The following is a 525,000-nucleotide window of genomic DNA, read 5'->3' on the forward strand; positions in this document are numbered from 1 at the left end:
AGTGGGAGAACTTGCACAACTGGTGGCTGACTAAATACTTTTTTGCCCCACTGTATACACACACACACACACACACACACACACACACACACACACACACACGCGTGTGTATATCATCTCGAGTTGTATATGAGCTGATAGCCAACGAGGCGCGTAGACACCGTGTACGACAAGATCGAGTGGAATAATTCTTTTATTCTATCCACATTCACTGGATGTTGAGAAACAGAGCATTTTTATTTTTTGCCAATTTGAGAAATAAAAACTTTCTACAAAACGTCCAACAAAATCATTTCTGCTTAGGCGGACTTTTTAAAAGTCTATAGATGGCTGCACGAACTGACTTTAGTGTTATTTTGGAGAAAGTGCCATCTTGCTGTCGTGCCGAGGTGTAGAATAGCTTTAGACATTTATTTCATTCTTCCTTGGATATTTCAGTTGTGTAATTTTCAGGCTTCTTTGAACTTTTGAACCAGCCTAAAAAAAAAAAAAATGCAACAAATTTTAATGCTTAAAGATGAAGAATGTAAACAAACCAATGAACTCACAGTTGCAATTTGTGAAAAATGCTATAATAATAATAATAATAATAATAATAATAATTCTTGAAAAATAAAAAAAGGTCCATTCTTACCATCAAATACTTCTATTCCATATTTTGTTGCGCTTTTTTAATTTATTTTTTATTTTTGGGGTTTTGTTTTTGAGTAGAGTTTTTATTTCGTCCTCAGCTGGTTCAGCAAAATGCTCCGCCATTTTGTTTTTCTCTACTCATGGTATATGAGCTAATAGCCTAGTAGTAGAGTAAGCCATCAAAGTGTGTGATTGCTCATCCAGTGAATGTGGATAGAAAAAAAAATTATAAAATCATGACACAGGCTAATGAAATCAGGTGCCGGGTAATCTAGTCAGGGAAGATTCAGAGCTTTACAGAGGATTTAAAATTTCCATTTTCACAGCCTCTTAAACAATTAAAGCTACACCTTACCTTGGAGCCTCCAATGAAGGCAGAGGTCTTGGTGGCTTCAGCATATGCATCGTATACATGAGGGTAGTGAATGCGTTCATATTCTCTCTGACGTCCTAACACTGGGGAACGCCGTGAAGTCAGCAAGGCCTGCTCTCTGGACACAAACACGCACGCACGCGCACACACACACACACACACACACACACATTATCCTCAGATATCAGCCAAACATGGTGCACAGTGAAGGGAAAAGAGATTATAATGAAAGAGGTGAGACTAACAGAATTGACCCTACAATGCACTGATAGCTCCTGGTTAATAAATCCTCTCCAAAAAAGGTCTAAACTAATTGAAACTAAAACCATGCTTGATACACATACCTACAGTGGGGCAAAAAAGTATTTAGTCAGTCACCAATTGTGCAAGTTCTCCCACTTAAAAAGATGAGAGAGGCCTGTAATTTTCATCATAGGTACACTTCAACTATGAGAGACAGAATGAGAAAAAAATCCAGAAAATCACACTGTCTGATTTTTAAAGAATTTATTTGCAAATTATGGTGGAAAATAAGTATTTGGTCAATAACAAAAGTTCAGCTCAATACTTTGTTATATACCCTTTGTTGGCAATGACAGAGGTCAAACGTTTTCTGTAAGTCTTCACAAGGTTTTCACACACTGTTGCTGGTATTTTGGCCCATTCCTCCATGCAGATCTCCTCTAGAGCAGTGATGTTTTGGGGCTGTCGCTGGGCAACACGGACTTTCAACTCCCTCCAAAGATTTTCTATGGGGTTGAGATCTGGAGACTGGCTAGGCCACTCCAGGACATTGAAATGCTTCTTACGAAGCCACTCCTTCGTTGCCCAGGTGGTGTGTTTGGGATCATTGTCATGCTGAAAGACCCAGCCACGTTTCATCTTCAATGCCCTTGCTGATGGAAGGAGGTTTTTCACTCAAAATCTCACGATACATGGCCCCATTCATTCTTTCCTTTACACGGATCAGTCGTCCTGGTCCCTTTGCAGAAAAACAGCCCCAAAGCATGATGTTTCCACCCCCATGCTTCACAGTAGGTATGGTGTTCTTTGGATGCAACTCAGCATTCTTTCTCCTCCAAACACGACAAGTTGAGTTTTTACCAAAAAGTTCTATTTTGGTTTCATCTGACCATATGACATTCTCCCAGTCCTCTTCTGGATCATCCAAATGCTCTCTAGCAAACTTCAGACAGGCCTGGACATGTACTGGCTTAAGCAGGGGGACACGTCTGGCACTGCAGGATTTGAGTCCCTGGCGGCGTAGTGTGTTACTGATGGTAGCCTTTGTTACTTTGGTCCCAGCTCTCTGCAGGTCATTCACTAGGTCCCCCCGTGTGGTTCTGGGATTTTTGCTCACTGTTCTTGTGATCATTTTGACCCCACGGGGTGAGATCTTGCGTGGAGCCCCAGATCGAGGGAGATTATCAGTGGTCTTGTATGTCTTCCATTTTCTAATAATTGCTCCCACAGTTGATTTCTTCACACCAAGCTGCTTACCTATTGCAGATTCAGTCTTCCCAGCCTGGTGCAGGTCTACAATTTTGTTTCTGGTGTCCTTTGACAGCTCTTTGGTCTTGGCCAGGGGTGTCCAAACTGATCCATAAAAGGCCGTGTGGCTGCAAGTTTTCATTCCAGCCATGCAGCAGCACCCTGATTTGGCTTATTCAATCAACTGACACACCCACCCTTTAATCAAGGGTGGGTGTGGCTGCAAGTATTTGACTATGTGAAGACAGTTCAGTTGATTGAATGAGCCAAGTCAGGTGTGCTGCTGCATGGCTAGAATGAAAACCTGCAGCCACACGGCCCTTTATGGATCAGTTTGGACACCCCTGGTCTTGGCCATAGTGGAGTTTGGAGCGTGACTGTTTGAGGTTGTGGACAGGTGTCTTTTATACTGATAACGAGCTCAAACAGGTGCCATTAATACAGGTAACGAGTGGAGGACAGAGGAGCCTCTTAAAGAAGTTGTTACAGGTCTGTGAGAGCCAGAAATCTTGCTTGTGACCAAATACTTATTTTACAGAGGAATTTACCAATTAATTCATTAAAAATCCTACAATGTGATTTCCTGGATTCTTTCCCCCCATTCTGTCTCTCATAGTTGAAGTGTACCTATGATGAAAATTACAGGCCTCTCTCATCTTTTTAAGTGGGAGAACTTGAACAATTGGTGGCTGACTAAATACTTTTTTGCCCCACTGTAGCAATTGTAACTTCACGAGGAACAAATCCATCCATCCACTATCTGTAGCTGCTTTATCCTGTTCTACAGGGTTGCAGGCAAGCTGGAGCCTATCCCAGCTGACTACGGGCGAAAGGCGGGGTACACCCTGGACAAGTCGCCAGGTCATCACAAGGCTGACACATAGACACAGACAACCATTCACACTCACATTCACACCTACGGTCAATTTAAAAGAGCTAAGCTTCAGACCAACTACATTTTTTGATGAAGTAGTTAGCTACACTACACACGACTAAGGAAAAGAAAAACTACACTGAAGTAACTTTGGCAAACTGAGGAAACGCTACTGCAAGATGTTCACTTTGCAGCTAATTTCTTACACACAAAAAAAAAATTTAAATGCTTTGTACAAGGCATGGCAAATGATTTCGCTTTTCTATTTGTAAACCACTCTTAGCTTTGTTAACTCTTAACATGGAGTTAACGTTCCATAGTTATAAAACAGAAATCATCTGAAAAGCAACAGAAACACAGTACCAGTCAAAAGTTTGGACACTTACTCATTACCATCTTAACTAGTGAACATTACTGGACATATGTTAATCCATCCATCCACTATCTGTAGCTGCTTTATCCTGTTCTACAGGGTCGCAGGCAAGCTGGAGCCTATCCCAGCTGACTACGGGCGAAAGGCGGGGTACACCCTGGACAAGTCGCCAGGTCATCACAGGGCTGACACATAGACACAGACAACCATTCACACTCACATTCACACCTACGGTCAATTTAGAGTCACCAGTTAACCTAACCTGCATGTCTTTGGACTGTGGGGGAAACCGGAGCACCCGGAGGAAACCCACGCGGACACGGGGAGAACATGCAAACTCCGCACAGAAAGGCCCTCGCCGGCCACGGGGCTCGAACCCGGACCTTCTTGCTGTGAGGTGACAGTGCTAACCACTACACCACCGTGCCACCCCATATGTTAATCTATATAGCTAAAATAAAATTGCTATATTTTGGCCTTTGCTGCAATCTTTGCTTGCTATTCTATATTGGCTGATGCTAGCTATCAGGTTAAACCATACCTGAAGTGAGAGGTCACGCTCTGTCAAAAACAATTATACGTGTCAGTCCACCAGGTGCCCAGATTATGGATTTTGAGTTATACCTGCTGCATTAAACTACCAAGCTTCCGTATAGAGGAAATACAAACCAAAGTGAAATTAGACCAAGGGAAGTTACTGTAAATCTGGCATGAAATCATGTGCACGCAACCCAAAATGGTCCATTTACCAGGCACTGACTACAGGTGATACAGAACCTTGTGAATCCATCAGGAGACAATCTCGACTGTAGATTATTGGCGAATTTCCCAGATTTGCTGAGCAACAGACCACAAAATGCTGCTCGGTAGGTCAAGAAAACATGTGGTGAACTATTAGTGCCGCCAAGCGAATGTTGTGTGAAAACTGTGCTCGCATGATCGACACATTTTCACTCCAAATCAAAACGTCATTTGCCGATTTTTATGGCAGAAGGAAGATCTAGATTTGTCTCAGTCATGGATGATGTTAAAAGTGATAAATGTATCCCGTAAGGGCACTACTGAGGTGATTATTCGTTGATAGTTACTGGATCAGCCAGCAAAAACGGTGCACTTTTCAATGCCGTTCCGACGCATTCTGTAAACAGAGCATCTGGTACAAAAATCCCGTGGCGTGACATGTTGATAATTCACATTAATTCAATAGAAAATACTCCTGATCACCTTCTTGTCTTAACCAGCCAAGTAAATCAACAAAACAAAACGACCCAGGAGTCTGCTTTCATCACTCGAGGATTGAAGATTGCATCTTCTGTATCTGTAGTGAGAGCTTGTTATTTTCCAGACAAGACTGTGCAAGCTGAGGTGTATGAACCTACACACATTCGACACCAAGTTCTAAACTCAGTTCCTAATGGATACAATAGTTTGCACATTACAATTTGTTTAATTTAAAAATAAAGCTGAATTGGTTAGGGGCAAAGGGAAATGCGCTGCTCCATTTGGTCTGCATCCAGTTCCCACCCACTAGCCAGCTCCCCCCTAATGTATGACCAACCGGGGAGGACGAGAGCTAACATGCTTCCTCTGAGACACTCTTTTTGAACTACTGCTCTGGTGCATCACAGGGCAGCATAACCCACTCGAAGTGAATTGCTATCTACCCTCTTCTACATACATAAGCTTACAGATGCCTACGACTGCTAAGTGATACTGTGATTGACAGAGGGCAGAGGACGCAATTCCTCCTGCCCAGTAAGCGCAGAAAATTTTTGCTCATGATCACAAATGGCTGTGGATTCAAATGCTGATGACCAGGCAAACACTTCTACTGCATCACTTGGGAGAAAAAGTGCAGGGTTTTGCTGGGACGCCTTTTCACCCTCTGTTCGGATCACGCCCTGCTCCTCCAGTGGCTCTACTGCATGAAGGATGCCAACATGTGGGTCACTCGTTGGTATATAGCTCTTCGGCCCTTCAAGTTTGAGGTGACGAACAGGCCGGGGGCACAGATGGTGGTAGCGGACTATCTTTCCTATTGGGAGGGGAGTCGACTGCAGGCCGGACGGCTCCCCGGCCTGAGTCGGGCAGTGGAAGTATGGTCAAGTGCTGGTTTGTGAATGGAGAGCGAGGCTGTGGAACATGAGTGGCAAAACGATCACACCTGTCTAACTGATTAGGGATCGACCGATATGTTTTTTTCAGGGCCGATACCGATACCGTTTATTATGGAATTGGGATGCCGATAACCGATATGTGCAACCGATAAATGTAAACATTATAATTCACATGAAATTAAACATAGCACACACTGACACAGACCTTCATATCCATGAAATGTACGTTTAATTGTAAAATTGAACATGAAATTTTGTGCAGGGAGATGCCAGCAGCATTTATACAATAAAGTCAAACATTAGAATAAAATGAGAAATAAAATCTCATCTCATCTCATTATCTCTAGCCACTTTATCCTGTCCTACAGGGTCGCAGGCAAGCTGGAGCCTATCCCAGCTGACTACGGGCGAAAGGCGGGGTACACCCTGGACAAGTCGCCAGGTCATCACAGGGCTGACACATAGACACAGACAACCATTCACACTCACATTCACACCTACAGTCAATTTAGAGTCACCAGTTAACCTAACCTGCATGTCTTTGGACTGTGGGGAAAACCGGAGCACCCGGAGGAAACCCACGCGGACACGGGGAGAACATGCAAACTCCGCACAGAAAGGCCCTTGCCGACCACGGGGCTCGAACCCGGACCTTCTTGCTGTGAGGCGACAGCGCTAACCACTACACCACCGTGCCGCCCGAGAAATAAAATAATAAAATAAATATTCACCAATAAAAAAATAAATCACTCCCTACTATATTACAGCTCACCATTTTCAGTGGAAAATAAATGAAAATACACTCTGGATTCTTTTACACTAAGAACTAAGTAAGACTTACCAACTTCAAGTAGTTTTTAAATAACAAATCAAGTGTAGGGAGCTGCCTGCAGCATTTTTTAAAAAGTAAAATCAAACAAAGTAGGCTATCACTCCCTATTAGGAGCGGCTGCTCCTTTAAGAGTATATCGCTTTCCGAATCAGAAGCGCTAGCGAGGAGAATCACTTGCGCAAGAATTATAAATACTAGTCACACCTGGCTTGTTTAAATGTTCAAATAGCGCTTTATAAAGTTACCGAACATATACAAGTGCAATGCGCTTTTTGAGCACGAGTCATGTCATGAAGTTTACTCATCACCATAACAAATAGCCAGTAGGCTTGCGCTAGCCTACAGAACACAAACACTACGTTTTATTTCGTCTTCCCTTGACCACCTCTCTGTATGGCTGCCATTCTACTGTTCGAGTAGAACTACTGACACATTCACAACGTTTCCAGACGGGGATTTAAAAATGACTGCAGCCTACGTTATGCTGGGGACTGCTTACTATGGACATTACATGTAGTTTCAACGAGACTAGTTGGTTGTAGGCTAATTCAAGTGCTTCCTTCCGTAAGCTAAGTTTGCCTGGCTACACAGATGCAAATGGACAATTTTAACGAGTAGTAGATGAAGAATGTAAAATAATGATGTTGTGCTTTTGCAACTTGTGTGTTTGTGACTTATTGCGGCAAAAGCAGCGTGTCCTTACCTTGAAGTGGGATCCGCTTCTGTCCGAGTGCCCGTACGGCCGCCTTGAAACAGTTCAGAGTGTTTAGCTGCGCGTGTCGATTGGCTATATCTCTTGTGCCAAACAAATCAGATGTTGTGGTAGGCTGGACCATGTTCTTAAACTCAGAGAGGCGAGTGCAGGAAAGGACGTGCAGTGACAGTCGCGTTAGGAACGAAATGGCTGCAAAAAGGCATGTTATCGGCATATCGGTGGAAATTATGGCCGATACCGATAACCCTAAAAATGCAGAATATCGGCCCGATATATCGGCCAGGCCGATTATCGGTCGACCCCTATAACTGATGTGTGTGTGTGCGCCATGTAGTGACTGAGGGCTGATAAGGGGAGAGGAGGCAGTTCTCCTGACCAGTGTGTGAAAACCCCAAGCAGCCGAAAAGCCACTTTTTCATTGTATTAAAAAGGTTAAACTATACCCGCGTGTCCAGTGCTTCAGTGTTCCACACCCCAAGGACACTCACAATGTTATCAACAATAACTCAGTTGGAAGTGTTAACTCGTTTATTTCCTCTATAAAAACAGACCTTTTAACCTGTTCTGTCCTCACAGCTGCCACTAGAAACCCCCCCCCCCCCCCCCACACACACACACACACACACACACACCCCTCCCTCCCTACTGGATTGTGCTACTGAGCTCAGAGTTGTGTAAATGCTCACATTCGACACATCCTTTGGACTCTGTGCTTTAACTTCTCATCTCGGCACTTACAATGAGCTTTACTTAGAACAAGGCCACTGTGGTGTAAGTTAATTGCTTTAGAGGCCTGGTACAGAAAGAAAACAGTTTCTTTTCCCTTTTATCACACCTTCCAGGGGGAAAAAAAAGCCTATTGTGTCTTCTCAGATACCATAGTGAAATGTTACCTAGCTAATAACTACGCCTACGTATTATTTCAACCCAAGCAAAGACGAAACACTGATACTGCTCAAATTGCACTGTATACCGATTTCCCCTCTTCAACGAACACATACACTGATTACAAATATACAGAGGTGTCCGTTTCTGTAATACAAGGAGGATCAGAGAGTGAAGAGAAAAAGAAGGAGACAGAAAGTGATCACACAGTTACCTCTGCAATCTCAGCTCCTTCAGGTCAAAATGAAAACATGCTTCTGACGGTTCACCCTCGTCTCCTCGTTTCTCTCTCTTCCTCTCCCTTTTCTCCTCCCGACGGTAGAATTTCATCATCTGCTTCTCCTGCTCAGACTGAATGGTCACCTGACAGCCATATGTAGGTTTAGCAGTCTCCACGTTTTTAAGCATCCCATCTGCAAAACAAAAAGTTACTTCAAAACACAGTACGAAAATCGCTGCCAATTCTTTCTTAAACACTGCCTGTCTTGCTTTTTTTTTTTTTTAATTGACTGACAAAAGTAAGTTGCTTCTAACATTAACAACAATGATGTTACAATGTAAGAGCACCATCGTGGCACTGAAACATATTCTATAAGTAAACATACCAAGCAGAAAAAGTACTTTATGAACGGTGGCTTCTTCACCCCAGGCTTCCTTACTGAGAATGAAATAAGAGTGTGTAAACATGTTCATATTCATTATGAAACAGCTAGTTCAGGTCCACCAATTTGATTAGCAGTGTTCCAGTAGTGCCTACATTTCCTATAACAGCACTGGGAAGTTTCACTGTGTGCGTCACGCCGCTCATCTGTGTTCGTCATGTGAAAATCCATTTCTTATTTGGAAACCAGTACTAGAGAAGAGTTCGCGACATCACCAGCAGACCTGGTAAACGATACTTTTCAGGAGACGCCTCATGAGATTTCTGACTGGACAATCAGTATATTAGTCAGAAGAGTCGCCCAAGAGCTAAGGATCATCCGAAAAGGACTCTAGAAAGAGCTGGAAGCAGTGGGTGCAGCTTTTACAGAGAAAATTATAGGTAATAAACTCCACAGCCACGGTCTCCATTCTCCATCACCCCAAAAGACTCCATTACTGAAGGAAAGGCATGGTGAAGCTTGCTTGATGTTTGCTACAGAACATTTCAAAGCCTGTAGATTACTGGGAGAATGTAGTGTGATCAGACGAGACCAAAAAAAAGAAGAAGAATGTCTTAATGCTTCAAGACCCTGTTTGGCTCAGTGTACGACCCTGAAAATATCACACCTACAGTAAAGTTCAGAGGTGGAAACATCATGGAATGGGGCCGTCTCTCTTCTCATGGTACCAACAGAATCCAAATTATCAAAAGGAAAATGAATGGAGTCCTGTACTGAGAAATTCTTAAACAGATTCTGTTGCCATCCACTAGGATGATGAGGATGAGACATGCGTGGAATGCCAGCAGGGCAACGATCCAAAACGTATTGCAAAGGAGCCTCTCGAGTGGTTCCATAGGAAGAAGATAAAGGTGTTGGAATGGTCCAGTCAATCAGCACACTTCAACCCCAAAAAAAACTTTGTAGAATGAATTGAAGATCACGATTTATCATTTCATTTAAAGACTGTTTGTGTCGAAGAATGAGCCCAAAATCCCACCTGAACACCATGAGAGATTAATTTCTTCAGACAGGAAGCATCTTGAAGCCGTCATTGCAGACAAAATTCCTCCATCAAGTATGAAACACATTTCAGTTAGCATGTTCAGTCATCTGGGCGGCACGGTGGTGTAGTGGTTAGCACGGTCACCTCAGCAAGAAGGTCCGGGTTGGAGCTCAGTAGCCAACAGGGGCCTTTCTGTGTGGAGTTTGCATGTTCTCCCCGTGTCCGCGTGGGCTTCCTCCGGGTTCTCCGGTTTCCCCCACAGTCCAAAGACATGCAGGTTAGGCTAATTGGTGGCTCTAAATTGACCGTAGGTGTGAATGTGAATGGCTGTTTGTCTTTGTGTCAGCCCTGTGATAACCTAGCGACTTGTCCAGGGTGTACCCCGCTCTCGCCCATAGTCAGCTGGGATAGGCTCCAGCTTGCCTGCAACCCTGCACAGGATAAGCGGTTATGGATAATGGATGGATGATGTTCAGTCATCTTTCTTGTGCCATTCCACTTTATTGCCCAGAACTTATTTATGGATTAGAATATTACAGTTTCTTTTTCTGGGTAGTTTTATTGTATTAATACCAATGTCTGCTCAACATTTCAGGTGAACAGCTATACAGGAAATAGTACTTTTCATAGAAAAATAGCTGATGTGTTGGATACTTAACTCCCCCACTGCAAGTACACTCTTGCCTGTATGATACTGACTCAGATATTTACTCAAACACAAATCACTGACCTTTAAAGAGAATCAATCATTCATTCTTCAAAACTTTTAATTAATAGTAGTTTGTCTGAAACACGTTAAAAAAAACACTCAGGGCTGCTGCTGGCAAGCTATTTTTGCTTGACAGATTGTCATCAACCCAGCAGTAAAACTCTGCAGTGCTTGTTACACTCGTCAAGCACCACACACACTACCCAATGTTTACTGCCTGAGTTTCTCAGCTTTCAAAATCTTTTTTTTTTTTATATTCATAACCTCAGACCGAGCATCGAAATGGAGAAAATTGTATGAAAACTTGATCATCCCCCAAAGGTAGATGGTCGAATCAGCCAGTTTCCTCAAGATGTCACACACAGAGAGAGAGAGAGAGAGAGAGAGAGAGAGAGAGAGAGAGAGAGTGAGTGAGTGTGTGTAAGGCTCGACATTAAGGACTGTCCGATTGCCTGGGGCAAGTGACACATGCATTCGGGCAAGTGGGATATGTCCCCGACATGCCCAGCTGGGCAAGTTGGAATGGGCACATATTACAAACTAGCATGAAAAATTAGGCTTTTTGATCTTTTATTTCAGTTCCTAAAAGCGTCCCTCACTGTGTATCTGCCATTATCTCTTGGCTGTTTTCTTAGTCTTGGTTTCATTTACTGCTCTGCAAGTTATTTTATATACTCCTGCTGTTGTAGTATGGTACGCCTACTGTTTATAGACCCCTTGTGCATGATGTAACGTGATAATTACAGCTGGGGTCAAACAGACACTGTCTTTCATACAAGCAAGGCTTAATCTGTCTTCAATATGGTTAATTTTTGCACCGTTTTTGCTTGTTCAAACAGAGAAATAGATAAAAAGCATTACCGTCTCCCTGCTATCAAGAAAAATGTTAAATAGAAGCAAATGCTTCAAGAACAAGGAAATGAGTGGTTAAAGAATACGAGGAGAGGAGCTCAGCCTGAAAACTCCAGAGAAATTCATGATTGTATTTAAAATGTATTTTACAGAAACAGAAAGTCGGAAGTGAGGATGGAAGAGTTTGCTTAAGAATCCCAGGTTTTTAAGAACAGATTAGAAGCAGAGAAAGCTGGAGCTTTGTTTCTGTTATCAAAGGAACACAATCCTGTGCTATATATATATATATATATATATATATTTTTTTTTTTTTTTTTTGTTATATCATCCACCTCTAGGTTTAAAAACACCCCGCGCTGCATCATGACAGACCAGCTGCACTGATTCAGCCACAGGTTGCCAGGTCTGTATAAAACAGCCACAACCTACACACTAAACAATAATTTTAAACTCAAACATTATCCTGTCTGTCATGACACAGCACGGGGTTTTGTTTTTTAACCCTAGAGGTGGATGATATAACAAAAATAAAAAAAAGATATATAAATATTCTCAAACACAGTACTGTTCAAAAGTCTTGGCACCCTACTGTTTTCTTCACACAAACTTTGTTATAGATTTCTATTTTATGATTTCTACATTATTGAGTAATGAACCTACAGTCTGAGAGAGTTCTACACAAACACACTGAACTTTACAACAGCTGCATGCATGTGAAATGGAACTAAATCGACTAAGGCAGGAAAAACTACTTTGGATAAAATTGTGATTGTCTGTTACAAGCAAGCATTAACCAAACTTGATAATAAACTTAATCAATAACCAAACTTCAATTCAATGTGTGATCTTCATTTTATCTTGCAATTCACAACTATTCTATGGTTTTCCTAAAAAAAAAAAAAAAAAAAGTAGTACTCACAAAATAGGGGGGAAAGTGATAATACTGGAGGGGACAACACATTCCAGTGCAACAACGTTAATTGTACAAAGGTCTTAGTTGAATTGACACTGTTAGCTCGTACCTGCTCACAATGACATCTTTGTCTCATCCACTTAAAAACAATTTCATTAATTCTTGGAGTATTCAAAAGCTTAGATGCTTTGTCAACAGATTCAACCAGGTATAGATTTCACGAGGCCACTTCATATCACGGAGAAACAAGCACTAAAACTATATTAAAGAGAATGAAAACAGTATTTTCTATACAATAGAAACAAAATTTTAATTTTTTTTTCTCGTAGATAAATGTATTTGAGGAAAGAATATATCCAAAAATATCAGACAATAACAGGATTGGTGAGAGTGTGAAATTACCCAGGTCTGCGCGCAGGAAAGCCCACTTATTTTCTATTAAATTAGCCAAACCGTCAGTGATATGTTGACACTGCTGGAATGGAAGGCCTGTATGGAATAATCCGTAATCTCATTGACTCCCTAAGAGAGGCAGGTGAAGCAGTCTGGCCCCAAGACAGTAAGAAAAAACTACAGCAACCCAGCATTTTGCAGTAACAGGAGAAGGAGAGATATGAAATATAACCCAGTCGACAATATTGTTGCAATATCAGCTGCTCAGACCCAAAACGCATGAATATGACACAAATTCACAGAAAACACTAAACACAGTTGAAAGGAGGCTATTAAGTTATGGGTGTTACAGTACAGCAGTAGGACAATGCATCATGAAATAACCTGAAATAATATAAAAATTATTGTGCTATATCAGTTTTCCATTACAAAATCCCATTCACATCACAACGAGCTCCCAGGTGGTGAAACAGAAACGCAGTCTCTCTATGGTCAGGAGACAGCCAGTTCAAATCCTGATGATACAACCAAAGTCCAAGAAAACAAAACTGTCTCTCAGGGCAGGAGGGATGGTGTTACTTTCTCTCCCATCAGTCAGAGTGACACAAGCCAATTGTGAGCATTTGTTAGTAAGAGGGTGGATAGCTCTTTGCTCCAAGTGAGTTTAGCTTTGCTATGACAGCAGCAGTCAAAAAGATTGGATTCATATGTCTCAGGAGAAGCAAGTGTTAGCATTCACCTTCACCCTTTGGTAGATGCTGTATGATTGGAAAGCGCTAGCTAGTAGATGGAAATTAGGAAACGACCAAATCAGGACAAAAGGAGAATGAAAAAAAAGTGTTCGCCACCATGTCAGTGAACCTATACAACTGAATCAATTATATTCTTAACCCTCTGGGGTCGAGACCATCGCCGGCAAAGCACGGCAGGTTTAGAATGAGTAGGTCATGTATTTAGATAAATATCTTCACAAGTTTTTTTTTTTTTAATTATACAAGCATGATAAACATATTGACAAAAACTTTATACTTTCCTATGTGCCCACTGGCAAATAATATTTTTTCTCGTCTCGTCTTCTTCCGCTTATCCGGGACCGGGTCGAGGAGGCAGCAGTCTAAGCATGGAAGCCCAAACTTCCCTTTTCCCAGACACCTCGGCCAGCTCCTCGGAAAGAACACCAAGGCGTTCCCAGGCCAGCCGAGAGACATAGTCCCTCCAGCGTGTCCTGGGTCTTCCCCGGGGCCTCCTCCCGGGGGGACATGCCTGGAACACCTCCCCAGGGAGGCGTCCAGGAGGCATCCGAAAAAGATGCCCGAGCCACCTCAGCTGGTTCCTCTCGATGTGGAGGAGCAGCGGCTCTACTCCGAGCTCCTCCCGAGTGACTGTGCTTCTCACCCTATCTCTAAGGGAGCGCCCAGCCACCCTGCGAAGGAAACTCATTTCAGCCACTTGTATCCGCGATCTTGTTCTTTCTGTCATTACCCAAAGCTCATGACCATAGGTGAGAGTCGGAATGTAGATCGACCGGTAAATTGAGAGCTTCGCCTTTTGGCTCAGCTCCTTCTTCACCACGACGGACCGGTAAAGTGACCGCATCACTGCGGAGGCTGCACCGATCTGCCTGTCGATCTCACGCTCCATCCTTCCCTCACTCGTGAACAAGATCCTGAGATACTTAAACTCCTCCACTTGAGGCAGGACTTCTCCACCAACCTGGAGAGGGCAAGCCACCCTTTTCCGGTCGAGAACCATGGCCTCAGATTTGGAGGTGCTGATTCTCATCCCAGCCGCTTCACACTCGACTGCAAACCGCCCCAGTGCATGCTGAAGGTCCTGGTTTGAAGAAGCCAACAGGACAACATCATCCGCAAAAAGCAGAGATGAAATCCTGTGGTTCCCAAACAGGATTCCTTCCGGCCCCTGGCTGCGCCTAGAAATTCTGTCCATAAAAATTATGAACAGAACCGGTGACAAAGGGCAGCCCTGCCGGAGTCCAACATGCACTGGGAACAGGTCTGACTTACTGCCGGCAATGCGAACCAGACTCCTGCTCCGTTCGTACAGGGACCGGACAGCCCTTAGCAAAGAGCCCCGAACCCCATACTCCCGAAGCACCCCCCACAGAATACCACGGGGGACACGGTCGAATGCCTTCTCCAGATCCACAAAGCACATGTGGACTGGTTGGGCAAACTCCCATGAACCCTCGAGCACCCTATGAAGGGTATAGAGCTGGTCCAGTGTTCCGCGACCAGGACGAAAACCGCATTGTTCCTCCTGGATCCGAGGTTCGACTATTGGTCGAATTCTCCTCTCCAGTACCCTGGAGTAAACTTTCCCTGGGAGGCTGAGAAGTGTGATTCCCCTATAATTGGAGCACACTCTCCGGTCCCCTTTCTTAAAAAGAGGGACCACCACCCCAGTCTGCCACTCCAGAGGCACTGTCCCCGACCGCCACGCGATGTTGCAGAGGCGTGTCAACCAAGACAGCCCCACAACATCCAGAGACTTGAGATACTCAGGGCGGATCTCATCCACCCCCGGTGCCTTGCCACCGAGGAGCTTGCAAACCACCTCGATGACTTCGGCTTGGGTAATGGATGAGTCCACCTCTGAGTCATCAGCCTCAGTCTCCTCAGTGGAAGACATGACGGTGGGATTGAGGAGATCCTCAAAGTATTCCTTCCACCGCCCGACAATGTCCCCAGTCGAGGTCAACAGCTCCCCACCCGCACTGTAAACAGTGTTGGCAGAGTACTGGTTCCCCCTCCTGAGGCGCCGGACGGTTTGCCAGAATTTCTTCGAGGCCGACCGATAGTCCTTCTTCATGGCCTCCCCGAACTCCTCCCAGTTCCGAGTTTTTGCCTCCGCAACTGCCCGAGCTGCAGCACGCCTGGCCTGCCGATACCCGTCAGCTGCCTCAGGAGTCCTGGAGGTCAACATGGCCCGATAGGACTCCTTCAGCTTGACGGCATCCCTTACTTCCGGTGTCCACCACCAGGTTCGGGGATTGCCGCCACGACAGGCACCGGAGACCTTGCGGCCACAGCTCCGAACAGCTGCATCCACAATGGAGGCAGAGAACATGGTCCACTCAGACTCAATGTCCCCCACCTCCCTCGGAAGCTGGGAAAAACTCTCCCGGAGGTGGGAGTTAAAGACCTCCCCAACAGAGTGCTCGGCCAGACGTTCCCAGCAGACCCTCACCATACGTTTGGGCCTGCCAGGTCTGTCCAGCTTCCTCCTCCGCCAGCGGATCCAACTCACCACCAGGTGGTGATCAGTTGACAGCTCAGCCCCTCTCTTCACCCGAGTATCCAAGACATAGGGCCGGAGATCAGATGAAACGACTACAAAGTCGATCATCGACCTCCGACCTAAGGTGTCCTGGTGCCACGTGCACTTATGGACACCCCTATGCTCGAACATGGTGTTCGTTATGGACAAACCGTGACTAGCACAGAAGTCCAATAACAAAACACCACTCGGGTTCAGATCAGGGAGGCCGTTCCTCCCAACCACGCCCCTCCAGGTGTCACTGTCGTCGCCCATGTGAGCACTGAAGTCCCCCAGTAGCACAATGGAGTCCCCAGTCTGAGCACCCCTCAGTACCTCTCCCAGGGACTCCAAGAAGGCCGGATACTCTATACTGCTATTTGGCCCGTAAGCACAAACTACAGCAAGAGCCCTCTCCCCAATCCGATGGCGCAGAGAGGCGACCCTCTCGTTCACTGGGGTAAACTCCAACACATGGCGGCTGAGCTGGGGAGCTATAAGCAAGCCCACACCAGCCCGCCGCCGCTCACCACGGGCGACTCCAGAGAAGTGGAAAGTCCAGCCCCTCTCGAGGAGCTGGGTTCCAGAGCCCAAGCTGTGCGTGGAGGTGAGCCCGACTATCTCTAGCACACTCTAGACTAGACTATCTCGACCAACCTCTCAACCTCCCGCACAAGCTCAGGCTCCTTCCCCCCCAGGGAAGTGACATTCCATGTCCCAACAGCCAGCCGCTGTGTCCGGGGATCAGGTCGTCGAGGCCCCTGCCTTCGACTGCCACCCAATCCACACTGCACCAAACCCCTACTGCTACCTCTGTGGGTGGTGAACCCACAGGAGGTCGGGCCCACGTCACCTCTTCGGGCTGAGCCCGGCCGGGCCCCATGGGCAAAGGCCCGGCCACCAAGCGCTCGCATACGAGCCCCAACCCCGGGCCTGGCTCCAGGGTGGGGCCCCGGCTGCGTCCTACCGGGCGACGTCACGGTCCTGGATTTTTTCTCCATAGGGGTTTTTTGGTGAACTGCTCTTGGTCTGGCCTGTCACCTAGGACCTGTCTGCCCTGGGAAACCCTAACAGGGGCATAATGCCCCCGACAACATAGCTCCTAGGATCATTCAAGCACACAAACCCCTCCACCACAATAAGGTGGCAGTTCTAGGAGGGGATAATATTTTTTAATTATCTAAATTTAGACAAAACATAAAACTCGTCACCTTACTCAGTCACACCGGAGTCAGAGCGCTGAGTGCCTACTTACGCATTCATAAAAGACTATTCACATTTCGATTGGTTTCTCTTTCGCGGTGGGAATGCCCACTGTAAACAGGATAAAATCTGTCAGCCATAGTTTAGGCTACCTGTTTGGAGGTAAAACCTGTTGAGATGGCACGTGGATTTGATGCTCAGGAGGTGCTTCAGATGATTCAGAACAGCGAATCAACTCAATCTTGAGAACTGCGACACTGACGATGAGCGGTGTCATTTTGAACTTCGACTCGATCCAGCTGAAGATCAACTCGAGTAAGCGTAAATATTTCTTCTATTTATTATGAGCATATCAGTTGATATGCGTGCGCTGTAGTGCATACACAGGAAAAATGACTAAGCAATTTTTCCAGAGTTAAAAGTATTTTCCTCAAAAACAGTTAATTTTGCTCTATTTTTGGAAGGCCGACTACGGTCACAGAAAGCGAGAAGAAAATATGTCAGATTTTCTGTCTTAAAATTGAGAATGGAAGCTTCGATGTGAATGTTGCTTACCTTGATGTGATCAGCTGTTCGTTTAGTGGCAAAATGATGTAACGGTCAGTGCACGGTCAAAGTTAAACCTGTGCATGTGCACACGGACTTCCTCTGTCTGCTTGACTGTGCGAAGCGAGCGATTTCATGCACATTATTTGATATGGAATCCCCTCAAATTAAATAACTTCCCAGCAGCAGAATGGCCTGATATTTTGTGAGATATTACAGAAATAAACATGCATCACAATGACCAAATTTCAGAGGGAACTAAATTTCACAGATTTTATGAAATTAAAAGGCCGTCTAGCTTTAAGAGTTGGCAGTTGGAGGGGTTTTCACTCTTTTCATTGAATGGAATTTTTTACTCTCCTCATTGAATACCCCTGAATATCCCAAAACAATAGGACATAAATTTTTTGATGGCCAGTTAATTGTCCAAATCAATGAAGCAGATTTAAGTTTTCGTGCTTGATGCATTCCTAAGACTGAACAGAATCACCTCAAGTGATCAAAACAGTCTGACACAATGGGTAAGGTCATGTTTTTTTCCCACACATTCCAATACAGTTCTAAAACTGCTTTTTACAACATCTTCATTTATCTGTTTTTTTTTTTAAAGTACAATCATGACATACATATTACAAAGATATTATTGTAGTTGAACTTGTGCTGAATACAGAAAAAGTCATATGACTTTGAAAATACTGCTTAGATTTGTTGAAATTGACAAAATCAGAGCTTGCCAAAATCATTAGTGCCAGAAAATACCCTCAAACCCCAGAGGCTTAAGTGCATTACAAGCTGAAAACTGCTTCATAGCAAAGTTTCAGTATCTCACCAGCTCTATCATTTTGGATCACTTTAAACATTCCTGAGGGGGGGGGGGGGGGGGGGGGGGGGGAAATAAAAAGTCTCAATCCTGCAGTGATTATTTGATAATCTATTACGAATATTAGACAATGTTAATCCTCATTTTAATCAAGAAGGTTAGTGACCATGCACTTTCTTGTACAAGCTGGAGAGGGACAAAATTATTTAATGCAATGCAAAACTTAATATCTGATAATAATTAAGGCATCAAAGCTAGTTAGGTGTGAAACTGTAGTGTTTATGGTTATTATGCTGTGGCAAAATGTTAATGAGCAAAAGTACCACACCAAAAAAATAAATAAAAATCAACAGTCGACAAGAAGTATCTTTTTTTTTTCCTGGCCACTGGATGAAGAGAGAGAGAGAGAGAGAGAGAGAGAAATGATACAAGCCGCCTACTGAACCTACTTGTCTGCAGCTATGAATAAAATCTAACAGCTTGTACAATCTGCTTGTACGGGACGAGTGGGCTGGTGATTTGTCCAACCCTGTGACATAACATTTGCGATAAAGGCAAAATTTGTGATATCCCATTTATAAGAAGCAAGTTCCAAAGGCTTAATTACATAGAAAGTGCACAGAAATCAGAAACGTCAGGTACGGTATTAAAAAAGGCTGAATTAAAAGAAACCAAATCAATCTGATTATGAAAGCTAACTCATTTTACCAAAGCAAAGGGCCAGCCCACATTTCAGGAAAACTGCTCCATCATGCCACAAGCTCACAGGCATGAACTTAAGAATGAAGGGTTTCATCATAATTCATTACATCACCTCCATGTTCTTCTGTCTTATTAACAGAACAAGGAGATGACCTAATTAATAATCATTTATACAACCGCATATAGAGAGCCTGAACATGCTCGGTGAAACAGCACACACCAGCTGTGCAGCTTGTTGGTTTATTATTTAACAAAATGGTTAATTATCCAGACTACTGAGGAAAACTGCATCTTTACATGCTGTTCCCAGCCTGGCTATAAACAGCTGTGTGCCTCCAAGTGACCCAAAGCTATTAGTTTATTACTGTGAGCATCATTCCCGCTACATTATCCAAGCTTCCTGACGTATTGCTATTATGTTCACTGTTAGACTCGCTGATGTGATACTAATGAACTCATGACTTTAATGTTTATAAATGGAACAGGCTTCTGCTCTGTTATAAATAGTGCTGATATACCCAACACATTTTTTTGCTTTTAAATTTACATAGATCTTAAACACAAATGCATTATATTCATGTCACAAATTAATTGCTAAAGGTGCATCAGCCAAGATTAATCAATGGTGAAGTTCAACATTGGAATGATATTTTTACTCCTTCGGCCTGCCCCTATTCCCACCCACGTACACTAAGATCTACCTCCAGAATCTATGCTATGGTTATTGTTGGCTTTTTTCATATTTTGTACTGAGTGTTTCAGTTGACCATCACGACCGGTATGAGCTCGTTAGTATCGTTAGCTACACGAGAAGCTGATATGGTTACAGTGGTGCTTGAAAGTTTGTGAACCCTTTAGAATTTTCTATATTTCTGCATAAATATGACCTGAAACATCATCAGATTTTCACACAAGTCCTAAAAGTAGATAAAGAGAACCCGGTTAAACAAATAAGACAAAAATATTATATTTGGTCATTTATTTATTAAGGAAAATGATCCAATATTACATATCTATGAGTGGCAAAAGTATGTGAACCTTTGCTTTCAGTATCTGGTGTGACCCCCTTGTGCAGCAATAACTGCAACTAAACATTTCCAGTAACTGTTGATCAGTCCTGCACACCGGCTTGGAGGAATTTCAGCCCGTTCCTGTGTAGAAAACAGCTTCAACTCGGGGATGTTGGTGTGTTTCCTCACATGAACTGCTCGCTTCAGGTCCTTCCACAACATTTCGATTGGATTAAAGGTCAGGACTTTGACTTGGCCATTCCAAAACATTAACTTTATTCTTCTTTAACCATTCTTTGGTAGAACGACTTGTGTGCTTAGGGTCGTTGTCTTGCTGCATGACCCACCTTCTCTTGAGATTCAGTTCATGGACAGATGTCCTGACATTTTCCTTTAGAATTCACTGGTATAATTCAGAATTCATTGTTCCATTGATTATGGCAAGCCGTCCTGGCCCAGATGTAGCAAAACAGGCCCAAACCATGATACTACCACCACCATGGTTCACAGATGGGATAAGGTTTTTATGCTGGAATGCAGTGTTTTCCTTTCTCCAAACATAACGTTTCTCATTTAAACCAAAAAGTTCTATTTTGGTCTCATCCGTCCACAAAACATTTTTCCAGTTGCCTTCTGGCTTGTCCACGTGATCTTTAGCAAACTGCAGATGAGCAGCAATGTTCTTTTTGGAGAGCAGTGGCTTTCTCCTTGCAACTCTGCCATGCACACCATTGTTGTTCAGTGTTCTCCTGATGGTGGACTCATGAACATTAACATTAACCAGTGTGAGAGAGGCCTTCAGTTGCTTAGAAAAGTTACCCTGGGGGTCCTTTGTGACCCCGCTGACTATCACACGCCTTGCTCTTGGAGTGATCTTTGTTGGTTGACCACTCCTGAGGAGGGTAACAATGGTCTTGAATTTCCTCCATTTGTACACAATCTGTCTGACTGTGGATTGGTGGAGTCCAAACTCTTTAGAGATGGTTCTGTAACCTTTTCCAGCCTGATGAGCATTAACAACACTTTTTCTGAGGTCCTCAGAAATCTCCTTTGTTTGTGCCAAGATACATGAGTTGTGAAGATCAGACTTTGATAGATCCCTGTTCTTGAAATAAAACAGGGTGCCCACTCACACCTGATTGTCATCCCATTGATTCTGCAGATACACCCGAGTCTAATTTCACCTTCAAATTAACTGCTAATCCTAGAGGTTCACATACTTTTGCCACTCACAGATATGTAATATTGGATCATTTTCCTCAATAAATAAATGACCAAGTATAATATTTTTTGTCTCATTTGTTTAACTGGGTTCTCTTTATCTACTTTTAGGACTTGTGTGAAAATCTCATGTTTTAGTTAGTATTTATGCAGAAATATAGAAAATTCTAAAGGGTTCACAAACTTTCAAGCACCACTGTATCTAATCAGCCAATCCCTTGACAGCAGCAAAATGCATAAACTCATGCAGATACAAATTAAGAGCTTCAGTTACTGTTCACTTTCACTTCAAACATCAGAATGAGAAAAACTGTGATTTCTGTGACTTTCACTGTGGCATGTGTTGGTGCCAGATGGACTGGCTTGAGTATTTCAGAAACTGCTGATCTCCTGGGGTTTTCACACATAACAATCTCTAGAGTTTACACAGAATGGCATTAAAAAAAAAAAAACAGCGAGTGAGCGACAGTTCTGTGGGTGGAAACGTCTTGTTGAGAAGAGAGGTCAGAGGAAAATGGCCAGATTGGTTCGAGCTGCCAGGAAGGACAGTACAGTAACTCATATTGACTACTTTGACGTTACCCATAATGCGTTGCGCCTTGGGGGAGTTAACCAAAATAAAATAAAATAAAAACAGCATGGTGTCACACACTGACTGTAATCTTTCGAATTCAGATCTCCCCAACACCTTCAAAGAAGTGTCAAAACTAACTAACTAAAGCTTAAAGAAATCTGCAAAGCCTTTTCTGTGGACTTTAAGATATCAAATCGGTAAAAAAATGCTTGTAAAAATCATATCAAACACTTTGAACATCTCCACTTCGGGTGACAATCAGCAGCCTTCTTCGTCTGTCAACGTGGGTGTTCCAACAATTACTGACCTGCAGAAGTTAAAAGACTGGCAGAAGAGCTTTGAAAGATTGACAATGATTACAGAAGAACCCACAATGGAATCATTTTTGCTGGGTGCTGGTTACAACAAGAAAGCTGTAAGAAAATATAAAAACGCTTCGTGCATGAGAACACAAGCAAGGAATTCACTCAGTCAAGTAAGTACTATAAACACAGCAGAACAGTCAAATTTATTTTTCAAGTTGATTTTGATTTCCTTCACTCTGATTTTCCTTGAGCTCATATGCTACCGGATTACAACAATCTTTAGGCTGTTAGAGGAAGCTGTTAGGACAACAGGGTCAAATACTCCATTCGATCTACCTACATAAACACTAAAAGGGGAAGGACATGTAAGCTTACTTACACTGCATCGTTTGCGTTTTGTTTTGGGAGTTGATCTTTCAATAAAGTTGTCCTTTTCAGTTCTTTGACTTGTCCTCGTTTTTCGGGTGAGGGGGGTTGCACTTTTTATGACTAAATACAAAGAAAGAGGGGCTGTAGGCTTTGTGACTTGGATCATCAGACTTGACTCCACCACTCAAGTGTGCAAAACACAGTCGCGTGTTGTCTGTCGGTGTACAATTTTGACGGCGAATTCTGTCTAACCACGCTTTTATTGTTTAGCTTCTTTGGGTATTCTATAAAACTTTAAATCAGGATTCCTTTTACGGTTATTTGAACAAGTTGGTGCACAGCAAAAGTCATTTTTCCCCATGTGAATTCGAAGAAATAACTGAGGTTATCTGACTTAGCCAACAAATATAGCGCCTGGTTACCCCCCAAGCCACAAGTCATTATGGGTATGTGAAAGTCAAGAATAATCACACTTTACAACCGTGGTGAGCAGAAAAGCATTTCAACATGCAACAGCAGAAGACCACATTGGGTTCCACTTCTGCCAGCCAAGAACAGGAATCTTAGAAACAAGTTATTTATTTATTTATAGTGGCTAATCATCTTTTCTTGCAGCCGAATAGCTGAATTGCAAAGGACACAGTTCAACATGGCTATGTAGAAGGCATACAAAGGCGCCAGAGGCAGGTGCCATACTACTTACGTCTGACCAGGGAACAAAGCCCAGATATTAACACCTATGGGCAATTTAGACTATCCAATTAATCTAACCACGTCTTTGGACTGTGGGGGAAACCGGAGCACCCAGAGGAAACCCACACAGACATGGGGAGAACATGCAAATTCTGCACAGAAAGGTCCTCGTCAGCCACTGGGCTCGAACCCAGGACCTTCTTGCTGTGAGGCGACAGTGCTAACCACTACACCACCGTGCCGCCAAAAGTTCCAATTAAACTGGCTGTCCATTGTATATAAAGCTGTCCATTCAACCATCTTCTACCGCTTATCTGGGTCGCGGGGGTAGCAGCCTAAGCAGAGCAGCCCAGATTTCCCTCTCCCCGGCCACCTCCACCAGCTCTTCCGGGGGAATACCAAGACGTTCCCAGGCCAGCCGAGAGATGTAATCTCTCCAGCATATCCTGGGTCTGCCCCGGGGTCTCCTCCCGGTGGGGCATGCCCAGAAAACCTCCCTTGGGAGGCATCCAGGGGGCATCCTAACAAGGTGCCTGAACCACCTCAACTGACTCCTTTCGATGTGGAGGAGCAGCGGTTCTACTCTGAGTCTCTCCCGAATGACCAAGCTTCTCACCCTGTCTCTAAGGGAGAGCCCAGCCACCTTGTGCAGAAAACCAATTCTACCACTTGTATCCTTGTTCTCATTCTTTCGGTCACTACCCATTCCTCGTGACCATAGGTGAGAGTGGGAACGTAGATGGACCAGTAAATTGAGAGCTTTGCCTTTTGGCTCAGCTCTCTCTTTACCACAACAGACTGGTTTGGCATCTGCATCACTGCTGACGCTGCCCTGATCCATCTGTCCAACTCCCGCCTCCCCTTACCCTCACTCGTGAACAAAACCCCGAGATATTTAAACTCCTCGACTTTAGGTAGCAACTCCCCCCAGTATAAAGCTGTCCATTCACACAATTCCAAGCTATACGGGTTGCATTTACATTCCTTTCAAAGACGAAAGTCATTAATTCAGTGTCCAGCTTAAACTCCTTCACCTAGAAGAAATTACCTCATCCTGTCAAAGCACTGCCAATGGCTATTTTAGTTTTACTATATTTCTTGTAAGGTTTTGTTTTGGGTTTTTTTTTCAAGTGCACATTGTGGTTTTGCTTGCAGAAGAATAATCTGGCTGTGCTGGGAAACTGGCAGGTTGGAGGATATTTTTCAACAGACTAGATTAGGGCAGAGTGTTGGGGTGTTGAAGAGGGGATTGAAAATGACTGAAAGGCTGCCCATGTAAACCCAGATAATCATTCCAAATGGGGTTTTCTCAGCAACATGATATACCTATGCTGAGACCATGGCTGAAGATTTTTTTTTTTTTAAATCATCATCTACATATTTTCCGGGTTATTTTCTCCTAGTAAGAAGTTTTTTTTTTTTAATCTCATCTCATCTCATTATCTCTAGCAGCTTTATCCTTCTACAGGGTCACAGGCAAGCTGGAGCCTATCCCAGCTGACTACGGGCGAAAGGCGGGGTACACCCTGGACAAGTCGCCAGGTCATCACAGGGCTGACACATAGACACAGACAACCATTCACACTCACATTCACACCTACGGTCAATTTAGAGTCACCAGTTAACCTAACCTGCATGTCTTTGGACTGTGGGGGAAACCGGAGCACCCGGAGGAAACCCACGCGGACACGGGGAGAACATGCAAACTCCACACAGAAAGGCCCTCGCCGGCCCCCAGGCTTGAACCCAGGACCTTCTTGCTGTGAGGCGACAGCGCTAACCACTACACCACCGTGCCACCTTTTTTTAATCTATTCCTGCAATTTGTAAAAGCACTAAACTGAAACTCAATCTGTACAAGTACTTTTTAATCTTTGCACAAAACATGTTCCAATCTGTCATTACCTCTGAAACAACCCAGTCTGAACCTTTTTCGTGTTGTATTATAAATTTCCGTCTGGTCCTTACACCTATTCCGGAAAAGCCAGTTAGAGGTCCCGTCCCCCCCAATAATATTTCCAGCCTGTGAGTCTCATTTCTTTGCACTCTAGTTCTAGGCTTGTCCATCCTCTCACTGACAGCGATGGCCCATCAATACTCAAAAGGTTCTTTTGAATTTTTCATGCTGTCTCTGACACCCTCTCTCCCACTCCGCAATTTCCATCTCAAAGGCAACCCTTCTCTTTTCGTCAGCACTGCATTTGAGACATGGTCACATCTGTATCTCCACAGTCCTGTGCTGACACCAGGGTTGTGTGGAACTGCACTGGGGGTTTTTTTCCTTCCTTTGTGCCTCTGCTGCCTGGATTTTGGCTTCACTGTGCAAGTACATGTGCTCTCCATTACACTGCATGAGACTGAGGCTATTTCTGCATCATGTTTCTGTTGCAGTATTAGTTATTAAACCCCCTATGGAGCAATTACCAAGGGGGGAAAAAAAAAAAGTATTAGTGATTTTTTTTTTCACTTTACATTAAGAACTACAGCACGGAGTCCTTCATGGAAAGGAATCAATCCTCTAACAACCTGATGTCAAAAGCTACAATATATTTGAACACATCAATAGTGATAAATGCAAAGATATTTCCCAATGCAGGAAGACGACAAGAGCCAAATGGTTGCGTGCTTACTCACTGTATTTCTGAAGCTTCAGTGATAACTGCAGAACGCGTTATGGCAAAAATCTTGTGGATGTAAGCAGGCTTCATGACAGTGATGAAATGGACATGAAGTATTAATCGAATAAGGTGCTCATCTGCCTAGCTCATCTGAGACCGAACAAAGATTACTGCTGGTTTGGGAAAACAACTGATCAGTGTACAAGAGAGCTCGAGTTTTATACAGAAATGTTAAATTTCAAATAAAAACAAGTTGACGTGGTTTACTGATAATCAAGCCAAAAATCAGGAGCAATCATCTGACCCTGCATCTAGCTATTCAGTAATTACGAACAACGTTCAGTTAAAGGTGAAGGTTTTGCATCATAGCATTTAATGCTTGGACCCCTACAAAAGAGCAAGCACTGTTCCAGCTAATCAGCTCTTGACAAGCCCACACAATGAAAACCCACCTCTTTTAATGCGATGCAAAGAGTGGGCAATTTCAACAGCAGCTTTTAGCCTGTCTTTTGACCTCTACCCATGGTTGTCAAGGTAACTCATCTCACAAGCAATCTGGCAAGTGAACTTTTTGACTAACTAAGAGCCCATTAGCTTTTTTTGACAGTTCCTGTCTGTAGCCATAGAACTGGAGTAAGTATTAGTAGAGAAAACAGGATAATTTGAAAGAAAATCAGACATGCAGAAACACAAAAAGAGAAAGATACAAAGGAAAAAGAAAAAAAAAACACAGACGCGGGAATGAAAGAAAGCAATGTTGAGCTCTTGAAAATTTTACTGCCGCATTCACCCCTGTATGGCACAGTCAATATAGAAAGTCTTTAAAAATTCAAGATTAACCTCCAGCCCTTCATACTGGGTTTTTCTTGCCTAAGCACAAGGTGCCGAATGAGGTCAGTCACATCGTCAACAAGATTTACAGTGTCTTATAAACAAAGTGTCCTTAACGCGTTAACAGCAGTCAGGAAACATCACATCCATTGAGTTTCACGGAATCAATTAACATAATCATCCGGAAGCAAGACACACTGTGAAAGCTGTCCTTGACTCAAGTGGGAAGATGACGAAATGGATTTCTATCATTTATTTTCAAGAATATGAATTTCGTCACTGAACGTTGTCCCATTCTTTAGATAACGGATAAAACACTAATGGAACTGAGAGAAAATATCAGAGCTGGGATGAATGGTAAAATTCTTGCCCAGGACTCCAGATTTGAGAAAAATGAGTGCACGCACACACAAAAATAAATTATTATTAATAATAATAATAATAATAATAAATTAGACAGCACAGTGGTGTAGTGGTGAGCGCTGTCACCTCACAGCAAGGGTTCGAGCCCCGTGGCCGGCGAGGGCCTTTCTGTGCGGAGTTTGCATGTTCTCCCCGTGTCTGCGTGGGTTTCCTCCGGGTGCTCTGGTTTCCCCCACAGTCCAAAGACATGCAGGTTAGGTTAACTGGTGACTCTAAATTGACCGTAGGTGTGAATGTGAGTGTGAATGGTTGTCTATTGCCGCTTTTCCACTACCAACGCGGCTGAGTCGGGCTGAGTCGAGCTGAGTGGGGCTGTTGGAGTTGCATTTCGACTACAACCGCGCTGAACCGTGCTGGCTGGAAGTGGGTGGACACATTGGGTGGAGTTAGCGAAAGTGGGTGGACGTCACGTGATGTCGTTAAGCAGCGCAAACAGTGACATCAGTGATCTTTTAAGCGGTAGTCTCACGACCTGGATAGTAAACAATAAACATGGAGGACATGGAGTCGTTAGTGTTGCTGGTCTTGGTGCTGTGGCTTGTTGTCACCGACAACGCGGACAGATACTGGCAAGAGCGTATAGATGAGGCGAGGCGCATAAGGCTTCAGAAATTCTCGTAATTTGTAATTCTTCTTCTTCCGGGTTTGCGGTGTTTACAGATCCCAGCGTGCTCGCGGGGCGTGTGTGGGCATGTGAGGACACTCCTCCTCACCAATCAGTGCACAGGGGAGTGTCTGCTCACGCCCCTAGCCCCACTCGGCTCGGTTTGGCTCGGCTCGCTTCAGCCCCACTCCAAAACGGTGTGAGTTTTGGGTGCTAAGCAGGGCTGAAGCGAGCCGAGTCGTGCTGCTCTGAGATAGTCGAAACGCGAGCCGTGTCGGGCTGAAGTGAGCTGAAAAAGGGTAGTGGAAAAGGGCCATATGCATCAGCCCTGTGATGACCTGGCGACTTGTCCAGGGTGTACCCCCCCTTTCGCCCGTAGTCAGCTGGGATAGGCTCCAGCTTGCCTCCGACCCTGTAGAACAGGATAAAGCGGCTACAGATAATGAGATGAGATAATAAATTAAACCAGCACAAGTTTAATAAATACTTATTGGATGTTTCTTCAACACTGGGCACTTTTAGCCTTGTGAACTTTTAAGAAACGAATGCTCTCAAAACACATTTTTAACATCCTTCCTAGTTTCATTAACTTGCCTTAGAGCAAAGTATGATAACAGGCACATGTGCATGACTGGGAAGATTGTCATTTTTCTCAAGTGTCATAAAAAAATGTCATTTCCACCACATCTTAATTTATGTCCATTATTTGGAGATAACAGACTAGAACTCATTATGTTCCATTATGTTTCAACGGTCATGCCTACAAGTACCTACCTAATCTGACCACATAACAAATCATACGACTTCATGAACTAAATGTATTATGACCCAACGCTGCAAATTGCCAGGAGTTGTGTTTTCACCATCAGAAATTCAGTTTTTGCAGGTCCATAGTTATTTTTAAAGTCACTTACATATTTTCTAGCACTAATGATAAATGAATTCTAAATTTGGAAAAAAACGTTTAAATGTCTACCATTTGTAGTTTTTTTCCGCTTAAAACGTGTGTTGTGACGTAAACGACAGTACGTGGTGGAAATAACTGAAGGTTTTGTCAATATAAACAAACAATCAACTATGAGCTACTGCTCATGTATCCCCCCCGCTCTCACTTATATCAGAATGCAAGCAATCAAAGGAATAGGACACTTATTATTATAAATGTTGACTTCAACAAATAATTAACCCTGAAACAAGTAAGTAAAGAGCCGTGTTCTCCCCAGGGATTTCAAATAGCATCCTGGTAAACTGTCATTTTGAAATAGCATTTTGTTTCTTGAAATAGCGTCAAAATCCACCCTACATGTTTCATAAATACATTCAGTCGGTAACCAGGAAGTTGATGTGCGACAGACCTGAAAACGGTATACACGGTATAGAACCCAGAGATGCCTACCCCAAATTTTGAATTTCAGTATTCTTGAAAACATTTTTCAGTATTTTGGAATGACTTTCAGTAACATTAATTTATGCGCATTTCCATTATAAAGAGGTGTATATACCAATATGTTTAACATTTAAATTATTAAAAAGAACTGTTTTGTGTGAATTGAATAAACAAAACGCGAGCAGCCATCTCAACTGAATTTCCACTCAACAAATTTCTAGAGCATACAATATATCACATTTTTATAAATACAATAGTGTTCCCTGTTTGCAGACATTACGGTTGACTAACAATCATTGGTATTGAATGCAACTCCTCAAAAGTATTATATTATATTGCCTGGCAAAATGTTCTACCTGTTAACGGATTCTAATAAAATTAAAAAAAAAATTCTTATTTCATGCCAAAGAGAGTCCGACATTGTTCTCTTAATGTCCCAATATATAAATACTTCAGCATAATGCTTCAGAAGAGACATTGAATAAAATGACATTTATAATTGTATTTAAAACAGTAGAATGATCAATTTTTTTGCCACAATCCCAACAGCGCTAATCATAAAATTCTGTTTTTGATCATACTACATGTACATTTGCACTTGCAACACTGAAAAGACTTTTGAATTAAAGAAGTACAGCCAGTGTTTGATATTTCAGTGAATAAAAATCAGACATGTAAAAAGAAACTGAATAAGTTTAACTCACATTTCATGGCACTAATTAGCAAGTTCAACTCCAAGCACAGGTCACCCATCACCGCTTCAGCACGTGTCACGTTCCGTGTCTTTTCATCCACAGATTTCGTAAAAAACTGCTGGATACCCCCAGATTTACTTTCCGCCTGACTCGCCATTTCAGCATACTCCATGTTTTTTTTGTAGTTGACATGCCGCGTGCAGTCATCGCGACCACCATGAGTGATGTTAATGTCAGTTCTACACAGTTTGCAGTGCGCGTATCCATTGCCCTTTTGACTGGGTGTAATGCACGGCCATTCTACCGTATCGAAAATAGCGCGAACAAATGTGCGGAATCTGCGCATGTCACACACAGCATGTGTGGTTGTCGTAAAAATAAATAGCCTAGCCGTGAATCATGCATGAATTGAAAAAGTCGCTTGGACATTTAAAAACAACTCACTGGAATTTTTTAAGACTTTATAATAATTCCGTACAGAATAACACTGTTTGCCGTAACATCGTATTTACGTAACTTTTCCGTACAAAATACGGCCAATCCGTACTAGTAGGCATCTCTGAGAACCCCAAACTGAAGCTCGATACCAAATATCAAGCAGTTGTGATTTGTAGTTGCTGAGAAAAAAAAAAACGTTATGTAAAATTTGTAAATCCATGCTATATGTTTCATAAATACATTCAGTCGGTAAACAGGAAGTCGATGTGCGACAGACCTGAAAACAGTATACACGGTATAGAACCCCAAGCTGAAGTTTGGTACCAAGTGGCTATGATTTGTGGTTGCTGAGAAAAAGGGGTGTTTCAGACGGACAGAAGGAGGTAAACCAGTATACTCCCTCCTTCGGAGCAGGGGTATAAATAATAATAAAAACAAAATATAAACTAAACTAAAATAAGATATAAACTATAGCTGTCATTTCCACCACAACTCATTCTGTGGTGGAAATGACGTAACAGTTTTTTGCAGTAAATTATCAAACTCCCTCGCCATGCTAAGCCACTGTTGTTGTTAACACAAAGTATCCAAAATACATAAAAATCTGCTATTTTTCCACTTGTTTTACATCGTTTGACAGATTTACAGTCTGAGTGGAAACAACACACAATAAAAATACTCCGTTTATGACTAATAGTTCCCTGGATTTTTCTCCTTTTCTGATCGCTACACGTCTCTCATGTTTGACCTCAACCTTGCTCTTCACTGACTCTATTGCTTCCTTGGTAAACACAAACTATTTGTAAGGTGGCTCTAGTAGTTTAAAACACTCAGTTGTGGTGGAAATGACTGAGAACTGTGGGACACTGATGTTTTATTTGAAATATAGTTTTTAAAAAATGACCTAATGCATTCGAAATTGAAATGGTACGTGGATTTCATGTTTTCTTAAAACAAGCATGTCAAAGAATATTTTAAAAATAATACTTTTGTAGTGGTTAACGTTTTAAGATTACAGATCTGGGTCGGGGACAAGCATAAAGCAGCAAAACTGACAAAAGGCACTTAAAGAGCAGTAAAAATAGAATATGCAGGCATGATTAGATGTCTATTAGGAGGCTGCGATGTGAACTTCTCATCTCATCTCATTATCTGTAGCCGCTTTATCCTGTTCTACAGGGTCGCAGGCAAGCTGGAGCCTATCCCAGCTGACTACGGGCGAAAGGCGGGGTACACCCTGGACAAGTCGCCAGGTCATCACAGGGCTGACACATAGACACAGACAACCATTCACACTCACATTCACACCTACGGTCAATTTAGAGTCACCAGTTAACCTAACCTGCACGTCTTTGGACTGTGGGGGAAACCGGAGCACCCGGAGGAAACCCACGCAGACACGGGGAGAACATGCAAACTCCGCACAGAAAGGCCCTCGCCGGCCCCGGGGCTCGAACCCGGACCTTCTTGCTGTGAGGCGACAGCGCTAATCACTACACCACCGTGCCGCCGATGTGAACTTCATAAAATTAAATGATTAAAATAAAAATCTCTTAGTTTTGATGAAAGACAACCATCACAAGTGCCTGGAGGTGGAGAAACGCCCTATTACTCATTTGTGCAGTTGGAAAATTTTTATTTTTTAAGAATAACCGTCCTAATATACTCAATCCAGCGGCTAAAACACAGACTGAGCCGGTCAGTCCAGTGACCAGCACTTACCAGTACAATCTGTCTTTTGGCAGTTGGTAGCTGCTCAGATCAAGCTGAGGCTCTCAGTAGGAAAAGTACTGATCTGTTCATTAATATTACACACAGCCCCGATAACCCGGCAGACTGAATAATGCAAAATCTGATGTCAAACCAGATCCAGATAACTACTTTATTAGAAGGAAAAACATATCACACTTATTAGTCCACTTATTAATACATAATTCCTGGAGCCTCTCACTGCTTGGTATATAAGATTTATATCCCTCATCAAAAAATTCCAAACTAAAAGTGACTACAAACATGGGTGCAAGTATAAAATTTTCAAAAACCTGAAAAGTCTGACAAAGTCAGACGTGCATGGCGCAGCCATGCAGGGGGGGTTACAAAGGGGGGTGAGCCCCCCTTAGGGCTCGAAAAAAAAATTAAATTACAAGTTAAAATGGTTGTCTCTCATGCAATCTCATGCAAACATTTATAATATTAATAGTTATATGATTTGCATATTCACATCAAATGTTTAATACATTTCATCAATTCATCTGAAATAACATTTCAAGTACAAGACTTGATATTTCAAAACATCTAGCAACTACTAATTTAAATGTTGAAACAACCATTTTTAATATGCTTTTTGCTGTGATACCTTTTTTACAATATATACACAGCTTGAGTTAAAATAAGGAGCCACATGTCTTGATGTCCTCAGAAACTCCTGGATTTTAGCAAATAACAAGATTCAGCTTTTTCCATATACAAAAATATCTACATTTTATAATCCATTACTGACTACAAATGAGTTTTCAACCTAACAACCACATTAGAAAAAATGATAAAAAAGCTAAACTTATTTCAAGACCTACCTTACTTTTATTTAATAATTGAAAGGTAATCAAATGTCAAAAAAAAAAACGTTTATAAAAGCAGATACTTGTGATGAATAATTTCAATTCTAGAAGAAAGCACATTGCATTTGCACATCACACAATATCAGATGACAATTTAAATCACCAATAAATGTTTTGAATTCACTTATTACTACATAGCACAAAAATCAGAAAAGTGATTAGTCTCATCGGCGTGACTTTTAAGTCCCTTCTTCCCGCTGGAGCCGTGCTTGATAGTCTTTGAACAGCAGTCACAATACGCAACTCCCGGGACGTCCGGTTTTCTCAGCCATATTCCCCATTTGTCACCGTTTTTGTCACACTCACTTAACCATTCCCATCTCCATTTATTTCTAGACATCTTTTCTAATTCTTTTGTATTGGAGCCTTCCGATAAAAACTTCATTTTGACATATTTTGATCAGCAACCAGAGGCAAAGCGCGTGGATCTGTCGCAAGGGAGGGAAGCGAAATAAGGCTTATTATTCTTTTGGTGGAGAGGGTGGAGACCTCGACTGGCTATCGTAGCCTGCATGGAATCGGCCATCAGACATTCTGTCGCATGTCCCAGACCCGGTGAAATGTAACTGAATTGTCTTGGCCAGCCCCAAGGGTCCCATCTGCATCTCATCATTGCTGAGGAGTGTGCTCCCATCACCCAATCAAGCATCCAGCCTGAGCAGGTCATGATACTTTTTTAACCATATTAACATGCCATTGTTGTGTGTTATGCCTGATGTCAAGACTCTTGTCTCTGCGAGCCTACCACACAGATTTAATACTCGTCATTTTTAGGGCATACCTAACAACATGTGTTTTCTCCCCCCCCCCAATCTGTCCCTCTGAGTTACATGTTGGTCCTGGGATTGAGATGCTGGCCTCTTCTGCCCCTCGGACCTGCTTGATCCATCCTGGTGCCCTGTGTCTGGTCAGAGTTTTATCGCGTCACTCCTGTGAAGGACGGCCCCATGAGGACAGTTGAGGGTTATACCTGGAGGATGCTCTGGACTCTTACAGTAATGCTTTTATGGCTGAGGACTACAGTTGACTTGCTAACTTTAGGACTGCAGTTATCATGAACAGTTTTGCACTCAAGTGTCCATCAATGAAGAGTTTATAACATCAACGAAACTGTCTTCATGTTAAAACTGTTAATGTTATAGTCATGCTGTCTGTTGTTGCCCAAATGAGGCTGGGTTCCCTTTTGAGTCTGGTTCCTCTCGAGGTTTCTTCCTCATGTCGTCTGAGGGAGTTTTTCCTTGCCACCGTCGCCACAGGCTTGCTCATTGGGGATAGATTAGGGATAAAATTAGCTCATGTTTTAAGTCGTTCAAATTCTGTAAAGCTGCTTTGCGACAATGTTTATTGTTAAAAGTGCTACACAAATAAACTTGACTTGACTTATTATAAAAGCTTAAGTTTCATTGGACGGCAGTTAACAGTGAGCCAATCAAAAGCACCGTTCTAACTTGCACCAAAAGAAACGGCGACTCACGGGAATAGCTGTGTTGATTTGGTCAAACAACGTGCTACGTGCGTGAAACATATCACACATGTATAACACAGTGAAACAACGGGCTAGTCAGGACCGCTCGTTGGTGAGCGGCGTATAAATTGAATGAGGTTTGTGGTGAAGACGAGATGAAAAGATTTGTCTAGTGCAGAGACTGTACCGTGGTAACCCAGTGATATGCTGAGAGTGAGACAGTGGCCACCCCTATACCCCCCCCCCCCCCGAAAATCTCAACAGATTTACACGATTTGGAAAAATGACTTTTTCAGAACCGAAAAAAACGGCACTTCCGGCACATGCCGGAAAACTTGCACCCATGTACAAAGAATTAGAAATAAATCTGGAAAAAAAAAATCAAAATCACTAGGCATGATCATGATATGTCGATCTACACACACAGAAATGCTCACGGAGTCAGCCATAAAGTTTGAAATTGTGACATCAGTTTATGGTATATCCAGGATATACCATGACTCACTCACACCATATCCTTTTTTTTTTTTTACGTCATGAGATACATTGCTTAATCAATGGTGGAACTATTTTATGTCACGTGAGCCATCCTTGGCCAATCCCTGCACAGGAATTTTTTGATGAGTGACATATTTAAATAATATTGGCTGGCATTAAGTCGTATACTAGATATATTCCATTCAGCAAGCATGGTATTGAACGAGTTGAAGACGAGTTGAATATCATGCAAGCTGAGTGGAATATATCTAATATACAGTGGGGCAAAAAAGTACTTAGTCAGCCACCAATTGTGCAAGTTCTCCCACTTAAGATGAGAGACGCCTGTAATTTTCATCATAGGTATACCTCAACTATGAGAGACAGAATGGGGGGAAAGAATCCAGGAAATCACATTGTAGGATTTTTAATGAATTAATTGGTAAATTCCTCGGTAAAATAAGTATTTGGTCACCTACAAACAAGCAAGATTTCTGGCTCTCACAGACCTGTAACTTCTTCTTTAAGAGGCTCCTCTATCCTCCACTCGTTACCTGTATTAATGGCACCTGTTTGAGCTCATTATCAGTATAAAAGACCCGGCTGAAGTTTGCTAGAGAGCATTTGGATGATCCAGAAGAGGATTGGGAGAATGTCATATGGTCAGATGAAACCAAAATAGAACTTTTTGGTAAAAACTCAACTTGTCGTGTTTGGAGGAGAAAGAATGCTGAATTGCGTCCAAAGAACACCATACCTACTGTGAAGCATGGGGGTGGAAACATCATGCTTTGGGGCTGTTTTTCTGCAAAGGGACCAGAACGACTGATCCGTGTAAAGGAAAGAATGAATGAGGCCATGTATCGTGAGATGTTGAGTGAAAACTAGGGCTGCACGATTATGGAAAAAATTATAATCATGATTATCTCATCTCATCTCATTATCTCTAGCCGCTTTATCCTTCTACAGGGTCGCAGGCAAGCTGGAGCCTATCCCAGCTGACTACGGGCGAAAGGCGGGGTACACCCTGGACAAGTCGCCAGGTCATCACAGGGCTGACACATAGACACAGACAACCATTCACACTCACATTCACACCTACGGTCAATTTAGAGTCACCAGTTAACCTAACCTGCATGTCTTTGGACTGTGGGGGAAACCGGAGCACCCGGAGGAAACCCACGCGGACACGGGGAGAACATGCAAACTCCACACAGAAAGGCCCTCGCCGGCCCCGGGGCTCGAACCCAGGACCTTCTTGCTGTGAGGCGACAGCGCTAACCACTACACCACCGTGCCGCCATAATCACGATTATCTTGATCAAAATTGTAATCGCGATTATTAATCACGATTATTCTTGATGTTAGGGAAATCACTTAAATTTTATTTCACTATATTCAAACAAACAATATGAACAGCTTTCAGTGCAGAATGAAATTTAAAAGAGAAATTCTGATTTCCAAATGACAAATAAATGAAATTTATCCAAGAAATTACCAAAGGATGAAGGAACTGAAAACTCAGTTGCAACAATTACACAGCATTATACTGAGGCCTACAAGTTTTTAGCTAGAAAGACCAGCCTATCAACATGCTCTGGCTTTAAACATGAGCGAAGGCAGGTCACAACATTGCCTCCAGTGCTAAATAGTCTGTTGTTCCGACATAATTAGCTTTTCTCTCTCACCTCAATCTGTTACCTACTCTCACGCTATCACCCCTTGAAGAAGATAACGCTGCACTGAAGCTCTGCACACTTGGCCAGATGCTGCTGACGTTTTCCAGCCCAAAATATGTTCAAAACCCGCCAAAATGCACTTTGGCTTGCTTGCTTATTTAGGCGGAGTAATGAAACCTTACATGCGTCGGTTCGCCCCCTAATGGTTTGGCGGAGTACTGGTCAAAAAGGGCTGATCAGATATGCAGCAGAGCTCGAATTTTAAATGGAAATAAATCACGATTTTCATTTCATTTAATCGTGGCAGTCAAAATCGCGATTTTCAATTAAATTCGATTAATTGTGCAGCCCTAGTGAAAACCTCCTTCCATCAGCAAGGGCATTGAAGATGAAACGTGGCTGGGTCTTTCAGCATGACCATGATCCTAAACACACCGCCCGGGCAACGAAGGAGTGGCTTCATAAGAAGCATTTCAAGGTCCTGGAGTGGCCTAGCCAGTCTCCAGATCTCAACCCCATAGAAAATCTTTGGAGGGAGTTGAAAGTCCGTGTTGCCCAGCGACAGCCCCAAAACAATCACTGCTCTAGAGGAGATCTGCATGGAGGAATGGGCCAAAATACCAGCAACAGTGTGTGAAAACCTTGTGAAGACTTACAGAAAACGTTTGACCTCTGTCATTGCCAACAAAGGGTATATAACAAAGTATTGAGATGAACTTTTGTTATTGACCAAATACTTATTTTCCACCATAATTTGCAAATAAATTCTTTAAAAATCAGACAATGTGATTTTCTGGATTTTTTTTCTCATTCTGTCTCTCATAGTTGAAGTGTACCTACTGTATGATGAAAATTACAGGCGCCTCTCATCTTTTTAAGTGGGAGAACTTGCACAATTGGTGACTGACTAAATACTTTTTTGCCCCACTGTATCTAAAAAATAAATAAATTTAAAAAAAGGCCAGCCAATATTATTATTATTATAATAATACATACATTTGATGGAACAAACCTGGCGGCCATGTTCGTTTACAAATTGTCACAGTCGCTCGCTAGCGTGGAAGTGTTGCATGTAATATGTATCTCGTCAATATTTTATAATTTAACAACTATTCAAATATTTGAAATGACGGGAGGTTTTTTCCTCTCTTTTCTTGCACAAATACCACCATATACCCCAGAAAAATCTCAGGACGAGTACTAAATAAGCAATAAAATAAAAGAAGCAGTACTAAATATTTATTCAGTATTATTCTAATGTTCTTCATGCTTGGGTAAAGTTTTTTAATGTCTGTGTGTAGTTTAGGCGGGGGGGGGAATTTATTTTCCATACCATCCTGAGATTTTACTGGGGTATACGGTACATTACCTAGAACTAGTACTAAATACATAACGAAGTATAACAATATTTGTTAATTTATACCCAGAAATGGTATTTCTGCAGCATTAAATGGAGTGTGCAGAGGGGCAACATGTACCAGGGTTGGGTTTAAACAGACTCAGTGCTGCGTATGTGAAAGCACCCTAATTTGCATTCTCTGTCTTAAACATGCAAAGTGCACTGTGGTTCAAATGCACTTTAAAAAGCCTTGAGTGCCAGTTTTCTATGTTTTTTGGAGGTGTGTGCGTTTAAACCTTCAATATAAACGCTCCAGTCAAGTCATTATCTAAGCATGGTATGGCACTAGCATCACTCTGAAGTCTCTCTTGTTGTTCTGAAGTGAACACATTACAGGACTCACCGGGTGGGTAGCTGACTCTGCTGTCTAGTGGCGCAGACAGAAGAGAGTCCACAACGTCGGACCTTTTCTGAAGAAGCGTCGATATCATCTCAAATCCCTCAGGACCAAGAAACTCAAACAGCTGAGTGTATGAGACACAGAGAAGAGATAGTGTCATCAGGCCATATGCGTGAAAAAAGTCATTCTTACTGCAGCCAAAAACATCATCTTTACTACACGCCAAATGTGAGCGCTTGGTAGTCATTATCTCCCACATTTCTAAAGCTGGAGCAGAATCATCTGCTGCACAGTCTGCTGAACACAGACACCTGGCACTTAGCAGCAGGTGAAAAAACAAAAACAAAACATACACTAAGCTCCAGAATTATTAGCACCCTTGGTAAAAATGGGTTAGAAAAATGGTTCGGAAAATGTCTGTGTGGTTAATTAATTATCTTAAGCGCAAACTGTCAATGTATGTGTGGGAGAAACCTTTAAGTAAATTTATTCTAAGCAATTCAAAAAGAAACCCTCTAAGTAAACCGTGTGTCACAAATATTGCCACCCCAGACATTTTAATGAACAAAGTAAAAGACAAAATGGTTCAGTTAAGTCTGTAGGAACTCCGAAGCAATCCTCCACAACTTCCTGTTTCACTGAGGTGAAATATTAGGTGATCCTTGTAAACCTTCAACAATGGGAATATTAAAAAGAAATACAATACACAAATGAAAACATGTTTGCTGACTTTCAAAAATCAGAAAATAAAAATAGGTACATGCCTGAAAAACGTCTTTACCATACCCTACCATATGTACATACCATACCCCTGGTCTACAGACCAATAAATAAATAAATTTCTCTGCAGACCACACTTGGAGATTTCCAGAAGCACATTGGTGCCATGAAGTATCTAAATCTACAATTAGACACCACCTCCAGGCAAACGAGCTACTCAAAAAAAAAAAAAAGCATGCCAAAAGAAAGCATTTTCCTCCATCTAACCATAAACAGAAGGGTCTGAAGTTCAGAAGATGCTATTGGAACCAGATTCTATGGTCAGATGAGACAAAAATAAAGCTGTTTTGGCAATGAATGCTCAAAGTGGCTTTGGCTCAAAGAGGAGAATGGTTATACAGAAGACAAAATAAATCCCCACTGTTAAATATGGTGGAGGCTCTGTGATGGTGTGGGGCTGTTTTTCCAAAGGCCCTGGGAACCTTGTTAGGATCACGGACTCCATGATGTAAGTATGAGGATATTTTAACCCTCTGGAGTTGAGAGCTTCGCCGGCAAAGCTTGGCAGGTTTAGATTGAGTAGGTCATGTATTTAGATAAATATCTTCCAGAGTTTTTCATCATACAAGCATGATAAGCGTATTGACAAATTTTATACTTTACACTTTCCTATGTGCCCATTGCCAAATAATATTATAGCTTTTTAAATTACCTAAATTAGATGAAACATAAAACTTGTCACCTTAAGGCCTCTGCATGCTCTTGCGACAAGGCTTTCGCAGATAGCTTTTCGCAGACAGTTGTAATTTATTGTTGAGCGGGGAGTAATAGGCGTGCGCGATGTTATTCACCACTACAACGCAAGGGGGCGCGAAGTCGTGAAATCGCTAGGAGTAGTTGGTGGGTGTGGTTAGTGGAGTGTTTATCCTCCGGTTACTTATAATGACTAGAACTGGAGCCGTATAGATGTACGTACTTCCTCACTTCCTCGATCAACCGCTCTTCGTGCTGCTCCATCTTCGCTCGTGTTTTTAAAAATGGCGGTCGTGAAAACAAACCAAACCGGGAAAGTAGGGAAGCGGAAGTGCGTGTAGAGCGGATGTAGAGTGGACCAATCAGAGCCCTCTTGTCTGCGACGCTGTCTGCAAGGCTTCTGCGGTGGTCACAATTTTTGGGAGATGTGCGCAGAGCGTCTGCGAAGGTGGGGGGGCTACGCAGACGCTATCTGCGACACCGTCTGCGAGGACTGCGTTGTCAGCATAAATTGGCCTTTACTCAGTCACACCAGAGTCAGAGCACTGAGCGCCCACTTACGCATTCATAAAAGACTATTCACATGGTAACGGCATGATAATCACTTTCACTCTTTTGGTTTCAATTGGTTTCTGTTTTGCAGTGGGAACGCCCACCGTAAACAGGATAAAAATCAGTCAGCCATAGTTTAGGCTGCTTGGAGGTAAAACTTCTTGTGAGATGGCACATGGATTTTATGTGCTTTGGATGATTCAGGACAGCGATTCAATTCATGATTCAGGACAGCGATTCAATTTCAGGAAACCGAATCAATTCATGATTCAGGACAGCAATTTGGTTCAATCTTGAGAACTGCGATACTGATTATGAGCAGTGCCGGGTTTTGGTTTTTTTGTACATCAACTCGATCCAGCCCAAGATCAACTTGAGTAAGTGTAAATATTTCTTCTATTTATTATGAGCATATCGGTTGACATGCATGCACTGTTGTACATACACAGGAAAAATGACGGCGCAATTTTTCCAGAGTTAAAAGTATTTTCCTCAAAAATACTTAATTTTGCTCGATTTTGAGTTTCATCTCATTATCTCTAGCCGCTTTATCCTGTTCTACAGGGTCGCAGGCGAGCTGGAGCCTATCCCAACTGACTACGGGAGAAAGGCGGGGTACACCCTAGACAAGTCGCCAGGTCATCACAGGGCTGACACATAGACACAGACAACCATTCACACTCACATTCACACCTACGGTCAATTTAGAGTCACCAGTTAACCTAACCTGCATGTCTTTGGACTGTGGGGGAAACCGGAGCACCCGGAGGAAACCCACGCGGACACGGGGAGAACATGCAAACTCCGCACAGAAAGGCCCTCACCGGCCACGGGGCTCGAACCCGGACCTTCTTGCTGTGAGGCGACAGCGCTAACCACTACACCACCGTGCTGCCCCTGATTTTGAGTTTAGAGAGTAAAATTTGGAGTTGGAGTGAGAGCAAAATTACAGTGTAATTGTGTAACAGAGTTGGTTATGGCTCTGAACTGAGTAAAATAGTACAAGAGTTAATTTCAAGACACAGTAAATAGAGTCAAATACCGAAATAAAGTCAAATACCAGATAAATGAAGCTGTTGTAAAAAGCAGTTTTAAAACTGTGTTGGAATGTGTGAAAAACCATTACCTTACCCATTGTGACTTGACCTGATGGGATTAAGAGTTAATCTGATGGGATTAAGGATTGGCAGTGGAAGGGGTCTTCCCTCTTCTCATTGAATGGAATGGAATTTTTTACCCTTCTCATTGAATACCTCTCCCACTGCCAACCCTTTACCCCAAAACAATAGGACATCAATTTTTGATGGCCAGTTAATTGTCCAAATCATTGCCGCATATTTAAGTTTTTGTGCTTGATCCATTCCTAAGACTGAATAATCACCTAATGCTAATCACCTCAAGTGACCAAAACGATTTGTCACAATGGGTAAGGTCATTTTTTTTTCCCCCACACATTCCAACACAGTTCTAAAACTACTTTTTACAACATCTTCATTTATCTGCTATTTTTTTTAAAAAGTCCAAACATGACATACATACTACATAGATATTATTGTAGCTGAACTTGTGCTGAATACAAAAAAAAGTCATATGACTTTGAAAATACTGCTTACATTTGTTGAAACTGACAAAATCAGAGCATGCCAAAATCATTAGCGTGCCAGAAAATACCCTCAGACCCCAGAGGGTTAAATACTGCTTCTGCCAAGAAGTAACGATTGGATCCGCCAGCTGGACAATGATTCAAATCATACATCCAAATCCACACATTTAATGGTTACCAGAGAACCAAGTGTTTGAAATTTAATCTCATTTTCTCAGGAGTTCCTGAAAATCAACAGGACAACCCAGAAAACACCATCCAAGAAATGCACGCACTCTGTGCCGAAACTTGCATCAGATGCGGTCGAGAAAATAACTTTCCACCGCGTCCATCGTCTCGGAGCGCGGGGTAAAGGAAACGGTCCTCGCCCTATTATGGTGAAATCTGAACATTTTAAATGCAAGGAACTGATTAAAAGCAAGGGGAAAGAGCTCACTGCAAAAAAAACTAGCCATCCTAATATAAGGAAAAACAATCAATTTGAGAACATTTAGACTATAATCAAGTGAAATAATCTGCCAGTGCAGTAAGATAATTACACTTGGTAAGACATCTTAGAATAAGTTGGTTGCAATCTAGAACTAGGTTTAATAATCTCAAAATTGGTGTCTTGTTTTCTTCTAATAAGAAATGCTAGATCGTTTCAACTATTTTCAAGATATTTTCACTTGCTAAGATATCATTTTTTGCAGTGCTCAAAGGCACAAACTTTGGGCTCAATGGCCAGTTCCCCAAAGAAAGAAAGAGAAAGAGAGAGAGAGAGAGAGAGAGAGAGAGAGAGAGAGAGAGAAAGAAAGAAAGAAAGAGAGAAAGAGAGAGAGAAAGAGAGAGAGAAAGAAAGAGAGAAAGAAAGAGAGAAAGAGAGAAAGGGGGGGGGGGAACTGTTACCAATTATGAAACATCACCAGGCAAAGGACAACCGCGCATCAAGTGTCATTTGGCCATTCCAATTACTGGACCTAAACCCGACTGTAATAATAATAATAATAATAATAATCATCATCATCATCAGATTAAACAAACAGATCTTCTTTGCTTATTTTTTTGTATTGAGCTATGAGATGAGAAAATGGTGAAAATGCCTTTTGTTAGTCAAAAAATAAATTAATAATAACAATAATAATAATAATGGGCAGCACGGTGGTGTAGTGGTTAGCGCTGTCACCTCACAGCAAGAAGGTCCTGGGTTCGAGCCCCGTGGCCGGCGAGGGCCTTTCTGTGTGGAGTTTGCATGTTCTCCCTGTATCCGCGTGGGTTTCCTCCGGGTGCTCCGGTTTCCCCCACAGTCCAAAGACATGTAGGTTAGGTTAACTGCTGACTCTAAATTGACCGTAGGTGTGAATGTGAGTGTGAATGGTTGTCTGTGTCTATGGCTACGTTTACACTAGACCGTATCTGTCTCGTTTTCTTCGCGGATGCACTGTCCGTTTACATTAACCCCCCTGAAAAAGCGGGGAAACGGGAATCCGCCAGCGTCCACGTATTCAATCTAGATCGTATCAGCTCCGGTGCTGTGTAAACATTGAGAATACGCGAATACGCTGTGCTGAGCTCTAGCTGGCGTCTCATTGGACAACGTCACTGTGACATCCACCTTCCTGATTCGCTGGCGTTGGTCATGTGACGCGACTGCTGAAAAACGGCGCAGACTTCCGCCTTGTATCACCTTTCATTAAAGAGTATAAAAGTATGAAAATACTGCAAATACTGATGCAAATACTGCCCATTGTGTAGTTATGATTGTCTTTAGGCTTGCCATCCTTCCACTTGCAAGTAATAAGTGATATGCGCTGGGATCACACACACAGCGGCTCAGTCCCGAATCGTGGCTTGTTCACTTCACTCGCGCGCTCTGTGAGCTGCGCAGGGCCGGAGTGCGCACCCTCCAGAGGGCACTCGCTGTTCAGGGCGGAGTGATTTGGAGCGCAGGATGCCTGCGGAGCCGAGCGTATCCGTGTATTGGTGTTGCTGTGTGCACGGCTAACGGTTTTAGTGTAAACGCGAATCGTTTTAAGAACGTTAATCTGATGATCCGCTGATTCGACGTAATGTAAACGTAGCCTATGTGTCAGCCCTGTGATGACCTGGCGACTTGTCCAGGGTGTACCCCGCCTCTCGCCCGTAGTCAGCTGGGATAGGCTCCAGCTTGCCTGTGACCCTGTAGAACAGGATAAAGCGGCTACAGATAATGAGATGAGATTAATAATAATAATCATGCAATATAATGTGCTAAGCTAATAGAGACATACCCCAAGAGACTTGCAGCTGTAATTGCAGCAAAAGGTGGCTCTACAAAGTATTGACTTTGGGGGTGCATACCTATGCACAGTCCAGATCTCTGTTTTTTCATCTTAGGCTACGTTCACACTGCAGGCTGAAGTGACTCAAATCCGATCTTTTCGCCCATATGTGACCTGTATCCGATCTTTTATTGACAATATGAACGACACAGATCCGATTTTTTCAAATCCGACCCAGGCCGTTTGGATATGTGGTCCTAATTCCGATTCCTATCCGTTCTTTTCATATGCGACTTCAGTCTGAACCGCCAGGTCGCATTCATCCGACTTACACGTCATCAACAAGCCACAAACGTCACTATTCTGCGCTGAAGTAGGCGGCGGGTCTCTCAAAAAAAGTTACAACAACATGGCGCATAATCACGGGCGCAGATAGAGGGTGGGACTCGTCCCACCCAGATTTAAATTCACCTCGTTTGGTCCCCCCCACTTATAGAGAGGAAAAAACGTCTATGCTGTCTTTCTTTGCATAAGGCAAACCTCACGGAAAAATCAAAAGACTAATTACCATTCGGTTTATTGAGGTGCACAGCAGTGTATACATAGTTGCAACAACTCACATAAAACAAAACAAAGACTGATATTCGGTTGGTTGAGCTGCGCAGACTGCACAGGTTGCGAGCTCGAGCTTGGTTGCTATGGTAACCCATAAGTTTGACAGACATATCGGGGTTGGTTTGCTGGCAGCTTTGTCCCCCCCCCCAGTTTTTTGTCTCCCCCAGTTCAAAAAATGTATCTGCGCCCCTGCGCATGACATCAATGCGAGGGACGCTTCGGGCTGTGAAGGTTCTGAATCTTCTCAATGGAAGGACGCAGAGGTTAGGGAGCTGATTTCCATTTGGGGGGATGCAGCTATTCAAGCTAGATTGGATGGGTCATACCGCAACCGGGCGGTTTTACTTCCGTAAACACTGGCCATGCTCACTGCGTATGACGTCGTCGTATCCTGCAGTGCGCATGCGGAACACTTTTAGGTCGCTTTTCGTTCATACTGAGGATCACATACAAGTCGCATATATTTGTTAATGTGAACGACCTCACAAAAAAATCGGATTTCACAAAAAAATGGGAATTGAGCATTAAGCCTTGCAGTGTGAACGTAGCATTTATTACTGTTTGTGTCACAAAAAAAAATTGCACTTTTAAAGTGGTAGGCATGTTGTGTAAATCAAATGGTGCTAACCCCCCAAAAATGCATTTCAATTCCAGCTTATAATGCAACAGGACAAACACCAAGGGGGATCAATACTTTTCCAAGACACTGTACTGTATATGCGCATGTAATGTCTGCAAGTTCACTTTATACTGCTGCCTACACAGAGCACATCTTTAAATTCAGGAAATTCTGCTTCTTTAGGTGTTTTTTTTAATCTGCATGGACAGATTTTATGAGTTTTGGTGTGGGCAGAGTGGTGGCACAGCTCTAGGGTTTCCGGTTCATTCCTACGCTCTGGTTACAGTCTGTGCTGAGCCGTGCGTGTTGTCCATGTCTGTGTGGGTTTCCTCAAGGTTCTCCAGTTTCCTCCCACCTCTCAAAAACATGCTGGTAGGTGGACTGGCTACATTAAACTGCCCCAAAGTGTGAAGGAGTGTGTGGTGTCCCATTTAGAGCATATTCCCTCTCTCTAAGGTATTAGGCAGAGACCCGTCCACCCGTAAATTTGACGGGCGATTGCCGATTTCAACGGGCAAGTATACACACAGACGGATACTGAAACGGACGATAATGCCGAAAATTTTCGCACATGAATACTCCCACATGTCATCCGATAAATCCAGTTATGTTCCGCCCACACACGGACTGGCCATCGGGAGTAGCGGGAGTTTTCCCGGTGGGCTGGTGGTTCAGCGTGGGCCGGCGGAGAAAAAAAAAAAAAAAAACAGTTGCGCGCTGGCCTTTAATATGATAAGCAATGTTAACAGTTTCTTTAACAAACTGTTAACATTGCTTATTACAGTTGCGCGCTGGCCTTTAATATGATAAGCAATGTTAACAGTTTGTTAAAGAAACTGTTAACATTGCTTATCATATTAAAGGCCAGCGCGCAACTGTTTTTTTTTTTTTTTTCTCCGCTGGCCCACACTGAACCACCGGCCCACTGGGAAAACTCCCGCTACTCCCGATGGCCAGTCCGTGTGTGGTTCCGCCATCATTTACAAATCGTAAGAAACACAGTTTAATACGAAAAATACTGAAAACTTGAAATGAAAAATCAGAATATTTCATCGTTTCCGCCATTTTGGCCCGCACTGAATCTTGTAACATGCGGACTGAATAAATCGCGAATTCTGATTGGTCGAAAATTGCCAAACACCCTGCGTTGTAGTTTCCTCTTTCTTGGCGGGAGAACCGCATTTTTTTTTGCTGACTCACTCTTCTGGATCAAGATGAATCCCAACAAACGCCCCAAATTGAATGTGACAAAAACTGATTCGTTTTTCCACAAAAAGACAGAAAAGGTATGTGTGATACATTGATTAACAAGGGGGTTTCATTGGGGTATGGTAAAATAGAATACTGTTGGGTTTTTTTTTTTATTAAATACTGTAACTAGATCAAAAGATTATATACAATTCATTGTTGTTTATTTTCTTTTCACTTTTGTTACGAAATCAAACACCATACATACATCTGATACATTCAGGAGTGAAACTGAAAAAAATACAAAGTAAAAATATGCAATATTTCTGATCAAAAATTACACGCCATTTCACCCTGAAAATGTCCTAGAATGCAGGAAATGAAGTCTAAATTTCAAAAATTTTCTGGGGGGGCATGCCCCCAGACCCCCCTAGAGGGACTTCGCGCCTGCAGCGCTCGTCTTCGCACCTGCGGCGCTTATCAGGATTATATAAAATATTATTTTTGACTGGTAAATTTCTTTTTCTGCCTAATACCCTACCTCTCTCACACCTAGTGTTCTTAGGACAGGCTCTGGATCCACTGTGACCCTGACCAGGATAAAGTGGTGACTGAAAAAGAATGAATGTATGAGAGTTGGCGAAATAATACATACAAGTATTATTGCTTGGAAGCAAGGGCATTTGGAGTGACAAGGAAAGCAAATACTTATAGAAGAATGCTTTTTGAAGATTTCTAGATTTTCTGTGTGGATTTTTAGATGTTTAGCTATTCTGTCTCCATTGTTGAGAGTGTTAAGCATTAATAGCCTTTATAATAGTATGAGGAATACGCTCAAAATGTCCCAAAGACTCAGAGCTGCCCTCTTCTTCTACGCACTGGCTTGATATTAAATTCTGTTTCTTATCAAAGAAAACTGAATGATATCCCAAACTGCTTTCAGATTACACCGTTTTATAATACAGGGTGTTTCAAAAAATTTGACATCATTTCACAGTCTAATAACTTTGCCAATTCTCGTTCAACTGACCTCAAATTTTAACAGCCTGTATGGAAACAGGTCAAAATTTTATGTGCAATGTTTTTTGTTTTTATCTATCTTTTTAGGTATAGAAATGCCATTCACTGGAAAAGAAAAGGCGTTTAGTGTGCTTAAACACAGTCGAACAAGACTGTGCAGCGTGCATTTATGAGAGAATTCTCTAACAATGCACCAACTGCAATGCAGATTTGGACACGGCACAAAAAGCTCAAAGAGGAAGGCCGTCTATGCAGGGCGAAAAGATCTGGACGACCACCAGCATCGGAAGAGACGGTTGAGCGGGTTCGCGAAAAACCCTTGCGAAGCCCCAAGTCGTCCATAAGAAGAGCAAGCCTGGAGACCCAGACTCCTCCAACAGCAGTTCGGCATGTCCTGAGGAAACGTTTGCGAATGGACGACCGACTTGGCGTGTGTGTCTGTGTCTCGGGTGGCGCGAATACTTAATTTGCGAAATCGTTCATGGAATCCACATACCTTTGAATTGCTCATTTAAATTTTGAGGAGAACAGGATAAAGTGGCTAGAGATAATGAGATGAGAGGAGATGAAATCTTATATTGCTCAAGATTAAGCCTGTTCAGTTTCATTTGCGGGCGGCACGGTGGTGTAGTGGTTAGCGCTGTCGCCTCACAGCAAGAAGGTCCAGGTTTGAGCCCCGTGGCCGGCGAGGGCCTTTCTGTGTGGAGTTTGCATGTTCTCCCCGTGTCCGCGTGGGTTTCCTCCGGGTGCTCCGGTTTCCCCCACAGTCCAAAGACATGCAGGTTAGGTTAACTGGTGACTCTAAATTGACCGTAGGTGTGAATGTGAGTGTGAATGGTTGTCTGTGTCTATGTGTCAGCCCTGTGATGACCTGGCGACTTGTCCAGGGTGTACCCCGCCTTTCGCCCGTAGTCAGCTGGGATAGGCTCCAGCTTGCCCGCAACCCTGTAGAACAGGATAAAGCGGCTACAGATAATGAGATGAGAGATGAGTTTCATTTGCCTAGACTGTGCAGTTTCTGGGATATTTACATCTCAAATAATATCACATTTTTTGAAACACCCTGTATAATAAAGTACAAAATTTTACATACATAAAGTACATATTAGTTGTATCATAATCAATATCATAATTCCTAAATTACATTACCTTTTTTGTCAGGATTTTTCCAGAATTTTCTCCCCGATTTGTTTACGGCCAATTCCCAGCCACCAGATTACTCACCCCAATTACACGACAACGACCAATCAGGAAGGGCAAAGGCTATCACATGCTTCCTCCGTGCTTCCTCCAAGGCATGTGAAGGCAGCCAACTGCATCGTTTTCAAACTGCTGCTCAGACAACACCAGTCGGTGTAACGCACTCGGAGCGTTGCACTCCACTCCTGTATGCATGAGCTCACAGACACCCATGATTGGTTCGGGTCACTTGTGAGTGATCGGGGACAGAGAGAGTACGCCACCTCTCCCTCCCTCCCTAAGAGCTCTCTCGGGCTTGCGGCCACGGATGGCTATGACAACATCGGGATTCCGACTCGTGATCTCCGGATGAGAGGGCGAACACTTTTCTGTTGTGCCACTTGGGAGCTTTAATCTAAATTACCTTTAATCCTTATCATCTAATGGCCTCTACTTTTCTCCCACTTCAAACACATAGCATTTACTGTTGCAACAAACGCCATTTTTAAAGCACAAATGTAAAATATTAAAAAGCTGGCTTCTGCCATTTGTATGCCCTCCTCTCTACCGCTGTCAAGTTTAAGGGCAGTAAGTGGAAATGCTTTCAACTTTGCCATTAACTTTAGAGTCACTCGCAAAGAGAAGCATGGTGGGCCTCACAGACAAAGGGCACCCCAGAGCTGAAGACGCCAGTGGGAGAGTTCGGTTCCAAATGTCACCTACGTGAGGAACATTAAAAACATCTCAGGTGCTATACTAAGACTCGGGAGATAATGAAGGTTTAATGCAAGAGGCACACACTGCAAAAAAATTGAAAACTGAATTTGAGGAGAAAATGACTTAATACTAGTGAAATTATCTTGCTGCATGGACAGATATTTTTACTTGATAAGACATCTTAGAATCAGTTGGCTGCAATCTAGAACCAGGTTTAATAATCTCAGAATTAGTGTCTTGTATTCTTCTAATAAGAAATGCTCGATCGTTTCAACTATTTAAGATATTTTCACTTGCTAAGATGTCGTTTTTTGCAGTGCAACAGTCAGCTGATGACAGATAATTAGGGAGTTTACAGATAAAGTAGAAAGAAGCCAAACAATAAGATAGGGAGACTCAACACATCCCTGCTGATTTACAGTTAATTTGATATTCAACTGAAATGTCTGTGATAAAGAGATGAGAGTCTCGCCCAAGTCTGACCACTGTCGTCTAATCTAACTGGCCAAATCCATAAAATCCTTCCATCATCTCCACAGACATCCCTGCTCTCATGTCCTTCAAGAACGACAAACCAAAATGCTGCTATTTCATATGACTTGGAATGTGTATTAACAAGCATTGTCCAGCAATATTATGATATAATATGGCCAAAAGTTTGTGGACACATGACCATCACAACCCATATGTGCTTTTTGAGCATCCCATTCCAGATATATTGCTCCTTTGCACTTATAATAAGCTTCACTCTTCTGAAAAGGCTTTCGGTTAGATACTGGGGAGTCGCTTTGAGGATGTGTATCCATACAGCCACAAGAGTATTCGTGAGGCACTGATGTCAGAAAAGGAGGCCTGGGGCGCAGTTGACAAACGTGTTCGGTGGAGTTGAGTTCAGGGCTCTGTGAAGGCCACTCAAGCTCTTTCACTCCAGCCTGAGCAGATCATGCCTTCAGGGACCTCGTTTTGCGCACAGGAGCGCTGTCATGCTGGAACACGTTTGAGCCGCTTAGTTCCACTGGTGGGAAATTATAGTGCTATACAGCATACAAAGCCTTCCTGTACTTGCAACTTTGTGGCAACTGTTTGAGGAAGGCCCACATATGGGTGTGACTGTTATACGTCCACAAACTTTTGGCCATACAGTGTACATATACATATCGATCACAGGGAGTAATACTGAGTGGGAAGCCATGCACTAATGGTTAGAGAAGCAGCTTTGGGACCAAAAGGTCACTGGTTTGATTCCCTGGACCAGCAAGAATGGCTGAAGTGCCCTTGAGCAAGGCACCTAACCCCCAACTGCTCCCCAGGATACTCTGGGTACGTTGTATGTCGCTCTGGATAAGAGCATCTGCTAAATGCTTGGAATGTAATGCAATGAGCGGCTGTTTATGTGCTTTTCTTGTGAATTTTATTAGATCGTGGGGCGGCACGGTGGTGTAGTGGTTAGCGCTGTCGCCTCACAGCAAGAAGGTCCGGGTTTGAGCTCCGTGGCCGGCGAGGGCCTTTCTGTGTGGAGTTTGCATGTTCTCCCCGTGTCCGCGTGGGTTTCCTCCGGGTGCTCCGGTTTCCCCCACAGTCCAAAGACATGCAGGTTAGGTTAACTGGTGACTCTAAATTGACCGTAGGTGTGAATGAGAGTGTGAATGGTTGTCTGTGTCTATGTGTCAGCCCTGTGATGACCTGGCGACTTGTCCAGGGTGTACCCCGCCTTTCGCCCGTAGTCAGCTGGGATAGGCTCCAGCTTGCCTGCGACCCTGTAGAACAGGATAAAGCGGCTACAGATAATGAGATGAGATTTTATTAGATCGTATGTTCCTCAAATAATCATCACACCAAAGCCATACCATTCTCATCGTATACATAAAATGGCATAAGAAAATATTTGCAAACTTCATGGTCACTGACCATCAGTCCTGAGAAAGCTACAGTTTGAAAAAGAGAACAAGGAGAATATTATTACCTTGACAATTAAAATTTTTTTTTAAATTATAATTGTGGAAACATCGACAACTTTTATTACCAGCTTATACCACAGTGCTGTTGAATTCGCAAATCAGATTTCTGTTAAGAGATGTTTAACATTTACGGAAGGAGTCAACTTTGGGATGGTAATGGCGCACCCAAGCTCCCCCCCATTAAAACTGTAGATGACCATGTGTTCACAGGGAAGCTACGCGCTCTACATGGCTGGCTTGTCTGAAGCATGTGTTAGGACAGGAAATATACACTGGCTCTCACCTCATTCTGAAGTTCATCATCACTCTTGGTAGAAGCCAGCATCTCAAACAGCGAGGTACAGAGCTCCTCTACACTGGACGAACCCATATTGCCTCCACTCAGGTACTTCTCCACCTCTCTTCTCAGGATGGAGCGGTCAGCACTGCTGCTCTGGCTCACTGACTGTACTCCAGAAGTCTCCAAATCCGTGCCACGCCCACCAGCATGGTTACTCAAGAAGTTGTTGAAGTCCAGCGTATTTTCCTCTTCCCATGGAAGACTATCTGGACTGTCTAGGACATAAGTGTCAAAAGAGAAGGCAATGTTCCGTCCAAAAGACAATCCGTGATCTATAGGCTTGTTTGACGTCTGGGTCTGGATGAAAGCTTCCACCTGGGACTCTCCAAGCTGAGCCACCAGTTGGCTGACAGCAGCACAGGCAGTATTGGCTGCTGAGGCTGGGAAAGGTCCGAACATCTGCTTAATGGCCCGGGTCTCTTCGTAGCTGACCTGATCTTTGTTCTGGAAGGTCTTGAGCAAGAAGACTGCGGCACTTTCAATTGCATCCTGCCCGAAATCTGTACCCACTGCAAAGTTCACAGAGAACACAGGAAGCACAGCGATTATTCTGTAGACCCACAAAATGAGAAAGTGCCTCTGTATCATGTGAGGGCACAATTAAAACCATTTTCACTTCACTGCCCATGCTTTTGCTGTTGAAGAAATACAGTAACGCAAAGCTAACCACAAAAAACTTTAATAATGGGTGAGAAAAGGGCTGAATGTCCAATTAAAGGAGAAAATATGACCAAGAGACAGGAAGACAAGGATTTGGGCCAATTAAAATTCTCTGAATGCAGCTCACTCTCTACCTGCTGCTCATTTTTGAAGTAATTGCTCATTTCTGTGTATTTTAAAATATGTAAACTTGGAGAAGAGCACTTTATTCTGGTTGGGTTTTTTTTTTTCAGAATGGCCTGTCTGTAAACTGCAGAGAGGGTACTGTGTGAACTATACTGAATGTGCAATCACACCATATACTTTTAATGGAACAAACATTTGTCAGCTAAGAAATATTTGTTTTCAAAGAACGCCGCACTGAATAACATGCACTTGAGTGGGTTTCCCAAAAGCCTCTTAATGCCAAGAGCATCTTAACTAGGAGAGAGAGTGTTCATTGTGATGCTCGCTCTACCATTTAACGATCTTTTTTGCTACGATGCTTTTGGGAAACCCACCTCTTTTAATTAGGAAGGGTAAATGTAGTAACATTTGAGAAGGAGTTTTATTATTTAGGTCCAACCTGTGTCGATGTAATTTATACCCAAGCCTAAAGATTTCGAGTAAAATCACCTGATCAGCTCTTTTATCTCCCTTCATTGTTTTCAATGCATGTTTTTCAAGGTTAGACTTTTTTCACTGAACAGTAATGTGCAGTGTAATATTCACAATATGAAGAAAAGTTACTTTTTCATTTTAATTACTGTTTAACCATGTTTAGGTTTTAAAATATAGTAATTAACCATTCTTCACTAGGATGTCCTTTTCATAATACGCCTTCGGTTTCCAGTACAATCTCGCACTGTACTTTGCAGAACCTCGTAACACTTCGGCTCATAATCCTTAACGACACCCCAAAGCATATTTTAAAGATGTTTAAATGAGAAAATAATTGTAGTTTTGTTAATTAAGCTACAGCATCATCTGGGCATCATCCTGTTATACACCACTGAGCTGTTTATCACAGACTTTTATCAACTATTCAGTTACAAAATAAGGAAAGATCCTTTTTGGCTTTGATTTCTATCGCAAATACTGCAGGCCTGCTGCGAGCAGGGCCTTGCTTGCATTCACAACAGCTATCGTGGGATCAGAGGAAAAGAGAGCCCTGCCATGTTGCAATCCATGCCCTGCTGCTTTCCCTGTGACCTACCTCCTTTGTCCCCTGACAACAGGATCAGAACAGCAATATGAGCCGTGATAGGACACAGTATGCAGCTCAGTTTGACTAAGCCTGTATTCTGGGGGATTTGCATCTAATCTAATTATTCGACACATCAGGAAAGCTGAACACTACGGTGTTGTGACATTCACCATTGTGACTGGTTATGTTCAGTATGGGTGTACACTCGTGGTACGAGCTAAATGACCTTAACTTTATGCTTTCTAACAACGTTTAGTCTTCGGCTAATGCTGGTTTTAGACTGTGAAATTTTATCAGGTCTTTTCACATTATTACTCGTCACAGTAGGAGAGGATCGCAATAAATTCCTGACCGAACCCTAGACAGTAATGTGGATTCTCAATGTCAGATTATACTAGGAAGATCCTCTAGTGATAGAACTGTAACTAAAGAAAATTACTGCATTCATCAATCAGGATGATCTGAGCTCATGCGGAAAACGAAAGGTCACAAACAGTGGTGATGAAGAGATTGAGAAAAGCCAGAGCATATTTTTGTTCAAAAGTTCCATGTATGACATGTAGACGAAGGGGAAAAAAAAACCACTAAGAGTGAATTTGCGCAAGTTTGGCTGTAGATAGAGCGAGCAGGTCTCGGTCACATGCTTTCAAACAAAAACAATTAACTAGATTCGGAGAAGTGTGAGCCACCCCTTTAAGTCACAATGGCACCGAATCAGCCTCCAGTAAAACCTCGGTCACAACCAGCCGTACATGCTCCTACGGCTGGTCTACGTGCAAAAAACGCAAGAAACGCACGGAGAGCGCGTGTGAAACGCACGGAGGGCGCGCGCATGACGTGCTGATTTTCGAGCCGTAGACCGGCCACAGAGGTTCTTTGTCATGTCAAACAAACTCTACGGGCGCTTACGTTTTTTTCAGGTTGCAAGACAAACTTACGGCCAACGTGCGTTTTTCTCCACGAACAAAAAAACGCAGCGATTTGGGAAATGCCAAAAATCGCACGGCCAAAAAAAAAAAAAATCAAATCGCACGTCCGGTTGTGACCTAGGCTTAAGCATGACGCATTCTGCGATGCAAGACCTCCAGTCATACTTTACAACCAAAGAATTCTTTTATCGTGTACAGTACGATTTCTGTCTGACAGCAAAATGGGGCCTGAAGCCGTACAGCGAGAACCCAACTAAATTCAGTTTGTACTTCAATGTACAAGTGATCGTGGAAAAACATGTTGAGGGAAAGTGAAAAGGCCAAGGGAAACATTTCCAGCACATAAGGTAGTAGATGTGGATATAATTACTGAACATTTTACTTCTTAGCACAAGAAACGCAAATACCAGTGAGGAATTTTCTAGAAAAATCAGTTAAATACTATACCTATCTGTTTAGCTGCTTGAAGAAGATTTTTCAGCTCCTGAGACTCTCTTTGTTGCTGCTTCTTCTCGAGCTGTTGTGTGAAAAACTGGACAACTTTTGCCCAAGTCAGACTCTCTCTGGCAAACAGCTCCTGCCTCTTCAAACGCTTGGCCTGCACGAGAAACTTTTATAAACACACAATCGAAAACACAAACCTCTCTTCGTGTCCTTGCTTAAAGCAAGAGGCAATATTACAAATCATTTACAGAAGGACATAAATGCAATGACCAGTCCCTATTTGAATTTGCATCAAGCTTAAATTTGAACCCCTTTAACCCCACGCCACTGTATAAGCACCAGAGTGCCTTCAAAAACTTAGTGTTAGAGTATTCTCAGAACAAACCACTTATTTCTAATCGTTATCTCTGGCATAAAGAGGCACGTTTGCTTCTTTAAACAATTTAGAGCTAAGCTGGAGATATAAGATAATCAGAAGCACAATCGACCTCCTCCTAAAAAGCCAAAACAAGTCAGGAGATAGAGCGATTAATGAAAAACAAGATGGGGAGGGGGGCAGCATGGTGGTGTAGTGGTTAGCGCTGTCGCCTCACAGCAAGAAGGTCCTGGGTTTGAGTCCTGTGGCCGGCGAGGGCCTTTCTGTGCGGAGTTTGCATGTTCTCCCCGTGTCCGCGTGGGTTTCCTCCGGGTGCTCCGGTTTCCCCCACAGTCCAAAGACATGCAGATTAGGTTAACTGGTGACTCTAAGGCTACATCCACACGACAACGGCAACGAGATTTTATTTAAAAAAATATATATATCGTGTCCACATGGGCAACGGATCAGTAAAATATCAGGTACATATGGCAACGCAACGCTTGCTGAAAACGATGCAATACACATGCCACACCTCTACGTGCGCTGTAAGACGGTCCCATCGGAGACACCAGAACAATAGAAGAAGTAGGACGCATGCGCATAAACCCCTTCTTCTACCCGGCGTGAAGCACTCACAGGAACAAGCACACAACAACAAGAAGAAGATGGCTGTGAATACGCGAGGAAATCGTGCCTTCTGTGTGTAGAAATTAGTGTGCATAGTTTAATATAACTTAATTTTCTTATTGTGTGTGAACATTTTGAAAAGCATTTTTATATAATTTATATAACTTTTTATATTGTGTGAGAACATTTTGAAAAGCAGTCTTATCCAATAAAAAAAAAATTCAAGAAATGGTTCAGTTACTTGTTTATTTAAAAGAAAAGCTGTATACAAAAGTGAATGCAATGCAGTGGTTCATACAAAACAGCGAGAGTGCTGCTTGTTCTAGTCATGTGGTTGTGACGTCATCGTAAACAAATCCGTTCTACTCATCCAAACGACTTCGCAACGGCGCCGTTGCCAGATTTTTCCACTCTGGAACCCGTTCTCGTTTTGGGGCACCCAAAGCGCCGGTGCCGTGTGGACGCCAGGCCGAAACGATAAACAATTTTATCAGATTCACCTGAATCCGTTGCCGTGTGGACAGCCTCTAAATTGACCGTAGGTGTGAATGTGAATGGTTGTCTGTGTCTATGTGTCAGCCCTGTGATGACCTGGCGACTTGTCCAGGGTGTACCCCGCCTTTCGCCCGTAGTCAGCTGGGATAGGCTCCAGCTTGCCTGCGACCCTGTAGAACAGGATAAAGCGGCTACAGATGAGATGAGATGAGATGATGGGGAGGGAAGTCAAGGACTGAGAATGTGACACAGACATAAATAACAGAGGAGAAACTAGCTTAGCAGAGATACATGTTTGAGGATAGAATATTGTAAACGGTCTTCCATGAATCTACTCACTAGTGGACATGTTCTAGGACATCCATCAATACGTTTACATGCACAAACATATTCTGGTTTTTGACCGTATTCCTAATCCTACTAAACTGTTTACATGGCTAATGAAAATTAATATTCCACTAATATTCCTGTGTACATGCAGCTGTGCAGACTCCAATCCTCTCATTGGTTTGTGTGCAACACAAAGGTGACATAAAACAGGCAAGAGGGGGTGTGTGGCAAACTGCCCTAAAAAAAAAACCTTAGACCAATATTCCGGATGAGTTGTCCAAAGAATGAAAACCCCTAAAAATTAATTAATTAAAAAAAAAATTCAGCATATTCCATGTCACGATCGGCAAATGCTAAATTCAGAATAAGACCGAATTTGAAATCTGATTTTTACATGGCCAGTATCAAGTTCTGAATATGGCCATATTCAGAAAAAAAGTAAAATATTAGTGTGCATGTAAACAAACTGCACGTCCTTGATCATGTCAATTTCTCAGAACAACAGAGAATGAACAACACAACATATATAACATTGTTACTAGCCTCATTTTGCATGACAGAATACTGTAGTATTTTGCAATCATTTCATTTTATGGCATAAACTAGTGGTCCAGTGGGTGGAACTAACAAAACTGCAATCATCTCAATTTATATTTCAAATTTTATCTATCATCAAAAAATTCCCATGCAGGGATTGGCCACCGATGGCTCATGTGACATAAAATAGTTCCACCATTGATTAAGCAAAGTATCACGTGACATCCAAAAATAAAAAAAATGAAAAATGTATATGGTGAGAGTCAGTCATGGGGTATCCTGGATATACCATGAACTGACATCATAATTTCAAGCTCTACGGCCGACTCGAGTCGCAGCTGTGGCTCCATGAGCATTTGTGTGTGTGTAGATCTACGCACCATGATCATGCCCAGCGAGGTAGGGGATAGCACAGTGCATTGCACATGCGCAGGCTGAAGGTTGCTCCGACGTTACCAACAAACATGGCTGCCTCCAGCGAGTTTATGTCGAGATTCAATCTGAACACTTTTAGTTTGGAATTTTTTGATGAGGGATATAAATCAAATATACCATGTGCTGAGAGGCTCCGGTAATTATGGGTTCTCTTCAGGGACTGGCATAGTACTATTTTCTATGGGGTTGTAGCCCCTCACAAAATAGTACTATACCAGTCACCTCAGAGAATCCATAATTTCAACCGGAGCCTCTCAGTGCATGGTGTGTTTGATTAGTAGTACTGTGCAATTCTCATTTTGTCTGGTATACTGGTATGTTGCAATTGTGAACAGGCTCATATTGTATTACATGCTTGCATTTTGCAGATTTTTACAGATTTGTATTGCGTAATTGTTACTGGCCTCATTTTCAGAATAATTCTAGTCATGATAAACATTTACATGTAGGATTTTTCTTGGTGTTTGGTCACAACATGATGCACACATCTCAGGCAACAAAACACAATTACCACGCTAATATTCAAATATTGTAATTAATCAAATCACTCAATAAAACAAACAAACAAACAAACAAACAAACGTGTTGCCAGGCAAAACAAACCTCACCCGGTAGCACTTATGATGAATATTAAGGAAGATATCGTGAAAAAACGATTTTGACCTTTTTGGTGACCTTGATTTTGACCTTGTGTGTGAACATACTTGGCCAATAAACATGGTTCTGATTCTGATTCTCTGCTGCTCTCAGCCAATCAGAACACACCGTACTGCTCTCAGCCAATCAGAACACACCGTACTGCGTGACTGTTACACTCTTAAGTTGGTTTGCCAACTGCCAAAAAAAAAAAAACCCTGAAGAAGAAAACCCCCAAAAAATACAAACAATAAAAAAAAAATAATGGAATAAAAGTATTCAATGGTAAGAACGTAGCTTTTTTTTTTCCCAAGAATTATTATTACAGCATTTTCCACAAATTGTTAGTATCATTTTGCCGGTTTGTTTACAGTCTAATTGGAAACGATTTTGTCGGTTGTTTTGTATAAAGTTTTTATTTATCGAATTTGCAAAAAATAAAAATGCTCTGTTTCTCAAAATCCAGTGAATGTGGATAAAATAAAACAGTTATTCCACTCAATCTCGTCATACATGGCTTATAGCCAACTCAGTGCTACGCGCCTCATCGGCTATCAGCTCATATACGACTCAATTTTGTGGAATAACTTAAATATACACTACCGTTCAAAAGTTTGGGGTCACCCAGACAATTTTGTGTTTTGCATGAAAAGTCACACTTTTATTAAGTTGTAAAATGAATAGAAAATATAGTCAAGACATTTTTCTGGCCATTTTGAGCATTTAATCGACCCCACAAATGTGATGCTCCAGAAACTCAATCTGCTCAAAGGAAGGTCAGTTTTATAGCTTCTCTAAAGAGCTCAACTGTTTTCAGCTGTGCTAACATGATTGTACAAGGGTTTTCTAATCATCCATTAGCCTTCTGAGGCAATGAGCAAACACATTGTACCATTAGAACACTGGAGTGAGAGTTGCTGGAAATGGGCCTCTATACACCTATGGAGATATTGCACCAAAAACCAGACATTTGCAGCTAGAATAGTCATTTAGCACATTAGCAATGTATAGAGTGGATTTCTGATTAGTTTAAAGTGATCTGCATTGAAAAGAACAGTGCTTTTCTTTCAAAAATAAGGACGTTTCAAAGTGACCCCAAACTTTTGAACAGTAGTGTACACACACACTGCTACTACACTGCTTATATTGATTATTAAAAAAAAAAAAAAAACGCTTTTTCCACCTATGATCACAAACATCAGTCTATGAAAACAAGAACAATATATTAACATAAATAGCATTCAAATCCATATGCAAGACCTCAGTAGCATAATCAGCAAAAGAGAACGTAATTAAAACAGAAACATTTGTTCTGAAAACAAGTTGTGCCTTGCCTTTAAATCATACAGCTCGAGGGAGAGGTCTTCCTGCTTGCTAACCGTGGAGAAAGAGCGCAATGCTCCGGTAAGCCGAGGAGGAGCCATAGCTCTGCCGCTCAGTCAAGCATCAGCGGGAAGATGCAGTCATGCAGGAAAAGTGCCTGTTAGGAAAAACCAACAATGCTGTATATTAATGCACTGTTTTACAGATCAGGATTCATCTCAAGTCATGAGTTACTTCTGATCGGCTTACATCCTGTACTGTGCATATCCTTTTAAACTTTAACTTTCAAGAACTTTACTGGTCATGACAGAGCTCTGAATGAATACCCAATGAATTAAAAAAATAAAAAATAAAAATCAGTCCCATAATTTTCCACACTTTTCATTACCAAGTAAAACACCCAACGTAAATTCACCGGTTTTAGGAGTCGCTAAAAACACGCATGAACTTAAACATGGCTAATGCTCAGACTGTTTGTGGATACAATCACCACACACGTCAAAGTCAGTTAGGCTACGTTCACACTGCAGGCTGAAGTGACTCAAATCCGATCTTTTCGCCCATATGTGACCTGTATCCGATCTTTTATTGACAATATGAACGACACAGATCCGATTTTTTCAAATCTGACCCAGGCCGTTTGGATATGTGGTCCTAATTCCGATCCCTATCCGCTCTTTTCATATGCGACTTCAGTCTGAACCGCCAGGTCGCATTCATCCGACTTACACGTCATCAACAAGCCACAAACGTCACTATTCTGCGCTGAAGTAGGCGGCGGGTCTCTCAAAAAAGTTACAACAACATGGCGCATAATCACGGGCGCAGATAGAGGGTGGGAGTCGTCCCACCCAGATTTAAATTCACCTCGTTTGGTCCCCCCCACTTATAGGGAGGAAAAAACGTCTATGCTGTCTTTCTTTGCATAAGGCAAACCTCACGGAAAAATCAAAAGACTAATTACCATTCGGTTTATTGAGGTGAACAGCAGTGTATACATAGTTGCAACAACTCACATAAAACAAAGACTGATATTCGGTTGGTTGAGCTGCGCAGACTGCACAGGTTGCGAGCTCGAGCTTGGTTGCTATGGTTACTAACAACAAGTTTGACAGGCATATCGGGGTTGGGGTTGGTTTGCTGGCAGCTTTGTCCCCCCCAGTTTTTTGTCCCTCACAGTTCAAAAAACGTATCTGCGCCCCTGCGCATGACATCAATGCGAGGGACGCTTCGGGCTGTGAAGGTTCTGAATCTTCTCAATGGAAGGACGCAGAGGTTAGGGAGCTGATTTCCATTTGGGGGGGATACAGCTATTCAAGCTAGATTGGATGGGTCATACCGCAACTGGGCGGTTTTACTTCCGTAAACACTGGCCATGCTCACTGCGTGTGACGTCGTCGTATCCTGCAATGCGCATGCGGAACACTTTTAGGTCGCTTTTCGTTCATACTGAGGATCACATACAAGTCGCATATATTTGTTAATGTGAACGACCTCACAAAAAAATTCGGATTTCACAAAAAAATCGGAATTGAGCATTAAGCCTTGCAGTGTGAACGTAGTGTTAGTTTCATAGAAGTGGTCAGTAGTTTCTGAACTCGGCTCCTTCATCTACCGGTATGTACAGACTGATGAGGAAAAGCAAGAAGAGATTCTACTCTCAGCAGCACTGTTTTGTGTCTTTGCTCCCCACAGCTTATTAATTATTACAACAGCTGTCTTAGTGAAATGGTGGATAACTGGACATTCCCAGGACAGAAAGAAAAGTCAGGATAAAAGTGACTGGTGGGTGTAATGGAAGGCTAATGGGTTTTTCATTAGTGTGGGAGCGTCACAAAATGGAGTTTAAAAAGAAAAACACCCGACATGTTACTCTCCACACTGACCACATAACAGCTCATCATTAAACGCGTGTGGAGTAAAAAACTGGAATGTTAATGGATTTAAAAACTTTTTTCCATTAGTGCGACAGTAAACGTGCAGTGATAACTTGCATTTTCAGAGTATGAGGTAAATGGACAAATCTTTCTTTCTTTCAACAAGAGCTTATCTTTTAACTCGAGTCCGCCAGTTAGCCCTTACTGTGACTGCCGGGTACCGTGGTGTAACTGTGGCCATTCTGCAGAATCAGAAACAGCACATAACCGTCGTAAAGAACCAAGCACTTAATGTTAGCTAGCAAGCAAATGGAGATAGTACACATGTTCATAAAAGTTTAATTCAAGGAATATTTTATTTAATAATAGGTTATTATATTTTACTCCAACCTTTATAAATGTAGGGAAATCATTATTGTTGTTGGTTATTAGGGCTTTTTTTTTCGCAATCATGGGTGTCTTTTTGAATAACACCATAAAACTCCTGCAATTTCTTAAACTTTATTTTACAGGAACACAGCAGCCCTACCTGCAGCAGTAACGGCTCTTGTAAGTTCTTATTAATATGTTTATATGCTTTATGGGGGAAGCCATGGCCTAATGGCTAGAGAAACAGCTTTGGGACAAAAATGTTGCCAGTTCGATTCCCTGGACCAGCAGGAATGGCTGAAGTGCCCTTGAGCAAGGCCCCTAACCCCCAACTGCTCCCTAGGCTGCTCTGGATATGTTGTACATCGCTCTGGATCAGAGCGTCTGCTAAATGCCTGTAATGTAAATGTAATGTAATGTTTGTAAAAGTCAAATGCAGACTCAGTTTTGACCTTGTGGTTATTTCATTTAATTCTACTTTAATTATTACGCTTAGATTTTACTGGTTAAACTCAGAATTGCATTTTTAGCACTAACTAAGTTTTACTTTGGGACGTATACTTTTTTTTTTTACCTCGCCCGCGATAGAGTAAGCAGGGCGAGGTATTGTAATCAGTGCGGTTTGTTTGTTTGTTTGTCTGTCTGTTAACAATCTAGCGTCTAGACCAGGCATCACCAAATGGCGGACCTCGGTCCGGATCCGGACCCAGTGATGGTTCTGTCCGGACCCGTGACCAATGGTAAATTCACGAGATTAAGTAATTTTCATGAAGCATTATTTTGGACGGTCGTGGCTATTGACAGCGGGCACTGCTACTCCAGTTAATACGACAACAGCTTCACTCAGTTGAGCCAATAAAATCGTTAGTTTACCCAGCGCGCCACAGCAGAGCAACAAGCAGAGAGGAAGAGAGTTAAGTTCAGAGACAACATGGCTTGCTCCAAAAGGCGGCGGAAAGTAGACAAGGAAAATCGTTGTTTTAAAGATGAATGGACGGAGAAATATATGTTCATTCTTCCGGCGAGCAGTTCAAAACCAGTGTGCCTCATATGCTCCGAAAACGTGGCATTAATTAAAAGCGGCAACGTGAAGCGCCACTACGAAACGAAGCACAGCTCTTTTGAGCAAAGTTATCCCCTGAAGTCCGAGCTGAGGGCCGCAAAATAACCCAACTGCAAGCACAGTATGACAGGTCTACCCGACTCATCACACACACACACACACACACACACACACACGCTTACAGCCCAGCAACGTGCAAACGAATGTTCCTTAAAAGTAGCGTTGATTTTGGGGCAACATAAACACATTGGAGTGTGTTCCCTGGTCTAACCAAAGGAGCACTGCACACCTTGACTATGTTTGGATCGACTTACAGCTGTGAGTCAGCTTTTTCCACTATGAACATTGTCAAAACTAAGTACCGTTCTAGGCTCAACAATGAACACCTACATATCTGCATGAGAATGGCACTCCAACCAAGATTTAAATTACTGGCAGGTCAGCCACATGCCCATTTTTTTCATTAAGAAAAGTAAAAGAAGAATTAAAAAGAGAAAAGTTCAAAGAAAAATGTTCTGTTTGCATTTCCCCCCAAAAAAGCCACTTGTTTTCTGAAGATGTGGACTTTTTTTTTCTTGAAAAGTAGGCCCTCATTTTTTTAGGCTGGGACCTCCTTATTTTAAGAACAAAGAAGAGAAAATGGGCGGCACGGTGGTGTAGTGGTTAGCGCTGTCGCCTCACAGCAAGAAGGTCCTGGGTTCGAGCCCCGTGGCCGGCGAGGGCCTTTCTGTGTGGAGTTTGCATGTTCTCCCCGTGTCCGCGTGGGTTTCCTCCGGGTGCTCCGGTTTCCCCCACAGTCCAAAGACATGCAGGTTAGGTTAACTGGTGACTCTAAATTGAGCGTAGGTGTGAATGTGAGTGTGAATGGTTGTCTGTGTCTATGTGTCAGCCCTGTGATGACCTGGCGACTTGTCCAGGGTGTACCCCGCCTTTCGCCCATAGTCAGCTGGGATAGGCTCCAGCTTGCCTGCGACCCTGTAGAAGGATAAAGCGGCTAGAGATAATGAGAAGAGAAAATGTGAAGTCAATGCTCTGTTTGCACTTTTTAGTTAATGTTTTCTGAGTTGACTTTTTTACTTGAAGTGTAGGCCTTCAATTCTTCAGGTTGGGACCACTTTAATTTAAGAGAAAAAGGAGTTATTCCACTCTGTTTGCACTTCATTTTATTCTGAGGTTTCGGTTTTCTTTAATCTGAAATAAAGGCCTTGAATTTATTTTCCTGGGACTACTTTTATTTATGGTAAAAGAGATAGTCGTGCACTCAGTTCATTTCCTGCATTGGAAATAAACAATAAATATTGTTGAAACCATATGAAAATGTGGACATAGGGGAAGGCTATAAGACACAAGCTGGACTTCGGTTCGGACCTTCTACTTGGACAAAATTTAATAACTGGACTTCAGTGAGTTTTAATTGAATACCCCTGGTCTAGACGGTTGCACTGATTGACTTCAAATTTTCAGCGTAGGTGGACAATGGTTCCTTAGATTACCTGATTAAGTTTTGGGGGTAATCGGGTCAAGGTCACCGGAAAGGTCAACCTTTCGGTCAAAATAACATTTTCCATTATAACTCAAAAATGGTTGCAGACAGAAAAATGTTTACTATTATGAGGATCTAGGAACTCCCACATGGCCTTTCATTTGGCACCATGATCTCTGACCTTGAGTGACCTTGAAAGGTCAAACTCAAGGTCACAGATTTTCAGAGGGCTGTAACTTGAAAACAGTTGATGGTAGACAGATATTTACCATTATCAACTTATAGGAAGTGCTATTTGGGCTTTCGTTTGGCACCATGACCTTGAATGACTTTGAAACGTCAAACATGGATTTTCATAGGACTATAACCTGACAGCTGATGATTGAGAAATATTACCATTATCAACATATAGGTATAAAATAAGTGCTGCCGGACGAGGTTTGTTTTGCCTGGCAACATAATAGAAAGATGTTTAAGTGGAAGTTACTTTTTTTTGTAAACAAAGTGCCTCTGTTCGTCAAAAACGTCCTCTCCAGAAAACTTGCCAAATGACGAAGTTGTAAATGATTTTTAAAGAAAGTATTTGTCTCTTCTGAAGCTGAATACTCTGTTGTTGCACAGTAAAACGCAGGACTTGAAACAGGTTTAAGACGCATTTGCCGCAGAGCTTCACATGTGGTTGAAATGTGAGTCTGTCAAAAAGCGTATTTTCCGGAAAACCACAAGGATCGTCACCACTTCAGTTGTTTTACAGTCACTACCATGTACAAAGATTGCTGTACAGTGCTTGAACATTTGTACTTTAAATCAAACATTTCAAGAGGTTTTCACTTTGTATCCCTTACTCTTGTGGACTATCAGAAAGTGGGTCAGTTTTAGAAACACACTAGTATGTGCCTCTTCTCACCACAAGTAACAGGCCCAGTAGCTATATGACCGGTAGCTCTGAAATTCTGTGCAGTTAATTTCCATCTCAAAAGGTCATTTTTGGCAGCAGAGAAACAAAAAATTTGAGGTTTGATTTTTGGACTATTGTGGATCTGAAAAGTCTACCCTGATTGTGAAACAGCCCCCCCCCCCCAAAAAATAAATAAATAAATAAATAAATATATATATATATATATATATATATATATATATATATATATATATATATCACTATATATATATATATATATATATATATATATATATATATATGGAATCACTCATATATATATATATATATATATATATATATATATATATATATATATATATATATCACTCATTATATATATATATATATATATATATATATATATATATATATATATATATATATATATATATGAGTGATTCCACGCTTATGGGTACTGAAATGGGGACATGAACTTATTTTTAAAAATTCACCTAAAACCATTTCTTTTTTTACCATCAGGTCACAAAACATGTAATCTTTAATAAATGATATGTTAAAAGATAACTTTAATTTTCTGAGATGTAATAAAAACATATTTATATGCCAAAGTCAAGCCTATGAGTTCCAAAATGATGTCTGTTACATTACTTCTGTTACGATTGTCCATCTCGCGTCTGTTACAAATTAATTACAATCTAGCTATATACCATGTTAATCTTATTGAAAGAATGTGTATGTTTATTCTACTACACATGTTTATTAATTATATTTGCTAAAACATCACCTTCCTATGTTTCAAAAAGTAATTCTACATTGTTAAAATTGAGAATCTATATGTCCACAACACTTCTGTTACGTTCTGACTTTGGCATATAAATATGTTTTTATTACATCTCAGAAAATTAAAGTTATCTTTTAACATATCATTCATTAAAGATTACATATTTTGTGACCTGATGGTAAAAAAAGAAATGGTTTTAGGTGAATTTTTAAAAATAAGTTCATGTCCCCATTTCAGTACCCATAAGCATGGAATCACTATATATATATATATATATATATATATATATATATATATATATATATATATATATATATATATAAAATAAATGAAAAGGTTTCTTTTTTATTTAACAAAAGGAGTATTTAAGTTGTTAAATAATAAGAAAATAAATGCTGCAAATTTGATAATTTTTTCAAAATTAAAACCTATTCTATTAAAACCAGTTGTTAAAACAAAGTGTGGTGAAGCAGCTTTTAGCTACTATGCAGTGCAGCTATGGAACCAACTGCCAGAGGACATTAAAAATGCTCCTGCTGTTGGCAGCTTCAAATCTAGGTTAAAGACCAAGCTGTTTTCAGAAGCTTTCTGTTAAATAATTAATATTCTTTTTATATATATATATATATATATATATATATATATATATATATATATATATATATATATATATATATATAATTTTTACTTTCTCTGCATGTTTTAAATTTACTTTAATTTTAACTTTATTCTATTTTATTCTTTATTCTATTCTGCTGGTTTCTTTTTTCTCCTCCTATTTCTACTTCATTTTATTATTTTATTTCTACTATTGTTTAATTCTTATTATTTTCTTTTAATTCTTTTAATTAATTGTTTTAGAATAAAAATAAAATTATTTTATGTAATTTTATTTCTCTATTGTTTGCTGTTTTTGTTTTTACTTCTGTAAAGCACATTGAACTGCCATTGTGTATGAAATGTGCTATATAAATAAACTTGCCTTGCCAAAAATATCCTTGGGGAAATCAAATTAAGAGCTCAGTATTGTGAATCGAATCACATCATGAATTGGGTGAATTGTCACATGCTTAAAAAAACAACAACTCAAACTCGGTACCTACTCGCCACTCGATATCGTTATCTCTTTCGCTAAAACAACCTCCAAAATGGGCAACAATACAAATTTTACATCAAGGACAAACCAACTGACTATCAAATCAATAGCTTCCCCCCAGGGTATCGAACAAATAAACGCCTTACCTTTTGAACAAGAAATAAAACAAAGTTTCTCTCGCCTAAATCCATTTTCTAATTCTAGATGTTAAACTTGATCGCTCGCTCACTTGTCTGAGTGCATGAGGCTCCAGCCTGTCACTGTATAGTCACACTTCTTTTGTGCTTGACGTTGGAGCGTGATGATATTTGATGAATCGGAGTTGGTGTATGACATGTACACCCTTTGCACGACACTGACTGAGTGCCACTATTACAAGACTGTCAGGGCAACTAACGGCAACTCAGAAACGTCATATTAGCCTATACACTTTTTTTTCCCCCTTCGCTGGCTCAGTGATCATATTTTTTTCCATCCTAAATTCCTCCAGTATCACATTCTGAAAAACAATATTTTAATTTAATGTGTAAAAAAAGGTGATTTAATGGAGGGGAAAGAAACGAGAAACAAAACAAAACTTGAGTTACAATATGAATAACAAAAGATCAGAAAATCTCATTGAGACAGAAATAATATCTTCATATCGCACAGCTCTAAATTGTACGTTATCATAAAAAAAAAATCACAAAAGGAAAAATAATCGAGTATATCTTCAAATAAATAACATCATCTGCACTGTACTCCAACAAATAAGATGACTTTTATCTGATTTTTAACTAAATTAAGTGCTTAATAATTAATTAGATCACTGCCTTGAGATTTGACAGCTGCAAAATTGATGAATTTGAGAAGATTAATATGTACGTGTGTCAGAAGGAGCGAGATATAAAGGGAAACCCATTCTCCAGCCCACACTGTGTAATAACTTCCACAGAAAAGCTATTAGAAAGCTGCACATCTGAAAAACCTTTTTAATCAGTCAGGATGGAGTTTGCCTGGATGAGCAAACTGCATGAGCAAAGAACGTACTTCCTCTGAGTGAATGTGATCAGTGAGGAACAGACTTCACTACTTGGCTTGGGCTTTACTTTCTTTCTTTGCTCTGACAAAGAAAGAAAGGAGACCGTAATTGACAATGCACTTTGGCCTACCACACTTTTACTAATTTAAACTAAAACTCTAGTAATAATAAATAAGTTAAATTTATATAGTGCTTCTCTCATACCCAAGGTCGCTTTACAATTATAAAAAAGTCCACCAAAAGGTCAGGATGTCAGTCCAATGGTGTAGCAGCCACAGTCCCACCAAAAAGTGCACGAAAATAAGTCCCATACTGCCTGCATAGCCATCACGCCGCCGCCAGGCAACATCACTCGGAACACTGCGCAATGGATCCACAAAGCGAGCACAGAAGCACCGCCACGCAGAGCGCTGGTATGTCCCAAATTACCTGCACAGCCAACACACAACATCGCGCAGAATGCCGCGCCAAGCACAAAAGCACCGCCGCACAGAGCGCTGGACAACCCTGGTGTTAAAAGAGCAGTGAGCTCACTGCAGTCCATATCGAGGAACACAAGCATCACCAACGGCGAACCAAGGCCTGGTGGGAACTGACGCCCAAAACTGGGTCCGGAGCTACACCACAACCGGCGGACAAAACACTCAAACATCAAACTTGGCAGTACGGTGGTGTAGTGGTTAGCACTGTCACCTCACAGCAAGAAGGTTCTGGGTTCGAGCCCCATGGCCGGCGAGGGCCTTTCTGTGCAGAGTTTGCATGTTCTCCCCGTGTCTGCGTGGGTTTCCTCCGGGTGCTCCGGTTTCCCCCACAGTCCAAAGACATGCAGGTTAGGTTAACTGGTGACTCTAAATTGACCGTAGGTGTGAATGTGAATGGTTGTCTGTGTCAGTCCGATGACCTGGCAACTTGTCCAGGGTGTACCCCACCTCTCGCCCGTAGTCAGCTGGGATAGGCTCCAGCTTGCCGGCGACCCTGTAGAACAGGATAAGTGGTTACAGATAATGGATGGAAACATCAAACTACACAAACACAAAAAATAAAAAAATAAAAAGCTCAGGTGAGAAGGGGCAGCCAGAATGTGCACAGTGTACTCTCAACCAGAAACACAAAGCAAGACAGAGTAAAGGCCTGGTCCCACAATACCGATAACTACAACTCAACTCTATCACACCAGACTGATAACGATGTCTAGAGTCCAGGCCTGAGTTTATCAGCGAGGTTGCTTCAGGAGCAATTTTTCTAGGCCTGGATTTGATAAGACCAATTTGATAAGACATCTGACCAATCAGGTAATCGTTTACATGTGACGTTGTCTGAGCACAAGCTGTTTTTTCCCAGGCATCTTTGTACATCCTTGTTGCATCACGGAGGAGAAGCTGATAATAGAAGTGTCAAAGAATCCCATGCTTTATGACAAAAAGCACAAGCTGCACAAAGATACTGCCACCAGATCATCACCTTGTCATGGTATAGGGGCTTGCGTGTCTCAATGACCCTGAGAGCTATGCCGTAGATTCAAACATATCAGACAGGTCAAGAGGTAGCGATCAGACTAAAAAGTGATCCCTGGTCCTCCAGGTTGGGGGTTGGGCACAGGGGTAACAACCCCATCCTGTAAAAACTCTATTGTTACAGAAACAACAACAGAAAAAAAAAAAAAAAAATCAACAAACACTACTGGGTGCGATGGGCTTCCAGAGTCACTGCAAGAGACTCATATGGTTGTCAGTGCTGAAAGCTACGGAGAAGCCACTGACAGAAGGATGGATGTTCTGAGCACCAAAACCAAGACGGGACTCTGGAATGTAAGAACAATGGATGACACAGGGAAATTAGCGCAGGTTACATCTGAGATGAGACGTTATAGCTTGGATATTCTTGGCATAAGTGAGAGTAGATGGGCTGGGTCAGGAAGACTGAGAACCATTACAGGTGAAACTGTTACATTCAGAAAGAGGTGACCAGCATTGTGAGGGAGTAGCAACCATACTGAAGAAAGGAAAAGAGAAAAGCCTTACTAAGTAGAAACCTATCAGTAGCAGACTAATCAAGATCAGAATGAAAGGACTATTATCCAGTGTTACACAGTCCAACAAATGATGACAACGAAGATGGCAAAAGATGAATTTTACAAGCAATTGCAGGCTGAATTGGAAAATGTGCCAAGGCACGATTTGAAAATTGTGATGGGAGACTTGAATGTGAAAGTTGGAAACAACAACAACAACAACAACACTTATGAGAGAGCCATGGGAAAAGAGGGCCGCGGTAATATGAAAGAAAATGGCGAAAGGCTATTAGAACTTTGTACCACCTATGATCTCGTTGTTGGAGGGACTCTTTTTCCACACAGAGACATTCGTAAGTTGACATGGTATTCACCGAATGGAAGAGACCGAAATCAGATCAACTGCCTGCTGATCAACGGTACCCAGAGACGATCACTGCTTGATGTGAGGGTAAAACGAGGAGCCGACGTTGGTAGGTGACCACCACCTTGTAGTAGCAGTATTGAAAGTGAAACTGAGGAAAACAGGAGCAAAGAAAACAGTAAGGCCACAGTGTGACGTAGAGAAATTGCGAGATCCAAAAGTGAAGAATGTGTTTGCTTTACAGCTAAAGAAGAGGTCTCAAGCGCTGGCAAACGTGAAAGATCATACACATCCTGACACAGATGAAGTCAACGCCAAATGGGAACATGCAAAGACTGCCTACCTGAAGACAAGTGAAGCATGCTTAGGAACCCGACAGAGGAAAAGGAAAGTGTGAATAACAGCAGACACCTGGCAAGTAATTGAAAAAAGAACTATAAAGAAGCAGATGATCGATGCAAAATCTGACAGACTGAAAGAAAGGTATGAGCTGCGGTATCAAGAAGTAAACCGAAAGGTAAGAGCAAACAAGTGAGCATTTATAGACAACCTTGCAAGAGAGGCAGAAGATGCAGCCCAAAAAGGCAAAAAAGGAAAGGTGTACAAGATCACCAGAGTAGTGTGTGGCAAGTATAGAGGAACTACCGATGCACTGATCACAGACAAACAAGGACGACTTCTTATGACAGAGGAGTCAGAACAAGACGCTAGATGGGCAGAGCACTTTAGTGAAGTTTTAAATAGCCCACCAACAACAACAACAGAGGCAGACATACAGGTAGCAGAAGCTGATCTGGACATTAGTATTGTCAGAGTGAAGACGTTGACTGGAGTTATAAGATCTCCAATGAAAACCTGCGCAATATCACGGACACTCCTTTGATACGTGATTTCTGCTATCGACAACATCTCAAGTATATAGCACACATATGCCGCCTTCATAATAGTGCAGTTCAGAAACAAGTGCTCTTCAATCAATGGGCTGCAAGCCAAGTTATGGAATAGGGTGGAGAAACTGCTTGGCGTGGATACCATGCAAGCAAGACATATAATGTTGGAGAGATCGGAGTTTAGTGAACTGTTGGACCACAGATTCCAGCAAGATCGCCCCAAGGCCGATAGTGCACCAAATGGGAAGAAATGATGATGATGATGATTACTGAACCACGAACCAAAGAAGAGAGAATAGCAGCTATAAAGACTTTAAAGAACAGAAAAGCCCCTGGTCAAGACCTCCTCAGTGCAGAACTGTTCAAGGCAGACGCAATCCTTGCAACCAGAGTTCTACAGCCACTCTTTGCCATCATCTGGGAGAGAAAAGTGGTTCCTGATGACTGGACAAAGGGAGTAATTGTGAAGATTCTGAAGAAAGGCACCCTAAGAGACTGTAGCAACTGGCGTGGAATCACCCTCTTGTAAATCCCTAGTAAGATATTGGCGAAAGTTATCATTCAGTGTCCAACATGTGCAGTGGACCAACAACTTCGTAAAGAGCAGGCAGGTTTTAGAAAGGGAACAGGATGTACAGATCAGATCTTTGCACTTCGTAACATCACTGAGCAATGCACATAGTGGCAGAGGCAACTTTACATCAATTTCGTTGACTTTGAGAAAGACTTCGACAGCCTCCACAGGGATAGCTTATGGCAAATACTGCAAGAGTACGGGATCCCATCATCAAGATCTTTTTATACTAACTTTACATGCCGGGTGGGGAACCACGACTACAGTATTGAAGTGAAGACAGGAGTGAGACAAGGGTGCGTAATGCCAGCACTCCCCTTCAACCTTGCCATTGATTGGGTGATGTGCTGAACAACAGAAGAAGAATCAGAGGCAGAAGATGGATGCTTCTCATTTTTGGAAGATTTAGATTTTGCTGACAATCTAGCATTATTGTCCCATCCTTACCAAAAGATGCAAGAGAAATCGTCTCGCCTCAATGAATTTGCTCGGTAGATACAGTGGGGCAAAAAAGTATTTAGTCAGTCAACAATTGTGCAAGTTCTCCCACTTAAAAAGATGAGAGAGGCCTGTAAATTTCATCATAAGTACACTTCAACTATGAGAGACAAAATGAGAAAAAAATCCAGAAAATCACATTGTCTGATTTTTAAAGAATTTATTTGCAAATTATGGTGGAAAATAAGTATTTGGTCAATAACAAAAGTTCATCTCAATACTTTGTTAGATACCCTTTGTTGGCAATGACAGAGGTCAAACGTTTTCTGTAAGTCTTCACAAGGTTTTCACACACTGTTGCTGGTATTTTGGCCCATTCCTCCATGCAGATCTCCTCTAGAGCAGTGATGTTTTGGGGCTGTCACTGGGCAACACGGACTTTCAACTCCCTCCAAAGATTTTCTATGGGGTTGAGATCTGGAGACTGGCTAGGCCACTCCAGGACCTTAAAATGCTTCTTACGAAGCCACTCCTTTGTTGCCCGGGCGGTGTGTTTGGGATCATTGTCATGCTGAAAGACCCAGCCACGTTTCATCTTCAATGCCCTTGCTGATGGAAGGAGGTTTTCACTCAAAATCTCACGATACATTGCTCCATTCATTCTTTCCTTTACACGGATCAGTCGTCCTGGTCCCTTTGCAGAAAAACAGCCCCAAAGCATGATGTTTCCACCCCCATGCTTCACAGTAGGTATGGTGTTCTTTGGATGCAACTCAGCATTCTTTTTCCTCCAAACACGACAAGTTGAGTTTTTACCAAAAAGTTCTATTTTGGTTTCATCTGACCATATGACATTCTCCCAATCCTCTTCTGGATCATCCAAATGCTCTCTAGCAAACTTCAGATGGGCCTGGACATGTACTGGCTTAAGCAGGGGGACACGTCTGGCACTGCAGGATTTGAGTCCCTGGCGGCGTAGTGTGTTACTGATGGTAGCCTTTGTTACTTTGGTCCCAGCTCTCTGCAGGTCATTCACTAGGTCCCCCCGTGTGGTTCTGGGATTTTTGCTCACTGTTCTTGTGATCATTTTGAACCCACGGGGTGAGATCTTGCGTGGAGCCCCAGATCAAGGGAGATTATCAGTGGTCTTGTATGTCTTCCATTTTCTAATAATTGCTCCCACAGTTGATTTCTTCACACCAAGCTGCTTACCTATTGCAGATTCAGTCTTCCCAGCCTGGTGCAGGTCTACAATTTTGTTTCTGGTGTCCTTTGACAGCTCTTTGGTCTTGGCCATAGTGGAGTTTGGAGTGTGACTGTTTGAGGTTGTGGACAGGTGTCTTTTATACTGATAACGAGTTCAAACAGGTGCCATTAATACAGGTAACGAGTGGAGGACAGAGGAGCCTCTTAAAGAAGTTGTTACAGGTCTGTGAGAGCCAGAAATCTTGCTTGTTTGTGCCGTAGGTGACCAAATACTTATTTTACCGAGGAATTTACCAATTAATTCATTAAAAATCCTACAGTGTGATTTCCTGGATTCTTTCCCCCCATTCTGTCTCTCATAGTTGAAGTGTACCTATGATGAAAATTACAGGCCTCTCTCATCTTTTTAAGTGGGAGAACTTGCACAATTGGTGGCTGACTAAATACTTTTTTGCCCCACTGTAGGCTTAAAGATCAGCCAGAAGAAATCAGAAGTAATGACTTTAAACACTCAAAACCCCTTACCGATCCAGGTAAATGGCAAAGTTTTACGAGCAACAGAGTTGTTAATCTTTTTGGGAAGCTTTGTCACGAATGATGGAGGAGCAGATAAAGACATCAAGAATCGACTCAGTAAAGCTAGACATGCCTTCAATATGCTCAACAATGTCTGGAAGTCTCAGCAATACAGTTTTAAGATCAAACTGAAATTATATCAGAGTTGCGTCTTTTCCACCCTTCTTTACACATCAGAACGCTGGAGAATGACAGAGGATGACCCCAACAAATTATCCGTCTTCCACACAAAGAGCTTACAAAGAATCCTGAGAATATTCTGGCCAAACAAGATTTCAAATGAGGAACTGCTACGTAAACGCAAACAAGAACGCATGGGTACCATACTTGTGAGGAGATGGACGTGGATTGGACATGTCCTCAGAAGAGAACAGAATGACACTGCAAGAACAGGTCTACATTGGACACTTGAAGGCAAAAGGAAATGAAGCAGGCCGAAGAACACTTGACACAGAACAGCTGAGGGAGAAATGAAGACCTGGCAGCACATGTGGGGTACCATCCAGACAGGGCTCTACAGTGCGCACATTTCACTCACATTTGCGAGCGAATTTTTCGGCACGCGAACGACGAAGAAAAAAAAAAAAACACGCATTCGTGTGAGGGCTTCTTGCGGCCGACAATTTAGGAAAGCACTGAGCACAGACGCGACGAGTTTAACATTCTAAAATGTATCAAACGTTAAACTGCAAAGTATGTAAATCCAGCACTGGATAGCCTACCTAATATAGTGTAACGAGTAACGGCCTGTATTGTTGTGTGTGTGTTCAGTGTTGTGTACGTGTGTGTGTGTGTGTGTGTGTATGTTCTGCCTGCACCTTGCTCCCTGTCTGTAGTTGCGTGCATTGCCTCTGTCTTGCACTGCGGTGGTTCCCACGGTAGCCGGGGAGGAAGAGTGAAAAAGTTACATTTTTTTGCCGTTCTGCCATGCTAGTGCGTTTTACCGGGACATGAGATTTTTATTCTTCTCGGTCTGTAGCTTGAATAAGTTTAGGCTACTGAATAACACTTTCAGTTAAAGTTGAGTCCGGTGCTTTTGTGCTGACGCTACAATAGCCTACTATCACAATAAATATCCCCCGTAACATTTCCCGTTTTCTACTCATCTTTCTGTGATTGCCCCTTTTTCCCATGGTTGCATGTTGTGGGTGTGGCATTAGGTGAGAAAAGTGCTTTTTAGGGATTCATCAGATCATTCAACTGAGGGATAACTGAGAGTTGGTTCGGACCAAGCTGAGAAATATATTCGCTATGCAGAGAATAACGGCGTTTTTTAAAAGCAATGATGGTGGAAACAAGAATAAAAGAACGGATGAGGAAGAAAGTGTAGTGAAGAAAGCTAGAACGACGGGAGGAGGTGTGGGAAAATTATACAATGAGATGGAAAGCACACACCCCAGTGCAAACATTTAGATGGGAACATACAACACAGCAGAAAAACAAATAATATACAGTATATGCAAATGGTGCATGTCACAACACAGCAGAAAAACAAAGAATATATATACACAACTGGGCGTGTTGAGTTACAGATGTTAATTGCATATTAGTTATAGAAATTCAGTTCAGCTACAAAACTCAGGATATTGCACTGTATTTGGTATGGCATTGTATTGGGTATGGATGTAAAAGTGTGGAAATATAAATATAAAATATACAAAAGCTATAAAAACTAAAAAGTTGCTCTGTGAGGTTGCACTGTAATAAGTATTGCACTGTATCAGGTAAGTGTGAGAATATTGTCCTTTTAGGTCCTTGTTGGCGCATTGTTGCACCTGCCAGAAGTGGCATCAGTCAGTGCATGTAATTAGCCTTTTTCACATTACGTCACTTGCAGGGGAACTCGTATCCGTTTTCAGCCTTTTGAATGGAAGAAGAGGCGGCATGCTAATCTGCTGGCTAACAAGTAGCAACCATAGAAAGTCAGTAAACTTCCTTTCCAAAACAAGACAGATAGGTGACTGGAATGGTCGCTAACAATACGTAATGAACAAAAATGCGCAATATTATTATCAATCTTATCTGTGAATGACACAGTTTTGTTAACATATGTTGCCGCCGTATACCTCTTCTTCCATTCAAAAGGCTGAAAACGGATACGAGTTCCCCTGCAAGTGACGTAATGTGAAAAAGGCTAATTGTTCAAGGTGGTTATGGCCTGTGGGAAAAAACTGTTTTTGAGTCTGTTGGTCCTTGCTTTGATGCACCTGTAACGCCGGCCTGAGGGCAGCAAGTCAAAGAACTCAGAGCCAGGGTGGGAGCTGTCCTTGATGATCATGTTAGCTCTGCTGAACTCTGCTCTCTGTTTAGCTACTGTTTGTTCATTCATTCAGTTGTTCGTTATTCATTTGTTTGTTCATTCATTCATTCATTCATTCATTCTCAATTGAATTTTGCATTTTGTGTGTTGGTGTGTCTAAGGTTTGTGCTGCAATAAACCTTTAAAATGAAAACCTACTTGTGCCCCCATTTTTTTCCCTGTGCTCCTAAAATTTTTAACTTAGGAGCACGTGTGCTCCTGAAAAAAAAAAAAAGGTAGTGTAGAGCCCTGCATCCAGATGCTGACCCAGAACAGACAGGAATGAAGGACTTTCATTGCTGCCCTACATGCCAGTCGGCATAATGGGCGCTAAGTAAGTAAGCAAGATACAGCCAAAAAGGAAGCTGTATGGAAGATCATCAGCAGTAGAGTGGGTGTGACTGCATATCTTTAAATTTAAAGTATATCTCCTTTTCTTCTTCTTTCGGCTTTGCCTTCTGTGCAAAATGGGCATCAAAAGCAGCTCTTCCTCGCCGTCACTGTCAGCCACTGTGTGTGCACACCAACAACATACAACTGCTACATTTTCATGCGAAAACCAACAACTACATATACAGTGGTGCTTGAAAGTTTGTGAATCCTTTAGAATTTTCTATATTTCTGCATAAATATGACCTAAAACATCTTCAGATTTTCACACAAGTCCTAAAAGTAGATAAAGAGAACACAGTTAAACAAATGAGACAAAAATATTATATTTGGTAATTTATTTGCTGAGGAAAATGACCCAATATTACATATCTGTGAGTGGCAAAAGTATGTGAACCTTTGTTTTCAGTATCTGGTGTGACCCCCTTGTGCAGCAATAACTGCAGCTAAACGTTTGCGGTAACTGTTGATCAGTCCTGCACACCGGCTTGGAGGAATTTTAGCCCATTCCTCCGTACAGAACAGCTTCAACTCTGGGATGTTGGTGGGTTTCCTCACATGAACTGCTCGCTTCAGGTCCTTCCACAACATTTCCATTGGATTAAGGTCAGGACTTTGAATTGGCCATTCCAAAACATTCACTTTATTCTTCTTTAACCATTCTTTGGTAGAACGACTTCTGTGCTTAGGGTCGTTGTCTTGCTGCGTGACCCACCTTCTCTTGAGATTTAGGCTACGTTTACATTACGTCGAATCAGCGGATCATCAGATTAACGTTCTTAAAACGATTCGCGTTTACACTAAAACCGTTAGCCGTGCACACAGCAACACCAATACGCGGATACGCTCGGCTCCGCAGGCATCCTGCGCTCCAAATCACTCCGCCCTGAACAGCGAGTGCCCTCTGGAGGGTGCGCACTCCGGCCCTGCGCAGCTCACAGAGCGCGCGAGTGAAGTGAACAAGCCACGATTCGGGACTGAGCCGCTGTGTGTGAGATCCCAGCGCATATCACTTATTACTTGCAAGTGGAAGGATGGCAAGCCTAAAGACAATCATAACTACACAATGGGCAGTATTTGCATCAGTATTTGCAGTATTTTCATACTTTTATACTCTTTAATGAAAGGTGATACAAGGCGGAAGTCTGCGCCGTTTTTCAGCAGTCGCGTCACATGACCAACGCCAGCAAATCAGGAAGGTGGATGTCACAGTGACGTTGTCCAATGAGACGCCAGCTAGAGCTCAGCACAGCGTATTCGCGTATTCTCAATGTTTACACAGCACCGGAGCTGATACGATCTAGATTGAATACGTGGACGCTGGCGGATTCCCGTTTCCCCGCTTTTTCAGGGGGGTTAATGTAAACGGACAGTGCATCCGCGAAGAAAACGAGACAGATACGGTCTAGTGTAAACGTAGCCATAGTTCATGGACAGATGTCCTGACATTTTCCTTTAGAATTCGCTGGTATAATTCAGAATTCATTGTTCCATCAATGATGGCAAGCCGTCCTGGCCCAGATGCAGCAAAACAGGCCCAAACCATGATACTACCACCACCATGTTTCACAGATGGGATAAGGTTCTTATGCTGGAATGCAGTGTTTTCCTTTCTCCAAACATAACGCTTCTCATTTAAACCAAAAAGTTCTATTTTGGCCTCATCCATCCACAAAACATTTTTCCAATAGCCTTCTGGCTTGTCCACGTGATCTTTAGCAAACTGCAGACAAGCAGCAATGTTCTTTTTGGAGAGCAGTGGCTTTCTCCTTGCAACCCTGCCATGGACACCATTGTTGTTCAGTGTTCTCCTGATGGTGGACTCATGAACATTAGCCAACGTGAGAGAGGCCTTCAGTTACTTAGAAGTTACCCTGGGGGTCCTTTGTGACCTCGCTAACTATTACACGCCTTGCTCTTGGAGTGATCTTTGTTGGTCGACCACTCCTGGGGAGGGTAACAATGGTCTTGAATTTCCTCCATTTGTACGCAATCTGTCTGACTGCGGATTGGTGGAGTCCAAACTCTTTAGAGATGGTTTTGTAACCTTTTCCAGCCTGATGAGAATCAACGCTTTTTCCGAGATCCTCAGAAATCTCCTTTGTTCATGCAATGATACACTTCCACAAACATGTATTGTGAAGATCAGACTTTGACAGATCCCTGTTCTTTAAATAAAACAGGGTGCCCACTCACACCTGATTGTCATCCTATTGATTGAAAACACCTGACTCTAATTTCACCTTCAAATTAACTGCTAATCCTAGAGGTTCACATACTTTTGCCACTCACAGATATGTAATATCGGATCATTTTCCTCAATAAATAAATGACCAAGTATAATATTTTTGTCTCATTTGTTTAACTGGGTTCTCTTTATCTACTTTTAAGACTTGTGTGAAAATCTGATGATGTTTTAGGTCATATTTATGCAGAAATATAGGCAATTCTAAAGGGTTCACAAACTTTCAAGCACCACTGCATTTATTTATCTGAGTGACAGGACCAACCGATATTATAGTCGGGATTATAGCTGTGGTGTGACTGTTCCAGACTGGAACTAAATTCAGGCACTGGTATAGTTACAGGTATAGTTGTAGTTATTGGTGTTATGGGAGCGGGTCCAAAAGAAGGCATCCTACAGAAAAATTATGACTTCAGATGCAGTTCAGATTTATGAGGCTGAACACCAATTAGCAGCATCAGCTAAAAAAGGCTGTATATTCGGGCTGAACAATGCTGCATTGACATTATCGAATGGAATGCATCGATGCACTGCACTGTATACATTCATCCCCAATTACCGTGGCTCCCGCTCCCAGGCATGCTGAAAACGAGACTTTATCCCAAAAGACCCGGACCCCATCATCCGAAGTGTGGGAATTCTTTAAAACAGAGACCTGATAAAATGGTGCTCTGCACGCCTGGTGAAACTGAAATAGCGCAGCACAAATGCAAGGCACAAACAGTTCAAAAGGAAGCATGGCGCTCTACAATCTCAAAACAAATACTTCAGCTGCTGTCCAGTTATTACAGTGCGTTTTGTCTGACTGTTAGTTGGTATCATTGCCTGGGTGTTATAGTCGGGTTGCAGACAAAACCTCAACGAAGTCTCCCGAGAGCAGACGCTAATGGCTAGTAAGGTAACGCTGCTTTCCAGTGGATTTGTACGTTGTAAGCAGTTTGTTTGTGTGCATACAGAACTCTAAAAGTAAACAATGTAGATTTCTATTAACATTACACTGTAAATTGATGTCGGTCAGCACCCTTTTACAGATAAATAATACAAGTCCATTTCCAATTACAATCAGCACTAGCCACTGAAGTAAATCATACTCAACGCAATCTATGGTAATTCATGGCATGATGGTCTATTTTTTAATAAATAAATAAATAAATAAATAAATAAAAAGACCACACACACACACCAACACACACCTTTCTTAATTAGGCCAACACTGCATAAATCTTAACTTTTGTGATGAATAGTATCATCAGGTAAATGTTAAAGTTGGAAATGGTTCCTTCATTCACAGATTTCCTGTTAAAATGTCACTGATTTTATTCTGATTAGTTGAAAGATTAATGATGGAAGTTATGGTTATAATTTATTGGCAAGTTAACCAAAGCATTAATCAGCTAATCAAAAACAATTTATATAAATTAGTTACCCTGGTGAAAAACCTCACAGGATCTATAACAATCCATGAGGATTGTCAAAGGCCTGCCAAAGATCCTTAAAGATACGGCTCTTTATAGGATCTTTAAAGGATCTTAGAAATATCTTCAAAAGATCTGCAAAATCATTTGTCAAGATCCTCAAGGATCTGACAAAGATTTTTTTAAGGATCCTACAAAGATCCTCATCATGATCCCCGCAAAGATCTTTGCAAGGATCCATTAAGATCCTCAAGGATCTTTCGAAGCTCTTAGAAGGATCCTTCCAAGGATATTGTTAAGATCTTTGCTAAGATCCTTGAGGATTTGATCAAGATCTTTGAAAAGAACTCTGAAGATCTTGGCAAGAACTTTAAAGATCTTGAGAAGAATTCTAAAGATCCCTGAAGAGCTTGAAAAGAACTTTGAAGATCCTTGTAGATCTTGGCAAGAAGTTAAAAGATCTTTGTACATTCTTGAAGATCTTGGCAAGAATTTTAAAGATCCTTGAAGATCTTATCAGGATCTTTGTTGAGATCCTCAAAGTCCCTCACAAATAACTTTACAGATCCTTGAAGACCCTGGAAAGATTTTCACCAGGGTAGTTAATTGCAGCTTTACTGTATACAATTCAACAGCAGTTTTTGAAGCAACATGAAACAATTAAGAACACTCCAAAAGCGAGCAATAAATGTCCAAACTGCACACACACATACAGTACCAGTCAAAAGTCTGGCCACACCTTCTAATTCAACGGTTTTCATTTTCATTAATTAAAAGACACTTAATGTCTTAAAGTAATGATGGATGTCGTTTCTCTTTATTTAGTTGAGCGGTTCTTGACATAATATGGATTACTACAGTTGTGGAATAGGGCTATTTACTGTTTGATCTCAAACGCATTAAGAAGACAAGAACTTGCACTAATTCCCTTTTGATTAAGCACATCTGTTAATTGAAAAGCATTCCAGGTGACTACCTCATGAAGCTGGTTAAGATAACGCCAATAGTGTGCAAAGCGTCATCAGGGGAAATGGTGGCTACGCTGAAGAATCTAAAACATGAAGCATTTTTTTTTTTTAATAGGCTCAACAGCATGCCGCTACGCTGATGAATTTCCGATACGTTTGTATGCGAGAACAGCATGCTTTCGTTTGGCCTTTAAAAGACGTTTAAATGCGTTTAATCTACATTAAATTAGTGTTGATTCAAGAATAAATAACATATTTATGGAATATATTGTTAATTTTGTGCGGTGTTGTAATGAACCTTTACTTTAAGCATTTTTTAAAGTTGTGTAATGCAATACACCAAATTCACGGGCGCCACCATCTTGGGTTTTTTAGTGATATTCGTCACCGGTCCATATCTGTGAAGAATCTCAGTCATCCAGGTACATAGTAATCTGTGGTTGGTTGAAGAGAGCAACTGGACTTGCTTGAAGATTCTTGAAAACGTTTCGCCTCTCATCCTAAAGGCTTCCTCAGTTCTGTCTGACTAATAGGGAGTATCAAGTGTTTATCCTCTCATGGATCATCATAGAATCTGAATCAGAATGCTGATGGCTGCATTGTAGGTGGCTGATAAAAGATGTCATAGACACCCACCTCTGTTCAATGATGGTCGTTCCAGGTTGACAAAAATGAACGATCCTCTCTGGCTAAGATGTCTGCCAGTTTTCTGGAAGTCCTCTCATACTCCTGCACCAGTCGAAGGGATCTCATCCCAAAGTGCGTAGAAACATATCTGTGAAGAATCTCAGTCATCCAGGTACATAGTAATCTGTGGTTGGTTGAAGAGAGCAACTGGACACCGGTCCGTGTGTTTTGTTGTTGCTTCCAGCTTGCTCACTGTTGGTTCAATCAGCTTGAAACTCGTGATTCCCACCAGGTGGTCGAATCTCTCACGCTGACTTGATTTTCCAATAAAATCGGCTCTACACTTTGCTGTCTAGTGCCTGCGAAAGATCGGATCACTGAGGAAAATTTTGTATCCTTCCTAAAAATCAATGATTTTACTATTTTTTTTCATGGAGAAAAAAAATGAAGTGGTGTATAAATATCAGTAATACTGTTTTGAAGAGAATTAGTTATATTATGCTGTGCAGGAAGATCTACACAGGTGGACTACATACTCTGCAGAAGGGGTAACCTGAAGGAGATTGGAGACTGTAAAGTGATGGCAGGGGAGAGTGTAGCTAGACAACATCAAGTGGTCGTGTGCAGGATGAGCTTGGAAGTGCAAAAGAGGAAGCGTGAAATAGTGGCACCGAAGATTAAGTGGTGGAAACTAAAAGAGGTTGAACATCAGAAGGAGTTTAGGGAAGAAATGAGACGAGCACCGAGTGGTGATGGAAGTCTGCCAGAAGATTGGGATACTACTGCTGTACTAGTAAGAGAGGCAGCAAGGAAGGTGCTAGGGTGGTCATCGGGAAGGAGGAAGGAAGACAAGGAGACATGGTGGTGGAACAAAGAAGTGCAGGAAATTATAAAAGAGAAGAGGCTAGCAAAGAAGAATTGGGACGATCAGAGAGACGAGGAAAGCAGGCGGTTATACAGAGAGACAAGACAGAAGGCAAAAAGAGCGGTAGCAAAGGTGAAAGCAGATGCATACCAGGAGTTGTACGAAAGACTGGAGACCAAAGAAGGAGAGAAAGACCTGTACAGACTAGCTAGGCAGAGAAACAGGAAAGCGAGGAATGTACAGCAGGTAAGAGTGATGAACGATGGAAATGGAAATGTGCTGACAAACAAAGAGAGTGTATTAAGAAGGTGGAAAGAGTACTTTGAGGATTTATTAAATGAGGAGAATCCAAGAGAGAAAAGGTCAGATTCGTTGGAGACAGCAAATCAGGAAGCAGAGTTGGTTAGTAAGGATGAGGTGAGGGCAGCCATGAAAAGAATGAAGACCGGGAAAGCAGTCGGACCAGATGGTATCCTGATTGAGGCTTGGAGATGTTTGGGTGAGACAGCTGTGGAGTTCCTAACGAGATTGTTTAATAAGATCCTAGAGAATGAGAAAATGCCAAATGAATAGAGAAAGAGTGTGCTAGTCCCAATATACAATAATAAGGGAGATGTACAGAGCTGCAGTAATTACAGAGGGATAAAATTGATGAGCCACACCATGAAGTTATGGGAAAGGGTACTGGAGGCGAGATTGGGAAGAGAGGTAGCAATCTGTGAACAGCAGTACGGGTTTATGCCAAGGAAGAGCACGTCGGATGCAATTTTTGCTTTAAGAATGTGAATGGAGAAGTACAGGGAAGGCCAGAGAAAGCTACATTGTGTGTTTGTAGACCTGGAGAAGGCATACGATAGAGTGCCGAGAGATGAGTTATGGTATTGTATGAGAAAGTGCGGAGTGAATGAGAAGTATATTAGAGTGGTGCAAGACATGTATGAGAACAGTGAAACAGCAGTGAGGTGTGCAGTTGGAACGACTGAATGGTTCAAGGTGAAGGTGGGACTCCATCAAGGATCTGCTTTGAGTCCTTTTTTGTTTGCCATAGTGATGGATAGCTTGACGGACAAAATGAGGCAAGAGTCACCATGGAACATGATGTTTGCGGATGATATTGTGATATGTGGTGAAAGTAGAAAGGAGGCCGAGTTGGGTTTGGAGAGATGGAGGTATGCATTGGAATGAAGAGGAATGAAGGTGAGCAGGAGCAAAACAGAGTACATGTGCATCAATGAGAATGGGGATGAGAGTGTAGTGAAGATGCAAGGAGTAGACGTAAAGAAAGTTGGTGAATTCAAGTACTTGGGGTCAACTGTGCAGGAAAATGGGGGCTGCGATAGTGAGGTGAGAAAGAGAGTGCAGGCAGGGTGGAGCAGTTGGAGAAGGATTTCGGGAGTCATTTGTGATAGGAAAGTGAAAGGTAAGATGTATAAGACAGTAGTGAGACCAGCTGTGATGTATGGATTGGAGACCGTACCCTTAACGAAGAGACAGGAGGCAAAGTTGGAGGTGGCGGAGTTGAGGATGTTAAGGTTTGCAATGGGAGTGACGAGGTTGGACAGGATAAGGAACGAGCACATCAGAGGGACAGCACATGTGGAGAGCTTGGGAATTAAGCTAAGAGAGATGAGACTGAGATGGTATGGGCACGTCCTGAGAAGAGATGCAGAGCATGTGGGAAGGAGAATGTTGAGGATGGAGCTGCCAGGCACATGAAAACGAGGAAGGCCAAAGAGGAGATCCATGGATGTGGTGAGAGAGGACATGAAAGTGGCAGGTGTGGTAGAGAAGGATGCAGAAGACAGGGAGCAATGGAGACGAAAGATCCGCTGTGGGACCCCTAATTGGGAGCAGCCAGAAGAAGTAGTAGTAGTTATATTATGCTGTGCAGTAACATTCACTACCTGGTGCAATATTTCTATTTCAGTTGCAAGTATTTAATTAGTGCAATATTACTACTTCAGGTGAAGTAATACTCTTATTTAAGTTCCATTCATATTTTGTTGTGTACGCTACATACATGGCCTGTGTTTTTTCCTTTTTTATTTATTACTTTTTTTTACTTTTATTGCACTCTATTTTTTTGTTACTCTCCATTCCTGGCCCTTTTCTATCTGTGAGCTGCTGGAACATGTAAATTTCCCCACCAAAGGATGAATCAAGTTTATCTTATCTTATTAACAAAAGTTTGACCCTCTTATACACAGCACATTCGAGCACCATCGTCATTAGTCATGCTTGGTGTCCACAATTTAAAGTGAACATACCCTCTCAAATCTGGCTTTTATGTTCAAACACACGGGATGGACCGATTTCATTGATGTATTCCTTTTAAGCTTTCTCGGCGTATAATTGCGATCTACAAGAAGCCGCCTTTATCTGTAACTCTTACCCTGATACTCAAAATTCTAAATCTCTGGAATTTTGGTCTATTAATTTCTGATTGAGGTTTTCTCTCATGAATGGAAAATTAAACCAATGGAAACCGATTGCTGGTTTGTGACCAGGGCAACGGACAGAAATGGAAATTTTATAAAAACACTGGATTTTCAAACATCTCAGTTCTGGAAGAGATGGGGATGGAAAGAACACTTCTAATCATGGTAAAAAGAGAGAAGCTCCAGTACTTTGGACATGTCACCAGAGCCCAGAACATCTTAACTGCAAGGAAAGATCTGTGGCACCAGAAGCAGAGGGAGGCCACACAGGAAATGGGGAAATGACATCAGGGACTGGACAGGCAGGACACTATCAGACTGTACGGAAGCTGGTGCTGGAAGCTACCATAGTCCCTGACCCTCAAAATGAGGATGGGACAAGGTGAGGTGAGATGAGGTGAGGATTTTCAAATGTTCATCACTTTGTTTTTTTTAGACATATTTACAAAATTAAACAGAAGTTTTCAATTCAGATCTTCACACTCTTTAATTCGATACATTACACAACACTATGACAACTACTTTTAAAAAATGGCCTGTCATTACTATTTTTAACCCTTTTTGTTAACCACATGATTCCATCTATGCTCCAGATGTTACTTCATGGGACATTCCACCGAATGGGTGCCATTTGCTTGTTGTACCACTCCCAAATTAAACTTAATTTGTTATATCTTTTCAACACTGATTATAACAACACACATATTTAACTATTCAAAATGTGTATTGGTCAACCTCAGGCTACGTTATTTATTTTTTTACAAGGTTTGGAAGTCAAAGATGGCTGCATACTCTTTATATGAGTAACAGGACTGAAAGTAACAGGACTGAGTTTTTAGCCTAGGATTAGCTAATACATGGAATTAAGCCACATGGCGCCATCGCTAATAGCATGACTACACTTAGCACATTCTAGTGATTTACCAAAAATCTGTATTTTTAAAATAAACAAATATCATCTAAGAAATAATTTAAGTAACAGGACAGTATGTTGACATTGACCTTATCAGTCAAAGTTAAAAAATTATCAAATATACAGAAAAGTAAATGAGAGAACTAAATTTTGGTGTTCCCATGGCCTTCAGAAGACACAACTGATGTAACTTCCTGTTGAGCATGTGATTTATGGAATGTTCCAAATTTGTCAGATGGGGTAATATGTTTGGGTAACAGGACTGAGTGAAAACCCAGGGACACGACTAAAATGTGTATTTTAACCAAGATATTGTGGATTTCTTATGAAAAAAAATATATTTAAACCATGGATAGGATATGGAGTCACACAACAGTGCAAAAGAAATACTGTTTCTGAAGGATTTTAATCATAATATTTCATAGTTAAGTATAAAGTTAGAGTGCGGGGACAGGTAACACATGCTATTTTTCAGTGTTTTAGGTAGTTTTTATTAATCCTTACAATTATATATCTTAAATTTGAAATCAGATCAATATGCAGGACATTCTGCGTAATAAGGAAATGTATTTTAAAGTACATTTTTATGTGCATTTATACATATAATTTTCTAGGGACAGAAATGGCACCGATTCGGTGGAATGGCTTCGGTATTGTTCTACAGTGTAGAAAATAGCCAAAATTCAGAAACACCTATGAATGAGTAGGGGTGTACAAATTTTTGACTGGTACTGTACCTCTTATAGCAAAACACGTCTGGGGAAATTATGGAAAACAAGGATGCAATGCAACACCAAAAAGGAACAGTTTCTCAAGTCAAAGCTCTATGGCAAGCAACTATACTTGTTGCTAAACAGTAGAAGACGATAGTGTTGGAAATCAGTGACTCGGTTCATCTGGATTGTAATCGAAGAAGATCTGAATGATATCCATTTACACTTTACTACAAAACAGTAAATTAGTGTCGTGCATTCATCTTAAAATATATGACCACCAACTTCCTGTACCATTCTTCGTTTTCAGTTGCTGTATGCAAAAGGTTTTGAGGCATTTCTTAGTCATCTTCTGCAGTCATGAAGCATGCGTGCTATGACAGGAAGAGTTTTGGTTGTTTGATTGGGGAAACGGCCGAATTTGTATTTTTTAAAAATGGTTTAAATCCACCTGACCTCCAGCGGTGGTTTGAGCATTTATTAAATTAACCACAGGTGCATGTACGCTTTCATTTTTACACGGATAATCTTTGTGCAGGTATACAAGCTGCATAAAATAATGTCAACTGAGCCAAATATTTTTCAGGAAGCTGATACTTGTATTCCAGTTTGTGTTTTTAGAAATCCCTTGTCTGAACAAAAAGGCATAATCTATTGTTCATAAAATGATGCCTTTGAACCACTGTATCTGTTGCTACCTTTTAAAAATAGTGATGAAATCACAACATTATTGGCAGCAGTCATTAAATTACCACCATTACCAAAGTTATTATCGTGGCGCTCCCTGTGCGAAGCGTGCAGAGCAAAGCTCAATATTTAAAAGAATATGGTAATACATCAACCTGGTTTTTGATGGCTTTTGCGACCGTACGACGTCGATGTGAACGAATATGTACCACCACAGGGAAAGTAAGTGCAAGGCAATGTATCTCAAACACTTGGCCACCCGACAATGAAATTTGTATCTTTATTTACATAAGCTAAATGGGTTTTTTATCCAGCGCTTATTTGTAATTGCTTTAAAAAAAAAATAACGTGGCATTATTCACTAACACATTTTACTGAAAATATCCATGACAGTTTCATATAAAACTAGTTACAACAGTTTTATTAGTCCATTAGCTTGTTGGACAATTGGCAGTTTCTGTCATGGGGGTCGATGGATGGAAGAGTCCTTCTATCAGATGCAGGGTACAGAGCGTATACATCGCAAAGTCTATGTGTTCCTGAGAGTCCTTATGTGTATGCGCTGTGATTGCACTCTAATCAGGAACAGGTGCATGGTAATTAGTCCTCATGGTGTGTGCACACCAACGTGCGTGGACATAACAGATGTAACCAGAAAACTGTTCAACATGTCAAGTTTGATATTGGATCGTAACTATATCATAATGGTGTAAAGTGAAAGCGCTGGTTCACTGCTGTCCACCAGACACCCAGCAGAGTCACACCATAATACATGTCGTGTTGTTGTTTCTGGAGCATGGCATGTGATGTCAAAGAAAGGAATTCATGTGTCTCTCATTATTAGTATCACTGTCACAAGACAATGCAGCAATTTACTGACGTGAAATACATGACACTACACAATTTGATGGTTCATATGCTATAATATTATTATTCTATTCAGATTGATTTTGTGCCTCTGCAAATATTTTGCTCACACAATGGTTGATTAAAGTTGCTGACTGCAAATTCATCTGAAATTTAAAAAAAAAAAATTTCATTGTGCATGAAATGGCATTTTCCTATGTCTTATGAGAACAATATCATGCGGACAAGATGTGATCATTTTGCTGTACTAACGGTCACTTTTCTCCGTTTTGGGAATGTTTTCCAACCTCTTGAGGTAAACGGTATGGCCCTATGGAAACAGCCGAGCGTGAGGAGCTTTAACTAATTAGCAGAACAATGGAACTCCATCACACCAAGATGGCGACACGTGGAAAACATGGTGGCTCTGCATCGACCTTGGAGAGTTTTGAGTCGTAGCGAATAGATCCATGAAACAAAAGGCGAATATATCTTTTCTCTGTTACTGCTTTTGGGTTATCATTTCTTTCTCTGCAAGATCAAATAATTAAGTGTATAACTCCATACTCACTACTGTGGAGTTGAGCCCATGCATTCCAAGACTAAGATAGCTAAGTGCTAGCTAAAACGATTTAACCTAATTATCTGTCCAGAAAAATGACATCATCTAACATTGCTCTATCTTGCAGTTGCACTCATGAGGCAGGCTTTCCTTTTCTTTTATGCTGGAGGTTGAGCGAACTCTGACATGTTTGCCCATGCCGAATTGTTTTGGTTAAAAGTAGGTCAAACACACCCCATGGTGGTCACGTGATATTGTTGCTCACTTGCTTCAGCAACCTCCGTAAAATGCAGGATGCTTTTTATCTCGGGAAACATTTACACGTACAGTGGTGCTTGAAAGTTTGTGAACCCTTTAGAATTGTCTATATTTCTGCATAAATATCAGGCTTTCGTCTAAACCGGGGAACAGGGGCGCTGCGCCCTCTTACGCTTGGCGTGCACCCTCTTACCGAAATGTCGATTGAAGCCCAAGTCACACTTAGGCCATGCACTTGTATGCTACTGTACAACATGCAATCTCTCAAAACGATCGTTTCTCCATGAAAACATCCCAGCAACACCACGTGACAATGTGTCTGATCATCAAATACGTTATAATTACTCCAAAATATTCCAATCATAGTAGATACACCGCCAGACGGTGCAAAAACAATCCGAATTGGCGTTTTCCAGACTGAGGCGCCATGTTTGTTTACTTGTCGCGGCTGCTCTCGTGAGATTTGACATGGGTTACATACAAGGTCAGCTGACTTGTAGAGCGAGACTGAATGACCTTTCACCCACCGGTGCGGGAGCTTTTGACAGAAGTAGTTCGCGAGTTGTTTTTGTTGACACTTGGGCATTGAAAGATGTCATCCCGCGGCACGAAGCGGAAGAAAGCCAAAGACTGTCCGGGGCAGAAGATTACTTCTTTCTTTTTCAATGTTGACAGACAATTTGTTACAATTTCCCTCTCAGATAGCCTCAGAATGTCCCATTGTAGCCTCATTGTAGCTTTGCACGGCGGAGGGGGGGGGGACAACCGTGCGCTTCGCTCCCTCGCCATGGTGAGCGCCCTCATACTAAATTTTCCTAGAAAAAACCCTGAATATGACCTAAAACATCATCAGATTTTCACACAAGTCCTAAAAGTAGATAAAGAGAACCCAGTTAAACAAATGAGACAAAAACATTATACTTGGTCATTTATTTATTGAGGAAAATGATCCAATATTACATATCTGTGAGTGGCAAAAGTATGTGAACCTCTAGGATTAGCAGTTAATTTGAAGGTGAAATTAGAGTCAGGTGTTTTCAATCAATGGGATGACAATCAGGTGTGAGTGGGCACCCTGTTTTATTTAAAGAACAGGGATCTATCAAAGTCTGATCTTCACAACATGTTTGTGGAAGTGTATCATGGAATGAGCAAAGAAGATTTCTGAGGACCTCAGAAAAAGCGTTGTTGATGCTCATCAGGCTGGAAAAGGTTACAAAATCATCTCTAAAGAGTTTGGACTCCACCAATCCACAGTCAGACAGATTGTGTACAAATGGAAGAAATTCAAGACCATTGTTACCCTCCCCAGGAGTGGTCGACCAACAAAGATCACTCCAAGAGCAAGGCGTGTAATAGTCGGCGAGGTCACAAAGGACCCCAGGGTAACTTCTAAGCAACTGAAGGCCTCTCTCACATTGGCTAATGTTCATGAGTCCACAATCAGGAGAACATTGAACAACAATGGTGTGCATGGTAGGGTTGCAAGGAAAAAGCCACTGCTCTCCAAAAAGAAGATAAGTCTTTGTCATTGTCACTTTTTCAAAGGTACAACGAAATTGAAGGTGCTGTTGACTCACGAGTTATAGAAAAAAAGTATAAAAATAAATAGTAAAGTATACAGAATTGCACTGGTAGAATGTAATAAAAAGAACATTGCTGCCTGTCTGCAGTTTGCTAAAGATCACATGGACAAGCCAGAAGGCTATTGGAAAAATGTTTTGTGGACGGATGAGACCAAAATATAACTTTTTGGTTTAAATGAGAAGCGTTATGTTTGGAGAAAGGAAAACACTGCATTCCAGCATAAGAACCTTATCCCATCTGTGAAACATGGTGGTGGTAGTATCATGGTTTGGGCCTGTTTTGCTGCATCTGGGCCAGGACGGCTTGCCATCATTGATGGAACAATGAATTCTGAATTATACCAGCGAATTCTAAAGGAAAATGTCAGGACATCTGTCCATGAACTGAATCTCAAGAGAAGGTGGGTCATGCAGCAAGACAACGACCCTAAGCACACAAGTCGTTCTACCAAAGAATGGTTAAAGAAGAATAAAGTTAGTGTTTTGGAATGGCCAAGTCAAAGTCCTGACCTTAATCCAATCGAAATGTTGTGGAAGGACCTGAAGCGAGCAGTTCATGTGAGGAAACCCACCAACATCCCAGAGTTGAAGCTGTTCTGTATGGAGGAATGGGCTAAAATTCCTCCAAGCCGGTGTGCAGGACTGATCAACAGTTACCGGAAACGTTTAGTTGCAGTTATTGCTGCACAAGGGGGTCACACCAGATACTGAAAGCAAAAGTTCACATACTTTTGCCACTCACAGATATGTAATATTGGATCATTTTCCTCAATAAATAAATGACCGAGTATAATATTTTTGTCTCATTTGTTTAACCAGGTTCTCTTTATCTACTTTTAGGACTTGTGTGAAAATCTGATGATGTTTCAGGTCATATTTATACAGAAATCTAGAAAATTCTAAAAGGGGTCACAAACTTTCAAGCACCACTGTAGGATACACGGTGTGTACAGCAGCGAAACATCTCGAAACTGCAACAGAAATAGAACATTTTGCCCAGAATTCAACTTTGCAGTCAGCACCTTTAATATCATGTTATTTAAAAAAACTTTTCGTAACTCTTATCTAAGCACTACTGGCTTATAAAACAAACTTCTAAAGCTCGAACTGAAACTAGTGCGAACTGAACACCGACCCCACAAATCCACAACGCTATTAATCAACAAACACCTCTTTAGCCGCTTAGCTAACTAGTTTCTATACAACATGGTGTTACAGCTGGCTAATGTTATACATTATCTATCACATGTATACTTTCAGAATGTCAACATTGCTGTCTCTCACACAGGAAGCTGTTTAGCCAGGGCTACAAGCTAAGCATATCAACAATATCGCCATTTTTCTCACTAAAAATGACCCATAATTGAAATGACATATAAACACACCGAGAAACTGAAAGATATATCATTCACCCAGACCTCAGGTAGCAGCTCTCAGTCTATCCAATGTGCAGTTACTTCCAGCAGGCGCTCCAGCTAGCCGAAAGCTTCGTGTGCTCACACAGCATGAGTCGCAAGGTATTATGGGTATTGTAGTGTTCTAAGGTTCACGGCTGCGTTAGTCGAAACAGACAGTTTCGGTTTTATTGACTACATTATCCATACATACGGCGCATGCGGAAACTCAAAGTAGATAGTGCGCCAGCTTTTAATAACCGGTGAAATGACTGTTGGTGGGAAGAATAAGAATAATGTATTAAGGAATAATAAATAGGTAGAAATAAACTGAGAGAAAACGATAAAAAATAATACTATCAAGTAATAAAAGTGTGTTGATTGGATTAGATTAAATTGCAGTGGATTAAATGACATTGTATTGTGTTGTATTGCTGACTCACAGATCCAGGTTCCCCAGTTCGATCGTTTTACATGTTCTTCCTGTGTCCTTGTGGGTTTCCGCCAAGTTTTCCTGTTTCCTCCCACTTCCCAAAAGCATGTTTGGTGGATTGACGGCACTGAACCACCCTTAGCTGTGAATGGATATGTCACAGTGTCCTGAGATGGACATCCCATCCTAGGTCTATTCCCAGCTCACTCCCAGCATTCCCAGAATATTCTCTGTACCCACCACAACCCTCATTATGAGATATTTCTACACCTAATAAAGTTGGGTTTTTTTTTTGTTTGTTTCCCCCAAAAAACACCTACATGTATTATAAAGGTTAGTACTGGGACGGAAGACTGCCTGGGAAGACCAGGTCCTGGCACAGGAGGGACTTTGACTTTGACTGGCATGTACAGTCTCTTGAAAAGTATTCATCCCCCTTGGTGTTTGTCCTGTTTTGTCGCATTGCACGCTGGAATTAAAATGCATTTTTGGAGGGTTGGCACCTTTTTATTTCCACAACATGCCTACAATCTTAAAGCGCATATCACGGGTAAATTCAGGAGCAAGATCAATGTAATTCTCCTATTTTATATTAAACTTTGGTCAAATATCTGTTACATTTTGCGCAATTTTTTTTTACCTCGCGCAATACCAGAAAAATTCAGTTGAAATCAAGCCATTTGAGGCGAATTGGTCCGCCTCTGAAAAAACTTGGCATTTGGATTTCCTGGCAAACAGTGATTTTCGTGACATCACGTGTGGGACGCCTCCCTCTGAATCCTACGTCAGCACTGGTTTGTTTATGAGAAAACAACCTGGTGGTTTTCTGCAAATTTCTTCAACGTTATCGCGTAATTATTAAAATAGTTAACAGATGTATCGTAGGAGGGTGTAGCAACACCAGTCTTGATGGGATTAGTACTCATCGTTTTCCAAAAGACCAGACAATGAGAGGGAAATGGGAGCGCTTGGTCTACACAGGCTGTGCACTGAAACCATGCAAAGCTCGCGCAGCCTGCTGGCGCTTCCGCAGGTAACGTCACGAATCTGGCTCCAGACTCCCTTGGGATTTTTCCAGAAGCATTTTATTTTATTTTTTTCTGCTGTAGACAGATGGCCTTGTGCAAATTTACCCTTCTGGATGAGTGTGTAAAGGGACATACTTTCACATAAAAAAAACGAGTCCGGGAAATGCATCTTTAAAGGTGCAAATTGTTTTTTTATTGTGACATAAACAATCATTAAGATGAAAAAACAGAAATCTGGTGTGTGCATAGGTACTCACACACACACACACACACACACACACACACACACACACACACACACACACAAAATCAGTACTTTGTAGAGCCACCTTTTGCAGCAATTACAGCTGTAAGTCTCTTGGGGTATGTCTCTATTAGCTTAGCCCATCTAGCCACTGGAATTTTTGCCCATTCCTCAAGGCAAAACTGCTCCATTTCCTTCAAGTTAGATGGGTTGTGTTGGTATACAGCAATCTTCAAATTATGCCGCAGATTCTCAATTGGATTGAGGTCTGGGCTTTGATTAGGCCATTCCAAGACATTTAAATGTTTCCCTTTAAACCACTCCAGTGTAGCTTTAGCAGTATGTTTAGGGTCATTGTCCTGCTGCAATGTGAACCTTCATCCCAGTCTCAAACCTCTGGCTGACTCAAACAGGTTTTCTTCCAGAATTGCCCTGCATTTAGTACCATCCATCTTTCCTTCAGTCCTGACCAGCTTTCCTGTTCCTGCAGATGAAAAACATCCCCACAGCATGATGCTGCCACCACCATGCTTCACTGTAGGAATGGTGTTCTCAGGGTTTGGGGTTTTTGCCACACATAGCATTTCCCATGATGGCCAAAAAGCTCAATTTTAGTCTCATTTGACCAGAGAATCTTCTTCTGTGTGTTTGGGGAGTCTGCCACATGCTGTTGGGCAAACACTAAACGTGTTTTCTGAAGCATTTACTTTTTCTGGCCACTCTTCCATAAAGCCCCGCTCTGTGGAGTGTACAGCTTGAAGTAGTCCTATGGATAGATACTGCTTTCTCCGCTGTGCGTCTTTGCATCTCCTTCAGTGTTATCTTTGGCGTCTTTGTTGCATCTCTGATTAATGCCCTCCTTGCCCGGTCTTTGAGTTTTGGTGGTTGGCCTTCTCTTGTTAGGTTTGTAGTGGTGACATATTCTTTCCATTTTGCTATAATGAATTTAATAATGCTCCATGGGATATTCAAAGTTTGGGATATTTTTTATAACCCAACCCTGATCTATACTTCTCCACAACTTTGTCTCTGACCTGTTTGGAGGCTCCTTGGTTTTCAGGTTGCTTGCTTAGTAGTGTTGCAGAGTCAGGGTCCTTCCAGAACAGGTTGATTTATACAGACATCATGTGACAGATCATGTGACACTTTGATTGCACACAGGTGGATCTTAATCAACTAATTATGTGACTTATGAAGTGAATTGGTTGGACCAGCTCTTATTTAAGGGTTTCATACGAAAGGGGGTGAATACCTATGCACACTCCAGATTTCTGTTTTTTCATCTTAATTATTGTTTGTGTCACAATAAAACAACAATTTGCACCTTTAAAGTGGGAGGCATGTTGTGTAAATCAAGTGGTGCTACCCCCCCCCCCCCCCCCCCAAAAAAAAAAAAAAATCCATTTTAATTCCATCTTCTAATGCGACAAAACAGGACAAACACCAAGGGGGATGAATACTTTTGTAAGACACTGTATTATAAAAAGACATTTTCCTAGAGACAGATTTGTCTTGATGCATCTATATATTGCATAGTCCTTAACAATATATTGAATAGGTTTGTCTGATTTCTTCTTTGTCATTTATAAACTGCCAGCACATGGGAGACACAGAAAGTGGAATTAAATTTGTTGAGGTTTTTTTTACACATAGTGACAAGAACAGTATGAGGGATACTAGTAATACAAGACAGAAAGACACAGTCAGAAAATGGCTAACACATAGGTTACTGTAACCAAACATATCACAAATAAGCTTTTATTGGTTTAAACAACCACAGAACCTGGAATCACTTCTGAGTCTCAGTCACAGCTTTCACCAGACTTGTTAGTTCTACATGTATTTAGTTATATCATTACTGGAGGATGAAATGTTCAAATCATTTCTTTCTCTTTTACCTTTTATTGATGTAATTATCTTGAGAAATGGCTGTATTTAAGTACTTAATTCCAGACAAAACCCTTTGTGGCTTGAGGTCATGTCATGGTGAAGAGACTTCTGAGTCTGGTGAACAACAGGGCTACCAGGTGGCTAAAGCTCCCAGTAGATCCATCTTTGGTGAATATATCTGATAGAAAGAAAGAGAGATACAACTGATCCCCATTCAAGGTACCAGTGCCAGAAATCTCTGGTGTTTTATAGTCTGTTGCTGATGTTGCTATAGGGGTTAGAAAGCTTCATGGGATAGGTCCAAGAGGTTGATGACACCTGGACAAGGTTGAGGTTACTGGGTAACCCTTCTCTTCAGTTTTGCCTGGAGATCTGGGGCAGTACATGTGGGTTGGCAAAACAGAATAATGGTCCATATATATATATATATATATATATATATATATATATATATATATATATATATATATATATATATATATACACACACACACACATACAGTTAGGTCCATAAATATTTGGACAGAGACAACATTTTTCTAATTTTGGTTCTGTACATTACCACAATGAATTTTGAACAAAACAATTCAGATGCAGTTGAAGTTCAGACTTTAAGCTTTAATTCAGTGGGTTGAACAAAATGATTGCATAAAAATGTGAGGAACTAAAGCATTTTTTAAACACAGTCCCTTCATTTCAGAGGTTCAAAAGTAATTGGACAAATTAAATAATTGTAAATAAAATGTTCATTTCTAATACTTGGTTGAAAACCCTTTGTTGGCAATGACTGCCTGAAGTCTTGAACTCATGGACATCACCAGACGCTGTGTTTCCTCCTTTTTAATGCTCTGCCAGGCCTTTACTGCAGCGGTTTTCAGTTGCTGTTTGTTTGTGGGCCTTTCTGTCTGAAGTTTAGTCTTTAACAAGTGAAATGCATGCTCAATTGGGTTGAGATCAGGTGACTGACTTGGCCATTCAAGAATATTCCACTTCTTTGCTTTAATAAACTCCTGGGTTGCTTTGGCTTTATGTTCTGGGTCATTGTCCATCTGTATTATGAAATGCCGACCAATCAGTTTGGCTGCATTTGGCTGGATTTGAGCACACAGTATGTCTCTGAATACCTCAGAATTAATCCTGCTGCTTCTGTCCTGTGTCACATCATCAATAAACACTAGTGACCCAGTGCCACTGGCAGCCATGCATGCCCAAGCCATCACACTGCCTCCGCCGTGTTTTACAGATGATGTGGTATGCGTTGGATCATGAGCTGTACCACGCCTTCACCATACTTTTTTCTTTCCATCATTCTGGTAGAGGTTGATCTTGGTTTCATCTGTCCAAAGAATGTTCTTCCAGAACTATGCTGGCTTGTTTAGATGTTTTTTAGCAAAGTCCAATCTAGCCTTTTTATTCTTGAGGCTTATGAGTGGCTTGCACCGTGCAGTGAACCCTCTGTATTTACTTTCATGCAGTCTTCTCTTTATGGTAGATTTGGATATTGATACGCCTACCTCCTGGAGAGTGTTGTTCACTTGGTTGGCTGTTGTGAAGGGGTTTCTCTTCACCATGGAAATTATTCTGCAATCATCCACCACTGTTGACTTCTGTTGGTGTCCAGGTCTTTTTGCATTGATGAGTTCACCAGTGCTTTCTTTCTTTCTCAGGATGTACCAAACTGTAGATTTTGCCACTCCTAATATTGTAGCAATTTCTCGGATGTTTTTTTTTTCTGTTTTCGCAGCTTAAGGATGGCTTGTTTCACCTGCATGGAGAGCTCCTTTGACCGCATGTTTTCTTCACAGCAAAATCTTCCAAATGCAAGCACCACACCTCCAATCAACTCCAGGCCTTTTATCTGCTTAATTGAGAATGACATAACGAAGGAATTGCCCACACCTACCCACGAAATAGCCTTTGAGTCAATTGTCCAATTACTTTTGGTCCCTTTAAAAACAGGGTGGCACATGTTAAGGAGCTGAAACTCCTAAACCCTTCATCCAGTTTTAATGTGGATACCCTCAAATGAAAGCTGAAAGTCTGGACTTTATGTCTATGTCCATTATATAACTATAACTTGAATATGTTTCAGTAAACAGGTAAAAAATTGTGTCAGTGTCCAAATATATATGGACCTAACTGTGTATATATATATATATATATATATATATATATATATATATATATATATATATATATAGTGATTCCACGCTTATGGGTACTGAAATGGGGACATGAACTTATTTTTAAAAATTCACCTAAAACCATTTCTTTTTTTACCATCAGGTCACAAAACATGTAATCTTTAATGAATGATATGTTAAAAGATAACTTTAATTTTCTGAGATGTAATAAAAACATATTTATATGCCAAAGTCAGAACGTAACAGAAGTGTTGTGGACATATAGATTCTCAATTTTAACAATGTAGAATTACTTTTTGAAACATAGGAAGGTGATGTTTTAGCAAATATAATTAATAAACATGTGTAGTAGAATAAACATACACATTCTTTCAATAAGATTAACATGGTATATAGCTAGATTGTAATTAATTTGTAACAGACGCGAGATGGACAATCGTAACAGAAGTAATGTAACAGACATAATTTTGGAACTCATAGGCTTGACTTTGGCATATAAATATGTTTTTATTACATCTCAGAAAATTAAAGTTATCTTTTAACATATCATTCATTAAAGATTACATGTTTTGTGACGGTGGCACGGTGGTGTAGTGGTTAGCGCTGTCGCCTCACAGCAAGAAGGTCCTGGGTTCGAGCCCCGGGGCCGGCGAGGGCCTTTCTGTGCGGAGTTTGCATGTTCTCCCCGTGCCCGCGTGGGTTTCCTCCGGGTGCTCCGGTTTCCCCCACAGTCCAAAGACATGCAGGTTAGGTTAACTGGTGACTCTAAATTGACCGTAGGTGTGAATGTGAGTGTGAATGGTTGTCTGTGTCTATGTGTCAGCCCTGTGATGACCTGGCGACTTGTCCAGGGTGTACCCCGCCTTTCGCCCGTAGTCAGCTGGGATAGGCTCCAGCTTGCCTGCGACCCTGTAGAAGGATAAAGCGGCTAGAGATAATGAGATGAGATGTTTTGTGACCTGATGGTAAAAAAAGAAATGGTTTTAGGTGAATAAGTTCATGTCCCCATTTCAGTACCCATAAGCGTGGAATTACTCATATATATATATATATATATATATATATATATATATATATATATATAAACTGACCAATGAATATGTTTCACACGCCTCAGCCTCCCAGGAAAAGGCTATGCCAGGGTTCTGTTGAGGAAACACAATTTAGTAGTTAAACCTAGGTTTCAAAAGGAAAAATGCAGGTTCTGCATTAGCTGTGAAGCAGTGTACCAGCTCTTTACTTTTGCACAGCTTTGCGAGGGGCCGTGGGAGTGCAATAATCCAGTCTACATGTCTTTTGTGGATTTGTAGAAGGCATATGATTGTCTGTGTCAATATTTATTGTGGAAGGTACTACAGGAGTACAGGATATCTGGATTGGTACTTTGTCCCATCCACTTTCTGTATGAGTGCAATGATCCCCTGTGGTTTTCATGGACAGGCCATCAAGATGCAGCCAGAGCTGGAGAGTTGTCCAGCATGGGGGTCTATCAGTAACATCCCTGTTATTTGCAGATGATGATTTTCTTGTGGCAGGATGCTCCCTTCAAATGAAGGGAAAGACTTTGCCTGTGGAGTTTAATTACCTTGAGATCTTAGTGATGGAAAAAAAACAATGTATGAGATTGACAAACCGATTGTGTCTGAAACAGCAGTATTGCCATCACTGTACCAGTCTGTGTTGTGATGCAGCAACTCAGTTTGTAGACAAACATCTCTATTTATTGCTTAATTTATGCCCCTTTCCTCAGCTAAAGTCATGAGCTGTGAGTAGTGACCAAAAAAATGTTGTGATGGAAATGAAGTTCCTCTGCAGGGTTGCAGGGCTTACTCTCCATGAAAGGATAAGGAGGTTTATGATCCGAGAGAGACTTGGAGTAAAGCTGAAACCAGTTGACATGGTTTGGGCACATTATAAGGATGCCTCCTGTTTAGCTCCCAGTTGAGCTGTATCAGGGACATCCCACCGGATGGAGAGCCCTGGGGAAGAACCAGGATCCACTGGGGACATACATCTCACATTTGTCTTGGGAATGTCTGGGGATCCCTCGGGAGGATGTGGAATCTGTGGCTGGGGATAAAGAAGTCTGGGCTCACCTCAGCCTGTTGCCACCACAACCCACACCAGGGAAGGTCGAAAGATAAATGCAATTTATTGTCCAAATCAAATCCATTCAAAGGTTTTCTATGATGTCTAATATTTCAAGTAATTACATTTAACCTGGGGCGGCACGGTGGTGTAGTGGTTAGTGCTGTTGCCTCACAGCAAGAAGGTCCAGATTCGAGCCCTGTGGCTGGCAAGGGCCTTTCTGTGCTGAGTTTGCATGTTCTCCCCGTGTCCATGTGGGTTTCCTGTGGGTGCTCCGGTTTCCCCCACAGTCCAAAGACATGCAGGTTAGGTTAACTGGTGACTCTAAATTGACCGTAGGTGAGAATGTGAGTGTGAATGGTTGTCTGTGTCTATGTGTCAGCCCTGTGATGACCTGGCGACTTGTCCAGGGTGTACCCCGCCTTTCGCCCGTAGTCAGCTGGGATAGGCTCCAGCTTGCCTGCGACCCTGTAGAACAGGATAAAGCGGCTACAGATAATGAGATGACATTTAACCTATTCTTTTCAGTTATGATTTGGAGCATCATCAGGCACATGGATCGAGGCAAATGTCTCAAATGTGTAAATATATCTAATCAGATCCATCCTAACAAGAATTAATAAATCTGTTTTGAGATAGCCTTCATGGAACTGGAAGTAAATTAAACTTGTGTTCAAAACACACAGATAGATTAATAAAGCTCATACAAAAAGTTTAGACACCCACAGTCATTTTTCACAGTTCCTGCCTGAAAAAATCCATAAACAATTACAGTGTAATATTTTTCAGAGAGTAAATGTGCTCTAATAGATTACACATATGCTTGAACACATTCATGATGAGTTTGGACTTTGCTGTAATCCATTAGCTGAGTTACATGAATAAGTCTGAATTTTAAAATATACACCATCAATGTATACATCCGTGCAGGATGTAAATAAGCCTTTAGAAGTGCAGTAGCAAATTCGACATAATCTATGTTTTTAAAGAACATATTCTAACATATTAGGACTGAACACTTTAAGAACAGATATGAAATATGCATTTTGGTGGTGAATAAGAATGAGGCTTTTCATATATCTGACCTCAAAGCTGAAAGAGCCTTACTGTAGAAACAGTAGAAACATTCGCAGCCTCTGTGAGGGAGGATGAAATAATAAGATACATGCATACATGTCAGGGTCACTGTTGGGTTGAGAATAATGTTAACTAAAAATAGCCAACAATGAAGGATAGAGGACAAGCAATACAAAATATAGTCTCTATCTAGAATATCTGGTCAGCGCTGATACTGTGGTGCTCTGTATCCATTGACACTTTGCCCATAGCAAGAGATGAGCTACAGTGAGTAATTAATTGTACATTGATATGGTAGCTGAATAAATTATGAACAATGATGTGCTACAACTGTGTATCTCATCTCATTATCTGTAGCCGCTTTATCCTGTTCTACAGGGTCGCAGGCAAGCTGGAGCCTATCCCAGCTGACTACGGGCGAAAGGCGGGGTACACCCTGGACAAGTCACCAGGTCATCACAGGGCACAACTGTGTATGCAACGAGAAAATGACATTTCTGATATAATTAATCAGTCTCTAATAATATTTTGTATAATAACTTGAGAAAAGTAAAACGTGCTCTATATTTTCAGATGATAATGCTCACTGTGTGTAGCCTTCTTGCTTACAATTCCTCGCTGCACACCAGGAGCAAGGGAGTGAAAGAAGCAGCAGACACATTGTTAGCCAAAATAAGTCTCAGAGAGCCTGCTGTACAGCCAGACTTTTCTCTCAAGGGAGCTGGTCATTACCTCAGTAAAACACTAGACACTTACAGGAGAAATACAACAAACTTCCTGCATACCAGGAGAAAATTTGCCTGTTCTCTTCTGTCCTTTGCCCCCTTGCTAGACAGTGTGAATTCTCCCTCCAGCTTTATGCAGCAGCCTCTTTTACTTAACTATAAGTCACAAAACATGCAACCGCCCAAAGCATAAGCTATCCAAAATCCACTCCAGTCAAAATCAACCGGATACCGACATCTCATCCACGACCCCATTAAACGTTTGTCATATACTATACTGTAGATGTAGATGTATACTTGTTCCAACAGATTATGGTAATTTCAGTCTCTGCAACCCCGAAGCTGAGGACACAGATAATAACATTGGCCTCTTGAAATGTGCTGACATGGTTCACATCAAGCCAGCCCTAAATTACTCCCTGCTCATCCTCCTCCATCTGTTTATTCAGACCTTTTGTTGTCTCATTTTGTAAATGCAGCACCGTGATCAATATCTTCATTTGCCTCATGGCTCTAATAAAGATGTTCTAATAATGCTGAATTTACAGGTGGAGGTGTATGGGAAGCTAAACAATATAGACTTAATAATGCCTAAATGAATCACTGAATTGCAAAAATTTAAAGCAGAGCAGAAAAATAAGGCTTCCCATTCAATTGTATCTCCTGTGGCATTAAAAGGGGTGAGGGTGGGGGAATGACATGTAATAGGTGGTGAGCTTGTCATGTACATCAAATTCAGCTGAGACCAATGCTTATAAATGAAAAAATATTTGAAAAATTATACTTGAAAAAAATCTAAAACATGGTATATCACATTTGCATGGGTTGAGATGGTTTACGGTTGGGGTTAATGGTTGTATCTTTTCTTATGACTTCATTTATCAACAAATGTTTGAATTCATACAATTCCATCCAGTCATACAAATTCACACAATTTTTAGGGTTCGTTCGGTGTGAAGACCCTATTGTTTTTCAAAGGATTATTAGGGCCCGAGCACTGAACGGTGTGAAGACCCTATTGTTTTTCGAAGGATTATTATTATTATTATTATCATCATTCTGCCGCGTTTGGCCTTATTTGAGGCATTTCCCATGCACGAAAACTCATGAAATTTGATATACACATCAGTCATTGTCACCGCTACTCAACCACAGACTTTTGGCCCCAGGCATGGCCCAGGGACTTCATAGCGCCCCTTTTTCCATTTCCCATTGAAATGAATGGGTAGAACTTATAAATGATGATGTCATAAGGCCATTTGGAGTGAAATTACACATGGTCATTTTTAACGTACTCCTCCTAAACGGTTCATCAAATTCATGTCAAACTTGGCAAACATGATGCCAAGATATTGCTGAAGTTGAATTGCTAAGGGATTTTTGATATGTTGTAATATTATAATATGCCAAGATATTGCTGAATGGTTTTTTTTAAAGATCTTTTTTGGGGGCTTTTTCCACCTTTATTGGATAGGACAGTGTAGAGACAGGAAATGAGCAGGAGAGAGACAAGGAGGGATCAGGAAATGACCTCGGGTCAGAATCAAACCCGGGTCCCCGGATTTATGGAATGGCGCCTTATCCACCTGAGCCACAACGCCCCCAAGGTATTGCTGAATGTTGAACTTGATCTCTTGTAATATGATTCTGATACTCTTTAGCTGTTATGGGCCTGTCTGGTATAGCGCCACCAGCTGGCCAAGGAAAGAATAGGGTTTTGAATCAGTGGTGGCTGCTGGTTTTTAAAACAGGGGAAGCCCATTTTACGCATTTATCGTAAAACCTGTAGGCCGGATATCAAAGCATAGAAAGGTGTGCCCCATTAGCATAGTGAACTAGACAACCCTACCTAGTGGCAGAAAGTATTTTTGCTTGTACATTTCATGTTATAGTCTGGCTTGCCAGGCTAGTGCCTCATATCCTTAATCAAAAATATCAAACATCCAAAAATCACTGGCTATTCAACGAAGAGCCTTGAACATCATACCCTGATATGCAACACAGAGTCTTTAACACAACACCCAGCTGTGCAACACATCCTTGAACATCTTCTGCAACACAGTCTGGAAATTCATAACCAGGTAGGCTATGCAACACACAGAAGCTTGAATATTATACCCAGGTATAACCTATAACACAGAGCCCACCATTCTCTTAACATTACTGAACAATATACACACTTCAGATTCATGAACATTATATGATGCACACTATTTATACACAAATTCTGCCCTCCGCTCCTTTTCCAGAAAATGGTCTGTGACCCTGTCATACTAGCTGGTTGTGCTTTCCAGAGACTTCACCAATTTCTGTTAGCAGCTAGCACGGCAGATCCCAATAAGGCTCAAGCTAGCCTACAACCAGATTGAACCACAAATGAAATAAACGAGTGAATTCACGAATGATCAAACTGATAGAATGGATGAAAGTTAACGGAGCACAACAAGTAATATTTACATTTATTTACAGAGTAATGTACAGAGACATCAATGAGAAGAAACGTTTATATGAAAAGAAATTCGGACAGCACTTTAGCACACGACTACACTTTCTCGACATCCGCTAGGGACTCACTGATCATACTTCCGTGTTCCTCGCCGACAGAGCCCGCCCTCCTCATGTCTTTCAAACACTACCTCCAATAATCCTTCATCAGCCCGGCTTCTTGTCCCTCCCACTGTCTCGTTTAGTCCCAGAGAAGCCCGGCTTCCCTGGAAGTGACGATTTTGTCAATTTTAACCAATAACAACTAGCCGAAATTGGCTGTTCAGAGCCCTCTCATAGACTGCAATGGATACCCGGCTGCCAGCCATAGAGCCCATTGAAATAAGAAAGGTTACAGCCAGTGTTGCCAGATTGGGCGGTTTTAAGTGCATTTTGGCGGGTTTTGAACATATTTTGGCTGGAAAACGTCAGCAGTATCTGGCAACGCTGGTTACAGCCTGGCAGCAAAGGTGATTCTCGTAGCGAACTGCAAGTTCGTCAGACATCACTCAAATAAGTTACAGGATAGTTATGAACGTAAATACAATCTTGGGCATATATTATGTTATGCAAGTTATTGTTTTAATGAGAATTCAACGTTGTAGATGCCGCAGTTTGGGGAGAGAATTTTAGGGGAAGCTCGACTTCCCTTGTTGTCTCTGAGAAATCGCCCCTGTTTTGAATATGTGTGTTTTGACACATGATGAATTTTAACATGCTACTCCTAGACAGTTCATGAGAGTCATGTGAAATTTGTTATGCATGATGCCAAGATGTCACTGATATTAAATTGCGAAGGGATTTTTGATATCTTGTAATATGTTGAAATGGCCTTATGATTTTAATATCTTGCCACATAAACAGGAAACGTGTCAGAAAACCACAGTGCATTGACTGTATGGTCAGACACTTCTTACTTCAATAGATATTATGATTATTATGATAACCTGATGCCCAATGGGCCTGCCTGTTATAGCGCCACCACCTGGCCAAGCAGGAAATGTGCCAGAAATTGGCAATGCCTTAACTGATTGATCTGACACTTTACAAAATATTGTGTATTATGACTGTGATGATATTCACATGTGTAATTCAGATGCCTAGCACAGTGCCACCATCTGGCCAAGCAGGAAATGGGGAAAATGTTCAATTCATTGATGGATTGATCTGAAACTTTACAAAATATTGGAAATCATGAGTCTGATGATATAACACATACAATTCTGTGCACACTCACAGTCATATGCATATTTATGCATACACACATACACTCTCTCAAAAGTATGCACTCACATGCACACGCAACATCTATGAGCACACTTTCACACACACACACACACACACACACACACACACACTTTCTCTCTCTCTCTCTCTCCCTCTGACAAACAGACAGACACACACACACACACACACACACACACACACACACACACACACACACACACACACACAATAATAGCGGAGCTCCAGTGGCGCACCATACCGAAGAAAAAATGGTAAACCCATCTAGTCGATTTTTTGTGGTTTGTCCATGTACCACCAGTCATACATACCGCCTAGTGGCCAGTGCTAGTAATTACCAGTCATACACACCGCCTAGTGGCCAGTGCTAGTAATTACCAGTCATACACACCGCCTAGTGGCCAGTGCTAGTAATTACCAGTCATACACACCGCCTAGTGGCCAGTGTTAGTAATTACCAGTCATACACACCGCCTAGTGGCCCGTGTTAGTAATTACCAGTCATACACACCGCCTAGTGGCCAGTGCTAGTAATTACCAGTCATACACACCGCCTAGTGGCCCGTGTTAGTAATTACCAGTCATACATACCGCCTAGTGGCCCGTGCTAGTAATTACCAGTCATACACACCGCCTAGTGGCCAGTGCTAGTAATTACCAGTCATACACACCGCCTAGTGGCCAGTGTTAGTAATTACCAGTCATACACACCGCCTAGTGGCCAGTGTTAGTAATTACCAGTCATACACACCGCCTAGTGGCCAGTGCTAGCCAGTAAAGAAATAAAACAAAAGAGACTGGCTATGATATAAGAAAATTCTACAACCCAGAAACAGATGGGAGCTCCGCTTTTAGGCAGTGCCTAAATCTATATATTAGTGACCTGCCATCATTGTGCATTTTGTTGCAGACATATGAAAACTCTGCATGTACACACACACACACACTGGAAAGCTAAGATCACTTAAGATTACAGCGTGAGATAGAGATAAGGAGGAGACATGTATAGTTTTGTACATATATAAATGTACATTTTCACACCACAGAAACACACACACACACACACACACAGTCTATCTCTCATCCATCAAGCAGTCATGGCATTTGCAACATGCACATCACCTTTGAACATTTGATGAATATATGACATGTGACTGTTTTGTTGGGTGGCGGAATGTCCTGGGTTGCAGAACCACACGTGCGAGGGCCCGTCAAGGCCGCTAGCGGCTTTAATTATAATTAAAGTCATTTTAAGGCATGAAAAGTGAGCGAGATCAATAGCCACGCCTTGTGTAAATATTATTATCTGTAACATCAATACAATTTATGAATTTGATTGTGGTTGTTTTTATATTATATTACATTATTTTACATGACATGGCATTTAGCAGATGCTCTTATCCAGAGCGATGTACAAGTGCAAAAGTTAGACACAAGTAGTGCTGAACTTCTAGAAAAGAAAGTTCTATTGCCAACTGAACAAGTGACAGAATAACAGTGTAATATTCTGTTGAAGTACCAATACTCAAACAGCCAAGGAAGCAAAAACCATACAAATGAGCTGACAAAAAGAAAAAACAACAACAACAAAACCCTCCAACGGCTAACCCTAGGCTAGACAGTACACAGCCTGGGTTGGTCTAGATATACAGTATAATAAATATATTTATATATATATATTTTACAAATAAATCTAAACTGAGCATACAGAATCAGAAATACTTTAATAATCCCAACGGGAAACTGAGTACATCTGCAGTTGCTGCATACTCAAGTAGAGAAAAGAAATGACAAAATTAAACAGATTTGTAAAACATAAACCATGTATCAATAGGATATCAAACGATGAAAAAGTCACAGGACACCACTACTACTACTACTAATAATAATAATAATAATAAAAATAAAATACCTAAAGAAAAGAAAATTATCACAATTATTACACAAGTAGTAGAATAACAGCTATGGTACATAGACATTATTACACAAGTACTGCACAAACTGCACAAGTACTTTTGCTGATTGGATTAGGCACTGCCCTGGTATATCGAGGAAATCAGACAACGGTGGCAGCTGTTCAAAGCCCCACAAAGCTGCCCGATATTGGAGTGGTGGGCAAAGCTGTTGGCACTTGGACTGTGGACATTCAGAACTTTAACCACAAAATGGTTGTTATCTCAGAGCAGCTTTCAGCTTTGCAAGGAATACGTTTTTCGGAGATCAATTTGAATAGAATGGACAGATATGGACGAGCGGTGAGGACGTGCAAAGACTGCGTCTGGAAAGACCAAACAATTCATATCTTATCGATATTCGGCGCCCTGAGACAGAACCGGCCTTGTTTTAGGCCATTGCTGAGAAAACATTTCTCCCTGAAGGTCAATGCCGGGAGACACTCTCATTTTTCGAATTCCTCTCTAACTCTCCGCGGTAGCCATTTTTACCCCCAGTGTGACAAGCGGGTGTGTGACCAGCACCTTCATGGCTGCAGGAGCGGACGGCTGCTTGCTTGCGCTGGATTACCTCCTTCCAAAAAAGTTGGGACAAAGTACAAATTGTAAATAAAAACGGAATGCAATAATTTACAAATCTCAAAAACTGATATTGTATTCACAATAGAACATAGACAGCATATCAAATGTCAAAAGTGAGACATTTTGAAATTTCATGCCAAATATTGGCTCATTTGAAATTTCATGACAGCAACACATCTCAAAAAAGTTGGGACGGGGCAATAAGAGACTGGAAAAGTTAAAGGTACAAAAAAGGAACAGCTGGAGGATCAAATTGCAATTCATTAGGTCAATTGGCAATAGGTCATTAACATGACTGGGTATAAAAAGAGCATCTTGGAGTGGCAGCGGCTCTCAGAAGTAAAGATGGGAAGAGGATCACCAATCCCCCTAATTCTGCTCCGACAAATAGTGAAGCAATATCAGAAAGGAGTTCGACAGTGTAAAATTGCAGAGTTTGAACATATCATTTACAGTGCATAATATAATCAAAAGATTCAGAGAATCTGGAAGAATCTCTGTGCGTAAGGGTCAAGGCCAGAAAACCATACTGGGTGCCCGTGATCTTCGGGCCCTTAGACGGCACTGCATCACATACAGGCATGCTTCTGTATTGGAAATCACAAAATGGGCTCAGGAATATTTCCAGAGAACATTATCTGTGAACACAATTCACCGTGCCATCCGCTGTTGCCAGCTAAAACTCTATAGTTCAAAGAAGAAGCCGTATCTAAACATGATCCAGAAGCGCAGACGTCTTCTCTGGGCCAAGGCTCATTTAAAATGGACTGTGGCAAAGTGGAAAACTGTTCTGTGGTCAGACGAATCAAAATTTGAAGTTCTTTATGGAAATCAGGGACGCCGTGTCATTCGGACTAAAGAGGAGAAGGACGACCCAAGTTGTTATCGGCGCTCAGTTCAGAAGCCTGCATCTCTGATGGTATGGGGTTGCATTAGTGCGTGTGGCATGGGCAGCTTACACATCTGGAAAGACATCATCAATGCTGAAAGGTATATCCAGGTTCTAGAGCAGGGGTGGGCAATTATTTTTTCCATGGGGCCACATGAAAAACAGAAAATTTTGTGGAGGGCCGGACCAAAAGGCTGAACTAAATTCTGCATAATATTAATTGTATTTCTTTATATAAAGCAGTAAATGACATTGTTTTTACAAACTGCTAAGACTGGTAAGAGTATGGAAAAAACGAGGTTGCCTTACAATAAATGTCATTTATTCAATCAAATTTCCCAGAACAATGGTTAACAAAATGTGAATGTTTGTACCATTTTTTCAGTCACATTCACCCCAAAACACAATAAAGACATCACAATATTGTCTTTCTACTCCAAATATCAAGCAAGATACATCATATTATAATAATGATATCCACATTTGTAGTCTAATCACCTCATTTGGTGTTTTTCATTTGGTAATGCCGACTCAAATTGTAGTCTTTGAACACTGCGATCTGCTCTCCGCAAACTAAACACACGGCTTCATCTCTGACTTCAGTAAATAAATACTTAGCAGTCCATGTTTTGTTGAAAGCCCTGCATTTGGCATCTACCTTTCTTCTTTTTGTGGACATTTTGGGGACTAAAGTCTTTTTGTGATCTGCTCGCAACAACTTCGATTCGGTGTAGGTATCAGATCTACAGATCGGCTCGGGCTCCGGCGCCTGCTAGTGACGTCACACTATGTGATTGGCTGGACTGTTTGAAGGATGACGTACAAGTTTGTGGTTGGTCTGGACAAATTACGGAAGTAGTTATCGCGGGATTAGGTTTCGTGGGATTTCATGTCATGCTCATGTCATGCGCATTGCGTTTTTGTTGAACACAACTTCAAAATAAAAGCAATGCACATTCAGTCCATGCATGAGGTAAAATTAGAAAATACGTTTATTTTGTAATTTCTAATTAACCTTACGCGGGCCGGTCAGAATGAACCAAAGGGCCGGATGCGGCCTGCGGGCCGTAAAATGCCCAGGTCTGTTCTAGAGCAACATATGCTCCCATCCAGATGACGTCTCTTTCAGGGAAGACCTTGCATTTTTCAACATGACAATGCCAAACCACATACTGCATCAATTATAGCATCATGGCTGAGTAGAAGAAGGGTCCGGGTACTGAACTGGCCAGCCTGCAGTCCAGATCTTTCACCCATAGAAAACATTTGGCGCATCATGAAACGGAAGATACGACAAAAAAGACCTAAGACAGCTGAGCAACTAGAATCCTACATTAGACAAGAATGGGTTAACATTCCTATCCCTAAACTTGAGCAACTTGTCTCCTCAGTCCCCAGACGTTTACAGACTGTTGTAAAGAGAAAAGGGGATGTCTCACAGTGGTAAACATGGCCTTGTCCCAACTTTTTTGAGATGTGTTGTTGTCATGAAATTTAAAATCACCTAATTTTTCTCTTTAAATGATACATTTTCTCAGTTTAAACATTTGATATGTCATTTATGTTCTATTCTGAATAAAATATGGAATTTTGAAACTTCCACATCATTGCATTCGGTTTTTATTTACAATTTGTACTTTGTCCCAACTTTTTTGGAATCGGGGTTGTATGTTGTATATGTACGGACAGGTTGACGGCTAATTTCGCTGGTACATGTGACTAGTGACAATAAAGGGCTTCTAAATGAATGAGGTATTGAATAATCTATCTATCTATCTATCTATCTATCTATCTATCTATCTATCTATCTATCTATCTATCTATCTATCTATCTATCTATCTATCATTATTGAACCTAGGTAGAGTGTGGACGGATGGAGTACAATGGAATTATTACACAGTTGCAGGATTGAATAGTCCATTGTGTGTGTGTGTGTGTGTGTGTGTGTGTGTGTGTGTATATATCCAGTCAATGTTATGTTTTATATAATCAAGCAAAAATGGAGTAACGGGGCGGCACGGTGGTGTAGTGGTTAGCGCTGTCGCCTCACAGCAAGAAGGTCCTGGGTTCGAGCCCCGGGGCCGGGGAGGGCCTTTCTGTGTGGAGTTTGCATGTTCTCCCCGTGTCCGCGTGGGTTTCCTCCGGGTGCTCTGGTTTCCCCCACAGTCCAAAGACATGCAGGTTAGGTTAACTGGTGACTCTAAATTGAGCGTAGGTGTGAATGTGAGTGTGAATGGTTGTCTGTGTTTATGTGTCAGCCCTGTGATGACCTGGCGACTTGTCCAGGGTGTACCCCGCCTTTCGCCCGTAGTCAGCTGGGATAGGCTCCAGCTTGCCTGCGACCCTGTAGAACAGGATAAAGCGGCTAGAGATAATGAGATGAGATGAGATGAGAAATGGAGTAACAAATTTGTAAGATCAAAATTAAATAGTAGCTTCCTCCCCTACACACACGCACACACACATATATATATATATATATATATATATATATATATATATATATATATATATATAAAAAGAAAACATACTTAAACACTGCAAAAAATGATATCTTAGCAAGTGAAAATATCTTGAAAATAGTCGAAACGATCTAGCATTTCTTATTAGAAGAAAACAAGACACCAATTTTGAGATTATTAAGCCTAGTTCTAGATTGCAACCAACTTATTCTAAGATGTCTTACCAAGTGTAATTATCTTACTGCACTGGCAGATTATTTCACTTGATTATAGTCTAAATGTTCTCAAATTTATTATATTTTTCCTTATATTAGGATGGCTAGTTTTTGCAGTGAAGGAGATCTGCAGAACAATGGCTTCACTTATTGTTTATAAATGCCTTGAGACCTCAAGAATGGCACAGGAATAGTTTTAAGCATTAACAATAAATCTAATATAGTAATTTTTACTATTAAAATGATTAATATAGGTAGCGGTGTGAGTGAATGACCTTGACCTCCGAAATGTCACAGCAGGGAGGCTATCGGTCTCATCGCCATTTCCGCTATACTAAAACACAGAGCTGACTGCAACTTGGAGCCTTCATTTTGAGCTAATTTATTGCCATGCCATGTAGATGTGTTGCTGGTGGGTGCAGCAACATGACAGAAGGTGGATTTATGTTGCATTCATGGCCCAAGAATGTTCAAACTGCAAAGATTTGGACAAATCTCTCCTCTGCTCTGCACTTTTTACTGATGACTTGTACGAAACCTCTGATCTGTTGAGGAGCATTGGCTATAAGCCTGTATTGAAAGAGGGTGCAGTACCAACAATTAAAGGAGAAGAAAACTACAAGAAAAGGAAAGTAAGTTCAGTTGCACCAGTTCTCCCAGAGCGTGAGCCGAGCAGTAATGGTGGAATACTCAGTATGGTGAAAATGGAGAATGAGTGGACCAGTCATCTGATTTCTCTGTTGGATATGCTTGCCTCAGCAGCAAGATCTTGCCCTTACGTGGAAGAAGCAAATGAACGAAGAACTGAACGAAGAACTGAAAATCAGATTGTTTCAAAACAGTTGGCCACAAGATCAGTCTTCAAGAAGTGAGAACACAGACGGCTAAGATGTGACTCTCATTTGGTTACATAACACTTGTTGTTTACCTGCATTTAGATTAATACATGTAACTTGTATTGTGTGTTTAAGTTACCAGTATAAGATTATTTAATTTGCTTCAGAATGTGATTGTCTCAGTTCATCTGATTATTTAATTAGCCTTTTATGTTTTATCAGTGAAAATACATGCATGTACATGTATGTTGCATAAGTTATTATGCCTATCCTGTTTTAATGAGCGTCACATGAGATGGTCAGTTCAATTCCATCCAATTCTCTAGACGGTTTCGTTCTCTGGCTTTATTTCATAAGATGGGGGCCTCCGTGGCTGATGTGTTACTATCGGATTAACTTTCCAATGGTTTGAACTGATACGGTTCTACATGTATTTCAGTAGCATGTACCCACACTCCAATTTCAGGACTATCACAGTCAGATGTACTACTATCTGAGGAATCCAAAGAATCTCCAATAAATCCGAACGAAGAGGCCATTGCAACCACTCTCGCCTGCCGAGTCTGGCTTTGGTCTATGGCTGTCAAAAGCCTTGGCCTTAAAACTGGTTACTGCAGTGACATCACTCACATGGGGCTGGCTGGCTCAGCGGGGCAGCTCAAATGCCAACTTTGCGGTCAATTTTAACTCTCAAAAATATATATTTTTTATTCCCAATTATGCAGCATACAAGAGTCAAGGCTGGAGATACCATCCACTCAGAAATGTATTTAAAAATAAAAATTCTATGTATCTCCTTTAAGCAAAAGTTGTTGTTTTTTATTTCAGTAAAGTACACAATCCAATATAGTATAGTAACAGCTACAACTACTATCAACTACAGTCTAGCTTCATGGCTCAAGTTCCATATAACACTCACTTAGAGTAACATCATTTTACTGAGCACAAATGTGCTTCTAATGTTATAAACTTGTCATCATCTTCTCCCTTGTCCAGCACTGTTGTCAAGTCAGGGTCCATGTGGACCCTATTGATCCACATGTCATATTAATTGGATGCCGGATGCCCTTCCTGCTGCAACCCTCCCATTTCTGGGATTGGGAAACAACCATTCACACCTATGGACTATTTAGAGCAGCCATTTACCCGAGCTTGCATGTTTTTGGACTGTGGGGGAAACTGAAGCACTCGGACCCGCAGACATGGGGAGAATATGCAAACTCCACACAGAAAGGCCCCCACTGGCCACTGGGCTTGAACCCAGAACCTTCTTGCTGTGAGGTGACAGTGCTAACCACTGCACCATTGTGCCACCCTAGTGTTATAAACTTGTAATTTTTAGGGGAAAAAAGCCAATCTTCCAGACAGAACAGTTTTATATTTACTAAACACTAATTAATGATTTGTTATTAGTAACGCAAAGTTTTGAGATTGTGTTTAAAAGAATGACACTGGGGCGGCACGGTGGTGTAGTGGTTAGCGCTGTCGCCTCACAGCAAGAAGGTCCTGGGTTCGAGCCCCGGGGCTGGCAAGGGCCTTTCTGTGTGGAGTTTGCATGTTCTCCCCGTGTCCGCGTGGGTTTCCTCCGGGTGCTCCGGTTTCCCCCACAGTCCAAAGACATGCAGGTTAGGTTAACTGGTGACTCTAAATTGACCGTAGGTGTGAATGTGAGTGTGAATGGTTGTCTATGTGTCAGCCCTGTGATGACCTGGCGACTTGTCCAGGGTGTACCCCGCCTTTCGCCCGTAGTCAGCTGGGATAGGCTCCAGCTTGCCTGCGACCCTGTAGAAGGATAAAGTGGCTAGAGATGATGAGATGAGAATGACACTGAAAGATCAAATATTTCTGTCAAGATCATTATTTTAACTTGTTGCACTTGTAATGATTTATTTAAAAAAAAAGATTCGCTAGAATAAGATGTTTCTGTTATGCACCAACACTGCGTACAAGCTGCATATGGAAACCACATATTCATACACACAGAGCACATATTAGAGCCTACCAGAGAGTAATGTCACACAGTCCCTGATAGAGCAGCATTCCTTTCTCTCAGCTAAAATAATAATAATAATAATAATAATAATAATAATAATAATAAAAACCCTCTTGCTGACTGCTGCAGGGAAAGGGGTCATTTGTTTGTGTCGGTACACCCTGCTAATGTACTTCCAGAATGCCTCATGCCACCGTCTCTGCAGCTCTAGATACCTATCCTAATTATTCATGTTGTGAAGTGTGCTCTGTGGAAAAGGCCTTATCCTGTGGAGCAGCCACAACTGGATACATCTTAATAACTCACCTCGGAAATATGGTATCCATAGTCGAGGGTATCAACTTTCATAAAAGCACTGAACAGGGGAGTGTGCATGTGCGTAGCAGTGTACATTTGTGTGATTTATTCCTGCCTTCTAAAATAATCCCAGTTTTAGACAGACTATTTTATACAGCGCAATGGATACATTGACTGTAAATTTAAATGTCAAAGTGGAAAGTCTCTCTCTCTCTCTCTTTCAAATAATGCATGAACAAATAATTAATCTGGAGGACAACCCATATGTAAAATATCAGCTTATCACGATTTTAGTTAAAATAATGACATGGCCCTTAAATGTTGTGCTGTATTGTTCATTTCTTGACCTGTCAGTTTTTGTACAGGAACACTTACAGATTAGCAGAGACTCACCTCACTGGCACAAGAAGCTGCTCATTTCTCGAGCCTTCAGCAGAGGAGATATGATCCATACAACACAAATGAGAAAGCACTGCATAATGGATGATGGAAACATTGTCATTATGAGGAATAAATGGCATCGCTAAGGCCCTAAATTATTTCTGCAGTCTGGAGCAGATGATCCTGAAACAAAGCATTTAAACCATCCAAGCTAAAATAAATACATGAATGAATGAATGAATGAATGAATGAATGAATGAAAATTTATTTAAAAAAAAAGCTCTAGACATGACAAATAAAATTATGGCTATGGTTGAATTGGTGTAAAAATTAGGATTAAAGGCTGAAATTCAATCAGCATAAACATCAAGATTGATGCTTGTCAGGTTTGTGAGATTGCAAAATTATCAGGCCATACATCCACAGCCTAACTGGCACAAGGAAATTATTTCATTTGGAACTAACTAGCATCCCATACAACAGGCACTGAATGTGATAAAATCTTGATGGCTTGAACTGCTTTTTGACACAAGCTAAGGGCTTATCTGTTAGTTGTTGTAGGTTTAAATTTATATACAGACAAGTGTTTTACTGTGAAATACACCACTGGTACTTTTCATACGAGTTACATCTGGGACATGGAGAACCAAAACTGTGACATAAATCTCTAGATGTCACTCGTGAGGAAATCGATGAATTGTTTTGATGAATTTGGGTGCTTTTTGTTTGTGAATGTGTCTATATAATAAAAAGAAAAAAAATCACATTGGCTTGAAGACATGAAGTTTATCTTCTCTTGTTGAAAACCTCATATTTTTCATATGAAATACATCGCCGATCTCAGTGGCATATTTAAATAATATGGGCTGCTGTTGAGTGGTATATCAGATATATTCCATTCAGCTAGCATGATATTGAACGAGTCGAAGTCAAAAATTGTTTTATTCTCTCCACATTCACTGGAGGGCGGCACGGTGGTGTAGTGGTTAGCGCTGTCGCAAGAAGGTCCGGGTTCGAGCCCCGTGGCCGGCGAGGGCCTTTCTGTGCGGAATTTGCATGTTCTCCCCGTGTCCGCGTGGGTTTCCTCCGGGTGCTCCGGTTTCCCCCACAGTCCAAAGACATGCAGGTTAGGTTAACTGGTGACTCTAAATTGACCGTAGGTGTGAATGTGAGTGTGAATGGTTGTCTGTGTCTATGTGTCAGCCCTGTGATGACCTGGCGACTTGTCCAGGGTGTACCCCGCCTTTCGCCCGTAGTTGGCTGGGATAGGCTCCAGCTTGCCTGCAACCCTGTAGAACAGGATAAAGCGGCTAGAGATAATGAGATAAGACATTCACTGGATTTTGAGAAACAGAGCATTTTTTAATTTTTTGCAAATCTGATCAATAAAAACTTTATACAAAACGTCCGACAAAATCATTTCCGCTTAGAATGTAAACAAGGTAGCGAAATGACAGTAGCAATTTGTGAACAAAAGCTGTAATAGTAATTCTTGAAAAATAAAAAAATACATTATTATCATCAAATACTTTTATTCCATGGCAGCACGCTGGTGTAGTGGTTAGCGCTGTCGCCTCACAGCAAGAAGGTCCTGGGTTCGAGCCCTGGGGCCGGCGAGGGCCTTTCTGTGCGGAGTTTGCATGTTCTCCCCGTGTCCGCGTGGGTTTCCTCCGGGTGCTCCGGTTTCCCCCACAGTCCAAAGACATGCAGGTTAGGTTAACTGGTGACTCTAAATTGAGTGTAGGTGTGAATGTGAGTGTGAATGGTTGTCTGTGTCTATGTGTCAGCCCTGTGATGACCTGGCGACTTGTCCAGGGTGTACCCCGCCTTTCGCCCGTAGTCAGCTGGGATAGGCTCCAGCTTGCCTGCGACCCTGTAGAAGGATAAAGCGGCTAGAGATAATGAGAATGAGACTTTTATTCCATATTTTGTTGCTTTTTTGTATTTTGTTTTTTTTTTTGGTTTGGTTTAATTTTTGTTTTTCTCTACTCACGGTATATGAGTTGATTGGCTACTCTACTACTAGGCTATCAGAGCATGCAATTGCTCATATCCAGTGAATGTGGATAGAATATCCCAGGTGACTATGGGTGAGAGGAGCGTACACCCCGAACAACTCACCAGGTTATTGCAGGGCTGACACACAGAGACAAACAACCATTCACACTCACATTCACACCTACGGTCAATTTAGAGTCACCAGTTAACCTAACCTGCATGTCTTTGGACTGTGGGGGAAACCGGAGCACCCGGAGGAAACCCACGTGGACACGGGGAGAACATGCAAACTCCACACTGAAAGGCCCTCGCCGGCCGCTGGGCTCGAACCCAGGACCTTCTTGCTGTGAGGGCATACATACACACACGAGGGTAAGTAAAAAAGTTCTAAGAGATGTTATAATTTCAAAAGGAATTCAAAAAAAAAGGAATACAAAGAAGGAATTCTCCAATGGAAACATCGCCTGCAGAAGTGTTTAGACTTAGACGGAGGATATGTAGAGAAATAGCTGTTATTTTCATAAATAAAGATTTTTTTTCATTTGTCTTAGAACTTTGACTTACCCTCGCGTGTGCGTGTGTGTGTATATATATATATATATATATATATATATATATATATATATATATATATATATTAGGGCTGTAACGATACACCCAACTCACGATTCGATTTGTATCGCGATTTTTGACCCACGATTCGATACGCCCACAATTTTTTTTAAAATGTTTTTTTTAAAGTAGTAAATTTGACTTATTAACATTTACTTACTTACATTAACTATTTAATAACAAATAATTCAGACCACTGCAGAGAATGAGTAATATGTATGCAAAAATGAACAAATGTATATCCAAAGATTGTTTTATTTCTCAAAATAATACTGTTGAGCCGGAAGCTCTGTTTTTTTCGGTTCTGAAAAAGTCATTTTTCCAAATCGTGTAAATCCATTAAGATTTTTTTTGGGGGGGTGGCTCTCTCACTGTCTCACTCTCATAGGGCCAATGATTTTCTGTGATCGTGGAAAACAGATGGAAATTACAGAATTTTTATAGTGAAACATTGCTCGCGTGTCAAAATGGAACTGCCGCAGAAGGCTTCCGCCCAAGCAGACATGATGCCTTTCCGGTCAAGTGACTGTGATTGGCTTGTGGCACACCTAGCCAGCCAATGAGCTGCTTGTTTACAGATTCGCTCCCCGCGTCGCAACCAGAATGGCGACCGCTTAAAAGAAATGAATGCTCTGCCAGTGGCGAGTGTGGACGTTGCGTGACTCGCAGAAGATTGTCGCAGGTCGGCGAAAAAACGACTTACTAATAGATATAAAAAAATAAAAGTAATTGAAGTAAGTTTAAAATGTAATTTAAATAAAAAGTAAAGTATTCATAAATTGAAGTTTGGAAGCGCCTCTGTTTTTGGGCTGAGGAGAAGTTTGAAAGGGTGTACCGCGATTCTGCCTTCTTGTATCGCGATACGGATCGTGGCTCTGCGTATCGCGATTTCGATACGCATATCGTTACAGCCCTAATATATATATATATATATATATATATATATATATATATATATATATATATATATATATATATACACACACACACCGGTGTATATATTCCTTCTCCCAATGAGTCCTTCCTGCAGAATTTATCATAACACATGAAGAAGAACCTTGCATTTGAACAAAAATGTCAGATTCGACCCAACTTTGCAAACATGACCAGATGACAAAAACCAAAAAGACATTTTATTTAAACAAACAGACCAGAATGGAGGATCAAAGCGTATTCCAAAAAGTCAAAACCATGAACAGAGAATGACACTCAGGACTATGAGACAAAAAGGAGAAAAACATAACAATATAATATACCAGGAACAGCAAGGGCAAATATTATACATGGGAAAATATACCAAAGGGTACAAACATCTGACACAAAACCTGAGATCTTTATATTCAGAGTTAAATGAGAGAATGGATATCAGGTGCAGGCACTTAGAAAGCAAACAAATGTTAATGCAGCTTACTGGAAGCGAACGGGGAAGTGGGCGACACTAGAGGATTCTGGGAGTCGGATCTCCTGGGTGATGGAGTAGTTGTGACAAAAACACTTGTGGGTGTTTGTGGGTGTAGACGGACGGTTAAAACATTCCAACTTGAATGCAGCTCAAGGCTGAAATGTAAGCGACAGATGAAAAACTTTTTGTCCCCGTAAATTCTAAACTGAAATGATTGAAGAGCATGTATTTTGCAAGTGTGAATTTTGGCTTTTGTGTGTGAATTCTGTATTCTTTAAAACACGTGTAATTGCTGATGTGATGAGACATTTACTGTGTTTAAATTTACAGAAGGATCCTCCAGTGCTAACATTTCCTGAGGTTTTCCAACACGGAGGGGTCTTCTGGACAGAGAACAGTAGGGTTTGTTTTTTCTTTATTCTTTCTATTTTTTGTCTTCTTAAATTCAAGACAAAGTGAGAGAATTATGGTTTATAACTGTTAAATGTGTATAAGCAACAAGAGGAACTAACCTGTTTAGCAGATATTTAAATAATATTGGCTGGCTTTTTTTCATGGTCTATGAGATATATTCCATTCAGCTAGCATGATATTGAATAAGTCGAAGATGATTTCAGAGTCATGCAAGCTGAATGGAATATGAATATGAAAAAAAGCCAGCCAATATACTTCTTCTTATTATTATAATCATTATCATCATCATCCCTGTGTAATTTACTTAGTTACTTTTAAAATCAACATCGACAGCTACACACAACGGAGTACCCTGGCAGCCAAAATTCTCTCAAAATCTTCCACTTTTAATGAAGCAAACCTCATGGCCATGTTTGTTTACAACTGTCATAGTCACTCGCTAGCGCGGAAGTTTTACATCTCCGATGCGTCTCTTTTCCAGTTTTCGGTGTCTGTTGGTATGTTTTTCTCTTGTAGATATGCATGAATAATATATAATGAAGTTTTGGTAGCCTTTCAGGTGTTCAGCACATCTTCAGTTTCTAGTTTATTTATTTAGTGTTTAAACTGAGCGCTGAATTAGCTTAGTTTTCTCTCTTTCCCGGCGGACAAAGAAATGATTCTGCGCATGCACAGCAGAAAAGTTGTCATTGGATCTTTGTATGAGCTCTGACGTGTGATGTGTTGTCTTGACAACGTGCAATATTGTAACAATATTGCACGCTCATTCTCCATTCAGGAGAGTGGCGTAATAGATAACTTATAACCACATGATCAAAATGTGCTACGTCATGAGCGTCCGCCATGATGGTGGATGTACAAAGCAATTAGGATGGCAGCCGCTGAAAGCGTGTCTGTAAACAATGACGAATTCTCAGTATTACCAAAATTTGAATGGTCGAGTGAAGATTTGATACAAAGAGAAGATAGATATTTGTGGTTTTGACCCGTATTGTTGAAAAAAGTCAGACTTTTCTGAAGATAAGATGCTTCTACCGACCATCGAGTACCCAGATATTGCGTTCTATCTGGTTTGGCTGCCGAAGAATCAAGTCTGACCTTGGACGAAACATAGCCCGTTTTCTGAGTGGGTGCCCAGTCTGGATTGTTTCTATCGTATAATTTTGCTGGCACTCCTAGAAGCGAAATGGTAATGCACGTGTTAAAATTATAACAATGACCGAGTGAACCACGACAAGAGGGAGCTCATTTTATAGCAAAACTCTAGCAACACGAAATAAAATTCTTCCATGATATTATTGAGAGAGCTTTTGAAACTCACCTGAGATAAAATGATTACTGCAAACACGAGCTGTTTTGGTTTTAGCCTCTGTTAGATCAGCCCTGCTGATGTTGTTCAGCTGTCCTCGTCTCCTCCCCGTACTAAGCCTCAGAGTTTCCTCGCCCTCTTTCTGAATCACGGATGGAATTCTAAAAAATCAGAACATGCCATGGTCATGAGTACTGTTGTGACCACAACCACACAAAGACATGGCATAGCTGAAAGAACGTTTCAAGCAGTGGAAAAACAAAGAGTTGCACACGTGTAACTATGTTTTGCATGGAATGTCACTTGACCCCACATTTGTACAGTATATCCACCAACATGGCCGACATCCGGGTTTCTATTTTGCTTTGACGTCACTTGCAAGTCAAGGATACGTTGTACATGTAGGATAAACGGTATGATATTGTATGCTGTCAATAAACCTGCTAGAAGGGAATAGAATACATGTTTTTATTCCATGGAAAAAGTGGCTCATATGTATAATAATCCACAACATTAAATGCAAAAAAACCTACAAACATAAAAAGTACAAAGTAAAGCACAATGTACAAAGCAATATAATTCCTAACAATGGCAAACTCTTGTGGTATTGAGGTATTTCACCCATGTGACCAAGTCACGTGATGCAGCCATTTTGGACGGCACGCTTAAGTCCTTCAGTGCAAGGCGGTATGAGATGGTGGAGACCTTTGCACATTTTAACAAGAAAGTAAGCTGTGATTCGTGTTAAATTGGATCTGTCTTTTATCACAAACACTGTACCCAGCCTTGGTATGGAGCCAAGGTTGTCGACAGAAGTCAACAGTTTGATGAAGGATGACCCCAGCAGTTTGAAACGGTACAAGGTAGGCTATGTTCACAACACTGTCTTGTTACTCGGGGGATCCGAGATCCCCTGAAACAGACATGAGATCCTTTGAAAACATGATTTGGGAAATGTTGGGGGGTCTCTAAAATATTGGCAAAATGATGTTTATTGACATAGCAATCGTGTGTAACGGGAAGCATTTGCATATCCGAAGTGTTGTGTTTACATGACAACGACTGCTGCTGCCAGGTTGGTTGTTGAGTAGCCTGACTGTTTTTTTTTTTTTCTTGCGTGTGGTATCATTGTTGACGCGAGGTTGTTTTTTGAACATGCCAATGCAGACACGATTTCCCCTGATGAGTTATGACTTCAGACGCGATGCGTGTGTGGAGTCCGCGTGATATGTGCGTAAGATAGGCTTCTCATGTGTTTGGAGATCCGCGCTCTTTTTTTTCTTTTTTTTCTCTTTCTTTCTTTTTACTTAATTTCCCTGTTTATTTCTGTGTCCCATTTCTTTCTAGCCTCTGTTATTGCGTTTTTTGTCTGATGTCTGCTACATGCAACCCTAGACAAATTAACACTGCCTTGTTTCACTGCTCAGATGGGTTAACAAACACTGACCCATTTACTTTTTGCTATATATTTTATCAAAATTGCGTTAACTGATAAACTAACCTGAAATGAAATGATCACTGCAAAGTCTGGAGTACTCTGTTGGCTCCCAATCCTGTCTTTTCACAGCTGTAATCCCTCTTGTCTGGGTCAGTAGGAAACCGGTAGTGATGTGTCGGTCGCGAACGATCTGGTTCAAAGAGCCGGCTCTTTGAAGTGAACGACGGGAGCCGGCTCTTCGGTGGGAGCCGAGTTGGGGAGCCGAATTACAGTAGTTTTTTGTCCTTAGGTGCCTCAGAGATAGAGAGACTTTCACAAAAAAGTTGCTGTCTGATTGCGTCTTTGTGTTGTCTATTACCATTCAAAGGAAAAAAAGTAGCATGGTGTACGCCTACTTTTTCTGGTTGATGTCATTCACAGCTGCGAAAATACGAAAATTGGTGTAATGCTTAAAGCTGTGGAGCGCAGGGGAGAGGAGTCTGTGAGGCACCTGAGGAGGGGAAAATCAGCTGTGTATTTTATATTGGTAATATAACACAGTTTTGCATTATGTTTGAGAAAATAATTTATTAATTGGTAAGTTTTATTTCTATAGCTAGAACATTGTTACACTGCTATACTTTACAAAGCTTTACAATGGCTACAAAAACTAAAAAATAAAATGGAAAACATCCTATTGATAAAATATAAATAATGTAATTAATTAACTAGTTAATTGCAGCAATTAAATCAAAAATAAAATCTCAGGAGCCATTTGGGAGCCGAAAGAGCCGGCTCCTTATAGTAAGAAGAGCCAAAAGAGCCGGCTCCCGAAAAAGAGCCGAAATTCCCATCACTAGAAACCGGTAAAAGGAGCGTCCTGCACGCGGTCCCTGTCTGTTGTGGCAGCCCACAGCACAACAAGCAAACACCATGGTTATTTATAGAGTGCTTACTGACAAATTAATCTATTCTAGGTGTCTGTAACACGTTTTTTTTCAAGCCGGTTCTCCCTCTCTGTCTGCAGCGTTAGTATGTAGCTTGACATTCAAAATGGCGGACACCGGGGCGTCACGTGACCCTGTGACGTCAGGTGAAATACCTCAATAAGAGGAATAAAGCACTTCAGGAAGTGTTAGAGAAAAATAATCAACTTGGGAGAACTATGGCCTTTCCATCATTCATTGCTTTCCTATAACATCCCTGTTTTGCGTTTTCACCCTCTACTTCAGCTAAAATTCATGTATCTAAATTTCAACCTTGCCTTGTGTTATGTGGAATATGTACTGACATGTACAACCCCGATTCCAAAAAAGTTGGGACAAAAGTACAAATTGTAAATAAAAACAGAATGCAATAATTTACAAATCTCAAAAACTGATATTGTATTCACAATAGAACATAGACAACATATCAAATGTCGAAAGTGAGACATTTTGAAATTTCATGCCAAATATTGGCTCATTTGAAATTTCATGACAGCAACACATCTCAAAAAAGTTGGGACAGGGGCAATAAAAGGCTGGAAAAGTTAAAGGTACAAAAAAGGAACAGCTGGAGGATCAAATTGCAACTCATTAGGTCAATTGGCAATAGGTCATTAACATGACTGGGTATAAAAAGAGCATCTTGGAGTGGCAGCGGCTCTCAGAAGTAAAGATGGGAAGAGGATCACCAATCCCCCAATTCTGCACTGACAAATAGTGGAGCAATATCAGAAAGGAGTTCGACAGTGTAAAATTGCAAAGAGTTTGAACATATCATTTACAGTGCATAATATCATCAAAAGATTCAGAGAATCTGGAAGAATCTCTGTGCGTAAGGGTCAAGGCCGGAAAACCATACTGGGTGCCCGTGATCTTCGGGCCCTTAGACGGCACTGCATCACATACAGGCATGCTTCTGTATTGGAAATCACAAAATGGGCTCAGGAATATTTCCAGAGAACATTATCTGTGAACACAATTCACCGTGCCATCCGCCGTTGCCAGCTAAAACTCTATAGTTCAAAGAAGAAGCCGTATCTAAACATGATCCAGAAGCGCAGACGTCTTCTCTGGGCCAAGGCTCATTTAAAATGGACTGTGGCAAAGTGGAAAACTGTTCTGTGGTCAGACGAATCAAAATTTGAAGTTCTTTATGGAAATCAGGGACGCCGTGTCATTCGGACTAAAGAGGAGAAGGACGACCCAAGTTGTTATCAGTACTCAGTTCAGAAGCCTGCATCTCTGATGGTATGGGGTTGCATTAGTGCGTGTGGCTTGGGCAGCTTACACATCTGGAAAGACACCAATGCTGAAAGGTATATCCAGGTTCTAGAGCAACATACTGTATGCTCCCATCCAGACGACGTCTCTTTCAGGGAAGACCTTGCATTTTCCAACATGACAATGCCAAACCACATACTGCATCAATTACAGCATCATGGCTGCGTAGAAGAAGGGTCCGGGTACTGAACTGGCCAGCCTGCAGTCCAGATCTTTCACCCATAGAAAACATTTGGCGCATCATAAAACGGAAGATACGACAAAAAAGACCTAAGACAGTTGAGCAACTAGAATCCTACATTAGACGAGAATGGGTTAACATTCCTATCCCTAAACTTGAGCAACTTGTCTCCTCAGTCCCCAGACATTTACAGACTGTTGTAAAGAGAAAAGGGGATGTCTCACAGTGGTAAACATGACCTTGTCCCAACTTTTGAGATGTGTTGTCATGAAATTTAAAATCACCTAATTTTTCTCTTTAAATGATACATTTTCTCAGTTTAATCATTTGATATGTCATCTATGTTCTATTCTGAATAAAATATGGAATTTTGAAACTTGCACATCATCGCATTCCGTTTTTATTTACAATTTGTACTTTGTCCCAACTTTTTTGGAATCGGGGTTGTATGCAGATTACATAATCCATATGCGCATGCCAAAAGTCCTGCTTTGACACAAAGATGCACCACCTACACATTGAGAAACTCACTGCACTCCAGACAAAGATGGAGTAACAGAGTTATAAGCAATCACTTACCGTAGCTTAGGATAGAATGTCTGAGAGACAAAATGGGATGTTGACAAATTATAGGGACATTTAATAGCACTTGTAGCATTGTAGATTGCTTGGACTGTCTCACTTCCCTTTAGGGTAAAACAGTAGTTTGGTCTCTGACTGCAATCTTTAATTCAGTTCTACGCTTTATTGATTCTGAAGATAGACAGATCAGACAGAAAACAATACATAAAAATTTAATTAACACACTGATTGAAATCATTAGTCTGTAAAGCTGCATTAAAAGCAGCATTATGCAGGAATTTTACTTTAAAATATCAGCTTCAAAATGGTTTTAATGGTACATTGACTTGTAATAGGGAGAATGGCTTGTCTTGCATCTCATCTCCAGGCCAATTCGCCAGTTATACCATTATGTACATCTGGTGGTGCGTTAATCTTAAAGTTTTATAAGATTAACTTAGCTGACTAGCTGTTCTTTGTCCATTAGCATCCCTCAGTATTAGATATGTCTGTGTTAGCAGCAATATTGACTATGGTTCTGGTTATGTTAGCTTAGCATACTACTCGTCTGAGATGTGTGTGCAATACTTGCGCAAATTTTTACTGCCTCATGGCAAAAAATAAATAAATAAATAAATAAATAAATAAAGTGAACATGAATGTTTACGGCGGCACGGTGGTGTAGTGGTTAGCGCTGTCGCCTCACAGCAAGAAGGTCCTGGGTTCGAGCCCCGGGGCCGGCGAGGGCCTTTCTGTGTGGAGTTTGCATGTTCTCCCCGTGTCCGCGTGGGTTTCCTCCGGGTGCTCCGGTTTCCCCCACAGTCCAAAGACATGCAGGTTAGGTTAACTGGTGACTCTAAATTGACCGTAGGTGTGAATGTGAGTGCGAATGGTTGTCTGTGTCTATGTGTCAGCCCTGTGATGACCTGGCGACTTGTCCAGGGTGTACCCCGCCTTTCGCCCATAGTCAGCTGGGATAGGCTCCAGCTTGCCTGCGACCCTGTAGAAGGATAAAGCGGCTAGAGATAATGAGATGAGATGAGATGAATGTTTACTTCAAGACCTACAGTACGTGGTGATCTGTTTCTTGGCTAACAGGAAAACCATGACAATCGATAGCAGAACTGAACATCCCTGCCAGTGTTGTTTATGAAAGATTGCAACATAGGCTGTAACTTTACCAGTGTTATCCCTGTCTCATGGAAATTTGAGATTTCCTGGACAAAAATCATCAAACCTCAGTCCCATCTCAGGCTAGCATACAAATAAATGTATTTCTCACTCAAATATTTGGTTAGTCTTTGTCTATCTCACTCCAAATAACCCCTTAAAGCTTGCAGCTTTGTATACTAGCTTGAAATAAATTTGACTGCCCAGTGTTTATTATGTGCAATATGTGCCTGTGTCATCTCATCAACAATGTTTTATTCAATTATTTCTGGATTGATTAACTGTCATGTCTTAAAGTAATAATGGACTGTTGTTTCTGACATAATATGGATTACTACAGTTGTGCAATAGGGCCATTTACTGTATTTTTATTATTTACTATTTACAGTTTGATCTCAAACACATTAAGAAGGCAAGAAATCGCACTAATTAACTTTTGATGAGGTACACATGTTAATTGAAAAGCATTCCAGGTGATTATCTCATGAAGCTGGTTAAGATAATGCCAGTAGTGTGCAAAGCGTCATCAAGGTAAACAGTGGTTGCTTTGAAGAATCTAAAGTAGGAAACATTTTGCTTAACACTTTTTTTGTTTACCACATAATTCCATATCTGTTCCAAATGTTATTTAATAGTTTTGATGTCTTGAGTATTGTTCTGGGGTGGCACGGTGGTGTAGTGGTTAGCGCTGTCGCCTCACAGCAAGAAGGTCCTGGGTTCGAGCCCCGGGGCCGGCGAGGGCCTTTCTGTGTGGAGTTTGCATGTTCTCCCCGTGTCCTTCCTCCGGGTGCTCCGGTTTCCCCCACAGTCCAAAGACATGCAGGTTAGGTTAACTGGTGACTCTAAATTGAGCGTAGGTGTGAATGTGAGTGTGAATGGTTGTCTGTGTCTATGTGTCAGCCCTGTGATGACCTGGCGACTTGTCCAGGGTGTACCCCGCCTCTCGCCCGTAGTCAGCTGGGATAGGCTCCAGCTTGCCTGCGACCCTGTAGAAGGATAAAGCGGCTACAGATAATGAGATGAGATGAGTATTGTTCTACAATGTGGAAAATTTTGTACAAACTTTGACTGATACTTTATGTACTACAAATATCACAAATGCTGTGAAATTGGAAACACTGCAGATCAGTATGGTATTATTTTGCTATTTATGAAGTGAAAATGGCGAACTAAAGAAACTATCCAGCAGTTATTTCTTTAAGCCACACTTTCCATCCATCCATTATCTGTAGCCGCTTATCCTGTCATACACGGTTGCAGGCAAGCTGGAGCCTATCCCAGCTGGTTATGGGTGAGAGGCAGGGTACACCCTTGACAAGTCACCAGGTTATCGCATTGGAGATAAACAACCGTTCACACTCACATTCACGCCTACGGTCAATTTAGAGCCATCAATTAGCCTAACCTGCATGTCTTTGGACTGTGGGGGAAACCGGAGCACCCGGAGGAAACCCACTCAGACACGGGGAGAACATGCAAACTCCACACAGAAAGGCCCCATCGACCACGGGGCTCGGACCTAGAACCTTCTTGCTGTGAGGCGACAGTGCTAACCACTACACCACCGTGCTTCCACTTTTCATCCATTGGTGAGTAAAATAAAGTTTTACCTGTTTGACTCCTACTTTCTACTTTGCTCTCAGGCACCACATTGCATTTATAAATAAAATTAGCCCACTTTGACACTACTGTATCATTTTATCATTAGCCAAATAACAATGAGACCCTGGTTAAACTGAATGAAGCCATATCTGCATATTGAACATAATAGGTCCTTTCAGTTTATGACATAGTAACTCACCACTGTCACATGTTCAATACTAACTCATAATTTTCAAGAAGCTTCTCTGGCACCTTAAAAGAAGGTGGCAAAAACCATCTCACTGTGATTTTGAAGGGTTTTTAGTTCTCTTTGCAATAACTGTACTGTTCTCGATAAAATATTTTGCTAGACATCAGTCCATTAAAGAGTACATTAAGACACTTGCCAATTCACTTAACTCATAAAATAAAAAAAAAAATCTCTAGTTTCAAAATGTTGGCAATGATTTTTAGACCTTTCCTTTTGCAGCATGATTTTCAAACAGTTTCACAGTTCTCTTTCAAGTCAATTTGTGGCTGAAGAAATACGAAATTGATTTAGGACACAGAGTAGTAAAAGCATGAAGAGCTCCGATCATTTCGACAGATACAAGCAGCTACAGAGAGCTTAGTTCTTTGACAAGATACAGTGGGCATTTTAATGAAAATGTACTGTTCAGCATGGAGGCCCGTCATCCTCCAGCCTTTCAACTGCACTTTTCGATGATCAACCTGACAGAGACACAAATAAGCAGATTGATTTAAGGCCTCCAAATGGCCAGACCCCATTGCTTTGAGAAACTCCATCCATCAGCACAGCACAATAGCTTTCTCAAGCACATCACAGGTACGAATTACTCCATCAACTCAGGCTTGAGAGATGGCGAGCTCAGACTAACTACAAATGAGCTCTCTTTCTCACACACTAAGCAAGTCATCATGACAAACTAAATTTCAAGAAGTGGAAAAAAGAGCATATTGTCGACAGTTTAGACAGTCATACTGTTTATTGCACCTTTGAGTTTTCTTGGTAACAAAGTAAAACTAAAGTCTTTCACAGAAATAGGAACACGTAAAATTCCCACTCTCTGCAATTTTTCTAAGCACTGTTTCACTGATTTCTTTAATTATATATTCTGTTGCTCTGGAACTATGTGTTGAATGGCTGTATGAAAATTGGAGCACGGTGTTCCTACAGAGTATGAACTGAAATAAAATATTAGAAAGAACTGTAGCTGGCTGTAGGTACTATCCATTTACTTCATTTATAAAATAAAGAAGTCAGCCCAGTGTGAAGTGAATCACATAAGTTTGAGAAGACACAAATACTTATAAAGTGCTCAATCAACTGATGAACAGAAATAAAAAAAGGAAAGTAAAATAACAATAAAAATAAATGCACCAATGTGTTGTGTGCGGGTGGCACAGTGGTGTAGTGGTTAGTGCTGTCGCCTCACAGCAAGAAGGTCCGGGTTCGAGCCCCGTGGCCGGCGTGGGCCTTTCTGTGCAGAGTTTGCATGTTCTCCTCATGTCTGCATGGGTTTCCTCCGGGTGCTCCGGTTTCCCCCAAAGACATGCAGGTTAGGTTAACTGGTGACTCTAAATTGACCGTGAGTGTGAATGGTTGTCTGTGTCTATGTGTCAGCCCTGTGATGACCTGGCGACTTGTCCAGGGTGTACCCCGCCTCTCGCCCGTAGTCAGCTCATACATGTCAACCCCTACGGATTTCCCGTATTCCCTATGGATTTTGGCATTTTAAAAATGGTACGGGCGTAGTGGTATTCAACTACAGATTTTTCTACATTTTCACCTTAAAATTATTTTGATTTATTACCATCAAAAAAATCGTCATGAAATACCATTTAGAATTACCCAACCGGTACTTCCACTAGTACCAACAAGCCATTCCGAATGTCTGAGCATGCGCAATTGTGATTTTCCTGCACACCGAGCGGGAAATAACAGCACATGTAGTGTAACAATAGACAGGTCAAGATGTCGGCACCACCGAAGAAAAAACTCAAAACATCTAAAACTGGAGGTCGCTTTCTTCCCGAATGGACAAACATTCAATGGAATAATTATCACTTCCAAAATGGGTGCTGAGTATGCCAACTGCACAATTTGTTGTAGAGACGTGAAAGTGTTTGCCTCTGGAATTTACGACATGGAATTTAGACTGAGGGTGCACGCTTTAACAAAGCTTCATAGAAAATCTTGAGCCAATCACGTGAAGACGCGAGCAGTACGCGAATGCCTTTAGAGTATAATAGATAACAGCCACTAAAACACAACTCAGAGTGCATGTACTCTTGGCATCACTGAAGTGGTGTCTTCTTCTCTTTCCTTTCCTGTTTTATATGATCTACTATAATAAATAACTGAAAAGACAACTGCTAAGCATTCTGAAGTGTTTATTAGAAGTTTCAATTACAATTTGGTGTCCCTGGGTGGGCCCTATGTGTCTGATCCTTGGACGACAGAACACTCCCAAGGCTATGGTGCGGAGCTGAGAACTCGAACGAGAGACCAGACCGTCAGGGCTCACCGAACCAGTAAGTGATAACTTTGCATTCTTGTGGAAAGAAATTAGTGGAAACAGTATTTAAAGACTGATACAAGAGACGGACAGAGATTTGTCCTAGTCAATGAAGACTGATGAAAGAGATGGACAGAGATTGTCCCAGTCAACGAAGACTGATATAAGAGATGGACAGAAGTTTGTCTGAGCCTAGGAGGACTGCTAAGCTGTGGTACCATCAATATGTTTGCTGAAACGGATAAAACACAATTTTGAGACAATAAACCACGAGTAGTTTATTGGGTTGTGTAAGAGAAAATCAGCCTAAGTGACTACTGGGTAATGGCCCACCTACTTGAGCAAGGGAAGTACGGGTGCGTGTTTTGACAGATTCATGTTCAGCGATTCGTAACTGGGAGAGAATTGAATCTTGTTCCCTTTGTTCTGTGTGAACTGGCCCGTCATAGGAACGGGATAGAGAGGCTCTATCACGAAGTCGCCAAGACACACCAGTGTGCATGCAAAATATTGATGAATTAACAGAATACTGTCCTCCTCCAAATTCTGAAACAGAAATAGATTTTGTAGACATGCGTGAGTTATGCATGAGTATATTATCGCCCCACTCCTGTGAAGGACGGCCCCATGAGGACAGTTGAGGGTTATACCTGTTAAAACTGTTAATATTATAGTCAGGCTGTCTGTTGTTGCCCAAATGAGGATGGGTTCCCTTTTGAGTCTGGTTCCTCTCGAGGTTTCTTCCTCATGTCGTCTGGGGGAGTTTTTCCTTGCCACCGTCGCCACAGGCTTGCTCATTGGGGATAGATTAGGGATAAAATTAGCTCATGTTTTAAGTCGTTCAAATTCTGTAAAGCTGCTTTGCGACAATGTTTATTGTTAAAAGCGCTGTACAAATAAACTTGATTTGATTTGATTTGAGTTGTCTTTGAGGTTGTTGTGCTAAATGATATCTACTTTAGTTTAAGGCAAATGTCAGATAAATTGTTTACTAATAAGAACACACCTAAAGGATTATTGTGTCACATTTTTGGACATAGTCCAACTTGTTCTTCTTGTGATCCTGATAAAAACTCAGCCATTGTTGTCATAACCTATTGATATAACAGTGTACAATGGGGAACAGAAACGGTAAGTTAGGGAAAGAAAAGAAAAAAAGTAAGTAAGCCTGAGGCTACATGTGCTATAATAAGAATTGGGTGTTCTTATGACAGCCCAAACATCCAGTTTATGAAAACCTCATATGGTGGGGATTATTTGGCACAGTTTGACATATGGGTAAAGGACTTAGGATTCCAAGGGCAGTTTTAGTCCCAGGCAGATAGAACAGTTATAAGAAAAGTTGAAACGGAAGGAAAAAGAAGAGTCTGCAGATAATGTTAAGTTCTTAGGGGACTGGAGGGCGTTTTCTGCATGGAAAGAAGAAACACTTAAGAGAGAGTACAAAAGAGAGAAACAACAGGCAGGGCTCTCACCCTCTTCTTAGTGTTTGAAATTTCAGATGGACCCTGACCTGGAGTCTGCCCCACCACCCCGACACACACTGCCTCCTCAGCAAGGCGGAGCATCACTCCCACAAGTGCCTCACCCACAGAAAGGGGGAGAAGAAGTCGAAACAAAACAAAAAAACCTGAGCCTCTGGAATCTCTCCCAGCCTACCAGCCACCTCCAGCGTCAGCGCTTCTCCATCACACATGAGATCCGGTCTTGCATATGGCGACGGAAGAGACACCCTCCTGGACCTGACCACATCACCAGTGGGTCCACAAGGCCATAACCTAAAGTCTGAAGTTCTTCATCTTCCAATGGTGGAAGTGGCTGGAGCTGACAGTGTGCTTCTAGTCCACAGACCCTGGATGACAGCTGATCTCAAGGAAAGCATGGCTTCTCTTCCCAATGTGAGAGAGGTAGGAGGAAAGAGATTTGGTAACGAACTGTTGATGTTTTGCAGAGAATTCCAACCGACCACCCATGAACTTTGCCGCCTAATCATGACCAAGATGGGTATAGATTGGAACAAGGTTTCCAGAGAGTGGCCAGAAGCTGACCAGTGGATGGCAATAGTGAGTACAGAAATACCCTCACTGCTCTCTGTGCTCGTCTGATCGAAGCTTTTCCCTTGAACATAGAGATGACTAAGATCAGTATGTGTAAGCAAGAAGATGGTGAAGTGGTGTCAGTGTTTCTCACTTGTCTCACTGCCGCACACGAGAAACACAGTGGCCTGACCAGGCCCGTGACCCTGGCTGCAGTGGAGGGCACTCCTGAGCCTCACCAAGATCGAGCAGTATGCTGTGCATGCAGAAAGGCTGCTGAAAGAGAAGAAGACAAAGTCAACACAAAGAGACCAAACCTACACACCGCCACTCTCGCTCTTCTCCAGACTGCTCAGCCTGGACAAAGAGGAAGAGGTCGAGGTAGGGGCCGAGACAGGACAACCTGGGGTGACCAGTCCTGGATAAAAAGGTGCAACCTGCTACAACTGCAATCAGAAGGGACACATTGCTTGAGATTGTCTCCACAGTAGCAAACAGAGGCCCCATGAGGAGTACAACAAAGCAGACTGACGGGCGGACTCCGGGAACAGGCCCCGCACAGAGAACAGGGGAGGTAACTCAAACACACACACACACACACACACACACACACACACAGAGGAACATTCACATAATGTTAAACACATTAGTAGCAGCACCTGCATGCAACAGCAAGACTACACAGAAACGCCCGATACACCAGTCCAAATAGATACACCTGAAGTTGCATTAAAGGGGTACCAAATATAATATATACAGTTGCTGATGTGACAAAGTAACGTATTCTTAAGTATTCTATCAAATTTATATACTAGAAAACAACGAAATATCTTGGTAATTGTAAATATAATAGTCGGTACGCTAAACGGCACAAGAGTCGCCATTTTTAAAAGACCGTGACGTCAGCCCTACCCACTGCACTAGGAGAGAAGCGTGTAATCATGGCATCGGGCGCATCAAGTGAAAGCGACAGCTCTGTCGAATCATACGAAGAGATCCCGCAAAAGACACGTCTGGAGGATCGTTATGCTTTCCATCGGTCCTGTTATTACACCCGAAAGCAACACACTGTGGCATTGTGTAGCCGATCACTTACAATTCATCCTACTTTCCGATTCACACGTGCTAGTCCCAACCTCAATGAGCCAACACAACTGGGCACATACATATGTCATGAGTGTTACGCAGAGAAAATGAACGTGCATTCTGATTGGATAAAATTAATATCATGACGGGCTGTTCAAACTGCAGAAATAGTTTGCTCAAGCTACTTTCAAAACACTATAACTTTCCAACCTTAGAACAAAAAACTTTTGTAAGTCTTGAATAAGGTTTGTTAATGTGTGTTTTATTGTTATATTTACTCTATATTGCCCTCTGTTCCCCTTTAAGTTTGTTAAAATACACAACTACTCCCTTCTCTACAGTAAACTCCCTTGTATGCCCCTCACTGTATGTGGGCATGTGTTAACCTTTTTAGTAGATTCTGAAGTGGGACACTCAGTCATACAACATGGGGTACTTCCAGTAGACCCACCGCTCAGCTCAAATTCTATTCAGACGATGGGCATCTCAGGATGACCTGTAACCGAAACTCTCAGTCAACCTCCCGTGTAAAAGCGAGGGAGGAATAGTTACGTCCCACTCATTCCTCATCTCACATACATGTCCAGTAAATTTGTTAGCACACGATTTAATGTGCAAATTAGGAGTAAATCTCACATCCACTTCAGATGGACTAACTATTGAAGTAAGTAAAATGTGCGGTGTGCAGTATGGTCTTGGAAGCCCCCTGTATGTGTATGTCTAGCGGCTCTGCTCAGATCAACTCACACAAACTCCCAAACACCTTGTACAGCTCACATACTTGAACACCTCATCAGTTGACACAGATTATATGAAAGAGGAAGATTTGCATTGCACTGCACAGCACATTTTCACCAAGGGCAAGATGTAGAGTTTGAAAGACTTGGTTTGCAGACCCCCATGCACGTGAAAGATTGACCCTCAAAACTACATATTGGTCTAAACATTATTGCGCTGTGTAGGTCCATTTTACTCGTCTGAACAGCTGCATCAATGTTCATTGCAGTGTTCTCAAAATGTAATGCACAGCCTCATGTCAGAGGACTCCGAGGTCGGCTGCTGCCAGCATGATTTCTTTGACATCGTTAATTCTATACCCCATGTCTTGTTAGCAAAGCCACGAGCCACCCATTGGAAAGATGTGGGGAAATGGGTCAAGAAGTGTGCAGTCAATGGCAATGAATGGTCCCAAACAGAGGACCCTAGTGTGTTGTTTTGCCAAAAGCTTGGGGTCTACAAACAAAGTCATGCTGTGTGTGTGCGCATGTTAAGTGCAGCGTAATATTAGCCACTGATGACCAGGGTCCTGGGGACCCCGGCCATAGTGGCCTATTTGTCTCTGTTTCCATAGGCATAACTCCAGCAGAGGTACACCCCAAATTGGCGGGAGTTCCAAATTCCGTTTGGGCGAAGGGTAAACATGATGTAGGCCTAATAAAGAATGCTGAACCAGTGGTGATCACTCCCAAATCAGATTTCAGGCTTAGACAGACCCAGTACCCACTCAAACCAGAAGCAATCACAGGTATAAGACCGGTCTTTGATTCATTGCTGAAGGCAGGTGTAATTGTCCCTTGCCAGAACTCTCCAGTGTGCACTCCTATTTTCCCAGTAAAGAAGGCAAGAAAACCGTCCCAGCCTGATGAGTGGAGGTTTGTCCAAGATCTGCAAGCAGTCAATGCTGCAGTTGTTCCACGCACACCTGATGTCCCTAAAGAGCGCTCTGCAGACCACACCCACTCTGGGATTGCCTAACCCCAATAAACCATTTTTTCAAACTGTAGATGAAAAGAAGGGTTTCATGACCTCTGTTCTTTTGCAGAAGCATGAGGATAGATTAAGACCTATAGCCTAGTTCTCCAGCAAACTGGACCCAGTGGCGGCTGGACTTCCTGTTTGCCTGCATGCAGTTGCTGCAGCTGAAAAGGTGGTAACTGCTTCCAGAAATATTGTGGGGTATTCTAACCTCACCCTTTTGGTCCCACATGCTGTCTCCCTGCTTCTGTTGGAGAAAAAGACGTCACATTTGTCAGCACAGAGATGGTTAAAGTATAACACTGTCATACTTGATATGCTTAAAGGTCCCATGGCATGAAATTTTCACTTTCTGAGGTTTTTTTAACGTTAAAATGAGTTCCTCTGACCAGTGGCTAGAAATTTCATAATGTGTAAACCAAACTATGGTTTGCCCAACATTTGAGAATGGCGCGTCAAAACGGCGTGTTGATAAGCTCTTCCCTTTACTACATCAGCAAGGGAGATGATCCCCACGCCCCCCCTCTGGATTCCCACCCACTGTATGGATTGCCCGCCCAGTTGTAGTGAGGAGACCATAGAGGACACAACAACATGGCATCACCTAAGCAAGCGAAACATGGAAATTGCGCTGTACATGGATGTGACAACACAGAAAAGAGTCTGTTTTTACTGCCGACGGGAGAGCCCCTGAAGACACAGTGGCTTAATTTTATTTACTTCAATAATACGCCGTCGAGTCTACCTAAGACGGTGTATGTTTGTCGGAAGCATTTTCCTGAGGAATGTTTCCACAACTTGGGACAGTACAGGGCAGGTTTTGCACATCAACTGTCACTGAAGCCTGGGTCCGTACCAAGCATCCCTGCCGCATCAGCAACAAACACTGAACAAGTTAATGTATAACTGGTCGTTTTGCCATGTTTTAAAATCGGTGCGTTAGCCTAGCAATGGCTACATTAGCTGTGCAGCTAACCGCTTCCTGCAGTTAGCCAGGTAATCTGCGCTACAAAACTAAAGAGCATGCAGCATGCTCTGTTAAACTGAGTTTAGTCTGGAAATTGACTGTAACTTATGAGCTTATGTTTGACTATTGCTCCGCAATGCATGTCTTCTGTTGGATAAGCGATATGTTGCTGTAGTTGCTGCTTCTATCCTCTTTGGTTATGGAGTGCGTGTTCAAGCCTAGGGTATTATACATTCGTAAACTACCACTCCGAACACTCTCAGTCTCTGTTCTCTGTCACGTTGAGTTTACGAAAGGAGTCCGAGGGAGAACGGGGTTTTGTCTTAGCAGCGTGGCTACAGGCGCTGATAGCAGTGAGTATGTGCGTGCACGCAAACACTATACTACTATACTATACTACTAGTGTTGTACACACATTTTCCCACTCCCTTATTTAGACTTGTGAAGGAACCTGATTAGTGGTCATTTCTTCTTATGTTTATGTATTTCTCATATTTATTTTTGTGTGTCCATAATTTTCTGTCAGTATGTAGATCAGTATCAGTATTGCCATTGCTACTGTTCACACACAGCTAGCATGGCCGCAGCTTGGTCAAGCCCCTCCCCCTCCCCCCATGGCCCGCCCCCACCCTCTACCCTTCCCCGCCTCCTGCTTCTCATTAGCAAAACGACGCACTGGGAAAAGCGCTGAAATGGGGCTTTCTCCCAGGAGGCTATATTTACGTGCCGAGGGTTCATTTCGAGAAAGGCTGCGGATATAACATCCGGAAGCCTCCACGAGCCCGTTTAAAGCATCAACAAACCACCATGCCATGGGACCTTTAACATCATTGTGAAACATTGTTCTGTTCTGAACTCTGCTTCTCTTCTCCCTACAGAGGACGATGGAGAACCACATGACTGTGTTGCTTTCACTAATGATTTTTGTTCCCCCAGGGTAGACTTAGAGTCACCCTTTGGAAAATCCAGACATGGTCCTCTATGTGGATGGTTCAGCCTCCAGAGACGGGAAAGAGCAAAGTAGGTTTTGCCCTAGTCTCAGATCACGAGGTCCTCAAGGCATCGTGTCTGTCCTCAAACCTGTTGGCGCAGGCCGCAGAGCTCTGCGCCCTTATCGAGGCATACAAATTGGCTGCAGGGCAATCTGTCAATATTTTTACAGACAGCAGATACACATTTGGCATTGTGCACGATTTTGGCACCATTTGGAAACAATTTTCTCACTAGCACAGGATCTCCCATTGCACATCATAAACTGGTCTCTGAGTTGTTGGATGCTATTCTGCTCCCTAAAGCCATTGCTGTGTGTAAGTGTGCTGCCCATACTAACAATACTGATCTTGTGTCTCAAGGAAATGTCAGGGCAGACGCGGCAGCTAAGTGTGCAGCCTCAACTTCCAGTTCACCCTCTAACCTTGCTTTTCCTCAGGTTTCTACCCCCTGTTTACAGCTAGCAGACCTTCAGAGCACTGTCACCCAGGATGAGAGACGAGTCTGGAAACAGGCCGGCTGTATCTTTGCAAACTTGGTCTAGGTTTGTCCCTCAGGCCGTCCCTGTCTACCAAAACACATGTTCCCTTTCTATGCAAAATTGGCCCATGGGCTCACCCATGTGTCAAAAGGGGGAGGTGGTAGCAGAAGTAATGAAGAGATGGTTCACAAAGGGGTTTTCAAATTATGCTGCGAAATTTTGCAAGCAATGCTTGATATGCGCACAACATAATGCAGGTCAAGGTATCAAACTAACTCAAGCAGCACACCCAATAGTGTACCAGACAAACTGTTTGATCATCTCCAAATGGACTTCATTGAACTGACACCTAGTGAGGGAAAAGGTACTGCCTGGTAATAGTTAACATGTTTTCACAATGGGTTGAAGTTTGTATTCCCCACAGCTAAACAAGACTCAGAGGCAATAGTCAAAGCACTCCTGAGAGACATAATTCCTAGGTGGGGTATACCTAGCAAAACCTCAAGTGACAATGGAACGCCCTTTGTTAATGCAGCCCTTAAAATAAATAGGAGCATTCCTAGGGATAGACCTAAAACAACATTGTGCCTACCATCCTGCCAGTGCGGGATCAGTAGAGAGGGAAAATGGGTCCCTTAAAATAAACTAAGTGAAGCTTGTGCAGAAAACAGGGCTAGGATGGACAAAGGTCCTCCCTGTAGTACTCACACAAATGAGGATGCAAACTAGGCCTAAACATGGGTTAAGCCCATTTATCCAAGATGGCGGCGCGCGTGGTTGCAGCGGCTTATGGCTCTCCTTTTCAGTGCTCTTTTTTTTGTTTGTTTTTGTATTTATTTCTTGCTTGTTTGTGCAACATCGGTTCTGCAAACATACAGTACACCCGCCAGACACTTTTAGCCATCGGTAACCAACATCAGGTATCTGTTTCAAGCGACTTTCTCTTCACGCATAACATCCCAGATGACATAGCGAGACTGCCGGGCTCTCCGTGGATTGTTGTTGGGTCTAGGAGGCGGCGCAGACGGAGGAGGGAGAGGAAGCAGAAGCGGGGCTGCAGGTCCTCCGGTGCTATGCTAAGGCTAAGAAAACAACCACACAAGCCACCTCTACTGAGCCTGTATCTCTCTAATGCTAGATCCCTGGTGCATAAAACGGATGATCTGGAATTACAACTCGCTGGAAATCGCTATGTTTGGGACTGCTGTGTTTTAATTATCACCGAAACCTGGCTTCATTCGGAAATACCCGATGCTAGTTTGCAGCTAGCAGGCCGCACTCTGCTCCACTGGGATAGGACTGAGGACTCCGGTAAGAGCAGAGGGGGAGGGGTCTGTATTTACGTGCATGATAATTGGTGTAACAACGGAACAATTATAGATAAACACTGTTCCCCAGACCTCGAGTACATGTCTATAAGATGCCGGCCTTTTTTTCTACCGAGAGAGCTAACTGTGGTGATTATCACAGCTGTGTATATTCCACCTGACGCCATTGTAAACACAGCGCTCTCTCTCCTGCTGAACACCATTAACAAACAGCAGCAGGCCCACCCTGACAGTGTTCACATAATCGCAGGAGACTTTAATAAGGCCAACTTGAAGACTGTACTGCCGAAGTTTTACCAACATGTTAAGTGTTCTACTAGAGGGGAGAACACTCTGGATCATGTTTATTCTAACATCAAGCATGCGTACAGAGCCATACCCCTCCCCCACCTCGGCCAGTCAGACCATCTTTCCCTCCTGCTCTCCCCAGCCTACACCCCCTCAGACGCGGAGCCAGGCCCACCACAAGGACTATCACAACCTGGCCTGACAACGCACTCTCCAAACTACAGGACTGCTTTAAATGGACAGATTGGGACTTATTTGAACATCAGGAGCTGGAGACATTCACAGAAACAGTGCTGGACTATATCATGTTCTGCATCGGGAATGTGACGGTGGATAAAAACATCCAGGTCTTCCCAAACCAGAAACCCTGGATGACCAGCCAGGTCCTCTCACTCCTCAGGGCTCACAATGCTGCCTTCAGGTCAGGTGATAGAGCTCCGTACAGAGCTGCTCGAGCTGATCTAAAAAGAGGAATAAATAAAGCCAAGGCGGACCACAGGCTGGGCATAGAGTCCCACCTGTCCAGCAACAACACACGGGAGGTGTGGCGGGGCATTCAGGACATCACAAACTTCAGAGACTGTGATGCACCAACAGGAGACTGGAGTGCGCCGCTAGCAGAGGAGCTAAATCGCTTCTTTGCTCGCTTCGAAACATCTCAGCAGCACTCATCTGCTCCTGCCCTGCCCCCACCACCACACAGTTCCTACACCACTCCTTTCACTGTACAGGAGCACGATGTCAAACGGGTGCTCCTGGCAGTGAACCCCAAGAAAGCTGCCGGCCCAGATGGTGTACCTGGTAAGGTGCTCAGAGCATGCACCCACCAGCTCGCCCCTACCTTCACCAGGATCTTTAACCTCTCTCTGGCTCAGGCAGTCATCCTGCCCTGCCTAAAATCTGCAACAATAATCCCAGTGCCGAAGAAGTCTCCCGTCACCAGCCTGAATGATTACCGTCCTGTGGCCCTCACCCTGGTACTCATGAAGTGCTTCGAGAGACTAGTTCTTCAGCACATCAAGGACCACCTCCCCCCAGACTTCGACCCCTACCAGTTCGCATATCGCACAAACAGATCCACAGAGGATGCCATTGCCGTAGCTCTCCACTCTGCGCTAAATCACCTGGAGCAGCAGCAGAGCTACGTCCGCATACTCTTTGTGGATTACAGTTCAGCTTTTAATACAATAATCCCGGACATCCTTATTAGTAAACTGAACACTCTCGGCCTCCCCCCTCTCACATGTGCCTGGTTAAAGGACTTCCTTACTAACCAGCCCCAGACTGTGAGACTTGGCCCCCACTTCTCCTCCACCCGCACGTTGAGCACTGGCTCTCCACAGGGCTGTGTGCTGAGCCCCCTCCTGTATTGCCTCTACACCCACGACTGTAGTCCGACCCACAACAACCTTATCGTCAAGTTTGCTGACGACACCACAGTGGTCGGACTCATCTCAAAGGGAGACGAGGCAGCCTACAGAGAGGAGGTCCTGAAGTTGGCAGCCTGGTGTTCAGAAAATAACCTCGCTCTGAACACCAAGAAAACCAAAGAGCTCATTGTTAACTTCAGGAAGCACAGCACCGACCTAGCCCTCCTCTACATTAACAACGAGTATGTGGAGAGGGTCCACACCTTCTGGTTTCTCTGTGTCCTCATCTCCGCCGACATCTCCTGGTCAGAGAACATCACAGCAGTCATTAAGAAGGCTCAGCAGTGGCTACACTTCCTGAGAGTCCTCAGGAAGTACAACTTAAGCTCCAACCTGCTGCTGACCTTCTACCGCTCATCCATCGAGAGCATACTGACGTACTGTATTACAGTATGGTACGGCAGCTGCACTGCTGTAGACAGGGAGAGGCTCCAGAGGGTAGTTAAGGCAGCACAGAGGATCATTGGCTGCCCTTTCCCCTCCCTGATGGACATTTACACCTCCCGCTGCCTTAGCAGAGCTAAGAATATTGTCAAGGACCGCTCCCACCCTGGCTTTGATCTGTTTGACCTGTTGCCCTCAGGGAGGCGCTACAGGTGCATCAGGGCAAAGACAAATAGATTAAAAAACAGCTTCTTTCCAAAAGCCATAACCGCCCTGAACTCGGATATGCTCGGACTTTATAGTCTATTTTATTTTACTATTTTACTAATTTATAAATGTGCAGTACTTTATAAGGTGACTCTCTATGCAATACTTTTAAAATGTGCAATACCACACTCCAAAATGTGAAACGCAACACATGCACCTCAGGACTGTGCACCTTACACACAGCACATGCACCTCAGGACTGTGCACCTTACACACAGCACATGCACCTCAGGACTGTGCACCTTACACACAGCACATATACCTCAAGCCTGTGCACCTTACCTTACCTTGCAATAATTCATAATGGGTAATATTTTATCTTATGTGACTCTCTCGTGCAATAATTTACAATGTGACTGTCACTGTGCAATACTTTATGTGCAGTACCTCACTCCATAATGTGTAACACAACACACACCATAGACTGTGCACCTTACCCCCCTTTTTTTTCTTCTCTCTTTTCCCTTCCCCCCTTCCTTTCTCTCTCCCTCTCTACACGCTGTTTGCACTGTTATTGGAGATGCTTTAATCTCATTGTACATGTGTATAGTGACAATAAAGGCATTCTATTCTATTTGAAATTCTGTTTGGACGAGTACCCAACACAGGGATAGGGCCAGCCCAAGGAACACTGACGGACATCAGACTGTGTGATGCAATGTTGAATTACCGTGCAACGCTGTCCTCTGCTTTGAAATCTATCCACAAACAGGTAAAAGAAGCACTTCCCAAGCCCGCTGAGGGACCTCTGCACGATCTACAACCAGGGGATTGGATAGTGGTGAGGGACTTACGACGAACCAAGTGGAACAAGCCATGGTGGAATAGCCCATTCCAGGTCCTGCTCATGACCCCAACAGCAGTGAAGGTCACAGACAGAGTGATGTGGATCCATGCTAGCCACTGCAGGAGGGTTCCTGAACCGGCTGAGCAGGAGGAAAAGGAAGGCCTAAGTGACCCGGATGCTGGTAAAGTGCGTGAGGAAGAAAGGCATCACTGCATGGAATAGTGCGAGTATCACATCAATCACGCATGCACCCTCAATAGGGAAGAGTACTGTATTTCAGTGTCTAGCCGATAGATAAGTCTTAGGATTTTGAGTTTCCTCCAAGTCCCGGTGAGGTGGGACGAGGGCTGATAGGGCATGCCTGCCCTCTGAGCACCAATACACATCAAGAAGGGCAAGTGTTAACTCAGTAACATCACTGAGGCACTGAACAAGATGTGCAAGGTTGCTGAACAATTACGAGCAGATGAACATGGAGGAGTCGAAGACAATTGATGGCGTTGGTTTAGTGGATGGAAGGCTCTGATTCCATCCACCATACCAGTCCTGGGTTTAGTGATTGCGATGCTATGTTGTATGTCTGTGTTTCAGAGGCAGCTGACAAATATTGGTTACCAGATGGTGAAAATAGACCCAGACGACTTGCCTGACTGGCCTCCAAACCCACACAAAGACTATAACCCACCGTTTGACATCAGCACAGCTGATATGAAATTAGCCCTAACTTAGAACACTCTCATTTGTGGTAGCTTTTCTGTTCTATTGTTTCCTGATCTATGTATATAGCTTGCTAGCATTAACTTAAGACATCTATGTCTTACAAAACAGCCTTAGCATTATCCCTGTACACTCAATGATGTGTTAAGTCGAATCTCTCCAAGAACTCTTACCACTGAAATTGTGTACATTTCTTTCCTTTAGCAATTATTATCCTGTAGGATAAAAAGGGGGGAAATGTGAAGGAAATTTAGTGAATGAACATTCCTATTCTCTGTGTTTCTGTGTGTTGAGCTCAAGTGGCCTAGTGTACTGAGAAGAGTTTTCCACATGCTGTAACCACCTTTCTGTGGCCTTGGTGGTGATAAGCAGGGTGCCAGAGTTCTCCCTAACTACGCATCCGCCTGCACATACCAGAGCACGCCAGGTGCACGCTTTAACAAAGCTTCATAGAAAATCTTGAGCCAATCACGTGAAGACGCGAGCAGTAAGCAAATGCCTTTAGAGTATAATAGATAACAGCCACTAAAACACAACTCAGAGTGCGCGTACTCTCGGCATCACTGAAGTGGTGTCTTCTCTTCTTCTTCTCTTTCCTTTCCTGTTTTATATGATCTACGATAATAAATAACTGAAAAGACAACTGCCAAGTGTTCTGAAGTGTTTATTAGAAGTTTCCATTACAAGGTCAGGGCTGAAAGAGGTCCAGCCACCGTGCTGAAGTTGCGAATGAAGCGCCTGTAGAAGTTGGCAAATCCTAGGAAGCGCTGGAGCTCTTGTCTCGAAGATGGGGTGGGCCAATCGGCAACTGCCTCAAGCTTGAGGGGGTCCATCTGGATCCTTGCCAAGGAGATGATGAATCCCAGAAACAAGACAGAGCTCTGGTGAAATTCACTCTTTTCTACCTTGACGAACAACTTGTTCTCTAGCAGGCGCTGGAGGACCTGCCGGACATGACCCATATGTTCCTCCAGGGAGCGGGAGAAGATCAGGATGTAATCCAGGTACACAAAAACAAAGATGTTTAGGAAGTCCCTTAAGATGTTGTTAACGAGTGCCTGGAAGACTGCGGGCACGGTGATCAGGCCGAAAGGGACCACGAGGTACTCGTAGTGACCAGTGGTGGTGTTAAAGGCCATCTTTCATTCATCCCCCTCCCTGAGCCTGACAAGATGGTATGCATTGCGTAGATCTAGCTTGGTGAATACCTTGGCTCCCTGGAGTAGTTCAAAGGCTGTGGTCATGAGTGGTAGTGGGTAGCGGTTCTTGACTGTGATAGCGTTGAGACCCCTATAGTCAATGCAAGGGCAAAGCGACTTGTCCTTTTCCACGAAGAATCCCACCCCTGCTGGGGAAGAGGAAGGATGGATTATCCCAGCTGCCAAAGATTCGGAGATGTACTTCTCCATGGCTTGCCTTTCGACGAGAGAGAGAGAGAGTAGAGTCATCCTTTGGGTGGCGCTGTCCCGGGTAGGAGGTCGATACCATAGTCATAGGGTCTGTGAGGAGGGAGGGACACTGCTCGGGTCTTGCTGAAAACAAGTTTGAGATCCAGATATTCCAAAGGCACATGAGAGAGGTTGGGGAACTCGCTGGCTGAAGGTTGCGGTGGTTTGGCGGGAGGCAGAGTGGAGTTCAGACAGGAAGCTAGGCAGGACTGGCTCCAGCCTAGGATGGTGTTGTCAGCCCAGTTAAGGTGGGGGTTGTGCTGCATTAACCATGGCAATCCGAGGACGATGGGTATGTGGGGGTTGTTCATGACATGAAGCTGGATGGTTTCTGAGTGGTTACCGGAAATCCTTAGGGTGAGCGGGGCGGTAAGGTGGGTGATTCTGGTCAAGCCAGTGCCATTGAGTGTCAGGACAGTGAGAGGGACATCAAGAGCAAGTAGTGGGATTCCCAGATGCTTGGCAGTGGCAGAGCAGATCAGATTCCTATCCACCCCTGAGTTGACGAGGGCCTGGAGGTGGTGATGCTGGTTGTCATGGATAATGATGACAGGAAGTAACAGACAATTAGCGGGGGACTGGTTCCGAGAGTTGCCTACCAGGGCCCCTTGATTCACTGGTGGGCTTGTCCTTTTAGTGGGCAGGCTCAGCAGATGTGTCTCAGCTGACCGCAGTAGAAGCAGGCCCCCGTGCTCTGCCGGCGATGTCGTTCCTCCGCTGACACCTGAACCTGGTCTACCTGCATGGGTTTGACGGACATGGAGGGAGGTAGAGAGGAGGTGAATCTGGGGCAGTTCTTCTCTCCCCTCCATTGCTGGATCAGAGCATCAATGCGGTTGGCAAGGTCCATGAGGCTGGAGAGGTCTGACGGCAGTTCCCGCAATACCAACTTGTCCTTGATGGCATCAGACAATCCGTGCAGGAACCCTAACCCTAGGCTAATTGGTGGCCCTAAATTGACCATAGGTGTGAATGTGAGTGTGAATGGTTGTTTGTGTCTATATGTTAGCCCTGCGATGACTTGGCGACTTGTCCAGGGTGTACCCCGCCTTTCGCCCATAGTCAGCTGGGATAGGGTCCAGCTTGCCTGCAACCCAGTAGGACAGGATAAGCGGCTACAGATAATGGATGAATGTTCAAAAGGTACTGATACACAAACTGAAATAATGTCACCAAGTTTTATATTGAAAACCACAAAACTACAACACTCGCAGGGCTGTGCAATTTTCATTAGCATAAACATTAAAATAATAACATTAGGGCTGCCACGAAAGGCTATTTTTCTGTCGATTAATCTATTGATTATTTTACTTACACCCTGACATTTTTAGCCATCTAGGGTTATTTCAGGTTGCCAGTGCCCTCAGTCTATTTTATTAAGATTTGTTATGAAAAAAATCTATTCAAAAAGTGTAAATCATGCTAATAAGGGATAATAAAGAGAGAGTGTTGTTTATGTTGTTGGTGATTAGTCAATTAATCTAAATGATTACATTTCTTCCAAAAAAAAAATCAAGAATTTCATTTCAGTCAATTTTGTTTTACTTTGACTGAGAAATGCTGTCTATAGCATTTATGGCATTCCCTACACAAAGGAATGTGCTGAAAATAATGACAAATAAAATAATTAGACAAGGTACATGTCTAACAATCCCAATGTGCATAAACACACACACACACTGGCACTCAATCGACATTGAATAAACCCAGATTCCAGACTAAACTTTTTCTCAAACTCTTATTAAATGGAAATTCAAAGGTAGCAGGCAGACAAATTTATGGCTTTAAAAATGAGTGTATTTAGCAGCTACAAGGACAAAATATATTAAATATCTCTCTTTACTAATAGCAATAGCAGGATCATGCATTGCTTTTGTGCTGCTATCATTTGAAATATTCTCATACTTTCAAAGCCTTGGGCCTTTGGAAACTTTTATACTGAACCTCTTTTACAACCAAGCTGGAGTCCAGCTGCCATGATTTATTGAAACTGTAACGTTGACTGGAGCTGACCAATGACATGAGCCAAAAATATGGTGTGAAAAACCTGTGCACACACATGTACAAACCATGTGCACAGGTTAAGGGAATCCATCCATCCATTTTGGCATATCACTACAGTGACGTGGCCGCTCTGACGGCTTCACCCATCAAAGTGTCTAGAGAACGTTACAGTAGTGGTTTCCTGTTGCCTTCTACTGGATTATTATAGAGGTTTTCTCCTCTCAACCATTCACACACACCTATGGACAATTTAGAGCCACCAATTAGCCTAACCTGCATGACTTTGGGGGAAACCCATGCAGACACGGGGAGAACATGCAAACTCCACACAGAGAGGCCCTCGCCGACCGCTGGGCTCAAACCCAGAACCTTCTTGCAGTGAGGTGACAGTGCTAACCACTACACCACCATGCCACAGATTAGGAGAACAGAGATGAATTAAATGCCATACAAAATGACTGACGTCTTGCATACAGCATTTATGTAGTGATATTGGGACACTGTCGCTTAGTTTGGTTGTGTAGCGTACCCTATGTGTGGGTGGAGCACAAAGGACGGCAGGCCAGAATAAAGTTCAATCACTACGTTTATTATTGCTCTTTTCAGATGCAAAACACCACTCTCTCAGCCATGCACACAGACACACACACAAGACGTCTGGCTGGGGAGAGAGACCTTCCGCTCTCGCTCTCCCTCCTCATATAGGGCGCGGTCACTGGGAAGACACACAAACACAGGTTAATTGCTCTCAGGTGAAGTGATTCTGCCACTTACCTTCCCTGACTCCGCCCTCCTGTCACAGACCGGCGCTTGACCACGCCCCCGCTGCCACAGGTTGATGCTGGACACTATTTAATGTGAGCTTTTCAAACCATGGTTTTAATGATGGTTTAAATTTGAAATAGTAACACTTACCATCAGTAATTTTACTGTGGTTTACTGTGAAACCAGTAACTGTTTCATCCCTCGATGTAATCGGAATCATAGGAAGGCCAATCAACAAGCCCTTATGGGTTTTATTGGCTCCTCCTGCACATTTCTTTGTGAGTTATTGTTTTCTGTTTTCAATTAAAAAAAAACATCTGAATGTACTACTTATTTTGTATTATGTATTTTTATATGCAAATAAATAAATAAATAAATAAATAAATAGCACTTAAAAGGACACTTCCTACTTCTTCCTACTTCCTTTGTGGACTTGAACCATATTAAACCAGATTTTTGTTGTGCTATAGTAGTTTCCACCTTGAGCTAGCCAAGTGATTAGCATGTCTACCTCTCGACCAGGAGATTGTGAGTTCCACTTGTGGTCAGGTCATACCAATTACCATCATAAAAATGGTACTACTGCCTTCTGGCAAGGCATGTTGCAATACACCTATGAGTAGGTTACCAAACTCTTGCGGGTACCAGAGGACCAGCCCCCCACTGTAACCCTAGCTATATAATAGGCGAGAGGCTGAGGGCTATAGAAACAGAGATCAGCATCACCCAATGCACTTCGGTGGTTAGTACGGGGATGGGAGACTGCCTGGGAAGACCAGATCCTGGTGTGGGAGGGACATAGTAGTTTTTCCCTGTCAATTAGTTGTACTTACTTTGCTCCAGAGATACATAAATATTGCATGATTTTCAGTACATTTTGATAAAATACTTTTCAGTACAAATGCAATTCTCACTACAAATCATGTAACTCACTTTGAAAAAGACTAGGTTTATTTCACTGTTTGCAACCATATAATCGCAAACAACTCAATTTGCTGTCCTAAATTTCCTAAATGTACCATTAACCTTTTCACAGTTACATTTCTATGAGGTAAATATATTACATATGCCATGTAGTCATGGATGCTAATTCAGGTTCTGCCTATGCACTTTACTGCACAATCCTTGCGCCATAATACACTGCACTAATTTGATTGCTGCCGAGTTAATGCTATAGGATCTTCTCAAGAATATGTTTTCTACTCCTCATAAAACATTGTTTTATATTCTGCTTGCAAATCTGCTAACAAAATCACAGTTCTGTGATTTTCATTGGAAAGGGAGAAGAAATTGATGATCAGGCCTTCTAAGATTTGGCATAGCCAAGCATAACCCTGGCAAATTACATCCCATGCTTCAGTACATTGTCTTTCAATGTCTAATGGAAAAATGATTAATAATATATACATATCTCTAAAATAATTTGCACTATTAAAGTGTGAAGGGAGTGTCACTGGAATTCATTTGTTTTAGTTATCTCCTTTTGAGTCAAAGAAATCAGCTGTATTTGTCTCTACCTCAAAACTCTTTAATAGTGAAAGCCAAGATTCTTGCCAGTTTTCCTCCAATTCATTTTGCCTCTGAAAATATAAATCAGTTTAAAACAATATTGGACTGTAAATGACTGATTCCACTGTCATAAATGTTTTAGGCAGAGTAAAGTGAAGCAATTTACGGTTCTTTTGCCTGTACAATATCTGTCAGGGGACGGCTTGCCAAGGTGCTAGAGAGAGGGAAGATGTGGGGGGAATTTCAATTCGGACCTCTCCTGCATCAGCCTTTTTCAGGGTCACCACTTTGACTTGACTAATGCTTGGTGTGTGAGACTCCTTTCCTGACTCCATTTTCACAGTTATATCTTTTGAACAAAGGCCAAATGCGAGATACTGATCATGCTCTATAGACTGATATACTCTGCACTGTAGATTCAATATCAGGGATGGTGTCAGAACTCTCCTTGATATTCCAGTAGTGCTTATGTTAGGAATTTTCTGTTGTCTTCCAATTGATAGCTGCTTATGTGTGAGTAAATGTCATTTTCAGTTGTCCAATATCTGTCCACATTTTGATGCAAGTTGAAACAACATTATTGATTATGTCAGATCCATCATCGGCAGGATAGTGCTGATGCCAAAACGTACAACACTGTCAAAATTGAGCAACTAATCACCATAGGTTACAGGTGTCAAGCAGCACTCAGTGTTGTTACTACCCCTTTATCAGTCTCTTAGTTAGTCTAGCAAAAGAACATTAATGTGAAGTTACTTATTTTATATATATATATATATATATATATATATATATATATATATATATATGGGCGGCACGGTGGTGTAGTGGTTAGCGCTGTCGCCTCACAGCAAGAAGGTCCGAGTTCGAGCCCCGTGGCCGGCAAGGGCCTTTCTGTGCGGAGTTTGCATGTTTTCCCCGTGTCCATGTGGGTTTCCTCCGGGTGCTCCGGTTTCCCCCACAGTCCAAAGACATGCAGGTTAGGTTAACTGGTGACTCTAAATTGACCGTAGGTGTGAATGTGAGTGTGAATGGTTGTCTGTGTCTATGTGTCAGCCCTGTGATGACCTGACGACTTGTCCAGGGTGTACCCTGCCTTTCGCCCGTAGTCAGCTGGGATAGGCTCCAGCTTACCTGCGACCCTGCAGAACAGGATAAAGCAGCTAGAGATAATGAGATGAGATGAGATATATACGTGTGTGTGTGTGTGTGTGTGTGTATGTGTGTGTATATATATATATATATATATATACACACGTTTCCATAGCCCTCGACCTCTCACCTATTACATAGCTAGGGTTACAGTGGGGGGGGGGGGGGGCTAGTCCTCTGGTAACCACTAGAGTTTATATATATATATATATATATATATATATATATATATATATATATATATATAAAACAGTTATTCCATGAAATTGAGTCGTACATGAGCTGATAGCTGACGAGGCGCGTAGCACTGAGTTGTATGATGTGATTGAGTGGAATAACTGTTTTATTCCATCCACATGCACTGGATTTTGAGAAACAGAGTATTTTTATTGTCAGCAAATTCAATCAATAAAAACTTTCTACAAAACGTCCGACAAAATCATTTCCACTTAGAATGTAAACAAACCGGTGAAATGACAGGAGCAATTTCTGAAAAATATGATAATTCTTGAAAAATAAAAAAGATACATTCTTACCATCAAATACTTTTATTCCATATTTTGTTGATTTTTTGTTGGTTTTTTTGGGTCTTCTTCTTCTTCTTTAGGGTGTGTTTGGCAGTTGGCAAACCAACTTAAAGGTGAGTTACCGCCACCGACTGGGTTGGAGTGTGTAACAGGAGATACTGGGGGAAAAAATATACCAAACAAAAAACTATATTCTTTTCGCTATTTCTATTTCTTTTAAATACTTGATAATTTTTAGGCGTTCTGTTTTTGAGTACAGTTTTTATTCGTTCTCGATTGGTTCAGCAACACTCCGCCATTTTGTTTTTCTCTACTCACAGTATATGAGCTGATATCCTAGTAGTAGAATCGCCAATTGGAGCACGCGATTGCTCATATCCAGGGAATGTGGATCGAATAAATATACAGTTGCAACCAGAAGTTTACATACAGTTTAGCAAAAGACACATAAACTTGTTTTCTCCATGTCAGACAGTAAAATTGAGGAAACTTTTCCTGTTTTAGGTCAGTTAGGATCCCCAATTTTTTTTCTTTGTAAAATGTCAGAATGATCAGATAGAGAATTTTTTTAGAGATTTTTAAAATTACTTTCATCAAAGTCAGAAGTTTACATACATTTGGTTAGTATTTGGTAGAATTGCCTTTGAACTGTTTAACTTGGATCAAGCGTTTTGGGTCGCCTTCCACAAATTTCTCACAATATATTGCTGGAATTTTGGCCTATTTCACTGGTGGAGTTGAGTCAAATTTGTGGGCCTTCTTGCTCGCACACGCCTTTAAATACCACCCATAAATTGTCTATAGGATTAAGGTCAGGGCTTTTTGATGGCCACTCCAATACCTTTACTTTTTTTGTCCTTAAGCCACTTTGCAAATAATTTAGAGGTATGCTTGGGGTCATTGTCCATTTGGAAGACCCATCCACACCCAAGCTTTAACTTTTTGGCTGATGTCTTGAGATGTTGCTTCAATATATCCACATGATGCCGTCTATTTATTGAAGTGCACAAGTCCCTCCTTCAGCAAAGCAGCCCCACAACATGATCCAGTCACCCCATACTTCACGGTTGGGATGGTGTTCTGAGGCTTGCAAGCTTCCCCTTTCTCCTCCTTCCACAATCTGTTTATTAACATTTTCAAGAAAAACAAATGGACAATACATAAATACAGCAGTAATAGAACAAAGCTGTGAATAATGAGATAGAAACTAAAACCATGACAAGACAGATAATACAAGCCAAAAACAAAACCCCAAATTAGAACTGAGAATGTGAAATTAAGTAGATCATGTGTATCATGACAGTAAAATAAAATACAGACACACAAAAAAATACATTAATTAAAAAACAAACACACAAACCAAATCACTGGTTGGTCTGTGGCCTATCATATCACAATCAAATGTTACAGAGATACCTGATCAATCACTTAGAGATATTTGGAAAGTCCAGCTCTAGTGCATGGTTGAAAAAGGGGTCCCACATCCTGTAAAATTTTCTCAGGGATCCCTTCATTATGGACCTGATTCTTTCCAGTTTGACAAAATTAAGGATCTCCCTTATCCATAAAGTATATGAAGGAGAAGATGGAGATTTCCACTTAATCAGTATCAAGCATCTGGCTAGAAGGGTGACAAAGGCTATAAAGGCTGACTCTAGGGAAGAATGTGGAACTGTGGGTAACGTAACACCAAACAATGCGGTCATAGCATTAGGTACAATCAGTTTTCTGGTAACTTTGGACGGTGAACTAAAGATTTCTCTCCAGTAGGATTGCAAAGCAGGACAAGACCAGAACATATGTACATGACTTTCTGGTGCTTGGCGACACCTGTTACAAGTTGGGTTCACATCTTTTATAAATTTTAGAGAGTCTAACCTTTGTGAGATGGGTGCGGTGTATAATTTTGCACTGGATCAGCCCACGTTTCGTGCAGATAGATGACTTGTGCACCATATCAAGGGCTTCCTCCCAAAGTTCCTCAGAGATCTCCTCTCCCAGATCCACCTCCCAAAGTGCTTTAATAGAGTTCAAGGAAACTAGATGAAGAGAGTGAATCTGAGCATAAATGTGTGACATAATTCCTTTCAGAGCAGGTACTGGCTTGAGAAATGTGTCCAACGGGGAATCAATAGGTAGATTAGGAAACTGAGGGAATCGACTACTAACAAAGCTCCAAATCTGTAAGTACCTGAAGAAGTGTTGTTTAGGTAGGGTGAATTTTTCAACTAACTGATGGAAAGATATGAAAGTGTTATCAGACCAAGAAGTGAATGCACCATCTACTAAAGATAGAGGAAAAGTGTGATTTGCAGTTATTGGCGCTGATGTAGAATATGTTTGGAGACCAAAATTGTGTCTGAACAGATTCCAAATTCTTAAAGTCATTTTGACAATAATATTTGTCGTGGAGCTCTTAATGGGTGAGTGAGCTAATCCCGGAAGTGATACTGGCACACAAGAAGCAGCCTCCATTTTAAGCCAGACAGGTGGGGAGCAGAATTAGTCAAACTGTAGCCAGGATTGTATTATCCTAAGATTGGCTGCCCAATAGTAAAACCTCAAATTTGGTAGAGCCATTCCTCCCAGCAACTTAAGCCTCTGTAAAAATTGTTTACATATCCTTGGAGGTTTTTTATTCCAAATAAATTCTAGAATAATGGAATCAATTTTATGAAAAAAGGTTTGGGGGAGAAAAACGGGTACACACTGAAATAAATATAAAAGTTTAGGTACAATATTCATCTTTATGTAGTTAATACATGCAACTAAAGACAGATTCAGCACAGACCAACGGTCAAAGTCCTCTTGTACATGGGTCAGAAGGGGGGCAAAATTAGCCTTATAAAGGTCTTTAAATTTATCAGTTACCTGAACCCCCAAGTAAGTGAAGCTGTGTTTTGCAATTTTGAAAGATAGGCTTGTTGAAAGGGAATAATTCACTTTTATTTAAATTGAGTTTGTAACCAGAAATAACACCAAAAGAGTTGAAAATAGTGAGAGCAGCAGGGACAGACACTGAGAAATTAGAGATATAGAGAAGGAGATCAGCATAAAGAGAAACTTTTTGTTCTACTCCATTCCTGAAAATATGTGCAATGCGGGGGTCGCAACGAAGTGCAATGGAGAGGGGCTCAATGGCTAACGCAAATAAGAGAGGACTTAGTGGACAACCCTGCGGGGTAGAGCGATGAAGAGGAAAGTATACCGTACTGAATGGGTTTTGTTTGTCCTCACTGAGGCATGGGGAGATGAATACAATAGTCTCACACATGAAATAAAGTTCTTACCAAAGCCAAATTTCTCTAAGATGTAAAAGAGATACCTCCACTCCATGCGATCAAAGGCCTTTTCTGCATCTAAGGATATCACAGCTTGAGGCACAGAGGACATGGGGAATGGTAGATCGTATTAAAAAGTCATCTTAAGTTAAAGAAAGAGTGCCTATTTTTAATAAATCCCATTTGGTCAGGAGAGATAATGGTTGGGAGCACCGTTTCTGAAGGAAGGGCAAGCATTTTAGACAGCAGTTTGAAATCCACATTTAACAGACTAATTGGGTGGTAAGAGGAGCAAGCAAGAGGATCCTTATTCTTTTTTAAAATTAGAGAAATAGAAGCTTGAGTAAGTGTTTGGAGTAGGCTAAGAGATTCAAAAGATTCATTAAAAATATCTATTAAAATGGGGGCTAATTTATGTTGGAATTTCTTATAAAACTCAACTGGATAGCTGTCCAGCCCTGGACATTTACCACCTTGCATAGATGAGATAGCAACAGAAAGTTCAGCAATAGTTATTGGTTTCTCCAGCTCTTCAACCCTATCAAGATAGACCAGAGGAATTTCAAGCGAAGCGAAAAAATTTTCAAAATCCTGTGTATCTGAAATTGTTTCAGATGTGTATAGTGCAGCATAATAATTTTTGAATTCATAATTAATTTTTATAGGGTCTATTGTAACACCCGAGGATGTCCGAATTTGAGGAACTTGGTGAGAAGAAGTGTTCTGTCATAATTGGTGGGCAAATAATCTCCCAGTTTTATCACCCTGCTCATAATAGTTACTTCAGGACTTTAGAAGTAGTTCAACAGCCTGGTCCGTAGTCAATGTGTTAAATTCTGACTGTAGAGACAAGCAATCTTTGTACACATCTGGGGTTGGTGAAATAGCATATAAACTATCCAGCTGCACCATACGCTTTGTAGGTTCAGTTAGTTTTTTCCTTTTCTGTTTTCTCTCATTACTTGCATACAAAATAACTTGCCCTCTAATATAAACTGTTTCCCACAATACAGATGTGGAAATGTCAGGGGTCTTATTTATACTTAGAAACATATCGATGTGACTAGAAATCCATTCCACAAAGTTTTCATCTGAAAGTTAATGCGTATTAAAATGCCATGGCGTATGTGGTTGGACAGAACCCCTAAACCGGATACTCATAGCGACAGAAGCATGGTCAGAAATGACAGCAGCCTCATATGAGCATGAACCCACAGAGGGGAGAATTCTGTTATCAACCAAAAAAGAGTCTATCCAAGTAAATGTGCGATGCACATGGGAGAAAAAAAAAAGGACACTTTATCAGTGGGATTTAAAAAATGCCAGGGATCTGAGACTGCAAACTCATTCATGAAGGCATTACAGTGGTGCTTGAAAGTTTGTGAACCCTTTAGAATTTTCTATATTTTTGCATAAATATGACCTAAAACATCTTCAGATTTTCACACAAGTCCTAAAAGTAGATAAAGAGAACCCAGTTAAACAAATGAGACAAAAATATTATACTTGGTCATTTATTTATTGAGGAAAATGATCCAATATTACATATCTGTGAGTGGCAAAAGTATGTGAACCTTTGCTTTCAGTATCTGGTGTGACCTCCTTGTGCAGCAATAGCTGCAACTAAACATTTCCGGTAACTGTTGATCAGTCCTGCACACTGTCTTGGAGGAATTTTAGCCCATTCCTCCGTATAGAACAGCTTCAACTCTGGGATGTTGGTGGGTTTCTTCACATGAACTGCTCACTTCAGGTCCTTCCACAGCATTTCGATTGGATTAAGGTCAGGACTTTGACTTGGCCATTCCAAAACATTAACTTTATTCTTCTTTAACCATTCTTTGGTAGAACGACTTGTGTGCTTAGGGTCGTTGTCTTGCTGCATGACCCACCTTCTCTTGAGATTCAGTTCATGGACAGATGTCCTGACATTTTCCTTTAGAATTCGCTGGTATAATTCAGAATTCATTGTTCCATCAAGGATGGCAAGCCGTCCTGGCCCAGATGCAGCAAAACAGGCCCAAACCATGATACTACCATCACCATGTTTCACAGATGGGATAAGGTTCTCATGCTGGAATGCAGTGTTTTCCTTTCTCCAAACATAAAGGTTCTCATTTAAACCAAAAAGTTCTATTTTGGTCTCATCCATCCACAAAACATTTTCCAATAGCCTTCTGGCTTGTCCACGTGACCTTTAGCAAACTGCAGACGAGCAGCAATGTTCTTTTTGGAGAGCAGTACTTTCTCCTTGCAACCCTGCCATGCACACCATTGTTGTTCAGTGTTCTCCTGATGGTGGACTCATGAAGATTAATATTAGCCAATGTGAAAGAGGCCTTCAGTTGCTTAGAAGCTACTCTGGGGTCCTTTGTGACCTCGCCAACTATTACACGCCTTGCTCTTGGAGTGATCTTTGTTGGTCAACCACTCCTGGGGAGGGTAACAGTGGTCTTGACTTTCCTCCATTTGTACACAATCTGTCTGACTGTGGATTGGTGGAGTCCAAACTCTTTAGAGATGGTTTTGCAAATTTTTCCAGCCTGATGAGCATCAACAATGCTTTTTCTGAGATCCTCAGAAATCTCCTTTGTTCATGCCATGATACACTTTCACAAACGTGTTGTGAAGATCAGACTTTGATAGATCCCTGTTCTTTAAATAAAACAGGGTGCCCACTCACACCTGATTGTCATCCCATTGATTGAAAACACCTGACTCTAATTTCACCTTCAAATTATCTGCTAATCCTAGAGGTTCACATACTTTTGCCACTCACAGATATGTAATATTGGACCATTTTCCTCAATAAATAAATGACCAAGTATAATATTTTTGTCTCATTTGTTTAACTGGGTTCTCTTTATCTACTTTTAGGACTTGTGTGAAAATCTGATGATGTTTTGGTCATATTTATGCAGAAATATAGAAAATTCTAAACGGTTCACAAAATTTCAAGCACCACCGTAATCACTTTAGCAGATCTTGAAGGTGTAGTGACCTTTGTGGATAAACGGTCCAGCCCTGGGCTCAACCAACAGTCAGTGCGTTTACATGCACATCCAAATCGAGCTACTGTCGGTAATCGAGCTACGGGTCCCAGCAGGGGTGCCAGAGAAATCCAATCCTACATGCACACAAGGAAATCGAGCTATTGTGTGAGGTACATTGTGCACCCAAGCCACAGGTGGCGCTACACGCCCCAGCGTGTTGGTACACTTCCGGTTGTCGTCATGAAGAAGAGCTATTCAAGAGTATAAACAAAGTTATCAGTTCTGTGTTCACAAGAAGAACGACGACGTTCGTTCTCCTTGTTCCTCCTGACCTCTTCTGCTGCTCGCTGCTACTACTACTGTTGTCATGCTGACCGAGGCTGTTGTGTTTCCCGCTTGTGGTCTCGTCACTCGTCACTTCCGGAAGGGGCAGTGCTGAAGTAAGTAGCTCGACTACGTAGCTTGATAGGGTTTACATGCACTAAGTAGCTCGGCTACAATCGCATAATCTAGGTCGCGTAGCTCGATTACGAGAAATCCAGTTCGGTTCGATTTCAGCCGAGCTAAGGTGTTTCCATGGCATTTAGAACTTCGATTTCAGTCGAGCTACGGCAGAAATTCGATTTTCTCTATGTGCATGTAAACGCACTGAGTTAGTCACATCCTAAAATGAGGAGGTGTGAGGACATATCAGAGAGGTTAGAAAAGAGTTGCCTAAAAAATCTGAGTTGTCCCAATTAGGAGCATACACATTCATAAGAAGGACCAGAGTTTTGTTCATCTTACCAGTAACAATTAAATATCTACTATTCGGATCAGAGGTTACATCAGAGCAAATAAAGGGAATTGATTTATGGAGCAAAATCACAACCCCTCTGGACTTGCTATGAAATGAGGAGTAATAGGCATGACCAATTCACTCAGCTCTAATTCTTGGATAAACAGATGATTTCAAGTGTGTTTCTTGGAGAAAGACAACTTGAGCCTCCAAATGTTGAAGATGCTGTACAACCGTACTGTCTTTTACTGGGGAGTTGAGACCTTTGCAGTTCCAACTAAAAAACTTAAGATCTTTTCCATTCATATGTTGAATTAACCTGAGCTGGACCATTTGAAATGAGTGTGGAAAAATAAAGACAACAGTGACAATAATGGGCGAACAAACTTTACAGTAAAATGGAAGATTACAACGACTGGCAACACAACCAGCAAGAAAAAAGAAAACATGTAAGACCGACATACTAAATATACAAAACCCTCATCTACATCCCACCCCAGCACAGGCATCTCCCCAATCAAGATGCGTGCTAAAACTTCCCTAAACACAAGCAGTCTGTAATGCTCTGTGGTAGCTCTAATAGGAACTCAGTAGTGCTACCTGAGATGAAATGTGACTAGTTGAGGATTAACAAGCGTACATAATACAAGCCACTTTAGTAACTAAAAAATGGTGTAGAGAAAGGGAAAACAGATACAGTGGATATAAAAAGTGTACACACCCCGTTAAAATGATAGGTTTTTCTGATGTAAAAAATGAGACCACGATAAATAATTTCAAAACTTCCCACCTTTAATATGACCTATAACCTGTACAATTCAATTGAAAAACAAACAAATCTGTTTGGGGGAAAAACATGAAAAATAAAAATACATACAATAAGCTGGTTGCATAAGTGTGCACACCCTTAAACTAATACTTTGTTAAAGCACCTTTTGATTTAATTACAGCATTCAGTCTTTTTGGGTGCACACCTACCATCAATTAAAATGACTCTGATTAACCCCAAATAAAGTCCAGTCATTTACTCAGTTGCATCCTCCAGCAAAAGCCAGGGTTCACAGAGAGCTTACAAAGCGTCAAAGGGATCTCATTGTTGAAAGGTATCAGTCAGGAGAAGGGTACAAAAACATGTCCATGGCATTAGATATACCATGGAGCACAGTGAAGACAGTCATCAAGAAGTAGAGAAAATATAGGACAACAGTGACATTATCAAGAACTGGACGTCCCTCCAAAATTGATGAAAAGACAAAATGAAAACTGGTCAGGGAGGCTGCCGAGAGGCCTACAGCAACACTGAAGGAGCTGCAGGAATTTCTGGCAAATACTGGTTGTGTACTACATGTGACAACAATCTCCTGTATTCTCCATATGTCTGGACTATGAGGTAGGGTCAAAGAAAAACATCCAGGCCTGGCTAAATTTTGCAAAAAAAACAAACCATCAACTCTCCAAAAAGCATGTGGGAAAATGTGTTTTGGTCTGATGAAACCAAGGTTGAACTTTTTGGCCACAATTCCACAAGGTATGTTTGGCACAAAAACAACACTGCACATCACCAAAAGAACACCATACCCACGGTGAAGCATGGTGGTGGCAGCATCATGTTTTGGGGTTGTTTTTCTTCAGCTGGAACAGGGGCTTTAGTCAAGGTGGAGGGAATTAGGAACAGTTCTAAATACAAGTCAATTTTGGCCCAAAACCTTCAGGTGTCTGCTAGAAAGATGAAGATGAAGAGGAATTTCATTTTTCAGCATGACAATGACCCCAAAAAAGTTTTGGAATGGCCCAGCCAGAGCCCAGACCTAAATCCAATTGAAAATCTGCGGGGTGACCTGAAGAGGGCTGTGCACAAGAGATGCCCTTGCAATCTGACAGATTTAGAGTGCTTTTGCCAGGAAGAGTGGGCAAATATTGCCAAGTCTGGATGTGGCAGGCTGGTAGACTCCGACCCAAAAAGACTGAATGCTGTAATTAAATCAAAAGGTGCTTCAGTAAAGTATTAGTTTAAGGGTGTGCACACTTATACAACCAGCTTATTGTACATTTTAAATTTTTTATGTTTTCCCCCCAACAGATTTGTTTGTTTTCAGTTGAATTGTACAGGTTATAGGTCACATTAAAGGTGGGAAAAGTTTTAAAATTATTTATCATGGTCTCATTTTTTTTACATAAAAAACCCTATCATTTTAACAGGGTGTGTACACTTTTTATATCCACTGTAAATGAGCAAAGAATCAACAATTATATTAACAATAAAATCAAATCGTGGTCTCATGGACTGGGCAAGGCACCTGGGAGATAGTCTATAGGATTATAAACAGTCTAGCTGAAAGATGGAAGTCCATGGTATAAACACTCTGGTGCACTCATCTCACATAATAGGAGAGACAGACGAGTCACAGTTACCTACAGTTCTTGTTGACGTAATCGGTGGCCACAGTAGGATCTTCAAATCTGTATGATGTCCCATCTGGCATAGTGATTTTGAGTGTTGCCGGGTAGAGAAATCCAAATTTAACATCTGGGTAGGAGCGGAGATTGTGTTTCACTATACCAAACGCAGCTCGTTTCTTGGCAACAGAGGACGTGTACTTGGGGAATACGGAGAGCCTCTTGCCTTTGTAAAGGAGGGGCGAGGATTCTCCAGCTTGCTGTAGAATCAGGTTGCGAACATGGAAGTAGTGTATCCTTGCCACAAAGGGCCGAGGTGGGCTCCCCTCTTTAGGTTTCTCCCTCAGGGTCCGGTGGGCATGGCCAAGTAGGGGCTTCTCATTAAGTCTGAGCAGGTCCTGCAGTAGCTGAGTGATAAAATCAGTGGCACAGGGTCCCTCAAGTCCCTCTGGTACACCAATCACCTGTATGTTATTCCTCCTGGACCTACCTTCCGGGTCCTCACACCTGTCCTCCAGACGTTTCACTTGCGAGGTTAGCGTGCTAACCATAGCCTCCAGCTCATTTATCCGAGTACTGTGGTCTGTAGCCACCCGCTCAAGGTCTCACATTGTCACCTCATGAGCATCCACTGTATGCTGAAGTGGTTCAATTGAGTTCTTCAGTTCTTGTCTCACAGCTGATATTTCAGAGCGCAGACTCGTAGAAAGGGTGTCGATTTTCCCGAATATATCACTCCTAAGAGAATCCATTATGGATTGTAGCAACGTACTATCAAGGGTGTTAGTAGTGTCGTGGAGAGAGGTCGGGCTATGCGGCTCAGTAGGCTGCAGTGCTTTGCGGCCTCCTCTCGCGGGCTCATGTTTTGGATGAGGATTTGACATCATGGTCAATTAAAAGTCGAAGTTATTAAGCTAGAGCATTTATTAAGTTCGTTATAAGTTGTCCCAGATTATTAATTTGCAAAACTGTACAAAGAAATAGTATTTTTAGGTCACATTCTTTCAGAGCAATAAGGGGACACATCTATCTTCCTGGGTGCTCCATAGCACCCCCCCCCCCCCCCCTTCTCCTCCAAACATAACGATGATCATTATGACCAAACAATTCAATTTTTGTTTCATCAGACCACAGGACACGTCTCCAAAAATGAAGATCTTTGTCCCCATGTGCAGCTGCAAACTGTAATCTGGCTTTTTTATGGTGGTTTTGGAGCAGTGCGCGCTTTCTCCTTGCTGAGTGGCCTTTCAACTCATGTCGGTACAAAACTCGTTTTACTGTGGATAACGATATTCTCTTACCAGTTCAGCCAGCATCTTTACAAAGTCTTTCACTGTAGTTCTGGGGTTCATTTGCACATTTCGCACCAAAGCACATTCATCTCTGGGACACAGAAGCCATCTCCTTCCTGAGCAGTATGATGGCTGTGTGCTCCCATGGTGTTTATACTTGTGTATTATTGTTTGAACAGATGAACGTGGGACCTTCAGGCATCTGGAAATTGTACCCAAGGATGAACCAGACTTGTGAAGATCTACAATTCTTTTCCTGATGTCTTGGTTTATTTCTTTTGATTTTACCATGATGTCATGCAAAGAGGCCATTGGGTTTGAAAGTGTGCCTTAAAATATATCCACAGGTGTGCCTCCAGTTAATGCAAATGATGTCAGTTAGCCTATCAGAAGCTTCTACTGCCAAAACATCATGTGGAATGCTCCAAGCTGTTTCAAGTCACAGTCAAATTAGCTTATGTAGTCATTAAAAATTCTCTAAAAATTGTCTCTCTGGTTATTCTGACATTTTACAAAAAATAAATAAATCGGGGGATCCTAATTGACCTAAAACAGGAAGCTTCCTCAATTTTACTGTCCGATATGGAGGAAAAAAAACGTTTATGTGTCTTTTTCTCAACGGTATATAAACTTCTGGTTGCGACTGTATGTATATTTCACACACACACACACACACACACACACACACACACACACACACATATATATATATATATATATATATATATATATATATATATATATATATATATAGAGAGAGAGAGAGAGAGAGAGAGAGAGAGAGAGAGAGAGTGCGGCACGGTGGCGTAGTGGTTAGCTCTGTCGCCTCACAGCAAGAAGGTCCGGGTTCGAGCCCCGTGGCCGGCGAGGGCCTTTCTGTGTGGAGTTTGCATGTTCTCCCTGTGTCTGCGTGGGTTTCCTCCGGGTGCTCCGGTTTCCCCCACAGTCCAAAGACATGCAGGTTAGGTTAACTGGTGACTCTAAATTGACCGTAGGTGTGAATGTGAGTGTGAATGGTTGTCTGTGTCTATGTGTCAGCCCTGTGATGACCTGGCGACTTGTCCAGGGTGTACCCCGCCTTTCGCCCGTAGTCAGCTGGGATAGGCTCCAGCTTGCCTGCGACCCTGTAGAACAGGATAAAGCGGCTACAGATAATGAGATGAGATGAGATAATGAGATGAGATGAGATATTTTATGCTGTCTTTTTTCACATCTGTTAACTTGCTGCTTGGGATCAATAAAGTGACTCCATCCATCCATCCGTCCGTCCATCCGTCTATCTGTCTATTATAGTGAGGAGTAATTCTGAATAAACTGGCTTCCTTTAGTCAGCATTCAGCATTCTCATGTTCATATTAACGCTGTGCAAAATGGACAAGATATCTAAAATAACATCATATAAATAGTCTATTTTCTGCAGTGCAGACTGATGTGCACTGGAGCCAAGTAGCAACAGGCATGTAATGTTCAATAAGGACCTAGCCTTCCTGTTTTTAGCTAATGTTGATGTGTTTGTGATTTTGCTGTTGCGTTTTCACATTTGTTGTGGCATTTTTGGTTTTGCTCTTGTTTCTTTGATCTGCTGTCATGCTTTTGAGTTGATGTGTTTTTGGATATGCTGTTCTGTTTTTGGTTTTGTTGTGTTTTAGATTTGCTGTTCTGTTTTTGGTTTGACAGTGCTGTTTTCTGACTTGCTGTTGTGTTTTTTTGGTTGTTAACATGTTTTGCACTGGTTACGGCACACAAATGACTTATGTATATACTCGTATACGAGTTGACTCATTTCTGTCGTATAACATATGCTTTATGAAGCTGATTCTGTTTGATGTTCTTCGTAAACTGATCTAAGATAGAAAGCACAGTGCCAGCCAGGGGATGATAGACATCCTGCCTTGAGCCTTGGTCACTTCTAATGCTTTTGGCTCCTTCTGAAGCGTTTTTTTTTTTTTTTTTTCATTGCCCAGTCATCCTTGGCTTTTTTTTTTTTTTACTGGGGGTTTACACACTGATGTCTAAGACTTAGCTTCGTAAAAGGTGCTATAAAAATGAATTGTACTGTATTTTCAGCACAGACTTTATGTGCTTTATGCTGGTCCTGGATGTTTTTTAGTTCAAGGATAATACATAAATAATTTTGTAGCAGAGTGTATTTGAGACTGATCATTAAATATACAATGTGGTAAACAGGCATTACATGAAGGTTGCAACATGATAACTCACGAGTGTTGTTTTGAAGTCAGTGAAGAGGATTTCAGTAATGAAAAGGATGGTGTGTCTCTGATCAGTGGATGCACAGAGGAAAAAGGAGCAGTGAATAAAAGAGAGAGGGTATTGTTCGAGGCAGATATGAGTACAAAACCGAATCACAGTGACCACAGAACAGTGCATCAAACTTCTCTCTCTCTCTCTCTCTCTTCAAGAACAAAGCTCACTTCTGTGAATGCAGCCAGCTCACAGTGATGGCTACTACTGCCTGAGCTGAAAGCATATCTGAAAGCGTATAAGCTCAAAGTGATCTTCACTTTGAGTACACACGCAAATAATCATTTCAGAGGTTTTTCCCATCAATTTTTTTCACCTGCTTCTCTGGTGGTGAGCCTATGTCCCTTCACAAGAATGGTGTACTGGCTATTGGTGAGGCTGTTGGAGTCCATCTACTGTGTGTGTGTGTGTGTGTGTGTGTGTGTGTGTGTGTGTGTGTGTGTGTGTGTGTGTGTTGGGACATTTTCTGGTTGAGAAGTAGATCTGATAGGATCGACTCTAGATTCAGGAGGCAATTCGTCACGACAGTCCTGCTCTATTCTATCTCTTTCTACACCTCATTCCCAAGTGCACCCTCTTTACCTCAATCTCTTCTCAGTGTAAACCTGAATTAAACACAGGCTCATATAATGTGAGGGCATGATTGCAGTGCTAGATCGATAGGTTTTTAATACCTTTCCCATTGCTCTCCTATCCACTCAGCCATTTTTGGTGTTGTAGCTAAATGCACTTTGGCTCTCATTTTGATGCCTCCTGTAGCCTCTTACCTGCTGGTAATTTGGTTTGGTTCAGCATTTTACTCCATGCCTATCTCCTATATCCTTGATCAAAGTCTCTCTCAAAGTTTCACATTGTAATTTTCCCCTTGTCTGCAGAGTTTCTTTTGAAACCCTATCTCTATCAGGGGAACGTGTCATGGGTTTCATAGTTTTTGAATCATATTGTATATTGAAACCTGAAAACCTGGTGATTGAAAGCTGATATTGCATCAGTACATGCCAGAGCTCGACCCTACATCAGGTTCTGTATGGAGAAACATCTCTAATACACATGTGCAAAGGATTTTTAAAAATCACCCTTTTCTGTTTTTATATCATCCACTGTTCAACTGTGAAAGAAACAGAAGAGGTCTTTGTCAACCTTAATTTAATGAAGAGTCTTTCTTAGAGTGTTATTTTCTGGCATTTCTCTAAAGGTTATGTCGCATCACTTGGTGATACAATTTAATGAAGCTTGTGAGCCATGTGGAAAATAAATGAAATTTGATTAAGACACCAATCTGAGGGCCTTAGGCTTGTTTACCCATGTACCAGTGACTTTCTACTATATTATTTAGACATTTAGACAATAAGACATTTCTATCCATGTTCAGAGGTCAGGACGATAGAGATATCTTCTGTAATGGATCCTTTCTTCATATTTTCTATTTGTGGTCTTGACTACATAATGCTGTATGATGCTCATACTGAACAGACCCATAGCCAGAATATCTTTGTTTTCTCCTGATCTGAGTCCTGTGTCTTGATATATCTTGCTGTGCCTCTTAACCAGTCGACTGACTGACACCTTCAGGGAAGGGGAAGAGAACAAAAGAAGATATTCCATCTGCTCTCATATGAAGTGGCACTGCACACAGAGCATTTCTAATTAGTGTCAGGGTCGACTAATTATAGACTGTGAAGAAACCTTTAATTTTGCTTTATTGAGGGGGTGATGTGGGGGTGGCCAATAATAAATGGAAGGAAATAAGTACTACAGTTCTTCCATCTCCTATTCTTTCATCTCTTGTTTGTGTCTGGTACACACACTCTCCTTGAGATAATGGTTCTGGTCCTTACAGCTGATTCAGGAAGGAAAGATACTAGATGACTGATGTCGAATATGTCTGTAGCATGTTCTTCTCATTAGGAGCAGTTACACTGTTTAGCTAAAGACTCCACTGAAATGAAGAGATAGACATTATAATCCAAATATGTATGGGCCATTGGTTTCTTGAGTGATTGTATTAAAATGCATATATTTTAATGTCAGTCAGTGGTTCATGGGGGTGGCATGGTGGTGTAGTGGTTAGCACTGTCGCCTCACAGCATGAAGGTTCTGGGTTCGAGCCCAGTGGCCAACAGGGGCCCTTTCTGTGTGGAGTTTGCATGTTCTCCCCGTGTCTGCATGGGTTTCCTCTGGGTGATCCGGTTTCCCCCACAGTCCAAAGACATGCAAGTTAGGTTAACTAGCTACTCTAAATTGCCCGTATGAGTGCAAAGAAAGGAACCAGCCACCCTACTGCTGCAATTCTGGCCAAGCCAACCAAACATGCTTCACCTCAAGCCCAGATCGGGTTCGGCAGTGACAACAACGATGATGCTGGTTCATGACTCTACGTGGTGTCTGAAAAATCAGGAACCAATAAGAGTAAAGCTACACATACTTAACTGTGTATTTATTATTTAGACCATATGCTCTACATGTTCATCATTATTGACGACACAGTTTCTCAGCTACGATATTATGTTTTTGCAGATTTTGCTCAATATATTTGGATCGATATATTTGATTAAAATATTTGCATTGTTTCTTGACTTTGTGGTCACCCTGCAGACATAATACAGTGAAAACAGTGAATCTAAAGAGTATATTTCACTTTCCTAGAATATTATTGATAATCAGACATGGTCTGTATATGATATTAGTGAATATTGCAAACAAGAGGAGCCTAGTTTGTGATTCTGACAGAGCACAGATAACACTTTTGTCCTAGTTATCATCTTTCAAATTTAATTTTAATCTATACTTTGTGTTCAGTAGTTCACTAAAAGCATTGGTTTGCTGGGTTTAGTCTATAAGGACTTAAGATTTGGTCCTGGTGATTTAAGTTGGAGTTAGAAAACACTGTGGAGTTGAAATTACATATACTGTACAGAAGCCTTGAAGGTAGCTGCTTCACATCCACAATCAACAAATATATTTTCCTCCCTGCCCATTTCTCACATTTGTTTGGAGGTGGGGAGACCAAATTCATAAAGCTTCTTCTTCTCTCTCTCTTCACTGTGTGTAATATACACTCACCGGCCACTTTAATAGGAGCTTGTTCTTGATTCTAAGATTCCTGTTCTTGGCTGCAGGAGTGGAACCCAATGTGGTCTTCTGCTGTTGTGTGCTGAGATGCTTTTCTGCTCACCATGGTTGTAAAGAGTTACTATATCCTCCTTGGCAGCTCAAACCAATCTGACCATTTTCCTCTGACCTCTCTTATCAACAAGGCGTTTCCACCCACAGAACTGTCACTCAATGTTTTTTTGTTTTTTGCACCATTCTGTGTAAACTCTAGGGACTGTTGTGTGAAAAGCCAAGATCAGCAGTTTCTGAAATACTCAAACCACTCCATCTAGCACCAACACCCATACCACAGTGAAAGTCACAGAGATCACAATTTTCCCATTCTGATGTTTGAAGTGAACATTAACTGAAGCTCTTGCTTTGTATCTGCATGATTTTATGCATTGTGCTGCTGTCAAGGGATTGGCTGATTAGATAACTGCATAAAACAGCAGGTGTGTGGGTGTTTCTAATAAAGTGGCCAGTGAGTGTAGTTCACGAAGCAGACTTATTAGAAGAGAAAGGCATAGTTTTTCAGGGATTTGGCTTTGGTGGTCAACAACAAAAAAAATTGCTTGTCACCTATTTTGGAATTCCTTCATTCATTCCTCAGTGTCACAGTAGATCCAAAGCCTATCCAGAAACCTTGGGCACGAGGCAGGACTATATCCGGAATGGAATGCTAGTCCATCACAGGGCACCAAACATGCATTCACAGTAGCTAATCTACCTACTGACGTGCTTTTGGAAGATAGATGAAACTCAAGAACCCAGTAGAAACCTATATGGATATATGGAGGACACAGAAAATCTGCACAAAGTGTAATCTGGCTCGGGGTTGAACTTGGCCTCCAGGAGTTAGGCAGTGACAATGCTATATGCTGTACCACCATGCTGCCCTGAATAAGAAAAATGTATATTATAAAATAAATATACAGTACCAGTCAAATATTTGGACACAGTTACTAATTACCATGAAGGAATAAGTGTGTTTAAACTTTTGACTGGTACTGTATCACGGGCGATTGCTCTAAGACAACGAGGGAGGCTCAGCCTCCTCTAAAAATGACGAACATCATGTAGGATGAATTGCGCTAGGCTTATGTTATAGCCGACCTTATAACATTGCTATTTCAGATCCAGAATCATAGAAATATATGTGCTCAACCCAACTACAGTGCGAAATCATTCCGTTATAACTTTCCCCAGTTCGCCTAATGTGTGCGTGAGTTTTTCCCCCTCATGACAGCGCGATGCAGCCCAGCCTCAGTGGACTTCAATGGCATTTGGGAGCTATGCGCTTTTCAATATCAAAATGCAAGACGATTATTGGACAAATACTGTGAAAACGCCTGCCCACGGAGTCCCACGGACTCCCAGCCTCAGTGGACTTCAATGGCATTTGGGAGCTATGCGCTTTTCAATATCAAAATGCAAGACGGTTATTAGACAAATACTGCGAAAACGCCCACCCACAGACTCCCAGCCTCACAGTGGGAGGGACATGGCAAAGCTTTCTGCGAGGAGACTGGTGATTGGTGAAAGCGGCCGGATATTTTCTTTGATTGACAGCTCGTTTCAACTACAGACAGGCAGCGGTGAATTTCAGTTCAGTCCCATGCGGATTCGCAAGTGCTGTGGTGTATTGTAAGAGATCAGCTTACATTTCGATTTCATTCATTATATACGGTTTCTACCAGCTTTTTTAGTTTGTATATATTTTCATTGTAAATAAAGTGTAAATATAGTGTTGTCAAGTTTGCTATCTTAGTTCCAGAAATTTAGTTTATTTGAGTGACTGAACTTGAACTTGAGGGGGCTAGTCAGCTAGCAAGAAAGCTGCGCATGGATGCCAAGCATTGCTGATTTAATTTTGGCGAAGCCATTTGCCAGTCTTCCTTTCGAGGAAAAAAATAAAATTAAAGAGCAGGGTAGACCAACGCCTCAAATTGACTTGGTGAAAAAGGTAGGGAATAATACTCGTTCCTTTCAGCTCTCCTGGTACGAGAAAGTGAATTGGCTAACAGCAAGTGACCCACATCAACAACAGTAAATAGGCTACTTTAGTAATATGTCATGGATGGATCAAAAATATAGAATCTATTTAAAATGTTTATGCTGAGTATATTATATTGGAATATATATTTTTCTGGATATGAATTAAACACGGGCGGCACGGTGGTGTAGTGATTAGCGCTGTCGCCTCACAGCAAGAAGGTCCTGGGTTCGAGCCCCGGGGCCGGCGAGGGCCTTTCTGTGTGGAGTTTGCATGTTCTCCCCGTGTCCGCGTGGGTTTCCTCCGGGTGCTCCGGTTTCCCCCACAGTCCAAAGACATGCAGGTTAGGTTAACTGGTGACTCTAAATTGACCGTAGGTGTGAATGTGAGTGTGAATGGTTGTCTGTGTCTATGTGTCAGCCCTGTGATGACCTGGCGACTTGTCCAGGGTGTACCCCGCCTTTCGCCCGTAGTCAGCTGGGATAGGCTCCAGCTTGCCTGCGACCCTGTAGAAGGATAAAGCGGCTAGAGATAATGAGATGAGATGAGATGAATTAAACACAGCTACAATTTGGAAAACATTTTTAAACAAAAACACAGCCGAGAACATTTCACACTACAGACCTGGATTAAAAGTGAAGGGTTATCAAAATTTTCAATAAAACATTTCTCAGTCAAAATAAGTAAAATATAGGGAAAGTGTCATTGAATGAAATGTGTGGCACCCAGCTCTATGTTTGGTTCCCCAAGGTCAGTGCTTGTGCCTATTCCAGAACACTCTGCTGTTACTGCTGAGGTTCCTGACAAAGAGCTGCTTTCAATAATGATCAATTTTTAAACAACATGCCACAATTTTAAAATATAAAATGTTAAAATATACCCCCCCCAACACCACCATCATGTATATTGGACAGTAGGCTAATGGGCCAAAAGAACCTGTTATTTCACAGTTTGTAACGCTGCCAACAATCAGCCAGATCAGAGGCAAGAGTATGGGCAAAATTGATGTGTTTTTTCTTTTTTCTTTTAAAATCTGGAAATATCGTAACTGACCAGCCTCCCCTGTTTGAAAGACTACCAGCCGCCACTATACTGTATATTGGTCATACATTTTTAATCTAGAAAATAATACTGTAGTTTGGAAGTGTTTGCACAACAATAACAACAATGACCATGGAATGACCATCACTGAACAGAGGAGGTAGTCTGAGACACCACTTATCAGCCACCTACAATGCAGTCCTTGGCACACTTCCCAGAAAACTGAATACACATCCACACCAAGACTCTCAGGCTACATCCACACGACAATGGCAATGAGATTTTTTTTTTTTAAATATCGCGTCCACATGGGCAACGGATCAGTAAAATATCAGGTTCATATGGCAACGCAGCGCTTGCTGAAAACTATGCAATACACATGCCACACCTCTACGTGCGCTGTAAGACGGTCCCATCGGAGACACCAGAACAATAGAAGTAGACGCATGTGCATAAACCCCTTCTTCTGTAGCATTAGCCACATAAAGTTTTGATTATTAGTCAGTAGCGTAAAATAGTATCTATTGTCTAAGACACTTATTTATATTTCATATTAAAACGTCTGTGTAAATTAATACATAGAAAGCCTGGCCAGGTGCTGAACGTTCTTCTGCCTTCACTTTAAGAGAAATTCAGGGCGAGCATGAGCCTAGGTTCTTCCCTGTCACTGTCACACGCGCACACCTTCTCACTCCCTGTCCTATGGCTATCGTCCCTTTAAATCACGTGCTTGTTTTTTGAATGGAGACGCGGAAAGAGGTATGAATGGGGGTAGATGGAGAGAGAGAGGAATGAACGGGGGTAGATGGAAGCCGGTACGCCAACATTCTGAGATCCTCCAGAATTCTTTAATGGTCTGGAATAAATTGAATGCTACACGTTGATGGATTACTTTGTTCTTCTACGCCCTTTTTGAGGAATGTATTGTCGGACTTAAACCATCTGAAGAGGTGAGATTGCTCCTTTTTTTCCCCTATTTTTGCTGGCAGGATTGTCATGTGATTGTGACGTCATCATAAACAAATCCGTTCTACTCATCCAGACGACTTCACAACAGCGCCATTGCCAGATTTTTCCACTCTGGAACCCGTTCTCAAAAGATTTCGTTTTGGGGCACCCAAAACGCCGGTGCCATGTGGACGCCAGGCCGAAATGATAAACAATTTTATCAGATTCACCTGAATCCGTTGCTGTGTGGACAGGGCCTCAGCTGACTTCAGTGACTCACATGATGGCAGAGAGAGCCAACGACCCACAGATCACCCTAAAGACCCTCTAGGCTGCTAACACCGTTCACACCTGGCTTCCAGTGACCCTAACACCTACAGGATGACTGAGAGGGTCAACGACCCAGGTGACCTCAACGATTCCCCTTAGGTTTGCTTTTGGTCCACTAGATGATCAATACCTGGAGCTCCCCACTAGTCAGACAGAACTGAAGAAGCCTTTCGGATGAGAGGTGAAACGTCTTCAAGAATTTCAAGCAAGTCCAGTTGCCTTCTTTAGCACCTACGGTTTACAATGACCTGGATGACTGAGAACTTTCACAGACACACAACAACAGCAGCCACATAATGTACCTGAACTGTAGATAATGTGTGCAGGTTTATTACATTCTGTGACTTAGCTATGAGTTCTTCTACCAAATGCATTTCATGATAGTTCCTGAGTGAGTTCTGAAATACTGGAGCATGAACTCCTTCACTTTCTAAGGTGGTGTTTACATTAGACCGTATCCGTATCATTTTCGTTGCAGATGCACTGTCCGTGCACATTAAAACGCCGGAAAACGACTCCACAGGTGGAACAGTTTGAATCCGCCAGGGCCCACGTATTCAACCCAGTACGTATCTGATCCAGTGCTGTGTAAACATTGAGGAACGAGGATACGCAGTGCTGAGCTCTAGCTGACGTCGTCATTGGACAACGTCACTGTGACATCCACCTTCCTGATTCGCTGGCGTTGGTCATGCCACGTTGGTCATGTGAATGAGCAATACAGGAAGTGTGTTGAGGAAGTCATTAAGTGAATGAGCAATACAGGAAGTGTGTTGGTTACCATAGCACTAAATAGTCTTGTTGTAATCGCAAAAAACGGCCGTTCTGCGAGGTGAAGAGTGTACCGAACACTGTTAGATCCTTCTAGCATAAACACGAAGGCCATACACGGTGTAAAAAAGGCGTCATTGTAGTACCAGTACCGCCGATAACAGACTGGCATACTTCATTTTTTACAACGACATCCTTCCACTTGCAAGTGGTGAGTGACTTGCGCATGCCCGATATGCACTGGGATCATGTGACGTGCCGTCTAATTAGTCATGTGATTAGCGTATCCGTGTATTGGCGTTGCTGTGTGCACGGGGAACGGTTTTGTTGCAGGCACAGAAATTTTGTGTGTGTACGTGAATCGTTTTAAAAACGTTAATCTGATGATCCGCTGATTCGAAATAATGTAAACAGGGCCTGAATCACAAAAGCGATTATTCAGTCGAAGCTTGAATTAGAGATGAGCAGGTGTTAGACCACTTCCTGTACATCTGGGCTGAAAACAGAGTACAGTGCTGCAGAACTGTGGATGCAGGACTGATAACTATGGATGATGTGCATCGGTGCATAGCCATTACTGAATACATGATAATGCCTCTGTCTATGCTGACATTATATCCACAAAGAATGAAGGCAGGAGGAATGAAAAGCTTATCAGAGGAAAAAACCCCCAATGATAAATACACCAATCTGATGTTTTGTATTTTATTAGAGTATGCGTCCTCCACAGAAGTTCTACTACTTTGATAACCATAGAACACTGTTACCACAAAAGAGTTTATATTGGATTATTTGTTATTAATGAAACACAGCACTCTGAGTGGGTTTGTATGTGTACAGGTGCTACAGTATGTGAGTGTTCAGATTTACCATCTAAAAATGTATCTTTCACCCACAGTGATTGAGCATTTCCACAATAATGTTAAGGAGACACATTCCAGTAAGAGACACGACAGGTTGTGAGAGCGAGAGCTGATCAAGACTGTAGGGTGCTCCACCTCTGTCCTCATGCGGGCCCATGCTGAACACCCAGACCTCATTATAGACCTAACAAAAGATTCTGCTGTCAAAAGACCTTCCCCATCAAAAGCAGCTGGAAGGTTTTAATGGAGTTGTTGTATAAAGAACTGTTATAGACACAAGATACAGTCCACTCCAGATGTATTGGAAAAGTAAGGCTATTTCTTTTGTTTTTGCTATACACCAAAGACATTTGGGTTTGTGAGACAACAGATCAGAATTTCAACTTTCCTTTCCTGTTATTTACATCTAGATGTGTTAAACAACTTAGAACATGGATCATTTGATGGTAGACCACGCAATGTTTGGTGAGCAATAGTATAGAAACAGATAGTCTTAAAGTAAATGAAAGTAAATGACACTTATTATTATTCTATCCACATTCAGTGGATATAAGCCATCGTGCGCTCTGATTGGCTACTCTTCTACTAGGCAATCAGCTCATATAGCGTGAGGAGAAAAAACAAAACAAAATGGCAGACCGTATTGGTAAACCAACCAAGGATGAAATAAAAACTCTACTTGAAAACACCCCCCCAATAAAAAAGCAACAAAATATGGAATAAAAGTATTTGATGATAAGAACGAATCTTTTTTATTTTTCAAGAATTATTATTATAGCATTTTTCACAAACTGCTACTGTCATTTCGCCAGTTTGTTTACATTCTAAGCGGAAATGATTTTGTCAGACATTTTGTATAAAGTTTTTATTTATTGAATTTGCAAAAAATAAAAATAAAAATGCTCTGTTTCTCAAAATCCAGTGAATGTGGATAGAATAAAACAGTTATTCCACTCAATCTCGTCGTACATGCCTTATCGAGTCATGTACGACTCAATTTCATGGAATAACTGTTAAATATTTGGATGCATATCCTTTGCTTGCAATAACTGCATCAAGCCAATAACCCAGTGACATCACCAAACTGTTGCATTCTTCTTTTGTGATGCTTTTCCAGGCTTGTACCACAACTTCTATGAGTTATTGTTTATTGGGGGGTGGGGTTGTCTCCCTTCAGTCTCCTGTTCAGGAAGTGCACTGCATGCTCAATTGGATTAAGGTTGGGCGATTGACTTGCCCTGTCTAAAACCTTCCACCTTTTCTCCCTGATGAAGTCCTTTTCCTTGTGCTGGCAGTGTGTTTTTAGTCACTGTCTTGCTGCATGATGAAGTTCCTCCTAGTTACCAATTTCTTGGTAACATGACAAGCTGGTGCAGAGAAGCTGCTGAGGATATGGCAGTTTATTATTGCTATAATGTAAGTGATAACAGGAATTAATTTGTCTTGTGGATATTCCACAACATTAAATGTAGTGATAAGGTGATAAAAAGTACGACATTCTTTTATCATCATCTTCAGCTATATCTGCTTCAGGGTCATGGTATACTGGAGGCTTTTCTGAAAACACTGGGCATAAGCTGGATGAAATTAACCCCACATGGAACAGCATGGCAGCACAGGGAAAAGGTATGACAAGTTATTCTTTAATTACTAAGAAGATGTTATCATTGGCAAATTGGTGTGCTGGAAGAGGAATAGAACACTTAGTATGGTTAAAAGAAAATAATTAGCTTTGGGTTTGCATGCTGTTGGGCCACATCATATGACCTAATTATTGATTATTTTTTATAATTGCACATCATGTTTTACTCCTTACTCAGCAGAAATAAAACAGTGTAGCAAGCTTCCATCCATCCATCCATCCATCCATCCATCCATCCGTAACCGCTTATCATGTGCAGGGTTGCACGCAAGCTGGAGCCTATCCCAGCTGACTATGGGTGAGAGGCGGGGTACACCCTGGACAAGTCGTCAGGTCATCACAGGGCTGACACATAGAGACAAACAACCATTCACACTCACATTCACACCTACGGTCAATTTAGAGTCACCAGTTAGCCTAACCTGCATGTCTTTGGACTGTGGGGGAAACCGGAGCACCCGGAGGAAACCCACGCAGACGCGGGGAGAACATGCAAACTCCACACAGAAAGGCCCTGTCAGCCACTGGACTCAAACACAGAACCTTCTTGCTGTGAGGCGACAGTACTAATCATGTCATAGGCTTGTCTCATCTCATTATCTCTAGCTGCTTTATCCTGTTCTACAGGGTCGCAGGCAAGCTGGAGCCTATCCCAGCTGACTACGGGCGAAAAGCGGGGTACACCCTGGACAAGTCGCCAGGTCATCACAGGGCTGACACATAGACACAGACAACCATTCACACCTACGGTCAATTTAGAGTCACCAGTTAACCTAACCTGCATGTCTTTGGACTGTGGGGGAAACCGGAGCACCCGGAGGAAACCCACGCGGACACGGGGAGAACATGCAAACTCCGCACAGAAAGGCCCTCGTCAGCCACGGGGCTCGAACCCGGACCTTCTTGCTGCGAGGCGACAGCGCTAACCACTACACCACCGTGCCGCTCCGTCATAGGCTTGTATTTTTAAATAATCTTTTTGCTTTTAGATCCTATACATTTCAAGACAGCAGCCACTGTGGAATTCATATTCACAAAAAATGAGGTAGTGTGTAACAAACAGCTATTCTCATAGACCTGCATTTCCCCAAACATAATTCATGTATTAAAATGTTGCACTTAGGCCTGTTTTGAACGTTGCTTAATCTGTTTCAGGGTTAATCTGGCTGAGTTTACAGCCCTGCTTTACTGCTGTATAAGCAGGTGGTAATGAACTTATAGTTTCATAGCTCATAGTTTCATTCATGTGCTGGTGTTTGTTGCACTGCCTCTTTCTCTCTCTCTCTCTCTCTCTCTCTCTCTCTCTCTCTCTTTCTGTGTGTGTGTGTCTGTGTGTGTGTGTGTGTGTGTGTGTTTGTGTGTGTGTTTGCAGGTTGGGTATTACTTCCTCCGGCAGATTAGGTGAATAATTAATTTCCTCTCCGATATGGAAGACTGACTGTAATTAAAGAGACGAGAGAGGCAAAGAGAGTACCTCCCACCATCTTTCTCTCTCTCTCCGTCTCTCTCCTCTTTCTATTTTGCACACTTTTTCAGCTGTTTAAGAAAATTTGTATCACTTTACTTAAATAAAAGAAAAAATATGAAAGAAGCAAGCGGCATGGTGGTGTAGTGGTGAGCACTGTCACCTCACAGCATGCAGAGTCTGGGTTTGAACCTACCAGTTGACTGGAGCCTTTCTGTGTGGAGTTTGCATGTTCTCCTCACACCTGCATGGGTTTCCTGGGTGCTCCAGTTTCCTCCCACTGTTCAAAAACATGTGGATTAAGTCAACTGACTTCTCTAAATGACCCATAGGTGTTAATGTGTGTTTGTTTCTGTGTTAGCCTTGGGATGGATTGGCAACCTGTCCAGGTGAAGCCTGCATCTTGCCAAATGTCAGCTGGGATTGACTCCAGCATATTCCTGGAGTATTATAGGAACTACAAAGCAACTATGTATGACATTAATACAATCATGACTTTATGTGGCCATTTATTTTGCACCAAGCAGCAAATTCAAAGATGGCCTTTTCCTTAAAGAGGCCTCATTAGTTGGTACCACTCATTAGTTTATCCTAGTCAGTGGATCTGGCAGATCTGGAGCCTAGTGTTCCTGAGAACACTGGGTATAAGGTGGAAATAACCCTGTATGTCACACACACACACACACACACACACACACACACACACACACACACACACACACACACAGGCAATTTAGTATAGCCAACCCATTTTCTGGTAGTTATTGGGAGGTGGGAGGAAACCAGAGAGTTCTGAGGAAACCCATGCAGGCACAGGGAGGACATGCACAGTAACTCCACACAGACAGGAACCTGAGCTTTGAGGCAGCAGTTACCTGCTGCACCACTGTGCATCTCATGCAGACTTAATAAATCATAAATAGCTGTGCTTTTTGACCAAGTCCCATGAGTATTACAACTCAATACAATAATATAATTACGTGGCCATTCATTTTGTACCACAGAACAAATTCCTGTAAATAGCCTCCTGCCACCCCCATACACTGCCCGCTATGATTATTGACACCCCTTGTAAAGTTTAGTAAAAAGGCTTAGAAAAAAAATCCACCTTTTGGTGAAGTAGCTTCATCTCACACTGAAAAAAAAAGAGAAAAAAATCCAACATTCAATTGAAATAAAGTTATTCAGAGAAAAAAAAATCCCTCATCGATAGATAATTATTTTCAACCAAAACACATGTGCCACTATTATTGGTGCCCTAACATTTGTAGAACCTCCCTTTGCCAGTAAAACAGCACTGAGTCTCCTATAACATTTTATAAAGTTGGAGATACAGAGCAGGGCATCTGGGAATATTCCTTTTGACAGTCTCTCCAGATCATCCAGGGTTCTAGGCCCTCTGTTGTGCTCTCTCCTCTTCAGCTCACCCCACAGGTTTTCAGTGACGTTCAGGTCAGGGGACTGAGATGGCCATGGCAGAAGCGTGATTCTGTGCTCAGTGAACCATTTTTGTGTTGATTTGGATGCATGTTTCAGATCATTGTCCTGCTGGAAGATCCAGTTTTATAGTTTCCTGGCAGAGGCAGCCAGGTTTTGATTTAAAATGTCTTGCTATTTCATGGAGACCATGATGCCACCTATCCTAACAAGGTTTCCAGGGTCTTTGGAGGAAAAACAGCCCCAAAACATCACAGAACTTCCACCATATCTTACAGCTGGGATTTGGTTCTTTTCATTATAGCCATTGTTCTTTTTACACCAAACCCACCTTGAGTGTTTATGCCCAAAAAGCTCCATTTTTATTACATCAGACCAAATAGCACAGTTCCAGTCAAAGTTGTAGCAGCATTTCGCAAACCTCAGATGCTTGCGTTTGTGGTTAACTGACAGAAAAGGCTTTTTTCTGGCACCTTCCAAATAATCTGTTGGTGTAGAGGTGGTGTCTGATTGTAGCTTTGGAGATTTGGAAACCCCAAGATTGTACTTTTCCTTGTAATTCACCAACACTGATCCTTGGGGATTTTTATTTTATTTTTTTGCCAGTCTTACAATTCTCCTCACTGTACGTGGGGGCAAAATAGATGGGTCCTCTTCCAGGCAGGTTTGTAACAGTTCCAGTTGGTGCGCACATTTTTATTATTGCCCTGACAGTAAAAATGGGCATTCTTTTAGGCGAATACCTTTTTTTTTTGGTAGTAACCATTCCTTGACTTCTGAAGGTCAACACACTTCTCCTTCATTTGGTTTGTGTGTTCTCTTATCTTTCCCATGTTGATGTGTGACTAATGGAATTTGGCCTCTGTGTCGCCTCATATTTGAACCCCGGTTAATCAGGAAGTCATGGATTCCGGCTTGAAAGTTCCTACACGCTCCAGTCAGCTCAAAAATGTACAATTTAAATGGTTACAATTTAAACTTCAGTTACATTGTGTTCACTATAATTTCCAGGGGCGCCATTAAAATGTGTTTTTGTTGATAATAATAATAATAATAATAAAATAATAATAATAATAATAATAATAATAATAATAATAATAATTTTTTAATTTTTTTTGTTTTTCTCTGAATAAATTTATTTCAATTAAAGGTTGGAATTTTCTTCTTTTTTTTTTTTCCAATGTGAGATGACATTACTTCACCAAAAGGTGGATTTTTTTCGAACCCTTTTACTAATCTTTACAAGGGGTGCCAATAATCATGGAGGGCAGTGTATATAAAACCCTGGACATGCCAGGACACTGGCCCTATTTTTGTCTTCTGCATTCCAATGAGATATTTTTGTCTTACCTTAGATACATTTAAATATCATAACAGTGCATTCAGTAGTAGATAGGCTGTATTATTTCACTGCAGATCAGTCAGATTAAAAATAAACCCCGACGCTTTATACATAAAAGGGAGACACTCTGGCATCCCACTTTAATATTTCTTCCCTAAAATGACGTGGAGAGAGAGAGAGAGAGAGAGAGAGAAATCTGTTCTGATTGTCCTGTTTTCACAGTAAGCCACCCGGGGGATGCGTCTCAGCCCACACCGTCTCCGCGTGGCTTTCAGCAGCGTGCGTTTTGGCCGACAGGGGGCGTGGCTTGCCCACGGGCCGCACGCGGAGAGGTGCGGGCAGCCCGAGCGCGCGCTTTTCTCTGCGCTCCAGCGGAACAGCTCAACTACTTCCTCCGGCTCCGTGACTGCTCTCAGCTCGCACCGCTTCTGCCAAAGCAGGTAAGCGCTTCTTCCTTTCCTGCTGTTTGGGCTATTCAGCTACAACTACACGAGTCGGCAGTTTTCATCGGGAGACTCTTTAAAAGCGAAACAAAACAGGAGAATATTATAAATGTGAATGACGCCCTTGCGATCCGGTAACTTGTAACTCGTGTTGCAGTGTGCAAACCTCACGCAAAAACAGAGCAGAGTTGAATTAGATCTAAACTTCTGAACTCGCCTACTAGATCGAACAATTTCTTCCCGTGATGACGTGTTAAATATCTCAAAAGGTGATGATTGATAGTTAATAATCAGGGCTGCCTGACCCTGAGTTGGTGATGCCTCATCACCCCCCCCCCTTCCCAAAAAAATCCCTCCATCATCTGCTCATCTGCTTTGAGAAAATACGATGTAATCACTAAAAGCCCACCATAACCTCCAGACTGTCAGCGCACCGACGCGGCTGTGCTCAGATGATCCTTAATATAATCTACTAAAAGTAGACCTGTGGGCGGATATGCCAATTTCCCTGCTTATTTAACACATCTGCTCGGATAAACTTGATAAAAAAAAGCATGCGGCATTTTTGATTATTATTATTATATTATTATTATTATTATTTTTGGGGGGGGCGAAGAGGTCAAAGCCATAACTGATCCTGCAGCCTGCTGACCAGAAATAAAAACTAAACCCTATGCTTTTAATTGGAGTGCTGGTGGGGCTTGATGTAAGCCATAAAGCTATTATAGGATAAGAGTTTGTGTGCCAGTGCTACGAACCTCCAAAAACGGGCATAATTTATGGAGGCTCCAACACGAGTGCACTCCTTCTCTGCTCTCTCTCTCTCTCTCTCTCTCTCTCTCTCTCTCTCTCTCTGCCTGTATGGAAGAAAAAGCTGAATTAGGCATTGCTGTGATGGTTTTTCCCTCCTAGCGACTTTGAGGAAAATCTTCACTCTGTTGGGATGGTTTGATTTTACGAGCCCACTTTTGAACAGTCCAAAAAGTTCATACTCGAGAAAAAAACATCCTACACATTAGGAAATTTAAGAGAGGGAGAAAATGTAAAAGGGCGACTTTTAAACCCTGTATGTCCAGCTGCTACTAATAACAAGCTTTAAGCTGTGTAGTTTCAAATACCTCATGCATCAAATGGCTATTTAATGCGCAAGGTCGCAGGCGGTGTGAAATGCCTTCATATGTAGAAAGCAGAAAAAAAATCCTACAAGGACAGTCAGGAATATCAGTTGTTTATAACAGATTGATAACACAATTCATGTTAATGGAAATGATCAGTCAGGCTTCCATTTACTGGATCTATTGCAAGCAGAAAATGTCGATCGACAACAAAGTGACAGAAGTCCTCACGTACAGAAACAGGCCTGTGTTAAAACGCCATATGCTTGGACTGTATTAAGGAATAGACTCGGTTCTGATTACATTTTATATTTGCAGTGGTTTTAAAAAAAGACAGGAAATTGTAGCCTGTCTAACTGGTCTCCAATTTCCTCTGTCCTTCTTTAGGCCCCACCATGTCACTGTCCATGGTCCTGAAATCCCTCCTGCTTTTAAAGTGGATTTGAGGCGGTATTAAATACATTTGGATAAATTTGGTAAACGGCCTGTACATCCTTACATTATATTTTAAATACAATTTGGTTAATTTCAATCTCAAGGATCCTGATGATAAATGTGGAACATAGCTAGGAGGACTGCAGTACTAGTTTATAGTTTACTCTATAAAGAGAGATACTCATATGACAATGATATGATAATTATGATAATTATTTCCATGACAAATAATGTCAATGACAACACACACACACACACACACACACACACACACACACACACACACACAGTCTTAGATAAAATAAAAGGCGCAAAAGTATGAGCGCCAAAATAAAGTGCAACATGTTTGGTAATAACCACTTTACATTTCACATACATAAAAGCTAATTTGATTCCGTTATTTGTTACTGAACATATCTTAAATATTATCCAAACTCTTTGTTTTCTTGCAGTCATTAATTAAGTCTATTAATTACAAAGACTGGGGCATTTATTTCCCTGAACAACGCGCGTTTGGCCGAAAATCTCCAGAGCGAGCACCAAGACAACAACCCTGATGTTGTTGCTTTTTTTCTTTGATCTTTATTCTATATTTATCCTATATTCTGGATCTGTTTACAGGGCTTAGGTTATAGTCCAAAATCCACCGATCGATTTTTATAGCTTTATGACATGTTAGATTCAGGGGCAACATCTGATGAGAAAATCTGTGAGCTTATCGAGGACGTTTGGTGGCAGGCGACGTGGCAGGAAAGCGCCGTGTTTGGGGCTGATTTATGGAGGCGGATCGATGTGCGGTGATCGGCGGCAGTTAAACATGCCCGATGTGTCCCGCTGTGTCTCTCATGTCGCCGCTGATTTCGGCTCGACGTCAGAAGGTGCGCAGCAGTGCAGCAACACAGCGCCTGCATTACAGGCGAGCGGAGCTCAAGCACAAAGCTCTGACCTCAGCCCCTGCGATTCGCGCTGAATTACGCGACTCGTGCTTGTGGATCTCCAATAACCTTCTGGTTGCTCTCTTTCAGGCTGTTCGCGCATGGATTTCGGCCGGATTTGCGCCGCCTGACATGGATGGCCCGCCGCTCGCCGAGTCGGAAGCTTGTTCCTTGGTGCAGTGAGAAGGAAAGGACACGCGGCGCTTTTCTCGAAACGGATGCGGGACGCGAGCGCGCGACTCCTCCGTGACCATGCCGTGATCTCTGAGTGCTGGCCTTCACCCATCCTAGACGACTAAAGAGCAAATTTGCGGGGAGTTTTGCAATCCAAAGGAATTAAACGCTGTACACTGCAGGCATCATGAAGATTACCTCCGCGTTGATAACTCATGCGAGGTTCAGGCGATCCGTCAAGATCCTGCTGCTGCTGCTTCTCTTATGTGTGGGATACTCTCGCGGGATGCCACACGTCTTAAGATTCGGTAAGAGCATGCTTCTGGAAGTACATTCAGTACTCAACCCGACGCCGATTTGTTTTGGTCGCCATACTTTGTCTTGCTTCCCAGTTCACGTGTTGCTGTGCCACTCACACACTCATATTGTAACAGGTTGTTATTGTTTATACCTCACTCACTTGCATTTCTCTAATCTGTTATTATTAATATTTTATTTGTTCATTTGATTTATTATTATTATTATTATTATTATTATTATTATTATTATACACAGCACATCTTCAGCTGCTTCACTTGTGCTTTGTTAATTAGTTTGGACACACACACACACACACACACACACACACACACACACACACACACACAGACTTTTTTTTTTTTACTTATTACATTATTATTAGCTATGATGTTTCCCCAATGTTACTATTTATGGAACTCATGAAGTTTAATGGCTTTGAGTGAAGTTCCACAATAAACCAAACCCCTAAAAGAAACCAGTTTTATCTTATAGAATTATCATAGAATTATATTATCTTACATAACTATTGACAGCCGTTTAAAAGACAGGGTCATCTTTTAAAGTGTTATAACAGTGTCACAGCAGCAACCTGATCTCGGATTAGTGTGTGTAGTAGTAGTAGTAAGCTCTGAGCACAACATCGGAAGTGCACTCTCTTTATACAGCAGCTTTTCCTCTTGCATGTTGCTATTAGCAACCCCTTCAAGGCATGCTTTGTTCCTGCTTTTGCATTACCATTAGCTCTCACACACAGGAAGTTGTATTACAAATAAGCGTAGACTAAAAAATAGACTTCTAATGATATTCCTGTTTTACAGTAGAAGCTAATGTTATGTAGCCCACTTACATGATTGGGACACTGAGAAGAATATTTCGTGGCCATGGAGTGGAAATCGAGCTGCTATAGCCTGTGTGTGAAGTTCTCCTATTCTTGGTTTTCAGTCATTGCAATCATTTTTCTGTCAAATACGCTCAGGGGAATTCTGCAGCGCGGCTTGTGGCTTGCTTTAATTATGTGCCGTGTCAAAGTGATCGGCCTACAGCACCAGCTTTAGGGCTTTGCTAATTTAAGAGGCACAACAACCAGTGCAGGCTGAGGCTGGACCGGACACGACATCTCAGTTTGATATTTCTTACCTTTCACAGAGGAGGAGTAAGCTAGCTTAAATTTTAGAAAAATATTTTCAAGGGCTCTTTAATGGTACATTTTATAATTAACCCTTGTATTCTTTTGCTACTTATCAATGGGTGTACTATTCATGACTTATATTGGCTTTTGGCAGCTGAGCCAGAAAATAATATTTGAAATCACCAATCTTGAATATATCTGGTTTTGGGGAATGGTAAAGACACAAAAAAGCCCTTCTCATGCCTGCGGATATCATCAGCAAGTGTGTATAATCAAGCACGAGTGCAAATAAGACATGGAGGTAATGTAACATAGAGTGAATTCACCCATTTGTGTCATTTTTGGTGTCAAATGATATTTCATCACTTCTTGTATGTAATCTGCTTTTGTCCTTGGATCAAAATGACCCAAACATAACCTGCGAAATAAAAATACAAAGATGTGGAGTGGGGTGTAGTGTATAGCAGATGCACCAGGAGCAAGTTTGTGCTTTGCATGTTCGGTAGCGAAGAAAAGAAAGGAAAGAAGCAAAAAAAAAAAAAAAAAAAAAAGCTACATAATGTTTTATTAAAAAATGCATGATTTCTCAGTAAATAAAAATTTAAAACAGTTTTTTTCCACCTGTAAAGAACATTATCATAAAGTATTCATAGCTTCCAAAAAGGGCCTACTTGGATCACTCTGTTTTGGGCTTCGACATAGAACCTTTAAGTGTTTCCCCAGAGAGACAGCGGGAAAAACCCTTTAACAGTTCTGAAAAGTCATGTGGCCTAGCAAATCTCTCTAGTCTACTGTAGTGTCATTTTGAACAGATAAAGTGTGAGCTCTATTAACATCTTCTTTCACATGCCAGTGTAAATTCAGCTCAGTTCAAATCAAACCCTTATTTAAACTTGGAGCATCTTGAGGGATAGCCCTCATTTGCAATGCAGCCTCATAATGTAACTCTCAGCCAACCTGATCTAACTCATGAATTATTTGTTCATTAGTAGAACAGAACTGTGCAGAGAAGTGAATCCCCAGTGCTGGGGTTGAGATCCTTAAAATATTCATAGCCCAACACTCAAACTGTTACCTACTGCAAGTTTAAAGCAACATTCCTACTGAAGGTTTGATTAAAAAATTATAGCAATATCATTATCATACTTTGAGCACTTCCTAGTAGTGTGTCTTTGTTTTCTTCTTTGTTACAGAGCTGTTATAGTAAGGTACAGGAGCTCAGAAGCTCACCAGACCACAGCAGAAACAGATCCTTAAGGCTTCTTAGTTTCCTGAAGGACTCTGTTTGGGTTTGATGTAGAATCCTTGAGGGTTCCCCAAGAATCCTTAAGTCAAAAAGAGGAATCTTTAGAGTTCTTGATTTATGGAGCCTATACTTAAAGAAATGAATTCTTTCCTTCCTTCTTTTGAGATTTTGACCATCGTCAAATGATCAGACACAGAAATCTGAGCACAGTAATGTAAATAATGTAGCTATTCAATTAGTAAAGCACATACATGCATTTTGTCCATTAATCCATAGTTTGTGATCAGTTCTTAATTTGAGAATAAAGTAGTTGTTTTGATCTTAAGTAATAATGAAGGAGTTTTAAGTTGTTGAGTGTTAAAGCCAGTTGTTAGGGTCATTGGAATGATCCATTAGAAAGATTTTAGGCCATTGGTGCTCAACTGGCAGCATGGTGGTGTAGTGGTTAGCACGGTCGCCTCACAGCAAGAAGGTTCTGGGTTCGAGCCCCGTGGCCGGCGAGGGCCTTTCTGTGTGGAGTTTGCATGTTCTCCCCGTGTCTGTGTGGATTTCCTCTGGGTGCTCTGGTCCCCCCCACAGTCCAAAGACATGCAGGTTAGGCTAATTGGTGGCTCTAAATTGTCCATAGATGTGTGTGTGTGTGTGTGTGTGTGTGAATGGTTGAGAGGAGAAAACCTCCGTAATAATCCAGTACACTCAAAAAAAAAAAACATTGGATTTACTTAACCGAGTTATGGCAACCAGTCCCACGAAACTGTTAATTTAGATGTATTGAATACAGTTATGTTGAGTTATTCAAAACATAACTGTATTCAATACATCTAAATTAACACAGTTTCGTGGGACCGGTTGCCATAACTCGGTTAAGTAAATCCAATGTTTTTTTTTTTGAGTGTAGAAGGCAACAGGAAACCACTACTGTAATGTTCGCTAGACACTTTGATGGTAGTGATGTGCCAAAATGGATGGATGGTGCTTGACTGGGGGTCCACTTTTTGAATGCATCTGTTTACCAGTTATGCCCTTGATATAGACATACGCTAATATTTTATTACAATATATAAACAGTTATTCCATGAAATTGAGTCGTACATGAGCTGATCACCAACAAGGCGCGTAGCACTGAGTCGGCTGTAAGCCATGTACAACGAGATTGAGTGGAATAACTGTTTTATCCTATCCAAATTCACTGGATTTTGAGAAACAAAGCATTTTTATTTTTTGCAAATTTGATAAATTAAAACTTTGTACAAAACGTCTGACAAAATCATTTCTGATTTGAATGTAAACAAACCGGCGAAACTACAGTAGCAATTTGTGAAAAATGCTATAATAATAATAATTCTTGAAAAATAAAAAAGATATGTTCTTACCATCAAATATTTTTATTCCATATTTTGTTGCTGTTTATTTTTATTTTTGGGGTTTTGTTTTCGAGTAGAGTTTTTATTCCGTCCTCAGTTGGTTCAACAACATGTTCCGCCATTTTTGGTGGTTTGGCAAACCAACTTAAAGGTCATTACTGCCACTGACTGGGCTGGAGTGTGGAACAGGAGCTATTAGGGAGAAAAAAAAAATCTATATTTTTTTAGCTATTTCTATTTCTTTGAAATACTTGATAACAAAGTGATATATCTGACTTGATGTGCTCCACCATTTTGTTTTTCTCTACTCACGGTATATGAGCTGATAGCCGAGTAGTAGAGTAGCCAATCAGAGCACGCGATTGTTCATATCCAGTGAACGTGGATAGAATAAATCTACGTATATGTAAGTAATTTTTTTGGAATGACAATAGTACAAGTTAACATGATAACCTCTCTCTTGTATTGGTAGTTTTACATTAAAATGCACAAATCTTCAGTGAGCTACTAGAGGTATCTCATGTATATCATGTATCTTCTCCTTGGTAGTATTTAACCACATACCTGTAAGAAAAGCAACTTATTCATGGGCTTAATGAACCCCTATACTTTATTCATTATACATTCAGGAATGTACCAAGAAAAAAAAATCAGTGGGGGAATTTTATGAATATTATATTATTAATAAGGAAATAATACCATTTCAAATGAAATTAATATTAGTAATATAATTTCCTTTGAACTATTTAACCTTTCTTCCTTCTGCACTCTTACTTTCTATTTTGCATATTTCATTTTATCCAAATTAACATTTTTTCCCCAAATCATAGACTTGTCCTTTTTTTAACAGAAATGGTTGAAACTCCAGCCTTGTACAATGTAGATGTCCACATTTCTTGATGAAAGTCATCAAATATAATGCTGATAAAGTTAAATATGTCTTTGAGTGAGTAAAGTGAGTAAAAGGAGTTGTATGACTTCGGAGATCTTTTCAGCCATCACCTGATAGCAAGGCAGTAATGTTAATGTGCACGACCCCTGCCTCAAGCATGGTGTGTAAATAAGATTGACAGAGAATTAAAGCTACTTAAAGACAATGTGTGGATAAGCGGATCACTGAGCAATGGACTGGGATACAAAATCAGAACGATAAGCACGGAATGTCTATATTTCACAAGCTCAGTTAATCTGTTTACCTTAATCGATCATATTAAGGGAGTATTGATGAGATGCTGAGATCGTTTTTTGTTTTTTTGTTTTTAGCAAGAAGATACTCATTAGATAAGACCGCGAAAGCACTGCAAAGTGAATTTCATTAGAATGGCAACCACTACTTTATCCCCCGCAATCATACAATGCTTCAGATACAATAAATCTAATCAGCTCTATTAAATTAAAAGCAGTATTTATTGGACAGAACATGTCTTTTGGTAAACTTCTGTTGCTTGATAGGTCAAATAAGAACAGGGGGATTGGGCAATGACTTTTTTTTTCTGTCATTGAGTTTTATCTGTCCTCTGTGGTGCACTGATCTTGTGACTCCTCCCTCAGTGTAAACTTGTTTCTACTTCTACATCGGTGATCTCTCTCTCTCTGTTAGTCATCTTTAGTTACTTGCCTATGTAAGAGGTTTATATGGTACTTTATCCTGTGTCATTACAGGCCTCAAAGTTAACTTTTGACACGCTTTGTCCTGCAGGGCAAATGGCCTCAAAAAATTTTGGCCCCCCCTTGAATTTCCTTTTGCCCTAAAATTTTGCGGTATTTCGGCAAGTTTTCAAGTACACGGTTCAAGGCAATACCGATATGTTTTCTAGGGGTATAATTGAGTTATTTAGACAAAAATACATGTTTTTTTTAAAAAAAAATTTATTTTTAAAAGCAACATTTATTTCTGCAACAGAAGAACAAGACACACCCTAAAAACATGAAACATAAATCAACACCATATATGTAAGACTTACATATGGTTCTAGTACATAATACATGTTTTTATAGAGTGTTTAGGACACAAAATACACTTTGTTTTGCCAATAACAATGACTAGCAATATTGCAAAGATGAATTATGAAACTAAAACCATTATAAAACAGGAGTCTGTACTACAGTACTGTGTTATCATTCAGTTTGCCATTGCATTTAGAAGGAAATTAAACATCCTGCCCTCCTTATCTTCACATGCATGATGGGCCAATGTCAAATGATAAATGGGGTAAGATATATTTATTTATGGGATAATTCACTATGTAAATGATCTATATTTACTGTAGAGGGTGTGGTTTACTATTTGCGACACAAAAGAATGTCTTTCCATTCATTGAAAGTACTTACTATTAGTTATTATTATTACAAGAATGATTATAGTTACTATATGACTACAGCTCCAACTGGAATGTGCTGATTCTGTTAGTGTTTGTAATTTTTGTACCATCCACTATTAGATAAAATTAAAATAAAATCTTACAACATTATTTGAAAGTCTAGAGCAAGATATTTTATTATTTTACAAACAAACACTTCAGATATAATTTTAACGGGTGGCACGGTGGTGTAGTGGTTAGCGCTGTCGCCTCACAGCAAGAAGGTCCAGGTTCGAGCCCCGTGGCCGGTGAGGGCCTTTCTGTGCGGAGTTTGCAATGTTCTCCACGTGAGTGTGCTCCGGTTTCCCCCACAGTCCAAAGACATGCAGGTTAGGTTAACTGGTGACTCTAAATTGACCGTAGGTGTGAATGTGAGTGTGAATGGTTGTCTGTGTCTATGTGTCAGCCCTGTGATGACCTGGCGACTTGTCCAGGGTGTACCCCGTCTTTCGCCCATAGTCAGCTGGGATAGGCTCCAGCTTGCCTGCGACCCTGTAGAACAGGATAAAGCGGCTAGAGATAATGAGATGAGATGAGATATTATTTTAACAATAATAAGCATCAATCTATAAATGATGGAGTGCAAATAGCTCTGTAACTAGATGTCCATGGGGTTGCTGAGACATGGAGGGGTGGGATACTATCTAGCCCACAGTTCAGGTCGGAGTCCTTTGAGAGTAAACGTTTTGGCTTCCACAACATTCTGTTCCCAAAAGCTGATGTCGGGTAAAAGTCTTTACACAAAGAACATTGTCTTGCTTTTGTAGTTTTTTTTTTAAAAACTGTTCTTCCGTGTTGGGACTCTTTGGGAAAAAGAAGGTATATTCCAACGTGTAGCTAATTCTAACGCTAGGCCACAAATCTGCACCGTCACTCCAGTTGTTTTGATGAATTTTGTATGGACCAGAACCGTTAATAAACTCTAATTTCCACGTATATCTATCCTTCATTTTCTTCATTTTCTTCAGACAACAGACGCCGGACATCTTTGCTTGTCTTGTTCTTCTGTGATGAAAGGCACAAATGCACACACGTGCCTGAAGCGAGCCAATCTGAATGGCCGTTACAAATTGAGAAGAAAAAACAAAACAGCAATCACAGGGGAGGCGAGGATGCTGGTTAATGCGTCTTGTTTTTTGTAATGCACTCACTTGAAAATCATTTTTGTGATTAAAGAAGCCGACCATAGGTGTGCCCGAACGGGCCTAACTCGCTGAAATATTTCTGCCCGAGAGTCTTGGTCGGGCAAATCAGGCAGTCGCGCAGTGCCTGGCATTGAGGCTTGCATTGTCCAAAAGGGTATTTTCACCCAAAGAAACTTTCTCTTAAATCAAATCATTGTGATTTTATTATCAAGTTGTTTCAAATGATTACTTTTATGCGATAATATCATAATGAATGATAGCTGAATGCATGGAAAGAAGTGTGTCTGCCCTCAGTAATCATCACGGTAGGGGAATTTAACATTTGATTTTGACATCTGACAGACCTCAGTATCTTTCTGGACATACAGTGGTGCTTGAAAGTTTGTGAACCCTTCAGAATTTTCTATATTTCTACATAAATATGACCTAAAACATCATCAGATTTTCATGCAAGTCCTAAAAGTAGATAAAGAGAACCCAGTTAAACAAATGAGACAAAAATATTATACTTGGTCATTTATTTATTGAGGAAAATGATCCAATATTACATATCTGTGAGTGGCAAAAGTACGTGAACCTCTGCTTTCAGTATCTGGTGTGACCCCCTTGTGCAGCAATAACTGCAACTAAACATTTCCGGTAACTGTTGATCAGTCCTGCACACCGGCTTGGAGGAATTTTAGCCCATTCCTCCGTACAGAACAGCTTCAGCTCTGGGATGTTGGTGGGTTTCCTCACATGAACTGCTCGCTTCAGGTCCTTCCACAACATTTCGATTGGATTAAGGTCAGAACTTTGACTTGGCCATTCCAAAACATTAACTTTATTCTTCTTTAACCATTCTTTGGTAGAATGACTTGTGTGCTTAGGGTCGTTGTCTTGCTGCATGACCCACCTTCTCTTGAGATTCAGTTCATGGACAGATGTCCTGACATTTTCCTTTAGAATTCGCTGGTATAATTCAGAATTCATTGTTCCATCAATGATGGCAAGCCATCCTGGCCCAGATGCAGCAAAACAGGCCCAAATCATGATACTACCACCACCATGTTTCACAGATGGGATAAGGTTCTTATGCTGGAATGCAGTGTTTTCCTATCTCCAAATATAACGTTTCTCATTTAAACCAAAAAGTTCTATTTTGGTCTCATCCATCCACAAAGCATTTTTCCAATAGCCTTCTGGCTTGTCCACGTGATTTTTAGCAAACTGCAGACGAGCAGCAGTGTTCTTTTTGGTGGCTTTCTCCTTGCAACCCTGCCATGCATACCATTGATGTTCAGTGTTCTCCTGATGGTGGACTCATGAACATTAACATTAGCCAATGTGAGAGAGGCCTTCAGTTGCTTAGAAGTTACCCGGGGGTCCTTTGTAACCTCACTGACTATTACATGCCTTGCTCTTGGAGTGATCTTTGTTGGTCGACTACTCCTGGGAAGGGTAACAATGGTCTTGAATTTCCTCCATTTGTACACAATCTGTCTGACTGTGGATTGGTGGAGTCCAAACTCTTTCGAGGTGGTTTTATAACCTTTTCCAGCCTGATGAGCATCAACAACGCTTTTTCTGAGACCCTCAGAAATCTCCTTTGTTTGTGCCATGATACACTTCCACAAACATGTGTTGTGAAGATCAGACTTTGATAGATCCCTGTTCTTTAAATAAAACAGGGTGCCCACTCACACCTGATTGTCATCCCATTGATTGAAAACACCTGACTCTTATTTCACCTTCAAATTAACTGCTAATCCTAGAGGTTCACATACTTTTGCCACTCACAGATATGTAATATTGGACCATTTTCCTCAATAAATAAATGACCAAGTATAATATTTTTGTCTTATTTGTTTAACTGGGTTCTCTTTATCTACTTTTAGGACTTGTGTGAAAATCTGATGATGTTTTAGGTCATATTCATGCAGAAATATAGAAAATTCTGAAGGGCTCACAAACTTTCAAGCACCACTGTATATTCACGTAAAGTACGTGCGCTCCTTCTTCATCAGTTCCTATTGTTTACTTACACTACATAATTTGCAGCGTTATGTTTTCTCTTTCCATGTGCCAACTTTATCTGGATTATGTGCTTATAAAATGTCTCAAAGGAAAATAAAATCCTTCAGTTAATTCAGTTAATTGACTTTTTGCTTAGTTCTGCCTGTGTGGATGATCAGCTCTCTCAAATAGACTTTTTTTTTGTGGATAGAAGGTTTTTGTGTGCATTACACCCTGTCCTGGCCTGGAGCCGGATAACTCTGAGTCAATATAGCTATTTAAATCATCACTAAGCTGCTTAAAGTAGTCATTTCTGCTTTAAGCGAGTTTCAAGAAATGTGAAATTCTTTCTTAGGTATCAGTTTTATACTTGAAAAATATGTTTACATTTTTAGAAACATAAACAGTAAGTAGTCAGGGTGAATTAAAAGACTCTTAGACAAAGAAACTGAGTGAGTGATGGATGGAGAGAGAGAGAGAGAGAGAGAGAGTGTTCTGATAATGAGGACTTGTCTACCCGGCACTAAGGATTGTGTCTTTTTTCAATGACCTTAATTTGATGTGTGAAGCAATTTAATGTGCTTTCCTGAATGATTACTCGAATGCCTCCTTCTCCAATTTGAAATGGGACTATACCTCTACGTTAGAAGATATTTACTCGCAACAGTTAGAGATTGTGTTTATTTTACCCACATGGCAGGAGTGGCTCTGCGGACTCAGGTCTATCACTTACTGGATTAGCAGTGGCTCAGTGGGCGAAGAATTGTGGGTCCCGATCTGCCAATCATGGACACAGCTCTGTCGGATGTGGAATTCATACAGAATGACGGCAGAATATAATGTTCCTGGCCTTCCTTTGACCCTGCCATTATGCCTGTGACTAAGACAAGTTGTTCTTGGCTGCCTTAACATAACACCTTTGTCACTACATTTTCCTTCACCCCAAGGGCTTGCTTGTAAATGACTATATGTTTTCAATGAGCTGTCGAAGCAAAGCACACTGCTGTACCCTTGCAAAGATGGTCACTGGGCTTAATTGAATTTTGAAATGGCCCATGGGATTTTAAGAAGGTCATGCTTCTTTTATAACATTTGTTAAGCTTTAGCGCTTGTATGTTGTCTATCTTTCTTACTTTCTTTCCTAACAGAGAAGACATTTCTTTTTATGGTTGTGCATTAAATCCTCACTATGACTGTTATCTTTCTCAGTTTTAATTCCTCTGGCTGTTGCATTGATCAAATGCAAATGCAAGCTTTATACCATGCTTTATGTACAGTATTGACCACTGGGTATGCTATAATTCAATCAGCAACTAATGTGATTCATATTGATACAGACATCATGATAAGATATTCCCACACTATTATATTCAACACTCCCACCAAATTGAAGGATACACCACCAATTAATGAAGGCATGCAGAATTTTTATATGTAATAATGTAGCACATCAGCCCTCAGATAACGATCCCTTTTTCCAAACTGAACATGGCACGTTCTTGTCAGTAAAGTCATGCCATTATAGAGTTAATTTTGGTTTCTGAAAGTACCTTTTAAATGATGGATCTTTAACATTTTTGATGGTGCAACAGAAACCTACGTTAAAAACTCCTAACATCCATCCATCCATCCATCCATCCATCCATTATCTGTAGCCACTTATCCTGTTCTACAGGGTCGCAGGCAAGCTGGAGCCTATCCCAGCTGACTATGGGCGAAAGACAGGGTACACCCTGGACAAGTCGCCAGGTCATCACAGGGCTGACACATAGACACAGACAACCATTCACACTCACACCTACGGTCAATTTAGAGTCACCAGTTAACCTAACCTGCATGTCTTTGGACTGTGGGGGAAACCGGAGCACCCGGAGGAAACCCATGCGGACACGGGGAGAACATGCAAACTCCACACAGAAAGGCCCTCGCCGGCCACTGGGTTCGAACCCAGGACCTTCTTGCTGTGAGGTGACAGTGCTAACCACTACAGCACCGTACCGCCCCTCCTAACATACAGTACTGTCTTATGCACCTTATTATTATTTTTTTTTAGTACAAACTTTGTTATAGAGTTTTATTTTATTTCTACATTATGGAACCAGCACAAAACACTTTAGATTTCCAAACATTAGTTTTCAAGCACAAAATTAAATGTTACAGAAAAATGTTTGGATGTCAGTAAAGAAAGCAGTATATAACATAAGATACCACTTTTCAGACAAAAGCATAATGAAGGCTACTGGGTTTTGGTGCAAAATGAAGAAGCGAGTGTGACACTCAAAGTGTCCAGAAGAACTGTGGCTGCTTCTGTAAGATGCTCAGTAAAACCTACAGCTTATTTCCTTATAAAACTGCACTCACTGTACCGGAGACTGCTATTTTTTTTTAGCAAAGGGTTTTCTCACACCAGTGTTGTAGTCGAGTCACTAAACCTCAAGTCCAAGTCCAGTCTCGAGTCCCCAGTGTTCAAATCTGAGTCAAGTCCAAGTTATTAAAGAAAATTTCAAGTCGAGCCCAAGTCGAGTCCACTACTGATCTGAGGTGAGTTTGACACAAGCCCCGCTATCAACAGGGCAAATAACATGAGAGAGGGTTAACGCTAGCTAGTTCATTGGTCAGCAAGCCCCACTATCAACAGAACAAAGAATATCGCGTGCCACTTACTTCTCTGGGTGGAGTCTTACCAAATGACGATTGAAGTTTGAGGTTGTCCCCATCGTCTCCAGATAGCTCTTCTATATGGAACACATAGCAGTGCATTTTTTCCCACTGCGCGAGAAGTCTGTATAAGCAAAGTGGACAATCCTAGGGGCTTCTCTCGAGGCATTTTAGCGCCATTGACATTAGTTTGTTCCTGAACGTGATGTATGAACAGGTGAATGTGCATTCTCATGCATGAAATTAATATAAAAATTAATGTAGATATAAATATCTTATGTCAAATTATTATGGCATGTTACAAAAAATAATTTAAAAAGATAGAAGATAATAAACATCAGCGCTGGATCAGGGAGGCCATAGAGATCCGTAAGCGAAGCCCGAGGACCATCAACCGGGATGAGGGAGCATACATGCTCTCCCACACCTGGAGTGCCATCTTGCAGGGGACGAACAGACAGTAGAAGGCGTGACCGACCTGTCAATCCAGACAGGAAGGCCACGCCTTCAGAAACATCAGCTGATAAAAGATGCGTCACCAATTAACATCCGGTGACACTCTGAGGAAGACGACAGTCGTACGTTGAAACATGTCAGGTAAACAAACCCAAAAACTAGACGTCTGATAAAAAAGAAAAAAAAAACTAACTAATTTAAAAAAATTGCGTCCTCGTCTCCAATTTACAAGTCTGAATGCAGTTAATGCACGAGTCCAAGTACAAGTCATCAGTGCTCAAGTCCAAGTCAAATCATGAGTCCTTAAAATTCGGGCACAAGTCGGACTCTAGTCCGAGTCCTGGACTTGAATACTATAAGCCTGTCTCACACCAAACATAGATTTTTTTTTCATGCATTATTGCTTACTGGTCTTTATGGTATTTTTTTTAAAATGTAGAAATATTTAATTTCATTATTTTTGAAGGCATCTTTTCTCTACAGCATTTCATTGCATGTGCCTATGACTTTTGCACAGTACTGTAAGTGTTACCATTAATGTGGAAAGATGTTTATGCTGGAAAATGATTGTTTATTTTACTGAAGTCAAAACAATGGCGAAATAATCATTTGCTGAAAGATTTCTTTAGGGAATCTCCTATTGTATCCCTCTAAAGAACCTTTTGTTCTTTCATTTTTAGAGCGTAAAAATTAATCCAACACTGTTGATATTGCTGTTAAGATTTCATAGACTACATATACAGTATAGCTATTTGGAATAGATATTAATCTTTCCAAATGACATCATGTAATTCCTAATAATGTGTATAAATACTGGAATCACACTGGAGTAATTAAATAATATTGGCTGGCTTTGAGTGGTCTGTCAGATATATTCCATTCTTCTAGAATGATTTTGAACGAGTTGAAGATGAGTTCAGTATCATGCTAGCTGAATGGAATATATCTGATAGACCACAAAAAAAGCCAGCCAATATTATTATTATTATTATTATTATTATTATTATTATACATACACACTCTCTTCATATCAGCAGCCTGGAAGGCCAACGCGAGTTTACCTGCGACTCGAGGCTGTTAGCGTGGCAGTCCAGTTACCTTACAGCCGGCGTAGTGTTAGTGAAGGCCAACGTTAGCGCAGTCAAGCTGAATATTATTATTATTATTATTTTCCCTGTGTAATTTACTTAGTTACTTTTAAAATCAACATTGACAGCTACACACAATGGAGCGACCTGACAGCCAAAATTCTCTCAAAATCTTCTGTTTTTAACGAAACAAACCTGGTGGCCATGTTTGTTTACAAATTGTCACAATCACTCACTAACACGAAAGTTTTACATCTCTGATGTGTGACGTCGTGTGACAATATTGCACGCTCATTCTCCATTGAGGAGAGTGGCGTAATACACAGAGGATAAGCGATATGATAACGATATTGGATGCTATCAATAAACCCGCTAGAAGACAATAGAATACATGTTTTTATTCCATGGAAAATGTATCCTGTATGTATAATAATTCCTAATAATGTGTATAAATACCAGAATCACACTGGAGTAATTTGGGATATCTATCTTTGCAGATACAGTAAACCCAGACTCTATACCTATACTGCAACCGAGCTGTGGCTCTGGTTGTAAAAACACTTATAATGGATTATTTCAGAGAACATAGATTCATTGATCTTTAAATTATTTCTTGAAAATGTTTCACATATTACAGCTTACGCAATCCACACAATGCATTTGAACATACCGTACCTAGAAGCTAGAGAGGAGTTCAGACTTTGTATCCATCCACACATTTTACACTTTAAAGATTATCTGGAGTGCGTAAAGTACATTCGATGAGCTCAATCTGTCTTGTAATATGCATAAAGTGCATATTTAATGGATAAATCTGATAACTATAGGATTAACAAAATACTAACTAATATGAAACACATTTTCTACTTCTATAGTATGATGATACTAGATTGCATAGTTTTACAGAAAGTTTTCAAGTTTAGTCCTGCAAGAAAATGGCAACAGTTAGTTACTTTTGAATGTAATACACCATAATTGGAGAAGTGTGTGAGAGAACCAGTGGCATGCTTCAGGCCAGTATGACGTACCTACATTGTTAGTAACACTGGAGTAAAGCCACTGCACTGAATTCTGATGTTGGCACATTATTATCTGCTTGACCTCTCCTGACCTTTAAATAGAACATGGGAGATCCTGGATGCTCACAGCATGGGGACATGTCACTCTCTCCCTGCAAACAGCAAAAAGTGAATCTGGATCTTATTTAGAAATGATTAAAAGTCACATTTAGAGACACACACAGTGGCTTTTTAAGCATGAGTGCACAGGCAGTGTAGGTGGCAAAAGTTGCTGATACATAAGTGCCAAAGGACTGTTTGTTGTAATTGCTTTTCCTGTTGTGTTATTTTTGGGTTACTGAGTGGTGCAGTGGAAAAAGAGTTCACTCAAATGTCAGGAGATTGTGTGTTTGGATCCAAGAGAGTAAAGCTGTCTGTGCTGTCTGGGTGGGACTGATGGCATAATCTCTCTTCTCTGTCAATCGGAGTGAGACTGTCCAATCATGGGCATCTATGAGCTCATGTATGCAGAAGAGGGTAGATGGCACTTTCTTCCATGTGTGTTCAGCAGGAGCATCAGTTTGAAAAGATCTGGTAGCTGACTTTACCTGTCTTCAAGGAAATGTGCTAACTGTGTCCTGTGATACTGGGGTACTGGGGGAGATAGCGAGTGGGTGGGAATTGGGAAATGACCAAAATTGGTGGAAAAAAGCTATTATGTATAGGCTGTAAAGTTTTGAAGTTTACATTTCCTTTTTTATTAGGATTTATTTTTTTGTATTATTCAACTCAACAGCTTTTCCTGGTATTTAAATAATTGTTTCCTTATAAACATAACCCTATAAAACCAGATGTGGATGTAGGTTTTATTTTGAGTGGAATAGTGTACATCACAAAGCTACTGAAAGAGTAGCCTCAGGTGGCCTGCAAAGCAGAGATATCACATTTCCATAGTTAGGTTTTAAAAATTAAATGTAAAGTCTTATTGTAGTGGCTTAGACCTTCAGAAATTTTATAGGGTTTTTGCAGAAGAGTAAATAGTGTGTGTGTGTGTGTGTGTGTGTGTGTGTGTGTGTGTGTGTGTGTGTGTGTGTGTGTGTGCGTGCGTGTGAGAGAGAGAGAGAGAGAGAGAGAGAGCATTGCTTGTGACTCGGCTAGCCAGCACAATCATTTCTATTCAGTTTACGAGAAGCTGAGAGAGGAAAGAGGGGAGGCAGGACAAGGTCTGCCCCCCCATCCCACCCTGCCATGGGACATCCCTGAGTCAATAACTCATTTGGAGGGTTATGAATTAGAATGATCTGGCTCAGGGGAAGGTAGATTCTGGACCATATCCCACCTCTGGTCCCAAAAGAAATCTGAATAATAATCTACTCAGAAAAAAAAAATCAAAGTAGAATACAATGCCAAATTGGACAGATATCAGAAGTCCTCTTCTCTATTATTTGGTCCAACCCACCAAATGAGCAAAAAATTATCCTGAAATGGTCTTCAAATTCAATTTTGAAAAGTCATTAAAAACTATATTATATCCTTTAGGTTGGTTTGAATGTTCAGAGTGACAGCTATTCTCTTGGGGCCAAAGATTATGCAGCATGTCTATTTCAGCGGCGCTCACAGGGATTTCTTTTAGTACATCACTTTAAGTGATGTATTGCTGTATTAAATATAAACAGTAATAGATAGATAGATAGATAGATAGATAGATAGATAGATAGATAGATAGATAGATAGATAGATAGATAGATAGATAAACTGTGTGTGTGTGTTGCCCTACACCTTACCTTCCTCTTTATGGCTTATTCCCTTGGGGAAAATATTTAATCCTTTCTTTATTTGCTCATCCTCTACTTTTTGCACTCTCTTCTTCCTCTGTAGTTATCAACGAATATGGCCCGATCAATAACTGTGCAGAACTCGAAGTTGTGCTTGTCCTGCTCCATCTCTCCAAAGGAAAATCATTAATAGCTCTCTCCGGTAGATGGAAGAGAGGTCAGGGTGCTTATTAAATGCCAGCTCAGCTCGGCTAACAGTCATCCACTGAAAATTTCAGCTAATTTCCCTGGAACATTGGGACAGGCAGAGCAGTTCGGAAGGAAGGAGGTGGAAAGATGTGAAGTGTGTTTTCCTTTGCTTTGTCATCAGTCATGGGCTGAGCTATCGTGTGTGAGCTTTGTTTTGTAACTGACACTTGACCCTTCTTTCACTTTGAGTGACCAAACAGCTACAAATCAGAATGCAGATCCTTTAACACGGCCAGTTAAACACAGACAATCAGTGTGTTTACATGCACATCCAAATCGAGCTACTGTCGGTAATCGAGCTAAGGGTCCCAGCAGGGGTGTCAGAGAAATCCAATCCTACATGCACACAAGTTAATCGAGCTATTGTGTGAGGTGCATTGTGCACCCGAGCCACAGGTGGCGCTACACGCCCCATCGTGTTGGTACACTTCCGGTTGTCGTCATGAAGAAGAGCTATTCAAGAGTATAAACAAAGTTATCAGCAGTGGTGCCAGATACTGCTGACGTTTTCCAGCCCAAAACATGTTCAAATCCGCCAAAATGCACTGAAAACCGCCCAATCTGGCAACACTGGCAGTTCTGTGTTCACAGGTTCCGTGCTCAAGCTGTTAGGCTTGCTCTAACAGACTGTATGGCTACAAACTGTCCTGCGCAGACCACTGTTTTGTAAGACAACTTATTTTGCACAATTGTATATTTTTCTAAAGTCCATTTTTTGCTTACAAAAAATATTTTTCTAAAGTCCATTTTTTGCTTACAATTTAACTTATGTCTTAATAAACACACAAAAAGTTCAATTGTTTTGCTTTTATTGACATTCTTCAGATGTTGGACATATATATATATACACACACACACACACACACACACACAAATACAATGACTTGTTTATTTACACAATTCACAGCTATGCAACAGCTGTACAGATGTATTTGGTGATACAGTAAGTGAGTTAAATTTTAACAGTGCAAACAATGCCACAAAAAGAAAAGATTCATGCCGTTGTCATGCCGACCGAGGCTGTTGTGTTTCCCGCTTGTGGTCTCGTCACTCGTCACTTCCGGAAGGGGCAGTGCTGAAGTAAGTAGCTCGACTACGTAGCTCGATAGGGTATGCATGCACTAAGTAGCTCGGCTAAAATCACATAATCTAGGTCGTGTAGCTCGATTCCGAGAAATCAAGTTCGGTTCAATTTCAGCCGAATTAAGGTGTATACATGACATTTTGAACTTCGATTTCAGTCGAGCAACGGCAGAAATTCGATTCTCTCTATGTGCATGTAAACGCACTGAATGTGTCTCACACAGCTTCCCATGGCCACAAGCAAGAAGGTAGATTCACTGTAATGGTAGCTTTTCTGAACATTAGACTGGAAGTCCCTCCTTGTGTATCTAGAAGGTTCTCAACTCACAAACCAATCATAGAAAACTGTATGATTCCATCAAATGATCAATATACTGTATTGGCAATCAATATAATAAATGCTCATAGTATCCCATCTGGAAATTGGTGACATCATGTCCCTTATCAAAAAGAAGTATACTTCAAGTTCATTTTATTAAGTATACAGTACTTAAGTAAAGTTGAAGTATATTTACTTAAGTATACTTTTGTGTACCAAGTATACTGATATCAATGTACTTGCAATATACTTGTAAGTAAACTGATCTAATACTTCTTGGGACTAAATTGGCCCACTTTTAGTTTATAAAAAGTATACTTTAAGTCTAAGAGAAGTAAACTTTGAGTATACAACTAGTATTTTTTATTTTGTACTGCAAGTATACCACAAGTAAACTTATATACTAATACGATAGTTTACTAGTTCTATACTTGTAGTCCACTCTTTAGTTTACAAAAACATACTTCATAGTATACTGGAAATATACGATGAATTTACTTGTTTTATACTTCTAGTCCACTTTTTAGTTTATAAAAGTATACTTTATAGCATATTGGAAATATACTATTAGTTACTGGTTATATACTGTACATCTAGTCCACTTTTTAGTTTTGAAGTATACTGCAATGACCCTTCTAGGTATACTATTATGGCCCTTTTCCACTACCCTTTTTCAGCTCACTTCAGCTCGCTTCAGCTCACTTCAGCCCGACACGGCTCGCATTTCGACTACCAAAGAACAGCACGACTCGGCTCGCTTCAGCCCTGCTTAGCCCCTAAAACTCGCATGGTTTTGGAGTGGGGCTGAAGCGAGCCAAACCGAGCTGAGTGAGGCTGGGGGCGTGAGCAGACACTCCCCTGTGCACTGATTGGTGAGGAGGAGTGTCCTCACATGCCCACACACGCCCCGCGAGCACGCTGGGATCTGTAAACACCGCAAACCCGGAAGAAGAAGAATTACGAATTACGAGAATTTCTGAAGCCTTATGCGCCTCGCCTCATCTATACGCTCTTGCCAGTATCTGTCTGCGTTGTCGGTGACAACAAGCCACAGCACCAAGACCAGCAACACTAACGACTCCATGTCCTCCATGTTTATTGTTTACTATCCGGGTCGTGAGACTACCGCTTAAAAGATCACTGATGTCACTGTTTGCGCTGCTTAACGACATCACGTGACGTCCACCCACTTTCGCTAACTCCACCCAATGTGTCCACCCACTTCCAGCCAGCACGGTTCAGCACGGTTGTAGTCGAAATGCAACTTCAACAGCCCCGCTCAGCTCGACTCAGCACGGCACGGCTCAGCCCAACTCAGCCGCGTTTGTGGTGGAAAAGCGGCATTAGTTTTCTAGCCTTAACCCTTACCTCATGCACACTACAAGTAGACAACTTAAGTGTTTTGTACCTTAAGTTACAATGAAGTTATAAAGATAAGAATTCACAAAATAACAACAGATACTCAGGATTAAGAACATATTCATTTTCTTTAAAAATCAAAATTTAAAGCAGCATTGAATTAAATGCCAAAGTATAAAAACATGGCAGTGACAACTGAAATTGACATCCAAGCTCTAAATAAAAATAAATAAATAATAATTTAAAAATTAATTATCTCCACTCAGGAGAAAAAACAAACAAACAAAAAAACTTTGTATGGAACCACATACATACCCAAGAGTTAACGATGCTGAAGCACAACTACAGGGCAAGTACACTTAAACATCACATCTCATTATCTCGAGCTGCTTTATCCTGTTCTACAGGGTCGCAGGCAAGCTGGAGCCTATCCCAGCTGACTACGGGCGAAAGGCGGGGTACACCCTGGACAAGTCGCCAGGTCATCACAGGGCTGACACATAGACACAGACAACCATTCACACTCACATTCACACCTACGGTCAATTTAGGCTACATCCACACGACAGCGGCAACGAGATTTTATTAAAAAAAATATCGCGTCCACATGGGCAACGGATCAGTAAAATATCAGGTACATATGGCAACGCAATGCTTGCTGAAAACGATGCAATACACATGCCACACCTCTACGTGCGCTGTAAGACGGTCCCATCGGAGACACCAGAACAATAGAAGAAGTAGGACGCATGCGCATAAACACCTTCTTCTACCCGGCGTGAAGCACTCACAGGAACAAACACAACAAGAAGAAGATGGCTGCGACTACGCGAGGAAATCGTGCCTTCTGTGTGTACAAATTAGTTTTATTAGTGTGCATAGTTTTATCTAACTTAATTTTCTTATTGTGTGTGAACATTTTGAAAAGCATTTTTATATAATTTATATAACTTTTTATATTGTGTGTGAACATTTTGAAAAGCAGTCTTATCCAATAAAAAAAAGAAATTCAAGAAATGGTTCAGTTACTTGTTTATTTAAAAGAAAAGCTGTATACAAAAGTGAATGCAATGCAGTGGTTCATACAAAACAGCGAGAGTGCTGCTTGTTCTAGTCATGTGGTTGTGACGTCATCGTAAACAAATCCGTTCTACTCATCCAGACGACTTTGCAACGGCGCTGTTGCCAGATTTTTCCACTCTGGAACCCGTTCTCAAAAAATATCGTTTTGGGGCACCCAAAACGCTGGTGCCGTGTGGACGCCAGGCCGAAACGATAAACAATTTTATCAGATTCACCTGAATCCGTTTCCGTGTGGACAGCCTCTTAGAGTCACCAGTTAACCTAACCTGCATGTCTTTGGACTGTGGGGGAAACCGGAGCACCCGGAGGAAACCCACGCGGACACGGGGAGAACATGCAAACTCCACACAGAAAGGCCCTCGCCGGCCACGGGGCTCGAACCCGGACCTTCTTGCTGTGAGGCGACAGCGCTAACCACGACACCACCATGCCACCCACACTTAAACATAAGGCACAAATATTTTAATACTTTATTACACTTTTGTTAAGTATAAGTATAAGCTTAATATACTTAGACTTTTCTATATACTTTTCAGTATAAGCCAAGTATACTTATGTATAACTTTATTAAATATATCTCTGATAAGTAAATAAAAAGTAAACTGAAACCATACTCTCTTATTTTTAGTTTAAAAGAAGTATACTAGAAGCACACTTGAATAAACTTCTTTTTTTGTAAGGGTACAATAGCACAGTACCACAAAACACAGTACCAATCAAAGGCTTGGACACACCTTCTAATTAAATGGTTTTTCTTTATTTTTATGAATTAAAAGTCACTTCATGTCTTAAAGTAATGATGGATCTCGTTTCTCTTTACTTAGTTGAGCGATTCTTGACATAATATGGGTTACTACAGTTGTGGAACATGCCTATTTACCGTATATTTATTATTTACTGTTTACTGTTTGATCTCAAATGCATCAAGAAGGCAAGAAATTGCACTAATTAACTTCTGACAAGGCACAGCTGTTAACTGAAAAGCATTCCAGAATTGAGGTCAGGGCTCTCTGCAGGCCACTTGAGTTCTTCTACATCAACCTTAGGAAACCATATCTTTGGCTACGTTCACATTACAAGCCTCATTACTCAACTCAAATTTACAACATATTTCATGAAAATTAAAAGTGACCTGTAGCTAACTGTAATGTGAATGCATCTGTCCTCCGAAATGGCACGTATGCACACATTGATACGTTTTTGTACGAGTCATCTGCATCACCAACAAATAAAAACGCCATATTTGTGAGGCGACTCATGGTATTAAAACTGACTAAATGGACGCATTAGTATCTAATGTACGCATCATATTTTGCTCTGGAGGGCAGCAAACAGTTCATCAGCTGTACATGATCAGGTCGAGAAGGTGAAAAATGCGAGACGGTTAGCTTTTGCTCATTTCACAGCTATTGTTGCTCTCCTCCATTGTTGTTTTGCCGTGCTGCTGATGCTGGATGATGAAGACAGCACGCAGTGCATGCGTATAGACAAAAAGCCACATGAATTCTGATCTGACTGTACTCAGTCATGTCGCATGATCAGAAATTGGATACATATCCGATCTTGGACTGTATATGAAAATGACTCAAATCTGATTTGAAAAGACCAGGGGTGGGTTTCCCAAAAGCCTCTTAACACTAAGAACCTTTTAATTAGGAGAGAGAGTGTTCGTTGTGTTGCTCACTCTATCATTTAATGATGATCTTTGTGCTGTGATGCTTTTGGGAAACTCAGGCCAGATCTGTGTCACATTAAGGCAAAAAATCAGATTTGAGCCACTTCAGCTTGGTAATGTGAACGTAGCCTTTATGAACCTCACTTTGTGCACAGAGTGTTATGGTGGTTTTTTTTCTGTTAACACAATTAAAATTTCCTCCTCCTTTTTAAAAAATTTCTCTTTTGATTTTTGCAAAGCTTTGTTTTCAGTGACTCAAATCGACGTTTTCATGTGGACAGGAGGCCAAAAATGCAAAGAAATTTTTTTTTCAAAAATATCCATAAACATACACGTGGAGGAGGCCTGACCTGGTGTCTCTCTATGCATATGATTGTGCGCATGTTTGTGATTGCGTATTCAAGCTGATGGTGGTGGGTGGTTGAGAGTGAATCGTTGAGTGTGTCTGCCTCTTCCAGGGTCCTATCTGATTTCCATGGTAGCCCATGGAGAATGCTATCAAACGCCGAGAGGCAAAACTCAATATGACTCCTTTGGTGTTAGGGCCAAGACTGGGAGGATTTAAGGGATTTGTGTGTGTGTGTGTGTGTGTGTGTGTGTGTGTGTGTGTGTGTGTGTGTTTGCCACTGCCTTTACCATAAGGGAAGGGTAGAGCTTTGATTTCCTTCTCTGTCACAGTCGGGCCTCATCATTTCTTCTGAGAAGATGACTCGATGACGAGAATAGAGAGAAAAAGACAGACAGAGAGTGAAGCAAAGTAGAAAATATAGAGATAAAAAGAGAAATAAATAAAGCATGTTGTCCTTGAATTAAACATGATGTTAAAATGCTCTGAGAGATGATAGTGACTCTGTTCTTTTTTTGCTAGAGAGCATCCTGGCAGTAAGCTGCTGCCTCAAGTGCTTTGGATTATTGAGGAAGATGAACTGATGTGTGGTGTGTTGGAGAGTGTGTAATGGAAGTGAGGAATGGGTGTGGGATGTAAATAAGTGGTGTGTTCTGTAGGGAATATGCTCGAAAAAATGTGAAAGATTAGATCACAGAAGCACAAGAAGGCTTCTTTATGATTTGAGAAACACATGCAATTGCACTGTGTGGCTAGAAAGCCCTGCTGTGTCTGATGAATTCAACTAATCTACACTAGCACGGGAACAGCAGCAAGGGGAAAACTGGGAAAAAATTGCAAAAACAAGTATTTTTTTTCTGGGTATCATTTCTGATAATCCTCACATTTAATGAGATCTCAATTGTAGTTGTGAAATAAGCTGAAAATTCTCTGTGGTGCAGCACAGCAAAATTTCCAGTTGATGACTTGATTGGTATTTGTTTAAAATCAGTGTAAGGCCTATATTTATTGTAGACGTTAATTAGCCTTTGTTCCTGATAAGCAGACTTAATTGTATTGGAGCAACATGGTTTCACACTCGCAAATTTGTAACTATTTGCATAACCAATTCATATGAAAAGGTACAGTGATTTAAGGTTAGAGGATGAGCAAGCGATCTTTTACAGCATTCATAAATCCCGAGTGTTTTTTCCTGGACACTGAGTACAAGGCATGAACCCTGAGAGGAAGCCAGAGATAAAGAGAGATTATTGTATATTTTGTGTAATACAGTGCCTTGCATACAGTGGTGTTTGAAAGTTTGTGAACCCTTTAGAATTTTCTATATTTCTGCATAAATATGACCTAAAACATCATCAGATTTTCACACAAGTCCTAAAAGTAGATAAAGAGAACCCAGTTAAACCAGTGGTTCTCAAACTTTTTTCACCAAGTACCACCTCAGAAAATACTTGGCTCTCCAAGTACCATAATGACCAACATTAAAATACAGTAGCGTAGTAGGTCTAAGTATTCATTAAAAACAAGGCCGAGGTTTTATTTAACAAGTATATTTAATATTGTTGGCCACTGTAACATTACGCACAGTACTTTGAACAGTAACACTGTGTTTAAATATAGGAAAATAAAACACTGTCCTTAAATAATGAATCAAATAAAATTAATTGCACACAAAAGTGAAATAAACATTGTACTAAAATAAATATTAAAAGACAGTTCTTAAAGATTAAATGAAAATGTACTTAAAAGTTAAATAACTGTACTGTACTTAAATATTCATATCTCACATAAACCAATAAATTGGCCAAATCTGCAACATCTGTAGTCTCATCAAGCTGTATGGCAAAATATCTACTGTTCTTAATGCGCTCAATCAGTGTCTATTTAACATCATCAGCCATGTCGTTTATTCTCCTTGACATGGTGTCATTTGAAAGCGGCACCAAGTTTAACTCTCTGGCAGCTTTCTCTCCACACATGATACGTGTCATCTCTTTGGCTAATGGCAAACACAGCAGTTCCCCGATTGTGTGCGGCTTACTGGCTCTGGCGATCAGGAGGCTGGCACGATATGAAGCTTCCTGTGCTTTGGTTACGGGTGTACCATAAGACAAAATGGTGGACTTGGACTGCTTCAGTTCATCACGTTTTCGTAAAAAAAATCCATTGGTTTGTCCTTTAGTGCTGTGTGTTTGGTTGTAAGATGCCGTTTGAGATGCGATGGTTTCATGGACTCATTGCTCAGAACGTCCCTGCATACAACACACTGCGGCCTGGGCAGCTCCTCTGCCCCGCTCCAAATGAATCCCAGTTTTATGTATTTTTCGTCATACTTCCTCCTCACTGGTTTCTGCCGTTTGCTAGCAGTTCTGGGGCTGGTTTTGCCACTGGCGTTAACATCCGCGCTTGGCTCACACACGTCCTCTTCAGTTCTCCCTCTCTCCTGATCCACGCTTCCATTCGCGGATTTAAGCCACGACAGTAATTTTGTCATACTCGTCATAATTAGCAAAGCCACCTCCACCTTTTCCCATCACAGCCTAGTCTGTAGCTACCAATGGCGGATAACTGTCTGTCAGCGGAACCGGCGGGAATGCGTACGTACGCTACGTATGGCTACCCAGAAGCACTTGCAAACTTTTTTAAATTATTAACTTAATTTGTATTTCCTTTAATTTTCTTGTCATCTGTTGATAAGATATTTTCATCCATTCGGATATTATGGATAGTATTTCACTTTTTTTTAATTTATATTTAATTAAGTGATTCTTTGGCGTACCACTAGAATGGAGCCCGCGTACCACTAGTGGTACGCGTACCACAGTTTGAGAATCTCTGAGTTAAACAAATGAGACAAAAATATTATACTTGGTCATTTATTTATTGAGGAAAATAATCCAATATTACATATCTGTAGGGCGGCACGGTGGTGTAGTGGTTAGCGCTGTTGCCTCACAGCAAGAAGGTCCGGGTTCGAGCCCCATGGCCGACGAGGGCCTTTCTGTGCGGAGTTTGCATGTTGTCCGCGTGGGTTTCCTCTGGGTGCTCCGGTTTCCCCCACAGTCCAAAGACATGCAGGTTAGGTTAACTGGTGGCTCTAAATTGACCGTAGGTGTGAATGTGAGTGTGAATGGTTGTCTGTGCCTATGTGTCAGCCCTGTGATGACCTGGCGACTTGTTGAGGGTGTACCCTGCCTTTCGCCCGTAGTCAACTGGGATAGGCTCCAGCTTGCCTGCGACCCTGCAGAACAGGATAAAGCGGCTAGAGATAATGAGATGAGATTACATATCTGTGAGTGGCAAAAGTATGTGAACCTCTAGGATTAGCAGTTAATTTGAAGGTGAAATTAGACTCGGGTGTATCTGCAGAATCAATGGGATGACAATCAGGTGTGAGTGGGCACCCTGTTTTATTTAAAGAACAGGGATCTATCAAAGTCTGATCTTCACAACACGTTTGTGGAAGTGTATCATGGCATGAACAAAGGAGATTTCTGAGGACCTCAGAAAAAGCGTTGTTGATGCTCATCAGGCTGGAAAAGGTTACAAAACCATCTCTAAAGAGTTTGGACTCCACCAATCCACAGTCAGACAGATTGTGTACAAATGGAGGAAATTCAAGACCATTGTTACCCTCCCCAGGAGTGGTCAACCAACAAAGATCACTCCAAGAGCAAGGCGTGTAATAGTCGGCGAGTTCACAAAGGACCCCAGGGTAACTTCTAAGCAACTGAAGGCCTCTCTCACGTTGGCTAATGTTAATGTTCATGAGTCTACCATCAGGAGAACACTGAACAACAATGGTGTGCATGGCAGGGTTGCAAGGAGAAAGACACTACTCTCCAAAAAGAACATTGCTGCTTGTTTGCAGCTTGCTAAAGATCACGTGGACAAGCCAGAAGGCTATTGGAAAAATGTTTTGTGGATGGATGAGACCAAAATAGAACTTTTTGGTTTAAATGAGAAGCACTATGTTTGGAGAAAGGAAAACACTGCATTCCAACATAAGAAACTTATCCCATCTGTGAACCATGGTGGTGGTAGTATCATGGTTTGGGCCTGTTTTGCTGCATCTGGTCCAGGACAGCTTGCCATCATTGATGGAAGAATGAATTCTGAATTATACCAGCAAATTCTAAAGGAAAATGTCAGGACATCTGTCCATGAACTGAATCTCAAGAGAAGGTGGGTCATGCAGCAAGACAGCGACCCTAAGCACACAAGTCGTTCTACCAAAGAATGGTTAAAGAAGAATAAAGTTAATGATTTGGAATGGCCAAGTCAAAGTCCTGACCTTAATCCAATCAAAATGTTGTGGAAGGACCTGAAGCGAGCAGTTCATGTGAGGAAACCCACCAACATCCCAGAGTTGCAGCTGTTCTGTACGGAGGAATGGGCTAAAATTCCTCCAAGACAGTGTGCTGGACTGATCAACAGTTAACGGAAATGTTTAGTTGCAGTTATTGCTGCATGGGGGGGGGTCACACCAGATACTGAAAGCAAAAGTTCACATATTTTTGCCACTCACAGATATGTAATATTGGATCATTTTCCTCAATAAATAAATGACCAAGTATAATATTTTTGTCTCATTTGTTTAACTGGGTTCTCTTTATCTACTTTTAGGACTTGTGTGAAAATCTGAAGATGTTTAAGGTCATATTTATGCAGAAATATAGACAATTCTAAAGGGTTCAGAAACTTTCAAGCACCACTGTAAGTATTGGAATATTTGTACCATTAGCATTTTTCCACATTTTGGAGTGTTACTAACTAGAACTGATATGTACTTAATTGGTATTATGTCACACCTAGGGTATATTCCTCCCTTGCACACGATTTCCCCAGGACAGCCTCAGGAGTTACTGTAAGCTTGACCAGGATACTGTAATTTTTTTTTAGTGAAGATGCAATAACAGCTCTAAACAAAATCCTCTGTAATTGTGATTGCACAAGTACTCATGTTTATTGCTGTGACGCGCCTAAATTAATTCTGGAGAACCAGGTTACCGTCAGAGGTCACATAAACGTTCAATGGACAACCTGCAAGCAATTAAAACATCACATGATCTCTAGAAATCATGAAAACCAAGGCACTACCAAAACAATTCCAAGTATCAATCAGTGCTTGGTTATAAAAATATCCCAAACATTGAATATCCTGTGAAACACCATTTACTACATTATTAATGAATATAAATAATATGGCATGACTCTGCTTAGGGTGGCGAGGACCCACCACAAAGCTGGCCTTTATGGAAGAGTGCTGAGCCTTATTAAATCCCATTTGGAGTTTGCCAAACTGTGTACTGGAGACTCAGCAAACCTGTGGGAACAGGTTCTGTGGTCTGATGAGACCAAAATGAAACATTTTTGCTTTGGCACGAAGTGCTACATTTGGCAGAAATACAACACTGTGAACACACAGTGAAGCATGATGGTGGGAGCATCACATTATGGACATGTTATTCATCAGCATGAACTGGGAAACTGGTATGCCTTGATGGCAAAGTGGATGGAGCCAAATTCAGGATAATCCAAGAAGAAAATCTGTTCCAGTCTGCAAGAAACTTGAGACTGAGCCTCAGATTCACCTTCTAGCCGGACAACAACCCTACGTATACTGCCAAAGCTACACTGCAGCGGCTCGAAACCAAGAATTTGAATGTGTTAGAATGGCCTGTCAAAGCTCATACCTCAATCTGGTTGAGAATCTGTGGCAAGACCTTAAAGTTTATATTCATCACCAGGCCCTGTTAAATCTAACAGTGTGATTTTGCAGAGAGGAATGAGCAAAATATAGCCTCTAGATATGCAAAGCTGATACAGAAATATCACAGAAGACTTAAAGCTGTAACATTTTTTTTCACATTCAAATGTTAGTCAAATTGTGTAGTGGTAAATAGTAAAAATGGTAAAAAAAAAAAAAATAAATTCCAAGTTGTATCACCACAAAAGGCACAGTATGGTCTGTATTTTGTAGACCTACTTGAATATACATTATTATAAAACATACAGAACACTTTTTCCATGGAATAAAAACATGTACTCTATTCCCTTCTAGTGAGTTTCATTCATTTGGTTTGATAGCATACAATACTGTTATCATATCGATTATCCTACGTGTATTACGCCACTCTCCCCAATGGAGAATGAGCATGCAATATTGTTACGATATTGCACGTTGTCAAGACAACATGACATCACACGTCGGAGGTCATGTGAAGATTCAGTGACAAAACTTTTCTGCTGCGCATGCGCAGAATCATTTCTTTGTCCGCCGGGAAAGGGAAAAGACGAGGCTAATCCAGTGCTACTGCTAGGATTAGCTATACTATAATTAAGCACTTAATAAATAAACTGAAAACTGAAACTAAAGATGCGCTGAACACCCGAAAGGCTACTAAAACTTCATTATATATTCTTCATACATATTTACAAGAGAAAAACATACCAATGAACATTGAAAAACTGGAAAAGAGACACATTGGAGAGGCAAAACTTCCATGCTAGCGAGTGACTGTGACAGTTTGTAAACAGACATGGCCGTGAGGTTTGCTTCGTTAAAAGCGGAAGATTTTGAGAGAATTTTAGCTGCCAGGTTGCTCCGTTGTGTGTTGTTGTCGATGTTGATTTTAAAAGTAGCTAAGTAAATTACATAGGGAAATTAATACTTAAGTATGAGTGAAAAATACTGTGGAAAGTGTGCGTGGAAGAAGAGTCTGGAGACAGAAATCTTAGTTTCTCGGTCGTTAGCCTGTGCTACTGGCTCTCAATAGCACTAGCTTGACCATTTTATTAGCATTTGCTAACAATCCTGATGAATGCTATACTGGCTGGAAGGTTACTGCACTGCCGCACTAACAGCACCAAGTCATGGGTAAGCTAACATTGGCTTTCAAGTATGCTGATATGAAGAGAGTGTGTATGTATAATAATAATAATAATAATAATAATAATAATAATATTGGCTGGCTTTTTTTCATGATATACCAGATATATACCATTCAGCTAGCATGATATTGAACTCATCTTTGACTCGATAGACCACTCAAAGCCAATATTATTTAATGATATTACTCAAAGCAATGTACTATAACATCTACCAGTCTGTAAGCCAAATTTGTTAAGGATAATAATATAAAGATACCCTTTTTGTTCCTGGAGTAGCTTTTAGTTCACCTTGATTTGATATGAGAGTGCGCTGCTATACTCATATCACACAGTATATCACACAGTACATTACAACATGCCACAAAGATACTGGATGGTTAATAGTTGGACAATAAGGCATCTTTAAATCTATTTCTCTCTTCAAGTAAAAAGATGTAATGTGTTGCTGGAAAATGTTTGTCTGGCCCTTCAGGAAGAACTAATCAAGATTGAGAAAGTTGTTCATTTCCTGTGCCCTTTAGTTATTATATTACTTTTGCCAATGAAAGTTGGTCAGCAGCTGTTACCTCTGGCTCTTTTTGCCTCTATATATTGCAAAGATTCACTAAGACTTTCTCTTGCCCCACATAGTTGACCTGTCAGATACACTAGAAGAAGAGATCAATAGAAGTATGTCAAAGCATCACCCAATCAAATGAGTTAGACTTCATTACTATCAGGCACTGAGGATAAAACTTAACATGATCTTTCAGGTCAGTAAAACCTTTTATGAGTATTTGCTCAATCTTTTTATCTGTGTGTCCAAAAAGAATTTCCACATTAAAGTCAGAGTTGTCTGAGGATGTTGGCTGTGTGGAGGGTGAAAGCAAGCAAACTCTCAATTTGTCTAAATTGCTTATACTTTTCCTCTCTTGCCATCTATTCAGTTACCTATCTTCCTTATCTCCTCCGTGAACTCTTCCTTTATTTTCTTTTCACATTTTATCCACAGTAGCTTTTGAGTGCTTGTGCAAAAACATCTTTTAAATGTTTCATAATGTTTCAAAATTCAGGTATCACTCCATCAAATCATCTTTTGCTTTCTTTAAATTTTAACACAGGTCTAGTTTAATGTTAAATGTCAAAAAAACAGTTTAGTGAGGTGCTTATCTCTCCTTTAGTTTCTTTTCATTGCATTTAATGGCTGGTCTAAGGACAGGTGCTCAGGTGATATAGGGCTTATGACCCAGAAACAGGAATGTTACTTACTGAGGCCTAAGACCACAGTAATTACCTCTTTAGGCTGGTACATATTTTTAGGTAGGTACTTTATTAGGTTACCGCAGGCTGGCCTAGTGGTTAGCATCTCCGCCTTTCGACCGGGAGATTGTGAGTTCTACTTGTTGTTGGGTCATACCAAAGACCATCATAAAAAAAAGGTACCTACTGCCATCTGGCAAGGCATGCTGCAATACAGATGCGAGTAGGGGAGTCAAACTCTTGTGGTTACCAGAGGACTAGCCCCCCACTGTAACCCTAGCTGTATAGGCAAGAGGCTGAGGGCTATGGAAACAGAGATTGGCGCCGCACCCATACGCCTTAAAGAGCTGGTTAGCACTGGGACAGGAGACTGCCTGGGAAGGCCAGATCCTGGCGTGGAAGGGACTTTGACTTTATTTTATTAGGTTATGTTTTTGCTGCTGTTTTTTTGTTTGTTTGTTTCTTTGACTGTTCCTAACATAGCTCAAAAAGTAGTGAATGGATTTGATGGAATTTTGAGGAAAGGTGGACCATAGGCCATAGAACAATTGTTTAGATTTTAATGCAAATCCGGATATGTATGTGGAGCCAGGATTTTTTTTTTGCCTGTTCTCAACGCAACTCAAAAAGTAGTGAATGGATTTTGATTAAATTTGTTGTGCAGCTTTAGTATTCAAATGATTAGGTTCAAGTGATTTGATTTTGATGCTGATATGTGGCTTGGTGGAGGTATACACTCTACCGAGTGCCCTTCTAGTTGGTGTCTGAAACTGACATACCTCTTGGTGTGTTATTTAGTTGAAGACAAAGAAGAAGAAGAAGCCTTTATTTGTCACATGCACACTCAAGCACAGTGAAATTCGTCCTTTGCATTTAACCCATCTGAAGCAGTGAACACACCCATGCATACACACAAGTAAGCAATGAGCACACACACATACCCAGAGCAGTGGGCAGCTATGCTACAGCGCCCGGGGAGCAATTGGGGGTTAGGTGTCTTGCTCAAGGGCACTTCAGCCCAAGGCCGCCCCATGTTAGCCTAACCACATGACTTTGAACTGTGGGGGAAACCGGAGCACCCGGAGGAAACCCACGCAGACACGGGGAGAACATGCAAACTCCACACAGAAAGGCCCCCGTTGGCCACTAGGCTCGAACCCAGAACTTTCTTGCTGTGAGGCGACAGTGCTAACCACTACACCACCGTGCTGCAAAGGGCTAAGAAAAGACACATGACATTAGTAGTTTAGGTTAAATGGGACATATTTGCACACAGTGTGCTAAAGCAATATTTTCAATTCATCAGAAAAGCCAAATGACAAAGAGTAGGCACATCAAGTTTTGTTTTCATGTTTTGTTTTAATTAAAATACCACAATGTTGTAATATATCTAGCTACTTGAATTGCTAGAGATGCCCCAAAATCAGTTTCAGCAGGTGTAGATCAAGTGTCTGCTATGGATATGCACACTCTTTAATTAAAGCATATTTTAGCATTAAGATGCCAGATGGAGACATGTTGAGACACATTACCGGTCGAATCCCATGGCCTTATTTTGAGTAAGAGGACTCTAATCAGGATATTATACGTGCATGAGTTTCATCATCATAAATATTTTGATTCAGATGAGGTTTTTTTTAGGTTTGAGTTTTTAGATGATTGTAATTCAGTTAAGGCAAGAGGAGATTGCATGCCTACAGTATACACAGTCCACCTTTACCCTGTTTATCAGTAGAAAGGGACCACTATAGGACTACCACTGAACTAATATTTTTGCCAATGGGCCATTCTCACTGACCCTGACATGGTAGTAGTATGTTACTTGGATGTTGCTGTGGTACGAGCTTATCAGATACTGCCATCTTATTTTGTTAAATTTGGACTTAATATAATCTTTATAAATCAAGACAAATGTTTGGATTTATGACTTTTCTTTTACATTTTTGGGAAATCAGTCTGAACTCTGATCATGACTTCTGGAGCACAGCATGTGGCACTTGAAACAGAAATATCTACAGAACATCTCATCTCATCTCATCTCATTATCTCATCTCATCTCATCTCATTATCTCTAGCCGCTTTATCCTGTTCTACAGGGTCGCAGGCAAGCTGGAGCCTATCCCAGCTGACTACGGGCGAAAGGCGGGGTACACCCTGGACAAGTCGCCAGGTCATCACAGGGCTGACACATAGACACAGACAACCATTCACACTCACATTCACACCTACGGTCAATTTAGAGTCACCAGTTAACCTAAAGGCCCGGTCCCACTGCACTTACGGATGCAAAGAGGATGTAAAACGTAAAAAAATCTTTGCCATCCGTTGGAAAACGCTATGCATCCGTTGTGTACTCATTGCATACGTGCTTCATACGCTCTATCCATTGAGCATCCGTCCACTGTGATTTCATCCGCGCAAAAAGTTTTGAGCTGCACAAAACTTTTAGAACGGATGAACTTTCCGCCGTGTACGATGTAAATCCGTGACATATACGAGCAACAAACGTTCTATGTCCGTTATCATCCGTTAAACGTCTGCTGTATCCTCTCTGCATCCTCTGGGCATCCTCGCAACTCACATCCGCTGCAGCTGAAAACGGAAAGAGGGAGGAAAGATAAGGTACATGAAACGTCTATTCATCGTTAGTAGCACGGAAATAGAAAGGATGTAAGCGTATGCATCTCGTATATAAAGTATTCAAAACGCACAAAGCGTTTATATCTGGGATGTATCTCGTATATTTAGGATGTCTGGAGTATGTCTAGAGTATGTAGAAGGACACCTAGCGGACAATCGATATTTTGTATAAAAAGGGGGAGAAAATCATCTAGTAGTAGAGATGTATCGATGTAGCCGCCAGCACGTCTTTCCGCTTTATGCTGACGGCGTGCGTGCTGCATCCCTTTATATCCGCGGAGCAGACGCAATTCATACCCCCCGCATGCGCAGTGAACGGTCTGCATCCGATATACATCCGCGCAACATCCCCTTTGTTTCCGTTAGGCGTACGTGATGCATCCCCTTCATCTGCTATGCATCCGCTCTTTCTGCTATGCGTCCGCTTCTCAGTTATCACCGGTAACCCCTTCGGAGCTGTCATCCACTTCCATCCGCTTTCATCCGCTAGGCTTCCTATGAACATGCGTTTAACATCCCCGCTATATACTACCCACGTCCGTTCTTTTCCGTTCTGTTTTCGCAAATTTTCGCCAATTTTGTCCATTTCTGGAGCGGATGAAAACGGATAGAGCCACCCCCGAAATTTTGCTCGTCCGCTGTGTCCTTTTTGCATACGTTTTGTGTCCATCGGCCAGTGGGACCGGGCCTTAACCTGCATGTCTTTGGACTGTGGGGGAAACCGGAGCACCCGGAGGAAACCCACGCGGACACGGGGAGAACATGCAAACTCTGCACAGAAAGGCCCTCGCCGGCCACGGGGCTCGAACCCGGACCTTCTTGCTGTGAGGCGACAGCGCTAACCACTACACCACCATGCCGCCCTCTACAGAACATCTGACATGAAATATTTTACTTTAGCCTAAAAGGAATCATCTTACAAACATATATATATATATATATATATATATATATATATATATATATATATATATATATATATGCAAAATACACATAATTTCCCTCTCATCACAGAGACAGAATCATTGTAAATGTACATTTTCAGGAACCCATTCCGCTGATGAAATTCGGAAGAATATTTCATGAAGTTTTATCTGTTTAGTCACATCTAAATGTTAGGTCTGTTGAACTTTGGAAAAAGGGATTTGATATTCTTATGGTGGTGCAAGGTAATTTGAAAATCCTTTGAAAGTCTGTAAATATTGAAATGAGTCTGATCCAAAATGTCAAAAGTCATAAAATAGATAAAGAAAATCCAATATGGCAAACAACACTAAATTAACCATCCATCCATCCATTATCTGCAGCCGCTTATCCTGTTCTACAGGGTTGCAGGCAAGCTGGAGCCTATCCCAGCTGACTGTGGGCAAAAGGTGGGGTACACCCTGGACAAGTCGCCAGTGTAGGTGCAATAGGTTTATCCAATCAGTCTCATGTAAAAAGGGATCAGTCTCATAAATTCATTAATCATTAATTCGTCTAATAGTTTATAGCTAAGCTATTAAAATCAATGGAATAACTTAGTGATGTTGCTATAGTTTATTGAGTATTATAGCCCTAATGTAATATGTTTACTCTAGATCTATAACATTCATATAACAACCAAATGGGTGAAGGCAATTAGAATACTTGGTTGGCATTCAGTGGATGTTGTAGCAATAAACAGGACACAGTTTATTCCAAAGATACCATTTATTGAAATAGCTGACATGAATTAGCAAACTAATACTGATCAGATATAGCAACAATAGCAGCCAAGGAATAATTCAATATAAATGGTGATACAATGTATACAAATAAGAATCAATAGTGTATATGATAATTAAGGCACTAATGGTGATCAGAAGTAATAAGCTATATGTCAGTGTTACAGTGTAGGAGCGAGTGGATGTTAAAATGTGATAGGGAAATCACGTGTTTATGGGTGTGGGCATGTGTATGAGTAGGTGTGTGTGTAAGAGGGTGTGTGTATGTGTAAGTGTGTGTATAGAATGCGAATGGAATGTGCGAGCCGTGCCAGGCTGCGCCCAGAGGGGGATGGTCAACACAGGAGAGTGTGTGAAAAAGAAGAACAAAGGAATCTGTAGTTTAAACTAGTCTCGGCTAGGCCTTAAACCCAAATTCTACTCAACCCTTAACTACTCCTGAAATCCCAGTGTTGAGGAGTGGAGTACGATGGAGGGAGTTAATAAGAGAGTGAAAGAGAACGCATGTACGATCTAACTAAATACATACAGATAGTAAACAAAGTAAATCAAACAACACGCGGTCTAAGACCGACTTTCATGTGAATCAAAATGCGTACATTTAAACCATGAATGAATTCAAATAAACAACACTCTTCACATTAACTAGCCACAACTAAGTCTAACAATTGCCCAGATGCCACCCTTACTTGAGATCGCTCTTGTTAGCGGTTGAAAGTGCACCTTTCATATCCGAAGACAGCGCGGGGTGCAGATCTCAGGAGAAAGCAGTGGCTCCTTTCACTTTTAGCTCGTCAGCTGAAGATCTTTGGTGTCCTGTCGGTCGTCCGATGATCTGGAAGGAATCTTGTTTATAGTTCGTCGACGTTGAGAAAGGGAAAAGGGATCTGGTGGCCTTTTCTCTTTGAAATACTGCGTGGGCTACAGTAACTAACCGGTTCAGTTATTATTACAACTCTGTGAAGATCAAATAGCTCGTTCTTTTGTTCTTGTCCTTCTGTAGCACCGATGCATCAGCTTCTCTCTTTCACGCGTGGAATCCACCGCCAGAAAGAAAGAATTTTGATTTTGCCGCGGGTTTAAAGTAGTCGTGATGCCACTGTATTTGGTATCCGGTATCATCTCTGTATCCAATACTGTTACAGGGAGTCAGAAGAATGGGTGGAGATAGAACATGGCATTGAGTACAGGGATTGGTGTGTTTCAAAAATGGTTACTATGGTTATGGGCATGGCAATCCATCCCTACACCAGGTTATCACAGGGCTACAAAATTAACCAGTTCCATTTAAATTTTTTTAAATTAAAAACAATTATCTAAAATTAAATGTTTTGGGTGGCATGGGAGCACAGCAGGCAGTATTATTGTTTCAGCTGTTTTACTGTCTGTGTATGGTTTTGCATGTTTTCCCTGTGTCCATGTGGGTTTTCTCTGGATTTTCTGGTTTCCTCCCACCTCCCAAAAAACATACCAGTAGATGTATTAGCTCTAACTTTAAATTCATCTTATGTGAAGGAGTGTGTGAATGTGTGTATCTGCATGGTGCCCTGTGATGGACTGGATTCCCACCAGGGCTGTAGTTCGGCCTCATGCCCAGCATTCACCGAACAGGCTCTGGATCCACCTTGACCCTGAATGATGAATGAAAGAATTAATGATTAAATGTATTCACCAGGAAAAAAAAAGTATGTGTACCACTGGGATTATCAGTTCAATTAAGCAGATAATTAGAGTCAGGATTTTCAATCAATAGAATGGCAGTGAAGTGTGAGTGGTCTTGTCCTATTTAAATCTGAATATAAATTTGAATCCTAACAAAGTGTGGTCTTCACCCCACAGGTTTGGGAATACATGCCATGTCTGAATCAAATTCAGAGACTTTTGAGGACATTAGAAATGGGAGTTTTCATCAGGGTGGAAAAGGTTACAAAACAAATTGTGGGCTTCAAAATTTCCTGTCAGTCAGATAGTTTACAATTGGAGAACATTCAATGCCATTGCCAGTCTCCCAAGAAGAGGTCATCCAAAGAAATGATGAAAGAAAGAAAGTTCAAAACATAATATTCAGAGAGACCATAATGTAAGATATAAAGATTTTTTTACTTGTATGATAAATAATATGTTTGGCTAAGACACAGTACTGCATTCCAGCGTAAGAATTATTATGGTTTTGTTGACAAAGTTTTAGAAAATCTGTCATCATTGATGGAACTATGAATTCTGGGTATCCATCCAGAATTCAAACAGAAAGGGTCTTGAAGCAATCTACCTCTAAACACAAGCCAGGTTCAAGTAGAAGACATTTCATATTTTGGACTGACAAGGTTTAGAACTTAACTGAATAGAAATGTTGTGGTAGAGCTCAGATCTGCACACACACACACACACACACACACACACACACACACACACACACACACACACGCTATATAAGAGTATAAACACAGCAGAGGAAAAGATGTCTGTGTGATGGACAGCAACTTTCCATTTCATTACTCGCTTCATTTAAACATTACCATTCAGTGCAATTATAAGCAAAGCACTGGCTCTCTGTTGGAGCCTCTCAATAATGGATGCTAGCAAACATTAAACATTTTAGCACAGGAATTAGCATTTGACCTTTTACATTCGGAAGAAGATAATGCCTGAGTAGTGACTGAGGAGAGAAGTTGCTGCTGAAACGATAGATATTAAAGTCATTAGAGCAGAGGGAGGGCGGGAGGAAGAAAGGAGGTAGACTAGTCTTGTATCTACTTCTTATTATAAAATACTAACCTTTCTGTGTCTGAATAATATCTCTCACAGGGGCCTTATTCTTAATACCAGTGGTTTCAGGAGTTCGTCAGAGACTCGCATAATATCTCTGATAATATTATAAGATATAAATCTATGAGATAGCCTGGAAACAGTCCCTCAGAAATACCAGCCTCTGACATGCAGTAAAAGTATGGGAACATAAACTCAAATAGTGCAAGAGTGGGGAAATACGCTGCAGACGAAGAGCTGCGTTGAAGGATAAAAGAAGAGAAAATGAATTTAGAGTGTGGGGAGGGCACGAGAGCGGAGAAAACAGGTGGCTTTTATCGGCCCACACGGCCTTTGTTTTAGGATTGCTTCTGTCAATGCTTCTGTACTTCTATACTCCTTCTACACTCAAACAACCATGTAAGGTTCTTTACTATGATACTTTCATGCAGCGCACAGGGAACAGCACTGTTTCATTTGCTGAATAAATAATGGTACACAAAGGAAGTAAATAAGGAGACTAATGCTGGGACATGGAAGCATGCTAACTGAAATATGGAGAGATAGTTGAAAAAGAACAAACAGTACAAGGATGAAAAGCAATTTCCCCCCAAAGTGTTTATGTAGATGGCACTATGTAAAAAATCTGTTCAACAGATTTTCATTTTAATTTGAATCAAGCAGGATCACAGAATTGTGACATGCTCAGAATTGTAACGGTCACGGGATGAGCAGAAATGCAGGCATGAGGATCAGTTTTTGGTTGGTTGCATTTAATAGGGGGTAAATGGTGCTAGCTCGTGTAGATCTGTGGGAATCTTGGCTCTTGTTTTGAAGCTGAATGCCTGTTTTGGAAGTAGAGTGTTTGCTCCATATGGCCTGGGCAACATCCCTGCGAGCTTGTCCATTGCCTCATTTGCATTCTGTCTGCCGTAGCAAATTAGCAGTGCTTGCACTCTTGTTTAAGCCTAATAAAAAATCAGTTTAGAGGAAGCACTCTGATGAGGTCACCATCTGTCACCTGCCCACATCACTCCACTTGTATTAACACTTAACAAGAAAGGAGAACATAACTTTTCTCGCTCGTCCTCTCTCTTTCCATAATTCTTCCATAATTTTTTTCCCTACTGTATATAAATACATGCGCATACTCAATCACATGCAGAGAGATGAGCAAACGTCCCAAAGCAAAATACAGAAGAACGTGATTGATTTTCCTTTCTGGTTATAGTTTCAGGGTGAAGACGGGCCTGTCATATTTTTCAGTGCTTTGTGTTTAATATTGCATACGAAAGAGAACATTTTTCATATGGGCTTGTGGCTGTTACAGTAGCTGCAATGAAACAAGGTCATATGTGAGTGAGAGATTGTCTGTGCAGCATTCTATTAGTCCTGCTAATAAATGCATTTAAAAACTTAACTGTGCTTATTGCAATGACATGGGTGCCATTAACTATTTAAGTTTTTTTCTTTTCTTTTCTTTTTTAACCCATTGGCCTTTTTTTCTGTAAAATGGACCAGCAGTAAAATGATCCAGTAAGGACAAAGAAATACGTAACACTGTCACAAACAATGTGTGAAATTTTAAAAATGAGCATGACATAGAAAAAACAAGCAAGCAAATAAACAAACAAACAAAAAAAGGGACACACAGAGGACTCCAAAAGCCTTTGGTTGCTTGGTGCTGGAGCAGTGAATATGGAGACCGTCTGTGGTATTGATTGAAGATCTTCAGGTTTGTTTTTTAATATCTGCAGTCTGTCAGCAAGGTTCTATGTCGTGTCTCTCATCTCCGCCTCAGAACACAATATGAAGAATGCCGAATAGAGTCTCCATTAAACATGGTGAAAACATATTGTTTTCTTTGTGGTGCATGACTACATAGTCATAAGGCGCAGCACAGCATATGCAGAACAGATTCATCACAAAACTGTAACGATCCTAGAAGGACATTTCAGTGGATTACTAATACTCACACTCAAAACACAGCACACATGCCATATGCACCACTGGCATGACAGTGCACTTAATTATTATACAGAAAACTAACACTCAAATGTATAGCCTGTGAAATATGAAGAATGGGGACTGTTGATGTTAGAGTAGCTGTACTTAGCACACGTTTCACTTAAATATATGACATGACGGGCAGCAGTTAGCACTGTCGCCTCACAGCAAGAAAGTTCTGGATTCGAACCTGGGATTCGACTACAGCCTTTCTGTTTGGAGTTTGCATGTTTTGTTCATGCCTGCATGGGTTTCCTCCAGGTGCTTTGGTTTCCTTTCACAGTCCAAAGACTTCAGATTAGGTCAACTGGCTACTCTAAATAGAGGCTTCGCATCGTTAAGTGACCCCATAGCAATGGTAACTACGCCGCCATGATAGGGGGCACACTTGCTTCATTCAGCCGAGTTAGTTGTTATTGATCAGTATGGGAAGGTTTTGCTGCATTTTTGGATGTGAAAATCGTTTTGAATGAAACAAAGACATCAGATTTTTTAAATTTACCAAAAGTAATTCATCATTGGGGAAAAATAGAGAAACTTCTAAATGTAGAAGGGAAAATAGGGTAAAAAAACATTCAGTGGGACTCAGTGTTGAACGGAGATGTCAAAAACGCTACAGTATGCTCACTTCATTTCCACAAATGTAAGAATAAAAAAATAATAATAATAATTTTGCAACTACAGCAAGGTGCAACGAAATTGACACAGTTTTCTCGACGAGAAGCCTGGGTTCGGGGGAACCCGTATGTCCTGCCGGAACGTTTGCGGCTGGTTACACGATAGACGCGTGGGAGCAGTGGCGGGTCGTGTGCCTGGCGATTCTTTCTGTGGAGGACATTGAAGATATCTACCTATTCGGAACCATGATTACAGGACTTTTGCTGATTGGATTAGGCATTGCCCTGGTATATTGAGGAAATCAGACAATGGTGACAGCTGTTCAAAGCCCCACAAAGCTGCCCGATATGATTGGAGTGGTGGGCAAAACTGTTGGCACTCGGACTGTGGACATTCAGAACTTTAACCACAAAATGGTTGTTATCTCGGAGCAGCTTTCAGCTTTGCAAGGAATACATTTTTCGGAGATCAATTTGAATTTGAATAGAATGGACGGAATGGACAGATATGGACGAGTGGTGTGGACGTGCAAAGACTGCATCTGGAAAGACCAAACAATTTATATCTTATCGACATTCGGCTCCCTGAGACAGCACCGGCCTCGGTTCAGGCTGTTGCTAAGGCAACATTTCCCCCTGAAGGTCACTGCCGGGAGACACTCTCGCATTCCTCGCATTCCTTCTCTAACTTTCCGCGGTCACCATTTTTATGCCCAGTGTGACAAGCGGGTGCGTGACCAGCACCTTCATGGCTGCAGGAGCGGACGGCTGCTTGCTTGCGCTGGATTACCTCCTCCCCTCCCCCCCTTACCCCCTACCCCTGATTCCCCCCCTCAAGTCCCGTGTTTAAAGTGTACTTGTGTTGTTGTGTGCTTATGTGCAAAGGTTTTTTAAATGTTCTCACACTGTACTCCTGACAGGAGCATAGTGGGGGGGTGTTCTTTTTTTCCTTATCTCTCCTCATGTTGTGTTTCCTTTTTATCGTCATCCCTGTCTTCCTGTCCTGTCTACCCTATGTCAATTGTATGTTGTATATGTACGGACAGGTTGACGGCTAATTTCGCTGGTACATGTGACTAGTGACAATAAAGGGCATCATCATCATCATCCTTATACAGTGAAGTGAACATGAGCAACACAGCGGCTCGGCAGAGCCTACCTAACCTTTACAGAGACTTAAAAAGTGCATTTACATTCTCAGATCCTTTGGAGCGCGTTGTGCATGCACTTGGGACCCAGTCATTATGGGAAACACCTGATACTGATTTGAGCGTAATCAGTATGCTGTTTTCACGGAGACTTTGTGAAGTATTCTGTCTGGTGTGCAGCAATAGATGGATCTAAGTGCAGGAAGAGTGTTTATTAGCAGGCGTGAGATTTACAAAAACAAAACACAAATGAAACTGAAAGTAGAGTCATAAACATGGCTACAAACAAATGTGACAGTGATAATGATAATACTTCACAAAGCCTCTGTGCCCTTATATGCATGTGCTGATTGCACTCAGATCAGCATCAGGTGTTTCCCATAATGACTGGGTCCCAAACATGTGAACAGCGCGCTCCAACAAATCCCTGAATGTAAATGCACTTTACGTCTTGGTAGAGGTTAGGCTCTGCCGAGCCGCTGTGTTGCTCACTGTATAAGAATGAGCACCTTGCTGTAGTTGTGAAATAATTTTTTTTTTGGAATTCTTACCTTTGTGGAAATAAAGTGAGCATACCATAGGGTTTTTGACCTCTCCTTTCGACACTGAGTCCCAGTGAATTTCCCCCCCCCCGTTTCCCCTTCTATGTTTAGAAATTTCTCTATTTTTCTCCCTTACGATGAATAGCCCCCAAGCATAACTATGTAATCACTTGTTTACCGCAATGCATTGTGGGGGATAGCCGGGGTTGGTAGTTGAGCGATATGACGGATGTCAGATTAATTTTACGTGAGCGCGATGTGAGAGGAGCGATTTTGCCGTGCTCTGTCGTGGAAGACAATGAAATTGGTGATTTAAAGAGGTGGATAACATGTCAAGGGTTTACAGCAGGAAAATCAGAATCCAAATCAAGCTTGGTGAGAAGAGTCTAGACCGAGTCTACCACACTGTACAACAACATCAAATCTCAGAATGTCTTATTTCTGAGGACGTATATTGGATCACGAAGCAATCTTAGACTTAAGTCTAAATTTGCTTCTTTTAATCTTCAGTTATTCCTTACCATTTCCTAAGAAGCTTTGTTCTATTGAAATCTTAGCCTTGTACTTAATCTTGATCCAGCACAATGAAAGATGCAGTAAGGGAAACTATTATGGAAAATCAACCATTGACTTACAGTGTTGCTTGAAAGTTTGTGAACCCTTTAGAATTTTCTATATTTCTGCATAAATATGACCTGAAACATCATCAGATTTTCACACAAGTCCTAAAAGTAGATAAAGAGAACCCAGTTAAACAAATGAGACAAAAATATTATACTTGGTCATTTATTTGAGGAAAATGATCCAATATTACATACCTGTGAGTGGCAAAAGTATGTGAACCTTTGCTTTCAGTATCTGGTGTGACCCCCTTGTGCAGCAATAACTGCAACTAAACGTTTCCAGTAACTGTTGATCAGTCCTGCACACCGTCTTGGAGGAATTTTAGCCCATTCCTCCATACAGAACAGTGTCAACTCTGGGATGTTGGTGGGTTTCCTCACATGAACTGCTCGCTTCAGGTCCTTCCACAACATTTCGATTGGATTAAGGTCAGGACTTTGACTTGACCATTCCAAAACATTAACTTTATTCTTCTTTAACCATTCTTTGGTAGGACGACTTGTGTGCTTAGGGTCGTTTTCTTGCTGCATGACCCACCTTCTCTTGAGATTCAGGTCATGGACAGATGTCCTGACATTTCCTTTAGAATTCGCTGGTATAATTCAGAATTCATTGTTCCATCAATGATGGCAAGCCGTCCTGGCCCAGATGCAGCAAAACAGGCCCAAACCATGATACTACCACCGCCATGTTTCACAGATGGGATAAGGTTCTTATTCTGGAATGCAGTGTTTTCCTTTCTCCAAACATAACGCTTCTCATTTAAACCAAAAAGTTCTATTTTGGTCTCATCTGTCCACAAAACATTTTTCCAGTAGCCTTCTGGCTTGTCCACATGATCTTTAGCAAACTGCAGACGAGCAGCAATGTTCTTTTTGGAGAGCAGTGGCTTTCTCCTTGCAACCCTGCCATGCACACCATTGTTGTTCAGTGTTCTCCTGATGGTGGACTCATGAACATTAAAAGCCACTGTGAGAGAGGCCTTCAGTTGCTTAGAAGTTACCCTGGGGTCCTTTGTGACCTTGCCGACTATTACACGCCTTGCTCTTGGAGTGATCTTTGTTGGACGACCACTCCTGGGGAGGGTAACAGTGGTCTTGAATTTCCTCCATTTGTACATAGTCTGTCTGACTGTGGATTGGTGGAGTCCAAACTCTTTAGAGATGGTTTTGTAACCTTTTCCAGCCTGATGAGCATCAGCAACGCTTTTTCTGAGGTCCTCAGAAATCTTCTTTGTTTGTGCCATGATACACTTCCACAAACATGTGTTGTGAAGATCAGACTTTGATAGATCCTTGTTCTTTAAATAAAACAGGGTGCCCACTCACACCTGATTGTCATCCCATTGATTGGAAACACCTACCGTATTTTCCGGACTATACGTCGCTCCGGAGTTTAAGTCGCATCAGCCAAAAAATGCATTATGAAGACGAAAAAAACATATATACGTCGCACCGGACTATAAGTCGCACTTTTTTGAAGGGTTATTCTATCCATAGAATCTGTGATTGTATCTGATAAGCGGCGCGTGGTTACTGCGCGACTGCATTGTTTATTTAATAAACAAACAGCTGAGCAGCGATAACGCGCCCTTTGCCCTGTAAGTAGCCTAGTCTGATTATTTTAAATATCTACTACTGTCTTTAATACTATCACTATCGTTATTACTAATAGCCTATATTATTATTATAACTAATATTAGTAGCCTATTACTGATGCATTAATCAGTTTGCTTTTAGAATATTTTTACCGGTAGGGCTTATTATCGCCCCATGGCTCTTTCATCTGTGTTATTAAAGCTGTAGTCATCATCGAGGAGTGTCATTCTTCATTTTTGTCGAATTTTATTTCATCAAATCAGAGGTCAAGTAGGCTATAGGTATATCATCTCCAAAGACAGGTACGGTAGGAAAAACAACCGTCTAGTGAAAAAAAAAAAAAAGCAACAACCGCTTTTAAATCCCCTACTTAAATCCTTAAAATGAGTCATTTAACTCATGTCTTGTGTGATCTGATCTCCAATGGTGAAATAAACCGGCTGTGATGAGTACAGTCTGTTATTTTAGAAGATAAATGTAATATATAATTTAATATATAGAATAATACAAATTAATATTTTATAATATAATATCACGACATATTACTGTCTGTAACTGTTTGTCACTAAAGCGTTTTCTAAGATCATAATGTCTGATATCTCATCTCATCTCATTATCTGTAGCCGCTTTATCCTGTCCTACAGGGTTGCAGGCAAGCTGGAGCCTATCCCAGCTGACTACGGGCGAAAGGCTGGGTACACCCTGGACAAGTCGCCAGGTCATCACAGGGCTGACACAGACACAGACAACCATTCACACTCACATTCACACCTACGGTCAATTTAGAGTCACCAGTTAACCTAACCTGCATGTCTTTGGACTGTGGGGGAAACCGGAGCACCCGGAGGAAACCCACGCGGACACGGGGAGAACATGCAAACTCCACACAGAAAGGCCCTCGCCGGCCCCGGGGCTCGAACCCAGGACCTTCTTGCTGTGAGGCGACAGCGCTAACCACTACACCACCGTGCCGATGTCTGATATTATTATTATTATTATTATTATTTTACACACACAATAAGCGCATGTGCGTAAAGTTATAGTAAACCATCCCCCGCCTTTTTTTTTTTTTTGAGTCGCCGGACCCACCCACCTCCTGCGTTCTGGGACCTCCCACTTCACAAATTAAGCACTGCCTAAAATCACTACATAACTTATTTAAATAACTATAGGCCTATCATTAATAATAAAACACAGGTCAATCAAGTTTATCAAGCTGATGATTTCACTCCAAATCAGCAAATCCATTGAATTCCTCATCCTTGGTGTCGCTTCTGAACAACTCTGCCTCCAGCGGCAGATGAAGCGCCGTTTCCTCTTCTTCTGCGTGGCTGTCGTCAGCATCAGCATCAGCTCCAGTTATTCCGCGGTGAAAAAAAAAAACATATATACGTCGCACCAGAGTATAAGTCGCATGGCCAGCCGAACCATGAAAAAAAGTGCGACTTATAGTCCGAAAAATACGGTAATCTAATTTCACGTTTAAATTAACTGCTAATTGTAGAGTTTCACATACTTTTGCCACTCACAGATATGTAATATTGGATCATTTTCCTCAATAAATAAATGACCAAGTATAATATTTTTGTCTCATTTGTTTAATTGGGTTCTCTTTATCTACCTTTAGGACTTGTGTGAAAATCTGATGATGTTTTAGGTCATATTTATGTAGAAATATAGGAAATTCTAAATGGTTCACAAACTTTCAAGCACCACTGTAAATCTAAGATTGCTTCTTGATCCTGGGACCAGATAAACAGCATCAAAACATTTATAAATGAATGATTAGTGAAATAAAAATTGATTTCAGGAAACGTTACATTAAAAAAAAACCTTTGGAAACCCAGTGATCTGCTGAGTCATGTTCAGTATAAATGCATTTTCTCCAATAAATGCCGCTAGTGAGGTACACTGAACATTATACATACCTGAAAGAGAACCGCTCGTGGTTTGGGAGTTTTATTGGTCCGAGAGGCTCGTTCAGCTGCCGAGTGCGTTGGCACGTTGAGAGGCAAAGGCTGAAGAATGCTTCTTTGTTTTACAGGCTTTGGAATAACACTAGTTTCAGATGATGAACAGTGTCGAGTTTTATAATCTTCTATAACTGATGGCCATAACGCAGACCATGGAAATATTGCTGGGCCACAGTTTAAGTGCATCTTTTTCTCACCAGAGAAATGTAAACTACAAACACTTGTCCATTTCAGTTCAGTTCAAAGGTTTTTGTTGTGGATTAAGCTTATCCATTTCTTCTCTTCTTCTTGACTGGCAGCTGATAAAAGCTCAGATTAGGAGTTCTCTTTGTTGTGGAGACACAGTAAGGCACACAGCATTTCATTTTAGGCATGGTTAAAACCAGTTAGACAGAATGATGCAGTGTTTAACCCTTGTGTGGTGTTCATATTTTTGTTACTCAGCCAGTGTTGGTGGGTCTGGTGGACCCGCTGCATTTTGGTGCTTTAAATTCAACACAATCAAACAATTTTACATTAAATACTTTACAGATGTTTACTTCACCCCAATTACAAGCGACATAAACAGTATATATGGTTAATATTTGCCTTTTACCTTTGTTAGATTACATTTATTTTAAAAAAAAGTGCTACTCGTTTTTTGTTTGTTTTTTAATAAAATGTAATTTTACAAAAAGAAAATCAATTACAGTCAAGATATGAGTGGAAAAAAAGATGTGTATCTTCAAATTTACAAATGAAGCAAGGTTTTTCATAGCAACTGATTTTTATTTCTTTGAATTTCATTAGAAATTGAACCCATTCAGTTCAGTTTACACAACACAAGCTGAACACATACAGTAACCATGTCAGTCTATACAACACATCATCCCCATGTTCGTCTTTGTTCTGGGACTGGCTGATGCTCCATCTCATCCTCTTCTTCAAAGTCACTGTCAGACTCTGAATTTTCAGAAATGTGATCCTCACGTTCTGAAACGTCTTCCTCTACATCATCATCAAAAGCTTCTCTCTCTTCCAAAATCATTTACAAGCCCATCTGAGCAGAGAATCTTTTGGCCAGGGCGGCACGGTGGTGTAGTGGTTAGCGCTGTCGCCTCACAGCAAGAAGGTCCGGGTTCGAGCCCCGTGGCCGGCGAAGGCCTTTCTGTGCGGAGTTTGCATGTTCTCCCCGTGTCTGCATGGGTTTCCTCCGGGTGCTCCAGTTTTCCCCACAGTCCAAAGACATGCAGGTTAGGTTAAGTGGTGACTCTAAATTAACCGTGAGTGTGAATGGTTGTCTGTGTGTCAGCCCTGTGATGACCTGGTGACTTGTCCAGGGTGTACCCCGCCTTTCACCCGTAGTCAGCTGGGATAGGCTCCAGCTTGCCTGTGACCCTGTAGAACAGGATAAAGCGGCTACAGATAATGAGATCTTTTGGCCATCTTGATCAGTTGTGATAAGGAGCCACATTGGAAAAGCTATATTTATTGTGTCCTGCCCCCAGTTTATGGGAGCTTCTGTCTTGGTCCCCACAAGACAGAGGATAAAATGTGTAGGAATGTGAAAGCAGACAGGTGTCGGTGCTTGAACGGCAGGGGGAGAAACACAAAACTCACACACACACACACACACACACTAACAGCAGGCCCAGACAGGAGGAGGACAGAGTGAAGGTACACACTTTTATTATCCCTGGGTCCAGTGGACCCGAACATCCTGTATGTAATATAAATGTGTAGGGGGGGTGTACAGTGTGTGGTCATTGAAAATGTGTTCTGATATATGTTCTTTACAGAAAATGAACCAAGGCCAATGAGTCTGAGTTTGAAAAAATAATTAATCGTATCATTGTTCCTTTGATAAAAAATGAAAACGGGTCCCACAGACCTCAGAATCAGAAACACTTTTATTGCCAGGTATGTGAACGCACACGAGGAATTTGACTCCGGTTCCACTTAGCTTTCATAGTACAAAACAGATAAAAGCGTATACACAAAACAACCAACCAAACAAACAAAGGAATGGTGCAACTGGTGCATAGGGAATAGGGAATAATGGTGCAACTGGTGCATAGGGTGCATAGACCTGAACACCATACAAGGGTTAACAAAGGCGAAAGTAAACAATACGGTGGAGCTGACCCCGGGTATCACCCATAACACATTGCGGTAAACAAGCGATGACGTAGTTATGGGTTACTTAGGTCTGTTACTTTTGGTAAATAAAAAAATCTGATGTCTTTGTTTCGTTCAAAACAATTTGCACATCCAAAAACACAGCAAAATCTTCCTATACTAATCAATAACAACTAACTCAGCTGAATGAAGCACTACAAGCATGCCCCCTGTCATAGCGGTGTAGTTACCGTTGCTGTGGGGGTCACGTGATGGTGCAAAGCCTCTATTGCCCATTGATGTAAATGTGAGTGTGAATGGTTGTTCATCTCTGCGTTAGACCTGGGATAGATTGGCGACCAGTCAGCTTGGATTGGCTCCAGCTTCCCCCTGACCCTAATGGATAAGCAGTACAGATAATGGATGGATGTAACATAAGACAGTGAATAAACTGCATTTTAGTATTTATTCTAATTACAAAAACACAGTATAGGCTGCCATTAATCATGGCACCATTATTATATGATGATTTTATGGTTTACAGTATATAAACAGTAAAAGTGTAGCATTTCAATGCATCTTTATGGACATACATATGGTATAACATGACATGTCAGTTCATGGCCCATGTGGTTGACGCTAGTTATGCTCATTGCACAACACTATTTGAACTAAACCTTAAGCAAATGTTTCCTTGCTTGACTACAGTAGGCATTCACAATAAGCATCAGCACAGTTTGCAAAATTGTTTCATTCATTTCTCAGTCAGTCTTTAGCAAAACTGTGTATTTCATTAGCTAAATGGAAAATTAACTGGGTATCGCTTTGCTGAGTTGCAAATACCATCTTGGACAACAGCCAAAGCCCAAAAACAGTTATACAGACAAACTGCTTTGAATGTTGAATGAATGTAAATAGGATATCACAGCTCATTCCCACTGACATCTTACCCATGTGTTACCCATCTGTTATACAGTACAAAGATGTCACTTCTAGAGTTACCTTTTTAATTTCTTGACGTATATGAAAGACACCATTCATGGCGCGTTTGGCAGCACCAATTTCCATTTCGTAGCCCTCGGCCTCTCGCCTATATTACATAGCTAAGGTTACAGTGGGGGGCTAGTCCTCTGGTAACCGCGAGAGTTTGACTCCCCATTCGCATCTGTATTGCAGCGTGCCTTGCCAGATGGCAGTAGGCACCATTTTTATGATGGTCTTTGGTATGACCCGACCGTGAGTAGAATTCACGATCTCCTGATCGACAGACGGGCACACTAACCACTAGGCCACTCGCCGGTGGGAAGGAAAAAAAAAAAAAAAAAAAAATATATATATATGTATATTTTCTTTTATATTCATACACTGTTTACACTGTATAGACCAACCAAAGAATAATTAAAAAAAAAATTATATTACGGAAAAAACTATAGAACAAATAATTATTTACTACTTCCTAGTTTATAGAAAATAGTGGATGCTCATTACTTCCTACAGTTGTTTGTGTTTCTTAGCTGGTTGTGTTGTGATTGAAAAACTATTCTTGTTAAAATAATAGTTTTGGGAGAATGAGTTTATTTTCAGCTTTGTTTGCAGTGTTTTGACCGTTGCAGACCACTCTGGGCGCAAAACAACTGTTGTGTTTTTCTGAAGAGAGGTGTATGAAAAAGTGAATGCAGTGCCAGAAATGCTTGTTGCCAGTTGTTAAAAAAAATAAACTCATTTTTCTTTAAACAACAACAAAAAAAACCTCAAATACAAAAGATACACTAGTTTTCTTGGCTCCCAATTAATAATTTTTGACACCTGCCTGAGAGAGAATAACAGCACTTCACAGAAAGAGAACAGAGTCTCTTCCTATAATGTGTACTGTGAAACACTTGTCGAGGGATTGTGGTTCACTTCTCTATGCAGAACCTCAAGTCAAGTTTATTTTTATAACGCTTTTAACAATAGACATTGTCGCAAAGCAGCTTGACAGAATTTTAATGACTTTAAACACGAGCTAATTTTATCCCTAATCTATCCCCAATGAGTAAGCCTGTGGTGACGGTGGCAAGGAAAAACTCCCTCAGACGACATGAGGAAGAAACCTTGAGAGGAACCAGACTCAAAAGGGAACCCATTTTTGGTGATAACAGACAACGTGATTCTAACATTTTTAACAGTTTTAACATGAAGTCAGTTTCGTTGAAGTTATAAACTGTTCATTGATGGAAACTTGAGTGCAAAACTGTTCATGACAACTGCAGTCCTAAAGTTAGCAAATCAATTGTAATCCTCAGCCATAAAAGCATTACTGTAAGTGTCCAGAGCGTCTTCCAGGTGTGACTTTCAACTGTCCATATGGGGCCGTCCTCTACAGGAGCGATGTGATGAGACTCCAACCAGATGTAGGGCATCAGGATGGATTAGGCAGGGGAAAGAGAGAGAAAACACAGGTTGTTAGGTATGCCCAATGTCACCTGATGAGTAGGAACAGTATACATTTTGTGCTGAGTGCAAGCAGGGACTCCAGCAAAACTAACTATGATAGCATAACTAAAAGGGGAGAGCCAGAAGGTAACACAGGCATGAGGGAGCCCCGGGACATAAAGCAGCAGCCACTACACTGTCAACAAACTCAAGTGAGCAAGTGAGTGGGGGACTGACAGCATCCATATGTCCCAGTTTACCAAAATATTCTACGTCTGAGGACCCTCCAGATCTACTCCTTTACCTCATAAACACTATTAACAAAAGGCTTGACTAAACAGATATGTTTTCAGCCTAGACTTAAATGCTGAGACTGTGTCTGATTCCTGAACACTACTTGGAAGGCTGTTCCATAACTGTGGGGCTTTGTAAGAAAAGGCTCCGCCCCCTGATGTAGCCTTCACTATACGAACATTCCAGTCTTCTTTATATTCTTAGGTTTGCGCATGTGAGCTTCCTTCTTCAATTCGGACCACTTGTTTTCAGCAGGGTTCAAACTAAGATGGTCATACAAACAAACAAACAACAAAAACCCATGATTTTCCATCCATCCATCATTATCTTATACATCAGGGTTGGAAGGGAATCTGGAATCAATCCCATTTTGGGCCAGGGGCATGGTACACACTGAGCAGGTCACCAGTCGATTCCAGGGTTAACACAGAGATGAACAACTGTTCACACTCACGTTTGCACCTCTGGATGATTTAGCCCATGTTTACATTAGACCGTATCAGCGGATCATCAGATTAACGTTTTTAAAACGATTAGTGTGCACACAGCAACACCAATACACGATTTGCGTGCACACAGCAATACCAATACACGGATACGCTCGGCTCCGCAGGCATCCTGCGCTCCAAATCACTCCGCCCTGAACAGCGAGTGCCCTCTGGAGGGTGCGCACTCCGGCCTTGCGCAGCTCACAGAGCACGCGAGTGAAGTGAACAAGCTGTGATTCGGGACTGAGCCGCTGTGTGTGTGATCCCAGCGCATATCACTTACCACTTGCAAGTGGAAGGATGGCAAGCCTAAAGACAATCATAACTACACAATGGGCAGTATTTGCATCAGTATTTGCAGTATTTTCATACTTTTATACTCTTTAATGAAAGGTGATACAAGGCGGAAGTCCGCGCCGTTTTTCAGCAGTCGCGTCACATGACCAACGCCAGCGAATCAGGAAGGTGGATGTCACAGTGACGTTGTCCAATGAGATGCCAGCTAGAGCTCAGCACAGCGTATCCGCGTATTCTGAATGTTTACACAGCACCGGAGCTGACACGATCTGGATTGAATACGTGGACGCTGGCGGATTTCCGTTTCCCGGCGTTTCCAGGCGTTTTAATGTAAACGGACAGTGCATCCGCGAAGAAAACGAGACAGATACGGTCTAATGTAAACGTATCCTTAGAGTAGCCTATTGACCTCATTTGCATGTCTTTGGACTGCAGGGGGAAACTGGAGCACCCACAGGAAACCCATGCAGGCACGAGGAGAACATGCAAACTTCACACAGAAAGGCTGCAGTCAGCCACAAGGTTCAAACCTTCTTGTGCTAACCACTTCAGCATAGGGTGACCAGACGTCCCAGTTTTACCGGGACAGTCCCGATTTGGGGTTGTGTGTCCCGAGTCCCAACAAAAGTCTGTCGGGACACGGATATGTCCCGGTTTTCGCCACTTGCGACGTTTGCGACTGAGCAGCGTGGGAATCATTAGCGGAGAAATGTCTGCATTTACTATTTTGATGAATTGACAGAAATCGCAAACTTTCCTGGTTACTGCCCCCTGGCCCTGTGGCATGGGTGTTTATTTAGCCACATTATTCCAGACAACAGAACGTGTTGCCGTGCAACAATAAAATAAACATTAACTGGCGCGAATGTTCTTTGTCTAGCAGCAGTAATGCCGCAGCAATTATGCCGATAAGAAAATGTACCTTTTCCAAAGATTTACAGGGCACCTACCCCTTCCTCCGAGAGGTGCAGAACAATGCGCACGAAGCCTACTGCACACACTGTAAGTGTTTTGTTCTTGTACTGAGTTGGGTAGCCTATGTTGCAAATGCTGTGCTCGCCTGTGGGGGCTTTCCTCGGGCTGTCGCCCCTCTCCTCCTTTACTGCTGAGAGAGGCCCTTCATATAATCTTTTTTTATTCACCTTGTTATCCTGAGATAACGACATAATTAATTCAGGATCTCGAGGAAACAAAGTCGGGCCAGTCTTCTGCGGAGGTGCCGTGGACTAATTTTGAAATTATCCCTTATTAAAAGACTTAATGCAATCTCTCCCTGTGTCAACCCCTGATCAAAATATTGCCTTATTAGGTGATCAATTATTCCAGACATTCTAATGACCAAAGTTGCATCTATACAGAATGAGAAATAGCCCCGAAGTCAGCATATCACAAGTCTCTTGGCGCACCTGAATGAACCATTTCTCAGCTGTTTACTCGAGATCATGAAATAATTGTTTTGTTTTCTCGAGATCTCGAAATAACGGTTTTGTTTTCTCGAGATCTCGAATTAGTTGTGTTGTTTTCTCGAGATCCTGAATTAATTATGTCGTTATCTCGGGATAAGAAGGTGAATAAAAAAAAGGATTATATGAAGGGCCTCTCTCGGCTTCCGTAGTATATAATATTATTCTCAAATCACTTGTCTCTTTTTTGTTTCTGTTTAACATACCATTCTGACAGTTTGGCCATATTGAACAGCTTGTTGCACCTTCCATTAAAGTGTTCACTTTTGTACACATCTTGCTTTATTCATTCAGTTGTGGGGAATGGTTAGTAAGGTTGATTCTGACCTAGGCTATGTTGAGGTCACATATCTACTTTTTAAGTTCATGCTATAGTGCATACAATTTTAGAGATATAGCCTACATGTGCATATGCATTCTTCTTGGTGTTCTCACAAACAGGTGAAATAAATCAGTTTAAATTTGGCCTATGGACATAGCCTGGCCTATTCTCAGCCATTACAAAATCTGTTGTCTGACCATAATTTAACTGATCTGTATACCACTATGCTACTAGATAACAAAATGCCTGTTTGTTTTATTTCATGTGAGATGTTGATAAATATGAGCTTCAACAAAATGATAAGAGCACCTCTCTGAGTGTCACGTTTACGTAAAAAAAAAGGTGTGCGTGCACGAGCATGGTCGCACGCAAAAGTGTCCCGGTTTCAGACTAGGGAAATCTGGTCACCCTACTTCAGCACCATGATGCCCACCCATGGTTGTGTGTGTGTAACTATTTTTTTGTAGATGTGAAAATATATTTAAGCTCTATTTTTGGCCAAGTCTGAACCTCTAATGTCCATGGCCAAGGATTTTTGGTTGAAATATGACAGCATAAGGTCAAATCTGGTTTGTGATGACGCATATAGTTACAGTTATGCAAATTGATGTTTAAAGGAACAGTCCACCGTATTTCCATAATGAAATATGCTCTTATCTGAATTGAGACGAGCTGCTCCGTACCTATCCGAGCTTTGCGCGACCTCCCAGTTAGTCAGACGCGCTGTCACTCCTGTTAGCAATGTAGCTAGGCTCAGTATGGCCAACGGTATTTTTTGGGGCTGTAGTTAGATGTGACCAAACTCTTCCGCGTTTTTCCTGTTTACATAGGTTTATATGACCAGTGACATGAAACAAGTTCAGTTACACAAATTGAAACGTAGCGATTTTCTATGCTATGGAAAGTCTGCACTATAATGACAGGCGTACTAACACCTTCTGCGCGCTTCGGCAGCGCATTGATACGGAGCTCAGATATCAATGCGCTGCCGAAGCGCGCAGAAGGTGTTAGTACGCCTGTCATTATAGTGCGGACTTTCCATAGCATAGAAAATTGCTACGTTTCAATTTGTGTAACTGAACTTGTTTCATGTCACTGGTCATATAAACCTATGTAAACAGGAAAAACGCGGAAGAGTTTGGTCACATCTAACTACAGCCCCAAAAAATACCGTTGGCCATACTGAGCCTAGCTACATTGCTAACAGGAGTGACAGCGCGTCTGACTGCGTCTGACTGACTGGGAGGTTGCGCAAAGCTCGGATAGGTACGGAGCAGCTCGTCTCAATTCAGGTAAGAGCATATTTCATTATGGAAATACGGTGGACTGTTCCTTTAAGATTCATAGAACTGATGTTCACGCTACTGGAATTTGTATGAAGATGACTGAAAATAATAAATAATAAACTGTATTAGTTACATAGTCCAGTTATTTCTGTGGCTGTAAGCAAGGGTAAAGCAACATATTGGGGACTTATGAGAAGTGGTGGTGCACAAAAATAAATAAATAAATAAATAAATAAATGGTAGTGTACCAGTAGGTATTAGCCCATGCTTCAAACGCTGTGTCAAACAAAATATTTATCATACAGGGTGTTTAAAATTTTTTTATATTATTTGAGATGTAAACATCCCAGAAACTACATAGTCTAGCAAATTAAACCAAACAGGCTTAATGATAAGCAATATAAGATTTATTCCTCAAAATTTAAATGAGAAATTCAAAGGTATGTGGATTCCATTAACGATTTCACAAATTTTCAATATGCGCGCCGCCTGAGACACAGACACACATCAAGTCGGTAGTCCAACTCCTGCCAAACACACTGCAGCATGTCTTTGGTAACAGTCTTTTCTGGTAACAGTGCATTTTTAGAGAATTCTCTCATAAATGCACGCTGCACAGTCTTGTTCGACTGTGTTCGAGCGTACTCTAACACACAAAATGCCTTTTCTTTTCCAGTGAATGGTATTTCTATACCTAAAAAGATTAAAATAACAAACAAAACAAAAAAAACAACCCAAAATCAAACATAAAATTTTGACCTGTTTCCACACATGCTGTTAAAATTTGAGGTCAACTGAACGAGAATTGGCAAAGTTATTAGATTGTGAGATGATATCAAAATTTTTTGAATTACCCTGTAGTATCTTTTAGTAACTTAATTGGATTCTAGCTTAGATGAAGAACAGATGACATTTTGAGTGAAATATTGACAGTATTTTAATGGGTTCACAAACTTTTTAGCACCACCATATGGTTGTATTAGAGCCTGTGACTGTAGTCTGAGCCACTGTGTTTTTATAAAGATTTGCATAATCATTCCATTCAGCATTAAGTGGCACTTCTCCAGATTACAGGCTTGACTGAACCTGTGTATTTTTACAACATCTACGGAAAGGAGGCCAGAGAGGCTACAATATTGACACAACACAGGTTTCACAGGATTGCAGATTGTGCACAAGCACAACTTGGATATGTTAATTTCACTCTGATGTTCAGGCTTGTCAGATACAGCGATGCATTTTATTAGGCAATAAAATACATGCCATTTCAAATCTAGACTTTGAACACAAAAATGAAATAATGTAGATCTCAATGCTGAAAATGTGACAACTATACAAATTCTAATAGCCCTTAGGCTTAATGAAAATTCATAGTTTATATCAAGATTTGATTAACACTGAGAATTAAGATTTTTAATTGTGAATAAATTACATTTCATTTTATTATCCTGCGATAATGAAGCCATCTCTGACATGATACTTTAATGTAATACCATGGATTTTGATGGGGGTAAAATAATATGCTCATTTAGCTATAGACATGCGTAGCTATGCTTTTTTCTTACAACGTGAATGTTTTCTTGGTGTGTGTAGTATCTGACCAGGTGGGTGGAGCACAGAAGCACGGCAGGCCAGAACTGAGTTCTCAAAACTCTTTTATTTTTAGCTTTTCCGCTTGTCTTTCACACTCTCCCAGCCACACACATGTTCTGGTTGGGGAGAGAGCTCCCTTTCTCTGCTCTCTCTCTCCTTTTAAAGGGCGCGGTCACTGGGGAAGACACACAAACACAGGTTAATTCCCATCAGGTGCAGTGATTCCACCACTTACCTTCCCTGACTCCGCCCTCCATTTCCTTTTCTCCGTGCTCTCACGGAAGGCGGTCGCATTTCTCTGCCTCTCCTTCCCTTATCTTCCCTGCTTCTGCTTCTCTGTCTCGTCTGTCTATTGTCTATACTTTTGAGAGACTCTCTTCGCACTGCTCTCCAAACTAAATATCATGGAATTGATAAACTGGTCTCTTCACACAATTGACACAATTTTCTCGATGAGAAGCCTGGGTTTGGGGGAACCGGCCTGTCCTGCCGGAATGTTCGCAGCTGGCTACACGATGGACGTGTGGGAGAGGTGGCGGGTCGTGTGCCTGGCGGTTCTTTCTGTGGAGGACATTGAAGACATCTACCTATTCGGAACCATGATTACAGGACTTTTGCTGATTGGATTAGGCATTGCCCTGGTTTATCGAGGAAATCAGAAAACGGTGACAGCTGTCCAAAGCCCCATAAAGCTGCCCGACATGATTGAAGCGGTGGGCAGAGCTGTCGGCACTCAGACTGTGGCTATTCAGAACTTGAACCGCAACATGGATAACATCATGGAGAAGCTTTTGGCTTTGCAAAGGAAAATGGATCGATTCGGAGACCAGAATGGACAAACAGAGTAGTTGTGTAAAAGAATGCCTCGACTCGCCCCAAGACCAAACAATCCCAATCTTATCTGCTTTCGGCTCCCTCAGACAGCACTGGCCTTGGCCAAGGCCGTTGCTGGAACAGCAACTCCCCCCGAAGATCACTGCAGTGAGACGCTCTTGCATTCCTTCCCCCACTTCCCACGGTTGCCGCTTTTTACCCCCAGTGTGACAAGCGGGAGTGCGACCAGCGCCGTCATGGCTGCAGGACCGGACGGCTTGTTCGCGCTGGGTTACCTATACCTCTGCCGTTTTCTCTTGGGATAGCGGAGTTAAGGGGATCTGCCAATATTCCTTTGTCAAATCCAGTGTTGAATAAAAATAAGCCGTGCCTAGTTGATTGAGCAACTCGTCAATACGAGGCATTGGGTACGCTTCAAATTTAGACACCGCGTTGACTTTTCTTTAGTCCACACAGAACCGGACCGACTCGTCGGCCTTGGGAACCAAGACCACCGGGCTGCTCCAGTCACTGTGGGACTCCTCGACGATGCCCATTTCGAGCATGGCCTCGAGTTCTTCCCGAACCACCTTTTTTTTGTGTTCGGGCAGTCTGTAAGGGTGGCTGTGCACTACTACCCCCGGGGGCGTCTCAATGTGGTGTTCTATGAGGTGGGTGCGGCCGGGCAGGGGCAAGAACACGTCAGAAAATTCTGTTTGCAACTGGGCGACCTCTGTGAGCTGGGTCGGGAAGAGGTGGTTTCCATAGGGGACCAGAGCGGTGGGCGATGTCAATTTTCTTTTTTGAACCTCCGGCCCCAGCTCCGCCTTCTCCGGAACCACCGACACCAACGCCACGGGGACCTCCTCGTTCCAAAGTTTTAGTAGGTTGAGGTGGTAAATCTGTAACGCCCCACCCCTGTCTGTTTGCCTCACCTCATAGTCGACTTTCCCGACTCGCCGTGTGACCTCAAAGGGTCCTTGCCACCTGGCGATCAATTTGGAACTTGACGTGGGCAACAACACGAGTACTTTATCTCCCAGTGTGAATTCCCTAAGGCACGTGCCCCTGTCGTACAGACGGACTTGACGTTCTTGGGCCTGCCACAAATTCTCCTGGGTTAGGTGCGTGAGTGTGTGGAGTTTGGTGCACAGGTCGATAACGTATTGAATTTCGTTTTTACTGGTTGAAGGTCCCTCCTCCCAATTTTCCTGTAGCACATTCAGAATGCCACGCGGCTTACGGCCGTATAATAATTCGAACAGGGAGAACCCCGTGGAGGCTTGTGGGACCTCTCGCACTGCGAATAACAGGGGCTCGAGCCATTTATCCCAGTTGCGTGTGTCTTCGCTTACAAATTTTCTAATTATGTTTTTGAGGGTGTGATTAAACTGTTCGACTAAGCCATCTGCTTGTGGGTGACAAATGCTGGTGCAGATAGGCTTAATTCCCAGTAACCCATACAGTTTGTGCAGTGTGCGTGACATAAACGTAGTGCCTTGATCAGTCAGAATCTCTTTGGGGATTCCGACTCGTGAGATGACGTGGAAGAGCGCTTCTGCAATACTATGTGCTGAGATATTGCGAAGAGGCACTGCTTCCGGATATCGCGTTGCATAGTCCACCAGAACTAAAATAAAGCGATATCCTCATGTTGACCGATCTAATGGCCCGATGAGATCCATCCCAATTCTTTCGAATGGGGTCTCGATTAATGGCAGAAGGTGCAAAGGCGCTTTTGGAATGGATTGGATTGGATTTACTAACTGGCATTCGCGGCACGCCATACACCACCTATGGACATCGCCGTGAATCCCTGGCCAATAGAACCGGGCCATTATTCGGGCTAGTGTCTTATCCTGCCCCAGGTGTCCGGCCATGGGATTAAATTGAGCCGCCTGGAATATAAATTCCTGGTGGCTCTTTGGGATTAAAAGTTGTGTTATTTGTTCCTTAGTCTGAGTGTCCTGTGTCACTCGGTATAATCTATCCTTAATAATGGAAAAATAGGGGAAGGACGGGGTGGCGTTTGGCTGGAGCGTTTGACCATCGATTACTCTCACTTGGTCAAATGCATGCCGCAGAGTCTCGTCTCGTGACTGCTCTAATGGGAAATCCACGAGGGAATCCCAGAGAGAGGGAGGAGGAGCATGCTGCTCCTCATTCTGACGCGGTGATGACGTAGATGGCTCTGTGACAGCTGCTCCCGCCAATGCCACTTCAGGACCTCCCCCCGCTGAACTATGGCAGGCCCCACTCTTCACTAAATGCGTCATTAATTCCTGAAATCCCGGCCAATCAGTCCCCAAAATTATTGCGTGTGTAAGGCGAGGATTAACCACCGCCTTTACTCTAAATTTTTCCCCTCAAAATAGAATGTGGACCGACACTAAGGGGTAGTTGTGAACATCCCCCTGCACACACAACACCTTCACCAATTGTGCTCTTCCCAATGCCTCTTCTTGCACCAGGCTTTGGTGGATTGAGGTCTGATTACAGCTGGAGTCCACCAAAGCCTGATACGTATCCCCTTGGATACTCACTGGTATGCGATACGCTCTGGCCCGATCGAGGGCGGTCCCTGGCATGTCGGGGATCCAGACCACCACGCCCACCTCCATCGCCAAGCACTGATGCTGGAGGTGCCCCGGTTCCCCGCAGCACCAGCATACCGGCCCAGGCTTTCTCCCTGCACCGGTGTTCTGAAGATCACTCACCTGAGGGGGGGGAGACACAGGCAAGGAAATAGGAAACGGTAGGGCACCACGGGTGCGGCGGGCCCCTGCCTCGGTGGTGGGGGAATGGGGCGAGGACAAGGAACAGAGGGAGAGGGAGAGAGAGAAGAGAGGGGAGAAGGGGAGACATGCTGTCCTACCTTCGGAAAGGCCGCCATATGGTCCTTCGCCAGCTCGATGGCCTGATCCAGCGATGCCAGGTGATGGCACTGGACCCACTCCGCTGTTCCTTCTGGAAGTCGGGCGACGAATTGTTCCAGCGCCACCAAATCGATGATTCCCTCGGCTTCGCAGTTGTCAGCCCTCAGCCACTGCTGGCAGGCGTCCCGGAGTTGCTGGCCAAACGCAAATGGCTGGCCGACCTCCTCCAGGCGCAGCATGCGGAAGTGCTGCCGTTGCTGTTCTGGTGTGTGACCCATGCATTGGAGGACGGCCCTGCGGAAGTCTGCGTAGACCAGCCGGCTGTCGGCAGGGAGCTGTAGCACGGCCAGCTGCGCCTCGCCTGTTAGCAGGGGGAGGAGGCATGCCACGCACTATTCCACCGACCGACCCCACACCTCTGCTGCCTGCTCAAAAAGAGCGAGGAAGGCTTCGGGGTTGTCATGCAGACCCATCTTTGTTAGGGTGAGGTGGGGAGGGTCCGCAGCGGTGGTGATCGTGGACCCTGCCGACGCGAGCAGGTGCCGGAACGCCTGGCGATCTTCCTGTTGCGCCAGCACCAGGGCTTCGAACCGTTGTTCCTGCTCATTCTGGAGGGCGATCAGCGCCTGGTGCTGGCTCTGTTGGGCCATGGTGAGGGCATGGACCAGGTCCTTGAAGGGGGAGGACTCCATGTGGCCGTTCCCTTCTGCACTCCGTCCCGGGTTTCGGCACCACTGTAGTATCTGACCAGGTGGGTGGAGCACAGAAGCACGTCAGGCCAGAACTGAGTTCTCAAAACTCTTTTATTTTTAGCTTTTCAGCTTGTCTTTCACACTCTCCCAGCCACACACGCACACACACAAGTGTTCTGGTTGGGGAGAGAGCTCCCTTTCTCTGCTCTCTCTCTCCTTTTAAAGGGCGCGGTCACTGGGGAAGACACACAAACACAGGTTAATTCCCATCAGGTGCAGTGATTCCTCCACTTACCTTCCCTGACTCCGCCCTCCATTCACAGACCGACGCTTGGCTGCACCCCCGCTGCCACAGTGTCTTTTTCTGTTTGATATCAGGTGTCTTGAAAGGCTATAATCCAGCAGTGTATGGATTTCCAGCCTCAGACACATATCCTGCATGTGATAATCAAGCAAAGAGTTCAGGTTTATGAGTTAATTATACAAGAAAATCATAAAACACATAGAAGACATGACACACATTATGACTTTACTAAATAACCGCTGACATAATTCTGTTTTAAGGTCTTAAGGTCATATATTAAATTTAGTTTGATTATATTTGCCTCATATGACCACTTTGGTTGAATGATTGTTCAGCACCAGCAATCAACCGACTTTTGTATTTTTTACCAAATTACACTTGAAATGAAGATTCTACTTCAGGGATTCTTTTCAGTTTCTGGAGGCACTTTTAAGCCATCTAATGGTGAAGAACCCCTAAAATATCCTCCCTTAAGGTCAGATTACTTCATTTTCATTATTTTAGTAGGGAAGGATAGAAACTACACGATAATGTTTTTGAATGCTTAGCCATGATCTCAATACTTTTGGAAAGGAAAAGACTGGAAATGGAAAGGAAGAGAAAGAAAAAGAACAGAAAGGAGAATAATGATCTCAATCGTCTTTAAAGCAAAGGAAAGGAAAGAAAAAGAAAATCATGACCGCAGTGGTTTTTAGTGGAAAGGAAAGAAAGAGAAAAGAGCAGAAAGCGGAAAAATAATGACCGCACTGTAATATAGTGGATGAACAACAAAGATATTAAGCTGCATATTTCTGGTGATAATTAAGCAAAATATATTGCCAAAAAAGGGACATAACTTAGTTAATTGCTATAAACTAAATTTAGCTTTGTTACCATTTTCTCAGCAGTTACTTTCGAAGCCAGCTCTAAAATCATAGTTACACGACTTAGTGGTATGAAACCTACTCATGTCATATTTCATAGTGCTACAAGCAAATAACATGCCACTGGTTTGTGATACTTTGGAGGCCAAATACCAAATCTTGATACCACAGAATGGTCCTATAATTGGTGATGGTTTCAGAGCTCTCTCTCTCTCTCTCTCTCTCTCTCTCTCTGCACAGTGACAAGTTGAAGCCACATACACAAATAACAGCCGTACATGGGAAATGTAAATTAATTAGAATATGATTAGTGATAAAACACAAAACTTCTTCTTGCATGGCTGAACTCAGTACCCTAGAGCATTGTTTCAAGGTCAAGGTGTGTTGAGAAGCTAATCACAGAACATGCTGCAGTTACTCTAAAGGAGCACCCTCATTAACCTGCAGATTGTACAGCAGGAAAGAATGACAATCGTCTGATTAAGCGCAGTCTTCCTGTTGCTCACTGTTTCAAGTGCTCATTTAAACATCGTGATGCATCCATTCTTGCTTCGCACCTTTACTTCCAAACAATATGGCTCTGGGACAAAAGGTACCGAGTGCATGTTTTCAAGCAGAGGTCATTCCCTCTACCTCTGTCTAACTTACTTTTTTTTGGTCTGTCTCTCTCTTTCTCTCTCTCTCTCTGATACCCCTTTTCCACCAAATCAGTTCCAGGGCTGGTTCGGGGCCAGTGCTGGTGCTGGTTCACAACTCGTTCAACTTGCGAGCCAGCTGAGAACCAGTTTGCTTTTCCATAGCTCGCGGTGCTAAGAGAAGACACGTCATTACGTCGCTGTATACGTCAGTTACGTCGCTGTATACGTCATTACGTCGCTGTATACGTCAGTTACGTCACTACGTTTGCATAAACCTTGGCGCGAATATCGAAGCAAAAACAACACGGAAGAAGCAGCAGCAGCATCAGCAACAACAATAATAATAATGGATGACTTCGTGTTTGTACAGCTGCTGCTTCTCGTCGCTTAAAAATGGCGATCTTTCGCGGTCTTGTTATTGTTGTTGGTCTTAACAACTCCGCCCCCCCCGCTGATGTAAGCGGTTCTTTCCTCTGGCCCAGCAGAGAGTTGGTGCTAGCCTGGAACCGGTTTTTCTGGCCCCAGAGCCAGTTCCTTGTCAGTGGAAACAGAAAACCCGGTTCCAAACTAAGCACTGGCCCCGAACCAGCCCTGGAACTGCTTTGGTGGAAAAGGGGCATCTGTGTGATGTAGTGCCTGGGCTGTAATCGCCTGCTGAATAGTGATGGCTCTGTCAATTGCAGAGTCCTGCTGCTTTCTTCTCACACCTTAGGCCTTCTCTAGATGCATTTGGGCAGGACAAAGCTTGGTTTACATCACTATAAGTGCATTTGACATTGAAACTGCTCGAACTATGGACTGCATTTACATTTGACATATTTGCACAAGACTTTTGACAGAATTTGTTCAATTATTCATTTGCTCTATTGGATTTCTGAGCCTTGCCTTGTTTTACCGGTGAAAGCTATTGGTTTTTCGAAAGGGTATAAGGGCATCACTGCTAAAGAAAATGCTCCTGCAAAACTCGAGACGTCTCTCTGCATTACCTGACTGTAGGATCAGATTTTCTTATACAGAGATCAGTCAACAGTATCTGATTGAAGGATGTAAAAGCACATGAACATGTTGATTCTCTGGACATCCAGCAAGGTTCAGTGAAAGTTACACCTTTGGTGTGGTTATACTGTATAGTGGCATTGACAGTGTAATGTGTTTGTTTGTTTCCTCTTATTATACATGTTTTGTATGTTATTTTACTTAAGAAATATTGAATGCAATTATAGACATCGGAGACTCCCATCCCTTTACCTTCCTTTGAACTCGTGAAACAAAACCGACTTGATTCTCAGTGTTTTCAATTTTGTAGGGAAATTGGTTCCTTGCTGAAATATTAATCCAGTCTCACTGATTCTAAATCCAGTTTCCTAATCTGTGCTTCATTAAAAATACATTGCATCACATGCTTTATTTCAGTGGAAGGGAAGCATGACAAGGGCCCATGTATAGGCAGTCTGGAAGGAGAAGCCAGCTTGATCCAGCCTGAGATGGTGGATTAATATTATTGGGAAAAATGCTGACTAAAAAAGGATTTATTCAAAAACCATTTATGAATCCTAGAATGATCTCTATCTCTATATACGTATAATGTTCCCTTAACCATAACTTTCAGCAATAATTAATTGTATCAACTACCTTTTATCTCATCCCTGACGAAACAGTAATACACATAATTTATCCCAAATTAAACTGACAGCATGTTACTAAATGTTGGTAAGCGACTGAAAACAGGCCTTCAATTATAAGTGTTGTAACCTATCATTCAGCCTCATTTCCTGTACTTGTTTTATTTACTGCTTAGTTTTCAGTTTAGGTTTGATGTATTCTGTATAATCTCCTGAGCCAGCCTCTGAAATGTGTCCATACACATAGGTGAAAGGTCACCAGATAATGGTAGATGAGTGGTTATTTACTTAGAAGGTGAAGAATGAATTGTCCCTCTTTATTGATTCATGTAACAGCTTGTGGATGGAGCACATGATTGAACTGGGCAGTCCAGATTCAACAGTGGTTAGACTAGGAGGCAAAGTCATAGAGGAAAGTGATGCTGCTATGCAGTATTGAAAATATGAGAGTTCTGAATAGTAAGTAGTTCTGAACCTTAAATCAGACAGCACTCATCTCCCTTTAGGCTTCATATGTTCTGATTTGTCAAAGTGTGCTCTTTCGTATGGTACCTTCACACCTTCTGTAGGGTTTAGGATGAATTTAGAAAGGTTATGCTGCATTGTCTGGATAAACCGTCTATGTTCTGTTTCATCTTCTGAGGTAAAAGTCACTCACGGCATTTAATGATGAACTTTGTTGTCATCTTTTCACTGTTGTCTTCTTTTTCTTTCTTTTTACTGTTGTCATCTATTTCACATTGATGTCTTTTTCTGTCTGTTCGTATGTCAGTGCGGAAATAATCACTGATTAATTTACCCATTTTATTTTGCCGGCGAAACTTCTTGTCTTTTTATTAGGTCATTTGTACATTTTGACCACTTTATCTGCTGTCAACTGTACAGAGTGTGTAAAAGCTCTTTTTTGTTTTGATGATGTGACAGCACAGGCTCAGTTCGGAAGATTTAAGGACGTTTTCACTTTTGGTCCATTTCAGTGCTCCAAGTGGTCTCATTACTCATTTTAATGCATATGTGAACAGGACAAATGAACTCAGACTCCTCTAAAGTAAACCACAAGCGACCATCTGAGTATGCTTTGTTTGTAGTTAATTTTTGCGGTCTACTTAATTTGTACATTGTGAAAACAAAGTGGTCTCAGTCTGCTTCACAATTTGATTTATAGATAAAGAATTGAGAGTTACTATACATGCACACACACAGCTCCAGTTTTTTGTCACTTAACAGAAAAACCAACACAAATGGCTTTCCATGAGTTCATGTAGCCCTACGACAAGGTTAGAAATATTAGGTAGCAACATAACAGATAGGATAATAGCGCCACCATGGCATTAGAAGTTATGCTATAAACCAGGGGTCACCAAGCTTTTTTCTCTGAGGGCCACATTGTCGTTCCTGACTGTGATGGGGGGCCGGGGTCGGGTCAGCTATATAACATAGAATTGTATGACCCAGACAAATATGACCACCAGCAGGCCTCATTGTGTAGTACAGATTACTAGCCTGGCACAGCCATCCACACTACTATATCAACACTTGATTCCTGGCACATATTTGTTTATCTTTACTAGTGGTTTGTAAAAGTAGTAATCGAGTCTTCACACTTTGTTTTAATTTGAAATACCACAGATATTCCATTTATTTATTTTCTAATAAAAATAACATCAAAGCTGTCAAGGTAAGAAACATCTGCCTAGTTGAGGTGATTGACACTGGCAGAGGTGAGTGGAAAATTATAAATTGCAGGTAGGCCTGTTGATATTATTAATAATATTAATAATAATTGTGTGCAGCACTTAATAAAGGTCAAATAAATAGGCCTATAAAATAAATACATTTAAAAAAACAGTGAAATTATAATAATATGAGCAATAGATCAATAGATCACAGCAGTTGTGCTGTGTCCTGCACGTCATTGCTCTCATCCATGGCCAAAGCAAAAAACTCGAATTCTGACGCTCTCTCATTCAGCTGGTCATACACGTTGTCCCCCAAATCTTCGGTTCGCCTGGTCATAGTAGGTGCGGAGAGACTCACCGCATTGAGCGCATCCTTCTTGTCGGGACACACCTCCTCAGCCACAGCAAGCATGCATACTTTAACAAAGTCCCCATCAGTAAACGGCTTTCCATGGGTAGCTAGTAGGTGAGCTACCTTATAGCGAGCTCGGACAGCAGCCTGGTTGATCTGGGTTACATTCTGTTGGAATGTAGGAAGGAATACATTCTGTTGTGCAGCCAGTCCGCATTTCATCCTCTGAATCCTGTCTTCTCTTGTTTGCCCTCGCAAACTAGCATACTCTTTGTGGCGGGTTTCATAGTGATGACGCAGATTATATTCTTTGAAAACCGACACACTTTCTTTACATACAAGACAAACTGCACGGTCCTTACACTGAACAAAAAAATAATCGGTGGTCCACTGTTCTTTAAAAACTCTGCACTCTCTGTCAGCTTTTCGCTGACCGCTCGCCATTTTGCTGTCCTGAACACTGACAGTTCTCTGCGCGTGCGCTGCCTGTCACTGCTTGATCGCGAGCATATGACGAAAATTCGGAAAATATGAATAGTTCAGGGGCGGCACGGTGGTGTAGTGGTTAGCGCTGTCGCCTCACAGCAAGAAGGTCCTGGGTTCGAGCCCCGGGGCCGGCGAGGGCCTTTCTGTGTGGAGTTTGCATGTTCTCCCCGTGTCCGCGTGGGTTTCCTCCGGGTGCTCCGGTTTCCCCCACAGTCCAAAGACATGCAGGTTAGGTTAACTGGTGACTCTAAATTGACCGTAGGTGTGAATGTGAGTGTGAATGGTTGTCTGTGTCTATGTGTCAGCCCTGTGATGACCTGGCGACTTGTCCAGGGTGTACCCCGCCTTTCGCCCGTAGTCAGCTGGGATAGGCTCCAGCTTGCCTGCGACCCTGTAGAAGGATAAAGCGGCTAGAGATAATGAGATGAGATGAATAGTTCATTTTATAACTAAATATCAATTTTAATTGATAAAATCAACAAAATACAAGATGCAGACATGTTATTATTTGCCAAAAAGCAATTAAAAAAAATAGGCCATGACCACTTTTGGGGATTGCCTCATAGGGCCGGTTCAAGTGGCAGGGGGCAGAGGGGCTGGGGGGCTGGTCAAAGGGGTGTGGCGGGCCGGAGTCGGCCCGTGGACCATAGTTTGATGACCCCTGCTATAAACATTAAATTGTTTGGCAGCAGTAATAAACATTAAGTTGTTTGTGTGAGTGACAGACACAATAGCTACTGTATAATATGATGAGTATACTGTATGTGTATAAGACTGTATATATAGCCTATGCATGTAACCCTGACCACTTACATCAGCCTGTACTACAGTCAATAGCTCGATGGTGTGAAGTGTGAGTTGATTTTAATGCTTGAACATAAAAAAAATATATATATATTCCTGGTATTTCACTTCAAATCTGCTTTCCCTCTTCTGTTTTTCAGTCAAATCATAGCATTTCAGCTAAATGTAAAGCAACCATTTTGAATGACACTATTCAGTGTTACATATATTCACTATCAAACTCTATAGTAAAGGAGTTGTGATGTGAACAGCAAGTGATCCGAGATCTCATCAACGCTAAAATTTCAAGTCAAGTCGTCAAGTTTATTTGTATAGCGCTTTTGACAAAAGACATTGTCACAAAGCAGCTTTACAGAAAATTAAAGACTTTAAACATGAGCTAATTTTATCCCCAATTTATCCCTGATGAGCAAGCCTGAGGCAACAGTGGCAACCTCAAGAAGAAACCTCAAGAGGAACCAGACTCAAAAGGGAACCCATCCTCATCTGGGTGACAACAGATAGCATGATTATAAATAGCTCACTTCTATAACTGTCTCGTATATAGTCACAAAGTACAACTATGAAATCAGGAAAATCGTTCTAGTTTTAACATGAAGTCTGTTTTGTTGAAGTTATACAGTGGTGCTTGAAAGTTTGTGAACCCTTTAGAATTTTCTATATTTCTGCATAAATATGACCTAAAACGTCATCAGATTTTCACGCAAGTCCTAAAAGTAGATAAAGAGAACCCAGTTAAACAAATGAGACAAAAATATTATACTTGTTCATTTATTTATTGAGGAAAATGATCCAATATTACATATCTGTGAGTGGCAAAAGTATGTGAACCTCTAAGATTAGCAGTTAATTTGAAGATGAAAGTAGAGTCAGGTGTTTTCAATCAATGGGATGACAATCAGGTGTGAGTGGGCACCCTGTTTTATTTCAAGAACAGGGATCTATCAAAGTCTGATCTTCACAACACATGTTTGTGGAAGTGTATCATGGCACAAACAAAGGAGATTTCTGAGGACCTCAGAAAAAGTGTTGCTGATGCTCATCAGGCTGGAAAAGGTTACAAAACCATCTCTAAAGAGTTTGGACTCCACCAATCCACAGTCAGACAGACTGGGTACAAATGGAGGAAATTCAAGACCATTGTTACCCTCCCCAGGAGTGGTCGACTAACAAAGATCACTCCAAGAGCAAGGCGTGTAATAGTTGGCGAGGTCACAAAGTTCCCCGGGGTAACTTCTAAGCAACTGAAGGCCTCTCTCACATTGGCTAATGTTAATGTTCATGAGTCCACCATCAGGAGAACACTGAACAACAATGGTGTGCATGGCAGGGTTGCAAGGAGAAAGCCACTGCTCTCCAAAAAGAACATTGCTGCTCGTCTGCGGTTTGCTAAAGATCACGTGGACAAGCCAGAAGGCTATTGGAAAAATGTTTTGTGGATGGATGAGACCAAAATAGAACTTTTTGGTTTAAATGAGAAGTGTTATGTTTGGAAAAAGGAAAACGCTGCATTCCAGCATAAGAACCTTATCCCATCTGTGAAGCATGGTGGTGGTAGTATCATGATTTGGGCCTGTTTTGCTGCATCTGGTCCAGGACGGCTTGCCATCATTGATGGAACAATGAATTCTGAATTATACCAGTGAATTCTAAAGGAAAATGTCATGACATCTGTCCATGATCTGAATCTCAAGAGAAGGTGGGTCATGCAGCAAGAAAACGACCCTAAGCACACAAGTCATTCTACCAAAGAATGGTTAAAGAAGAATAAAGTTAATGTTTTGGAATGACCAAGTCAAAGTCCTGACCATAATCCAGTCGAAATGTTGTGGAAGGACCTGAAGCGAGCAGTTCATGTGAGGAAACCCACCAACATCCCAGAGTTGAAGCTGTTCTGTACGGAGGAATGGGCTAAAATTCCTCCAAGCCGGTGTGCAGGACTGATCAACAGTTACCGCAAACGTTTAGTTGCAGTTATTGCTGCACAAGGGGGTCACACCAGATACTGAAAGCAAAGGTTCACATACTTTTTCCACTCACAGATATGTAATATTGGATCATTTTCCTCAATAAATAAATGACCAAGTATAATATTTTGTCTCATTTGTTTAACTGGGTTCTCTTTATCTACTTTTAGGTCTTGTGTGAAAATCTGATGATGTTTCAGGTCATATTTATGCAGAAATATAGAAAATTCTAAAGGATTCATAAACTTTCAAGCACCACTGTAAACTGTTCATTGATGGAAACTTGAGTGCAAAACTGTTCATGGCAACTGCAGTCCTAAAGTTAGCAAGTCACCTGTAGTCCTCAGACACAAATTTCGTCCTCAGTCTTCTCTTGAGTCCTCTTGTATTGTGAACACCTAAAACGCTGAAGCCAGTTACAGCTAGTTGCTTTTCAGGTCCATGTTAACAGGATTGAGTATTTTTCATTGAAAAATAATTATATGTGAAAACACCCAAAGAGTTTTGCTATGGCATGGCTATCCAACAACATGATCAAAGCATAAAATTAATTGTGTGAGAAAAATCACACTTTGGTTGCAAGATTTTCAACATCTTTAGTAAGACTAACTGTATTTATAACTGTGTTTGTTAAACTCTTTCCTTAGCCAGTCTGATCTTTGCAGGCAGACACCAAGACGAGTTCAGAAAGTAGCCTAAATAAAATAATTTCTAGGTCATTTTATATGTCGGAAAATATATTGGTTTTCTTTATTCAAGTATATTATTGGATGAAAACTTGATTTTCTCAAAATTTTCCAGAATTTTGGACAGCGTTCCTCCTTTTCTTATATATGTGAAAATATGTGCATGTGAACATATTAAATATTTACTACAGCTCATTTTATGATTGTCTTCTAAAAGAAAGAGTCGGTATTGTCATTTAGCAGCACAGCCTTAAAGTGTCCACGATCTAAAAAAGATAGGAGATGATTTTCTCCTACCTAGTTTCCTCATATAAAGTACATTATTAGTTCCATGTAATGTCAAATTCGCCAACACATTGTGACAGTCTGTCACAGACACTCTGCCTTTCCATGGTGTGACATGATGCCACAGCGAATGTGTTCACAGCCTGACAGCAGTGTGCTTATGAGAGACCCAAATCTACGAACACATTATTATGTTATGTGGGTGAGATGGAATAGCAGCTCATACAGGGTTGTTATTACACTGTCTGGGCCTGCAGTGCTAAGACTCTCCTCACGCACCTCCCATGGTCTGTGTGTGTTTCTCAGCTTAGGTTCCTGCTTGGGCAGAGAGTGTTTGTATTTCAGTGTGTGTGTGTGTGTGTGTGTGTGTGTATGTGGGCAGTGGTGGTGGTGGCAGAAACAGCTTTAAACCCAAACAGGTGGAGACGAGATTGTGTAGGAGGCCTGAACTTGCACCATGCTGAGAACTTGGTTGCTGCGGTTGACTGTGTGGGTTGTGGTGTAACATGGCTTTTGATTTGACTGAAAAATTCCTCTGGGCAGGAAAAGAGGACCAGAGAGTGTCTGTGTCAGATTGCAGAAAAAAGCATTCTTTTATAAAGCAGAACTTATAAGATGAAAGGGGAAAAGTAGAGAAAGAGACATTGATGTGACTGTGTGTGTGTGTGTGTGTTCTATAGATATACTTAGATATTGGTCTTCCTCACATACAGAGTGTGGCCCTTAATTACGGGCTGGTGATCTGCTGTTTTCAAACGAATTAGCACTTATAATATGCCTATATGACTGACTCGTTTATTTACAGCCTTACACACACACATGCCACTTAGAGACTTCATGTCACTTAGAGGCTTCCCACCTCCATTTACAAACCCCAAACATTAAAGCGGTTTCTGTGCCACACACTCAACGCTTCTGTCTCTGAAGCTCACTGATGCCACACAAACACGACTCACGCAGCAAATTCTCCCCACACGCCCCAGCATTTTGAATAAATAGACAACATTATGCAGAACACTGAAAGTGATTACCTGCTTTTAAGAGCATTTATGAATATTTATAAAGGGCTACTGTCACTATGCATTTCTGAGGTCTTTTTTGTTATCATGCTCAGGCCTCTTAACATTCTTTGAGCAAATCTTTGATGTTCTCTCTTGAACATTAAGATAAATCTGGGGTTGACGAAGGCTGGGTGATATCACTGAACACCATACGGGGCGGAGAGAGAGAGAGAGACAGAGAGAGTCAGATGTAGTTAGACTATGTGTGGATTTCCATGGGGAAGTTGTCATGGCTGGTTAAAAGATTTGTTTATTTCTTGGTCTACACCCAAGGCTTTTTGATACCTTGATGATGAAAACCAAACTATTCAAGATCTGTCAAAATGAAAATCACAGCCCCTGGTGTATACTGAGGGGAAATATTATTACATCAGTAAAGAAGTAATAAGAACAGCTTTATTTTTTGAGTTATGGATAGTGACAAGGCTTACTTGTTTATGCTTCTTTCTGAATAGTCATTTCAGCTTCTTCTTTGCACTGCATATAGAACAGTTCGAGGATCTCTGGGAAATGAAGGATTTCTGCATTTCATCCTAGCCTCATAAACTAGGGTATTCTGTTCTACCTGTGCATAAAATAGGCTACTTGAGGCTACATGAGGATACATCAGGCTACAGCGGACATTAGGGACCTAACTGTGCCAGTCATCTGTCCTTAAAAAAAAAAAAAAGCTTAGGCAACAAGTTCATTACTGCTGATCTTTCATTGCATCCTTCACCCATCTCAAAGATTCCCAAAGAAGTATCTAGAAGAAGGGAGGGGTGGGGGAGGGGCGGTTGTTTCGGCTTGCTATGGTCTGTTCACTACTGCAAAGACCTGCAATGTTTCCTCTGTTGCCATGGAATCCACATGCCCCTGACCTTGCAGTTGATGTAGTTCATTAGTTAAAATGAGCAGCTGTAGTCCATTCACTCGTCCAGGGCCAACCAACCAGGAGGGAAAGCCATGACCCTCGTTGTTATGGAGGTACTGTGTGAGGACACACACACACACACACACACACACGCACACACACACTGACAAGTCTAACATGTCACAGAACACAACTGGGAAATAATATCTGCAAATTCTACTAAGAAATCATGTTTGATCATTCATATTTGATCACAGCACAGTACAAAGCTTTTGGTGTCTCAGTCATGTTGGCCTGCCATTATAATTCAACACACACACACACACACACACACACACACACACACACACACACACACACACACTGATGTTTCTGTTTTCTCTACCAGAAAATAGAATTTCTGTCAATTTGATTTGCTATCCTTTGTTTTCTCATTATCTTTCATCCAAACACACCAGCGACAATTTTATATTAATAAAAAAAACAAAAAGCAGAAGAGAAAATAGTCATCCTGGATTTATAACCAAATCCATTGTGCGTATATCTTCACACACACACACACACACACACACACACACACACACACACACACACACACACACACACTCCTTCGGCTCAATTTTATCCAGGCACCTTTAGAAATTTTCAAACGGATAAATAGGGTCCCGGCCCCAATTCACAGGGAAATGTTTTCTGAACAAGATGACAAATGTGCTGGGAATAATTCTCGACATGATGATGGAAGCACTTCCCTTTAAATAGGGTATGTCTTTGTAATGCTAACCTTCTTTTTCTTCCATGCTCACAAAAATAGATCTTTCTGTTTCTTGGGACTAGAATAGCTCTTACCTGTCCAATTGTTCTGAGCTGTGGATTGTAGTCATGGGAATCACAGAGGATTCTTTGTAAGTGCGAAAACCAACACCCGTTGTATTTTCACAGAAAAAGAAACAATTTTTGAAACTAAACATAAAACAGTCTGTGCAATGGTTCAGCATTATCTGTTTGTCCTTTTCTCTTTCCATTCCTGGCTGTTTGAGTTGACCCCTCTGGCTAAGATGCAGTAAATGTGAAGAGAACCTATGCAAAGGTTCACTATTGATCTACTCCTGGTCTATGGGCCCCTTATGGATGACTATGAATGCAAAAATGTACAGCTAGATTAATCTTTGCCACCAAGAGATAGCTCGATCATTTACCCAGGCTCCCACATGAAGATGATGAGCCTTTTGAGACACATCTTCATATCTCATTAGATTTAAGGATGATCTTTTAAATTGGACAAGGATTATCACGCCAGCCTGTGTCAGAGACTCAGCTATCTAAGAAATGAGTGAAAATGATATCTGGGCATTTCTTTTCAGTCATATCTCTATCCATGCTTCTGAGATCATATCACACACTTGTCTGCAAGTGGAAAATCAATACGCTATGGCCAAGTTCAAAAAGAATGCTCATTAAAAAAGAAGAAGGCAGCGTTTTCGAGACTCTCGTGGAGTTGATCCAAAGTGGGGGAGTCAAGCTGGAGGGAGCTGTAGCATTGTTAGGCAAATCGATCCGTTGAAGGGAGACACGGAGAGGAAGAGAAGTAATAAGATTTATGCTGAAGTGTATTCACAAAGTGATACCATCCAAAAACAGAAATGAAAGAGCATACAGAAAGAGCGACTAACTGCTCACCTCAGCAGGTTAAGAAATTAGCTGCGTTAACACAGTATGTTCTGGTTTGCTCTCAGCCATTTTGTCAGCTTTGTTGCTGAGGATCCTGAGCTTTACTCCCTGATGTATTCACAACCAACTAAAGAGCACTTTAAGCCAGAATTTCCATTAATCTATGGGTCAGATACATTCTTTAGAATCAGCTTTTCAACATGTGGGCAATGGAGTTTTGTGTGTTTAGTTTTATTGGTTAGTCACACTCCGCAGACTTTCTGTGATCTGACCGAGACCTTTTGTACATCACCATCTGTGTGAAGATTTCTTTTCATAATTGAAGTCAAAAGCCAGGCTTGCTGTGAAGTTTTATTTTACTATGATGCTTGTCAGTTGAAGAGAAAATAAATAAAAAAAACCCCATAAATTTATGAGATTTCATTTATTTAAAGAGGTGTCTAGCAGAAGCAGATGGTGAGTTGTAGGTCAGTCTTCAAGGTTTCACTTCAGAAAGGTATGCATTGAGAACAGTTTCAGAAAAAAAACTTGATAGAATAAAATGGAGATTGCTTCAGTGAATCACAGAGTGCTACATAATGCATTGATAGGCTCAAATGGAACTAAAAGTTTATGTGTAAATCATGAGTGCATCATTTTTTTATCCACAAGTATCATATTAAAAACTAATAGTGATTTAAAGTAGTGGTTCTTAAAATGGAGTCTGTAAAACTTAGCCATATTGTTAGTGTTGGAAATCACAACCCAACTGTGATGGTTGTGCTGAACATGGTGCAGGACTTCGATTTTCATCAGTCACTTGGTCATGACGCTCACGTCACATGACTGTTTGCACCTGATCCACGTTTATGTTTAATGAGCGCAAGTATTTAAGTCACATCTCGTACAGCACTCAGTGTCTAGCGTTTGTCTTCTATCGTCCGTGTTCCCATCTCATCTCATTATCTCTAGCCGCTTTATCCTGCTCTACAGGGTCGCAGGCAAGCTGGAGCCTATCCCAGCTGACTATGGGCGAAAGGCGGGGTACACCCTGGACAAGTCGCCAGGTCATCACAGGGCTGACACATAGACACAGACAACCATTCACACTCACATTCACACCTACGGCCAATTTAGAGTCACCAGTTAACCTAACCTGCATGTCTTTGGACTGTGGGGGAAACCGGAGCACCCGGAGGAAACCGACGCGGACACAGGGAGAACATGCAAACTCTGCACAGAAAGGCCCTCGTCGGCCACGGGGCTCGAACCCGGACCTTCTTGCTGTGAGGCGACAGCGCTAACCACTACACCACCGTGCCACCCATCGTCCATGTTGTTTTACCAAATTCATGTCATGTTCATATCATTGCCATGCTCACCTATCCTCATTTTGCTTCTCGTCCTTTGTGTTTTATGTTTTGTCGCCATCAATGAACTAATCTGCACTTGCGTCTGCCTCCTCTGCCAATTCCTGACACAACTGTAGTAATCCATATTATGTCAAGAACTGCTCAACTAAGTAAAGAGAAACGACATCCATCGTTACTTTAAGTCATGAAGTGTCTTTTAATTACTAAAAAAAAAAAGCTGTTGAATTACAAGGTGTGTCCAAAGCTTGACTGGTACTGCACACACACACACACACACACACACACACACACACACACACACACACACACACACACACACACACAAGTTTATATGAGTTAAGCCCACTCCATACGAAGTCATGAGACCATAACAGCTTTCCAAGTACTAACTTTAACCCTAATAAGACGCCACATAGAACTGATCTCAAATGAGTGTGAAACTTTAATAACTACTCAGTAGCTCTATAAACTGCTCATGCACAAATTAATTATGGATTGCATCATCTAAAGTTCATGGCAAACTCTCTCCACATGTTCCTTTCTTTAAACTGTACAGTATGTTTATCATGAGGAGGATATAAACTCTCTAATCCCTTGTTTTTCACTCTTTGTTAGCATGCAGGACATGCATAGCTAATTTCTGCATCTGTCCATCATAGTGACTAGGCAGAGATTCAAAGATGAAATCTAATCCATCTCAATTTGTTTTGAAGGAAAAAAAATCCCCAGAGAAATTAATTACAGTGCTAGTTTCTGCTTGATGTTGCTTTAGAGCTTATTTATGTAGAAAATAGGATACTCGTATTTCCTCTTTCTTTTTTCCCTGATAGTGACAGCTTGATGGCTATCAGTGTCATAGTGTCTGCCCAGCATAACGAGAAGCATAGAATAGTGTAACCAGCTTATAGGACACATTCCATCTTTATCACAGCTGAGGCGGTGATGCAGGAGACAGGGAACAGGCTGAGGGATGGGAGGAAATCTCGTACTTGGTACTGGCTTTTATTAGACCTCAATATTGACCAAACTAGGAGATTAGTAGATTTACACTAATGCACTTCCTCTTCCAGAGTTAAATGTCCTGGAAGCATTTCTCAGAAGTGGGTATCCAGTAATAATGATAATAAAAAAAAAAATAGCGGAATCCATGCACAATCTATTTTTTATAATTATTTGTTCCTGCAGAAAATTCCTGTGACATTTATTTGACTCATGCTGCTAGAAAGAGTCTTGAAACACTGTGGACACAAATCCAGGAGAGGAATATCAGCTAAAGACTGATGCCCCATCCATGGTGTTACCAGAATATAACCTAACTCATTTATTCACTTAAAATTTCCTCACCAAGACATCCTCCTCATCTTCAAGTCTACGCATTTTAAATCAGAGGTTCTCTAACTTTTTGCAACCAGGGACACTGTAACTGTAAAATAAATTCTATAGATATATTATATGAACATAATCCAACTATTTTAATATTGCATTAATTATTTAAAGGTATATGATAATATATATTGGGTGGCATGGTGGTGTAGTGGTTATCATTGTTGCCTCACAGCAAGAAGGTTCTGGGTTCGAGCCCAGCGGCTGATTGGGGCCTTTCTGTGCAGAGTTTGCATGTTCTCCCTGTGTCTTCGTGGGTTTCCTCCTGGTGCTCCGGTTTCCCCTACAGTCCAAAGGCATGCAGGTTAGGCTAATTGGTGGCTCTAAATTTACCATAGGTGTGAATGTGAGTGTGAATGGTTGTTTGTTTCTGTGTATCAAGCCCTGCGATGATCTGGCAACTTGGTGTACCCCGCCTCTCATCCATAGTCAGCTGGGATAGACTCCAGCTTGCCCGTGACCCTGCACAGGATAAGTGGTTATGGATAATAGAGGGATGGATGGATGATAATATATTGCCCATTTATTGAAGCCATAGAGCTGTTCCTGAAATATTCACCCATAGAACACCTTGGGTCCAAGTTGACATTACTTTCAGCCCTATTGAATAGAATAGAATGCCTTTATTGTCACTTTACAAATGTACAATGAAATTTAGTTCATCATAGGAGAGCAAAGCCGCTGCGTACATGCGCACCCAGCCTAAGGCTGTCCCATGTTAACATAACCTGCATGTCTTTGGACTGTGGGGGAAACCGGAGCACCCGGAGGAAACCAATGCAGATGTGGGGAGAACATGCAGACTCCACACAGAAAGGCCTTCGTTGGCCACTGGGCTCAAACCCAGAACCTTCTTGCTGTGAGGTGACAGTGCTAACCACTACACCACCGTGCCGCCCCCCTTTTTAGATTTTTTTTTAAGAATTAAAAAAAATATGTTTTGAGTATTGAATTGAATTAAATGCATTTGATATCAGTGACTGGTCAAACAGGCTAATAACTAATAAGAACTCAATAATAAATACAATAACATTTATAATAGTTGTGGAATAGGGCTATTTACTGTATTTTTAGTATTTACTATTTACTGTTTGATCTCAAACACATTAAGAAGGCAATAAATTGCACTAATTACCTTTTGACGAGGTACACCTCTTAATTGAAAGGCATTCCAGGTGACTACCTCATGAAGCTGGTTAAGATAATGCCAATAGTGTGCAAAGCGTCATCAAGGTAAACGGTGGCTACTTTGAAGAATCGAAAATATTAAACATGAACTTTTTTTAAACCACAAAACTCCATCTATGCTCCAGATGTTATTTCATAGATGTGATGTCTTCAGTATTGTTCTACAGCATAGAAAGAAGTCCAGATACCTAAGACTAAATAATAGAAAAACCTATGACTATGTATACAGTCAAAAGTTTGGACACACTGTATGCAGATTTTATATACGCCACTCGTATTTTTCATGTGAGTTACATCTGGGACATGGAGAACCTATATTGACATTCATCTATCCATGGCATCCATCCATTATCTGTAGTCGCTTAACCTGTTCTACAGGGTCGCAGGCAAGCTATGGGCGAGAGGCGGAATACACTCTGGACAAGTCGTCAGGTTATCACAGGGCTGACACATACAGTGCGTTTACATGCACATAGAGAAAATCGAATTTCTGCCGTAGCTCGACTGAAATCGAAGTTCTAAATGCCATGGAAACACCTTAGCTCGGCTGAAATCGAACCGAACTGGATTTCTCGTAATCGAGCTACACGACCTAGATTATGCGATTGTAGCCGAGCTACTTAGTGCATGTAAACCCTATCGAGCTACTTACTTCAGCACTGCCCCTTCCGGAAGTGACGAGTGACGAGACCACAAGCAGGAAACACAACAGCCTCGGTTGGCATGACAACAGTAGTAGTAGCGAGCAGCAGAAGAGGTCAGGAGGAACAACATCTCTCGATGTTGCTGTCCTTGTCGTCGTTCTTCTTGTGAACACGGAACTGATAACTTTGTTTATACTCTTGAATAGCTCTTCATGATGACAACCGGAAGTGTACCAACACGATGGGGCGTGTAGCGCCACCTGTGGCTCGAGTGCACAATGTACCTCACACAATAGCTCAATTTCCTTTGTGTGCATGTAGGATTGGATTTCTCTGGCACCCCTGCTGGGACCCGTAGCTCGATTACCGACAGTAGCTCGATTTGGATGTGCATGTAAACGCACTGATAGAGACAACCATTCACACTCAGATTCACACCTACGGTCAATTTAGAGTCACCAGTTAACCTAACCTGCATGTCTTTGGACTGTGGGGGAAACTGGAGCACCCAGAGGAAACCCACGCAGACATGGGAAGAACATGCAAATTCCACACAGAAAGGCTCCCATCGGCCACTGGGCTCAAACCCAGGACCTTCTTACTGTGAGGCGACAGTGCTAACCACTACACCACCATGCCATCCCCTATATTGATATATAGAAACATAAATTTCTATCTGTCACTCGTGAGGAAATTGATGAATTGTGTTGATAAGTTTGAGTACTTTGTTTGTGAACATGTCTATATAATAAAAAGAAAATTAGATGTTGGCTTGAAGATATGAAGTTTATCTTCTTATTTTGAAAAACCCGTATTTTTCATATGAAAAACATCGGGGATCTGAGTGAGACATTTCCCGATATTTCACTCCAATGATGTCACTCCCAGTGTTTTCCCGCTGACTTGACGTGTGTTGTCAAAATGGCGGATTGGTTCATCATTAAAATTCTTTTGATTAACTTGCGTATTTATTTTGTGGATGTGTCTGTATAATATAAGGAACATTACATAGTGGTGCAAAGAGATGAAATTTATCTTCTCGTGTTGAAAATATTTTCACTTGGTTGCCACGCTCACTCATGAAATATACATCCACCACTCGAAGATAAACTTCATATCTCTCTCATATATATATATATATATATATATATATATATATATATATATATATATATATATATATATATATATATAAAGTAGAAAGTGATGTTATTATAATAGCAACGATCCTACACTGATCATCAGTGATATTTGTGAGAAATTTGTCAAGAAGAAGATGAAGATTAGATTGAAGTTTTCAGATATCCATGTATTAACCGTATGCGGAAGATCAACAGAGGATCCTTGACATCATCAGTCAGTCTGTGTGTGTGCCTTTGAAGAGGGCTTTTAAAGTGTAAGAAGCTCAGTAAGGAAAGGAGGGATGTGTGATGAGTGAGAATGTTTTTAGAGACTTGATGTCCTTGATTTGGAACAAACCCAGTTCTGTTCTTTTCAGGTTGAATGCACTCTTGTGTTTGCTTCACACTAAACTAATATATGAGAAAATACTGTATGAGGGATAGTGCAGGAGATTACATGCCAAGAGACAGGTTTTTTATGAGCTGGACACATATAATGGAGAAATGAACATACAGTAGAGTCTAAGTGGAAACAAGAATAGTACAGATAAAAACATAATAATCTTTAAATTCCCCATTTGATCCTCCCCAACTGAGAATCACTACCTTTCTATCCCTAAAAAAAACCCTCTCTGGACTATTCGTTTGTAGATGCTTGATGCTTCATTCCACAAACCAAACATTATATAATGGTGAAACATGAACACACATCAATACTTGCCATATCATCTCATCTCATTATCTGTAGCCACTTTATCCTGTTCTACAGGGTCGCAGGCAAGCTGGAGCCTATCCCAGCTGACTACGGGCGAAAGGCGGGGTACACCCTGGACAAGTCGCCAGGTCATCACAGGGCTGACACATAGACACAGACAACCATTCACACTCACATTCACACCTACGGTCAATTTAGAGTCACCAGTTAACCTAACCTGCATGTCTTTGGACTGTGGGGGAAACCGGAGCACCCGGAGGAAACCCACGCGGACACGGGGATAACATGCAAACTCCGCACAGAAAGGCCCTTGCCGGCCCCGGGGCTCGAACCCAGGACCTTCTTGCTGTGAGGCGACAGCGCTAACCACTACACCACCGTACCGCCCTTGCCATATCATGTATCAGAGATTGGAGACGTGGGTATTGTTATGACAGATACAGATACAGATTATTCCTGTATCCATTAATTTATACTAGTGTTGTCAGAACAAGCCTCATAGCCAACTGGAATCTTTATTCAAGGCTAAGATCTGATTGTATGTGTTGGTTCTACTGGACATACAATATTTATAATTAACAGTTTTTGGGAGGTGGGCGGCATGGTGGTGTAGTGGTTAGCGCTGTCGCCTCACAGCAAGAAGGTCCGGGTTCGAGCACCGTGGCTGGCGAGGGCCTTTCTGTGCGGAGTTTGCATGTTCTCCCCGTGTCCGCGTGGGTTTCCTCTGGGTGCTCCGGTTTCCCCCACAGTCCAAAGACATGCAGGTTAGGTTAACTGGTGACTCTAAATTGGCCGTAGGTGTGAATGTGAGTGTGAATGGTTGTCTGTGTCTATGTGTCAGCCCTGTGATGACCTGGCGACTTGTCCAGGGTGTACCCCGCCTTTCGCCCGTAGTCAGCTGGGATAGGCTCCAGCTTGCCTGCGACCCTGTAGAACAGGATAAAGCGGCTAGAGATAATGAGATGAGATGAGATGAGATGAGATGAGATGAGATGAGCTTTTGGGAGAAAATAGAACAGGATCTAACAATTTCACAGTATTACTAGCAGGGCTTTGAACCAGAATTTTTTTCCTATTGGTTCGTTCCGAACAGAAACGGAATTTTAACGTTTCCGGTTTGGGGTTCCACCATTAAATAGACGTTCCCGAACCGGTTAGAACAAAAAAATTTCGTTCCCGGAACGGTTAATTACGTTCCCTGTCAGCTGTTTAACAAATGGCTATAAAATTATGTCTCTGTCTCATCCAGCTTAAGCCAAATGTAGGCTAATTCTATTACAACCTTCATTAAATAAGACAATAAATAATTCAAAACAATTATTATTTCAAATGTTGGTGATTTGGATTCTCAGTATGTCTTCCCATCTACACAAACAGAAAAAGTGCCAACAATGAAAGATAATTCGTTTAGTGTGTTACCAAAGGCTAGTCAGGCCCTATAGAGGGCTACCGCATGACGTCACCGCGCCGCGAGATTTCGGTAGTCGCCATATTGGAAGACCAAGTACACATCTATGCAAGTACATACATACATAAAACAAACTACACCTGAAATGTAGCCAGGGCCGGTTCTGCCCTAATCTGGACCCGGGTGCAACATTGCGCAACACCCCCCCCCCAAAAAAAAGACCAGTCTAAATCAGGACAACCATCACATAACTATAACTATAAACATTTTATATCAACTATTTTAACTAAATGGGCTATAATAAATAAGCCTGCAGGCAGCCACGGCGGGCTGCCTCAGAAAAGTAACCATTCAATGACACAACTGAAAGCCTGCAGCCACGGCAGGCTGCCTCAGAAAAGTAACCATTTGTCCTACCTTAAAACTCGTTTTGCATTTTCTGCCTCCTTTTTTGTATTTTCGACCCTCCGTTTATTTTCTTTCCTTTTCTGAAAACCCGATTTGTGTCCAGACATTTTGTTCTGCTACCAACGAACTAACTCGTCAGGTCTCGTCTCTCGAGCCCGCGATGATTCCCGTGGGAAGGGCAACAACTGATACATTTTTACAAACAGCCAATAGGGAGGTTGCATCGTTCAGGCTCTTCTTTGCTCAGACACTCAGTAATTCGCTTATTATCAGATGGAGACGTGATAGCAGTCCACCTTCCCGCTCTCTCCATTCAGTCAGCGAACGTCACACAGGAAGTGAACCCCAGCGGGTCATAGAAACTTGCGCAGGAGAAGAATGGCTTTTTTATTTGTAGGCTACGGAAACTTTGAGGAACGAAATAAAAACCGGTATTAACCGGTTACCATTATTTTTAATAAGCGTTTCTGTTCCGGAACATAAAAAATAATAAAGTTTCTGGTTTCGTTTCTGTTCCATGTGAAATAGAAAAAGTTCCCGGTTTTTGTTTTCGTTCCTTGAACCGGTTCAAAGCCCTGATTACTAGAGATATTGTGCTTGTATTAGGTGCATGTGTGAAGCTTTTTGTATTTATCACATGAACAGGAGCAGATACTATCCAAATGAGCATGCATCAACTAGTACAGTATTATGGTGTAACAGTTCTCAAGAAGGGGTGGAGCACAGAGGACAGCAGGACAGAGATCAGGTTTGAAACTATAATTTTTATTGCTACACTTTTCAGTGAACAAATTTGCACCCAGACACACACCAACACACAACCGGCGTCTGGTTCCGGGATGAGCCCTCTGCTCTCTGCTCTCCCTCTTTAAATAGGGCGCGGTCACTGGGAAGACACACACCAACACAGGTTAATTGACAACAGGTGTAGTGATTCTGCCACTTACCTTCCCTGACTCCGACCTCCTGTCACAGACCGGCACTTGGCCACGCCCCCGCTGCCACATACCCCGCAGCCGACTCCCCCCCCCCCCGACGGGAGAGGAAGTCCGCCACGACCATCTGCGTCCCCGGCCTGTGGACCACTTTGAAATTAAAGGGTTGGAGTGCCAGATACCAACGGGTGATCCACATGTTGGCATCCTTCATACGGTGGAGCCACTGGAGGGGCGCGTGGTCCGGACAGAGGGTGAAAGGGCGCCCCAGCAGGTAGTAACGGAGGGCTAGGACCGCCCACTTGATTGCCAGGCACTCTTTCTCTATGGTGCTGTAGCGCCCCTCTGATGTATAGGACTGGGCGGTCCTCCCCCTCCACCTCCTGGGACAAAACCGCCCCCAGCCCTCTGTCCGACGCATCCGTCTGTAATATAAAGGGGAGAGAAAAGTCAGGGGAGTGTAAAAGTGGCCCCCCACACAGTGCGGCCTTTACCTCAGAAAAAGCCCGCTGGCATTGCTCTGTCCACTGGACTGGATCTGGTGCCCCCTTTTTAGTGAGATCAGTCAGCGGGCTGGTGACGTCCGAATAATTAGGTATAAACCTCTGATAATAGCCAGCCAGCCCCAGGAACTGTCTCACCCCCTTTTTGGTCTTGGGCCTCAGACAGGCCGCAATTGCTGCGGTCTTGTTAATTTGGGGCCGCACCTGCCCGTTGCCCAAGTGGAAGCCCAGATACCGTACTTCCACCCACCCAATCACACACTTCTTCGGGTTGGCTGTGAGACCCGCTCGCCTCAGCGACCTAAGGACGGCCCTCAGATGTTCGAGATGCCTCGGCCAGTCATTACTATAGATGATGATGTCATCAAGGTAGGCGGCCGCATAGGTGGCGTGGGGGCGGAGGATCCGGTCCATCAGCCGCTGAAACGTAGCGGGCATCCCAAACAGCCCGAACGGAACTGTGACGAATTGATGTAATCCAAACGGTGTGGAAAAGGCCGTTTTTTCTCAGGATAGTGGAGTCAAGGGGATCTGCCAGTATCCCTTTGTCAAATCCAGTGTCGAATAAAAGTGAGCCGTGCCTAGTCGATCGAGCAACTCATCAATCAGAGGCATTGGGTACGCTTCAAATTTAGACACCGCGTTGACTTTTCTATAGTCCACGCAGAACCGGACTGACCCGTCGGCCTTGGGTACCAAGACCACCGAGCTGCTCCAGTCACTGTGGGACTCTTCGACGATGCCCATTTCGAGCATGGCCTCGAGTTCTTCCCGAACCACCTTTTTTTTGTGTTCGGGTAGCCTGTAAGGGCGGCTACACACTACTACCCCCGGGGGCGTCTCAATGTGGTGCTCTATGAGGTTAGTGCGACCGGGCAGGGGCGAGAACACATCCGAAAACTCGGTCTGCAACTGGGCGACCTCCGCGAGTTGGGTCGGGGAGAGGTGGTCTCCACAGGAGACCGGAGGGATACATGACACCAATGCCCCTTTTTGGACCTCCTGCCCCAGCTCCGCCTTCTCCGGAACCACCAACACCAACGCCACGGGGACCTCCTCATTCCAGAGTTTAAGCAGATTGAGGTGGTAAATCTGTAGCGCCCCACCCCTGTCCGTTCGCCTCACCTCGTAGTCGACATCCCCGACTCGCCGTGTGACCTCAAAGGGTCCTTGCCGCTTGGCGACCAATTTGGAGCTCGATGTGGGCAACAGTACGAGTACTTTATCTCCCGGTGCAAACTCTCTAAGGCGCATACCCTTGTTGTACAGGCGGGTTTGCTGTTCTTGGGCCTGCCGCAAATTCTCCTGGGTTAGGTGGGTGAGGGTGTGGAGTTTTGCGTGCAGGTCCATAACGTATTGAATTTTGTTTTTGCTTTGTGAAGGTCCCTCCTCCCAATTTTCGCGCAGCACATCTAGAATGCCGCGCGGCTTACGCCCATATAATAATTCGAACGGGAAGAACCCCATGGAGGCTTGGGGGACCTCTCGCACTGAAAACAGCAAGGGCTCGAGCCACTTATCCCAATTACATGCGTCCTCACTTACGAATTTTTTAATTATATCCTTGAGGGTGCGGTTGAACCGTTCCACTAAGCCATCCGTTTGTGGGTGATACACACTGGTGCGGATCGGCTTAATCCCCAATAACCCATACAGTTCACGCAGTGTCCGTGACATAAACGTGGTGCCTTGATCAGTCAGAATCTCTTTCGGGATTCCAACTCGGGAGATAACGTGGAAGAGCGCCTCCGCAATACTGCATGCTGAGATATTGCGCAGAGGCACTGCTTCCGGGTATCGCGTTGCATAGTCCACCAGAACTAATATAAAGCGGTACCCTCGTGTCGACCGATCTAATGGCCCGGCGAGATCCAGCCCAACTCTTTCAAATGGGGTCTCGATTAATGGTAGAGGGCGCAATGGCGCTTTTGGAATGGCCACTGGATTCACTAACTGGCATGCGCGGCACGCCGTACACCACCTACGAACGTCGCCGCAAATCCCTGGCCAATAGAATCGGGCCATTATTCGGGCTAGTGTCTTATCCTGCCCTAGGTGTCCAGCCATGGGATTAAAGTGAGCCGCCTGGAATACCAATTCCCGGCGGCTCTTTGGAATTAAAAGCTGCGTGACTCGCTCCTTAGTTTGAGTGTCCTGCATCACTCAGTATAACCTATCCTTCATAATCGCGAAGTAGGGGAAGGACGGGGTGGCGTTTGGCTGGAGCGTTTGACCATCGATTACTCTCACTTGGTCAAACGCATGCTGCAGAGTCTCGTCTCGCGACTGCTCTAATGGGAAATCTGCGAGGGATTCCCCAACAGGAAGAGGAGGAGCCTGCTGCTCCTCACTCTGATGCGGAGATGACGTAGACGGCTCTGTGACAGCTGCTCCCGCCAAAGCGACACCGGGACCTCCCCCTGTTAAATGGCAGGACCCACTCTTTACTAAGTGTGTCATTAAATCCCGAAATCCCGGCCAATCAGTCCCCAAAATTAAAGAGTGGGTAAGGCGAGGATTAACCGCCACCTTCACTATAAATTTTTCCCCTCTGAAAAAAATGTGGACCGACACCAAAGGGTAGCTGTGAACGTCCCCGTGCACACACAACACCTTTACCCCCTGTGCTCCCCCCAATGCCTCGTCTTGAACCAGGCTTTGGTGGATTGAGGTCTGATTACAACCAGAATCCACCAACGCCTGATATGTATCCCCTTGAATACTCACCGGTATGCGATACGCTCCAGCCCTATCGAGGGCGACTCCTGGCATGTCGGGGATCCGAACCACCGCGCCCACCTCCATGACAATGCACTGTTGTTGGAGGTGGCCCGGCTCCCCGCAGCGCCGGCAAGCTGGCCCGGGCTTCCTCTCCGCACCGGTGTTCTGGGGCTCACTCACCTGAGGGGGGGAGAGACAGACACAGAAGGGAGAAACGGGAGGGCACTGCGGGTGCGGCGGGCCGGCAGAGGTGGCGCCGGCCCCCGCCTCTGCGGTGGGGGAATGGGGCAAGGATGAGACACAGGAGGAGAGGGAGAGAGAGAGAGAGAAGAGGCTGTCTGCTGTCCTGCCACCGGGACAGCCGCCATATGGTCCTCCGCCAGCTCGACTGCCTGATCTAGCGACGCCAGGTGGTGGCACTGGTCCCACTCTGCGGTTCCCACTGGCAAGTGTGTGATGAATTGCTCCAGCACCACCTGGTCGATGATCCCCTCGGCGTCGCGGTTGTCGGCCCTCAACCACCGCCAGCAGGCGTCCCGGAGTTGCTGGCCGAATGTGAACGGCCGGCCGACTTCCTCCAAGCGCAAAGCACGGAAGCGCTGCTGCTGCTGTTCTGGGGTGCGCCCCACGCTCTGGAGGATGGCCCGGTGAAGGTCCGCGTAGGCCAGCCGGCGGTCGGCGGGGAGCTGTAGCGCGGCCAGTTGTGCCTCTCCCGTTAGCAGGGGGAGGAGGCGCGCCGCGCGCTGCTCCATCGGCCACCCCGAGGTTTCCGCGACTTGCTCGAAGAGCGTGATGAATGCCTCGGGGTCGTCCTGTGGGCCCATCTTTGTTATGGTGAGGGGGGACGGGCCCGCGGTGGGAGCGTTGGTGGACCCCGCCGACGCGAGGAGGTGCCGGAACGCCTGTTGATCTTCTTGTTGGGCCAACACCAGGGCCTTGAACTGCTGTTCTTGCTCCTTTCGGTGGGTGAGTAGCGCCTGGTGCTGGCTTTGCTGGGCTGTGGCGAGGGCGTGGACCAGTTCGGCGAACGGGGAGGACTCCATGGGGCTGTTAGGCTGCTGTGCTCCAGGTCCCGGGTTTCAGCACCACTGTAACAGTTCTCACGAAGGGGTGGAGCACAGAGGACAACAGGACAGAGATCAGGTTTGAAACTACGATTTTTATTGCTACACTTTTCAGTGAACAAATTTGCACCCAGACACACATCAACACACAACCGGCGTGTGGTTCCGGGATGAGCCCTCTGCTCTCTGCTTTCCCTCTTTAAATAGGGCGCGGTCACTGGGAAGACACTCACCAACACAGGTTAATTGACAACAGGTGTAGTGATTCTGCCACTTACCTTCCCTGACTCCGCCCTCCTGTCACAGACCGGTGCTTGGCCATGCCCCCGCTGCCACATTTGGAATCAGGATTCATTAGCTCTAAAGTATAATCACACATTAATAAAATAAATAGCCATAAAGAAGAAAATGTGTGAGAATTCTAGCACAAACCAGTTCTAAATAAAAGCGAACATAAATGAATGCTCATCATTCCTTTGCTTTAGTTAGCTAGCTAGGCTATGGTTCTATATAGCTGCTTTATCAACAGTGTTTTCCCCATCATCACTATTACCAGCAGCCAATTTTTTGGAAAATATAATTTATTTTTTATCACTGTTGCATTTGCTAGCAAAATTTTCCCTGTTTTTGTGCATTTTCTACATTGCTGTCATTCACAACTGTGAGAAATCAAAACGTAACAGATTTTCATAACAATGGTCCATGAGTAGTAATGTCTTAGTGGTGGCCTTCTACACTGTGTGTGTTTGTGTGTGTGCTTTTGAGACATGGGAATGAAAAACAACCAACCAAACAACCAAACAAAAACCAAAAACTGGTGTCCTCAGAGGAAAATTGGAAAATTCCCAAACCTACCAATGGCCTTCTTGACCGAACAGCATGTGCTCTAAGGGCAGCCTTTGTATTTTTGTATAGTAAGCTATATTTTGAGTCAGGACGGTACATTCTCTTCACCTCATTGACCAAGTAAATGTCCCAAAAATGCTTTGGTTGCTAAATCTGGAAGGTAAATGCAGTTTACTGCAATCCAGTATGTTCCTGTATTGTAGAAAACAAGTCTAAAATGACTGTGAGCAGTCATTCTTTAACATAGACTTTATTATCTATAGATGTACTGAGTTTAGGTGAACTACTTAGTCTTGTACTGCATGGGAAAGATTGGGTTTGATAGCGCTGACCCTGTTTCAGTTCTATACAACTGCTTACAGCTATTTTTTGGTTCATGTCCCATTGAGATAGAGGCTATGCTGGTGAGCTCTCTTTAGTTTAGAGTGGTTCCCAGTATAACATGTAGATCTGTGTTATTTTAGGTTGTTTTAAACCTGCACAGCTCATATACTGTATGTGTGAGCAGCCCATTTTTCTGTTCCAGGCACATGGTAAGCGAGTGCCAATGAAGTGATGTACTGGAATATTCACATAGTTTTACTCCTCTGTCTAATTCTTTTTCAATGATTTGGAGCTAAACCACGCTGAAGTGCTCAATCCTATGCATCTCAGTTTCACTGCTTCAATAAAGTGGTAACCCTCAATCAAAGCTATTATACTTAGTTCAACAGCATTAATAGCCCTGATTGACTGGATTACTGAATATATTCATCAAAGGTAGCCTCCCAAGCCTTTTATAGTGAAGAGCAGATGTGCCAAGATAGCAGCAAGTGCATCTATTGATTCCTGAGGAGCATGTGGAATCTTAACATATGAGAGAGAGAGAGAGAGAGAGAGAGAGAGAGAGACTGAAAGACAAATGGACGCTAAAGATAGAAGGTCCATAGTGCCCATAGTGCTTTAGCATTAAGTAATAATGATGCTTCCACTAATGATGTTTCCCTGTACACGAAAGACAGATGCACAGTAACTCAGTGTCTATTAGGAAAAGTCACTTGGTAATTCATAATGAAGTAGAAATAGCTTCTTAAGTATCACATTGTTAATGATATCCTAAATGTGTCAGAGTTAGATTTGTGTCTTTGGCTGAGGATCATTCAAATGTAATCTTAACACAAATTTTATGTTCAAAGAGAATCTAACGTTCTTCTCGCAAGCAGCTAAATCTATGCAAACAGACTTGTGCCTGAAGTGGGCGGTACAAACTTTATCGTATACATCTTAATTTATTAATGACAGCTTTTGTTGGGGCGGCACGGTGGTGTAGTGGTTAGCGCTGTCGCCTCACAGCAAGAAGGTCCGGGTTCGAGCTCCGTGGCTGGCGAGGGCCTTTCTGTGCGGAGTTTGCATGTTCTCCCCGTGTCCGCGTGGGTTTCCTCCGGGTGCTCTGGTTTCCCCCACAGTCCAAAGACATGCAGGTTAGGTTAACTGGTGACTCTAAATTGATTGTAGATGTGAATGTGAGTGTGAATGGTTGTCTGTGTCTATGTGTCAGCCCTGTGATGACCTGGTGACTTGTCCAGGGTGTACCCCGCCTTTCGCCTGTAGTCAGCTGGGATAGGCTCCAGCTTGCCTGCGACCCTGTAGGAGGATAAAGCGGCTAGAGATAATGAGATGAGAGATGAGCTTTTGTTGGAAAAAGTGTTTGTAAATGGCTAATTAACTAAATATTTTAATTTATTGTGCATTTTGGAGTGGTAAAATGTCTGTTCAGACCAGATATTCTTTGAAGTTACTATTATGATTGCGGTAGCATTCAAAACCAATGCTTTATGGAAACTGTCGCTTACCTCAATTATTATTATATAATGATAATAATAATTATTTTCTTTACACAAAAAAATAAATAAATTTGAATACTGTTGATTTAAATGGTGAAATCTAAAATCAGAAACAGAAGATCATTTGCAGCGTGTGTGTTGTAAGGCAATGAATATGAAATTGATATTCTATGGAAATTCTATTCAGTGTCCTATTCCAAAGGAAAAAAATAATGTGGTTGCTGAGTGTTACATCTATTTTAAGGTTTCTCACAAGTTTGTGGTTCAATGACACTACAGCAAACTCTGTGTGGGAGTCTAAAGGAGCATAATTGCACCTTTTGCACCTTTTTTGTGAGTGAGAAGAACCACTTTATTTTCCTCTTCCTCTGTCAATTAGGGCTACACTAGCTAAATCCCTGTGGTCTATTTGCTCACGTAAACCAAGTACTGTGCTCTGACACTGTAAGTAGCGATGTGGAATAAAGAGGCAATGGTCTCTATATGTCATCACATTCCTGGATTGCTATCTGAAGTAGAGGCCTAGAAAATGAGATGGGACTACAGTGGTGCTTGAAAGTTTGTGAACCCTTCAGAATTTTCTATATTTCTGCATAAATATGAGCTAAAACATCATCAGATTTTCACACAAGTCCTAAAAGTAGATAAAGAGAACCCAGTTAAACAAATGAGACAAAAATATTATACTTGGTCATTTATTTATTGAGGAAAATGATCCAATATTACATACCGGTATCTGTGAGTGGCAAAAGTATGTGAACCTTTGCTTTCGGTATCTGGTGTGACCCCCTTGTGCAGCAATGACTGCAACTAAATATTTCCGGTAACTGTTGATCAGTCCTGCACACCGGCTTGGAGGAATTTTAGCCCATTCCTCTGTACAGAACAGCTTCAGCTCTGGGATGTTGGTGGGTTTCCTCACATGAGCTGCTTGCTTCAGGTCCTTCCACAACATTTTGATTGGATTAAGGTCAGGACTTTAACTTGGCCATTCCAAAACATTAACTTTATTCTTCTTTAACCATTCTTTGGTAGAACAACTTGTGTGCTTAGGGTTGTTGTCTTGCTGCATGACCCACCTTCTCTTGAGATTCAGTTCATGGACAGATGTCCTGACATTTTCCTTTAGAATTCGCTGGTATAATTCAGAATTCGTTGTTCCATCAATGATGGCAAGCCGTCCTGGCCCAGATGCAGCAAAACAGGCCGGAACCATGATACTACCACCACCATGTTTCACAGATGGGATAAGGTTCTTATGCTGGAATGCAGTGTTTTCCTTTCTCCAAACATAACACTTCTCATTTAAACCAAATAGTTCTATTTTGGTCTCATCCATCCACAAAATATTTTTCCAATAGCCTTCTGGCTTGTCCGCGTGATCTTTAGCAAACTGCAGACGAGCAGCAATGTTCTTTTTGGAGAGCAGTGGCTTTCTCCTTGCAACCCTGCCATGCACACCATTGTTGTTCAGTGTTCTTCTGATGGTGGACTCATGAACATTAACATTAGCCAACGTGAGCGAAGCCTTCAGTTGCTTAGAAGTTACCCTGGGGTCCTTTTTGACCTCACCGACTATTACACGCCTTGCTCTTGGAGTAATCTTTGTTGGTCGACCACTCCTGGGGAGGGTAACAATGGTCTTGAATTTCCTCCATTTGTACACAATCTGTCTGACTGTGGATTGGTGGAGTCCAAACTCTTTAGAGATGGTTTTGTAACCTTTTCCAGCCTGATGAGCATCAACAACGCTTTTTCTGAGGTCCTCAGAAATCTCCTTTGTTCATGCCATGATACACTTCCACAAACATGTGTTGTGAAGATCAGACTTCGATAGATCCCTGTTCTTTAAATAAAACAGGGTGCCCACTCACACCTGATTGTCATCCCATTGATTCTGCAGATACACCCGAGTCTAATTTCACCTTCAAATTAACTGCTAATCCTAGAGGTTCACATACTTTTGCCACTCACAGATATGTAATATTGGATCATTTTCCTCAATAAATAAATGACCAAGTATAATATTTTTGTCTCATTTGTTTAACTGGGTTCTCTTTATCTACTTTTAGGACTTGTGTGAAAATCTGATTATGTTTTAGGTCATATTTATGCAGAAATACAGAAAATTCTAAAGGGTTCACAAACTTTCAAGCACCACTGTAAATTTGGACAAAAATCTCTCATCTCATCTCATTATCTCTAGCCGCTTTATCCTGTTCTACAGGGTCGCAGGCAAGCTGGAGCCTATCCCAGCTGACTACGGGCGAAAGGGGGGGTACACCCTGGACAAGTCGCCAGGTCATCACAGGGCTGACACATAGACACAGACAACCATTCACACTCACATTCACACCTACGGTCAATTTAGAGTCACCAATTAACCTAACCTGCATGTCTTTGGACTGTGGGGGAAACCGGAGCACCCAGAGGAAACCCACGCGGACACGGGGAGAACATGCAAACTCTGCACAGAAAGGCCCTCGCTGGCCACGGGGCTCGAACCCAGACCTTCTTGCTGTGAGGCGACAGCGCTAACCACTACACCACCGTGCCGCCCCTTGGAGAAAAATGAATTTTTAAAATAGGAAAAATTCTCACTATGATTATTAAAAATATATATTAATATACAAAAATAAAAATCAGAAGTGAAGCTGAAGTCAGTTATTTGTGCATATTCCCAGATAGCTGTTTTACCAGAAAGGTCCTGGTAGTGATGGCTATTTAAAGGAAATATTTGGAGCGTTAATAATGATGAAACATTACCCTTTTTGTAAGAAATGTCATTATGAATTCTTTGTGGAAGCAGAAACATTTACAGCTCCTGTGTTATATATAAAATTGCATTTTTTTTGTGTTGTGTCAATCATGATTTCCTTCATGTATATTTACTTATGGGGTGGCACAGCGGTGCAGTGGTTGGCACCGTCACCTCACAGCAAGCAGTTTCTGGGTTTGAACTTAGTGACCAACTGGGTGCCTTTCTGTGTGGAGTTTGCATGTTCTCCTCGTGTTTGCGTGGGTTTCCTCTGGGTACTCTGATTTCCTTCCACAGTCCAAAGACTTGTGATTTAGGTCAACTGGCTACTCTAAATTGCCCATATGGGAGTGTGAGTGCAAACGGCTGTTGGTCTCTGTGTTAGCCCACAGATAGGTTGGCGACCTGCCCAGGGTATACTCCGCCTCTCTCCCAAAGTGAGCTGGGATTGGCTCCAGCTTCCTGCTGACAGATAACTGGTATAAATAATGGATGTGGATGGATGATTACTTACATGTCAAATTAATATTTTAATTTCTAAGAGCCTAGTACATTTGAATTTGTGTTAGTGGAATAACCCTTGTGTGCTTTTTATTGTATTTTATTGCTATGATCCAGTATTGACGTGGTAAGCAGTTTTATAATAAGGCATAAGATGTTTGACCATTTTTCTCAGATTGGTTATCAACAGTGATATGAAATGGTTGTGGAAAAGCTGAGATTTGCAGTAAATGTTTGTGGCATCTATCTACTGTAAATGGGTATGTTTATTTCTTGTCTTCCACTTCCACTCTAGGCATGTTGCTGTTTGTTTCTCAAGGCATTTGAGTATTGATCAGTTCTCAAGGTGATCTAATCATGATCATAGCAGATTGATCATCTGTTAAGATGATGGTTGCTTTCACGCTGGCTGACAAATTTATTGCTCTTTAGTGTCACTTTGGAAATATTCAATTGAAGATCCTTTTATCCTTTTCAGGAAGAAAATTGCTGCTTTTCCTATTCTTTTGCCTGCTGCTATGTGAAATATAAACATTGGGAAATCTGTGCCTCTTTTAAGTAAGTGTTTCCATTCAGTGCCAAAATGAGTCTATTGTGTTATTATTGATTGTGTCGCTGCTGTGGTTGAGAAGAATATGTCACGTCTGCTGAGTGTACTATTGAACGCCGTGTCGCACATGGGTTTGACACATGCTGCGGGCAGACACAGGGCATTGCTCACAAGACTGGTGCCCAGATGAACCAGATCAGTCATTGCTGGCCCTGAGGCTAGAGGATATTAAGGCAGCCAAATAGGAGCTCAATTGTGAGACTATAATGAGCAGAAGTGCAATATTAACCACACGCAAAACACAGCACTACACTAGATGGTGGTTTTTAATTGTTACTGACATTTTGGTAGCGCTTCAAAGCCATAATTTAGACTTAAGTTTATTGATTAATGAATGAGTGTAATCGCTGAAGCGACATAAAAGTTACAGTATGTCATGTCCTTTGGTGACTCCTGAATTGTTTCTGATAATGGGGTGAAGTATATCCGTGTTCTTGATTTACAACTCTGTTTCTGCAGTTAGTGAAATTCTAATTTGGTAATTCCACTATAAAAAATGAGAGGGTGCTCAATCATGATAGACCTAGTTAGATTGCTAATAAACTAGTGACTCACTACTAGCAAGATAAGTTAACCATATAATGTTAGTAGATATCTAGCATCATGTATTTACATAATATGAATGGCATGGTAGGGCAGTGAGCACAATTTCATTAAATTACTAAATTATTAAGCCTGAGCAATATAGTTACTTTATAAAAGGTTTTACCCAGATACTTACATTTTTCCTTCACAGTGAGCATACAGTTGTGGTCAGAAGTTTACATACAGGAACATGAATGTCATCTTGGATATGAATGTCATGGCAATATTTGGGCTTTCAGTAATTTCTTTGAACTGTTCTTTTTCTGTGGCAGAATGATTGTACAGCATACATCTTTTTTAAAAAAACACACTAGAATTTGGTGCACAAGTTTTAATTTTCTTTGGGTTTTCTGAAATCAACACAGGGTCAAAATGATACATACAGGGTCAAAAATTTACATACGCTCACTTAGATTATTAATTCAGAGGTGCTGAAACTTCCAAAACGTCTCTTATCTTGCCAAGGCCGAGGTCTCTGAACTTCCAGTTAGTGATCATAATTGACTACAGCTGGTAGCTTCTCTGTGCTGTCATAAAAAGGGTTTGTTTATAGCACTCATTGGATTGACCAACACACAGTAAAATGGGAAAGTCTAAGGAGCTCAGTGCAGATCTGAGAAAGAGGATCGCAGATACACACAACTCTGGAATGTTTCTTGGAGCTATTTCTAAAGAACTACAAATTCCAAGACCAGTTCAAACAATTGTATCCAAGTTATTGTGAGGTGTAGTCACTTTGCCAAGCCACTTTGCTTCAAGAAAACGGCAACGGTCACCCTCAGCTGAAAGGAAGTTGGTTTGGATGGTCAGGAACAACCTGGGAACCACCATGGCACAGTCCTGCCATGAACTGGAAGCTGATGGATCACTGTCTACAGTTCAGATCACCGTGGACTAAGAGGCTGCTATCCAAGAAATAACCCCCTGCTCCAAAATTGACACCTTCAAGCTTAACTAAAGTTTGAAGCTGACCGCATGGACGAAGAAAAAGCCTTCTGGAGGATAGCTGTATGGTCAGATGAGACAAAGATTGAGTTGTTTGGCCACAATGACCACCATGTACAGAAGGACACTGTACCAGCTGGTGGTGGTGGTAGGATCATCATGCTCTGGGGCTGTTTTGCTGCCAATGGAGCTGGTTTATTGCACAAAGTGGATGGAATAATGAAGGAGGACTACCTCAGAATTCTTCAGCATAAACCATCAGAAACTTGAACACAACTTGGGACTTACAACAGGACAATGAACCCAAACATGCATCAGAGCTAGTTGTGGAGGATAAAGCAGGATAACATTAAAATTAAAACAAGTCCTGACTTCAACCCTATTGAAAATATATGGACCATGCTTATAAGTTGAGTCCATGCCAAGAAAAAAAAATAATTAATTGAACTCTACCAATTCTACCATGAAGAGTCGTGAAATATCCAACCAGAATTCTGCCAGAAGCTTGTTCATGGTAAACAAAAATGTTTGGTGAAGGTGAATCTTGCGAAGAGACATTTTACACAAATATTAGGTGTGCTGTATGTATATTTTTGACCCTGTATGTATAATTTTGACCCTGTGTTGATTTCAGAAAACCCAAAGAAAATTAAAACTTGTGCACCAAATCCTAGTGTTATTTTTTTATTTAGAGATGTATGCTGTACAATCATTCTGCCACAGAAAAAGAACAGTTCAAAGAAATTACTGAAAGCCCAACTATTGCCATGACATTCATATCCAAGATGACATTCATGTCATTGTATGTAAACTTCTGACCACAACTGTATATAATAATTGTGTGGTGTAAAATATTTGCCCTAACAGCAGGTGATTGTGAGTTTGAATCCCAACAATGCCACCTCCTGTAGGCAGGAGAAAAACTGGCTGTGCTCTTTGTGGGAGGGATATGAGATCACGTATGCAGAAGAGGGTAGATAGCTCTTTTCTTTGAACGTGTTATACTGCTCTGTGATACAGCTGGTAGCTGCCTTCACATGTCTTGAGGGAAGAACCTATTACCCTTCACCCTCCTTGGGTGGGAGTTGTCAGATGATAGGGGAGAGCTGTCTGGTGGAAAAACTTAAAAGAAAAGTGAAGAAATATTCACTTAAGTTGTTGAGGTGGATGAAATTGTAAACACTTAATTGCGTACTATCACTATTGTTAAGCAGGTGTTACTTTTGAACCCACATCTCAAAACATTAGGAAAGTGGATTTTTACTGCTCTTTTCACTTTCAGTAATGTTTCCTTTATTTGCCTGTTCAACCTGTATTATCACAGTCAAAGTCGGGACTTTAACTGTAAAAGTGCTTCCTCTGTGTGAAAAGATGGTTCCAAATGCAGACTTCCAATTATAGTACATCCCTCTTAACTGATGGTTATTAATTCCTTCAGACTCATTATGCCATGCAAAATAGGCTTCCCCCATGGGAGGAATATTAATGAAGGAGAAACTTTGCCACATTCTTGTTACCATCATGGACCTTCTCTGTTTCTTTACACTCTGTCTTACTGTATATATATAGAGATTACTATGAGACATGTTTTAAAACTGAAAAGTGCTGAATGGAGCTGTTGCAAACTGCAATTTTAAATAAACATGAAAGAGTAGATTTCTTGGCTATCCAATCCACAAATGAGCCATATGTCCTGTCTATTCTGACCACGTCTGAGCCAACTGTCTTTAGCCCTGCTTGTTTGTGAGAACAAAATAGATTATAATATTGCTGTATGGTATGATGTGTATATGGGAGCGCTGAAATTTTGGACAAGTCTCATGCCTGATAACTTACCATGGTAGCTGGTGAATTTATTTGATACATTTATCAGAGAAAATCTGTGATCACATGAAGGAAACACAGAGCAACTGTATTGTACAGCTGTAACAATATATGTCAGATTGCACTCTGCTGGTGATCCATTTATCGATTATTTCATATTGCAGCCTTTTCGATTTCAACAGTCAACATTTTATTAGCAAATTGCTTTGTAAACTTTATATATCACATCAAGAAATGTGCCCCAGGGTGGTGCAGCAGGAAGTGTTGTTGTCTCACAGCTGTCGGATTCCTGGATTGATCCTGGGCTTCAGTTAGTGTCTGTGTGGAGTTTCACATGTTCTCCAGGTTTGTGTGGGTCCTCTTGGTTTCCTCCCACCACTCAGGGTGTGTGTGTGTGTGTGTGTGTGCGCGCGTGTGTGTGTGTGAGTGAATGGTGCCCTGTAGTGGACTGGCATCCCATTCAGGGTATATTCCTACCTCACACCCAATATTACCACAAGCTGCAGACCCACCATAAAAAGTGGTTACTGAAGATCAATCAATCAATCAATCAATCAATCAATCAATCAATCAATCAATCAATCAATTAATTAATTAAGAAATTGCCTCCAGAGTTCCACCGCAACCCTAGCAGATAAGTGGTTTAGATAATGGATGGATTGATTGATGGCTGGACAACAAAATTACACTGATTAAAATATTTATTTATAAACATTTAATTATTTCATTTGGTCAATAAAAAACAAATTAAACATAATGACAAAATTGTGTGTGTGTGTGTGTGTGTGTGTGTGTATTGTGAAATTTAAAACAATTTTTTTCTTTTTTTTCTCCCTTCTAGGAGGAATATTTGAATCCATTGAAAGTGGGCCATCTGGTGCTGAGGAACTAGCCTTTAAGTTTGCTTTAAATACAATCAACAGAAACAGAACCCTACTGCCAAACACAACGCTAACATATGACATCCAAAGGATAAACATCCATGACAGTTTTGAGGCTTCCAGAAAAGGTATGGCACTTGAGTTATATGTGTTCAGTGAGTCACTCTATTATAAAACCCACATGAGCAGACATGTGGGTTTTATAATAAGTCTTTTTAATAAGGGAGAATATTGCTGGTGATGTGGTCGGTAGACAGGGAGGTTGGAAATAATGCTGCTACACTTTCCACAGCATGGATAAAAATAAACTTAAAATAATGTTTATTTAGTTTTATTCCATCCACATTCACTGGATATGAGCAATTGCACGCTCTGATTGGCTACTTTACTATTAGGGTATCAGCTCATATACCGTGAGTAGAGAAAAACAAAATGGCAAAGTGCGTTGCTGAACCAACCGAGGACGAAATAAAAACTCTACTTGAATTTCGCCCCCCCCAAAAAAATACAAAAAAGCAACAAAATATGGAATAAAAGTATTTGATTGTAAGATCATATATTTTTAAAATTTTTTCCAGTATTATTGCATTTTTCACAAACTGCAACTGTCATTTCACCGGTTTGTTTATATTCTAAGCGGAAATTATTTTGTCGGACGTTTTGTATAAAGTTTTTATTTATCGAATTTGCAAAAAATAAAAATACTCCATTTCTCAAAATCCAGTGAATGTGGATAGAATAAAACAGTTATTCCACTCAATCTTGTCGTACATGGCTTATAGCCAACTCGGTGCTACGCACCTCATCGGCTATCAGCTCATGTACAACTCGATTTTGTGGAATAACTGTTAAATATATAACTTTCCCACAAATTATTACAATAGAGTGACTGCACAAAAGTCATTTTTGGCAAATTTGAATTATTGTTAAAATATACTCTAACTTTGTACGTACAGTATATTGATGTTTTTTGTTGTTTCAGTTAAATACATAAATATATAGTTAGACTGTCAACTTAATTTTAAATATATTATAGAGTTGACTCATCTTAAATATTTGTTGAATGTTATTAATGTTAGATTGTTGTTAAATATTAGTTTATACCTATTTAATATTTGACCATTATTAAATATTCTGTTCCTTCCCTAGCCTGTGATCAACTCTCTCTGGGAGTGGCAGCCATTTTCGGCCCCTCTCACAGTTCTTCAGCCAATGCAGTCCAGTCCATCTGCAACGCACTGGGGGTGCCACACATCCAGACCAAATGGAAGCACCAAGTGTCAGACAACCGTGACTCATACTACGTCAGCCTTTACCCTGACTTTTCCTCCCTGAGCAGGGCCATTCTAGACCTGGTACACTTTTTCAAGTGGAGGATGGTCACCGTGGTGTACGATGACAGCACAGGTGAGAATTTGCTCATTTGCATCCCATGCCCACAGGAATAGCCCTTCTCCTCTGTAGTCTCTTAAGCAGCTTTATCTTTCCTAAGCTGGGAAGCTGACCTACAGCATGGGATTTTAAATGATTCCTTGGTTTTTGTTCTTTGGTGTAGCCAAAGCACCAGGATAACAGGTTCTGTTATAACAGTAGGCACACATACCTCAGCAGTCAGGCTACATATGCCATATGCCAGGGTTCAGCTTAGTAGCCAGCAAATGGGACATCTTGCCAGCTTTCTTGGAGTGTACAGGATTTCTCCAAGCTCACTGTTGTGTGTAGCCTACAGCCATTGTGAAATACAGTGCTCTCATTTCATTTTCATATGCACTTTAGAGTAGGCCTGCTTGTTTAACATTGTGAAGTTCTATAGTTTGCTATCCAACTTGTCTAGAGGTGGAAATGTAAGGTCACATTGCCTATAGCATTGAGTGTTGCTGTAGCCACCAAGGTCTCCTGGCAAAGACTGAACTTCAAGATAGAATTGATCACTGTGTTTTTCAATGCTTGGATTAATTAAGGGATAAATGGACATGGCCAGCTTTCACTGGGGTTAATAGTGCCTTGATTTTCTGTCACAAGTCCTAGAGATGTGAGTGTAACACCAATTGAGGACCAAAAATCAAGATCCACTTGTGCAGATGTTGTGAAACAGGAGCCTTTGACTGGGAGAGGGAAATAATAAAGATGTGCCTTAGTGGTTGCATGGATGAGTCCAGCTATAATTAGAATTCATGAATTAGCCGTATGTACTGCTAGATTAATAGCTCAATCAAGTAAAATGGTTATCCTTGAACAAACACCTAAACAAGCAGATCAGTAGCCATTATTGCATTCAACTAATGTCTTGACTTTGTACTATATATTACAGAAGCAAAGCAGGCAGGGTTGGTCTCAGCCTGACATCCACAAATTCTCTTGTCCATGAGAGATCGTTGAGTGTAAATGTAGTTATGCAAGAGACGGGCAGGTAGTCAGGCTGTCTTCAGCGGGAGAAAATTACCATTTTCATGTTTTTTTGTTCTTCTCATCATGGCAGTAGAGCGCAGCACTTCCCAAACCAAACATGAGCCCTTTATGAGACCTTTGAAACTGGCATCATGACTTTAAAAAGTTGCTTTTGATTTGCTACTATTTTCCTTGTAGAAAGCTGAGGTTCCCTCTGAGAGGGTGCATATAACTACAGGCCAGAACAATAAAATCGAATAGGCTATACAAACTGCACAGTGGTATACTTTTTCTTTAGCAAAAAGGCAATTTGCTGTGCACCCAAAGCATGCAATTCTTTTACATGTGTATTTGACCCACATCAGTTACTTTTTTCCTGCTCAATTGCATAATGGTGGGTAATGTTCACTGAGTACAGAGCTTGGTTGTGTAGCTTTAGGCATAATGGAATTGCAATATAAAATTATCTGGGATAATTAGGAGCATTTTAGCTCCAGAATTTGCACTTAGTTACATCTTGGTATAGGGTTGTAGCGCGGACAATGCGTGGGTGGAGCACAGAGGACGGCAGGACAACGTTTGGAGGTAGTAACTGCGTATTTTATTAATAAACTTTTCAGTCTAAAAGAACTCGCAGCACACAGACACACTCTCAGCCTCCACTCCCGGGTCGCGCTCCCTCTGCTCTCTCTCAGCCTCTTAAAATAGGGAGCGGTTTACTGGGAAAACACACACAAAACACAGGTTAATTACCGTCAGGTGTAGCGAATCTGCCACTCACCTTCCCCGGCTCCACCCTCCTGTCACAGACCGATGCTTGACCACGCCCCCACTGCCACAAGGGTACATAGTGTATTTCAAATAACTAAAATGATTTCATTTTACACAAGACAAACAAATAAAATGTTACTGCAAGTTACAGTGTCTTGCAAAAGTATTCATCCCCCTTAGTGTTTGTCCTGTTTTGTCGCATTACACTGTAAAAAAAAAGAAAGTTACGCCAACTTAAAAATTCAAGGCAACTTATTGCACAGGATTTTTGAGTTTATGTGACAACTAAGATTTTTAAGTTTTGAAGAAAGTTGTGCAAACTTATACTTTTGGTCTTCATAGTCACACAAACTTAATTTTTTCAGTTTTACATGATAAGAATTCAACTTTAAGGCCACTAATCTTTCATCCAAGTAAATACTTCAAAATTTGAGTTCAATTTTCTTTTTATCCCACAATAAAACAAATAACAATCCAGTTCAAATAGCATGTTTATTTTAACATGATGGTAGCAAAACTGCTATAAAACTGTAGTGGCAGTGCTTTTTTGTTAAGTCACACATTCACTTATTTTAAGCCTGAAGCTAATTTGACAAACGAAATGTGCAAACAATTCAGTATACTGAATTGTTTGCACATTTCATTTGTCAAATTAGTTTTTACTTGGATGAAAGATTAGTGGCCTTAAAGTTGAATTCTTATCATGTAAAACTGAAAAAATTAAGTTTGTGTGAATATGAAGGCTAAGTTATCTGAGACCAAAAGTATAAGTTGGCACAACTTTCTTCAAAACTTAAAAATCTTAGTTCTTAGTTAGAATTTTTAGGTTGGCGTAACTTTTTTTTTTTTGCAGTGTATAAGCTGGAATTAAAATGGAGTTTTAGGGAGTTAGCACCATTTGATTTACACAACATGCTGACCACTTTAAAGGTGCAAAGTGTTTTTTTTTTTAAATTGTGACACAAACAATAATTAAGATTAAAAAACAGAAATCTGGAGTGTGCATAGGTATTCACCCCCCAAAGTCAATACTTTGTAGAGCCACCTTTTGCTGCAATTACAGCTGCAAGTCTCTTGGAGTATGTCTCTATTAGTTTAGCACATCTAGCCACTGGGATTTTTGCCCATTCCTCAAGGCAAAACTGCTCCAACTCCTTCAAGTTAAATGGGTTGCATTGGTGTACATTAAGCTTCAAGTTATACCTCAGATTCTCAATTGGATTGAGGTCTGGACTTTGATTAGACCAGGGGTTCTTAACCTTTTCTGCTTTGAGGCCCACCTATTCATACTTGAAACAAGTCGGGGCCCATTAAAAAGATCCCCAATTATTTTGGCTCATTTATTCTATTAGAATCTACAACCCTGATTCCAAAAAAGTTGGGACAAAGTACAAATTGTAAATAAAAACGGAATGCAATAATTTACAAATCTCGAAAACTGATATTGTATTCACAATAGAACATAGACAACATATCAAATGTCGAAAGTGAGACATTTTGAAATTTCATGCCAAATATTGGCTCATTTGAAATTTCATGACAGCAACACATCTCAAAAAAGTTGGGACAGGGGCAATAAGAGGCTGAAAAACCATACTGGGTGCCCGTGATCTTCGGGCCCTTAGACGGCACTGCATCACATACAGGCATGCTTCTGTATTAGAAATCACAAAATGGGCTCAGGAATATTTCCAGAGAACATTATCTGTGAACACAATTCACCATGCCATCCGCCGTTGCCAGCTAAAACTCTATAGTTCAAAGAAGAAGCCGTATCTAAACATGATCCAGAAGCGCAGACGTCTTCTCTGGGCCAAGGCTCATTTAAAATGGACTGTGGCAAAGTGGAAAACTGTTCTGTGGTCAGACGAATCAAAATTTGAAGTTCTTTATGGAAATCAGGGACGCCGTGTCATTCGGACTAAAGAGGAGAAGGACGACCCAAGTTATCAGCGCTCAGTTCAGAAGCCTGCATCTCTGATGGTATGGGGTTGCATTAGTGCAGGTGGCATGGGCAGCTTACACATCTGGAAAGACCCCATCAATGCTGAAAGGTATATCCAGGTTCTAGAGCAACATATGCTCCCATCCAGATGACGTCTCTTTCAGGGAAGACCTTGCATTTTGCAACATGACAATGCCAAACCACATACGGTACTGCATCAATTACAGCATTGTGGCTGCATAGAAGAAGGGTCCGGGTACTGAACTGGCCAGCCTGCAGTCCAGATCTTTCACTCATAGAAAACATTTGGCGCATCATAAAACGGAAGATACGACAAAAAAGACCTAAGACAGTTGAGCAACTAGAATCCTACATTAGACAAGAATGGGTTAACATTCCTATCCCTAAACTTGAGCAACTTGTCTCCTCAGTCCCCAGACGTTTACAGACTATTGTAAAGAGAAAAGGGGATGTCTCACAGTGGTAAACATGGCCTTGTCCCAACTTTTTTGAGATGTGTTGTTGTCATGAAATTTAAAATCACCTAATTTTTCTCTTTAAATGATACATTTTCTCAGTTTAAACATTTGATATGTCATCTATGTTCTATTCTGAATAAAATATGGAATTTTGAAACTTCCACATCATTGCATTCCATTTTTATTTACAATTTGTACTTTGTCCCAACTTTTTTGGAATCGGGGTTGTAATAATACATTGAAAAAGTGTATTAATTGGATGCAACATCACTCCCTGTTACAGATGGGAGCCCAGGAATTAAATAAGTGCAATAAAAACAAACTGTTTTAATTGTAGGTATTGTATTTAAAACTGTATGGATGTACCAGAAACCAACATAAAACCATGCATGCGGGTCATTCTCAGTCAAAAGGGATTAATGATCCAAAAGTGGAGTCTGGTCCATTCACACAAGAACTATAAACATATTATAAACATATTGCCATGTTTGTGTTCAGCAAATAAACAAGTTATTAAAACCAAGAAGTACATGCAAAAGAAGTGGATATGAAACCACTCAATGGGATAGATCCTTACATGCTAACAAAGAAGGATTTTTCCTATAAGTTGGAAAATTATCCATCCGTTGAGTTCTCCGACATCTCAAACTACCTGGTGCTGCAGACATCGTTCTACACGGACAAACAGATGAAAACCTGGAAGAGCACGGAGGTGTACAACTTTTTATACATGGCTGGGTTAAAGATCTGGTGATCAGGACACTACAAGATAGACAACAGTAGATGGTCTAAGTGCAGGAAAAGTGTTTATTAGCAGGCGTGATATTTAAGTCAAGTCAAGTTTATTTTTATAACGCTTTTAACAATAGACATTGTCACAAAGCAGCTTTACAGAGAATTAAAGACTTTAAACATGAGCTAATTTTATCCCTAATTTATCCCTGATGACTAAGCCTGTGGCGACGGTGGCAAGGAAAAACTCCCTCAGATGACATGAGGAAGAAACCTCGTGAGGAACCAGACTCAAAAGGGAACCCATCCTCATCTGGGTGATGACAGATAGCGTGATTATAAATAACTCGCTTCTATAACTGTGTCCTATGGAGTCACAAAGTATAACTGTGTAACCAGAAAATTCATTATAGTTTTAACATGAAGTCTGTTTTGTTGACGTTATAAACTGTTCACTGATAGAAACTTGAGTGCAAAACTGTTCATGACAACTGCAGTCCTAAATTAGCAAGTCAACTGTAGTCCTCAGACATAAGTGCATTACTGTAAGTGTCCAGAACCATCTTCCAAATGTTTTTTTTTTTTACAAAAGCAAAACTGAAAGCAGAGTATTTAAACAGCGTTATAAACATTGCTCGAAACAAATGTGACTTTGATAATGATGACACTTCGCAAAGCCTCTGTGAAAACAGCTTCCATATCTACCGGTATGTGTGCTCACATGAAGTGAGTCTCAAGCACGCAAAGGCGCGACAGTCAAATGTTCACCTGCTGTGTGACCACAATTTTTAGCTCACGTGTATATCTCCACCAAAATGCCTCATTTTCATTGATAACCCATCGCAAAGCATCGCGAGCTGTAATGTGACTGTAGCTTAATGTGATGTCGTGACATCGGATGCAACCTAGCAGTTGTACTCTACTATGAGTAAAAATTAGCTTCCACTTAAGGAAAAATTCATGGCCCACGAGATGGGACTTCACGGCCCACTAATGGGCTGTGGCCCAGTGGTTGAGAAACAATGGATTAGAGCATTCCAAGACATTTAAATGTTTCCTTTTAAACCACTGCAGTATAGCTTTAGCAGTATGTTTAGGGTCATTGTCCTGCTGGAATGTGAACCTTCATCCCAGTCTCAAACCTCTGGCCGACTCAAACAGGTTTTCCTTCAGAATTGCCCTGTATCTAGTGCCATCCATCTTTCCTTCAGTTCTGACCAGCTTTCCCGTCCCTGCAGATGAAAAACATCCTCACAGCATGATGCTGCCACCACCATGCTTCACTGTAGGAATGGTGTTCTCAGGGTGTTGGGTTTGCACCACACATGGCATTTCCCATGATGGCCAAAAAGTTCAATTTTAGTCTCATTTGATCAGAGAATCTTCTTCCATTTGTTTGGGGAGTCTGCCACATGCTGTTGGGCAAACTCCAAACGTGTTTTCTTATTTTTTCCTTTAAGCAATGACTTCTTTCTGGCCACTGTTCCATAAAGCCCCGCTCTGTGGAGTGTACGGCTTAAAGTGGTCCTATGGACAGATACCCGTACTTCCATTTCCGTTGTGGATCTTTGCAGCTCCTTCAGTGTTATCTTTGGTGTCTTTGTTGCATCTCTGATTAATGCCCTCCTTGCCTGGTCTGTGAGTTTTGGTGGGCGGCCTTCTCTTGTTAGGTTTGTAGTGGTGCCATATTCTTTCCATTTTGCTATAATGAATTTAATAATGCTCCCTGGGATATTCAAAGTTTGGGATATTTTTTATAACCCAACCCTGATCTATACTTCTCCACAACTTTGTCTCTGACCTGTTTGGAGTGCTCCTTGGTTTTCATGTTGCTTGCTTCGTAGTGTTGCAGAGTCAGGGTCCTTCCAGAACTGGTTGATTTATACAGACATTATGTGACAGATCATGTGACACTTTGATTGCACACAGGTGGATCTTAATCAACTAATTATGTGACTTATGAAATGAATTGGTTGGACCAGCTCTTATTTAGGGGTTTCATACGAAGGGGGGGGGAATACTTATGCACACTGTTTTTTCATCTTGATTATTGTTTGTCACAATAAAACAACCATTTTCAGCTTTAAAGTGGTAGGCATGTTGTATAAATCAAACGGTGCTAACCCTCCAAAACTCCATTTTAATTCCAGCTTGTAATGCGACAAAACAGGACGAACACCAAGGGGGATGAAAACTTTTACAAGACACTGTACATGCATTTTCTCAAGGGATCTCATGTGACAGATCATGTGACACTTTGATTGCACACAGGTGGATCTTAATCAACTAAGTATTTGACTTCTCATCTCATCTCATTATCTCTAGCCGCTTTATCCTTCTACAGGGTCGCAGGCAAGCTGGAGCCTATCCCAGCTGACTACGGGCGAAAGGCGGGGTACACCCTGGACAAGTCGCCAGGTCATCACAGGGCTGACACATAGACACAGACAACCATTCACACTCACATTCACACCTACGGCCAATTTAGAGTCACCAGTTAACCTAACCTGCATGTCTTTGGACTGTGGGGGAAACCGGAGCACCCGGAGAAAGCCCACGCGGACACGGGGAGAACATGCAAACTCCACACAGAAAGGCCCTCGCCAGCCCCGGGGCTCGAACCCAGGACCTTCTTGCTGTGAGGCGACAGCGCTAACCACTACACCACCGTGCCGCCCAAGTATTTGACTTGTGAAGTGAATTGGTTGGACCAGCTCTTATTTCGGGGTTTCATACGAAAGGGGGTGAATACCTATGCACACTCCAGATTTCTGTTTTTTCATTTTAATTATTGTTTGTGTCACAAACAAACAAACAAACAAACAAACAAACAAACAAACAAACAAACAAACAAACAAACAAACAAACAGTGTGCACCTTTAAAGTGGTAGGCATGTTGTGTAAATCAAATGGTGATAACCCCCCAAAATTCATTTTAATTCTATCTTGTAATGCGACAAAACAGGACAAACACCAAGGGGGATGAATACTTTTGCAAGACACTGTATATGCACTTTCCTTATTTTGTACCATTTTATTGATATCAGTTATTATAATTGTGTGTGTGTGTGTGTGTGTGTGTGTGTGTGTGTGTGTGTGTGTGTGTGCAAACACCTATGCTTATGTAAGCTAAAGCTGAGTGTTTGAAAAGTACTTCAAGCTTGAGGCAAGAAGCTTGAATTGAGACAAGCACTGCTGGAGTGCACCCAATGTCTCCTAGGACCCCTTCAGTAATCTGTTTCAATTTGATCTGTGTGAGTGCACAAAACCAGCGACGCCATTCACAGTAATGAAGGAGCTAGCCCATCATATGCTTGGCTAGTGTTCCCTAGATTGTTTGGACTGTCACGCTACCATTTTTCCTAAGTGCCATTGTAATTTAAGACTTCTACATTTGTGCCCTAATAAGTACTTTGATGATTTCATCTCTATAAAATAGCCATTTTCACAAATACTCGTAATGACATTTTAATGAACATTTCCACAATTTGTGGTTCTTCTGTCTCGCTTGTTAAATACAGCCTTGCCATAGTTTGTTCTAAATCAGCGTTTATACCAAACATAAGATGATGCCAATTTTAATTACTGCTAAAAGCCCACGCTAAAGTACAGTGTCCTTGAAAGAGTTACTTTGGTGTGAAGATGGTCTAATAAGGTGCTGACATCTTATATTAAAAAGACAGCACCTTTTGGTAGTACCAGCAGTGCGTCTATGTGGCATGTTGACAAGGTGTTTAAGCATGCACCAGGCATGATGTTGCGACGCAGATGCTCTTCTAGACTCGCTAAATGGCTTGTGGTTATGCTCATTGCTCCAGCCAAGCAAGACAGTAGTGCGGTGGAAATTCTCTCTATACCCTAATCTGCCAGCGTTGCTGACTCCTTATTTTCAACTCTAGTGCTGCTGAATGTGAAAATAGGAATGAAAAATTACTGAGAGAATGCATGCATGCACGTGTGTAATTTCCACAAAGTAGAATGCCTCTGCCCTTCATACTGGCTCTTAAAACCTGTGACCGGAAAGTTGCTTTAACCTGCCTATAATTTGTTCAACACGTTTAATTGAACTTAAATAAGCCTGCCCATGCAGCAAAAGCTACCTTCACGTCTGACCTGTATGTCAGCAACTCCCTGAGACAGGTTGGTATTCACTGCAAATCTTGCTCATCTGCACCCATTAGGATACATTCTGTGGTAGTGGGTCTGTCAGGCAGTGTTTTAGGTACTTTGGCAGGGAACACTTAAGCAGTGTTCCCTCCTCACATAGATTTATCAAAAGCTTTTATGTTTTATGCTCAAGAGGCTTCTAATAAACACAGTGAGGGGAGGAAATGTCAACGGTGAGTTAAATGGGGCTAGAAGCAGGTGGGAAATACCACTTAATACAAATCAGCAGTGACAACTGATCTTTTCCTTTTGTGCTCCTGCCATGTTTTCTGGGAGCATCTACATGTACTGTTCTACACCAGCAGGGCAGAGTGAATGAGCAGACATGACAGAATGAAAGCAAAGAAAAAGCCAAAGGCAACCAGTGCAACAGTATCAGATTTTTTTTTTTTTGAAGAGAACTGGTGTCAAAGCAGATGACAAAGCTAGGTTGACTAACTAACTGCAGTGCAGTGATCTCTGCAGTCTCAGGGGTGAACCTCTATATATCTTACATAGCATAAATCAATGGCTGCACTTCAAAGCAATTTTAGCACATTTTTACTTGCTACATGTTTAGTATTAGAAAAATATTGACTGTTTAGCAATAAAGAATGGCATCTATTGGTGCATTTTTCTGTACCATGTGCACCTGTGAAAATGATATTGCGTTCATGTGCATGACAGACAGCTCGATTCAGGAAACTGTTGCCACCTTTTATAATGGCATTTATTCTTTTTAAAAGTAATATTTAACATTTTTGTACATCACTTGGAATTTTTATTAGCCATGATGCAAAGTTAACCTGTACACATATAGTGGTGCTTGAAAGTTTGTGAATCCTTTAGAATTTTCTATATTTCTGTATAAATATGACCTAAAACATCATCAGATTTTCACACAAGTCCTAAAAGTAGATAAAGAGAACCCAGTTAAACAAATGAGACAAAAATATTATACTTGGTCATTTATTTATTGAGGAAAATGATCCAATATTACATATCTGTGAGTGGCAAAAGTATGTGAACCTTTGCTTTCAGTATCTGGTGTGACCCCCTTGTGCAGCAATAACTGCAGCTAAACATTTCCGGTAACTGTTGATCAGTCCTGCACGCCGGCTTGGAGGAATTTTAGCCTATTCCTCCATACAGAACAGCTTCAACTCTGGCATGTTGGTGGGTTTCCTCACATGAACTGCTTGCTTCAGGTCCTTCCACAACATTTCGACTGGATTAAGGTCAGGACTTTGACTTAGCCATTCCAAAACATTAACTTTATTCTTCTTTAACCATTCTTTGGTAGAACGACTTGTGTGTTTAGGGTCGTCGTCTTGCTGCATAACCCACCTTCTCTTGAGATTCAGTTCATGGACAGATATCCTGACATTTTCCTTTAGAGTTCGCTAGTATAATTCAGAATTCATTGTTCCATCAATGATGGCAAGCCGTCCTGGACCAGATGCAGCAAAACAGGCCCAAACCATGATACTACCACCACCATGTTTCACAGATGGAATAAGGTTCTTATGCTGGAATGCAGTGTTTTCCTTTCTCCAAACATAACGCTTCTCATTTAAACCAAAAAGTTCTATTTTGGTCTCATCCATCCTCAAAACATTTTCCCAATAGCCTTCTGGCTTGTCCACATGAGGCCACACCAATTCGATTAGTTGGTTCTCGGAATCGCCGCTTGAAGAAAATGCAAAATGAAAAAAAATCGAAATCGACTGCAGGTTGAGGTCATGTGACGTCGAAAACCAATCAAATTGCCCCTTTCACTTTAGATAAAGACTTGTGGAAGAAACATGCCTGTGGAGGGGAATCCTGCAAAGCCTGTGTTTGTGATTGTTAGGATTTTCAGCGAACAGAAGCGTAAAATCTTTGACAGGTGTGTTGAAATTGAAGAGGGGGAAAACTTTGCACAGTTGTACTCAAGATGCCGTGAGCTTGTTACCCTGCGATGTGCCAACTTGGACAACAACTCTGTGGAGGTGGGTTTGATTTATATATTTCATTGATTGATGTGAGGGGCAAACAAAAAATTATTCGAAGCATTTAGCCATCAGAAGTAGCCTACTCCTGGTCAAATCTTTTTTTCTGTGCATTGTAGATGTTCAATTGACTGTAATTCAATCATTTATTTAGCCTATCTGTTTACTGGTTTGCCTGGTAAAAGACGTGCAGCCAGAGCTAGCCCTTACTGCATATGGGTGGAAATAAGATAAGCTATTAAAACAGCCATATGAAATGTGCAACAATAATGTATTGTCTTTGTTTTGTTTCTCTATTATGAAAGCCCTCTATTTCCACCGCTAATTTTACCATCAGAGCATTTTTTAAATTTTATTTTTATTTCGTGCCCTCGCTTCATATTTTTCCTGAAAAAAATCCAAGAACCAACTAATTAAATTGGTTGCTAAATCTTTAGCAAATTGCAGACGAGCAGCAATGTTCTTTTTGGAGAGCAGTGGCTTTCTCCTTGCAACCCTGCCATGCACACCATTGTTGTTCAGTGTTCTCCTGATGGTGGACTCATGAACATTAACATTAGCCAATGTGAGAGAGGCCTTCAGTTGCTTAGAAGTTATCCTGGGGTCCTTTGTGACCTCGCCGACTATTACACGCCTTGCTCTTAGAGTGATCTTTGTTGGCCGACTACTCCTGGGGAGGGTAACAATGGTCTTGAATTTCCTCCATTTGTACACAATCTGTCTGACTGTGGATTGGTGGAGTCCAAACTCTTTCGAGATGGTTTTGTAACTTTTTCCAGCCTGATGAGCATCAACAATGCTTTTTCTGAGGTTCTCAGAAATCTCCTTTGTTTGTGCCATGATACACTTCCACAAACGTGTGTTGTGAAGATCAGACTTTGATAGATCCCTGTTCTTTAAATAAAACAGGGTGCCCACTCACACCTGATTGTCATCCCACTGATTGAAAACACCTGACTCTAATTTCACCTTCAAATTAACTGCTAATCCTAGAGGTTCACATACTTTTGCCACTCACAGATATGTAATATTGGATCATTTTCCTCAATAAATAAATGACCAAATATAATATTTTTGTCTCATTCGTTTAACTGGGTTCTCTTTATCTACTTTTAGGACTTGTGTGAAAATTTGATGATGTTTTAGGTAATATTTATGCAGAAATATAGAAAATTCTAAAGGATTTACAAACTTTCAAGCACCACTGTACATATATCTAGTGTGCTCTGTGATACATGTTCACCAGGGTACAAAATACTAGAAGGGTCCATCATCTGTGTAATAAAAAGCATTTTTATTTACCTTATATCAAAACCACCATGGCTGAACAGGAGTAAGCAAGTCAAGTTTTCAGTAGCTAGACACGCCCTTGGTCAGTATATCCAAAGGCTATACTGACCAAGGGCATGTCTAGCTACTGAAAAGCCCAGGGACTAAGTCAGATTTTCCTGGGGTTTGTATTTTTTAAGGGAGATTGGCGTCAATAGGTTGGCAAGGTTATATCTCACTTTACAAGAAATATCATCACCCACACACATTCAAAGGTTATTACAGCTTTATTAGTGATTTTTGCACTGCTCTTTTTAAATTTATGTCGTTCACTTCAGTTTCTGTCTCATTATTAAGTTATTATTATTAACACCCATAATATCTCAGGAAACTGAGGCATGTGTCAATTGACTATTATATATCACTAGTAAAATTTATCATCAGTTTAATAAAAATATATAATTTCTCACTCACATATCTCTCCTTTAGGACCACAAAGACAAATTCTAAGCTACATTATTATATTACAACATTCAAAATTCTAGATGACGTCCCATATCACAAGACTATGATCATATAAATATAGTGGTGCTTGAAAGTTTGTGAATCCTTTAGAATTTTCTATATTTCTGCATAAATATAGCCTAAAGCATCATCAGATTTTCACACAAGTCATAAAAGCAGATAAAGAGAACCCAGTTAAACAAATGAGACAAAATATTATACTTGGTCATTCATTTGTTGAGGAAAATGATCCAATATTACATGTCTGTGAGTGGCAAAAGTATGTGAACCTCTAGGATTAGCAGTTAATTCGAAGGTGAAATAAGAGTCAGGTGTTTTCAATCAATGGGATGACAATCAGGTGTGAGTGGGCACCCTGTTTTATTTAAAGAACAGGGCTCTATTAAAGTCTGATCTTCACAACACATGTTTGTGGAAGTGTATCATGGCACAAACAGAGGAGATTTCTGAGGGCCTTAGAAAAAGTGTTGTTGATGCTCATTAAGCAGGAAAAGGTTACAAAACCATCTCTAAAGAGTTTGGACTCCACCAATCCACAGTCAGACAGATTGTGTACAAATGGAGGAAATTCAAGACCATTGTTACCCTCCCCAGGAGTGGTCGACCAACAAGTCAAGTCAAGTCAAGTTTATTTGTATAACGCTTTTAACAATAAACATTGTCACAAAGCAGCTTTACAGAATTTGAACAACTTAAAACATGAGCTAATTTTATACCTAATCTATCCCTAATCTATCCCCAATGAGCAAGCCTGTGGTGACGGTGGCAAGGAAAAACTCCCTCAGACAACATGAGGAAGAAACCTCGAGAGGAACCAGACTCAAAAGGGAACCCATCCTCATTTGGGCAACAACAGACAACATGACTATAACATTAACAGTTTAAACATAAAGTCAGTTTCGTTGATGTTATAACCTCTTCATTGATGGAAACTTGAGTGCAAAACTGTTCATGACAACTGCAGTCCAAAAGTTAGCAAGTCAACTGTAGTCCTCAGCCATAAAAGCATTACTGTAAGAGTCCAGAGCATCCTCCAGGTGTGACTTTCAACTGTCCACATGGGGCTGTCCTCCACAGGAGCGATGTGATGAGGCTCCAACCAGACACAGGGCACCAGGATGGATCAGGACTTGACTTGACTTGACATCCCAGAGTTGACCAACAAAGATCACTCCAAGAGCAAGGCGTGTAATATTCGGCGAGGTCACAAAGGACCCCAGGATAACTTCTAAGCAACTGAAGGCCTCTCTCACATTGGCTAATGTTAATGTTCATGAGTCCACCATCAGGAGAACACTGAACAACAATGGTGTGCATGGCAGGGTTGCAAGGAGAAAGCCACTGCTCTCCAAAAAGAACATTGCTGCTCGTCTGCAGTTTGCTAAAGGTCACATGGACAAGCCAGAAGGCCATTGGAAAAATGTTACGTGGACGGATGAGACCAAAATAGAACTTTTTGGTTTAAATAAGAAGCGTTATGTTTGGAGAAAGGAAAACACTGCATTCCAGCATGAGAACCTTATCCCATCTGTGAAAGATGGTGGTGGTAGTATCATGGTTTGGGCCTGTTTTGCTGCATCTGGGCCAGGATGGCTTGCCATCATTGATGGAACAATGAATCCTGAATTATACCAGCGAATTCTAAAGGAAAATGTCAGAACATCTGTCCATGAACTGAATCTCAAGAGAAGGTGGGTCTTGCAGCAAGACAACGACCCTAAGCACACAAGTCGTTCTACCAAAGAATGGTTAAAGAAGAATAAAGTTAATGTTTTGGAATGGCCAAGTCAAAGTCCTGACCTTAATCCAGTCGAAATGTTGTGGAAGGACCTGAGGCAAGCAGTTAATGTGTGGAAACTCACCAACATCCCCAAGTTGAAGCTGTTCTGTATGGAGGAATGGGCTAAAATTCCTCCAAGCTGGTGTGCAGGCCTGATCAACAGTTACCAGAAATGTTTAGTTGCAGTTATTGCTGCACAAGGGGGTCACACCAGATACTGAAAGCAAAGGTTCACATACTTTTGTCATTCACAGATATGTAATATTGGATCATTTTCCTTAATAAATAAATGACCAAGTATAATATTTTTGCCTCATTTGTTTAACTGGGTTCTCTTTATCTACTTTTAGGACTTGTGTGAAAATCTGATGATGTTTTAGGTCCTCTTTATGCAGAAATATAGAAAATTCCAAAGGGTTCACAAACTTTCAAGCACCACTGTATGTCTTCCAAGTTTCCCTCACACATGCACACACATAAATACCATTTTCTCCAATGCATCCAGGCTCAGTTAACTGCAGCAACTCATTTGTGGTGTCTGGACAACACAAATTTATGTTGACATTAATATTGCGTGGCAAAACAAAAAAACTATTTTATCCCTATATGTGACTAATATGCCAAAGGCTGGCTATGCTATGGAGCCTGGCTGATTCTGCGTACGCTACATGTCGCATCAAAACATATAATTAAATTATGTCAGGGCAACTATTGGTGTCTACATGAACACAAATTGCTGCTGACCTGTTAAATAAATTTATTCAGGGCAAATAGACCACCACTGTAGATATTCATTAAATCACTCAAACGTCTGAGCTTGCCTGGGACACTAATCATACAGACCCTACACTGTAAATTCAACATAACCAGGCTACACAGAGCGGGTTTTGTGCATCAATATAATTTAATAGGTTACATTTTTGATACATTCTATATACACACCCACGGTCGATGACTTACCATCTGTTTTCATCTTGAAAAATCCAAAAATAGTGTATTGTTTTTTTGAAGTTGTCTTCCAACCAGTTCTGAATGTTCTTCTGTTCAAGTCAAGTCAAGTTTATTTGTATAGCGGTTTTGACAACAGACTTTGTCACAAAGCAGCTTTACAGAAAATTAAAGGCCTTAAACATGAGCTAATTTTATCCCTAATTTATTCCCAATGAGCAAGCCTGTGGTGATGGAGGCAAGGAAAATCTCCCTCAGACAACACGAGGAAGAAACCTTGAGAGGAACCAGACTCTAAAGGGAACCCATCCTCATTTTGGTGATAACAGATAACATGATTATAAATAACTCGCTTCTATAACAGTGTCCTATATAGTCACAAAGTATAACTGTGAAACCAGGAAATTCATTATAGTTTTAACATGAAGTCTGTTTTGTTGAAATTATCGCCTGTTTCTTGATGGAGACTTGAGCACAAAACTGTTCATGGCAACTGCAGTCCTAAAGTTAGCAAGTCAACTGTAGTCCTCAGACATAAGTGCATTACTGTAAGTGTCCAGAGCGTCTTCCAAGTGCAACTTTCAACTGTCCATATGGGGCCATCCTCCACAGGAGCGATGTGATGAGACTCCAGCCAGACGTAGGGCATCAGGATGGATCAGGCAGGTCCAAGGAGCAGAAGAGGTCAGCATCACTGGTGTCTCAGGATTGACATGTAACCCAGAGGGACAGACAGAGGGAAGAGGGGGGAGAGAAAGAGAGAGAGAAAACACAGGTTGTTAGGTATGCCCAGTGTCACCTAATGAGTAAGAACAGTATACATTTTACACTGAGTGCAAACAGGGATTCCGGCAAAACTAACTACGACAGCATAACTAAAAGGGGAGAGGCAGAAGGTAACACAGATATGAGGGCACCCTGGGACATAAAGCAGCTGGCCACTACACCGTCAACAAACCCGAGTGAGTTCTGTTGGTTACCAAAATTTTGAATGTGGACTGTGTAATGTTCAATTATGTTCCCCCTTCCATCTCTGTCTTCAGATGCTGCAAGTCAAGTTCTGATCTGTTTCAGTCAGTTGTTTTCTATTAATCTCTTACTTTTTTGAGGGTGAAAATACCTGGGACTAGGCTCAAAATACCTGGGGCTATAGCCCTGAGTGATAGGGCCTAATGACAATAAAGTATATTCATTTTGACGCCACTGATACTGACTACTGATGGGAATACCGATCCTCGAGAGTGAGCCCAATTATTTGGCTCAGCTCATCAATAAGAGTTGACCCTTTCACCTCCCAGATGACCCTTTCACCTCCTAGATGACTCATTGCTATTTTTATTTCCAAACCAGAAGACATTTTGCGACATTATGACTGGTGATTGTTTTATGGCTGAAATTATTTTATGAAATTTTACTCTTCCACATATTTAACAAAATAGCTTTACATTGCATTATATTTTATAAAATGCTTTCTGTTTAAATGCTTGTTAAATTATAGTAAAAAGACCTTCATTAATTTATTGTGCTTGCCGTCTCTGAGCTGTGTTAAGAAGTAACAGTAGCTACTGTTAAAGCAAAGTAAAGTTAAAGTAAAACTGTACTTTACAATCCAGAAATTGCTAAGAACAGGATTGCAGGACAGTATAAAGACAAAAACAGAAATAGAGAGCAACCGACAAAGGAGGAGAGAGAGAGTATAGCAGTCAGAAAATTTCAGAGAGGGATAGATTTCATTACAATTAAACTCATATTAGAAATCCATTGTTAGGGCTTCCTTATCTTCTTCTAATTGAAGTCAAGGGAATTGAATGAATGCAATTTCAATGATTCCAGATCCATATTTGTAATGTGTAAGTCAAAACGCTGAGCCAACTCTGAATAATAGTGAAAATTGTGCAAGTTATGCATTTACAAAATCTCATTTCTCTCTCTCTCTCTCTCTCTCTCTCTCTCTCTCTCTCTCTCTCTCTCTCTCTCTCCCCTTCTTTATCTCTTTCTGGCTCTATTCCTTTCCATCTCTCTTTCTTTCAGGTCTTATCCGGTTACAGGAGCTCATTAAGGCACCCTCTCGTTACAATATCCGGTTAAAAATCCGACAGCTGCCAGCAGAGACGAAAGACACCAAGCCGCTTCTTAAGGAGATGAAGCGAGGGAAAGAGTTCCATGTGATCTTTGATTGTGGCCATGAGATGGCAGCTACCATTCTCAAACAGGTGAGCTTCAAATATATTGTACAAGCATAAAAAAAAACAATCTTGCTCATTAGTCCAATATTATCAATTTTTCATTTTCTATACAAATTGCTTTTTTAGGCTGAGGCTTCAGTATCAGACAAAACAGAACCTAATCAGCCAAACCCAGCTGAAAGTTGTCATGTTTCTCCAGAAGAGATAATTAAATCTTAAAGATATTATGATTGATGTTTTCAGCAACATTTCTAATCAATTTCTGAATACAAGAATTGTAATGGAAGTTAAAAAAATGCTCATCCAAGCCATATGTATTTCTAACAGGAAATGTAAAAGTGCTGTCCTAGTTTCCTGTAAACCATTTCTAGGCAACTATTTTTTTGTTTGTTTGTTTGTTTGTTTGTTTTGTTTTCCAGTGTAAGATTGTGATTGCTCATGTGTCATGATTAGTATGGAGCTGAATGAGGCTCAGTCCTCATCTAAGTTACACTACTGGCCATGTGGCATGGTGAAGCTGCTTGGCATGCTTGGAGCACTCTGCTGAGGCCAGGATAACCAAACTGGCATCAGGAGGCAAGGGACTTCGCCATCCAACATTTAAAATGAGGATGCGGCCAGTTGTGTTCTCTCTGGGACCCTGCTCACAGATGGCACACAGTCAGAATTAGGCAGAGCTAAGCAGTGTGTTAAGCATGTGAGACAAATATGGGGCAGTACTGTGGCTTACTGTATATGACTTTCTGGCAATTCTTGCAATTCTTGTTTTCCTTTGCAAGAGAATTTTAAATATGCTTAGACTGCTGGACTATTGTCCCAAAGCCATATGGCTTAAAGGGTGGGGATGTTCAGTCTTGGGTATGGCAGCAGTTTGCCTCATGATGTACAGTATTTACTTGTCATCAAGGTCTACTTTCACAGCCAACTGTAACAAAATTCTAGTAGTTCAGACAAATCCAGGCCCTGATTTACTATTGGTTTGTGTGCATAAAAACATATTTAAACAATAAAACTGCAACAAACAAACAAATAAATAAACAGATATATAGACACCCCCAAGCCTATTTCCTCAGAGGGTTTATAGAGGTTTGCACCTTTCATCTGTGTAAAATAGCGTCTTGTACATTTTCTGTGCTGTGTTTTGTATTGTATACGCAATTTGGAGCATTTCTGTACAGGGTTGTATCAATGCAAATTAATTCATTTTACATCAACACTGGAGAATGGGGGAATGAAAAGTAAAATAACCAATGGATGGGTATTAAATTCATGGAAGCCTATTTCTGCCAGCTGAGGTCAGAATAAAACCATTATTTTATTAATTTGTTAAAATTTAGTCTCAGCATCTTAAAAAGGATACAATTATATTACTGTAAAAGTGGTTCCATATTAGATATGTATTTGTCGCACGGACACATGTCTAAGGTGGCACGGTGGTGTAGTGGTTAGCGCTGTCGCCTCACAGCAAGAAGGTCCGGGTTCGAGCCCCGTGGCCGGTGAGGGCCTTTCTGTGCGGAGTTTGCATGTTCTCCCCGTGTCCGCGTGGGTTTCCTCCGGGTGCTCCGGTTTCCCCCACAGTCCAAAGGCATGCAGGTTAGGTTAACTGGTGACTCTAAATTGACCGTAGGTGTGAATGTGAGTGTGAATGGTTGTCTGTGTCTATGTGTCAGCCCTGTGATGACCTGGTGACTTGTCCAGGGTGTACCCCGCCTTTCGCCCATAGTCAGCTGGGATAGGCTCCGGCTTGCCTGCGACCCTGTAGAACAGGATAAAGCAGCTAGAGATAATGAGATGAGATGAGATGAGATGAGATGAGATGAGATGAGATGAGATGAGATGAGATGAGATGAGACACATGTCTATCCCATCAGTGTGTAAAAAGGGTCCCATTTACACACACTAAACTTTGAGTTTACTGTATATTCACTTACCTTGGCTCGTGGGTGAACTTGTCTGAGACGGGCATTAAGGGCAGGAAAGGCTTAGCTTGGAAAACACTCAACAGCATGATGAATGTTTGGCAATCAAATCTATCTAGACAGCTAAAGCTTCGTTTCTTCTCAGCTAATGTCGAATCTGCTTTGCTTTATTGTAGCGAGGGCTGGACCCTCACAACTGCATTGGAGAAATCCCTAAATGGCAACTATACACGCATGCTCCGTAGGGTATTTAACATCAGCTGGAGAGACCATATTGCCAGTTCGGAGCTGTATGGTGACATCCCCCGTATCTTGGACAAGATTAGCTACAGGAGGCTTGGCCTTGTTGGTCATTCCTATTGCCACCCTGACCTTCCCGCAAGTCAGCTGGTGCTGTTGCACTCAACCCATAGTCATCTGAGCAGAGGCCACCCTCCAGCCACCTTTCTAGACACACTAATGAGGGACACTGGGGCTTAGGGTCTCTCTGAACTAACATCGTGCATCAACAATCATGATGACTGGGCCACCAGGCGTATCGCTCGGCTGAAGCCGCATTGATGATGATGATGATGATGATGATGATGATGAAACTTTATGAACAGAATGCACACACGTCTAAATTTTGGAATTCACGCTGTATTTTGAACTGCCTACAGGTGTTATACACATCACACAATTCTGTATAACAAATGTACAGCAGGTTTCAGTCTTCTGGAAGTCTCTGAGATCTGAACTTGGCACAACTATTGAGAACATGCAGGATATTGCAGATATTGGGCAACACTTTATATTAGTGTTGTGAATTGTTTTTGTGAACTGTGAATTCACGAATGAACAGTTAGTTGATAGTATATACACACATTAACAATGACATGACATCATTAACACACATTTCTTAATGCTTGAATACTGAACATGTAATGATTTGTTCAATACTATTATTTATGTATTGATTATTGTTATTGAACACGTAGACAATTATGCAATTATACCCGCGACACGGCTCACAACTGTACACACAAATTCATCAAATTGCACATGCAAATTAGTGGTCTTTATTTGAGATCTTAGTAAATAGGAAAGCATACCAGAATTTGCCAGATTAAAGCTTGATTTCTGTGGCTGGAAGAAATAGCATTCATTTGTGCCCAGCTGAAATGACATGAACCGTTGTTGGTGTTTACTCATAACATAGTGAGTGTCAATCCAACACTGGGGATTTTGCTGTGTACACTGCTGATATGAATGCTGCTTTTGGAAAAGTGTGCAAAAGTGTCTCCTCCATCAGCCACAATTGTCTCTTGGAGTTTTTGTAGTCCACCTGGTCACTTAGCTGCCTGACATAAGCTGCAATTACTCTCCTGACCCTGAACCATTCTATTCGCCCTCGCCTTTCCCTCACTATAATAATAATCTATGATTCATAATATTTTCAGCCCTCTGTACTGCTGTAGCACTCACCTGCTCATCTACAAGTGTTGGTTTATGCTGCATGGCACATAGCCAGACTGGTTAATGGCAGCCCTACACCAACGCAGTCCAGGATTGTACCCACTGTAATGGCAACAGCAATGAGTACACCACTAACATTTCCATTTGTGTTGGTAGAAAAGCAGGAGGGCAGCTTTAGCCCACTTGTGTGTTCATTGCAGCCATTCCAGCCAGCTGCTCTTTCTGAGTGTAGCCTCCTGAATTTTTCACGCTGCCCCCAAGAGGCACGATGATGAACTGAATGATTGGAACAGATCAGACACTTAAGCTCACTGATTGTTGCTGTATTGTTCCGTAGCACAACAGCTTGGCCCACAAGCTAATTAGCATTATGGATTGAGCCATCTATCTGTCTGTGAGGGATGCTAGCAAAATGCAGGTTTGGGTTTGAGAGTAGACCTGAGAGCTCGTTATCATTATGGAGACATACTGAAGAAAAGCCAAATCAAATCCCATCTGTGCGGTTGTTAGATTACTCAGTCCCAGAACCCGCTGGCTGTAAACAGGAAATCCACACTCATACCTCATGGATTTCAGCAGCTCTACTCTGTAAATGAAAAAACAAAACAAAAAAACTCATTGGTTATTGCAAACTGTTGTCATTTAGAGTAGGTGAGTGTTCTGAAGGGACAGAAAAGAGAGTGTGTGCTTCATAGGATAGAAGACAGACATTATTTATTTAATCTGATTCTGGCTTAATTCATGTTTCAATACCTACTGTATACAATACTGCAAGACAGGAAAATTACAGTATTGTCCATCGTGATTTCCTTGTAATTATTTGTTTCAGATTTACAACATAGCAGCACCATTGATGCAGTCAGCTTTATTGATATAACCTCTCTCTCTCTCTCTCTCTCTCTGTTTTCAGGCTCTTGCTATGGGGATGATGACAGAGTACTACCACTATATTTTTACTACACTGGTAAGAATCGATTCATTCATTCAATGCAGTTTATTCAACGTTTTTAACAATATTCATATTTACATTCATATTCCGGTCAAATGTTTGGAAGCTCCTGCTTATAGAATGGTTTTCTTCAATTTTACTATTTTCTACTACATACCCCATTTCTGAAAAAGTTGGGATATTTTCCAAAATGCAATAAAAACAAAAATCTGTGATTTGTTAATTCATGTGAACCTTTATTGAACTGACAAAAGTACAAAGAAAAGAGTTTCAATAGTTTTACTGACCAACTTAATTATATTTTGTAAATATAAACAAAGTTAGAATTTGATGCCTGCAACACACTCAAAAAAGTTGGGACAGAGGCATTATTACCGTTGTATTACAACCCCGATTCCAAAAAAGTTGGGACAAAGTACAAATTGTAAATAAAAACGGAATGCAATGATGTGGAAGTTTCAAAATTCCATATTTTATTCAGAATAGAACATAGATGACATACAGTTGAACTCAAAATTATTAGCCCCCCTTAAATTTTGGAACATTTTCCCAAATATCCTCCAAATGTTTAAAGCATTGATAAAAATTGATATACACAAACAATCACCAGTACTATTCAGATGTTTGTGGTGCATTTTGGAATATGAAATTAGTTTTAGGCTGTCTTTATATGAAATATGGTAAAAATGAGTTGGTCAAAAATATTAGCCCTCATGTGGATTCTTGCTTTTAAAACACAGTTAATTAACCAATCAGCTTTTAAACAACACCTGTGCAATCAATTGGCTTCCTAGCAACACCTGTAGTCAATTGGCTCCATTCAACAGTTTAAAAGGACTCCAAGGAACAGGGCATTTGAATGAATGAGGAGGATTACTATTTGTCACAATGCCGAAGACTAAAGAAATAAGTCTTGAACTCCGACAAAAGATTGTGGAGGCTCATGACAAGGGCCAAGGCTACACTGCCATTTCGAAGAGGTTTACAGTCTCCAGAACTGCAGCTCGGTGCATCATTGTCAAGTACAAGGAGACAAATTCGGTCAAGAACAAACCTGGTCGTGGACGCAAGTGTAAGATCTCAAGAACTCTGGAAAGAAAAATTGTCAGAGATGTCCGTAAAGAGCCCCGTACATCTGCAAAGGAAATTGTTGCTGACCTGGCCTCTTCTGGAGTTTGTGTGTCAAGGCACACTGTTGTGAGGGCTCTTCATCGGAATGGGCTTCGGGGCTATCGTCCCAGAAGAACCCCCTTACTAAAACATCGTCACATCAAAGCCCGACTAAAGTTTGCCCGTGAGTACTTGAAGAAGAAAGATGAGTTTTGGAAGTCTGTGCTTTGGTCAGATGAGACGAAATTGGAGCTGTTTGGGCATATGGACATTGCCTATGTATGGCGAAGAAAGGGAGAGGCCTTCAACCCTGTGAACACAGTTCCCACAGTTAAACATGGTGGTGGCAGCATCATGCTGTGGGGCTGTTTTGCAGCCTCAGGTACAGGCAGTCTGGTTCGGGTGCATGGCACCATGAAAAAGGAAGATTACCTAAAAATACTGAAGGAAAACATGCAGAAGTCTGCTCTTACTTTGCGCTTAGGTCGTCGTTGGGTCTTCCAGCAAGATAACGACCCAAAGCATACATCTAAAATAGTCCAGCAATACTTCAAGGATACCAAGACCAACGTCATACAGTGGCCTGCACAGAGCCCAGATCTCAATCCAATAGAAAACCTGTGGCAAGTGCTGAAAAAGAATGTCCATGCACGAAAACCATCCAATTTGGGCCAGTTGGAACAGTTTGCAATGGAGGAATGGGCCAAAATTCCTCAGGAGACCTGTGCCAACCTAGTGAAAAACTATTCCAAGAGGTTGTTGTCAGTTGTGGGTCAAAAAGGGTACACAATTGACTACTAATGGTCAGGGGGCTAATAATTTTGAACATCTCACTTTTGCTGTTTTTGGTTGAAACTCAGTGTGATAATAAGATATCGTAATGAAACTTGTTGGACAATGTCTTCATAGTGCATTTATTTCAAGAATAAAAACATTTGTTGTCAATGGTCATTTTCATGGAGAAATCAAGAATTATGTTCAATTCCACAAGGGGGGCTAATAATTTTGAGTTCAACTGTATCAAATGTTTAAACTGAGAAAATGTATCATTTAAAGAGAAAAATTAGGTGATTTTAAATTTCATGACAACAACACATCTCAAAAAAGTTGGGACAAGGCCATGTTTACCACTGTGAGACATCCCCTTTTCTCTTTACAACAGTCTGTAAACGTCTGGGGACTGAGGAGACAAGTTGCTCAAGTTTAGGGATAGGAATGTTAACCCATTCTTGTCTAATGTAGGATTCTAGTTGCTCAACTGTCTTAGGTCTTTTTTGTCGTATCTTCCGTTTTATGGTGCGCCAAATGTTTTCTATGGGTGAAAGATCTGGACTGCAGGCTGGCCAGTTCAGTACCCGGACCCTTCTTCTACGCAGCCATGATGCTGTAATTGATGCAGTATGTGGTTTGGCAATGTCATGTTGGAAAATGCAAGGTCTTCCCTGAAAGAGACGTCGTCTGGATGGGAGCATATGTTGCTCTAGAACCTGGATATACCTTTCAGCATTGATGGTGTCTTTCCAGATGTGTAAGCTGCCCATGCCACACGCACTAATGCAGCCCCATACCATCAGAGATGCAGGCTTCTGAACTGAGCGCTGATAACAACTTGGGTCGTCCTTCTCCTCTTTAGTCCGAATGACACGGCGTCCCTGATTTCCATAAAGAACTTCAAATTTTGATTCATCTGACCACAGAACAGTTTTCCACTTTGCCACAGTCCATTTTAAATGAGCCTTGGCCCAGAGAGGACGTCTGCACTTCTAGATCATGTTTAGATACGGCTTCTTCTTTGAACTATAGAGTTTTAGCTGGCAACGGCGGATGGCACGGTGAATTATGTTCACAGATAATGTTCTCTGGAAATATTCCTGAGCCCGTTTTGTGATTTCCAATACAGAAGCATGCCTGTATGTGATGCAGTGCCGTCTAAGGGCCCGAAGATCACGGGCACCCAGTATGGTTTTCCGGCCTTGACCAGTACGCACAGAGATTCTTCCAGATTCTCTGAATCTTTTGATGATATCATGCACTGTAGATGATGATATGTTCAAACTCTGCAATTTTACACTGTCAAACTCCTTTCTGATATTGCTCCACTATTTGTCGGCGCAGAATTAGGGGGATTGGTGATCCTCTTCCCATCTTTACTTCTGAGAGCTGCTGCCACTCCAAGATGCTCTTTTTATACCCAGTCATGTTAATGACCTATTGCCAATTGACCTAATGAGTTGCAATTTGGTCCTCCAGCTGTTCCCTTTTTGTACCTTTAACTTTTCCAGCCTCTTATTGCCCCTGTCCCAACTTTTTTGAGATGTGTTGCTGTCATGAAATTTCAAATGAGCCAATATTTGGCATGAAATTTCAAAATGTCTCACTTTCGACATTTGATATGTTGTCTAGGCTCTATTGTGAATACAATATCAGTTTTTGAGATTTGTAAATTATTGCATTCCGTTTTTATTTACAGTTTGTACTTTGTCCCAACTTGTTTGGAATTAGGGTTGTACATCAACTTTCTTTTTAATAACACTCTTTAATTGCATGGGAACTGAGGATACTAATTGTTTCAGTTTTGCAATTGGAGTTTTTGTCCATTCTTGCTTGATACAAGACTTTAGCTGCTCAGCAGTCTGTGGTCACCGTTGTCTGATTCTCTTCTTCATGATGCACCATACATTCTCAATAGGAGACAGATCTGGACTGGCAGCAGGCCAGTCAAGCACACACACTCTGTGTCTACGAAGCCATGCTATTGTAGGATGTGCAGAATGAGGCCTGGCATTGTCCTCTTGAAATAAGCATGGACTTTCTGGGAAGAGACGTTGCCTTGATGAATATGTATCTCTAAAATTCCAACATATGTCTCCACATCAGTGGTACCTTCACACACATGCAACTCACCCATGCTGTGGGCACTAATGCACCCCCATACCATTTTGCACCTTTCCCTGATAGCAAACTAAATGGTCATGTATACTTTTGGCATGGAGAATTCGACATCTGGTTTTCCCGAAAACAAGCTGAAAGGTGGACTCATCTGACCACAGCACACATTTCCTCTGTCTTTTGTTTGATCTGAGATGAGTTTGGGCCCAGAGAAATCGGCAGCATTTCTGAATCAAATTGATGAATGGCTTCCTCCTTGTGTAATACAGTTTAAGGTTGCATTTCTAGATGCAGTAGCAGACTGTGTTAAGTGACAATGGTTTTCTAAAGTACTCCTGAGCCCATGTGACTATGTTTGTCACATTATCATGATGATTTCTCAGACAGTGCCACTTGAGGGCTCGAAGGTTATGCACATTCAACAGTCCTTTACACACTGAGATGTCTCTGAATTCCCTAAATCTTTTCAGAATATTATGTACTATAGATTTTGAAAGACCTAAAATCTTGCATTGAGAAATATTCTTTTTGAGTTGAATAACAATTCTCTCATGAATTTGGCACGAAGGGGTGAGCCATGACCCATCCTTGCTTGCAAAGGATGCCTTTGGTGCATGCTCCTTTTATACCCAATTACAAAACCCTCATCTGCTACCAATTAACCTGCCTATTATGGAATCTTCCAAAATGGTGTTACTTGAATATCCTATAAACTTTTCAGTCTTATTTTGCCTCTGTCCCAACTTTTTTTGAGTGTGTTGCAGGCATCAAATTCTAATTTTGTTTATATTTACAAAATACAATTAAGTTGGTCAGTAAAACTATTAAAATCTTTTCTTTGTATTTTTGTCAGTTAAAATACAGTTCATGTGAATTCACAAATCACAGATTTTTGTTTTTATTGCATTTTGGAAAATAGCCCAACTTTTCCATGTCAGGGATGTATAGGAGACCGATGTATGTGCAGAAGATAGTGTATTTAATAAAAGTAACAACAGGCAAACAATCCAAGTCGGTGAGCAGAAATCATAAACGTTAAACAAAAAAGTCAGGTGAGACACAAACAGACTATCCAGGGCAGAGACGAAAGCACAATCAAACAGGAACAGGAATCAGGAAACCAGGAGATCGAAATGGAAACACGGCTCGGTAAAGTGTCACTATAAACTCAAAACTTCGCACTAAGCATGTATTGACACAGTGTTTATATAGGCGCACTGATTGAACCTTAGTCCTGTGCAGGTGTGCATCGTTAACGGTGCAAGTGTGTGAGTCCGCTTGGCGCGCACGCAGTCCAGAGCATGCCTGAGAGTCTGACTGATGCATGTGCCACGGCACGCAGGTGTGACAGACCCCCCCCCCCCCCCCCCCCAAGAGCTCCCTCCAGGAGCGTAAATCCATCCTTCCTGGTCCCGGGGATGAGGACCTGATGCTGGATGCCATGCCACTGGCGCATCACTCTGAGCCAACATGGCACCAGATACTTGGCTCAGGTGGGGGCTTGGGCTCAGGCTCAGGACAGGACTCGGATTCTGGACTGCAAGTGCGCTTGAGCTCAGGACAGGACTCAGACTCTGGGCTGGACACAGGCTCGAGCTCTGAACATGACTTGTACTCTGGACTGGATGTGGGCTTGAGCTCTGGACATGACTTGAACTCTGGACTGGACTCAGGCATGGGCTCGAGCTCTGGCCTGGACCTGCACTTAGGAATGGATGTGGGCTCGAGCTCTGGGCCTGACTTGGACTCTGGACTGGACTCAGGCATGGGCTCAAGCTCTGTCTGCGTATCATTCTGGTCCTGGTCAGGACCCAGTGGTGGGATGATGATGTCTTCATGGCCGGATGGTGGTGGAGTGACGACATCTTCATAGCTGGGCGGTGGTGGAGCGACGACGTCTTCATAGCCAGCTGAAGCAGAGGCCACCCTGTTGTCCTCTGGCTTGAGTTCTGGAACTGGTGCTGGTTCTGGCACTGGCTCTTGCGCTGGAGTGGGCACTGGCTCTAGCTCTGACTCTGGCATTGGCTCTAGTGCTGGTTCTGGCACTGGCTCTTGCACTGGAGCTGGCACTGGCTCTTGCACTGGAGCTGGCTTTGGCACTGGCTCAGACTCTGGCATTTGGTCTGGAATAGGTTCTGGCACTGGCTCTTGCACTGGAGCTGGCACTAGCTCTGGCACTGGCTCAGACTCTGGCATTGGCTCTGGCATGGGTTCTGGCACTGGCTCTGGCTCCGACTCTGGCACTAACTTAGGCATTGACTCAGATTCTGGCACTGGTTCTGGCACAGACTCTTGTGGTGGTCCTAGCTCTGGCTCTGGTTCAGTCACTGGCTCTGACTCTAGCTCTGGTTCCGGTTCTGGCTCTAGCTCTGGTTCTGACTCTGGCTCTTGCTCTAGCAGTGGCTCTGGCTCTGGTTCAGGCACTGGCTCTTGCTCAGGCTCTGGTGCTGACTCTGGCTCTTGCTCTAGCAGTGGCTCTGGCTCAGGTTCAGGCACAGGCTCTGGCTCTGATGCAGGCTCCGGCACTTGCCCTAGCTCTAGCTCTGGTTCCCGTTCAGACGCAGGCTCTGGCTCTTGCACTGGTTCTAGCTCTGGCTCTGATGCAGGCTTTGGCTCTTATACTGACTCTAGTTTTGGCTCTGGTTCAGGCTCTGGCTCTGGTTCAGGTGGTGGCTCTGGGCTTGATTGTGGGATGGGCTGTGAGACTGGCTCTGAAGCGATGGCCTCTAGGAGGAGCTCAGGAGCAAGTGTCTCGTCTGCTGTTGCTGTGTCAGCCACTGGGAGGAGCTCTGGAACAATGGCCTCCTCTGCTGTCGCTGCATTGGCCTCAGACATGATAGCCCCCTCCCAAAAAATTTAATGGGGGTCCTCCTCCTCTAAAGCCTCATAAATGTACCAGAGCATGACTTGAAAAGCCTGTGAGCTCTGAAGCTATTATGAGGTACTCGGCCCATCAGCATGCTTGTCGAGTAAGCCAGGAGATCATGCAGCGTACCCAGATAGGTTCTGGAGGCTTGGGTTCTTCAAGGTCTGCTTAAAAGAAGCCACACTGCATGCTGAATCCGCAAAGGTGGTATTCTCCATCATAAGGTGTTGGGGCGTATAGTCCAGTATGCTGAAAAACATGGCTAGGGTCTGAGGTATGGAAGTGGCTTGGAACACTTGTGCTACATTCATAGTTTGGCGAAGTATTCTGTCAGGGATGGGTAGGAGATGCATGTATGTGCAGAATATAGTTTATTTAATAAAAGTGACAACAGGCAAACAATCCAAAATGGCAAGCAAAAGGTCGGGTGAGGCACAAACGGACTATCCAGGGTACAGATGAAAGCACAATCAACAAACAGGAACAGGAGTCAGGAAACCAGGAGATTGAGATGGAAACATGGCTCGGTAAAGTGTCATTAATAACTCAATACTTTGCATTGAGCGTGTGTTAAAACAGTCCTTATATAGACATGCTGATGCCCCTTAATCCTGTGCAGGTGTGCATAGTTAATGGTGCATGTGTGAGAGTCCGCACGGTGCACGCGCAGTCCGGAGTGCACCTGAGAGTCTGTCTGGTGCACGTGCCAAGGCGTGCAGGTGTGACATTCCGAAAATGGGGATAGTAATTTAGATTAATAATGTAGAGATTAACACTCATTTGGAATTTTGCCGTGACCAAGAAAACCAAAACTATTTTATAATTTAAATTCTTAACCTTATTCTTGATGAAGCTTTACATACGCTTGGCATCTTCTTAACCAGCTTCGTGATAGAGCCTCACCCTGGAGGCTTTTTTAAAAGTTGCCAAATAGATATTTGTCAGCAGCATGTTTTGAGTTACAAAGAACCCCAAAACAAAACAAGTGTTGCGAGGCAAAACCAACCTTGCCTGGTAGCATTTATGATGAATATGAAGGATGAGATCACTAAAAAATGATTTTGACCTTTTTGGTGACCTTGACCTTGATTTTGACCTTGTGTGTGAACATACTTGGCCAATAAACATGGTTCTGATTCTGATTCTCTGCTGCTCTCAGCCAATCAGAACACACTGGACTGCTTACTGCTCTCAGCCAATCAGAACACACCATACTGCTCTCAGCCAATCAGAACACACCATACTGCTCTCACACCATACTGCTCGATTGTTACACTCTTACATTCTTACAGCACGATGACATAGTGGCTACCGCCTCTATATGAAACAGTAGCCACAAAAACCTTGACCTTGACCGGATGACCCCCAAAATGTTGGAGGTTCTATTTGAGACCAATGCCCATCTATCCTGAAAGTTTCATGAAGGTTGATCCAGCCGTTTTCCTGTAATATCATTAACAAAAAACAAGCAAGCAAACAAACAAACAAATAAACAAACAAACAAACACAAACAAACAAAGAAACTCCACTGAAAACAATACCTCTCCCCCTGGTGGACTCTGTCCCCGGGCGAGATAACAAAACAAACAAAAAAAAAACTACTTACTTTTATGTTGTATATTAACATAAAAGCAATATACATTTTGATTCAGAAATAAACTTAATTAAAAAAAGACATTTTGATTCAGAAATAAATTTATACACAGGCTTTAACTTCACTATTTACAAATCCTAACCTATGTTTATAGATAAAAAATATAGGCAGTAAATCTTACAGGGAAAAAAGTGTTATGATAAAAGATATAAACATTAGTAAAATATATACTGGCAAGAGACCTTAATATACAGCATAAAATATTCATGATAGTATCTGGCAAAGACGAAAGGAGGAAAAACCCCCACAATAACCTTGGCTAAGATTAAAATCAGAACAATAAAAAAACAAACATTAAAGCTATCACATCCAAAGCAGGAATAGAGTGATATGAAAATGAGTGATGTGACTGTGTGTTACACAGTTTCTCAAGTGAAGTATAGACCTCTTGCTTTTGTGCACCATTCGCTGCAATTTTATATCTGACTGAACACAACCTACCGCTTCATTACCTACTTCGGTTACAAGCCACATTCAGACTAAATAACTAAACTTTTGACAGTTGGTCAAACAGCAATATTTTCTATGCATTGTAAATTAATGAATAATGAAAAAATGCATTCTGCTTTAGAGATAATATCTGAGAATCTCCAAGTCCCTATTCTTATAATCCATGTCTGAATGATGCATAGTTATGAAATCGATAAGACGAGACATGAATATAGCCACAAACTGAATTCATCAGGTTTATCTATTGGGGTCGAGTGACAACAATCATAATCAGATCATGTACTGTATCTTGTCTTGAATATTATTTGAGAATTTTGGCATGTAAAGAGTTGAAAAAGAAAGAAATTAAATGTTTTTGATGTGCATGCTCACCTATATGTGAAAAAAAAGATGTAAAATATAGCAAAGTTATCAGGATGTTCTGCAAAAACCCCAAGTTCAAGAACTATTTGTGTACAAGTACATGAGACATCTGTGCAAGTTTACATGGAAATCTAACATTGTATAAAATGTTTTTTGTTAATTTCTTTATGATGTGCATACTCATTACTGTTTATTGTGTGAAATTACAAGACATCTGTTATGTTCTATAAACTCAAAAGACAAACAGCTGTTATCTTAATGGTCAGGAATGATCTCCTGTTCACAAAAAGAATTATTAGCCCTTCCTCATGGCTGCATGTCTGCTTGTTATAAGGCCAAAAGTATGTGGACCATCACACCCATATGTGGGTTTTCCCCAAACTGCTGTCACAAAGTTGGAAGTACAGGATTATCTAGAATGTCTTTGTACACTAGAGAAAGATGGAATATGTGGCCAGTCAGATTTAAAAGAACATAATATGTATATTTTAAGTGATTTTTAAACAAAACAACAATTAATTGCTGAGGCTAAAGTTATACAAGTTTCTAAATTACTAGACTGAATGTAGAGTAAGCATGATCAATTCATGTAGTATTAACGTAAACCATGCAAACGTACATTTTTTTTAATGGAGCCTTGATCTCAACCCCACTAAACACCTTTGGGATGAACTGGAATACTGACTATGCCAGTATTCCTGTCCAATATACCTGATCTTCCTGTCCAATATCAGTCCCTGACCTCACTCATGCTCTTGTGGCTGAATGAGAAAATCCCCACAGCCACACTATCCACAAAATCTAGTGGAAAGCCTTCCAGAAAGAGTGGAGACTGGGATAAGAGCCAAGTGAGGACCAACTTCATATTCCTGCTAGTGATTTTTAAAAGGGATGTTCAACAAGCACATTATGGTTATGATGGTCAGATGTCCCCATACTTTTGGCCATATGGTGTAGCATCACACTTATGAATGGATTTTTTCTGTTTATTATTTAAAAAAAAAGAAATTATCAGTACTTTATTGATGTGATATTACACACATCCTTATTTCATCCCTTTCTGTTTTATTTTCATGGAGGTCCACATGCTGCACTCGTACATTTCTTGTAATATTTGGGGCAGATGTTATTAACCCTCCCTTAAGATAAAAAGACATCAATATGAAGTTTCATTTTCAGCAACCACACCAGATAATTTGCTGTCATAAGGTGAACTGTTTTGGATTTTTGTTCAATCAAGTACAGCAGCACCAACAGTCATAAGAAAATTACACTGAATGATATAAAGGCGATTTCATTCGAGCCCAGACTGTAGATTCGTGCAGATTCTTGTGGCTCAGTGAGTCATATCAGGTGATTACACAGACTGACACAACCCATAGATTTTTTTGTGAATTTGGGTTGATATTTTTCACAGCCCCCATTGCTGATGCATCCATAACATAGTGATTAAAGGGGAACTGAAGTCATTTTTAAACTTGCTTTATTTCTTAATTAACGTGTTATTCAATTATGTTTTCAGTTTTATTAACCTTATATCGTGACTCGTATTGGCATATTATATTACACTTATCAGCCTTTTCGGTTTTTAGCCATGTTGAATGTAGTTCGTATGGTCCATGGCAGGCGTCGCTTATCCACGTGATCTTCACGAGACTTGTGTGAGACTTAAAACGTGAAGTGTCAGCGCCGCCATTTTGAAAACTGTTTACACAGCGGCCAGATCGCCATATTATTCCAATTTAGATTAATTTTGAGATTTGCCAGCTTCATCAGTAATGGAGTGTCAGTCCTGCGCGCTGTGGTGCGTGCACCTGAAGGTGCGCCTCAGGCTGTGCGCGCACTGAGTGGACTCCAGCACCCGTACCGTGAACAAGGTGCACTTGAGCTCAATTAAAGAACTATGTGTTTGCCTATTTAAGGACTGTACTGGTGCATTTGCATCACGAAGTATTACGATACGCATGTACGCATTACCGAGCCTTTCTACCCATTGTCTTGATTTCCTGTTTCACCATCCTTGTGCCTGTTTCTCGTTCTTGTCCTCGCTTAGCCTTTGATGTACTGTTTGCGCCTCGACCGGCCCTTTTGCCTGTATTCTCATTTTTTATCTAGTCTGCCATTTTGGATTGTTTGCCTGTGTATATATTGTCTCACTGTATGTATATTCTGCACTTTATTAAACTGTATACTTCTGCACATACATCCGCCTCCCTCGCATATGTGACATGGAGATTATTCCATACGACTTCGAACCAATGTGGAGTAGAGAAGAGTTGGAAAGATGACAGGATAAGGACTAGTCTGTTGTGCTGGTATTTATGTCATTACTGTCGCACAATTAAAATTGATTGATTGATTGATTGAGGAACTTTATTAATCCCCAAGGGGGAAATTGAACGCCACCTGACCATACATACAACACATAACAGTAAGACAGGACAACCACATCATAAATAAAAGGAGAAATATAAATAGATAAAAATATAAAAAATAAAAAAATAAAAACAGTTCATCATAAAACTCCCAAAGAATCACAGCAATTTTCTAAAACTGCCATTAAAAGCGCAGTTGAATACTTACAAGATTAAAAGTACTTAGCAGTTTTGTTAAGAAGTCTTATCGCTGCAGGAATAAAAGACCTCCTAAACCGCCCCCTGATCTGGCACGTAAAACGTGCCAGATCAGGGGGCTGGTGGGTTTTCAAAATAATAAATACACACGTATTTTTGTGATAAATACATATTATACTGAGCGCATTTCCCACATAATCCTCACTAAGGTCTTGGACAGCACTACAAAATAGCGTCCTCACTATATAGTGCCCTATATAGTGAGTGGAGAGCGATTTTGGACACAGGGAAAACTTCCGGCTGGATTACGTCAGCCTTCGAAGGAGGGCGCGCGTGTCTTTTGACAACGTTAGCAGATGTTGGTCACTTTGATTTCCACTGCATGTTTTACTTCCGTCCTACGATGTCTTGCACAGGGCTCAGCAAATCTCGTTTATGGCCATTGCTTTGACATATGGACTGATAAATTCATCTCATTTTCTCTAGCCGCTTTATCCTGTTCTACAGGGTCGCAGGCAAGCTGGAGCCTATCCCAGCTGACTACGGGCGAAAGGCGGGGTACACCCTGGACAAGTTGCCAGGTCATCACAGGGCTGACACATAGACACAGACAACCATTCACACTCACATTCACACCTACGCTCAATTTAGAGTCACCAGTTAACCTAACCTGCATGTCTTTGGACTGTGGGGGAAACCGGAGCATCCGGAGGAAACCAACACGGACACGGGGAGAACATGCAAACTCCACACAGAAGGGCCCTCGCTGGCCACGGGGCTCGAACCCGGACCTTCTTGCTGTGAGGCGACAGCGCTAACCACTACACCACCGTGCCGCCCTGGACTGATAAATTACATAGCATATTTCAAACACTCATAACTTGCTATAGCAGTGACAAAATAGCTATCAGAAATGCATTCTTACATTTTATAAAATGAGATAAATAGAATTTTGATAATAAAAAATTTGCCTTCAGTTCCCCTTTAAGAAGGAGTGTGTGAACTGCAGTCACTGGTGTAATGAATTTGAATGAAATGAATTTTTTACTCTATGATCCCCCCCCCCCCCCCCCCCCCCCACACACACACACACACACACACACATATATTGCCCAAACCCCTCCCCTACCAAGCTAAAATCCTTCTGGAGAACAAGCTAAGATTGTCCAAGCATATTGTTGTCCAGTGAAGTACAAATTATGCAGAAAGACAGACAAAACCATTATGTCACTGTTCAGTGTTTGAAGGAAAATACTTTTTTGTTTGTTAAATTTTGCATTCAGAATAAACATGGTGTGATCCCAGTGGGGTATTATGGACTTGAAACACTTTTTAAAAAATATGAAATCACAAATGCAGCTGCCGGTCTGCCTTTAAAGGGCACGTATTATGAAAAAACTCACTTTTTCAGTGCTTGTGCACATATATTTGGCTATCTGGAGTGCCTACCAACCGAGAGTCTCTGACGTAAGTCAGCCCAGTCAGTTTCTTTTATGCTGCCTAGGTCAGAAAACGTGCTTCAAAACCCATTCAGATTTGGTTCCCCTTTCTATGTCATAATTGGAGCTCGTTAGAATTATATTGCCCTCTCATCTTTGTGTGCAACCATGTGACAAAAATAGTGTGACATATGCACCTGCCGCCATGCTGGATGACATACAAATCCAGAATGCAAGAACATGCACATAAGTAGTATATTTTATTAACTTGAAGAGCATGCAGTAAAAATATCACTAAGTCAGTAGTCCTCATCTCATCTCATTATCTCTAGCCGCTTTATCCTGTTCTACAGGGTCGCAGGCAAGCTGGAGCCTATCCCAGCTGACTACAGGCGAAAGGTGGGGTACACCCTGGACAAGTCGCCAGGTCATCACAGGGCTGACACATAGTCACAGACAACCATTCACACTCACATTCACACCTACGGTCAATTTAGAGTCACCAGTTAACCTAACCTGCATGTCTTTGGACCGTGGGGGAAACCGGAGCACCCGGAGGAAACCCACGCGGACACGGGGAGAACATGCAAACTCCGCACAGAAAGGCCCTTGTCGGCCACGGGGCTCGAACCCAGGACCTTCTTGCTGTGAGGCGACAGCGCTAACCACTACACCACCATGCCGCCCAGTCAGTAGTCCTATTTTATGCTAATTCTATTTTATTTTCATAGACAAAGTAAAATCACTCTAATCAAAATGAACAATCAATGGAGATAAATTACACAAGGCACAGTATACTTTGGCAATCTTATCAAGTTAAATCAGCTTCCAATATTTTTTTCTTAAGTTCCACCAATTCACAAGTCATATCTCTATTGTACTGCTCCATTTGAGATATTTGTAACCCAATGAGTTCTGTCTGGAAACCACTTTCAGTGTGCATCTCTGCTGGGATGGTTTCAGTCACAATTTCATTTGACTCTGGTATGCCTATAAAACAAAAAGTGCCAAAGTAAAATGAAGTTACTGGGTTACTGGAATGGCATCGCTAATATCTCAACTGGCAAAACTGACCCACATTGTTCTCCTTGTGTATCCAAACTTGCTAAGGTTTGTGCCGCTTCTCATCTGGCTTTCTTGGCAGATCTTTCATTTATCCTCTTGCTTCTTGATACTGTGAGATGAGTTTTCGTCTTGAGCTTATCATTTCTTAATTTGAGTGTTGGTGCCCAATCTGGATTTGTTCTATCGCGTAGGTTTGCAAGGTGAGAAGCAGTGTTCACGCTAAAGCTCAAAAGCTCAATTTAATCAGCAGAAAACATTGCTTTAATTAGCAATGGACTCTTACCAGATATAAAGTGGTCACCACACACGCGGGTGTAATTGGCTTTTTCCTCAGTTAAGTCCTTACGATGTATGTTTTTGAACCACAGCACATGACGCTCTCTGGACAGTTCTTCATCTGTTTTGTTGCCGTTTTGAATTCTGAAGGACCATTTCTCTTTGTCACGAGTAGCATTATTACCGCAAGTATATACCGCACACAAAGGAGGCATTGTCTTTCTTCAGACAATGAAATTAAAAGAAAATCATGAAGCATTGCAACAGCTTACATGTGAAGCCCTGGTTCCTGGTTGTTGTTATCATCCAAAAAGGCGGACTTCCGGTTTGGAAAATAAGCGTGACGTTACTTGCACACAAAGAATACATGGCTTGAAAACTGCTTTTGTGAATGAATATTCATGAGGAAAGTGCTACCTGATTGGCCGGTGGAAGAACAGTGCTGTATGAGCTCATTATCATTTAAAGGAACAGGCACTCAAATTGACCCGTTTTGAACAGGGCTGTTTAGACAGGATGAGGAAGGGGCTGTGATGCTTTATTCTTGTGGTATTTTGACGAAAGCATGTCATAGATATTTCAATACGACCTTAGGGAACTGTGTCAACTTAGGGAAAAGGGGTATAATATGTCACCTTTAAGTGTTTGTGTGTGTGTGTGTGTGTGTGTGTGTATACACCATTCTTATTATACCATCGATTTAACCTTATGATCTAATGCATTTCTAAACACTAATAGTTTTGTTGTCAAGCTTGTGATTGATTTTAGATTTAAGCCTCCCATCTAATATTACAAGCAGGCATTAGTGCACAAGCTACATGATGTTATATTGTTCACTGGTAGAATTTTTGCTTTGAAAAAGACTGAAGCTATTGATGAGAAGTAGCTACAAAGACAGTGAGAACAAGAGATTAGAGGAAACTATGCTGACAGTCCGTGCTTGTGTAACTGACATGGCCCTTGGCCTAGTTCAGAGAGACCTTCCCTTCCTGAAATTTTGACATGTACTCTTGTTCCCTGTTCCTATCTGTCCATCTTTTCCCTAATCTTCTCTCCTCTCTTCATTCTTTCCTTTTCCCTTCTGCCCTATTTTCATGACTTAGACATTAATAAGATTACATTATGATTAACGCCATATCTAACATATATCAGCGAGAAGCTTGCAATTGCCATTTCGCTGCACTGTGCTTCCCAGCAAATTAAGACCCTTCAAGTCCTCTGGGTTACAATGATTCTAGAATATATCCTTAGGAAAAATAACAATGTATTTACCTGGTAAGAAGTGACATTTTTGTTCTTATTTTACATGAAATAAACACAAGTTAAAAAGATTTTTTTTGACATGCATAGACAACCATATTTGAAAATTTTAAAAAGAGGAAGGATATGACTGATGATTGAACATGTCTGACAGCCGAATAATTAATTTTGCCAATAGAGAGCTTGGCAGATAGAAAACTCAGAACTGTGAGCTTAATTCACCCAACAGAGTGAACAACCGTGCTACAGAGAGGCTGCATATGGACTCCATTTTCTGCCAGATTTTCTTCTCCTAACTGCTATCAGTTCCCCGTCTGTGCATGTGAGAGTGAAAGACAAGGAGATAGAGAGAGAGCGAGAGAGAGAGAGATAGAGAGAGAGTGAGCAGGAGATAGATCAGAGAATGGTGCATGAAGTATTAAATAATAAGCTCACGAACAACATGTCTACGTCTTTCTGCACTAATAACATCTTTACTAACATGTTAGAATATACGTGTATTATGGTACACCACAATGCCACTATCTGTATCTGTAAGTTTTAGTGCTCCAAATAATCATATCTTTATCTCTATTACTAGATTCAAAGTGGACATGGCATATTTTTAAAAATAGAGATGTATGGGACTGTTTTTTTTAATTATTCTACCTCCATGGTTATTTGCACCTACCTGCAACATTTTTAAAGAGTTTTTTTTTTTCCTGAAAATATAACCAAACCCCGCGTGGGTTTCCTCCGGGTGCTCCGGTTTCCCCCACAGTCCAAAGACATGCAGGTTAGGTTGACTGGTGACTCTAAATTGACCGTAGGTGTGAGTGTGAATGGTTGTCTGTGTGTCAGCTCTGTGATGACCTGGCGACTTGTCCAGGGTGTACCCCGCCTTTCGCCCATAGTCAGCTGGGATAGGCTCCAGCTTGCCTGCGACCCTGTAGAAGGATAAAGCGGCTAGAGATAATGAGATGAGAATGAGATATAACCAAACCACCATAACCCTGACAAGGCAGTTACTAAGGATGAATAAATGAATGCTTGAAATTGATCATTTCCTGCATATTACTGAATGTGGTATTTCCTTCTCCTGTAAGCTTGACAGTATATATGATCACTTGTTCATGACCACAAGCTTCAAATCTAACCTCTTGCCCACATGAAAGTAGAAACTTCCTGCTCGTGTCTTTTTGTTTCTGCAGGATCCCACCGACAATACACATGTCTAGTCTCAACTACATGCTCTGTGGACATTTCTAGTCTAATTTACCCAAGTATATTGTTAAGTTTTGCGTTCCCTTTTCCTGCAGGATCTCTTTGCGCTGGATGTGGAGCCGTACCGCTACAGTGGTGTGAACATGTCAGGGTTCCGTATTTTAAACACAGAGAACAGCCAAGTGTCCTCCATCATTGAAAAGTGGTCCATGGAGCGTCTGCAAGCACCTCCCAAACCCGACTCTGGCTTATTAGACGGCTTTATGACGGTAAGGTGGAAGTTGTCATGTTTTATTGTCAATTCTTCAAAAAAAAACCCCCCAAAAACCTTTTTCATAATTTGAGCAAACTTATTACTATTATGTATTGTATTCTCTTGCATTTGCATTGTGAAATCTTACTCTCTGAATGGGTACTGCAGTTGGAATGGTAAGGGAAATCAATTGAAGAAATAGTAGTAGTCTTTATTGTATAATTGATGCTGAAGCCTCTGATGCAATAAACGGTTTTACAGTGAAACACAGCATTTCCCCAAGGACCCGAATGCACAACCTCCGGGGGTGTGCTGAATTCTGAACCTCGTGTGATAAGCAGGGCCTCTGCCTCAATGATCTAAACGCTGTCTGATAGCAGCATGCTGGCAATAATGACTTCTCCACAGCTCTCGCTCAACACTAGCTCTCTGATCTGGGAACATCGCCAAACCCGGAACTCACCAGAGACACGGAGAGAGGAAAAACAGAGAAAATTTGCCAACATAACTGCTGCAGGTTATAAAACAGTGACATAACTTACAGAAGTATGGAAGACCTTTCAGTTTGGATTGAGCTTGTTCATCTAAATTGATGTCTTTGATTGTGAGCTTTAATTTTGACACAGTAAGAGATAGCAGTATTGAGATTTAACAAGTGAGAGAGGCAATGAAGTAAATTTTCTCTTGGCATTTTTAAACAGTCAATTAACAGCTGAAAGAGTATGGATTAGCTGACTCAGTCCTTGGTCAACACATGCTTGCACGTGTACACACACACACACACACACACACACACACACACACACACACACACACACACACACACACCTATCTTTGTGGGGACTCTCATTGACATCATGCATTCCCTAGCCCCTTCCCCTAACCTTAACCATCACAACTAACTGCCTAACCCCAACTCTTACTCTAACCCTAACCTAAACCTAATTCTAACCTGAACCCAAAAACTAAGTCCCTCAAATAGCCCTTTGAAGAAGTGAGGACCAGCCAAAATGAGTAACACACTGAGTAACTCTACTTTATTGAGTAATCAGTCTTCACTTGTCTGTCCAGAGGAAAGGTAAAATCACTTAAGATGATTTCTGTCCCATAGATCTGTTTTTTTTTTCAATTACAATGTTAGCTTGGCAGTCACATTTTTTTGAACTTCTGTGGTTTCCATTACTCAACTATTAACAAAAAAATGTTCTGCTGAAAGTGAGAATTGATTACTTTCCCCAATGACAGTCAGGCTGTGGCTAATGCATATCGACATGCTGAAAGGTTCTGTAAACATTTGACTGACAGCTTCATTTGTTTGTAGTATTTACAGTCCTGTATACTTGAGTACCAGCCTGCTGCAGTGCAATTTATGGACCAAAGATAATGACAAATCACTCTTAGTGGAAACAAAGAGTCAGGGGTTTTGAGATGGATTCAATTCTGTATGAGGCTGCAGTGAACAGTCCTGTGAGCCATGTGAGTATATAGATTGAGGAGAGATCCCGGACTGCAAGGAAGTTTCGGAAGGCTTTTTCAAGTTGCCCATTTGGTGTGGCACATTTGTCATTTACTTACGGGTGGTATGATGCTGTAGTGGTTAGCACTGTCGCCTCACAGCAAGAAGGTTCTGGGTTCGAGCCCAGTGGCCGACAAGGGCCTTTCTGTGTGGAGTTTGCATGTTCTCCCCATGTCTGTGTGAGTTTCCCCCACAGTTCAGAGACATGTGGTTCGGTTAACATGGAGTGGCCTTGGGCTGAAATGCCCTTGAGCAAGGTAGCTAACCCCCAACTGCTCCCCAGGCGCTGTACCATGGCTGCCCAGTGCTCTAGGTATGTGTGTGTGCTCATTGCTCACTGCTTCAGATGGGTTAAATGCAGAGGAGGAATTTCACTGTGCTTGAGTGTACTTCTTTTCTTCTTCTTCTACTTGTGTTTATTTGTCTCTCTCTGCTCAGATTAACTTACAATTCTGCAACCTGTTCTTTTGCTTGTTTAAGGCACAGAAATGCAAACATTTAATCTTGTGATTTTTCTGGCCCAATAAGACTGATTCCAAGAGTTCCTTGTGAGCTCTGCTTATGAAATCCACTTCTCCACCTTTTCTTATTGTACATAATTAATCTTCCTTTGGAGAAACCCTGCCCCAAGTCAAGGCTTAACATGCATAATGAAAATGACCTAACAAGCTCCTCAGGCTTATTAGCATAATTTCTCTCTTTGCTAATTACTTTAGCTTCTGTTTGATTTACTTTGAGAGAGTTAATCTTGGTGGATTTGGAAAACACTCAGGGATGGATTCCACAGTCTCATTTTTGAGTGGTTGTTGTAGGAAAGGGGCAAAAACAAGGGAAAAAAACCCCTTTAAGGATGAAGTTTTTTTATGGTATTCTGTGTCACCTGTCAGTGGTTGTAATGTTATGGTTGATCAGTATACCAATCAGCCATCAACATTAAGTGGAAGTGAGAGAGTTGAAATTGCTGTAAGATCAAGAGACGGATATGGATCTGCTTTTCTCGTCCCTAAAGTCCTCAGCTCAACCCTATGTTGATGGACTTGACTGTCACAGTGTCTCACAGGAGATCTCTTTGAATGGCAGTGCTTGGTGGGGAGCAAGCAGCACACTGCAGGGTAAGCAGTGACCCTCAGCACAACCAGCATGACTTTCTCTTCAAGCTAACCCTACCACATGACCCTCTCTTCTTCCCAAGCACAATTCAAACTCTCGCTTTTTTTTGTATTAGTTAAACTGTCAGTATGAAAACAGTGGCCATTTTAACTGTTTCTGCCATCCCTTAATATTATCTTTTCTCATCCTAACACCTCTGCTGTACTGTTGAAATGATGTTTAATCACACTCTCTAGAACAAGGGTTCGCAAACATTTTTACAAACAGGAATCACTTTAACCGTGAAATGAACTCCACAGACCTCCTCAGTACAGATTTAATACATTAATTGCATTATTTCAGTTTGTACAAGAATATTTTATCTGTTTATTAGAGCCATAGAGCTTTTTATTCCCTAACTTTCTACTAACAGAATATGAGGTCTAATTTCATATTATTTATATGCCTACTTACTAGCTTTGGATTAAATTGGATTAAGTTTGGGATATTTGTTAGGAACTCAATAATAAATGGAATAATTGATAAAGGTGGGCTGTGATTTGCACCGCTGTACCCAAGTTAAAATATCAAAGACACCCAGGCTATGTTCTGCAATGTGCAGTTAGTGAAGGTAGGATGCAAGTGCAAAATCCATGTGCTTTATTTTGGTGAATCCAAGAATAAGCATCATGGTCTATATCGCAAACAGGCAGACAGGGTTAAAAATTAAATATCCATAATCAACAACAAAAACATAAGTGAGGGTCAAAATCAGGTAACCTACAGTATTGTGCAAAAGCCTTAGGCACATGTAAAGAAATGCTGTCGACCAAAAATGGCTTCAAAAATAATGAAATGAAATGTTTTAACATTATATATATATATATATATATATATATATATATATATATATATATATATATATATATATAAACAGCAGTAAGCCATAATAAATGGAACAAAGTCAGTATTTGGTGTGAGACAACCCTTGGCTTAAAAGAAATGTAGTCTCAGGTGCAGTTTTATAAGGAAGGAAATGAGCTGTAGGTTTTACTGAGCATCTTTCAGAACCGGCCACAGTTCTTCTGGACACTTTGACTGTCACACTCGTGTCTTAATTTTGCACCAAAACCCAGTAGCCTTCATTATGTTTTCTTTTTTAATCTGAAAAGTGCTGTCTTATGTAATATGCTGCTCAGATACAAACAGTTGTTTTACTGTAACATTTAATTTTGTGCTGGAAAACGAACATTTTGGACTCCATCCATCCATTATCTGTAGCCGCTTATCCTGTGCAGGGTCGCAGGCAAGCTGGAGCCTATCCCAGTTGACTATGGGCGAGGGGTGGGGTACACCCTGGACAAGTCACCAGATCATCGTAGGGCTGACACATAGAAACAAACAACCATTCACACCTACAGTCAATTTAGAGCCACCAATTAACCTAAGACTGTGGGGGAAACCAGATCATCCGGAGGAAACCCATGCAGACACGGGGAGAACATGCAAACTCCACACAGAAAAGGCCCTTGTCGGCTGCTGGGCTTGAACCCAGGACCTTCTTGCTGTGAGGTGACAATGCGAACCACTACACCACCGTACCACCCGTTTTGGGCTCTAGCATGTTAATGTAGAAGTCGATAATGTAGAAGTCATAAAATAGAAATCTATAACAAAAGTCTTTATAAAAAAATAGGGTGCCTCAGACTTCTGCACAATACTGTATAATACAGAAAATAAAACTTAGACATAATGGGACAGATGCATAATAATACTTCATAACAGGCAACAGAAAAAAGAGGGCTTAAATAGACAAATTAATCAAAGGCTGAACACAGAACAGGTGAACACATTAAGGTAACCATTCAATGAAAGGAGTAGAACAGAAAAAATACACATGGCATAACAAGCAAAAGCTCATGAAGAGAATGCAAAACAAAACAGACATGAGAGCAGGGAGATGGGGATTCATGACAGGCTCACTGATGCAGGGTGTTCCCTGACCCCACTTTGAGAACCATCACACTAGAAGGCTTGAGCATTTTTTCGAGAAGTTTTCAGTAGCAACCCTGGAGCACTTAAGGTTAGGGTGTGTATGGTATGACAGCATCTGCGATATTCTAGCTCAGAGTTGCATATGACATCTGATGAACACTCTAGAGTGAGTGGGTGAGAGCATGTGGAGTCACTTTTGGCTGAGATTTTTCTCTGTAGTGACTTGGCTCCGTCTCATTCCAGATCTTGGGTATGTGAAGAAAGCTCCCTAGCTGTTGGTCTGCATGTGAAGCCCCTTTAATCCCTTGTCTGCTTGCCCGTTCTTCAGTTTGGTGGCTGAAGGGGTCTGATTTGGAAGGGGGTACTGGGATTTGGCACTGACTCAACCCACATGCTATGGGAGGTGTTTGGGCATGGCTGTTACTGAAGCACTATTCCAACAGCTGTGTTGGCAGGAGTACATCCCAGGGCGTGCTGTACCACTCCATCACAGGCCAGGCCAGAGCATTTTGCCATAGGGCTGACCCATGGCTAAAGCCTTGGTTCATGGCTCTCCAACACACCGCCAACGATCCCATGACACCACTTTTCTAGTGCAAATGCAACAAACATCTTGGCACTTTAACTTACCTGATGGTGCTCCATTTATCGATTTCAGTTCATTACAGTTGTCAATATGTGTACCTTCCATGAGCCTTGATTACATGCTAGGTCAGAGTGCATCTTCTATGTTTAACTGTTCCAAAGCACATTAAAAATGATCTAATTTTGTGATGCCAAAGTGACACAAACAAAAAAGAAAATGACAGTAATATGTCCCAGCATGGTTGTATTCAGCTGTAATTATGTTTTTCTTTCCTGATTAAGGCATTGCAATGCAGAAAAGATAAGTGCCTTCACATGGTGGATGAGCAGACACATGAAGTACGATTAATGACTCTCAGCCTTCCAGTCTGGCCCAAAGCTAGCTGTCAAGGCAGGTGTCCCTGGAGAAGAGTTAGCCTGCAGTCAGAAGCCATCGTGTTGATTTTGGGAGCAGAGCTAACATGGTGCCACCCACCTCCCTCATTTCATTCTCTCTTGTTCCTCTTTTCTTCTTAGTTTTATAGGCTGCTCCCTCGAGACCCTGCTATGTTTTGTTGCACTTCTACGCTCCCATCTCTAAGCTCTGTATCTCTTTACCACAGAACCAAGCAGCTCTTTGTCTTGCTTCAGATCTGAGATTCTGTCTCAGTCTAAATTTAGTCATTTGTAATTCAGCTTCAATGACGTGTTTTGATGAGCCAAATGTTTTTTTTTTACTATCCATATTCTGAAAATGTTCATAGCTTAATCTAGTGTCAAAGCAACATGAAACAAGTTCATAGGAAATTTCGAGGATATGGTGTCAACAACAAATCCAGTTGGACTCCAAACATTATTAGATTGGTTATCATCTCTGAATGGCTGGAGGGTCTATCCTGCTTTGTTTCACTGTGTGTGTGTGTGTGTGTGTGTGTGTGTGTGTGTGTGTGTGTGTGTGTGTGTGTGTGTGTAATATATCCTAGTGCAACTCAAACAATTAGAATATTATGAAAAAGTTCATTTTTTTTATAATTTAATCCAAAAAGGTAAACTTTCATCTATTCTATATTCATTACACATAAAGTGAAATATTTCAAGCCTTTTTTCTTTTAGTTTTGATCATTATGGCTTACAGCTCACTGAAATCAGAAATCCAGTATCTCAAAGTATTAGAATATTTCCTCTCATTAATCAAAAAGGATTTACAATACAGAAATACCCAACTTCTGAAAAGTATGCTCATTTATACACTCAATACTTGGTTGGGGCTCCTTTACTACAAATTACTGCATCAGTGCAGCGTGGCATGGAGGCAGTCAGCCTATAGCACTGCTGAGGTGTTACTGAAGCCCAGGTTGCTTTGATAGCAGCTTTCAGCTCGTCTGTATTTTCGGGTCAGGGGCTTCTCATCTTCCTCTTGACAATACCCCATGGATTCACTATGGGGTTCAGGTCAGGTGAGTTGGCTGGCCAGTCAAGCACAGTAATATCATGGTCAACAAACCATTTCGTAGTAGTTTTGGCACTGTGGGCAGGCGCTAAGTCCTGCTGGAAAAGGAAATGAGTATCTCCATAAAGCTTGTCAGCAGATGGAAGCATGAAGTGCTCTAAAATCTACTGGTAGATCACTGCATTGATTCGGGACTTGATAAAACACAGTGGACCAACACCAGAAGATGACATGGCACCCCAAATCATCACAGACTGCGGAAACTTCACACTGTACTTCAAACGCATTGGATTCTGTGCCTCTCCATTCTTCCTCTAGACTCTAGGACCTTGATTTCCAAATGAAATGCAAAATTTACTTTTATCTGAAGAGAGGACTTTGGACCACTGAGCAACAGTCCAGTTCTTTCTCTCCTTAGCCCAGGTAAGATGCTTCTGACATTTTCTCTGGCTCAGGAGTGGCTGGAATATGACAGTCGTAGCTCCTTTTCTGAAGATATCTGTGCATGATGGCTCTTGATGCACTGATACCAGCCTCAGTCCACTCCTTGTGAAGCTCTCCCAAGTTCTTGAATTGACTTTTCTTGACAATCCTCTCAAGTCTGTACTCATCCCTGTTGCTTGTGCACCTTTTCCAGCCAGACTTTTCAGCAATAACCTTCTGTGGCTTATCCTCCTTGTGGAGGGTGTTGGTGTGTGTGTGTGTATATATATATATATATATATATATATATATATATATATATATATATATATATATATACTCGAGCATCTCAAAAATATTTGAATATCGTGAAAAAGTTCATTTTTTCAGAATTTAATTCAAAAAGTAAACTTTAATATATTATATGAAAGTTTACCTTTTTTAATTAAATTATGAAAAAATGAACTTTTTCACAATATTCAAATTTTTTTAGGTGCTCTTGTGTTTATACAGTATATATTGGAGAACAAGGCATGGTGCAGTAGTGAAGGGGGACTATATTGTCAAAAAGAATCACTGTTCCATATCATTGCATTGAGGCTCGGTAGTATTATTTTTATATTATTACAACACTTTTATTATTAGCATGACATTTGAAATAGAAGAAAAGAAACAGGCAGAAATGCCCATCACTCAATTTCGGTCCCTATAACCTGAAAGTTGGGTCAGAGATAGCTTTGATTTGCATGATTTACGACATATCACAATAAAACACCAGTCACTGAACACCATCGGCCATTTAGAATTGAGTTTACATGCATGTAGTGAGGATTTAATACTGAAATTGCACATCGAGTAACATAGGCATGTCTTAGTTACGCATAGTTACGACCATGAAGTTAGGGCAATTTTTCATGTTTTCACACGAGTGAAAAAAAATGTGATCTGTGTCATCAGTCTGTATTTTTAAGCCCCAATTTTTTGGGGAGATTAAAGGTAAGAGCTTTAAATGCAGTGGTCTGGACACTATTAAATAAGGCACATGCACCCCCCCCCAAAAAAATTGGCAACCTTAGAGTCTGAATGGAGAACCTAGAAAATCTATTTCACCACCTGTGTAACTCAATATGGAGGGTTAAGCAGGATTTCCTCATAAAATATTGACTTTTGAACTTAAGTTGCTTGCTTACGTCTCCACCTCTGAATCCTGAATATGACTCAAAGAAGCGAAATAGTTTCATTAATGTCCTTTGAAATGTAGCTCATATTGTCCAATGTGCAGATTTCTCAGTTTCTTCATTATATGACTTGGGGGGGAAAGCATCAGATGCAGCAGAGTGTTTAAGGCTATTAGTCCTTCTGACACAGCGTCTTAGTCATGCTACTGTGGTTTCTGCTAGTTAAGCACTCTGGTAAAGGCTCCATTCAAGTCCTGACCGCCCATGCAAGCAGGCACACAGTTAAAAGCATAGCCATTTATATGCCTGACAGAGTGTGGTTCTTTTTTAATTGGAAAAGCTACCTTTAAAGACCTAAAACTCATTTGTGTCTCCCAGAGAAGGATCAAACAATAAACTGGGAGGGGTTAATCAGCTAGTTTCATAGGGTTGGGCTGTAATATTCACTTAATAATGTGAGACTCAGACTGAACTCACAAAACAGAGAATCAGATGTAAGTTGTGCAAAAAAATGTATGACCTCTGTATGACCTTTATTTGGGTACTGGTGTGTTTGAGTAGAGTATGTCATATAATACGCTTTGATTTGATCCCTTGATAGGTGGCTCTAACCTGCTTTATACAAGAGTTGATTAATTTTTCATACATAAAACCACATTCTCTCCCATTTCTTTGTAACAGATGTAGAGTGTCTCAGTAATCAGGAAACAAGATGCTGGTCATGATGCAATACCAATGTTAGAGAGCTGGATCTGAGTGAGCAGCTGCAGGTAGCATGTCTCACTGCTGCTCAAAGTGATTTTAGGTCTAACTACCTGAGAATGCCGCCATGTTGGACCATGGTTTCTACATGGCATAATTGTCTCCACTACCCCATTGCAATACAGCTTTAAATCTTTTCAATATGCAGCCAAATCTGTTTACAAAATCACAAATGCCACACAATTTGCAGTAAAATAAACATTTTCCCCCTATAAGGACTGCAGAATGTGAACTGTCCCTTTATTACTCTGCTTATTGGGGTTCAGATGGCTTCCAGTCTCCAAAAGACTGCAGAAAAGAAAGTCAGCACGGCAGCTATTCTCTTTGTGAATGCCACATAGTATGAAACAATCTCCCAAAATGTTTACTGCCAGAGATGAATGTCAGAATCAGAGAGAAAAGGATTTGGCTTTTTCATATCCAGACTTTTCCAGGAAAACAAGTAGAGCAGTTATATTTTTTTCTGCGGTCCTGCTATAGATTAAGGGCAAAGGACTGAAAAATGGAATTCTGGGTTATGATGTTTGGAGTTTGGTACTGTAAAGCATTGTACAATGTAATAAACCTTCAAAAACATTAATCTATAATAGATCAGTTCTAAAGAAGAAAGAAAACCATAAAGGAAAATGCAGTCATCAGGAAAGAATGAACAAAGAATGAACAGGCTGAAACAGCTTATAAGTGTACTGCTCTTTCCTCCGTCTCATAACACCTTGTATGCGCTGCACAGTTCCTCATAACGAGAGGAATTCAATTAAGCAAATTAACCATTTGCACGCACTTAACATATAATGATACTCAGTGGAAACACTGGAAACTCCAAGTGTGTGTGTGTGTGTGTTGGAGAGAAAACACACACAATAGGTCTCAATATGAATTAAATTCCCAGAGTAAAATCCTCACTTTTTACACAGGCAGTCTTATCAGAAAATTTCACACAAAAAAACTTGTTTAATTCCCAGTACCGTTTAAGCTCAGTGTAATCGGAGCCTCTTGCTCCCTGTTCTGTCTTTAGATGATACAAGAGAAGTGCCAGGCTGACAACATAGTGAAGAGAAAAGGTTTTGCAAAGCCAGAGGCTATCTCTCATGGAAACAACCTGACAGCAGTTGTTGGAAATGTACAGGAACTCTTTCCTTAGCGTGTTCTCTGTTTTATTATTTAGATTTTTTTCCATCTTATGTTTCTTCTTTTTGAACAAAAGTGGTTGTGTTGTGAATTCAAAATGCATTTTCATAATACTAACTGCTTATGAGAAAAAAATTGATTATGACATTCTGGAGTTCATTATGACTTCAGGTAAAATATGAAATCATTCAATCATAACTAATAAGTGTGTGCATAATTAGTGAATATAGCAGTTACTTGGTAATATTAACAGCTTATTAGTGTTTTATTTAGCCATCTGATATATCTTCTTAAACTGTGGTGGGTTTTATCTTGTCCTTAAAAGCTATTGTTTTTGGGACCCTTAAAACTTTAGCCTTATCATTAATTTCAATTAATTGAAGAAATACTAAATATAATTGAAATCAATCTGACAATTCTGTTTACATGCTAATGAAATTTCCGCAAATCTATCTATCTATCTATCTATCTATCTATCTATCTATCTATCTATCTATCTATCTATCTATCTATCTATCTATCTATCTATTAATGATGACATATTAGGGCCATTGTAAGTAACAAACAAACAAACAAACAAATAAATAAAGCTGAGGTAGGGGCTTATTTTCTGAGAAAAAAACCCCCTCAGAATTTCTGAGATTAAAGTTGTACATTTATGAGAAAAATCTTGGATATTCTCCGACATTACAAAGTCATACATTTGCAAGAAAAAAATCCCCCTCCAATTCCAAGATTAACCCTTGTGTGGTGTTCATATTTTTGTTACTCAGCCAGTGTTCATGGGTCTGGTGGCCCCGCTGCATTTTGGTGTTTTAAATTCAACACAGTCAAACAATTTTACATTAAATACTTAACAGATGTTTACTTCACCCCAGTTACAAGCAATATATGAGCAGCATATATGGTTAAAAAAAAATGAAAATGGGTTCCACAGACCCGAACACCATACAAAGTCAATTTATGAGGAAAAAAGCTTCCCTGCTTCATTTATAAACAACTAAGACAAAAAAAAGGACAGAGATAAACAAACCTGTGGGTTTTATACATACCTCTCCTATTGCATCCAGGAAATGTAACAATGAATGAATGAATGAATGAATGAATGAATCCATCCATCCATCCATCCATCCATCTTCCCAGCTATAGTGCATTCTGGAAAACGCAGATGAAAATCTCTTAGCACTTTATTCTTTTATATTGCATGATCTAGGAGGAAAGGCGGCGTTTCCTATAACTCTCGGCTCAGCCTTGGCTCCTGCGGGTTTTTTTTCTTTTTTAAAACTTATGTATGTATGTATGTATGTATGTATTTATTTATTTATTTATTTATTTAAATGTTATAATATCACCCCCACCTCAGCTCCTTTTTTTTGGGCCTCCAATGGCCCTAAGACACCATTGTACTTTCAATCCATGACACATGTGAGAAACTCTTATTTTTAAACTCTGATTGAGTTTAACATTGTTGTACCTGACAGAAGGACCCAGTACTTTGCTATGTAAAACTTTTAAGAGCATACATTTCTGAGGTACTGTTTATTTTATATGCCTTGTGTTTTAAAAGCACAGTTACAGTGTTACAATTGTTTTACTAATTAACAAATACACTGTACATTTTCAAAAATTAGTAATTCTGAAGGAGAATCAGATTACTGACTCATATAATAAAAAAATCATATGTGATTGTAGTGGGATGAATGGGTGGAGCTTCTGGTAATGGCGCTCATGGGCCAATGAGTATGCTGGGAGCTTGTATATAAGGATATGGAGATCTGGCCCAGGAAAAAAACGCCTTCGTTTCCTGGCCCTACCTTGGCTCCCCGTATACCCGTTTCTGCCTGATCGCTGGTAAGATGTCCTGTTTGTTTAATGTGCATTGTTTGTCGTGACTTATTCCTCGCGTTGTGGGTAATGTTTTACTTTCTGCAGCTTCTGTTGGTGAGCTACGCTAATACCTTGCTGCACGTTTGAGTCTGTATATCCTGTACCGGTAGGTTCCCGTTCAGTTTATTTATGTTGGCAGCTTGTTCTGTGTTTATTGTAACCGAGAAACTTTCTGCAGTATTAAAGAATTGTGACTGAACCTGTGGAATTCGGCATCGCAAGCAACTTGATACTGCTCCCCTGGTATGTAGCTTGATATAGCATTGGAATGAATTTGTTGTTTCATTTATTTTTTTATTAATGTGATATTTTATGATGCATTTTAGGAATCAGGGCATACGTGACATTCATTGGGGCGCCTTCTGCTGTTTTGCTTGGCCCTGATTTTGTGTGATTGGTCTGACGGCGAACAGAGTTTTTGCTGTATGTCAGCTGCAATTGTGTGGCGTTGTTCTGTTCGCGTTGTGTGTGATTGTCTGTGAGAGTGTCTGTATTTGTAATTTATCTTTGTTTGTTATATTTTGTTTTCTGTTGGCCTACTTTGTGTGGGCTAATTGTTTTGTGTGTTTCTTTTCCTTTGTGTACTGGTGGGAGGATTTCTGACAACTACCGTGGATCACCAGTATACATTTTTCATTACTTTGTTTTTGTTTTGGGTTGCTTTGTTTGAATTAATTTTGCATCAATTTAGTTTAATTTTGTTTGATTTATACCAATTTTGTTGAGTAGATGCGTATGTGTTTTTGGGTGTGTTTGTTAATTGTGTCCACCTCCAGTTATATTAATTTTCTTTTAGTGTGCTGTGGTTGTGTGATTAGGTTGGATATATTTTTTTGCTGTGGGTGTGTTCACGTGTGAGTGGGTGTTTTATTCCTGGGATTTTTCCCAGGCCAAAGACTTGCCCTTTTCGTGGGTAAGCCCCCAGCCTAGACATTTCTTTTCTTTTATTTTATTTTTCCCTCTTCATTTGAGGTGGTACATACAATTGTGGTTGTGAGTGTTGAGTTTGTGTTTCATAAATATATATATTTTTATACTCTTTCAATAAACTGAATTTCATGGATGGAAACACGTTTCTTGTCTTGCGGGTACAACGAACCTGTGTGCTATAGAACAGTCTATGGGTAATGACTGAGACACCTGTTAAGGTGATACTGGTCTAGGTAAATTCCCTAGTGGCGTAGTCAGAATATTACAAACCCCCCCCCCCCCCCCCCCACACACACACACACACACTCCTTATTGGCTACATAAGCATAAAATTAAGCCCTAAAAAGCTGTTAAAGTTGTTGTAATATAACTGTTAATTCCACTGTTTATATGATATATGCATTAATACTGAACATACTGAAGCGTTACACTGCTTGAATATCATATTTATCATTATTTTGTGTTTGGTTGTTTGATTAGTTCTTTGAATTAACGAGTTAATGACTAATTTGTGTTTAGTTATGCATGTGAGAGTGGTGATTGAATCTGCCATTATAATGCAATCCCCCCTGCTGGGAGAAGGTGTGTGTGTGGTGTCCAGGTAGGGAAACAAACAGTCTATTGTGTGTCATGATCAGGTAGAAATGCTTACGGAAGATTAGATAACCCCTGGCCCTTGCAATAACATTGGGTCTATTGTGTGTGTCTCTGTGTGTGTGTGTGTGTGTGTGTGTGTGTGTGTGTGTGTGTGTGTGTGTGTGTCTGTGTGCGTGTAAGTGCACATAAGGAGGGCAATGACATTAAGGCAGTTGCAGGAAACTGACAATTTCCCATTTAACACCCCATTGAGTTCTGGGTTATTCCATGTTGTGGCTAGAACCAAGATGGTGGCAGTACCTCACCCATTTCACAATAATGCCCCTCCTTCTTTCCTCCACAATGGAGTCAGGGAGAATAGACATGCTGTGCTTTGATGGGAAAAGCCATTGTGTCCTCATTCTTGAGAACTAACAGTGATCTACCACCAAGCCTACTGGCATTATGTAATGGCAAGAGCAGCATCTATACAGCAAACACAAATCACCAGACGTTTTGATTATCAGTGTGGTAAAACCTGCTAAGAAATATATTTTTCTTTCTTTTTCAGGCAACAGCATCATCATGTGTTTGAACATGTGTTTAAAAGGAGAAAGATAAGAAATCAGAAAAAGAGATGTTAAAAATCATGGTAATTATGATAAATAGAAACAGTATCTGGCCAAGACCTGTTTGCCAAACAAAGAACTGGCAAACTCAATTAAAGGACCGATTTCCCTCAGGAAACAAGGCGATGTGAAATTATCCCTGCCTGTTAAACCTGTCACTTCATTTCACTCTAATTATTCCTTCTGATCCCAGGGACCTTTTAGCTAATTGTTTTTCCTCCTTCTACTTTATCATGTTTGATGTCACAGGAAAAAGCTGCTGTGTGGCTTTAAACATGTACACTCTTAAGAAAAGAAAAAAAAACGCTTTTCAAGGCTTCTTTAAGGTTTCGGTAAATAATGAAAGTTTCTTAAGTTCCCAAGAAAGGGTTTTATTTAGATCCCTTTCTGATTATGAAACACTGTGTTTCTTGTAGTGAACCCTATTTAAAGGGTTCCAGCACAGAAACCAAAAAAACCCAAACCAAAACAAAAAACGCTTTGCTTTCGATGAACTAAACACGAAGAGCGATATCTTTTAATTTGTGTAAAGACAGTATATTATTCTGCTTTTCATGCGTTCAAGGCAATTTTCATGTAACAATGAACAATAATCAATTTATTTCAATATTCTTTATAATATTTGTTTATGGGTTACTGTCTGATGGTCACAGAACTTAGCAGGAGATATGCTCCAGTGTATAAAATGCATATGCTCTGAGCCTCCACTAGTCACTATATAATTGCAGTGTCTGTATACTGATGAGGTTTTCCTGAGCTCCCATCAGCCTGCTCACCCCGAGGAAATATGGGTTTTCGGATTTGTCTTTTTAATTTGAGAACTGAAACTCAAATCATTGTTTCCAAATTTAACCTGGCCTTGTTCCTAAATTGCTAAGCAAAAAGGATGGAAGAAGGAAAATATGTTCGGGGGAAATGATTAAAAGTAATATTTTATTTGTATCTGTTAACATGGCCTCGTAATCTCCCAAAAGAAAGGTGTGAAAGGCTTTCATTGAGTTTAGCATTGTGGATTACACAGTGGCAATTTAATTTACAGCGTAACTGAGGTCCCCCAGGTGCATATAGCCAGATGTGCTTTGGTGTGTTCGGAGGAGCCTCCTCATGGTTTTATTGTTTCAGTAAGAGATTTTGTATGAGCGCAGAATGTTCTATTCTGTATTGTGGAGGTTCTTTGGTTCTGTCAGGATGGTGCAGGTGCTTTAAGTTGATTAGTCAATGTGCAAATCACTTTCCTAAATTAGGTCATTAACATGCTCAGGGACGAATTGAGGGTTGAATTATTGCTCCTATATAGTGGAAGGTGAAACCTTAACATGCATGTGTACTTGTGAGAGTGAATCACAGGGATCTAAAATACATGGACACTGTGTCTGAGTGCATCTCTGGGGCAAAGGTTCATGTGTTAATGTGAGAGAGAGAGAAGGAAGAGGGTGGTGCAGCACTGCAGTGCATTCTCCCGGTGTTTGCATGGGTTTCCTGTGGGTTCACCTGTTCCCCCACACTATCCAAAACATGTTAGTAGGATGACTAGCTATGCCAAATCGCCCATGGGTGTGAATGAGTGTGTGCATGATACTTTTCAATGAACTGGCATCCCATCGGGGTAAACTCTCTCCTCTTGCTCCAAGCATTGCTGGGATAGGCTCCTCATCCAAGATAAAGTGCTTACTGAAAGTGAATTAATGAGTGAATGTGAGAAAGAGGAATATGGATAAATTCTATGCTCTGTATTTATTAATGTTATGGATGCATTTGATAGTTAATTTATTTTCTCATTTTCATGCTTTTGTGAGATATTGATTCTTCCAGACTCGTCTCGTCTCATCTCGTCTTCTTCCACTTTATCCGGGACCGGGTCGCGGAGGCAGCAGTCTAAGCATGGAAGCCCAAACTTCCCTTTCCCCAGACACCTCGGCCAGCTCCTTGGGAAGAACACCGAGGCGTTCCCAGGCCAGCCAAGAGACATAGTCCCTCCAGCGTGTCCTGGGTCTTCCCCGGGGCCTCCTCCTGGGGGGACATGCCTGGAACACCTCCCCAGGGAGGTATCCAGGAGGCATCCGAAAAAGATGCCCGAGCCACCTTAGCTGATTCCTCTCGATGTGGAGGAGCAGCGGCTCTACTCCGAGCTCCTCCCGAGTGACTGTGCTTCTCACCCTATTTCTAAGGGAGCGCCCAGCCACCCTGCGAAGGAAACTCATTTCGGCCGCTTGTATCCACGATCTTGTTCTTTCAGTCATTACCCAAAGCTCATGACCATAGGTGAGAGTCGGAACGTAGATCGAGCGGTAAATTAAGAGCTTCGCCTTTTGGCTCAGCTCCTTCTTCACCACGACGGACCGGTAAAGCGACCGCATCACTGCAGAGGCTGCACTGATCCGCCTGTTGATCTCACGCTCCATCCTTCCCTCACTCGTGAACAAGATCCCGAGATACTTAAACTCCTCCACTTGAGGCAGGACTTCTCCACCAACCTGGAGAGGGCAAGCCACCCTTTTCCGGTCGAGAACCATGGCCTCGGACTTGGAGGTGCTGATTCTCATCCCAGCCGCTTCACACTCGACTGCAAACCGCCCCAGTGCATGCTGAAGGTCCTGGTTTGAAGAAGCCAACAGGACAACATCATCCGCAAAAAGCAGAGATGAAATCCTGTGGTTCCCAAACAGGATTCCTTCTGGCCCCTGGCTGCGCCTAGAAATTCTGTCCATAAAAATTATGAACAGAACCGGTGACAAAGGGCAGCCCTGCCGGAGTCCAACATGCACTGGGAACAGGTCTGACTTACTGCCGGCAATGCGAACCAGACTCCTGCTCCGTTAGTACAGGGACTGGACAGCCCTTAGCAAAGAGCCCCAAAACCCATACTCCCGAAGCACCCCCCACAGAAATCCACGGGGGACACGGTTGAATGCCTTCTCCAGATCCACAAAGCACATGTGGACTGGTTGGGCAAACTCCCATTAACCCTCGAGCACCCTATGAAGGGTATAGAGCTGGTCCAGTGTTCCGCGACCAGGACGAAAACCGCATTGTTCCTCCTGGAGCCGAGGTTCGACTATCGGTCAAATTCTCCTCTCCAGTACCCTGGAGTAAAACTTCCCTGGGAGGCTGAGAAGTGTGATAATTGGATAATATAATTGGAGCACACTCTCTGGTCCCCTTTCTTAAAGAGAGGGACCACCACCCCAGTCTGCCACTCCAGAGGCACTGTCCCCAACCACCACGCGATGTTGCAGAGGCATGTCAACCAAGACAGCCCCACAACATCCAGAGACTTGAGATACTCAGGGCAGATCTCATCCACCCCCTGGTGCCTTGCCACCGAGGAGCTTGCAAACCACCTCAGTGACTTCGGCTTGGGTAATGGACGAGTCCACCTCTGAGTCATCAGCCTCAGTCTCCTCAGTGGAAGACATGATGGTGGGATTGAGGAGATCCTTGAAGTATTCCTTCCACCGCCCGACAATGTCCCCAGTCGAGGTCAACAGCTCCCTACCCGCACCGTAAACAGTGTTGGCAGAGTACTGCTTCCCCCTCCTGAGGCTCCGGACGGTTTGCCAGAATTTCTTCGAGGCCGACCGATAGTCCTTCTCCATGGCCTCCCCGAACTCCTCCCAGTTCCGAGTTTTTGCCTCCGCAACTGCCCGAGCTGCAGCACACCTGGCCTGCCGATACCCGTCAGCTGCCTCAGGAGTCCTGGAGGTCAACATGGCCCGATAGGACTCCTTCTTCAGCTTGACGGCATCCCTTACTTCTGGTGTCCACCACCGGGTTCGGGGATTGCCGCCACGACAGGCACCGGAGACCTTGCGGCCACAGCTCCGAACAGCTGCATCCACAATGGAGGTAGAGAACATGGTCCACTCAGACTCAATGTCCCCCGCCTCCCTCGGAAGCTGGGAAAAGCTCTCCCGGAGGTGGGAGTTAAAGACCTCCCCGACAGAGTGCTTGGCCAGACGTTCCCAGCAGACCCTCACCATACGTTTGGGCCTGCCAGGTCTGTCCAGCTTCCTCCTCCGCCAGCGGATCCAACTCACCACCAGGTAGTGATCAGTTGACAGCTCAGCCCCTCTCTTCACCCGAGTGTCCAAGACATAGGGTCGGAGATCAGATGACACGACTACAAAGTCTATCATCGACCTCCGACCTAAGGTGTCCTGGTGCCACGTGCACTTATGGACACCCCTATGCTCGAACATGGTGTTCGTTATGGACAAACCGTGACTAGCACAGAAGTCCAATAACAAAACACCACTCGGGTTCAGATCGGGGAGGCCGTTCCTCCCAACCACGCCCCTCCAGGTGTCACTGTCGTCGCCCACGTGAGCATTGAAGTCCCCCAGTAGCACAATGGAGTCCCCAGTCTGAGCACCCCTCAGTACCTCTCCCAGGGACTCCAAGAAGGCCGGATACTCTATACTGCTATTTGGCCCGTAGGCACAAACAACAGCAAGAGCCCTCTCCCCAGTCCGAAGGCACAGAGAGGCGACCCTCTCATTCACTGGGGTAAACTCCAACACATGGCGGAGTAGAACTGCCACCTTATTGTGGTGGAGGGGTTTGTGTGCTTGAATGATCCTAGGAGCTATGTTGTCGGGGGCATTATGCCCCTGTCAGGGTTTCCCAAGGCAGACAGGTCCTAGGTGACAGGCCAGACCAAGAGCAGTTCACCAAAACCCCTATGGAGAAAAAACCGAGGGCCGTGACATCGCCCGGTATGACGCAGCCGGGGCCCTACCCTGGAGCCAGGCCCGGGGTTGGGGCTCGTATGCGAGTGCTTGGTGGCCGGGCCTTTGCCCAGCCTGAAGAGGTGACGTGGGCCCGACCTCCTGTGGGTTCACCACCCACAGAGGTAGCAGTAGGGGACTGGTGCAGTGTGGATTGGGTGGCAGTCGAAGGCAGGGGCCTCGACGACCTGATCCCCGGACACAGTGGCTGGCTGTTGGGACATGGAATGTCACTTCGCTGGGGGGGAAAGAGCCTGAGCTTGTGCGGGAGGTTGAGAGGTACCGGCTAGAGATAGTCGGGCTCACCTCCACGCACAGCTTGGGCTCTGGAACCCAGCTCCTCGAGAGGGGCTGGACTCTCCACTTCTCTGGAGTCGCCCATGGTGAGCGGCGGCGGGCTGGTGTGGGCTTGCTTATAGCTCCCCAGCTCATTCTTCCAGACTGTAGTTTACTATTATAAAAATCTTGATTAATGATTTAGTTGTCTGGAACATTCAGATTAATACAGACAAAAACTTAACCTAAATCCATGACATGGTGGTGTTAAGTGCCATTATGTTTACATGTAAAAAAATCAGACATCATTGCAGCAGCAAGGTTCTGGAGGGCCAACAATTATTTTCCATCCATTATCTATACCACTTTTCTGTCTGGGTCACGGGGAAGCTGGAGCCAATCCCAGCTACCTTCGGGCGAGAGACGGGGTACATCCTGGGCAGGTCACCAATCTATCACGGGGATAACATTTATTATTCTATCCAGATTCACTGGATATGAGCAATCACGTGCTCCAATTGGCTACTCTACCACAAGGCTATCAGCTTATATACCGTGAGTAGAGAAAAACAAAATGGGAGAGTGTATTGCTGAACCAACCAAGGATGAAATAAAAACTCTACGTGAAAACAACCCCCCAAATATAAAAGCAACAAAATATGGAATAAAAGTATTTGCATATCACAGGTAAATTCAGGAGCAAGATCAATGTAATTCTCCTATTTTATATTAAACTTTGGTCAAATATCTGTAACATTTTGCATTCTCTGCAATTTTTTTACCTTGCGCAATACCAGAAAAATTCAGTTAAAATCAAGCCATTTGAGGCGAATTGGTCCGCCTCTGAAAAAAATTGGCATTTGGATTTCCCAGGAAACATTGATTTTCGTGACGTCATCTGCGGGACGCCTCCCTCTGAATCCTACGTCAGCGCTGGTTTGTTTATGAGAAAACAACCTGGTGGTTTTCTGCAAATGTCTTCAACGTTATCGCGTAATTATTAAAATAGTTAACAGATGTATCGTAGGAGGGTGTAGCAACACCAATCTTGATGGGATTAGTACTCATCGTTTCCCAAAAGGCCGGACAATGAGAGAGAAATAGGAGCGCTTGGTCTACACAGGCTGTGCACTGAAACCGTGCAAAGCTCTCGCAGCCTGCTGGCACTTCCGCAGGTAACGTCACGAATCTGGGTCCAGACTCCCTTGGGATTTTTCCAGACGTGTTTTGTTATTTTATTTTTTTCTGCTGTAGACAGATGGCCTTGTGCAAAATTACCCTTCTGGATGAGTGTGTAAAGGGACATACTTTCATATAAAAAACTACGAAATTGGTCCAGAATATGCACTTTAAGTCTGTGCTTGAGTGTACATGTGACATACAAAGGCTTGGATTGGCTCTTCTTGGCTTGGCTTAGCACTGTTGTCTGACAGCAAGCAGGTTCTGGGTTTGAAATGGGTTAGTACCTTTTGATTTACACAACATGCCTACCACTTTAAAGGTGAAAATAGGTTTTTTTTAATTTTATTCTGACATAAACAATAATTAAGATGAAAAAAACTGAAATCTGGAGTGTGCATAGATATCCCCCCCCCCCCCCCCCCCAAAAAAAAAAGGTCAATACTTTGTAGAGCCACCTTTTCCTGCAATTATAGCTGCAAGTCTCTTGGGGTATGTCTCTATTAGCTTAGCACATCTAGCCACTGGGATTTTTGCCCATTCCTCAAGGCAAAACTGCTCCAACTCCTTCAAGTTAGATGGGTTGAGTTGGTGTACAGCAATCTTCAAGTTATGCCACAGATTCTCAATTGGATTGAGGTCTGGGCTTTGATTAGGCCATTCCAAGACATTTAAAACAGGTCAAACACTCAGGGGGATTAATACTTTTGCAAGACACTGTAATAGACACTTGTATTATCATCTGCCATAACCGTTCTCACAGCTGGTGTGGAAAATATATCGCAAATGGAGTGCAGTTTTTCTGCTTAGCAAATTGGAACCAAAACAACGGAACTTGATTTGAAAAATTAAATTGGTTGAACTGGAATTTTACTGGATGTTGAAGTGACTCACAAAATTATTTTTTTCAATATATTTGTCTGAGTTTAAACAATTACACTTCTGCATTGCACATACTGTGTTAGATTCAGTAAAACAAACAAACAAACAAACAAACAAAAACAAACAAACAAACAAACAAACAAACAAACAAACAACCCTCAAGTGTTTAGAAGCTACTGAATTTTATCAGTATTGTATAAGTATTGGTGGTGTAGTGGTTAGCACTGTCACCTCACAGTAACAAGGTCCTGGGTTCGAGCCCAGCGGCCAACGAGGGCCTTTCTGTGTGGAGTTTGCATGTTCTCCCCATGTCCGCGTGGGTTTCCTCCGGGTGCTCCGGTTTCCCCCACAGTCCAAAGACATGCAGGTTAGGTAAATTGGTGGCTCTAAATTGACCGTAGGTGTGAATGTGAGTGTGAATGGTTGTTTGTCTCTGTGTTGGCCTTCCGATGACCTGACGACTTGTCCAGGGTGTACCCCGCCTTTTGCCCGTAGTCAGCTGGGATAGGCTCCAGCTTGCCTAAGAGCCTGTAGAACAGGATAAGTGATTACAGATAATGGATGGATGGATGTATAAGTATTGAGCCAAATAATAATTTTTTTTTCAGTGTACTCAAAATGGTCCATTTTAAAATTTGTTTTAATTTGTTATTTATTTATGCTTTAATAACAACAACAGCAACAACAATAATAATAATATCCATCCATCATCTGTAACCGCTTATCCTGTACATGGTCGCAGGCAAACTGGAGCCTATGCCAGCTGACTATGGGCAAGAGGCGGGGTACACCCTGGACAAGTCGCCAGGTCATTGCAGGGATAATATTATTATTATTATTATTATTATTATTATTATTGATTTAGGGCGGCACGGTGGTGTAGTGGTTAGCGCTGTCGCCTCACAGCAAGAAGGTCCGGGTTCAAGCCCCGTGGCCGGCGAGGGCCTTTCTGTGTGGAGTTTGCATGTTCTCCCCGTGTCCGCGTGGGTTTCCTCCGGGTGCTCCGGTTTCCCCCACAGTCCAAAGACATGCAGGTTAGGTTAACTGGCGACTCTAAATTGACCGTAGGTGTGAATGTGAGTGTGAATGGTTGTCTGTGTCTATGTGTCAGCCCTGTGATGACCTGGCGACTTGTCCAGGGTGTACCCCGCCTTTCGCCCGTAGTCAGCTGGGATAGGCTCCAGCTTGCCTGCGACCCTGTAGAACAGGATAAAGCGGCTAGAGATAATGAGATGAGATGAGATTATTGATTTATTTTTATTGATTTATTTTTTTTAACAGCTGCTGCTTGCAGTTAAAGGAATCCTGAAAGTTTGTTGTGCTGCGGCTCTGAATCATCTGTCAGCTGCGTTTTTTTGTCTCATTTACTTAAAGCAAAAGAGAAAACGGGAAACTGCTGAAGCCACAGCTGAACAATTTGAAGCAGTGTACCTTAAAATATGTTCATACTGATTGAAAATGTCAGATAAGTCGATTTTGAATGCCAGTGTACTGTGAGAAAGGGTTAAAAAGAGTCATTTCAAGTGTTAAATAGTAGACTTGCACAATTAACATAAATGGAGTAAAGGTTTCTGAACATCATGGCAGTGTAAGATCATATAGGAATGATTAAATTGTTATATCCCAAAAGCCAATCACACATACAGTGTTGTACATGACTGTGAGCTGACCCCTGACTGATTTGTCACTCACCTCCACCTACTCACCTTTGTCACTCCTACTCTCTCTCCATCTCGCTGTTCTCCAGCCTCACCCCAAAAGTCCCTGTACTCCATCTCCCTCTATCACTGTATTTCTTCAGGGATCATTTCCCTCTATCGTTTTTCAGACAAGCATGGTGATGAGGTGCACAGAAAGCGTATTGTCATTACAAGGGAAAGCCAGCCATAATAATACGTTTTACACAGTCAATTTCCTTCCCCATCGAGCAGTGTCCTCTTGAAACATTTTAAAACCCTAATGGCGAGGTGCGCCAGTCTTTTGCAGCTTTCTGTACTCTTTAATACTCTTGATAACGTCTTCCATCTCCAAAACTCTGAACGACTTTGGGTTTAAGACAGGCATTTGTGTTTTAAGAGGCGTAGAGGAACCAGGAGGCAGCAGAGGCAGTGGGAGCCATGGGACACATTGCAGTGAATGCATTCATTCTAGCAAAAGAAAAGAGTGCAGTGCTGTGTCTGGAAGATTGCCTCTGGCAGAATTAGACAAACAAACAACAGCCTGAAGGTAGTACTCTTTGGTTAGACATATACAGGCAACACACTTGTTTATGTCTATTTATGCTTTCCTTCATCTGCTTTCTGGTTTTCATTATGGGGAATAAAATACATTGCCAATTCAAGATATTATTCATAATAATCATCCATACTGTCCATACTGATATGTTTAAATAGTAACCATACTGTCAGGCAGAACTGCTGGTAAATAAAGTGATCAATCCCTGCATGAACCCTGATTCTCCATATCCAGGCGCTTGATTGGCAAGTGAGTGAGTATTATTTTGTGAGAGCAGCATTCTGGCTCTCACCTCCACTCCTGCCAGGCAGCTACAGCTACACCATAACAAACTCATTACAGGGAGCACAAGCCTGTTATAACACCCAGAGCCTAGGCAATTTTATGATTCATTTAGTTCAGTAAAGGCCGTTTATTAAAGTTTACTTAGTTATCAATAATAGCTTCACTATTTTTAGACTTCAGACTGAGGACTGAAGAGGATTGTGACTGATTGGTGAATATAGACATGCAAATGAGTATGAGGGAAGATGGGGGCGCTGGGATGAAGCCTGACTGATTCAGAAAGGAAGAACCACAGATCTTTGATGATTCAGAGCAAAGAGACTTGAAGCTCTGCCATCTTATGCCACTTCTTATATTATCATTTCAGAGGAATATGTAACAAATGTCCTGTGGATTATAGACAAAGGAGAATCAGAGAAATATCTCTCTCTCTCTCTCTCTCTCTCTCTCTCTCTCTCTCTCACACACACACACACACACACACACACACACACACACACACACACACACAAAATGAATGACTGAGTATGAGCATGTGCGTTTGTAGAGCTCTGCTGCCACAATGGGCAGAGCTGGAGTGAGATTAGAGAATGAACAAACACACTCCTTGGATTAAGAGCTATGAGCTGTTTCTGATCATCAAGCCAGGAGAACAAGTGGCATCAGTGCCCAGGCTTGAAGGTGCGCGAACACACACACACACACACACACACACACACACACACACACACACACACACACACACACACACTTGTTTTTGTGACTTTTCAGGACATTTAACCATTATTCCATGAAATCAAGTTGTACATGAGCTGATAGCCGACGAGGCACGTAGTGCTGAGTTGGCTATAAGCCATGTCTGATGAGATTGAGTGGAATAATTGTTTTATTCTATCCACATTCACTGGATTTTGAGAAACAACATTTTTAGTTTTTGCAAATTTGATAAATTAAACCAGGGCGGCACGGTGGTGTAGTGGTTAGCGCTGTCGCCTCACAGCAAGAAGGTCCGGGTTTGAGCCCCGTGGCCGGCGAGGGCCTTTCTGTGTGCGGAGTTTGCATGTTCTCCCCGTGTCCGCGTGGGTTTCCTCCGGGTGCTCCGGTTTCTCCCACAGTCCAAAGACATGCAGGTTAGGTTAACTGGTGACTCTAAGGCCAAGTTTACATTAGACCGTATCTGTCTCGATTTCTTCGCGGATGCACTGTCCGTTTACATTAAAACGCCGGGAAACGGGAATCCGCCAGCGTCCACGTATTCAATCCAGATCGTGTCAGCTCCGGTGCTGTGTAAACATTGAGAATACGCGGATACGCTGTGCTGAGCTCTAGCTGGCGTCGTCATTGGACAACGTCACTGTGACATCCACCTTCCTGATTCGCTGGCGTTGGTCATGTGACGCGACTGCTGAAAAACGGCGCGGACTTCCGCCTTGTATCACCTTTCATTAAAGAGTATAAAAGTATGAAAATACTGCAAATACTGATGCAAATACTGCCCATTGTGTAGTTATGATTGTCTTTAGGCTTGCCATCCTTCCACTTGCAAGTGGTAAGTGATATGCGCTGGGATCACACACACAGCAGCTCAGTCCCGAATCACAGCTTGTGCACTTCACTCGCGTGCTCTGTGAGCTGCGCAGGGCCGGAGTGCGCACCCTCCAGAGGGCACTCGCTGTTCAGGGCGGAGTGATTTGGAGCGCAGGATGCCTGCGGAGCCGAGCGTATCCGTGTATTGGTGTTGCTGTGTGCACGCAAATCGTGTATTGGTGTTGCTGTGTGCACACTAATCGTTTTAAAACCGTTAATCTGATGATCCGCTGATACGGTCTAATGTAAACATGGGCTAAATTGACCGTAGGTGTGAATGTGAGTGTGAATGGTTGTCTGTGTCTATAGGCTACGTTCACACTGCAGGCTGAAGTGACTCAAATCCGATCTTTTCGCCCATATGTGACCCGTATCCGATCTTTTATTAACAATATGAACGACACAGATCCGATTTTTTCAAATCCGACCCAGGCCGTTTGGATATGTGGTCCTAATTCCGATTCCTATCCGCTCTTTTCATATGCGACTTCAGTCTGAACCGCCAGGTCGCATTCATCCGACTTACACGTCATCAACAAGCCACAAACGTCACTATTCTGCGCTGAAGTAGGCGGCGGGTCTCTCAAAAAAAGTTACAACAACATGGCGCATAATCACGGGCGCAGATAGAGGGTGGGACTCGTCCCACCCAGATTTAAATTCACCTCGTTCGGTCCCCCCCACTTATAGGGAGGAAAAAACGTCTATGCTGTCTTTCTTTGCATAAGGCAAACCTCACGGAAAAATCAAAAGACTAATTACCATTCGGTTTATTGAGGTGCACAGCAGTGTATACATAGTTGCAACAACTCACATAAAACAAAGACTGATATTCGGTTGGTTGAGCTGCGCAGACTGCACAGGTTGCGAGCTCGAGCTTGATTGCTATGGTAACCCACAACAAGTTTGACAGGCATATCGGAGTTGGGGTTGGTTTGCTGGCAGCTTTGTCCCCCCCAGTTTTTTGTCCCCCCCAGTTCAAAAAACGTATCTGCGCCCCTGCGCATGACATCAATGCAAGGGACGCTTCGGGCTGTGAAGGTTCTGAATCTTCTCAATGGAAGGACGCAGAGGTTAGGGAGCTGATTTCCATTTGGGGGGATACAGCTATTCAAGCTAGATTGGATGGGTCATACCGCAACCGGGCGGTTTTACTTCCGTAAACACTGGCCATGCTCACTGCGTGTGACGTCGTCGTATCCTGCAATGCGCATGCGGAACACTTTTAGGTCGCTTTTCGTTCATACTGAGGATCACATACAAGTCGCATATATTTGTTAATGTGAACGACCTCACAAAAAAATCGGATTTCACAAAAAAATCGGAATTGAGCATTAAGCCTTGCAGTGTGAACGTAGCGTTTGTGTCAGCCCTGTGATGACCTGGCGACTTGTCCAGGGTGTACCCCGCCTTTCGCCCGTAGTCAGCTGGGATAGGCTGCAGCTTGCCTGCAACCCTGTAGAACAGGATAAAGCGGCTAGAGATAATGAGATGAGATAAATTAAACCAAACCGGTGAAATGACTGCATCAATTTGTGAAAAATTCTATCATAATAATTCTTAAAAAATAAAAAAGATACGTTCTTACCATCAAATACTTTTATTCCACATTTTGTTGCTTTTTTGTATTTTTTGGGGTTTTGTTTTCGAGTGGAGTTTTTATTTTGTCCTCGGTTCATTCAGCAACACGCTCCACCATTTTGTTTTTCTTTACTCACGGTACATGAGCTGATATCCTAGTCGTCGAGTAGCCAATCAGAGCACGCGATTGCTCATTTCCAGTGAATGTGGATAGAATAAAAGTCTGTGAAGATTCTCAATCATCCAGGTCATAGTAAACTGTGGGTGGTAGAAATGGGCAACTGGACTTGCTTGAAGATTCTTGAAAACGTTTCACCTCTCGTCCGAAAGGCTTCCTCAGTTCTCAAGAACGTTTTCAAGAATCTTCAAGCAAGTCCAGTTGCCCATTTCTACCACCCACAGTATAGATTAAAAGTTCATTTTAATCACATTTATTGGTGATTTAAATTGTCATCTGATACTGTGTGATGTGCAAATGCAATGTGCTTTCTTTTAGAATTGAAATTATTCATCACAAGTATCTGCTTTTATAAACATGTTTTTTTTTTTTTTACATTTGATGACCTTTCAATTATTAAATAAAAGTAAGGTAGGTCTTGAAATAAGTTTGTTAGCTTTTTTATCATCTTTTCTAATGTGGTTGTTAGGTTGAAAACTCATTTGTAGTCAGTAATGGATTATAAAATGTAGATATTTTTGTATATGGAAAAAGCTGAATCTTGTTATTTGCTAAAATCCAGGAGTTTCTGAGGACATCAAGACATGTGGCTCCTTATTTTAACTCAAGCTGTGTATATATTGTAAAAAAGGTATCACAGCAAAAGCAGATTAAAAATGGTTGTTTCAACATTTAAATTAGTAGTTGCTAGATGTTTTGAAATATCAAGTCTTGTACTTGAAATATTGTTATTTCAGATGAATTGATGAAATGTATTAAACATTTGATGTGAATATGCAAATCATATAACTATTAATATTATAAATGTTTGCATGAGATTACATGAGAGACAACCATTTTAACTTGTAATTTAAATTTTTTTCCGAGCCCTAAGGGGGGCTCACCCCACTTTGTAAACCCCCCCTGCATGGCTGCGCCATGCATGTCTGACTTTGTCAGACTTTTCAGGTTTTTGATAATTTTATACTTGCACCCATGTTCATGTGATATTGATATTTACTATTATTATAATCATTCTCTTATCCTTGAAATACAAATGATAAATACCAACCAGGATGTTGAGAAAAAGCACAATGCACGTGCACACGCAACACACACACACACGTCTGGCTGTGATTCACATAATCAGGCCTTTCCTGTGCAGACATTCTCTGGCAGTGCAGCTGTGGGTGACAGCAGCATTGATGCACAGTGAGCTGAGGGATCTCTGAGGGAAAGATTCCGTTTGTGTGTCTAGATGCTATTGATCAACCAGTCACTCTGGGCGTGGCGTTCAATACGTTTGCGTAGCCCGAGCATCAGATGTGATTAAAGAAAAAGGGAGTGACTGTCTGCATGTTGAGCTTCTCTCTATTCATCAGCACACAATCCTCTCCCTCATGTTTCTGCAGCTGCTATATCACCTAATCACTCGCTGATCACCTCACAGCAGAAAGATGCAATGTTGCCCTCTGAAGATTCTGCTCGTTTATGCACAGGGCTAGAGACAGGAATATTAACCTTGGACACCATTCGGTGCATTTGATTCTTTCTCTCGCTCTGTTTTTTAATCTCTTGTCAGCATTGTGTTTAGAACAGAGGATCTTTCAGACCAAATATGCTCATAGTTCTGCTGTGTAGTATTCTCCTTGAATTATCTCAAGGCTCAACAAACTTTTTCGTTGTATTTCTGAAAAATAACAGCAAGGTCATGAAGTCATACATCAAAAGACAAATGAACAAAACTGTGATGTGCGTGAACTGCAGTGAACTGTCCCCATTATTGTTTTCAAGCCTGAAACTAAACAGTTACCTGTTATCTCTTAGAAAATGGAAATGTGCAAATATGTGTGGTGAGGGCTATAGTCATCACTGGCCAGTTCCAACAACAGCAAATTTAATTGCACAGCTGGAATTTTGTTATTTCAGTATATTTCTGCATCATGTTTGATCTTATTTTTATTTCATGCCGTTTATCGAATATGTTTGGTTTTATTATCAGCATATTTTACGCCTGCTCAGGTTCAGTTATGAAAGGTTACAGGTCAGTGCACAGCACAATGAAAGCTAAACCCAAGGGTCTTTTCTTATATATAGAAATCCATCCAGCCATACAATCCCTTTTCTGATGTTCCATATGGCAACCTGTGATAACTTGTCAGATTTAGACAAACAAACAAACAAACAAACAAATAAAAATATGCTGTTTTCTGCTTATAGCATCCTTATCCTACAACAATTACCAACTAGGAAAGGTGAAAGCTAACACATGCTTTCTCTGAGAGGATGTGAAGCCAGTGAACCACATCTTTTTGAACTGTGTAACACACTCGGAGGAAAATGCTATCTACCCTCTTCCACATACATAAGCTCACAGATGCCTAATGATTGGCTAGGGTCACTGTAATCGACAGGGGTGAGAGTATCCCATCCCTCCCAGACACAAAGCCCAGCCAATTTTGCTCCACTGACTCTGAGCCACAGATGGCCGTGGGATTCTTCTGACAATAGGGCACACAGGAAATTTGCCTGAGTAAAATTTACTCAAATTGAAGAAGATTTTACTCTATGCCAGACAGTGTTGTAGTCGAGTCACTAAACCTCAAGTCCGAGTCCAGTCTCAAGTTCCCAGTGTTCAAGTCCGAGTCAAATCCAAGTCATTAAAGAAAATTTTGAGTCGAGTCCACTATTGATCCGAGTCGAGTCTGAGAACAAGACTCCAACCGCACCATTTGACGGTGGCTGTTGCTGCCTTTATGTGAAACCGTCTCTGCTACTGTGTTGGACTAATGCTACTGCTTGACTGCCCTGTTTTAGTTAATAAGCTACAGATAAAAAGCTTGCTCATCGCTCAGCAAGCCCCACCCACTATCAACAGGGCAAATAACATGAGAGAGGGTTAACACTAGCTAGTTCATCACTCAGCAAGCAAGCCCTGCTATCAACAGGGCAATGAACATAGCATCTCACTTACTTCTCTGGGTGGAGTCTTGCCAAATGATGATTGAAGTTCAAGGTTGTCCCTGTCGTCTCCTCGATAGTTCTTCTACATATGGAACATGCAGCAGTGCATTTTTTCCCATTGCATGAGAAGTCTGTATAAGCAAAGTGGACAATCCTAGGGGCTTCTCTCCAGGTATTTTAGTGCCATTAATGTTAGTTTGTCCTGAACATGACGTATGAACAGGTGAATGTGCATTCTCTTGCACGAAATTAGTATAAAAATTAATGAAGATATAAATACCTTATGGCTCTAAATTGACCGTAGGTGTGAATGTGAGTATGAATGGTTGTTTGTCTCTGTGTGTCAGCCCTGCGATGACCTGGCGACTTGTCCAGGGTGTACCCCGCCTCTCGCCCATAGTCAGCTGGGATAGGCTCCAGCTTGCCTGCGACCCTGTAGAACAGGATAAGTGGCTACAGATAATGGATGGATGGATGTTACAAAAAATAAAGAAAAAATCTGACTCCTCGTCTCCAATTTACGAGTCCGAATGCAGTTAATGCACGAGTCCGAGTCATCAGTGCCCAAGTTCAAGTCAAGTCACAAGTCCTTAAAATTAGGGCACAAGTCGGACTCGAGTCTGAGTCCTGGACTGGAGTACTATAAGCCTGATGCCAGATAACATTTGGTCCCTCAATAAAAAGAATAAAAGCTACTCTTTAGATAGACAGACTTTTCTTTCAGATGATGAGGGAGACCAATGTGGATGATGCTGATAATCAAAGTGATTGCTCACTTTCTAAAGGTATATTTTTTATGATTAAGTGTCACTCATGTTATATAAATAGCTACGTAATAGGTTATAAATGTAGAGACAATATAGAGATGACAATATTAATCAAATGTATGATAGAATTATTTATGTTATAAACAAAATAAAGGATAGTATTATTAAACATGGAATGATTATTGGATTTATGAATAGTCTGTCTGTCAGTCTGTAGGCTATGAATAAAGGCTGTTATAATGTTAGACCAAGTGAAAACTTTACCCCATACACTATAGCACTATAGTGATGATTGTGGACAGCATCACACACATTCATCTGACCTCTGAATGTGGATCTGCTGAAAGGGACTTGGCGTTGAGAATAAGATTGTTCTGTTTTTTTGTTTTTTTTTTGTGGGTGTGTGCGTGCGCGTGTGTGTTTTTTAATTCCACTGGGCTGGCCATAATGGCATTTCTGCAGAGCCTGTGGCAAGCTGGAGTGTTCCTTCTCATTGCTTCAGAGTGCATCTACTTTTTCAGGCTGTTTATGTTTCTTTATGTTTCAATCAAAGGAGCCAAAGCACTGTGACTGTGAGCAAGCTGTGAGTGAGCAGTGCAGCCTCTTCTCACAAATAAATTCTGCCCTGTTACACAGACTTTGTGGCTGCCTATATACTGAGATAGCTCTAGACTCAGGGGAACACTAGCCTACTTTATGGTACTATAACCTGAAATGTATGTTGCTGAAAGGGCGACTGAGATTTAATTCCGTTTCCTGACCCACACAAACCGCCATGGTTCAGCTTTACTACTCAGCTTGAGCTGGTCAAAACAACATGCGGAAGGAAAAGGCCAGAGCTATAGTAATGAAAGAATGCAAGTTGCAAAAATGTACTAACAGTATACCAGGCAATTTTTTTTAACCGACAATGTCCTCTTCAATTATTGGCACTCTTGAGCAAAAGCGATTATATCAAATAAATATTACACTCAATAATTCAAATCCATTTATATTTGTTCTAGTAAAAATATTGTCATGAGTAATACTTTTAAAATAATATATTCCCTCAAAAATATATGTGCCAAGCAATATTTTAAATAAATGTAAAGGGGTTCCTCTGGGGTATAAATTCAAGGTTACACACATATAAAATCCCCTTGTCTGATTTAAATACTGTGCAAAAAATCAAACAACTTTAACACAAAAGAGACAGATAGTTGTTGACCATCACAAATCAGACAATGGATATGTTAAGTACTATGAAGCACTATTAGTGCCATAACAGAAAGCTTCACAGTTTGAAATTTGCCAGGAACTGGAGCCATGAGCATGCTGGCCTGCCAAAATATTAATTGCTGATCATTTTGAAATTAGTGTTGTGTAGGAAACATTGTACTGCTCCAAAGCTTTTCATGTTTGAAAACAACAACAACAAAACATAAATGTACGTCTGATGTCAAAACATCAATTATTCTTTTTATATATAGAAGGGTGCCAATAATTCCGGAAGGCACCATGTACAATTAAAAAATATACAGTACATATACAGTAATATACAGTACATTCTTGAATCAATATGGCCACAGTCCGTGAACCTGGGCAGTAAACACCACTGTTAAAACCCTCTGCATATAATGGTAAATAAACTATGGAGTGTGTGTAACACAATTATAGTGCATCATGTTAACTGTATTTCTACAGTCATTTGGGTTATAGTTCTCTGTGCTAGTATGTGTAACATGCTGTAGTTAGAGGCAGAATGCAAGTGTGTCTGCATGATTATCATCTATCAACTCCCATTTCCTCACGCAGCAGTTGACAATCTTGGGAATCTGGATCCTCAATTTCAGACACGAACATTTTAACAATTCATAATAGTGTTAAAGCCAGCTGAAGCTGGGAGATTTATTAAATCTATCATAGCGGCCTGGAAAAGTAAGCATGCGTGAGGAGCAAAAAGGCATAAAAAAGGGAAATCAGCAGGGTAATACTTACATTGGCTGACACATTTATCTTTAATTTCGTTCAGGAGTGACATAATTGATTTTAATGAGATGTTTATAGATTGAAGTGGCGGTGTTGCTAAATCATTTGCCAGTCTGCCTGTTGGGCTCTGCTGAGCGTTACGCTGGGGAAATGAACAGCACACTCCAGCTCATACAGCCAAAATTCACAAAAAGATCTGTTCTCTCTGTTGTTCTCTTTCTTCTCTTTCTGTCTGTCTATCTATACAGCAGTGCAGCACCACCACATAGAAGAAAAATATCTTCCTCACTGAGTACCTTATTGTGCTATTCATTTTCACAAAATAATCAAAATTATATAGCAAATTGCATCTTAGGAGCTAGATTTCCTTGAGCAGATATGATAGATGGTCATGTGGCCACCATTTTGAGCTGTAGCATGCTGAAGTTATATGTATTTCAGATCTCAGGTGCAGCACATTTGCAAGCATAGGCTACAAAGCAAGAGAAAATGGGAGTAAGGATTCTGCTTATCCAAATTATGTCTGGCAAACAAGGACAAACAAACAAATAAATAAACACATAAACATGCATACCTAATGTAAACTAGTTACCTCACTATGCAAGCATTTAAATACAGTAGCCGAGCCGCCTACTGTATGTTGAGGTTAGTTGTTTAATTCTTCTGTCTCACCGTTATTACAGTCAGATTTATTCATTCATATTCATCTGTTTAACTGGATACGTGAATTGAAATTTTGAGAACCCCTGCTTTATTTAACCAATTTTCAGTGAGATGAAATCAGTTCACAACTGGCTAAAAGTCTTAACTGAAAATGTTAAAGTCTTAACTGAAAATGTTAAAGACTTAACTGAATGACTTTCAAACTTGATGATTCTGACTGAAGTTTACATTAGCTGCATGTCCGTTTTGTACGGAAATAGCAAGTACAATATCTTGTTGGCTTGTCATATGTTATTTTGCTGTCAAATAAAAGAAAATGGGGCGGCACGGTGGTGTAGTGGTTAGCGCTGTCACCTCACAGCAAGAAGGTTCGGGTTCGAGCCCAGTGGCCGGCGAGGGCCTTTCTGTGCGGAGTTTGCAAGTTCTCCCCGTGTCCGCGTGGGTTTCCTCCGGGTGCTCCGGTTTCCCCCACAGTCCAAAGACATGCAAGTTAGGTTAACTGGTGACTCTAAATTGACCGTAGGTGTGAATGTGAGTGTGAATGGTTGTCTGTGTCTATGTGTCAGCCCTGTGATGACCTGACGACTTGTCCAGGGTGTACCCCGCCTCTCGCCCATAGTCAGCTGGGATAGGCGTCAGCTTGCCTGCGACCCTGCACAGGATAAGTGGTTACGGATAATGGATGGATGAATGAATGGATGGATAAAAGAAAATGAAAATAACAGTTTGTTGTCCATGGTTACTCAAGGTAATAAACAAACAAATAAAAATATACATACATACGTACATACATACAGTACCTGTACATACACCAAATATTGTTATGATGTTTTTGTGCCAGTTATGTCTTTACAATCATTCAAAATTACCCCAAATCCTCAGCAATACATTTTTTAAATGGCTTTCAACCCACTCCTCTTTCTGTTATCGGTTCCCAATAATCAATATGTAATTATATCCCCGTGTCTGCCTTTCGGCTTGCTATTCTGTCTGTGTGTTGTGTTTTAAAAACCTTATGTAATATATTCAACAAATGTTGAACACACAACAAAGCTTGCCTCCCAGAAGAGATTGTACGCACCATGAAGACTTTAATGATTCACCACTGTTCTCTGCTGGTAGAAGTCACAGAGGAGAGAATGACAGTATTCACTCAGTATTCAGTAGGAGGCCTTGTCTCCTGCTCCTCTGGTGTTATTACTTATTTATTATTCATGATGCGCGTGCGGCGCTCATCGACTTTTTGCTGTGACTGAGTGTGACGTGTGGATTCTGCAGATGGGCAGCAATGCCGCTGAGAGCGAGTGCCGTCTCGTCTGACAGGCTAGCCTACACGTCTCCCCAGGGACCCTTTGGTGTGATGGTCATGAAGGGTTAGATGAGGGAGTGAATGAATAAAGTGTAGAGTTTTGTGTCTTCCTCTTATCCCAGACTCTTTCTCAGGCTAGCAGCTGCCACTTTACAGTCCAGTCTAACTCTGATTGATTGAGAGACTTGGTGTTGCAAACAATTATATAAGACACTGCAGTCTGTATTAGAAAGAGGCAGCTCATTCATGTCCTTTCACACTTACATTTCCCATGCACAAACAACACTCAGCTTCAGTCATTCTGACCGGCAATTGTCCAGAACTGTTCCTCCAGGCGTTTCTTTAGGAGTCCATAGGCGAGTCTTCAATCCTGCAGCACTTTCACATCTGCTCTCTTTCATTAACACTATCTCACAGGCAGATTATTAATATTGCACCCTTTTCAGCCTGTTCAAAATCCCACTAACACGCTGAGTGTGAAGGGACCTTCAGAGCAATTTCAATAGGTGAAATACCTGTAATAACTGTGTCAAAGCACATCCTTACATTACGTATCTCGAACATAGCTTTCATGATGTGAAACTCTTTCATGATCATTATGTTCACCTAACCTCTTCTCTTGGTGTTCACATCTTATTGTCCTGTGTACATGATGGATGATGTTCTCATAATACAGAGCATCATTGTTGTATTCTCAGACTTGATTTGTTGCTAGTTTCTTATTTGGGGACAGTTTAACTCACAGTGCTTTATGGATGCCCAGGTTCAGATTCGCTTTTGGTAAAGGAAAGCAGTTTGCTCTAATAATGGGGCTGCCCAAAGAGACTGATGAGCTTTCAGCCAATATTTCCTCAGCCATCCTGATTGTTCTTTGATTGATATCAGCACAAACACGAAAACATCCCCCAAGTGATTCTCCCATATTATTGCAGCAGAGCTGTCTTTAGTCCTAATGCTTGCGGGCAGACAATCAGAGAGAAAAAGCTGGAAATGACAAGTTTGGCCATGATTTATTCAACAGGATAGTGCTTTCTGACACACCCCTAGGCATGAATTCCATACCAACAAACGTTGGGAGCTATGGTGATTGCTTTCCAATCATCTGAGACAAACACTAATTAGATTCTTTTCCTTTTTTGTCCTGTAGAATGACAGTTTTACAATATTAGATGCATACAAGCATGTCTGACATTGAACTGTCAGATCCTCGCATCTACAGCTCTTGCCAATCTGCTAATGTCATCATTTCCCTTGGAGCTACTGACAATGACTTATTTTTGTTACCAGCTCAATTAACATGAGAAGTGAACATAATTTATATTGGTGTGGAGGACTGATATGGTTGGGTTTATGTGTTTTTATGCCTCCAGACCGATGCAGCACTGATGTACGACGCAGTGCACGTGGTGGCTGTAGCGGTGCAGCAGTCTCCTCAGATCACAGTCAGCTCTCTCCAGTGTAACCGGCACAAACCCTGGCGCTTTGGGAACCGCTTCATGACACTCATCAAAGAGGTACTTCACCACATTTAACACACTGACTTGAAAGTGCATTTATTGTGTGCATCTGTTTCCTCGAGGAGATGTAACTCTGGGACTTTACTTGTTGCTCCTTAAGACAGCCCTTCCACTAAAAATTAATCTTAATTATTCATAATTACTCTTCCATTAGCCAGTTTGAGAAAAAAAAAAAAAAAACAACTGTTGCCTAATCTGAACCCTGACTGTCAGTGCAGGTTAAATTTAGACTGGCTAAGACCCTGGGCTTTCTCTGCATGATATCACAGTATCAGTGGCTTAGACCACTGTACTGCACAGGATTCTGGCACATTAAAGCACAAAGAACTGCTGCAGCACAGATCAGTTCAAATCTGTCCACTAGGGCCTAACCCCGGTGTACTCTCAGCTCTTCTGTCCTCTTTTCAGTCCTTTTGTGCTTGAACTAGAAGCATAGCTATGAATTGTGTGTAGGAGCAGAGCTCTAAAAAGAATTGCTAATGTAGCTCTGTACACCTGAACTCTAAAATCACACATAATCTGTGTAAATATTATGGAAATGGCAGGATTCAATTTGAGAAACGTTGCAAAGAGGATGATGTAACCCTGGTTTAAACAAATAACCCAAATCCTTCCCTTTATATAACTATTGCCTCCATTTTCCATTCCTTTCCTTTTGGACTCATGTTATCACATACCGTAATTTTAATGCCATCTATATTTGATATTTATACAGCAAATTCTGGTGGATGTTTCATGAGACCTATATTCCCAACTAAAATTGATGTTATTCGTAGGCTGGCTAACTAGAGAGCAAATATTGAATTGGTTCAAAAAAGGTTGCCAGAGTAATTGTGTTAATAAAATTTCTCAAAATACAGCACCTCTAGCTGCATTTGTGGGATATATAATCTCTAGCAATAGTCTGTCATATACGTACAAGATAAAACCCAGCATAGCATGATGTTATAGGAAAACAATCAGTGCCAGGTTGGTGTTGTGTGCTCCATAGTAATGAATGACGTGTTATGCTTAAAAAAAAGTAAAAAAAAAAAAAATTTATATTTTATAACACCCACCAGACAAGTTAGATCCTGTTGACAATTAAATTGTAGCAGCTATAAACAGGCTTTCCCTCACCAGCTTTTACTGAATGAGACAACAAAAAAAAAGTAGCTTTGAGAATTCAACACCACTGTACAACTGAATTCTGATGAAATTCAAGTTTATTCATCAAATGAAAAACCCAAATCTCCTACCCTCATGAAAATGATTCACAATTTGATAACTGCATGCATCAAATTATTATCTGACACCAATTGTACAAATATTTGTATAAGCAGCAGAGCAGTGAAAGAAAAATCCATCAGCATGGCAGATCAACCTGGAATATCAAGTTGCTACAATTCTTGCAAGAACACTAAAAGTCAGTATGAGCAACCTGATCTCTTATCTGCTTATAGATCACTTTCTATGTTTAGAAATAAGCCAACATCAAGTCCTAGAAAAACACTCTTGAATATGTATTTGTCTCCATCTGTTTGTGTTGACTATGGTGCTTGATCTCTCTATTTGACTGTGAGACCTGTTTCTGTTTTTGCGGCCTGCATGAAGGTGAGCTGTGTGTTTCAATGAATTATGAATGTCTCCCGATTTTGCCAAAGAGGAATGGGTTCTTCTTAGTCGGTGCTGCCTGGTGATGATGAATATTTCTCTCACACCCGCAGGCCCACTGGGATGGCTTGACTGGACGGATAAATTTCAACAAAACCAATGGCTTAAGGACAGATTTCGATCTGGATGTGATCAGCCTGAAGGAGGAAGGACTGGAGAAGGTAAGCTGTGCACAACAGGGCTTAACCTGAATGTCATGCATAGGTGCACAGACGTTTGCACACACACATACAGTATACATACCCACACTCACAGTCTGACAAGAGTTTCCCTCTCAGCTGCCTGTGACCTCCCTCCCATCTCACTGGCGCATGTCTCGGCACCTCCATGAATAATTTACTCGATTAATAAAAGAGCTTCAGAAGCCCTCCAGTGTCATAAAACCTGAATTAAAGAGTTGATTTGCAATTACAAACTACAGCTTAGACATTTTCTGAAGACATCTGAAGCACTTTGTTTTTGAATTGGTGAGAGTGTGTGGCCCGTCTGTGCTCTCTCTGTGGAGTGTCCAATCCTCAAGTGCATCTTCAGGATTAATTGTGCCAGGCTTTTGAGAAAATTCAATGTCATTCTGTCTGCCTCTCTCTTTTTGGACAAGTTTATGTCAACCATCATTTCCTGTAGACATATTGCCAGTTATGACTTTATACTGCAGTACTTTCTACAGCTTAAAGATAAAACTAAATATAATATAATAAAAAGATCAATGCATCATTCCTGTTTAGATCACCAGTATTTCACTTTATTAAACTGGTATTCCACATAAAACACGTTTGCTGTAATTGGGCTTTTGTGATATAATGATTTACTATTTTCCTGCACAGTATTACACTGCTACAATATTCACTAATGTTTACACTGATTATATTGTATTACCAAATCTGCAAAAGTTTCGCATTTTGCGTAGGAGCTCCACAAATTAACATCAGAGTAAACTAGTGTGAGTTATCACTCAGAATTATACCAAAAGAACAATCTATGTCTCTCCAACAAAACTGGAGATAAGCCAGTTGACATTTTGTTTTGAACTCTCTAATGGTAACTGACATCACCTGTCAGACACCTTCGCTTTCTGCAAAGGCAAATGGAGAATGTTTTAAATTCATTAACGTCAAATAATTTTTATCACTGTACAGTAACAAACATTTAGACACTCCCACTCATTCATAGGTTTTTCTCTATTTTGACTATTTTCTACATTGTAGAACAATACTGAAGACATCAAAGCTCATCTCATCTCATTATCTCTAGCCGCTTTATCCTGTTCTACAGGGTCGCAGGCAAGCTGGAGCCTATCCCAGCTGACTACGGGCGAAAGGCGGGGTACACCCTGGACAAGTCGCCAGGTCATCACAGGGCTGACACATTGACACAGACAACCATTCACACTCACATTCACACCTACGGTCAATTTAGAGTCACAACATCAAAGCTATGAAATAAAATATGGAACATATATGGAATTATGTGATAAACAAAAAATTGTTGAAAAACAAGATATGGTTCATGTTTTAGACTCTTCAAAGTATACACCGTTTACCTTGATGACACTTTGTACACTATTGGCAGTATCTTAACCAGCTTCATGAGGTAGTCACCTGAAATGCTTTTCAATTAACAGATGTGCCTTGTCAAAAGTTAATTAGTGCAATTTCTTGCCTTCTTAATGTGCTTGTGGTCAAACAGTAAACAGTAAATAATAAAAATACAATAAATAGTCCTCTTCCATAACTGTAGTAATCCATATTATGTCAAGAACCGCTCAGCTAAGTAAAGAGAAACGACATCCATCATTACTCTAAGACATGAAGTGTCTTTTAATGAATAAAAATAAAGAAAAAAAATTAATTTGAAGGTGTGTCCAAACTTTTGACTGCTACTGGATATTCAATTTATATTTATTCAGGAGTTGCCAGTGAAAATTTTCAGCTGAAAATGGTCAACAACAGCACTTTTGCTTTTCGACTGAAAGAGATAAAAGGTAAAACAACAACAACAACAACAACAAAAAATTGGCCTAAAAGGATTAATTAGGTTTACAGTGATATGTCAGATCTAACACCTTACAAATAATGTTAACAGTGAAGTGATTAAATAAGCTTTCTCTTTTTTCACTCTCCTGCAGCAGTCAGCACTCAGGTGTGTTTAAAACATTAAGTCGCAGCATCAACAGAGAAACTGTCGGCCATCTGGATGTTACTAATTTGTAAACCATTATATTATATAATGAATATTACTGTAGAGTCATTTATAAATCCACCATCCAATTGAGTTTTTGCAATTGATGCTGCCAGCAAACCGTTCCCAAATGCACAGCTGGTAATATAATGTCCATCCTTCCCAATTATTCCTCAGCTTGAAATGATGTAAATGCTCCCTTTTCTGTCTTTTTTAGGCTATAGATTCTGGGCAGTTAAATTGTTTATTGTAATTTATTTAAATGGTAAATTTTTAAAGTGGGGAAAGATCAATATGACACAAGCCTTGCTGTAATGATGTCACCTTATTCATTTTTTTTTTCTTCAGATTGGAACATGGGACCCGATCAGTGGCCTGAACATGACTGAAAATCAGAAAGGAAAGATGGCAAACGTCACAGACTCGCTCACCAACAGGACACTATATGTGTCTACAATACTGGTAAAGACAGCATTATGTTTAGGAGGAGCAGCTTTCTAAAGTTAATACATGTTTAGACTACTGAATTGAAATGCAACCAACATAATAAAATGAAATAACATGTAAATAATAATCGTACCATGCAGAATGATCTATTAAGAGCTATCAGTCTCTGTCAGCTCTGTCAGTGTGTTTCAAATGGAGGAAAGCCTCCTCAGTAAGCAGCATTTCTGGGCAGCTTTTGTACACTTTTTTTCTGTACTTTCTGTAAAATAAAGGCACCATCCTAATATCCACATCCCAATCCAGGGTCATTAGGAGGCAAAAGGATATCTGGGCATTATGCTTTGCTGTTTTGGATTTATAGTCATAGCCATGATAGCCATATTGTGTTCCATGCTTCAGCTTCATTAGTGGAATCCAAAAGAAATGTAAACTGTATAAACATTGGTGTTAGTGATGGTTCACTAACACCAATGTTCACTTCTTCACTGGTTTGATGCTGTGGTATTAGAAACAGGAAGAGTATTGAGAAAGCAGTAAAAACTCCACAACGACACAACAGTGTGATTCTAGAATCTACACTGTCAGAAATAGGGGTACAGTAGGAGTCCATTTCTGTACAAGCTACACTAATGTACCCCCTAGGGGTCATTATTGGACTTCAAGGTAACTCTGTGTCCCTTTTTAGGATCTAAAAGGTACATACACTACCGTTCAAAAGTTTGGGGTCACTTTGAAATTTCTTTATTTTTGAAAGAAAAGCACTGTTCTTTTCAATGAAGATCACTTTAAACTAATCAGAAATACACTCTATACATTGCTAATGTGGTAAATGACTATTCTAGCTGCAAATGTCTGGTTTTTGGTGCAATATCTCCATAGGTGTATAGAGATCTTGCAGTCACGTGACCGGAAAGTACACAACCGCCATCTTGTCGGTCAAAAACACCGCTGAATACTGCTGCACTCGTGTACAGAATGGATCAATTTCAACCAACGGACTACACGGCTCATTTTTCTAATGAACAGATAACTAGATATATGTCTAAAATAAACGATCTACAGATTTGTGACCCTTATGGCTTACCGGACGGAGTTTTCACGACCGGATTTTGAACTGCCAGCGGAATACCCGGACGTGTATAATTACCTCATTAACTTTCCCTCGCTGTTCAGTGGTGAAGCACTGCGTGCTTATAAATCTCTGGACAGTTATCTTTACAGAAATTCAGGATTTGTCAGCGACTCAGATGTGGCATCTTGTAAACAAGAATCCTCATTGGATGGGTAAGTCACTTAAGTATTGAGTATAGCACTGACCAGCCGATTATAGAATAGAATAAGGTAATTCCAGTTGTAATTCCAAATCGTTCGTCTTGTTTACATGGATCTGGCGTTGGAGAGGTAGAGGCTTGGCAGTGGAGGTTTGAGTGGCTGTTTTCTGAGCTTAGTCAACAGGCCGGCTCTGCCTGCAGCCTCGCTTTTGCTTCCGCTCCCGGCACTGCCTCCTTCGCTTTGCTTCCGATAACAATCCACGGAGACCCCACTGGTCTCGCTATCTCATCCGGAATGTTTTTTTTCTCTCGTCCGGAATGTTGTGCATGCGATGGAAATCGCTACAAACCGTCATTTTCTGCTGGAAACCAATGTCCAGTAAGTCCATATGGTTGTAGTGGATATTGAAGTCCGGTACAGACGAACAACACACAAAAATACACACAAAAAACATAAAAAACGTGCACAGGTAGGGAGAGCTTGTAGCCGCAGCCGTTGTAGTAGAATTGTATATAGTAGGGTTTTCCAGAAGAAAAGGTAGAAGTAAAAGCAGAAGTAGAACCAGAAGTAGAAGTAGACGGCGGAATATGGCGTTTGACCGACAAGATGGCGTCTGTCACAATCTGGATCGGCTGTGACGTCACATGCAAGTGCTCCATAGAGGCCCATTTCCAGCAACTATCACGCCAGTGTTCTAATGGTACAGTGTGTTTGCTCATTGCCTCAGAAGGCTAATGGATGATTAGAAAACCCTTGTACAATCATGTTAGCACAGCTGAAAACAGTTTAGCTCTTTAGAGAAGCTATAAAACTGACCTTCCTTTGAGCAGATTGAGTTTCTGGAGCATCACATTTGTGGGGTCGATTAAATGCTCAAAATGGCCAGAAAAATGTCTTGACTATATTTTCTATTCATTTTACAACTTATGGTGGTAAATAAAAGTGTGACTTTTCATGGAAAACACAAAATTGTCTGGGTGACCCCAAACTTTTGTGTATATGTCCCCAGTCAGTATATAAATGGTACAAATAAGTACTTAGAGGGTACTGCCCCAGCGACAAGCCATTATACCTCTAAAGGTACAATGATGCACTTTGCTTTCTGAGAGTGTACACCCTGTTCCTTTCTCCTAGTAGGAGTTGCATCATGTGCCCTTAGCAAGAGAAACAATTAATTCAAAACTGAATCCAATATGAAGCATCTTATTGACCCTGCACACAATGTTTAGTTGACCAAACAGAATGAATTCAGCAGTACAAATCCTTGGAATTTTTAAAAGGTATCTGAGATTTAGAGGTATTACAAATGAGTGACAAGAGAAAAAGAGAGACAAATGTAGGGGAGAAAGGTAAAAAGGATGAAGACTAAGTGATGAAAGTGACGCTTTTCATAAAATGATAATGTGCTTAGGTTTGCTTGAGCTTCCACTGTGTAGTTCCTTTGTAGAAAGTGTTTTAATGGCCTGAAAGTGGATGCAAACAATCTAGATCTCTGGATGTTTCATGATCAAAAGGACTTCTTCACAGCAAAAAAGGAAATCATGTTCTTCTGAGGTGAAAATAATACAATTTGCACATCATGGCAAAGTGTTGCTTAGTATTCAGTAAGCTTATGTGCAAGTTAAGAAGTTGATGGTAAGTTAAAACCATAGATTTCTTAATTCTATTTTTTTTAATATACTGTAGGTGGGTTGACCCTAACCAGGAGCTACTCTATATATTGTATTAAAGGAAATCTATACACTATATGTAGGAAATCCAGATGACTCACCTGACCCTGTGTGTGAAAACGTGATCAGAGACAGTTGCAATTCGTTACGTTTTACTGTTTCTTTAGCCTTTTGAAGGTGTTAAGCTATTACATCATAATGGGTTTGAATTCAGTTTATTTACTGACGACACAGTAACAGCACTGAGCATGGAAACTGATCTGGGACCCAGCATTCAAGAATCAATACTTATGAATCTGTATTTAGTGTCTTGTATTATTATATTTTTCTGATTAAAAATAAATCCCCCGATGCAAACACACAACCCTGTAATCAGAAGCAGGTGGTTTATTCTTGTTAATTCTAAGTGCAAGAGGGCTATTGACGAACAACATGGACAGGCATGCTGGCGCATAACCAATGAACCTTAAATAAATGTTAAAAATGGCTCAAATGAGCCAGTATAATTTATTCTTATTTCGACACAAAATCCATTTTTAATTTGTTAAAGAAGAATAGGAGGATGAGTTTGCATTTTAGGAATCTATCTGTCTGTCTGTCTGTTTGTCTGTCTATCTGTCTGTCACATTAACCTGGTCAGGGTCGACGTGAATCTGGAGCTTATCACAGGAACACTGGGTGTGAGGTGGGATTCAGAGTTTTACGTCACCAAAAACACCAATCTTACTACAAAAATAGAAGCATGAGAAAAAAGAAGCATGAACATACATATGATTTAAGACTCAACTTAAGCATAAGAATGCTAGAAAGTGTGCAGAAATGAAAGAATAGGGAAAAAAGCTTATAGGAGGAATGGAATTAGTTGATAACTTGAAAAGAAAACTTTAACTGTCTGACAAATTGTAGCTCAGGGAAAACATGAAAGACAAAGAAGAGAAAAGAGAAATTACTGCAAAATCATTGCACACTTGCTCAGCTGAAGACTGAAAAAAAAAAGACAAATCAATCTTCAGCTGCGTAGTTTTGGTGAACCTGTGCCCACTGTAGCCTTAGAGTCCTGTTCTTCGCTGACAGGAGTGGAAACCTTTGTGGTCGTCTGCTGTTGTAGCCTATTTGCCTTGTGTTGTGCATTCTGAGATGGGTTTATTTATTTATTTGTTTTTATAACCACAGTTTTAAAGGTTGCTTATTTGAGTTATCAATAAGTTATCAATTGAGTTAGCCTTCCTGTTAGCTGGAAGCCAGTCTGACTGTTATCCTCTGACCTTCTCATCAACAAGCCATTTCCAGCGACAGAACTGCTGCTCACTGGATGTTTTTTTCCTTGTTTTTCGCACCATTTTTTGCAAACTCATGAGATTCCCAAAATATGCAAACCAGCTCAACTAGCACCAACAACTATGCCATGGTCAAAGTCATTGAGATCATTCTGATGTTTGATGTGAAGCTTTTGACCTGTATCTCCATGATCGCATGCATTGCCCCACCGTTAGGTGACTGGCTGACACGATATGCGTGAATGTACAGATGTTCCGATTAAAATGGCCAGTGCATCAATGTTCAACCTGCTAGCACTCTATCTATGTGCACACTGGCAAACCAATACAAATATATTGTAACAGTTGGGTATGAATTATAAAGTTGTAAAGTAAGCCCCTCGTATCCACTGCATTTTTTGGTCTACGCTTGCATGCGAGGCTATTCTCTTTTTCTTTTAAGGCAACTATATATAATGTTTCTAAAGGATATTGGCTTAAGGCTAAAGTGTAGAAATAGCATGAGAAATGGCAACTTTTGTGAAGGTCCTTCTGGCACTCTTGAATACTTGAAAATGTAACATTTCTTTCCCTATTTTTAGCTCTTCACTCACAATCAGCTTTGCTGGATATACTGCTGATCTCGAACCTCCTGTTCTTTTGAACATGAAACACAGAGACACATAGCTGTTTTTATGACTATCCTTAACTACTACACAAATTTGCATTCACACAGTGCCCTGTTCTTTTTGTCAGCTTACAATTCACAAACACATCCTTGCACTGCATGTATAAATATGAGAAAGCTGGGTATTTCAAAGAGAATATTTCAGCCCGGATCTTTTGGATGTTTGAAATTCTCTCTGAAGGGGTTGAGTTATTCAGGAGGCAATTGAGAGACTATCTACAGTCATATTTTCAGTGATTACTTCAACTGTATGGTGAAGTGTCCTCCATGTTTTAGTACCGCGTGGCATTCTGAATACCCTGAATGAGAATGTTTCCACACCGTTCATTTCTGTTGCATTGACAGGTAGGCCTTCTGATTTGGTTCAACCTTGGCAATTGAAATCATGAATAGGAAAATCATTTTAGTTTGCTTTTTTTTAAATTATTACATATAACTGCAACATCCACACACAGTAGAGTTCAGTTCATGGTGCATCTTCTTTTCAGCTTCAGAGATGAGTCACGATACTGTATGATGTGTGTTTTATATAAAAAAAAAAATCTTTGACCACAGTGATTTATTGCTGCTGTGTGTCTCACTCACTGCTGTGAGACACACACTCGACTGCGGCTTTGTTACCATGGCAATACGCACATGTGCAAACAGAGCTTGCTGACACTTAGAGCACAGGGGGGACATTTGATAGTGCTTTAGGACATGGAAAATCATATCTGCTGCTGTATTAGAGACAAGATGCTCCTGGGAATAGGAAGCTAGCATTTATAAACAAAAGGCCATTCGGACTGCACCTTAAACACCCCCAAGTGAACTGTATGTTCAGCTCACCACAAAGCTGCCATATAGAGGAAAACGTTTGTACTAGCTCCACTTTAATAGTTCGGCCCTATCGCAAAAGATCATAGTGGCACTGTGACCTCTCGGGTAAATAAACTGAATATGTACATGCTGTTTTCAATGAGTGAACTTTGTAGTTAAGAGGTAAAATTTGTAATGTGCAATGAACAATTTACTGTAGAAAACAGTTTATTGTACATTCATCCTGTAGCCCTTGAGATACTAGTATTTCATGGGATTTTGGGAATAAGCATAAAGGTCATCACTGTATATCCTGGTGGATTAGCACTCATTTTACTTATAGGTGATCATATTCTGCATATCTAGCTGGTATCTAGCTGAGCTTGAGTATATTATATATATATATATATATATATATATATATATATATATATATATATATATATATATATATATATAATTATCCAAACAGGACATTTTTTCAATGGAATAAAAACGTGTTCTATTCCCTTCTACACTGTAAAACCCGATAAGGTCACTGAGCTCAAAAATTTTATTGAAACCGATTACGTAAAAATTTTTGAGGTAAGTAACTTAAATTTTTTAAGGTAAGATTTCTTAAAAATTACAATTAAGTTTAACTATAGTTTTTAAGAAATCTTACCTTAAAAAATTTAAGTTACTTACCTCAAAAATTTTTACGTAATCGGTTTCAATAAAATTTTTGAGCTCAGTGACCTTATCGGGTTTTACAGTGCAGCGGGTTTCATACATTTGGTTTGATAGCATGCAATACTGTTAGCAAATCGCTTATCCTATGTGTATTATGTCACTCTACCCAATGGAGAATGAGTGTTAAATATGGTTTACGATATTGCATGGTTGTCAAGACAATATGATGTCACACGTCGGAGATGTAAAATTTCCACGCTAGTGAGCAACTGTGACAATTTGTAAACGAAAATGACCGCCAGGTTTGCTTCATTAAATATGGAAGATTTTGAGAGAATTTTGAAAGAGAAAGATGCATTGAACACCCAAAAAGAATGTGTTTGTATAATAATAATAATAATAATAATAATGGCTTTTTTCATGGTATATCAGATATATTCCATTCAGCTAGCATGATATTGAACTCGTCTTCGACTCATTCAATATCATACTAGCTGAATGGAATATATTTGATATACCACTCAAAGCCAGCCAATAGTATTTAAATATAATATAAACCACAGTGCTGTTGAATTCTCAAAAGTAGTGCTGGCTGTAATTCAAATCACATCTTTATATTAATGTGCTCATTTTAATATGTTAATTAATACATTATAGTAGCAGCTCATTCATATGGACCTGAACGGCAGATTCATCACATTATCTCAGATTATTAATAAACATGTTAAAATTGTATAATTGTTTGGCACAGAAAAATATAATCATCAGTGCAGTGAAGTTCTTTGTAAGGAAAATGCTTTATTTCAGATTTATGGACAGAGTCTCAGGTGTAGGTGCTTTGTAGCTGGTGGAATGTAAGTTGTTTTCAGGTTCCACAACATTAACTTGAACTAAAAACTCATAAAGCATGTGTCATTCTTTAATTGATAAATAAAAGAGCTTAGATTTAAGTCTTAACATAGTGTAGAATTTCCCTCTGTAGTTAAAAGTATATGAAGGAAATAAACAAAAACTGTTACAAATTATCAGATGAAAAAGGGGGGAAATCATTTTCAAATTGTTTTTTTTTCCCTTTTCATCTGATAGTTTGTTGTGTGTAGTTTGGATCTAGGGGGTCAGAGATTGAACATGCTGTCAGAGTATGCAGTTGTGTTGTACAGTTCAGAATCAGGCAATTTAGGGATCAATTCAAACTGCCTATTGTGCGATATGAATGCATTAATGAGCTATCGCTTCATAAAGGGCTTTTAATCTTGGAACACAGGCCATTGTATTCATGCTGGACTTCCATGTTCAGTTTGGCTTCAATCAGAAGCATTTCATCCTGAAAAGATGCTCACATCACCAGCTTATCTGTTGTCTTCATGATCTAACTGACAGATATCTCATAGTGCTGTGTGCAAAAGTGGAAAGCAGAAGCGAGAGATGCCGTGCATTCATATTTATAAATAATAAGTTCAGCTCAGCAATAGCTGCTCATCATTGGTTCATCTTGGCTGTGGATATGTGGGAGCTGGGAGGGGTGAGCATGGATGAATGCTTATCTCACGTTTGACACGTTCTACTGGCACGACACACATCCCTGGAGCGTCACATTGGGGGTGAAGGACTGCTTGCAGAGGCATCTGATAACATAAGCTAAATGCCTGCAGTCTCACTGAGAAATGTCTCATGCAATCCAAAACTATGGGATTCACTGCAGGTCTCTTATCAAAGAAACACTAACTGAACTCTAATGGTAAAAGTGTATACAGATTTGATTATTCTAATGTAGTACACATCATTTGTTTCCCTTACAGAAAAGTTACATTCATTTTCAGCTGAAATTAACATGTGGGTTTTTTTTGTTTATTTGTTTTTGTAGGTTTTTAGATACACCACATGCAATATTTCACACATTTTTCACATGGATTGGACATTTCGGATGCTTTTGTTTTCACTTGTCATTTTTGTACATGATTCATTTGTCTACACATTTAAGTTCTATACCTGATTCATCTATAGTCATATGATTTTTAGACATGATTTTTGATATTTTCACATGTAATTTTAGACATGAATCGTTTATTTTCATATATGGGATGTGAATCATATGCTGTATTTTCACATGTGAGTTTTATACTCATCATTTATTATTACCAGTAATTTTATATATGATTCATTTACTTTTGTTGGCGCATATATATATATATATATATATATATATATATATATATATATATATATATATATATATATATATATATAAAATTCATTTAGTTTCATGAACTATTCATGTATTTTCACGTTTTGGTACGATTCATCTCTTTTCACGTGTGAGTTTTACGCATGATTCATTTATTTTCACATGCAATTTTCACACACCATTTTACTTATTTTCACATCTAAACTTGTCACATGTCGGGCATTATTGTGTCATTTTTCAGATGTGAAGTTCTCACATGAATAATTTGTGTTCACATTTAGTTGAGTTCACACATGTAATTTCAGAGCATAATGTACCTTCACATGTTTTTCATATGGTCACATATTCAAATTATCCCGTGAAATGCGTGTGATTTTTCTGTCACTTTTCTGTTTACTGCTTGGTCTCATACACTGAAAGAGAGAGAGAGAGCAATACAGCTGTTGATTCCTAACAAAATGAATCAGCTGTATCCGGTTCCACTCACCACAGTATCAGCACATCATATTTTATTTTGGAGTGGACGGAGTGGCTCTAAGATGCACCTGTGGTCCTCACTGTGAAGTGAGTGGTAGAGTGGGTGGATTACCTCTTATTATGGTCACTGCCTCCTGGTTTTTTTTTTTCCTTTTGATACTGTGTGTGTGCATATGTGCATGCATGTGTGTGCGCGCGCGTGTGTGTGTGTGTGTGTGTGTGTGTGTGCGCGTGTGTGTGAACACATCTCCTTTAATAGCAATGGGGTTTCCATTCCTCTTGTGCCAGTGTAAGTTCATGCAAGCAAACCTCAAAGCCCTGTCAGACACACATCAACATCTTCTCTCACATGGTGAGTAGAGCTCAGAGCTGCCTCTCACTCTGCAGGAGGAGCCCTATGTGATGTTCAAGAAGTCAGACAAGCCTCTGCATGGTAACGATCGTTTCGAGGGATACTGCATTGACCTGCTGCGGGAGCTCGCCAACATCCTAGGCTTTGTCTATGAGGTGCGGCTCGTTGAAGATGGCAAGTACGGTGCACAGGAGGAGAGCACGGGCCAGTGGAATGGCCTGGTGCGCGAGCTCATGGACCATGTGAGTTTCATCCTTTGTGCAATACACAACAGAAACTTATTGACTTATCCCAATGCAAGGCTGTTCTAACTGTGCAGGAAATGCTGATTCTACTGCCTTTAATGATTGTGGGTGAACTGCATGTGCAATATGAGTCAAGTTGAGAATGTAGTAATGGGAGAAACTCGAGCAGAAGCTGCAGACAGCATACAAAGTGAAGCGAATTTCCAAACACACACACACACACACACACACACACACACACACACACACACACACACACACACACACACAATTAAACCCAGATTAAAAAAGAGCTCTACACAGGCAGAAAAATAACAGTCTTTGCATAGCCAATATCTAACAGCTGACCCCATTACCGAAACACAGCAGTCCTTCTGCTTATCTCAATGCATTCAATACAATTCAAACATTCATATAATTCTTTTTGACAGTTGATCTACTGATCACATACTTATTTTGTACCATGCAAACAATCTATGTCGTTAAAGTCAAAGGAGCAGGTAAAAAGGAGATGCTGATCAGTTTCTCATCATTTCCCCCTTTCCCTGTTTATCCTGGGGTTTTTTTTAAACACGTCAAACGTCATAGCTAACAGTCTAGGAGGGGTTGATGTGGGCTCCATGCCTGTGCATTTCCTCTCCCCAGATATGAGCATGACAGATTCTAACTGGCCCAGACAGGCTTCCAGCAGTCTGCAGTCTGCAATTTCTAGAGAAATAGAAAATGCATTGAAGTGTAGGATATTAAAAATATCCCATCAAAGGAGTGACTGAAAAACAAGAGGTGGAAAAAAAGAAAGGAGCAAGACAGCACATGATTACACTTTGCATCAATTTATACTTCCTATGAGAGCAGTTACAAACAATCTAATTATTTACATTACACAGCCTAATATATAATGATCTAAATAAGCAGATGGTTTGTAGTTAGAATTCATTTGCAACCCTGATTCAAAAAAAGTTGGGACAAAGTACAAATTGTAAATAAAAACGGAATGCAGTAATTTACAAATCTCAAAAACTGATATTGTATTCACAATAGAACATAGACAACATATCAAATGCCGCAAGTGAGACATTTTGAAATTTCATGCCAAATATTGGCTCATTTGAAATTTCATGACAGCAACACATCTCAAAAAAGTTGGGACAGGGACAATAAAAGGCTGGAAAAGTTGAAGGTACAAAAAAGGAACAGCTGGAGGACCAAATTGCAACTCATTAGGTCAATTGGCAATAGGTCATTAACATGACTGGGTATAAAAAGAGCATCTTGGAGTGGCAGCGGCTCTCAGAAGTAAAGATGGGAAGAGGATCACCAATCCCCCTAATTCTGCACTGACAAATAGTGGAGCAATATCAGAAAGGAGTTCGACAGTGTAAAATTGCAAAGAGTTTGAACATATCATCATCTACAGTGCATAATATCATCAAAAGATTCAGAGAATCTGGAAGAATCTCTGTGCGTAAGGGTCAAGGCCGGAAAACCATACTGGGTGCCCGTGATCTTCGGGCCCTTAGACGGCACTGCATCACATACAGGCATGCTTCTGTATTGGAAATCACAAAACGGGCTCAGGAATATTTCCAGAGAACATTATCTGTGAACACAATTCACCGTGCCATCCGCCGCTGTCAGCTAAAACTCTATAGTTCAAAGAAGAAGCCATATCTAAATATGATCCAGAAGCGCAGACGTCTTCTCTGGGCCAAGGCTCGTTTAAAATGGACTGTGGCAAAGTGGAAAACTGTTCTGTGGTCAGACGAATCAAAAGTTGAAGTTCTTTATGGAAATCAGGGATGCTGTGTCATTCGGACTAAAGAGGAGAAGGACGACCCAAGTTGTTATCAGCGCTCAGTTCAGAAGCCTGCATCTCTGATGGTATGGGGTTGCATTAGTGCATGTGGCATGGGCAGCTTACACATCTGGAAAGACACCATCAATGCTGAAAGGTATATCCAGGTTCTAGAGCAACATATGCTCCCATCCAGACGACGTCTCTTTCAGGGAAGACCTTGCATTTTCCAACATGACGATGCCAAACCACATACTGCATCAATTACAGCATCATGGCTGCATAGAAGAAGGGTCCGGGTACTGAACTGGCCAGCCTGCAGTCCAGATCTTTCACCCATAGAAAACATTTGGCGCATCATAAAACGGAAGATACGACAAAAAAGACCTAAGACAGTTGAGCAACTAGAATCCTACATTAGACAAGAATGGGTTAACATTCCTATCCCTAAACTTGAGCAACTTGTCTCCTCAGTCCCCAGACGTTTACAGACTGTTGTAAAGAGAAAAGGGGATGTCTCACAGTGGTAAACATGGCCTTGTCCCAACTTTTTTGAGATGTGTTGTTGTTATGAAATTTAAAATCACCTAATTTTTCTCTCTAAATGATACATTTTCTCAGTTTAAACATTTGATATGTCATCTATGTTCTATTCTGAATAAAATATGGAATTTTGAAACTTCCACATCATTGCATTCCATTTGTATTTACAATTTGTACTTTGTCCCAACTTTTTTGGAATCGGGATTGTAATTTAGAATGATGTATGGCAGGTTTTACTGTTTTATTATTAGATAAAGGCTATCTATCTATCTATCTATCTATCTATCTATCTATCTATCTATCTATCTATCTATCTATCTATCTATCTATCTATCTATCTATCTCTCTCAATCAATCAATCAATCAATCAATCAATCAATCAATCAATCAATCAATCAATCAATCAATCAGTCACAGGGTGTCCCATACCGGTAAGTTCATCATAGGAGAAAAATTAAAAACTGCAAAACAAAGGCTTTTAATTTCAGAACTTCCTCAGTATGTTCTCTTTGGCTTCAATTTCCTATGAGCAGAATTATTTGGATCCATTGCTCAGATATATCATGGTGTGTAAAAATATGAAAAATAATTAAAATATTATCTATCTATCTATCTATCTATCTATCTATCTATCTATCTATCTATCTATCTATCTATCTATCTATCTATACATACATACATACATACATACATACATACATACATACACACTGGCCTTATGGGACACTCCATAGATTAATAAGTGTCAGTGTAGAATCACATCAATTGACCTTCAGTGGTGATAACTATTATCAGCTTAATTACTGTATTATAAATACAAGCTTTATACCAAATGAAAATTGTGCATTCAGTTCGACATTATTCACAAAATAGCCCAATGCATATTCTCACAGGGTGTTTAATACTACAGTTTAAACATGAGAGAAACCGGTTCTTAGCTATGAGAATTGCTGTACACTGAACACTTCACTAACTGCTGAGCCAGTTGCAGCTAAATCAAGCTTTGGAGAGAAAAGAATGAGAAAGAAAAAGAAGAGCATGAAGGAGGGGGGCTTTAAATTAAAACTTAAGTGCTTTGGGACAGTTGGTGGGGTGTAAAGGTTCTGTTTTCTTAATTTGATTGCCTCTAAATACTTCCTCCAGCCCTGATGGACTGCATATCACTCTTCTGCCATGTCTTTTGCATTGACAGAAAGCTGATCTTGCAGTGGCTCCCCTAGCCATCACCTACGTGCGGGAGAAAGTCATCGATTTCTCTAAGCCCTTCATGACACTGGGGATAAGTATTCTGTACCGCAAACCCAACGGCACCAACCCGGGGGTGTTCTCCTTCCTCAACCCTCTCTCCCCTGACATCTGGATGTATATTCTGCTGGCTTACTTGGGTGTCAGTTGTGTGCTGTTTGTCATAGCCAGGTAACATGTCAGTTCTCAGCCACACATGCAGACATAAGTCCACATTTTAACCTCATTCCATTAATAGACTAATCTATGACTAAAAGCATCTTCCCTTGATCTATTACTATTACATTTTAAGCTTCAAACCCCATTCACTTTAGCTGTAGCTTCACTGCCTTTGGCTAGGGATGAAAGAAAATGTTCAAATGCTGAAAGAACATTCTTCCAGTGTTCACACTGATATGCACTATAAGAACAGGCCAAATCCTCAGGGAGGAGCCTCCTCTGATAGAGCACAAGAGGAAGAAATCCTGCTACTGTGAACAGCACAAAAGAGAGAGGTGACTCCTCTGACCCAGACTGAGAAAGTGAGTGAGCTGAGTCCTTTTTGGACAGTACACTAGGGGATGTTAAATGATTCCTCCACTTTCTCATTCTATTTATAATGACAAGCTGCTGCTTGTAATGCTTAGCAGCCAAAGCTCAATAGCACAAATCACACAAGAAAACATGTGCAATAAAAAAGTGTGCATGAATGCAAGAGGCAGAGAGAGAGAGAGAGAGAGAGAGAGAGAGAGAGAATGGGAATACTTGAGTGTAGGTGTGAGTTCGAGTGTTTGGCATTTCCTGGTGTGAATGGCAACCTTCCTCATCCCTCGCCGTTTCCTAGTGTCTCCAGCTTTTGTTTGCTTTTCTCTTTGGATGTTTCCACACTCTGCTTCAAATGTCCTTGGCCACGTCTTTTGTGATTACTGGAATGCATGCGTATTTCAAGCTGATAATCTTCACTCATGTTTCTGTGCTTGTATCCTAAAATAGTGGAAATATAAGCAGATAAAGAGAACAAAAACGGGAAAATGTTATGATATTAAGAACCAATTATTGATAAGTATGCAGCTGCATGACATAGACATTGGTTGACTGTGCATGCTGTCAAATATATTATGAAACACAGATTAAAATCCAAGTTATTGGCACATGCAGACTTCCTCTTTAAACAAAGCCATTATATGAAACAGCTCCAACACCAAACCTATATGATAATATAATGTATAGACCAGATCAGTATCAGCTGGTATCATTCCCAACTTGGCACTAGAGGCATTCAGATATATCAGCAGAAATACTCTTTTTCAAAGCGTCACTTGAATATATCTTCTAAATAGCATGTAATTCTCAGCCCTTCACAGATGATGGAAGGAAATTTGGTAGCACTTTTTATGAAACTCACATTAAAAAGAAATCATAATAACTGTGATTATAATTCTTTGTGGGGCGGCACGGTGGTGTAGTGGTTAGTGCTGTCGCCTCACAGCAAGAAGGTCCAGGTTCGAGCCCCGTGGCCGGCGAGGGCCTTTCTGTGTGGAGTTTGCATGTTCTCCCCGTGTCCGCGTGGGTTTCCTCCGGGTGCTCCGGTTTCCCCCACAGTCCAAAGACATGCAGGTTAGGTTAACTGGCGACTCTAAATTGACCGTAGGTGTGAGTGTGAATGGTTGTCTGTGACGTGTCAGCCCTGTGATGACCTGGCGACTTGTCCAGGGTGTACCCTGCCTTTCGCCCGTAGTCAGCTGGGATAGGCTCCAGCTTGCCTGCGACCCTGTAGAACAGGATAAAGCGGCTACAGATAATGAGATGAGATGAGATGAGATGAGATGAGATGAGATAATGAGATGAGATGAGATAATTCTTTGTCCACTGAGAATGATTCGTTGTGAGCATTTTTATTAGATCTAATAATGCCTCAAAAAGCTCTAATAATGTGCTGTTGATAATTCCTTAATAACATATGTATGACAGTTGTTACTGTTCATTATAAGGCCACATGAAGAGTTTGGTTCCAAACCGCAATAAGCACTATTTTAAATAAATAAATAAATAAATAAATAAATGCCCGCCAAAAGAAGTTTGGCATTTGATTGCAAATCAAAATGACAAAATCAGTTTTCTGCAAAATGTGATATCTGCCATGTTTCTCTGCATTGTACAGTGGCGCTTGAAAGTTTGTGAACCCTTTAGAATTTTCTATATTTCTGCATAAACAGGACCTAAAACATCAGTAGATTTTCACACAAGTCCTAAAAGTAGATAAAGAGAACCCAGTTAAACAAATGAGACAAAAATATTATACTTGGTCATTTATTTACTGAGGAAAATGATCCAATATTACATATCTGTGAGTGGCAAAATTATGTGAACCTCGAGGATTAGCAGTTAATTTGAAGGTGAAATTAGAGTCAGGTGTTTTCAATCAATGGGATGACAATCAGGTGTGAGTGGGCACCCTGTTTTATTTAAAGAACAGGGATCTATCAAAGTCTGATCTTCACAACACATTGTGGAAGTGCATCATGGCACGAACAAAAGAGATTTCTGAGGACCTCAGAAAAAGCGTTGTTGATGCTCATCAGGCTGGAAAAGGTTACAAAGCCATCTCTAAAGAGTTTGGACTTCACCAATCCACAGTCAGACAGACTGTGTACAAATGGAGGAAATTCAAGACCATTGTTACCCTCCCCAGGAGTGGTCAACCAACAAAGATCACTCCAAGAGCAAGGCGTGTAATAGTTGGCGAGGTCACAAAGGACCCCAGGGTAACTTCTAAGTAACTGAAGGCCTCTCTCACATTGGCTAATGTTAATGTTCATGAGTCCACCATCAGGAGAACACTGAACAACAATGGTGTGCATGGCAGGGTTGCAAGGAGAAAGCCACTGCTCTCCAAAAAGAACATTGCTGCTCATCTGCAGTTTGCTAAAGATCATGTGGACAAGCCAGAAGGCTATTGGAAAAATGTCTTGAGGACGGATGAGACCAAAATAGAACTTTTTGGTTTAAATGAGATGCGTTATGTTTGGAGAAAGGAAAACACTGCATTCCAGCATGAGAACCTTATCCCATCTGTGAAACATGGTGGTGGTAGTATCATGGTTTGGGCCTGTTTTGCTGCATCTGGGCCAGGACGGCTTGCCATCATTGATGGAACAATGAATTCTGAATTATACCAGCGAATTCTAAAGGAAAATGTCAGGACATCTGTCCATGAACTGAATCTCAAGAGAAGGTGGGTCATGCAGCAAGACAATGACCCTAAGCACACAAGTTGTTCTACCAAAGAATGGTTAAAGAAGAATAAAGTTAATGTTTTGGAATGGCCAAGTCAAAGTCCTGACCTTAATCCAATCGAAATGTTGTGGAAGGACCTGAAGCGAGCAGTTCATGTGAGGAAACCCACCAACATCCCAGAGTTGAAGCTGTTCTGTACGGAGGAATGGGCTAAAATTCTTCCAAGCCGGTGTGCAGGACTGATCAACAGTTACCACAAACGTTTAGTTGCAGTTATTGCTGCACAAGCGGGTCACACCAGATACTAAAAGCAAAGGTTCACATACTTTTGCCACTCACAGATATGTAATATTGGATCATTTTCCTCAGTAAATAAATGACCAAGTATAATATTTTTGTCTCATTTGTTTAACTGTGTTCTCTTTATCTACTTTTAGGACTTGTGTGAAAATCTAATGATGTTTTAGGTCATATTTATACAGAAATATAGAAAATTCTAAAGGGTTCACAAACTTTCAAGCACCACTGTACATCCCCTTTCTTTCCAAAACACAACAAGCATCACGACTGATTTTCCACAGAACGTGATTTCTCCGCTCGGCCAATCACAGCACACCATTCACATATGTAAACAGTAATGTCAGCTCCCACTGATTGTCAACACTGTGGAGAATCCCCGTCTTTTAGGGAGATTTTGAACAAAATAAATGAATAACTTTGATCTAACCAAACATTCATTATCTTAATGTTTTATATTTTTATATAAACTATTTTTATATAATATTTTATATTATTCCAGGAGAGAATATGGTCCACTGTTATTTTCCACTTTGAGTGCACCTTTTTCCTCCTGGGATCTAGATATGCCACTTTATATATATATATTAGTTAGTTAGTTAGTTAGTTAGTTAGTTAGTTAGTTAGTTAGTTAGTTAGTTAGTTAGTTAGTTCGTTCGTTCGTTCGTTCGTTCGTTCGTTCGTTCGTTCGTAAAAGCGGAGTGCCCAATGAGGGTAAAATGTGTTAGTAAATAATGCCACATTATTTTTAAAAATAAGCACTGAATGAAACCCCATCTATCTTATGTAAATAAAGATAGAAATTTTGTTGTCTGGTGGTCAAGTGTTTATGAGATACGTTGCCTTGCACTTATAATCGGGTTCTCCGTGGTCACAAAAGCCATCAAAACTCAGGTCAGTGCTTTACCATTATTCTCTTAAATATGGAGCCCCGCTATGAATTTAACTGTACATGCTGTACAAGGTGTCCAAACTTCTAAATTTATTGTTCAGAATAAAAAGGTTTGTTGTTTAAAAAAAAAAGTTTCCATGCAAACACCTGACTGGGTCTATTAACACTTCTCAAAGCTTTGTGTGTAAAATCGAGTGGGGCTTGGAGACGACAAGATGAATGTAATTTGGAAATATCTGTGGTCCAATATGAGACAGTCCAAGTTCAGAGACTGTCATATGTGTAGATCAACTTTACTTCTTTTTTCTAGTTATATTTCTCTCTCTCTCTCTCTCTCTCTCTCTCACACACACACACACACACACACACACACACACACACACACACACACACACACACACACACACACACACACACATTGTTTTTATTGATGTAATGGATATATCTAATTTTGGAAAAAAAATCAGTTTTTTTCCAATGAAATTTTTTAAATCAAAATCTAGATTTGCATTTTTAATGTTATTACAACCTCAAAGTGTTATATTAAAGTTTGAAACAGAAAATAATGGTTTTCATGCAACCACTTTTTTTTTTTTTTGGTAAAGAATATACATTTTTTTTCCTCAAGTTTACCACAGTGGATTTATAGCCATTTGGAACCAAATTCTTCACATGGTGTACTGCACAACCTTTCTAACTAATACTGACCTCTGCATTTAAAATAATATATATATTTTTAAAAATCATGTAACATTTAAGTTGTAAGACACTATACACTTCATGTATGTAATGTCATGTAATATGAAAACACTTTGTTCTGGATTAGTTACAAAAACACATATAGACACAACTGAAAACTTGAACGTCAAATAAAAAAATAATAATTATGCAGCATTATTCAAGTGTATAAAATGCTCATAAAGAATCATTATCAACTTAGTTTCGAACTATAAGCACTCATGAACTTTAAAATTATTAAAACTATAAGCACAGTTATGGATATGATATATGTATGCAGTATGTATGTATGTATGAATATGAGCTTCATAGAATGTGATACTGAAATTTATCCACCTAAACAGCTAGAAGTAACTGATCTGAAAGATCTGCAAGGTTAGGGAAAACCAAGTATGTCTGATACAATGTGTAACATGGTATGCAAAACAGATTCCTTTATATTTGCCTGTGGTCATCATTTGAAACATGGTGGAGAAAAACCAAATGAAAAAGCTTCAAGTTAACTCTAAAACTTTTGGGATGGCTCAGTCCTGCTCAGTTAGCCCAGGAGTTTTATGGTTAATGCACTTGTGTTTTCCAAATGTTACTGGCGATATGATCACATAAAAGAATTACAAGCTACAACTGTCATCTAAGTTGGTTCAGAATATGCACCCATCACCATTACTGATTTAAGTTTATGCTGGGTAAGTCAAAGCAGGTAATTTTATTTTTTCACATTGCTTTACACTCGTTTGAGAGAAATGCCAAGCTTAGGCACATTAGTAAGTAGCATGTTAATCTAGCTGCAAAACCATTATAGTCTTCACAAAGACTTAACACAAGAATGCGGGTTTATTGTATGTGTCTGTGTGTACACATTTATTTGTGTGCATGTATTACTGCTTTCTGTGTATGAGCTTTAAATATGGTGTGTGTGTGTGTGTGTGTGTGTGTGTGTGTGTGTGTGTGTGTGTGTGTGTGTGTGTGTGTGTGTGTGTGTGTGAGAGAGAGAGATGGAAAGAATAGGCATTTCTGTGTGCATGAGAGAGCGCGCGAGAGAAATCACAGGGTGGCATAATGAGGCCTGGTTGAGGGTTTCCTAAGGCTTTATGCTCACTATAAGGTATTTAAAATGTGGCCTTTTGGGTGCAGTATGAAAATCAGATATGTATCTACTCAACACAGTGCTTTTTCATATAACCAGTTATTTTCATTGCTGCTATCATTGGTGTTTCCTTTTCTCACAAAGTTCCCCATTCTATTTCTTGTGACACAGGGGATGAAACAGCGGAGTAAGTCTAACATGCATTTATCAAAGCGATAAACCCCCTCGCTCCTGCCCTTATAACCCAAAGAAGTATTAGGCTGAGACTGTGAAAGCGCACCAAAGGCAATATATACTTATGTCGATTGCTGCCCATCCCTTCTCACTTTGTCTCCCCAAAGAAACTGTGAATGATGTGTCAGTCTCATCAAAGGCAAACTCATCACCAAATTGAGCAATGCATTGGTAAAAGCTACTCCATTGGAGCTAGCAAATATAGTTTGATTTAGAAAGAAACCGTTGAAGCCGTGCACAAAGTCCTGAATGCCAAACAGTTTCATCTGACTATGTTCTCAGCCGGGTTCAATTTGCTATTATGGTTGCTGCAGTGCAAACATCTCAAGCATAACAAAAGTGTGAGTGCCTGGCTGGAAGAGTAATGTTCTCTGCTGAGCTGCTGCAGGTCCTTATCAGATCTCCTTCATGTCCAGGTGGAATATGCTATAAAATAGGTTGCGGTAGAAGGGATTTAAGTGAACAAAACAGGAGACACAGGGGACTCTAAACACAGGGCAGCAAATGAACATTTTAACAAAAGAATAGTTCCACCATAAATGTAATGCCTACTTTGTATAAATTTTGAGGCTGAAGCCAAATTGGATGACTTTTTGATGTATAGCGTGCTACGCATATAGCTATCTAGACATTAGGGATGTGACCAAATAGGAGCATATTATTGGGAATTAACAGATAGTATGCTTTATAGAAATACACATATAAATAAGAGGTGCACTTTTTTATGGAAAGTTTGCCAGAAAGACGTCTCACTCAAGTGGGAGATTTATATGTGGTGCAGACTAGCAGTCAAATAATGACCATGGTCAATAACATGGAAGCACAGGATTCAGCCCTTCATCCTTAGTAAGATTTAAACAAACAAACAAACAAAAAACAGTCCAACACATTACTAGTTGAGACTAAATAGGAACTTGAGTGATGTAGCTGAGGTTGAGGAACTGTCAGAGCCAGATGTCATAGACCATGCTGCCAGTGCTAGCATTTCTACATCTGGAGTTATTTCCCAGTGTTTTTCATTGTTTCTGAATGCATAATATTAAGCAATAATAACCACCACCACAACAACAACAACAACAACAACAACAACAACAACATCAAAGCCCTTCCAGTTTAGGCCACACCCACTTTGGGTTCTGTATACAGATAGGTTCTTAGAGCAGTAGACAGACACAGATAGTGGGACTATGTTACATCCTTAATAAATAGACTGTATATTGCAGTTTTATGTACAGTATATAGAGCCATACTAATGTGAGTGACAGTGGATTTGGTTTGATTTTTTTGAGGTATAAATGTTACACCTGCCTATAATCTTCTTTCACTTATCTTCAACTGCTTTATTGAGCTTTAACATTGTCAAGGCTGAGCCAGAGTCCATCACTGGGAGAGTTATCTTTTCTACCTTAACATACAAATAAATTTATGTAAAGTGCTGTTTTTTTTTAAAGCGTCTAAGCATGTCAGCACATGGTAATGACTTTTCTACTAGGTATTGTCCTACACACTTACGAGCTCCTAGAGTCCTCTCTTTTAGGATTTGAAATAATATCCATAAAGAGTAAATTGATAAGACCAGCTCTATTTACCCCAAATAAGAAATGCATTTACTGTTTACTAGGAAAAGTGTCAATAACGCTTTATAATTACTTTGCATGCACGTACTCTCTACACTCATAATCATATATGCATTCTCTGTGCTGGAATTTAAATTGCTAAGGCAAATTGACTGGTTTTATGTTTGTTAAATCCTTGATCCTATGAAAGCGAGGTGAGCTATTAGAAGTTCTATGCCTATCAAGCTGTCAGGCTTTGAATGCTGTTTTAGCACATTGATTACTGTGGATTACTTGCGTCTTTGAATCAAGGTCATCCTTATCAAAATGTATAAATACAGCACATTTATAGTGCTGCTTTCTTGAGTAGGGGAAAATGAATATCTTGGATGAAATGCAAGACATACAACAGTATTCTGCATCTAACAGGCTTGTGTCACTCTCCCTGTTCTGCTATGACCATAACCGACTGTACGGTCAGGCCAATTCTTGTAAACAGATAAAAATGCCTAGCATTGTCATCACCCAGCCGTGCACATGTTTTCTCATTCATGGCTTATCACTCCAGATTGACCTTGCTCAAAGTTTTTCCCTCAGAGGCTCAGATGACCTGAGATTACAAAAGGTCAGCATAATTGAAACAGAGTGACAGCGAAATGGGCTTCGTTTCATTGGGAGGCTAAATCACTAAACTCCATCTCTCTCAGATGCAGGCTGCTTAGGTGTGCTCCGGGCACGTGTAGATGACAGGCTCACTATACCAGTCTGATATATTGGAAAGGTCACAATTCATTTGCAATTTGACAATCAAGCAAATCTGCTGTGAACTGTTAATGCACACAGGTTGATTTAATCTCAAGGACACTTTTAAAGACAGAATCATATGGACATTCGTGCATCTTTGAAAACTCATGAACACAGGTTATGTAACAAGTCAATTAAAAATGAATAGAAGATGGTATTTATGTAAGGAATAAAACGAGATAAACTGTTATAAGTAAATAATCAAAAACGAAGTGGTATGAAGTTAATTATTTTCCTATAGAGGCACATCCCAAAGTGTTATAGTCCTCTTAAACCAAAGCAATTATCCAGCAATTAATTTTTTTTTATGAATTAAAGAATAATACATCTAAACTTTTAGCGGATTATAGTCGCATTAATGCTATGGAACATCAGCAAGACAAGTTATATGTTACAATTTAGCTCCTGTTATAGCAGTTACAAACAGTCATTCCCTCACCAGCACATCTTTATTTTTTCCCTTTGAAGTTAATAACACAAAAATAAAATAAAATAAATCGGCTTATGTTACTGAGAATCTGGGACGTGCAAAGTCCTTTGTTCTGAAGACTCTCCCATCGTGGAAACCTATCTGCCATTACAAAGTGTTGAGCCCACAACTTTTTCCATAAATGCTAAATAAATATCTCTTTACAGAAATTTCTACCATATATCAATTATTATGCCTCTTTTTTTATTAAATAATAGCACATTTTGAATCCATTTATTATTAGTCATTATGTAGACCATCCACTATACATGTTCCAAGTTCCTATGAATTAGCTGTTTCTATAGAAATAATAACATATTACAACAAGTGCACTGATATAAACCCTTTGAATCATTTATTATACAGCTGGGACCACTGTTGAGCTGCTGTTATAGAAAAGTAATCAACACCTTCTGACCAATTAGATTCATGGATTCCAGAACACTGTGTTATAAATGGTTTTACTGAATAGTAAATATTGCTAATATATTGTAAAGGCAATGAGTAGTATGTTTAGCAGTAAACATGAGCAGTCATGTTTAGTTCGATTAATGACAGCAACTTCAGTGGGCTGATCAAAACTGTCTTTGTAAAGAGCACTACATAAAATTCCTAAAAGAACATGTAATTTTTACTTTAGCAAAAGCTTAATGTTTGTGCTTCTGTTTTCCATGACGGAAAAAAGACATTGCCATTGTCAAGACCAAACGTAGTCTTGATTGCTTACTCTTGAGTTTTTGATTACTTACTCTTGTCTTGCTCTCAGGCTCAAGATTCCTCCTAATTCTAGCACTCCAGCACAGACCAAATCAGGTCATGATGCTTAATTGTAGCCCAATCAACCTTTACTAATGCAATGTCACTTTTGTTTAACATGAATAAATGGGAAATCTTTTTTCCGCTGTGGAGAAGTGCAGCGGGAGAGAGGGAGTAGTCGAGTCCTGAGATGATGCAAAAGATCTGCCACATTTTAATAAGCTTGTAAGATTATCTGGATTATTTGATTTTCATATGGGTATAGTGATTCAGATGGCATCGATTAAATTACGGTGCCAACTGCCTTGGATGTGAATGTGTCAACATGCACAGTTCTCTGGGGAAATGAAGAGGAAGGGATTATGGTCAGAGTGAATGTGCTGTTTATATTATCTTTCACATTGAATTAGGACTTCTGCTCAGAGTTCCTGCATTCATGTGACTCTAACGTACACTAAAATACATCAGATTAATTTACCTTTCATATGTCTAACATTTAAACCACCTAAACAATGACCAGATTGATAAGAATAGACACTTAAACATAGTTTTTTAATGAACAGTTAATGTAAAAGGCCAGTGTTGATACTAATCTGTGTCTCTTTCTTTACGTATCTCTTTAGGAGGATCCTCCTTTGTTGAGTATTTTACTTTATCTATTTGTTTATTCATTTTGACTAAAAAAAAAATGTGTTCTCTTTTGCTTGCCACAGGTTTAGCCCCTACGAATGGTATAACCCCCACCCGTGCAACCCCGACTCGGACGTGGTGGAAAACAATTTCACCCTGCTAAATAGTTTCTGGTTCGGAGTTGGAGCTCTCATGCAGCAAGGTAGACGCCTCTCCCTGGCCACCCTAAGCACATGTCCCACTCTTTTGCTGGGGGTCCAAATTGCTCTTATCAGGCCCACAACCCTGCATGGGTGCCTCTGTGCATGTAGCTAGAAGCAGACTGGTTGCTAGAGGGATGGTTGTGTGAGTTTAAAAAAAGAAGTGGATGTGAATAGAGAATCTAGGTGCATCGACTTTATGCATGATTTCCTCTCTCATTATCACTATTTCCTAAGGTCCCGAGCAGGTAAGTCTAACAGCTGTGCCATAGTTTGCTGAAGAGGAAGAGACAGCACTCTGTGTTTTAGCCTGACCCAGCCTGTGGTTGTGTTTTTTTCTGACTAAAGCCTGATGCCACATCTTTTCCATTACCAAATGCTATAGTATGAAATTGAAAAAAAAAAAGGAATAAAATGGTCCTCATTTAAACGTAAATGTGGTGATTTTGTTTGGTTATTACTATATAAACAAACTGCATGTCCTTTTGTTTTATTATCAAGAATAATGTATGTTTACTAGGGAAACATAACATTCTAGAACATAAAAGAACAATGGATTATATTGTCATGCAGCATGGTGTGCATTCGCACTGCATTTGATCACTGGAACAAAGCACAGAAAGAGAAATCTGTATTCCTTTTCCATGATCTTTTGATATTTTAGTTATGTTCTTTGCAGCATCCAAATGTTTATTGCATGTAGAGAAGCTACAGCATGGGTATGCGTTGCATTTGGAGTAAAAAATAGACATTGTAAAAAGTTTCACACGTGGGAGGCAACAGTCGCTCCTCCCCTATATATTTTCAGTAAGGGTAGGCAAAGTCTTTCTTAGCTAGTAATTAAATTATCAAGCATGTAACATAGGTAGATAGCAATGCACAATTATTTCTGTTTATAAGCAGACCTGCGATCAAAGCTATTAATTATGTATGTGATTACTAACTAGAGTGATGCATTAATATTTCTACAGAACCTGACCAGCATAGATAGATTTAATTTTATAAGGCTCTATCTCCCATTCATTCTTCATATTTATAACATTAAAGTCATTATCGGTTTTCTGTTTTCAACATGTAGCCAGTTGACAAGCATGAGCTCTGTGCTTATCATGCAGAGATGAGAGTGATGTTCTATTGCTTGCTGTATGAAAGACTATGCTGAACAGCAGAAATTTTGACCTTGAATATGAGAAACAGAGAGGGCAAAAAAAAAAAAAGTCAAACTGTCAAGCACCAAGTTGTCACCTCCCATACAAAAAGACTTTAAAAAAGTAAAATGACCTTTTGAACATTGTCATATGATTAAGAATTATATGTTCTACACAATACTATCATAAAATACTGGGTAAATTGGAAACATGCTGATGTATGGTAATACCTGATAATATTTTATAAAGAACCTTGATGAACAGTGACAAAAGATACCTTGAGGATGATGATAATTTAATGAGGTCATATCGACACTTAAAATAGCATTGTGTGTGCGTATTGCGTCAGAAGATGTGGTGTCAGGCTGAAAAGCAAGGACTAGGCTTTACATTTTGTGCTGCTCTGCATGATCATCTCCATATTGAGCGAGTAGCCCTACATTGTAGAGAGGCTCCCCTGCCCATGGCTTGCCAGCCCCCAGAAAACTGTGGGATGAGGTGTTTGGACATGACGTTACCTTGGGTACATGACAGTCAGCCCCAACCAGGTTTTTTAGGTCAGGCCTGAATGTGGCCTGTTAGGATCAGAGTGGCCCCTAAAGTCGAGTGGGGAAAGGACAAAAAGTAATGTGACCCCGTTCTCTGACCTGTGGGTCTCTGTGTGTGTCTCTTGTGTCTGTTCTTTTGTCTGTTTGTCTGAGCCATTTTGGCAGTAAGCAGTGTGGACTGCAGGGTGCTTTTTAAAAGGTGATATGATTAGCTGAATCATGTCTAACTGTGCACTGACCTGAATGAAAGCATGAGGGTAGGCATGTGCTGATAATTTATAATATACAGTACCAGTCAGACGTTTGGGCACACCTTCTAATTCAATATTTTTTTTTATCTTTATGAATTAAAACTCACTTCATGCGTTAAAGTAATGATGGACGTCGGTTCTCTTTACTTAGTTGAGCGGTTCTTGACATAATATGGGTTACTACAGTTGTGGAATAGGGCTATTTACTGTATTGGTATTATTTACTATTTACTGTTTGATCTCAAACACATTAAGAAGGCAAGAAATTGCACTAATTAACTTTTGATGAGGCACAGCTGTTAACTGAAAAGCATTCCAGGTGACTACCTCATGAAGCTGGTTAAGATACAGTGGTGCTTGAAAGTTTGTGAACCCTTTAGAATTTTCTATATTTCTGCATAAATATGACCTAAAACATAATCAGATATTCACCCAAGTCCCAAAAGTAGATAAAGAGAACCCAGTTAAACAAATGAGACAAACATATTATACTTGGTCATTTATTTATTGAGGAAAATGATCCAATATTACATATCTGTGAGTGGCAAAAGTATGTGAAACTCTACAATTAGCAGTTAATTTAAAGGTGAAATTAGAGTAGGTGTTTCCAATCAATGGGATGACAATCAGGTGTGAGTGGGCACCCTGTTTTATTTAAAGAACATGGATCTATCAAAGTCTGATCTTCACAACACATGTTTGTGGAAGGGTATCATGGCACGAACAAAAGAGATTTCTGAGGACCTCAGAAAAAGCATTGTTGATGCTCATCAGGCTGGAAAAGGTTACAAAACCATTTCTAAAGAGTTTGGACTCCACCAATCCACAGTCAGACAGATTGTGTACAAATGGAGGAAATTCAAGACCATTGTTACCCTTCCCAGGAGTGGTCGACCAACAAAGATCACTCCGAGAGCAAGGCATGTAATAGTCGGCGAGGTCACAGAGGACCCCCAGGGTAACTTCCAAGCAACTGAAGGCCTCTCTCACATTGGCTAATGTTAATGTTCATGAGTCCACCATCAGGAGAACACTGAACAACAATGGTGTGCATGGCAGGGTTGCAAGGAGAAAGCCATTGTTCTCCAAAAAGAACATTGCTACTCGTCTGCGGTTTGCTAAAGATCACGTGGACAAGCCAGAAGGCTATTGAAAAAATGTTTTGTGGACAGATGAGACCAAAATAGAACTTTTTGGTTTAAATGAGAAGCATTATGTTTGAAGAAAGGAAAACACTGCATTTCAGCATAAGAACCTTATCCCATCTGTGAAACATGGTGGTGGTAGTATCATGGTTTGGGCCTGTTTTGCTGCATTTGGGCCAGGACGGCTTGCTATCATTGATGGAACAATGAATTCTGAATTATACCAGTGAATTCTAAAGGAAAATGTCAGGACATCTGTCCATGAACTGAATCTCAAGAGAAGGTGGGTCATGCAGCAAGACAATGACCCTAAGCGACCCTAAGTCGTTCTACCAAAGAATGGTTAAAGAAAAATAAAGTTAATGTTTTGGAATGGCCAAGTCAAAGTCCTGACCTTAATCCAATCGAAATGTTGTGGAAGGACCTAAAGTGAGCAGTTCATGTGAGGAAACCCACCAACATCCCCGAGTTGAAGCTGTTCTGTACGGAGGAATGGGCTGAAATTCCTCCAAGCTGGTGTGCAGGACCGATCAACAGTTACCGGAAACGTTTAGTTGCAGTTATTGCTGCACAAGGGGGTCACAGCAGATACTGAAAGCAAAGGTTCACATACTTTTGCTACTCACAGATATGTAATATTGGATCATTTTCCTCAATAAATAAATGACCAAGTATAATATTTTTGTCTCATTTGTTTAACTGGGTTCTCTTTATCTACTTTTAGGACTTGTGTGAAAATCTGATGATGTTTCAGGTCATATTTATGCAGAAATATAGAAAATTCTAAAGGGTTCACAAACTTTCAAGCACCACTGTAATGCCAATAGTGTGCAAAGCTTCATCAAGGTAAACATTTGCTACTTTGAAGAATCTAAAATATGAAACATATTTTGCTTAACACTTTTTTGTTTACCACATAATTCCATACATGTTCTATATGTTATTTCATAGATTTGATGTCTTCAGTATTGTTCTACAATGTAGAAAATAATCAAAATACAGAAAAACCTGTGAATGAGTAGGGGTGTCCAAACTTTTTACTGGTGCTATATGCTATGATATTATATTAATTTTGAGGTTAGCATGAACACCTCCAAATACTGTCACTGCCCCGGAGTTGAACCTCTCTTGCATTTTTTGATGTTGAGATCAAGGATATTCCATGACACAGCTGTCTTCAACTTTATTTTCACCACCACAACACATGTCCTTCATCGTGAAGTCAATCCCATGATCAGTCTGAAAACATGGCAGACAGGACTGACACTGTCACCGACACAGTTCCAAATAATGCATATGACATAAAAAATAAATTAAACAAAAAATTATTAATGTGGGGTTTCTTTACATTTTACTCAATAGTTTTATGCTAATCTCAAATGCTCCTATATTTAGCTTCCAATCAAGGTATTGATACTTAAAAGGCAAGTTGTTTTTATGTAGGTTAAGAAGATAAATATAAATATCATAAACTCTGATAAAAGATAAGGAATAAAAGAGAACTGATGCAAATGTATAGTGATATGAAAATGTTATATCAGCACATGTCTACAATTCCAGAGAGACTGTTACTTAGGATTACTATTGGTATTAGTATTTGTCCAGTTATCTCACATTCATGAGTCAGTTTCCTTTAGGGAACAATGAGATCACAGCAGCTAAACTGTAATTGTGTAATTCACCATGCAGAAACCATGTGGGCAGAGGTCTGGACCTGGATTCGCTGTCATGTCCAAACTCTGGGCTTGAATGATGGGTTACTAGTCAGACTGTGAGAAAGTCAGAGTGGAACCTGATTGAATCACAAACAAAGCTCAGCCCTGATTCACAGGAAGCACATCTTTCCCACAGTCCATTATTTACTGACTTTACTGAATGCACAAAACCAAAGCTTATAGGCGCTTCTTTATGCTTGAGAAAAGTGCTCTCTGACCCTTACTACTCTTCAGCTACAAAATCCCATTCTTTCCCCTTCCTAACCCTCTTCTGACATACCCCCACTTCTCCTGCATGAAAGTTTAAAGAAAGCAATGAAGCTAATGTTCAGAGAATATTGTTTAAGAAAAGTTAAAGGGTGAAAGTACCATTTTATTCCAGCTTCATATGAGCCTTATTACTGTTTAGAATATAATAGAATGCAGGCGCAGTGTTAGATAAACACAAGTAAACTTCTTTCATGTCTATGATTTATTTTTTTAGGATCACTACAGAGCAAGTACACAGTTAGCATGGTTGTTTCTCCCAAATTATGATGGTTTATGTATTAGCAGTTTTATCCTTGCCCTGCAGCTCTACTCTGCTCTGCAGCGGGGTGCTCAGACAAAACCACGTCTGGTTCCTCATGGGCAGACCCTCTCTAACCCTGATGCCAATCCTTCTCTGACTACTCTCTCTGCTCCTCTCTACTAGGATCTGAACTCATGCCCAAAGCCCTTTCCACCAGGATAGTAGGAGGTATTTGGTGGTTTTTCACCCTCATCATCATCTCCTCTTACACGGCTAACTTGGCCGCTTTCCTCACGGTGGAGAGGATGGAGTCTCCCATCGATTCAGCTGATGACCTCGCCAAACAGACCAAAATTGAATATGGTGTGGTAGAGGATGGCTCCACAATGACCTTCTTTAAAGTGAGTACAAATGTGTTAAACTTCCAACCAAAGAGTAAATGGTATTGATTCCATTTACATTCTGAATGAACATCTCAGTGAAAATTTGTAAACTCTACTTCCCTAGATTATTTGTGTAGATATATAATATTACAGATTTGGACCTTTTATCAATCTTACGCTGTTAGAAACTGAGCTTATGTCTGCGTAATGCATCTATGTATACCTTATATGTATGGCGATTGCATGCACCTATGCTGAATATCGAGAATTCTTTCACATCTGTAGTATACTTAAAAAATATTTCAGCCCTGATTGTGGCATAGTGGTGCAGCTCCAGGGTCTCGGGTTCAATCCTGAACTCCGGTGGCATTTCAGTGCACATTCTTTCTGTGTCTCTGTGGGTTTGCTCTGGGTGCTCCACTTTCCTCCCACTCTCCAAAAGCCATGTTGGTAGGTGAATTAGCAACTGGCCCCTCAGAGTGAATGAATGTGCTCATGATGTCCTGCAATGGACTGGCTTCTCGTCTCGAGTGAATTCCTGCCTCATGCTGATCAGATCCTGATCAAGATAAAGCAGTTACTGAAAGTGAATGATTGTGGCCCAGAATTTTCTTGTGCAATGTAATAGATTGTGTGCTCAAATAATGGGTATGCTGCAGGTGTTTTACAAAGAATAGTTGTGTGAATTATATCGCATGCAAATTAGGAGGAAACAATATGTAAAAACAGTTTTGTGTGCAGTGAATGTTCTCAGGAGCTATGGCAAGTTCTGATCTCATAGACACCCAGGTTAACATGCAGTGAATGATGGGAGTGATATTGGATAGGTGACAAGACTTATCTTAAATATGTGGAAATAACCATGTATGTACACATTTGGGTTTTTTGAATGTGGTGTTATAAGAAGCAAAAAGGAAAACACAATACACTGGAATTTAATTTTGAGTATTTAATATGCTCCAAAACATTGTATAAATAATCTGTAGATTCGTTGATTCAGAGAACTGGTTCTGACTTTTTTGAATCACCATGGTCTGTCTTGAGCATAAGTGCACTACATGCTGTTCAGCTCAGTGCAGTGTTAAGTTCTGTCTAGCATGTAGGCATCATGGCAGACTTGCATGTAATCCCGGAATCATGTGAAACGTTCACTGCTATGCATAAATTATTATTACAGTAGCAGTATTTTAGCTAATAGTCCACTGATTGGGGTTGATGCCTGCTGTGGATTTGAGATTACTCATTACTAGCTCACATTCGCTGAAGGAGAGATATGAAACACATGGTGAGCTCTGTGCCAGCAGGGGAAATCTTTCCTATCTGCAAGATCTTGTGTCCTTCTTTCCCTATTCCACTCTCCTTTACTCTCTACAAAAGTGGAGTGACTTTAAGGTTCATGTGCATATAAAAAAGAACACTGCAGCCATCAAACACTAGAGAAGACATTTTGCCATGGCGTGAGTTTCAAATACTTTCATAAAAGACGAATGGGCATAACATCAAGGGCAGATTTTACATGCAGTATAGGCTATGTCTGATGAAATTCTTCTCAGTTGCTAGAAACTTACATTTCATGTTTAGCCTGGTCATGAAAACCCTGCTGAAATGTAGCCACACTGTAGCATTTATTGACACAGGGGCAGTAAATGTAATGAGAGCTTTTTTTCGCCCTAAGCATGACCACTTTTGCAGGTGCTGATTTATTGATGAATTGATAGTCTGTAAGGCTGATTGACAGCTGGATGAACTGACTAATAAGCCACTAAAGTGAGCTGAGAGTATTGAGTGAACATATTTCTTTGTTGCTGTACAGCCAGTCAGTGCTTCCCTCAGTGAAAATAACTTTTCTGCTAACAGAAATAAATTACATACACTTACGTACTGAATGGAACAACAACAGAAATCCCTGCAGTTTATGAAATTAATGGGTTAGATTTACTCAACAAAACAGATGACTAATGATACCTGATTATGGAAATGTCAGTATGGGATATACTGTGAAACCGAAAATGAGGTGACACACACACACACACACACACACCAGTTTGAGCTCTCCATCGAAAAACAATGAATTATTCAGGTGAAGAATCTCTGGCATACTATTATTGGATCTGGCTTGTGAAATGTCATTGTGTGGCTACTGTGGGGGGAAAGGTCTTATGTCAACAGATGAAAGAAATTTCTACAGTCAGACCCTTATTATTACAGTCATTTTGTGTTTCTTACTCAGTGGTTCTGGGGTTTCAAATCTGACAGGTGTGAATATTGGGTACCTCATTGTTTATTCACAGAGCAAGTGAAATGAACAGACCTACTATCTGTTTACTGAAGTTCCTCTATTGATCAAGTTAAAAAAATTATATCTATCTATCTATAGACAGACAGACAGACAGACAGACAGACACACACACACACACACACACACACACACACACACACACACACAGTTATCTTGCACATTTCAAATCATCTTTACTGTTCTGCCAAAGAAGACAAGGCAGTCTGGCTTCAAATAATAGAGAGGCATTTGTATGATAAACTCCATGTCCATCATACCCAGCCAATCTCTCAGTTAGATGTGTGTGATTAGTGGAGATGATTCTTTAAAAACTACAGGTACTAAGCTTTTTAAAATGTTTAATTATTTTATTTTTTTAATAGCAACACTTCATAGATAAACACACACACACACACACACACACACACACACACACACACAAAAACCCACTTACAGTGGTGCTTGAATGTTTGTGAACCCTTTAGAATTTTCTATATTTCTGTATAAATATGACCTAAAACATCATTAGATTTTCACACAAGTCCTAAAAGTAGATAAAGAGAACACAGTTAAACAAATGAGACAAAAATATTATACTTGGTCATTTATTTATTGAGGAAAATGATCCAATATTACATATCTGTGAGTGGCAAAAGTATGTGAACCTTTGCTTTCAGTATCTGGTATGACCCCCTTGTGCAGCAATAACTGCAACTAAACGTTTCTGGTAACTGTTGATCAGTCCTGCACACCGGCTTGGAGGAATTTTACCCCATTCCTCTGTATAGAACAGCTTCAACTCTGGGATGTTGGTGGGTTTCCTCACATGAACTGCTCGCTTCAGGTCCTTCCACAACCTTTCAATTGGATTAAGGTCAGGACTTTGACTTGGCCATTCCAAAACATTAACTTTATTCTTCTTTAACCATTCTTTGGTAGAACGACTTGTGTGCTTAGGGTCGTTGTCTTGCTGCATGACCCACCTTCTCTTGAGATTCAGTTCATGGACAGATGTCCTGACATTTTCCTTTAGAATTCACTGGTATAATTCAGAATTCATTGTTCCATCAATGATGGCAAGCCGTCCTGGCCCAGATGCAGCAAAACAGGCCCAAACCATGATACTACCACCACCATGTTTCACAGATGGGATAAGGTTCTTATGCTGGAATGCAGTGTTTTCCTTTCTCCAAACATAACACTTCTCATTTAAACCAAAAGTTCTATTTTGGTCTCATCTGTCCACAAAACATTTTTCCAATAGCCTTCTGGCTTGTCCACGTGATCTTTAGCAAACTGCAGACGAGCAGCAGTGTTCTTTTTGGAGAACAGTGGCTTTCTCCTTACAACCCTGCCATGCACATCATTGTCATATATGGCCCTTTTCCACTACCCTTTTTCAGCTCACTTCAGCTCACTTCAGCCCGACACGGCTCGCATTTCGACTACCTCAGAGCAGCACGACTCAGCTCGCTTCAGCCCTACTGAGCACCCAAAACTCGCATGGTTTTGCAGTGAGGCTGAAGCGAGCCAAACCAAGCCGAGTGGGGTTAGGGGTGTGAGGAGACACTCCCCTGTGCACTGATTGGTGAGGAGGAGTGTCCTCACATGCCCACACACGCCCCGCGAGCACGATGGGATCTGTAAACACCGTAAACCCGGAAGAAGAAGAATTACGAATTACGAGAATTTCTGAAGCCTTATGCGCCTCGCCTCATCTATACGCTCTTGCCAGTATCTGCTGGCGTTGTCGGTGACAACAAGCCACAGCACCAAGACCAGCAACACTAACGACTCCATGTCCTCCATGTTTATTGTTTACTCTCCGGGTCGTGAGACTACTGATGTCACTGTTTGCGCCGCCTAACGACATCACGTGACGTCCACCCACTTTCGCTAACTCCGCCCAATGTGTCCACCCACTTCCAGCCAGCACGGTTCAGCGCGGTTGTAGTCGAAATGCAACTCCAACAGCCCCACTTAGCTCGACTCAGCCCAACTCAGCACGGCACGGCTCAGCCCAACTCAGCCGCATTGGTAGTGGAAAAGCGGCATTAGTGTTCTCCTGATGGTATGAACATGAACATTAGCCAATGTGAGAGAGGCCTTCAGTTGCTTAGAAGTTACCCTGGGGTCCTTTGTGACCTTGCCGACTATTACATGCCTTGCTCTTGGAGTGATCTTTGTTGGTCGACCACTCTTGGGGAGGGTAACAATGGTCTTGAATTTCCTCCATTTGTACACAATCTGTCTGACTGTGGATTGGTGGAGTCCAAACTCTTTCGAGATGGTTTTGTAACTTTTTCCAGCCTAATGAGCATCAACAACGCTTTTTCTGAGGTCCTCAGAAGCCTCCTTTGTTCGTGCCATGATGCACTTCCACAAACGTGTTGTGAAGATCAGACTTTGATAGATCCCTGTTCTTTAAATAAAACAGGGTGCCCACTCACACCTGATTGTTATCCCATTGATTGAAAACACCTGACTCTAATTCACCTTCAAATTAACTGCTAATCCTAGAGGTTCACATACTTTTGCCACTCACAGATATGTAATATCATATATATTCCTTTTCCTCAATAAATAAATGACCAAGTATAATTTTTTTGTCTCATTTGTTTAACTGGGTTTTCTTTATCTACTTTTAGGACTTGTGTGAACATCTTATGATGTTTTAGGTCATATTTATGCAGAAATATAGAAAATTCTAAAAGGTTCACAAACTTTCAAGCACCACTGCATGTTGTAAACACAATGCACACACACACACACACACCAATAAATATAATAAAATCAATCCTAACAAAAGAACAAATCAGCCAATTGTTTCTATGTAAAGGCTTCCAAAAATACATTCCTTTTTCATATCCAATTCCAGTCTTTACCATTTGTTACACAGATCCAAAACATTTTCTCTGACATATGATACCACCCCTATTCATTCATTCATGCTTGTATTGGTTTAAAACCATCCATCCATTATCTCTAGATGCTTATCCTGTGATGGGCCACGGGCAAGCTGGGGCCTATCCCAGCTGACTATGGGCGAGAGGCGGGGTACACCCTGGACAAGTTGCCAAATCATCACAGACACACCGAGACAAACAACCATTCACACTCACATTCACACCAGTGATCAATTTAGAGCCACTAATTAGCCTAACCTGCATGTCTTTGGACTGTGGGGGAAACCAGAGCCCCCAGAGGAAACCCACACGGACATGGACCCAGTCGGCCACTGGGCTTGAACCCACCCAGAACCTTTTTGCTGTGAGGCAACAGTGCTAACCACTACACCACCATGCCGCCCAGTTTGAAACCAATCCTGGTTATTGGATCAGTGCCATGTCGAGTAATTAATGGCAATTCGGAACTCCTCCATGCAACTGTGAGATAATAAATATAAGGACATAAACATGTTACATCCTGTAGTGGACACGATATCTCATAATGCCTGGAATATTATCATGTTATATAAACATAAAATATCTGTTCATAATAACACTGCAGGTAATAACCTTGTAATGTGTTATGGTAGCACGAATGGACACAGAACTACACTACCCATTATCCTCAAAGCATGTAACTAATCACTCACACCTGATTCATCTTGATTAGCACCACTATTTAAGTTCCAGCTTTTCAGGCACTGTCCACACGGCAATGGATTCAGGTGAATCTGATAAAACTGTTTATTGTTTCGGCCTGGCATCCACACGGCACCGGCATTTTGGGTGCCCCAAAACGAAATCTTTTGAGAACGGGTTCCAGAGTGGAAAAATCTGGCAACTGCGCCGTTGCGAAGTCATCTGGATGAGTAGAACGGATTTGTTTACGATGACGTCACAACCACATGACTGTCAGTGCTTCATGCCGGATAGAAGTGTAACGAACTCGATGCGAGTCGTCAACAAATCCTATAACTTGGTTCATGAAACGCGCTTACAAAATATTTTCACTGTGAATATTTATTGTGTAATGGTGCAAAGTGAGAGAGAGAGAGAGAGAGAGAGAGAATAGCCCTTAGGGCAGAGTCTTTAGTCCAAACACTGCGTAAGCAGTGTAACCAAAACCGTGCACCGCCCGTGCGCTTTCCAAAAACAAAAACAATCCCGCCAGCAAAAATAGGGAAAAAAAAGGAGCGAGCTCACCTCTTCAGATGTTGGTTTAAGTCCGACAATACATTCCTCAAAAAGGGCGTAGAAGAACAAAGTAATCCATCAATGTGTAGCATTCAATTTATTCCGGACCATTAAAGAATTCTGGAGGATATCAGAATGTTGGCGTACCGGCTTCCATCTACCCCCATTCATTCCTCTTTCCGTGTCTTTTGTTTTACACTACTGATTAATAATCAAAACCTTATGTGGCTGATGCTACAGAAGAAGGGGTTTATGCGCATGCGTCTACTTCTATTGTTCTGGTGTCTCTGATGGGACCGTCCTACAGTGCACGTAGAGGTGTGGCATGTGTATTGCATCGTTTTCAGCAAGCGTTGCATTGCCATATGAACCTGATATTTTACTGATCCGTTGCCCATGTGGACGCAATATTTAAAAAAAAAAAAATCTTGTTGCCGTTGTCGTGTGGATGTAGCCTCAGTGTTTCATTGTCAAGCTTTTTGTTGTAGTGTTTGTGTGTTGTTGTGTGTGCCACAGTCTCACTTGCAGTCTGGATGCTGCTGCCTTGTATCCACAGCTCAAGATTATAGTTCTTGTTTTCACATCCTTTTTGGTTGTTGGTTTATACTTCACATAATAAATAATCTGCACTTACATCTGTGACATAATGTACTATAGTCTATACTCTGATATGGCATGACACATTATAACATACAGCTTTGGTTTTGGTTTGTCAATTTACTTTAAGTAGCAATAAAAGTATATTAAATTTAAAACAATTATTTCTAATTAAAAGTGCATATTAAAAATTAAGCCAAGTTAGCATTTAAAACCTGCATTAAAAATCACTTATATTTTTAAGTATGTAATTATCTGGTACTGTATAATGCATGGTTATGTGACTCTTGTAATACAGATATTACACCAGAGGCTGTTATAATGCATTAAAGCAATAGTGTCTACAATGCTGTAATAAAGATAAAATGCCTTATGACATAAAGTATTATAAATATAAATATTTTTGGTCATGCTTATGTTCAGCATGATAAGATACAGGACATACACTGCCCTCCATGGTTATTGGCACCCCTTGTAAAGTTTAGTTAAAAAGGGTTAGGAAAAAAAAAACACCTTTTGGTAGTCACTTCATCTCACACTGAAAAAATGAGAACAATCCAACCTTTAATTGAAATAAATGTATTCAGAGAAAAACAAATCAAGAAATAATTTTCAACAACAACAAATGTGCCACTATTATTGGCACCCCTGGAAAATAGAGTAAACACAATGTAACTGAAGTTTAAATTGTAACCATTCAAATTGTACATTTTTGAGTTGATTAGATTAGATTAGATTAGATTAGATTAGATTAGATTAGATTAGATTAGATTAGATTAGATAAAACTTTATTGATCCCTTTGGGTGGGTTCCCTCAGGGAAATTAAGAATGATTGGCATGTAGGAACTTTCAAGCTGTAATCCATGACTTCATGATTAACTGGGGTACAAATATGAGGTGAGACAGAGGCCAAATTCTTTTATGGCCCTTTTCCACTACCCTTTTTCAGCTCACTTCAGCTCGCTTCAGCTCACTTCAGCCCGACACGGCTCGCGTTTCGACTACCAAAAAACAGCACGACTCAGCTCGCTTCAGCCCTGCTTAGCCCCTAAAACTCGCATGGTTTTGGAGTGGGGCTGAAGCGAGCCAAAGCGAGCCGAGTGAGGCTGGGGGCGTGAGCAGACACTCCCCTGTGCACTGATTGGTGAGGAGGAGTGTCCTCACATGCCCACACATGCCCCGCGAGCACGCTGGGATCTGTAAACACCGTAAACCCGGAAGAAGAAGAATTACGAATTACGAGAATTTCTGAAGCTTTATGCGCCTCGCCTCATCTATACGCTCTTGCCAGTATCTGTTGGCGTTGTCGGTGACAACAAGCCACAGAACCAAGACCAGCAACACTAACGACTCCATGTCCATGTTTATTGTTTACTATTCGGGTCGTGAGACTACCGCTTAAAAGATCACTGATGTCACTGTTTGCGCTGCTTAACGACATCACGTGACGTCCACCCACTTTCGCTAACTCCACCCAATGTGTCCACCCACTTCCAGCCAGCACGGTTCAGCGCGGTTGTAGTCGAAATGCAACTCCAACAGCCCCACTCAGCTCGACTCAGCACCGCATGGCTCAGCCCGACTCAGCCGCGTTTGTAGTGGAAAAGCGGCATTAGTCATCAACATGGGAAAGATAAGAGAACACACAAGCCAAATGAAGGAGAAGTGTGTTGACCTTCATAAGTCAGGGAATGGTTCTAAAAAAATACTTACCTGAAAATGTCCATTAGGGCAATTAAAAAAAAAAGTGGATAACAAATGGAACTGTTACAAACTAGCCTGGAAGAGGACCCAAGCTTATTTTGCCTCTTTGTACAGTGCGGAGGATGGCAAAAGAGGTGTTTAAAAAAAAACCCACAAGGATCACTTTTGGTGAATTCCAAGGAAAAGTAAAATCTTGGGGTTTCCAAAGTCTCCAAACCCACCATCAGACACCACCTCCATGCCAACAGATTATTTGGAAAGTATGCCAGAAAAAAAAGCCTTTTCTGTCAGTAAACCACAATTGTAAGCTCCTGAAGTTTGCAAAATGCTACTATAACTTTGACTGGAACTGTGTTTGATGGTCTGATGTAACAAAAATGGAGCTTTTTGGTAATAAACACTGAAGGTGGGTTTGGCATAAAAAGAATGGTGGCTATAATGAAAAGAACCCGATCCCAACTGTAAAATATGGTGGAAGTTCTGTGATATTTTGGGGCTGCTTTTCCTCCAAAGGCCTTGGGAACCTTGTTAGGGTACATGGCATCATGGACTCCATGAAATACCAGGACATTTTAATCAAAACCTGCCTGCCTCTGCCAGGAAACTAAAACTGGGTCATCATTGGATCTTCCAGCAGAACAGTGATCCGAAACATACATCCAAATCAACATAAAAATGGACCCAAAGAATCACATTTCTGCCATGACCATCTCAGTCCCCTGACCTGAACCCCACTGAAAACCTGTGGGGTGAGCTGAGGAGGAGAGTGCACAAGAGAGGGCCAAGAACCCTTGATGATCTGGAGAGACTGTGAAAAGAGGAATGGTCTCAGATGTCCTGTTTTGTATCTCCAACCTTATAAAATATTATAGGAGAAGAGACAGTGCTGTTTTACTGGCAAAGGGAGGTTCTACAAAGTATTAAATGCAGGAGCACCAATAAAGTGGCATGTGTTTTTGTTCACAATAATTATTTTTTGATGAGGGATTTGTTTTTCTCTGAATAAATTTATTTCAATTAAAGGTTTATTTTTCTTTTTTTTTTCAGTATGAGATGAGGCTACTTCACCAAAAGGTAGATTTTTTTCTAACCCTTTTTACTAATCTTTACAAGGGGTGCCAATAATCATGGAAGGCAGTGCATATGCCTCATAACATTAAAATGTATTTATAATTTATTATGAATTAAGGAAGGAAGGAAGACGCTATCCAGTAAGTACAATCAGCTGGCAAAACAGGCAGTGTGTTGAATCTGGTGTCCTTCAGTCTTTCTGCTATGTGCAGCAGTACACTCTCGCTTATGTTCACATCTTTTACTGCTGCCTGGGAGCTGCACCTCCTCTTATACTCCTCCTGGAGGGAGAAATCCCTCCTCCTCTTGCTCTACTCCTCCTGCTGCTGTCAACACTTCTCTAATTTGTTGCAGAAGATTTCACACAATCAGATAAAACCTCTTTGCGCTTTCTCACACACATAGCACTCCCCACGCACGCGTACACACGCGCACACACACACGCACGCACGCCTTCTCTTTCACACTCACTCATGCGGATGCATCTGTGTATTTTCCACATTCACATATTTTCTCGTAGTGTTCTCCTTATCAGGCTTCAGTGCACCTTATTTTGCCGTGGCCCATGAGGTGGATCCCTGTAGGACTGTTAGTGCTCAGGACTGAGTTTATAAGCTGTGATAGAGAGTGGAGCTGAATCACTGCCACTGATGCAATCTGGCCAGCAGGCATGGAGAGCAGCTACAGCCACAGGGGAGGGATAGGGTCTGAGAATAGAGTGTGCTCTGTGAGTCAGCATCTATATAACTAATATGACAAATACACCAAAAGCAGAAAAGTGTGCAAGAAATCACAGGTTAAGAGACAGCATTATGTGGGAACGTCATATATTCATTTGATAAGAATATATTGTGACTACATGAATATTCAGTCTGGCTATTTATACCAGTTTTCTGTGTTCCTTTGCTATATTTTATCAATAAATGCTATTACCAAAATAGTGCTCTGACATATTGTGACAGGCTCTGTATTACAGACTTAACCATCTTAACCATTATTCCATCCCGTTGTTTTTTTTCTGTGATGCTTTCTCACCTTATCTCATCTCTGACTAATAAGAAGACAGGTCAATAAGGCCACACATCTCCCTCATGCGGTCCTTTCATTTTGTCTACATCCACCATGAGCCAGACTGCTCAGCTAAAGGTCAACACCTAGACTAACCTAGTTACTGTCTGAAACATTGCATGTACAGCTAAAGCAACAACTATTCAGTCACACGCATATGAACACACACTGCTTCAAGGTCTGAATTTTATTATTTGTCTAGGACAAACACTTGGCCCATTTAATTTCATGTTTTTGAATCCCATATTTGAATTCAGCAATTATTCTCCTTTCACATGTTGCTGCCTCTATTTAACAGCACTACCTAATTATCATATAATTAGTCAAAATTACAAAAGCAAGCATGTTGCAATGAAGCCACTGGAAAATGTGGAGGCTTTTGTAATCTAATCTTCTCATCCAATGACAAATAGTTTGTTGATAATATCTTAGCACCACTATTTAGGAAATGTACATGGGTAAATGTAGTTCAGTCGATTGTGTTACACTTTATTTCCTTCCTTCTTTTCCTTTTGATTGTGTCCCATATATATATATATATATATATATATATATATATATATATATATATATATATACACATACATTATCCATAACCGCTTATGCTGTGCAAGGTCACAGGCAAGCTGGAGCCTATCCCAGCTGACTACAGGCGAAAGGCGGGGTACACCCTGGACAAGTCGCCAGGTCATCACAGGGCTGACACATATGCCGCTTTTCCACTACAAACGCGGCTGAGTCGGGCTGAGCCGTGCCGTGCTGAGTTGGGCTGAGCGGGGCTGTTGGAGTTGCATTTCGACTACAACCGCGCTGAACCGTGCTGGCTGGAAGTGGGTGGACACATTGGGTGGAGTTAGCGAAAGTGGGTGGACGTCAGGTGATGTCGTTAAGCAGCGCAAACAGTGACATCAGTGAGCTTTTAAGCGGCAGTCTCACGACCCGAATAGTAAACAATAAACATGGAGGACATGGAGTCGTTAGTGTTGCTGGTCTTGGTGCTGTGGCTTGTTGTCACCGACAACGCGGACAGATACTGGCAAGAGCGTATAGATGAGGCGAGGCGCATAAGGCTTCAGAAATTCTCGTAATTCGTAATTCTCCTTCTTCCGGGTTTACGGTGTTTACAGATCCCAGCGCGCTCGCGGGGCGTGTGTGGGCATGTGAGGACACTCCTCCTCACCAATCAGTGCACAGGGGAGTGTCTGCTCACACCCCCAGCCTCACTCGGCACGGTTTGGCTCGCTTCAGCCCTACCCCAAAACGGTGCGAGTTTTAGGGGCTAAGCAGGGCTGAAGCGAGCTGAGTCGTTCTGGTTTTTGGTAGTCGAAACGCGAGCCGTGTCGGGCTGAAGTGAGCTGAAGCGAGCTGAAAAAGGGTAGTGGAAAAGGGCCAATAGAGACAAACAACCATTCACACTCACATTCACACCTATGGTCAATTTAGAGCCACCAATTAACCTAACCTGCATGTCATTGGACTGTGGAGGAAACCCACGCAGACATGGGGAGAACATGCAAACTCTATACAGAAAGGCCCCGTCGGCCACTGGGCTCGAACCCAGAAACTTCTTGCTGTGAGGCGACAGTGCTAACCACTACACCACCATGCTGCCCCCCCACAAAAAAAAAAAACTCCAACCAAAGTTCCATTAAAGACAAACTCCATAATAGCAGCCAAAAGCTGCTCACATCCTCATTTCACACTGCAAACACAACACACTCATTTGTCAAGTAAGCCCAATAGAAAATCTCTCTGTGCAATTGTCTCTCCAACTGACATGCACTTGCACTCAAGTAAACCATTCAGGGTGCAAAAACCATCCATTATGTGGAAACTGAAAGCAACCATTTTACATGCTCTCACATTATCCTAATAGCTGCAATTCAAAACTATTTACATATTATGAAATGGTGGCTAAATCTGGGGTGGGAGGTGGGCTGCTTACAGTTCTCAGAATACCCAAAATCAAGGACAGATGTTCATTTTCGTTGCTTAAATGACAAAAGTCTAGAGTTGTATTTGACAAAACAAACAAAAACCTAGATAGATAGAGTTAAATTCTTAGACATGTATAATACATTGATACTGTAACTCCTCATGCTATGATGAACAGATTCAATCATGAATTGGCTCATTTATGCCATTTAATTTCCAGCCCTCAATGCATTATGCTGCTTTCAAGTGTCTCAACCACCTGTTGAGACACAGGAGAGCCTGTGTAGTTAAACTGAGAGGCCCTAATGGCTTATTGTTGATTAAAGGTTATAACTGCATGTTGTCCTTTAGTGTCCCCATTCATCACTGCCACTACCATTAGCATTACAATGCCAAAACATTGGATTTACAAGAGGAACTGTCCTCAAAGCACCAAGTAATAGCAGCACCCCAGTCCCTCTAATTACCTCACTGAACACATGTAGATCAAAGTGTCAGAGACAAATAATGGCATATTGTGGTTTTACAGGTCTCACAATGAAGGCTTGGGACCTAATTACAGACTTTCTAATACTATCACAAAACAGTATAATAATATTTTTGTCTTCAAATTAAATATAGAGCAAAATGACAGTGAAAAAAAAAACAGAAGTTATATTCTGGGGCGGCACGGTGGTGTAGTGGTTATCGCTGTCGCCTCACAGCAAGAAGGTCCGGGTTCGAGCCCCGTGGCCGATGAGGGCCTTTCTGTGCGGAGTTTGCATGTTCTCCCCGTGTCCGCGTGGGTTTCCTCCGGGTGCTCCGGTTTCCCCCACAGTCCAAAGACATGCAGGTTAGGTTAACTGGTGACTCTAAATTGACCGTAGGTGTGAATGTGAGTGTGAATGGTTGTCTATGTGTCAGCCCTGTGATGACCTGGCGACTTGTCCAGGGTGTACCCCGCCTTTCGCCCATAGTCAACTGGGATAGGCTCCAGCTTGCCTGTGACCCTGTAGAACAGGATAAAGCGGCTAGAGATAATGAGATGAGAATGAAGTTATATTCTGCTAAAATTGCCTTTATAGAATGAAGGGTTCTATTTTCCTAATCATTGCAAGCACAACTAACTACAAGTACATGGATTGTCATGTAGTATAAATAACTGAGGTTTGGGGTTTTGGTATTTAATTAATTCACAAAAGTGTGAATATTTAATTATTTGAATGTAAATAATTAATGTGTCTGGGGGATCTATGTAGCCTTTCTATTATAAAGTAGTATGACAAACTTACTTCCATTCCACCCATGTAAAGTGTCAGGGATTGTAGATGGAGGCAAATGTAGATAATTTATTATGTGAAGTACAAACAAAACAACTAAAACTGTGAAAACAAGCACCATAAACATGAACTGTGCATATAAGGCAAAAAACATAGACTATTAGCCATACTGTGGCTGGCACCCACGCATACACACAACAATTGCAAAAGAAGCTTAACAATGAGCCACTGCAAGACTGGAACTTAAATAGTGGTGCTGAACAAGGCACAAGGAGACACAGATGAAAGTGATTAGTGAAGCATGTGATGTGCTAGGACTGATGGGTAATGTAGTTCTGCACCCATTGGCATTACCATGACATAAAGTGTGTCAGGCCAAGTTTACATTAGACCGTATCTGTCTCGTTTTCTTCGCAGATGCACTGTCCGTTTACATTAAACCGCCTGGAAACGCCGGGAAACGGGAATCCGCCAGGGTCCACGTATTCAATCCAGATCGTGTCAGCTCCGGTGCTGTGTAAACATTCAGATACGCGGATACGCTGTTCTGAGCTCTAGCTGGCGTCTCATTGGACAACGTCACTGTGACATCCACCTTCCTGATTCGCTGGCGTTGGTCATGTGACGCGACTGCTGAAAAATGGCGCGGACTTCCGCCTTGTATCACCTTTCATTAAAGAGTATAAAAGTATGAAAATACTGATGCAAATACTGCCCATTGTGTAGTTATGATTGTCTTTAGGCTTGCCATCCTTCCACTTGCAAGTGGTAAGTGATATGCACTGGGATCACACACACAGCGGCTCAGTCCCGAATCACAGCTTGTGCACTTCACTCGCGTGCTCTGTGAGCTGCGCAAGGCCGGAGTGCGCACCCTCCAGAGGGCACTCGCTGTTCAGGGCGGAGTGATTTGGAGCGCAGGATGCCTGCGGAGCCGAGCGTATCCATGTATTGGTGTTGCTGTGTGCACGCAAATCGTGTATTGGTGTTGCTGTGTGCACACTAATCGTTTTAAAAACGTTAATCTGATGATCCGCTGATACGGTCTAATGTAAACATGGGCTCAATCATAATCTATGGTGTCATTTATAATGTACAGGTTATCAACTGGTATATGACAGCCAGCCATTATGTTTAGTGTGCATTTACATTTATGGTGACTTACAGAAGTGCTTTGAAGTCTTTATCAATCAATACATCCTGATACTGATTTTTTTTTAAAGACCAAAAGTGCTAACTAAGTATTTTAAGTCTTTTAATGTTGCTGAAATGCACCACTTACACAGCTGCTGCTAAATAAACAGTATTTTTCTGTGGTGTAATTTTAATTAGGCTATTTTATTCATTGTACACATACAGAGCCATAGCGGCTCAGCTGAACTCTACATGTGTTAAGTACTACATAAATTAGACAAAAATAATATATGATTAAACAGTATATTGCAATTAAAGATTACAATTAAATATGGGACCACACACCAGGCAATAGACTGGTAGCCCATTCAGGGAGGATTGCCACATCTCAGGAGACTTTCTAGCCCAAATGCATCTCAGAAACTACACAAGAAGACTTGAAACTAGCTTGTTTTTTTTCTTAGTCTTTTTATGGGAAACATGTTCACCATTGTGCACACGCATTTCTGATCTGCAGTATCTACTAAAAAAAATAAAATTACCTTTTATGGCAGTGCGATTGCTAGTTCTACTCACAGTCAGGTCATGCCAAAGATCATTATAAAAATTGTACAGTAGCTACTGCCATCTGGTGAGGCACACTGCAATACAGATGCTAGTATGGAGTCAAAATCTTACAGTTACCAGAGGACTGGCCCCTCACTGTAACCCTAGCTATGTAATAGGCAAGAGGCAGAGGGTTTTGGAAATGGAGATCAGCAGCAGTGTTGCCAGATTAGGCGGATTTAAACATATTTTGGGCTGGAAAACGTCAGCAGTGTCTGGCAACACTGATCAGCAGTACCCTCCATGCCTGCCTTAAGGGCCTGGATAGTACTAGGATAGGAGACTGCCTGGGAAGATCAGGTCCTGACACAGGAGGGACTTTGACTTTTATGTCAATTACCAACCCCCAAATCCCTCTTCCCTCCCCCAGTCTTTGCAATAGATGACCAGCTCTCAGCTTTTGCAACCGTGTGGTCAAAATGTGCTACATCATGAGCATCCGCCACAATGGTGGATGTACAAAGCAACTAGGATGGCAGCAGCTGAAAGCGAGTCTGTAAACAATACCGAATTTTCTCAGTATTACCACAATTTGAATGGTTGAGTGAAGATTCGATACAAAGAGAAGATAAATATTTGTGTTTTTGACCCATATTATTTAAAAAAGTCATACTTTTCTGAAGACAAGATGCTTCTACCGACCATCGAGTACCCAGATATTGCGTTCTATCTGGTTTGGCTGCCGAAGAATCAAGTCTGACCTTGGACGAAACATAACCCGTTTTCTGAGTGGGTGCCCAGTCTGGATTGTTTCTATTGTATAATTTTGCTGGCGCTCCTAGAAGCAAAATGGTAATGCATGTGTTAAAATTATAACAATGACAGAGTGAACCACGACAAGAGAGTGCTCATTTTATAGCAAAGTTTTAGAAACACGAAATAAAATTCTTCCATCATATTATTCAGAAAGCTTTTGAATCTCACCTGAGATAAAATGATTACTGCAAACACTAGCTGTTTTGGTTTTAGCCTCTGTTAGATAAACCCTGCCAATGTTGTTCAGCCATGCTTGTCTCCTCTCCGTACTAAGCCTCAGAGTTTCCTCGCCCTCTTTCTGAATCACGGACAGAATTCTAAAAAATCAGAACATGACACGGTCATGAGTACTGTTGTGACCACAACCATATATAGCACAAAGATATGGCATAGCTAAAAAAAAACGCTTAAAGCAGTGGAAAAACAAAGAGAGTTGCGCATGCGTGACTATGCTTTGTATGGAATGTCGCTTGACCCCGCATTTGTATCTCCACCAACATGGCCGACATCCGGGTTTCTATTTTGCTTTGACGTCACTTGCAAGTCAAGGACATATGTTACAACAGAAAATGAGCTGTACATTGTAGATACACTGTCTGTACATACATTTTCCATTTGCTTACCGTAGCACATCTCATCTCATTATCTCTAGCCGCTTTATCCTGTTCTACAGGGTCGCAGGCAAGCTGGAGCCTATCCCAGCTGACTACGGGCGAAAGGCGGGGTACACCCTGGACAAGTCGCCAGGTCATCACAGGGCTGACACATAGACACAGACAACCATTCACACTCACATTCACACCTACGGTCAATTTAGAGTCACCAGTTAACCTAACCTGCATGTCTTTGGACTGTGGGGGAAACCGGAGCATCCGGAGGAAACCCACACAGACACGGGGAGAACATGCAAACTCCACACAGAAAGGCCCTCGCCGGCCACGGGGCTCGAACCCGGACCTTCTTGCTGTGAGGTGACAGCGCTAACCACTACACCACCATGCCGCCACTGTAGCACATCTCATCTCATCTCATTATCTCTAGCCGCTTTATCCTTCTACAGGGTCGCAGGCAAGCTGGAGCCTATCCCAGCTGACTATGGGCGAAAGGCGGGGTACACCCTGGACAAGTCGCCAGGTCATCACAGGGCTGACACATAGACACAGACAACCATTCACACTCACACTCACACCTACGGTCAATTTAGAGTCACCAGTTAACCTAACCTGCATGTCTTTGGACTGTGGGGGGAAACCGGAGCACCCGGAGGAAACCCACGCGGACACGGGGAGAACATGCAAACTCCACACAGAAAGGCCCTCGCCGGCCCCGGGGCTCGAACCCAGGACCTTCTTGCTGTGAGGCGACAGCGCTAACCACTACACCACCGTGCCGCCCCACTGTAGCACATGTTTACAAAAATTGATTAGATTTAATTCCAATTATTTGCTTTGAAACAAGAGATTGGTGACCACAGATTATTTTTAAACCAGTCTAAAAAAAAACAACCTCCACCCAAAGCCTTGTTGTTTCTACCTGCAATATTGTTCCAAAATGGATCCAGTTTGAAAAACAAACAAACAAACAAACAAACAAACAAAAACCCAAGACCTTGCCCAATCTGCCTTCAGGATGTATTCTTGAACCTGATTAATCCAGATCAGCCTTCAATTCCAGGAATGACACAGACTTCATTTCCTGTCATCTCTAGCTTGTGCTTGATATTGGTCTCACTGGAATGTGGTAGACATCATTGTTTCCTGCATGATACATCTCTGATTGTGGTGCATATCAAATTAATCAAAGCCTCAGATCTGATACGGAAGTATGTGCAGTGCCAATCTGTGGCCACTTGAACATGATCAAAAGATTAGAGAAATCACTTATAATCAGACCTCACACTCGGCACTCAGATGAAATAAGTCTGCGTCAAAAATAAAAATTGAACTGTGCTAGAGAGAGAACGCTGAGCAGAAATATAATGAAAAAAGATGAAGTTGATTATTTGATAAGTGAAGAGACAGAGTGTTTATCATCTCATGTCTTGGGGATTCTTGAAGTTTCTCTTGCCCTATGTGTGGTTAGAGATCTTCAGGTCATTCTATAGCAAACAGAAATACAATTTATATGAAATCATCTTCAAACATTCAAAGCAAAATTTGCTGCATCAAACAAAATACTGAATTAATAGGTTTATTGTTTTGTTCCCTAAATTCACAAGCAATACAATATTAGAAACTGGAGGTAAAAATTAATAACTTATTTACTTTGCATTTTTATATGACAAGAACATGATCTTATTCATTCAGAGAACAGAATAATAGACACATTAATATGTAACTGGAAAAATCCTAATGGAAGTGGTCTCTTAAGTATTAAAATTAAGTAAATCACATGTTAGGGCCTCCATAGAGCACCAAATCGCAACGCAATTTAATATCTATGGGAGATTTTGGAGTGATGTGCTAGACTGTACTCAACACCACCATCATCAAAACACCAGGTGAGGCAATATCATTCAGAAGAATGGGGCTCATCTCTCCAGTACAGTTTTAAAGACTTGTAGAACCTATGCTAAGACACATGGAAGCTGTTTGAGTGGCTCATGCTGGCCAAGCGCTTCAAAAACATTGTTCTTTTATTTTTTGACCCATCTCTCTTTTTTAATTTAATGAACCATACCACCATGAATCACTTTGGAGAGAGAACTGAGGTAGAAATTCCACCACTGTCAACATGGTCTGTGAATTCTGTCTCAAACTGTATATAATTGGTTGTAATTAGAGATGTACATAGAACTTTTTTTTAATCTCACTTTGATTATTTCTGCAGTTATCATTTCACTTTTATTATTATTTGCAGTTGTTATTTTTTTTTGTACACGCCAGAAATATTTTTAAGCAAATTTAGTCAGTTCTATGTCCCAGAATATAAATAAATTAGGAGCCTAATTTAAACCACTATGACCCTATCTAGGCAGGTACTAAGGTTGAATAGAGAAATGATGCAAACACACTGCATGATACCTGCAAAAAAGTAAAAACCTGTTGCTCACATGACCTTTTTGAGTCCTGTGGGTTCCCAGTCCCAGTGAAGGAAAAAAAAAAACTATAGTGGACCTTGTAGTCATATTTGTATTCATATCTCAACACATCTGTTCATTCCAAATCATTTGTTCATATTTATTTACTTCCTTAGTGTGTTTCAATAGGGAGTCAAATGCCTAGCACATTCCTCCAAAGAGATATGTGGAGCTCAATGAATGACCGAACATGCAGAGAGGAGATGCTAACCTGCCTATTCTTTATACATAAGTTTATATGTACAGTATAAAGAAATGATACATGTGATTGACTCCCAATTAAAAAGTGAATGCCTTTCTATTGCCCTTTGGGAGCAATAAAATTACTCTCTTCAAACGATTTAGATTGTGGTTATTTCTTTTTTTAATTTGGCTTGAAGCTAGTGTTACATGCTAACTCTTCATTTATGCAAATTACACTGAATTGATATTATAATTTAAGCCTGCTGTTATGTTCTAGGTCAAAATGACCTAATCTGCATATGATATGAACAAAAAAGTAAAATGTCTGACAGTATGGGGGAAAGTCAGGTCAGGGTTTTGAATAGAAACAATGCAATTTGAATAGAATGTTCCAGCTTTTGTGTTTGTGGGTTTGTTTGAGGAAGAAATAGACACAATGATGACACAATTATCACACAGACTCACATTCTAACTGTGCTACAAGAGTATCAGATCAAATCAGAAACACTTTTTGTTTTAAAACAGGTCAATTTGGGGTGGTACGGTGGTGTAGTGGTTAGTGCTGTCGCCTCACAGCAAGAAGGTCCGGGTTCGAGCCCCGTGGCCGGCGAGGGCCTTTCTGTGCGGAGTTTGCATATTCTCCCCGTGTCCGCGTGGGTTTCCTCCTGGTACTCTGGTTTCCCCCACAGTCCAAAGACATGCAGGTTAGCTTAACTGGTGACTCTAAATTGACCGTAGGTGTGAATGGTTGCCTGTGTCTATGTGTCAGCCCTGTGATGACCTGGCGACTTGTCCAGGGTGTACCCTGCCTTTCGCCCGTAGTCAGCTGGGATAGGCTCCAGCTTGCCTGCGACCCTGTAGAACAGGATAAAGTGGCTAGAGATAATGAGATGAGATGAACAGATCAATTCTGACCAACAACACATCAGGAGGGTTAGCTCACCAGCAGAAAGAAACTGTATTTTAAGACATCAATCAAGCTTAACGTGATCCTCATCAGAATCACAGAAGCAACAAAAGAACGAAAATGTAAATGAAAGAACAAAAATTAGTTTCTCTTAAACTAAACCATTTATCAACATTGAAAAGTAAACACTTTTTAGTAATGGTATATGATTAAAAGTTAAACAGCTCCCACACTGCATTTTAAATCCTTAGCCTTTGGTGATAATGTTTAACTTTTCTTCTGTTGGGTGCTATTTTGAGACAAAGTGTGATTGCTTTAAGTGCAGACAAATCTAACTATTGGCCAAATTGTGCAAGATTGGTGTTGGGAGGTAAATTTCTCTCTTTTACACACTTTCTCTCTCTCCACCTCAGTCTGGTGGTTCTGCCTTATCAGCACTCTATATTCTGCATGCTCAATCGGCTGATTTGTCAAGGGTGACTCCAAAAGATTCTGATAGGCACTGGGAAAAATCACCCAGTTGATCTAAAATATCGACCCACCACAAGAAGTCATTACACACAATAATGGCAGGAGAGACCTTGAAGATGTGACTTAATTAGCTTTCAAATGCCTTCAGTATAGTTTCTGAAGGAGAATAAAACTGTTGTGTTTTAAACAGCAGTTTATTTTGCTGAACGATAACATTAACTGGCATATTAGGAAATCTTTTACAGAATATATTTATGCTTTTTATTGACAATCTTTAAGTGCTAGGACATCTTTTTGAATGTCATGAAGTACATGGATTTGGATGCAAATTCAGTACAGGTGTACTGAGTAGATCATGGCAGACAAATAAAAGGTGCAAAAGACGAAATCTGGAACATTAAACAGGAAGCGAGTCAAGTGATCATAATGATGATAGAATAGAAAACTACCCACCCCAAAACAAACAAACAAACAAACAAACAAAAACAAACAAATAAACAAACAAACAAACCCACTAGAATAACATCACAATAAACATTGAAGAAGGCTTAATAACTTCACTGACTGAAGATATGGGCGGCACGGTGGTGTAGTGGTTAGCGCTGTTGCCTCACAGCAAGAAGGTCTGGGTTCGAGCCCCGTGGCTGGCGAGGGCCTTTCTGTGCGGAGTTTGCATGTTCTCCCCGTGTCCGCGTGGGTTTCCTCCGGGTGCTCCGGTTTCCCCCACAGTCCAAAGACATGCAGGTTAGGTTAACTGGTGACTCTAAATTGACCGTAGGTGTGAATGTGAGTGTGAATGGTTGTCTGTGTCTATGTGTCAGCCCTGTGATGACCTGGCGACTTGTCCAGGGTGTACCCCGCCTTTCGCCCGTAGTCAGCTGGGATAGGCTCCAGCTTGCCTGTGACCCTGTAGAACAGGATAAAGCGGCTACAGATAATGAGATGAGATGAGACTGAAGATATGTTTGACCAAGTTATTTAAAGGGGAGTGTGTAATTGTGAACAGGTGAGTGTGATTAGAAGAACCATGATTGAGAGCAGGGATGCACTGGTTGTGATGAGTCATGTGATTTGCAGGTCATTGGCTGGCTGAGGGTTCTGGGAAATGGATTTTGGGTTTTGAAAGGAGTGACTTGACAAAATTTTGTATGATTGCATTACAGAATGTCTTCTCATGCTAATATTGTAATAGTTGTTCTATCACCTAATTTTTTTTCTATTTTTACACCAAATCATAGACATTTAATAATACTGAATATTCTGATATTTACATAATTCTAGATATGAAGACAGAAAATATTTTGTGTAAATTATGACATTTTATTTCTATCAGTTACATATAATTACAGTTATAAGTGATAAATTATTTCTGAGATAGTATTTTTGTTGTGTTACATTAAAAAATAGATTTATTTAAAAAATGACCAACAGAAGTACATGGCATACATTAATAGCAGCGGCTATCTTAATAGGTTAAAAGTCTTCATTTATTTGCTTATTAAATTAACACAACACATGTGGTGTGTCTGTAAAACAATTGAAACAAATAGAAAATGGCAATAATATAAAAAAATTCCAAATAACATTAAAAATAATCACTGTGAAAATGGCATTTAGAGCCCTGGATGAAGGGTCTAGATATTTTCTGTTAAATTGTTTTCTCTTAACAGGTTGTTTTTGGTGACAGGAAATTAGAATATTAGTGCATTTATTCTCATATTTTCTTTTTTTTTAATACATGGGTTTGTGGCATTATCGTATTTCCAGAATGGTTTGATTTGGACCATAATTTGGTCATCTCTGATTCCTTTCTCTTGAAACATATTCCTGTAAAATGTGGAAATTGAAAAACACACTTGCTTTTCTTGAAGTGGGTAGTGTCCTGCTCCTGTTTTTTTTTTTTAAACAGTATTGAGCATCCCTCTTTTTGAAAATGATTTGGAACATATTTTAACACATAGGCTTTGAGTATAGAAATACAGTTGCTGAGGATTTGGCTTCTAACATCTCTTTATTCTTTACATGGGTGCTCAGTTTATGTTAAAATAAGAACACTTTTAATTATGGTGCAATTTTAATGTCATCACATGGCACTGCTCTTTATGATCATGGTATTGTACATTCTCTGTATTTCCATGATCATCAGTGCTATGTAGTGCAGTGTGCACAATTTCGAAAAGAGTAAATACATTTGTAAGAGTGTGGTTAGTTGTTGGTATCCAATCAACTCAACTTTCTGCGTCCCGTTATGGACCATGCGCTGTGCAACACAATGTCATTTTTATAATAACATGCCGTTACATTTCACTTATCAATTTCATATATTTTAGTGGTTGTGTCACAAACACAGATAGATACAGAGGTATGAACAGTTTAATTTAAGGAGAGAAAAAACATCAGGTGCAAACTGCACAATCATCACAGCAATGTTGTAGATTCTGATTTTAAATAAAGCATATAGTGGAAGTATGTTATTTAAATTGATTTATAGGCAGTGTAGTCTTTATTCATGTGCACAAGAGATATAACGAAAGAAAAAGCAGGGCAGATGGAGCTGCAGGTTTATGTAAGTGATTTGCGTCTCTTTTAGCTGGCATGGATTTAAACATTGGTTAAAATAGCAGTGCATCTGTTCTGTGAAATGCACAACTAAAATATGCTTCAGTAATGCTTCTGGTATGAATTAGCCTTAATGATTATTGAGGTAGTGGCACTGTTGCTATGGGATAGACAGCATATAGAAGACCATAACATACAGAAACTGTCTGACATCTGCAGAGTCTGAGTATGGATTCTTTAATGTGCATGATGATCTGTATGTAGTGACTCATCTACTGATTCACATTTCACAACTAAAATGTTTGTTTTTATTTGTTATGGTTAAATGATTCAGCTAGTTGTATTTCTTTAGCAGCTGGTTAAGTAGCTTATTTAATGTGATTTGTGGGGTGACAGAAACAGTGGACATCCATAAGGCTGGGCTGTCAGAAATGAGACAGGACTTTTAAGTCTGCTGTAGGCAGGAAAATATCATTTTAGCATAGTGTTTGTGCTAAGAAGGAGTTAGAGACCAAAGTTGGTTTGAAAATCCCACTGCATTACCAAATTTTGAATGTCACCCCCAACGTTCTACTCATGTCTCGACCTGTGTGTTTATTTCTGTAAAGGAAAGTAACACAAAATATCAACCGAGAACAAAGTAGAAAAATGGCTTACAACCAAATAAATTAGCAACATGCTGGTGTTAAACCAACATATTATGCGTACACTGGGATGGAAATATACCCTTCAGTGTTTGTGTTTTACAAGTCAAATAAAAAGATATAACTTTTAAATATTCATGGAGATAAAATATTGCATAAATTGAATTGTATAGATAATGTTAATGTAGGGTGGCATGGTAGTGCAGTTGTTAGCACTGTCACTTCACAGTAAGAAGGTTCTGAGTTTGAACCTCAAGGCTGACCAGGGATTTCTGTGGAGTTTGAATGTTTTCCTTGTGGTGTGAATAGATGTTTGTATCTGTGTTAGCACTGCGATTGATTGCTGATCAGGGTATATCTTGCCTCTCACCTGAAGTCAGCTGGGATTGGCTCCAGCTTCCCCCATGACCCTGATGGATAAACAGGATGGATATTAATTAATGTAGCCAAACTGCCGTTACCAATGAATATTGCTTATGATGTCCCAGTTAAATATATCAGGTGTCTACAAGTCTGTTGCTGAATTGTGAAGAACACATTCCGCATGCTACAAAGTGTATTCAGTATCATGCCCCGTGAAATCAGTCTACATGTAAATGTTTCCAATAATGGATTTCTCACAGTTTGCTATAGCCTATTGTGAAGATCAGCAGCCCTCTAGGAGCCTTCGTTTCTCATTGTTCCATAATGACCTGTAATTTCCTTAATGATGTACTGAACTCTCCTCTCCAGAAAACAAAGATCTCCACATATGACAAGATGTGGGAGTTCATGAGCAGCCGCAGGCATTCAGTCATGGTGAAGAGTGTGGAGGAGGGCATTCAACGGGTGCTTACCTCCGATTACGCGTTCCTCATGGAGTCCACCACAATCGAGTACGTCACCCAGCGCAACTGCAATCTCACACAGATAGGTGGACTCATCGACTCCAAATCCTATGGTGTTGGTACTCCGATGGGTATGTAACTAATACACAAATGAAAATGTAGCAATGACAATTTTATCATAGCGTTATTAACCTTTGACATTAATTCTGTGATAACAATGCCTCTTTTAATTTGGAACAAAGTCAAACTGTGACATTATTGTGTTCAGTGGTGATTTTAAAGTCTGAGATTATTTGTAGCAGCCTAAATTTAGAAAAACGGGATTGTGTAATGTTGCTTGTGTCATCTTTAATTACATGCTGACAAATGCCATAATAATGGGCTTTTAGACCTTTAAATGGTCTGGATAACGCTTCTTTTTCAAAATTGAAAATAATACAGTTCATTAATCTGACTGATAATGCCATACAGTAATACTACAACATGACAATACTGATTAAAAATCAACTCACACAGGATGTGTTACAATTGCACCATATGAAACTGCACTAATGTGCAGCACTACTGCTTGCTAAATATACATTTTTATATCCAGGAGTAAACCTCATATTTGTCTGAAAGTCTGGTCCTCTTTCCCAAGTGTTGGATCAGATTTTAGTGAATGGTGATAGTATGACTGTCCAATTCAATTTACCTGTGTGGTTTTTGCTCAGAGAATGAGTAGGAGGAAGGTGTGTGTGTGGGGGGGGGGAGAACATGTACAGAAATGGGTATTGCATAAAATAGTAAGGAAATGAAAAGGGTGATTGCAAGACATTTCCATTGCAATATGGAGGAGTGGGATTTGATTACCAGGGTCGGGTGCAGATTGTCTTAATCCTGTTATAGATGCAGCCCTCTGGCTAAATTACTTGCAGAAATGGGGAAAAAGAGTCCCTGCTAAGTACCTGTATCTGGAGAAAAATCAAGCCTTGAGATATTTTTGCACAATGACCACATGTATAATCTTTGCTTATCACATTTCTGTGCTGAGGGAATTAACAGCTTACTATACCACTGTTAGAATCCTTATTACATAGATTGTAACACACATAAATGCTCAAATAACACATGAAACAGCCTGGGTCTCTTTGGTAAACTGTTGCTGTATATAATTTCTCTACTATGGCATTAATTAATGAATAAACAAACCATACAAATGCAATATTTTTGCATTTTTAATTAATGCATTTTAATGCATAATAAATGTCATTGGAAAAATCTATGACTGTCACAACAAGGCGGATTAGGAAGCAGTGCTTGGAAAGCACATAAGGCTCTTTGAAATGAAAAAATTAAAAGTCTTTGGACCACTTCAGCAGGCAGACAACAAACACATCTGGTTGTCTGATCATTGAAAAGGAGCTTGGATTCTTAGCATCAGTGAGAGTTTTCCCACATTGCTTTAGTGTGATATTTTAACCAGGGACATGGATATTTTATGTTGTGTTTTGTGGTCTGAAATCTACTCCACCTCTTACAAATGCTTATGTAGAGAGGCAGTAAATCTACATATGAGCACAGAGAATGTGTTTCTCATTTTTAAAATGTGTCTGGATGGCATTATGAGGAACACACATGGCATTCAGAAAAGAAAGGGTGCTTAGTTATCTTTTCTCGATGTGCCTTTTCCAGGTAGCTCAGCACGAGACATTTAAATTGCTAATTGTACTGTTTTAGTATCTGTTGCCATAGGCAGGCAGTTCTCCTTGTCCTAGGTGCCATTATCATATCTATCATTAACTTTAATAGAGCATGTTTGACAGGCTGTATTAGTAATATAATATTTGATGATGTTGGATGCAGAAAGCTGTCTGGCTGAGCTCCCTATGCTCCAGTGGACAGGTGCAAAAACATGTTTTGAGAAATGTGGACTTCTCACAAAAATACTAAACTGTGATATGATATTGGTTGCTTTTATGAATGAAGTAGCAGTACTTGCTTGGAACCACATGAATAGTACAAATGAGCAGCAATACTTATGACAGCGATAAATGTCAGAGCAGTACATGACACCACAATACGTATCACAGCAGTACTTAACATAACATTACATATCATAGAAATATATATCATAGTGATACTCATCACAGTGAAACTCTTAAAGACGAGTTGGTTGTCCCTGTGTGGAAGCCCTTAAAGGTTATATGTAGAAGCCTACAGCTAAGTGCTGCTTCATCAGAAAGGATTCCATGAAGTTAAGAACCCATAACTATGTAAGCCCCTCATTTCACCAAGTACGATCTGGAAAAATCGCGCGCAACTATGTTTTCCCGTAGTCGCGGGCAAAATCCGTGCGACCTAAACCCATTATTTTCTGTGTACACTCTATGTTCGATGTTATCTCCTTCGACCTTCACGCTCTACCTGTGTCCTATACGCTCTGTAGACACTTTACATACGCTCTACTTGCGTCTATCCACTCGATCTGATGCGATCTTAACACGACCAAGGCTCGTTCTGTTCGACCAATCTGTGACATAGCGTCAATCTCTCAGCGATCTATCCTCGCAAGTGGATACGAACGGAGGTCAACCTACCCAGAAGTAACCCAGGGTTCCCCCGCTAAACCGGGGTTGACAAAACCTGGTTATCTTGTTTGGGGTTAAACGGTACTATGACGCCAGTTATGAAGTTGATTTGTTGAACCTGTGTTAACCTAATCAGGGTTAATGCGCGTTCACGTTAAAGGGGAGGTTATCAGCGCAAATCACCACTGTTCACAATGGCACGGTCGCCGTACTTCACGGAGGAAGAATGCGCTGTCATAATGCAAAGCTACGAGGAGTTCAAAACAACATTAAGAGCAAAATCTAACACAGCGGCTGCCAATAAGGAGCGGCAAGCATGTTGGCAACGAATTGCCGATCGGGTAAATGCGTAAGTACATTCTCCCTTCTACATGTTCCAGAACAGAAGTATAGGATGAGAGAAAGCTTCATGATCAATCACAAGTCACAGAAAATGGTCCTTTGACGTGGCCCCAGTCATATATAGCTTGTTTAATGTCCGAAAAATCCTGAATAAAATTTGGTATGGTAAATTCATGGAGTAGCCTACTTAAGCTGATATGTGCACAGAGTCACATGAATTAGGATGACTGACTGTTCAGTCCCTTTGACTAAGTTGGTGTATGTCCTGTGAACTTTTCAGAGGCAACAGCAGTGCCAAACGCACCTGGCAACAGGTGAAAATGAAATATAAAAACATCATTCATAATGGTGTGTGTGTGTGTGCGTGTGCAAGCAAGCATTCATTTGCCTTTTATTTATTCAAGTTTTATCTGTTTGCCTAATAGTTCAAATTGTTTTGTATATAGTTTATAATGTTGTTGTGTGATATTAATGATAATATTGTGGGAAAACTACTTTGCATGGATGTTCATTTAATTTATTCTATCGTCATTTTGTTTGTTCTATTTTTGTGTATTTTATTTATTTATCTGTTTGTCTAGTTATATCTATTTTTCTAATAATAATATATTTGCATTAATAGTTTGTTTTTTCCTATTCAAATAATCTTGTGTTCTTGTTATAACTTTATCTATTTATCTGACTGTTTAGTTGTATCTATTTTTGTTACAATTTCAATATTTTTAATATAGAAAGTTTGTTTTTTTCTATTAAAATGTTCTTGTGTGATAACTAGTTCTTGTGTTATATTTACTGTAGTTGTATCTATTTTGTATCTCAGATTTAAATATTTTTGTAAAACAAGTGTTTTTCTATAAAAAATTCTTGCGTTCTTGATAACTATGTTCTTGAGTGGGTTCTTTTTTTTTTTTTAACAGAAAAGCCGTTCTGCATGGACATTCATTGAAGCCCTCATTGTTTTTTAATGGTTATTTATGAGCGTTTAGGGGTTACAATAATGTAAGTCCAGGTTGCTTTATATAAAAGGTATGTCCAGAAATATTGATGTCACTGTCTAAGCAGAGGGATCTGGCTTCTTTAGACGCTGTCTTCTTAAAACTGAATAAATATTTAAAAAGAGCCAAATGTGTCACGGAACAGACAGGAGAGGAGATCAAATGCGCTCAAAACCACAGTTTATTAATAATAGGGAGTTGGGAGAATGTGTGTGGGTGACGTCCGGTGGCAGGAGAACTGAGCGGCAGGGATGGCTGGAGGTGACGTCTGAGGTCTCCCATCTAAGGACTGACCAGGCCCAACTCTGCTTAGCTTTTGAGATCCGACGGGATCTGGCATAGTCGGAGAGCTGTGGCTGTAGGCTGATAGAACTTGGGTTTCAGGCAGTCTCCCAGCGAGCAGTCCCTCAGCAGGCAGGAGATAGAGAGCAAAACCAGGTAGATGGAGAGGCAGGCTAGCAGCAGGGCTGAGCGAGCTGGAGATCAGGCGAAGGTACAAGAGGGGCAGGCAAGAGGCAGAGTCAATGGGACAGAAGGCAGATCAGGATATCGGGGCTGGAGAGCAGACAGAGTCAAACAGAGCAGAACAATTTCAGGAGTCAGAGTAGTAGGAACACAGAGCAGGTAATCAGGCTGAGAGTTGCAGACGATCTGACACAGAAGCTTGGGAGGACTGCAGCTTAAATACACACAGGGGGGAAACAGGTGATCGGTAACAGCCAATGACAGCCACTGGGAGTTAATAAGAGGAAGTGAGTGCGGGCGTGGCCGGTAATGCTGAGTGGAGATGTTACCTGAAGAGAGAAACCCACAGGTAGGACCATGACACAAATGAGCCAGTCTTTTGAACGGCTCTTTTCAAAGAACGGATCACAAAGATGCGGATCCCATCAAAGAGCCATAAATCCCATCTCTAATCTGCGCTCCGATATCGCACGGGTTATCCAGGTACACTGGCATTGTCTCTAGAGGAAATGTCGGTGGAGAGGTGGTGTTTAAAAAGGGTGTTGTTAATCGGAAACCTCAGGTTAACCAAGAACATAACCTGAGACGAGCAGGTTTGAGATGCAGGGCCCTGTACTACGAAGCGGGTTTTCTGGCTTACCAGGGTAACTTCGAGAGTAACTTGATCATGTGCAGCGTAACTTCCCGATTAACCCATACTACGAAAGTTGGCTATGTTCAAACCGAGGTATGCTGCCATGGCAATTTACGCTGCATCTCAAACCTGCTCGTCTCAGGTTATGTTCTTGGTTAACCCGAGGTTTCTGATTAACCACACCCTTTTTAAACACCACCTCTCCACCGACATTTCCTCTAGAGACAATGCCAGCGTACCTGGATGACCCGTGCGATATCGGAGCGCAGATTAGAGATGGGATTTATGGCTCTTTGATGGGATCCGCATCTTTGTGATCCGTTCTTTGAAAAGAGCCGTTCAAAAGACTGGCTCATTTGGCTCTTTTTAAATATTTATTCAGTTTTAAGAAGACAGCGTCTAAAGAAGCCAGATCCCTCTGCTTAGACAGTGACATCAATATTTCTGGACATACCTTTTATATAAAGCAACCTAGACTTACATTATTGTAACCCCTAAACGCTCATAAATAACCATTAAAAAACAATGAGGGCTTCAATGAATGTCCATGCAGAACGGCTTTTCTGTAAAAAAAAAAAAAAAGAACCCACTCAAGAACATAGTTATCAAGAACGCAAGAATATTTTATAGAAAAACACTTGTTTTACAAAAATATTTAAGTCTGAGATACAAAATAGATACAACTACAATAAATATAACACAAGAACTAGTTATCACACAAGAACATTTTAATAGAAAAAACAAACTTTCTATATTAAAAATATTGAAATTGTAACAAAAATAGATACAACTAAACAGTCAGATAAATAGATAAAGTTATAACAAGAACACAAGATTATTTTAATAGGAAAAAACAAACTATTAATGCAAATAATATATTATTATTATTAGAAAAATAGATACAACTAGACAAACAGATAAATAAATAAAATACACAAAAATAGAACAAACAAAATGACGATAGAATAAATTAAATGAACGTCCATGCAAAGTAGTTTTCCCACAATATTATCATTAATATCACACAACAACATTATAAACTATATACAAAACAATTTGAACTATTAGGCAAACAGATAAAACTTGAATAAATAAAAGGCAAATGAATGCTTGCTTGCATGCGCACACACACACACACACCATTATGAATGATGTTTTTATATTTCATTTTCACCTGTTGCCAGGTGCGTTTGGCACTGCTGTTGCCTCTGAAATGTTCACAGGACCGACACCAACTTAGTCAAAGGGACTGAACAGTCAGTCATCCTAATTCATGTGACTCTGTGCACATATCAGCTTAAGTAGGCTACTCCATGAATTTACCATACCAAATTTTATTCAGGATTTTTCGGACATTAAACAAGCTATATATGACTGGGGCCACGTCGAAGGACCATTTTCTGTGACTTGTGATTGATCATGAAGCTTTCTCTCATCCTATACTTCTGTTCTGGAACATGTAGAAGGGAGAATGTACTTACGCATTTACCCGATCGGCAATTCGTTGCCAACATGCTTGCCGCTCCTTATTGGCAGCTGCTGTGTTAGATTTTGCTCTTAATGTTGTTTTGAACTCCTCGTAGCTTTGCATTATGACAGCGCATTCTTCCTCCGTGAAGTACGGCGACCGTGCCATTGTGAACAGTGGTGATTTGCGCTGATAACCTCCCCTTTAACGTGAATGCGCATTAACCCTGATTAGGTTAACACAGGTTCAACAAATCAACTTCATAACTGGCGTCGTAGTACCGTTTAACCCCAAACAAGATAACCAGGTTTTGTCAACCCCGGTTTAGCGGGGGAACCCTGGATTACTTCTGGGTAGGTTGACCTCCGTTCGTAGTACAGGGCCCTGGTCTAAGAAAAATATTTAGCTTTCAGTGTACCGTGAGACATTTGTCACATAGACCCTCACAATTTCACCATAATACACATCACATTTTCATCCCTAATGATGATTGTTTTCACTTCATTACAAAACTAGTTATGATCAGTCATTTCAGTTTAGCAAGTTACATAATGACATTTGTTTAAAGCTGCAAAGAATGGTTAGATGATTATCTGTTCTGGTGATTGATTTTCATAGTAAACATTGTACATTTTGTTTTGTTATTCCTAATCTTACAAATAAGAAGGCCAAGTAGGACTAAACTCAATTGCTTGATTTTGTGTTTTATGGACATATATATGAATTTGAAAAATGGAGATTGCTTCATCATTATCCATCAAAAATTTACGCTGCATGTCAGAACTGGTCTGCTGATTTTGGACCATTTATTTCTGCTGTGTCTTCTATCTAAGCCTCTAAATCAATATTTCATCCAAAATAATAGTCTGATATCTGAGTCACTGTGATACTCATTCATCATTCACAGATTCAAGAAATCTACCATACACTGCCGTGTGTGCCTGTAGCTGTAACTGAAAATGAGCTGTCAAGCCCTTATAATGGAAAGTAAGCTGGCAAAAAGTAGGAGTCATGTGAGAGTTATCTCAGTATCTCAGTAGTTTGGGGGGAAATAAATACTGCAAAAATATATAGGACACACTGTTGGATACAATCTTGGTTATATTGAACAGGCAAAATGTAAAATTTGCTATGATCATATTGGAAAAATTGCAATCGCAGGTTACAGCTATATACTTTACACTCATGTTTCATGGGATAAAGAACAGCCAGTTTTAGTTTGGTTTGCTGGCTCTTTGAGGCACAGAATTCCTAATCCTAAGTGACAGAGACAAATGAATTCAGTAATTAACTTAACTTGAGCCCAAACAGATTTTAAAATAAGAAATTGGTAGCACTTTATTTGAGTGGCACCCACATTCAGCCTTCAAACACATTCATAATTATTTAATGAGTCTTTTTTTAAATAAATTAATGTTGCATAATTTATATAAGGTTTATGACAAAAATGCTGGGTGCCATTAGAGATTTTATGTAGCATGACATATGAAACTGGAAAGAATTTTACAGGTTGAGTGTACAGTAATTTTAGTTGAAAGAGATTACTGTAATAACCAATTCTATGTTTTTATCTGAAACAAATTCAGTAATTACACTTATCACAAGGTCAGATGACAGGATGATCATTCATAGAAGATTACTCAAAGCTAATAATGTGTTATTAGTAAGTACAAATGAAAATAATCATATTTTTGTTTCAATAAAGAAACCAGTATGAGAAAATAATAATAATAATAATAATAATAATAATAAATTGTACAGTCTTGAACACTATATATGTAATCCTAATTGAGGTCTTTTCTCTCTTTACAGTCACTATATATATATATATATATATATATATATATATATATATATATATATATATATATAAAATTCTCACAAAATATTTTGGGTGTTGTAGTGGTTAGCACTGTCGCCTCACAGCAAGAAGGTCCTGGGTTCAAGCCCAGCGGCTGGCGAGGGCCTTTCCATGTGGAGTTTGTATGTTCGTCCCGTGTTTGCGTGGGTTTCCTCCGGGTGCGCCGGTTTCCCCCAAAGACATGCAGGTTAGGCTAATTGGTAGCTCTAAATTGACTGTAGGTGTGAATGTGAGTGTGAATTGTTTGTCTCTGTGTCATCCCTGCGATAACCTGGCGACTTATCCAGGGTGTACCCCGCCTCTCACCCATAGTCAGCTGGGATAGACTCCAGCTTGCCTGCGTCCCTGTAGAACAGGATAAACAGCTATAGATAATGGATGGACAAAATATTTTGACAAAAGCCTTACATAAATCTTCTAGCTTTACTTTCTAAACGACATACACAGTGCAGTGTTTATGAATATTATATAAAGACATTAGTTTATGAATGTTTTTTTTTTGAGGAATATTTTAAGGAATTGTGCCTCTTGCCTCGAGCGTGGCGCACTCCTTGAGCACTGCATATACTCTGTACTGTTTACAGCCTGCAATGTGAGACACACAGTTCTGCAATACTGTGTATACTGACTTTGATATGGGCATTTGTTTACGTCTCATCTTGTTATTGGTTGTTTCTGGTTTCCTCGTTTTGCCTTCGGCCTGCTCTTGTTTATGTTGTTTATAGATTGTCCAACCTTTTCTTTGTTTATTAGCATGTTTCTGCTTGCAGTATTGGATCTGTTTGTCTGTTCTCATAAACTCTTCCTACATGTGCATCCTGATTCAACTAGCCCTTTGATGACAGAATATTTTGCCTTATAACATGGATGTAGCAGGGAAATTGGAGCAACTCGATGCCAGGATCACCATGTCAGTGCCTGGTGCCATATGGTTTCTCTATGACAGGTTGGTAATTTTCCTGGTCCCCTATGATGGCATAGATCACCTCCCTAATGGATACCAGTTACAGTTCAGGTTCTTTTATGAGAGCCTGGTAAAGCCCAAACCTGCAGAGAACATCTGGGCCAGCACACCACTGGGCCGAGTATTTAATCACTGTTCAACACCCATGCCTCCATCCATCCATCCATCCATCCATCCATCCATCCATCCATCCATCCATCCATCCATCCATTATCTGTAGCTGCCTCCATCCATCCATCCATCCATCCATCCATTATCTGTAGCTGCTTATCCTCTTCTACAGGATTGCAGGCAAGCTGGAACCTATCCCAGCTGACTATGGGTGAGAGGCGGGGTACACCCTGGACAAGTCGCCAGGTCATCACAGGGCTGACACATAGACAAACAAGCATTCACACCTACAGTCAACTTAGAGCCACCAATTAGCCTAACCTGCATGTCTTTGGACTGTGGAGGAAACCAGAGCACCCAGAGGAAACCCACGCGGACACGGGGAGAACATGCAAACTCCACACAGAAAGGCCCTCATCTGCTGCTGGGCTCAAACCCAGGACCTTCTTGCTGTGAGGCAACAGTGCTAACCACTACACCACCGTGCCGCCCCACCCATGCCTCAAAGACTCTAAAACATTCAGTAACAAGCTGAAACATTCATGGACATTCCAGAGGCCTCCACTCTGAAGCTCACTCCTCTGTTTGGCTTTAAAGATGACATTGTTGCCCTGCCTCCTGACTTCAGGGAGGACATCATTGACCCGCCTCTTGGCCTTGATTATTTTGCTGTCGCTGCATCAGGTGAGAGCGACTTATCCACACCTGAACCCAAGCTTATGCCTCAGCCCACTCCCTTACCCAAGCAAAACCCCAATAGGACATTGTTCAGCACCAGACCCCTGCCCAGAGGCCTAGATCCTCTGATTTGGGGGGCCTCATGTGGCATTCTGGGAGTAGTGCCTTTGTGAGGGGTTCTGTTAGGAATTGCCCCTTTCACCTCAAGCGTGGCGCACACTTTGAGGGCTGCACATGCTCTATATGGTTTACAACTTGCAGCACAAGACATGCACTTCCGTAAGACTGTATTTATTGACTTTACCATGTGCATTTGTTTATGTCTTGTCTCTGCCCTCATCATATCTCATCTCATCTCATTATCTCTAGCCACTTTATCCTTCTACAGGGTCGCAGGCAAGCTGGAGCCTATCCCAGCTGACTATGGGCGAAAGGCGGGGTACACCCTGGACAAGTCACCAGGTCATCACAGGGCTGACACATAGACACAGACAACCATTCACACTCACATTCACACCTATGGTCAATTTAGAGTCACCAGTTAACCTAACCTGCATGTCTTTGGACTGTGGGGGAAACCGGAGCACCCGGAGGAAACCCACGCGGACACGGGGAGAACATGCAAACTCCGCAAAGAAAGGCCCTCGCCGGCCATGGGGCTCGAACCCAGCCCTTCTTGCTGTGAGGCGACAGCGCTAACCACTACACCACCGTGCCGCCCTCCTCATCATATCATTGGTTATATTCCCTCTGTGTCATTACCTGTCTCATCTTTTCCCTGCTTCTCCCTTAATTAGTTTGGGTATTTATACCCTGTTTTCTCCTGTGTTTGTCATGGAGTATTAGGTTATGTGTTTTTGTGCCAGTCTTCACCAAGCCATTGTTTCCAGTGTTTATCTTTTTTTGTAACCTCTGCCAACTTTGTTGGAGGAGGTTATGTTTTAACATCCATTTGTAGGGCTCGAAATTTGCGGTGGTCCGGTCACCCGAGGCGACTTAATTTTTAATTTGGCGGGTAATTCCTGTCACTAGCCAGCCCGGCTGGCTAGTTGAAAATAAAAAATATATATGAAGTGAAGATTCAGACACACCGTCGACTAAAGCCGCCACATATTAAGTGCGTGCCGTGTCTGTGCTAATCGATGTGTTTATCAGCAGGATGGAAAATACAGAAGAATTCCAAATCATATCGTGTACGAGTCAGGTTGTCGTTTTTTTCACTACTGCACATGCATATGACGCATCTCGTTGAATATCGCAGTAATCACATGTAGTATTGGACCAGGTGGGTGGAGCACAGAAGCACAGCAGGCCAGAACGGAGTTCTCAATGAACTATTTATTGCTAGCTTTTCAGCCTTTTATCACTTCCCAGCCGCGCGTGCGCACACACGTGTTCTGGTTGGGGAGAGAGCTCCCTTTCTCTGCTCTCCTCTCCTTTTAAAGGGCGTGGTCACTGGGGAAGATACACAAACACAGGTTAATCCCCATCAGGTGCAATGATTCCACCACTTACCTTCCCTGACTCCACCCTCCATTCACAGACCGACGCTTGGCCACGCTCCCGCTGCCACATCACGTTATCAAATTCAATAGATGTAGCCACATTATCGCCCATTTAAATATGTGTTTTTGTTGTTGTTTACATCTACATCTGTCAAAGCTACGTTGTGATGTGGAATTTTCTGAAAGGTGTACAGAACCCGCCAGAGACAGGGACAAAGCGGCCTTGGTCTGAAGAGGAGAAACAACAAAGGACTTATAAGCAAACGTGGGAGCAGGGTAGGCTTTGGCTGCGATACGATTTTTATGGAATAATTAATTTTTTTCAAGTTGATTCCTAGTCAGTATGAAGCTCCTAATGCTTTCTCTCTCATAAATGGTTAAATACAGAAAGCATGTTGGACATATTTTGGGTGCTATAGTCATGATAGTAAGTATATTTGCTTTCAATACTCATACACCAAGTTGCCAAGTTTTCCAATATATTATTATTTGTTGATATTATATTATGGTGCTCTGTGTTGTTCTCATTTATGTATTTAACAACAGGATCAAAATACTCGGGTCTTGAAATAAATGCACATTAGTCATGAACAATGGTAACTACTCTCTTTTGTGTTATTTTTGACAGAAGTAAAATTCATACATGAACAAATTTTGGCTAGTTGATTTTCTGTTTGGCTAGTTACTTTGGAAGGTAACTCGTCCGGCTGGCTGGTGAAAAAAAAAAGAATTTCGAGCCCTGATTTGTTTGCTTGTTTGACTTTTCTCAACATAACTCAAAAAGTAGTAAATGGATGTTGATTAAATTTTAAGGAAAGGGGGCCCATGGGCCAAGGAACAATGTCTGAGATTTTGATGCAAATCCGGATATTTGTGTTGTTCCAGGATCCAGATGTGTATGCAGATACAGGATTTTTTTTTTCCACTTTTCCCAATATAACACAAAAAGTAGTGCATGGATTTTAATGCCATTTTGAGGAAAGACAGGCCATGGGCCAAGGAACAATAGATTAGATTCTGATGCAAATCCAGATATGTATGCGGATCCAAGATTTATTTTTTATCTTTTCCCAGTGTCACTCAAAAAGTAGTGAACGGGTGTACTTTGGTATACAGCTTTACTGTTGTCCTAGGTTCAAGTGATTTGATTTTGATTTTGATAATATGCGGCTTGGTGGAGGTATGCATTCTACCGAATGCTCTTCTAGTAGACTTTGTTTCTGGTTTCACTGTTTTGCCCTCTGCCTCCTCTTGTTTGTTTTGAGATCGCTCGACCTTTTGTTTGTTTAATCACGTTACTGCCTGCCATATTGGATCTGTTTGCCTGTCTTAATAAACTCTTCCTTCACATGCATCCTGACTCAAACAACTCAATCATGACAAAGATGAATCAATGAATTTTAAGTAGCCTATAATTGGCAACTTTTATCTATCCCATTTTACTTGTAATATAAAAGCTGATCACAAAAGTGTTGCATGTATTCAAGCAACCAAACTGGCACATTATGTTGATATAAATATGAAAAAAAAGGTTTATGATCAAACATACTGGCATGCACTGATGTAATTCAAGACAATTTAGTGCAGGGGTAGCACTGTGGCATAGCAGGTACTTCTACGTTCTCTGGTTTCCTCCTACATTCTAAAAGATATGCCTGGTCGTGTCTTGGCCACGCTAAATTGCTGTGCATGAGTATGCAATTATGTTTGTGAATCCTTCCATCCCTTACTTGTGGGATGATGGAGATGACACTGAAGATGAATTTGAGATAGTGCACAATTCATAGCAGAATTAATATAGACCTTTCAAAAAATTGACCAAACTTTATTTTCTGAATTATAATGAAAGTGAACCAAGCCCTAAGTACACTAACTGAAGATGAAAACAAGCCTTCAAATTCTTCACAAATTTATATTCCTCATCATATGATCAAACTCCTGTGTGCTCTTTTTTTCTTTATTGTGTTTGCTTCATACAGTGGTGCTTTAAAGTTTGTGAACCCTTTAGAATTTTCTATATTTCTGCATAAATATGACCTAAAACATCATAAGATTTTCACACGTCCTAAAAGTAGATAAAGAGAACCCAGTTAAACAAATGAGACAAAAATATTATACTTGGTCATTTATTTATTGAGGAAAATGATCCAATATTACATATCTGTGAGTGGCAAAAGTATGCGAACCTCTAGGATTAGCAGTTAATTTGAAGGTGAAATTAGAGTCAGGTGTTTTCAATCAATGGGATGCCAATCAGGTGTGAATGGGCACCCTGTTTTATTTAAAGAACAGGGATCTATCAAAGTCTGATCTTCACAACACATATTTGTGGAAGTGTATCATGGCACGAACAAAGGAGATTTCTGAGGACCTCAGAAAAAGCATTGTTGATGCTCATCAGGCTGGAAAAGGTTACAAGACCATCTCTAAACCAATCCACAGTCAGACAGATTGTGTACAAATGGAGGGAATTCAAGACCATTGTTACCCTCCCCGGGAGTGGTCAACCAACAAAGATCACTCCAAGAGCAAGGTGTATTATTTGTATTATTCCAAGATGGTGGCACATACACATGCAGCGGCTCCTCTCCGTCCCAACAGAACGGTGTTTTCATGTTTTTTGTGTTTTAAAACAGCGTGTATCTGTCTTTGTCGCGTCCATCAGTCTTAAGGCGCACATACTCACGTGAGTTTCTGCTCGACATCCGCAGAACTATATTCACAGATATAAATCCAGCGGATGCGGAAGTGCTATGTGACTATGGTTTGCTCCAGAGGCCTGCTCAACCACCGACCCCCACTCCTGCATCCAGCCCACAGTGGAGGCGCCACAGGTGGAACATGCAGAAGCAGAAGAAGGGCAAGTGCGGCGGTATCCAGGCTAGGCTAGCGGCTAGCCCTCACCGACCGGCTATCCCTACCATCACTCTGGCCAATGTATGCTCGCTGGACAACAAGCTGGATTATGTTCGCCTACTCCGCTTATCTTCTAAGTCTGTGAGTGTGTGTTGTGTTCTTGTGTTTGTGGAAACATGGCTTAACGACAGTGTCCCGGACTGTGCCATTCAGCTAGCCCGGCTAACATGCTACCAGTCAGACAGATCGCTAGTCGAGGGAGGGAAAGACTCATGGCAGAAGACTCTGTGTTTACATCAGTGATGCCTGGTGCCGCGATGCTCTCGTGGTCTGCAAACACTGCTCACCACTAGTGGAGTTTATAATTATTAAGTGCCGGCCATTCTACCTGTCGAGGGAATTTACAGCCATATTGCTGGTAGCAATACACATCCCTCCCGGCTCCAATAACAACAGGAGTGAAGCACTGAATGAACTCTATCAGCACATCAGTGAACAGCAGACAGCCCACCCAGATGCTTTCCTCATCCTGGCTGGGGATTTCAACCATGCAAACCCCAAGAGTGTGTTTCCAAAACTCTATGGACATATCAACTTTCCCACATGTGGAAACAATACTCTGGACAATGTTTACACCATGCATAAAGGCGCCTACAAAGCCCTACCCCTACCCCACCTTGGGGCCTCAGATCACTCCACTGTTATGCTAATGCCAGCATACAGGCCGCTGGTTAAAGTCACCAAACCAGCTACAAAGCAGGTACGTGTGTGGCCAGAGGTTTTCCACCACTGACTGGAGCATGTTCAGACAGGCGGCCACCTACAACAACACTACAGATCTCCAGAAGTACACGGAGACTGTCACTGCCTACATGAGGAAGTGCATGGACAACATTACAGTCACCAGAACCATCTCCATTAGGGCAAATCAGAAGCCATGGCTGACAGGGGAAGTCCACAGGCTCCTGAGGGCTTGGAACGCTGCCTTCAGAGCTGGGGATGAGGTGGGCCTGAGGACAGCTAGGGCCAACCTGTCACGAAGCATCAGGGTGGCCAAGAGACAGTATTCCAGGAACATTGCTGACTACTTCAACGACAGCAGAGACACCAGGAACCTGTGGCGGGGGATTCAGATCATCACAGACTACAAGCCCTCGCCGCAGACCTGTGATAACTCCACCTCTCTGCTGAATCAGTTGAACGACTTCTTCGCTCGCTTTGAGGCAGACAACAGCACCACGGCACAGAAGACCCCACCACCTCCTGGTGACCAGGTGTTGACGCTGTCCCCAGACAGCGTGAGGAGAGCTCTCAGGATGACAAATGCATGGAAAGCCCCGGGTCCTGATAACATTCCTGGTCGTGTTTTGAGAGACTGTACTGAGGAGCTCACAGATGTCTTTACAGATATCTTCAACATCTCGTTGAGCCAGGCTGTTGTCCCCATGTGCCTCAAAGCCACCACCATCATCCTGGTCCCGACGAAGCCGTCTATCTCCTGCTTCAATGACTACCGCCCGGTCGCACTCACTCCCATCCTCATGAAGTGTTTCGAGCGGCTAGTCATGCGGCATATCAAGTCTGCCCTCCCCCCGCCCTGGACCCTTTCCAGTTTGCATATCAGTCCAACCGTTCGACCGATGACGCCATCTCCACTGCCCTCCACTCAGCCCTCACCCACCTGGAGACAAAAGACTCGTATGTCAGAATGCTGTTCATAGACTTTAGCTCAGCATTCAGCACAATCATTCCTCAGCAGCTCATTCATAAACGGGACCAGCTGGGACACAACATCTCCCTGTGCAACTGGCTGCTGGACTTCTTGACAGGGAGACCACAGGCTGTACGGGTCGGCAGCAACTCCTCCAGCACCATCACATTGAACATGGAGGCCCCCCTAGGATGTGTGCTGAGCCCCCTCCTCTTCACTCTGCTGACCCATGACTGCACACCAACATCCAGCTCCAACCTCTTCATTAAGTTTGCGGATGACACGACTGGGGTGGGTCTCATCAACAATGGTGATGAGACAATCTACAGGAGTGAGGTGAGCCACTTGGCCGTGTGTTGCAAGGACAGCAATCTCCGCCTGAACGTGGAGAAGACGAAGGAGATTGCTGTGGACTTCAGGAGAGCGCACACCCAGCATGCTCCACTAACTATCGACGGTGCGGCAGTGGAGAGGGTGAGCAGCACCAAGTTTCTGGGTGTGCACATCTCTGAAGACCTGTCCTGGAGCAACAACACTGCATCACTGGCCAAAAAAGCCCAACGGCGTCTGTACTTCCTCCGCAAACTGAGGAGAGCAAGAGCCCTGGCCCCCATCATGCACACATTCTACAGAGGCACCATCAAGAACATCCTGACCAGCTGCATCACTGTGCGGCATATCAAGTCTGCCCTCCCCCCGCCCTGGACCCTTTCCAGTTTGAATATCAGTCCAACCGTTCGACCGATGACGCCATCTCCACTGCCCTCCACTCAGCCCTCACCCACCTGGAGACAAAAGACTCGTATGTCAGAATGCTGTTCATAGACTTTAGCTCAGCATTCAGCACAATCATTCCTCAGCAGCTCATTCATAAACGGGACCAGCTGGGACACAACATCTCCCTGTGCAACTGGCTGCTGGACTTCTTGACAGGGAGACCACAGGCTGTACGGGTCGGCAGCAACTCCTCCAGCACCATCACATTGAACATGGAGGCCCCCCTAGGATGTGTGCTGAGCCCCCTCCTCTTCACTCTGCTGACCCATGACTGCACACCAACATCCAGCTCCAACCTCTTCATTAAGTTTGCGGATGACACGACTGGGGTGGGTCTCATCAACAATGGTGATGAGACAATCTACAGGAGTGAGGTGAGCCACTTGGCCGTGTGTTGCAAGGACAGCAATCTCCGCCTGAACGTGGAGAAGACGAAGGAGATTGTTGTGGACTTCAGGAGAGCGCACACCCAGCATGCTCCACTAACTATCGACGGTGCTGCAGTGGAGAGGGTGAGCAGCACCAAGTTTCTGGGTGTGCACATCTCTGAAGACCTGTCCTGGAGCAACAACACTGCATCACTGGCCAAAAAAGCCCAACGGCGTCTGTACTTCCTCCGCAAACTGAGGAGAGCAAGAGCCCTGGCCCCCATCATGCACACATTCTACAGAGGCACCATCAAGAACATCCTGACCAGCTGCATCACTGTGTGGTACGGCACCTGCACCGTGTCCTGCTGCAAGACTCTGCAGCGCATCGTGAGAGCAGCTGAGAGGATCATTGGTGTCTCTCTCCCTTCTCTTATGGATATCTATAACTCCCACCTCACCCGCAAAGCCATCAGGATTGCAGGTGACCCCACCCACCCATCTCACAGCCTCTTCAGTCTGCTGCCATCGGGGAGGAGACTGCGGAGTCTCCGGGCCAAAACCAGCAAGCTCAAGGACAGTGTCTTTCACCAGGCGGTCAGGAGGCTCAACTCTCTCCCTGTTCTGCTCCTCCTCCCCCCTCTGCCCCCTGCCACAGATTCTGCCCGTACATCCCCCTGCCCCCATTCAGCATCTGACATCATGTCACCCTCACAGCCCCCCCCAACACACACACACACACACACACACTCTCTCAACATTCATTCACACACTGAACTCAGGGACTGCACATTTCACTTTACCTCGCTCATTTGCACTATTCCGCACTACCTCACCTTAACAGCTATTAGTTTATTGTTTATACTGCTTATTTCATGTTTACCTGCTATACCTCAAGTGCCCTTGACTGTTTATTTTATGCCCTTTTGCTCCAATTTGTGTGTGTGTGTGTGTGTGTGTATATATATGAGTGTTTAGTCTATGTCTGTTTCTTATCTAGAGTGTTTATACTGTTTATATTGTTAATTTCAATTATTCTATTTTTATTTATTGCATTGCCTGTTTGCACCGTGAGTCAGAGAGGACTGAAATTTCATCTGTGCTGTATGTCGAGCATGTATAGCATATTTGACAATAAAGTTGACTTGACTTGAAAAAAAAAGGTGTGTAATAGTCGGCGAGGTCACAAAGGACCCCAGGATAACTTCTAAGCAACTGAAGGCCTCTCTCACATTGGCTAATGTTAATGTTCATGAGTCCACCATCAGGAGAACACTGAACAACAATGGTGTGCATGGCAGGGTTGCAAGGAGAAAACCACTGCTCTTCAACAAGAACATTGCTGCTCGTCTGCAGTTTGCTACCCAGATAGCAGAGGGTCGTTGATTCGACGTGGAATCATCGGCATGTTCTTCGACCTATACGCCGTCGAATCACCGTCGATCACCGACGTTGATTCAACACCGCTTTGCTCATACGAGTTTCCGTTGAAACGACGTTGAAAAGTGGCTGGTGGTCGACAGAGAATAGACCCCCTTTCACCCTTTATTCAACTACGTATTTCGGTCGATTTATAGTTGAATTTTCGGCGATGATTCATCCAACTTTACTTCCTGTTTTATGTACAACAGGAAGGCTACAAATTAAGCAAAACAGGCTAAATTAAACTAGCTAACAATAAAGCATCGGGGCTCTTGCCTAGGATGAACACACACATGCATACTTCAACCATGAAAGTGAAACTTAATTTATATCAATGTGCGTAGGCTACGTCCTGTTTAATGTACAACAGGATATAAAAATGCATGCAACAATGCACCTCTCCTAATGTTTGTCAAGCTATCTAATGAGGCATAACTTTTAACATTTATAAGGAACAGAACACACTTGAACAAGTTCTTAGAAACATTTTATGATTTATTTATAATTGTGGCCTATTCCTCCTGCGGCGCAGACCTGTACATGGAAACAGAAAAACATAACCAAAATTAATTTGATGCAGCATTGATAAAGAAAGTCAGCAGTAGGCTATGGGTTTCTAAATGCCACCCTACCTCATTATTTGGACATGGGGAAAAACTATATTTAAAATCCAAAGAGGGATGGAGGGAGGAAAATTAAAACAAAAGAAAGAAATGAAATATAGAGTAGAGAATATTTGATAAAATTAAGGATGTTTTTATTCAGTAAACATTTAAAAAAATGTTCTACAACACTCTAGCCTAGTGACTTACCAGTAACAAAATAGACTTGAAGTATTCAGATCCACTCTGCATAAAGCAGCTAAATCCTCTCTCTGTCTCCCGGCAGAAAGCTCCTTGGTTTGCTTGTGTCTCAATCACAGCTGGTATTCTGTAGAAAGACTTCTTTTCACCTTTCCCATCAGCTTTGTTAGAACCCTAACACAGCACAAAAGTTTACCATTGTAGGTTTATGATGAACCAAGTGCCTCGTGGGTTCACATACCGCGCGCTGCCTTTATTTCCCCCAAATCACGAGTTTGTTGGTCTTCCAATGTGGCGCAGGGTTTGTTTACTTCCGGTTTCGGGTGACGTCAGTGAAAGGGGTCTAATGGGGGCATTACCGCCACCCACTGGATTGGGGTGTAAAGCAGTCTGAACAAAACGTGTAAACATAAACATAGGAGAAATGAACCCGTTTTTCTAACTCGTCCTCACTTAGTCTACTTTTCTTTTTTGATTAGTCTGGATTTGATATTGTAAATTTAAATGTGAATCAATGTATATTCATCGGACATGAACAAATGAATAAATCTTGAGTAATCTTGAGGCGTGTGTGTCCGGGGCGCGGTGTCGCGGGGGGGGATCGAACGAACCCTCCGATCCCCCCTGGCTACGGGCCAGTTGCTCATCCTACCAGTGTTGAAAACTGGCCGGCAAAAGTGACGATGGTTCAACGTCGTATATTCAACCTTCTCTGACGGTCGACAGATCAACCTTTACCCACGTTGATTCAACGGTGATAAATCGACCCTCTCAGACGGCGGAGAAATCGACGTTTCACGGCGCCGTTTCAACGTTGATTTTCTGACGTACGACGGAAACCGACCATTCTGACCAAAACTCTACGTCGTTTCAACGACCCTCTGCTATCGGGGTAAAGATCACATGGACAAACCAGAAGGCTACTGGAAAAATGTTTTGTGGACAGATGAGACCAAAATAGAACTTTTTGGTTTAAATGAGAAGTGTTATGTTTGGAGCAAGGAAAACACTGCATTCCAGCATAAGAACCTTATCCCATCTGTGAAACATGGTGGTGGTAATATCATGGTTTGGGCCTGTTTTGCTGCATCTGGGCCAGGACGGCTTGCCATCATTGATGGAACAATGAATTCTGAATTATACCAGCGAATTCTAAAGGAAAATATCAGAACATCTGTCCATGAACTGAATCTCAAGAGAAGGTGGGTCATGCAGCAAGACAACAACCCTAAGCACACAAGTCGTTCTACCAAAGAATGGTTAAAGAAGAATAAAGTTAATGTTTTGGAATGGCCAAGTCAAAGTCCTGACCTTAATCCAATCGAAATGTTACAGATATGTAATACTGGATCATTTTCCTCAATAAATAAATGACCAAGTATAATATTTTTGTCTCATTTGTTTAACTGGGTTCTTTTTATCTACTTTTAGGACTTATGTGAAAATCTGATGATGTTTTAGGTCATATTTATGCAGAAATATAGAAAATTCTAAAGGGTTCACAAACTTTCAAGCACCGCTGTATGACTAATAAGTGCTACTGGACAGTTGTGTTTGTCCTCCGTTGTGTATAACAGAAATAGAAAGCACCCCAGTCAGCTTTCAGAGAACATGGCATGCCTCTTCCCCAGAGGGGTCATTAAGAGGGGTCATGTACAGTACCATGTCATCAAACATCTGCCAGGGGTGTGTTGGTTCAAGCTGGAATGCTAGCATACAAGTAAACTGTTTTCCTTCTGCCTTGTCTGTCCATTTCTCATGGGAAACACTCCCACCGCCTCTAACAATCCCTCTACTGATAATTAGTATAAATCTGCATTGCAGTTTACTGGACACTGTTAATCACTTCCTGCTTAAGCAATGCACATCTTATTTGTCAACTATTTCCCAGTAGGCTATTAACTGTGTTTAGAAGATTCACAAGAGAATCAGACAGTAAAAGGCAGAAGAAAATGTTGACAGTACAAAGCCCTGATTGTTTTTCTTCTCTTCTTTTTCTTCTTCATTTCTGATGCAACAGAACATCAGTAAAGGACCTTGGGAAGCAATTGATGAGGCATTATAGTCAAGTGCTATTATATCTAAAACATAAAAAATGAAATCTTTCTTTTCCAGTGATAGAAGGACAAATTTAGAAACATTAAATGGAAATTGATCTGACTGAAACAGGCTGAAACAGGCCAATATATCTGTTTACTGTTGTGATGGAGCATTTGAATTACTATGAGATTTTACTGCAGGACAGTGCCTGAGAGATTCATTCTCTGTTATTCTTAATTTATGTGAAAGAATACAGCTGTGGGTCTTATTTGGAATTCACTCCAGCCTGGCATGAAGTACCCCTCTTTTGTTTTGTCTGGAGGATTAGTTAATCCTGTCTACCCCATAGCGGCCGCTGCCAGCCTGTTAGAATTTTCTAGTAGCGGCTGCAGCTGGCCATGATTTTTAAAGACATATTTGCTATAGTGTAAGCTTTATTCATGAAATAACACCATGCCTGTGGATACAGTAACACCATAGCTTTATTTTGAAAAAGATAACAGGATGTGTTATCGTTGACATTTCTGAAGTATTTATAATTATATTATATTTTGCTACTGACTGACTGGCCGATGAGTTACAGTGTCGGAAGTGCCTACATCTGTTCTCACTGAATGAGACAGTACTTGTGCACATCGATGACTATGATCCACCATATTTGGATGAGAGTAACAATCATATTGATGTAAGAAGTGTCAAAATAAAATAAAAAAGCTTAAGAGTAATATTAGCATCCTCCTGCTTTTTATGACTAGCTAACTCTCTAGTGGTTCCTATCTAGCCGTTATCGCTCACTAAACTGATCAGATTGAGATAAATAACATACAGGTATCATTAAAAAAAGCAAACAAACAACAATAACAACAAAAAAATGCCACATTTATATACTGTGAGTCCTTATATTTTGATTTATCTTGTTGTCTAAACCGTTAACTTCTCAGCTGATTTCTTATTTTCTATGTGGTTTAGTAGTGTTTGATAAATAATTCAATATTTAATTATTGACAAAATATATAACAAATACAGATAAAACACATTGAGAAGACATAAAATGTAATAAATATGTCTGTAGTAGGGTGGCACGGTGGTGTAGTGGTTAGCGCTGTCGCCTCACAGCAAGAAGGTCCAGGTTCGAGCCCCGTGGCCGACGAGGGACTTTCTGTGCGGAGTTTGCATGTTCTCCCCGTGCCCATGTGGGTTTCCTCCGGGTGCTCTGGTTTCTCCCACAGTCCAAAGACATGCAGGTTAGGTTAACTGGTGACTCTAAATTGACCGTAGGTGTGAATGTGAGTGTGAATGGTTGTCTGTGTCTATGTGTCAGCCCTGTGATGACCTGGCGACTTGTCCAGGGTGTACCCCACCTTTCGCCCGTAGTCAGCTGGGATAGGCTCCAGCTTGCCTGTGACCCTGTAGAACAGGATAAAGCGGCTAGAGATGATGAGATGAGATGTCTGCAGTATTGTTTAAAACTGAAGTCCAAGCTGGACCTGACTATGGAAACATAGCTTTAGGGTGTACGTAAAGCCATGTAAATATTTGTAAATGTTAATAATACATATTTTATATTATATTAATATACAATTCATGCTCTTTCAAACAAAACAAACTTGTAATTATTATTTGTCTTTAATTTTCTAACAGTAACTTTGTTCGCAGGATGACAAAAAACAAAGGGACAACCCCGATTCCAAAAAAGTTGGGACAAAGTACAAATTGTAAATAAAAACGGAATGTAATAATGTGGAAGTTTCAAAATTCCATATTTTATTCAGAATAGAACATAGATGACATATCAAATGTTTAAACTGAGAAAATGTATCATTTAAAGAGAAAAATTAGGTGATTTTAAATTTCATGACAACAACACATCTCAAAAAAGTTGGGACAAAGCCATGTTTACCACTGTGAGACATCCCCTTTTCTCTTTACAACAGTCTGTAAACGTCTGGGGACTGAGGAGACAAGTTGCTCAAGTTTAGGGATAGGAATGTTAACCCATTCTTGTCTAATGTAGGATTCTAGTTGCTCAACTGTCTTAGGTCTTTTTTGTCGTATCTTCCGTTTTATGATGCGCCAAATGTTTTCTATGGGTGAAAGATCTGGACTGCAGGCTGGCCAGTTCAGTACCCGGACCCTTCTTCTACGCAGCCATGATGCTGTAATTGATGCAGTATGTGGTTTGGCATTGTCATGTTGGAAAATGCAAGGTCTTCCCTGAAAGAGACGTCGTCTGGATGGGAGCATATGTTGCTCTAGAACCTGGATATACCTTTCAGCATTGATGGTGTCTTTCCAGATGTGTAAGCTGCCCATGCCACATGCACTAATACAACCCCATACCATCAGAGGTGCAGGCTTCTGAACTGAGCGCTGATAACAACTTGGGTCGTCCTTCTCCCCTTTAGTCCGAATGACACGGCATCCCTGATTTCCATAAAGAACTTCAAATTTTGATTCGTCTGACCATAGAACAGTTTTCTACTTTGCCACAGTCCATTTTAAATGAGCCTTAGCCCAGAGAAGACATCCGCGCTTCTGGATCATGTTTAGATACGGCTTCTTCTTTGAACTATAGAGTTTTAGCTGGCAACGGCGGATGGCACGGTGAATTGTGTTCACAGATAATGTTCTCTGGAAATATTCCTGAACCCATTTTGTGATTTCCAATACAGAAGCATGTCTGTATGTGATGCAGTGCCATCTAAGGGCCCAAAGATCACAGGCACCCAGTATGGTTTTCCGGCCTTGACCCTTACACACAGAGATTCTTCCAGATTCTCTGAATCTTTTGATGATATTATGCACTGTAGATGATGATATGTTCAAACTCTTTGCAATTTTACACCGTCGAACTCCTTTCTGATATTGCTCCACTATTTGTCGGCACAGAATTAGGGGGATTGGTGATCCTCTTCCCATCTTTACTTCTGAGAGCCACTGCCACTCCAAGATGCTCTTTTTATACCCAGTCATGTTAATGACCTATTGCCAATTGACCTAATGAGTTGCAATTTGGTCCTCCAGCTGTTCCTTTTTTGTACCTTTAACTTTTCCAGCCTCTTATTGCCCCTCTCCCAACTTTTTTGAGATGTGTTGCTGTCATGTAATTTCAAATGAGCCAATATTTGTCATGAAATTTCAAAATATCTCACTTTCGACATTTGATATGTTGTCTATGTTCTATTGTGAATACAATATCAATTTTTGAGATTTGTATATTATTGCATTCCGTTTTTATTTACAATTTGTACTTTGTCCCAACTTTTTTGGAATCGGGGTTGTATTTCTTTGTTGTTCTCAGTGAAATGCTGCAGTGTCCTAGAATTCTGCTGGGGTATGGAGTGTTAATGGAGCCCAAGCTGTGAGGTTCATCTTCACTGCTTATTTAATATACAGCAAACAAACATGCTGCTTTACTAAATTCCATCTCATGTCTGGTCATAGTATGTTATACATGTTATACAAATGATTATTATGCTTTTAAGTCATAAGAATGCTGTAAAATAATTTATTAGTATTTCACATTATTTATCTGATATTATAATAGAACTTGAGGCATTTGTGCCAGAGCTTAACATATTCTTCTGCTAGATATTTTTGTTTTTAAAAGCACACTATTTTTCCCAAAGGTGTTGAGTCCAAAGGCAAAAAAAAAAAAAAAAAAAACACACACAAAGAATAAGGAACAAAGCAAGAGTCTAACAATATATGAAAAAAGGTGTCATTTTCACAGGCCAGATGCTCATGTAAGCGACAGTTGTTCTGAGAAATATTAAGAACTTTTAATATATATCACATATTAGTTTCAATTGGGTGTTAGGACTGTCATAATATGTGTTCACTGAACACTTTATCAGGAACACAATCATAATACTGGTTAATGTTAGGAATTGCCCATCTTGCATTGAGCGTGGCACATACTTTGAGTACTGTATGCGCTCTGTATTGTTTACAGCCTGCAGCGCAAGATGTGAACTTCCACAAGACTGTGACTTGACAATGTGTGTTTGTTTATGTCTCGTCTTCGCCCTCGTCTCATCATTGGTTGTATTTCCTCTGAGTCATCACCTGTCTCACCTGTTTCCTGTTTCTCCTCTCATTAGTTTGTGTATTTATTCCTAGTGTTCGCCTGTGTTTGTCACAAAGTATTCTTTTGTGTCTTTGTGCAAGCCATTATCAAGCCGTTATCAAGCTGTATTTGTTTATCTGGTTTTTGACTTTGTTTCTGGTTTCCTTGTTTTAGCCTTGTTTGTTTTTATGCATGTTATTTGTAGATTGCCCGACTCTTGTTTGTTTATGACCACATTTCTGCTTGCTGTATTGGATCTGTTTGCCTGTTTTAATAAACTCTTCCTGAACATGCATCCAGCCTCAACTCCATGGCAGAATACTTTGCCTTATTACATGGATGCAGCAGGGAAATGGAAACAACTCAATGCCAGGATTACCATGCCGGTGCCTAGTGCCATATGGTTTCTCTGCAACAGGCTGTCAATTCTCCTGGCCCCTTAAGATTGCATAGATTACCCCTTTAAAGAGTTCCTGTTGCAGTACAGGTTCTTTTATAAGAGTCTGGTAGAGCCCAAGCCCAGGGAGGACGTCATTGCTTCATCTACTGGCTTCGGGGAGGATGTCGTTGCACTGCCTTCTGGTTTTGGGTAGGATGTCATCGTCTCGCCTCCAGGCTTCTGGGAGGACATCGTTGTCCTGTCACTTGGCTTCAGGGAGGACATTGTCACCACCCCTCCAGGCCTGAAGGATTCTGCCATCGCTCGACCAGCTGCATTGGGCAAGAGTGACTTATTCATGCCTGAATAAGCCTCAGCCCATGCCCTTATCCAAGCAGAAGAAGAAGAAACCTTTATTTGTCACATCCACACTTCAAGCACAGTGAAATTCATCCTCTGCATTTAACCCATCTGAAGCAGTGAACACATACACCCAGAGCAGTGGGCAGTCCAGAGCACCCGGGGAGCAGTCAGGGGTTCGGTACCTTGCTCAAGGGCACCTCAGCCCAAGGCCGCCCCACGTCAACCTAACTGCATGTCTTTGGATTGTGGGGGAAACCGGAGCACCCAGAGGAAACCCATGCGGACACGGGGAGAACATGCAAACTCCGCACAGAAAGGCCCTCACCGGCTACTGGGTTTGAACCCAGAACCTTCTTGCTGTGAGGCGACCGTGCTAACCACTACACCACCGTGCCGCTCAAGCAGAACCCCAATGAGACATTGTTCAGCACCAGACCCCTGCCCAGAGGACCAGGTTCTCCTATTTTAGGGACTTATGTGGCTCTCTGGGAATAGCACCTTTGGGAGGGGTTCTGTTAGGAATTGCCGCTCTCGCTCTGAGTGCGGCACATGGTTTGAGAACTGCACGTGCACTGTACTCTTTACAGCCTGCAGCTTGAGACTCACACCTCCACAAGACTGTGACTTTACCATGTGCATTTGTTTATGTGTCATCTCTACCCCCGGTGTGTTACCTTTGTGTCATCACCTGTCTCACTTGTTTCCTTTTTTCTCCCCTAATTAGTTTGTGCATTTTTACCATGTGTTCTCCTGTGTTTGTCACAAAGTATTACATTCTGTGTCCAGTACCAGTCGTTACCGAGTCGTTTATTTTCTGGATCTGTTTATCTGATTTTTGAGTTTGTTTCTGGTTTCCTCATTTTGCTCCCTGCCTGGTCTTGTGTATGTTGTTTGCAGATCTCATGACCTTTGTTTATGACCACATTTCTGCTTGCTGTATTGGATCTGTTTGCCTGTTTTAATAAACTCTTCCTGAACATGCATCCTGCCTCAACTCCATGGCAGAATACTTTGCCTTATTACATGGATGCAGCAGGGAAATGGAAACAACTCAATGCCAGGATTACCATGCCGGTGCCTGGTGCCATATGGTTTCTCTGCAACAGGCTGTCAATTCTCCTGGCCCCTTAAGATTGCATAGATTACCCCTTTAAAGAGTTCCTGTTGCAGTACAGATTCTTTTATGAGAGGCTGGTAGAGCCCAAGCCCAGGGAGGACGTCATTGCTTCATCTACTGGCTTCGGGGAGGATGTTGTTGCACTCCCTTCTGGTTTTGGGTAGGATGTCATCGTCTCGCCTCCAGGCTTCTGGGAGGACATTGTTGTCCTGTCACTTGGCTTCAGGGAGGACATTGTCACCACCCCTCCAGGCCTGAAGGATTCTGCCATCACTCGACCAGCTGCATTGGGCAAGAGTGACTTATTCATGCCTGAATAAGCCTCAGCCCATGCCCTTATCCAAGCAGAAGAAGAAGAAACCTTTATTCGTCACATCCACACTTCAAGCACAGTGAAATTCATCCTCTGCATTTAACCCATCTGAAGCAGTGAACACACACACCCAGAGCAGTGGGCAGCCCAGAGCACCCGGGGAGCAGTCAGGGGTTCGGTACCTTGCTCAAGGGCACCTCAGCCCAAGGCCGCCCCACGTCAACCTAACTGCATATCTTTGGATTGTGGGGGAAACTGGAGCACCCAGAGGAAACCCATGCGGACACGGGGAGAACATGCAAACTCCGTACAGAAAGGCCCTCACCGGCTACTGGGTTTGAACCCAGAACCTTCTTGCTGTGAGGCGACCGTGCTAACCACTACACCACTGTGCCGCTCAAGCAGAACCCCAATGAGACATTGTTCAGCACCAGACCCCTGCCCAGAGGACCAGGTTCTCCTATTTTAGGGACTTATGTGGCTCTCTGGGAATAGCGCCTTTGGGAGGGGTTCTGTTAGGAATTGCCGCTCTCGCTCTGAGTGCGGCACATGGTTCGAGCACTGCATATGCTCTGTACTCTTTACAGCCTGCAGCTTGAGATTCACACCTCCACAAGACTGTGACTTTACCATGTGCATTTGTTTATGTGTCATCTCTACCCCCGGTGTGTTACCTTTGTGTCATCACCTGTCTCACTTGTTTCCTTTTTTCTCCCCTAATTAGTTTGTGTATTTTTACCATGTGTTCTCCTGTGTTTGTCACAAAGTATTACATTCTGTGTCCAATACCAGTCGTTACCGAGTCGTTTATTTTCTGGATCTGTTTATCTGATTTTTGAGTTTGTTTCTGGTTTCCTCATTTTGCTCCCTGCCTGGTCTTGTGTATGTTGTTTGCAGATCTCACGACCTTTGTTTATGACCACATTTCTGCCTGCCTTATTGGATCTGTTTGTCAGTATTAATACACTCTTCCTGCACATGCATCCTGCCTCAACCAGCCCCTTTGGTAACAGTTAGGGCCTCTATTTGCTCTCAAACAGCTTCAATTTTTCATGGCATGGATTCCACAAGATTTTGGAAACATTCCTTTGAGATTCTGCTCCATGTTGACATGATTGCATCACACAATTTGTGCAGATGTTTCAAGTGCACTGTCATGATCTGAATCTCCCATTTTACCACATCCCAGATGTGTTCTATTGGATTCAGATCCAGTGACTGTGAAGCCCATGGAAGAACACTGTCATGAAACCAGTAGCCATTAGAAGATAGTTAAATTGTGGACATGAAGGGATGCATATGGTCAGCAACAATACTCAAATATGCTGCAGCATTCAAGCAATGATTGATTGGTATTAATAGACTCAGTGTGTGCCACGAAAACATTCCTCACACCATTACACCACCTCCACCAGCCTGGACTGTTGAAAGGCAGGTTGGGTCCATGGATCCATGCTGTTGGCACTGAATTCTGATCTTACGGTCTGTGTGCCTCAAAAGAAATTGAAATTCATTAGACCAGGATATGTTTTTCCAGTCTTCAACTGTCCAGTTTTGTTGACACTGTGGCCTCAAAGTTCTGAAGTGGCAGCAATAGAAGTGGAACCCGATATGGTCTTCTGCTGTTGTAGCCCATCCACCTTAAATTTTGACATGTTATGCATTCTGAGATACTTTTCTGCCCACCACAATTGTACAGCGTGATTATCTGAATTACGATAGCCTTTCTGTCAGCTCAAACCTGTCAGGCTATTCTCCCTTGACCTCTCTCATTAAAAAAAAAATTCTGTATGCAGAACTACTACTCACTGGATGTTTTTGTTTTTCTTTATTGCACCATTCTGAGTAAACCCTAGAGACCGTTGTGCATGAAAATCCCAGGAGATCAGCAGTTACAGAAATACTCAAACCGGCCTGTCTGGCACCAACAATCATACCACGGTCAAAATCCCCATTCTGATGGTCAATGTGAACATTATGTGATGATGCTGGCCCATATCTGCATGATTTTATGTATTGCACTGTTGCCAGGTGATTGGCTGACAAGATAATTGCATGAATGAGTAGATGTACAGGTGTTCAGGCGTGAAGGTCTTTTCATACGTCTTTTGTTAAAGCAAGTATGCTGGTGTTTTTTACTGTCAGTTCTTTGTGAATTTCTCAGTGATTCATGAACTGTAAAAATGAATAGTTAATCATTAAGATGATCCATAATATTTACATAAATGAGTTTCATAAATAACTGGGGTACAGCTGTCAGCATTTCACTTAGTCTCTTTTGAACTAAAGTTAAGATTAGATGACTGACAACATACTGTATTTTAAATGACTATACTGGATCTACTGCTGTTCTGCACTTCCTATCAGATTAATCTCAGTTCTATAATGAAGAGGATGTAGCCAGTTCAGGTGATAGGTGTTTCGCAACATCACAGTGTGTGGGCACTGAGGTAGATTCGATGTGAGTCTGTTTGATTTGGGTGGAGGCACGATACATTTTTAAATAACTTGGGCAAAGTGAAAAAAAAATAATCAGGACATTGACTGAATGTAATAAAGGAATTTAAGTGTTTTTGCTCTGTTTCATATGTCAGTTCAAATAAAAAGCACTGTTTCCTGATGGGTCTTAATGAACAGTGAGGACTGGATGGAGTATGGCCTGTTTACCTATGCATGAAGTAATGGGATGTTGGGAATTCAGGAGGCTTCTCTCAACACATGCTGGGGCTTAGAACAAACTCAGATTTGCAATTTGGTCGAGCATTTCAAAGCTCATTTTGCAAAAGCATTTATTCTTCAAGCCAAAATGGATATCGGAAACACTAAGTCAAATTAAGTATGGCAACTAGTTTAATTAGACACAAAATAAATAGATAAAACTAAAAAAAAAATGCAGATGCCTGGAATGTAATTGGATTTTATTGGTGTGTTATCAGTGGCACCCTGGGAGCTATGTTTCAGCAAGCTGCGTTCAGCCAGAGGGCTTCTTGTGGCTCACACAGTGCTCCAGTTGCATTTGCTCTCTATCTTTCCTCATCTAATCACCAGGCTTTAACAAAACATGCATTCTGTAGAGAAGTGCTGCATTCCTGTCATAGCAACTGATTTTAATGTAAATCCTTCTTTGTCAGTTATGCTACTTTCTCTCAGTTTGATAAATTTGTGTTTAAAATAATGGGACAAAAAGGCCTTTCTGCTCTGCTAGTCATAATTCTTCTCCAAAAGAATCTTTCTTAGAAGAGATGTTGATTATATGTTATTTTCCTCTCTCTCTCTCTCTCTCTCTCTCTTTGACCTCCCCAGGCTCTCCATACCGAGATAAGATCACTATAGCAATCTTGCAGCTCCAGGAAGAAGGAAAGCTGCACATGATGAAGGAGAAATGGTGGCGAGGGAATGGCTGCCCAGAGGAAGAGAGTAAAGAGGCCAGTGCCCTGGGTGTGCAGAACATTGGGGGAATCTTCATTGTTCTGGCCGCTGGACTTGTTCTGTCTGTCTTTGTGGCAGTCGGGGAGTTCCTCTATAAGTCTAAACAAAATGCACAACTTGAAAAGGTAAAGAAACATTTTAACTTTTCTGGACTGCAATAAAAATGTGACAGTTGTTTGATATGATGAAATACAGCCATCCATTGCAACGTTGCATCATAGAGCTTTCAGTTTGCTCTGTTGTGAGGTTTTTGTTTTGATGACATGCTTTATTGCTTTTGAGAGTACAGTTTGCTTTTTTTTCTTATTTTCCTTACAAGATTGCATTTATGCACTGATGTGGTTGAATTCACTCATATGTAAGGGTTACAATAAAAAAAAGTGAAATGCGTTTAATTAACAATATTTTTCCAGACTTTGCCAGCTGGAGAGCCAGCAACTCTCCTTGATGTATGTCTCTGAAGACAGAAGGGATTTCGTTCATATGCGCAGATGGCCACCATGCTTTTCATCTTGTCTCTCTTCAACAGCCCTGTCTCACTTGCCCCATTTCACCTCATTTCCCCTCCCTTGGTTTACTTAGTGCATGGGTTAAAAAAAGGATTGTTGATACATTTGAAACAAAATCAGAATCAAGTAGTTTGAATATTAAAAAAAATACTAAAAAGTACTCCAGTGTGATTTTATTTTATTTTATTTATTTTTATTCACATTCAATTCTTACAGTGGTGTCTGCTGATTTCAATTTTATCATTTCAGTTTGTCCACAGGAAATATATAAATTGTTTATAATACAAATAAATGCAGGATTTGCAAAAATAATGACTCCATCTGTGAATTACCAAATCACTTTGACAACCAAACAGTCCTTGTTGACTAGAAAAGTCTTTGGCACAGATTTCAAGATAGGCATCATGCACATTAACCTCTGCTCAGCTTATCAACTATCTTCATTTGACCTGGTAACCATGTAACAACATGAAAAACATGACTACATCCTTGGCTTTTCTTGTTGTGCCTTGGTGACAGCTTCCACTACCCATGTAAGTTGTGAGTCCCACATAGCCCCAATTAGCCTCTCTTAACAGGGCTCTGGCTTTAAAAGCCATCTCCAGCACCCTCCATCGATCTCTTCCAGTGGTATTGTTTGTTCACTGAAAGCCACCATATCGATGTTTCAGCATATCCTGTTGTGAGGTGTTATTCTGCAGGCAAGTCCCTAGGTTGACTTAAAAGGAGATGTGAGCTGTTGGTACACAGCACTGGCAAATAATCAGCTTTTTAAAAAGCAACTCCAGTGAATTTCATGAAAGGTTTAACAAAAACATGATGTAAAAACAAATATATACAGTATATATATATATATATATATATATATATATATATATATATATATATATATATATATATATATATAAACACACATACGGTATGTGTGTGTATATATATATATATATATATATATATATATATATATATATATATATATATGTGTGTGTGTGTGTGTGTGTGTGTGTGTGTATATATATATATATATATATTAGCCAATATTTCGAATATTCCTGGCTTTCTGCAAAAGTAATTTTCTATTATTTGTGCATTTTATTAAAGGTTTTGGGGTTGGCTTAGATGCACGTTCTGCACATTGATGTCAGTCCAGGAGGCAGGGCTTACTTCATTTCCATTTTGTTAAAACCCATCTTTGCACTAGTCTATCTGATAAAAACACACTCATCAATCACCCGCTACTGAGAAATTACTGAAAATCAGCCTCATAAATGTAGTTTTAGAGGTCAGGTAGTGGTGGAAGGTTTACTGCTGGGCTGTAAATGAAAACCCAGAGAAAATGGGGGATTAAATCAAGTTTCTACAGTAGTAGTGAAAAACTACATACTGATACAAATTGCAGCTGGTACATTTGTTGTAATGCATCGCCTCTTGCAAAACAACTGACATGCAATCATAGTTTCTTTTTTCCCCAAAGTATTCATGTAGTTTTATATTTGGTTATTTTATTTACCAGAATGAGATTCAAGTATATCAAGTAAAACTTAATAATGGGGTCCTGAGTGGTGCAACAGAAAAAATATTTGCCCTATCTTCCTGAGATCACAGGTTTGGATCCTGATGCCCTCTGTGGCTAGGAACCCAAAAGAGCAAAATTGGCTGTGCTCTCAAGAGCAATCACAGTGACGCTATGCCAATGAGCTCATGCATGCAGAAGTGGGTGGATAGCACATTCCTCTTAAGGCCAATTTATGCTGACAACGCAGTCCTCGCAGATGGCGTCGCAGATGGTGTCTGCGTAGCCCCCCCACCTTCACAGATGCTCTGCGCGCACCTCCCAAAAATTGTGACCACCGCAGAAGCCTCGCAGACAGCGTCGCAGACAAAAGGGCTCTGATTGGTCCACTCCAGGTCCACTCTACATCCGCTGTACACGCACTTCCGCTTCCCTACTTTCCCGGTTTGGTTTGTTTTCACTACCGCCATTTTTAAAAACACGAGCGAAGATGGAGCAGCACGAAGAGCGGTTGATCGAGGAAGTGAGGAAGTACGTACATCTATACGACTCCAGTTCTAGTCATTATAAGTAACCGGAGGATAAACACTCCACTAACCACACCCACCAACTACTCCTAGCGATTTCACGACTTCGCGCCCCCTTGCGTTGTGGCGGTGAATAACATCGCGCATGCCTATTACTCCCCGCTCAACGATAAATTACAACTGTCTGCGAAAAGCTATCTGCGAAAGCCTTGTCGCAAGAGCATGCAGAGGCCCTTAAGGCCAATTTATGCTGACAACCCAGTCCTCGCAGACGGTGTCGCAGACAGTGTCTGCGTAGCCCCCCCACCTTCGCAGACGCTCTGCGCGCACCTCCCAAAAATTGTGACCACCGCAGAAGCCTCTCAGACAGCGCCGCAGACAAGAGGGCTCTGATTGGTCCACTCTACCCGCTGTACACGCACTTCCGCTTCCCTACTTTCCCGGTTTGTTTTGTTTTCACGACCGGCATTTTTAAAAACACGAGCGAAGATGGAGCAGCATGAAGAGCGGTTGATTGAGGAAGTGAGGAAGTACGTACATCTATACGACTCCAGTTCTAGTCATTATAAAAAAAAAAAGTTCTAGTCATTATAAGTAACCGGAGGATAAACACTCCACTAACCACACCCACCAACTACTCCTAGCGACTTTGCACCCCCTTGCGTTGTGGCGGTGAATAACATCGCGCACGCCTATTCCCCCGCTCAACAATAAATTACAACTGTCTGCGAAAAGCTATCTGCGAAAGCCTTGTCGCAAGAGCATGCAGAGGCCTTTAGTGTGTTACATCACTACCAGTAGTAGCATGAGCAGCAGTTCAAAAAGGGGCAGTCAGAGGAAGCGTGTGTTAGCTTTTGCCCTCCTGGTTTGGTAGCTTTTGTGTGATAGGGGAGAGCTGCCTGATGGGTGGGAATTAGCAGGGGGAGAGGTTGGAGCTAGAAAACTAGAAGTAGAGCTGTTATTGTACCTTCATTTAACTTTTTTTTTTTATTTGACATTTTACTGTACATATCAAGCAATTCAGTTCACAGTGCCCACGACTCATTTATTTATTTCACACAGGCTGGGATGTTGTCCTGTTTATTGGGGCTCAAACCTTCATGCTAGGTGCTTTCTCACTATGAGTGAATAAATATATCATTCAAGTTGTCAGTAATGGACGGTCAGATTATCATAAACATGCGTTACCACTGCATACGATCAAATAAAATTTATTAGCTCAACAAAATAAACTTAGTGTGCACAAAGCCACCTTCCATGTGTTGGGTGTAAAAGGGACATTTATTACACAGATGGTGTCTGAACATGGGGGTGTGACAACAGGAAAAGAGGCAGCTGGAGTTGAACAAGGCAATATGGGAACAGCAGCAGCTTTTGAAAGCAGGACATGATGTAAGAGAGGGATACTGCCTAAAAACGTTCCTTTTCACATGGAACAAGACACATTTAATGTAGTGTTGGTGACAATAATGTAAAAATAAAATAAAATGTTAAACAGGATTTCCTCTTTTAGGAATTTTCTGTTAAGAATGCTGTCCTTTTCACACCAGAGCAGACTACAGAAAATATAAAATGTGATAGTATACCTTTTCAAGAAATAGGAGATAGGTAGGTAAACAACAATCCTGCACATTAATTTATAAGTAAAAAAAGTGTGGATGTTACTGATATCTGAATGACTATGCATCTCACATTTTATCAATATACCATTTTAAATTTCTTTAGTAGTCAACAGGGTGGATGCATTTATTTCATTTGCACCTCAGATTACTTCACAGCTTTGCACATTAGATACCAAATTATTTTTTTAAATGCTTTCATCGCTCCATTTATTCTGTGCATCTTTGCAATACTGCCCTTTGTTAACCTTTCATATGCACTTAAATAAATGTTTTACAACAATATCTTTTTTTTCTTGTTCCTATTTTTTATGCATTTTGCCTCCATGCTTTTTTCTGTCATGCTTCTTCCATCTTCCTCCTTTTCTACCACCCACACTTTCCTGTGTTAAAACTGTGCTCACTGCTCTCTGAACTGCTTAAAAGTAAACCTGTCTCCTGAGAGTCAGGAACAAGCAGCTGAGGGTGAAGAAGTGAAACACACACACACACACACACACACACACACACACAGAGAGAGAGAGAGAGAGAGAGAGAGAGAGAGAGAGAGAGAGTGTGTAATAACAAAGTAATAACATTTCTCTTACAAAAGTTCTTCCATTGTGTCCAGTCTGAGACAATGTTTTATAATAACCATTTCATAACTACACACATATCTGTTACACATGAAAACGTACTTATTACAACATGCACAGTAACTAGTACCTGATCTCCTGAAAAATGTGTTTCAATAAGCGAGCAGGTTGTGATTAGCTTTCTGTAATTTTACAGGACTTACATATGATTAGCATAGATGTTGTCCAGCATGTTTTCTATTACATTCTAGTTATTGTTAAATTATACTCCAAAGGGTGCATTGCATAAAAATAATGACACCCCCCAATTAATATTACAGCAGGAAAGTTTACCTTAATTTAACAAATTTGTCTGCATTATATCTCAAAGCTGAACTAGTTGGAAGTTCCATGTCTTACTAACCAATCGAATATGCACACAAAATGTTAGACAAAAAATAAACCATTGTAAAAATGGAACAATATATTTGAAAAGTGTTTACATTAATTCAAGTCAACTTGTTCAAAAAAGGTACACAATTTCTTTGGTAAGCTTTCATCGATATAAACTCATGCATGTCATCTTCTTGGTCTCTTCAAAACTTCATATTCACCATTTCACAATATATATGCACCATTATTTTGTTTATAAATGCTAGCAAGTTAGATAATGGCTTGCTACTTATGCTATTGTCCTATCTTTCATATAAAACAGCTAACAGAATCTGAAACCTAAAGTAGAGGTTAAGACACCCCAGGGTGAACATGACTTGAGGACACTAGGGTGTTTTGGCAGATTATGATGCTTCTGTAACCATCTTGGGTTACAAAAGAATGTTAGAGCTTAACATTAAAGTTTAGAGTTAAAATAAGATAGTGATCTTAGAAACTTACATTCTCTCATAGCTAAATGTGTACTGAAATGAGATTCTAACTAAAATTACCATTGTTATTAAACAGATAACATGGGACTTCATGGCTAGTTATGTGTAGTCATGTAGCATCAAATTACAGATTGACTCAAAGCAGTAACTCAACACTAACAGTACAGCTAGCTACATGTTATACATTTCCTGGGTGGTTGCACTGTATATACCCTCAATAAGTTTTAAATCTATAGCCCCTATTAGTAAAAATCATAAAGGGAAACCCAGCAGTTAAAAAAAATGCAATCTGCAAATATCTGAGAAAATGTCTATAACATCTACAGCAAATAGATCGTTGCCTAATGTGTAACTACACATGTGGCAGAGCCACAATTTAAAGTAGGAACAAAATGTTTTCTAAAAAAATTGTCCATCATTATACACCCAAGGCATAGGTGACATAACAGTTTTATCATTATTTCCCCAAAAATACAGTCTAACACTCAAGAGTGAAACTGGAGTGCAGGTGGATATAATGAATTGAAAACTGTCTAAAAATATCATTGTATCTATGTAGAAAATCTTGATGTTCATTGTACTGGACTGGTTAAATTGTAGCACTCTGAAAGCCAGGGAAAATGCATATTAAATGGGGTGATAAATACTGTGCTATCAAACTAATCACACTTTGATTAATGCACAGATTTTGTAATATAAAAAGGCTATACAATATGTGTCTCTCTTATGTAAATATTTGAGTGTAAATTTACATAAAAACAAGTGTGAATGTTCTATTTAGTCAGTTAATGAGTATTCCATCAACAGCAGTAGTGCAGACCAACAGGGAGAAGATGCTGTAGGTGGTTAAAAATGAGAGAGAGAGAGAGAGAGAGAGAGAGAGAGAGAAGTGACTTGAATTCCAAAATGCTGAATTATCCTCATCTCAAGTACAAAAATGCCCCAATTTAAAACATTTTAATAATTAAATATTGTAATATTGTAATACACAAATACTATGTGTATGAACAAGTTTATGCATAAATCGTTAGTACAATTTACCCCAGAAATTTGGTATTCATGAAAATCCCATAAATTCAGAAAAAAATATTTATATCCTACTCATGCTTCTGAATGTGGATAAGTTCACACATAAGAAGGCTAACAAATGTAAACCCTGACTTGATCAAATTAAAAGAATATAATTTGGAGTAGTGGATTACTGCCCTTTGATGGAATATACTGTCATGTTCAAATTGTTTGTTTTTTTATTACGCTTACAGCATTTAGCAGATGCTTTTATTCAGAGTAACTTATAGAAAAGCTTTTGTGTCTCTATCAAAAACACCTCCTCATACTAGTTCTCTAAGTCCTGGACTAAAAGTACCATCAAGAAAATATCATGAAAAACAGTCATTTTATTTTATTGCCATTAATTAAAGAATAAAGAAATGGTGCCATATAAACAGAAGAGGGTCAGGTCTGTCTATGTGTAACCACGTGCCAGAAACAAATGCTTCAGTTGACAGAAAACTTAGGACTTGCTTTTTTATTATTAATATTATATTATTTATTATTTTTACTGGCATAGTAGTGAGGCAAAATAATTTACGAACTAACAAAAGACAAAATAACTAATGTTACTCAGGTTTTACCTGCTCAATCAATTCACACTCATAGCTGCCTGTGCACTTGAGCTTTTATAGAGATTTATGCGTCACTACATGCATATGAGTTGTGCTGTGCACATGCTTGGTAATTTATGGGTGACTGGCATTCATCAACATACACATGCAAGTATGAAGAAAATCAGCATTTCCAAAACTTTGTAAATCCGATAATTTTTGTTTTGTTTGTTTGGTTGGTTTACTATGGAGCGCCGGAAGGGATATGAATAATTAAAAAAAAAGGTAATTTTGCAAGATCCTGCAAACACACACACACACACACACACACACTATAATTTTAAAAAAGGTGATTTTGCAAGATCCTGCAAACACACACACACACACACACACACACACACACACACACACACACACACACACACACACACACCAGTGGGAGAGGTTCTTAGAATTTTGAGATTGGCCTCAAATATAAAAACATTAAATGCACTTAATTTAGATGATGTGTGTGTTTTTGCAGCATTCAAGCTGAATGCTAACGCTGCCACTCATACCCCTTTTCCACCAAATCAGTTCCAGGGCTGGTTCGGAGCCAGTGCTGGTGCTGGTTCACAACTCGTTCAACTTGCGAGCCAGCTGAGAACCAGTTTGCTTTTCCATAGCTCGCGGAGCTACGTCATTACATCACTGTATACGTCAGTTACGTCGCTGTATACATCATTACGTCGCTGTATACATCAGTTACGTCGCTACGTTTGCATAAACCTTGGCGCGAATATCAAAGCAAAAACAACATGGAAACAGCAGCAGCAGCAACAACAACAATAAAAATAATGGATGACTTCGCGTTTGTACAGCTGCGGCTTCTCGGCGCTTAAAAATGGTGATCTTTTGCGGTCTTGTTATTGTTGTTGGTCTTAACAACTCCGCCCCCCTGCTGACGTAAGCGGTTCTTTCCTCTGGCCCAACAGAGAGTTGGTGCTAGCCTGGAACTGGTTTTTCTGGCCCAGAGCCAGTTCTTTGTCAGTGGAAACAGAAAACCCGGTTCCAAACTAAGCACTGGCCCCGAACAAGCCCTGGAACTGCTTTGGTGGAAAAGGGGCATCAGTGACTTCTGTATGCATTGACATCAGTGCATACCCTCTAGCAAGCAACAATGTGATTGGTTACACAGTCTAGATACTGTAAATGCTGACAATGACAATTTTGAATATACTATGGCTTGCACCAGTAAAACAATAGGAAACTCCTAAATGCTATCAAATTATACAGTTGCATAAACTCTATTTAAAGGTGCGTACATGCTATTTCAGAAATGTAGGAGGTGTGTAAACACCATTTATGTGTGTTTAACCTTCAGTGCAGCCCTGTTTCCATGTTACCAAACTGGCCCGATATTACATTGACCTAAATAAAAAAAAAAAGTGTGAGATCTCACATACCTTTCATAGAATTTTATTTTGTGATTGGCCTCAAATATGAATACTTTAAATCAGTCCTCAGCAGTAGTCACAGTTTTCACATAAGGGAGAGAAATCTGAAGAGAAAACTTAGCACAGGGGGATACACTCATCACAAGTTTGCTGAACTGACCCGGAAGTACACTGACCTAAATGAAGACCTTGCAAAGTTTTTACAAACATTTGTCTTTTTTCCTTCCATGTCCCTTCAGGGGCTTCATAGTTTACACAAACATTTTCACATAGCTTAACCAAAAGATTGATAAATGAGGCCCATTATTATTATATTCTAAAATGTTATGTGGAAAGGATATGTAATCCTACAAGTCCTGATTGGGCAATAATAATAATAATAATAATAATAATAATAATAATAATAATAATAATAATAGCTGTAAGCAACAAACTGTGGGATCCAAGAACTCTTCACAAATTTTTACCAAGTGAAACAAAACTTCCTGCCTCATAATAATAATAATAATAATAATAATAATAATAATAATAATACATTTTGTATATTAATATGAAATTTATAATGAATCACCAAATGACTTTTTACCAAATCATCAAAATTAAAATGATACATTTTTACTACATTTATAGCCACATAATAAAATATTCAAGCCCTTGTCAGACATTCTGAATTTTCATCTCAGCATTGGGTGTTCACTAGAATAAATGTTATATTCACTCATCTGATTTCTGAATTAAAAGACAGTCAGTGTGAACTAATACTACAGAAAAGAAAATATTGAACATACAGCACATGATCAATTATTTATCAGGGCATTTTTAGGAACAGCAAAGCATCTCTCTTTGATTGTTGAATGCAGCACTTACAAATGCTACAGTGTCTCTGGGAAAGAAAACACGAGGAGGAGGGAGAGGAGAGGTAGCAGCTTAATTGGCCATGCAGCTTCATGGGATTTGAGTCTGAGGAAATGTAATATGCATCAACAGGTCATGGTGCTGTAGCAGCAAGGCCAGAAAAGGCAGGGTGAAATCTTCCATAGAGAAAGTGCTTTAGTTATGATGCGCTCTGTGTACATCCAGGTGGACAGGAGCATTGATCACAGCTTTCCTTCTCCCTCATACCTCTTTTTTCTCCTCCCCAACATTCTACAACCACTTATCTGCATGTGTACAACTCATTAGTATGTCTCTCTCAGATCATACATGGAACTATGCATTCGATAATCATGTGATGTAAATGAATAAGAAATAGCTGATCAGCTGCTTTTTCTTTCTCATCCCTCACAGAGGTCCTTCTGTAGTGCCATAATGGAGGAGCTGCGAGTGTCCCTCAAGTGCCAGCGCCGGCTCAAACATAAACCTCAGCCACCTGTCATGGTCAAAACGGAGGAAGTCATCAACATGCACACCTTCAATGACCGGAGATTACCAGGCAAAGAGACCATGGCATAAAGCAGACATTTGCTCTCTCTCTTTTTAAAGACAGAGGAGACAAAAAGAAGAGTGTTGTAGAGCAGGGCGATAGCTACATTTATACACGGGGGTGGGAGATTAGGAACATGATTGTTCAGTGTTAAATGTCATTATTGTTTTAAAACAAATAGCTATTTCGGGAAAAAAGAAACTGCAACATATTTCCTGTGGAAATAACTTGATTTTGGGCAAAATTAAAATGAGTTACCTCATCACTCCTGCCACCAGGGCAAGGACTGATTGGTACTTGTGTTCTGAATAATTTATGAAGAAACTAGAGATAGGTAAAGAAAGAATGAGATCAACTTGTATATGGCTGAAGGTGGACTATCCCTTCATTATGTTCATGTTAGTTTAGGTTTGTGAATCTGTAATCTCTTTGGGCAGCTTGACCATTCTCTGTCTAGAGGCCACATAGAGAACAATTGAGTACATTAAAGAGGACTAAGAGACTGATGTAGAAAATATGGGGATGGGAATTCTGTAATTACATGGACAAAACAGTATAAAACACTTTTAATGTGTATATTTCTGTTGATTTTGTATGGTCAAAGTCCCAGTCATGGTAAGAGAAACCAAACATAGTTGATTCAAAATCCTGGGATATATTTAGTCACAGAAGAACTACTCTGTATTAAAGACATTTTTGAACTGAATCAACTGAAAGGAGGAAATATATCAGTCATCAGGCAATAAACAACTTAATTTGCTTGCATTTCAATTCACTACCACCAGAATTTTTAACAAAGATGGAAGACAACATTGGGAACATCATGGTTATATTGGATTAAGCATGCATATTGAGTAAGAGTAAAAATGGAACATGCCTATTATGGGCTCATGGAGAACCCCAGGATGTTCATCACCACTGCGAAATATAGATCAGGAAAACACGCGCGCACGCTCACACACACACACACACACACACACCAAAAAACAAACAAACAAACAAACAAACAAACAAACAGGAGTCACAGCTGTCATGTTATATTTATTCAAGTATTTATTACTTTATTTATTGTTTTTAATAATTTGACAAACTCTACCTACATACATTAATTAAACACAAGTACATTTTTCCACACAGTCTAATTCATTCAAATGTCAAGTTTCTTGTTTGTAATTTTTGTGGATTTTATTTTTCAGGAAACAAGAATCCTCACAAACTTGTGCAAATGCAAAATTTATATGAAATTTTTTGTATGAAGAAAAACAAATCAAAATTTTGTAATAATTTTTATCAACACAAGATTGACCATAGGCATCTTTCTCTTCTTTGGGTGGAAGGGATGCCATCAGGACTAGCCAAGAGTGTAAATTTATGCAGGCCTTGGGACTGCTATGTGTCCACATGGACCAACCTCATTAGATCACACCAACACACCCAGGACCATAGCACCAGGTCTGTGTAAAGAGGACACAGTGTCCATGTTACATTGCCTCCATGGACATGAGACACCTTTAAGGTCCATGAAAAGAAAAGTGTGCTAAGCATGCCAGGCAGTGTTGAAGTCAACATTTTGGACAAATCCTATTTTTATCATGTAAAATAATCATATCTAAAGAAAGATATTTTTTTCTTGGGGTAAATGACAGTAATGATAATACTAATGATACTAATATATACATACATATATAGATATATACAAAGAGATAGATGATGAGGACAACCACCGTTGCTTTTCATTATACACCCCTGATTTCCAATAGACTGCTAGGAGTGCAGAGAACATGTGAGTAAATGGTTAAAATGGATAAGATGTATTTAAAATATTTCAAGATTCTAAACTACTTTTGACCATGTTGTGAAATCAGAACCAATTGTGCACACAATTTACTGTCTAAAGTTGATGCACAAGTTTAAAGAAAATCATTAAAAATTTAAACATACTTGCCTCTTAGCCTCCATCATTTTCTTACATGTACAGAAAATAGAGCTATTCATGATTTGTGTACAAATCACCATTATATTTATGTTTCTTGCTTATATAAATGATCAAGCAAATCAAATACAAATATTTTTATATTCCTCTAGGAATTAGATTTGAATCAAATGAGTAAGGAATAACACATGATAGGATGTGCTGTTTTCAGAAACTAATCCATTTCATGGTTGTGTGATACGACCCATCAGAAAACAAATAATTTTAAGTGTTTCATTCTTCTTGTACATTTTCTTACAAGGAAAATGAATTTTACATACCAATGAACAGCACATCACACTTATATTTACTGTTGTCAAACTTCCACAAGTTCCAGTTATCACTTACTTTATAGCAGTTATAAACATTTCCTCACCAGCTTCTCTTTTTAATTTGTCTTCAAGTTAAGACAAAAAAATGCAGCTTGTCATATTACCAAAATGCCAGGAAGCAGAAAGTCCTCTGTCCTGAATACTCTCCTGTGGTGGAAAATTGACTGATTACAAAGCACTGACACTGATTCCTTCCATAAATGTTAAATAAACTTCTCATTACAATGCTTCACAAAATCCATGATTATATTTTCAAATGTGTTTATTATGAGATTATATAAACCTTAGATTATGTAATTCATCACCATGCATTTACCTGTGAATGAGCTGTTGCTACAGAAAGAATAACATATTATAAATATTACAGTAATAGAAACCTAGAAATTAAACTGTTAACACTATTTTCAGAGCCATGCTGTTATAGAACATTAATCAACACCTTCTGACCAGTCAAATTTGTGAATTCAATATTGCTGTTGTACAATACTGAATAGAGTGTACTGAATAACCTGAACTTTCAAGTCTTACAAACAATAAAGTCCGATGTGAATAAAATATGAAATTTGGTGACATTGACAAATGCCACTTTTATAATTGCTATAGAAAGAGGGGCATGGTAATTATACTTTTCATGAAGTTGTATGACTATAAAATGTATAATGAAATAAGATAATAAACAGTAAACATCAAATTAAAATTAAAATGTCAAATAATTCACAGTGAAGAGATCAGTGCTGGGCAGCACGGTGGTGTAGTGGTTAGCGCTGTTGCGTCACAGCAAGAAGGTCCAGGTTCGAACCCCGTGGCCGACGAGGGCCTTTCTGCGCGGAGTTTGCATGTTCTGTCCGTGTGGGTTTCCTCCGGGTGCTCCGGTTTCCCCCACAGTCCAAAGACATGCAGGTTAGGTTAACTGGTGACTCTAAATTGACCATAGGTGTGAATGTGAGTGTGAATGGTTGTCTGTGTCTATGTGTCAGCCCTGTGATGACTTGTCCAGGGTGTACCCTGCCTTTTGCCCGTAGTCAGCTGGGATAGGCTCCAGCTTGCCTGCGACCCTGTAGAACAGGATAAAACGGCTAGAGATAATGAGATGAGATGAGATCAGTGCTGAGTTTCCAAAAGCCTCTTAACGCTAGGAGCTTCTTAACTAGGAGAGAGAGAGAGAGCATTTATTGTTCTGCTCGCTCTACCATTTAGCAATGATCTTTGTGCTGCGATACTTTTGGGAAACTTGGCACAGGACATTTTCAATGACTGGAAATGGTTTTTTTTGAATAAATGCAAGCTATTTTAGGGCCATGTCTAAGTGTCATGACAACTGAAATTAACCGAGAATTAATGCAAATCTCTTAAATAAAAGAATGTTTTAAACATTCAATAAATAAAAAATAAATACAGTGGTGCTTGAAAGTTTGTGAACCCTTTAGAATTTTCTATATTTCTGCATAAATATGACCTAAAACATCATCAGATTTTCACACAAGTCCTAAAAGTAGATAAAGAGAACCCAGTTAAACAAATGAGACAAAAATATTATACTTGGTCATTTATTTATTGAGGAAAATGATCCAATATTACATATCTGTGAGTGGCAAAAGTATGTGAACCTTTGCTTTCAGTATCTGGTGGGACCCCCTTGTGTAGCAATAACTGCAGCTAAACATTTCCGGTAACTGTTGATCAGTCCTGCACGCCGGCTTGGAGGAATTTTAGCCTATTCCTCCATACAGAACAGCTTCAACTCTGGCATGTTGTTGGGTTTCCTCACATGAACTGCTTGCTTCAGGTCCTTCCACAACATTTCAATTGGATTAAAGTGCCATTCCACCATTGGATGTATTCTTTGGCATAAAATACAATATATTTTGACAACATATATAAATGGTATCACTAAATAGAGAAATCTTTTAGCTTCAAAATGATATATCAAACATAATTTTTGACAACGACAAGTATATTAATTTTGCGACCAAAGTCACCTACCCTTTTAATTTCCGCGCATGATGTCATCGGCAGGTTCCCCTTCTTGTGTACCACGTGACGTGTGACGTGGCACATATTATCAGCAATGGCGGATAGAACGCGATAAAAATAATACCAATAAATCTAGCTAATACCAATAAATCTAGCTAACTGAAAGATGAACTCAAAATTTTTCGCAATTTTTTTGGCCCCCATATACGAGGAGAAATGACTCTCTCACTTTGGGGGTTTCCTGGTCTAAAAATAGACCGACACGTGGTACACAAGAAGGGGAACCTGACGATGACATCACGTTTCACTACCGCACGGAAATTAAAAGGGTAGGTGACTTTGGTCGCAAAATTAATATACTTGTCGTTGTCAAAAAATTATGTTTGATATATCATTTTGAAGCTAAAAGATTTCTCTGTCTAGTCATGTTGTCATAAAATATATTGTATTTTATGCCAAAGAATACATCCAATGGTGGAATGGCACTTTAAGGTCAGGACTTTGACTTGGCCATTCCAAAACATTAACTTTATTCTTCTTTAACCACTCCTTGGTAGAATGACTTGTGTGCTTAGGGTTGTTATCTTGCTGTATGACCCACCTTCTCTTGAGATTCAGTTCATGGACAGATGTCCTGATATTTTCCTTTAGAATTCACTGGTATCATTCAGAATTCATTGTTCCATCAACGATGGCAAGCTGTTTTGGCCCAGATGCAGCAAAACAGGCCCAAACCATGATACTACCACCAACATGGTTCACAGATGGGATAAGGTTCTTATGCTGGAATGCAGTGTTTTCCTTTCTCCAAACATAATGCTTCTCATTTAAACCAAAAAGTTCTATTTTGGTCTCATCTGTCCACAAAACATTTTTTCCAATAGCCTTCTGGCTTGTGCACGTGATCTTTAGCAAACTGCAGACAAGCAGCAATGTTCTTTTTGGAGAGCAGTGGCTTTCTCCTTGCAACCCTGCCATGCACACCATTATTGTTCAGTGTTCTCCTGATGGTGGACTCATGAACATTAACATTAGCCAATGTGAGAGAGGCCTTCAGTTGCTTAGAAGTTACCCTGGGGTCCTTTGTGACCTCGCTGACTATTACATGCCTTGCTCTTGGAGTGATCTTTGTTGGTTGACCACTCCTGGGAAGGGTAACAATGGTCTTGAATTCCCTCCATTTGTACACAATCTGTCTGACTGTGGATTGGTGGAGTCCAAACTCTTTAGAGATGGTTTTGTAACCTTTTCCAGCCTGATGAGCATCAACAATGCTTTTTCTGAGGTCCTCAGAAATCTCCTTTGTTCGTACCATGATACACTTCCACAAACATGTGTTGTGAAGATCAGACTTTGATAGATCCCTGTTCTTTAAATAAAACAGGGTGCCTACTCACACCTGATTGTCATCCCATTGATTGAAAACACCTGACTCTAATTTCACCTTCAAATTAACTGCTAATCCTAGAGGTTCACATACTTTTGCCACTCACAGATATGCAACATTGCACCATTTTCCTCAATAAATAAATGACCATGTATGATATTTTTGTCTCACTTGTTTAACTGGGTTCTCTTTATCTACTTTTAGGACGTGTGTGAAAATCTGATGATGTTTTAGGTAATATTTATGCAGAAATATAGAAAATTCTAAAGGGTTCACAAACTTTCAAGCACCACTGTATCATTAAAATAACTAAAACTATTGAGTTTAAGTATTAAGTATTGACATTTAGCAGATGCTCTTATCCAGAGTGACGTACAACACACCCAGAGCAGCCTGCGGAGCATTTGGGGGTTAGGTGCCTTGATCAAGGGCACATCAGCCATTCTTGCTGGTCCAGGGAATCAAACCGGCAAGTTTAGAAAAGGAAAATATTTCTCCCACCCATGATATAAACAATTCATTATTATCTAGTCAGTGAGTTCATGAGAATAATATTAGAATTGTGTTGATCATTATATTCTAGTGCAGGGGGGGGGGGGGGGGGTGACTGCTTGTGGTCCTTCAGCATGTTTTTAGGCATTTCTTTTATCAGATTGCTGCCATTTTCAACCACTAGCCATACTCTAATCTTCTCTGCCTCTGCCTTAGCAAATGTAGATAATGAACCTACATCCAGGACATCATTAATTGGCTAATTATCAAGGCTGGTGAAGACTACCAATGATCTACTGATCAGGTGTAAGCTTTGTTACTTCCTTTGTCTTGTAGTCAGTAGTATGTAGTAACAAAATAGAAACAACTGAGCTTACTGTACTTCACAATGCTTTGAGAATATTTTTATTTTAACTGAGTAAAAACGTTTCAATATTTTGTTTTAAAACTTTAATTCAGTAGATTTTAAAAAATAACCCTTTATTTTTCAGGTATACCATCACAAACTGCTCAGCAAATTAAAGATTAAAGAAAGAAAAGAAAAGAAGCAATGAAGTCTCAATTTTAAAAGATTTGCAGTGACATAGTGGATGTGGTGTTGACTTTTGCAGTTTAGTTTGGCAAGTCCATTCCAGTTTCAAAAACTGTAATTATTCATTGCCAGAGGGAGAAACTATGTGGCTAGATTTTGTCAAATAATTTGATGTTATCCTAAACACTATAATTGGCTAAATGTTTTTAAAGCCCAACAACTTATATTAGCAACAAAGTCAATTCAGTAAAAGTGTGCAAACATTTATTTTAAACATACAAGAAATTGTGCACTGGTGGTTATTACTCACTGTTTACTACTCCATTCTACTCCATTTATTTACTTGTTTAAAAGTTGCTATAGTTCTGAAAAACTAATCACAAACTATACATTCTGGACCATAATCAGAGCTATCGGCTTATGTAGGTAACTACAGCTTAAAACTTATATTAATATTTACTGTACCAGTCAAAAGTTTGTACACACCTACACATTCATAGGTTTTTGTGTATTTTGACTATTTTCTACACTGTAGAGCAATACTGAAGACATCAAAGCTATGAAATAACTTATGGAACACATATGGAATTATGTGGTAAACAAAAAAAAGTGTGAAAAAAACAAAATATGTTTCATATTTTAGATTCTTCAAAGTAACCATTGTTTACCTTGATGATGCTTTACACACTATTGGCATAATCTTAACCAGCTTCATGAGGTAGTCACCTGGAATGGTTTTCAATTAACAGGTGTGCCTTGTCAAAAGTTAATTAGTGGAATTTCTTGCCTTCTTAATGTGTTTGAGATCAAACAGTAAATCGTAAATAATAAAAATACAGTAAATAGCCCTCTTCCACAACTGTAATAATTCATATTATGTCAAGAACTGTTCAACTAAGTAAAGAGAAATGACAGTCCATCTTTACTTTAAGACATGGTGTGTCTTTTAATTAATAAAAATAAAGAAAAAACATTGAATTAGAAGGTGTGTCCAAACTTTTGACTGGTACTGTATAAGGTGAATGTTACTCATATTCAGTGTGGGGTTAATTAGGGACTTAATTTTCCACCACATTCAGAATATTAAAATGACTTGTATGTAGTTCACACCTCCATGATTGTCTCAGAAAGTGATTTTTCCTGAGTAGAGGTGTCTGAAATGAGTCAATTATTTGGCAGCTTTTTTGGGAAACTCTGCAAATCACATGCATCTGTACAAGTAGAGCATAAATTTGTAGTTGAGGTCTGAATACTGATGCACACAGTTTTTGTATTAAACCCATATTATGCACTTGTATCTCACCTCTAATACCTCCACACCTTCAGTTTGTTTACAGTGCTTCTTCAAAGATGTCTGTAAGGACATACATGAGTTGATCAGTACTGATCCTTTGAAGAACTATCCTGGAATGTTTGTTTGTTTGTTTGTTTGTTTGTTTGTTTGTTTATTTATTTATTTTGGACCAACAGCCTTAAGTGGGTTGACTCTGCATAGTTTTCATAACTACTGTGGTAGTTTCCCTCAGAGGCACTATTATATGCTTCAAACTATACATAAATGGTTTTTAACACATCTGGGAGGGAGGCATTACTGTCATAGGCTAATAGTGTTGTTCTGTAGTCAGTGATGACATGAATAACATATACACTGTGGGTTCTGATATAAGCATGTCAGGAGGTGCAGCACAAAGCATTTACTGAGGCTCATCTCACAAACTCAGATTGCCTGGTTAGGCTTGTATTTGAGTTTCATACATAACACACGAAGGTTTTGGCAGAATGCATTCTAATTGCACCTGAAAACTGGTGCAAACAGCTTACAAAATTTGACCCAGTGTTTCTCTAGTGTCCAGGGACTGTATGCTATTTTATGTTTGTAAGTGCTTCTCTGTGCTAGCATTGGACATATTGTCTCTTGCCGTCCTGATTTGAAAACAGTATCAAGGGTTTTCAGCAGCGCATGCAGCCACAGCTTCTGGCTGGAACAGGTCATGTCTTGTAGGAAGTAAAACCATCTGAAGTTGGTTGAGTTTGTCAGTAGCAGCATCCCGAAACATATTATAATCAGTGTGCTCAAAATAGTTGTAAAGTGCTGAGATGGCCCCCTCTGCTCAGGTTCTCAGTGGTTTTAGAACTTCTGCAAATCAATCAAAGCAGATATTTTTGAAAGCAGCAGTATTTTGGTTATATGCATACCATGAATAAGGGCTTGTGAAAGTAGGTGGAGAATTGGCAAAAGTAAATTTTAATCACTGGTTATGGGTAACAAATGAGAAGATGTTTTTCAGCCAACAATGATGCTTTCTCAAGGATGTTTTCACTCATCATTTTGATTTGTGTATAGTTTCATTTGCACTTACAATCAGCTGTAGGTTGATTATAACCATGGCCCAATTAGAAACTGTGAATATTATTCAAATACAGCTTGTTGGGGTCAGATGTAGTTTGTGTCTGTGTTGGGCACCTATGTGGTTACTTATGGTAATTGGGTCACATGGTGTTGGGAGTGGCAGTAATCATAATATCACCTGTGCACTTACTTGTGCTTGTGAATGAGTAGAGAGTGGGTGCTTGGGTAAGCCTTAGTTTTTGCTGACCACAATGAACTGTCACTATTGTGGACTATTGCTGTGAAACATGTGGATTATAATTACTGCCTTTGGATTCTGTGGTTGTTTATGAACTGACCTGAGAGACATGGAATGCTTTTGGATGAAAACTACTTTTTTTATATACAGAAAATAAAGGCGCTTAAACTTGTTGAAATAGCTGTTTGATTTACTTTTGAACAGCCAATGTGTCGGGCAGGTTAGTTTCCCCTATTCAGCCTCTTGGCAACTAAAACTTTGTTGGGAAACAGGAGCACAACCACATGCAAATTTCCTATATGGCTTTGGTAGCCATTTTGATTATGTTGTTTACCTTTTTTTTCTGTCCTGTAGTCCAGCAAGGAACAAGTTATGTACAAATATACTGTACATTTCATAAAACACACTTTGTTCAGAAAGTCGAGCATAGCGTAGTTCTGGCAGGCTACAAAGTCAAGCTCGGCCCTCAATCCCAGATACATCAGCTGACTGCAGCTGATCTCAAGCCAGCCCACATCAGCTCAGCTGATTCCCTTCAATGCATTCTATTGGCAAATCTCTCATAGAGCACCTTAGTTAAGCTGCTTTAACCTGCCTACCTTTGCTACTTCTTCTGCAAGCCATTTTGCAACCCACCTCAACCCCATCTCCTCCCCTTTCATACTGTCTGACTTTAGTCAATCTCACTTCCATATCATTGATGCTGGCTCACAACCCAGTCCAGGCCACCTTCTTCCATAACTCCATGGTCCAGTTCTCATGCTCACATGCCTATTGTAGGCACTTTCCTTGGCAGACAAGAGTTAGCATGAGTGCCCTGACCAGTCTGTAGTTCCAGAGCATACAAAGCAAGCTGTGATGCGCTGTGTGTTCTAACACCTATCATAGCCAGCATTAACTTTTTCAGCAGTTGTGCAGGTGCTCTTCTGTGGTTTACTGATTGTCCTTCCTTGGACCAATTTCTGATAGATGCTAATTACTGCATACCGGGAACATCCCCATGATCTACAATTTTGGAAACGTGTTGACCCAGTCATCTAACCATTGCATTTGGCCCTTGTCAAAGAGGCTAAGACCCCTAATCCTTACATTTTCATTGCCGTTGCCCTCCCTGCTTTAGCTGTTCCATGCAGGCACATGGAAGGGCAGGGAGGTGCTCTCCCTAACTTAAAGGTCATAGGCAACAGTTGGAGGTGAAATGTAGAATATCAACTTTATTGTCGAGAAGAATGACCCAAAAAGTGAATTCAATCTTCCTGGTGTCTAATTTGCACCCTAAAATTGAATAAAATGCTTAAAATATACTGATTTGCTCAACGTTTTTTTACGAATGTTTTTTCTCACTTATGCGCACTTTCACCACCAGGGGGCAGTCGTCATGACGTCATTTAAGCCAAACAGACCGGGAGCAGCTCTGCGTTTACTTAGAAACCGAGCATACATTCAGGAAGTTCATTTATTTAACCACTTTCTAAATATACTTTTTTTTTTTTTTGCTGGAGAGAAACATACAGGGGCGACACGGTGGTGTAGTGGTTAGCACTGTCACCTCATAGCAAGAAGGTCCGGGTTCGAGCCCCGTGGCTGACGAGGGCCTTTCTGTGTGGAGTTTGCATGTTCTCCCCATGTCCACGTGGGTTTCCTCCAGGTGCTCCGGTTTCCCCCACAGTCCAAAGACATGCAGGTTAGGTTAATTGGTGGCTCTAAATTGACTCTAGGTGTGAATGTGAGTGTGAATGGTTGTTTGTATCTATGGCCCTGTCCACACGGCAACGGATTCAGGTGAATCCGATACAATTGTTTATCGTTTCAGCCTGGCGTCCACACGGCACCGGCGTTTTGGGTGCCCCAAAACGCAATCTTTTGAGAACGGGTTCCAGAGTGGAAAGATCTGGCAACGTTGCCGTTGCGAAGTCGTCTGGATGAGTAGAACGGATTTGTTTACGATGACGTCACAACCACATGTGCTTCACGCCGGGTAGAAGTGTAACAAACTCGATGTGAGTTGTCAACAAATCCTATAACTTGGTTCATGAAACGCGCTTACAAAATATTTTCACTGTGAATATTTATTGTGTAATGGTGCAAAGTGAGAGAGAGAGAGAGAGAGAGAGAGAGAATAGCCCTTAGGCAGAGTCAATCCCGCCAGCAAAAATAGGGAAAAAAAGGAGTGATCTCACCTCTTCAGATGTTGGTTTAAGTCCTACAATACATTCCTCAAAAAGGGCGTAGAAGAACAAATTAATCCATCAACATGTAGCATTCAATTTATTCCGGACCATTAAAGACGCCGCCTTCCGCATAGAATCGTACGTCATCCTCGCCGCCATATTGGATGGGTCAAAGCGGAGAATAAAGATGCCTCATTCATGTGCTGCGTTTAACTGTACCAACAGGTTTACCGTCCAAACGAGATCACATGGGATTACCTTTCACAGGTGAGACTGGAAAAATACTTTTCATTGTATTTGGTCATTATAATGTAATTTTACGAACAGATTTTTCTGACTTTGTGGCTAATATGAAGTCTCACGCATAATAGTTTATGTGCATGCGTCCGTACTTCTTCTATTGTTCTGGTGTCTCCGAAGGGACCATCTTACAGCGCCCCTAGAGGTGTGGCATGTGTATTGCATCGTTTTCAGCAAGCGTTGCGTTGCCATATGGACCTGATATTTTACTGATCGTTGCCCATTTGGACGTGATATTTTTTTAAATAACATCTCGTTGCTGTTGTCGTGTGGATGTAGCCTATGTGTCAGCCCTGTGATGACCTGGCGACTTGTCCAGGGTGTACCCCGCCCTTCGCCCGTAGTCAGCTGGGATAGGCTCCAGCTTGCCTGCGACCCTGTAGAACAGGATAAAGCGGCTAGAGATAATGAGATGAGACCGGGAGCAGCTCTGCGTTTACTTACAAACCGAGCATACGTTCAGGAAGTTCATTTATTTAACCACTTTCTAAATATACTTTTTTTGCTGGAGAGAAACATACAGGGGTGACACGGTGGTGTAGTGGTTAGCACTGTCACCTCATAGCAAGAAGGTCCGGGTTCGAGCCCCGTGGCTGATGAGGGCCTTTCTGTGTGGAGTTTGCATGCTCTCCCCGTGTCCGCGTGGGTTTCCTCCAGGTGCTCCGGTTTCCCCCACAGTCCAAAGACATGCAGGTTAGGTTAATTGGTGGCTCTAAATTGACTGTAGGTGTGAATGTGAGTGTGAATGGTTGTTTGTATCTATGTGTCAGCCCTGTGATGACCTGGCGACTTGTCCAGGGTGTACCCCGCCTTTCGCCCGTAGTCAGCTGGGATAGGCTCCAGCTTGCCTGTGACCCTGTAGAACAGGATAAAGCGGCTAGAGATAATGAGAGATGAGAAACATACAGGACTAATTTTCAACAATTCAAGAATAACATATACCAGGACATTTCATGGGGTTACCCACTGATGTGCACAGTGGCACACGCACACACATAATCCCTATAATAGGACATGGATTCGTTTATATTGCTAATATAATTTATTGCTAATATTAATACAAGCATTATACTATTTATAGCCTACTTTAAACATACACACAAACATTAATCATGTTAGTCAATAGCATGTTAGCATGCTAGCAGGTAGCCATTGCAAATCAACCACTTTATTAGGAACACTTGTGTAAAAACATGCACAGACATATACATTGAGCATGTCAGCCATTGTCATGTTAGCAGGCTAGCAGTTAGTATGTTAGCCGTGACTAATCAACTTCAACTTAATGGCCACATTATTAGGAACACGTGTGTCCGTATAAACACGCACATACATTTATCATGCAAATGGCATGTGAACCATTAGCATACCCGCAGGTATCATTTTAGCGGTGACAAATTAACTTCAGCTTAGTAGCCACTTCATTAGGAACACTTGCGTTCGGACATACATATACACACTCAGACATTAATCATGTTAGTCAATAGCATGCTGGCAGGTAGCCATGACAAACTATCCCTTTTGTCTCATTTACACAATGATTGTACAGGATCCCTCAGGATTCTTTACTTGAAAAATTGCAAGCAAACGTAAAAATGTTTACCTCCAATCTTCTCCTTTTTGCTTGAACATTGCGAGTCTGTTTCTTCTTTGACTGCTTGTTTTTGTGCTCGAATTTTGTTGGAACAGCATCAAGTTTGAGCCCTCTCTGTCCGACACTGACACCTAAACTCTCCAACAGATGGGGATTCTTCAAAAATGAATCCTCCTCGAAGTGATCGGAGCACAGAGCGGCGTATTTACCCGGCTACCAACCCTCTCGCTTCACACCCACAATCCACTCTCTTCTCCTCTTTTGGAAAAAGGTAAAAACTTCTTCCTGAACCGGTCCTGTTGTTACAGTTCACTGTACAACAATAAGGCATGGTTTTTCTTTGGAAATTCCTGAACGCACGTCTGTAATCAAGCCGAACAGCAATGTAAGTAATCGGATGTGGACCCAACTCAAGCGATTTGTTTGGCTTAAATGACGTCATGCGCCAAGCGGTCACGGAAATAGTCGACAGAAATTTGCCATGATCCGCACTAACTTATTTTAATTATTACTTATTAACAATACTTCTTGGGACCAGAAGAAAATTACAGAGGGTTTTTTAACATATAAAGTTTCAAATATGCATAAAATGAAAACCGTTGCCTATGAGCTTTAAGGCTTTCCACACAGGCACATGGAAGGTCAGGGAGGTTCCCTAATCCATGCCATTTCTGTTGCCCCAGCCTTCCCTGCTTTAGCCATTCCTCACAGGCACATGGAAAGGCAGGGAGCTGCTCTCCCTGCCTCAAGGCTTTCCACGTTGGCACATGGAATGGCAGGGAGGTCCCATATTCCGATCTTAATCAATGTCATCTCTGTTGTCATTGATGCCTACTCTGTTCTGTACTATATTGGAGGGGGAGGGAGGGTGCTGTGGCTCTCCCTGCTTTAGCCTGTCCATGTAGACACATGGTAGGGCAGGGAGGTGTACTCTCCCTGCCCCAAAGCTTTCCACGTACGCACGTGGAAGGGCAGGGAGATCCCAGAACAGACCCACCTGCCAAATACTTGTTGCAAATATTGCAATGTAAATAATGTTCCTTGACAAAAGTGTTTCTGACAGAAATATAACCTGGATATTTTTACTATATTAAATTTGTTTATATTTCTCTGTATTAGACATAGTTTATATGATTTTGAATGGTTTGTAAAATTAAAATAAATAAATAAATAAATAAAGAAAGAAAGAAAGAAAGAAAGAAAGAAAGAAAGAAAGTGTGATGACAGCCCATTCCAGCCATATCCCAAGTGGCAGATCGCACCTCCCCAAATAGACACAGTGAACAGACGGTACACAGTGACCATGGCCTGCCCATCAGTGAGCCATTGAGCTGTTTGGATGGGTGTGACCCTCTCAGGCCCTGTCCACATGGCAACGGATTCAGGTGACTCAGATACAATTGCTTATCGTTTAGGCCTGGCGTCCACACGGCACCGGCGTTTTGGGTGCCCAAAACACAATCTTTTTGAGAACGGGTTCCAGAGTGGAAAGATCTGGCAACATTGCCATTGTGAAGTCGTCTGGATGAGTAGAACGGATTTGTTTACCATGACGTCACAACCACATGACTGTGAGTGCTTCACGCCGGGTAGAAGTGTAACGAATATCACCAGGATATCACCAGGAAAAAGCCTTACAGAGCACTAGTGAGAGTGAAACACGAGCTTGGATATTATTATTATTATTATTATTATTATTATTATGTTCAGTGTTAGTTCACAGTAGTAATGCAAGAAGCAGAATAGTGACAGTAATAGTGAAGCAAAAACATGCAATTGTACAAACACTGCAGCTCTACAGAAAAATATTCATTTATGAAATGGTCTGATTCTTAACACCAGTAGTGCCAATGATCTTCTCATTGCGATGCGATGCGAGTTGTCAACAAATCCTATAACTTGGTTCATGAAACGCGCTTACAAAATATTTTCACTGTGAATATTTATTGTGTAATGGTGCAAAGTGAGAGAGACTCTGCCCTTAGGGCAGAGTCAATCCCGCCAGCAAAAATAGGGGAAAAAAGGAGCGATCTCACCTCTTCAGATGTTGGTTTTAGTCCTACAGTACATTCCTCAAAAAGGGCGTAGAGGAGCAAATTAATCCATCAATGTGTAGTATTCAATTTATTCCGGACCATTAAAGACGCCGCCTTCCGCGTAGAATCATACGTCATCCTCGCCGCCATATTGGATAGGTCAAAGCGGAGAATAAAGATTCATGCGCTGCCTTTAACTGTACCAACAGGTTTACCGTCCAAACGAGATCACATGGGATTACCTTTCACAGGTGAGAAACAACAAATTAATCCATCAACGTGTAGTATTCAATTTATTCCGGACCATTAAAGATGCCGCCTTCCGCGTAGAATCATACATCATCCTCGCCGCCATATTGGAAAAGTCAAAGCGGAGAATAAAGATTAGCTGCGTTTAACTGTACCAACAGGTTTGCCGTCCAAACGAGATCACATGGGATTACCTTTCACAGGTGAGACTGGAAAAATACTTTTCATTGTATTTGGTCATTATAATGTAATTTTACGAACAGATTTTCCTGACTTTGTGGCTAATATGAAGTCTCACGCATAATAGTTTATGCGCATGCGTCCTTACTTCTTCTATTGTTCTGGTGTCTCCGAAGGGACCGTCTTACAGCGCCCCTAGAGGTGTGGCATGTGTATTGCATCGTTTTCAGCAAGCGTTGCGTTGCCATATGGACCTGATATTTTACTGATCGTTGCCCATTTGGACGCGATATATTTTTAAATAACATCTCGTTGCCGTTGTCATGTGGATGTAGCCTCAGTTGCCTGTTTTAATGGAAATGTCAAAGAGGTCCTGTTGAAGTTTGGGGGGGGGGGGGGGCGCAAATAAGTGAGTGGCCTCCCTTTATTGGATTAATGCCTGATCTATCTGTGCCTATTTTGGTTTTCTGCTGGTTTCAGAGGTTTTTTTCTGCCTTGCCACACTCTGAAAAGGCTCAGAGACCCAGAAAGCCACAGAAACCCAACTGGCATACCTAGCTGAGGAGGGAGAAGACAGTACAGATGGTGGTGCCAAGGGTGAGCCCCCTTTCCCACTAATCCCCTCCTTTCTGTGTATCAGCAGGCCACTCAGGAGGGTAGCTTCAGCAAAGAACAGAAAACACTGCTGAACCAACCAAACCACTGGTGGACTCAGTTGCTGGAAATAGACAGGGAACACATACTGTACACTTGGGCCAAGCCAAGAGCCAAGAAGCCTTTATTTGTCACACTCAAGCTACTACTACTACTTCTTTTGGCTGCTCCCGATTAGCGGTCACCACAGTGGATCTTTTGTCTCCCTTGCTCCCTGTCTTGCACATCCTTCTCTACTACACCTGCCACTTCCATGTCCTCTCTCACCACATCCATGTATCTCCTCTTTGGCCTTCCTCGTTTTCGTGTGCCTGGCAGCTCCATCCTCAACATTCTCCTTCCAACATGCTCTTCATCTCTTCTCAGGATGTGCCCATACCATCTCAGGCCCTGTCCACATGGCAACGGATTCAGGTGAATCTGATACAATGGTTTATCGTTTAGGCCTGGCATCCACATGGCACCGGTGTTTTGGGTGCCCCAAAACGCAATCTTTTGAGAACGGGTTCCAGAGTGGAAAGATCTGGCAACGTTGCCATTGCGAAGTCATCTGGATGAGTAGAACGGATTTGTTTACGATGACGTCACAACCACATGTGCTTCACGCCGGGTAGAAGTGTAATGAACTCGATGTGAGTTGTCAACAAATCCTATAACTTGGTTCATGAAACGCGCTTACAAAATATTTTCACTGTGAATATTTATTGTGTAATGGTGCAAAGTGAGAGAGAGAGAGAGAGAGAGAGAGAGAGAATAGCCCTTAGGGCAGAGTCAATCCCGCCAGCAAAAATAGGGAAAAAAAGGAGCGATCTCACCTCTTCAGATGTTGGTTTTAGTCCTACAATACATTCCTCAAAAAGGGCGTAGAAGAACAAATTAATCCATCAACGTGTAGCATTCAATTTATTCCGGACCATTAAAGACGCCGCCTTCCGCGTAGAATCATACGTCATCCTCGCCGCCATATTGGATGGGTCAAAGCGGAGAATAAAGATGCCTCATTCATGTGCTGCGTTTAACTGTACCAACAGGTTTGCCATCCAAACGAGATCACATGGGATTACCTTTCACAGGTGAGACTGGAAAAATACTTTTCATTGTATTTGGTCATTATAATGTAATTTTACGAACAGATTTTTCTGACTTTGTGGCTAATATGAAGTCTCGCGCATAATAGTTTATGTGCATGCGTCCTTACTTCTATTGTTCTGGTGTCTCAGAAGGGACCATCTTACAGCGCCACTAGAGGTGTGGCATGTGTATTGCATCGTTTTCAGCAAGCGTTGCGTTGCCATATGGACCTGATATTTTACTGATCGTTGCCCATGTGGACGCGATATTTTTTTAAATAACATCTTGTTGCCATTGTCATGTGGATGTAGCCTCAGTCTCATCTCTCTTAGCTTAATTTACAAGCTCTTCAAATGTGCTGTCCCTCTGATGTGCTCATTCCATATCCTGTCTAACCTTGTCACTCCATTTGTCACACTCAAGCAAACATTGAAATTCCTACTCTGGATTTAATCCATCTGAAGCAGTGTGCACACACATGCACACACAAGTGAGCACTGAGCACAGACACATACCCAAAGCAGTGGGTAGCTATGCTACAGCACCCGGGGAGCAGTTGGGGCACTTCAGCCCAACCTCAGACTACTGTATGGTTGCCCCATATTAAACTGCATATCTTTGAACTGTGAGGGAAACTGGAGCACCCAGAGGAAACCCACACAGACATGGGGAGAACATGCAAACTCCACACAGAAAGGCTTGCCATCAGTTGCTGGGTTCAAACCCAGAACCTTTGTGTTGTGAGGCAACAGTACTAACCACTATACCACTGTGCCACATTGCCAGCCTCCTACTTCCTTATTAAAGGAAACCTTCTCTACATTTGTAAGGAATACTGTGGTCAGATACTCAAACTTGCTGTGGTGCCCTGTCCAAAAATTGACATGATAATACACCTGGATCACTCCCACCCACTTGGAGGCTACCTGGGGGCTCATGACACAGTAGAAAGAATACAGGATAGACCATCATCTAGGGACTTATAACACTTTTCAGTTGAGTTGGAATCCCCAAAGATCTGGTGACACACCGAGGTTTATGTCTAAACTTTATGTCTAAACTAATAATTTATTTTAGCTGTTGTAGGTACAAAAAATCATGACCTCCATATATCACCCCAAACAAATGGGCTGGTGGAGCATTTTAACTTGACACTGAAACAAATGTTGCTTTGAGTCACAGATGGGGAGGGAAGAAACAAGGACTGCTTGCTACCGTGCATCCTCTTTGCCAACCAGCAAACTCCCCAAGCTTCCACAGGATTCTCCCCATTTGAGTTAGTCTTCAGGAGGTGGCCCAGAGCCTCCTCCTCTACTGGATGTAGCCAAAGAGGCTTGGGAAGAACAACCCTCACCATTCTGTTTCATGGTTGAATATGTTCCGTGGTCAAATATGTATCTGTATTGGCCCAATTGTCAGAGAACACATACCCAGAAGAGAGTCTACAGCCACCTGGCACAGCCTCCATTCATCCATTATCTGTAACTCCTTATCCTGTGCAGGGTCACAGGCAAGCTGGAGCCTATTCCAGCTGACTAACCTGGCATACCTAGCTGAGGAGGGAGAAGACAGTAAAGATGGTGGTGCCAAGGGTGAGCCTTGGCTCAGAAGGCAGGGTACACACTGGACAAGTCACCAGGTCATCGCAGGGCTGACACATAGAGACAAACAACCAATCACACTCACATTCACACCTACAGTCAATTTAGAGTCACCAATTAGCCGAACCTGCATGTCTTTGGACTGTGGCTAGTTGTCAGACTATTGAGGAAAGAAAAAACTAAAATGCTTGGAGATGGGATCATTGAATCCACTAGCCCCTGGTCTAGCCCCACTGTGGTAGTTCTGAAACTGGATGGCAGCCTACAGATTTGCAATGACTTCCAGAGGCTTGAAAAGTCTCCTAGTTTGACAGCTACCCCCTCCCCCAGGGGGACTGAGCTGTTGGAGTTCCTGAGGAGGGCCTACTTCATCTCCACCTTGGACCTGACAAAAGGCTACAGGCAAGGAGCCCTGAAGCCCACAGCCAGACCCAAATTGGCATTCTCCACCTCCAGTGGGCACTTGCAAAACCAAGTCCTTCCCTTTGGGCTCCATTGAGTCCCCACAGACTTTCAACAACTCATGGATGTCATTTGTTCAGGCATCTTGATAGACCACTTGTTCCATCAGAAGGAAGTCTTGAAGGTGCACAATGACAGCCAATGCCTGTAAATGCCACTTGAGGCTGACTGAGGCACAGTACCTGGGATTCTGCACTTGGTGAGGCCTGCTGAAATTCCAAGGGTGTAACATAATGCCACTGTCTGTATTTCTATCAGTTTAGTGATGAAAATTTCTATCTGTACTGGGAGCCCAATTTGGATTTCTTTATTTAGGTTTTACTGTTGAGTATACAATATTGTAGGGTGGCACGGTGGTGTAGTGGTTAGCACTGTCGCCTCACAGCAAGAAGGTCCTGGGTTTGAGCCCAGCGGCTGATGGGAGCCTTTCTGTGTGGAGTTTGCATGTTCTCCCCATGTCTGTGTGGGTTTCCTCTGGGTGCTCTGGTTTCTCCCACAGTCCAAAGACATGCAGGTTAGGCTAATTGGTGGCTCTAAATTGACCATAGGTGTGAATGTGAGTGTGAATGGTTGTTTGTCTCTATTGGCCCTTTTCCACTACCCTTTTTCAGCTCACTTCAGCTCGCTTCAGCTCACTTCAGCCCGACACGGCTCGCGTTTCGACTACCAAAGAACAGCACGACTCGGCTCGCTTCAGCCCTGCTTAGCCCCTAAAACTCGCACCATTTTGGAGTAGGGCTGAAGCGAGCCAAAGCGAGCCGAGTGAGGCTGGGGGCATGAGCAGACACTCCCCTGTGCATTGATTGGTGAGGAGGAGTGTCCTCACATGCCCACACATGCCCCGCGAGCACACTGGGATCTGTAAACACTGTAAACCCGGAAGAAGAAGAATTACGAATTACGAGAATTTCTGAAGCCTTATGCGCCTCGCCTCATCTATACGCTCTTGCCAGTATCTGTTGGCGTTGTTGGTGACAACAAGCCACAGCACCAAGACCAGCAACACTAACGACTCCATGTCCTCCATGTTTATTGTTTACTATCCGGGTTGTGAGACTACCGCTTAAAAGATCACTGATGTCACTGTTTGTGCCGCCTAACGACATCACGTGACGTCCACCCACTTTCGCTAACTCCACCCAAAGTGTCCACCCACTTCCAGCCAGCACGGTTCAGCGCAGTTGTAGTCGAAATACAACTCCAACAGCCCCGCTCAGCTCGACTCAGCCCAACTCAGCACGGCACGGCTCAGCCCGACTCAGCCGCGTTTGTAGTGGAAAAGCGGCATATGTGTCAGCCCTGCGATGACCTGGTGACTTGTCCAGGGTGTACCCCACCTCTTGCCTATAGACCCTTTTCAGTCACGTGACCTTCGTAAACACGACCACCATTTTGGACATGTAGCAGACTTCGGCTCGAATCGGTTTGAATGCGAGGAAGGCGACAAATGGAGAACATACAAGAAAAAGGAGCGAGATGCAGAAAATACCTTCACTATCCAGCGACGTAGGGCATTTACAGGGCGAGCAGAGGGAGAGGTATTTGCAAAAATTGAGGTTAGCAGGCTTAGAGAACGACGTTTACCTGCTTCCACCAGGATTGTTCACTGACGTACGGAAGTACACGAAGCCCTCATCTTTACCTAACTTCGGCCCACATGATCTGTATACCTATGTCGTTAAAAACCCATTGCCATACACATACACGCCAACGTCCGAGGTTCCGGAGCGCGCTCCGGCTTGCTCCCGGAGTGCTCCGGCCGAGGTTCCCCTCAAATTAAGCAGCGTGCGCCAGCTTGCTCCCGGAGTGCTCCGGCCGAGGTTCCCCTCAAATTAAGCAGCGTGCGCCGGCTTGCTCCAGGAGTGCTCCGGCCGAGGTTACGGAGCGCGCTCCGGCTTGCTCCGGAGCAAGCCAGAGCGCGCTGCTTAATTTGAGGGGAACCTCGGCCGGAGTGTGCTCCGGAACCTCGGCCGGAGCACTCCGGGAGCAAGCCGGCACGCGCTGCTTAATTTGAGGGGAACCTTGGCCGGAGCACTCCAGGAGCAAGCCAGAGCGCGCTCCGGAACCTCGGACATTGGCTCCGGCAGCTATTTATACTGGATCCGGTGTAAATAGCTGCCGGATCATAATTACAGTAAACTAGTAAATACAGTAAAGGGAAAAACTTGAGACTGAAAGGTTTTAACAGTCATCCAAATGACTGAACGTAAACATTTCTACAGTAACATACCAGCTACTTGTTGACATTAGCTAGTCAACAATAGCTACTACAGAAGAACAAAGAGGTTACAATGGGTTATTTTAACCTATTTGGTTACACACTCGCCGCCACAGAATGTTAACACCAATGTAATGCCTTTTCTGGCTAATTTTATTCGTCTTACCTCCAACAAAGTGGTCACTACACAAGCGTTGGTATGCCGCTATCCATCTTCTCTGTCGGTCAGCATCTACCGGGATCCGATAAAATGATAACCCTTGCCTTGTTTGTTGATGGTTACTACATCCAGGTGCACAACAATATAGTGGCATGATGGAAGTCTTGCTGAAAATAAACACTTTCTTTGCTGCCGTTCCTCAATGCTGGCTGTGGTAAACTACTGGTAGTACACGTCCAAAATGGCGGCCGCGTTTGTCGCGACGTCATGTGAAAAGGGTCTATAGACCCCTTTCACTGACGTCACCCGAAACCGGAAGTAAACAGACCCTGCGCCATATTGGAAGACCAATAAACTCGTGATTAGGGGGAAATAACGGCAGCGGTATGTGAACCCACGAGAATAAAGTGGAGTGGCAAATGACTTAAACAAACAAATCTGAGCTGTTTTATTTATATTTTATTGGCCCAACAGTAGACTTGAAAGAAACCTGTGTGAGACTTGGCAAAAAACTGTGGATATAATGGATAAGTCTGTGCATGATCTGCGGACACTTTGAGGTAAGCAAACGCAAGAAATTCAGATTTAAAACATGCTAAATTGGCCCCAAGTTGATAACTGTATGAGGAGCAAGCCTCCCAGACTTCTACAATTTAATAATAATAATAATTTAGGGTGGTTTGGGGCTTTCTCGCTGCTGCCAGTTTGGTTGTTGAGTAGCCTGACTGTTTTTTTTTTTTCTTGCGTGTGGTATCATTGTTGACGCGAGGTTGTTTTTTGAACATGCCAATGTGGACACAATTTCCCCTGATGAGTTATGACTTCAGACGCGATGCATGTGTGGAGGTGTGGAGTCCGCGTGATATGTGCGTAAGATAGGCTTCTCATGTATTTGGAGATCCGCGCTCTGAGACAAGCGCAAGGCTTCTCATGTGTTTGGAGATCCGCGCTCCGAGACAAGCGCAAGGCTTCTCATGTGTTTGGAGATCCGCGCTCCAAGACAAGCGCAAGGCTTCTCATGTGTTTGGAGATCTGCGCCCCGAGACAAGCGCAAGCACCCCAAGGGAAAAAAAGGGACCCCCCCCCGAAAATATCGGCATAGTTCGAACACTGAGTGTAGGCACTGGGTGTAAACAACAAATAGTTTACAATGTCTGGGTAGCAAACAGATGGCAGAATTGGTGTCAGGTCCTCCTTATGTTTCCATTCTCCCTTGCCGCAAGTCTTATCATATGGGTCAAACCCATCAATCACAGCCAGTTTCTCCACATACCGTGCCCTTTCTGCAGCTGGTAATGTACTCACATAACCAGAATTATCATCCATCGTGTCACTTTACTCTCGCTCGTACTTTGTTTTATATTGTGAGTGCATGTACTTGGTCTTCCAATATGGCGCCTAACAAAATCTCGCGGCGCGGTGACGTCATGTGAAAGGGGTCTATAGTCAGGTGGGATAGGGTCCAGCTTGCCTGCGACCCTGCACAGGATAAGCAGGATATCCACATTATCGACAGGATAATGGATGGATAGATATACAATATTGCTTGATTATTAACTAGGTTTTAGTCAAGACCCAGGGACAACCCTGTGCTCCTGTCTTTCAGAATAATTGACACAGTGGTTTGTCAGCTCAAAAGATTAATTTCACAAAAGTAAACATGGAAGTAAGTCATTATATTTATGTGCATGTTAAAATGCTGATAGAAAACAGACTCTAAATCTTCCACATCAAAAACTGTGTTAAAAGATAGACCAATCATGCAACAAAAGCAACAAAATCACACTTATGATTGTGACAGTGTGATGAAATGAAACAAGTTTAATCCCCTTAAACAATGGCACAGCAAAATAAAAGCAAGAGAAGACCCAAGGCTGTTCTAATGCTGCACTGTTCTTTGAAAATGTACTGGAGAAGAATAAAGACTTCCATTTCCCAGCTGCAAAAGAATATCAGGTTCAACAGTGTAAAACCACATGAGCTCGGCTTGTGAAAAAAAAACTGACAAAAATGTTATGCTCTCCTGGGACATGGGTGTTACAGACATAATCCCAAATTACACTTGAGCTAGGTCCACCAAACCCTGTAGAGCATGACAGCTTAAGCTAAACCTGGTCCACACACATCTAATGGAGCATGACCAGATTACACACAGCTGAGTGTCACTCCCCCAGCCCAAACACAGAGGTAAGCAACAAGGCATTACAGAAAGAGGAAGTCTCTTGAGCTAGATTACATACATGTACACAGACCCATAACTATTAATTGCTTTCATTGTTGATGTTGTTGCTTTGGATATAAGGGAACATCAATTTCAAAGGTTCTTTAGTATTCATATATCTTAGTAGTTTATATATATATATATATATATATATATATATATATATATATATATATATATATATATATATATATATGGTATCTTGTGTGTGTGCGTGTGTGTGAATGAGTCTGCTTTGAATTTCATGCTACAGCACATGATGTATCCAGCTGTTTTTATTTATTTGTTTGAATGCAAAAACTATATAATATTAGCTTACTGATTTAGTGATGTATGTTTTGGGCAACCCAATTATTGTGGGTGTTAGAATAAAATTAGAACACAATGTATAATGAGAGCTGAATGATGATGCAGATATTTTATTCTACATGTCATGGTACAGAAATTTTAAATTATCAAATCCAGCAAAATAATCTTACTCAGGTCTTCAGCTGAACTTGAGCTCAATGTTACATTAACATCATTTCAGTATTATCTTAAAAGCTTCACATCTATGCAAAATCAAGTATCAAATTTACTTTAAAAATCAAATTTAGTACAGTGTTATTTTAAGAACTAAACCATAGTAGAACCTCCACAGTGTTAACTCTCATATGAATTAATATGCTCTGAACAGATACAGATATTCTGAAATAGAATGTTGTCTTTGCAACAGTCTGTGAGCTGCTCCACATCTTCCCTGTATGCTGACTTGTCAGTGTTGCTGTTGAGGCCAACGATCATACTGTCTTCAACAATTATCAAATTGTTGAAGAAAAAAAAACAGCATTCCAATCATAAAAATAATTGGCAAAACACAGAAAACTTAGCCTGCTCTAGAATAATCCATAGCTCCAGTAGCCAATGACAAATGCACTCAACTCTGCATTCATCCACTCTCCCACCTCTTCATCTCCTCCTTTGAATTTCACTCTGTTTCAGTCTCCTCTTCTGTTAACCTGTTTGTCATTGTTGTTTATTGCCCTCCTGACCCTGTAGGATGTTTCTTTGATGAACTGGTCATCCTACTCAGCTCCTCCTCAGAAGATGGCACCCCAATGATGCTCCTGGGAGACTTTAACCTTTACACAGAAGTCTCCCACTTTGCTGCCTTCCTTCCACTACTCCACTCCTTTGATCTCTCCCTGCTGCACTCACCTCCAACCCATAAAGCTGGCAACCTTCTAGACCTGGTCTTCCTCAGAAACTGCTCTGCTTTGGATCCAACAGTTACCCCCTTCGTCTGTTTGACCAGCACTTCATTTCCTTCTCCCCTCCTCCCCCCACTGTTAAAGTCCATCATAAACTCCACACCCTCTCTCCCTCCTCTCTTGCCTCCTCTGCCACTGCTTCCCTGCCCCCTCTGAATCCTTCTCCAATCTCCCCACTGAATCTTCTGCATCTTCTCTCCCTCCTCTCTTGCCTCCTCTGTCACTGCTTCCCTGCCCCCTCTGAATCCTTCTCCAATCTCCCCACTGAATCTGCTGCATCTTCTCTGTTCTCCTCTCTGTCCTCATCACTTGACACATTATCTCCTCATCTACAGGCCAGCAAGATCTTCCCCTCCTAGTCCCTGGATGTCTGAAACACTTTGCTCCAACAGAAGCAGTCTAGGTGTAGCAGAAAGGAAGTGGAGAAAATCCAGGGCCCTAGGCCAACCTGTCTCACTACCAGTCCCTCCTTGCTGAATTCACAGCTTCACTCAAATCAGCTAAGATCAAGTTTTATGACTCCAAAATTCATACCTCCATCTGCAACCCTCATCAACTGTTTTCTCTTCTCTCCTGAACTCTCCACCAGCTGCACCTCAGTCCTCGATCACTGTAGATGAGTCTGCAGTCTTTTTTGAGGAAAAGATTGTGGCCATCCACAACTCCTTCACCACCCCTACCTCCCCTCCCCACCCTCTGTCTCTTCCCCTTGCTATCTGCTTTTCCCCCTCTTTCCACTTCTGATGTCTCCCAGCTCCTGCTCTCTCACCATCCTACCACCTGTGCCCTTGACCCTATCACCTCATCTCTCCTCCAGACTATCACTCCTGACATCCTCCCATTTACCACCTCCCTTGTCAACTCCTCCTTGTCCTCTGGATACTTTCCCTCCAGTTTCAAATGGGCCCACATCACTCCTCTGCTATATAAAAAATTCCTAGACCCCTCTGTCATCCAGAACTACCACCCAGTTTCTCTTCTCCCCTTCCTATCAAATGCACTTGAACATGTTGTTGCTAACCAACTCTCCTCTTTTCATTCATGGAACAACCTTCTGGATCCTCGCCAGTCCGGCTTCTGGGCTAGACACTCAACCGAGACTGTGCTTCTCTCCATCAGTGAGGCACTTCCTGCAGCACATGCCTTCTCCCTCTCCTCTGTCCTGATTCCCCTTGACCTTTCTGCTGCATTTGACACTGTTGATCACCCCATCCTAGACTGGTTCAAGTCCTACATCTCCAGTTGCTCCTTTCAGGTTACCTGGTCTTGTACTTTATCAGCATCATGCCCACTTACCACTGGTGTCCATCAAGGTTCAGTCCTTGGTCAGCTTCTCTTCTCCCTATACACCCAGTCTCTCGGCTTGATTATCTCTGCTCATGGCCTATCCTACCACTAGGACATACATACACATAGCCTGCACAAGGATTTGTTGTTGAAGGTAGTGATGAGGGTGCGCAGTCCTCGTCTGCACCACTTCGCTTCCTGCTGGGGATCCAGGTGACAAGCAAGGGAGCAGGATGGCCAGGGCCAACGGGGAGCTGCACCTCTGATAATGGTTCCCAGAAGGATGGGGGTACATGTTTGCATTGGCCACAGGAATTGCCAGAGTGTTTGGACCACCTGGCTTTTAGCCTGTGTTCACCCTTCCACCAGTGATTCCAGGAATCACCCCCTTGCAGGCATTGAGGTCGCAGGACTCTGAATTCAGAAGGGTATCCTACCACCACTATGATGATAACACCCAACTGTTTCTCTCTTTTCCTCCTTCTGACACACAGGTCTCCGCTCACATTCCTGCTCGCCTGTGTGACATCCAGAGCTAGATGGACAACCATCACCTGAAGCTCAACCCAGGCAAGACAGAGGTGATCTACATTCCCACTCCATCCTCTCCACACCTGGACATTATCATCTTCCTGGGGGACATCTCTAGATCACCTTCAGCCAGCATGAAGAACCTAGGGGTCATGTTCAATGACAGACTCTTTTCCTCAGCAAATATTGCTGCAGTGACCCAGACGTGTAGATTTCTTCTTTGCAACATCTGAAGGATCTGCCCCTTCCTCACCACCTACTCTACTCAGCTCCTGGTCCAAGCACTGATCCTCTCCCACTTGGATTATTGCAAATGTTTCCTTGCTGGCCTTCCAGCATCTGCCATCAGACCCCTGCAGCTCACCTGGTCTACAGCCTCCCTCATTTTTTCCATGTCACCCCTCTGCTTGCTGACCTGCACTAGCTAGCTATCACAGCTCATATTAAATTTAAGACATTGGTGCTTGCTTATCAGGCTGACAAAGCCAGCATACCTCCAGAGTCTGATCCACCCCACATGCCAGACAGATCCATACGCTCCACTGTTATTGATTGCCTGACCCCTCCTCCTCCTCTCCACTCCTGCCCAGCCCACTGAAGACCTCTGTCTGTCCTGGCTCCCTGTTGATGGAATGACCTTCCCACTGAAGTCAGAACTGCCAACTCCCTGACCAGCTTCAAGCACAGATTGAAGACTCACCTCTTCAGGCTGCACCTCTCCCCTACTTCTTTGCCCATTATGTAACTGTGTATTGGTCTAGACCAACCCAAGCTGTGTACTGTCTAGCCTGGGGTTACCCATTAGATTTTTTTTCTTCTCTTTGTCAGTTCATTTGTATGGTTGGTTTGCTTCCTTGGCTGTTTGCTGAGTATTGGCACTTCAACAGAATATTACACCAAGTATTATTCTGTCACTTATTCAGTTGGCATTAGAACTTTCTTATCTAGAAGTTCAGCATTTCTTGTACCTGATTTTTGCACTTGTGGTACATCACTCTGGATAAGAGAATCTGCTAAATGCCATGTAATGTAACATAACAACAACTCATTGATGACTACTGTAGTGTAATCAGCAAACTTGATGTGGTTTGAGCACAATCATGAGTCAGTAGCGTAAACAGCAGTGGACTGAGCACAAAGATGTGGGGAGTTACATTGTTTGATCTGGGTTATGGTGGATCTGGAGCCTGTGACACATGAAGTTACATAATTAGTTGAACTGAGTCAACCTCTGTGCAATTAAACTGGAACTTCATTTCAGTATAACGACACCTGTTCCTGGTAGGCCACAGAGTAGAGTAGAAAACATCTATACAAACAGCATCAATTCGACCAAAGAACTATCAAAACATAGGACATCGGAAGTTCTGGAAAAGTATCGATCAGGGTTTGGTTATAAAAACTATCACAAATACATCCTGAAGAGTATTAAAGTCATTATTAAAAAAATAGATGGAAAGAATATTACATAACCATAACACAAGTTTGTAACAAAAGTTGAAAGGTGGGAAATCCTTTTGCAGAAACACACTACAGCAGCACATGAACCACAACAGTATTTATAATCTACAACAACAAAACAGATATTCTCATGATTTCATTTGTGTTACAAGCTTGTGCACATTACCGAGTCCTACAAATTTTGTCTGAAATTAGGTTGATGTAGAGATCCCTAGTGACAACAGCAGACAGACACACAGAAGCAGGTATAAAGTGAAATAAGTGGGGTTTTTATTCCTTTCTTTTACTTGTGAGAGAAGGTGTCACTTGGTAATGCTTGTTAGTGGAGTGGCAGTGAATCCAGTGGCGTAAAGCAGGATGGAGGGTTTCAGCGTAGTGGATGCAGGGTTTAAGTCTCCTCTGGTTTAGTAGTAGCCTTTCCTCCTTCCCAGTGAATGCCTGCATTGTCCATGCTGGAATCTAGCATGGAAAAACACAATTTTAATTCAGGCATCAGAAGGACATATTCACTGGCTGTTTCATGTGCAGCCCTTATATACTTCGAGGTGAGCTCTGGGAGGGTGAATGCGTGTGCTGTAATTAGCGCCTGCCAACCGCACTGCATTAGACTGCTCCTCCTCTCGTGTGCGTGTGTGTGTGTGTGTGTGTGTAGGTGAGGGGGCTGTCTTTGGACAGTGGTGATGAACTGCTACTGCTGCCTTTCAGCATATTGAATGGGGCGCTGTCCTCTTCAGCACCACAACACAGCGAGGAGTGACTGTGGAGGAGGAGACAGCTCTTAGTCCATCGTTGTTACATTGACATTTTGAATATGCATGCTGAATTATTCTTTTACATATGAAGTAAAACTGGTGATAAAATAAAGCCAGATTTGAAATTAAAGTCCAATATATCAATATTATTCTGCTTAGGGAATACTATATACTGTATGGTATTGTAAGTATATTAATTAAGGGGCCTTGCTTTGGCCAAACAGTTCTCTATAGACAGTCTTGGTGCAATCACATTTAAACAGATATTAGGTTTTGTAACATATTGTTTTTGTTTTTCATAAAATTTTGTTCCTAAACACATTACATATACATTAATCCTAGTCCACCTTATCAATTTCTAACTGTTTATTCAATTTATATTAGCTCTCATGGAGAGCTGTTTAACTGTTCAAATACTTTTGGAATTTTCTGAATTTCAAAACTACAATATAATACAAGAAAAGAATGTATTACTTCAAGGTTTTCCTGTAGATGAAAATAAATACTCTATACTCTTATCAAGCATTGCAAATAAATGTGGGGTGTGGTTCCATAGTAATGCATATATATCCATCCATCCATCCATCCATCCATTATCTGTTGCTGCTTATCCTGTGCAGGGTTGCGGGCAAGCTGGAGCCTATCCTAGCTGACTATGGGTAAGAGGCGGGGTACACCCTGGACAAGTCACTAGATCATTACAGGGTTGACACATAGAGACAAACAACCATTCACACTCACACCTACAGTCAATTTAGAGCCACCAATTAGTCTAACTTGCATGTCTTTGGACTGTGGAGGAAACCAGAGCACCTGGAGGAAACCCACGCAGACATGAGGAGAACATGCAAACTCCACACAGAAAGGGCCGTCAGCCACTGGGCTCAAACCCAGGACCTTCTTGATATGAGGCGATAGTGCTAACCACTACACCACCGTGACACCCACTGCATATATATTTCATTCATTCATTCATTCATTCATTCATTATCTCTAGCCGCTTTATCCTGTTCTACAGGGTCGCAAGCAAGCTGGAGCCTATCCCAGCTGACTACGGGCGAAAGGCGGGGTTCACCCTGGACAAGTCGCCAGGTCATCACAGGGCTGACACATAGACACAGACAACCATTCACACCTACGGTCAATTTAGAGTCACCAGTTAACCTAACCTGCATGTCTTTGGACTGTGGGGGAAACCGGAGCTGCATATATATTTGAACATGAATTATGGATTTTACATGAAATATTTATTTTCAAACCACCAACACAAAATGATGTGACCTTTACTCTACATTCTTTCTATTCCTTATTTTTCTTTCTTTTTTTAATTTTAGTACACAGAGGATCTCCAAATCATTCCACTGTCCAGAGTTGCACCTTCTCCATGATTATCCATTTTTGTCAGGTATGTGAGGGGGGCGGATGTAAGTGCAGAAGTAATCAGTTTAATAATAACAGTGCAGTGTATATACAAAGTGCACAAACACACACAAAGGCAAACAGTCCAAGATGGCAGGCTAAATCCAAATCGTAAAACAGGCAAAAGGGTCAGGCGAGGTGCAAACAAGATATCAGAGGCAAAGCGAGAACGGGAATGAGAAACAGGCACAGGAATCAGGAAAACAGGACTTCAAGAACACAGGTACAAAGACTTGGTAATGTGTACAGACATATTGTAATACTTCACACTGATTGTGCATCAGCACAATCCTTAAATAGGTGCACACATAGTTCCTTAGAGTTCAGGTGCACATCGTTAACAGCACACATGCTGGAGTCCACTCAGCATGCACACAGCCCAAGGCACACCTTCAGGTGCATGCGCCACAGCACACAGGACTGACAGAACCCTCTCCCAAAGAGCTCCCTCCGGGACTGAAAATCCATCATACTCGGCTTCAGTGGGGGTTCTGGTTCAGGCTTAGGACAAGACTTGGACTTCTGACTAGGAGTGGGCTTGAGCTTGGGACTTGACTTGGGTCCTGGACTTGGTTTGGATCCAGGACTGAAGGTGGACTCAAGCTCCGGGCAGGATTCAGGCTCTGGAGATGACTTGAGCTTTAGGCTGGACACTGGCTCGAGCTCAGGAGATGACTCAGGCTTGAGCTCTGGATCTGGCTTGGATTCAGGACTGAGCTCAAGCTCTGGAGATGACTTGAGCTCTGGGTTGGACTCCAGCTCCATCTCAAGAGATGACTCAAGCTGGAATTTTGGAACTGGCTTGGACACAGGACTGGAATTGTGCTTGAGCTCTGAAGATGACTTGGGCTCTGGAGATGGCCTGAGCTCTGGACTGGACTCTGGCTCAAGCTCTGGAGATGACTTAGGTTGGAGTTCTGGAAATGGCTTGGGTTCAGGGCAGGAAGCGAGCTTCAACTCAGGCTCCAGGCTATATTTGGGCTCAGTAGAAGACTCGAGTTCTGGACTTGACTTGGACTGTGGACTTGACTTGGACTCAGGACTTGGCTCTAGTTCGAACTCTGGATGTAGCTTGGACTTAGGACTTGACTCTAGTTCAAACTCAGGACTTGGCTCTAGTTTGAACTCAAGACTTGGCTTGGACTCGGAACTGGACTCAGGCATGGGCTCGAACTCTGTCAGCGCATTGCTTCAGTCCTGTTTAGGACCTGATGGCAGGATGATGATGATGATGTCTTCATGGCCGGGCAGCAGCGGGACAACAATGACATCTTCATAGCTAGCTGAGGCAGAGGTTGCTCCGACATCCTCTGACACAGGTTCTGGAACAAGCTCCAGTTCTGGCACTGGCCTTGACTCTGGCATCAGCACTGAAGCTGGTGCAGGCGCTGACTCTGGCATAGGCTCTGATGCTCTAGCTGACCCAGGTACTGGCTCTGGAGTAGGCACTGATGACTCTGACACTGGCACTGGCATAGGTTCTGGAGTAGACACTGGCACAGGCTCTGATGCTGGCTCTGGCACTGGAGCTGACTCCAACACTGGCACTGGAGTAGACACTGGCGCTGACTCTGACTCCAACTCTGGCACTTGTTCTGGAGCAGGCATTGGCAATGACTCTGACTCTGGTTCAGGCATTGATTCAGGTGCTGGTTCTGTCTGAGAAACCAGCTTGGGAGAGACAGCCTCAAGGAGGGGCTCAGGAACAACAGCCTCCTCTGCTGTCTCGACATCAGCCACTGGAGGGAGCTCTGGAGCGATGGCCTCCTCCGCTGCATCAGCCACTGGCAGGAGCTCTGGAGCCATAGCCTCCTCTGCTGCATTGGCCACTGGGGGGAGCTCTGGAGTGACAGCCTCCTCCGCTGGGTCGGCCACTGGAGGGAGCTCTGGAGCGATGGCCTCCTCCTTTGTGTCGGCCACTGGAAGGAGCTCTGAAGTGACGGCCTCCTCTGCTGCATCAGCCACTGGAGGGAGCTCTCGAGCAATGGACTCCTCTGCTGCATTGGCCACTGGAGGGATCACCCCCCCCAAAAAAAAAAAAAATCATGGGGTTCCTCCTTTACCAAAGATTCAAAAATGAACTTGAGCATGGCAAAAAAAAGTCTGTGAGCTTCGAAGGCATGGGTGCTTGACTCGAATCAGGTAATCCACCCATCTGCGAGCTCATCCAGCAATAAACATTAAGATAAACTTACCCAGATGGGTTCTGGTGGCTTGGGCTCCTGGAGGTCCTCATAGAAGAAGTCACACTGAAGACTGAATCCCATAGCATGATATATTTCGTAGTAGGGTGCCAGGAGACTCCAGCCAGACTTCAGCTGGAAATACAAGGCGAGGGCCTGAGACAGGGAAACCCGGAAGCAGCGTGGAATTGCGTACTGAAAAACCTCTGCTACATCCATTGCTGGGTGAAATATTCTGTCAGGTACATGAGGGAGGTGGATGTAAGTGCAGAAGTAATCAGTTTAATAATAACAGTGCAGTGTACAGTGGTGCTTGAAAGTTTGTGAACCCTTTAGAATTTTCGATATTTCTGCATAAACATGACCTAAAACATCATCAGATTTTCACACAAGTCCTAAAAGTAGATAAAGAGAACCCAGTTAAACAAATGAGACAAAAATATTATACTTGGCCATTTATTTATTGAGGGGAAATGACCCAATATTACATATCTGTGAGTGGCAAAAGTATGTGAACCTTTGCTTTCAGTATCTGGTGTGACCCCCTTGTGCAGCAATAACTGAAACTGAACATTTCCCATAACTGTTGATCAGTCCTGCACACCGGCTTGGAGGAATTTTAGCCCATTCCTCCTTACAGAACAGCTTCGACTCTGGGATGTTGGTGGGTTTCCTCACATGAACTTCTCACTTCAGGTCCTTCCACAACATTTCGATCAGATTAAGGTCAGGACTTTGACTTGGCCATTCCAAAACATTAACTTTATTCTTCTTTAACCATTCTTTGGTAGAACAACTTGTGTGCTTAGGGTCATTGTCTTGCTGCATGACCCACCTTCTCTTGAGATTCAGTTTATGGACAGATGTCCTGACATTTTCCTTTAGAATTCGCTGGTATAATTCAGAATTCATTGTACCATCAATGATAACAAGCCGTCCTGGCCCAGATGCAGCAAAACAGGCCCAAACCATGATACTACCACCACCATGTTTCACAGATGGGATAAGGTTCTTATGCTGGAATGCAGTGTTTTCCTTTCCCCAAACATAATGCTTCTCATTTAAACCAAAAAGTTCTATTTTGGTCTCATCCGTCCACAAAACATTTTTCCAATAGCCTTCTGGCTTGTCCATGTGACCTTTAGCAAACTGCAGATGAGCAGCAATGTTCTTTTTGGAGAGCAGTGGCTTTCTCCTTGCAACCCTGCCATGCACACCATTGTTGTTCAGTGTTCTCCTGATGGCGGACTCATGAACATTAACATTAGCCAATGTGAGAGAGACCTTCAGTTGCTTAGAAGTTACCCTGGGGTCCTTTGTGACCTCGCTGACTATTGCACACCTTGCTCTTGGAGTGATCTTTGTTGGTCGACCACTCCTGGGGAGGGTAACAATGGTCTTGAATTTCCTCCATTTGTACACAATCTGTCTGACTGTGGATTGGTGGAGTCCAAACTCTTTAGAGATGGTTTTGTAACCTTTTCTAGCCTGACGAGCATCAACAACGCTTTTTCTGAGGTCCTCAGAAATCTCTTTTGTTCGTGCCATGATACACTTCCACAAACATGTGTTGTGAAGATCAGACTTTGATAGATCCCTGTTCTTTAAATAAAACAGGGTGCCCACTCACACCTGATTGCCATCCCATTGATTGAAAACACCTGACTCTAATTTCACCTTCAAATTAACTGCTAATCCTAGAGGTTCACATACTTTTGCCACTCACAGATATGTAATATTGGATCATTTTCCTCAATAAATAAATGACCAAGTATAATATTTTTTGTCTCATATGTTTAACTGGGTTCTCTTTATTTACTTTAAGGACTTGTGTGAAAATCTGATGATGTTTTAGGTCATATTTATACAGAAATATCGAAAATTCTAAAGGGTTCACAAACTTTCAGGCACCACTGTATATACAAAGTACACAAACACACACAAAGGCAAAAAGTCCAAGACGGCAGGCTAAATCCAAATTGTAAAACAGGCAAAATGGTTGGGTGAGGTGCAAACGAGATATCAGAGGCAAAGCGAGAACGGGAATGAGAAACAGGCACAGGAATCAGGAAAACAGGAAATCAAGAACACGGGTAGAACGGCTTGGTAATGCATACAGACGTATTGTAATACTTTGCACTGATTGTGCATCAGTACAGTCCTTAAATAGATGCACACATAGTTTCTTAATAGAGTTCAGGTGTGCATCGTTAATGGCACACGTCCTGGAGTCCACTTGATGCGCACACAGCCCGAGGCGTGCCTTCAGGTGCACGTACCACAGCGTGCAGGACTGACAATTTTGATGAAGTTCTACTGCATTCGTTATTTTCAGCTCTTTGTATTTGGGTCTTGATTCCTGCTTTTTGCAAATAAGTAATTTTAGGCAACATGATTTATAAAACCACAACACAAACTCCACCTTGCTTTTATCCATGCTTAAAGGCTGAACATTGTATTGCACATCTGAATTACACACACATAGGAACAAACACCCAGTAAAAAATCAGAGCATAAGAATATATGTTATATGCCTGTTAGGGATGCAATGAACATAGGTGCAGTGCAATATCTGAGGATTCAGAGTAACTGATCACTCATTGCGCTGGATATGCTACAGCTCTTGAGGAGATCATGATGGAGTATCTCATTTTATTTTAAATTATAGTCTTAATTTGGGGGTGTATAACAATACATTGAACTCATTTGCTGTTTCTTATGGTGGAATGTCTGCCTGTTATCCATCTTTAAGAAAGATGAGTCTGTCTTTGATTTTCTCACAAAGAAGACTGCTTTTATCCTGTTAAACTCTCTGAACTTGATTCTTCTTTTCGTTTCTTTGAAGCTGGTTGGTTATATGACAGTTTCCCATTTCTTTACACAGTCGATTGCATTTTTATTGAACACTGTGAGATCCTTTGAGCTGCACTGATTGGGTAGTAGGGGGCAGACAAGGCAGTGCTGCATTGTATGGTCCTCTTCTCCACATTCACAGATGGTTTGGCCAGTTTCAAAGCCCCATCTGGCCATGGCAGCTTTTGATCGCCCTGTTCCTGTTCTCAGGCGGTTGAACGTCTTCCACTGGACCCATGGTGCTTCAGAGCCTGGAGGGAGGGCTTCAGAAGGGGGAATACCCATGTCAATGGGAGGGAGATCGTCCTTAAGCCTTTTTGTCCATAGTTGGAGTCTGGTTTCTTCCCATGATGCTACTAGGGGCTGGACATGGCTGAGAAAGCTTTTCCTGGACTTCAGCTATTGGGCTGGGGGTACACATCCGTAGAGGAGGTGGCGTTCATCACTGGTAGTCCTGGTCATCTCTACTTGGCTGGCGACTTCCCGTCTCACATCAGCAGGGGCAATGCCAGCGAGGAGGTACAGGTTGTTTATGTTGGTGGGCTTCAGGCAGCCAGTGATTAAGCGGCAGATGTTATTCAATGCTGGGTCTAGTTTCTTGGCATGGGATGATCTCTCCCAAACAGGACACGCATACTCCACAGAGGAGTAGCACAGAGCCAGAGCAGTAGATCTTAGTGTGTGTGCTGTGGCTCCCTATTTGGAGTTGGTCAGCTTCCGGAGGATGTTATTTTGAGAGTTATCTTTCAGTTTGGTGGTTTTGACATGTTCCTTATAGGAGAGAGTGCGATCCAGAGTTACACCAAGGTAGACAGGGTTGGTACAGTGCTCAAGAGGTGTTCCAGACCATGTGATGTTAAGGGGTCGGTTTGCTTCCTGGTTCCTGAGATGGAACGAACAGACTTGGGTCTTCGCAGGGTTTGCGTGTAGGTGGTTGCACTCATAGTAGAGGTGTAGCTCATCTAGGGCTGAGGTGAAATTTGCTTCTACAGCTTCAAACATACTCTCTTGGGCTGTTACACAGAGGCCATCAGTGTAGATGAACCGCTCAGTGTTCTGGTCCATTGGCTGGTCATTGGTGTAGATGTTATATAGTAGTGGAGCCAGCATGCTACCTTGAGGCAAGCCGTTCTGTTGTCACTGCCAGTGACTTTGCTTTTTGTTAAGGACAACAGAGAAGCACCTATCTTTCAGAAGGGCTCCGATGAGGTCTGTGAGCGCCAGGTCTTTTGTCAACTCCAAGATCTTTTTCAGGAGGAGGTGGTGGTTCACAGTGTCATATGCCGCAGACAGATCAACAAAGAAGGCTCCTGTCACCAGTCCTTTCTGGAACCCATCTTCAATGTGCTGTGTGAGATTCAGAAATTGACTTGTTGTGGATTTGCCAGGTCGGAATCCAGCTTGTTGAGGGATGATGGCTGGTTCAACGACTGGGGCAAGCCTGTTGAGGATCAGGTGCTCAAACAGCTTGTATGGGTGACATAGCAGGGAGATTGGGTGGAAGCTCTTTGCATATGCTGGATCTTTACCCGGTTTTAGAAGAGCGATGGTTCTGGTCTGATGATTCTCCAGATCTTTGTGATGTTTCATGTCAGCATACAGTTGTTCATCAGCTCAAGAACCCACTTCCGTGTCAGAGGTCCAAAGTGCTTGATCTCCTCTGTGAAAATATTGTCCAGGCCGATGGCTTTGCCGTTTTTAAGGGCTTTGATGCTGATATTGAGCTGTTCAGGGGAGAACGGCTCAGTCAGTCTGGTGGTTTTGGAGTGCTGAGGTCAGTCTACCTTTGGTCTTGGCTGTTTGGTGGTGGATTTCCCATTGAGCAGCAACTGATGCACAACTTGGTTGGCCATGGTGGTATACTGTTGCTATTTTGGGGTTGATGGGTCATTGCTGATTTTTCGGATGAGGCTCCATGCCTTTTTGCTGTTTTTTTGCCATATCAGTTGTCTCCAGTAGAGTTTGCCATTTCTGCTGGCAGCTTTCTGATAGGGAGGTCATGAGTCTCTCACCTACTTCGATGGTGCTTTCAGCAAAGGGGTCAAATTCGTAGAGCTGTTGATATTGCTTATATAGTTCACTGCTTAGAGTGTCAAGGCCGAGGATGTATTGAGTGTGGCAGCCTCTTGGGATGTTCTTCCAGGTTGCCTGGTGCACTAGCTTAATGAAGATTTCATAGTTTTTGGGGTCCGCTTGGAGGTGGGCAACCATCAGTTCAAGATCTTCTTGGAAGCCAGGCCAATTCGCTTTCCCAAAGTTGAATCTTCTCCGGAAAGGAACTGTGGCTGGGGTAACTGCAGCATTGACTGTAAGGCCAATGGGGCGATGTTGGGTTTTTGGCAGTGGCTCCAGTACCAGCTTCTTGCTCAATCCAGAGATGTTATGGCTGACAAACATCATATCAGGGTTGTAGCCTGCTTTCCATTGCCTGCTATTGAAGGACTTTGGTTGTTTGGCATCATGGATCAGGTTGAGCTGGTTGGTGTCAGCCCATCCTTCCACTGCATCTCCATCTGCGTTGTTACTGGTATCCTCATTGTGAGCTGTGGCTGTTGAAGTCTCCAATCACTATCCTTGGTTTCCCAGATGATGGTATTTCTGGCATCAGGAAAGGTTTAGAAGGTGGTTTGTAGATGGAGGTGACAGTAATTCCTCTGAGCTCAGCGGTTAAGACCTCAATGTTGTTTTCATTGCTCTTTGATGTTGATTCAGTGATTGTCCCATTTTTTGCTAGCATGATGCTTCCATGTTTCTCATGTGGTCTTTCTATGAGGGTGGTCATGCCTTCCACTCAAGGGCGTGGATGTTTAGGTCCACAGTGGGTTTCTTGAAGGCAGAGAATATCACACTGATGCTCTCTGCAGAGTTTGGCAACAAGTTTTTCTTTAGTTGCAGACAGTCCTTCAACATTTAGAGATATGATGGTCAAAGTTGGCCTTGGGGGCGGGCGTTGGCCTCGCTTCCTGTTATGGGCTGATGAGCTACTGCCATTTATTGGGCTTCTGGACATCATTTGTCTTTTGGCTTGGCTTCAAAGTGTTTGGTAGATTTCACAAGTAACATTGGTAATATTACTTGATGGGGATTGCGACGTGAACACTTCTACCTTGAATCCCCTCTGAACTTGATGTCAGCTCACATTTACATTCCTCACATTTATAACTGCTTTTCTTTTCCTGTCAGTTTTATTATTGCTAATTAATAATTACTAATAGTTATTGAATAAAACTTTATGCTTTGTGGTGTGTAATTTAATCACAACCTGGAACTTTAAGGTGTTAATAGTTAAAGTAAATGGTTATATATGTAGGTTCACCAGTCTCTGACCTGATTAATTTCTAATCATCTTTCCTGTGTAAAGCACAAGATAAACAGCATGTGCTACCAGAGCATTGGAAAGTATTTAACTGTATAAACTGTACTGTTATTTTTGTTTATGTCTATACATCACTTGTCTTTGTGTCCTTGCTTCTATTAGAAAATATGGAATTTATATTTTTATATGTGTCAGAGAGAAAGGAGAGCAAAGGCAAAGCAGATGATCCTACAGGAGTTTATCTATGTGTGTGGAACTAGGAGATGACTGCAAAACCCACAATTAAAAACAGATGCAGTCACTTCATCAGCTTGATATTCAGTAACTGCCCTGAAAACACAGCCATTAAGCTGATGTGTCCCCTCCTGTCTGATGGACATTTGCATTTTTCCCAAGACCAGCAGTTGTGTAAAGAGAACACAAACAACATAATGCTGTAATAGCCTCTGCGCTGCACTGTAATAGCACACCACTGCAGAGGTTTATCCCAGATCATGGCATAAAAATAGTCCCCATCAAACAATTTCCTGACAATCATGCTCTCTTTTTCCAACACCAATGGTGTGTTAACATCAGCTCACCACAGTGATTCAGGATGTGAATGAATAGACCTGCAATATTTTGGCTCAGACACCCACACTCCAAAATGGAATGAATTCAAAATAGAAAGAAGCTAAATTTAACAGGTGTGATGGCATTCCTATGGCCCTCCTACACATAAAAGATGCTCCTTGCACTACCACTTCCTGGGTGCTGAAGGGACAGTGACACTTCAGCACCAGTAGTGTGGGCAGCCAAAATGCACATGGCCATGTGGTGGAAAAAGGAAAATAGACACAGCTGCAGCAGATTAAGTGCCACTACTGGCCACCCTCCTCAAGCTTTCAGGAGAGGATAAAAGCATATTGCTAGCATTGCACATTGTTCATGTTTACTCCTGGTAGCAATGCTAATAGTTTCTTCCTCCCTCCCAAAAGAGGGCAACCATAACCATGGTGTACTCCCCAGAAGGCTTCCACTCGCGACCCTCCTGTGCTGCCCAACAGCAGAGGATTCATACACATTCCACTATGAAGGCTCCAGCACCACTCACTCTGCACGTGAGCTGCATGCTTCACTTTTCTCTTCACTCCCCTCTCTCCCCTCACTGAGAATTTTAACCCTTTGGTGACTGACCCCTTGAAAATGGTTCCTCCAGGAACGATGACGTTTCAGTTGTCAAGACAACGGAAAAACTAAAATACAAAAGCATTTTGTTTTGTGCACAAGAGCATTGTGATGTATCTTTCTGTTTTTGTATTTTAGTTTTTCCGTTGTCTTGACAACTGAAAAGTCATTGTTCCTGGAGGAACCATTTTCAAGGGGTCAGTCACCAAAGGGTTAATAGAAGAGCTCTTTTACCCGCCCTCTGCCTGGGTCTGTGTCTGTGTTCTGCCTGTCATAGCTGCAAGTCTATGACAGGGTGCAAGGCTATGACAGGCATTCTTCCTGGTGGAGAATGTGGGCATGCACACCTGACCCCCACCCACCAATAGATGTTCTACTGAAGCAACTTCTGGAAACTGGCTTGCAGCAGGCCACACAGGAACTGGCCCAAGGGTTCCAGGCTACCGTGCAGGAGCTGGCACCACTTGTCTCCCCAACCCCTGGCAAGTGGCTCAATGTCTGCTCCCCAAGCTGACTCCTGATGACAACATGAAGCCCTGCCTCTACATATTTGAGCAGACGACTGGCCACAATGATTGGCCAGAGGAAGAATGGTATGAGGGCTCCCCTGCTTACTGGTGAAGCCCAACTTTCCTACTATGCCCACCCACCAGCAAATGTGATTGAGTACACCCAGCTGAAGGAAAAGATCCTGGCCTGCTGTGAGCTCTAACCCAGATGGATACTCTGCTGAAGATGGCTAAATGATGATTCCATCCTAAGCAACTCTTGGCCATGCAAGTCAGAGGGCATGTCACAATGGAAAGGTTCCTGTGGTCTCTGCCCCCAGATGCATGCCTGGCCATGAGAGCTCACCAGACCCCCACAAAATTGGTTGAGGCCTTGGAATATGCCCACTCTACCTCAGAGAGCAGAAAAATGAGAGGCAAGGAAAGGCACTCCCAAACCCTGATGACCCCTCTGTTTCCTAGTCTGGGGTGAAACTGAAGTTCAATATCAACTCCCACAATGCTCCCACTGCCCAACACCCCTCGATGAGTCCATGCCCATGGAGCCATCAATTCCAATGCACCACCCCAGCAAGCCTGCCCCAGCTCCACTCATTCCTCTACCCATTATCAGTGGCTCCTCTGTCAAAGTCAGCCTGGGGCCATGAGTACATCCTCGTCATAGTAGACTATTCCACCCAATACCCTGAGGCTGTCCCCACATCCTACAATATCAATTGAGAACTGGTCATCCTCTTTTCTTACATTGGCATCCCTCAAGACCTCATGAGTGACCAAGGCATGCCCTTCACTGTTGCACTTTAAGCAGCTTCGACACCCATGGCCCTATCACTGGTTCACTGGTTATCCTTCCTTGGACCACTTTTGGTAGGTACTAACCACTGCATACTGGGAACACTCCACAAGATATGTCATTTTGAAGATGCTCAGACCCAGTCAGCTAGCCATCACACTGCAAAAAAATTGAAAACTGAATTTGAAGAGAAAATTACTTAATACTAGTGAAATTATCTTGCTGCATGGACAGATCTTTTTACTTGATAAGACATCTTAGAATAAGTTGGTTGCAATCTAGAACTAGGTTTAATAATCTCAGAATTGGTGTCTTGTATTCTTATAATAGGAAATGCTAAATCATTCAAACTATTTTCAAGATATTTTCACTTGCTAAGAAATAATTTTTTGCAGTGAATTTGACCCTTGTCAAAGTTGCTCAGATCCTTATGCTTGCCCATTTTTCCTGCTTCCAACACATCAACTTCAAGAACTGACTGTTCTCTTGCTGCCTAATATATCCCACCCCTTGACAGGTGCCATTGTAATGAGATAATCTATGTTATTCATTTTGCCTGTGAGTGGTTTTGATGTTGCAGTTTAAGAAGGTTCAAGCAAACCCTGAATAGGATGTTGTGTTGGGCAGTGGATGAAGATGGAAGAAACGTGGACCACCTCCTCCCCTATATTCTGTTCTCCATCTGCAAGTCATCACAGGCTGAATTCACCTCCTTTGAGCTCCTGTTTGGGAGGCAACCCCAGGGCCTGCTTGACATGGACAAGGAAGAGTGGGAGGAACAGCCATCCCCCTACCACTCATTGGTTGAGTTTGTCTGAGACATGAAGGAGTGGATCAACCAAGTCATGTCAATCATCCATCAACATATGCAGGAGGCCCAAGCCAAAAGCAGAGCCAGGTGTACAACAGGCTGGCCCAGCCCCAGGAGTTCCAGTTGCGTGACTAAATGCTCCAGTTACTTTCCAACCATAACTGCATGTACCTCACTTACTGGCAAGGCCCATACACCATCCAGGAGAGCATAGGCCTGATGAACTATTGTCTGCAACACCTAGGTAAGCAACAAGATCCTCAACTATACCATATTAACCTACTGAAAAGTGGATAGATGCCAGCCTTGTCAGCCTGTGCCTCTGTCCCCACAGAATCACCCAGGCATAGCCTGCTTCAGTGAGGACACTATCAAATGCCAGGGGACAGTCCATCAAAAAAGAGGTAACCAAGCTGCTACAGAATAGCATACAGTGGTGCTTGAAAGTTTGTGAACCCTTTAGAATTTTCTATATTTCTGCATAAATATGACCTAAAACATCATCAGATTTTCACACAAATCCTAAAAGTAAATAAAGAGAACCAAGTTAAATAAATGAGACAAAAAATCATACTTGGTCTTTTATTTATTGAGCAAAATGATGCAATATTACATATCTGTGAGTGGCAAAAGTATGTGAACCTCTAGGATTAGCAGTTAATTTGAAGGTGAAATTAGAGTCAGGTGTTTTCAATCAATGGGATGACAATCAGGTGTGAGTGGGCACCTGATCCAATATGATATATCCGTGAGTGGTAAAAGTAAGTGAACCTTTGCTTTCAGTATCTGGTGCGATCCCCTTGTGCAGCAATAACTGCAACTAAACGTTTTCGTTAACTGTTGATCAGTCCTGCACACCGGTTTGGAGGAATTTTAGCGCATTCCTCCATAAAGAACAGCTTCAACTCTGGGATGTTGGTGAGTTTCCTCACACAAACTGCTCACTTCAGGTCCTTCCACAACATTTCGATTGGATCAAGGTCAGGACTTTGACTTGGCCATTCCAAAACATTAACTTTATTCTTCTTTAACCATTCTTTGGTAGAATGATTGGTGTGCTTAGGGTCGTTGTCTTGCTGCATGACCCACCTTCCCTTGAGATTCAGTTCATGGATAGATGTCCTGACATTTTCCTTTAGAATTCGCTGGTATAATTCAGAATTCATTGTTCCATCAATGATGGCAAGCCGTCCTGGCCCAGATGCAGCAAAGCAGGCCCAAACCATGATACTACCACCACCATCTTTCACAGATGGGATAAGATTCTTCTGCTGGAATGCAGTGTTTTCCTTTCTCCAAACATAACGCTTCGCATTTAAACCAAAAAGTTGTAATTTGGTCCCATCCATCCACAAAATATTTTTCCAATAGCCGTCAGGCTTGTCCACATGATATTTAGCAAACTGCAGGTGAGCAGCAATGTTCTTTTTGGAGAGCAGTAGCTTTCTCCTTGCAACCCTGCCATGCACACCATTGTTGTTCAGTGTTCTCCTGATGGTGAACTCATGAACATTAACATTGGCTAATGTGAGAGAGGCCTTCAGTTGCTTAGAAGTTACCCTGGGGTCCTTTGTGACCTCGCCGACTATTACACGCCTTGCTCTTGGAGTGATCTTTGTTGGTCGACCACTCCTGGGGAGGGTAACAATGGTCTTGAATTTGCTCCATTTGTACACAATCTGTCTGACTGTGGATTGGTGGAGTCCAAACTCTTTAGAGATGGTTTTGTAACCTTTTCCATCCTGATGAGCATCAACAACGCTTTTCTGAGGTCCTCAGAAATCTCCTTTGTTCGTGCCATGATACACTTCCACAAACATGTTGTGAAGATCAGACTTTGATAGATCCCTGTTCTTTAAATAAAACAGGGTGCCCACTCACACCTGATTGTCATCCCATTGACTGAAAACAGCTGAATCTAATTTCACCTTCAAATTAACTGCTAATCCTAGAGGTTCACATACTTTTGCCACTCACAGATATGTAATATTGGATCATTTTCATCAATAAATAAATGACCAAGTATAATATTTTTGTCTCATTTGTTTAACTGGGTTCTCTTTATCTACTTTTAGGACTTGTGTGAAAATCTGATTATGTTTTAGGTCATATTTATGCAGAAATATAGAAAATTCTAAGGGGTTCACAAACTTTAAAGCACCACTGTAACTGAGGAGTCTGCCAGCCCTTAGTCTAAACCCATCATCTTAATCCCCAAGCCCAATGGAAGCCTTCACATCTGTAACAAAATCCGGAGGCACAACCAGGTCTCAGAGTTAGACTACTACCCTCTCCCCTGGGGTAACAGTCCTCAGGAGGGTCTACTTCATCTCCACCTTGGACCTTACCATAGGCTACTACCTGGTGGCAATAACCTCTGAAGTCAGGCCCAAGACAGCATATAGCATCTCATCCGGCCACTCGCAGTACCAGGGCCTCACCTTTGGCCTCCATGGTGTTCTGCAGACTTTCCAAAGGCTGATGGATATCATCTTCCAGCTACACTGCCCATTCATCGCCATATATCTAGATGACATCATTATTCACTCATCCATTTGGGCAGATTATGTACACAATCTGAGAGAGATATTAGGAGAAGTCTGAAAGGTGGGGCTGATGGTGAACCCCTGCCAGTGCCAGCTGTGGCTGACCAAGGTTCAGTACCTGGGTTGTTCCACAGGAGAAGATGTTTGAGGCCATCAAAGGGTACCCCAGGCTCATCACCAAGTGACAGGCCTTCTTGGGGTTGGTGGAATATTATCACAGATTTGTCTCTAATTTCTCCTCCCTACCATCTCCCCTCTCCAACCTGACAAAGGGACAGCCAGACCATATACAATGGTCCAAAGTGGTGGAGCAGGTTATTCCGTGCACTCACTAGCTTGCTGCTGCTCTGGAATCCTGATTTCAATGCACTGATGCATACAGATGTGTCCAAAATGGGCCTGGGTGCCATGCTTTCCCAATTCTTCAAGGGAAAGGAACACCCCATGCTCTCCATAAGCTCTGGCAATAAAATGGGCAGTAGAAGATCTCAGGTATTATATGGTAGGCAAGCATTTTATCCTGGTGACTGACCACACACCCCTGCAGTGGATGGCAAAGGCAAATTAATGTCAAAGGCTGGTCACATTTCCATTTGATAGCAATGCTGATGGTTTCTCCCTCTTTCTTCACAGAAAGCAACCACAATGACAACATGCTTCCAAGAAGACTTTGCTTTACTTTTCTCCTTAGTCCCCTCTCTCCCACTTCGAGAGCGTTTTCATAAAACAGGACTTTTACCTGCCTGGGTCCATTTCTGTGTTCTGTCTGTTGTAGCTGTGAGGCGTTACATAGCACAGAGTTAGAAAAATACAGAATATTTTCAAATGGGTGTATTTTGATGGAATTCAGCACCCATTTGGTCAAGTCCAGCAAGACACATCCATTTTAAATGCTGAGTTTGGCTCCAATATCTGCCAACATTATTTTTCTGGAGAATTACTTTGGAACAAGAACAGTGTGAGAAATAAGGCTGGACCGGCAGGCATTTACCAGTAATTTTTGCATTTGTCTGTCTGTATTTCAAAAGCATTGGACTGGATGGCCGATAAAAAATAATTCGAATGTGTCCATCTGTATTTCAAAAGCATCATATTGGATGGCCCATGAAAAATTGTAAAGATATGAGCCGAATCTACTTCTAATTTTCTTCCAAATGTTACACTGGATGAATACATTATGTCGTAACACGGCCTGTGAAATGGGGGCCCCCATGGGCCCAACTTTAAAATTTCATAACTCAGTCACTGATGGTCTCAGGCATCTCCCTCTCCCCGAGCCCTTTCGAACCAGCCCAGGTATGGTCTACTACAACTGTGGCTTGGCCTGCTATTCGCCCTGGAGCCCCGAGAAACTTTAACATGAGCCTTGGTTCGAGCCAGCCTTTAAAAATTCATAACTTGGCCACCCAAAGTCCCATCCCCACCAAAATGTACAGGCACCTCCCTTTGCCCGAGCCCTTTTGAATGAGCTCAGGCATGACCTGATCCAACATCAGGAGCAAGCACGGATCGTGGAAAACTTTAGCATGAGCCCTGGCTCCAGTCGTTCGCGTGCACGGGGATTTAAAAATTCATAACTTGGCCACAGAAGGTCCTAGCCTGCCAAAATTTACAGGCACCTCCCTCTCCCTGAGTGGCACATTCAATAAGACAATAATAATACACTCAGTATTCACTGCTGTTTTTATTACACGATGCAGAGTGTTTTTGGGTTGACGATATCTGATTGATCCAGTCAGTTGATTGAGTTCACTTTACATGAAACTTTGCAGTACAATATTTTGTTAATTACCAAACTGGCAATCAGTGATTATGTTGTTATTATTATGTGCATTTTTTCCATTCATAATAAAGAATGACAGTCATAGTCATATGCATGGTAGGATGTAGATTTATATTTTAATAGATTTTTTTTCTTCAATCTTCTAAGTTCTAGTCCAGAAGACTTTAGTCTGAATGCCAGATAATATTTCCATGTTTAGTTTTGAGTCATTTTAAAAGTCATTTTGTTCCAAAATTACTTGAAATCTCATACTCAAAATTTTAACTCTATTATGTAAGAAAAGTTGTATTGTTAATTACGAAATTTCTTATAGACTTATTGTAAACATAATATAAAAAATAGTCATTGTTGACATAATGTTTCATGAGTGTTATAGTCATATCATATAATCAATCATATATAGTACCTATGTTATATATATATATATATATATATATATATATATATATATATATATATATATATATATGTAGTACTATATGTTATATATAGTACCAGTAAGTTGTAACCAACTGGAACATCCTTGCCCCCCATATTTTTTTCTAGACATGGAACTGACCTGTGTGTACCACTGTTTCTTTGGGTATAACTTTAAGCATGTTTTTCTTGAATCTTCTTACATTTTCTTGGAAACTGTATTCAAATTGAAGTGTATTGAAGATCACAAAAATGTGCCTGGAAATAACTAAGAAGCCCTCTCTAGGCATCTGAAGCCCTTCAGCTTCCTGGGCCCAAAGGTGGGCCCCGAATCCTGGCTGCTGCATTGTTCCAGGCCTTTGGCCCATCATTTGGATAGGCTGAAATTTGGACAGACAGGCAACATTTCAGACTTGTCTGTCCTGTGACAGTCTGCTTAAAATTCCTTATTTCCCACCCTGCTAGAATAATCAATAATCAATGATATAAACCAATATAGGAAGCTCTATTTTGCTATCTATCCATTGTCTATACTGCTTATCTGTTAGGGTCAAGGGAAGCTGGAGCCATTCCCAGATGACGTCAGGCGAGGGGCAGGGTACACACTGGGCAGGTTGCCAATCTATCACAGGACTAACACAGAGACAAGCAACTATTCAGATCTATGGGCAATTTAAAGTGCATATCCTGGACCAATTTCATTTTTTTTTATATGAAAGTATGTCCCTTTACACACTCATCCATAAGGGTAATTTTGCACAAGGCCATCTGTCTACAGCAAAAAAAATAATAATAATAACAAAACGCGTCTGGAAAAATCCCAAGGGAGTCTGGAGCCAGATTCGTGATGTCACCTGTGGAACCACCAGCAGGCTGTGAGAGCTTGCACTGTTTCAGTGCACAGCCTGTGTAGACCAAGTTTAGCAGCTAGCGGTTTTGCATTGAAATATGGAATTGTCACCTGAGCACAATGTTACTTCACCTTTGGATGAAGAATATAATGAGATGTCAGAATTATTTTTTACCCTGGCAACAGTCAACTTGTGAATTGCCAATTTTCTTGGTCTTTTTCTCGGCTCTGCTTGGTCCTCGGCTTCGAGGGCCTCAGTGGATGCGGCACTTCGCCTTCTGTCAGGGGAGACGAACATGGCTGGCTCCTTTGGTGACGCTGACACAGATGGAGACGGTGTTGCTTTGGGCATTCTGACAGATGGAACTGTGTCTTTTTTCAGAGATCAAGTTGCCTCGTGAAGCCCATTTCCCACTGCAAATAGCTCTCAAAGTCGTCAGGCCTTGTGAAGTGAGCACTGCAAATAATGCTGTAGTCTGTAGCATGTAGCCAATTTTTCCGGGTGCCTCACATGAAGTGCTCCCATTTCTCTCTCATTGTCTGGTCTTTTTGGAAAACGATGAGTACTAATCCCATCAGGATTGGTGTTGCTACACCCTCCTACGATACATCTGTTAACCATTTTAATAATTATGTGATAACATTGAAGAAATTTGCAGAAAACCACCAGGTCGTTTTCTCATAAACAAACCAGCGCTGACGTAGGATTCAGAAGGAGGCGTCCCGCACGTGACATCACGAAAATCAATGTTTCCTGGGAAATCCAAATGCCAAGTTTTTTCAGAGGTGGACAGATTCGCCTCAAATGGCTTGATTTCAACTGAATATTTCTGGTATTGTGCAAGGTAAAAAAACTGCAGAAAATGTAAAATGTGACATATTTGACCAACGTTGAATATAAAATAGGAGAATTACATTGATCTTGCTCCTGAATTTACCTGTGATATGCACTTTAAAGTACCTTGTTGACCTGATCCACATGTCTTTGGACTGTGGGAGGAAACCCATGCAGGCACAGGGAGAACATGCAAACTCTACACAGAAAGCCCCCAGTCAGCCACAAAGTTTGAACCAAGAAGATTCTTGTTGTAAGATAACAGTGCAAACCACTGCACTCTATGCCACCTTCCATTTTATTATATGATATTATCCATCCATCCACCCATTATCTGTAGCCGCTTATCCTGTGCAGGGTTGCAGGCAAGCTGGCATCTATCCCAGCTGACAATGGGTGAGAGGCATGGTAGACCCTGGACAAGTCACAGGGCTGATACATAGGCCAAGTTTACATTAGACCGTATCTGTCTCGTTTTCTTCGCGGATGCACTGTCTGTTTACATTAAACCGCCTGGAAATGCCGGGAAACGGGAATCCACCAGGGTCCACGTATTCAATCCAGATCGTGTCAGCTCCGGTGCTGTGTAAACATTGAGAATACGCAGATACGCGGATACGCTGTGCTGAGCTCTAGCTGGCGTCGTCATTGGACAATGTCACTGTGACATCCACCTTCCTGATTCGCTGGCGTTGGTCATGTGATGTGACTGCTGAAAAACGGCGCGGACTTCCGCCTTGTATCACCTTTCATTAAAGAGTATAAAAGTATGAAAATACTGCAAATACTGATGCAAATACTGCCCATTGTGTAGTTATGATTGTCTTTAGGCTTGCCATCCTTCCACTTGCAAGTGGTAAGTGATATGCGCTGGGATCACACACACAGCGGCTCAGTCCCGAATCACAGCTTGTGCACTTCACTCGCGTGCTCTGTGAGCTGCGCAAGGCCGGAGTGCGCACCCTCCAGAGGGCACTCGCTGTTCAGGGCGGAGTGATTTGGAGCGCAGGATGCCTGCGGAGCCGAGCGTATCCGTGTATTGGTGTTGCTGTGTGCACGCAAATCGTGTATTGGTGTTGCTGTGTGCACACTAATCGTTTTAAAAACGTTAATCTGATGATCCGCTGATACGGTCTAATGTAAACATGGGCATAGAGACAAAGAACCATTCACACTCACATTCACACCTACGGTCAATTTCAAGCCACCAGTTAACCTAACTGCATGTCTTTGGACTGTGGGGGAAACCTAAGCACCCGGAGGAAACCCACGCACACACGGGAAGAACATGCAAACTCCACACAGAAAGGCCCCCATCAGCCACTGCACTTGAACCCAGAACCTTCTTGCTGTGAGGCGACAGTGCTAACCACTACACCACTGTGCTGCCCTATATTTTATTATCCATCCATCCATTATCTGTTGCCGCTTATCCTGTGCAGGGTTGTGGGCAAGCTGGAGCCTATCCCAGCTGACTATGGGCAAGAGATGGGGTACACCCTGGACAAATCGCCAGATTATCGCAGGGCTGACACAGAGACAAACAACCATTCACACTCACATTCACACCTACAGTCAATTTAGAGCCACCAATTAGCCTAACCTGCATGTCTTTGGACTGTGGGGGAAACCAGAGCACCCGGAGGAAACCCATGCAGACACGGGGAGAACATGCAAACTCCACACAGAAAGGCCCCTATCAGCCACTGGGCTTGAACCCAGAACCTTCTTGCTGTGAGGCAACAGTGCTAACCACTAAACCACCGTGCCACATTATATTATATTATATTATATTATATTATATTATATTATATTATGGGCGGCACGGTGGTGTAGTGGTTAGCGCTGTCGCCTCACAGCAAGAAGGTCCTGGGTTCGAGCCCCGGGGCCGGCGAGGGCCTTTCTGTGTGGAGTTTGCATGTTCTCCCCGTGTCCGCGTGGGTTTCCTCCGGGTGCTCCGGTTTCCCCCACAGTCCAAAGACATGCAGGTTAGGTTAACTGGTGACTCTAAATTGACCGTAGGTGTGAATGTGAGTGTGAATGGTTGTCTGTGTCTATGTGTCAGCCCTGTGATGACCTGGCGACTTGTCCAGGGTGTACCCCGCCTTTTGCCCGTAGTCAGCTGGGATAGGCTCCAGCTTGCCTGCGACCCTGTAGAAGGATAAAGCGGCTAGAGATAATGAGATGAGATATTATATTATATTATATTTACCTTTCTCCCGTAGTCAGCTGGGATAGGCTCCAGCTTGCCTGCGACCCTGTCGAACAGGATAAAGCAGCTAGAGATAATGAGATGAGATGAGATATTATATTTAAATAATATTGGCTGACTTTGAGTGGTTTATCAGATATATTCCATTCAGGCATGATACTGAATGAGTTGAAGATGAGTTCAATATCATGCTAGCTGAATGGAATATATCTGATAGACCACAAAACAAAGCCAGCCAATATTATAATTATTATACATACATACATACATACATACATACATACATACATACATACATACATACATACATACATACATACTCTCTTCATATCAGCATTCTCAAAGGCAAGCTTACCTGCAACTTGGTGCTGTTAGCGTGGTAGTCCTTCTAGCTGATGTAGCATTCAGCAGTAGTGTTAGCGAAGGCCAATGTGAACTTACCTGCAACTCAGTGCTGTTAGTGCAGCAATCCAGTTACCTTCTAGCCTGTATAATGTTAGTGAAGGCTAATGCTATCACAGGCCAATGATAGCGCAGGCCAATGCTAGTGCAGTCAAGCCGCTAATGGAGCAAACCTCACGGCTATCTTTGTTTACAAACTGTCACAGTCACTTGCTAGCGTGGAAGTTTTACATCTGTCACATGTCTCTTTTCCAGTTTTTCAATGTCTGTTGGTATATGTAATATGTCCCTGATGTGGGTGAAGTACAGAAGAATGGCAGGTGAGAGATGATGTTCACACACGCTTTTATTTTGGGACCTCGTGTTGCTTTTCAGTTTTAACTATCCATTTCTATTCACACACAGATGGATGCACGCGGACACACACACACGTGCACACACACACACACACACACACACACACACACACACACACACAGTTGTGTTCTGGTCTGAGAGATCTCTCCTCTTTGCTCTGTCCCTCCTTTCCTATCCTCCACCGTCACTGCAACACGCACACACACACACACACACACACACACACACACACACACACACACACACACACACACACACACACAAAACATTAATCGACAAGAGGTGCATTGACTTTGCCACTCACCTTCCCTGGCCTCGCCCTCCATTCACAAACTGACACTAGGCCATGCTCCCGCTGCCACAGTATGTTTTTCTTTTATAAATATGCGTGAGGAATATATAATGAAGTTTTGGTAGCCTTTCAGGTGTTCAGCACGTCTTTAGTTTCAGTTTTCAGTTTATTTATTTAGTGCTTAAACTTAGCACTGGATGAGCCTCGTCTTCTCTCTTTCCTGGCTGACAAAAAATGATTCTGCGCATGTGCAGCAGAAAAATTTTGCCTTTGGAGCTTCGCATGAGCTCCTATGTGTGAGTTTGTGTTGTCTTGACAATGTGCAATATTATAACAATATTGCATACTCATTCTCCATTGGGGAGAGTGCCATAATACATGGAGGATAAGCGATATGATAACAATACTGCATGCCATCAATAAACCCAATAGAAGGGAATAGAAAACATGTTTTTATTCTATGGAAAAAGTGGCCTGTATGTACAGTGTCTTGCAAAAATATTCATCCCCCTTCATGCTAGTCCTGTTTTGTCTCATTACTAGCTGGAATTAAAATGGATGTTTTGGGGGTTAGCGCCATTTGAGTTACACAACAATAACATGCCTATAACTTTAAAGGGGAAAATTGTTGTTTTATTGTGGCATAAACAATAATTAAGATGAAAAAACAGAAATCTGGAGTGTGCATAGGTATTCCTCCCCCCCCCACACACACACACACAAAAAGGTCAATATTTTGTAGAGCCACCTTTGCTGCAATTACAGCTACAAGTCTCATGGGGTCTGTCTCTATTAGCTTAGCATATCTAGCCACTGGGATTTTTGCCCATTCCTCAAGGCAAAACTGCTCCAACTCTTTCAAGTTAGGTGGGTTGTGTTGGTGTACAGCAGTCTTCAAGTTATGCCACAGATTCTCAATTGGATTGAGGTCTGGTCTTTGATTAGACCATTCCAAGACATTTAAATATTTCCCTTTAAACCACTCCAGTGTAGTTTTAGCAGTATGTTTAGGGTCATTGTCCTGCTGGAATGTGAACCTTCATCCCAGTCTCAAACCTCTGGCTGACTCAAACAGGTTTTCCTCCAGAATTGCCCTGTATTTAGTGCCATCCATTTTTCCTTCAGTCCTGACCAGCTTTCCTGTCCCTGCAGATGAAAAATATCCCCACAGCATGATGCTACCACCACCATGCTTCACTGTAGGAATGGTGTTGGGTTTGCACCACACATGGCATTTCCCATGATGACCAAAAAGATCAATTTTAGTCTCATTTGACCAGAGACTCTTCTTCCATGTGTTTGGGGAGTCTGCCACATGCTGCTGGGCAAACTCCAAACGTATTTTCTTAAGCAATGGCTTTTTTCTGGCCACTCTTCCATGAAGCCCTACTCTGTGGTGCGTATGGCTTAAAGTGGTCCTATGGACAGATATTCCAATTTCCACTGTGGATCTTTGCAACTCCTTCAGTGTTATCTTTGGTGTCTTTGTTGCATCTCTGATTAATGCCCTCCTTGCCTGGTCTGTAAGTTTGGGTGGGTGGCCTTCTCTTATCAGGTTTGTAGTGGTGCCATATCCTCCTGGGAACCAAGAAAAAAAAAAGTCTCATCTCATCTCATTATCTCTAGACGCTTTATCCTGTTCTACAGGGTCGCAGGCAAGCTGGAGCCTATCTCAGCTGACTACGGGCGAAAGGCGGGGTACACCCTGGACAAGTTGCCTGGTCATCACAGGGCTGACACATAGACACAGACAACCATTCACATTCACACCTACGGTCAATTTAGAGTCACCAGTTAACCTAACCTGCATGTCTTTGGACTGTGGGGGAAACTGGAGCACCCAGAGGAAACCCACGTGGACAACATGCAAACTCCGCACAGAAAGGTCCTCGCCGGCCATGGGGCTCAAACCCAGACCTTCTTGCTGTGAGGCGACAGCACTAACCACTACACCACCGTGCTGCCCAAGACATTATATTATATTATATTATATTATATTATATTATATTATATTATATTATATTATATTATATTATATTATATTGTACTTTCTTAAAATATAAGTAAATAGATAATACCTAAAGGATGATTTTTTTTTGTTTTTTGAATTAATAATCAGAATTGCTCAGATATGACAGAATATCTCAGAATGGCTTCAGTAAATAAGTGGGACATCATTTAGATTATTTTTTTGTCATACATTTCTCATTAAACATTGGTCTTGGTGAGATATGTAAAACAGAGCATATATAAAACATTACACCAGAGAAAATACTCCTCTTTTATATCTTCCACAAGAAAAAATGGCTTTTAATATTCAGACAATTTAAGTATATCAGCTTCTACGAAGTTATTGCAGGGAGAGGCCCTTATCACTGCACTGAGGAAAATTACAACTCTATCTTCTACCCCAGAAGACATGTCACAAGGCTGGTTATTGAATCACACACACACACACACACACACACACACACACACACACACACACACACACACACACACACACAATCTTTTGCATTATTGCATTACAACACTACTATCTGCCAAGATATAATGGCATAACCTCAGCATAGTAAGCTTTACACTGATGCCAACATGGTGCATGTTAGACAGCAAATCTTACAGCTACCACTGTCTATACTGCTCTGACTGAATTATTAATTGATATTAGAAAGAAATAGGCCAATTTATGAATTCTCCTTAGCTGAAATATGAATGCATACATCATTTAAAGCCTGATCAGGAAAAAGGAGAGAAAGTTTTATACCACCAAAAACCTACCAAAGATAAAGATCATCAGAGTGATGGCATATTGAAGAGACTGACTGACTTACACAACAGTCAGTTGTTCAAGATATTCCATGACCCAGCTGAATGTAAACAAACCTAACATGAGGCTAATATTCTAGCTAAATATGGTGAACAACAAAAAACTCAAGACAGTTTTTTACATACTCTGACTGATGGAGAAGCCCCGACAATCTGAAAAGTTGTAATCACATTCTCTCACTTGGGTCTGATAAAGCGGCATACAGTGGTGCGTGAAAGTTTGTGAACCCTTTAGAATTTTCTATATTTCTGCATAAATATGACCTAAAACATCATCAGATTTTCACACAAGTCCTAAAAGTAGATAAAGAGAACCCAGTTAAACAAATGAGACAAAAATATCATACTTGGTCATTTATTAATTGAGGAAAATGATCCAATATTACATATCTGTGAGTGGCAAAAGTAAGTGAACCTCTAGGATTACCAGTTAATTTGAAGGTGAAATTAGACTCAGGTGCTTTCAATCAATGGGATGACAATCAGGTGTGAGTGGGCACCCTGTTTTATTTAAAGAACAGGGATCTATCAAAGCCTGATCTTTACAACACATGTTTGTGGAAGTGTATTATGGCACGAACAAAAGAGATTTCTGAGGACCTCAGAAAAAGTGTTGTTGATGCTCATCAGGCTGGAAAAGGTTACAAACCCATCTCTAAAGAGTTTGGACTCCACCAATCCACAGTCAGACAGATTGTGTACAAATGGAAGAAATTCAAGACCATTGTTACCCTCCCCAGGAGTGGTCGACCAACAAAGATCACTCCAAGAGCAAGGCGTGTAATAGTTGGTGAGGTCACAAAGGACCCCAGGGTAACTTCTAAGCAACTGAAGGCCTCTCTCACATTGGCTAATGTTAATGTTCATGAGCCCACCATCAGGAGAACACTGAACAACAATGGTGTGCATGGCAGGGTTGCAAGGAGAAAGCCACTGCTCTCCAAAAAGAACATTGCTGCTCGTCTGCAGTTTGTTAAAGATCATGTGGACAAGCCAGAAGGGTATTAGAAAAATGTTTTGTGGATGGATGAGGCCAAAATAGAACTTTGTTGTAAATGAGAAGCGTTATGTTTGGAGAAAGGAAAACACTGCATTCCAGCATAAGAACCTTATCCCATCTGTGAAACATGGTGGTGGTAGTATCATGGTTTGGGCCTGTTTTGCTGCATCTGGGCCAGGATGGCTTGCTATCATTGATGGAACAATGGAATCTAAATTATAGCAGCGAATTCTAAAGGAAAATGTCAGGACATCTGTCCATGAACTGAATCTCAAGAGAAGGTGGGTCATGCAGCAAGACAACGACCCTAAGCACACAAGTTGTTCTACCAAAGAATGGTTAAAGAAGAATAAAACTAATGTTTTGGAATGTCCAAGTTAAAGTCCTGACCTTAATCCAAACAAAAAATGTTGTGGAAGGACCTGAAGCGACCAGTTCATGTGAGGAAACCCACCAACATCCCAGAGTTGAAGCTGTTCTGTATGGAGGAATAAGCTAAAATTCCTCCAAGCCGGTGTGCAGGACTGATCAACAGTTACTGGAAATGTTTAGCTGCAGTTATTGCTGCACAAGGGGTCACACCAGATACTGAAAGCAAAGGTTCACATACTTTTGCCACTCACAGATATGTAATATTGGATCATTTTCCTCAATAAATAAATGACCAAGTATGATATTTTTGTCTCATTTGTTTAACTGGGTTCTCTTTATCTACTTTTAGGACTTGTGTGAAAATCTGATGATGTTTTAGGTCATATTTATGCAGAAATATAGAAAATTCTAAAGGGTTCACAAACTTTCAAGCACCACTGTATATGACATATGGTCAAGAAAGCATTTAATGAGACAAACATGACATTTTGAATAGACATGAATCATAAAACAAATCTCTTTTCTCAGAAGTGACAAGCTGTGCATTTGATGCAAGAATATCACCAAAACTTAGTTTATATATACAACCCTGATTCCAAAAAAGTTGGGACAAAGTACAAATTGTAAATAAAAACAGAATGCAATGATGTGGAAGTTTCAAAATTCCATATTTTATTCAGAATAGAACATAGATGACATATCAAATGTTTAAACTGAGAAAATGTATCATTTAAAGAGAAAAATTAGGTGATTTTAAATTTCATGACAACAACACATCTCAAAAAAGTTGGGACAAGGCCATGTTTACCACTGTGAGACATCCCCTTTTCTCTTTACAACAGTCTGTAAACGTCTGGGGACTGAGGAGACAAGTTGCTCAAGTTTAGGGATAAGAATGTTAACCCATTCTTGTCTAATGTAGGATTCTAGTTGCTCAACTGTGGTCTTTTTTGTCGTATCTTCCATTTAATGATGCGCCAAATGTTTTCTATGGGTGAAAGATCTGGACTGCAGGCTGGCCAGTTCAGTACCCGGACCCTTCTTCTACGCAGCCATGATGCTGTAATTGATGCAGTATGTGGTTTGGCATTGTCATGTTGGAAAATGTAAGGTCTTCCCTGAAAGAGACGTCGTCTGGATGGGAGCATATGTTGCTCTAGAACCTGGATATATCTTTCAGCATTGATGGTGTCTTTCCAGATGTGTAAGCTGCCCATGCCACACACACTAATGCAACCCCATACCATCAGAGATGCAGGCTTCTGAACTGAGCGCTGATAACAACTTGGGTCGTCCTTCTCCTCTTTAGTCCGAATGACACAGCGTCCCTGATTTCCATAAAGCACTTCAAATTTTGATTCGTCTGACCACAGAACAGTTTTCCACTTTGCCACAGTCCATTTTAAATGAGGCTTGGCCCAGAGAAGACGTCTGCGCTTCTGGATCATGTTTAGATACGGCTTCTTCTTTGAACTATAGAGTTTTAGCTGGCAACGGAGGATGGCACGGTGAATTGTGTTCACAGATAATGTTCTCTGGAAATATTCCTGAGCCCATTTTGTGATTTCCAATACAGAAGCATGCCTGTATGTGATGCAGTGCCGTCTAAGGGCCCGAAGATCACGGGCACCCAGTATGGTTTTCCAGCCTTGACCCTTACGCACAGAGATTCTTCCAGATTCTCTGAATCTTTTGATGATATTATGTACTGTAGATGATGATATGTTCAAACTTTTTGCAATTTTACACTGTCGAACTCCTTTCTGATATTGCTCCACTATTTGTAGGCGCAGAATTAGGGGGATTGACGATCCTCTTCCCATCTTTACTTCTGAGAGCCGCTGCCACTCCAAGATGCTCTTTTTATACCCAGTCATGTTAATGACCTATTGCCAATTGACCTAATGAGTTGCAATTTGGTCCTCCAGCTGTTCCTTTTTTGTACCTTTAACTTTTCCAGCCTCTTATTGCCCCTGTCCCAACTTTTTTGAGATGTGTTGCTGTCATGAAATTTCAAATGAGCCGATATTTGGCATGAAATTTCAAAATGTCTCACTTTCGACATTTGATATGTTGTCTATGTTCTATTGTGAATACAATATCGGTTTTTGAGATTTGTAAATTATTGCATTCCGTTTTTATTTACAATTTGTACTTTGTCCCAACTTTTTTGGACTCGGGTTGTATATTATATATATCATCTCATCTCATCTCATTATCTCTAGCCACTTTATCTTGTTCTACAAGGTCGCAGGCAAGCTGGAGCCTATCCCAGCTGACTACGGGCGAAAGGCTGGGTACACCCTGGAGAAGTCGCCAGGTTATCACAGAGCCGACACATAGACACAGACAACCATTCACACTCCCATTCACACCTACGGTCAATTTAGAGTCATCAGTTAACCTAAGCTACATGTCTTTGGACTGTGGGGGAAACCGGAGCACCCGGAGGAAACCCACGCGGACACGGTTTGCAAAAGAAACTTCAAGAACATGCAAACTCCACACAGAAAGGCCCTCGCCGGCCACGGGGCTCGAACTCAGACCTTCTTGCTCTGAGGCGACAGCGCTAACCACTACACCACCGTGCCGCCCATATATATATATATATGTATATATATATATATATTTTTTCCTATTTTCCTCCAGATATAGTATTGTAATGGTGTCCACAATACCAAGTGACAGGTACAAAAAGCTCAGGAACATCCGGTTTGATTTCAGGGGGACTTTAAAGGTACAACCATGCCCAAAGTATTATTACTGCAGCTTTAACACCATGAACAGCCACCACAACAATAACAGAGTGCATGCTCTTAATGGAGAAGAACAGAGGCTCTTTGAAGATTTAATTCCCACCCAGAGCGCAAGGCCAATATGTTCACTAGACTCCAGACCCTGGAAGACTGTTACTTTGTCTGTATTTCAACTCACAACTAGTAACATGTCATAACATTACACTAGGATGTTGGTTATTTATAGATTCTCCCAAGGAAACCTGCCCTTATGCCAGACACATAACTTACAACTTCTTCATACACTTCAACATTGCAAGAAAAAATGCACAGAACATGCACAACAACAGCAACAACAATAACAAAACATTTGAGAGCTCAGATATCTATCACAGGATTATCGTGTGTGCCATGCCTTTTCACTTTTATTTTATATCAAACTTTTGTTGACAATTTTAAATTTCAGCTTCATAATATAATGCAAAAATGGCTGATATTGGTCTGTAAAAATTAATCTAATTTAATTACTTTACTTTTGTTAATGACCTTCAGATTTGGTCCAAACACACACACACACACACACACACACACACACACACACACACACACACACACACACACACAAATATATATCCATGTGGAGTTAATGCTTACACCTTTCTCTTTTAGCCAGCATTAACTTTTTCAGCAGTTTGTGTTACAGTAGCTCTTCTATGGTATTGGACCATATGGGCTAGGCTTCGTGCCCTGTGCAAATCAATGAGCCTTTGACACCCATGACCCTGTTGCTGGCTCACTGGTTGTCCTTCCTTGGACCACTTTTGGTAGGTACTAACCACTGCATACCAGGAACACCCCACAAGATGTGCCATTTTGAAGATGCTGAGACCCAGTCATCTAGCGATCACAATTTGGCCCTTGTCAGAGTTGCTGAGATCCTTACACTTGCCCATTTTTCCTGCTTCCAACACATCAGCTTCAAGAACTGACTGCTCTCTTGCTGCCTAATATATCCCACCCATTGACAGGTACCATTGTAATGAGATAATCTATGTTATTCATGTCACCTGTCAGTGGTTTTAATGTTATGGCTGACTGTTCACCATATTTATATTTATTATATAGACATGAGTGTTTTACTGGAATATACGCCGCTCATATTTTTCATACAAACTACATACAGGACACTGAGTAACATATTTTCTGATATCCTCACTAGTGAGGATATTGATAAATTGTTTTGATTAAGTTGCATAATTTTTGTTTGTGAATGTGTCTATATAATAAAAAGAAAATTACACATTGGCTTGAAGATGTGAAGTTTATCTTCTCATGTTGAAAAACTTGTATTTTTCATATGAAATACATCCTGGACCTCAGTAACATATTTTCCAATATCTTAACTCATGAGGATATCAATGACGTCACTTACAAGGTTCTCCCGCTGATTTGACACTTGTCAAAATGGCAAACTGGTTCAAAATTAAAATTCTTTTGATTAACTTGCGTACTTTTTGTGTGGATGTGTATGTATAATAAAAAGAATATTACATGGTCATGCGAAGATATGAAGTTTATCTTCTCATGTTGAAAAAATATTTCACTCCTTCACTTCGCTCACTTGTGTATTTGGTTGTGTTGGCCCATTATTTCTTTTGCAAAATGTTTATTAAAGGTGACCACAATAGTTACAATGAAGTCCATTTGTAAATAAATATCATGGCTTTTCACCCTTTCTGTGTAGTCAGTTATAATGCAAACAAGGCAATATTCATAGTGCTCAGATTTGAACTGTTCATGTTGCAGCAGCTGTTATTAAATGTCCATTTGCATGTGAAGGATGAGTTTTAATGCCATCAGACGAGATGGCAGCAGCTCAGTGAGGTGAACAACAGAGACCCCATTAACACTAAAGCAGCTTGCACACATCTACACTTTTGCCTAAAAAGGCTTCATTCATCACAAGCTGAAATTCCCTCCATCTCCCTCCATTTCTTTCTAATCTCTCTCTATCTCTCTCTCTCTCTCTTCATTACACATTCATTTCGGCTAGGCTTTTTTTCCCCTTGTGGATTTAAAACTTCATTCTCCACTCATCCTTCTCATCCTCCATCAGTGTAATGGGTGTCATTTGGGCATCATTTTGAGGCACTTGACAGTATCTAGGCTTTTTATACTGTTTTCACAACTTCAAATACATCCCCAAGTCCAACGCACATTAAAATAAATGGTAACACAGGAGTGTGGAATAGGGTGAAACAAAATGCAATACACCAGAATAAATGCAGATTTGTGATTCATGTACAAAACAATTCAAGATTTTTTGTGAAAATAGTAAAAAAGGCCAATCGATTATTTTTTTAAAACTATTTTGTAAAATTTTGTCTCAGAAACACTTAGGTCGTGCAGGTGGAGGAGTTGAACTATGTAACAAAGCTGTTTGTGTGCCCAAAATTAAATACCGTACAAGAGAATTCAACAGGGGCAGGCTCCTCCTTCCTGATTAGGCCCCAATTAAGTTCTGTACATTTACCCTCTAATGAAGGTGATTGATTAGGCAGTAAGAGAAGAAGTGAAGACATAAACATAGTCACAGAAAAAAAGGGCAAAGTATACACGAAAATGAAGGCTCAAGCTCTAACTTATATGATGTAGTTTATAAAAGTGTGAGCCAGTTGAGAGGAAATGTTGTATAAAACATATTTCCTGAACAGAGGGATATGATGGAGTAAAAGAAATGAAATGGAAAAGAGCATGAAAAGTTCTGTTAGTTCACAGTGATAGTGAGCAAACTAGCAGCAATATCTACTGCATGCTCTGAAAGTTTACACTTTAAATGTGGTGGAACAGACACACACTAAAGCAAGTTTTAAAACAGATCCAAAGTTAGTGGGAAATGATTGAAATGGCTTATATATTTTGACCCTTTTCATGTTTGTGTATTCTCCATGTAGTGTATTCTGTCTGAAAACAGATACACTCTATTGTAAAGCATTACTTAATTTTGCTTGCTCACATGTGTCAGGCTGCACTTCCTTTAAGGATCTTCAGAAAGACTGATGCCTTGCTGTCATGATCCTTCTCCATCACATTAATGGAGCATCTAGCAGTAACAGGCCTTTAGCTGACGACAGCATAACAGAACATCCAAGGAGCTTGCTCTTTTTACTGTTAGTCTTCTATTATTAGATGATAATGCACCGTGAACCCCTGCAGTCCCACCTCGTCTAAAATCAGCATCATATTTGCTGTGTCTTTGGTGGGATGGAGCTGATGGCAAGAGCTGGCGGAGACACAACCAATCTTTCAGCTGACCCGCATAAACAGCAGCATTGTTCTAATATGTTTATTTACCCCTTATTTAACTGCACTGAATCAATCATCTGCCTACAGCTACTATGACTCTGCACCAATCTATCCATTTGCGTTTCCTCTCGACTGACAAACAGGCAGCTACACATATGTTTCTATCCAATGTGACTGCAGTAGGCTGTGCTTTTTCGACCATGTAAACACGCACTCACAAATTTTATATATATATATATATATATATATATATATATATATATATATATATATATATATATATTACACACACATATATCCCTCTGTCTTTCACAAAGATTTGCCTATAGGAGGCTTCACACATCACACTGCATTATGTGACTGTCAAAGAATTTTATACCACTCTGTGTGAGGCAGCAAGAGTATCTCACTGTGTTCCAGCACTGAGCCACCATCTGCAGAGGTAATTGATGTGAACTCTGTGTGTGTGTGTACTTGTACTTGCTACATATTGAGGACAGGAATAAATTTTTTTTTTACCAACAATGGACATTTTTGGGAAGTGAGGACATTTTATCTGGTCCTCAGTTCTTCAAAGGGCTTTTCGAAGTTTAATTAGGTTTAGCTTATGGTTAAGGAAAGGCTTGTGGTTAGTTTTTTTTGTTCGTGATTAAAGTTAATCACGAAAGTTTGTTCGTGGTTAAAGTGTACCCATGCAGCATTTAAACATGAGTGATATCAATAGTGCAAGCCCTAATTACTCTATAATAATGCAAACAAATGCAGCCAGCTGATTAGCTATCATAAGAACTTTATGTGCTTAAATGTCCAAAAGCACATCAAGTTTTATTGCCCATGGGCAACCAATATGGTGCCCAGGATGTGATGTCAAGTCGTTGATAGCCAGGTACCAGAAGTTAAGTGTTGCCGATGTAAACATACACTATATTGCCAAAAGTATTTGCTCACCTGCCTTGACTCACATATGAGCTTACAGTGGCGCTTGAAAGTTTGTGAACCCTTTAGAATTTTCTATATTTCTGCATAAATATGACCTAAAACATCATCAGATTTTCACACAAGTCCTAAAAGTAGATAAAGAGAACCCAGTTAAACAAATGAGATAAAAATATTATACTTGGTAATTTATTTATTGAGAAAAATGATCCAATATTACATATCTATGAGTGGCAAAAGTATGTGAACCTCTAGGATTAGCAGTTAATTTGAAGGTGAAATTCGAGTCAGGTGTTTTCAATCAATGGGATGACAATCAGGTGTGAGTGGGCATCCTTGTTTTATTTAAAGAACAGAGATCTATCAAAGTCTGATCTTCACAACACATGTTAGGGGAAGTGTATCATGGCACGAACAAAAGAGATTTCTGAGGACCTCAGAAAAAGCGTTGTTGATGCTCATCAGGCTGGAAAAGGTTACAAAACCATCTCTAAAGAGTTTGGACTCCACCAATCCACAATCAGACAGATTGTGTACAAATGGAGGAAATTCAAGACCATTGTTACCCTCCCCAGGAGTGGTTGACCAACAAAGATCACTCCAAGAGCAAGGCGTGTAATAGTTGGCAAGGTCACAAAGGACCGCACGGTAACTTCTAAGCAACTGAAGGCCTCTCTCACATTGGCTAATGTTAATGTTCATGAGTCCACCATCAGGAGAACACTGAACAACAATGGTGTGCATGGCAGGGTTGCAAGGAGAAATCCAGTGCTCTCCAAAAAGAACACTGCTGCTCATCTGGTTTGCTAAAGATCATATGGACAAGCCAGAAGGCTATTGGAAAAATGTTTTGTGGATGGATGAGACCAAACTAGAACTTTTTGGTTTAAATGAGGAGTGTTATGTTTGGAGAAAGGAAAACACTGCATTCCAGCATAAGAACCTTATCCCATCTGTGAAACATGGTGGTGGTAGTATCATGGTTTGGGCCTGTTTTGCTGCATCTGGGCCAGGACGGCTTACCATCATTGATGGAACAATGAATTCTGAATTATACCAGCAAATTCTAAAGGAAAATGTCAGGACATCTGTCCATGAACTGAATCTCAAGAAAAGGTGGGTCATGCAGCAAGACAACGACCCTAAGCACACAAGTCATTCTACCAAAAATGGTTAAAGAAGAATAAAGGTAATGTTCTGGAATGGCCAAGTCAAAGTCCTGACCTTAATCCAATGGAAATGTTGTGGAAGGACCTGAAGCAAGCAGTTCATGTGAGGAAACCCACCAACATCCCAGAGTTGAAGCTGTTCTGTACGGAGGAATGGGCTAAAATTCCTCCAAGCCGGTGTGCAGGACTGATCAACAGTTACCAGAAATGTGTAGTTGCAATTATTGCTGTACAAGGGGGTCACACCAGATATTGAAAGCAAAGGTTCACATACTTTTGCCACTCACAGATATGTAATATTGGATCATTTTCCTCAATAAATAAATGACCAAGTATAATATTTTTGTCTCATTTGTTTAACTGGGTTCTCTTCATCTACTTTTAGGACTTGTGTGAAAATCTGATGATGTTTTAGGTCATATTTATGCAGAAATATAGAAAATTCTAAAGGGTTCACAAACTTTCAAGCACCACTGTAAGTGACATCCCATTCCTCATCCACAGGGTTCAATATGATGTCGGTCCACCCTTTGCAGCTAGAACAGCTTCAACTCTTCTGGGAAGGCTGTCCACAAGGTTTAGGAGTGTGTTTATGGGAATTTTTGACCATTCTTCCAGAAGCGCATTTGTGAGGTCACACACTGATGTTGGACGAGAAGGCCTGGCTCTCAGTCTCTGCTCTAATTCATCCCAAAGGTGTTCTATTGGGTTGAGGTCAGGACTCTGTGCAGGCCAGTCAAGTTCATCCACACCAGACTCTGTCATCCATGTCTTTATGGACCTTGCTTTGTGCACTGGTGCACAGTCATGTTGGAAGAGGAAGGGGCCAGCTCCAAACTGTAAAAACAGTCTGCATGCCTAGGTGCTTGATTTTATGCACCTGTGGCCATGGAAGTGATTGGAACACCTAATTCCGATAATTTGGATGGGTGAGCAAATACTTTTGGCAATATAGTGTACTTGTTAGCCTGGATTTAGTCATATGAAAAAGAGTTATCTTCAAGTCAGTATGGACAGTGGAGACACTGGATATCTGTATGAACCTTGAAAAAGGACTATCCTCATCTGATTTAAGCAGTGAATCCACATCCACATGATTCTAATGATGAAATTGGTGGTGCTTTGCAAGTACAAAGTCAGGAAGGCAAGTCAAAGGCAGCTATCTGTTGCCGATGTGAAAAGTGTGCCAAGCAGAAAATTGACATTGATTGTGTTTGTTGTAAAGAGCATGGACTCTTATGTGATATAATACAGGCACAGTCATTACATTTTTTCATGGATAAACCCAGTTTGGAAAGATACAAGCCTGCATTGGAAATGGCCTATATACAGACCATTATAGCCAGGCATATGAGAGGGCCAGCACCAGATGGAGAACTCACAAATCGGTAAGTAGCCTATTATACAGAGAAACTCAGAGGGTGCATGCGTTCATGTATATATGTGTGTGTCCATACTGGCTAGAAAGCCTATTTATTTATTGTGTGTGTGTGAATACAGGTATAGACATGCAATGTGCCACAATAGTTTCCATCCATCCATTATCTGTAGCCGCTTATCCTGTTCCACAGGGTTGCAGGCAAGCTGGAGCTTGGCGAGAGGCGGGGTACACCCTGGACAAGTTGCCAGGTTATCACAGGGCTGACACAGAGACAAACAACCATTCACACAGTCAATTTAGAGCCACCAATTAACCTAACCTGCATGTTAGGTTGGTCTTTGGACTGTAGGGGAAACCAGAGGAAACCCATGCAGACACGGGGAGAACATGCAAACTCCACACAGAAAGGCCCTCGCCAGCCGCTGGGCTCGAACCCAGGACCTTCTTGCTGTGAGGTGACAGTGCTAACCACTACACCACCGTGCCGCCACCACAATAGTTTATATCGTCTAAATTTAGGGTTGTGACAGTTCAAAGCCAAGTGTAAAGCGGAGTATAGTGGCGCTCACGTGCAGAATGAAGATCCATACTTCAGAGAATATGGTTATGCTTTGACTTGATTTTTGATGGCTTTTGGGACTGTAGACTACCTGATCATAAGTGCAAGGCAAAGTTTCTCATAA

The 525,000-nt window shown here is 41.4% G+C and overlaps 2 protein-coding genes across 6 annotated transcripts in view; one reads left to right on the forward strand and one right to left on the reverse strand.

Annotated features, from left to right (window-relative positions):
* ascc3 (activating signal cointegrator 1 complex subunit 3) overlaps positions 1 to 93,280 on the reverse strand; it is a 395,456-nt gene extending 302,176 nt beyond the window's left edge. Inside the window, exons 1-7 of one of the 3 annotated variants that reach the window (XM_060922147.1) lie at positions 93,264 to 93,280; positions 59,976 to 60,121; positions 55,227 to 55,377; positions 51,948 to 52,513; positions 38,504 to 38,624; positions 8,508 to 8,706; positions 989 to 1,124 (exon numbers count right to left, since the gene is read on the reverse strand). In XM_060922147.1, coding sequence (XP_060778130.1) covers positions 989 to 1,124; positions 8,508 to 8,706; positions 38,504 to 38,624; positions 51,948 to 52,513; positions 55,227 to 55,377; positions 59,976 to 60,065 — 1,263 coding nt within the window. In that variant the 5' untranslated portion in view covers positions 60,066 to 60,121; positions 93,264 to 93,280. Of the gene's footprint in view, positions 1 to 988; positions 1,125 to 8,507; positions 8,707 to 38,503; positions 38,625 to 51,947; positions 52,514 to 55,226; positions 55,378 to 59,975; positions 60,122 to 92,811; positions 92,933 to 93,263 lie in introns of those variants that run through there. The other 2 variants (XM_060922146.1, XM_060922145.1) reach the window with 2 other exon arrangements.
* An 86,184-nt stretch (positions 93,281 to 179,464) lies between these two features.
* grik2 (glutamate receptor, ionotropic, kainate 2) lies at positions 179,465 to 448,967 on the forward strand. 3 transcript variants are annotated; one of them, XM_060922148.1, is made up of 18 exons: positions 179,465 to 179,530; positions 182,109 to 182,500; positions 280,636 to 280,803; positions 281,825 to 282,082; positions 299,681 to 299,862; positions 304,120 to 304,173; positions 321,402 to 321,575; positions 357,637 to 357,780; positions 359,490 to 359,597; positions 361,963 to 362,076; positions 371,467 to 371,673; positions 375,207 to 375,430; positions 386,022 to 386,140; positions 391,640 to 391,857; positions 401,609 to 401,635; positions 416,966 to 417,191; positions 448,175 to 448,425; positions 448,714 to 448,967. In XM_060922148.1, the coding sequence occupies exons 2-18, from the start codon at positions 182,380 to 182,382 to the stop codon at positions 448,759 to 448,761; spliced, it is 2,643 nt and encodes an 880-aa protein (XP_060778131.1). In that variant the 5' UTR covers positions 179,465 to 179,530; positions 182,109 to 182,379; the 3' UTR covers positions 448,762 to 448,967. The 3 variants fall into 3 exon arrangements, with proteins under 3 accessions (XP_060778131.1, XP_060778132.1, XP_060778134.1); XM_060922149.1 differs by lacking the exon at positions 401,609 to 401,635; XM_060922151.1 differs by lacking the exons at positions 361,963 to 362,076; positions 371,467 to 371,673; positions 375,207 to 375,430; ... (4 more) ...; positions 448,175 to 448,425; positions 448,714 to 448,967 and adding an exon at positions 361,343 to 361,428.
* The last annotated feature ends 76,033 nt before the right edge of the window (positions 448,968 to 525,000 follow it).

This window comes from Neoarius graeffei, chromosome 5 (genome assembly GCF_027579695.1).
Source record: "Neoarius graeffei isolate fNeoGra1 chromosome 5, fNeoGra1.pri, whole genome shotgun sequence".
Lineage (NCBI taxonomy): Eukaryota > Metazoa > Chordata > Actinopteri > Siluriformes > Ariidae > Neoarius > Neoarius graeffei.

Excerpts from the sequence above, each read along its gene's own strand:
- grik2 (XM_060922148.1), top strand. The coding sequence starts at position 182,380 with ATGAAGATTACCTCCGCGTTGATAACTCATGCGAGGTTCAGGCGATCC. Across the intron at positions 391,858-401,608 it reads CCACAATGACCTTCTTTAAA|TATGAGATGAGGCTACTTCA; the intron begins GTGAGTACAAAT and ends TTTTTTTTTCAG. Across the intron at positions 417,192-448,174 it reads TGGTGTTGGTACTCCGATGG|GCTCTCCATACCGAGATAAG; the intron begins GTATGTAACTAA and ends TGACCTCCCCAG.